The 445,832-nt window shown below is 30.8% G+C and overlaps 14 protein-coding genes, 1 long non-coding RNA gene and 1 other non-coding gene across 23 annotated transcripts; 5 read left to right on the top strand and 11 right to left on the bottom strand.

Annotated features, from left to right (window-relative positions):
• Nucleotides 1-2,051: 2,051 nt before the first annotated feature.
• On the top strand, nucleotides 2,052-174,586 carry LOC129906626 (glycogenin-1-like). 7 transcript variants are annotated; one of them, XM_055982443.1, is made up of 7 exons: nucleotides 2,092-2,486; nucleotides 17,855-18,165; nucleotides 18,238-18,527; nucleotides 18,594-18,774; nucleotides 22,154-22,840; nucleotides 27,718-27,938; nucleotides 174,566-174,586. In XM_055982443.1, exons 1-6 carry the CDS (start codon nucleotides 2,480-2,482, stop codon nucleotides 27,925-27,927), a joined length of 1,686 nt encoding a protein of 561 aa, XP_055838418.1. In that variant the 5' UTR covers nucleotides 2,092-2,479; the 3' UTR covers nucleotides 27,928-27,938; nucleotides 174,566-174,586. The 7 variants fall into 7 exon arrangements, with proteins under 7 accessions (XP_055838420.1, XP_055838419.1, XP_055838418.1 ...); XM_055982442.1 differs by lacking the exon at nucleotides 174,566-174,586 and adding an exon at nucleotides 31,898-32,131 and having other exon boundaries at nucleotides 2,095-2,486; nucleotides 27,718-27,916; XM_055982446.1 differs by lacking the exons at nucleotides 22,154-22,840; nucleotides 174,566-174,586 and adding exons at nucleotides 18,985-19,017; nucleotides 31,898-32,131 and having other exon boundaries at nucleotides 2,115-2,486; nucleotides 27,718-27,916.
• LOC129906629 (UDP-glycosyltransferase UGT5-like) lies at nucleotides 46,746-53,544 on the bottom strand. Its single transcript, XM_055982451.1, has 6 exons — nucleotides 53,426-53,544; nucleotides 48,545-48,700; nucleotides 48,380-48,470; nucleotides 47,857-48,318; nucleotides 47,323-47,801; nucleotides 46,746-47,235 (listed from the first exon to the last, which is right to left on the bottom strand). The coding sequence occupies exons 1-6, from the start codon at nucleotides 53,426-53,428 to the stop codon at nucleotides 46,852-46,854; spliced, it is 1,575 nt and encodes a 524-aa protein (XP_055838426.1). The 5' UTR covers nucleotides 53,429-53,544; the 3' UTR covers nucleotides 46,746-46,851.
• On the bottom strand, nucleotides 56,806-61,255 carry LOC129906632 (UDP-glycosyltransferase UGT5-like). The gene is made up of 6 exons (XM_055982455.1): nucleotides 61,129-61,255; nucleotides 58,548-58,703; nucleotides 58,394-58,481; nucleotides 57,870-58,331; nucleotides 57,328-57,806; nucleotides 56,806-57,267 (listed from the first exon to the last, which is right to left on the bottom strand). The coding sequence occupies exons 1-6, from the start codon at nucleotides 61,129-61,131 to the stop codon at nucleotides 56,884-56,886; spliced, it is 1,572 nt and encodes a 523-aa protein (XP_055838430.1). The 5' UTR covers nucleotides 61,132-61,255; the 3' UTR covers nucleotides 56,806-56,883.
• LOC129906630 (UDP-glucosyltransferase 2-like) lies at nucleotides 67,859-71,049 on the top strand. The gene is made up of 5 exons (XM_055982452.1): nucleotides 67,859-68,015; nucleotides 68,085-68,175; nucleotides 69,570-70,031; nucleotides 70,091-70,569; nucleotides 70,633-71,049. Exons 1-5 carry the CDS (start codon nucleotides 67,968-67,970, stop codon nucleotides 71,023-71,025), a joined length of 1,473 nt encoding a protein of 490 aa, XP_055838427.1. The 5' UTR covers nucleotides 67,859-67,967; the 3' UTR covers nucleotides 71,026-71,049.
• Nucleotides 75,600-85,555, bottom strand: LOC129906628 (UDP-glycosyltransferase UGT5-like). Its single transcript, XM_055982449.1, has 6 exons — nucleotides 85,403-85,555; nucleotides 77,297-77,546; nucleotides 76,772-77,233; nucleotides 76,505-76,708; nucleotides 76,165-76,439; nucleotides 75,600-76,098 (listed from the first exon to the last, which is right to left on the bottom strand). The coding sequence occupies exons 1-6, from the start codon at nucleotides 85,403-85,405 to the stop codon at nucleotides 75,715-75,717; spliced, it is 1,578 nt and encodes a 525-aa protein (XP_055838424.1). The 5' UTR covers nucleotides 85,406-85,555; the 3' UTR covers nucleotides 75,600-75,714.
• On the top strand, nucleotides 110,007-301,980 carry LOC129906631 (GTP-binding protein RAD). Of its 2 annotated transcripts, XM_055982453.1 has the most exons (10): nucleotides 110,007-111,070; nucleotides 161,219-161,608; nucleotides 185,385-185,529; nucleotides 202,842-202,964; nucleotides 240,947-241,195; nucleotides 243,565-243,653; nucleotides 273,668-273,848; nucleotides 289,374-289,507; nucleotides 292,990-293,073; nucleotides 301,753-301,980. In XM_055982453.1, the coding sequence occupies exons 2-10, from the start codon at nucleotides 161,411-161,413 to the stop codon at nucleotides 301,891-301,893; spliced, it is 1,344 nt and encodes a 447-aa protein (XP_055838428.1). In that variant the 5' UTR covers nucleotides 110,007-111,070; nucleotides 161,219-161,410; the 3' UTR covers nucleotides 301,894-301,980. The 2 variants fall into 2 exon arrangements, with proteins under 2 accessions (XP_055838428.1, XP_055838429.1); XM_055982454.1 differs by lacking the exon at nucleotides 292,990-293,073 and having other exon boundaries at nucleotides 110,008-111,070.
• On the bottom strand, nucleotides 120,320-128,060 carry LOC129911312 (uncharacterized). The gene is made up of 2 exons (XM_055989065.1): nucleotides 124,931-128,060; nucleotides 120,320-120,348 (listed from the first exon to the last, which is right to left on the bottom strand). Exons 1-2 carry the CDS (start codon nucleotides 128,058-128,060, stop codon nucleotides 120,320-120,322), a joined length of 3,159 nt encoding a protein of 1,052 aa, XP_055845040.1.
• On the bottom strand, nucleotides 240,744-241,515 carry LOC129906633 (uncharacterized). The gene is made up of 2 exons (XR_008770834.1): nucleotides 241,395-241,515; nucleotides 240,744-241,220 (listed from the first exon to the last, which is right to left on the bottom strand). It is a non-coding gene; the product is annotated as an uncharacterized LOC129906633 (long non-coding RNA).
• A 57,430-nt stretch (nucleotides 301,981-359,410) lies between the features above and the next one.
• On the bottom strand, nucleotides 359,411-360,270 carry LOC129911304 (trypsin 3A1-like). Its single transcript, XM_055989051.1, has 2 exons — nucleotides 359,545-360,270; nucleotides 359,411-359,425 (listed from the first exon to the last, which is right to left on the bottom strand). Exons 1-2 carry the CDS (start codon nucleotides 360,259-360,261, stop codon nucleotides 359,411-359,413), a joined length of 732 nt encoding a protein of 243 aa, XP_055845026.1. The 5' UTR covers nucleotides 360,262-360,270.
• Nucleotides 360,271-362,307: 2,037 nt separating this feature from the next.
• Nucleotides 362,308-373,289, bottom strand: LOC129905855 (eukaryotic translation initiation factor 3 subunit J). Its single transcript, XM_055981477.1, has 6 exons — nucleotides 373,113-373,289; nucleotides 372,823-372,911; nucleotides 366,138-366,248; nucleotides 365,760-366,051; nucleotides 365,549-365,688; nucleotides 362,308-362,928 (listed from the first exon to the last, which is right to left on the bottom strand). The coding sequence occupies exons 1-6, from the start codon at nucleotides 373,126-373,128 to the stop codon at nucleotides 362,875-362,877; spliced, it is 702 nt and encodes a 233-aa protein (XP_055837452.1). The 5' UTR covers nucleotides 373,129-373,289; the 3' UTR covers nucleotides 362,308-362,874.
• A 3,150-nt stretch (nucleotides 373,290-376,439) lies between these two features.
• LOC129905351 (gamma-soluble NSF attachment protein) lies at nucleotides 376,440-385,930 on the top strand. Its single transcript, XM_055980821.1, has 7 exons — nucleotides 376,440-376,758; nucleotides 376,862-376,929; nucleotides 381,413-381,528; nucleotides 381,598-381,792; nucleotides 381,854-381,924; nucleotides 381,992-382,379; nucleotides 385,728-385,930. The coding sequence occupies exons 1-7, from the start codon at nucleotides 376,700-376,702 to the stop codon at nucleotides 385,803-385,805; spliced, it is 975 nt and encodes a 324-aa protein (XP_055836796.1). The 5' UTR covers nucleotides 376,440-376,699; the 3' UTR covers nucleotides 385,806-385,930.
• An 8,656-nt stretch (nucleotides 385,931-394,586) lies between these two features.
• LOC129921470 (Golgi-associated plant pathogenesis-related protein 1-like) lies at nucleotides 394,587-405,885 on the top strand. Its single transcript, XM_056003310.1, has 5 exons — nucleotides 394,587-394,724; nucleotides 404,876-405,029; nucleotides 405,093-405,362; nucleotides 405,424-405,650; nucleotides 405,726-405,885. The coding sequence occupies exons 1-5, from the start codon at nucleotides 394,717-394,719 to the stop codon at nucleotides 405,814-405,816; spliced, it is 750 nt and encodes a 249-aa protein (XP_055859285.1). The 5' UTR covers nucleotides 394,587-394,716; the 3' UTR covers nucleotides 405,817-405,885.
• A 5,060-nt stretch (nucleotides 405,886-410,945) lies between these two features.
• On the bottom strand, nucleotides 410,946-411,889 carry LOC129911294 (Golgi-associated plant pathogenesis-related protein 1-like). Its single transcript, XM_055989040.1, has 4 exons — nucleotides 411,879-411,889; nucleotides 411,556-411,778; nucleotides 411,254-411,483; nucleotides 410,946-411,196 (listed from the first exon to the last, which is right to left on the bottom strand). The coding sequence occupies exons 1-4, from the start codon at nucleotides 411,887-411,889 to the stop codon at nucleotides 411,100-411,102; spliced, it is 561 nt and encodes a 186-aa protein (XP_055845015.1). The 3' UTR covers nucleotides 410,946-411,099.
• A 3,330-nt stretch (nucleotides 411,890-415,219) lies between these two features.
• On the bottom strand, nucleotides 415,220-428,292 carry LOC129911287 (uncharacterized). The gene is made up of 6 exons (XM_055989026.1): nucleotides 427,256-428,292; nucleotides 426,974-427,200; nucleotides 426,786-426,891; nucleotides 416,741-416,766; nucleotides 415,507-416,668; nucleotides 415,220-415,450 (listed from the first exon to the last, which is right to left on the bottom strand). The coding sequence occupies exons 1-6, from the start codon at nucleotides 428,186-428,188 to the stop codon at nucleotides 415,220-415,222; spliced, it is 2,685 nt and encodes an 894-aa protein (XP_055845001.1). The 5' UTR covers nucleotides 428,189-428,292.
• A 45-nt stretch (nucleotides 428,293-428,337) lies between these two features.
• On the bottom strand, nucleotides 428,338-429,080 carry LOC129911278 (uncharacterized). The gene is made up of 3 exons (XM_055989015.1): nucleotides 428,992-429,080; nucleotides 428,421-428,939; nucleotides 428,338-428,353 (listed from the first exon to the last, which is right to left on the bottom strand). Exons 1-3 carry the CDS (start codon nucleotides 429,000-429,002, stop codon nucleotides 428,338-428,340), a joined length of 546 nt encoding a protein of 181 aa, XP_055844990.1. The 5' UTR covers nucleotides 429,003-429,080.
• Nucleotides 429,081-444,931: 15,851 nt separating this feature from the next.
• Nucleotides 444,932-445,004, bottom strand: Trnam-cau (transfer RNA methionine (anticodon CAU)). The gene has a single exon. It is a non-coding gene; the product is annotated as a tRNA-Met (tRNA).
• Nucleotides 445,005-445,832: the final 828 nt, after the last annotated feature.

The following is a 445,832-nucleotide window of genomic DNA, read 5'->3' as shown; positions in this document are numbered from 1 at the left end:
CAAATGCATGGATTCCATCAGTTTTTTTAATCAGTCATATTTTAAAATAATTCTTCTTACACATAACTATTAAAAAAGTGTTATAACCGCTGAACAATGGCTATAAAAAAATAATTTAACTTTTTTTTAATGCAAAGTAGAAAAAAAAAATATTTGTTTGCTCAGTTAAAGCATGGGCACACAATTGTGCATCGGGACAGCTTGTTTTGAGTTTTGACTTCTTAATGATCTCGTTTTAAAGAAAAATTGAGATTTTCGGTCCCGTTGGCCCAATGCAACCTCATCAAAAATGTTGCAATGGTTTCGAATTTGTGTTCAATTCCCGATCTTATTGGGATATGAAAAACATGCAATATTTGTTAGATGCAATTTAATTTACAATTAATATTGTGAGCCACTTCTTATTTTATCGTTTAAACTGGTTTAAAACAAATAATTTTTTTTCTACTTTGCATTAAAAAAAAGTTAAATTATTTTTTTATAGCCATTGTTCAACGGTTATAACACTTTTTAAATAGTTATGTGTAAGAAGAATTATTTTAAAATATGACTGATTAAAAAAACTGATGGAATCCATGCATTTTAGGCAGCAATGTGAAAAACTTAAGATTTTACAGTTAAAATAATTTATTAAATTAATAGGCTTTTTTTGCACTTTGGTACCAACAACTTCCTAGTAACTCTAGATTTGATAAAAACTTTTACCATTCTGCAATCCCCTTTGGACGCGCATATTTTTTAAAAAGTTGACCACCTACGTTCCTATTGATTTTTTTTATACCACAGGTGTTTAAAAATTTTCATAAAATATTTTTTTTTTACATTTTGCATCGAAAAACGAATTTCAAAATTTTTTTAAAGAAAAGATGCAACAGTTATAAAAACTTTTAACTTCTTATGTAGTGAGCCAATTATTGTAGAAAATTATAAAAATAAGAAATTTATAAAATTCATTCATTCGTGGTTGTGGTTAAAGAAAACGTAAGATGATGAAATTTAAAGTACACTGAACGAAAAAAAGCTAATATTTTCTAAACTGGTTGCGATAGAAACTTTTTCTATTCGGTTTCAGAACAGTCAAAAGTGCACCTATCAGCCATTTCAGGATTATCCATTTTCTACCGGACACCCTGTATATCTTTATTCAAGAGATATACCTTATGTAATTTTCTAAAATGCCCTTGATTATTTGAATACATATTTCGTATAGATCAGAGTTTACAATATTAATTATAATTATAAGGTAAATTATTTTTAAATCTAAAATTATATATTAATGAGTATACTACTTAATTACCTATATTTCTCATTGAAAAAATAATGATGCCAATGTAATGACTTTAAAGGATTTAAATTGTAGATAATGAGTACATTCGAAACCAGCTATATATACTAGTATATGATTAGTTGTGAAACATGATCAAAACTTAAATGATTCAATGACATGATATCGTGTGTTCTAATTTTTGTTAATTTCAATGACTACCATTTGAACCACTTATAAAACCTTTAAATATTAATATACTGTAATTTTCTTGGCCTAAATACTAAATACTTGACTAATTAATTTAATTTATCGAATATTATGTAATGTTCACTGTGGTGTATACGTAATATTTTTTTAAACTTTATTTTCTAAAATAAAATAATACTTTAAAATATTAAATAAAAAAATATTAAAAATTGATTTATTTTTTTAGAATAATGTACATATCGTCGGTTCAAAGAAAAAACTCACTAACTGCTATTAAAATCCTATGTAGCTAGTGAGTTTTGTCTTTGAACCGACATTCTTTTAAGCAATTCATATAAAATTTCGAGGTAACCCTAAATTAAAGCCACAGTAAGTGACATTCTCTTTTTCTCTCCTCCATTCTCTCTGGTTTAATCTCTCTTGGAATAATTCAAAATCACAACCATGACGTCACAAATCCCCCAACACAAAATTCATTTATGTACGAATGCTCTTTCCTGTCAACAAAAAATAATGTTTGTTTTATTTTTAATTTTTTTCTTTCAATTTTTCTTTTCGTCTTTAAAATCACTCGCTGTTTTTCACCTCCTCACACTACTGTGAGTAAGAAAAAAAAATATATAAAATCAGAAAAACCTCCCGCAAACTTTAAACATCATCATCATCACTAAGAAAAATAATAACAAAAAAACTTCATCAATTCTATTTTCATCTCTCAAAAAAAAAAAAACTGATAGACCCGTTCAATTGAAAGCCAAAGACATTCAGTTTATCGCCGTTCGTGTTCCGAGTAGCAACTCTGAGCGCTTCTCTATCTGCTTTATATTTCTCAGTGTAAATTTGGGAATAAACTATATATTTTTGGCCGGTTGAGAATTTATACGCACTTTCTTTTTTTTTCATACAACAAACCCCCCTTGTGTGTTAAAAAAAAATAAAACAAAATTTAAAATTTTGTGTGTGAATTTTAATTGAAATAAAAATTTATAAAAAAAATATATCAAAATGAGCAGTAAGTTTAATTATTTTTTTTTTAACTAAAAAAAAAAAAATTAATTTTAAGTTTAATATTAATTTTTTTTTCTTAAAAAAATAATTTAAAAAAAAAGCATGCAAAATAAAATTTTTTATTTTTTTTTAATTTTAAGTTTAATTTAAGTATTATTTTTTTTTAAATTTTAATGCCCGCTAAATAAATCTCTGCATTTTAGAAAAGAAATTGATATAAAAAAAATATTCATCTTCATGCAAATAAAAATTATAATTATTTGCAAGATTCTTGCGATTCTTCTTCATCGTTGTCCTCGGTTTTGTCGTTGTCATTGTCGCGCCGCCTATATTGTGGACGACCTTAAGTGACCTTCAATAAAATTTTCTCTCTTCCCACAGAAGCTATTTAATACTTTTTTATTTTGATTTCTGTATCCGTTTCGTTGTATCTATATGAATTCGTGTTAGATTTTCCAAATAAGGAAGAAAACAAGAAATCCCGTTGGAAAATTCGTATCCATTCATTTAATTTAACGATGATTCGTTAAGTGGGACAAAAAATAATCGGTTAACCCACTTTTATTCCAATAAACTTTTGTTTTGAGTTTTTTATATGTCAAAAGGTTGTCAAAATGCGTGTTCTAGTTTCACCCCCCCAAAAATTTCACCATTAGGGGTGAGTTTGGGTGGTGTAAATTATATCTCTTAACTAATTTGGAGAAATACGAAAAAGAAAACAAACAAACCCAAAAAGTATTGGATTTTCTTGAGTATTTTGGATATTTTTAGAAAGAAAATCGAGTCAGAGAGAGAGGAAATTCCATGTGTGTGTGTGTTTATGATGGAATATTAAATTATTGGAATCAAAAAAGAAAATTTACATATAACCGCCCCCAACCCGGTTTTGTTTTTTTTTTTGCATTTTTTCTGTATTTTCCATTTCTCAGACTGAATCTGAATGGTTTTTGTATTTTTAACCTAAAATCTGTACCATTTGTTCATTATTGTTGTTGTTTTTGTATCTGTTGCATGCCTATAAAGCAGCGAAGTGAATCTCTATCTCATCTCAGCATGACGTTGTTGTTGAATGCCTCGAGATACTTCAACAAAAATATGTGCAACGCGATGGTTAGAGTATAGGAGGTTATAGATTCGGTTGATGCCGGCATTTGACTTGGCGCGTCGCTGTCGTCGCTTTCGAGAGATGGTGTCGCCTGCGGTGACTCTGATGTCTATGTCTGAGTCTGAAAATCTAATTATGTCTGGAAACAGAATGTAGCAACAACATGCATAAGTTCTGATGGTACCTACTAACTAGTCTATAAAAATGTCATCTCTTGGGTGAATTTTAGTTGCATTTTAGAGGGGATGAATTGGATTTAGTTAGATTTCAATGGTCCCTCATGATTTCGTGTGTTTTTTGTTTTTTTTTTTCATTTAACTTTTTGTGTCATTTTGATGAAATGTTTTCTTTCCTATACACTTTCTCATTTTATTTTATCTTTTTGTTGAAAAATTAAATTTTTCTTTTTAAATTTTCGTTTTCGAATGAGAAATTAGAATAGAAAATAGGAAATGACGCAGAGGTGTGAGTTAATTGTTTTGTTTAATTTTTTTTAATCACCCAGAAGAATTGGATGCCAAAAATGTGGGCGGCCTTTTTTTTTTTAAATTAAATTTCACCACATTGAAATTTTTTGTCAATGATAAGAGAAAATTTATTTTGGCACCATCTAGTCTGATTGTTTAGTTTTGTATCTAAAAGAACATGTTCATGCAGCATGAACTTCAAAAAGTGTGAACAATGCAAACAAAGTTTTCATTGTCGAAATAAATGTTTACAAAATAATAATAAGAACAATATTTATAAATTTTTTTAGGTTTAAGGCACTTTTACTTGATAGATTTTTTAACATAACTGAGAAACCTGGAACCTTTTTCAACAAGTTGTGAAAACAAATGTCAATAAGTTTTTAAAAAAACTGTTCAAATTTTCTTATCTTACAAAAATTAGCAGGCTTACATATGAAAAAATATATTTTTTTAGTTACTTACTACAAACTTTATAATCCAGAACACCGCGTTTTTATTTACAAACATCTTAAAAACGACTTAGCTGAATTTAATAAAATTTCGTTTTGAAGCTTTTGAATGATTTTTTGAATGGTTTGAATAACACAGGTCGACAAAAATGAAAATATTTTTTGTGCTTGGGTTTAATTTGCACTTTTTGGGTTCATGGTAAACCAAAACAATAGAAAATCACCCTTTCCCCTCCTGAGATTTCCTTTTGTAGTGTTGGGAGCAAAAATACAATTTTCATACCCTAAGAGCCTAACTCGAGTGTTATGAGCTATAGTGCAAGAACCGTGCATTGTACAAAAAAACTGTTAAGGTATAAAATTTAGATAATTTAAAGCTCTACATTTTTGCCAAAGCACTTTATTCGACTTAAATGATAAGAAAAAAGTTATGATGAATACAAGGGTTCTTTGCTCCGAAAAAAACCCTGTTTTGTTGAGTTCAAACTGTAATATTTTTTTATCTAACTTCAACATTGGAAACTTTTATAAATTTTTGAAAACTTCAATACCGGGACAAGTTTTAAAAATAATAAACCAGAGTCACACAATACAAATTTTTTTCGTCTTGTTGCTCTGAAATAAAAGTAAGAAATTGATTTTTTTTTATGAAACTCGGAACTGTTAATTAATTTGCAGAAAAATGGCGTATGAAATAAAAAATATTTTTATTAATTAATTGTTTCTTATTGTTAAGCAATGTTTTAGTGAAAGAATTGTAAAAAAACAAAAATCAATTATGGGCAGAGAGGGCAAAATTTTTCGAAATTTCACAAGAACTGTAAGTATTTGGGATGAACAAGTTACCAAATTCTGAGAGATCTTAAGTTAGCCTATCAGCCCATTTTGTTTAATCCATTACTTTTTAAACACCCAACAAAATAATAAAAAAAAACTATGCAAATAAATTAATTTAACTTTTCAATAAATAAAGAATTTCAATATGAACTAGTTTGGCTACAGTTATTTGTTAAGCAGTTATTTTTGTATAGTAAAAATACCACAGAGTAAATTACTTTTAACATAAATATTGAAAATAGAAGGTAGCAAATAATGCCTCAAGCTCCCATTTGACAAAAATTCGACAAAACGAAAATTTCGATTTAATTTTTCTTTTTTCTTCTTAAATTTCCTTTTTTTTATTTTTCTGAATATGAATATGAAAACAGCATTAAAATGAAGAAAACAAAACAAAAATCAGCCAAATCGGTTAAGACGTTCTCGAGTTTTTGCCAAAATTACGCACGACAATTTTTGTATGTACCTATGCAGGTATATTTTTGAAATTTCAATACGAGCATATTTCACTACAGCCTCTCAAAAATCTATAAACTTTTTTTTATTTTTTCCACTAGTGTAAAAGTAACACATTAATTTTTTACAAGAATTATAATTTATAACAAAACAAAAACTATTTAAGTTTTCTTAAAACCAATTTTATTAAAAATTTGTTTACAAATGTGAATTTATGCCAAAACAACTGACTGATCTAATTTTTTGGAAAACCTTAATACAACTTTTAAACAAAGTCGAAAACATACACCTACGAATTTTTTTGAAACTTTGTTTTAAGATGTTGGTTGGAAATAAATGGTTTTTTGAAGTCTTGTTAAACAAATTATTTATAAAGATATTTTATTTACGGTTCCAATGATTTTGAAATTTGATCCGAAAATAAATGTTTACTTTTGTAAAAAAAATTATTTGTAAAGGGTGTATTTTCAGAGCTTAGCTTTTCTATATAAAGCACCTTCTTCTCGATGGATTTTTTAACATAACTCAACAATTTGGAATCGTTTTCAACAAGGTATGAAAACAAATGTCAGTTTGATAATTTATTTCAAAAGTTTTGATGAAACTGTTCAAATTTTCTTATCTTACAATAAATTTAAGAATAAAATACATTCCAATGATAAGTCGCTTTAATTTTTTGGAATTCAAATTCTAATTTTTTCTTCGAAATTCAATTTTCAAGAATTTTTTATAAAAATCCAATAATAAATAAATTTCTTTCACTAAAAAAAAAATAAAATTGATACTAAATCCTAAAAAAATGTGGATCCAACTTTTTTCGTGTTGAACCGAAAAAAAAAATATTTTAAATTAATTGTTTAAATGTAATTAATTAAATTTTTTCTACAAGTCTTGTGTAAACAATTATTACACTGGTCAACAAAATTTAACTTTTTTTTTGCCACAAGAATTCAAATATACTTTTCTAGTAGTTTTTGGGGTGCTGAATCCGAATCTGAAGTCAGAAAAATTTGATTGGCCTTCGTTTTTGAAATATTACCGTTAGAAAATGTCAAAAAACGTAATTTTGGCTGTTTTCGAGGTTCTGTTTTTATGTGGGGTAATTCATTATAAACAAATTTGTAATGGTTATTATAAGAACAGATATTCTTCTTTCAAAAACTGTTTAAATTTTCCCGATATCTCTTTTATTGCTCGAGATATCTTTAGTTTCAGTTAATAAGCCAAAGAGAAACTAAACTTAATCTAAAGTTTAAGTCACTGGCCACAGAATTTTTGCCACAAGAACCAAAATATACTTTTCTGAAGGTTTTTGAGTTGCTGAACTCAAATCCGCAATCGGAAAAATTCTATTAGCCTCCGTTCTTGAAATATAACCGTTATAAAAAAAACCCTTTTTTGCATTTTATAACGGTAATATTTTAAGAACGAAGGCTAATAGAATTTTTCTGATTGTGGATTCGAGTTCAGCAACCCAAAAACCTTCAGAAAAGTATATTTTGATTCTTGTGGCAAAAAAAGTGTAATTTGGTTGGCCAGTGTTGTTTCTGATTCAAAGACCGCTACTTAAACTTTAAATAACTCGGGCAGTAAAAGAGATATCGGAAAGATTTAAACATTTTTTGAATGAATAAAACTAGCTCTTATAGGCACCGTTACAAATTTATTCTCAATTAATTACTCCACATAAAAACATAACCTCGAAAACAACCAAAATTACGTTTTTTGACATTTTCTAACGGTAATATTTCAAAAACGAAGGCCAATCAAATTTTTCTGACTTCAGATTCGGATTCAGCACCCCAAAAACTACTAGAAAAGTATATTTTGGTTCTTGTGGCAAAAACCTTGTTGACCAGTGTTATCAAGGGTTTTAAAGATTTTGAAATTTGCTTTCCTGAAATACATCTACCTAAATAGAAAAAAAAACAAAGATGAAATGTTTTTAACATTAAAAATTTTGTATTTGAATAAATTATGCTTAAATCATGTTTTATAACGTCGTATCTTTTTTATTTGATTTTGTCTTAATGAATTAAAAAATGTTTGATTTCAAAAAAAAAAAAAACAAAAAAAATTTCAAAAATCAATTTTTTTCAAATTTTGTGTTTGAGATTATTATTTTATTACTCTGCGAGTAATAAAAGTTTCTTGAAAATGTCATTCGATGTTTTTGAAAAATTTGAATAAAAGACAATTATTTTCGAGAAACGCCCAAATCTTACGTATTATTGTATCAAACCGGTGAAAATAAAAAGCACGCATCGGTCGCAAATCCGTCTATTTTTATTTTTTGTTTCTGTCCTCTTGACTCATTTTAATTTTTATTTTCAAACCTTTGATTTGCACAGTAAAATTCGATTTCGAATTTATAAAATTCGAATTCAAATTTCTATTTTCAATTGCTACAGAACTTTTACTTTTATTTTCATAAAAATAGTTTAAAAAAAAATAGACTTTTGAAACACATCGCTATTTTAGTGAGCAGGAAGTTATCTTGTAAAGTTAAAAGTGGTTTTTGCAGAAGGACCTTCTAACAATTTGCAACAATCCTTACAAAATCTTGTAGCTTGTAAAATTCAAAGCTCTGTAATGCTATTGAAAATTTGAAAATGTAGGTATTCGAATTTTTATTTCGATAGTAAACTCTATCAAAATCATGTATCGCTTCTTTTTAGGAATTAGAAACCATATAAAATTTGTTAAATTTGAAATTGAAAAAAAAAACTTTAATTGATTGATTGTTTTTGTTTCTACATCTAGTGCATTATTTTTTTTACTGCTTCATAGTTCATCTTAATTTAAACACCACTTTCTATCTACTAAACAAACAATATTTATTATGAAGGCTATTCAAATATTGGCCCATTAAAAATATCGATTGATAAACAATAAGAAAGCGTATTTTTCCAGAGTTGAAAACTAATATCGATAGCGAATGGTCCAGCAATCAGTCAATCAATCATCTATTTAATTTTAAATTATCTCTCTGCCACTGTTTGTTTTCTTTTGTTTGAGATTTTCACGCAGTAATTGAATATTCAGGAAATAAATAATAAAAATAACCGCAACTTACTCAAGCAAACACAATCCTAAGTAAATACGTATACCCTCTTATAGATATAGTTTATCAATATTTGAGAGTGAGATATAGATTACCTACCCAAACATAATAGACATTAAGTAACACAAATATAATAAAAATATTCGCTTTGTACTTTTTTTGTTTGCCACAATAATTATGGAATAAATTCCATTTAATTATCTTTTAATATTGAGATTAAATTTAAAAGTGAATCCACTTTATAGGTAATTAATAGAGTTTGACCGAATTTCCCACGGATATTATATTTTTTTTATTTATTTATGTTGACCAATTTAAAGTGTTTTTGGATCGATGCCAAAATAAATAAAGTAAAAGTGCAAAAAATTTAAAATAGTTTTATTTACCTACTCATCAATGAATTATTCGAAAATATTAAGAAATGATAATTGGGTGGATACCAATTGACAAAAGAAAAAAATATTATTTATTTTTTCGTTGACACTTTTTTAAAGAGATATTTCCGGTTTCATTTTATTTTTTTAAAATTTTGCGATAAATTTTTTTGATGGCGACGAAAAATTTTTGGCAATGTAGAAAATTAATCTGAAACATTTTTAATAATTTCTTCAATTTTTTTTGTCGAAGGTAATTTTCTATTCTATTCTTCGGGCCATCATGCTTATTTTTTTCAAACAAGCTATATTTTGTTACAAATTATAATCTAGTCCTTTTTCCTCAAATAAATAATATAATAAATAAATTTATCGCAAGAAAAATCTATTAAGCAAAATAAAATAAAGGTCACTCAATTTGATGAGAATCAACAAGAACGAACAATTCTCTTAAAATGATTTCTTAAATTCTTAACAACTAATCATTTTTAAATATTATAAATTATTGATTTGATTTTGTTGCAAATTCAAATTACAATGTTAACACATGTTTTCTAAATGAACTTACAATCAAAACCGCGCCCTCGAATAGCGTAAATTAAATTAACTTACAATCGGGAAATCGTCGCAATGAACCGTAACATTGACATTATTATCTTAAAATAACAGCCTAAAGCTAGACAGACAACATCATGATCATGACCAAGGTTCAAAAGAACGATAATAAGTGTTCTTTTTTTGATTTCTGCAAAAAATGTAGGTGCCTCCCTAAAACCTCAAACATACTCTTAAGCTGCTACGTTTTATTTATTTTGGCTGTTGCACAACTTGTTTTTATGTTGTTTTTACTTTTTTTACTAGCCTCCGAATATTTTTTTTTTGTATTTTTTCTTTAAATTATTCGTGCCAAAATTTAAGAAAAAATAAAAACACAAAAAAAAAATGGTTCAACTGCGCATAGCCCGCCAAAAAGAACAGATATGAGAATAAAAGAGGTGTAATTTTCAACGAACTTTGAATACGTCACTAACTGAGTCTCTTTTTAGTGAAACTTTAAGAGGGACATGGTGGTTAATCTTATCATTATCAGTAGCCAGTTGAGCAAGTTTGCTGTGTTTTGTTTTGTTTTTTTTTTTTTTATTCTTCTTTTTCGTTGATTAAAAGTAAAACGTTACTTACTACTACTACTACGCAACAAGTCGAATTTAAATTGCGAAGACAAACTCTGAGTTTGAATTTTGAGAAATTTAACAAATTTAACGAAATTGAACACCAGAGTGCTCTCTTAGTGCTCTTTAAAGTGTTGTTTTCTCAATTTTTGTCTTATAAACAGTGTTACCTTTTGGCAAAATTTGTCATTCAGAATGGAATTTAATTTCAAAAAGTCTTAAAAATTGTTTTAAAAAAATTGAACAAAATTAAGAAAACACATGTTTTTTGTTTTATTGTTTTGATATTTATGCATAGCAAATGCGTTGCTCATTGCGGGTAATTTTGAAAGTCCAACAAAAAGTAGTAGGTATATAAACAATTTTCGCTGAAAGTAAAAAAAAAAACATTTAATTATACCATTGACTAAGCAGAGTCAAATTTTGTGATCAATAATTGATAATTGATTAAAATGAAAAAAAATGGAATTTTTGAAAATTCTGTTGTCTATCTTCAATCAATAAATAAAGAAAGAGCATATATTAGCCGCACCTATGCACTGCATATGAATAATTATAAAAAAGGTCTGTGAAAATCCAAAAAAAAATTAATTATTAATCAGCAAGTACAAAATCATCAAAAATACAAACTTAACTGGTCACTGTGGTGTATACGTAATATTTTTTTTTTTTTATTCAGAAAAACTAAAATGGATAGACAATATTTCTTGCTTTATCTTATTAAAAAAAATTCAGTTAACGCTCTTTTATAAAATTTTAATATAGTGTTTTATTTTTCCTATCTTCGTGACCTTTTTTAGATTAAATTAATTTCTTCTAAACAGGCTATAGGTCTTAGTTTGATGATTTTTCTATATTTTCGTCGGCGTTTCGCGTGTGTTTATACGCTTTTTCATGGCTATAATAATTTAAATAATTAAAAAATCCTAATAAATATGAAATAAATACTTATTTTTATTGAAGAATTTAAAAGTTTGTATATGCGTGTCATTCATATCCTGACAGAACTAAGTTGTTTTTATTACACCATGTAACAAAGTGACTTCTTGTGGTCATCGATAGATTCAATAAATGTATAATCTGAAAAATAAGAACTTCACTGTTGTGAATATCCAACAAAGCATTGTTTATTACTAAAATAAAAAGAATTGGTCCCAAATGACCTCCTTCTGGTATACCTCATTTCTGCCCTTCAATATAATAAGGGGTGGAATCGTGTAAGATGATTTTTGATAGTTGACTGCCAAATTCAAGAAAATTCGTCTGTGTAAGATGATAGTCAAAAGTGACTATCATATTTTTTTGACTTTTTCAGCTGACACCTATTTAGGTGTCAATTTGATACAATTTAACATTTGTGGCATATTTTTTTCATGGTTTTCGTGGTGCTTTTACTTTGTTTGGGAAAAATAGATATTTTTTGTGCCTGTGCAATTATTTTAAGACTAGAAAATTAAAATAAAGTAACTGAATATGAAATAGAAAATAGAAGAGTCAGACTTGAGGAACAAATTAAATTATATTTTACATCCCCGACTCAAAGTAATGTGCAATCACACCTTTGTACACAAAAAAAAAATAATTTGAAATAATATTTAGTGCTTTTTATAGACTCGTACAAAATTTTCGAATAACATAAGATACTTTTTATGAGTATAATACACATTTTGGATCTGCCATCTGATTTCAAAGTTTATACAATATTTGTGGGATTCTTTGTAAGCGATCCTTTTCGAGTTGTGTTTGCTGGATAGATATTAAAGTTATAAATTATTATTTTAAGCGTAATATTAACTTACGTTTTTAATAATTGTCTTCTCAATTATTGTAGCTATGGAAGTGAAAAACTGAAACTCTGCATTGTTTTTTTTTTTTAATTTAATGACGTTTGACAGATGTCAAACCGAAGTGATACTAACTAAACCAAAATTAAAAATGATCTAAAGACGATCACCTTGCACAGATAAAAAATAGTTGACTATCAAATTTGATAGTAAAAAATATGATAGTCAAATATCATTTTAGCCGATTCCACCCAAGATCTATTTTGAAGATAAGAATATCCACAAAAGCAAGATTTGTTACTGTCATTCGGTTTTTCATCGAGCTAGTTATTGAGTGCATTTAATATTAACTACTTTTCCAAAAACGTCTCTGTGACAAGAAGGCACCGTTGTTTTGGATACAAGCACAAAAATAAAGCTACATGTCAAGTTTGAAGAGGATTTTATTTGTATTCAACTTAAATAATTTAAATTACTGTAACTGAAGCACAAAATTGAGTTGCATGTATGTATTTTAAATAATTTTATTTAACTCGAAACTATTGCAGAAAAACGAATTCATATTTCGTAAAATAAAAAATAGTCTTCTAATTTTTGGAAAGAAATTACTTTTTCTTGTTATTCACTGTTTAGCTCATCAAAGAAGGAAATAGTTATAATCAACAGTCTGATATGCCTACTAAATTGCATTACTTTGACCGTAAAAAATTATTTTTAAAGGAAAGGATACTTATCCATCCAATTTGGCTTTGGATCTTTATACAGCAGACTGACATTATTTGGTACCCAACTTTCTCTTCCATCAAAGTTATTTCAAATAATTTTTTTTTTCAATAGCTGTTATCATAGTAATATCGAATAAAATATGTTAAACATGTAAAATGCAACTAAAAACACGAAAATTAATGTTTTCATTTGCATTTTAATTTAGCTATGTGGAAGTGTTAAGTTGTAAAGTCTATTAATTACTATTAGTTATTTAAATAATAATAATAATATAATGTAAACAAAATTAATTTTTTTTTATAAATGAGACATCGTTACATACGTTCTCATTTAATTTGCATTTTACTCTGAAATAACATTTTTTCTCAAGTTTTCTTGGCTGTCCATATTTTCTTGGCTCAATAATTTTGTTAATTCCTTTTAATCCCTTTAAAATAAACACATTTTTAAAGCCAACTCACAACCATAAATTTAAAACAAATTTTCAAATTTTTGAAGGCCAATATCGCTTTGACAATATCTGTAACGTGGGCGTTCTTTTGCACTTAACATTCCACACATAAAAAAATAATAAAAATTAAAATTTCTAAGAAGTATAATTTTCAAAAACCACACACACATGGATAAAAATCTAAAAAGAAAATAAGAATCTCTTTAACCTCCCGCAATGCATTTAAAATAAATTTTTAAAGAATTTTTTGCATCTCATCTTTTATTTTTATCTCTTCGTCGCAATTAAAGTAGAACACGTGTATGTGTATCTTCTTCAACTTGATTCCAAAATTTAAATTATTTATATCGCGCGAAAAATGAAAAACGAAAAAAAAAAATACAAAGTTGTATTGGTTTTATGTATGTTTTCCAAAATTAGAACACACGCAAAACCTCCTGCCGTCGTCGTTGATTGTTCTCGAAAACGAAAAATTTTTCTGTGATTTTAAAATAATTGTAAATATTAAAAAAATATATATAAAAGATGCATTTATAAAAATTCATCATGAAATCATGAGTATCTGGGGTAAGTCTAACAATGTGGTTTCATTTAACATCGAAAAACACATTTACATTAACACTTTTACTTTTTTTTTTTTATTTTTTTAGGATTTCCATTAAATTACCACAAATGAAAAAACAAACAAACCAAAAATAAAATACACTCACATTTAATGATCAAATTTAATTGGTATTATTGATATCATCATACACACGCGCCCGTGCCGCTGGATGCCTTGTTTTATTTAGAAGGTAGATACAATTTTCAAAAAAAAAAAAAAAAAGAATTAAACAAAAAAACATCTTGTGCTTAGAAAAAAACAACTGCCAACACTTAACAGCTGCTGATATTAAATTATAACAAAATTAATGGAATTTAATTTTTTAAATGAAAGATAAAAAAATAATAATTAAATAATAAAAAAAAAATATTTAAAATACATATATTTAATTTTTTTTTGTTTGATGTGTGCTTTAAAAATCTATTACTAGATACATATATAACATCTTTTTTGTATATTTATAGGGACTAAAAATGAAAAACAATTCCTAAAAAAAACATTAAAAACAAAAACAAACTCATCAGCCAAAAAAACGCATGCAGATAAATTTTGTAATGTGACTCATAATTGTTTGTTTATTATAAAAAAAAAATAAAAACAAAATGTGAAAACTGTCCTCCTGTTTGTTTCCTCTTCAAAATTGTAAAATATGTCTATTTTTATATTTTTTAAATAATAAAATATGTTTTAGATTTAAAAATCTATAAATAAAATCTAAACATTTTTTTGTTCAGTTTTTGTTTGGCTGCAAACTAACAATGTCATGCAAAATTAAAATGCCAAAATAATATTTAAAATATTTTTCAAAATAATCCCAGATAGGGATTTTTTAGATTTTATAATAAATTGTTTTGTTTAAAGCTTGCACTAAATACATCCATTCTTTTATAACTTGAAAAAAAAAAAAAAAATATTACTGATAAAGTGTATAGGGAATGTGGCCATTTTTAACGAAGGAAAATCTGTACTTACACTTAATTTTACCAATGCTATACATTTGGCGTTTACCGATTTCAACTTCACTTAGGACCAAAAAAACTGAATGAAATAAATTATTTATATTAAAAACAAAAATTGCAATGGATAAAATAATGTTTTTTTCTCTCATGGTCTCATTTAAAAGCTTGAATTTTTTACTTTGAATTGTTGGTAAAAACATAAAAATGCATACGATAGTATCATCGTTATCTGTCAATAAATTACACTTCATTTTTGTAAATGTTAAATTTTCCAGATATTCTCTGTGTCAATTTCAGTCTTTTTTCCTTACATACTTCATTTATTTTAATTTTATCTTTATAAAGCGAACGGGTTTTTAAGTTCCTATCATTGATTTAAACTTTTTATTTCAAGCTTTTTAATATTACAAATAACATTCATGTATGTCAATTACATCCTGACTAACGCAAAGTTGGATTCCATTTTTTTGCTCCTAAGTATATAAAAAAGTCAATGAATTTCAAACATCTTACGATGACAAAAAGAATGTTTCTGTATGTTTCATAAATTATTACATTAAAATATACCTACTAGATCTGAACAATCACAAGTTCTATGTGAACGTTCTTTTCGAATTTTCATGATTTTTGTATTCTACTCAAGATTCGTAAAAGAAGAACAATTAAATAGAGTTGTTATTAATACCATTTTGATACAAAAACAAAAATAAATATTTGACTTATACATATTTCAATAACACTTTTAGAACACAGTTTTTGGTCAAATTTACCTAATAGATAAGTATGACAATGTAGGTATCTAATACTGCTTTGTCAATGAGAAAAATTGTGTCTCATTCAGTTTTGCCTTGACTTTTTTCAAGTAGCGAAATTCAGTTATGTGAACCAAAATTTCAAAAAATGTGGAACGAACACCGTAAAAAGTTACAGTTATAAGGCAAATTACCAAACGTCAAAAATGAAAATTTCAACTTTTATCCAAATAGTTTCATAAATTGATATGCACAGACGCCAGAGGTTTGGGTTCGATTCAATTTTTCAGGGGTACTGCCTCTTCCGACGAATTAAACAAGCCTCCAAGAGGATTATTGTCATGAAAAAGTGCAAGAAGTAATTACACGCATATAAGAATGATGCGGACTTGTAAGTCACTATAGGCCTTGCTCTTTCATGAGTTGTCGCATCTGGCATGTAGACATGGAGTGCCATAAAATTTATTTTATTTTTTTATGAACCAAATATGTCAAAACCGCAGGTGTTATACGATTTTGAAATGATTTAATGGTCCAAAAGCACCGAGACAAATTCTGAAAGATGACTCTCTGGAAGATTCTCAGAAGTAAAATTCGCTTCCGATTTCAAGTAAATTTTCTATTGCAAACTCAAACGAAATTTATTTGATTTATTGTTATCAAAGAAACCAATAGAAAACGACATAAGAAAGAACAACACTAGCCCAAAAAATTAAAGGAACAAATTCGTGATTTTTTAGTGATTTTCGATAGGCTGTATCTCAGTAAAAAATGATCGTATCATGACAAGAAAAAGCATGTTAAAGCTACATTCTTTTAGTTTTAGAATTTTAGTACCAATTTTTTTTATTTCAAATGGTGAAAAAGCAAAATTATTGGAACTATCTAAAAATTAAAATATTCCATTTTTTTTAATTTTTATTTATTTATTTTTAGAAAGGCTATTTGTTCAGCTTCTTTTTGTTTTCAACTTCTACAATTTTTTTTTAGTCTGCAATATCAGTCATCAAAGCAAAAACCATTACTCTTGACTTTGACTATCAATGCCTCAACAAAGTATCATTTTACAGAAAATTCAAGGATACATTTAAAAATTTCATTTAATTTTAAACAAAGATCAAGTTTTTTGTTAAAAACAATGTTTTCTAACAATTTCAAAACAACACATTTTTTTCTAATCACTTTTTTTGAACTAAATCAAATTGTTTTGAGTTTTAAAAATCTCTTGCTGAAGAGCCTTAAAAAAATCCAAAAACGCTTCAGGAACTATTATTATATTATGTAAGTGAGTACTTAATTCATTTATTTACTATTATAAATGTAGATACATTTACAATTACTTACTTCTTGTTTATGTATAAAGAATTTTCTCGTTAACGACTCAAACAAGTTGGATCAAATTTTTGAATAAAAGTTGCAGAAAAACTTGATTTCTTAAATTGAATTTTTTCTTTAAAACGACCAATCTTTTTCAATTTTGTTGATTTTTACTAACAATGGTTTATGTTGGTTTTTCGGTCTTAGTGGTTTGGTAAAGGGTCCTAAAAATAAAAATTTGTACCACAAAAACTTTGTCTCCCCATAAAATAAGAATAAAAAAATTCTTACAACAAAAACAAATCCCACGTTCCACCTCATTATCAAAATACTAAAACCTACAATCATCTGTCCATATTAATCATTTTGAACATCCATTCGACTGTCATCATTAATCTTCGTCATATTTTTTCTTACAATACAAAATAGACTCGTGCTGGATACTCAAAATAATGCTTTTCAACAAAAAATCCCATAAGCTGTGTTGCTTGAGATTTATAATTTATTTATACCATCGCACTGTTTGTTTAAGAAATTGGGCAAACACCCAGAATGTTCTTTATATTTTTTCAAAATTTAGACTAAAATAAAAATTAATTTATTTATTTACTCTACAATATTTAAGACAAAAACCAATATCATCAACTTTGTATTAAATAAAAACTGCCTTCTTAGAAAAATTAATGAGATTTCACTTGAAAATTGAGTGCGCCCGCCAATATGCATGCATGTTATTGAGTGTGAAATAAATTAAACAACACAATTTTTCTTTTCATAATTAAAAAAAAAAATTACAAGAAAATTTCAAAAAATAAAATTAATAAAACATTTTTATATTTATTATTATTATTACAGAATGTGCGTGGGTGACGTTAACAACAAACGATGCATACTCCCTCGGTGCCATGGTTCTGGCACATTCGCTTAAACGCGTCGGAACAGTCCATGATTTGGTTGTTATGATCACACCAACTGTATCCGAAGCAATGCGCAGCCGTCTGAGAGATGTCTTCGATCTAGTTCAAGAGGTCAATGTTTTAGACTCAAAAGATGCTGCCAATTTGGCAATTCTAGCACGTCCCGAACTCGGTATCACTTTTACAAAATTACATTGCTGGAAACTTGTGCAATATCAAAAATGTGTATTCCTTGATTCTGATACACTTGTAGGTTTTTTTTTGCGAAAATTATTTTTGTTGAAAGGTAAAATGAATGTTTTTGAGTTATCCTTTTTTTAGGTCATTCAAAATTCTGATGAATTAATGGAACGTGAAGAATTATCAGCTGCACCCGAAGTATGTTGGCCAGATTGCTTTAATTCTGGTGTCTTTGTGTATCGTCCAAATGAAGCCACTTTCAATTCAATTATTGAATTTGCAGCGAAAAATGGCAGCTTCGATGGCGGTGATCAAGGCATTTTGAATTCATACTTTTCACAATGGGCACACACTGACATCAGCAAGCATTTGCCATATACATATAATACAGCAGCTTTTGCTGTTTACAGTTATTTACCAGCATTTAAAGAGTTAGTGTGGTGAATTTGACATAATGATTTTTATTTCACCACATTCTTGTTTTTTATTTTTCTCAGATTTAAAAATAAAATTAAAATTCTTCATTTTGCTGGAAAAATGAAGCCATGGTTATTGAATTTCAATTCGGAAACCAAAGTCGCTCAAATTCCTCCAATGTTCACTCATGCTGGTGATTTCATTCAATTGTGGTGGAATATTTTCTGTGATAATGTTCATCAAAAATTATCCGATCAAATGGTAAGTTAAAACAAAATTTATTTTTTTTTTTTAATTTATTTTTAATTGTTTTGTCTTTTGTTTAAATCCTTTACCCGAGTTTTTTTCCTTTTTTCTTAAATTTTTTTTAAATTTAATTTAAAATTAACAATTAATTAAATATTGTTTTGTTTGATAAAAAAAAAAACAAACTTAAATTTAACAATTCAATGTTGTCTCGTTTTATACAAGCTACCACATGCAGAGTATTTCTTTCAAGAAGAGGTAAGATTGTTGGAAGAAGGTTTTATAAGATAATTTTCTTCTTATATTGTTAAATACCTACTTCTTCTTTTTTGGTTTCGGTAGTTGGATAGGTGCTTTTTTCTTTTGATAGATTTTTTTCATTTGTAGAAACCTTAATTAAAACAATTCTGTAAATAAAATGAACAAAAGTTTTTGAGTTGTAGATATTATGGTTACAAATCACGCAAAATTAAAATCTGGTCCTTCGAGCCGGATTTTGCACTTTTCAATCGATTTCATATTTTCGAAAAATTGTTACTTTAGTCTTTCACAGTAAAATCTGGCACCTGCACAGTTATATTTGTATTTGATTTATTATTTAAAAAACACGCACTAAAATTTTCTAGAAATGCACAAAAACACTTGTTTAATACACAAAACTTAACATCTGAGATCTGATATAAAATATGTTATAATTTTCATTTAGAATGTTCATGATGCTAAGCGCGAGAATATTGAATAACCTTTAGATTCAATTGGTTTTAGAGTTCTTACGACTAAAGCTGCATTATAGAGACAGAGGCAATTCTTAAGCCTAAGAAAACTTCATTGCTGAAGATATTTTATCGACTTAATTTAAGATTTCTTAAAAATGTTCCTGAATTAATTTGGATGTTTTTTCAGTAAATTCTATCTTTTACGAAAATACAATACATTTTGAGTTTAAAAAATGTCAGTTCTTGTGGCCGAAATAAATTTATTAAGCTGCTTTAGTATTTTTTTCTATAATAAAAGAGCTGTTATTAGACAACCTTGTGGAACTTCATTTTTAGGTTACAACTTTTAACGATTCTTAGTTTTACAATAATTGACTTGCCTCTAGAAAATTACTCAAGCCTCTTCAGATATTCTAAAATCTTTAAGAAAAGAGCTATTGTCCATTTAAGTTAGTCCAAAACATAATTCGACCATATCTCAAAACTAGGTGTTTTAGTGCCACTATTGTGACTTATCTTCATTTATCTTCTATATTTCATCTGATGGATAGCTAAGACCTAGTTCATTTACAAGCAATTTACTATAATTTTTTTAATTTATTTAAATATATATAAACAACAATTTTGGAAGAAGAATTTAGCAAGAACACACAAGAAGAGTAATTCTAAAATTTCTATTAATGCGGAAAATTGTCAAATAAATGTTTAAAATTTGTTGAGTGCAATATAAAAATGTTTTTATTTTTTTCTTTAAGAAGTCAAGGCCGTTTGCATATAAGATAAGATAATCTCAATGACAATTATAAATTTAATCTATTCCAACCACGTGTTTGTTCAAAACAACATAAGGTTCATTTCTTTTCTCTTACACATTTCCTTAATACTCACAAAAGTTTAAAAGTTCTTATCAGTCAAAGTAAAGAAAACATAAATTAAATCGAAATTATATGTATAGGAAGAAATTTCAAACCAATTTTTTGTTATAGATTTGTATAGTGACATTGATTGTGTGTTTTATTTTTAACTTATAATCACAAAGATTAGAAAAAAATAAATAAATAAAAAAAAAAAAAAAAAAAACAGATCGCACCAGAAGAAAGTGAAATATAAATAAATACAAAAAAAACATGAACTTTAAAAACATACTTCTGAATGAATAGCCTTTGTTCTTTCGTATAGGAATCTTTAAAAGTTCATTACTTTATTTTCTTTATTTAAGCTTGTCTGCATATTTTAAATATATTTAAAATAAAAAGAAAAATGAATTTAATGTCATTGATTAGGAATTAAGGAAATGCATTTTCAAACTCGTAAAATTTTGTGTTTCACTTGAAAATTTGTTTACAATAATTATTTGTTTATATATAAAAACAAATTGTTTTGAATCTTGAATTAAAAAACATAGAAAAAAACATAAAATTTGTCACAAAAAAAATTACTTACAAATCTAACCTGCAAATAAAACCTGGATTTTAAAAATTTTTCAATTGACTAAATTTGTAAAAGAAAGAATATTTTTTCGAAGCTCTTATAGTCGTTCTAATGATTTTGAAATAAAAATTTAAAGGTTTTTGGCAGACTCTTGAATAAAAATGAATAATTTTATCTAAAAAAGGTTAAATATCTAAAAAATATAAATATAAAAGCGCCTTCAATTATGATATAATTTCTTTATAAAAAATTGTGACAAGAAAAAAAAAATAGCATAATTTGATTCATTTCTTTCAAAATTTGTTAAAGTCATTTTAAGATTGAACTTTTTTTTTAACAAAGTTTTAAATTAAAAAGATTCAATCTTCAAATCTTAAATCCAGCTATCCAGTAGTGACTTTGTTTGTACACTGAGGGGAAAACTACCTAAAATGAATGAAAAATAGCATCAATTTATTTAAAAAAAAAAAGAAAAAATTGGCAGCCACTGGGGATCGAACCAACAACCCTTGGGTCTCTAGGCGAATGCTTTACCAACGTTCTATCTAACTGTTGGAAATTAGAGTCCAACAAAAATAAAAAAATTTCTTACGTTATTTCAATTTTAATTTAAAGATGTTTCATGTTCGTTTTTTCAACAATAAATTAACGTTGAACATATTACATTTTACGTTGCGTTTTTTCCCTCAGTGTAATTAAACATTTTCAGAACGATCAAATTCCCATTTTACTCATTTTGATAATATTGGATGATTCATATTAAATTAAAATGATCAAGAGTTAAAATTACCTGATTATTTTATTAAATTTTCGAAACTTCTTGAATACCTATGAACCAGAATAAGACTTTAAAATTTCACTGGTAAATTTTACACGAAGTAAAATGAGGAATAAATACTAACAACGTATAATAGTTGTTTTCAAAACTTGTTGTTAAATGAACAGTCAAACTTTATGGCTAACATCTGAATGAAAATTGTCTTATACGATAGACGAATTGTTGAATTTAGGACTTTCAGTAAATGAGTTTTCTATGTTAAACTTGACCTTTTCCAATTTTCCCCTTGTCTTGTGTATTGATGTGGATTATGTTTAAAGCATGTTTGACTAACAAAAAAACTAATAAATAAAACAATTTGAATTTTTTTCCCCCTCTAAACCAAACGCAAAAAAAAAAAAAACAAAACACAAAAAAACACACAAACACTTTTTTATCTAAATTAAAAAAAAAATATACACAAAAAAAGCTGCATGAAATGCGGACATATTGGCCAATACAGGAATCACAAATAGTTCCACCATGGGCACAAGAAAACATTCCTAATTTGTCGTCCTCTCCTAGTGTATCAAATTATGATAGTGGAAATTTCTTTGATGATATTCAGCCCTACCATGATCCTTGGGAAGATTACTATGAAAATTTGGAAAAACTTAAAGAACAAAATTTTACAAATCACATCAATGAGATTTTTATTGAGCCTAAATCACCATCATCCTCTCAACCACAACAACATCAAAATCAACCAGATAATCAAGTGTCATATTCTCACCATGATGAAACTCACCATACTCAAGCTGCTTCACCTCCCCAAGTTATAGAACAATCTTCATGTGATCAATACAATCAAATTCAACAAAATTGGTCACAAAATATTGACAAACAACAAGAACAAGTTGAAACGTATTGGCATGATGCTGATCCACAATCAAGTAGATTTCAAACTATAAATACCGATGGCAGCGACACTCACCGTACACTAACAGAAAGTGAATTAAATCAATCGTTGAATGAAGCTCTGTTGGATGAGGAAGAAAATCAATATAATTTAGATTCAAGTGCAATAACAGTATCGAGTGATAGTAGTGATGATTATGAGGATTCACTTGATGTCTCACCACAAAATGATTCAAATAAAATGCCCATAGCAAATGAGGTGCGTATTCTTAACACGAAATAAAATTGCTCGTAGTTAGTACATATGACTACTCTGGGTTCGTTTACACAAAAAAAAAAACAACAGTGGTGTCTTCTCATAAACATTATATTGTGTAGTCTCTCATGGAAAATATTTTGTCACATTAATTCATTTAAATCTACATTTTCATAGTAAAAATGTAATTCGTATCGTTTTTTTTATTATTTTTTTTTTCGTTTTTTAATTTGGTTTAATTTGTTTTATATTTTCGGGTTTCCACTATGTAATAAAAATTCTTCGTGCATGCGGTAAATTGACTTACACAAAAAATGGGATCAATAATTCAATTAAAATAAAAATTGTATTAAAACTAATTTACAATAAAACACAAATCTAGTAATCTTCCTCAAGGTAATTATGGGTAATTTTTAATTTAACCACATAACTTTGTAATTAAATTGTATTTATTTACTTACACTAAAAATGTTTTTTAGCACTAAAATGTAGTTAATACGTGTTTAAACTAATAATAAATTATTTAAACTTTAAATTTTATTGAAATAACTATGTACTCTTATTGCCTTAATCCTTAAAATTTACAGCCTTAAAAACTAGGCCTTTTTTTTTTTAAAGAAACAACCTATTTTTTCTTTTATTTCTAAAACTTTTTCCTTTTAAAGACCCTGTAATCCAAACGAACTGACCTCAGAATAAATAATCAAAAAAAGTTCGTTCTTGTTGATTCTCATGAATTTGAGTGACTGCAAAGTATGCACATTTCGAAATCGACAACATTCTCTGTTGTTAATGATGCGATTAAGAAAGTAATAAAACAAAACAAATCAAAACAATAAAACTAAAAATATAAACTAATTTTCTGTTTACATTTTTACAACTGCGTATAAACTATAAGTTGCAAAATTGGCACAAGACCCAAAAGTTTCGCGCCGTATTTTTAGCATCACACATTGAAATCTATTTTCGATTTAATTCTTATTTTTTCTATTTAAGATTTAAATTCAATTCATTTCATTGAGAGAATTTAATGTAGTAGTTGTGGAATACACTTTCCACCGCTTAGTTCGGGGTATATAATTGAAAAAAAAAAAATTAGCGAAAATATTTAACTAAATGTCAAGTAGTAATGAACCAGACAACAAGGTTTGTTTTGAAAATTCACTTCGAATAGGTCAAATGTAAATAAAAAAAGTTTAAAAATTTTCATATTATTATAAAAAATGATTTAATGACATACATTATATCTCCAAATAATAAAATTTTAAGTTTAGGCAGTTCTTGCAAAATAAAAATTATACGTCACGGTAACAAAATACGAAAATAAAATTGAACATTTTGTGTTAAATTTAAGCAACGAAGTAGTTCGATTCAAACCAAATTCATATAGTATTTCGATCTCTGTTTCAAAATTTTGTCTAGAAAAATTTAGGACTTAAACTTCTTCCTTCCAGATGCGCCCATCAAAAGTTGCTTGAGGTTGTACTAATATTGAGAGCGCCACCTAATGTGAATTCTTCCTCTGCTCGTTGCACGTCGTGGCACTGTTGTCAAAAATGACTTTTCTCGTTTCAAAAATCATAACTTTTAAACGCATTAAGATAACGGAACGATTTAATTTTTCCAAGGCTGTTAAAACAATGAGTTTTTCCTGTGAAGAAAATTGTTTCCAAATTTTTCATAGAAGAGAGAATTTACAGAAAAAAAAAAACAATTGAAGAAAAACTTTAAAAATTGTCCTCAGTTTTGCAAATTTTGATAAAAACAAAAATTTTGACTACCTAAGTGTTTATAGGGTGTTCTTAAATAAAATTGATCAAAACAGTGGATGCTTAAAGTTAACAAACTTATTTACAAAAATTTTTTTATTAGGTACTTAATAAAATTGTAATTTCAATATTTTTTTTTAATAAGATCCGGAAAATTAAATGGGTTATTCTTGAGTATATTCTTAGAAAATACCTAATTTTTTCCTTTCAATTCTTTTGAATGTAGAAAAATACTCATGATTTTTAAATCGTTGTTCCACTCATTCCCTAGAGTGGCCCTCCGGTCCTGTTCTGTTTAAGGGCTACTTTAGACATTTGACTCTGATTTTAATTAGGGACTAGAAGTGTCTTTTCAAAAGGAGATAAAACACTTTTTGACTTTTCTCAGAAAATCAAAAATAAAAAGTAAAAACTAAATTGTGATATTTCATACGATTTTCAGTTTTCAACTACACACTATTTGTTGTGCACTAAATTAATAAGTGTGAAACTACCCATTGCCAGATTCTAAAATTCAGTATTCCAAAGTGCTGTATTCAAAAATAGGTACTGCTATTTAAAATTCTCTATTATAAAATTCGGATTACCAAAACTGTATAGATCTATACTTCAACTCTAAAATGGAATTGAAAATCATTAATCTTAAAATGCTCTACCGGTGATGGTCAAAATTTGAATTTAAAGTCAATTAGATTCCATGTGGGTAATTGTAAACAATTTCATGCTTTTTTTTTCTTTTGAAACTTGACAGATATCTTTAAATGCAATTCTTTTGTATAAATATAAAAAATATTTCCCAAATTGTTTAAATTACTGTCAAATCGCATATTTACAAATACCACACCATGTTTTTGTTTTATTACAAATTCTGGGTAAATGTAAACGGTGCTTTCAAATTTAGAAGTTCCTCTATTAGCAAAAAATATATGTTAACATTTACCCCCAAAATATGTTCACATTTTCTCATCATGGAAAAATATTCTTGGTAAATGTAAACACATGCAAATCGATTTAAAAATCCTGTATTTAAAAATTTTATAAAAAGTATTTGCAAATTATACTATGTATCTTAATTAAATATGCAAAAATATTTAATTTTTCTGAAAGACTAACGACTTGTTTGGCTCTTTAAAAAATTATCTTTCACGAAAAATACGCTCGTCGAATTTATTCGCTCTTGACAGCAATGAGTTTGACAAATTATGTAAAAAGATGCATGCGTATCCGCAATTTGTACTTAAGTATGCATCAAAGAGATTTAACTGAAGTTTGATATGAGCCATGTTTTCATTTCCCCCAGTTTACATTTACCCACATTAAAATTAAAATAAAAAATTTTTAATTTTCCGTAATTAGCTCAGGGAAAATAGTCAAAATATGGGCATGAAATCGCATTTTTCGCGGGACAAAATTTTTTTCATGAAATGTGTTCGGGTGGTTGTCCTTATCATAAAAGTCAATTTGTTGGCATAATTGGAGGTTGGGAACAACCGCCATCTTGGAAAAGAGATTGGTATCGTTTTTATTGAATAGCTCCATTGTTATTCATTTTAACAAAAAATGACAAAGGTAAGACTTATTAACAATAAAATTATCTAAGAAATGATATACAAAACAATTCCGTGAGTTGATTAAATAAAATTTTATAGTTGGTCAAAGTGCGGGTTTGTATCGCAAGGTTGGGACAAAATGACATTTTTTCATATATCTGACGAACTTTTGATTTGTTTGGATAATTCTTCAAGAATGAATTGTAGTACTTATAATTACCTATAAAATGAGCCCACAATCGTTATTGTCACCATCGTATTGTAGAAGTAATCTAACTCCGAAACTCTCCATGTACTAGTCAAAAGTAAGAAAAAAGCTGTTTTTTTGCTAGTAGGCCGAGAAAATTTTGGGAGTAGAGGTATAACCAAAATATAAGTACGCAGTTTTGCAGCCATACGCGTGTTAATGTCGATTTCAAAGGTCTGACAACTCTAATTTTGTGCTTTATACGGTTTTTGGGGGGTTAAATAACGTAAGTTTTCCAGTTAATGTGAATGGGCTAAATTTATACTTTTTGAAATTATAAATATACAAGCTGATGCTCTATTATTTTTCCTAAATCTGAACACCTCAATCTTGAGGATGTGACCAATAGAACTATATATAAGCCGTTTATACGATTATGTTTTAGAAGCTTTTTTTGTTTAGATTTTTGTTTGTTTATTTGAATTGAAAAGCCTGATATGGTTAGTTCAAAAAGCTTATATAATGAGTTCTATTAACCCCATAGCCGAGATTGAGGTGTCCAGATTTATAACAAATAAATAGCTCAGAATTACTTTTCATTTATTGAAATGGGAAACTTTTCTATTTTCTAATAAAATCTTAAAAATCCACAGTGGATAGTCATATAATAACTTATATTTTGAATTCCTTTACGAAATACAATGAGTGTAAATGCGATACCATTTTATATCCTCGCATTCGTTTTGAGTTAAATCAATGTTAGTTAATGACTTATAGGCAATTTACTGCAAAATAAACCATGTGCAGGGCCTATAAAAGCCCATAAAGCATTGTTTGTTGGGCGCCATTTAAGAAATAAAGAATAGATATGTTTGTACCTATTTTTAAATGTTATTAAAATAAATGCATGAATTCTTATAATGATGTACCTATACCTACTAAGAAATTATTTTCTGCAATGCGTTCAGTGTTAAAGCTTACCATATTTTTACAAACACCCCTAAATCCACATTACACAAATTTCCGTAGAAATATTAGTTTTTTTTTTTTTGCATTTTAGGAGTTTTCGTTGTTTTGGTAGAAAAATTCTAAACTCGTTAAATTTGTTTCCACTAAAAATTAAAAAAAAAAATGCATAAGGTGATTGATTTTTCTTATTCGCAGCTTGCTAATCGTCTGTTTGGATCTACCAAAGATGGTCGATGTAATAATAATAAACGTATCACAACTAATTCCCATACTAACAATAGCTTCACGAATAAATTATTTAATGTTTCATTCCCTGGATTCATTGTACATAATTTTAAATAATATTTCTATATAGTTTTTTTTTTCAGTGTAAATTCTTTATTAATAACTATTTTACTATTTTAGGCTGGCCTAGCTGGTGCTTTAGCACAAGTTCGTTTGGGTGAACCACGTTCCACCGAACAAGAAGCTTATGAAGCTTCAATGAGACGCCAATGCTGGGAAGTTGGAAATATTGACTACACAGGCCGTGACTCGTTCGACAATATCTGGAAGAAAATCACAGAAACTCTAGAAACGAAACCTGATGGCAAATCTGCTGATGGTAGTAATTGAAAAATATAATTAAAAAAATATTGTAAAAAACACACATACACAAGCATTATACGAATACAATGTCATATCAATTACAAAAAAAAAAAAAAAAACATCAACAACAACAAATAAGGAATGGTGTATTGCACGGAACACTAAAAAAAAATTACTATTTGATGCATGTACACTGAGAGAAAAAAAAAACTTCCTATTGAAAACTCTCACGACTATGAATCACTTTTTTTTATATAATTTTATTCTATTAGAATGTGTTATTTATTCACATTTCATCATTTTTTTTGTATTTTTTTTTTTGTTAGGAAAACAAATTTTATTTGCATTCTAAACTGTAGTTTGTGGTTATGTAAAAGATTTATTTTTGTTTTCAGCATTTATCACCATTATATATCATTATTTAGCTAGAAAAAAAAATGTTATTATTGTTGCTTATGTAAAAGTTAGAAAAACATAATAATAGTAAATGTTTTAAACATCACTATATTCATGGCTATGTATCACAAAAGGTAAAATTAAAATTTTATGTGTTCCTAAAATATTTTTATTCAAAAATGAAAAAAAATATAAATGATTCAAATACAGAGTTTTTTTTAAATTGTAAATGTTTTCTTTTTTTATTATTTTATTTTTTATAATTTAACTTTTTTCAGTTCTAATGTTATTAACATTATATTATTTTATTTTCAGCACTTTTACAACTTCGAAGACATTCATTTTTTTATTTTTTTATCTGTTGCATGATTTTAAAATAGAACTGTTGACAGATAAGTTTTTATTTTTATTACAGCAATCCATGAAATTTTATAACTTATTTGAAGTCTGTACTGGTCTCAATAACGGTATGAAGTCATTCAAATTTGTATCTCTGAAGTTCGGAGTTCCTAGAAAGCTTCTTTATGTCCTTCCATGCCTCTTTATCCTTAGGGTTCCTTTTAATTTTTTTTGAAGAACGCAGCTAAGAAAAAACATCGGTTTCTGATTTAACTGCTACCTTACATTTTAGATTCTAAAGTTTTAGAATATTGAAATCACAGAAAAAATTGTTCGCATAATGCTTTTTTAAAGCTTCTCATTTTACACAATTTCGATTTCAACAATTTATTTTTATACCTAACGTACAAATATGTATTTCAATTAAACTTGAAATGAGTCCTCTTAAAAAATACACAACTTCCAGTGGTTTCACTCTGAATCAGAAAAATCCTTCTAAAATTTCTAGACCGAAAACTGTTCTAAAGATATTGAGATCTACGCGTTTTTTCAAAATGGCGGAAGTCCCACAAGACCAAACAGTGAGGAAACTAAGATTTACACTCAGAATTAACCTATCTTGAATACTGAATCCGAACTTAACAGATTTCACCTGAGACCCAGCTTTAACGAACCTTTACCGCACTGAGCTTCATGAAGCTACTTTCCTTTCACTTTTTCTGTAGCTAAACACATCCTACGTTTTTTAAGATCCACCCAGGTCTTTGAAACGATGCAAACTAAGCACCAAAAAGCGATCTATCACTGGGGTCGTCATTTTTAAGGCTCTTGAGACTTTTTTTTTGCTGATATGTAGCTTAAATAAAATTCCACAGTTAGACATAAAATATTGGTCTTGCACTAACTGATTTTGTTTTTTTTTGGTCTCGGGATCTAAACGAAAGTCTTTTCAGCTTTGCATTTTTGAAATTAATTATATAAAATTAATGGCTTTGTAGCTAAGAAAGTTGGTTTGGTAGGACCATAACTCTTCACTCGTACATTTCTAAAAAAAATCATGTGTGCAATTCACAAATTCACAAAAAATAATATTTCTTGAAAAAAAAAAAAAATTAAACCATTAAAAATCTTACAAATTTTCTCAAAGAATAAAGCCATACTTAAATTTTTACAATGTGCAAAAAGTATAAAAATGATTTATTCAAAACAATCATTTTTCATGAAAAAAGCAAAAAAAAATCTTTTTTTTTCTTCTAAAACCATTAAATCCTTTTTTTTATGATAACTTATAATTAATTATATATAATCTATACAAAATCTACAAAAAGAGCAAGAATTTTTTGAGCCTAATCAGTTTTCATCAAAAAAAGCAAAAAATTCTATATTTTTTCTCTTCTAACACCATTAACTCCATTTTTTAATATGACAACCTATAATAAATTTTATATCATACAAAAGCTTATTATTTCACCTCTTATATGAGGCTTCAATCATATTTCTATGATGCCTACAAAAAATAGTAAGAATTTTAAAAGCCAACCATGTCGAAATTTCAAACTGAGATTACGGTGCTTCCTACACAGGTGGCTGGTCATTGGCAACAGATCTAAACCGGTGTTTTGAGGTATTTTTCAAATTTTTCAATTTAAGATTGTGTAACTTGTAGAGCACTTACCGTTATGTGTGATATATCAAATGAAAAGTAATATAATATCTGCGTGTTAAAGTTAAATCCAATTTAAGAACATCTTTTCACCGTTATCTCAGCATTTTGAATATGAAATTAATTGAATTATAGTTTATTCTGTTAACTATCTAAATTATAAATTTCATTAATCTATCTATTAAAACTAAAAAGTTATAATCAATTGATTTTTCTTGTCGCTTTTTCGTTTCATCGATACTGATGAAGTTTTATTTTTTCACCTACACTCAGAGAAAAAATAGTTTAAATCTGTATAACTATTTTAAATAGTCGTTTATTAACTATTTAAATAGTCACATATAACAAGAAGCTATCTTATTTGAATCGTTGATTTTCAAAACATGATAAGTCCACTTTTTTTCAAAATTCGTTTTTTTAACTGAATATGTTCTTGGGAGACAACCACACCTGCCTTCAAAATATGAAGCATCTACTCAGTCTATATTCGATTTTACAGCTAAGCGAAAAAAATTTGTATTGTCAAAACATCATAAAAGTCCCGGACTTATCATCTTTTGAAAATAAACAGCAACTTTTTTATGAGTAATTGACTACACATAGAGAAGCTGACTACTGACTCAAAATCTTAAGTTGAAAGCGTCTTTCAAGTAAAATAACTACTCGAAACATTATATTCTATTCCCAAATGCAATTGTTTGATAGACTGAGGCTTTAAAAAAATTGTATATTAATTTTAAAACTAATTTCACAGTCGTTTATTTTCAAAGTATGATAAGTCCAAAATCGTTTTTATTTTTTATCTTTTAAACAATCGCGATTGGACCGATTAATCGGTCCAAAAAGTAAACACCAAACGTTATTCTGTAGCTAGGTAAAAGTTGTACAAAATATATTTTTTATACATTTTGCTACTTAATAAAAGAAAATAGAACGTTTTTTTCTTCTCCTGAAAAATTTGAAATCATGGACTTATCATGTTTTGAAAATAAATGATTCATTTATAGAAGTCAACAAATTTGAGCGTTTGTTTTGAAATCGAAATAAGAACCATTTGTTTCAATCTTTTTCAAGAGTATTTGATTTTTCAGATTTTAAATTTCATTTGTTTGAGTTTAAGAACCAAAACAAGTTAAAAAATCCAAAACAACCGGTTAAAATATTCGTTATTTAAAAAAAAAATCAAGTATGTACATTATGAGAATCTTGAAATTTTTTAACTTGAAAACGACAGATAGGAGTCCTTCTTGGCGTACAAAATAACTTAACAAAAAAATCCATCTCATCAAAATGTATGCTAAATGCTCGTATAGTTCACCACGTATACGTAAGTAAAAATCACAGTAGTATTTTGTTTTTTTATTTGATGTTGTGTTAATATTCACCCCAACACAAAAACAATTAAATAAGAAAATCTTTTGACACAAACTCAAAACAAAATTTATTTCTTTTCATCGTATAAAAATACACTCCAACATAAGTTTTTAGAATTCTTCTCAGTAAACAAGACATCTTTTTTTTTAGAGAAAAACAAAAAAAAAAAATAGATAAAACCCAACGATTTTAAAGTTTACATATCAAACACTTTCTTTTTTGCAGACGAAAATGCTTCAATAACTTCAATAACACCACCTGAAATTGAAATTAAACAAACAGCTACGAAGCTTTTAACATCTAATTTACCAACTCCAAGTCCTGCTAAATCAACTACTATTACTACTAACAAACAAGCCCCACAACCGCCAGCAAGGCAAAGATCCAAAAAATCCAAATAGCAATTAATAGTTAACAAATGCTATGAATTTTTCAATAAATTAGCTTATAAGTTAAAAACAAGACAAAAACAATAAAATAAAAAAAATTAATTTAATTTTTAAAAAATAAATAAATTTATATTTCTTAAATTTAAAAATAATCTGTTTTAAAAAAAGGGGGTTTTTAGGCGCTTAAAAAATGCATTAACAAAAAAGGATTTTTAACAGCTCTAACGCAGGGTAGCCATATTTACATTTAAATGTCAATTTTTTTTTAAATGCAAATTGATTTTATAGGACAATTAACTTCAGCTGAAATTCAAGATGGTAAGATCGAATACGATCCCGTTACCAAGGCTAAAACATTGTACAAACACATTGAAGGTGGTTATGAAGTTCATATTACCACTCCTCAGCAAAATGGTACTGTGAAGACTCAAGTGAAGACCTTCTACGATCCAAAGCCTGTTACCGAAGAAGAACTCTTGAAGCAACAGCAAGAAAAGAAGAAGAGATCGAAGAAGTCATCCAATCAGGTTGTTCAAATCGACAAGAACACCACAATGATAACTCGCGATATTCCCGGTGGATATGAAGAAGTCTATACAACTGTTTATGATGATGGCTCAAAGAGCATGCGTACCAAGACTTTCTACGATGCTGTCGAACAAGAAATTGTCGATGAAAGTGATACCAAAGTTACACAAAAGAAGAAGCCTTCATCCAAATTGACCAGAACCAATACCGAAGAGGAAGAGAAGAATGTGAAGAAATCTACCAACAAACAATTGGTCGAAGCTAATCAGAGGAATGTTCGTCAAGTTGATGAAGATACCAATGAAGAATACAACTCTAGGTCTGAGTCGACTGTTGAGGAGACTCGTCGTGTTAGCAAGAAGACCGAAACTTCTGGCAAGAAGACTATTGTCCGTAAGGAATCAATTCAGGAAGAGAACATCAAGAGTGTGACCACTTCGTCTAAGGACAAGAAGAAGAAGAGCAAGAAAGCTCCTCCTCCACCAGCTGATTTCCCCCAAAATGAAACAACAACTGTTACTGCAAGCAGGGTTCCCGGAGGTAACGAATATACTTACAGTACCGTTTTGGAAGATGGTAAAACAATCACCACCAGCAAGACAATCTACGAAGAAGAAGAGGTAGAAATGACCGAAGAAGAAATTTTGATCTACAAAAAACAATTGAAGGATGCTGAGAAGCACAAGAATATCACAGCCCCCAAAAAATTGAAATCCGAATCGGGAACTAAGAAGATTGTTCCATCGGAAAATCCCGGTGAAGTGACAACTGTTGAGACAATCAAGATTGAAGGTGGTACTGAATATCGTTACACTACTGTCACAGCTGAGGGTATTGTCAAGAAGGCTGTTAAGACTGTTTATGATCCAGTGCCAAAGGAGAACCCAGATGATTCGGAAGAAGAGGAAATCATTGAAGATTATGAAGAAGAAATCATTGAGCCGGGCGAGAAGATATTCAAGACAATTGAAACTACTAAGACTTTGCCACAGAGGTCTGAAGGTGAGTTGAATTGTTGCATGATTGCGTTATGTTGTTGTTCTTAGTTAAATAACTGTAAAAATCGTATGAAGCACGATGGAAAACCCTATACCATATATCCTGATATAATTTGATGTTAATAACAATAATTCTTTGCAAATATATTTTGTGTTTATGACTCGAGGCATGTCAATAGTGACAGATTAAGAGGCTTAGAACACTCCCCTGTTGAATGGTCCTTAAAGACCGGTAATATCCTGTCGAAGGATATGAACTGTGTCGAAAATTTCGTGTTATTAACAATAAACTAAAAAAAAAAATTGCTTAGCTGTTATAAAAGTTTTAATCACTCTCATATTATTGGAAAGTCTCGATTCATAATTGTATTTTAAATAAAATTAACAAAAAAAAAAAAAAATTAATAACTATATTTATTGAACAAATGTTCATAGGTACATATACATTTCTTAATAAAATTCCACTAAACATTGTATTTAGTATAAAAAAATTTGCATTATTAAAAAAATATTTATCGCATTCTATTATTTTGCATTAAAAAAAAAGTATTGCTAGTGAAAAATTTTCTGCGTTGAAAATAAAAAATCACATCAAATATTTTTTTTTTAAATATTTCGTTTTTTTTTGTAAATAACAATTTTTTTTTAATATTCATCGAATTTCTATTTGACTATTTGATCATACTTAAGGTATTTCATTTATAATATTGAACCTAATGTAAGGCCAAATAGTCAAAATTGTAAGAAATTCGACGAATATTAAAAAAAAGTATTTAACGCACAAATTTTGCATTGATTTTTTTTTCCTATGCACAAAATTTTTTATTTGCAATAAATTTTTTTTAATGAAAAATATTTTTATTTACATTAAAAATTTTATTTTCAATGCAAATATTTTTCAGTTGCAATAACATTTTTTTATTTGGAGCAAATATTTTATTTTAAATTTATAATGGAAAACTAATGCATTGAAAAAAAATTATTTTTTAACAACCCTGATTGATTGATTTATTTATTTGAAATATTTGAAAACGTAGAATTTAACTTGCCAATGTCGGTAGATTGGCTGTGGTTCAACTTTTTTTCAATTATGGTTATGGCTATTTTAACATATCGCACTAGTATTACAACACTGTAGTAACTCAAATTTTTTTTGAGAATTAACAATAACTTCAAATATATACCATGCAATATTTAAAATAATTACTAAATAGAAAATTGCAATTGCAATATGACCCTAACAAAAAAATCATTATCTTGAAATCTACAAAATTTAGTGAATAAACAGTTTTATTTCGCTGATTCAGCAAGAAAATATTGTTTTGAGTTGCAACAGTTTTGTAAATCAGTGCTAAATCTTAGATTTTCCAACAAATTTCAGTGGAAAAAAGTTTCTAAACCATGGAATAAATATTTGTACAAATGGCCCTTAGAAAAAGAACAATAGTTCCGATGATTTTCCAATCTATACTTGTACTTCTTTAAGGCCTGATCACACTAAAGGAGAATGGGCAAGTTTGTATGGAATGTGGACGTTGAGCGGCCAGGAATGAATTTGTTATTTTTTGATTTAGTTAAGGTTTACATATATTATGGAGAAGTTTTATAATTGTGACGTACTCCAAAAACGGATAAAATGCATTTTTGCATATAACACTTTATGCAGATTGTCTCAAAGTTGTATCTTAATTCTTTATCTGTGTATTTTAAGTGTAAAATACGATACTCTCTCACTTTCCCTAAAACTGAAGACCTTTATCTTGAATATCCAACCACTAGAACCCAAAGTATAAGCATTTTAAAACAACAGTTTCAAGACTATTTTGAAAGTTTCGTTATTCAATTTTTTGTTAGTTTGAAATTGAATTGTTTGAAAACTTTCGAACAAAATCTTGAAGTGGTTGTCTTAAAAATCTTATATTATGAGTTCTATTAGTCGGATTTTCAAGAGTAATGACTTCAGACTCAGGGAAAATGACAGAGCATCATATTTTATGTTCCAAATAAAAATATAAACCAATTTGTCGTTCATACATTGAATAATGCATTAACGATACTAATACTGCATTTTCTTACATTCTTAACGCAATATTGCGAAACGTCCATAGTAAAAGTTTTTCCTAAGTTATAGTCCTTTCATTTGATACCAATTTTATTAATGGCCGCTCAACGTCCAAAATGCCCATTCTCCTTTAAGCTGACATATTTTTCTCCGTTTTTCTTCACTTTTTTTCGTGCGCTAAAATTTTGGCAGATGTTAAATGTACAGTAGGTTGTAAATTTCCATTCTGTGATATTTTGAAATGAAAACAAAATTCCCATTTTCACACTAAACTCGATTCTTGATTTTTGAAAAAATTCAAACAAATATCTAAATCTTTTCACATGATAAATTATTTATCACAACCGAATATTTTTGTGAAAAATAATAAACAAATAAAAAACACAATTAAATAAAAAAAACAATCTCAACTATACCCAGATTCGAACCTAGGCCGGTAGGAGTAAAAGGCCTTGTTCACTAGGCTCATTCGAATTTTTTTATTAGGAAAACTTTTGTTCATATAAGCTGCTAGGATATATTTTTCTCATTTAGTACTTTTTAGTACACATTTGTCACATTGAGTTTGAGAATCGAATAAGGGGTGCTTGTGAAGTGGTAAAATGGAAAACTCTGTGAAAATTGAAATGATATTATCTTTATCACTTCACAGCTTCACAGATCGGGAATTGACCCCTACACTGAGGGAAAAGCTACCATAAATCAACGTAAGATCAATGAAAACCACATTTATTTAACTATTATTCGGAATGATTTTGCGTTGAAGATAAACATTTTAAAATCAACGTTAAAAAAAGGTTAATTTTTGATGGTTTCGTATCTTAAAGTCACATAAATCCAAGTAGTTCATCTTTGAAACAACGACGTTTCAACTTCAATTTATTTTTTCCCTCAGTGTAGCTCAGCTAAATTTTGGAGAAATTTTTTTTAACCTATAAGGTTTAATGGAACGATATTTTCCTAAGGAGCATACTATACCTACGTATTAATTGGCAGTAAAAATTTTAATACCTCGGGGGATATGTGCTTCGAAGATGAACTGTCAGTCAACAAAAGTTTTCAAAGTTTTGAGAAAACTTTTTTATTTTATGCGGATTTTACTAACCGCTAGCTTACTTACTTACTAGATCCAGTTCACACATTAAATTGCACCTCAGAAACAGTTCTCCAGATAACTTTCCCCAATTTGACATTTCAACTTGTTGCATCTACAACCTGGTCGCCCTATAAATGAAAAGGTTTCCCTCTGTTTCTCTGCTTTTATATGTTAATGTTACATCTATTAGCTATTAGTATATTTTTGTAAATATTTGTTTTTTATTTGCATTTGGCCCAATATTTATGTGAGTGACTTTATGTACATTAGAGTGGTTCTGTCTTTTATGGGTTTTTTTTTTCGGAAATTGCACGGACATCAATTACTTCTAAAAAAAAAACGAAAACATTTTTTTTTCTAATTTTTGCGGATTTTTATTTCAATTTTATATTCCGGTACATTCCATGAGTTTAATATACCTATACAAATCAAAGGAAATATTCGAAATGTAAATTTCCCGTTAAATCCGGAAGAGGAAGGAAGTCAAATAAAAATCTAAAAATATTAAGGGAAATTGTTTCTCAACATTTAAAACCCGATGGCTGCTATCCAACTGCATGTCCCGGATAAGAACCAACCTAATGTACATACAATTTCCAAATTGAAACACATAAAACCCAAATCAATAAATAAATATTTAATCATAATTCTTCAAAACCATAAAATACAAAAAAGTTTTTGAAAACTAAAATTTGTTTTAGTTATAGATAATAAATTCTTACTAAACATTTAATCTTATGCACAAAAAAATTACTAAAATGTGTAATAAGATACTGAAAATCTACAAAGATTTATTAAATTTAAACTAAAACTTATTCTAAATTGTTATAAAAGCATGAAAAATAATTATTCGGGTACAAAATTAAGCATGTGAACTTTTTCTTAATTTAACATTTAAAATTAAAATAAAAACATTTTAGCACAAATATTGAAGAATATTAAATTAATTATATATATGTTTTTGTATATTATGTATGTGTATATTGTATATAAATAATATAAACGAATCGTACAAACACGCCTAACAGTGAATTGATGTGCCAAATTGTGAAATTTTCAAAATTTAAAAATAAATTTCAAAAAACAAAAAAATTAAATATTAATTTCGCAGAAATCGTTGAAGTTAAAACACCAAAGAAAAAATCCTCCAAATTGACCAGAACCGATACACAAGAAGAGGAGACCCGCATGGTTGAGAAGAAACAAAATGAAATGACAGCTATCAATCAAAAGCAAAGCAATGTCCGTATGATGGAACAGGAAGAACATACAACTGGTCGTTACAATGTCCGTCGTGAATCTAAAGTCGAAGAAACACGCAGCATGACACAGAAAATTAAGATCTCTGGAAACTATTAAACAAAAGTTAACTACTTACATAATTTAAATAATGCTATATTTTCTTTGACGTTAATAACATTTTGCAATTTTTATTTTTTCAATTTCTATAATATCTTAATAAACACTCAATATTATAAGTTAGTAAATAGTGTAATTCATCCATTCTTGATTTTTAACATGTTTTTTTTAGTTGCAACTATCACTATTACTTTCTTTTTTAATATCTTACAATAAAAAAAAATACTTATCGCCGTAAAAATATATTGTTTTTGTAGTTTTATTTCATTAATTTTATTTTATATTTTAAAATGTTTTAAAATGATGCAAAAAATGCTCCTATTTTATAAAGCCTGGTAACAAAAAGCCAACATTCTTACAAAAACATAATGAAAAAAACAACATAAACATTGTTTACCATTGTTTTGTTAACAAATAGTGGAGTAACTAAAGCTCAAAAATTGGCAATATTAGGGAACCCGGCCGCACAGCTTAGATTTTGATGATCTTTTTTTTCAAACGTCGGTAATTAAAAATACTTTAAAGTCTATAGATTAAAAATTGCCGGTGTTGCCGTTTTGATTTTTTAAATTTAATTGAAGATTTTTATGAACAAAAACAAATTTTTTTCAAAAATTTTTCTTAAATTTCATAAATTAATTGATGCCAAAAGATTGTCTAGGAAATTCAAGGAAAAAAAATATATGGGAGTGAGGGACAATCTTCCATAGTTCAAGCGATAGATGCAATTTTCTTATTAATTGACTTCAAACACAAAAAAAAATATTTGAACACAACGGCAACACCTACAATATTCAAATATACATTTTTTAAAAGCTAGAAGCTTAGTCATATATGTAAAATTAAAATTAAGTTAATTGAATGAACGGCTTTTGAAAGAATGGTAATTGAACTCAGATTTTTGAAAAATTATTGAAAAATTTTAACATGTCGTTTTTTAAACTTGGTCGTTATATAAAATGCATTTATTTTCAAATTTGTTTGGCCAAATTTATTATGACTTCAAATTATAAAAGGAAATGTCAATATGTATTACGGTTTATGAAAAAAATTAAAAAGTATTTCATTTTCGAAGAACTTTTTTTAATAAAAGTTTTGAAAAAAATGTAGGGGAGAGGTGCGGACAGTGAGACACCCTTTTTTTAAATTGGTATATCTTAGAATGTTTTCAAGATAGCTTAACGAAACTTTGAAGTGAGTTTAAGACATATTGTATCTTAATGTTGCAAAAAAACTTATAGTTAAAGAATGAATGAGGGCATCACATTGGACTAAAATGTAGAAAAAGTCAAAACGTCTCACTGTTTGAAAGGGGTGCGATCAGTGAGACATTCTTAGGTGCAAAAAAATTAACGAAAACGTCAAATAATTAGGTAATTGACAAGTATATACTTAAATAATTTATGTTACTTTAACCCATTTATTCAAAAAAAAATAACAAAAAGCCAAAAAAAAAACCAAAGAAAAAACAATACGAAATCATTTTGAAGTCATGCTAAAATAATAGATTTTTTAAAAATCTATATGTCTCACTGTTTGCTTTTTAAAAAACCTATGTCTCACTGTTTGCTTTTTAATAATGTCTCACTGTTTACTTTTTGTCATTTTTCGGAAAAATATAAAATTCCAAAAAACGAGAAGGAATTCTAATTCAATGATATTTTTTTATGAAAGAACATATAAATATAATATATATTTAAAAAAAGTTCTGTCCACTAACCAGATTTTTTTGTGTTATACACTCTTTTTATAACACTCCAATTAATACAGTAAAATAAGGAGAAAAAAGGGGTAAATCTCGGAATGAATGTTAGTAGAAATTTATTTTGCTCAATATCTTCCTTTTGCCATTCTATAACATATCTCAAAAGTCTAGAAAAATCTCATGTCCGCTTGTCGCGATTTCAAGGTCAAATCGCGAAATGGTGATTTTCAAAATTATCAAAAATAGGCTATGGTATTATATACACATATGATACATGATTTCAAGGTATTTTTTAATGCTGATTCCAAAAAATCTAAAATCAAGACGATCTGACGTCTCTGGACTTATAGGTACCTGTTTTTCATCTGTCAACTCATATTATTATAACAGTTGCAAACTTACTGCCGAAAAACCCTTAAAAGCTATGGTAGATGAACCAAATTTTGCATGAAGATTTTAGAATCCATCATTATTAAAAATCAAAACAATCCATTACAAAAACTATATATACCTACGAAATAATGGTATTTTTTGATGGAGGGGCAAATTTTATGATATGCACTAAAGAAGATTCTTGTTCATCTTAGGAATATGTGCTAATAGGCTAATTTTTTCATTTTAATCTTTGTTTGGATATTCTTTAACTACCCTCAAAAATTTAAAAAAATCTCATGTCCGCAAGTCCTAATTTTCTTGGTTTGAAGATAAGGTGCAGATTTGAAAAAATTGAAAAACTACTCTTCAGATATTTGTGTCAGATCAACATGAATTAGGTACATTACTTTTCAGGGATGGTCATATTGATTTGTTTGTGGGCTTTGTTGGAATCAGCGTTAAAAAATACCTTGAAATGATATGGGTTATGTTGGTATACATATAAGAATCTAAAGTTTTCTTATTATTTTTTTTAAATCTGCACCTAACCTAGTTTAACCTGGAAAATTAGAACTTGCGGACATGAGATTTTTTTAGATTTTTGACATAAGTTATAGAATATCCAAACAAAGATAGAAACAAAAAAGTTATCCTATTAGCACTAATTCCAAGATTGTACCAGGATGTTTTTAGTGCACATCCCAAAATTTCCCGTTTTCTCAAAAATTACCATTTTGTCATAGATATGAATGTTTTTTGCATTGCATTGTTTTGATTCTAAATGATAATGGATATTTAAACCTTCATGCAAAATTTGGTTACCCTACCATGGTTTTTAAAGGTTTTTCGGTAGTAAGTTAGCAACTGTTATAATAATATGGGTTGACAGATGAAAAACAGGTATAACTTTTTCCAGAGAGGTCAGATTGGCTTGATTTTAGATTTTTTGGAATCAGCATTAAAAAATACCTTGAAATCATGTATCATATGTGTATATAATACCATAGCCTATTTTTGATAATTTTGAAAATCTCCATTTCGCGATTTGACCTTGAAATCGCGACAAGCGGACATGAGATTTTTCTAGACTTTTGAGATATGTTATAGAATGGCAAAAGGAAGATATTGAGCAAAAAAAATTTCTACTAACATTCATTCCGAGGTTAAACCCTTATTTGACTGGATTAAATATATTTTACCTTTTTTGCTTCTAAATTCAACTGATAATATTTATGGCCAAAATTTTTTTTTAAATAAATTCATATTTTATTAGAAAAAGTTTGGAAAAAAGTCATTTTAAATTTTTCCAATAACATTTTTTTTTAAATTCTGAGTTTGAGGACCATTTTTTCAAAAAGTCTTGATTAAATTTAGTGGATTTAAATTTAAGAGATAAGAATGAGCTTCTGGCTTTTTAAAAATGTATTTTAAAATATTGTAGGTGTTGCCGTTGTTTTCAAAACATTTTTTTTGTGTTTGAGGTAGAATGTTAGAAAATTGCATTTATCGCTTAAACGATGGAAATTACCTAGAGAATTTTTTGCTATAATTTGTTTTATGAAATGTAAGCAAAAAAAAAATGGTTTTGTTAAAAAAAAATTAATTTAAATTTTAAAAAACAATACGGCAACACCGGCAATTTTTAATCTATAGACTTTAAAGTATTTTTAATGACCTACGTTTGAAAAAAAAATCGTCAAAATCAGAGCTGTTCGGCCGGGTTCCCTAATAATTTGCTTTAGTTACTCTACTAAAAGACAATATTTCATATTTTGATCGCAAATTTTTCATAAATAGCTACTTTTTTGAAAAATGAATAATTTGCAACAAACTACTGGTTCAGCCATATACAATTTAATAAAAGAATTTAATGCTATGAACTACAAGATAGACTAAATTTCAATGCACCTGTACAGTAATTTCTTTTATTAATTTGCATATCAAATACTTATACGTGAATGTACTTCCTTAAATTATGTCCCAAAATGAAAGCATTCAATACTTATTGTATGGAGTGTGTACTGACTAGGATTTTTTTCTAGCAGTTTATTTTTTTTGTTCTTAGTGTACTGAAAAAGTAATGACACAAACCATTTGGATTGTACCTTCTCTAGATACGTTGTTGGATGCATTCAGTGACAACATTCAATCCTAAATTATTATTAATTTGAATTTAAAATTGAAGAAATAACAAACATTCATCAGAGTTTGCTATAAACGGAATCTTATTACTGCCAGGGTTTGTAAAAATACCAATAAAAAAAAAAGTGCATTTGAAATTAAAAAAAAATATTTATTGCAACTGAAAAATATTTACATACAAAATAAATATTTGCATTAAAAAACTATTTATTTCAACAAAAAATTTTTATAACGAATTAAAATTTTGCATTAAAAAAGAAATTTTATTGCAAATAAAAAATTTTCTGCATTGCATTTTTTTTTATTTTTTTTAATTTATTGAAAAAATTTGTTTTATTCGTCGAATTTCGTACCATTTTGACCATACATTAGGTTCAATGTTATAGTTGAAATAGCTATTGTATTGTCAAATAGTCAAAATTTATCCAAATCTGACGAATATTTAAAAAAAATATTTAATGCACACACTTTGCTGCAATGATTTTTTTTCAATGCAGAACATTTTTTATTTGCAATACATTTTTTTTAATGTAAAATATTTTTATTTGTAATACAAATTTTATTTTTAATGCATATATTTTGCGGTTACAATAACATTTTCTTTTTAATGCAATTTTTTTAAATTTGCAATAAATATTTTTACTTGCGATATAGATACTATACAATATCAAGTTATGCATTCGTACAGAAAAAAAAGTTGAGTTAACATTTTTCCATGACATTACGATGGTAGACAATGCCAAAAAAGTGGGTCCCGGAAGTCCGTCCGTCTGTCTGTCTGTATTAGGAGCTACAGCCAAAACGGATGGACCGATTAATGTCAAACTTGGTATGTAGCTTTATTTGGCGACTCTCTAGAGCTGTTTTTGGAATTAATTCTTTGGAACAAAAATAACGGTACTTGTCATATATCGATTTTAGTAAAATTAAAATATCTCGAAAACGGCTAAAACGATTTTGTTTAAAAAATTCAAGTGTTAGCTTTAAGCTTAGGTCTATCTTTCAATGAAAATTTTTTTTTTTGAAAACCATTATTAACGGTACCTGCCATAGAACCGTTTTTTTTTTTTCAAATCCGATTATCTCCGAAACTCCTTATTCGATTTCAACGAAACTTTTTGTGAAGAAGAATTTATATAATTTAAATATAAACCAAAAATAAAATTTTCAAAAAAATAATTTTTGGATTATAAAAAAAAAAAATTGAAAATTTTTGTTTGAAAAATCAAATTTTCAAAAACGGGATATTGAATTTTTTTTAAATTTTGTTTTTAGATGTTAATTAGTGATTTATACAAAATGGCATACCAATTTTATTTTAAAACTTTTTTCCAAAAAATTATTTATAAAAAATTATTTGAATTTTGAAAATTTTTTTTTCTAAAAATGCATGTTAATATATCAATTAAAACTGCATACTTGTTTTGGAGGGCAATTTAATTTCAGATTTTATTTAATTTTTTTTTTTAAACGAATTTTATTTTTTTTTACAAATTTCTATATCAAAAGTCTTAAAAATTTAACCAACTTGAACTCTAAGAGCAAGTTCGTGCGACCCAGTCGTGCATTTTATTTAATTTGTAATGGAAAACAATTGCTTAGATAAAAACGATTTTTTAACAACCCTGATACACGTTTATAAAATTTTATGCTTTATTATTTTTTCATTTCAATAAACTACAATTTTTTAATTTTAAAAATTGATTTTTCCAGGTTCTGTATATTAAACTGCTGCTGTGGAAATTTGCTGGATGCTGGATGCGGTATTGGCATCAAAATTAATTAAATGAAATTTTTTGTAGAATAAAATTTAATAATAAATTGTTTATTATTGAATTACATTATTTTATTATGATGATGATCTCGAATGATCAGAGGATTGAGGAGCATTTCTATGCAAGGAATGTCGTTGGTGATTTCAATTCTGTCATTAAAAACTGCTTTCGTCATTGAAAGGAATTGAATACGAAATATCATTAACGAAAACTTTTATCATCCCATTTATTTTGTTAATAGGTATAACTAATGAGTGCAAAAGAGAAAAGTTCGTGAAAAAGGAAAAAGAATCGGGCCTCTTGCGTCTTCGACTCTTCGTCTAATAGCTGAAGAACTATTTTGTAAATTGACAATATGACATGAAATTTTTAGTATTAAATGAAATTTTTTGACGTGATAACGTCTTATAAATCGATGAACCATGGCAGCCACCACAAAAAAGTGACGCCATTTTCTCCCGTTCCACTCTCGAACTTTTGCAGTGCGGCCAAAAATTTCAATTAAAACTTAAAAATAAACTATTAGAGATACAAAAATCTCCTATAGCTTATTTGAAAGATAATAACCTAAAGCTTAATCCAAATGAAGGATTTTTAAAAATTCCGTCATTTAATAGGGTAAACAGGGGTAAAACGGAAAGATGAAATTTGAGCTAAAATCTAAACGCGTGGTTGTAGAGAGTTGATTTTGCTATAGATAGAGAAGACTGATTTATGGATAACTGCATTTAAAAAAAAATTCTAAAAAATTCTGGAACTCCGCTATAACGTTTTGTTTGAACGTCGATCAGGTGTTGTGGGTATGACAAAATGTTGATTAATGGGTAGGGGAAATTTTTTTTTGACAATTCTAAAGATGCCAGGTGAAAGATGAAAGAAAAAAAAATTAGGGGTCTAATACGGATTTTTTTCCAACACTCTGCGTTTCGAAATATGAATTTTTGAAAAAATACCTACTTTTTTAGGGGTATTTGCGGGTAGTTTTTGATTTTTAGCTTTATTTTGGAGCGATCTCAAGTTATATAGGACATTTAGGGCTGATCAATGCACATACATATGCAAAAAATTGGAATCGTTAAAAGAGTTTTGACTGAATACGGAGAAAAATAAATTTTTAAAAAACAGGTTTTTTGGCCGTTTTTGCCCATTTTCATCGTTTTTTATTTTTATCTTTTTTTCTTTAATAGATAGAGGAATATTATATATGGAGTAATGATAGACCATGACCACGACTATATGTGTTTTTCGTAAACACAATTTTGAGATAACGGTAAAATAAAATTTTAAAATTCAACAGGTTATAACTTTTTACCAAAAGCAGATAGAAATTTGATTGAACATTTATGAGCATTCTGATACAACTACCTTTCATTTGATATATCACACATAACGCTAGACTAACTACAAGCCGCACAATGTTAAATCAAGAAACTTGCGAAAAACCTCAAACCACCAGTGGAGATCTGTTGCGCCATGAACAGCCACCTGTGTGGGAAGTACCGTAATCTCAGTCTGGAAATTCCACATGGTTGACTTTAAAAAATTCTAACTTCTCTTGTAGGCATCTTTGAAATGAGATTGATACGTCATTTGAAAGGTATAAAATTTTTTATAGGTTGTTAGGGAAAAAATTCATTTAATAGCATGAGAACATAAAAATAAATGTTTTTTTTGCTTTTTTTGATGAAATTTCATCGAGTTTAAAAAATTCTAGCTCTTTTTGTAGATGTCTCATAGACTTGATCTATATATATATTTTTAGCTAAGACAATAAGCTTTTAGATGGTGTAAAAATGTGTAAAGATTGTTGAAAAAAAATGGATTTAATAGCGTGAGAAGATAAATTTACATGTTTTTTTTTGCTTTTTTTAATGAAATTTGATCGAGTTCAAAAAATTCTAGCTCTCTTTGTAGATGTCTAATAGGCATGATCTATATATATATTTTGAGCTGAAGCAATAGGCTTTCAGGTGTTATAAAATTTATTATAGGTTGTTGTATCAAAAAAATGAGTTTTTGTGTGAAGTGATTTTTTCACTTTTTTCATAAGAAATTATTGTTTTCAATAAATTATTTTAATACTTTTTGCTCATTGTAAAAATTTAAAAATGGTTTTATTATTTAGAAGAAACATTTGGCTTTTTAATGGTATAATTTTTTTTGTGAGCTTTTAAAATAAAAAAATTAATATAATAAGAAAAGAAAAAAGATATTTTTTTTTAGCTTTTTCTTGTAAATTATGATTGTTTGAATTAAATAAACGCTTCAAATGGCTCATTTTAAAAGCACACAACCTGTTTTCTTACGACGTTATCACGTAAAATCATCGTCCGTAAACCAGCTTTACAGACATTCATTTCGTCAACTGCTAAGAAGTTTTAAATTTGATTCAACCGAAAAAGTTTTTTCAACGAAAAAAATTTTACTCACATCTTCAGAATGACAGAATAGAACGTCTAAACTATAACGGATAAAAGGTGTTGAACCGGGGTGGACTTTCTTTAAATCTACTTGCTTTTTCACAATGCTACATTGATCTTGGAATAGATGGCACTGTTGTGAAGTTGGCAATAGATTCTATATTTAATTGATAAAATGACTCATATATATCACTTATGTATATGGATTTGGAATTCGAAAAAAGTTAAGACTTGGTAGGTGTGGCTATTTTGTATTTATTTGGAAAAAAAGAATTTTACGTTACAAAAATAAATAGTTGAATATAATAAATTTATAGAAGTTATGAAAGTTTAATTTGTTTTTTCTTTAACATTTTGTCTTTTAAACAATTTTCGAAGTGCTACAAAAGTTATTCCACACATAATTGAAACTATAAATAATACAAATCCAATAACATCCAATAAATAAAATTGATACCAGGCAAGATCAAGACCAGCTGATCGAATTTGACGTGCACCTCTATGTCTTATAACATATTCAATCCAATACATTGCAGTTTCTCTAGGACATAATGGACGATCTCTAAATATATTAGAAATTCTTTGAATATTTTCTTTATACGATGGATTCTCTATAAGTTCCATTAAGGATGTTTTAAGTATGTCGGCAGTAATTTCTTGGAATTTCAAAGTTATAGCATAGCCAGCTTTTGTAGCTTTGTTCATGTTCAGGTGCTGAAAGAAATTTGTAAAAAAAATTTAAAATGTCAAATGCCAAATGTCATCTGTCAAATATTTTGACATTTCAAGCTATCAAGTTACCTGATCACAATAAAATGGCATTCCCAACATTGGAACTGCATAATGTACACCTTCTTGACTGCCAAATAGACCACCATGTGTAATAAACACTTTGACATTTGGATGTGCCAATATGTCACTTTGTGGCATCCATTTGTGTACCATTACGTTTTTTGGCATCTCTGCAGTCTCGTCAGTTTCGAATTTCCAAAGAATTCTTTGCTTCATACTGCCAAATACTTGAAGGAAAATTTTCAACTTTTCCGGTGGCATATCAGCACTTCGGACGTTACTTCCCAAACTGAAGTAGATAGCGCCATCTGTAGCTCCATCAAGGAACTTCTTAATGTCATCTGGCAGTGTCTTAGGTGGATAAATATGAACTCCTCCGATAGGAATCATTCCTGGTACTGTTGGTCTAGGTGTTGCCAATGGAACATAACTATTCAAAAGCATTACCGAAATATTCTTTTCCATTTCGGTAACTTTGGGAATTTTCACTAAAATCAAAAATAAAAATGTTTGAATTTACAAGACGAAAATCCATGAACTTACTTGGCAAATGTGACAAATATTTTTGAATTAAAGCATCTTGTTTTGGAAAATATACAAATTCCCTATGAAGATCTTGATACATGGATGCAAATGAATTCGAGACTCGTTCCCAAAAACTCATTTTATCATCGAATGGTAGAAATCCATGGGGAACAAATGACCAAGGTGATATATAACCCATCATTTGACTCATATATGATTCATAACCAAGAGTACTTGATAAAATTACTGGAATGTTATATTTTAAACCCAAGGTTAAAAATGCCTCCTGATAGAATTGCTCAGCAAGTAATACATCATAGACATTTTCAGTATCGGTTCGATTGAATATTTCTTGAACTCCAGGTTGTAAAAGAGCATGTTCGGTGGTTTTTGTACCAATGATTTCTAACATTTTCAAAAAACCATCCAAAGTCATGCTGGTGAGTTCAAAAAGATTATCAGTTTTGAAATGAGATTGAACTGAATTGAAACAAAAATATTTATAACAAGAACAAAAGCGCTTCGAAGGTTTAAAATTTACCATCAAACCAGAAATCGTAAACTGGTACTAGCACCTCAGTGTAATTTGGTCCCATATTTTTGCCCATTGAATCACTTGTTATGAAGGTTACCTTATCAATTATATCACAAGTTTTTCAAAATTAATCAAAAACACAAAAACATACCAAAATTAATTATAACTTACCTCGTGTCCCCTGTTTACAAGCTCTCTAATGAGAGTTTTGTGCATCATAAAGTGACTCTTGCCAGGAAATACAAATGCTGCAAGTATTCGACCTGCATTCGAATAAGATATGGTGAGCAGCAGGACCAAGGAGAAACATAAGTATTTTCTAATATTCTTAGTAAATTAAAAAAGAAGAAGAAGAGAAAAGAATATTTATATATAAAAAAGTGACACGGATATTTTCCATAATTAGTTTTCTAAAATTAAATATAAATATAAAAAAAATTAATAACATTTTTTAGTATAGATTTGGTTACTTAGTAACCAAAAAGTCCTTTTCAGGGATTTTTCGGCTGTCGAATACACAATCCTATAAAACGGCTTTAGCGCCAGATCTTATTCGTTAACGGATTTTTTTCCCGGTGTCATTTCTCCAAAATTGCGGACACAAAAAGTACTCAGATGTAAAAGTGTACCAAGTTCTAAAGTTTGGGTTCAAATTCGTATCAATAGTACCTATTTTAATTTTTATTTTAATTACCGATTTTGAAAGTTATTTCAAAAATTGCTAAGTAAACAATGAAAATACTGTAAAATTTCTACGATAGCGGGAAGTTCTCCATAATTTTGATGATCTGTCAGTGAGTCAGTGAATCAGTAACGGTTTTTGCGATTTTTGAAGCCCTATATCTCAGAAACTACTAGTAAAAAGCTGAAATTTTGTGAGAAGTTTGGTTTTGACCTGCTCAACAAATGTAGCAAATGTAAATTTCTAGCATCTTTGGTGTGGAAGTTAGAGGGGGGTCGAAAATGGCCTGAGTTGTTTCCTGTAAATAAGGGTGTAGTGCCAAAGTTGCTAGAGAACTTGGCTTGGCACTACTGTGCCCCTTGATAAAAAAAGATATTCAATCTTGGATATTCAATGAAAATTCAAATATTTTGAAAATAAAGTCCAAAAGTGCCAAGGTAAAAGATGCTTACATACCTTTTATTCACCTTATTTCAATTTCATTTTTACTAGGAATTCATCCAGTACTGTGAAAAAAAAACAAATTGGAAGGAATTCACTCGTGTAAAATTCCCTCCTGAATGAAATCATTGTTCCAAAAAGGATATTGAAAAAAAAAGTATTCAATTGCAACTTAAAAAATGTTTAAAAAAAAATATTTTAGAATCGATAGCCCCCAAAGAGATTATTTTAGGCTCAAATTTTTTGAATTGTAACCTATATTTTAAGAAAGTTTATATAATTTTTGTCTGAAACTAGTTTTTAATAGTTACATTTTCTACATTCTGAACAAATCGATTATTTTTTAATTTGTTTTCTGCATTTTTTCTCATTGTTTTATATGGTTTTGGGCTCAATTATAGGAAATTTTATACGTTTAAAGACCGTGATAAATCGTTTTTGTCAATAATTAAGTTTTATAAGAAATCAGAAATACAGTACGAACGGCCTGATGTAATACATATGAATCTGAAAAAAAAAAAAATTAATTAAGTCTGCCATTTAAGCACTGATTTCCATGTTTTTTTTTCGATTTGGTTTTTAAAGAGAATGCCCAAAAACATAAATGGAGAAAAAAACAGCGACCTACTATCGCTCATTTACTTCAACACTCTCATAACTCAAAAAAATGTTTTTTTCCGGAAACGAGTTTTAAATTTAGTATCGATCTATTTTGGTATGTAAAAAAGTTAGTTTCTAAAACTAAACTAGTGCTCTTTCTTCGACAGTTTATAAAGCTAAGAAATGACTTTTTGCAGGATTAAAGATTACTTTATTCCAATAACTTCCGCATTAATAACTCAAAATTCGTGATTTTTGAGTTATGACAGTATTCAAGTTAAAGAGCGATATGTGTATATGGCTTGAAAAGGTATCAATCGCTGGTGACATATATGAAAATTTTGTTTAAAAAAAAAAAACATGAAGCTATAAAGTGTTTTTGAAGTGAAAACTTCTTTAGTATCGTAGTGATTTGAAACAAGATGAAACGAAAAAGCGACACGAAGAATCAATTGATTATAACTTTTTTGTTTTAATAGATAGATGAATGAAATTTATACTGTAGATAGGTAATACAATAAACTATAATTGGATTGAATTTCAATCAACTCTATATTCAAAATCCTGAGATAACGGTGAAAATATAATCTTTTTCTAAACACGTTATATCATTTAATCAAGAGCACATACAAATTTGATTTTACATTAATGCATGCCGTTAATATTACCTTTCATTTGATATATCACACACAACGGTACGTGGTCTACAAGTTACACAATCTTAAATTGAAAAACTTGAAAAGTTTATCAAAACACCTGTGGAGATCTGTTGCCGATAACCAGGCACCAGTGTAGGAAGTACCGAAATCTCAGTTTGAAATTTCGACATGGTTGACTTTAAAAAATTCTTATTTCTTTTGTAGGCATCATAGAAATATGATTGAAGCGTCATTTAAAAGATGAAATAGTAAAATTGATGATATAAAATTTATTATAGGTTGTCATTTAAAAAATGGATTTAATGGTGTTAGAAGAGAAAAAAAGAATGATTTTTTTAGCTTTTTTTGAGAAAACTGATTGGGTTCAAACAATTCTAGTTCTTTTTGTAGATGTTGTATAGACATGGTGGATATAAATATTTCGAGCTGAAACAATAAGCTTTCGAATGTTATAAAATTTATTTCAAGTTGTCATAAAAATGGATTTAAAGGTGATAAAACAAAAAAAAAAATGAGATATTTTCGGTTTTTTTTTTCAAGAAAAAATACTTTTTAAGGTTTCACTTCTACCGCGTGTGAATTGCACACGTGATTTTTTTTTTCGGCCAAGAATTTTTTTCGGAGAAGTAAGATTATTTTGGTTTTAGTTCCAAGAGGAGCTCAATAATTTATTATTTCTTAACAACTTTTCGAATATTTTTCACTTCAAGGGAAATCTAAAGCCTTGCCTTTCTTCGTCGAACTAATCATTCCTTCGACAACCTTATGTTTTTTTTTGCTACCATTGTTATACACATGTTACGCATTGGTGCGATGGACAATGATGTCAGGGGTGGGTTCGATTCCCAAGCCAAAGCCTCAATATTCTAGAGTTTGTATGTTTTATTTAAAAGCTAGCAATATCTTGTAGTTTTGGTTTATATTTTATTAACTTTGAGACAATTTTAATTTTTTACCGACTTCCAAAAAGGAGGAGGTATTCAATTCGTCTGTATTTTTTTTATGTTTGTTACCTCATAACTTTCGACTAAGTGACTCAATTTTGATAATTCTTTTTGTATTGCAAAGCTGGTGGCTGCAATGTAGTCCCATTTCAATTTCGTTCAGTTATAGCCATAGGAACTATTAGAAAAAACATAAAACCCATGGTTTTGATCCATGGAAGTCGGTTTTGTTTTTTGATAAAAAAGATTATTTTGATTTTGATGATTTATACACTGTGTTTTAAACATTGGTTCTAATTTGAACCAATTTTTCAATTCAATTAGGTATAATATAATAATTTTGGTGGGAAAACAAAATACAAATAACACATTCATCATCTTAAGATGAATAACAATAGAATAGTCACTTAAATATAACATGCATGTTGATGAGATTGCGTGACATGAAAAAGTATTTTGGTCTACACGTGTGTCCGTTTAAGTTGGTATTCCTAAACAATAATAAAAACAATAAAAGAAAAAAACGTCTTAAAATACACAAAAATATTGTGAACATCAATCATTAAAGTGTAGAACTTTTATAATAATTCAAGTTTTTAAATGATCTTTCTATTTAAAGTTTTTTTTCTATTCTAATGACGTGATTTATTTTTTTACCTTTTAAGTTAGACAAAAACCTAAATTTAATATCTCGAATGTGTTTTGACTGCAAAGTAAGGTTTCTATTGCTAAAAAATAGAAATGTACTTTTTAGATACTAATTCTCGAATGATCACAACAAAGTCCAAATTTTTTATCAAGAGAAAAACCGATAAAATTCTAATTATTGAAAAATGTGTTTTTTTAGGGGCGCATTTTTTTTTATTCATTGGTAACAAATTCATTGATAAATATTAATTAAGATATAAATTAGTATAAGCATTTATGAATAAAATTAGAATCACAAAATATTTTTATTGATAAGATAAATATGTTTATTGCTTTGAACGCATTTGTTAATAAATAATAATAAATAGATAGCAGATTTTATTACCAGTTTCCGCTGATTAAATACTTATTATTATTAGTTTAAATTTATACTAGGTTAACAAACTCACTGTCTAGCTTTTTGATTCGTTCTTTTTTGCTGTGAAATTAAATAAAATTGAAGTCTGAATAAAATACAAGATTCCGAAATAAATTTTTTTTTGGGTAATTATGTCCTAGAAGAAAGTATGTACAAAAATCTGAAATTTGTTCGTAAAGTACTAAGCTATAACTTTCTATCAAAGCTCCGGTCAAAATTTAATTTTTATTTTTGGAACAAAACATTAGCTGTCATCGGTCAATCAGATATGCACGAACTATTTTTAATATACTTATAGATAAAGCGACAAAATGCTCCAATCATTTTAAACTTATCAAATTTAAACACTTTTTAATAGTCACAAAAGTTTAAAAATATATAATTGTATATAAATATTATAATAATTGTTTCTCTTATCTTTTTGTGATGACAAGATTTGAATTAAAGATAATGTGTGACTGATAAATGCACATTTTTATTAGTTAATAAAAGAGCACAAAACTAATTCATTCAAAAAAATTTATTTGGCCAAAGCATCTTTGTATCTTTATAAAATCTTTAACATTTTTTTCTCAAAAAAAAAAAAAATCACCGGAAATGTTAAAGAAAAAACTACATAAAGAATAATAATGATTTAAGAGAAAACAAATATTTATTCACCATTTTGATAATAAATTTTGATTTGATCGAAATTGAAATTTTAAAATTCAAAAATCCATTAGGTATCCAACAACTTAAACTGGTGGTCCTAACCGACTAGACTGGCGGGCAATAAACAACTGACAAAGTATTTTTAAGAAAAATTGAGCTACAGCTTCTAAATAATTTTAGAAAACATTAATGCACCCCTAAATACCGGCTATTCTATTATACCTTTCGTAATCAACTTATTCTACTCTACGCTCAAAACAACGAAAATGATTAGATATTTTGTTGATTTTTTACCATAAAGGTTCCTAGTACTATATTATTGATAAAAGTAGATGATGCGAGAGAGAGAAATGTTCAGTTGTTGGGAATTTGCAAACCTATTGTGTTGTGTTGTCTTGTAAATTTTTTTATTTAGACTATTTTTTTTTTTTTTTTTTTTTTTTTTTTTGGTTTAGCTAACTTTTATAGTTTGTATGGTAGTGTTGCAGTTAAAAACAATATATTTAAATTAAAAAAAAAAAAAAACAAAACAAAAATACGGAAAATTTATTCCGATGTTATGTTTTATGGTTATGGTTTGTTAATGAAATTTCGCAAAAAAAAAAAAAAAAACATCTCGCGTAACCAAATCTTGCAGGAAACAATAAAACAATTTAAATAAAAACATTTTATTTTTTGACGTGATAACGTCTTATAAATCGATGAACCATGGCAGCCACCACAAAAAAGTGACGCCATTTTCTAGCGTTACACTCTCGCACTTTCGTAGTGCGGCAAAAAATTTAAATTCAAAATTAAAAATAAACTGTTAGAGATAAAAAAATCTCCTAAAGCTTATTTGAAAAATAATAATCTAAAGCCTAATCCAATTGAAGGATTTTTAAAAATTCCGTCATTTAATAGGGTAAACAGGGGTAAAACGGAAAGATGAAATTTGGGCTAAAATCTATTCGCGTGGTCGTAGAGAGTTGATTCTTTTTGTTATAGATAGAAGAGACTGATTTAGGGATAACTGCATTTAAGAAAAAATTCTAAAAAATTCTGGAACTCCGCTATAACGTTTTGTTTGAACGTTGATCATGTGTTGTGGGTATGACAAAATATTGATTATGGGTAGGGGACATTTTTTTTGACAATTCTAAAGTAGCCAGGTGAAAGATGAAGGAAAAAAAATTAGGCGTCTCATACGGATTTTTTTCCAACACTCTGCGTTTTGAAATATGACTTTTTGAAAAATACCTACTTTTTTTAGGGGTATTTTTGGGTAGTTTTTGACTATTAGCTTTTTTTTGGAGCGTTCAAAAAATCTCAAGTTATATGCGACATGTAGGACTGATAAATGCGCATACATGTGCAAAAAAATGGAATCGTTAAAAGAGTTTTGACTGAATACGGGGAAAATAAATTTTTAAAAAACAAGTTTTTTGGCCGTTTTTAACCGATTTTCATCGTTTTTTATTTTTACCTTTTTTTCTTTAATAGATAGAGGAATATTATATATAGAGTAATGATAGACCATGACTACGACTATGTGTGCGAAATTTCAATCATTTTCGTGAACACAATTTTGAGATAACGGTAAAATAAAATTTTAGAATTCAACAGGTTATAACTTTTTACCAAGAGCAGATAGATAGATAGATTTGATTAAACATTAATAAGCATACTGATACAATTACCTTTCAATTGGTATATCACACATAACGCTAGACTAACTACAAGCCACACAATGTTAAATCAAGAAACTTGCGAAAAACCTCAAACCACCAGTGGAGATCTGTTGCGCCATGAACAGCCACCAGTGTGGGAAGCACCGTAACCTCAGTCTGGAAATTCCACATGGTTGACTTTAAAAAATTCTAACTTCTCTTGTAGGCATCTTTGAAATTAGATTGATACGTCATTTGAAAGGTGAAACAATAAGGTTTCACGTGGTATAAAACTTTTTATAGGTTGTCAAACAAAAAAATTGATTTAATAGCATTAGAACATAAAAATAAATTTTTTTTTTGCTTTTTTATGAAATTTCATCGAGTTTAAAAAATTCTATCTCTTTTTATAGATGTCTCATAGACTTGATCTATATATATATTTTTAGCTAAGACAATAAGCTTTCAGATGGTGTAAACATTTTTATAGATTGTTAAAAAAGAATGGATTTAATAGCGTGAGAAGATAAATTTACATGTTTTCTTTGCTTTTTTTGATGAAAAAGATTGTTTTAAATAAATTTTTTTAATACTTTTTGCTCATTGTAAAAATTTAAAAATGGTTTTATTATTTAGAAGAAATATTTGGCTTTTTAATGGTATAATTTTTTTTGTGAGCTTTTAAAATAAAAAAAATTAATATAATGACAAAAGAAAAAAGGTATTTTTTTTTAGCTTTTTCTTGTAAATTATGATTGTTTGAAATAAATAAACCCTTCAAATGGTTCATTTTAAAAGCACACAACCTGTTTTCTTACGACGTTATCACGTAAAATCATCGTCCGTAAACCGGCTTTACAGACAACCTCTTTTTACACTATCAGTTCATACTTTACTTGATTTAATGTACTCCATATAACATTTCTGTTAAGAAGCTTAAGTTAAATTGTTTCTTTTCACCTTTTAAACGAAAAAAGGTGATGTAATTATGTTATAATTGGCAAGGGTAGTTCAGAAAGGTCTAGAAAGTTCTATATACTGAAAAAGAAATCACTTCACACCATTTTATATATATTGTTACTTTTGAAAAATATTTGGATAGATTTTGCTTACCATGTACCTTTTGTAGGTGCTTATATGGCACACCAAAAAAATCTTTGATTTTTACACTTGAAAAAATGTTGTGTTTTTAAAATGAAATAAAAAAAAATCAAAATAAGATCTGAAAAAGCATAGTTTTCATTTCAAATTATAAAATTATAAAAATGTTAAAATAACACACTTAGATTTTTAAAAATTTGTTTTGAGGTCCAAACAAAGTATGTATGTATGTTATTTAATTTAATTTTTATAACGAAGAATCATATTTAGAGCCGATATAATAATGTCTTCTTTTTAATTCAACACATAGAAACAAAATTTGATAATAAATAGTGTATCCTTAAAAAAAAATTAAAAAAAAAAAAACAAACAAATTAAAAAAAAAAATGAAAAATCCAAAAATATTTTGTTTATTTGTTTTAAATTTTAACATTGAGGTTACTTGAGGAATTCTGCAAAAAAATCTGGAATAATAAGATTTTTACTTCTGCCGTAAGTTGCAGTTCTGCAGTCAGAATGCAGTAAAAAAAAAAAACCATTGGTGAAGAACTCATTCTGTGTGTTTTTTTTAACGAAAGCTTGCTGAATTTAATCATTAAGTTTTCTGTCAAGCTCCAAAAAAAAAGTTTTTCTTCAAAGTTTACAAATTTAGTTAATTTTATTAACAATTTTTTATTAACTTAAACAATTTTGTACAATACATCACTTCAAAAACTTTTAGTTCTTTTTGACCTTGATCTTTTTCCTTCTTACCAAAGATCTTATTAAAATATAAACCACCCCAATAATGCTACTAACAACTAGCACTCCAAAAGCCATTACATCCAGTAAATAAAATTGATACCAGCTAAGATCCAAACCAGCTGACCGAATATGTGGCGCCCCCTTGTGCCGAATAATATATTCAATCCAATACATTGCAGTATCTCGAGCATTCATTGGACGATCACGGAATATTTCCGAAATTCGTTTCATATTCTCTCTGTAGAAAGGATTCTCAAGAAGTTCCGTTAAAGAGTGATTAAGGCCTTCTTTGGTAATATCAGGAAAACTTAATGATATAGCATAACCTGCTTTGGTGGCTTTTTTGAGGTTGAGGTACTAAAAGAGACAGAATAAAAAAGACTTAGAATTTAAATAAATTTAAAAAAAAAAACCTACCTGATCGCAAAAGAATGGCATTCCCAACATTGGAACTCCATGATAAACACCCTCTTGACTGCCAAATAATCCACCATGAGTTATGAAAACTTTGACATTTGGATGAGCTAGAATATCATTCTGAGGCATCCATTTCTGAACCATAACATTCTTTGGGAGTTTGGGTACTTTATCAGCTTCGAATTTCCAAAGAATTCTTTGTTTCATTGTTGAAAAGACCTCAAGAAAAAGTTTCATCTTTTCCGGAGGCATATCAGCACTTTTAATATTGGTTCCTAAACTAAAGTAAATGGCTCCATCTGTTGCATCATCTAAGAACTTTTTGATATCAGCTGGAAGTGGTTTAGGTGGGTAAATGTGTAATCCTCCAACTGGAACCATTCCTGTTATAGTTGGCCTTGGAGTTGTTATCGGTGCATGACTATTCAAAAGGATCAGTGAAACGTTTCGTTCCATTTCAGACATTTTGGGGAATTTAACTAATAAACAAAGAAAAAAGTTTAATATTTCAAATAAAACCCTTCAAGACAGTCTGCTCTTACTTGGCAAATGTGATAAATACTTTTTCACCAATGCATCATGTTTGGGTAGATAAATATATTCCCTGTGTAAATCTTCATACAACGATGCAATAGAATTGGTAACTCTTTCAACAAAATCCATCCGATCATCGTATGGCAAAAATCCATGTGGTACAAATGACCAAGGTTGAATGATACCCATCATATGGCTCATGAAATTTTCATAACCCAAAGTACTAGATGTCACAATTGGTACATTATATTTAAGTCCTAATGTCAGAAAAGCCTCCTGATAGAATTGTGAAACCAACAAAAGATCGTAAACATCGTTTGTATCAGTTCGATTGAATATTTCTTGAACATTTGGCTGTTGCAAAGCATGTTCTGTAGCTTTTTCACCAATTATATCCAACATTTTCATAAATCCGGTCATGGTTAATTTAGTGAGATCAAAGTGACTTTTAGCTCCAAAATGTTCTTTAACTAAAATTTGAAAATAATTTTAATGAAAGGTTGTAAAAATAGTATCTTATATTGCAACTTACTGTCTTTAAAGAAATCGTAAACTGGTATTTGAACTTCTTTATAGTTGCTTAAAAGATTTCCCTGAGGGAAGTTTGTAATTAGTGTTACCTAAAACATTGTTATTGCTGAATTTATTAAAAAGGAAATTAAAAATTTGGAAAAATAATTTTATACCTCATGTCCTCTTTGGAGAAGTTCCTTGATGATGGCATTGTACATCATTGTATGACTCTTGCCAGGGAACACAAATGCTGCTAATATTCTAGCTCCATTGGAATAAGAAGCTGTAAGTAGGAGGACGAAGAAAATGCTAAAGTATTTTCTGAAATTCTGAAAAAAAAGAAAACAATTATGTACATTAATAAAACAATAATATGAGTAATCTTAAGTTTAAGATCAACAATAAGGCCTTACAAAAAAAAAATCAATTCAAGCTTAATTTTTTATGCTTATTGATGTTATGAATAATTCTTATAAATGCATGAAATAGGTGGGTACTTCTAAGCTAGATAAGATTCCGAAAAAAAAAAAATATTCAAATTCATGACCTACTTTTTAAGGTTATTAGATTTTTTAAATGGCTCTGTACAATTAAAGTTCTCAGCTTTGATATTTTAAAGTGGTAACATTGTGATAACCAATAAATACATTGCATTATGTAATTGCCTGACTTTCTTAAAATCGTACCTTGAACTTCATTTAAAGTAGCATTCTTGCTAAGATTGTTAATTGCATTACAATGCATTCTGTTTAAAAATTACTATTACAAAATTTGTTTTAAAGATTTGAATTCCAGTTAAATTAAGCTAATTAAATTTTAATAAATAATTAAGCATGAAGAATGCAAACTGAATTAAGACATTCAATTATTGTCAATTCTTATATTGAGATATTGATTTAAATTGATAAGAAGTTTTCTACAAGTTGAAATGGGTTACAATGTAAACATGTTTCTTAAGCAAGTCTTGAAAATGCATTAATTTTAAAAGAATTATGAAAATTTCTTAGAGTCAGTTTATAAAAAAAAGTAAGCCATTGGTAAACTAAACTCTTAAGAACCATTTTTAAGTTTTAAAAATTGCTAAACATAAAGAAATCTTACCAATTTTAAAAATACAAAAAAAAAAATCAATAATAAAAAAGCAAGAGAATTCTTCGATGCAAAAAAAAATGTATTTTGGGAAAAAATGGAATTTTTTTTCAAAATCTTTAAATTTTCGTTGAAAACCGTTTGAATCATTTTTGAGTAACAGACTAATAAAGAAAACTACTTATAATGGAAAAGTTGTATATGTGACGGCACACATAAAAGTACGCATTTTTATATTGGTAAGTTTTATGGTAAGTTTCTTTAAAAAATAAAACTGGACAAATAATTGAAAATAGATTTCAAAATTATTAAAAAAAAAAAAAAAACTTAACATTTTGATCACCAAATGAAGTATGCCATTTAGTTTCTTGTGTTTGTAACACACAATTTAAAAAAATACTAAATCTAAATACTACTAAATACATTTTAAATACAAAATTGGTAAGCTATTGAAAAGAAAATATTAATCGACTCTTAAAAACAAAGTTTCAACAAAATGTATTCGTCCGTTTCAACAAAAAATTTGTGTCTCGTTTTTTTTTTTAGTTTTAATATTAAGACTACTAAAACGTCTACCGATTTTGTTGAATGGCTATTAAGAACTCAAAAATCATTGAAGACATTTTGTGTAAAGGTTTGGGAGATCTGATTCTGTAAAGATTTTTTCCTGTTTTAGAATGTTTCTTTTAAAAAATCGCTTTTACTCAAAGAAAAATTCAACATCTTACTAAAATTTTGAAATTTGCTAATATTAGCAAAAAAAGCAAGAAAATTTTCTGCTTGTCACCAATTGTAAAAAATTGTCAATGCAAAATGGATGGGATGAAAATAGCATCTAAATACAAACAATTATTACCATTTGAAATCACTTTTTTAATGTTGACAAAATCCGTTTTTACACTCAAACAAAAAAGTACTTTAACAACTGAAAACTCATTTTATGTTTTCATTATTTTTTAATTTTTAAAGCAATTCATTTTGAGAGAATTGTACGAACTTTATTTAAGCTTATTTTGAGGAAAACAATAACTATGCGTCTATTTTTACTTCAAACAAATATTTTCAGTTAACATCGGTAAATGCTTCTTGTTTTTTTTTTTTTTGTTTTTATTTGAACTTGAACCTGGTGGATATTGCATGTATACTTTAATATTCGTGCTATTAATTGAGATAGTTACAGTTAATCACAATAATACGATCTTAGAGCAATTTGTAGAATTTTAAAATACCTAATTTGGGTGTCTAGTAAATTACAATTTTACGTTAGGAGGCTAACGACACAGCTCCTACGGAAACAAACTCATGTCAGTCATTCAATTTGTATACAAAAAATTTAAACTATGGGTTAAAAGAGTTTAAATGATCTCATAATTAAATTACTAGTCTTTTAATGTTAACATTTAAACAGAAATATACTCGTACTTGTATTAAAGTGATGCTATGCTAATAAATATAAGAAATCACTTCAAATGGTTGTTTTAAAATTCTCAAATCTGTAACACTGCACTTAAACACTTAAAATGTTTGTTGTATTCAATTGATTCAAACATAGTGATATTGAAAGTAAAAAAGTTATTTTGAATTCAAATTAAATTAAATAATGGGAGAACTTAACAAGATCACAAGTATTAATTATTTTTTTGTCAACTTAAGAAAAAAACTCACCATATTGAATGAATATTCAACAAAAAAAAAAAATTGAAGATAATATAGAAAAATCAGTTCTCAGCAGCAGACGCTCCGTAGACGATCATAAGCGAATGATGTTAAAGTCTTAATAATACAAAAAGCATTTAGCTGATTATTTTGTATTTAAATTATTTAAACCAAGATCTAAAACTATACAACATGCTTTTGAGATAAGGTTATTATTATAGAACTTATCAGTTGAAGGATTGATTTATAATTGAATTATGTTTTGTTATGAAAATTTTTCATAAACTAATGATCAGGTGCCGCATTATCTATTTTTACGCCCGAGTGCAGTTAACGAGTATATGCCTTCCTGGCGTAAAAGTATACATTAACTTCGGAATCAATGGAATATTCTTGAGAGGATTCCATAGTTTCAAATCAGTTTGACTAGATTGGAATGTTTTTATTACCAATAAATCGAATATATATTTTCAACTGTCAATTTGTTCCCCCCTGATCTATGTCGCCTGTGGGTAATAAATCCTTTGTATACCCGCTTGCGCCGCACGGTTGTCCAAAATGACTTATCTCGTTGCAAAAATCATAACTTTTGAACGGATTGAGTTAGCGGTACAATTTTTTTTTTTATTTGAAGGACATTTCTAGGGCTGTTATACCAATGAATTTCAATAAAATTATTTCACAGGGTGTTTCGGAATCATCGGCCAAAAACAGATTTTCTTTAAAAAAAAAGTTTAAATTAAAATTGGTATGCCATTTTGTAGAAATCACTAATCCACATTTAAAAACAAAATTTCAAAAAAATACAACGTCCCGTTTTCGAAAATTTTATTTTTCAAAAAAAAATTTCAAAATTTTTTTAAAAATCCAAAAATTATTTTTTTTGAAATTTTATTTTTGGCTTATATTTGAGTTATATAAGTGCTTCTTCACAAAAAGTTTCGTTGAAATCGAATAAGCCGTTTTGGAGAATATCGGATTTGAAAAAAAAACGGTTTTATGGCAGGTACCGTAAAAAATCCATTCGGTTCCATTCATTAAGCCGAATAGGGTATGTGTACCAATCAATTGTTGATTCAAAATAAAAATATTTAGCTGCGCATGCTTGCGCACTGCCGAGATTTTGTACTTTGAAAAAAAATGAAGGCAGAAGGAACAGATTTTCTTTAAAAAAAATGTTTAAATTAAAATTGGTATGCCATTTTGTAGAAATCACTAATCCACATCTAAAAACAAAATTTCAAAAAAATACAATGTCCCGTTTTCGAAAATTTTATTTTTCAAAAAAAAATTTCAAAATTTTTTTAAAAATCCAAAAATTATTTTTTTTTGAAATTTTATTTTTGGCTTATATTTGAGTTATATAAGTGCTTCTTCAAAAAAAGTTTCGTTGAAATCGAATAAGCCGTTTCGGAGAATATCGGATTTAAAAAAAACCGTTCTATGGCAGGTACCGTTAATAATGATTTTCCAAAAAAATTTTTTTCATTAGAAGATAGACCTTGTTTTCAAACTTACATTTGAATTTTTTAAACAAAATCGTTGGAGCCGTTTTTGAGCAATTACAGCTTTACTGAAATTGGTGTATGACAAGTACCGTTATTTTTGGCCCAAAAAAATTAATTCCAAAAACACCTCTGGAGGGTCTCCAAAGTACCGTTATTTTTGGCCCAAAAAAATTAATTCCAAAAACACCTCTGGAGGGTCTCCAAAAAATGGCTACATACCAAATTTGAAGTCAATCGGTCCATCCGTTTAGGATGTAGATCCTTATACAGACAGAAAGACAGACGGACTTCCGGGACCAACTTTTTTGGCATTCTTTATAATCGTAATATCATGGAAAAGTGTAATCTGAACTTTTTTTAGATGTGAATTAGTGATTTCTACAAAATGGCATACCAATTTTAATTTAAATATTTTTTTTTTAAGAAAATCGGTTTTCGGCCGATGATTCCTAAACACCCTGTAAAACAATTTTCTTGAAATTCATTGGTGTAACAGCCCTGGAAATTTCCTTCAAATTAAAAAAAAAACTGTACCGCTACCTCAATCCGTTCAAAAGTTATGATTTTTGCAACGAGATAAGTCATTTTGGACAACAGTGCGCCGTATCTGGGTTATGATAATACAATCTAGATAGAGTAAGTTCAATAATTACGGTGGGTAATAAAGTAGACATAATGATGGAGATACGAAATTCGATATCGAGGACAATTATTATATATTTCACCATCTTGCCAATTAGACTTTATGGTGAAACGGTACAATCAGTTAGTTATTAAATATTAAACACATTCATGCAACACAGATTGTATGGATGGTTACCAACTAGCTTTATTAAATTACTCAAAATTAATCAATCAGTCGAATTTCTCGTGCAACATACACGGTCTACTCGTAGTGTCTTGCAGTTTGATGCAGAAATGTTCCTTGGGGTCTAAATAGTAAGAAAAAAGCTTTTTTAAAATCTTGTATCTAGCTATTCGCTTTTGCGGGCTTAATTAGTTGTGAAAAAAGCGTACTTTTACGTAGTACTTTCACTCATGTTTTGGTTAATAACTCTGTTAATAATAACGGTAGAAACTTTAATCATGGCTCTATGTTTATAAGAAATATGACTCTTTTTAATTGCGTTTCAATCAAATTCATATCATTTTTATATCTTCAAATCTAAGTCCGTTCATTTTTTCTGCCCTATTCGATTTCACTAATCAAAAAGTTTTTTTTTTGTATAGAAGTCAGGGTATACTTTTCTAATGGTTTTTCGTATGCTTAACTTGAATCCGAAGTCAGAAAAATTCTATCACATCATGCTTTGGAGATATTACCGTTAGAAAATAAAAAATACCCTTTTTTAATAGTTTTTGAGGTTATGTCCTTTTGCGTGATAATTTGTTATAATTAAATTTGTGGCGGTTTTTCTTCTTTCAAAATCTGTTTAAATCTTTTTAATATCTATTTTTCTCTCTGAGAAATCCTAAGTTGAATTCAACTTGTTTGGTGCATATTCTCTATGCAAAAAATCTAATGTTCGTTTGGGTTTCATGGCAAATCTCAAAAAATTCTTTACCGATCGCTTTCAAATTTTGACATAATATTCTTCCTTTAAGTTTTTTAGTAAGTTTTTAACAACAAAAACACCTTAATTAAGGAAAACGTAAAATCTCAACGCCCGTTATATATAAAAAGTCAAATATGTAAGGTAAACTATAATAAAATACATTAAAACAAATTTATGTCGTGTTTTGTTATTTTATATACTATTTTTCTATGTAGAAATATTTTATCTGTGATAAACCATTCGATACAATGCCTTCTAAATCTTAAAATTTGTTTCTCCTGGGAACAAAAGTATACTTTTCTTACGGTTTTTGATGTGCTGAGTTCGAATCCGAAGTCAAAAAGAATCTAGTACGTCAGGATTTTCAGAGAATCACAAAATCAAGTTTTTGGTTAGAAAATCTCAAAAATACTACCATATCGGCACACAAAAATGCTTTATAAAAGTATAGTTTCATTAAAAGAAGGATTTCCTTGCAGACCAGTGTTATCACGCAAAAGGACATGATAATCTCAATATTATATGTGTAATAGCTAAGGCCAAATAGTCAAAAGTGTTAGAAATTCTACATTCGAGATGGTAAAAATATTAAATGAACACATTTGGCATTGAATTTTTTTTAATGCATACATTTTTTTAATTTTTAATAGGTACAATTTTTATAATGTAAAACTTTTTTATTTGCAATAAATATTTTTTTAATTGATATTTTTAACATATCCTTTTAAAAAATCGTTTTGCACTATAACTATCATGATTTTTCAACAAATGTAAAATTTTACATGAAATTTGCAGCTTCTGAGTTTTCTTGCATGGGAGCAGTGCTGCTGCTAGCAAATCATGTAAAATACATTTTTGATGAAATTTCCATCTCAAATAAGACAAATCATTCAAAAAACTTGGGTCATTATAATATTTTTTTTTTTTCAGCTCGTTTTTGAAATATTATTGCTTAGTTTATGATTCTTTCAGATAAAAAAAATTGATAAATCTATGTAGGTATCTCCGATTGGCAACCGAAACGAAATATCTTACATTCTTAACTCCAGTTTAATGAATGGTAAATTAGACGAAAAAAAAAACCCATTATCTATCATCCGTTATCAGTTCAATATATGGAAATAATACGCTGTTATCTTTGAAATTTTAACTAATTATACAATCTTATAACGATTTTTTCGGTGAAACTTACTAACTGCTTTTGAAACAATAAGTAACAAAGACAGGTCTGTTTCAAAGAATTATAATTCTAAATTTGACAAAAAATTGTGAGAATGAATTTTTGGCAGTGTGTTACATGTGTTATAGCTTAATTTTCCATAAAATTTCTTTAAATGACTTTTTAAGACATGGACACTCTTTGAAACATCTTATGGATGTCCTTGCAAAAAATCTTTTAATTAAAATCTTCAATAAGAGAAGAAGATTAAAAAATAATAGGTAGTTCCACAAAAATGTGCATTCAAAAAATATCATGGGTTTTTTCGACTCCTTTCATTAGATATTCTTCCAAGTATTTATTTTACTGATTTAAGTTTAAGATCAGTTAAATAAATACTTGGAATACAGCATAACAAACCAATAAAAGAGACCCTCAATCATATGAATGGTACCTTAACAAAAAATAAAACAAATCTTATTAAGTACGTACGTAGTTTTATGGATCATACAGATATTATTCGATAATGACTTTTTTTCACCCGTTATCAGTTGAATTTTCGGAAACAATACACTCTTATCAAAAAACAAATTATATATTATACAATTTAGACGCCTGTGTAATAAAATAAACGATCTTAACACAACTCTCTCGCTTAATTCAATTGAAATTGCTTTTTCGTGCTTACTAAATAGATAGAATCCTAGGGCCTGTTAGGAATTCGCAAAAAAAAAGGAAGATTTCTTCAACAAAATCTCTGATAGAACTTGACTATCCTTATTTTGAATTTCTCGGTAGTTACTTCAAATGAATATTTTATTCGAAAATAGTTAATCAAAATGAATTTTTAGTATGAAATATGTACCTACTTCAAGTTTCGAAAATTACACTAGTTTACAAAAAAATAAAAATTTTTTGGATACCAAGTGCCGCTACACTTTTCATATAGATTCCAGCCCAGGAAACTCGAAAATTTTATCTACAAAAATGTTATGGATAGGTTTTCGAGATATGATTTTTCAAAGTTTTTTGTCGTTTTTTTTAAAGCACACTTAGTATTCGGATTAATCTGATCAGAAAAACCGGCACCTGAAAGCTGAATGAATAATCAACAAACACTGGAATAACTTTTTTGGAACACTCCATATGTTTAAGAGCAATGTATCAAAAAAAAAAAATCGATTTTTTAAGAAAATTTGTGTCAAAAAAAATTTCATATTGAAAGGAAAAATCAAAATAGTCTTAAAAAAATGGTTAAAAAAAAAAAAACAAAAATAGCAGATTTTGAAAGTCCATATTTTATCCAATTTTAGCCGTATAAAATTTTTGAGACAATTTTGTTGAAAGATAAAGTATCTTTGTTTCTCCTTTACATGTTTTAATATCTATAAATGCTTAAGAGATTAAAAACATCAAAAATTTCGTTTTTTTTCTCTTTTTTGAATAGTTTTTCTTAAATTGTATACAATATTTTAATTTTAAAATTTTTGAAAAGGATACATACCGATAGAAAATTTAATTATCTACAAACAAATTTTCAAATTCGGCTTCCTTTTCAAGTTATAGACAAAAACTCAAAAAGTAACTAAAAGAGGCAAAAATTTGTATCGTTACAAAAATGGTCATTATCCTTTTAACTTATACATAGATTTTCAATAAACGTATCTTGTTATCTTTGCCAGAATGTGTATTACACATAAAAATTTAAGACTATGAGGATTCAAAATATTTTAATTTTTTTCTTTCAGTAGGAAATTTTTTTTTGACACAAATTTTCTTAAAAAATCGATTTTTTAAAAATATTTTGATACATTGCACTTAAACGTCTAGAGTTACCCAGAAAAATTATTCTTGTGTTTCTTGCTTATTTATTTAACTTTCAGGTGCTGGTTCTTCTGTTCAGATTGATCGTTTATTACTGAAGGTATTGCCCGAACACTAAGTATCCCGGGAAAAAACAAAGACAAAAAACTTTGAAAAATCATATCTCGGAAACGTGTCCATCGAAGTTTTTTTTAAAGTGATTTCCGAGTTCCTGAGTTCAAAGTACGTAATAAGAAAATAGTGGGGTTGAGTTTCCATTTTGGCTGTAAGCCAGTCCCAGTCTTATAGATTCATGAACATTTTATAAAAAACCGTAAATAGCTATTCTTATCAATTTTCAAAAAAGGAGCAAGAACTTGCGACTATTGTAGTAGATTTTATTTCTTATCATCAATGAATGAGAAGTTACTCTCTGTTAATTGAACTTATCATTGCTATTCACTATTAGATCGCAAAACATATAGATATCTTTCTCACATAAATAGTTCGAATAGATTGGTCAGTTGGTGTTTGACTCGGTTCAGTTTAGGATTTACATTCGAAGTGAATTCTAAAAAAATTACAAAAAATGGTAAATAAATAATTTTCCAATGTGTTTTTTGAAAAGTGAAAAGTTTTATCTATTAATTATTCTCACTTGAAACTTTTGATTCAAATATAATTTTTACGCAAACTATTTTTAAAATCTTTTAGAATATTCGAAAATATCTGTCGATTACGTTTTTGGCGGTTCTAACAATATCTCATTGCAATGCATCGAAAATACTTGCAGCATTTGTTTTCCCTGGCAAAAGTCATTTTATGATGCATACAGTGCTTATAAAAGAGCTTCTTAAGAGAGGCCATGAGGTAAATAAAATTTATTCTCAATTTTTGTTTGAGTTCGAAAAAGTTGTTCTAAAATTAAATATATTTTAGGTAACTTTTATAACAGGTATGCCACTTGGAAAAAATCTTGGAGAAAACTATACGGAAATACTGATACCAGAAAATGAGTTTTGGCCTGAAGGTAAGTTAGTTTTTTTTTTAGAGTGTTCACGTTTTGTTATAATTTTTCAGTTATCAATTTTGTTTTGACCATGTGATCAGTGTTATTCTGATAACAATGAAGGAGTATCGACATGTGTATTTCTTATCAAACTATTAGAATATAATCAGAAAACAAGTGGAAGAAATAAGTTTTGTTACATTCAGAGGGGTTACATATATGATTTCGGGGGTTATGCGATTGTTGAAAAGTGAAACAAATTCATTATTGAATTTTTCGAACTTTTCGGGACCCTTTGATTTTTTTCGAAAATCCAAAAAATAGATTCGGCAAGATGTTAAATTTGAATTTTTTCCGAAATTCCCAAAACAATAAAAATAAATTTGAACTTTCTACCATGAATAGAGTTTAAAGAGACCTTTCATTTGATGCCTTACTCGATGGATTTGGAAGAAATTTTTTAAAATTCATTTTTTTCGGCAAGGGGTTAACCTTGGATTTTTTCGAAATTCAAAAAAAAAAATGTAATTTCTGCCATGAATAAAGTTTAAAGAGACCTTTCATTTGATGCCTCACTCGATGGATTTGGAAAAAATTTTATAAAATTCATTTTTTTCGGCAAGGGTTTAACCTTGGATTTTTTTTCGAAGTTCCCAAAAAATAGATTTGTAATTTTAGTCATGAATAGAGTTTAAAGAGACCTTTCATTTGATGCCTTACTCGATGGATTTGGAAGAAATTTTTTAAAATTCATTTTTTTCGGTAAGGGGTACCTTGGATTTTTTCGAAATTCAAAAAAAAAAATTTGTAATTTCTGCCATGAATAAAGTTTAAAGAGACCTTTCATTTGATGCCTCACTCGATGGATTTGGAAAAAATTTTATAAAATTCATTTTTTTCGGCAGGGGTTAACCTTGGATTTTTTTTCGAAATTAAAAAAAAACATAAATGAATTTGTAATTTCTGCCATGAATAGAGTTTTAAGAGGCCTTTCATTTGATGCCTCACTCGATAGATTTGGAAGAAATTTTATAAAATTCATTTTTTTCGGCAGAGGGGGTACCTTGTTTTTTTTTCGAAAATCCAAAAAAATAGATTTGTAATTTTAGTCGTGAAGAGAGCTTAAAAAAACCTTTCGTTTGGTGTCTAAATCGATGAATTTGGAAGAAATTTTGTAAAATTAAGTTTTTCCGGCAAAGGGGTTATCCTTGTTTTTTTTTCGAAATTAAAAAAAAAATATATTTTTTAATTTTAGTCATGAATAGAGCTTAAAGAAACCTATGGTTTGGTGTCTAAATCGATGAATTTGGAAGAAATTTTGTAAAATTTATTTTTTTCGGCCATTTTTTTTTCGAAAATACGGAAAAAAATTGATAAAATTTGTTTAAAATTAACAACTATTTTTTCTCTTTCAGTTCAAAAAATGTTGAAGACCAAATCGGTATATGACCTTGCCAGCATGACATTATACGATTTCCTAAAAATGTGCGATTTAATTGGAACACTTAGTACCGAATTTGCCCTGCAGCAGCCAGCAGTTCAGGAAATATTTCGCCGCAATGACACAAAGAATGTCTATGATTTACTAATTGTTGAACAATTTTATCAAGAAGCTTTTTTGGCTTTAGCTGTGAAATATGATATACCAACAATTGCATCCAGTACTTTGGGGCATCAGAATTTCATGAGTCAAATGATGGGTGTCATTACTCCATGGTCATTTGTTCCTCATGGATCCTTGCCATTGGATGATAAAATGAATTTCTGGGAAAGAGTTTACAATACAATGGCATCACTCTACGATGATTATTTTAGAGAGTTTGTGTACTTCCCGAAACAAGATGCTTTGGTACAGAAATATCTGTCACATTTACCAAGTAAGTTTGAAGACTTTGAATCAATGAAAATGAATTGAATAAAAAATTGTCTTTTATAGTGAAAATTCCTTCGGTCTCGGAAATGAAGAAAAATGCATCTGTTTTACTGCTGAATAGTTTTGTGCCACTTAATTCTCCAAGACCAGCAACTTTAGGAATGGTTGAGGTCGGTGGAATGCATATTTACCCACCAAAGGCACTTCCAGCTGATATTAAAGGATTCTTAGATGGAGCCAAGCATGGAGCAATCTATTTCAGCTTAGGAAGTCAAGTTCAAAGTGCCCATATGCCACCAGAAAAGTTAAAAGCCTTCCTTGCAGTCTTTTCGAAATTGAAACAAAGAATTTTGTGGAAATTCGAAGATGATTCTTTAACAGATTTACCAAGGAATGTTATGATCAAAAAATGGATGCCACAGGGTGATATTCTAGCTCATCCAAACGTCAAGTTGTTTATTACACATGGAGGACTTTTTGGCAGTCAGGAGGGTGTGCATTATGGAGTTCCAATGCTGGGAATACCAATTTATTGTGATCAGGTAAATACTTAATTCTTCAATGTCTTGAAATTTTTTCTTATTAACTCTGTAAATTTTTTTAAGTACCTCAACATAAACAAAGCTACCAAAGCTGGATATGCCTTAACATTGAATTTCAATGATATCACAAGTGAAAAACTTGAATACTCTTTGAAGGAACTTTTGGAAAATCCCAAATATCAAAATAGAATGAAAGAAGTTTCAGCAGTGTTTCGTGATCGTCCATTGAGTGCTCGGGACTCAGCAATGTATTGGATTGAATATGTCATTAGGCATAAAGGAGCACGACATATGCGTTCAGCTGGCCTTGATTTGGCTTGGTATGAATTTTATTTGTTGGATGTAATTGGATTTTTTGCACTGGTTATATTTGGTACAATTGGTGCAATTGTTTTGGTGATAAAGATGCTATTAGGAAGTAAAAAAAATAAGGATAATAAGAAAAAAATAAATTAAGCTAGAAAATTTAAAATTTTGTTTTAATTTAAATAAAATATAATTCATTTTAGTATTCTTAACTTTTTAGAAAGATAAGTTTTTTGGTAACTATTACTAAGCTAAACTATATTATTTGCTAAGCAAAAAAAAAAAAAAAAAAAATTCCTTATGAACTATCACTGTTATCAAATTTTGTTTTTGGTTATTGTTTAAAGTAAGAACGTATATTAAGCGACATTTTTTTCGAAAATGACTTTTTGATGTGGAAACATATTATGAGCTCTACATTTGTTTACCATTTTGCTTATTCTATCATTTATGCAAATGAAACTAGAGAGAAAATAAAATCATGCAGCCCATACATTTCCTTGCTAAAATAATATTGTTTTTTGCGTTTCCAGAACAATTTTAAAAATGTCTCTTAATACATTCTTACGGGTAGGTATCGATGTTATTACATCTTAAAAAAAAACTACATTTATCAGATTTCTAATTTTGCAAAAATATTGTATGTATTTAAGTCTCGTTTAAAGTGTGTAAAATTTGCAAAACAGAATAAATCTTATGAAGTTACTTGCAATAGCTCCATTTTAATTTTATTCGAAACCACCATTCAATAATATTAATTCTGTAGCATAGTTTGAACTTAATAAAAAGAACTAATGCTTACAACATTTTTCAGACAGGTGAGTTCTAGTGTTAAAGCGAAGAATTTACCGTTCACTGTGGCGTATACGTAACATATTTTTAGCATACAATTTCTATCACTGACGTAATAAAATTAAACTGTATGTCCGTATTTATCTCTTTTCCACTCCAACGGGCGATGCGTTCGAGCCATAGAGATACAACGGCAGCACACTACATTTGTGTTTTATTATGCCTTCTTTTCTGATCACTTTCTAATCTTTTAAATGGGTTTTATATTCGGTTATTCAAAATTGTTCCTGAAAGTTGTAAAAAATGCTTCGATTTGTAAATTTTTTAATTTTATACTAGTACATTTTCCAGAGATACATAAATTCTTGTGCTCATACACTGTTGTTGTTGTTCTTAACTTGTTACAAGCAAACATTTTAGGACTTTAAAGAAGTTCATACTAGACAGACAATTTTTTTTTTAACTCATACATAAATACGTTTGAATTAAAATTTTAGCAAATGTAATTTTTACATGAAAGAAACAAGTAATTTTCAAACGCGGAAATACTTTTTTTTTCTCAAAAAATCTAATATTTTTTACTGAGAGAATTATTCAATAGTTATTTAAAGTGGTGACATTTAATCTGTTGGAATAGAAAAAAAATTAACACACATGTTTTTAAAACTTTGTTACTAGTTATTTACAAGCAAAAAAAAACTTTTCATTTATAAATTAAAACAACAATTTGAAACACAAAATAATTAAATCGAATTCATTTTTCTAAAATTAAAATATTTACTTGCCGCATGTTATAATAATTGTTGCCTTTTGGGTGTAACACATTCGAAAATTATCAAAGTACTATTGACTTTGTGAGTGAGAAAATTTTTGGTTTAGTCAGACCACAGAATTGTTACTCTAACAAGCGACAAACATGAACAAAAAAACAACTCCAATTTAAAATTTAGTAAGGTCAATATTGAAAATAATAATTATTAAAATTATAATCATTGTTATCAGACTTTTCAGATTGAGTTGCAGTTTATTATAGTAATTTTCAACAGGTAGTTGGCGTAACAGTAGATCATAGCAAAATCAATATCCCAGTGGCTGCAAATTCTTTTTATTTCAATAAGTTGAACCAGTTTTAAACAATGCAAAAGGTTTAAGAAACAACTTAATACTAACGCATTCCCTCACTCTTTCATTTACATACGTTTTATTCATTCCAAAAAAAAAAAAAAAGATATTTTCAATTTGCTTTTTAAAAACAAACTGCCAACAAGATACAATATTAAATTCTCAAATCTCAATATGCTGCATACTTTAAAACGTTTAAACAATAAATTAAACATTGGTTGAATTATAACATATTGAAAGGTGAAAGTACTGTAAAAATGCAACAGTATTATTCAAACAGTTAAACAGAAATATTTTAAATTTAATAAGAAGAAATAATAAAATCTCTCATAAAACTTATGTTCCTTTGTGACTTATTTGTTGGAATCAAATCTAGAATTTTTTAATAAAAAATTATATTTTTTAAGCCACTATTAACCCTTTCGAACCCAAGCTATGAAAATCAATATTAAAAAAAAAAATCATGTGTGCAATTCACACGTGGTAGAAGTGAAACCTTAAAAAATCATTTTTCTTGAAAAAAATAGAAAAAATCTACCTATTTTTATTCTATCACCTTCAAATCCATGTTTTTTATATGACAACCTATATAAACTTTATAATATCTGAAAGCTCTTTGTTTTAGCTTAAAATATATATATCGATCAGACCTATGAGACATCTACAAAAAGAGCTAGAACTTTTTAAACTCGATGAAATTTCATAAAAAAAAGCAAAAAAAAATTATTTTTATGTTCTCATGCTATTAAATCAATTTTTTTGTTTGACAACCTATACAAAAATGTATACCATGTGAAAGCTTATTGTTTCACCTTGTATAATGATGCATAAATCTTACTTCAAAGATGTCTACAAGAGAAGTTAGAATTTTTTAAAGTCAACCATGTCGAATTTCCAGACTGAGATTACGGTACTTCCTACACTGCACTGGTAGCTGGTCATCGCCAACAGATCTCCACAGGTGTTTTGAGGTATTTTTAAATTTTTTTCAATTTAAGATTGTGTAACTTGTAGAGCACGTAACGTTATGTGTGATATATCAAATAAAAGGTTATATTATCTGCATGCGTATTAAAGTTAAATCAAATTTGTATGTGCACTAGATCAAAAGATATAACGTGTGTTGGAAAAGAACATCTTTTTACCGTTATCTCCGAATTTTGAATATGAAATTAATTGAAATTTTGTACAATTATAATTTATTTAATTACCTATCTACAGTACAAATTTCATTCATCTATCTATTAAAACAAAAAAGTTATAAGAAGTTGAAGTCGTGTCGCGTTTTCGTTTCATCTTGTTTCAAATCACTACGATACTAAAGAAGTTTTCACTTCAAAAATGTTTTTTCGGTATTATCGGGTCAAAAACATCACAACTAAGAAATATGAATAGCAAAAATTTAATTTCCAAACTAATAAATAGCAAAACTATTGTGTTTTTCTCATGTTGCATGTAAGTAACATGCACTGCCTATGACCACTAAAAAAACTCGGAGAACTGAGAAAATAACTTTTTATGACACTATAATGTATGCTACTTCTTCTAAGCAAAAAAACAAAACACTTTCTGCATTAACATTTTTTATATCTTTTTTTCAAAATTATGAGCATATATAAAAAAAAATTTTTTTTGCAAAAAAAAAATGTGAATTTCAGTCCCTTTCTCGATAAAAAAAAAATTAAAGGTATGATATTTGATTAACTTTTTGTAATAATCCAGTAACTAGGCATTATTATCTTTCAATTAAGCCATCGTTACCTACAAAATTGTTTAATTTAATATTTTTTTACGAATTTTTAAAAAAATGTTACATGACAGTAACGCTGGGTCCGAAAGGGTTTACGGTAACTGTCATAGAACCGTTTCTTCATTTCTCACTTACTCGTAAACGGTTCACCCGAAAACGGGTCGATGAATATTTTTGAAACTTTGTTTTAATATTTAAAAAAATGTTTCAACATTTTTTTACCTTTTTCATAATTAAATAAATTTCCAGAATTTTTTATTTTTTTTTTGAAAAATTTTCAAAAATGTTTGTTTTTGATCTATCCCCTTTTTTTTGAAAATTGAATTTTTTAAAGTTGTTCTGGATTTTAAAAGTTGTTCCTTTTAAAAACAAACAATGTTCAACATTTTTGGACCTCTAATTTCAATATTTCGAAAGTAAGGTGCCAAAGAAGAAAAAATCTAGCGCCCCTTATTTCGAATTTTTAAGTTTTCTGTAATTTTTCAACTTTTAAAAAGTTTTCTTACAATTGTTTGAAAAACTTGTAAAATTTGTAATTTTAAAGATATCGCTTTCGAAACTTTTTTTTCAAAAAAAAAACTAAAAAAAAAAAAAACTTTTACTAATATTGTTTTCCAAGAAATTGTTTTCAATTCGAATATTTAACTCTATACCTAATACGGCAATAGCAATATAATTTAGCAAAAGGTCGGTAGTTTATTATTTCATTTTTGAGACCTTTTTTGTGCACACAGGAATACTAAATGCACTTTTCCATATATTGGGTAAAAGCGAGATTTATTAGGACTTAGATATTAAAGGGATCAGTGTTTTAAATTTTCTAACGGTAGTATTTCGAAAACGGGAGCTGGTCGAATATTTCTGACTTCAGATTCAAGTTCAGCACACCAAAAACCTTTGGATAAGTAAAGCTCAGTCCCGGCAACAAAAAAAGTATAATTTTGTAAGCTAGTGTAATTAATTCCATCCTTTGTCAGAAATATTACTCCTCTTTAAAAAAAAAAATTTTAAATAAAACCACACAAATTTTTTTTTATACATAAATAATTATTTAATTTTTATACATTTTTGCACTATATCAAGAACTTATCAACTAATTCGATTTTAATCTCTCTCTCATCTAATACTAAACACGAGCCTCTCACAACCAAAACTCATATATCCGCATTCATTCTCTAACTCATTTTCTCTTTAATTTTTGTCTTTCCAATTATATATTGTATCGCAACATACATAAATATCACAACAACAGTGACTCCAAAAACTAATGTTGCAATAACATCCAACAAATAGAATTCATACCAAGCCAAATCAAGGCCAGCTGAACGAATGTGTGGGGCACCCTTATAACGGATGATATAATCTACCCAATACATGGCAGTTTCACGTGGGCATTCGGGACGATCTCTAAAAATTTGAGATGTTAGTTGGGCAGTTTTTTTAAATGATGGATTTTCTATAAGTTCCGTCAGAGCTTCTTTGAGTGTTTCTTTGGTAATGTCTTGGAAGATAAGAGTTTTAGCATAGCCAGCGTTAGTAGCTTTTTTCATGTTGAGGAACTGAAATTAATAAAAAGAGTCGGTTAGTAACTTCTATGGAGGATTTAAGAGGTCCTGAGAACTAACCTGATCACCATAGGCAGGAATTCCCAACATTGGAACTGCATGGTAGACACTTTCTTGAGTTCCAAAAAGTCCTCCATGTGTGATAAATACTTTGACATTTGGGTGAGCCAGAATATCAGTCTGTGGCATCCATTTCTTGATCATCACATTCTTTGGCAGGTTTGTAATTTTGTCATTTTCGAATTTCCAAAGGACTCTCTGTTTCATGCCTCTGAACACATCGAGAAACGCTGCAAGCTTCTCTGGGGGCATGTTTTGAGATTTAACTTGACTTCCTGCAGAAAAAATGTTTGAGGTTATTTTGTTACTCGGTTGACTTTAAGAAAGGTTATAAATTTACCTAAACTAAAGTAGATGGCGCCATGTGTGGCTCCATCCAAGAACTGTTTGATATCAGCTGGCAGGGGATTAGCTGGATAAATGTGCATACCACCGACTGGAATCATTCCCAACATTGATGGTCTTGGTTTTGTGAGTGGGACATAGCTGTTAAGTAACATCAGCGATACATTCTTTTCCATTTCAGAGACTTTTGGAATTTTTACTAAACAGAAAGATTAAACTTGTAAATTTCAAAGGCTTTAAGGAACTTTTAAAGAATCCTTACCTGGTAAATGTGATAGGTATTTCTTTACTAAAGCATCTTGCTTTGGGAAATATACAAACTCTCTGTACAAATCTGTGTATAGTGAGGCAACAGTATTCATCAATCTTTCCCAATAATTCATCTTATCATCGAATGGCAGGAATCCATGTGGAACATATGACCAAGGAGTCATAAGACCCATCATTTGACTCATATGATTCTCATAACCCAAAGTACTGGATGCTATCACAGGGATGTTATATTTATATCTCAAAGCTAGAAAAGCTTCTTGATAGAATTGTTCAACAATCAATAAATCATAAACATCGTGAGTTTCATTGCGATTGAATATTTCACGAACTTTTGGATGCTTTAAAGCATGTTCAGTTGTTTTTTCTCCAATAATTTCTAACAATTTTAAGAAATCAACCAATGAAAAGCTTGTAAAGTCTGCTTTTTCAACATAATTGAAGTGTTTTTTAACTAGAATTCAAAAATATAAATATTAGGAAAATTGGTAAGAAATAAAGTTTTGATGGAACTTACTATCAGGTTCATAGTTGTACACTGGATCAATTAGAACTTCAGTATAATTTTCTCCTAAATTCTTGTTCATTGAATTACTTGTAATAAATGTCACTTCATGACCTCTGTTAATAAGTTCTTTAATTAGAACATTGTGCATCATGTAATGGCTTTTGGCTTGAAATACAAAAGCTGCTAATATTCTCGCTGCATCTGTGTATGATACAACGAGGAGCGCCACGAAGGTTAAGGTTAGGATTTTTGGGGTGATCTGAAAGAAATAAGAAAAATAATTCATAAGCTATTCTTAACTATTTTTTAACAGATTTTTAAAACAAGAAAATATAATTTATGAAAGTCGTTAGGTAGGTAAAAATTGTAGATTGTAGAGCACCTACTCAGAAAGTGCACCTAGGGGTTTTAATACCATAAACTATCGTGGCCTAAATCATGTATGGAATAGTTAATCCAAATGCGTTTTTCTCGAAACGGTGTTTTCAAAGCCGATGACGAAAATTTCTCTGAAACATCTATACCGATCGGCTTGTAATTTTCACACCATCTATCTGGTCGCTAGCTCAGGCTCTAAGAAACTTTCATTAATTTACTTGGAATAGAATGTGCGTTAACCAAACTTAGCGCAGAAATGTTGGTAATGTTGGTAGATCTTCAAAATTCAAATTATTAGGAAGAGTCTAAAACTTTTTTTAGTGAAATAGCGGTCAAGGGAAGATTTAGACCAAAATTCTAAACCTGACTCAAAAATTGCATTTGCATTCTTTGGAAGTATAAGTTTACAATTTCAAAAAAAGACCCTACTAACAATTTTGCTTCTATAATGCTTTACAGAAGCAACAATTGCATCTGTAAAGCCTTATAGAACCAAAATTGTTTGTCGGGGAGTTAACAAGTTCCTTACAAAAATATGCTCGGAGATTTCAATCTTAACCCTCTGTCGGCACACCACGCGTGCGAATTCTGCGGGACAAAAATAAAAAATTACAATTTTTCAAAAAAATGATCACAAAAAAGTGTCTTTATAAGGGTAAACATATTTTTTTTTTCGAAATTGTGAATACAATATTCGAATTCCTCGGAAAATTCTACATAGATTTCATGAATGATTCTCTATAAAATATTGAGACCGAAAAAAGTTCTAGCGACAAGAAAACCAAATTCGCACCCTTGTGCCTATCACGTCACATAAAAGAGGTGTGCATACAGAAGGTTAATAATGGAATGGAGCCAATAAACCTCAAGCAGAAATGATTGGACATTTGTTTAGACTATAATTTGACAGACAATCTTCACCATATCGGGTTTCTGTAGGTTATGACGTCTTAAAAAAGAGATTCATTAAAAAATTAAATGAATCCCTAGAGTTTTAACAATTGCGAGCGGCTAAATAAAGTAGAACTATGGTGTTCCATGTACAGATTTGCATTTTGATCAAACAGATAGAACATGTCATAAGAACAACAGAAATATTAGCTGCAACTTATCAAAATTTGAAGAAATTTTATTAATTTAATTAAATTTAAAATATTAAGCTGGAATGTTAAGTTTCATGGAAAAGTTTTTTAGGTGCGTTTCAAAGTTCAAAAAGAGTTATGGAGAGTTAAAACACTAAGAAAAAGATGTTATGAGATGATCAGACCACATATATAAAACTGAAGGAAATAATTTAATCGAAGGATTCAAATAACACTGCTAGGCTAAATTGTAGAAGAATCAGCAGTTTTAACATTGATAGCTTAAAATTAGCTTAAAATAGAATAATTGTTACTAACTTTCTTTGCACGGGATCCTTTCAAGGTATAAGGTGCCAAAAAGGTTAAACAAAGCTGCTTTAAAATGACGGTAATGTGAAAAGCTTTTGTTTTCGAAAATGAAAATAATTTTTGCTAGTGAAATAAAATCTTATTAAATGTTGTCGCTGCGAGTAGCTTTTGATACAAAAGAAAATATTATGCTCTGTTGTACGAAAAATTTGGTCTTGACATAGGAATGCCAATAAATTAATATACCACCTTATTACCTTAAAAAGATCACAGAAATTTATCTGCTAAAATTCGCTTAAATTAACAAAACCAATAAGGTATATGTAATTTTTACTAAACTTCTAGTAACGATTCTAAAATTTACTTATCTTGAATCTTTTTTTACTGTCAAAATATTAATTTTTGTTAACAAATTTAAACAATTGTAAAAGTTCCTTAAAAAAGATTAATTACAGCTGGAAACAATATGGGAAACAAAAGTAATAAAAACAAATCTGACTCATATAATGCGAATTCTAGAGAAAAAAAAAAAAATTAGAACTCGACCAGACAGAGTTGATTGTTCTTCAAACGTCAGCAAATAATTATGGATTTTTTTTATGGTTTCTTATCAATTAATTAAACAAACAAACCACTTGGCGATAGAGACACACTTTGATTTGAAGAAATGATAGTACAACCCCCTTGATTTTATTCCTAATTAAGTCTAAATTCTATTGGAATTTTTTTCTTAAATTGCATAAAACCAATATGAGACTATTAAATCAAATATATTGGCGTCGCTATGCTAAATGATCTTAGACCTTTTCGATTATTATAAAAAAAAAAAAAATATAAAATAAATTATAGAAAAATGCGTATTATGAATTATTCTCAAGACGACACTTCCATATTTTTTTTATCAATAATATATTCATTCAATTGAAGAGGACCTTTGATCTGATTGCAAAGTAGAGATGTAGATTAAAATTCTATAACATCTGGCAAAATGCAAACGCATTTATATAGTTTGAGCCTGTTGTACCCATTTAATAAATCATCATCTGGGCTGATTGTCATTAATCAGACAGTGCGGCGAGTCTTTTTGTTTCTATTTTTCTGTTGTATTTTTGCAATATTTCTAGAAAAAAAAAAGTCTCCTTTTCTTTTAAAAGAGTGATAAGCCCGCAATTTAATAGGCTATGCTTGAAGAACTATTTTATAATTGGTGCTAAGGAAATCGTTAACCCTATAACACTTTTAAGCCCTATAAATATCAGCGTCATATAAATGTTGCTAAATATAAAAACAATTATAATTCGCATTAAAAGATAAGTAGTTAATAACTTCGTAAATTATGATTTTTGATTTTTAGCAACTACGCAATTTCATTTAAGTTCTGTCTACAAACTTTGATAAGCATCATACAATAAATTTATCTTTTGTTTAGTGTTTTAATTGGACTTTTGATGAGATATTTTTAGGTAATCTTTTTTTAGTTTTTTTTTTTTTTTTTCTGAAGTAGAATTAAAGTTCAATATTTTTATCAAGTACCAAAATCCGGTCAAGATAAAAAAAAATAAGAGGCGCCTCGTTATCTAACTATAGCTATTTTTAAAATACAACGCACCATTAAGATTTTCTATCTACAAGGGTTATGATCTTGTGATCTTTCAACAAGAAGTTATGATTATCATCTTTGTATAGTCCTTTTATTTTTCTACAGTTGGACAATCCCAAAGCAAAGGATAGGACAGATGGTTAGTTGTTACAACCTTTATCTCGTTGAAGAATATCAGTTTATTCTCTTGAAACTTGGAGGGTTTTAAGGGCTCATCATTTAGTTAATCTCTTAGAAGTTTCAAAAAAAATAACTAATCAAATGCAGAAAAATAATACAAGAACAAATTAAACAAGGACAAACACGGTAACCGAGAAGACAAGAACGATTTTGTAATTTAAGATTTTTGTTATTTTAAGTTTAAAATTCTAAACGAAACATCAGAATATGAGTTTGCATTTTTGTATATCTATACTGCCAAGTAGTTTGAAAAATCATTATAAGGCTGATGACAAATACAAAGTTGTGGGGGAAAAATTATAAAAGATGGTAAAGATGGACGGTAAGTAAATGGTAACGGAGAGGACAAGTAAAATAATGCTGCCATTTTTTAAAATATATCTAAAAATTAATTCGTTTGACGTTTGTTTATAGCAGTTTTTGACTTAGTAAATAATAGTTTTGGATGATACCCTAGATTGAAAATTGATTTTTTTAGGCCCAAAAATATAGGTACTTATCACACTTTTTTTCAAAAACAGCTCTAACGATTTTGATTTAAACTTTTGTGAGTAATTTAACAAAACAGCTGTGATAAAAAAAATTATTTTTTAGACCGTTATGAACGGTACCGAATTTTTTACTAACGGTAGTTTTAATACTTAAATTCAAAAAAGTATTTTATTGGATTTTTAAGATATGTAAGTTTCCACTTTTTTTTTTTTTTGAAAAATCAATTTTTTGAAAGCGGGTTGATGAATTTATTCGAAATTTCGCACTTTTGTGCTGAATTTTTCCTTAAAAATTGTATAGAATTTTTGTTTTTTTGAAGAATGTAATATCATTTTTATATAAAGAATTAGGTTTTTTTAACGGCTCTAACGATTTTCAACTTTCTTTTTCTATAAATTCATTTTTATACAAGAAATGAAATGGCGTAGGTATTTCGGCTGTACAAATGTTTGTTGTTGTTTTTTTATACATATTAGTACCTAATGAAATTCCTAAAAAAAATCAAAATATAACACCGGCACACAAAATAAAAAAAGTGTCATGGACCAGAAACCGGACCTATGTTTCTATATGTTTTTGGGCACGCTGAATCCGAATTTCAAGTCCGTTTGGCCCTGTCACCCTCCAGTTATGAGTAAAATGCAAAAAACTAAAAAAAGGAAGTTTTTTGCCTATTTTGGGGTATTTTTTACATTTTTCTCAAAACTGGAGGGTGACCGGGCAAAACGGACTTGAAATTCGGATTCAGCGGGTCCAAAAACATATAGAAATATAGGTCTGGTTCCTGGTACATACAACTTTTTTTTTGGTGTGCTGGCACTTTCGCGACATGTCGCTTTCATCCCCGGCACACAAAAAAAAAAAGTTTCATGAACCAGGAACCAGACTATATGTTTTTGGACTCGCTGAATTCGAATTTCAAGTCCGTTTTGCCCGAACACCGTTCAGTTTTGAGAAAAATGCAAAAAACTCCATAAAAGTCATACAAATTCAAACGAAATGCAGTCACAGCTCAAAACTGGAGGGTTACAGGGCCAAACGGACTTGAAATTCGGATTCAGCGTGTCCTAAAACATATAGAAAGATAGGTCTGGTTCCTGGTACATGACACTTTTTTTTTTTGTGTGCCGGTGTAATTTTTGCCTCTTTTCTTATAATTCAGCTTTCGTGCTATATTAAGTTTAAGATTTTGAGCGTTTTTTTTTTTATTTATCAGCACTGCGAAAACCTTCGAAATGTGTATAGATCAAGAGAAAGAAAAGCATTAATACTTCCGTTTGCCAATACAAGCCGATACCACGATAAATTTGCAATTTTCAAAAAAAAGTACACATACGCCCGAGTGATCACAACACTTTACTTTGTAAAACACAAAAAACAAGGGATATTTTTAAATTCTAAATGAAATCAAATTACTGCAAGAGTTCATTAAACTTAATAAAACAAAATCCTTGTTGCCTAGTGATTTCGTGCTGAACACCTTTTGTCATATTAGGATCATTTAATTTATGACATGACCACTTGAATTTGGTCGAAACGAAAGCAAAAAATACCCATAAATCTCACATTAAAATAATTGAACGAAAAACGACGTAGATTTTTTTACTTTTATAGCTATAAATTATAGAGTAGATAATTTGTATCTAGTATCTGACTAGTATCGAAAATTATTTTAATTACATTAAATGTAGATTAAAATTTTTAAGTCCCCATGTTGTTTTGTTGTGATAACATAATTAATAACAAATAACATAATCTGAAGAATCTCAAAAAATTCGCACATGCAAGCAATCGCTACCAAATTATTGGAAATTTGGGCGTTTTTTTTTGTCGAAATGATAACAAAAGGATTTGATTGTCTTGATTTCGTCATTTCTTAACAAAAAAAACTTGTTGATTATAATACAAATATTGGTACCCATAACACAAAAAAGAATGCTCTTTGTTTCTATGTGATTTAACTTTATCATTTTTCAAAATAAATACAAAAAACCTGTACAATATGCTTGCATTTTGTTTTCACTCTGGCAACTCTATTTTGTTGCAAAAAAAATCCCATAAGATAATTGAAATAAGTTCAAGCCCTTAACATATATTATATCATCATTCTAAAAAAAAACCAATCACACGTAACAAAATGTATATTGAATTTCCATTTACTATGTAAATTCCAATAAATCAGATTAACAATATTCCTTCATTTAAACAAATCGTATCGTAATTGCAAATCAAATAACAATAAAAAACCAGAGCAAATCTAGATGTTTCTACATAAATCTTGCTCTTTTATAGAACTCTTCTTATCTGTTAAGAGAATAAAGTTATAATTGATTACAATTTGTGTCATCTCGATTTCGCATATATACAAAATATTTTATTGCGCTTCATTAAATCAACAATAACTAACTAAAACTGTAGCTTTTTTTTCCTATCCAAAGTTAAACATCTGTGAAGCAAAAGTCGACATCTGTTGACATTTCCTAGGTACTCAAAAAAAAAAAAAAAAAAAGTAATCACAATCTGTGTTTGAAGTGATAATCACTTATCAACAGATGAAAGTAAAAGTAAATATCTTTTTTTTTTTTCTATAATGCATTCATGGCCTAACAACAAGACACAGCTTTTTTATCAGACACAATGTCAACAAAATAATATCACTCTTATATCACAAAAATATCACAACAAGCATAAAAGTGTTAACCGTTATATTCCATTAAAGTTTAAATACAATAAAAATCATTAAGTTTATCGGGTATAGTTTAAGCTTATTGCAAATAATGTAATAAGTACCATAAAATATAGTACCTATAACATCTTTAAAATTATTGTGCAAACAAGTGTGTCATTTTTGTATCACACAAGTGGTAATCTGAATCACTAATCGAGTAATTGTAATAAGGTTGAATTAGTATTTGGCTAACAGAGTGTGAGACACAATTAAATATTATGGTTCATTTTTTCGCATGCCTATTGTGCATGCTTTTTGCGGATGTTCTTATATTATTACTTTTTTTTTGTGATAACAAAAGAACATATAGATATTTTTATTTGATGAAGAAATAAAATATCACTTGGCTAGATAATGATTCCAGACCTGTGTGTAGGTACACAACACGCTTCTTTTTTCGCAATATTTTTTTTGTTGCCAGTTAGTTAAATTAGGATTGGAATAATCTAAGATAGGGTAAATGGTTTTTTGTTGGCTTTTTGTGCAAATCAGAAAATTGAATTCAAAACAGTAAAGAAAAGTATAGATAAATTACGAGAGGACTCTTAATCTTTGAATTAACTTTGGTATACCACAAGGGACCGTCATTGGACCCTTAATTTTTATAAAATTTTGAGATCTATTCATTTAAATCGTGAGGATGAACTAACTCCGACCAAAATGGGATTTATTAATTTTTAATCAACTAAGGCCCTCCAGAAAATATAATAAGCTCCAAAATGAAAATTATCTAAGCCTTTATTGTGGACCAGGTCATTCAACCAACTTTTTTCGATTGCATGTTAATTTCCAATTGAGCGACAAATTTTTCAAGATTATTTACCTAAAAATATACAATAAAATTTATACAGAGTAAATTTTGATATTCAAGAGGAATAAAATATTTGAAACTCTTGATATTGGGTCTTAATTAAGCTATTTTTCAAAATTATGGAATGCGTCACTTGTTCCAAAATTTGAATTAGAGAGAAAGAGCTGGATATATTAAAAATTTATCTAGAATATGATTAAGAAAAACTGGTTTTATGACAAATACCTTTATTTTCGGTCTTACCAAAAATTAAGTTAAAGGTTGAAGGTAGTTTTTTAAGTAAAAAAAAGCAAAGACAATATTTAAAAATTAAAAACAAAATTTTTTGGAACTTCTTGAAACAACAATATAACTGGAAATGACAAATCAATATTACATCAGAATATCAGACAGAATAAAACGTATTCACTTTTAGTAAAAAATTTTCACATTTTCTTTCTTATGTGCATTTTTTTTTTTAAATGCATATTTGAGTTAAAAACTTAATTTTATTATTCTTAAACATATCAAAAATATATTAGATTTTTAAACGTACCATTTTGTGTAATATGGCTTTTTTGTTTTTTCTTTCTTTTCTCACAAAAATTTTAATTAAAACACAATTGATATATTGAAAATATTTAAAAATCAATTAAACCAAACGAACATAATTCAGCGATTATGAACGGTCTTAGCCTTGCGATGAGTTAATTAGCACTGACCAATTGTTCTTCTAAAACGTAACACTATGGCTTTATCAGATAAAAAAAGAAAATATATTAACTGAACCTGTATGAACTAAATTCGCACAATTATTATTTTTTTCTAAGAAAAAAACAATACAGTAAAGCTACAATAATATTTTTTATGTTATTTTTTTCTAAGATTGTTTACTTAAATTTTTTTCCAAATGTTAAATACAATAAAAATATTTTTATATATTTATATTTACTCCTGAGTCTAACATTTTATTTATCTTTAAACAAATTTAAGCAAATATTTTTTTGAATTTTCAGATGCGCTAAGGCAATAAAATGGATTTCAACTAAAATTTGGATGTTTTTGTTCAGAAATATTGTGAAATAAAAACTCTATAACGAGTTGCGAAAAAAGTGACTTTTTATTGTCTGTCACGTCCCTTACTTTGGCGGACACTTTGTGGCGGAACAAAAAAAAAATGTATCTCATTAATTGTAGCTAATTAAATGCTAATTTGTTGCGCAAACCAAAAATTTGTAGATCGCATAGTTTTTGAGTTATTGAGTTTTCCGCTAAAATAAGTCTGAAGTTAGCGGACAAAATCTGAAATGATTAAAATTAATGAATTTAGTTCACCTCCAAATTTGTAGCTTTTTAAATGCTTTTAAATTACATAAACTTGGTTCTTCTAGCTTGAACAGTTTTTTTGTTATTCAAAATTCCGCTAAAATAAGACTGAAGTTAGCGCACGAAAGTAGGAAAATTAATATTTTTTTAATGCCCAAAATTGTAGCTAATTGAATTAATTAATTAATTAATTTTGTAGCTTCACCCAGTCATTTTTTATTTAAACTTAAAGTTTCAGAAGTGCACTTCCGGTTTGATGAGGCCAGTGGAGACTTTTTTAAAAAATCACAACCTCGATTTTGTAGCTCGATTAGTTTTTTTGTTATTCAATATTCCGCTAAAATAAGACTCAATTTTATATGTAACGGTCAAAATTTTCAAAAAAGTTGAATTTTCAATTTTTTTTCTTTTCAAGAAATTGTAGCTTTGCAAAACAAAATTTGTTGCGCAAAAATTAATTTTGTAGCTCCTCTCAGTCATTTTCTATTTCAATTTGAAGTTTAAAAAGTGCACTTCCTGTTCGCTGTACCAATGCACGAAAATTTAAAAAAGTCTTTAGAGATTCATGTAAAAAAATCTTTTTAGAGATTCAAGTAAAAAAATCTTTTTTCGTGAAAAGATGAAACTTATCTTCACCTATATTTTGTATCAAAAATCGCAATAGCCTTTTTCAAGAAAATTAAACTTTTTCAAAATTGGTACAAGTATGACCTTATACCTGTCATACTTGTACCAATTTTGAAAAAGTTTAATTTTCTTAAGCCGCTTTGTGTTGGAGAGTTTTCTGTTTTTTTTTTTTTAATTCAGAACTCTCCAAGGTTATTTAAAAAAGCTTATATCTTAAGTTCTATTGATGACAATGTCAAGATTGATTTCTTCAGGTCTAGGGAAAATGGCAGAGCATCAGGCGTTATTTTTAGAATGTGTTTTTGTGTTAATTCAATGTTCAATAAGAAATTGGAGATGAGTAAAAATGTTATTCCATTCATCAAATTAAATTTTTTTTTAGCAGCACAAAAAAAAATTAAAAAAAAAGAGTGTGTGTACACATGTACACGCGACTGAAGTTATACTTCTCATTCAGTATATGTAAATGAATTTCATTTGATATTTTTAATTTCTATTATTAAATTAATTAATCCACACATCGTTTTTTTACATTTTTATCAAGTGAACAATAAATTAATTCTTTCATCCTCCTTGCGTCCATGTAGTTTTCAATTTATTCTGTGAAATTTACACATGTTGTGCGGTTCAGAACGTACGGTATACGCTTGACGAAACTAAATGAATTGAGCATAAAATGTGCGATATGGTTATTTTATGAGAATTGTGTGTGCTTCAGCACTAGTAGTAGCAATATGGAACTTGCAGAGTTGCTACAAAGCTCAAAAGTAAATGAGCTCAGCTCACAGCTCAGCTCAAATTTTGAGCTAGCTGACTTTTGAGCTATGTACCATAGCTCAGCTCAATGAGCTGAGCTGAAAGTCAGCTGAGCTGATGGTTGAGCTGAGCTGTTGGGTGAGCTAAAGTAAAGTGAGCTGAGCTGTGATGGGTGAGAGGATACATTGATTTTTATTTGGAAAGTATAATGAAATATGAAGATATTTTAAACTTTTATAAAACACCATAGCTCAAGATGTTTGGTTCTAGTTATTAATGGAATTATTTTAACACATGGATATTTTTATAAATAAAACAGATAATTTTTCGTGATCTTTCTCTTGGTTTTTTTAACCCTAGAAAGATAATCATAATATACGTCTCAGAGACGTATGATTCTAAAAAAGATTTTTGGTCTTATGTTAACACTTTTTGTCATATTTATTTAACTCATTACTTAGATTATTTTAAAGAAGTGATATAATAAATCAAATCAATTTAACAAAAGCCCAGAAATTTGAATTGAATTAGATAAAACAGTTCTTTACACGCCATACGTCTTACAGACGTAGATTATCTTTCTAGGGTTAATAGTAAATATATTTCTATTTTTTTAGTAAAATATTTCTTTTTTAATCATAAAAAAAATCAGGTACAATCCGGTTTTACGACTTTTTTCAAAATTCCGAGAAAATCGCGTTTGAAAGTTGGGGTAAATTTTTTTTTCGAAAAATCCCCGAATCTTTGAACGCTCCTGGAAGCTAAACCGCTTGAGAGCAATTTTTGGGAGTGGTGCCAAATGATAGCTTGTGTCATGGGCCTACGCTTTGCACATTATCAGATTTTTAAAAAATCGCCTTCCATGTTAAACCGCCACATCATGCCTTTTTTTTCAGAATCGGGCTTAACTTTTTTTTCACCTTTAAGTTCTCCTGGTTTGAGAACGCGTGTACCTACAGGGATGGAAGTTGTACCCAAATGTAGGTTAGAGTCCCCGCTACCTTTTGGCATCAAAAAATTTTTTTTCATTTTTTTCAAAATTCCGAGATATAGGCGTTGGAAGTTGGGGCGCTCACTTTCAGCTCAGCTCACTTTCAGCTCAGCTCAAATGAGCTAAGCTATGGTACCTAGCTCAAATTTGAGCTGAGCTGAAATGTTAGCTTTTTGCAACCCTGGCAACTTGCCACATGCAACTTGCCACATGCAACTTGCCACATACAACTTGCCACATACAACTTGCCACATGAAACATGTAACTTGCTACGTGTTGTGTGTTTTATGTTTGCCGTACTGTGGCGTACTGCATTTTTAAATACTAAAGTACTGCGTACTCTAAAGGTGAAACGACAGCCCTGCTACCCAGGGTGATCGCGTCATAATCCCTTTGACATTCTTGTCAAAAAGTAAATTTTCATACCCACCCTCCCATAAGAAGTATAACTTCAAAAAAAAATCTTACATTTTTAAATCTTGCTTAATAGTGTACAGCCATTTGTGAAGACAAATTAGAACATAACACAATATTTTGTGTTATAAAAATAACAAAATATACTTGCATATAAAAGGTACATGCACCTACTTTTTTCGGAATTAAGTTTTCGTTATTTTTGTAGAAATAAGAACAAATTTAAAAAACATCGAAATAAGCAATTGGTTTGAATTATCTCATCTATCTCATCTCTTAGATAACTTATTTTTGTTTGGGAAAACCCTATTTTTTGATTTTTTTTTTTATAGAAGTCTTAAAAAAAAAACTCTTATCAAAAATATGTGCATACCTACCTTCTCCAAATATATAAATATTCTTATACAAAAATGTTAGAATTTCTAGAAAAATTCTATAATTTTCTTTAAAAAAAAATTTCATTATTGCGTTTACACCTTTAATTTGAGTGTGTAACCTAATTAAACTGTTGCGTTTAATTTTGTTCTGAATTTTGTACAAATCAATCTAAAAATTCATTTTTTTTTCATAAATTTTTATACACGAAAAAAAAGGTTCACTTAAAATAAGATGATGCCGACCTTAAATCCCACCCTCTTAAAACTATATGATTTTCGCTTTAAAGAAGTAGACTCCACTTTAATTCTGTTAATTTTTAAGGTGAACTTCATTTCATTTCAATGTGAATTTTCATCTTAAAAACCGACTGAAAATAAAAAAATTGTAAATTATAGTTACACTAGTTAAAATTTTTCCACATAAAAATAAGATTATTTGCCTATTAAATTAAGTCGAATATTTTTTTAAATTTGCGCACTCAAGAAATAAAGAAGATTTGCCCACTTAATTTAAGACGGAAGTCATCTTGGCAAAAACCCATGCAGAAATCCGCTTAATTTAATGTGGAATCCGCTTGTTTTTAGGTGTTTTTTTTTCTCCGTGTATTAAGAGAGAAATTGATTTTTTTTTGGTTTTTGCAAAAAGTATCAAATAATATTAAATTGGGTTTCATCAGATTCAGCTAGCACTAAAAACAGGATTATTATTATTATAGCGATGCTTAAAAAGTGCATTAAACCCAATACCCTACTATTGGACCTGCTATAGATCATAATGTCACAAAGTCTCAAGACGCATATATTAGAATTTACGGTCGCTCTTAAAAACGCAACAAAGTGGTACAAATTTAGATAAGAAATTTGAATTTTCATTATCAAAATTTCATTCAATAAAATTCAAGGCTCATCAAAAATTGCTAAAAAATAATACCTAAGGTCAATATCAATGACGTTAAATTATACCGTTGATTAGGTATACCTAAGCCAGATGAAGTCCGCAGTGCACGAGGCTGAGTTATGATTAAGCATATAATTTTATGTTTTAAAATTTCTAATCATTTTTTTTTTTGTACAGTGAAATGTGATGAAAGTCTAGAACCATATTTCTTCTAAAAGAGATTCAGATTCAGATTCATAAAATTCTTCAAACATCTGTAGAATATAAGGAAAATGAAAAAAAAAAAATAATGAATTTCGCAAATTAAATGCGAATTAGCGATAAGAAGAGGTATTGTCTTTTTACTACAAAATTAACTTTGATATACATCAGTTGGTTTTGTACTTTGAACTAAAAGCCACAAAATATTATTTTCTAGCTTGGTAACTCATCATCAAAGATAATTGCAAGGCAAATATACTTAAATCATGATAAAATAAGTAAGATCTGGAGAAAAGAGGATTTAAGTCCGACATTTGATGATGTGCTGTTTTTTTTTTTATTATGAAGTTTGTTTTAGCTTTTGAAACTAATGTTAAGGTTTTTGCCTTTTTATACACCTTTGATGGCAGCTATCGTATTAGGTATAATTATAGAACCAAGTTGGAGATAATCTTTCGATGGCATCACTGGTATTTATATTCAATGAATTCCAAAACAAATTATATCTTTAAGTGTTTGCTGATTTGGTTGTATAAGCATGCCGATATTAATTGCACATATTCGCTACTCAGAGTTGGTTAGAATATGGTAATAAAATAAATCTAATTATGTATAGATTCTGTTCATTTTGGGTACCTACGTTTTCAATGATTTTTTACTTGGTCTATAGTACGGTGACCGTATTTCTAGGACCGAGATCCGAGACAGATTAAAAATTTGTGGAATCGTTTTGAAAATGCCAATTCTTAAAAAAAAAATGAGATTTGATTTTTCCTAACATTGATATCAAGATTTCTTTAACGATTTTATGGCATTATTTTTTGTTGAAATCGTTTAATCGTAAACGAGGAAGTCAGAAATCAAGAAAACAGGCTTATAACTGTTTAAACTGTTAATTTCTAAAAAAAGAGCTGTTTTTTAAAGGCTTTAATTTAATTTTAAATGATTTTGAAATTGTGTAATCTTTAATTCAACTTTAAGCTTGTTCTTAAAATAAATGAAATTAAGCTGATTTTGTTACTCTGCCACATGTTCATTATTCGAAAAAAAAACTTTTTCTGTTGTAGATTGTCAACCTGACAAACACAAGCTGGAACTGAATAATTGAAGAAAAATTTTAAAAACTTTTATTTCAAATCCATTGTTTTCTTGTTTTCCGTACAAAGTATTTAAAATTTTGATTAAAAAAACCAGAGAAATACGGGACAATCACGAGACAAATTACAAAATACGGGACAATTATACGTCCCGAGTTTCTTCAAAAATAATTTGAGGTTTTAATCAAAACCAACATTACGATGATGGAGAACTCCAAAAAAGTGGGTCTCGCAATTCCGTCAGTGCTTCAGTGCGTCCATCTGTAAACATTTCCACAGCCTAAACAGGTGAACGGATTTTCTTCAAATTTGTTACAGATGATTTTTATGGAATTCTGAAAGTAGTTTTTTGTTTTGTTTTTAAAGTGAAAACTTCTTTAGTATCGTAGTGATTTGAAACAAGATGAAACGAAAAAGCGACACGAAAAGTCAATTGATTATAACTTTTTTGTTTTAATAGATAGATGAATGGTAATGGTAGATAGGTAATTAAATAAACTGTAATTATGCAAAATTTAATTTAATTTAATATTCAAAATCCTGAGATAACGGTAAAAAGATGTTCTTTTTCCCATTTACGTTTTATCTTTTGATCTTGGGCACATGACAGTTTGATTAAAGTTTAATACCCATCCTGATAATATTAACTTTCATTTGATATATCACACATAACTTTACGTGATCTACAAGTTTAAAAATCTTAAATTTAAAAACATGAAAATACCTCAAAACACGTGTGGAGATCTGTTGCCGATGACCAGCCACCAGTGTAGGATGTACCGTAATCTCAGTTTTAAATTTCGAGATGGTTGGCTTTACAAAATTCTTACTTTTTTTGTAGGCATCATAGAAACATGATTGAAAAGTCATATAAAAGGTGAAATAATAAGCTTTCAGATGATATAAAATTTATGATTATTTTATTTATTAGGGTGTCATATAAAAGATAAGGATTTAAAGGCGATGAAATAAAAAAAAGGTAATTTTTTTCGATTTTTTATTTTTTGCAAGAAAAATAATTTTTAAGATTTCACTTCTAGCACGTGTGAATTGCTTACATGATTTTTTTTTTTATATCTCACTTAGATAGTGTACTTCCCATACAAATTTGTCAAGCTATACCAAATATCTCATAAACGGCTCTAACGATTTTGATTAATCGCAATAATGAAAGCAATTGCAATGAAACTGCATTTTTAGTTTTTCTCAAAAAAGTCAAATAACAATACATTCTTTTTTTTCATTTAACAAAATTTTGTACTAAATGTCGGCTCTTTCCCAACATCAACAAAATTTCTTTAAAATTTATATTAAGGTAGCTCTTTTAAAATCTAGAAGTAAACTACTACAAAAGTGTTTTGAACTGCAAGAGCAAGTACGTGCGACCCAGTCTTGCATTTTTTTTTTTTTTTTTTGTCAAAGTTTGTGTATAACAATTATAAGAGCAAGGAAGTACTATTCAGTAGTGGATTTTAAGTACTTATCTAATATCCTTGCCTTTGAAATCAGGAACAAGAAACTAAGCTTTTGATTTTATAAAGAAAAAGTGATACATTTGTATAAAAAAGATTTATCTGCACTTTGTTAGAATACATAATTTTAGATAAAGAATTGTATGGATCTACCATCGGATATATACTGTTTGATTAAATTCTTTTTTTAACGAATCTAAAACTCAAACCTTAGGTTCTTATACTGCAAGTTTAAATGTCAATCTTATCAAGGTAAATTATTATCACTGTTCATTCATTTCATGAAAACATTTTTGATCCCAATATCTTTTCTCATTTTATCGGTTCCTTTAATAAACTTTGATCTCTATAACACCAGAAGTTGTATCACTCTTTTAAAACACTGCTTACACTTGACAACAGTTTTGTGGTTGCTTATTTTTCGGAAACTAAGAAGATTGTATTAATTTGATGTATCATTTATTGATCTAATAGGTACATAAATAAGATAACAATCTACGTGAAAAATTTGAACACTTGAAGTTAATTCCTTACTTTCACGTTTTATCTTTATGATCGTATATCGGCGTCATCACGTGTCAAATGTTCACGTTTAAGTTTCCAAATAATTGTTGACTACCACTAGTTTATCTCTCTCTACATCTCCCGGTCTTATAAAAAACTATTTATAAAGCGAACTTTTTTAAAGTCCACATTTTTTTTTTTTAAATTCCTTTAATATTAGAAAATCAATACTATTTGCAAAAAACAAAGAAAACTATAAATAGAATAATTGGAATTGGCAAATATTAATCACAGTCTCAATCGTTAATTGTTGGTGTTGTTAGCATTTGTAGATAAATCTAATCTTCTTAAAAATATTAATTTGGCATAAACTACAAACTAGTTAGATAATTCTTATAAGTTTTTTTTTTTGTTTTTTTTTCTTCATAAACTAATTGTTGTTATAATTTTAATTAAAATATTATACTAATTTGATTTTGATAGAGAAAACCAAGTTATTAATTAAGACACATGCTAAGGCTAGACACATTAATGATAATAATATAGTTCTTTTTCTTGATTCATTTATTTAACTAAAATTATTACTGAACTTTGAGCTTATTCACTCGAACTTTTTCTTAATAAACGTGCCCACGTCCAAGATAAATAAAATGCGTGCCTTCTTTCGATTATAGCTTATTTTTGATTTGGTAGGTGATTTGATCATTGGAATAACCCGCAGTTCTTTATGTTATAGAACATCTACCTACTGAGATATCTGGTAATGCATCCTGTATGATATTTTTTTTTTTTTTTTTTTTGAATTTTTAACCCTCTACTGCATGAATTAATATTAGCGGACGAAAAAATTAAAAAATGCTTTACATGGGTTCTTTGGTTGTTTCAAAACGGTTTTCATTAGAAAAATTTGTTTAAATTAATTTGTTTAAAAAATTTGTTTATAAGCCAAATTTGGCTTCGTATGCATTAAGGGGTAAGAAATTTTACTAATTCTATTTATTTAGATTATGTAAAGAATAAAATTAAAAATATCAAGAGATAAATATTTATCATTTAAAAACAAAATAAAGTAAAATAAATACATTGCATTACAAAAGGTTAAGAATTAATTCAAATTTGGCTCATTTTAAGCCATGGAACCGAGAAAAGCAATTTGTTTTTTCCGTTATATATATTTTTTCTGGTTCACACTCTTTCCATTGTCAAAGTAAGTCTTGCTCCAACATTTTCACCTACTCCCAGATCTTAAAAAAACTTAAAAGTAATAAAATGATTGAGAAATATTATAGGTGAGCCTCCGTCCCCCTTAATTTTTTGTGGTTACGCCCTTGGAAATGGGGTTAACATAAAAAAATATCTCTAAAAGCGAAGGGGCTCCATTTCTGAAGTAAAACATAGCTTCCAAGCAAAATAAAATGTAAAGGAACAAAATTTTTCAACAAAAAAATTTAACAAATTGTGCATACGAAGCCAAATATGGCTTCCGTACTTTTTGCCCTCCCAAGACCAGGCCAATAATTTTTTTTCAATAAAAATTGGTTCATAGCATACGTAATAAGACAATCGATCAAAAATAAATTTTTAATTCCACTTTTCTTTCCAAACAAACGCAGTAATTAACACTTAAAGTATGAATATATTCTACACTTTCGATTTCAATGCACACGACTGATCGACTCACCTGTGATCATAAAATACACCTTTATTTTGTGTCGGACACACGAAAAAACTATCTCTATGGGTTCTCAGAAACACAAAGAAGAGGATTGTATTTAATCTTTACCATTTTTTTGTGACAGAGAAGAGAAAAGTGCATACAAACAGACAAAACCATATTTGGCTTCGTATGCAGTAGAGGGTTAAGCATTTGAAAAGTGACCTAGAGAGTTTAATACAAAATGTATAAAATTAATAAAAAGGTGCGGTTATTGGTGCGGTTTTACGAGTCCCGGAAATCTTTTTTATTATTTTTTTTTTCCATTAGTTTAGTGACATTTTTTTAAACACTTAGCATATTTTCCCCCGAATCCCTTAGATTAGACTCAGCATTTTGCATGAATTTATTTACGTCTATATTTTGTTAAAATGAAATTTGCCAGGGCAGGTAACTTAATTGACAAATCAAAAAGTTTGTGGGTCACTGCGGCGTATACGTAATATTTTACTTTCTCTAAACAAGAACACAACTGATATAAAAATTACAAATAAGTAATGTTATACAATGTAATGTTATGTTTTTATATTCGATGCTTGTCATTTTCTATCTTGTTAAATCTTTTCAAAGTACTTTTCTCAAGCCGGAACTGACCAAAAATACATAGAAATCCGTCAGTTCGAGCTCATAAACTTTGTCAAAAAAGCAGCTCCATACGCAACGTGCCAAAATACGAGTAAAAATAGAAATTGAATTTTTAAAGAAAAATATAAAAAAAGTATGTAAAAAATTTTTAAAAATTTCTTATGTTTAAAAATTGAATGAGAAAATAATAATGAATTTTTTGAAATGCATCTTAAAGTTTTTTCTCAAAATCTTCTGTTTAGGCAAATATTTAGCAAGTCTAAAAATGGAGAAAGCATGATAAGCAATTTCTCTATAAGCCCATATAAACACTTTTGCTAAATATTTGCCTAAAATATTTTTAATGAAATTTTGAACTTCAAAAAACGGTTGTTTTAAAGAAAGTGCATTTTTGTTTTTATTAAAATAAATTACAAAATCATTCTTTTTTGATTGATTGACTGATTACTTATAAACAATGTTTTTTTTTCTTTCTAAAAGTTGTTTTTTTTTTTTATTTTATTATAAGAAGTTTCGTGAAACAGGGTGATTTGTTTTATAGGGTCAATGTGGGTAAATGTAAACAATTTCATGTCTTTTTTTTCTTCCGACTTTAGATTTTTATATGTTTTCACGGAACAACTTGAATGGTATCTTCAAATGCAAATATGAAATGATGGCACTTCTTCTTTATAAATATAAACAAATATTTCCCAAATTGTTTACATTACTGTCAAATATGGCATGTTTACAAATACCCCACCATGTTTGTGTTTTTTTACAAATTTGGGGTAAATGTAAACGGTGGTTTAAAATTTAGAATTTCCCCTTTATCATATGGATAACAACTTGAAAAACGTTCAAGAAGGTATTTGACAAAAACTTTTTCAAATTCCAATAAAAGTTTTTGTTTTCTTCCTTTGATTCTTTATATAGGCGCCCAATATGCATCCTGAGCAGCTCCGAACGTCAGATTTTTTGTTTTTTTACGTCAGAGACCGATTTTGCAACATCATCCACTGAAAATGATGGTGTTGGCTACTTTAAAATGTGACTCCGCGGCACTTTAGCAATAGTAATTGACTTAAAATACGTTATTTTTATTAAAACCAATAATTTCAGCAAAATTATATGTTTATATTTACCCCCAGAATACGTTGTTTACATTTACCCATTATGAAAAATATTCTGGGGTAAATGTAAACACATGCAAATCGACATAAATGTCCTGTATTTTAAAATTTGCTTGTATCACATAGAATCTACATCAAAATTAAAACCAAAAAAGTATTTGCAAATTATACTGACTTAATTGAATCTGCAAAAATATTTAATTTTTCTGAAAGACTAACGACTTGTTTGGCACTTTAAAAAATTATCTTTCACGGAAAATACGCTCGTGGAATGAATTCTCTCTTGACAGCAATGAGCTTGACGTATAAGTTAAAAGATACATGCGTCCGCGATTTGTACTTATGTATGCATCAAAGAGATTTAACTGAAGCTTGTTATGAGCCATGTTTTCATTTACCCCTGTTTACATTTACCCACATTGACCCTAAAGTTAGTGCTTTTGTTTTTTTTTTTTTTTTTTTTATTAAAATATTTTTTAATTTAATTTATTATTAATTTTTTTCCAATTAAAATTGATGCGGCTATAAAGTTTTTTTAAAAAAGTCCCACCTAACAAAGCAAATTTGAAAAAAAAAAAAAAATAACTTGAACATCAAATTTGACAATTTTTTTCAAAGTTTTGACTTTGAAAATATATTTCACAAAAAGTATTCGCGAAAACTACTTAAATCAAAAAGCATTTGAATCGTTTATTTCAGAAATGACATAAGTCCATGAGCATAAACTTTTCAGGAGCAACAAAAAACTGTTTTTTACTTAAAATTCCACAACACTTTAAATTTAGAGTATGCCGAGTTATAATCTAGCCTAAGATGCATTTAGGAACCTTTAAAATATAAACTTTTTTTTGAGGTCTTTGCGGGTTTTTAAGCCTTTTAAGTCGGTGGACTTATGTCGTTTCTGAAATAAACGAAATTTTTGTGGTAAAACTTTTGTTTTTATTTAGCTATAGTTTTTGAACCCTACTTTCGATTTTAATAAATTAAGTAGCAGTAGATAGAGCAAATCTTTACCTTTTTATAAATGTATAACTTGAAGGCTTGCGTGTCATGATGTTTGCCAAAAAAATTTAAAACTGGTAAAATGTCATATTATTCAAGAGTTAAAAATGCTGCCACCACCAGAAATCTGGCTATAACTTTTGAATCCTGAGTACAATTTTAATGAATTTAATAGATATAGATAGAGTAATTCTTTACCTTTTTATAGATATATAACAAAAGGGGGTGCGTGTCAAGATTGCTGCCAAAATAATTTAAAACTGGTAAAAAGTCATGTATTTAACAGTCAAAAATGTTGTCACCGGGTGAAAATTTTCCATATATTTTGAACCCTTTTCTTTCAGTTTTCATATTTTGGGGGGTCTGACATACTTAATTTTTTTTTCAGAAGATGAAAAATGAGAAATTTCCAAAAAAAAAATTTTTTGGAAAAAGTGGACTTATGCTGTTTCTGAAATAAACGATTCATTTGAAAGAATGGAAATAAGCTTTCAAAAAAGCTATTGCACAGTATTCTATGTATTTTTCTTGATTTTTATATATTTTTTTTTTATTTAAGGTCAAATTTTCAGAAAATTGCCCCTCCCACCGGAACGAGGGGTGATACAGCCCCCTTCCCATACAATTCTTTTCTTAGGTTAAACTGAAGAACTATTTCTTAAAATAAAGTTCACTTTTTAAACAAAAAAAAAACATAATTCAAAATTATAGTTTTTTTTTCAAATGTATTAATATTTTGTCATCTTACTTAATTTCTTGGAGAAAAATAAAAATTTTAATGGAAAAAAGTTCATAAAATTCAAGAAGTCTGTTAACTTTAGTAACAAAACCAAATAAAGTGACAAAAAATGTCTTATTATTAGTAGAAGTAATTAATATCACAAATCGACCTATTCTGCCCCACTGTGCGGCGGTGGTACAGCAATTTAGTTTTTTCATATTTCTTCATTCTTTCAAAATGAAACGCTGTGGACGTGGTGTAGCGTGGGTGTTTCGGTAAAAAAGTGTTGCGGACATAGTGCAGCGGTGGTTCGGCGGAGTTCCATTTTTACTTGGGAAACTAAAATGTCTCAATAATTTTTTGTGAATTTTTTTTTGTTCAAATCATTCTGCTATTTGGAAAGACGAGGAATCCAAAAAAAAAACATATTTCCAATTGTTAGCTTAAATGAATGTACTCTTAAATAGTAGATACTCTTAATCGCTAGTTCATGCGATTCCGTCGTTCATCTTATTTATTATTATTTTTTTTTATAGATCAAGGAAATATGAAATATATCAAAATTGATTCAAAAAATTAAACAGTACCTATACAAAGTTATCTCATATGCTTTTGTCGAATGAAAAATATTCGAATACACAAAATATCGAATTTTACATACAAAATTTTCTTAAAAAAAATTATACATAAATTGGTATAAATTGGCTTTATACTTCTCCAAAATGTATTGACTAAATTGCATTTTTTTGTCAATTTTTAAACTACCTATTTAAATAATTCCATCCCAAAAATATGCAACAAATTTACGCATCGAAACGATGTATTTGAATAAAAAAATACTTGACTTTCTATTCAAAGCGATCGTTGGTAAAAAATTGAATTAAAAAAAAAATCAAACAAAATATTTACCTACGTTTATAAGGTATTGTATCTTCTCAAAAATAGCTTTAAGGATTTTGATTAAAATGTACGTAATGTTATCAGCTCTTCTTAAAAAAAACATAGTTCTTAGTTTTACCAAAAGATTCGAACAATGGATACGTTTTCGTCCTTTTGTGATTTTATTTAACGCTTAATCGATGTCATTCAAAATTAATGGACATAGGTATATTTATTTTTAACAATTATTTGTGTACTCATATTTTTAAAAGCTTTTTATTTTAAATGAATAGCTATAGTATAAAGGTACTTTGAACTACAAAAAGTAGCAACGTGCGACCAAGTCGTGTATTTAGTTTATCCTTAGTTTAACTTTCTCTTACTTTACTCTCTGACGGAGTCGTTTTTTGTCTGCGTTTTCCTAACAATTGCCTACAAAATTTTATAAAGGTTACTCAGTTAAACGTATGTAAACAATAGAACTCTCACCTTTTTTTTCAGCATGAAGTTTTTAGCTTCTGTAATTCCCACTATATGGAATGGCGCCCAATTTACTCACTCGCAAAAAAAGAAAAATACCTTGAAACATTTTTTCCATATTTTTTTTTACAGAATGTATGTTCCAATTTGTATAAAATACAAAACGAAGAATTCGTCTGGAATACGAAAAATTTTCGTAATAGAACTCCACAATGCATGACAAAACCGAGTAGGTGGCCTCCGGCTTCCGGTTTCGCATCAGAAGTTCAACATCGACATCTCACTGCTACTCTATAGATCCCATTTTGTGGGAATTTTTTTATTCTTTCTTCAGCATCTGCACATGATTTTTTGAAGAGACATATAAAGCGATAAAAATAAGGATTTTAAAAACCACGTCGAATGAAGGTAACGAGAGAACGCAAATACCAAATACGTCGGTTTTTTTTTTCGTGTTGTGTAAATCACGAAGAACGTTTTGTTTTGAAATATCAAATACCTTCAAGGATAAAAAAAAGAGAGTGAAAAAAAAAAATGGAAAAGAAAATCCTGAAGCAAACAATTGTTATCCTTTTTCAGGGACGAGGTAGAAAATTTCCATATTATTTAGATAAAGACGACCTTATTCTCTGTGTCCTTTGCGATTTAAGAATATATTATTATCTTAAAGTCTTTTTTTTTGTTTTGTTTTTTGAAGCACGCTAACTTGTTACAGTTAGTGAGTTAGATCCACATCACGGACAACATTGAGTGGTAGAAGTTAAGGGATTGAGACTTGGAGGTGTCATGGTTCAAAAAATAGTCGCATGTGATTTGCATAGCTAATTAAAGTTATGATGATCCTTTTTGTGTGTTAAGGGAAATAAATTTATTTGAAAAACATTTAAAGTTAGTTTAAGTTTTTTTTTGCAACATTTGAAAGAATTAGTAGTAGAAATAGTAGCAGAAAGTAGTGGAAATAGTAGTAAAAAGCATTGAAAAGTACTAGAAGTAATGAAGAGAGTAATGGAATGTGTTTAAAATATTAGACTGGTATAGTTAAAAATCAAGTGTAGAAAAGTAGTGTAAAATTTTATAAATGTAAGTAGAAATTATTACAAATAGTAGTAGAAAGTAGCGGAAGGTACCATAATTTTTAAAAAATCTTAAAAAATTACAAATTTGAAAATTTGAAGCAATTTTATGAACAAAAAGGCTTATCAAATAGCAATCAGCTAATTTAAGTACTAATGTAAAACTTTGTCTCACAATTATCTGTGTTCTGCAGGTTAAAGATTTATTTTATTGAGGTAAAGTGTGAGAAGCTGCTTATCCGGTAAGATGCCTTTCCGCTTGGGGGCACACTTCTTTTCTTTTTTTTTAATAGAAATTTACGATTTTGCGTATGGAAGCTAATACGACGACTTGTTGAATATTTTAATTGAATTTTTTTTTTTCCTGGGCTTATTCATTCAATGATAAGGACGTAGTGTGTTTTAGAATAGGGATAGTAAAAAAAAATAAAAAATATAAGCAGATAAGGTGTTCTATCTAACGCAAATTTACATACATTAAAATGAAATCTTCTACTCTGCATAAGCATTTTCATGGTTTATCACTTAAGGCAGTCAAAATTGAGTTATTAATGAGGTTATGATGATGATGACGATGTTGAAATTTTCTTATGGCTATATTTTATAGCTTATTTCACAAAAAAGTAGCTCATCAGTTAAATTGCTGAATAGATTATCGAGAGTAATTCATTTTTTTTTGTGTGAAATTGAAAATTATTGAATAAATTTGAGAAAATCTCATTTGAAGATTTTTAGAAATTTAAAGACATTTTCGAACAAAAAAAAAATTTTGAATATGCGTTAAATAGAGTTACGTATGTATGTATGCTAATTTGTTAAAAAATGAAAATTTAATTATATCAACTTTTAAGTAAGTTAAGATAAAAATGTAGGTTCTGATATAATGTCTTTTTAAACTCTATTCATGTATAAAATTACAAATCTGATTTTATGTAATTTTAAAAAAATGCATTTTTTTTTAGTTTTTTGGATACAAAATTCCAAGGTTAACCTCTTGCCGAAACAAATTGGATTTTAAAAACTTTCTTTCAATTACATAGAGTGAGACATCAAAAGAAAGGTCTCTTTAAGCTATATTCACAAATGAAATTCCAAGTCAATTGGTTTTGGATTTTCAAAAAAAAAAATCCAAATCTTGAATCAATTTGAAAAACTTAAATGACTATATTTTTGTAATTTTCGAAAAAAAATAAAAAAAAAATGGTGCATAATTGCAGATTGATTTTGGGTTAGAATTTTAGCGAAAATTAATTTTAAACATTTTTAAACGACAAATTTCGTTAAGAAAATTAATTTTGTATGAGTTGAATCTATAAAAACTGAAAACCTTGAATCATTTTCAAGAAACCTATCCTTTTCAGTCAAAGGAAACTACTACACAACAGAAAATGTTACATTTTTGAAATTTGACAAACAAAATTTGACTTTGGCATGAAAGCTATAAGAACATTTTTTTTAATATCTAATGATACCGAATATTTTTACTTGCTCTATAGATAGGATGGCCTAAACGGATGGATGGATTTGCTTGAAACTTGGTACAGATGATTTTTACGTAATTCCCTAGACCCGTTTTTTTTATTGTTTTAATATCTCCATTTTAACGGATACCTCCCATATAACGTTTTCGAGGTATTGCAAATTTCTCGAAAACGGCTCTAACGATTTTGATCAAATTTGGTGTGCGGAATACTCTTATTGATTCCAACAAAACTGCGTTTTTAGTTTTTCTCAAAAAATGCGGAGAATGGAAATATGGCGTTGCCGTTTTTCGAAAATTGACATATTTTTTAAGTTCATATATTTTATCAAAGCATTAGTTATTTTATTTAAAATTTACAGAGATCATTAGGTATAAAATGTTAAAAAAAAATATTTTTAAAAACATTTTTGAAAAAAAAAAAATTTTTAATTTAATTTTTAAACTTTTGATTTTTTTTTTTGATTTTTTTTTCTACAAAATCTTAAATTTCCAATAGATATTTAAGATAAAGATACTGTGAACTACAAGAGCAAGTACGTGCGACCCAGTCGTGCATTTTATTTCTTTTACTGATTTTGAAATGAATTTTTATTCAAGCAGTATTAAAAGTTTTACCTTTTTTTTCTCAGGTTGACCTCTTACCAAATCCTTTTCATCTACATATATTCAAATCGATTTCCAAAATTCAAGACTTAAAATATAAAAAAAACATTTCCTTAAATTAAATTGAGCTCCAAAAAAAGTAGTTTAATTTCTTTTATAAAGATGAATTAAAAAAAAAAATCAAAATCGTTTGAGCGGTTTTTTTAAAAAATAATTTTTTATAAATAAGTTTTTGAAAAAAAAAAAATTAAAAAATAAATTTTGATAAATCAACACGTAAAACAAAAATTTCTAAAGAATTCAATGTCACGTATTCGAAAATTTTATTCAATTTCAATTTTTTTAAAAATCTAAAAACCATTTTTTTTTTTCAAAATTTGGTTTTTGATTTATATTAGGGCAATATAAATATTTTTGCATAAAAAAATCGTTAAAATTGAACTAGTTAATTTGGAAGATAATCTGAAATTTAAAAAAAAACGGTTCTATTAGAAGGATTTTTAAAATTTTTTACTTTTCATGAGAAGATAGACCTTATTTTAAAACTTATCCTTGATTTTTTTTAATAAAAATAGTCGGCACCCTTTTTGGAAATTAAACTTCTCCTAAATTGGCAGGTATATGAAAAATTTAATTTAGGCGAAAATTTTTAATTGGAGTCCAATTCAGTAAAAGTACGGGCTGCCCCATACACCCTATGTTTTTGGTATTAAAATTATTGTAAAATCAAACGAAAAATTGCTAATTTACTTTTAAAATTGGTTAAAGTTCCTTAAGAATTTAACATTTGGGTTATTTAAACCTCCTGTTAATAAGAAAATTGACCGATTCTACACAGAAAATTTTGAAAAAAAAACTTGAATTAAAAGAACAATTAAAACTTGGATTTTCAACAGCAGAAGATTTTTTTGTTGCAAATCTTAAAGATGAAATCGTTTTCTCAAACTTATATGTATAAAAATCAAAAATCATACAAAAAGTCCTTAGATATTTTACTATAAAAAATAAAAACTAACATTATTTCTATTGATTTGTTAGAACTTTCATTTTTTCTTTCTTAACAAATGCAAATCTCCGTTCTATAATCCTGCAAAAAGATAAAAATAAAATCTCATTTCCTTTTCCTTTCAATTGTTCAATTTTATACCAAACATAAACACAATAACCAACTATGAAGAAGGTATTTTAAATGAAATTTTCTTTTATAAATACACCTTATTTGTAGACATTCCTTCAACAAACCAAAAGGACTTTTTTTATATTAACTTGTCAAGGTACTTCCATTTCAATTGTTATTTCAATATTTTGTATATTTTTTTGTTTGTTGTATCTTTCATTTGTATCTGAAAAACTATGTAGGCACAATGTAAATGTCATCTTCAGTCACTTCCGACTCTGGGTCAGATGAGAAAAAAAAGGACCTTCTGTTCGGTTTTAACAGAGACAGCTTTTTTCCTTCGATTCACTTGTTAAATCGAAGAAAACAAAAATTATTGGTTCTTCCGTGAAAAAAAAGATGTTGCGGTACATCAAATAATATAAATGGTGATAAAGGTGAAATAGAATAGGATTTTGACATCGTCCTTGAACAATGAAAAATCCAAGTAGCAGCGGTGTTTGTGGACATTTTCTTTCTCTAACTTCGTTTCGGAAGAATTAGTTTTACGGTTGAATAAAGACAATTTGAAAATTCGCAGAAATTCGATGATTTACATAGAATTTACCGATATTTTTTTTTTTCGTTGAAAAAAAAAAAATTTTTTATGTCCTTGAGTTAGCGAACTATAAATTCACATTGGATCATTGAAATCAAATAAAGAAAAGCCTAATTAATAGAAAAACCTTTTAAAATATTAGAATAAGGATAAGTGAAAATAATTGAACCAGAAAACCAAGCCTTTTTTTCCTTCGAAATTGAGTATGGACCGTTAAACTTAATATAGGGTTAATGAACGAACTCCTACCGACCAAAACTCTCAAGACTCTGGCAAAAAAAAAAAAAAAAAAAAACACCCAAGAAAAGATGAAAAAACACAACACCCTTAAAAGGAGCCTCACCACGACATCGTCATTTTCTATTGTGATGTGCTTAATCAGGCCAACAATTGTTATTCCGCAAACGAAGACTTTGTGTGAGGTGTGAGAGTTGGAGGAGTGTGATGCCGGCATTTTGTGTGCCTTTTCAACGGTTCTAGGAAATAATATCGTAGACGTGTATAATACGAGAACGTCATGGACTCGCAACCTATTTATAGGCTACATCATCATCATTGTTGTTGGTGAAACAAAAATCAATTCATAGAGAGAGAGAAAAAGAGAAATTAAGAGAGAGAGAGAGAGTAAACTTTCTCTCACTTATCCCCAGGATAAATGGTGTCATAACATTACTCGTTGGCAAGTTGCCTTTTGAAAGCTTTTTTTGCGAAGCTTAACTTTTGTGTGTTAGAGAAGCATTTAACAATTGTTGCGTTTTATTATGTGAACATCGTAAAAATTATTGTTTTACTGTTATTGTCATAAAGGGATTGATGCGGGTTATTTTTTTTTCAATACAAAAAAAAGGATAATATAATAAGAAGCTCTTTTCTCTGTTTGCCAAAAATATTATAACAACATTATTTGAAGCTTTTAGATGTTACGCATAACCTTGTTCAGTTTTATGTGATTTTTTTTGTTGATATATTTCGATTTTTTGTATTGTTTTTATTTTGGAAAGAAACCAAAAGTATTGGCATAAATATTCCGCTTTGGTCATTTGAAAGGAAATTTATTACGATACGGGGGCTTGTTAGAATTGGATTCGATGACCAATTTTTGTGCCCTAGATTATTTATATTATTTTGATGTGATTTTTATTATTTTTGCAGGAGATCTTTGAAGAGTTAGTTATTTTATTGAGTTATACTCACGAGTATGTAGATGCTTCACTTTTAATGGTTTAATATAAAAAATACCATGGGTTGAAATAATTTTTGTTATACATATACAAGTTTTAATATACATAAATGAAAATATTGATGAATGTATATTACGTTAAAAAAAAATTAATAAGTTTAAAGTCCCTTCTGATAGTCAAAAAAAACTTTTCAAAAAAATGTTACACATACGTCACAGTGACCGTTCAATGTAATAGAATATTGCTGATTAAAACAATGAAATCAAATTTTTGATCTTTATTTAAATTATTATTATTATTTTTCTAACATCAGGTTACATCATGAAGTTCATCCAAATAAACTGTATTGTGGATGCAAGACCGCCCTTTAAATGTTTGACTGCTTAAAAACCAATACAAAATATCTTTTAATTGAAATTAAGTCTTTATTTATTAAGGTTTTTGTAATACCTCTCATTATTATAAAAAAAAAAAAGGTTGTCTGTAAAGCCGGTTTACGGACGATGATTTTACGTGATAACGTGTCGTAAGAAAACAGGTCGTGTGATTTTAAAATGAGTCAATTGAAGCGTTTATTTATTTCAAACAATCATAATTTACAACAAAAAGATAAAAAATATTACCTTTTTTCTTTTCTCATTATATTATTTTTTTTATTTTAAAAGCTTACAAAAAAATATACATTTAAAAAGCCAAATATTTCTTCTAAATAATCAAACCATTTTTAAATTTTTACAATGCGCAAAAACTATTAAAATAATTTACTAAAAACAATCATTTCTTATGAAAAAAGTGAAAAAATCATTTCCATCACCCAAAAATTCATTTTTTTGATTTAACAACCTATAATAAATTTTATACTACCTGAAAGATTTTTGCTTCAGCTCAAAATATATATATCGATCATGTCTATTAGGCATCTACAAAAAGAGATAGAATTTTTTGAACTCGATCAATTTTCATCAAAAAAAAAAGCAAAAAAAAACATATATTTTTATGTTCTCACGCTACTGAATCAATTTTTTTTTTGACAAACTATAAAAAATTTTATATCATGTAAAAGCTTATAATTTCACCTTTCATATGACGTTTCAATCTTATTTCTGCAATGCCTAGAAAAAGAGTTAGAATTTTTTAAAGCCAACCATGTCGAAATTCCAAACTGAGATTACGGTACTTCCCACGATGGTGGCTGTTCATGATCAACAGATCTCCACGACAGGTGTTTTGAGGTATTTCGCAAGTTTTTTTTAATTTAACATTGTGTAGTTTGTAGTGAATGTACAGTAATGTGTTATATACCAAATGAAAGGTAACATCATCAGGATGCTCAATAAATTAAATTAAATCAAATTTGTATTTGCTTTAGATCAAAAGATAGAACCTGTTGAATAATAAAACTTTATTTTACCTTTATCTCAAAATTATTATTATCTATCTACAATATAAATTTCATTTATTTATCTGTTGTAGAAAAAAAGATAAAAATAAAAAACTGTTAAAAAGCTAACTTGCGACAAAAAAAAACTTGTTTTTCCCGTTACTCGGTCAAAAACCATTTTGAAATACCTATTTTTTGTACTTGTAGAGACTTAAAAAAAATCCGTATCAGACCCCTAAATTTTTTTTTTATTATCTTTCGAATGACGTTTTTCAAATTGTCAAAAAAAAAATCCCCTACCTATAATCCCTACTTTGTCAAAGGTCTACCTCATGTTTTAGTTTTAGAAAACTATTAATAGCTTGGTTTTGAATTTTTTTTTAAATTTTTTCAATACAATTTTCAATCTTGCAAGAAATTTATCTATTGATTAAAAAAAAATTCATCTCTTTACATTGTCGCGTTTAGAAAATAGCCAAATTTTTGAAATTTTGTTTTACCCCTATTTACCCTATTAAAAGATAGAATTTTTTTTAAAATCCTTTAAATGTATTTAACTTTAGGTTATTATCTTTCAAATAAGCTATAGAAGATTTGTTTATCTCTAATAGTTTATTTTTAATTTTTAATTGAAAGTGCAAGAGTGGAGGTAGAAAATGGCGTCACTTTTTTGTGGTGGCTGCCATGGTTCATCGATTTATAAGACGTTATCACGTCAAAAAAAAAAAAAAAAAAAAAAAACCATCTGCAAAAAAAATTTAACCTAATGTAACCAGGTCCCAGAGCCCATTAAATTTTTAACAGCTGAAAATTTTGTATTCACAAAATTTTACACGGGGTTAACTATTTAACGCAATTCACACACGGCCTTAAGTTTAAAAATCGAGTTCCTGAAAAGCGGTAATCGATAAGAAACTTCGCAAAAAAATTAATGTTATAATGCAGCAGAACTTTTTATATAATTTCATAATTTGATATAATTTTTTATATGATAATTATTTATTTTTAACCTAAAAAAAAATAAATACTTTCATATATTTTATCCTAGTATACTAAATATGTAATTTTTTTAAGAAATGGCTCAAATGATAATATTTCTTTTTTTGATATTAAGTCCCTTTGGGCACTTCCTGCGCTAAAATTCTAAAATTGTCAAATTTTTAGAGTTGGAATGAAATCTTCTCAAAAACAACGCCAATTAAAAAAAAATATATTGAACTCAAAAATTCTTCTTCCTCTATTCAATCGATTTTTATTTATGCTGGAAAGAAGACCTGCAAGCAAAGCAAATTGATGGACAAAGAATTATTGCAATTACTGAAGGTAAACGAAAAGTCGGGTTTTCTATCCCTACATCTAGATTTTGCAAGGGAAATGGAATGTTTCGTTTCGTATTGAGTTCAAAAAGCAATAAAAAAAAGTGTTAGATTTTTGACGCGAATTATTAAAATAAAATACATTCTGAAAAACTTCAAAAGATTGATATGGAAATAATTAATGTTTTTAGACTCTGGATTCATACACAGACCAACAAAATGATTAACTGACAGGAATTAAGTCTTTTTGTGTTAGTTCTTAAAAAAAACATATTTTTAAAAATTCCTAAACATAATTTTTTTGTACCTACTTAATCTAAGTATGGTAACTTGCTCATCACAAAAAATAAATTATGTTCAATAAAATCTTAAATAGTTCAATCAAAAACTATACCTCACAAAATTAATAAATTAAAAGGGAATTCAATTCAAATGATCAAAATTATTTATTTTTTTCAATCTAAAAAAAAAAAAACAAACAATTTCAAATGACGTATGCACAAATCCAAAAAAAAAAACGAATTGATATTTCGTCTGCAAAATTAATAATTCTTTCAACTTATTAAAGTTTAATTTAAGCCTGGAAATGTATACATATAATACGTAATCTCTTTGAAGTGCTCCCCATAAAAATGTTTATGCAATCCGTCAAGTATTTCAAACATATAACGCGTTACAATGTCTAAACCATATGTTCTTTCTTTCTTTCGTTTTTTCCACTTTAATATTTCGCTTGCTTGCCGGCCTTCGATTTTGGTTATAAAAAAAACAACTTAAAAAACTTGAAGAATATTTCAAAAATATTCCAAAAAAACTTATTCCTTTATCGAAATTTCTCCCCTCCACCGATCAACCCACCCTCTCCCCTATCAAAACACAAACAATTTCATTATTATTTTCTCTCATAAAAATAAGACTCAAAAGGTGAAATATACCATAACGTGCCAATGTACATCAGCCAGAGCACATGCGACTCCCCTTTCGCCACACAACACAAAAATAGATTCCTTATTTTTTCCGAATCAAAATCGTGTGAGCAATGGTGTCACAGGGTGGGGCTGAGGTAGAGAGGCCACTGAACGCTATTGTAAAGAGCTTTTTAGTATTTTCTCCAACTTTCGTATACTCTCCGAATTTCTACAATGACGTCATATTAGGGTGGAGAAAAAAAATTCAGAATTCTATATAATATATTTTTGGCACTCAAGCCGGTACAGAATATTTCGTCGTTTTCTCGACATCATCGAAAGGAATCAGTTTAATATACACGTCCGTACGAAGTAGACCAGTTTTTTTAGTTCAATTTATTGCCGCTGTCATCGTTTTGCCGTTGCCGTCGCTGTTCGGACATCATTTGGTGTTTTTTTTTTTCGATTTTTCGCTTCCTTGGATAGAAGGATATCAGTTCATAGCATATGCGAAAAAAATTAAAAGGGTGCTAGAAATTTACAGCCAACCTCTCTTTTCCGTTTGAGAGGTTTTGAAAGAAATTTTTTAAAAATCAAATAAAATTCGAAAAATAAAAAAATGGAATCCTTGCTTCCTTCCGCTAGGAAATAAATAAAATTTCCCATCAAAAAACGATTGCCACCGTTTTTCCATCATCGATTGATTGTTTGCGCGGGAAATTAATAAAAAAAAAATATTATCGTGGTTTCATCAAGTAGTGAACGAAACGTAACGAAACGAAAATAGTTCAGCAAAAAAGGTCCTTCCATCAGCAGGACGACAACACAAAAAGCTTGTAAGAGCAAAAAAAAAGTGAAATAATTACTTCAGCAACTACTGCAGTTAGTAGGAGTAGTAGTTTTTGTTGTTGTTGCTGGTGGTGGTGATTGTCGTTGTCGTTGTCGTTAAAATTGTCGTCGTTGTAGTCGAAAATACGAGTACTCAGTGAAGTGAAGCAGAACGTGGTGCTTATGGCCTGTCATTAAGGCTGGACCATTTTTTTTTTTTTCTTTACTCTCTCGTCCTTTGTTATTGTTTTCTGTTGTTTTTTTTTTTTTTTGTTCTTTACTGAGTTTTTACTGTTCACTGGTCCTTACTTTAATCAATATCCTTTAAACCCCTCAATTATAAGCATAAGTGAAAAAAGGAAGCTTGGATGGGAAGGTGGTCGTTTCGATATAATACATTTGACCGAAAGATGATATAATTTTGATGGCGAACGAAAATTAAGCAAAAAAAAGGAGATAATCCTTTACAATACCTAGATAATAAACGATAAATAAATCTTCCGGTCATTGGTCTCATATTCAGAAGGAGATTCAGGATTACACACATTCGTTCTTTAACATAAGAAAAAGTCCTTTTGTTGTAAGTAAAAAAAAAATTTACTTCTATATCGAAATCAAAAATCCATGTAAGTCGCATGTTGGATTAGGATTAGCAAGGCCATTGTTAGTTATGAATAGGCTTTTTATTGCAAAGCCCTATATAGTGTCTTCTAGGAGTGGAACTGTAGATTGTACATCAACATCATAATCGTTTTCTCAAGAAGTCATCGAATCAGGTAGATGTTTTTTTGAGGTTTTTTTGATTTCGATATCTTGATGTATATTTTTTCTATGCAGGATATGTTTGAGTGTTCTTTCAATGGGACTCTAGAGACAAATTTTGTTTCATTTATTTAAGAATTAGAACTTACATAGAAAAACAACAACATTAGCTATGACTATGATTTTTTGCTTTCATGTTTACTCTGGGGGATGTTTGATGGACTGTTGGGGTTTTCTTTTGTTTGTTTTTTTTTTTTTTTAAGGCAATTTTATTCTTTTGAATTGGTCCCCAGGTGGTTGATAGGTATGTATATAGCACACAAACACTTGTTGTAATGGTTTAATATTAGAAAGGGATTTTAAAATGGAAGGTCTCAAAAAAAGGTCTTAAAAATCCATAATCAGGAGATAACATTGTTTTTGGAAAATCTTTTTTAAATTTAATGAACATTCTTTAATCAGATAAAGCAGTGTTTAAAACAAAGCATCAAAAATTTTTTAAAACTTCTATTATGTTAACTTATAAGCAAAATTAACAATTAAGGTTAGGAGCACACATGCGATATTCTATTTAAGGGAAAATTTCGAGATTATTGTCGCAAGAAATAATAATAATTATAATAATGCAGACACTTTAATTTTTTGTCACGAAACTATTAACGCATATGCCATTAATTTATCGCATTAAAAAATTAATCAGAATTAACAAAATTACCTCAAAAACGAAACGAACACATTTTTTTAGGTTATCACGGAAACCTGACGTGATAGAGCAAAATAGACTTCGAATCTGGCTTCAGCGACCCGAAAAACATATAATTAACATAGTCGCACTCCCAGATTAAAAAAAAAATTTTCGAGACTGTAACATTTTTGAGGTTATCTTGAAACTCTCAAATAAAATTTGTGTGATAAAAAAATCTTTGGTTTCAGATATTGTTTAAGAATAAGTCGGATATTTAAAAAGTGTTTTGTGGTAAAAATCTAATAACAATAAGTAATAATAGTTTTAACAAATATCGTTTATAAAAATTGAAAAAACCCATTAAAAAAATCAAGTTAATCAAAAAGTTATTCAAATTCATATCATACCTAACTCATAACATGAAATGCATACATTTTCCATGGTACTATTTCTAATGAATTCTTTTTTTTTTTTTCTAAAAAAAAAACACCCTTTAATTGAAATCACTTTGTGCTCATATTTTATTATTTTTTTCTAAAGAATATTTAATATCCGTAGAAAACCAATCATGGTACATCAAATTTAAAAGTTTGTTGTATTTTTGCCTTTGAAAAAACGTACAAAATTATAAAAAAAAATTTTTTAGCAACTTGAGCACTAAAGACAAGTTCGTTCGACTCAATCGTGCATTTTTTTTTAACGCCCATGCAACAATTTTTAAGTATTAATTTACACCAGCTGTCCCCCTCAACTGGTATAAAACGTTTTACTAGGAAACGAAGACAAAAACTAGTCTCATCGTTGAATCTTTATTAGGACCTAGATATTCTTATTCGTATATCATATTCATTATTTTATAGTACAGGTAAAATAGTACATAAAATCAAAAAAAGTCTATAAAAAAAAGTTGGGTGGAAGGGTGTTTTTTTCGAAGAGACAGTAAAATCTGTAATTGGTCCCAAAAAGCCAAGGATTCGCGTAAAACGTGTTAGAACTTATTTATAAATGTTTAATTTGTCATCAAAACCATAAATAAAATGGATCATTGGCTTTTTGGGACCAAATGCAGATTTTACTGTCTCTTCGAAAAAAACACCCTTTCACCAAAATTTTTTTATGAAAACTCTTTATTCTTGCTTTCTATCCCAAAATCAATGTTTGTACCAAATTTCTTTAGGGTGACCCATCATTTTTGTTTTCACTCAAAAAAACACCCTGTTAACCATGATATTTTTATAGACACTTAAAATTCTTGTTTCTTATCTTAAAAGTAACATAATTGCTAAATTTCAATAGGGTGCCACTAATATTGCTCTAGTATTTCACACTTTTTCAAATAAACCCATATTTTCTTTACTTCTAAAAAAAACACCCTTTCACATAAAAAAAATGTATAGACTTACATTATTCGTAGTTCCCATGGGAAAGAGAACATATTTAATGAATTTCGTAAGGGTACCATTTATACCATTGATTTTATCGAACTTATCGCGGATTTTTCCCTATTTCCCAAAAAAAAAACACCCTTTTACCTAAAATATTTGTATAGGCTTTTTGAGTTCTTGCTCTCTGTTATAAATGAAACATTTTTACCAATTTTCATTTGTGTAACAATTTTTTCCCAGTTTTTGTGGTACTAATTCCGAATTTCATCATTTCTTGAAAAAAAAAAAACACCCTTTCACTCAAAATAATTTTTTACTTTTTATAGATTCTTAATTCTTATACCAACCAAAACTATTTCACCAAGTTTTAAAAATAAATAAAATATAAGTTAGCTGTTATGATACCTTTCTCACACACAACTTAACCTATCAAAAAAACACCCTTTCATTCAAAATATTTTTAAAAACTTTATGAATCCTTTGTCCCTGTTTTATCTTAAACCTTCATCCCAAATTTTGTCAGTGTAGCATGTTTTTCACATGGGTTTCGGTTATATTTTACCTGTTGAAGTCAAAAAACAAGCACCCTTGTTTTCAATCGGCTATAACTTCTCTTAAAGCAATCGTATTGACTTTATTTTTATGTCATTAGATTCAGCATCAAAAAATACCTTGAAAACATGTGTCATATGATGATATTCAACAAACAATTTTTTTCAGTATATTTTTGACCTTCAACCCCTCCCTCTTGTCCGCGAAAAAACACCTTTCCAACCAACTTTTTGCCAAGTTCCATGAGTGGAACAATTTTTTTTTTTTATAAATGCCTATTTTACCTGTAATATTATTATAATATACTTTTTTGAAAAAAAAAAAAAAAAAAATAGACCCTAAGCAGTTATTGTTGACAGATATCATTACTGGTAATGAAACAGGGACCTACAAAATTTTAAATACCACTGTTCGGTAAAACAAAAAATGTCATCTGAAAAATCTACCTATTTTCAAATTTTAGGGACTTTTTATTGGATGTACGAGAAAAATCACATACCTGTTATAATAATTGCAAATATAATGTTTTTGTGGAATATTTGGTCATAACTCATAAGTTCATTAAAAAGAGCCGATTTTAATGACTGATTCATTATTTGAAACAAAAATAATTACTAAATTATTGTATGCCTAAATATGTTAGCGAATTTTCATAGAGATAATTAAGGTGAAATAATGGAATAAAGTTCAAGTGTTATGTATCTACTAAAGATCATAACTTCAGAAAAAAAAAAGAAAATGGAATTTAAGTCGATTAGTCAATTGTTAAAATTTTAACTCAAAAGACTAAAAAATTTTGTAAACAAAAAACAAAACAATGACATAAAAATATATATTTAAATATTTTAAATATAAAATTAATAGTTTAATAGTTTTTTTTTTTTACAAATTTCAAGTGTACGCAGTATATTAGTCCAGTTATTCAAACATTTTGGATTCAATCTCAGGCTATAAATTTAGCCACTAAAATCACTAAAATTAATAAAAATTTTGCGTTATTGCACTTTTAAGGAAAACTATAATTTTATTGTTATACCTAATTATGTTTTAAGTGAAACATTAAAAAACTTTTTATAACACAAATTAGAACTTGGTGGTAACACACACAAGTTGTTGTTCATTCAAAACCTTCAATACAAAGTTTTTATGGTAATTGATAGTAAAGTTATCGAAATTGTTGCTAATAAAAAAAAAAAATCCAAGAAAAAGGATTTAGCCCAGGGAAATTAGTCAAAATATGGGCATGAAATCGCATTTTTCGCGGGACAAAATTTTTTTCATTGAATGTGTTCGGGTGGTTGTCCTTATCATAAAAGTCAATTTGTTGGGAAAATTGGAGGTTGGGAACAGCCGCCATCTTGGAAAAGAGATTGGTATCGTTTTTAATGGAAAGCTCCATTGTTATTCATTTTAACAAAAACTGACAAAGGTAAGACTTATTAACAATAAAATTATCTAAAAAATGATATACAAAACAATTCCGTGAGTTGATTAAATAAAATTTTATAGTTGGTCAAAGTGCGTGTTTGTATCGCAAGGTTGGGGCAAAATGACATTTGTTCATATATCTGACGAACTTTTGATTTGTGTGGATAAGTCTTCAAAAATGAATTATAGTATTTATAATTACCTATAAAATGAGACCACAATCGTTATTGTAACCATCATATTGTAGAAGTAATCTAACTCCGAAACTCTCCATGTACCAGTCAAAAGTGAGAAAAAAGCTAGTTTTTTGCTAATAGGCCGAGCAAATTTTGGGAGTAGAGGTACAACCAAAATATAAGTACGCAGTTTTGCAGCCATACGCGTCTTAATATCGATTTCAAATGTCTGACAACTCTCATTTTGTGTTTTATATGGTTTTCGGGGGGTTAAATAACTTAAGTTTTCCACTTAATGTGAATGGGCTAAATTTATACTATTTCCAATTATAAATATAAAATCTGATGCTCTATCATTTTTCCTAAATCTGGACACCTCAATCTCTGCGATCGGGTTAATAGAACTCACGATATAAGCTTTTTTAACTAACCATATCACGCTTTTCAATTCAAATAAACAAACAAAATCTAAACAAAAAAGCCTCTAAAACATAATCGCATCAACGGCTTATATCTTGAGTTCTATTGGTCACATCGTCAAGATTGGGGTGTCTAGATCTAGGAAAAATAATAAAGCACCAGCTTGTATATTTATAATTTCAAAAAGTATAAATTTAGCCCATTCACATTAAGTGGAAAACTTAAGTTATTTAACCCCCCGAAAACCATATAAAACACAAAATGAGAGTTGTCAGACATTTGAAATCGATATTAAGACGCGTATGGCTGCAAAACTGCGTACTTACATATATTTTGGTTGTACCTCTACTCCCAAAATTTGCTCGGCCTATTAGCAAAAAACTAGCTTTTTTCTCACTTTTGACTGGTACATGGAGAGTTTCGGAGTTAGATTACTTCTACAATATGATGGTTACAATAACGATTGTGGTCTCATTTTATAGATAATTATAAATACTATAATTCATTTTTGAAGAATTATCCAAACAAATCAAAAGTTCGTCAGATATATGAACAAATGTCATTTTGCCCCAACCTTGCGATACAAACACGCACTTTGACCAACTATAAAATTTTATTTAATCAACTCACGGAATTGTTTTGTATATCATTTTTTAGATAATTTTATTGTTAATAAGTCTTACCTTTGTCAGTTTTTGTTAAAATGAATAACAATAGAGCTTTCCATTAAAAACGATACCAATCTCTTTTCCAAGATGGCGGCTGTTCCCAACCTCCAATTTTCCCAACAAATTGACTTTTATGATAAGGACAACCACCCGAACACATGCCATAAAAAAAATTTTGTCCCGCGAAAAATGCGATTTAATTTACTAATTTCCCTGGGCTATTATAATAGCTCGAAACGTATTTTTTATTATTTTAGCAAAATTCGCACAAAATTTATCTTTTTTCTTTATTTATTTATAGAATGAATCCCTTAAGTGTGCCAAACTTCGATAATTTTGATTAGAAATGATCATATTAATGATTTTTGACCCATAAAGCACCTTTGTGCAACGTTTAATTTTTTTTATTGCAGCAATCCTATCGTATTTTTAATAATATTTTAAGAGGTCACTCGGGCGTATGTGGAACTAAAAAAGTGATAGGTTAGTTATTGGCATATCACTTTCAATCACTGTTTTATTTATACACAAAAACAAATTAAGTATTATAGAGAAAATTACCACAGATTGATGTCTTAACCATATTTCCGTACTTTTTACGTTTTCCCTTCAAGAGACTATTGAAATGTTTATACAAATTAGTAATTTTTATATGAGGAAAAAACAATTTTCAAAACTCTCTTAACTATTTAATGGACTAAACGGTTACAATAAAACCTTATACCATTTCTCACATGTGCCTCCGACTTATTTCAGTATTACTTAGCATGAACTGATGAACTGTTTTGCTCAAATCATCCTACACATAATTTCTTCGTTAACAAAATTCCTATTTATTTATAATTGGCTTAAACGCCTTAAAGGCATTCTTCCACTTCTGAAAAAAAAAACTTATTACACTTGACAAAACCGTTTAACACCGTCTTAAAAAATAACCAACAAAAAAAAAGGTCCTCGATTTCCGTAATTCGAATTAATATTTCCTATTTTTTTTTTTTGTGAAAGAAATTCAAGTGTAATACCTTTCAAGGTACATTTAATTTAACAATTTTATCTGTGAAACAGGAAGGATGTATATATGTACATTATATCTTCTGTATATCACGGCCATCAATTTTTTTTTTCTCTTACTTTAAACGTAGATAGATAAGGTAGGTATATAAACATACTTATCGTTCTATCTATAGATATGCATGAATGTACATACCGCAACCAAATTATCTTTGAAAAAAGCATCCTTTTTGAAATAAGCTGCTTACCGGATACAAAAGAAAAGAAAAAAAAACAAATTTTGTCTGTCTTGTTGTCATTTTCTTCCTTTTTTTTGGAATACGAAGGCGAAGGTTAAAATTGCGTTGAGCTTATTCCAAATACCAAGGACTTTATTTTTTGATTTCGTTTTTAGGTAAATTTTTTGAATTGGATTTGGTGACGAATTTTATTTGATTTTTAAAAAATTTTTTTTTTTCGAAATCCTTTTTCTTGCAAAAATACATGCCAGGATATGAATTCACCTTTATTTCATTCTTGGATTCAGGATAATCCATTGAATGAGAAAAAAATCGTTCAATTATATTTTTCGTCAAAAAAAAAAAACTCCTTTAAAGTCTATCAATGTTTCTTTGAGTAACACTGCAACACTAACTCTTGTACTATAACAGACATTTACACTTTTTCAAGTTAAATATCTCTTTAAATTTTAAATCGTTTTTCCAATATTAAAATCCATTGGGATTCAAATTCATTTGAATCGAAGTAATCCTTTATTTAAATTGACATACTTTTCACGGAATTCCTTTTCCGTATCACAAATATGTTTTTTTGTTAAGATACAATATTATACACACTCTGCATAGAAATGTACTGAATTGGTATATGAATGCACCGAGGACATGTTGTCATGTTGAAAAAGTGCCAAAAACTCCATTAGGCTAAAAACGGAAATGACAATAATTTACGAGAACTGCAATGTCCTTAATATGGATTTTTTATTTGTTTATTTATCTATGTACCTACCCCCGTATTTATAAACGTTGTATAACTTTATACAACTGTTTAAATTTGGAAAATGTGATCAAAAACCTTGTTTATTGTTGTCTTATAGCTGTCAAAATTATACACAAGAATAGATTGTCTTAACCGCGAATAATGTGATTATTATTTTTATTAAATGAAGCATATTTCCAACAATTTAAAAAAAGTTATGCAGTGTATAAGTAGACAAAAATCTAATAAATACGACTGCTAATGTCTCCATAAAATATTTTTTCCTGAAAATAAATTTAGTTTTTGTTGATATATTTAAGATTTAAATTACTTTTATTGAATTTATACTATGTACAGTAAAGTATTTGACATTCTTTAAGAGACACAAATTCCAAATTTCTAAAATCAATATTTTCATTGTTTTTGATTGCAATTTGATTTGGGTTATTTCGATTAGAACCAATTTATTACTGTGTAACTCTGGGCATTCTAATAATACATAGGAATAATGTTGGTTTTTCAGTTTGGGCAGAATAATATCCGACAGGTTAATTTCCTTGCAAAATATTGAATCATATTTATGTTATCACAATTTGAAAGGTAAATATGTTTAAGTTTAAATGTTTTGCAGTTGTGTGTTGTGTACAAACTTAGTTTTTAAAAAATGTATGTTTATTAGACTGATTCAAAAAAAATTTTTTTTTTTTTTGTTCAAAGCATTGTTGAAAATATTGTTGGAAATGACGAAAAAAAAATACTGTACAAGTTTCAGCCCTTAATGTTAACATTTAGTACCGCCGCATTGCAATTTTCTATTTCCCATACGATTTGTATGGGAAAGATTGTGTATTTGTGTTTAGAATTTTGTATCTTTTTAATGGTTCATCCAAAAGGCTTGACAAAATCATTTTCTTTTATAAAATTGTCCGCTCTACAAAAAAGCTCTTATTAATTTTTTTGATTTACCCCCGCGTTTCGAAGTTATTCAACTTTAAAATATAAAAAGTAATTTTTTCTCATTTTTTTTCCGATTTTTTGACGAAATTATTATGTTTTTCAAAAAATTTGGCAAAATTTTCGAATATTTGTATTCTATGTTGTGTTTTGGTTTCACAGACCCTTTTATATAACTCACACACCCCTAAAACTATCATATTAGATTTTTTCAATAAATTCGAATTATTCATTTTTTCAACTAAAAATTATTTTAATTAATTTTTCGCGTCCGTTTTTTTTTAATTTCATAAATGCAATCTTGTAGAGCGTTCAATTTTATACAAGAAAATGATTAAATCTAGCCTTTTTGATGAACCATTAAAAAGATACAAAATTCTAAACACAAATACACAATCTTTCCCATACAAATCGTATGGAAAATAGAAAATTGCGATGCGGCGGTACTAAATGTTAACATTAAGGGCTGAAACTTTTACAGTATTTTTTTTTCGTCATTTCCAACAATATTTTCAACAATGCTTTGAACAAAAGAAAAAAAAATTTTTTTTGAATCAGTCTATTGTTTATAATAAATTATATAGACTGAATTCACTTTCAAAACCTACTGGGTATTTATAAAATATATTTTTGCAATCGCACGAATTTGGTTATGCATAAAGACAGATTGGTAAATTTTGAAGATTAAAGTTCGCATACAATTTGGATGGAGAATAGAAAACGCTATGAGAATTGTACTATATTAGTTGAAGGGTAAATAAAATTAAACTTGCTTAATTTGTTGGTCAATTTTTAAAGGTAATAATACTCTGGTCACGGTGGCGTATGAGCAACTTTTATTGCTATATAAATTTGTTAATATTATGTTTTGAAATTATACGAAATATTTGTCAAAGCAGTAAAAAAGAAATAATTTTGAGACGTGATAAGTTCTTATACAACTTATTGAAAAAATTGATTTTCTTAAAAATATTTTTTTAAGGTATTTTTGTTTAGAAAAATAATAAAACAATTTTTATTAGAAGACAATGCAAAAACCATAATTCTTATTTTGAAAGTACTGCCTTAAAGACCAGCCCAAAAGAAGTTTTATCAAAAACGGAAGCAACCGAAAAAATGTGTATTTAGAATTGATTTAACAATAAAAGAGCTTTTTTCTGATTTTTTTAACTTTTTTTGTTTTAACAATTACAAAACTTGTATTGTATTACTTGCGATATAGGTACTATAGGCAAGTTTAGGATTCGTAAAAAAAATCGAACTCGAGATAACAATTTTACATGACATTACGATGATGGAGAATGCCAAAAAAGTGGTTCCGGCAATTCTGTCTGTCTGTCTGTCCGTCTGTAAGTACCTGGAACTGCAGCCTAAACTAATGGACCGATTTTCTTCAAACTTGGTAGTTAGCAGTTTTTGGTGATTCATTAGAGGAGAAATTGAAATTTTTGTTTTATGAGCAAAACTAACGGTACCTGCCATATAACGGAAATAGAAAAGTTAATATTTTTCAAAAACGGCTCTAACGATTTTGATTAAAATTTTTGTGTATATTATTACACATAAGATAAAATTTTTGAAATAAAAAAATATTTTTTGTACCGTTATTAACGGTACATGTCATAGAACGGTTTTTTTTTATTTATGAATATCTCGTACAAGACTAACCCGATTTCAGCGAATATTTTTATACAAAAGCGTTCAAGTAAAGGTAATACAAAAATTTTAGAAAATTTTCAAAAAACACATTTTTGGATTTTTAAAAAATATTTCAAAATTTATTTTTGAAAAATCAATTTTGGGTTTGTGAAAAATTTTGAAATTTCGTTTTTATGTGTAAACTTATTATTTCCTCAAAATGGCATACTCATATTTTTTTTTGAAAAATGTTAGAAAATTTGTATATATAAAAAATTATTTTTTTAAAAAACGGCTCTAACGATTTTGAAAATTTTTTTTCTAAAAATTCCTTTTTATACAAGAAAAAAATGATAAAAATAATTTTCGTGTGCAAACAAGGAGTAAAAATTTCAAAAACCTGCAATCACAGGATTTCCTCTTACTTATAGCATATATTTTGTTGCTACTTTGATACTTTTACTTTTCATATTTTTCCGATATATTCAAATGTTCTGTACAAAAGCTTTCAAACAGACTAAGATGTAAATTTAAAAGAAAGAACGTACAGTACATATTTGGATTAAAAAAAAAATCATGTGTGCAATTCACACGTAGTAGAAGTGAAACCTTTAAAAATCATTTTTCTTGGAAAAAAAATAAAATAGCAAAAAATCTACCTTTTTTTTATTCTATCACCTTTAAATCCATGTTTTTTATATAACAACCTATACAAATTTTATAAATAATTTCAAAACAGGTGTTTTGAGGTATTTTTCAAGTTTTTCAATTTAAGATTGTGTAACTTGTAGAGCACTTACCGTTATGTGTGATATATCAAATGCAAGGTAATATTAACAGCATGCGTATTAAAGTAAAATAAAATGTTTGTGTGCTCTAGATCAAAAGATATAACGTGTTTTGAAAAAGAGCATCTTTTAACCGTTATCTCAAGATATTGAATATCTACAGCATAAATTTCATTTAGGGGAAGTGGGGGCAAGGCAGCCCACTTAGTGTTTGACTGTTTTTATCCATTAAGTTTAATGTTTTTTGGAGAAACTCTCATTATTATATATAAAAAAAATACTGAACAAAAGATAATACGTTTTGAAAAAACATCAAACAAAAAACCGTCTTGCCCCCACATGGGGATAAGACCGCCCTATCAAATTTTGTTGACAGAAAGACCGTTTCTATTCTTTTAAATGTAATAATAAAACAATTATGCTATATTTTCATTAGTTCTCACTCCAGCACAAGCTTTTTGGTACCATTTGGTACACATTTAATCCAACAATACTTTGGATTGGATCAAGAAAACAGTTGCAGATAGAAGGTACAAATACAATCTGCAAAGTCCTCTTCATCAGAATCATCAATTACAGTATTGTTTGGCGCCTGTTGCTAAGCTCTTTGGAAGATTTAACGGTGAACTTCTTTTTTCACATTGTTTAAGCTACCATAGCTTTCAATTTCGCCCATGGGCGGTCTCGCCCCAGTCATATCATATTTGCTGTTCTGTATTATTTTTTTTTTTAATTTATCTTTATGACTCCTTCTTTTTAATATTCACTTTCTATTATAAAAAAAGGAAAAGTTAAAAATTTTAATTATTTCAGTGTCAAAAATACAACTGACTTTTCACTTGAACGATAACAATTTGATGAAAAATCACAAAATTTACCGTAACTCTTCGGGGTCTTAACCGAAATTGCTAAAACTTACAGACGTGATCGATCGTACCAAAGGGCACCTATTTTATACTGCAAGTGTTGCCAATTTTACTTTTTTTAATACAACATAGTACGAAAACCGTCTTGCCCCCATAGGTGGTCTTGCCCTATCTATCTATTAAAACAAAAAAGTTAAAATCAATAGATTTTTCCTGTCACTTTTTCGTTTCATCTTGTTTCAAATCACTCTATGATACTAAAGAAGTTTTCACTTCAAAAAATTCATTTTTGAAAAATTAGTTTCGAAAACGTGTTGATAATTTGTTTGAAATATTGGTTTCAGAGAGTTATTAATATAATTATTAAAAAAAAAGAGCATAGCAATTTAAACAAATAGTTAAAGAATTGTAATAAACAAAAATTAATTGTGGGCGGAGGAAGAAAAATTGATACTCTGTTGCAAGGTATGGAATTTTGGAAATTTCACAAAACCTGCATTTAATCGAAAACCCTATCAAATGATTTGGGATGAGCAATTTACCAAATTCTGGGTGTAACAAAACTTTTTCAATTCTTAAGAAATGTTCCTCAAAAGAGAGTACAAATTTGTTGGTACAATATAAAAAGAAGCTTTAAGAAAAATTTTCTAATTTAAATTAGGTAAATCTGAACGTTCTAATAATACGTTTCATCAATCTTATCTATATAGAAACTCGAAATTTAAACTCAAACCACATTTCCAACTCTTAATTTAACATATACAATTTTTACAATCGTCAACAATTTCTACAAAAATTTCCATCACTTACTAACAATCCTTATCTTATAAAACTTCCCTCAAGCATTATTTTAACTTGCATTAATCTGTCTGTTTTTCTGTTTAAACTCTTTTCTCTGCAATTAACAAACAATATAACCGATATCTAGCTCAAGGCACACCTTAACACTCATCTAGTAGAAGAAAACTTCAAGTAAATATCTCTCTCGGTATTATCATAACTTGAAAGTGAATACCCTCACAGAAACGCCCCAAGAAACACGCACGCACATCATATATGCCATCATGAACAAAATAATTGTTTTACAACGCCAACATCCATCTCAAGTGTCTTATTCTAGAGAAACTATACTTACATCCTGACTGCATGCTGCAATTCCTCTTCTTTTCTTAGATGCATACGAGAGATATAAATATGTAAGGATATAACATTTTCAGATACAAAATATTAAAATACTAGCTGACCCGGCGGACTTCGTTCCGCCATTTCTTGTATTTATTTCTAATGTTCGACTCTGTAATTGTTTAATTTTCAAATGAAAAAGAGGATCAAAACTTGAAGAGTTCATAAAATGAGTTTAAAAATATTCACTTTTAAACTTTTAGCAAAAGTGGCCTATGCAAAATACTCATGCATGCGCATAACTAAAACCTATATTTTCTATTAGTTTGAGATTTTTTGCAGGCTTTTAAAAATTCAAAAAAATTAAAAAAAACTACTCAAAAATGTTCCTAAAAATGAGTTGTTTTTCAAAAACTCATATTTCAAAATGAAGTGCCTATGAAAAAAATCCGTTTGAGACACCTAATTTTTTTTTTTTAAGTATCGTTCCAATGGTGTAACTCTTATTTCTGTAAAAAAATTTCCCTACCTGTAATAAGACTTTTGTCGAATGTCAACCACATGTTTTCACTACAACTTAATTTTGAATTTTTTTAGAATTTTTTCAATTCGTTTTTCAACCTTAAAAATAAATTTATCTGTCATTTAAAAAAAAATTCAACTCTCTTCACCTTACCGTTTATAAAATAGCCTCGTTTTTCAATATCGTGTTACCTCTTTTTACCCTATAAAATCATTAATTTTTTAGCCTTAAACCATCTACTGTTATTCCCCTTTGATTAAAAAAAAAATAAGAAAAATAAGTCAGCCGGTGTTGCCGGTTTATATACCTATAAGATAGCAAGACCCCCGACCGATTCGCAGGGCGTTAAAAAAACTGTTTTTTTTTTTTAATTTTTTTGTATATGTATGTATTTTATTGATTATTTTTTACTCTAATGCTTTTTTATAAACTATATTTTTGGTTTTTCCTTGGTTGGTCGTATAAATGAATAAGGCTGATGGCTTACCAACACGTGAACAACCAACATAAAGTTGACCATGGGAGAAAACTGGATGTTCCAAATGTATACCACAGATTTCAAGGGTTTGGCCTTGAGATTTATTAACGGTCATACCAAAAGCGACACGAACAGGCAACTGCAAACGCTTAAATTCAAAAGCCAAATCAGATGGAATCATTGGTATTCGTGGTATTAAAACATGTTCGCCCTTAAATTTACCAGTTAAAATTGTTGCTTCTATTAGATTTTTCATTAAACGTTTCACTACCAATCTGGTGCCATTGCATAATCTTGGATGATTAAGATTTCTCAGCATAATAATTGGAATACCAACTTTTAATTTCAAATAATGTGGTGGAATTCCTGGTAGATCCAATGAATTTAAAAATTCAGTTGGATAGTTTACGACTTCATCCGGATTCGTGACGGTATCGATAGATTTGTAAATTACAATTTCACCTGGTATTTTGTTCAGAATTTCCTCATTGATACTTATAACATCCTTATTTGTACATGCCAATATACATCTTTGACTTAACCAATCATAGTTTTGATAATTATTTACAATATTAGGAAACACACTTTGTATTAGCGCAGCATTCGATTCTGATAACGAACAAAAATTATTTGGGAATGTTATTTGACCATCAATATCAAGAGGCAGTTCACCATTTCCAATTTTCAATAATTGCTTGGAAAATTCTGCCGCTGTTGGATCATTTTGCAATAACACTCTTACATTTTCGTTGAGAGAAAGTGTTTTCACATACTTCCACAATGTTGAAGATTTCAAGCTAGCATTTAATTCGTCAGCAGCAGTAGATCGAGGAATAACCGGGAGTGTTTGCCTGAAATCTCCAGCAAATAACACCAATGCACCACCAAAAAGACGATTATTACCTCTCAAATCTTGTAATGTACGATTGAATGCTTCTAAAGATTTTTTGTGCGCCATGGTACATTCGTCCCAGATAATAAGTTTACACTGCTGCAATACTTTTGCCATTCCGGATCTCTTTGAAATGTTACATGTTGGCAATTCCAAAATATGAACATTTAAAGGCAATTTTAGAGCCGAATGAGCTGTTCGACCACCATCCAATAATGTTGCTGCAATTCCAGACGATGCAAGCGCTAACGCTATGTCTTTGTTCATTCTCACAGCAGCCAAAAACAATGATAGTAAAAATGTTTTACCGGTTCCACCAGGAGCATCCAAAAAATAAAATCCACCATTTCCAGCACTAACTTCGTCCATGATTTTAAAGTAAGCTTCCTTTTGTTTTTCATTCAATAATGGAACATTTCTTTGAACATATTGATCTAATGTATTTGCATCATAATTTCGTTCACGATCTAAATCCAAATTGAAAGTGCCATGCATTGCACGATCAGGTGAAATCATACCTACTTGTGATAGAAGTTTATTTGACATTGCTAAACACAAATCTTCAATCATAATTAATGCTTCGTTATGAATTTCTGGTGTAAAATCCAATTGTGGATTCATTCTTAGACGACGAACTGTATGTAAAATATCTTCTGACAAATGATCACAATGATTTGCCCATAGCTCTCGTGGATTCGACGGACTACATGCAGATATTATAATTGCAAATAAAGTACGCATTTGATATGGATTTGCCGCAAGAGCAGCATCTTGTAATGTATTATTCCAATGTTGGTCATCTTCCAGTAAATTTAAACGCCGGCATGCTTCACGATATGTAGGACATAAATACCCATCAACTGTTCGTAAATCTGCAAAAGATGTTGGCCCACGAACATTTATTAATAGTAAACGCAAAAAATAACATTCCTCAGTATTTGGATGGACCGTATAAATGCGGCCAATAGCATCCGTTTGAAATATATCAATGTGACCATCAACTCGATTTCCTTGTTTACGTTTTTGAAAATTTTTATTTGATGCTTGCCAGGTATAATATTGAGGAACCTCTGAATATAATAATGTTCTTGCAAATTGATCAGATGAACTTAAATTAAAAAATGCGGTTAATGTTGTTTCCGGTGGGCTTTCTGCTCTTACTTCCGCATTTTCAGGAGTGTAATAGACTCGTTGCCCATTTTCAAGATGGACAGACAAATGAAGAACAGTTGGATACCTATCATGAATCGGAAATGAAAAAATATGCCATACTGCTTCATTACTACTAATATATCTGCCCATTTGATATTGATCAATTTCATCATTTTTGTTCTGATTTGGAACACCAAAAACGGCCATATCGCTCCCCTTGTTTATATATTTACAAATATATTTTATAGATTTTACAGAATTACAAATTTCAACATTTATATGCGCCTTAAATGTTTTAGACAACAGAGGCGAATATGGTACAATCCAACGATTATCAATTTCGATTTCTTGATTATTAACTCTCAAACGAAATGATTGTCCACTGTCATTTATTGCGCGACGACGATATAATGGATAACCGTCATGACCAGTGATTGTTTGTTGAACCAATTCTTTAGGAAATCGCTTAGAACAATTGCCATCAATCATACACTGTGATTGAGGGTTTAAAACGCCACATGGTCCATGGATCATGTTCTTAGTCACAATTTCAAACAATTCAGGGTCAAGGGTTTTATCCGGAATTTCAGCAGATACAACAATATCAATTTGATCTGTTGTGATTTTTGTGACAAACCATATCAAAATATGGGCATGAGGCAAACCTCTCTTTTGCCATTCAATAGAGTACATCCAGCAACGAACACCACCAAAAACTTTATGTTTCACAATAAAATCCATTAACGATCTTAGCTTTTGTCTAAACACACGCGCTGTTATATCATGTCGATCAATCGGTCTTTGCCCTAAAAGCAAATGGTCTCTTATTTCTTTCCATTGCGGATTGCAAGTATATGTTATAAATAAATCTGGCCGACCATCACGTCGTACATAAGTCATACCATCCTGGGCGTATTCATGCATGTGACGTGGGCTACCGATGTGTGATGATGGCAAAATAACTAATTGGCCAATATCATTTAAATTTCCATCATTGTGGACAGCATCACGTAAATGAATATATTCTTCACGGCGCAATTTTTGCTGATTAAATCTGAGGTAATTTAAACGTTCCGTTTCAATTTTCGCATACATATCGACTACGTTTTTTTTGTTTTTTTTTTTTGAAGTTATACTTCTTATGGGAGGGTGGGTATGAAAATTTACTTTTTGACAAGAATGTCAAAGGGATTATGACGCGATCACCCTGGGTAGCAGGGCTGTCGTTTCACCTTTAGAGTAGGCAGTACTTTAGTATTTAAAAATGCAGTACGCCGTAGTACGGCAAACATAAAACACACAACACGTTGCAAGTTACATGTTTCATGTGGCAAGTTGCATGTGGCAAGTCGTATGTGGCAAGTTGCATGTGGCAAGTTGTATGTGGCAAGTTGTGTGTGGCAAGTTGCATGTGGTAATTTCCATGTGGCAAGTTGCCAGGGTTGCAAAAAGCTCACATTTCAGCTCAGCTCACAGCTCAGCTCAAATTTGAGCTAGGTACCATAGCTAAGCTCATTTGAGCTGAGCTGAAAGTGAGCTGAGCTGAAAGTGAGAGCCCCAACTTCCAACGCATATATCTCGGAATTTTGAAGAAAATGAAAAAAATTTTTTTGATGCCAAAAGGTAGCGAGGACTCTAACCTACATTTGGGTACAACTCCCATCCCTGTAGGTGCACGCGTTCTCAAACCGGGTGAACTTAAAGGTAAAAAAAAAGTTAAGCCCGATTCTGAAAAAATAGGTATGATGTGGCGGTTTAACATGGAAGATGATTTTTTAAAAATCTGAGAATGTGCAAAGCGTAGGCCCATGACACAAGCTATCATTTGGCATCACTCCCAAAAATTGCTCTCAAGCCGTTTAGCTTCCAGGAGCGTTCAAAGATTCGGGGATTTTTCGAAAAAAAATGTTACCCCAACTTTCAAACGCGATTTTCTCGGAATTTTGAAAAAAATCGAAAAACCGGATTATACCACCATCGGCTAGCTGAGAATATAAGCTTTCATATGGCACCACTCCCCTGTCTCTAGATCAAAGCGTTCCAACGCCTATATCGCGGAATTTTGAAGAAAATGAAAATAAAATTTTTGATGCCAAAAGATAGCGGGGACTCTAACCTACATTTGGATACAACTTCCATCCCTGTAGGTAAACGCGTTCTCAAACCGGGAGAACTTAAAAGTAAAAAAAAATTAGGCACGATTCTGATAAAATAGGCATGATGTGGCGGTTTAACATGGAAGGCAATTTTTTAAAAATCTGATAATGTGCAAAGCGTAGGCCCATGACACAAGCTATCATTTGGCATCACTCCCAAAAATTGCTCTCAAGCGGTTTAGCTTCCAGGAGCGTTCAAAGATTCGGGAATTTTTCGGAAAAAAAAATTACCCCAACTTTCAAAACCGATTTTCTCGGAATTTTGAAAAAAGTCGAAAAACCGGATTCTACCGGAATTTTTTTTTATGATAAAAAAAGAAATATTTTACTAAAAAAATAGAAATATATTTACTATCAAAAACACCAAGAGAAAAGATCACGAAAAATTATCTGTCTTATTTATAAAAATATCTATGTGTTAAAATAATTCCATTAATAACTAGAACCAAACATCTTAAGCTATGGTGTTTTATAAAAGTTTAAAATATCTTCATATTTCATTGTACTTTCCAAATAAAAATCAATGTATCCTCTCACCCATCACAGCTCAGCTCACTTTACCTTAGCTCACCCAACAGCTCAGCTCACTTTCAGCTCAGCTCAAATGAGTTAACCATATATAGTACGTTCTGAACCGCACAACATGAGTAAAGTTCACAGATTAAATTGAAAACTACATGGACGCAAGGAGGATGAAAGAATTAATTTATTGTTCACTTGATAAAAATAAAAAAATAAAAAAATATCATGTGAAAGCTTAATATTTCACCTTTCTAATGACGGTTCAATCTTATTTTTGAGATGACTACAAAAGAAGTAAGAATTTTTTAAAGCCAACCACGTCGAAATAACACACTTAGATTACGGTACATCCCTCACTGCAACGCACTGGTGACTCGTCATGGGCAACAGATCCCCACAGGTATTTTGAGGTATTTCTGAAGTTTTTTAATTTACCATTGTGAAGCTTGTAGTGAATGCAGCGTTATGTGTGATATATCAAATGAAAGGTAATATTATCAGGATGCTCAATACAGATAAATCAAGTTTTTATAAGCTCCAGATCAAAAGATGTAACGTGTTGAAAAATAAAGTTTTATTTTACCGTTATTTCAAATTTGTCATTACAAAATTAATTGAAACTTGGTACAAATATAGTCTTGCTCATTATCTATCTACACTGTAAATTTCATTCATTTATCTATTGAGGAAAAAAAGATAAAAATAAAAAACTGTTAAAAACAGCCAAAAAACTTGGGACAAAAAAAAATTGTTTTTCCCGTTATTCGGTCAAAAATCATTTTAAAAATTCAAAAGTTTGTACATGCATGCGCATGATTAAAACCTATATTTCCTATAAATTTGAGATTTTTTGCAGACTTTTAAAAATTCCAAAAAAATAAAAGACTACTCAAAAATGTATCTAAAAATTAGGTTGTTTTTCAAAAATTTTTATTTCAAAATACAGGGCTTATGAAAAAAATCCGTTTTAGACCCCTAATATTTTTTTTAAATATCTTTCTCATGGTGTAACTCAAATTTCTGTGCAAAATTTTGCGCACCTGTAATTAGTCTTTTGTCGAAGGTCTATGACTGCAAAAAAACCTTCACAACTTGGTTTTGAAATTTTTTTGAATTTTTTCAATACCTTTTTTAACTATTGAATGAATTTGTCTATCATTTAAAAAAAAAGTCAACTCTTTACGACTTACCGTTTAGAAAATAGCCTCTTTTTTCAATGTCTTGTTACCCCTATTTACCCTATAAAATCTTAAATTTTTTTTTGCCTTAAACCTTCTCCTCTTATGCCTCTTTGATTTAAAAAAAAAATTAAGAAAAAAAGTCAGTCGGTGTGGCCGGTTAGCGAACGTACACAAAACCAAACTTAAATATATATAATAGATATTCCTCCTCCTTGTTCGTGCTTTTGTGTATAAAACTTTCCTTGTAAGTTGATGTACCTTACCTATGCGTTTTAGTTATCTCGCATGTAAGACAACTTTATGTCACTTTCTATAAACCGGAAGAGAATCCATTGTGTGATGGAGAATCAGGACACACACATAAATAATAGTCTTCTCCTACAACTACTCGAAAGGTAGGTCATTCGGAGAACTCTTCAAAACGATATTCGTGCATAATTAAACAAGGACGACGACGATGTGTCTCCTCTCTGTGTCACAGTTTTGTTGTTAATTGAACCTGCTTTACTCATATTTTAACATTTTACAATGTGTCACAGAGAGTTGCTCTTTCCGGTAGACTATGTCGTCCATTTTTTTTTTCTTTTTTTTTAACGAGTATGTCCTTAATTTTTTTTTTGTATCAAATAATATTATTATCCTTCGAAGGACGAACAAAAAAAAAATTAAAGGTTATTTTAAACAAAAAAAAAAACATGAAACAAAATTTATATTAAAATTCCTTTTTTTTTGTTGGGTGCCATAAAAAATGCCAAAAGCATATCCTGCAGGACATTTTCTTTGGTTTTTCAACCATCGACATCCGGCATTTTCTAATGAGATTGTGGTCTTTTTTTTTAATATCATTGTTAGATGAAAAAAAAAATCATTTTATTTGCCTATTTATTTGGGTGTTTTGACATTTAATGACAAAAGAAAAGTCTAAATAGCCGGAAGGGATACAAAAATAACAACAAAAAAAATAGCAAAAGGATAAACATTTAATGAGAGAGAACAGAGAAGAGAAAAACAAACAAAAGATTACACAGATTGGAATAATAATTTTGTATTGCATTCTCAACCAAAAGCTGGAAATATAAAATAAATGAGGTTTTCTGTTCATATCCTTTATCCTAGAAAGTCCTTAAAAAAAAAAAAAATTGACAAGATACCTATAGTTTTCCTTTTTTGTGTTGGAGGTAATTTTCAACGTTTTATTTCATCAAGATAAAAACATCAACTTTGTTTCCTCTTGCACATAGACGATAAGTCTTTGGGGGTTTTTTAAATAAAAATGATTGCAACGAAAAAGGACCTCTTGTAGGGGAGAAAAAAAAATAAAATCCAATTGCAGCATAGTATTTAGGTATACCGAAACCGACTCTATCCAACGGAAAAGTGTTATTTTGGTTTCATTTACAATTTCCCGGGTTTTATTTTGAGGGACCAGCTGGCAATGGTGTTTTATATACTCTTTTTTTTTTGTTGGTTTCCAGTTGTATAAGGCAAAGGATATTATTGCACAATTTGAAAACTAAAAAAAAAAATGAAATAAAAAACCTTTACTATCCGGCAACCATCACAACATAATCCATGAAAGTTGGTTCGTTAAGTCCTTTTCGTTTTGAGAAATTCTCATCAAAAAAAAAAATTTAGTCAAATTTAACAACTATACTCGCTATACCACTGATGTATAATTTCATAGGAAACTTTGTTCTGCTAAAATAAAGGACATAATAATGGCTGCAATGAGGGAAATTCATTGACAATGATTTACAATTTATGATAGAGAGGACAAGAATTTATAGTTTTGGTAGTATATTTCATAGAAATTGGGAACCGTGGAATATCATAAATTGAAGTAAAGTATTTTTCTTTTTAAATTTTCCAGAAGGACATGTTTTTACATTATTGGACACAATATAATGTTCGATTCATTCGTCACAAAGATTATCTGGCAATCAAAACATGAAAGATCAAGGAATAACTATTCTTTCGAATGATTTATAAATGACACATTTAAATGTTTAATCCTTTTAAATAATTTGACCCAGCAGTTTGAACCACCCCCAAAATTATTTTTTGCTCATTCGATAGAGAGTTGGCTGAATATCATTACCCTAATTTTTCGCACTCGAGAAATTCACCTTTTTTTTAGTTTTTGTTAAACATCTCGATTTCAATTTATCCTACATAAATGTTGTATGAAAAAACGTAGGCAATTAAATTTCGCGTCTTTTATGTTCCGAACACTTTTTCGATATTCTGAATATTAAAAAAGTTTCAAGCCAAAAAAGTAAAAAAAAAAAACGAAAAAATTGACAATTTTAAAGTTTTGAGCACTTTTATCAAAATTATGAAAAAATTATTCACCTCAAAATTCTCTGCATTTGTGCTGTACAACTTTTTTTTGTATCGCTATAAATACAAAAGTTATTAAATGCTCTTTTTTTTGTGTTTTTTATCTTTACTTTTTTCATGTTTTTTTTTTTTTACCAAATCTTGAATTTTAACTAATTAGTGAGTATTTTATAGCTTTATGTTACAAGAGAAAATGCAGGACCTGCAATTTTTTTATATTTAAGTCTCTTCATTTCGTAAAAAAGGGGTATTTTCTAAGAAAAAAAAAGGATTAATAACTTCATTAATTATAGCGATACAAAAAAAAGTTGTATAGCAGAGTTGTAGAGAATTTTAAGGTGAATAATCTTTTCTCGGAAGGTTTTTTCATAATTTTGAAATTTCGAAAAAGTGTTCTTAACATAAAAGACGCGAAATTTAATTGCCTACGTTTTTTGTTTTACAACTTTTATGTAGGATAAATAGAAATCGAGATATTCAACAAAAACTAAAATTCAAGATGTCGGCCGAAAGGTGAATTTCGCGAGTGCGAAAAATCAGGGTAATGATATTCAGCCAACTCTCTATCGAAATTTGGGGATGGTAAAAACTGCTGGGTCGCCCATATATAAAAATCATAAATACTCGACTATAAGACAAGACTGTGTTAGGATAGAGAAGATGGTTGACTGTCTACTTTTCCCACTTTTCCTTACAATTAAGACAAATTGTGAAAGGGCAAACATTCCTTATCACATGCTTTCTTAAATCCTTAAACTCGGAACGGGTTAATTTTTCTGAGAAAATATTCCGAATGAAGCTTCGAATGAACTTCAAAATATTGGCAAGTTGAAGAAAAAATATTTTACTAAAGACTCTTTTAATTTATGTCAGACAACTTTGTTCCTGTTAATTTCTCTTAGAGAACACAGCTTTATTTAGTATGTATTTTTACCCATAAATTGAGGTTTTCCAGTTAACTGGTGATAGCTAATATCCTCTTCTATTTATGTTCACTTTAAATCATATAAAAATAGTTATTGAAATAAAACTAAAGAAGAATAATTAAAAATTGATTTTTTGGAGAGTTTCATGAATGCAAAAATTTATAAAATTTGTTTTTTTATAATTGCTTAAACACGTTCTTAATTATGTTGACCATAATTTAATTTCTAATATGAAAAGTGAATTTTAGAAATTTTTTTTTAAACAATATTTTATGTTTCTTATTTTAATTATTTGACAGGTAGGTAACATTAATTTTGGTTGTTAACAAAATTCAATTTCTGATTTATTATCTCGAAGTCAATTTTTTGACGAAAACTTGCCCTATAGCAACTATAGCGGAAAAGTGCATTTTTTTAAATTTTTTATTGAATTGACAGAAAGGTGAAAAAAATCTCAAGAACAATATTTATCAGCGTAATTACAAAAAATTTTATAAAAAATGCTGTCACAAAGGAAGAAACATTTTCAAGTTGTTGTTGTTATTTAAAGATTACATAAATTATTTTAAATATGTTTTTGTAACCATGTGAACGTTTTTTCTTAAAAAGGTTCGCTGCAAGCGCCATTTAAAATTCGACCCGTGAAAAGTCGCCAAAAGTCAGGAAATAAAGAAGCCATACTGAACCATCTAGTATTGTTTACTAAGGCCCAATTTATTCACATTCCATTAAACTAAATCCGCCATTAAACAAATGGAAATTTTAAAATTTGTATGCGATTTGACAGTTTTCTAATTTTTAATGGAGAATTTAAATATAATGGAGATGAAATAAATTATATACCTACATGATATGTCTATTTTGGCAATTTATTGAAAAAGTTAGATTTGGGGGACCCATCGATCAAAGATTCAGGTTTTCCCTGTGCTAGGTAAGCCACTTTAAGTATGAACATTGAAGCATTTGCACATCGAAAGCCGCATGTTTGAGTATAGCCAGCGGAAGGGTTCGCAAAACTATAAATTCTGGCATACATACGAGTAAATTAGATGCCTACTCTCCTTGAAATCTTTGTGAAACCAGATGGAGAGAGATTTTGAGATTATAGAAGTTTAATAATCCTCACAGAAGTCCCTACACCATACAAATCGAAAAGTGACAGATCTACTATTTGTGGTAATAGTTTGTCAAATTAATATTTCATAAAATATTGACGGACAACGGACAATTTTGTTATGACATTCTTACAGCTGTCAGGCCGATACTCAATCGACTTTCAGAAATGTCAACTATGTTAAATTCTAATTTTTTAATATTTAAATATCCAATGGGTCTAAGGATTTGACAAAAAAAAAACATGGCTAAATTTCACACAGTTCTACAATTGAGAAATGATTCAGAAAACAGGAATTTAGCAGTAATTGTCAAGTTGTCACATTAAACATTTTCACCTGTCGCAATAGTCAATGTTTATCTTTTGAGATTACAGAAAAATTATTTAATTTGCTAGTGGAAAATAGAAAAATTTTGTTTTCTTGTCATTTTTTTTTTCTTTAAACTTACGATAAATAAAAAAAGAGTGTGTGTACACATGTACACGCGACTGAAGTTATACTTCTCATTCAGTATATGTAAATGAATTTCATTTGATATTTTTAATTTCTATTATGAAGTAATTAATCCACACTTAGTTTTTTTTACATTTTTATCAAGTGAACAATAAATTAATTCTTTCATCCTCCTTGCGTCCATGTAGTTTTCAATTTATTCTGTGAAATTTACTCATGTTGTGCGGTTCAGAACGTACGTATATGTTTAACGAAAGTAAATAAATTGCGCATAAAATGTTCGATATGGTAATTTTATGAGAATTGTGTGTAGTAGTAGCAATATGGAACTTGCAGGGTTGCTACAAAGCTCAAAAGTTAGCTGAGCTCAGCTCATATTTTGAGCTAGCTCACTTTTGAGCTATGTACCATAACTCCAGCTCATTTGAGTTGAGCTGAAAGTGAGCTGAGCTGATGGTTGAGCTGAGCTGATGGTTGAGCTGAGCTGATGGTTGAGCTGAGCTGATGGTTGAGCTGAGCTGTTGGGTGAGCTAAGGTAAAGTGAGCTGAGCTGAGCTGTGATGGGTGAGAGGATACATAGATTTTTATTTGGAAAATATAATGAAATATGAAGATATTTTAAACTTTTATAAAACACCATAGCTTAAGATGTTTGGTTCTAGTTATTAATGGAATTATTTTAACACATGGATATTTTTATAAATAAAACAGATAATTTTTTGTGATCTTTTTTCTTGGTTTTTTTAGTAGTAAATATATTTCTATTTTTTTAGTAAAATATTTCTTTTTTTATCATAAAAAAAATTAAGGTACAATCTGGTTTTTCGACTTTTTTCAAAATTCCGAGAAAATCGCGTTTGAAAGTTGGGGTAAATTTTTTTTTCGAAAAATCCCCGAATCTTTGAACGCTCCTGGAAGCTAAACCGCTTGAGAGCAATTTTTGGGAGTGATGCCAAATGATAGCTTGTGTCATGAGCCTACGCTTTGCTCATTATCAGATTTTTAAAAAATCGCCTTCCATGTTAAACCGCCACATCGAGCCTATTTTTTCAGAATCGTGCCTATTTTTTTTTTACTTTTAAGTTCTCCCGGTTTGAGAACGCGTAGACTTACAGGGATGGGAGTTGTACCCAAATGTAGGTTAGAGTCCCAGCTACCTTTTGGCATCAAACAAATTTTTTTCATTTTCTTCAAAATTCCGCGATATAGGCGTTGGAAGTTGGGCGCGCGAAAAAACTTCTGAAAGCTGAACGCTTTGATCTTGAGACAGGGGAGTGGTGCTATATGAAAGCTTATATTCTCAGCTACCCGATAGTGGTATAATCCGGTTTTTCGATTTTTTTCAAAATTCCAAGAAAATCGCCTTTGAAAGTTGGGGTAAAATTTTTTTTCGAAAAATCCCTGAATCTTTGAACGCTCCTAGAAACTAAACCGCTTGAGAGCAATTTTTGGGAGTGATGCCAAATGATAGCTTGTGTCATGGGCCTACGCTTTGCACATTGTCAGATTTTTAAAAAATCGCCTTCCATGTTAAACCGCCACATCATGCCTATTTTTTCAGAATCGTGCCTATTTTTTTTTTACTTTTAAGTTCTCCCGGTTTGAGAACGCGTGGACCTACAGGGATGGGAGTTGGACCCAAATGTAGGTTAGAGTCCCCGCTACCTTTTGGCATCAAAAATTTTTTTTTTCATTTTCTTCAAATTCCGAGATATAGGCGTTGGAAGTTGGGGGCGCTCACTTTCAGCTCAGCTCAGCTCACTTTCAGCTCAGCTCAAATGCGCTGAGCTATGGTACCTATCTCAAAAGTGAGCTAGCTCAAATTTGAGCTGAGCTGTGAGCTGAGCTGAAATGTGAGCTTTTCCAACCCTCGCAACTTGCCACATGGAAATTACCACATGCAACTTGTCACATGCAACTTCCCCCATGCAACTTGCTACACGCAACTTGCCACATGCAACTTACCACACGCAACTTGCCACATGTAGCTTGCCACATGCAACTTGCCACACGCAACTTGCCACATACAACTTGCCACATGCAACTTGCCACATGCAACTTGCCACATACAACTTGCCACATGCAACTTGCCACATGAAACATGTAACTTGCAACGTGTTGTGTGTTTTATGTTTGCCGTACTGCATTTTTAAATACTAAAGTACTGCCTACTCTAAAGGTGAAACGACAGCCCTGCTACCCAGGGTGATCGCGTCATAATCCCTTTGACATTCTTGTCAAAAAGTAAATTTTCATACTCACCCTCCCATAAGAAGTATAACTTCAAAAATATTGGGTTAAAAACAGAAGAATACGATATCCATCAGGTGATTCAAAATTTGTAGAACTTTGTTTATTAAACATAATATTTTTTTAAATTTGGGATTTGTCATACAATTACGTATCTTTCTTGAGAAAAAAAACAGTTTTTTACAAAAATAGTTTATTACTCTAGACCTCCCATTTAACCAATCTTTATTAATGCAAAAAAAAGAGGTTGTCTGTAAAGCCGGTTTACGGGCGATGATTTTACGTGATAACGTCGTAAGAAAACAGGTTGTGTGCTTTTAAAATGAGTCAATTGAAGCGTTTATTTATTTCAAACAATCATAATTTACAAAAAAAGCTAAAAAAAATTACCTTTTTTCTTTTCTCATTATATTAATTTTTTTATTTTAAAAGCTTACAAAAAAAATATGCAATTAAAAAACCAAATATTTCTTCTAAATAATAAAACCATTTTTAAATTTTTACAATGCGCAAAAAGTATTAAAATCATTTACTAAAAACAATAATTTCTTATGAAAAAAGTGAAAAAATCATTTCCATCACCCAAAAATTCATATTTTTGATATAACAACCTTTAATAAATTTTATACCACTTGTAAGCTTATTGCTTCAGCTCAAAATATATTATATATATCTATCATGTCTATTAGGCATCTACAAAAAGAGGTAGAATTTTTTGAACTCAATCAATTTTCATCAAAAAAAGCAAAAAAACATATAATTTTATGTTCTCACACTATTGAATCAATTTTTTTAGACAATCTATAAAAAATTTTATATCATGTAAAAGTTTATAATTTCACCTTTCATATGACGTTTCAATCTTATTTCTGCGATGCCTAGAAAAAAAGTTAGAATTTTTTAAAGCCAACCATGTCGATATTCCAAACTGATATTACGATACTTCCCACAATGGTGGCTGTCCATGATCAACAGATCTCCACAGGTGTTTGAGGTATTTCGCAAGTTTTTTTAATTTAACATTGTGTAGCTTGTAGTGAATGTACAGTTATGTGTAATATACCAAATGAAAGGTAACATCATCAGGATGCTCAATAAAGTTAAATCAAATTTGTATTTGCTTTAGATCAAAAGATAGAACCTGTTGAATAATAAAACTTTATTTTACCGTTATCTAAAAAATTGTGACTACAATATAAATTTCATTTATTTATCTGTTGAAGAAAAAAAGATAAAAATAAAAAACGGTTAAAAAAGGTAAAAAAAAACTTCGGACAAAAAAAATTGTTTTTCCCGTTATTCGGTCAAAAACCATTTTGAAATACCAATTTTTTGCACATGTATGCGCACAGTCATAGACTACATGTTCTATAAGCTTGAGATTTTTTGAATGCTACAAAAAATTTAAAAAAATAAAAACTCACCCAAAAATACCCCAAAATAAGTAGATATTTTTCAAAAATTCATATTTCGAAACCCAGAGACTTAAAAACAAAAATCCGTATCAGATTTCTAACTTTTTTTTTATTATCTTTCGAATGACTTTTTTCAAATTGTCAAACAAAAATTCCCCTACCTATAATCCCTACTTTGTCAAAGGTCTACCTCATGTTTTAGATTTAGAAAACTATTAATAGCTTGGTTTTGAAATTTTTTTTAAAATTTTTTCAATACCATTGTCAGTCTTGCAATAAATTTATCTATTGATTAAAAAAATTCAACTCTTTACATTGTCGCGTTTAGAAATTAGCCAATTTTTTAAAATTTTGTTTTACCCCTATTTACCCTATGAAAAGATAGAATTTTTTAAAATCCTAAATTTATTTAACTTTAGGTTATTATCTTTCAAATAAGTTATAGAAGATTTTTATATATCTAATAGTTTATTTTTAATTTTTAATTGAAATTTTTGCCACACTGCGAAAGTGCGAGAGTGGAACGCGTGAAAATGGCGTCACTTTTTTGATTCATCGATTAATAAGACGTTATCGCGTGAAAAAAAAAAAACTCTTTGTTATACATACAGGGTGTCCCAAAAGTAATGGATCAAACGAAATATGCTGATAGGCCAACTTAAGTTCTCTCAGAATTTGGTAACTTGTTCATCCCAAATCCTTACGGTTTTCGATTTAATGCAGTTTTTGTGATACTTCGAAAAATCCCGACTTTGCAACAGTATTTTACTTCCTCCGCTCATAACTCATTTTTGTTTCTTACAATTCTTTCACTAAAACATTGCCTAATAATAAGAAATAATTAATTAATCAAAATATTTTTTATTTCATATGCCATTTTGCTGCAAATTAATTAACAGTTCCATGTTTTATAAAAACTTAATTTCTTACTTTTATTTCAGAACAACACCCTAAAAAAAATTTGTATGGTTTGACTATGGTTTATTATTTTGAAAACTTGCCGTGTTATTGCAGTTTTCAAAAATGCATAAAAGTTTCCAAAGTTGAAATTAGAACGAAAGATATTACAATTTGAATGCAAAAAAACAGAGGTTTTCAGAGCAAAATAACAAACAAAAATCGAGGCTTTTATTCAAAAAGAAATAAACAAACAACAGTCGAGAAAATGTGTTTATTTTTCTTTGTTATTTTCTCTGAAAAGCCCTGTTTTGTTGCTTTTAAATTGTAATATCTTTAGTTCTAACTTCAACTTTGCAGAGTTTTGTACATTTTTGAAAACTGCAATAACACGGCAAATTTTTAAAATAATAAACCATGGTCAAACCATACAATTTTTTTTCAGGGTGTTGCTCTAAAATAAAAGTAAAAAATTGAGTTTTAATAAATCATGGAACTGTTAATTAATTTGCAGCAAAATGGCGTATGAAATAAAAAATATTTTGATTAATTAATTATTTCTTATTATTAGGCAATGTTTTAGTGAAAGAATTGTAAAAAAGAAAAATCTATTTTTACCGGAGGAAGCAAAATACTCTTGAAAAGTCGGGATTTTTCGAAATTTCACAAAAACTGCATTAAATCGAAAACCGTAAGGATTTGGGATGAACAAGTTACCAAATTCTGAGAGCCCTAAAGTTGGCCTATCAGCATATTTCGTTTGATCCATTACTTTTGGGACACCCTGTATAATAAATTATATTTAATATACATAATTCTTTTGGAGGTCAAAACGACTCAAAAGGATGATTTAAACAAATTTTGCACAAATTTTTTAAGTTTTAATTAAATTGAATAAAAAGTTTTTAAAATTCAATTTAATTTTAATTATTATTTAATTATTTCAAATTTAAATATAAAGTAAGAACAACGAGTTTTTGTTTTTTTTTTTCAAATTCATAAATCATAGTTTTCATTTAACCTGTTATAAAAATACATCCACATACTTCACAAAAACTTTAAAAAAAAAAGTTCTGTAAATCACATTTTTAACAAGAGAGAACCTGAATGATGAAAATAAATCAGTATAAAACAATATCAAAGGTGTTCAAAGAAAACTTCTAAGAAAAAAACGTTTTTCAACAATCTTCTCGCTTTTTTGCAGTTTAAAGATACGTATCAATCAGTATACCTTAAATGATGCCAGTTCACCTATATTTTTATAATCTGAAAGTATTTATAACTCAAACTTTGACAAAATGTCACGAACTACAAAATTAATCGACGTATAACTTTGTTTCATACAAAACTAAACTACCACTTCTACACGTTTAATAAACATTTCCTTGGTTATTTTTATCTCTTCTCAAAGATTTATGGATACAACAAAAGTTTATTTTTACTTCTAAGAAATAAAGTTTCGACAAGTTGTTATCGATTGCGTTAAAGTTGTTAAAACTTTAGTATCTCAGAAAGAGTAGTAAAAGAAACAAAGTGAAAAAAACAAAAAAACTAATAAATATCCTTTCAAAATCAGGACTTTTAATTCTGAGCTAGGAACTTTTCAAAGTAAAAATCTGGCTTTTGTTTTTGAGTTCTTTCATCAAAAATATAATTAAAGTCAATGAACAATATGACAGGATAAACAGAAAAAAAAACAACACTATAAAGTAGCATCCTTTAAAAACAGATTTATCGATACCGCATTTCATCTAATTTAGCTTAATCTGATGAATCCTCAGAGAGTTCCCTCGCACTTGGCAAAAAAAAAAGGATATTAAACGCTAACGACATTTTCATTGAACCTTTCATTACACTCTTATCGCGCACTGACTAATTTATGAAAATATTATTATTTTATATTTACCGAAACCAAACGCATTTTTGTTATGAAATCAACATCATCGACATCACACGCATAACATTATAATCACTGATGCGGATGATGACGGCGAAACATTGAGATATTAGCATCGTGAATAAATTTCGATACACTTAATGCTCCTCTCCGTATACGTAATATATTATTGGTTGTCAATAAGTTTCGACGTTTCTCTGTGTTTTCTCTTCTCCCTTGAAACTGTCACTGTCAGCCATTAACCAAGTCAACTACTGAAATATTAGGTCTTCATTTGGTATCTAGCTATCTCTCTGTTGGTTGTGCTAACAGTGTTAACAATCTAGAAGCATCCAGCCAGGCTAAAACCAACTGGGACACATTTTACACATGAATTGCTACTGTCGACTCGACCAAATGGTGCTCATGCTGATGTTTGTGTTCTGTATTAAAGAGTCAGGGCTGTCGTTGGTGTAAAATTAAAGACAAGGGTAGTGTTTGGATTTAAAATTTTGTTTCTATGCAGAATCCAAAGAATGTAAATTGAAAAAGTTTTTGACTGTCATTAAGATATATATTAGGGTGGGTCAAAAAAATGGAAATTCGTTTTTTTGATTTGGTACTTCGAAAACTCGATTGCTAGACACCTCTAGAATATACTCACCAAATATGAGCTGTTTAAATTAACGGGAAGGTCCTCCGCTTTTTAATTTTCCATTCTTACATCAAGCCTCTACTAAAAAAAAAATATTTTTTTTATTAATTGAATTTTTAGCCAATTTTTTTACATATTCTTGTAGAAAATTGAACGATCTACAAAAAAGGCCTTATACACTTTTTTGAATTATCTAACCGTTTAGTAGATATTTGAGGTCCAAAAATCGAGAAAATCTTTTAAAATTCGTTTTTTGTTCTTAATTTTGTAACAAATTGAAAAATTATAATAATCAAACGCGCATGACATATTCTTGTAGGAAACAGATTGCTCCATAAAAAAGGTCTTATTAACTTTTTTTATTAATCTAACCATTTGAAAGATATTCGAGGTCAAAGTTAAACAAAAATATTAAAACTTTTTTTACTTTTCAAAATTTTCTAATTCACTGAATAGTCATTATTATTAATTATTGTAGGGGCTTAAAAGTTCTACAAAAAAGTCCTTGACCTCAAATTGGTTGCTTCAACCGTTTAGAAGATATTCGCATCCAAGTCGCAATGCATAGGGACCATAAGAAAACTATTGAAATCAGTGGGCATTGGTTTGGATGCGAATATCTTCTAAACGGTTAAAGCAACCAATTTGATGACGAGAACTTTTTTGTAAAACATTTAAGCCCTTACAATAATCCATCGTACTAATTTAATAATAATGACTAAATGAGTTTAAAAAAAAAAATTTTCGACTATTTTTTAACTTTGAAATCGATTATTTTAAAAAATATTGGTTGAAATATATTGATTTTAAAATGACAATTAAATGTACAATCCTCCCCTTCGGAAATGGTATCACTTATAACTGTAAGTCTTGCCGTTGTTTTTTAATAATTTTTTTTTATTTTAATAATTTTTTTTTAGAAAATTGCCCCTCCCTCCTAAAGGGGGGACATAAACCCCCTTCCCATAGTAAAAAATAATTGTATTGAACTCCTCTACAAAAAACTGTTATCAAATCCTAGCGCCCTAGTTATCGTACTACGTGCCAAAATAACATTTTTGTTCGAATTTCTGTATCTGGGTTGAAATCGTAAAATTTTTTGGAATTTTTGAACTTTGACAGCTTATAAATTTTAGGTGGTTTAACCGAGTTATATGTTTTATACATTGATGAAAAGGTATATTTATCTCCTATCAGAAACTGTAAAAAAAATCGAAAATGGGTAAAAATTTGACGAAGCTAGATTTTTTTCAATGTTTGAAGGTAAAAAAAACCGTTTTTTGCCCCTAACTCCAGATTTTGGGGGTGTTAGGGACTTTTTAAATACCGTTTCGTAATCAGTGCGACTAGCTCTACAAAACGTAATAGGTCTCCGCCGTGTTACACCGTGTAATATCATTCAATATAAGGCATTCCGATACATTATATAGAACTCCTATCAAGCGTCGTCTACTAATCTTATGACTTCGGCGAGATCTTCTTTAGGTTATTGGAACTGCAATCTTTTGCTGGATTTTCCATTTTCAACACTATACAACATAATTATAATAATGTATAATATTTTTACCCAATGAAAAAAGTTATACTACATACTTCCAAGTTTAAAGAAAAGAAATCCAACTTTGGAAGTGTTTTATTTCAAGACCTAATTGATCTACAGAGCTACGGTTTTTTAGACAGAGCTATGCATTTTAGGACACAAATAAACAAATTTATAAACTTTTCAGATTTTAGAAAAAAATCCCCTTGCCGAAAAAAAAAGATGTTTCTCCAAATTAATCAAAAGTAACAACAATAGAAAGGTTTATTCAAACTTCCATTTGAGCAAAGAGAAAAGAGATTGGAATGAATTAGACTGCAAATTTTCAGCTTCTTTTATTCAAAGTAAATGATATTTTGAAAAAACATTCTCTGGATACGAAATTTGCACGTCTAGAACCCGTGTCAAAAAGTTGTCTGACCCGTTACGCTTATTTTTACAAATAGAAAACTCTTTTACGTTATTTAAATTAAAAATTTTTAATTTAAAAATAAATTTAATTATAGCTTTTCATTAGTTACATTTACCTACTGAAAAATCGATGCTGAAAAAGTTTTTTGTTTTTGCATTTTTCGAATATTTTTCTACGAAAACATGGTATTTTGCTTATACCGTTTCAAAGTTAAATTTTTAACCAAAAACTTCCATTTTATAGGTTTTGAAAATCACACATTTTTTCACAATCTTTTCTTTATTGAAGCTTGTTGAAAGCTTATTGTTTTAGCTCAAAATATTTATATCGACCATGTCTATACAACATCTACAAAAAGAGCTAGAATTTTTTTAACCCAATTAGTTTTCATAAAAAAAGCAAAACAATCAATCTCTTTTCTCTTCTAACGCCATTAAATCCATTTTTTAAAAGACAACCGATAATAAATTTTATATCATTATTATTTCACCTTTGTTATGACGCTTCAATCATATTTCTACTGAGGTTACGGTACTTCCTCTACTGCTGGCTGGTGATCGGCAACAAATCTTCACAGGTGTTTTGATGTAATTTTCAAGTTTTTCAATTAAAGATTATATAACTTGTAGAGCACGTACCGTTATGTGTGATATATTAAATGAAAGGTAATATTATCAACATGCGTATTAAAGTTAAATAAATTTGTTATGTGCTCTAGATCCAAAGATATAACTTGTTTAGAAAAAGAACATCTTTTCATCGTTATCTCAGAATTTTGAATATGAAATTAATTGAAATCATAATTTATTTAATTACCTATCTACTTTATAAATTTCATTCATCTATCTATTAAAACAAAAAAGTTATGATCAATTGATTTTTCGTGTCGCTTTTTCGTTTCATCTTGTTTCAAATCACTACGATACTAAAGAAGTTTTCACTTAAAAAAAAAACATCGAAAAATTGTTTTTTTTTTACCTATTGTTTCTCAATATTTTTTAGGTTTTTTAAAAAAATTATCGAAATATGTACTTTTTAATAATGTTTTAAATCAGGTACTGAAGAATAATTAATAAAATGGACAACTGCGCCGCAAGTGTTTGTGTCTATGTAAAAAGTTGCTTGGAATTTTAAAAATTCATAAAATAATTTTTATTATAAGAAATAAAAATAAAAAACTTAAAGAATAATATAAAATTTGGTTTAAAGTTATAAAAACATATCTTTATATGTTTTTGACCACCAAACGATTTACTTTTTTTTAAAGTTTTTTTTTTAAATAGCTTTTTTTTGTATTTCAAATTTTCACAAATTTATACAAACTATATTAATCGACACATAAAAATGACATTTCGATAACATTTTTCTTAATTTCATTATAACAGTTTAAAAATTTCATTTAAATCGTTCGTCTCGTTTGCGATGAAGTCAGACATCAAGAAAACGGTTACATTGCAGGTTCCGGCTTTAAGGTTCAAAAGCTTTTTTTTTACATAAAAAGTACGGCTTTTTTTGCCACATTACATGTTTTTTTTCGTTTAAGCCGTTTTTGAGAAAAACCTGCTTTTCCATTTTGGTCATAATATGGCAAGTTTCACTTACAAGTACGCACTTGTACACGGAGAAAATAGACCTCCTTAAAAAAATAGTGAATTGTATATTGAATTAAGTGGATGGTTGTTTTTTTTTCAAGATAACTTCCGTCTTAAATTAAGCTGACAAATCTTCTTAATTTCTTGAATGTGCTTATTTAAAAAAAAAATCCACTAAATTTAAGAGGGAAATCATCTTATTTTTATTACAATTTAATTTAAAAAAAAACTTTAATATTATGTTTTTATTCTTAGTCAGTTCTTTTAAGATGAAAATTCATATTCAAATGAAATAAAGTCTACATTAAATTAAATAGATTTTAAGAAGATTCCACTTATTTTAAGCGGAAATTGTATTGATTTAAGAGGATAGGATTATTAATCCGAAACGCGTCGCGAAAAATTTTAAATCAAATTTTAAATAAATTAAAAATGCTGCAATTATTAAAGTTTTAAAACTAAAATAAATTTAAAATAAAAAATTATATTTTGTAGGTACTAATAAAAATTTTGTTTTAACATTTATATTTATTTAAATTGGGCATCATCCTATTTTAACAACTACTACAATTTTCTTTAAAACAGATGATTGGAAAAATTAAGGTGATTTAAATCTTTATCCAATCATTTGAGATTTTGGAATGGATTTTCTCTATTTGTAGAATGATGGGCTGATAGGAAAAGGAAGCTTTAAACTTTGTAAACTAGATCTTCCGGATTTTCTAGGATAGCTAGAACTTAAGTCCCTTAAGTCCCAGTCGATTTCTTAAAAAATTTGAAGGTACAAAATTTCTCAAAAAAGGAAAAACTACCTGATCCTCTTGTAATCAATTCGGCAGCCCTGTTAAAGACGACAGTACACAGAGTATTATTTCACCCACATAACACAGGACAACTGAACAATGTACACAAAATCGATGGGACTACCTGTAATAAGAGAGAGGGTTTTTTTTCGGGTTAGGGCGTTAGGAGAAAGAACGAAGTTGGTTTCTAGCTTACACAACTTGAATTCGAATGAGGGATATTTCGCAAACATTCATCTGACAATCGTTATAATTCTCGTGCACCTACATTTTCGAGAGTTGGTTATAGGTTGAACACGATGACCAAGGATTTTGGAAGGCAAAACAATAACCTCCTTCCAAATAAAACGAAAATTTATGGTAGACCAACACAACATTCGAATATTGGATTGCAGATTATCATACACAAGAAGAACGCAACCAAGTAGCTATATCGAGTATCGAGTCTAAATGTTTGTAGAAAAATGGGTTTATCTGCAGGATGTGTCATTTTCGATTTTATTGTTTACTCTCACAGTAAAAACAAAATATACAACAGGAAAACATTTTAGGTATTCTTCGCTGAATCGCGTCGTTCTGACGCTATTTTCCCTATACCACCTACTTTGTGTATAGGTTTACATTTTATCGAGGCAATTGGATCTTCTACTTTTGCACTTTGAACACAAAGTATCGCAGATAAACCTACTTTCTCCGAGCCTTGAATTTATTTTTAAAGAAAATTTACAATCAACCAGGGATCTGATATCAGCGAGCGAAAATCTTCAGTAAATATTTTTATGGAGTTCATATATTTTCCGGAAAAACGACTCTTCCTTGCGGAAGACTCTGTTTGGCTAGGCTTTTATTATAATGGTGTCTCACGATTGCAAGAGGGGAGTTCCCCCAACGAATTTCCTTAAATCATATGAATGAAGGGAGCTTGGCTTCGGTTTTTTGGTTAAAGGCAAGAAGGAGGTGGAAAAACCAATTAACGTCATATCTCGAAAGCATTAAGATTGAGTATGTGCAAGCATATTTTTATTACCGCCATTTACCTATGGAAAGATTGTGAGCCTCCTTGATGGTTGGCAACAGGCTATTTATCTCCCTTCATTTCGTGGTATCTCCTGGGTTTTTTTTTTTTTTTTTGAAGGGAAGAAGTCTTATTTCATTGTTTCAGTTAGAAAAAAAAATATTTGATAAAGGAAATTTATTGGAAAAGTATCCCTTCATAAAAATTATCCAATATTCCAATCTTTCCGGCAAAAAAAAAAAGGTTCTGAGGGGGTTTGTAATGTAATTGCTATAAAAAAAGAAACAAATTTAAAAATACCAAACACAATTTTGTTTCCTTTTCCGCTTAAATGTCTTCAAAAAAAATCACAGTTTTTTCTTCTTCCTCATTTTTTTTTCTGCCTTGAAATAGTTTTATTTCTGTCAATTTACCCCACCAACGGGGATTATGGTGCAATTACTGTAAAGTAAAGTGCTTCCCATTCACGTATTTTATCGAACTTAAGTTTAAATAAATAGAAAATAAATATAAACCCTCGATTGATGAGAATAAAACACTTCCAAAGGACCTTTTTTCTTCCCTATTCTCTTCTAGTTTCATTTCTTTACCAAATGTAAACAGCAATCAATCTGTTGGTACAATCTCATCGAAACAGTGTGGTATTCAATTAGATCGTTTCTATTCAAAACCCGTCCTCTTCTATTTTTTTTTTCTATCCGGGAGCATCATCATCATCTGTTTCAAAAATGTACATTTTAGAATGAGATACTCTTGGTACTTTTGTATAAGCGTTTCAATGTCTTCTCTTCTTCTATTATAGCCATTCCAGTGTGATTTTTCAATATTCAAACAGTTTAATTGAAACTAGAAAATAATACATATAATATTGAAAGTTGTCCATAAAAAGAAGAAAAGAAATTGATAGAAGAAATGAAGAACGAATAATGAAAGAAAGATAACTGCAGGCGTAAAGATTCATTTGGAAGTCGAAGAAATTCTATGTAAAAGGATGAAATATTGTAATGAAACAGAGTGTCAATACAATAATGATTGAATACTAGTTTAAAATTACTAGGGGCTCCTTGAACATGATAAATGTTTCAGCATTGATGGAACAAATTTTTTTCGGGCAAGATTTTATAGAGTCTTTGATGCAGCCATTGGCGCGATCTGGACTTTAAAAGTTATATATCGAGGACTAAGTCATGCGCTTTGTGATGCACTTTTCTGCTAGGTTTGCTTTCCAAGATACGGTTTAGGAAAGTACATCGTTAAAACATTATTTGAAATTCGTTTTTATTGTTTAAAACATGTAAGCATTTCTGTAAACTGGTAATATGTTTTCAAGATTTTCTTGTTTCCATTAATGGAATAAGGAGTTAAATTACTTTTAAAACTGAAAAAAAAACTAATGATTGCATGCTGGTATATGAAAATAATTGATCTAGTAATTTTTTACATTAGGATGTCCACTGTAAAATTGTGTGACACAGTAACTTGACTTTTTGTTTCTGGCTGGTGAACTATTCACTTACCTAATTTAAAATTACGTTTTGTTAGATTGTTTTTCAAAGTCGCAAACTCGTAAGATTAAATGTAACGGGCGTGACGTTAAAAAATCGCTGACTTTTAGAAGCCATATTGTAGATTTTTGATTGAAAAGTTGTGGATATCGTTTTCAATATGAAAGGATTTTAATTACGTTTTCAGTAAGGATATATTTTAAGAAATCTTATTAAAAAAATCTATAGTTTTATAACAATTCAAAAAGTTAACAAGTGTGACATTGTATGAAAAATAGTAGGTATTTATACAATATATAAACATTAAATAAAAAATCAATAACTTCTAGTTTCAAATATTTAAGAGATTTTTGTGGAAATTATTTCAATTACACTAGTTTACAAAAAAAAAATAAAAAATTTTTGGACACCAAGTGCCGTTATACCTTTCGTATAGATTTGAGCCCAGAAAACTCGAAAATTTTATCTAAAAAAATATTTATGGATAGGTTTTCGAGATATGATTTTTCAAAGTTTTTGTCGTTTTTTTTTTCAGCATACTTAGTATTCCGGCTATATCTTGAGTAATAAACAACTAATATGAACAAAAAAACCGGTTCCTGAAAGCTGATCAAATAAGCTACAAACACTGGAATAACTTTTTTGGGTCACTTCAAAAGTTTAAATGCATTGTATCAAAACAATACACTTAAAAAATCGAAATTTTTGAAAAAAAAAAAGATTTTCTTACTGACAGAAAAAATCTAAATCTTGTGAATCCTAATAGTTTTATATTTTGTATGTGTAGTATACTTACTGGCAAAGATAACAAGATAAGTGTCTTCAAAATCTATGGATAAGTTATAAATATATGATATTTTTTGTAACGATCAATATTTTCGACTTTTGTTTTTGTTATTTTTTGTGTTTTCATCTATAACTTGAAAAGGAAGCCGAATATGAAAATTTTCATTAAATAATTTTTTGTAGATAATTAAATTTCCTATCGATTTGTATCCTTAAGAAAAAATTTAAAATTAAAATATTGTAAAAAGCTAATGAAAAACTATTAAAAAAAATGGACAAATCCTCTATAGCCTTTCACTTTCATGCAGTATGGAATTGTCGTCGTGTTGAAAATTTATCAATTTTTTTCAAATATTTGAATGTAATAGAATCAATAACTCGATTCCATCAGAATTAAGGAGTTATAATTGACTTTTGGTATTTAATATAGTCCAAAAAGTTATCGTAAGAGTAAGACTAAAAAAATTCTAGAAATTATAGGATAATTAATTAAAAACGACCTTCGTACATGAAGTTTACATTTCACAACGACCTGGTTAAAAAGAAAAATATTTTAGAATCGATGCCAAAACTGAAACTGAAATAACAGATAAAATTGAAAACATTAAATTGATAGCTACTTTTAAACTATAATGAGAAAAAAACGTTGATTTATGTCAGAGGTTAGTAACTTAATGTTTTAATTATTTCCTAATACAATAATTTTTAGATAATAATACTTCAAAAAACTGTGTACTGAAAATTTTAATATAATTTCATTTAATACTGGGGTTTTTTTTTACCTCTTAAGTAAATGGGGAAAAATAAATTTTAACATGAATTTTCTTTTAAAGCCTTGTTAAACTTAGTGAAAAGCATCAAAAAATAAGTTAAACTTGACTTTTTAATTTTTTTTTTTTTTTTGTTACCTTCCTACTTGGTTTTAAGGTTTTAATATACAACAAATTTAATATTATTTTCTAAGTTTTTTTTTTATTTTATGTCAAATTAATTAAAAAATCTTCTTTCAATGAATTTTAATAGGTATAGCTTTTATATTCTAGAACAAAGTACATTGGACCAAGTCGGGTCTCATATTTTAAAATGCTTTTATTTTATTTGTAACTAGCTTTCGTATGATACTGACCATCACAAGGACAATTCAAAAATTACCATGATAAAATGCAACTGAAGCCTGTCTAAAAACTTTAGTGTTTTTCAAAGGTTTTTGAATTTCTATTAAAAAATTTTCAGGTATATTTTCAACTCGGAATCAAAGTCGACTAATGATAAATGATATTTTACTTTTTGTTTTTTTTTCTTAGTGTTGGATAAACAAAAGTAACATTTTTCATTTTTTTAAGTTTAAAATAATACAGGGTAACTGTGGTGTATACGCAACTTTTTTTAAATTTTTATTTTGTGATTAATAAAAAATGTATGTATTGTATAATGAAACTAGTTTTGCTGACCATTTAACTTGTCTCTGAACATTGAAATTTAATCACTTTTGAAAAAGATAAAATAAGTAAAACACATAGGTATGCTAAAATAGAAAGCAAACCCACCAAAATTTATCTGAAAACTGTCAAATGAAAAATTAACTCATTTTATTTAACAAGTATAACTAACACCGTGTGTTTTCTTTCTTATATTATTCAAAACTTAGAGTATTATGTATATTGAATTCTCTGGAAATTACTTTCGAAGATGAATTAGATTTAGGAGAAAAAATAAAGACTAAATATGTATGTTACAACAAAATTTTCCCCAATTGCATGTCTAAAAGTTTTTCTCAAAAATGCATTTTTTATTGCTTCAGATAGAATATCCCCACTTATCAATAACTAAAGTGCGGCAATTTAGAGCTGTGAATGAATTTTAGGTCCTTTTACTTTTCCTTTACCAAAACGTTCTATAGAGTTGTTTATTCGAAAACGAGTATCTTTTAAAACGAATAAATAGTGGAGTAACTAAAGCTCAAAAATTGGCAATATTAGGGAACCCGGCCGAACAGCTTAGATTTTGATGATCAAAAATTTTTCTTATATTTCATAAATTAATTGATGCCAAAAGATTGTCAAGGAAATTGAAGGAACAAAAAATATGTTGGAGTGAGGGACAATCTTCCATTGTTCAAGCGATAGATGCAATTTTCTTATTAATTGACTTCAAACACAAAAAAAAAATATTTGAACACAATGGCAACACCTACAATATTTAAATATACATTTTTAAAAAGCTAGAAGCTTAGTCACATTTGTAAAATTAAAATTAAGATAATTGAATGAAGGGCTTTTGAAAGAATGGTAATACTCAGATTTTTGAAAAAAAAAAAAAAAAAAACAAATTATTGACAAAATTTTAACATGTCCTTTTTAAAACTTTTTCGTAATATAAAATGCATTTATTTTCAAAATTTTTAGGCCACATTTATTATGATTTGAAATTATAAAAGGAAATGTCAATATGTATTACAGTTTATGAAAAAAATTAAAAAGTATTTCATTTTCGAAGAACTTCTTTTAATAGAAGTTTTGAAAAAAAATTTAACTTATTTTTTTTTTTTAAGTTTAACATTTAAATATAAAGTTATTTTTTATTTATTCAATAGCCCTTATTTTTGCAAGTTAAATAGCAAAAGTTTAAAGCTCTTATTTACCAAAATCTTTGACAAAATCAATTATTTCAATGCAAAAATTCAGTATTTATCAACAAAATTAAAAACCCCATTGAAATTAAAGTAATTTTTAATTTTTTTTCAAAAGTATATTATATATTACCTTTTCTGCTTCGGAATTTAACTAATAATATTTATGGCCAAACATTTTTTTTAAATAAATACATATTTTATTAGAAAAAGTTTGGAAAAAAGTCATAACATTTTTTTTTTAATTCTGAGTTTGAGGACCATTTTTTCAAAAACTCTTTATTAAATTTAGTGGATTTAAATTTAAAAGATAAGATTGAGCTTCTGGCTTTTTTAAAATGTATTTTAAAATATTGTAGGCCTTGCCGTTGTTTTCAAAATATTTTTTTTTTTGAGTTTGAAGTCAGATTTTGAGAAAATTGCATTTATCGTTTAAACGATAGAAGATTGTCCCTTACTAACATACATTATTTTCCTTAAATTACCTAGAGAATCTTTTGCTATCGTTTGTTTTATGAAATTTAGGCAAAAAAAAATGGTTTTGTTCAAAAAAAATTTAATTTTTATTTAAAAAAAAAAACAATACGGCAACATCGGCAATTTTTAATCTACTTTATCTACTTTAAAGTATTTTTAATTACCTAAGTTTGGAAAAAAAATCTTCAAAATCAGAGCTCTTCGGCCGGGTTCCTAAATAATTTGCTTTAGTTACTCTACTAAAAACAAAGTAATTATATCGTCTATCGTCTTCTGCAAAACATGTTTCATAAAATATTTTTCAATATTTAATACATATAATATGTAAAATAAACTAAGAAAATCTATCTAACATCTTTAAGAAGCCATATTGCAAACAAAAAACTTCATGCGCCAGCCACGCGTTTCATAAATACAGGAAAATCATAAAGCACATGAACCAGTTGTGTGCTCAATTTTAATCTTGCAGAGGCATGTGGCGAAAAGTAATTACTTCCGCATGCAATATGTTAGTTTTCTCAAATGTTATTCCTCCACAAATATTTGAGTTTCTAATTTAAAATGGAAGCATTATTCCTTACCAAGAAGAAAACAGCGAGATTATTGTTATATATATGAACTTACAACACTTGGCTCAATATGCTGCCTCCAGAAGCAATGACATACCAACATTCTTTAACCTTTGAAATTTTGTATGAAATTATGTTTGTATATGAGCGATTTATAATGAGAAAATATTTGGTTGTGGTTTTCAGTAGAAAATAGACAAAATGAAAAGCCATTATGCGGTCATTAGAAAATGAATTTGAACTTGAGGTGGATTTGAAGAATTTAACGCCCAGGCTTATTTTCGAATAAAACCTTTTAGCCTTAAATTTCCAAGAACAACATTTTAAGTACTTTAATTTTTCTTATTAATTTCAATTTCCAAATTCACATCAAGCTGTTTTTTAGAAATAGGCAGTTTACCTATTTTTTTCCGATTTGTCCCTGTCTCGATATTGTATCGAAACGAACCACACTCACATTCTCTATAAACTAATCGATCCAACAAAAATATCCATAAATATACTTTTTTTTGTTTATTTTTGTTTATATTTCAACGCAACCAACAACTCTTAAATTTAATATAAATTTTTTAGCCTTCTCTCCTCTCACTCAACACTGAAGGGTGCTTAGATTCTTTCTGACGTAAAATGATAGTGATACCGGGGCTTATAGCATCCCAACATTGTGGCAATGATGTTTTCATTTTGGTTCGATATTTTTAGGATTAGAAAAGCATTATTATGTTTTAAGCACTTGAGCACGAAATGAACCAATATTCTTTATCATGGGAGATGCGTATCAAAAAAAAAAAATAGAAAAGAGAATAAAATTCCAAAACCCTCTTCTATAGCCTATAGGAGAATGTGGATTGACTTTAAGGGTAAATACTCGTAACAAAGAAGAACAATAACAAACACACAAAAAAAAAAGCAATAACCCTTGTCCAAAAATGTAAGAGGATTAGATTTTAGGATACGATAAATTAGCAACAAGCTTTGAAACTTCAAAAATATACGTAACGATGCTACTTTTCTGAGATTTACCCTTTTTGTGTGTTGTTTTGTTGATACTAATTGTGTGCGGGATATTGAATGGATTTTGTTATTATTTTTTTCTTTTGTATTTTTTGGGGGGGATTTAGTGCGTTCTATTGAAAATTAATTATTTAATTTAATTAATTATCTTTAAAGTCAGCAAGCATTAGTGTTAAGTTAAGGTCCAAGAACTGAAAATAATTATCTTGACAGTTTTGGGGTAATAAGTGATTATTGCAAGGAAAAAAAAAAATTAAAAGCTGAGATAACTTTAGATGAGATCAGGAGACAAGACGAATTTAATTAAACGAAAATTATCAATCTCCTTAGTTCAAAAATTCGAGGTTAACAATGCTTTTTATTTATTTATTGGCTTAAATACTCCTTCGAAATATTTATGTTCTGGGATCTGGTTCTAATCCAACATAATCACAAATTTTCAAAAAAAAAAAGAACGTAGGTAGGAACTAAAAAAAAATTCAAAATTAGGAAAAATATCCAAAAGTGGTATAAAAAGCATTTTTTCAAATTTAACTTTTTTTGCAAACTTTGAATTTTTCCTAGGTTTATCTTAAATTTAAACGATATTTATCAATAAAATGTTCAAATAAACTCAAAATAATTTGATTTTGCTCATAAAAAAGTTCAAAGAAGTAAGTCATTTAGACATGCAGAAATATGGTGTTTTATTTCATCTCAAAAATTGAAACCCTCACAACAGAAAAACTGCTTGATGAATAAGTCTGAAAATTTGTATATTAATTTCAGGTATATTAAGCTTCAATAATTAAGCCTCAGTTTAATCTTATCACCCATGGAAATTAAATAGCGGTAAATTTTCTAAAAAAAAAATGTAAAAATGCCTATTTTGATAGCTTTTCTAAATTAATCTAAAAAATAAGAAAACAATTTGTTTAACAAAGCAAACTTAATTTCTTTGTAGAGAATTGAATGAAGTTTTTAAATGTGTCCTTGAATATTCTGTACAGTGATCCGTTGTTGAGATATTGATAGTCAAAGTTAAAAGTATGGTTTTTGGTTTGATGACTGATATTGCAGTTAAAAAAAAATCGTAGAAGTTTGAAACAAAATGAATCTTAAAGCCTAATAAATAGCCTTTCTAAAAATAACAATTATTTTATCAGAAAAAATGTTCCCACTTTCTTAAGAGAAAAGTAAAAACAAACAAAAATTTTAAAATTTTTTCTTTTTAACAGTTCCAACGATTTAGCTATTTTACCGTTAGAAAGAAAATAGTTTTACATTTAATCATAAAATAAGAAGAATAAAGCTTTCAACTGCTTTTTATTTTGTCATGATGGGATCATTTTTCACTGAAATACAGCTTATCGAAAATCACTAAAAAAAATCACGAATTTTTTTTGTTCCCTTAATTTTTTGGGCTAGTGTATTTTTTATTCCATACGCCATTTCGCTGCAAATTAACTAACAGTTTCAAGTTTTATAAAAAATTAATTTCTAGCTTTTATTTGAGATCAACACCGCAAAAAAAATTTTACGGTGCGAGAATGGTTTATTATTTTAAAAAGTTGCCCTGTTATTGTAGTTTTCAAAAATGTATAAAAGTTTCCCAAGTTGCAGTTAGATCGCAAAATATAACAATTTGAATTCAACAAAACAGGGTTTTTCAGTGCAAAATTACAAACAAAAATAGAGGCTTTTGTTCAAAGAAAAATAAACAATAACAGTTCGAAAAAATTTGTTTATTTTTGGTTGTTTTTTCATTCTGAAAAACCCTGTTTTGTTGAATTCAAATTGTAATATTTTGCGATCTAACTGCAACTTGGAAAACTTTAATACATTTTTGAAAACTGCAGGAAGCAAAATACTGTTGCAAAGTAGGGATTTTTCGAAATTTCACAAGAATTGCATTAAATCAAAAACCGTAAGGATTTGCGATGAACAAGTTACCAAATTCTGAAAGCCCTTAAGTAGACCAATCAGCATATTTCGTTTGATCCATTACTTTTGGGACACCCTGTATATGTGACTAATTACTTGAATTTTAAGATTAAGACAAATTTTTCATAAACATCAATATTTCGATTTTGAAAAAAAAAAAAAAATTTTTAGTTTGAAAAATCGTAACCGACCGGTTTTTAAGACATTTTGGTATGTGTTGAATTAAATAAACACGTTAACTTTTGTAAGAGTTCAGAAAATTGAAATCTGTAAATGCCAAAATCTTAAGTTTTCTAAAATTTCACTATTTCAGATCACAAAAAAAACCTTTAAAATGATTTATTTTTAATGCAGGCTAAAAGTCAAAAATAAAAAAAAATTAAATTAAATAAAAATGACTTTAAGCCTGCATTTAAAAAAAAATTGTTTTAATTATAAGAAAAGTCACTCAAATTATACAAAAAAAAAACTTTATAGACCAGTGCCGATGCCTTCAAAAACATTAAAAAGTACCAAAAAATCATAGTAGGATGAAACCCATTGAAAAAGGAGGTGAATATGATAAAAATTAAAGGAAAAATAAATTACGGGCGAGCCGAGTTCGGAAAGTGGGTTTGTTGAGTTTTTAATGGTAAAAAACTGTATATCTCGATTTCCGGCAAAACTACAAGTCCTATAGAAAAAAGTTGTATGACAAAGTTGTAGGTAATAAAAAGATCTACAACTTTTGTATCAACAATTTTTTCACATAACCTCAAAATTTATGTGAAAAATTCAAAAAACCGAGTTTTTGGTTTTTCATTTTTATCTTTTTCAAAAACAAAAATTTTTCTACGAAATTTGATGAAAACTTACCTTATTATGTTATGAGATGAAGATGCTTCGCATGACAGCAGGAGTAACAAAGCTTGATAGAATTAGAAGTACGAAGATCCGAGGAAGCCTTCATGTTAAAAATACCATCTCCCAAAAAATTGAACACGACCGACTCAGTTGGTATTGCCATGTTCAAAGGAGAGATCCTGAGAACCCCGTCAAAAAAGCAATATCATATAACGTTCCAACACGAAATAAAAAGAAAGGTAGGCCTAAAAACTCCTGGTACAAGCAAATGCAAAAACACCAGCATTCAGTTGGCCTCAGAAACGGAACAATACAAAACCGGGAGGCTTGCCGCCGATTTCTGAGGTCAACCCGGCGAACCCCACAGGCGGATCACTAGTGTGAAGCAGTAACGTGGGAAGGTTATGATCCCCTCGACATCGAGATCATAACAGCGCCGAGAAAAAAGGAAGAAGAAGAATGTGATTTTATTTTATGGATGAAGATTTTATTATTTTCAAATGAAGATTTAAAAAAAAATGTAATTTTAACTAACTTATATTTTTGCAAGAAGTCCACAAGAATTTAGAAGTAGGTATAAATCGTGCATAAAAAAACTTGTAATAACCTTCGTAATTCTTTTTATTATTTTTTTTATTTTCAATGTCATGTATTTTTTTGCTGACCCGATTTGTCCCGACTTTTGAGACCTGTTGTCCCGACATTAATAAAATTTTATCTGGCACCTCTAGGTGTCCTGATGTAAGATTAGAAACACAAAAGCTGTGACTCTTATTCAAAGAAAAAATTTTTTTTTCGGTAAAGTTGATAAGAAAACTCTTTGGTATAATATAATCAGTTAATTCTAAGCCGTTAGTCCCAGTCAGTAAGACAGCAGTAAGAACGTGTTTATTGAAAATTAGGTTCTTATAAGTGGAATTTAAAATTATGTACCTACATATCTCTTTTTACTTGCGATATAGGTACTATATATCAAGTTATGCATTCGTACAAAAAAAAAAAGTTGAGATAACATTTTTCCATGACATTACGATGGTAGACAATGCCAAAAAAGTGGGTCCCGGAAGTCCGTCTGTCAGTCTGTCAGTCTGTCAGTCTGTCATTCTGTCAGTCTGTCAGTCTGTCAGTCTGTCAGTCTGTCAGTCTGTCAGTCTGTCAGTCTGTCAGTCTGTCAGTCTGTCAGTCTGTCAGTCTGTCAGTCTGTCAGTCTGTCAGTCTGTCAGTCTGTCAGTCTGTCAGTCTGTCAGTCTGTCAGTCTGTCAGTCTGTCAGTCTGTCAGTCTGTCAGTCTGTCAGTCTGTCAGTCTGTCAGTCTGTCAGTCTGTCAGTCTGTCAGTCTGTCAGTCTGTCAGTCTGTCAGTCTGTCAGTCTGTCAGTCTGTCAGTCTGTCAGTCTGTCAGTCTGTCAGTCTGTCAGTCTGTCAGTCTGTCAGTCTGTCAGTCTGTCAGTCTGTCAGTCTGTCAGTCTGTCAGTCTGTCAGTCTGTCTGTCTGTCTGTCAGTCTGTCTGTCTGTCTGTATAAGGAGCTACAGCCTAAACGGATGAACCGATTAATGTCAAACTTGGTATGTAGCGTTATTCTGCGACTCTCCAGAGGGGTTTTTGGAATTAATTTTTTTGGACCAAAAATAACGGTACTTGTCATATACCGATTTTAGTAAAATTGAAATATCTCGAAAACGGCTCTAACGATTTTGTTTAAAAAATTCAAATGTTAGTTTTAAGCTAAGGTCTATCTTTCAATGAAAAAAATTTTTTTTGAAAATCATTATTAACGGTACCTGCCATAGAACCGTTTTTTCAAATCCGATTATCTCCGAAACTGCTTATTCGATTTCAACGAAACATTTTTTGGAGAAGCATTTATATAATTTAAATATAAGCCAAAAATAAAATTTTGAAAAAAATAATTTTTGGATTTTTAAAAAAATTTTGAAAATTTTTTTTTGAAAAATCAAATTTTCGAAAACGGGACATTGAACTTTTTTGAAATTTTGTTTTTAGATGTTAATTAGTGATTTCTACCAAATGGCATACCAATTTTATTTTAAAACTTTTTTTCCAAAAAAATATTTATAAAAAATTAGTTTTTTAAAAAACGGCTCTAACGATTTTGAAAATTTTTTTTCTAAAAATGCATGTTAATATATCAATCAAAACTGCATACTTGTTTTGGAGGGCAATTTAATTTCAGATTTTATTTTATTTTTAAAAAAAACGAATTTTGTTTTTTTTTTCCAAATTTCTATATAAAAAGTCTTAAAAATTTAAGCAACTTTAACTCTAAGAGCAAGTTCGTGCGACCCAGTCGTGCATTTTATTTATTTTGTACAAATTTTATTTAGGGCCAATTTTTCAATAGTCAGTTAAACAGTCAGTTAGTACTTATTCCTAAGGATAGAGAAAAAATCAATTTTTCAACAAGCAGATATAGCTTATTCCTAAGAATAAAACTATCTGCTTCTTTCAGAGACGAATAAAAATTATTCTAAGGAATAATCTTAACAAAAATATTGTGTCAGTTGTCAAAGCTGTTTTGAAAGAATTTTGAAAAAAATACAGTGGAACACAAAAAAACAAAAACAATCATGAATAAAAATGACGTTTAATTTTAAATATTTTTTGATTTGACAAATTTTTTTGTTATTCTGTAGAATAAAATATTCTGGATTGAAAAATTCAATGTTTTTATCTGATTGTTTATGAGCCTAATAACTTTATTCGTCAAACAGTTAACTGACTGTTTATTAGAAGATTGAAAAATTGGCTCTTAATGTTATTAAAAGCAAATCCAACAGTTTAATTTTTTATAATCATGACAAGTTACTATGTAAATAACAATATTCGTTTTGGACTCAAAGAGATTTAAAAAATATAATCCTACATACATGTGGGCAACTTCAATCTTCAACTCTAAAAGCAAGTTCTTATCCAACATTACAATTGATTATGTGATAATTTTTAACGACCAAAACTATATTAGGAATTTCTTGCAACTCCGATGTAGTTTTACTAATATATTTTTCATTTTTTATTTTTTCTTTTGCCAATAATGATATTGCCCTAAATTATTGACAGCACTTTTTAATTTTTTTTTTTATTATCTCACATAGTTTATTTTTGTGTAATTGACAGTAAACAATTTGTCATCATTTTAAAGTTTTAACACATATTTTTATATTCTGACAGTAAAATTTGAAAACACTTCTTTTTAAATGACAACACGTCTTTTATGTGTCATCAAATTTGTCAATTTCTAATGTGTCATATTAGATTGAATTTTTAAAATGTATTAGAATAAAAAATTAGACTGCAAAAAAATAAACAAAAAATAAAATAAATTTTTGTTTTGTCTTTTCAGAAACTGACCAGCCGCTCAAAAAAAAAAAATAATTTAATTTCAAGGACAATAAATACAAAAGCAATTTTAAAAATAAAAATAAAGTGATATGAATTAAGTGATAAGAAAACTAAAAATAAAAGTTAATAAAAAAAAAAAATAATTAATTTAATTAAATATAAAAAAAAAATAATAATAAAATAAATCATCAAAATGAATGACGATTCACCGATGCGTGTACAAAAGAAGACACGTAGTGCTTCAATATGTGCAGTAACAGGAAGTTTAGAAGCAGCCATTCAAAATATGCCATCGGGAAGTGCTACTCCGGATGGAGGCACACCAGGTTATAGGAGAAGAAGACCAGCAACTAGAACACAAAGTGCCAGGATTACAAGTGGAGCAAGATCGGTAAGTAGCTTTAAGTTTTTTTTAATAAATTATTCGTTTGGAAATTTTTTAAAGGATTGTTTAAAAGGGTAAAATAATGTAAAGTTTACACTATTTATATTTTTAGAAATTTAACAAAATACCATCATGCCTATAAAATTCTTCAAATTCTGAACATTCTATTAGGCCTTCTCTAGCTTAATTGGCAACATTTTAATTTAAGAACAAAAAACATTCATCCTTCTATTTTTCTGACGTCAATTGGTGAATGGCATCAACCTCAACGAAAAACTATTTTCTATTTTTTTTTTTTTTTCGCTTTTTTAAATTTATTTTATCTGAATGCAAAAGAAGGAGTGAAGTTATGCTGTGTTGCTTTCTCATGGCTTTAGTTCGATGATCGATGAATAGTTGCGTCATTACACACTCGATCTGTTTTTAATTGATGGTGAAATTAAATTTATTGCCAACTTTTAAAAATAGACATTCTTCGTTTTTTTTTGTCAAATGGCAATATTCGAATGACACGACACGAAATAAATTGTTGAGTAACTTGGAACAACAGAAGATGACAAAAAGTCACGTTCACCATGTTTTGTGATATAATTTAATGACAATTTTAAGCCTTGCAGCCAGCCAGCAGGTACATTTTAAGACAGTGGGAGCCAAAATTTCATATACATATAAATCAACAAATAAAATGTACAATTTTTCATTGCATATACCAGGGATGGCGAACCAATGGCACGCGTGCCATTGGTGGCACGCCATAAAATATTTCCGGCACGCCACCATTTAAGTAATCCAATTGACATTTGAGCGACATTCAACGATTTTTCCAGTAAAATTTTCTTGAGATTTTGTTAAGTTGTAAAAATCTCTTTTTCTCAGAAGAAGTAAAATTAACTGAACAGTTTTTTATCGGTAGGTAATTAAATTAGGTTTTCGCAAATTAAAGAACTATCGGAAATGCTAGGTCTACTATGGACCCTCATACGGCATCCTTTGATAAACTTAACATGTCTAAATTGTACTGCTTTGAAATTGAAGAAATTGAAATGTAGCTGAACGAATTTCAATCTTGTCCGATATCGACTCAAAAATTAGTCGAAACAATAAAATAGTTGGAATCCATCGAACTAGAGAGGGTGGAGGGTCAAAATTCTTTTGTCAAAATTCTGCTTTCAAAATTCTGCTTTACAAAATTCTGCTTTCAAAATTCTGCTTTTCAAAATTCTGTTTTTCAAAATTCTGTTTTTCAAAATTCTGCTTTTCATAATTCTGTTTTTCAAAATTCTGCAAAAAATTAAAAAAGGGTTTGGAAAATGTTAAAAAGCGCGCGCTTTTTAACATTTTCCAAACCCTTTTTTAATTTTTTGCAGAATTCTGTAAAATCATCTTGAAAAATTATCTGCTTATTTGATTACTTACCTTAGAAATTTGTCATTCTTTGAATTCAAATAAATTTTTGTTTTATAAATGAATAAATTTGAAAATATTAAGAAAATGTTTTTAATACTAAACATTTCCGAAAAAAATTCAAAATTTTTTAATTTATCAAATAAAGATGAATATTCAAAAATTTGAATAAGAAAAGGAATATTTTGTATCAAACAACATCGGTTCCAATAAGTTATAGAATTTATTTGAAAGAAAGTCAGTCTATGCATTTTAAAAAATATTTGCGACACTTAAACAAAAAAATTTAGGAAAGTACCAATGTTGAATTACATTAATGAGGTGTATTTTTCTTTAGTCAGCGCATATGCTCTAAAAAAAAAAATACAGAATTGGCAGAATTTTTTTGTTTAAGTATAATACTGGCAGAATTTTGAAAAGCAGAATAGAAAAAATGCAGAATTTTGAAAAACAGAATTTTCTTTAAAAAAGCAGAATTTTGAAGCCAGAATTTTGACCCGATCCCGACGAACAATTCCAATTCCAAATTAATGGAAACATGAAATTGGAAAAGTTTGGAGATCTTGACAATATTTTCACCTTCTTACGCCTGTGACGTGAGTCATAATTTTTCCAACTGAATATAATTAAAGATTCGATTAGAAGCAGATTGTCAGATGATTCCAACTGTTTCTTTCAGTTCAGCCTGCATTTTGCTTAAAGTGACGAAACGTAACCCTGATATAAACTACTTGGCATCGAATTCACAGCAAGAGAAACTGCAACATTTCTTTAACTTTTTATTTTTTGTTTCTTTGTTTTATTTTTTTAAGGTACATCTAAAAATTGAAGAGTGAAAAATTTCAAATTTATTTTTTTTAAACTCAGTTTTTCCGAACGTAAAATTTGAATCAAAGATGCAGAAAGCTTATTTTTTGGTTATAAAAACAATTTTTTTAGTTTTTTCAAAAACAAAAATAGCGCTATAAAGAAATAATAATTTCGTAAATCTCCCACTTTTTGCAAAAAGTGGCCATTTAGTTATACCTTTAATCTGAAATTTTGTTTTTTTTTTTTATTTTATTACGAATTACAATAATAATCTGTTATTTTCAAATTTAAATTAATAAATGTGTTTACAAATAAAACGCTGCGTTGTTTAAAATTAATTATTATTTTTGCTTCTAGTGGTCACAAAAAAAAAACTAGATCAAAACTGTATAGCACGCAGAAGGCACCTCAAATAAATATTTTTTTTTAAATGGCACGAGGCTCTCAAAAGGTTCGCCATCCCTGGCATATACTATAAATGTTATAATTTAAATATTTACTATGACGAATGTTAGATGTTGAACTAAACGAGGAAATACGTACGTGAGCTCGTGCATTTTATTTAAAGCTGAGTTTAAAAATTAGTTTTCTTTAAATTGTTCATTAAAAAAGTTTTGTTATAAATAATAACTGATGAAGAACGAGTTTGTGGTTAAAGAAAAAATAGTGTCGAGTTGTTATCAAATTAATTTTCTACATCCACCCCTCATTATAAAAAGAAAAATGGTAAAATGTTTAACCCCTTGTAGCAATGTGACATTTCTGTAACAAACCGAAAAAGATCGCCAAAAAGCTGTAAAAAACATATTTTTATTCTTTTAAAGCTTCTTACATAATCTTTAAGAATTGCTTTATCGAAATAATGCACCATATTTCAAATAAATAGCACCAATAGTTTTTAATTGGCAGTTAATGTTGAAAGTTCGGCTTTTTTGGAAAACAAGCAAATTTATGTAAAAACTACGAAATTCAGAAAAAATATTTTTCGTGCATAAACTAACGGGGTTTTATTTTTGGATTTTAGGAATGCGCCTAAAAATAAATATTAGATAGCTTTTTGTTTGAATTTTTGCATTTATATACAAAAATAAATTATTTAAACTTTTTTTTTACTGCGTAAATTTCGAAATAACTGAGCAAATAATGAATTTATTGAATTTTTTAAAAATACGTGTTTTATTATAGCTAAAGCCCTTTCGATTTACATTATTAATTTTAAAATTTACGATGTTGGGTTACAAGGGGTTAAATTATTTTCAATTTTATTTTTTTCTAAAAAAAATTCAAAAATGTTTCAAAAAAAAAAAAAAAACAAAAAAATGTACCTATACCAAAAACAAGGAAACATTATCGATTCATACAAAAACAAAGTTTCAACAAAATGTATGGATCCGTTTTTAATTTTTTTTTTATTCCAAAAACTATTTTATTTCAAAGTTTTCTTTTTTGAATTTGAATAAGTAATAAATTACTTTCTTGGAAACTATATGAGTTCTTTAATTAAATAAAAGACAAAGAATATTTTCTTATACTCATATAAATGTTGTTTATTTAACAAACGTTTTGGAGAATTCTTCTCATATTAAGGTATAAAGCAAATTAAAAATATTATTTTTAAATTTAAATTTACACAAAAATGAATTTATAAAAATTTCTTAAATTTAAAAAAATTAAAGTAATTTTAAAAAATATCAAATGATATTACACTTCTTGGATTTGTCATTTTAATGAACCTGTAGATTAAAATTTTTTTGAGATAAAGATGTAAGCCCATAAATTTCATAATTGTCCTAGCAGATTCGTTATTCTTTTAAATCCTTGAGATAGGCTTTAGCCAAAAAGCATTTATTTCCCTCAAGAATCTCAATATTAATTGACCTATTAAAATGTTGTTAAATTTTACGATTAAAATTTACAACAGAAAATTTATATTTTTGCTTAATGCTTCATCATATTTTCATCTATTGAATAAGGATCCTATAACCCTCAAGCCTACACACAGGAGGATCCTTTTGATAAACTTTTTATTTTATTTGATTATAATGAAACCATTCTCATTATAAGTGAAACTCATCTTTCCTCCTCCAATACAAGGATTCGAAACTTTTTTTCCACTTCACACGAAAATATTCTTTGGCTAATCCCTTTGTGTTCGATCCGCCTCAGGCGTGATTACATCAAAAATGTCTATTCCACACAGAGTCTTAGCTTTTACAGCGGCATGGCGACGCGATGGTTGCTGTTTTAATAATTGCATTTTGTCATGTCATTCACATGCCAGCCACGGATAATTTCTTAATCCGATTATCCTTTGCTGTGTGTCCTCTTCTCTCTCGCCCTCTAACATATTCCTTCATATTTCATGATTCAGTCGGTCGTCGCCGTCAAATCACCGCCGCAGTCCTCTTTGGTGTAATCAAAATGTCACGTGGAATTACAGAGTTCTGTTTCAAACTTTTCGCTGACAGAAATCACTTCAACTTTTTAATCTCACGTTATCCTTGCTGTTCTCTTCTCTCTCCCTCACACAAGGACCAACAACTGTGACAACTTAACCACTATCACCACACTGATGGGATGTCATGCAGAGGGAAACCAAGTTAAGTTAAAAAAAAAAAAAACTGCAACTCATTTTAACAAGGACATCACACTTCTCGCATTCTCTCCATATCTCATTTACCAATCGAAGGAGTAGTGACAGGAAAAAAAAAAAATTGAAAAATCAATTACGCTATCAACAAGGACATCATCGATGACAAAGTTACCCATGTTAATTTATTTCAAAACTTTCAGCCAGGATTTTTTTTTGGGGGGGAAGGGAGCTTTGTTTCGATACCGTTGTGTTAAGAAAGGACGATTTGGGGTGTAGAGGATTATCCTTAAACAGAACCTTTTTGTATGTGAATGGCTCAGTCAGAATAAAGGAATGGAGAAATGTGTGTGGTGTGGACGCGGGTTGGCATATAAACCCTCGGGGATAATTAAACGCTTCTTCAGAATAATTTACACACAGCACACAGGAGCGCCATCACCATCACGACCTACTCAAATTTGTATCAGTCAGCAGGAGACGAGCGAGAAGTTGGGCAAATGGATGAATGAATCCCTCTTTTATTTCATTTAACGTTTTATGTTCAAAATGTCTGAATTACTAAACACAATATAACGGCGGTACGAAGATACGGGGTGTCTCCTCGTGACCGGTAATTGGTGTTTAGCTGAAGCTAAAATCACTTTCGGAAGTGCCATAATGAGAATGGGATTTCAGAGCCCCAGACTATCCTTCGATATCTTTTTTCCACATACCTACACACACTTTTTCTGCATTATAAATGGATTGAGATAATAGCAGAGACGATATATTAGAGTGGCATAGTAAATAAATAGTGTGAAACAGAATTTTATTTTACCACGCAAAAGACTATAAGAATAACACGAAATCACACAACACAGATAGAATATTGTTTCATGGAATGAATATAGCTAAACTAATTTCCGCATTGTGCACGAACTTTTAATACAAAACTTGAAATACTATCCTCTTTTCTGTGACTGAGTTTAACTGAATAGGTACAAAAAAAAAACAAGGACGAAAATACTATACACGCATATCAGTGGAATCAGATCTTAATTCGATTTTGCGTGTTAAATGAATTTACAACAGAGAACTTGATTAAAATCTTTTCAAAGTGTTTATTGCCAGAAAACAAGATCCTGCGAGAAACACAAGAAACGTTTTGTGTGGATTGAATGCGTTTGAGTGGTGAAAAAAGGTTAGAATTAAATGGAAAAGGATCGTCTTACAAATGGAGAAATTCTATTTGCTTGGTTGGAAAACAAGTTAAACTTCTGAAAATAGAATAAATGGAAAATGTATCAATCATTCAAAAGTCTAGAATTGAAGTTATTTGTTATTGTTAAAATTAAGTATCTGATTAGTAAAGTTTAGAAGCAAATTTTGTTCAGTTAGAAAAACTAAGAAAAACTCTAAAAGGAATTGAATAAATTGGTTCTCAGGCGTGTGTGAATTGCGTTCAAATTTTGGGTAAAAATTTCTATCGCGATTAAGATTTGACGTTTGATTTGATATTGGATCAAATATTTTTTGACCAACTTTTCTGTGAAAATATAAAATAATTTCTCATACGAAACCAAACTTAAAAAAAGGATAAAAAAAAGGTCTCTAAAAATACCGAAAAACTTTATTTTATTTGTTTTTCTCGATTTTGAAGTTATAATTTGATTTTTAAAACAACAGTAAATTTTATGATTGGGGTCAAAATCCCGAAAACCGAAATCCCGAAAACCCAAAATAACGAAAACCCAAAATCCCAATAACCTTAAATTGTTAATTTTTACTTTTTCTGTTTTATTTTCGAGATTTTGACCATTTTTTTGTTTTCGGGATTCTGGGTTTTCAGGATTTTAGCTTTTTGGGATTTTGGGTTTTATGGATTTTGAGCTTTCTGGATTTTGGATTTCGGGATTCTGTCCGTCTCCCCCTCATTTTATTCACAACGCTAGTGTGAAATTTTAACTAAGACGGAAATGTTTACACTTTATTAAAGTGTTGGATTAAAAAATCCGACTTTTTTATTAGGTAATTTTTTCCATATTATTTAAGTTTTTGTATTCTGAAAGGTTCTGAAAGGGTACAAAACTTAAATAATATGGAAAAATTACCTAATAAAAACGTCGGATTTCTTAAGAAAATAAATTTTATCTCGGTTATTTATGGAATATTCTCAACAATGTTATACCATTTTGAAAAGAGAATTGAACACACCAACTTTTAAGGTAACTTGCCGAAACATCGTATAGTGCATTTTTTTTACACTACGGTTCATTGAATTAGAGTCATCTAAATTTTTTTAGTACTTTAGTTGGGCAAAAAAGTAATATTTGCTTTAAAACTGATGCAGCTGAGTTAAATTTTTTGAATGCATTTGGTAGCAGGGTTATTCAAGGTTGCGTAACAAAAGAAAAAAATGAAAAACCGTCACAGGGTGACCATTTTTTCGACTTTTTTTTTTCAAATGCCCATAACTCACAAAATATATGGCTGCGATATTTTTTTATTATTTTTCTGATAACTGTCACCACCTACCCTATCTACCGTTTTCGTTTTGACGTTAACTTTTGGGACATCCTATATGTATATATACAAATTTTCTAGGATTTTTCAAAAAAAAAGTTGGTATGCCATTTTGAAGAAATAATTAAGTTACACATAAAAACGGAATTTCAAAATTTTTCAGCAATCCATTTCCAAAAAATTTAATTTTTCAAAAAATAAATTTAAATATTTTTTAAAAATCCAAAAATGTGTTTTTTGAAAAATTATAAAAATTTTTAAATAATGATTTTTTAAACGTTTCTGTATAAATTTTGGTCGAAATCTGTTTTGTCGTTTACGAGAAATTCATAAATCAAAAAAACCGTTCTATGGCAGGTACCGTTAATAACGGTACAAAAAATATTTTTTTTTATTTTCAAAGGAAGCTTTTATGTGCTTTACTACACACACAAAGGACCATGGGCACTTTTGTATGGACTTTGGGCCCAATTTCAACATTGCTCAACAGTGATGAAACGCATGTCAAATGAAAGGTCTTGAGGAGTTCTTTAATTTATTATATCGGGGTGAAGTCGAAATCGACCGCAAAAGTGGAGTTTTGGACCATTTTATAAAATAGTACCTACTCAAAATGAAAAAAATATATATTTAAAAAAAAGTGGCAACACTTACTATAAAGTATTTCACCTTTTTCAAAAGCTTTAATTCAGTATTAAAATGAAGTTATTTCTATTGATAGTTTTCGAAAAAATGATTTATAAATAAAAAAATATAAAAAAATAAGGTAAAATCAAAATATTTAGTACTAGTTTTTTTTTTCACTTTTTGTGAAATAAAGCTTTAAAATGACTTTTTATTCACTGCACTATCAATTAATCAAACACTGAAAACCAAATAGTTTTATCTCTTCTAGTTTTTAAGAAAATCGAAAACTACTAAAACTTCATTTTTTTCATACGATTTTTTATTCTAAGTCCTGAGTATTTACGCTTACTTTTCTTGAAGTTAACGACGAAGGATTATACATATCAAGTTTGGATAAGTGACACCGAAGTCTCCTATTTTGTTCAACTATTCAATCTGTGAAAATAGACCTTTTCCTAATACTTATGTTATGTAGGGCCAGTTGTACAAACGTGGTTCAGCCTCGGATCAGGAATTTAACCCACCGATTTCCGCGGATTAGCTGCGGATCAACTTCGGTTCAAACATGGATGTGCACAGAGAAAAATATGACCCGCTAAAAACTAACAGATTGCCATATTGTTTTACCGTCCATACATTTCATAAGGAAATCTTATTAAAATCAACGATTAATAAGGTTTTTTTAAGGAGATTTCTTATTATTTTTATAGAGAAAATCTTATTAAAATTTGACTGAAAAGTTGATTTTTTTTGCAACTTAGCACTAGAACAAAAATCGCGATCAATATTTTCATGGCAGGTTGGTTCAGGTGGTAAGGTGGCCGACTAATGATTTGAAGTCTCCAGTTCGATTCCCAGCCTGGTCATCGTTTTTTTTATTTTTTTGCAGATTTTAAAACAATAAGGAAAACCCGATTGTTTTAATAAGGTTTCCTTCTTGGATGAAAACTAGAGCCTACTATTGCACGTGTATTAAGGTACACGTGCTACACGTGTATTTAAATAATTCGTGCCGAAGCACGTGTATTTGTAAATACACGTGTATTTATATTTACACGTGTATTTATATTTACACGTGTAAATAGCGTTCGAACAGGTAGATTTGGTGGCGATTTCCTAAAATATGTATTATATTGAATGAAAAGGATATTGTTCAGGTTTTTGCGGTTATTGGCTAGATTTACACATTGAAATTACACGGAAAATTTAATTGGAAATTCTTATTCAACCCTAGCCATATAAATCTTGGAAAAAAATTTTGACCCGATTCCCATTATCGTATCGAACTGAACTTTGTACACATATGAAGTTTGGATTGCAACGCAATATTTTGGGGTCCGAACTCAGGGGAGGGGCATTGGGGGGTTGAAACACCCCAAATCTATTTTATCCCATTCTAAATATCGCAAAAGCTTTTGTAGGTAAATTGCAAGAGAGGGGCTTTGGGAGCTCATACCACCCAAGCAAATTATCATCTTCTTTCAAATATTATACGACTAAAAAGTAAAAAAATAAAGCAGATTAGATTAGATTACCAAGCAACAAAACATATAAAATAATTAAATTGACTCCATGGAGTCCCTTTAAATGCCGTCCAAGGGCTCCGGTTGTTCCACCGGGACAAGAAAAACGGTTGTTTTGTTGTGAACTACATAAGTCACAGTAGGCATTTGTCCCTTCTCGGTGGGCATATTGCCATACCCAACTCCTTGGCTTCATATTTTAGTTTTATTTTAAAATTTATTTTGATTGAATTTGTCGCTTTATTTATAAAACACCTTTTACACTTTCACTATGAACTTAGTAAACCATATGATCTTCAAATAAACGGTGATTAACAAAAAAAAAAAAAAAACATGTAACAGTTGGTACACTTTCTTCTGAGAAAGACACAGTAGGCAATATGCAAATATATCTTGGAAAAATTTATTAGCTTTTTTTTAATGAAAAGGCACATCATTATTTTTAATTTTTGAATAAATTATTTATAAGGTCTTCAAAAAGTTCAAATACTATTTTTCCAATTCGAACTATTTATTTGCACAATAATCTTCAGTTGTTTAGTTTTAAAAACTTTTATTTTACCCCCAAAAAGCAAAAAAATCATTTTGTTTCGTATTTACACGTGTAAATATAAATACACGTGTATTTAATAAATACACGTGTAAATAAGATACACGTGTAAACGTTTTTTAGATACACGTGTACACGTGTATCGGGTACACGTGTAATTAAATACACGAACAAAATCGTAGGCTCTAATGAAAACCATAGAGAAATCTTATTGTTTTTGTTCTATTTTATGTGGTCTATTTTTCTCTGTGTGGCTATTTTTACATATGTGGACCTTCCACTAGTGCTAAACTGGAACCTTAACACCGATTTCATAAGATAAAAGTTGTTGAACCAAGTATTAAATATTTGTACAACTGGGCCTTACAGTTATAAAATCAATGGCATATGGTTTGGTTCTAGTGCCAGTATCAATAATATCGTTACTCGTTACTTTCGTATGTTTCTAGTCTGGATAACTGTAATTTTATTTTCTGTCAACAAAACGTTGACATCGGTTACGATTTGGTCCTTGACGATTTGGTAAGACGAATTAGTAGGTGTAGTAAATATAAAATAATTAATATATACCTATGAAAAAAATATTGGAAAAACATCAGCAATGAATCAGCATAAAAAATCGTATGGAAAAAATGAAGTTTTAGTAGTTTTCGATTTTCTTAAAACTAGAAGAGATAAAACTATTTAATACAGTAAAATAAGGAGAAAAAAGGGGTAAATCTCGGAATGAATGTTAGTAGAAATTTTTTTTGCTCAATATCTTCCTTTTGCCATTCTATAACATATCTCAAAAGTCTAGAAAAATCTCATGTCCGCTTGTCGCGATTTCAAGGTCAAATCGCGAAATGCAGATTTTCAAAATTAGCAAAAATAGGCTATGGTATTATATACACATATGATACATGATTTCAAGCTATTTTTTAATGCTGATTCCAAAAAATCAAAAATCAAGACAATCTGACGTCTCTGGAAAAAGTTATACCTGTTTTTCATCTGTCAACTCATATTATTATAACAGTTGCAAACTTACTGCCGACAAACCCTTAAAAGTTATGGTAGATGAACCAAATTTTGCATGAAGATTTTAGAATCCATCATTATTAAAAATCAAAACAATCCATTACAAAAAATATATATACCTACGAAATAATGGTATTTTTTTATGGAGCGGCAAATTTTAGGATATGCACTAAAGAAGATTCTTGTTCATCTTAGGAATAAGTGCTAATAGGCTATTTTTTCATTTTAATCTTTGTTTGGATATTCTTTAACTACCCTCAAAAATCTAAAAAAATCTCATGTCCGCAAGTCCTAATTTTCTTGGTTTGAAAATAAGGTGCAGATTTTAAAAGATCGAAAAACTTCACTTCAGATATTTGTGTCAGATCAACATGAATAAGGTGCATTACTTTTCAGGGATGGTCAGGTTGACTTGTTTGTGAGTTTTGTTGGAATAAGTGTTAAAAAATACCTTTAAATCATGTCGCTTATGTTGGTATACATATACAAATTTAAACTTTTCTTATTAATTTTTTAAAATAGGTATGCACCTTATTTTCAAACCAAGAAAATTAGGACTTGCGGACATGAGATTTTTTTAGATTTTTGAGGGAAGTTAAAGAATATCCAAACAAAGATTAAAATGAAAAAATTAGCCTATTAGCACTTATTCCTTAGATGAACAAGAATCTTCTTTAGTGCATATCCTAAAATTTGCCGCTCCATAAAAAAATACCATTATTTCGTAGGTATATATATTTTTTGTAATGGATTGTTTTGATTTTTAATAATGATGGATTCTAAAATCTTCATGCAAAATTTGGTTCATCTACCATAACTTTTAAGGGTTTGTCGGCAGTAAGTTTGCAACTGTTATAATAATATGAGTTGACAGATGAAAAACAGGTATAACTTTTTCCAGAGACGTCAGATTGTCTTGATTTTTGATTTTTTGGAATCAGCATTAAAAAATAGCTTGAAATCATGTATCATATGTGTATATAATACCATAGCCTATTTTTGCTAATTTTGAAAATCTGCATTTCGCGATTTGACCTTGAAATCGCGACAAGCGGACATGAGATTTTTCTAGACTTTTGAGATATGTTATAGAATGGCAAAAGGAAGATATTGAGCAAAAAAAATTTCTACTAACATTCATTCCGAGGTTAAACCCTTATTTGACTGGATTAATTTGGTTTTCAGTATTTTATAAATTGATATTGCAGTGAATAAAAAGTCATTTTAAAGCTTTATTTCACAAAAAGTGAAAAAAAAATTAGTACTAAATATTTTGATTTTACCTTATTTTTTTTACATTTTTTTATTTATAAATCATTTTTTCGAAAACTATTAATAGAAATAGCTTTATTTTGATTAAAGGTGGATGTCTAGCTTTTGAAAAAGGTGAAACACTTTATAGTAAGTGTTGCGTGTTGCCACTTTTTTTAAATATATTTTTTTTCACTTTGAGTACTATTTTATAAAATGGTCAAAAACACCACTTTTGCGCTCGATTTCGACTTCACCCCGATATAATAAATTACAGTACTCCTCAAGACCTTTCATTTGACATGCATTTCATCACTGTTGAGCAATGTTGAAATTGGGCCCAAAATGCCCATGGTCCTTTGAATCAAAATCATTAGAGCCGTTTTTGAAAAAAAAAACTAATTTTCTGTATAGTATAAAATTTCAATTTGTCCTCTAGGGAATCACCCAAAACTGTTAACTAGCAAGTTTGAAAAAATCACTCCATTAGTTTAGGTGGTAGCTCGAGGTACACAAAGACAGACAGACAGACAGACAGACAGACGGACAGACAGACAGAATTGCCGGACCCGCTTTTTTGGCATTTTTGATCATCGTAATGTCACGTAAAATTGTTATCTGGAGTTCAATTTTTTTTCCGAATCCCAAACTTGCCCTATAGTACATTCATCGCAAGTAAAAAATAAAAAAAAATGTAAAAACACTAAATTTTTAATAATATCTCTTAGATCTCAAAAATTGCAAAATTGGAATTTTTTTTGAATACCATATATTTCATCAAACGATTTGCTTACCTATACTATTCAAAATTTACAGACAAATATTTCTTATCATTTTGAAGTGTTCAATGTAAATAAAATTATAAAAAAAAGTTTTTGAAAAAATTCAAATTAAAAAATAAATTTTTTTTTTCGATTTAAATTTTTTTTTTTTTTAAACATAAACACAATCTTTAAATTCCAATAATTATTTAAATTATAGACGATTTAAACTACATGAGCAAGTACGTCCGACCCAGTCGTGCATTTTATTTTATTTTATTCGCAAAAAAAAAAAAACAAATAGGTATTTATTTCTGTGATTTGTTTTTCGTTTAAAATGAAAAATGAGTAACTACTGAGTTGCAGAAAAAACACAGCTCATAATGTTAATCAGATAGGTAATAAAGCATTTGTGTAAGAATTTACGCTTAAAAAAAATCATTTTAAAAAAGTTCATTTAAAAAAAGTCATTACTATTTGGCATATTTTTTAATAAAGATTTTAACGCTAAGAAAACACCTTTAAAATAAATATAATTTATTCACCACAAAATTCTTATTTTCTTATTATTTTTTTTTTGTATTAATTTGCCAAAAATACAAAATGTATTTTAACATTTTTTTTTATTTATAAAGTAGACCAGGGATCAATGACTTTTTATTTGTACTCGAAAGACTCGAAGAGCTATTTCAATATTCATACGACACAAGCTTGGCGATGATGCAGTCATTCGACCTCATAATGTGTTGCTGGCATGTTGGATGCTGCTACAAGGTCTATTAATAGAATACACATTCCTCTTGCCACAAATAGAAAGGATTCACTTTCACTATATGCATGCGTGTCGCACATAGTTTTATATCAGCTCAAGATTTACGCTCTGTTGCATTGCCACAAGTGCAGGCTGCCTGCTCTATGATTTGTGTGTTAAGTTTGCTTGCATAGTTTATGCAGAGTCAAGATATTTTCATACAAAATCTGGAATGTATGTGTGAAACTATTTCGCGGAAAGTGTGAACCATAGTAAAAATTCCTCTGTTGATTTGCATGCATGTTAATATCGAAAAAACATGCACAACTTCTTTTATATTGCAAACCACAGCAAATTATTTTTAAGAAAGAAAAAGTTTGCATTCTAAAGCTTCTTTCAAGGAGGATTTATGTGCATAACATGAAAGTTGCGGATTTAGTTTTTTTCTCTTTTTTTCTTCGCACAACCATGAAAACCCCCGAGATGCTCTGAATATTTATTAAATTTATCTTCTTGATTTTCTATACGAGTATTTTCGCTGGCTTGAAGGATCTAAACTCATGTCGAACGATGGGGTTAATATAGGTATGTGCGGTATTCCTCATCTTCACGACCAAGTTAAGTTTACCTTTTCTCACTTTGAAGAAGTTCATCTTGTCGACATCACAAAAGAACACTCTGATGTCGATGTGAGATGAAAAACTACATTGTTAGTTAAAATGGAATTTGCTTTTTTGGAATGAGGAAAGTCTTGGAATGAGAAGGGGTTTGTTTGCATATGACATTATGGAAAATAATTTACATAATTATAAAATTTAAGTTTATCTATATTTAATGAACAAATTTTAATGTATTTTTGGAGCATTTTTCTCTGTTCAGTGAGATAAGAAAAGGGAATCTTTTTTTTGTTTTAAGTGATTCCTTAGAAGCCAAATTGAATTTTTTTTTCTTATTAATAAACCCTATTTAAACCGAATTTAAGAAAACAAATTGATTGCAAATAACTAACAACCAGACCTCAAAGAAATTTCTGAGGTGATAACGTAGAAAAAAGGCAGGTAGAACATTCTCCCGTTCCGTTTGAGGTTGTAAGCAGTATGGTAGATTATAATCATTTTTAGCAAAAAAACAAAACCGACTTCAATGGATCAAAACTCGGTTTTATGGTTTTTAAAATAGTTCCTATGGCTATGAAATGGGACCACACTGCAGCCACCAGCTTTCCAATACAAAAAGAATTATCAAAATTGGTTCACTCAGTCCAAAGTTATGCGGTAACAAACATAAAAAAAAAAAAAAAAAAAATACAGACGAATTGAATACCTCCTCCTTTTTGGAAGTCGGTAAAAATGCAAAATTAAAATTAAACTACTAGATATTTGAAACTCTACTATAACTTATTTGAAAGGTTATACAATTGATAGATAATTTTTTTTTACGAATGGCATATGTATTGAAAAAAATTCTTAAAAAATTTTAAACTGAGTTAGGAACAATTTCTAAAATGAAAGCAGGAGTAAGCCTTCAAAAAAGCTATTTTATTTATGTATATCAAAGAAAAGTTAATAAATAAAATGCCTTAATAGATTTATTGTAAGAGACTTCATCTCTTACATGCAATTGTATTCTAATATTATTTCACAAATGAAACTAATAATAATAACGTACTTACGGCAACGCGAATTTGCGATATAATGTTTCATCTTTTGTGTTCCATTTTATTATTATTATTGAGAGCAAGAAAAGGCTTTTTATAATGCATATGTTTCTTTCGAAATATTAACTGTTTAAATATAAAAAAGCTTAATGAAAAACTCTTTCTCAAGATATTGAATGATTTTTGTTTCTTTTATTTTAATTTGCTTGCTTTATCTTTTGCTTAAATTTTAATAAAATTTATTTTTGGATTTTTTATTAAATTGTAATCAAATTTACATTATTTTTTCAATCCTCTAGATTTCGAAATATGAGTATTTTTTTATTTTTCAGAATTTTTCAAACTTTTCAAAAATTTTTGAACTTTCAGTAGGTATAGACATTATTGATTTGCATAGGTACTTGTGCAAAAACTGGATTCTTAAATTGATTTTTGAGCAAAAAATGGGAAAAACTATTTTTCTTGAACCAATTTTTTTTTGAATCGTTTTCAACAGGTTTTTATTAATATATTTTTTTTTTCTGATAGATAGATGGATGAAATTTTAATGGAAAGATACACGGTTAAAAATTCTGGAGTATTTTTTAATATTTTTTGGGTTACATATAGGTCTACACCAGAAATGTATATTAAAATTTAATACATGACAAGTATTAAAATTTTTATTTAATACAAAATGTATTAAAATTTAATATAGTTGTATTAAAAAATAATACAGTTTATATTAGAATTTAATACCAAATGTATTAAATTACTAGTATTGCATATTAAATTTTAATCTTTTTATATTAATTTCTAATAACAATTTTATTAAAAGATTATACAAAATATTTCAATTTAATACCAAAAGTATTTAAAATTAATAAAATGTATTCTTTTCCTCAATTCATTACTGAAAATAAATACTAATCATAAATAATATAATAATGGTGATATTATTTTCTCTAGTTTATCTGTTTCACAAACTGTGGCATGTGAAATCTTACTGCCGATCAAAATTCATCTGCAATGTATGCATTTTGCTTCGAAAAAACACAAAGCGCCTTAAAATTTGTACAAATTTACATTTTCTGATTTCATTTTTTTTTTATAGAAAAGGTACCTCAAACAATGGATTTTTTCTGGCTGCTGGCGTCGTTGGATTAAAATTTAATATTACCTATTGTATTTCCATTTAATACTTTTTATATTAGTTTTTAATAAATTTGTATTACATTTTAATACAATTATATTAAAATGTAATACAAAAATATTTAAATCTAGTACAGCGGTATTAAAATTCAATACAAGATTAGAATTTAACAGACGGAGATTATTTTCTAATAATTTTTGTATTGCAAGTAATAAACTTAATATTTAAATATTGAAATTTAATACAAAAAAGATTAAAAATAATTATAATGTTTTGGAAGTATTAAAATGTAATATTTTTTCTGTTGAAAATTGCTTTAATACAAGAGCTGTATTAAAAAATACTACAGAATTTTTAAAGGTGTAGATAATAGACAGGAAAATATTTGAACAGAATTTGAATTATTTTCATTTTTTATAATTTTGAGATATCGGTAAAAAGATGTTACTGATTTTAACAATCTATATCTTTTTACCCAGAGCACATAGAAATTTGATTTAACTTTGAGTCAAATTTTCTCAAGTGGGCCACCTAAAACCGACTTCTCGAATTTGATACTTTTTTTTTGCATACATATATTGGAAGATTTATATGTTAAAAATAATATTCCAAAGTATTTTTGAAAAATTTCAATTTTGTTAAAAGTTATAAAAAAATTAAATTAGAAAATTTGACTGTTTATTTAGCTAGTAAATAATAGGAACTCTCATTTGACATACCGCACATAAAGGTACCTGCAATACAAGCTACAAAAATTAAATTTAAAAAAGATTTCAAAACTACCAGACCAACCACCAGTTTAGTAACTTTTTTTGTAGGAGTTGTAGAGATATGGTTGAGACACATAATTAAAGCCAAAGTGATAACCTTTCTTATGATATACAATTTATCATAGGCTGTGATATAAAAAAATTGATAAAAGGGTGATAGAAAAAAAATTTTTTTTTGGTTCTTTTGATGAAAACTAATTGCATTAAAAAAAAATTTTGCAGACATCAATTTCAAGAAGTCATTTTTATACTATTTTACGCAACGTATAGATTTGAATATGGATCTATCCTTTAGAAGAGATATAAGACTTTTTGATGATATAACTTCTTTGAAAGTTCTGCCAAAACCATTACATGGAATTACCCAAATGAGAAAAAAAAAGTTAATGTTGTTCGCTTTTTTGGTAAAACACGATTGTCTCAGAAGAAAATCGAATATATCTGCTTCCGAATGTAAAATAGGAAAATTTTTGAAGTAACACAGCCAGGGGCGGACTGGCCCACCGGGCATTCTGGATTTTTCCCGGTAGGCCCTCGGGCAAGAAAACATTTCTTAAAAGCACTTGAAATTCCATTTTTAAATTCACTCACGTCATGCTTCAAATCGGTTTCTGGCCTTTTCAGTCAGTATAAATCTATTGTGCCCCTTATGGATCTTTCGAGACCTATAGAATTATGTTTGTGAGCCCCCTATGTATGTTCCGAGGCCCACAGAATTATGTTTGCGGCATTTAAGTCAACGTAGGCCTCCTATGGATCTTAATGGGCCTACCGAATTCTGTTTGTGGGCCCCCTATGGATTTTCAAAGGGCCCCATATGGATATTTCGAGGCCCACAAAATCATGTTTATGGCGTTTAAGTCAATAAAGGCCTCCTATGGATATTTAGGGGCCTACCGAATTCTGTTTGTGGGTCCCCTATGGATTTTCAGGGGGCCCCATATGGATCTTTCGAGGCCCACAGAATTATCTTTGTGACCTTTAAGTCAATGAAGGCCACCTATGGATCTTAATGGGCCTACCGAATTCTGTTTGTGGGCCCCCTATAGATTTTCAAAGGGTCCCATATGGATATTTCGAGGCCCACAGAATCATGTTTATGGCGTTTAAGTTAATGAAGGCCTCCTATGGATCTTTAGGGGCCTACCGAATTCTGTTTGTGGGTCCCCTATGGATTTTCAGGGGGCCCCATATGGATCTTTCGAGGCCCACAGAATTATCTTTGTGGCCTTTAAGTCAATGAAGGGCTGCTATGGATCTTTAGGGGCCTACCGAATTCTGTTTGTGGGCCCCCTATGGATTTTCAGGGGGCCATATATGGATCTTTCGAGGCCCACAGAATCATGTTTATGGCGTTTAAGTCAATGAAGGCCTCCTATGGATCTTTAGGGGCATACCGAATTCTGTTTGTGGGTCCCCTATGGATTTTCAGGGGGCCTCCTATGGATCTTAATGGGCCTACCGAATTCTAATTGTGGGCCCCCTATGGATTTTCAGGGGGCCCCATATGGATCTTGCGAGGCCCACAGAATCATGTTTACGGCGTTTAAGTCAATGAAGGCCTCCTATGGATCTTTAGGGGCCTACCGAATTCTAATTGTGGGCCCCCTATGGATTTTCAGGGGGCCCCATATGGATCTTGCGAGGCCCACAGAATCATGTTTATGGCGTTTAAGTCAATGAAGGCCTCCTATGGATCTTTAGGGGCCTACCGAATTCTGTTTGTGGGCCCCATATGGATCTTTCGAGGCCCATGGAATTATCTTTATGGCCTTTAAGTCAATGAAGGCCTCCTATGCATCTTTGGAGGCCTACCGAATTCTGTTTGGGGGCCCTATATGAATCTTTCGAGGCAAAAAACAAAAAACAACAAAAACTTTATCTGTATAGATTTTTGAAAAATCCAGATAATTATCCAGATTTTACTCGATAAAAGCAGTGGTGCCAAGGTACTTTATTTGTTGTGTTAAGCCTGAACTACATCAAAACACAAAGTCAAAAAAGTAAACACGATGTTTTTTCTTCTTCCCCCTAGTAGCTTGTTTGTATATCTCTCTTTCATTTTAAAAAAGTATTCGGTTCAAAAAGCTTGAACAAGACCAAGCTTTCGATTTTCACAAAGTTTTAAAAACAAATACACTGAAACAATATTTTATATCCTTTCCGTAAGGTAGCTCTTCGATCACATAGTTCCTGTCATTTTCCGAAAAAAAAGCTCTTTTGACAAACGGGAAACCTACACTATCTCCAAAAAAAAATCTCAATCGGATAAAATCTCCAGAAAATTTTTGACCCCATGGACAAAATCTCCATGGGGAAAGGCATCCAATGGACAAAATCTCCAATAAATAATTTTTTCTCCCATTTTCTCCAAATCCCCAAAAATCTCCAATTAGCAAAAACAAAAACGTAATAGAATGATAGAACAACCCTGTAAGTCAAAGTAAAATCAGAACTTAACACGACAATTTTAAAATCATAAAGGTTGCTCTATTACAACGGATCATAAATTATGTAAACAACCGTGACTTGACAATGATTCTAATATACTGGAACAATGATTCTAATATACTGGAAGGATACAGCAAGTTGAACTTAGCATAATCTTTTGAAGCAAGTTATCACAGCTTACAAATAAATATGAGTAAAAATAGGTCTTTCCAAAATGAAGATGCGCAAGTTGTGTATCAAGCAATCAAATCGCACGCGCGATTAAAACGTCCTTAAGTTACTTATTTTTTTTTTCAAAATTATTTTTTTCTAGAAGATATTGAAAAAAGAAATTTATGATAAATATCTCCAAATCTTGCTTGTTTTTTCCAAAGTAATGAACGGTTTTTGAACCAAATTCCAGTTTGCGTCTTCTGTTTTTGACTTAAAAAAACCAACATATTACATATTATATTAAATTTAAAATTACTTTTTGGGAGTTTATAGCGAAAATAATGATGAGTGTAGCTCAAAAACTAGACGTGATAGAATAAATCTGTAAACATGTCGCCTTGTCGCCATGTCGCCATGTCGCCATGTCGCCTTGTCGCCTTGTCGCCTTGTCGCCATGTCGCCTTGTCGCCATGTCGCCTTGTCGCCATGTCGCCTTGTCGCCATGTCGCCTTGTCGCCATGTCGCCTTGTCGCCATGTCGCCTTGTCGCCATGTCGCCATGTCGCCTTGTCGCCATGTCACCTTGTCGCCATGTCGCCTTGTCGCCATGTCGCCTTGTCGCCATGTCGCCTTGTCGCCATGTCGCCATGTCGCCTTGTCGCCATGTCGCCTTGTCGCCATGTCACCTTGTCGCCATGTCGCCTTGTCGCCATGTCGCCTTGTCGCCTTGTCGCCATGTTGCCTTGTCACCTTGTCGCCTTGTCGCCATGTCGCCTTGTCGCCTTGTCGCCTTGTCGCCATGTCGCCTTGTCGCCATGTCGCCTTGTCGCCATGTCGCCTTGTCGCCATGTCGCCTTGTCGCCATGTCGCCTTGTCGCCATGTCGCCTTGTCGCCATGTCGCCATGTCGCCTTGTCGCCATGTCGCCTTGTCGCCATGTCGCCTTGTCGCCATGTCGCCTTGTCGCCATGTCGCCTTGTCGCCATGTCGCCATGTCGCCTTGTCGCCATGTCGCCTTGTCGCCATGTCGCCTTGTCGCCATGTCACCTTGTCGCCATGTCGCCTTGTCGCCATGTCGCCTTGTCGCCTTGTCGCCATGTTGCCTTGTCACCTTGTCACCTTGTCGCCTTGTCGCCATGTCGCCTTGTCGCCATGTCGCCTTGTCGCCTTGTCGCCTTGTCGCCTTGTCGCCATGTCGCCATGTCGCCTTGTCGCCATGTCGCCCTGTCGCCATGTCGCCTTGTCGCCATGTCGCCTTGTCGCCATGTCGCCATGTCGCCTTGTCGCCATGTCGCCTTGTCGCCATGTCGCCTTGTCGCCATGTCGCCTTGTCGCCATGTTGCCTTGTCGCCTTGTCGCGCGCGCGATTTGATTGCTTGATACACAACTTACGCATCTGAAATTTTGGGATTTTCGCTCGGAGATTTTTTTTTTTGAGATTTTTTCCTGGAGATTTTGTCTCCAGGTCTGTCTTGGGGATTTTGGCTTTGGGGATTTTCTCTTTGGGATTATGGGTTTTGGTCATTCATCACCAACCCTTGACAAACAATTGAAATTTCAAATACATTCGATTCCCTATAAGTCGTACTGTATCACTAACGATTCTCGAGCTACTTGTATTGTTTCAACCGTCCTTTGCTTCAACAGTACCTAATCTCCCCTAATTAGAGATTTAGGTGACAAAATATGAAATAAAAGTAACAAATTGAGTTTTTAAAAAATATTGAACTCTTAATTGATTTGCAGCAAAAAATATTTTGATTTATTAATTATTTCTTATTATTAAGAAATGTTTTAGTGAAAGAATTGTAAAAAACAAAAATCTATTATGAGCGGAGGGAGCAAAATACAGTTGCAAAGTCGGGACTTTTCGAAATTTCGCAAAAACTGCATTAAATCGAAAACCGTAAGAATTTGATCCATTACTTTTGGGACACCCTGTGTATACAAAATACATATTTAACAAATTTTTAGCAAACACGAGTTGTGGTATAATTACGGTGACCATATTTCTGGAGCATAACCCGGGACAAAAACATTATAAAATCGTAATAGAATGCATAGATAAAGTTGCTTAGAATATCAAAGCTTTTTATGTGCCTGATAACTCACAAAAATATTTTTAATTTAATTTTATAAGAATTTTAATATCAATTTAAAAAATGATATAATATTTAATTAATTTATCGAAGTACCTAATAAAGTAAAAGGTACTGTTAGTAACTGTTAAAAATATTATTTTTTTTTTGTGAAAATCGTGAATTGTTGTTTTTTAACATTATCCTTTTATTTTAAAAGATTTTGAAATTGTGAAATCTTAAATTTTAATTTAACTTTTAACATGTAATTAAAAGTTTTGAAATTTTAAAAGCTTTAACATGACAAACAAAAGCACTGGATAAATTCACGAAAACTTTTAAAAACAAATGCTTTTATTTGAAAAAATAAATGATTTTTAGCATTTACATTTTCCAAACTTGGTCAATTAATTAAAAGTAGGTACAATTAATAAAAAGGACTATCACCGACTAATTTCTATAAGTCGGTTAATGTGGTTGCAGTCCTCGTAAAATGCCACATGTTCCGAAAAAAATAGATAAAACGTCCTTAACAATTATTCCTGACAGACCAACCCCTTATATTTTAGAAAAAGAAGGTGCAATAAAGACGAGATCGTTAATAAAACATCAAGCTCTTCAAATGTCTGATCCACACAGGCCTATTCCTGACATTTATTTGAATGGTGTAGTTTAATATCTGGGGTCTATGATAAATAACGAAGGTACTTGTGATGACGATATCAATCATCGCGTAAGCGTAGGGTGGATGAAGTGGCGGGAAAATTCTGCTATCTTCTGTGATCGAAAAATGCCCCTAAGCTGAAAGGAAGGCTCTACACCGCAGTTGTGCGTCCAGCACTCACATACGGTTCACAATGTTGGACAATGTACAAAAAGTATTAGAGTAAGTTAACGGCAGCTGAGATGAAGATGCTTCGCATGACAGCAGGAGTAACAAAGCTTGATAGAATTAGAAGTAGAAAGATCCGAGGAAGCCTTCATGTTAAAAATACCATCTCCCAAAAAATTGAACACGACCGACTCAGTTGGTATTGCCATGTTCAAAGGAGAGATCCTGAGAACCCCGTCAAAAAAGCAATATCATATAACGTTCCAACACGAAATAAAAAGAAAGGTAGGCCTAAAAACTCCTGGTACAAGCAAATACAAAAACACCAGCATTCAGTTGGCCTCAGAAACGGAACAATACAAAACCGGGAGGCTTGCCGCCTATTTCTGAGGTCAACCCGGCGAACCCCACAGGCGGATCACTAGTGTGAAGCAGTAACGTGGGAAGGTTATGATCCCCTCGACATCGAGATCATAACAGCGCCGAGAAAAAGGAAGAAGAAGAAGCTCTTCAAATGTCTCTGTTAAAAAATATTTCTAATATTTTTTATTTATATTAAGAACATACATACATTTTGAAAAAAAGAGCTTGTTTCTAATTATTTTTCGACCACTGCATATAAAAAAAACAATTTCTGCATATCAACTTTTATTTTTAAATATTTCCAGTAAGTAAATAATTATGTAAGTATTTTGTGGCCCTTTTCCTAAAAGTCCCGGAAGGCTCTTTGACTCCCAGTCCGCCCCTGAACACAGCAACCAGACCCCAAAAAAAAAACTTGTGGTTTTCATTTATTAATAGAACTTATAAAGAGGCGTCTCACTTAATGGATTGGAACTTATTTTAAAATTAAAATTTAATTGAATTTTCATTTCTAAATTTACAAAAACCCTTTACCAAACTTTTCTTCTAATTAAAGGTTCGAAGAAAAGCCCAAGCACAACAACAACAGCAACAACAAAATCTTCAAGAAACCCGCTCTTACTGTACCAGTGAGCCACGACTTAGTGAAACGGAAACACCGCCACAAAGACGTAAACTTTCACAAAGACGACCACAGCCAGGTTAGTATTCCTTCTCGTTTTATAGAAATTCTTAATTGGTCCCAAAAATATAACAAAACCAAACCAATCTGAAACTCTCTCATACTAAAAAAAAAAAAAAAACTTATTCTAAAACACACAAAAAGGATATTGGTAAAGGAATTTAATTCAAAGTGATTTATTGGACTATTTTTGAACGACTAAACGCACATTGATTAAGAAAATTTTGTAAAATTGATTTGAACTTAAAAATTTTCCTTTGACATTTTCAAATCATTTGATATATAGAAATATATTGTTTATGGTAGAATGATTGCATTTGGTCGTTTTCGTTTAATATTAACACGAAACTCATTTCGATGGAAATAATTTTGTTTTTTTTTGTGAATTTAAGTATATAGTTTGAGAAGGTATCATTATTATTTATATCAAGAATACCTATTTCTATTTCTGATGCAAAAAAAAAAAATAGTATATCACTCAAATCAGAGAAGCATAAATATTAGAAATTGGATTGCTTCTAAAAGCATAAAGTAAATCTTTTCAATGTCAAAGCTTTTCAATCATATATTGGAATATTCATATGTTTGAAAGAGGTATATTTTTGTATATTCACATTTATATGAATTCATTCCTTTACGCTCGATTGAGTAAATTCGATTCATAAAAGTCAATAAAATGTAACAAAAAAAAATCATTGCATTTTTTCTTAAAAAGTCATAAGATGATGGATTGTATGCACAAAGGTTTACTAGATATTTTATTAAATATAAATAAGAATTATTTTCGAGTGGATAATACTAATTTAATTAAATAATGTGACTTATTATATTTTGTGAAATGTTGGATTCGTTAAAAAATTAAAATAAAAAATCATACACAAAAAATAGTGCGCATACACCACAGTGAACCATTATGATAATACATATAGTTTCGATTTTTTTTTGTGAGCAGTTTATTAAAAAACATATAAGCTGAGTAAAATTGAGTTTTTCTTAAGATAAAAAAAAAAATACAACTATAATAAATTGTGCTAATTTTTATTAACAATTCAATTTTAATTAAGTTTTAAATAAAAATAAAATGATTTGCAACAAAAAAAAAAAAAAACACACAAAAAACATCTTTTCTTAACAATTTCAAATCGCATTTTTGTTTTTTTAAATTTGAAGTTCAATCAAAAAATGTAAAATATAAGTAAAGGCATAATTATGACCATATTTTTCAATTAAATCGGCGATATCAGCTCAAAACTACGTTTAAATGTAAAGAAATCTTCAAAAAAAGCATTAAAAAATCCTTAAAACCGAAAAAGAAAGTTACTGTAGGAAACTCGTGTAGCAAAAAAAAAAAAAAAAAACAAAGTCTAATCACAAACAGTTCTCAATATTGCAAAGACTGAAAAGTGTTTAAAGGAAATCGTCATACAGTATATCATAAAATATAGCGCATCGAAAACTGTCATTGAGTCAATACATACAAGTTTTTTCATAATTTTCTGTGCATTCCATCAGATGTACTAATAGTCCAGACAAAATTAACATAAAAAAGGGCAAACCCAAAAATAATTCGCATAGAAGTGAAAATTGGTACAGAGCATTAAAATGTCAAAGATCCCATGTGTGCATAAAAAGTTATTCAAGTTTAAATGTCGAAAAAGTAAGTCCTTCTTTCCTAACTTTGCAACGGGAGAAGTAAATTGGAATATTTTTAAAAGTAAAAAATATTTTTATAATTTTTTTTAACTTTGACCTCGAATATCTTTAGAATGGTTAGATTAATGAAAAAAGTTATTAAAACCTTTTTTGTGGAACAATCTATTTCCTACAAGAATATGTCTTGCGCGTTTGATTATTATAATTTTTCAATTTGTTACAAAATTAAGAAAAAAAAAAACGAATTTTTAAAGATTTTCTCGATTTTCGGACCTCAAATATCTATTAAACGGTTAGATAAACGAAAAAAGTGCACAAGGCGTTTTTTGTAGAGCGTTCAATTTCCTACAAGAATATGTAAAGAAATTAGCTAAAAAGTGGATTTAAAAAAAAATTATTTTTTTTTAGTAGAAGCTTGATGTAAAAATGGCAAATTGCAAAGCGGAGGACCTTTCCATTAATATTAAGAGCTCATATTTGTTGTGTATATTCTAGAGGTGTCTAGTCTAATTTGGACAAAAAACTAAAATAACAGTTTTTTATACTTAACTCTTCTAAAATGCAGTTTTTGAAATATATACGAAAACTGTAGTTTTTTCTCTTAAAACAAATTGTATAATAAAAATATGGGTTTTTTTTTTTTGCTTAAGTTGACATTTATTATGTTTTTTTTTCAAGTAGTTTTCACTGAATTCTTAACCAATTGTCTTCAAAATATGTCGACAGATAACACTGGGTAACAATTTTCCACTTAATAAAATTTTTCAAAAATACTTATTAAATGTATAGTGGAAGTCTGATTTCATTTGTACCTAAAAAATTTGTACTCAGAACTATCAAATTGTCGGTATTTAAAAATGTTGCCTTTTAAAACTTGTGTCAGTTAAAAAACCAAAATCTTAAATTTAGCAGACTTTTTCGATAGAAAATTCAAATTAAATAGACAATTTGAGAAAATATCCTCTCATTTAAGTGAGCTGTAAAGAGAATCTATTCAATAATGAATTATGTTTCATGGTAGGTAACCATTCACAAAATGAGGTCAAAATTTTCTATACAAATGTTTTATGACTAGGCTCTTACAAATATAAAACCTTTCCCTATACTCTCAAAGTAAATAAATCAAATTAACAGTCCCCATAAAGCTCAATTTACTTAACAAAATATGCAACCTCTCTCTTTTATCAGAGAGACAATTAACATCCCTGCCAGGGTTATGATGAAACGAATCCTTTTACGAGTAAATACCCAAAAGCGTCTATGCCCAACCACAAAAAGCCTATACTTCTTCGAGTATGAAAATATCTCTATCTTTGTTATACGAAAATTCAAACAGAAAGTATCAATTGACTGCACTCTGCGGATAATTGGTAAAATCGACCCCAAAACAAAGAGCTCTTCCAAAACAATATGCACACAAGTAGCGAGTGGATATGGATGATATAAAATCGTTTTCATTGATGCCCTAACCTAACCAACTCAGGAGTAAAAAAAAAAACCCAATTACACAAACAACAAGCAGTCCCCTTTGGAAATATTATGCGAAATGCCTTTACCCAAACACAACTCAATTAATAACCTTTTTCGGCAAAAGACCAGAGTGAAGGAGAGACTTCAACCAATTAACCCAATATTGAATCTCATTCAAAATGTATACAAGGTAACCCTATTTATGGGTAAAATTTATTTAAAGCATGCAGGCTCTGCACACAGATAAGTAAAGCTTAGATTGCATGACAAGTTCAAATTTTAGAAAGCCTCTTTCAGTCGATATAAAACAATAAACTTGTCACTCTTTGACAATTTTTGGTGTCGAGTGGTTTGGGGAGTCTAACCTCTATACTTGCTTATGAGCACTTTGGTTTTTGATATCACCGGAAATTACAAAGTTTCAAAATGGCGAACAAAATCCTTAATGTGCTTTTGTTCAATTTCTACCCTAAAAGCCAAAACGTTGACTTAGGTTTTTTTGGTTTTTTGTGTATGGCTCGTAAAAGTGGTCTTTATTACAGACAACATGGCAATGCATCACATTTTAATGGAGCTGTTTTCTGGCACACAACAAAGTACTATAACTTTCTCGTATAAATGTTTTTAGCCTGCGGTGAGCTAGTCTACATTGTGTATGTGTGTCGTTTGTACCGATACGACGACATCCCAGACACATTTAAAACATTTTGACGGTCATATGTTTGCGGGGGGGGGAAAAGTCTGTGTTGGATATATACAAAACCGCACTTAAGGTTGAAAGTTTTGTACCATACTACACAATTTTAGTACATAGCCAAGCCAGGTACTGAGGCAAAATGTTATAAATTAAATTAAACAAGAAACAAACAAAAAAATATAAGAGAAACATTTTATGTTCCGGTTTTTTTTTTTTTGGTATAGAAACTTTTCATGAAACTGTTTTTGCCTGTTGTTTTATTTGCCTTGCAAACATTTTCATATAGATTTTTTTTTTTTTGTCTGAGAGAGGAAGTATTATAGGGAAATTCAGTTTCAACTTACAGCAGAATGAATGCTTTAAGTTTTGCCTATCGCTTGACATAAGTTTATGGGAAAGCAACAAAAATTAAGCCACAAGGTCGTTGGAGATGAAAATGTTGTCGAGGAAAATTAAAGTAACCATAAAGTTGTTTGTCAAATTATGGTTTAAATTTGGAAATACAATATAAAGTCTTGTGGTAGATGCAAAATTGAAAGTTCATGGGGCGCAAGTTTTCTTGTTTTCGCTTTAAAAAGTTCAAACACATTGTTTTTGGGTGACCACGACAGGTTTTTTAAAATTAAATCTTTTTTTTAAGTTTTGTTGATAGCTAAGACACTGCACCAATGTCTTAAAAAAATGATGATGATGAAGTGCCTGGATGAAGTAAGACGGCTTGAAAGAGGGATGAGACTTAATGCAGAAGAACTGCATCCATGGAGTAAAAAGCTTAAAAAAAAGAGGTTTTTTAGAAAATTGCATAAAGCTTAATTTTTTGCACTGTGTTCAAATTTCTTATATTCTTCAAATCCAATTGTAGGTGGGAAATATCTTCACACAATTTCTCGATGAACTTATTTCCCACCTTAAGTGGGACGTAACTACACCAGGAAAAAGTGAAATTATTTCCCACTAGAGGTGAAGTTATTTCCCATGTGAAGGTAATTCCCGTGAAGTTAGTTCCCTGCACCGTCTGTAAAGCCGGTCAATTGAAGGGTTTACTTATTTCAAACCATCATAATTTACAAGAAAAAGCTTAAAAAAAATAGTTTTTTTATTTTTTATTTTTAAAAGCTTACAAAAAAATTATGCAATTTAAAAGCCAAGTATTTCTTCTTAAGAATAAAACCATTTTTTAATTCTTACAAAAAATATAAAAATAATTTATTGAAAACAATCATTTTCAATATTTTCATTAAAAAAAGCAAAAAAAAAACCTGAATTTTTATCTTCTCACGTCATTAATTCCATTTTTTCCTCTAAGAACCTATAAAAAATGTTATACCATCTCATCTCAAAATATATATATCGATCAGGTCTATGAGACATCTACAAAAAGAGCTAGAATTTTTTTAACTCGATTAAATTTCATTAAAAACAGCAATAAAAAAACATTTATTTTTATGTTCTCAGGCTATGGAATCAATTTTTTTGTTTGACAACCTATTAAAAATATATACCATATGAAAGCTTATTATTTCACCTTTCATATGACGTATCAATCTCATTTCAAAGATGGAATTTTTTAAAGTCAACCATGTCGAATTTCCAGACTGAGATTATGGTACTTCCCACACTGGTGGCTGTTCGGGGGGCAACAGATTTCCACTGGTGTTTTGGGGTTTTTCGCAAGTTTCTTGATTTAACATTGTGTAGCTTGAAGTTAGTCTACCAAATGAAAGGTAATTGTATCAGGATGCTCATAAAAGTTTAATAAAATTTCTATCTGCCCTTAGTCAAAAGTATCTTATTTTATCGTTATCTCAAAATTGTGTTTACGAAAATGATTGAAACTTCGCACAAATTTAGTCGTTGTCATATCCTATCATTACTCCATATATTTTATTCCTGTATCTATTAAAGAAAAAAAGATAAAAATAAAAAACGATGAAAATCGGTTAAAAACGGTAAAAAAACGTGTGTTTTAATAACTTGTTTCTTCCGTTATTCAGTCAAAACTCACTAAACGATTCCAAGTTTTTGCACATGTATGCATCCTTAAAAAAAAAAAAAAAGAGATTTTTTGATCGCTCCAAAAAAAAACTAAAAATCAAAAACTACCCAAAAATACCCCTAAAAAACAAGGTTTTTTTCAAAAATTTATATTTTGAAACGCAGAGTGTTGGAAAAAAATCCGTATCAGACGCTTAATTTTTTTTCCCCTCATCTTTCACCTGGCACCTTTAGAATTGTCAAAAAAAAAAAAATTTCCTACCAAAAATCATCATTATGCCATAGCCCCAACACGTGTTTAACGTTCAAACAAAACGTTATAGCTTAGTTTCAAATTTTTTTTAGAATTTTTTCTTTAATGCAGTTATTCTTAAATTAGTCTCATTTATCTATAGAAAAAAAAAAAACTTTCTACAACTTTGCGTTTAGATTTCAGCTCAAATTTCATCTTTCCGTTTTACCCCTGTTTACCCTATTAAATGAAGGAATTTAAAAAAATCGTTCAAATGTATTTAACTTTAGATTATTATCTTTCAAATAAGCTGTAGAAGATTTTTGTATCTCTAATAGTTTATTTTTAATTTTTAATTGAAATTTTTGCGAGCACTGCGGAACGGGAGAAAATGGCTTCACTTTTTTGTGGTGGCTGCCATGGTTCGTCGATTTATAAGACGTTATCACGACTTCAAAGGAGGATGAGACTTCTTTTTACTTTAAATTTTGTCATGATGTCTTATATAGGTATTAGTTAAATTCTCGTTAAATGATGTATGTATAGGCAAGCCCTCAACTTTAAGAAGCCACCTGCTTCTTTATTTTTCAAATTGATAAAAAAAATCATCCAAACTTATCACTTGAAATGTTATAAAAAAAAACCAGATGTTTCCACCCCTCATCTTCTCAGAAAACCACCTAATATCACTTGTATGAACATTGATTTTCATGTAATTTTTTACGAAACAAAATTTCCTGTCTTCAAAACAATCTTCCTGAAACATAAAACACGAACCCGCAAAAAAGGGTTTCTCATAAAATAATCATCATCTTGAGATTCAAAAACTTCTTCATTAATTTCTGTGATATGTAAATTGGGTATCTTTTTTTTTTGTTGGTAGGTATTCCCCGCAGAGAAAATGCTTTTAATAACCTGTTAAACCTTCTTCAAGTCTATTATTATTATAATTCTTCCACAATTACTTACCTACTTTCTTATCAATTATATCGCACCTGGTATAAGGATTTCTTATATTTTTCTTTTTTCTTTTGGCAAATATCTTTTCTTCTCAACAAAAGAGGCACCCTCAGATATTTAACTCGCCTTCACCATATACCACCTTCATATCTAAGGACTAAATACCTATTTTTTTTTGTTCACAAGAAGTAAAAAAGAATTTAATACATACATTTATCCTTCTGACAAAACAAAACAAAACAACTTTTATTTCTAATTAATGATGGCACAGGCAACCATTATATCTTTCTCCCCTCAGAGGATATAGAACGCACCTGTCAACAGCAGGCAAAAGGAATATAAGGTACTTTTCTTATACAAAAGAACCAAAAGGACTAAAAACATTAGAGAGATACACCACCAAAAATGTTACTTAATCACATCTGTACACGAATGCTGTTGAATGGGCTTCGTCGTTTTGTAAAGCTCCTTTTGGTTGCTGGGATTTTATGATAATGGTTATCAATATTTCAGAAGGAGGAAAAGGGATGGGGGTTCAGAAACCATCTGTCGATTGTTCGATAAGTTATTTATTTTAAATCTTTTTACGTAAATATGTATAAGGAAGTTGTGTAAAAGTTATTGCTTTATTCAAATACTTTTCTTTTAGTTGTCGTGTGTGGCCTAAGGAGTTTTTATTGAACTGCCTTGTCTTAAGGGTTTTTGTTGTTGTTTGGAATTTTTCTTTCCGTCAATTTTACGATTTATTTATTGTATCTTGTTCCAAACATTATACTCATGTTTTAAACTTCCGGTTATTTGTTCATAACTTCTCATTCGATTTCTTAGAAAAAATAAATCAATTTTTCTTATCTTTTACACATAATAAATAATAATGATTTAACATACTAATATTTCAAACAAATTTTAAAGATGAAAAAAAAAATATATTTTTTCACAAAAATCATATATGAACCAAATTTATTAGGTACCTATGTAGGACCTTGATAATTCTGCTTTTTTGGTGAAGTTTTTTTATAAGAATACAACAATGCATGTCCTAAAATTTCACACACGATTGTCGAACGCAACATTTACAAAAATCCAAAAAAAGTCAAAAAAAATACTCCAATTTTTCAGTTGATTATTTTTTCCGGAATTTTGAAAAAAATCCAAAAACCCGATTATACCACTATCAGGTAGCTGAGAATATAAGCTTTCATATGGCACCACTCCCATGTCTCTAGGTCAAAGCGTTCAGCTGCCAGAAGCTTTTTCGCGCCAACAACTTCAAACGCTTATATCTCGGTATTTTGAAGAAAATAAAAAAGGTAGCGGAGACTCTAACCTACATTTGGGTACAACTCCCATCCCTGTAGGTCCACGCGTTCTCAAACCGGGAGAACTTAAAGGTAAAAAAAAAGTTAAGCCCGCTTCTGAAAAAATAGGCATGATGTGCCGGTTTAACATGGAAGATGATTTTTTTTAAATCTGACAATGTGCACACTGTGCACAGCGTATGCCCATGACACAATCTATTATATTGGGGAAATATTGTCTTCCACTTAATCAATTATAACATTTTTTTGGAGCAAAGGGCTTCCTAACAGTCTGTAGGCACACCTCTTTTTTGCGAATTTGGTTTATACTTTTTCATGTCGATAGAACTTTTTTCGGTCTCACTATTTTATAGAGAATCATATATGAAATTGATGTACAATATTCCGAGGAATTCGAATATTGTATTCACAATTCAAAAAACTGTATTTTCACCCTTATAAAGACACTTTTTTGTGACCACTTTTAATTTTTGTCCTGCCTTTAGGCGGACAAAACACGAAATTTTAAACTGATCCAAACGTAAAAAATCAACATCCTACTAAAAGGAGATAACTTGCCTAGCAATTTCTTATAGTTTCAAAATTGATTATCACATCAGGTGACTAACAGCAGCGGTCTATAGTTCAAAGTTTTCAGCCCAAAGATAAAATTAATTTTTTTTGTAATTTAGCGACTGTGCTTAATTAAGTACTTTTTTTTTAAGTGGATGTAGAAAAAAGTTTTTATAGAATATTGATAAGGAGATCCGAAACTGTCTTCTAGATGTTGTATCTAAATGTTGCATTACTTTATAAATAAAAAAGTGATATGTTGAATCTTAATACAAATTAATCGTAAAAAAAGTAAATTTCTGTGTTGGTAAGGAGATAAGTTATACAATTTCACATTATGGTGTGTTAAAATTTAATGTTTTCTAAAGGTTAAACTCTTATCTAATTGAATCTGTAAAAAAAAGTGCAACTAAGTGCAACTCCGACACATTTGCCCTTCTTAAAGTTTTTAGGTTTTGAAAAATGGTAACCTTGTATTCAGCATCCATATTTTAAGTTTTTTTTAAAGATTCAACTTCTTGAATTACAGAACCTGAATCCTTATGATTTTTCCTAAATTTTAAGACCTTTATCTTGGCGATACCATTAATAGAACCCCATTTATAAGCGTTTTAACAAACCATTGGGATCCATTCTTGACACTTTTATGTTTGATCAAAAAGTGGTTTAGGAAGAAAAATGTTTTCATTGAAATAAACACTTAAAACACTTTATTCCAGTACTAAATACAAGCTTTTACCTGGTTGATGAAGATAAACCGGAAAAATAATTTTGTCCGCGTAAAATTGGAAAATACCCCTATGTGCCGTGTGCCGATAGAGGGCTAAATATTGCTTTTCTAATTTTGTCAGTTGTATAAAACGATTAATTTTTTTTCAATACTGTTTTCAGTAAAAGTAGACTGGTCGTCTTCTTTCAAAAAGTAATTTCATTTCAAATTTTTCATGTGTTGTTTTGATATTCACTTTTATGAAAACTGCAGTTTTACGACATCGAGAGAGTAAGTTCGATCCAGCACTTTGAATCAAAGATATTCAAATGTGCATTTCATCAAATAACTCAAAACAGTATACATTTAACGGAAAAAAAAAATGCACGACTGGGTCGCACGAACTTGCTCTTAGAGTTCAAGTTGCTTAAATTTTTAAGACTTTTTATATAGAAAACAAAAAATTAATAAAAAAAACATAAAATTCGGTTTTTTAAAGAATAAAACAAAATCTGAAATCAAATTGCCCTCCAAAACAAGTATGTATGCAGTTTAATTTGATATCTTAAGGTGCATTTTTAGAAAAAAAATTTTCAAAATCGTTAAAGCCATTTTTTGAAAAACAAATTTTTTATAAATATTTGTTTGGACAAAAAGTTAAAAAAAAAAGTTGGTATGCCATTTTGTAGAAATCACTGATCAACATCTGAAAAAAATCAAATCAAAAATCCAAATCAAAAAAAAATTTTCAAATTTTTTAAAAAAATCCAAAAATTATTTTTTTCAAAATTTTATTTTTGGCTTATATTAAAATTATATACCTAAGTGCTTTTTTACAAAAAGTTTCGTTGAAATCGAATAAGTAGTTTCAGAGTAAATCGGATTAAAAAAAAAAAAACGGTTCTTTGGCAGGTACCGTTAATAATGATTTTCAAAATAAAATTTTTTTATTGAAAGATAGACCTTCTTTTAAAACTTACATTTGAATTTTTTTTAACAAAACCGTTTTCGAGATATGTATTTCAATTTTACTAAAATCAGTAAATGACAAGTACCTACCGTTATTTTTGGTCCAAAAAAATTAATTCCAAAAACCCCTCTGGAGAGTCCCCAAATAACGCAACATACCAAGTTTTTCATCAATCGGTCTATCCGTTTAGGGTGTATATTCGTTTACAGACAGACAGACTGACAGACGGAACTTCGGGACAAACTTTTTTGGCATTCTCTATCATCGTAATGTCATAGAAAAATGTTATCTCAACTTTTTTTTTGTACGAATGCATAACTTTATATATTTTTTTTTTTTGTTATTTATCTTCTGGAAAAAAATGAAGTATGTCAGACATCAGACCTGCCAAAATACGAAAACTGAAAGGAAAAGGTTTAAAATGTATGAAAAGATTTCACCCGGTGACAACATTTTTTACTGTTAAATACATGACTTTTTACCAGTTTTAAATTATTTTGGCAGCAATCTTGACACGCACCCCGTTTTGTTATACATCTATAAAAAGGTAAGGAATTACTCTATCTATATCTATTAAATTCATTTAAATTGAACTCAGGGTTCAAAAGTTATAGCCAGATTTCTCGCGGTGGCAGCATTTTTAACTCTTGAATTATATGACATTTTACCAGTTTTAAATTATTTTGGCAAACATCATGACACGCAAGCAAGTTATACATTTATAAAAAGGTAAAGATTTACTCTATCTACTGCTATTTTATTTATTAAAATCGAAAGCTGGGTTCAAAAGCTATAGCTAAATAAAAACAAAAGTTTTACCAAAAAAAATTCGTTTTGAGGAGAAACGACATAAGTCCAGCTACTTTAAAGGCTTGAAAACCCGCTAAGACTTGAAAAAAAAGTTAATATTTTTAAGGTTTTTAAATGCGTCTTTAGCTAGATTATAACTCGGCATACTCTAAATTTGAAGTGTTGTGGAGTTTTAACATAAAAAACAGTTTTTTGTTGCTCCTGAAAAGTTAGTGCTCATGGACTTATGCTGTTTCTGAAATAGCCCCTACAATAATACATCTTGTTAATTTGAAAATAATAAAGTTTCAGTGAATTGGAAAATTTTTAAAAATAAAAATTGTTTTTTATAATTTTTTTTATCTTTGACCTCGAATATCTTTACAATGGTTAGATTAATGAAAAAAGTTATTAAGACCTTTTTTGTGGAGCAATCTGTTTCCTACAATAATATGTCATGCGCGTTTGATTATTATAATTTTTTAATTTGTTACAAAATTAAGAACAATAAACGAATTTTAAAAGATTTTCTCGAATTTTGGACCTCAAATATCTACTAAACGATTAAATAATTGAAAAAAGTGTCAAAGGCCTTTTTTGTAGAGCGTTCTATTTTCTACAAGAATATGTAAAAAAATTTGCTAAAAAGTCAATTAATAAAAAAATGATTTTTTTTAAGTAGAAGCTTGATCTAAAAATGAAAAATTGCGTAGCGGAGGACCTTCCCATTAATATAAAGAGCTCATATATTTGGTGTGTATATTCTAGATATGTCTAGAAATCAATTTTTCGGAGTACAAAATCGAAAAAAACGAATTTCGATTTTTTTGTTTGACCCACCCTAGTGTGTAATGCTTCATTAAAAGTTAATTAGTTTTATTTTTAGAAAAAAAAAAAAATATCAAAAATAATTTCATCTACTACCAAAACTAAACAAAATGCCCCTAATTCTACTTCTAATTTGATTTTCACATTTATACAAATTATACCGATCAAAAACAACTTCTGTCTGCATTATAAATGACCTAGAAAAATATAATATTAATGAGTTGTTAATTTTCTCTTAATTACATTAACCTATGTTTTCAGGCCATCAACCTCAGAATGTCACTCTCTCTATGCCCTCAATAATCCTACACCCTCCTTCAACCCAAAAAAAAAAAAAAATAAAGAAATCCCCAATGGAAAAATATAAAAATTAATAAATTTCGAATAAAAATGAAAGCAATTAATGCCATAGCTATACTCTTTCTCTCTTGTGTGTGACAAGGCGACAACCGAAACAATTTCAATTATTTATCAGAATCACACATCGCATCGCCCAGTAGGTTATTATATACCTACTCCAACACCACACCGCAACTACCTCCACTAGGGACAAAAAGTCACATCAACAACAAGCAAGTTTTTATCGTCAACGTTATTGTGTGTGTTTTCGTATATCGTGTCAAGTGTGTGGTTGTTTTGTTGTTTTCAATTAAGTTTCACAATTCCCCAACTACCTATCAGTCACAACCTCTCACCTCTGCTCGCAGGATACGATAGGATCCACAACATAATTCCAACCGCCCCCTGCTGTGATGTTAGGGCAACCGGGTTGACATAATCGAAAAATATTTGCTATTTTATTTTTATATCTCTTTTTCAATATGTCGTCATCTAAAATTAATACAAAACAACCCCCCTCTTTTGGCGGCTGGCCGGGCAATCACCTCACTAACCGCCATTTTATTTTAATCCCTGTGTTCGCGCAGTGGCCATTAAAATGTTTATCGTTATTGAGTCTTCTCTAAGTCAAACTAAGTCCACATAGCCACCAACAGGTGGTGGGTTAAAACCCCCTTCCACCCCCCCAAAAAACACAAACCATAATATAGGAACTCATCAATTTCAATATTACACCCTTAATAGATGATAGAATAACGGTTAGATGAACCAGCAAAAAATCTGGGTCAAATGAGTGTGGGCTTTGTGGGTTCTATATTTTTTTTTTTTTTTGTGAATAAAAGACAACGGCTCGACAGGTAAACAAAACCACCCCCAAATAAAGGAATAAAAAAAAAAAACCCACACACCCTGAAAATTGGAATTATACAAGTTTGGCTATTAAATCAAAGTTCTTTTGGGCCAGAAATGGAATTTTCATGTTTCGGTGTTTTTTTTTTTATTTTATTTATTTTTTTTTTTTTTGAAGTCAACCCTCACTTTTACTTCCTGTCACCTCATTCCTTTGAAAATTCTTAAGTGACCAACAAAACTTTTTTTTTTGTATTCATTATTTTGTGAACTTTTTTTTCCTAATTAATTCAAAAGCTCACTTTACTCGTAGTTTGTTCGTTTTTTTTTTTTTTTTTGGGTGGTGATTTTGATGATATTCCTTTGGCACCTTTTTTGTGAGAGACATTTTGAGTTCAAAATTTCCTCCTCGGCCCGTACTCTGACGGAAGAATAATGGCGTCGAAATGGGTGATGTGTTGTGTGTTGAAAAATGTTATATTCTGGCCATTCAGATAATAAAGGCCAAAATATTTTTTTTTTTTTTTTTATTTTTTCAAAAAAAAAAAAGTCATTGTAAATGTAAAGTGGGCTAATGGCACTTTCAATAAGAGATATACACTCCGGAAGTTTACTTTCTTTTGAGGACGACAAAGTTTTTTGTTTGTTTGTTATTTTTTTTTTTTTTTTTATATATATTTTTCTAAATGTCATTGAGGTTCTTAGGATTTTTTTTTCTGTTTTTTTTTTTTTTTTTTTTTTTTTTTCTGTAAAATAATAACACAAGTCACGTTTTTATTGAATGTAGTATAGGATTGTGTTGTGATTGATGTTAGGGTCGTATGGCTTAGGGTTATTTTTTAATTTATTTTGACAAAAAAAAAAAGGCATGGTTCTTGGTTGGTTAGTAATGTAAAAAAAAAAAAAATAAGAAACTTTAAGGGGTTACAAGAAAAATTTTATTTTGGTTCATTTTTCTTTTATTTTTGTATAGGAATTTATACCTATACGTGTTGGTCATTGTCAAAAGTTTATATATGAACGTGATTAATGAAAAAATATATTTTTGACAGATATCTTAGAAATGATGAATTTTTCTGTCTGTTTTTTTTTTTTTTTTTTTTTTTTTGTTTCTTATACTTTTGTGACAGATAAAAGATGTAATAAAATGACAAGGAGAAAAAACATTAGTTTCATCAATTTTGTTAAATTTGACACCAAACTCTTGTTTTATGACACACTTTATTTTGAAATAAAAATAAAAATGATGTATCATGACGATAAAAAAAAAACAAAGAAATTAGAAAATGGTTTAATGTCTTGAATATTACTTTATGAGTTATTAAAAATTGTATAAATTTATTTTAGATCATGTTTTTAAAGTAAGTAGGTATTACACAAAGAGCCAACTTTTGAAATAAAGAAATATTTTTTTTAATAGAAGGTTTTTTTTTTTGTATTTCTCGTTAACGACATAGCCGATTTCACCAGCATTTTTAAAAAGAAATGTTAAGGTAATCGTTATATAAATATTAAAAAAAATTAAAAAAAACTAATTTTTTGAATTTTTAAAATAAATTGAAATATTTTTACATATTTATAAAAAATTATTTTTTTTTTTAAACAACTCATACGATTTTCAATTTTTTTTTATACTTTTTTATATATTTTTTCTTATACAAGAATTAAATGGCATACTTGATATTGTGAAAAAATACATTAAATATGGCGTTCAATTTATTATAAAAATTTAAGTAATTATGAAATTCCTTACAAAGTCAAATTAAAAGTTTACCATAATTTTTCTTTTTTTTTTCAAAAAATGAGAAAATATTTTTTGAAAATACTCATTTTTGAAAAAAAAAAGTTGACTACGCCACTATTGTTCTCATAGCCTCATTTAACAAGTGTATAGTAAATTTTTAATAAAAAAAAAATTGATAGGAACCTTTTTTGTAATAATGTACATTTTATTAATATTAAAAGTTATTAAAAGCTTTTTTGTTCTTCAAGTCTCGTGAAACACGTGAATTAAATGAAGATGGCTCTCATTTTTAATTATGTAAATAACAAATTTGTTTCAGAGTTTTTTCTCACTCATAAAGCTAGAACTACATCGAAACACAAAAGGCAAAAAAAGTATAAAAAGTAAACAATAACAAAAAACTACAAAAGTAGTTAAAGCTTAAGCCATATAATGTAAACAAAAACTATAATCAGTAAAGTTCTTATCCAAAATGCTACCATTATAAGAATAGTCTCTTCATGACAAACATTTCAACGAACCGATTTCGACTTAAAGCTTTTTTTCTTAATCAATGCAAAAAGGCAAACTTGTTATACTCATAAATGAACGTTTTCGGGAGTAAAAATTCCCATCTTCAGATTACGAGAAAAATCTAAAATTACATCTATTATATGTATATATTAAAGTTTGGTTTTGTGTACGTTCGCTAACCGGCCACACCGGCTGACTTATTTTCTTAATTTTTTTTTTTAAATCAAAAAGGCATAAGAGGAGAAGGTTTAAGGCAAACAAAAATTTAAGATTTTATAGGGTAAATAGGGGTAACACGACATTGAAAAAAGAGGCTATTTTCTAAACGGTAAGTCGTAAAGGGTTGACTTTTTTTTAAATGATAGACAAATTTATTCAATAGTTAAAAAAGGTATTGAAAAAATTCAAAAAAATTTCAAAAACAATGTTGTGAAGGTTTTTTTGCAGTCATAGACCTTCGACAAAAGACTAATTAGAGGTACGCAAAATTTTGCACAGAAATTTGAGTTACACCACGAGAAAGATATTTAAAAAAAAAAAATTAGGGGTCTAAAACGGATTTTTTTCATAGGCCCTGTATTTTGAAATAAAAATTTTTGAAAAACAACCTAATTTTTAGGGACATTTTTGAGTAGTCTTTTATTTTTTTGGAATTTTCAAAAGTCTGCAAAAAATCTCAAACTTATAGGATATATAGGTTTTAATCATGCGCATGCATGAGTATTATGCATAGGCCATTTTTGCTAAAAGTTTAAAAGTTAACATATATAAACTCATTTTATGAACTTTTCAAGTTTTGATCCTATTTTTACTTTGAAAATTAACTAATTACAGAGTCGAAAATTAAAAATAAATACAAGAAATGGCGGAACGAAGTCCGCCGGGTCAGCTAGTATTTATATAATTTTCTCATTAAATTTTAAAAATAAATTAAATTTAAAAGTGTAAAACAAAAAATATAATAAGATAAAAGTGAATAAATGCATCTGGAATTTTGTTCTCAAATATGTATGTCTTTGGTAAGAATTTGTATAATAAAGATCGTTTGATAATGATGTATTTGTATGAAAAATGACTAAAAACAGAAAAAATTTTAATTTCCAAAAAAAAACGTAATTATGGTACGAACTACATGAACAAAAATATTGTAACTGAAATTACTGAAATATTTTCAAAAAGTTTTTTAACAGCCACAATTGAAATTGATTTTAATTTGTCTAAATTCATTTTTCATACTGAATATGTACAAACTTGTTTTAATTAAAATTTAGTCTAAATTTTTCTCAATTTATTGCCTATGGTATACTCAAGTTGAATCAGCTTTATAAAAACAACGATATGAAAGTTATGTTTTTTTTTTCTACATAAAAAGAGGTCTCCATATGGTAAATTCGATCGTCCTCAAAAAAAACTTCAGGACCATTTTTCAATTTACTCTTTAAAAGAAAAGGGATGTTAATTTAAAATGCTACTTTTAAAAAATAATACCAATTCAAAATTTATAATGACAAATTTCAATGATAAAAATACAAACTTTCAGTAAAAATAAAAACAAAAAAAAATAAAACAAAAATGAATAAATTATTTTCGCATGAAATTTGACAAAAATACTGCTAAAAAAGTTTAAATCAATTATTTTATTTTTTTTTCTTTTTCTTCAAATGTAAATAAATTAATTTATTAATTTATTCCTTATTTTTATATTTTTTCAGGAGGACAAAGAAAATCAAATGCTTTTCTGGATGTACCATCACTTAATATGCATCACTTACAAGTGAGTGATGGAGAGGATCAAGATGTAGATAGACTTCGAACATTTAGTTCATCTAAAGGAGGTAAGTTAAATAAATATCAACACAAAATAAAAATACATACAGTATTTTACTCACAAAAATGAAAGAATAATTAACATAAATTTAAAAAAAAAATCACTTTATTAAAAAAAAAAAATCGAAAATCAAAGAAAGAACAAAAGAAATCAATATATTTTACAATATGCCTCATCCACCTTAAATGCATTAAAATGCCAAATATAAGAAATATTTATATGAATTTCATCTCAATTAAGTGACTCATCAAAAGAATATGATTTTATGTCAGCTCCTCTGTCATCAGTGTGATTATAATTTCATTAAAATCCTTGTTGAATAATAAATTAATATTTGACATTTATATGTCAAAAATAAATCCCACACAAAAGCTCTCTTGTTTCGTCATTTTTGTTTGCCATTTGAAATGGAAACTAATTAATAATGGAAATAATGTCAAGTTCACTTTTGAAGATTTCTTGTTATAATCCTTCTGATGAAAATAAGTCATTTAATGCCACACATATTGACTTTTTGTTTGCTTTTCATTAAATAAACATATTGAGGTAATATCCTTATTAGAAGTTAAGTTAACTTGAAGGATATCTTTTTTCATCAAAAGCTTAACATTTGAATGGATATAGTAAAAGTCCGCACCTTCCGAGAGAGAGATTGAAGAAGAATATTACAAATGAAATTGATATTGTGACCAGAATAATTGATTAAGTTGTTAGTTTCCTTTTTTTGAGATCCTTATATAAATGACGATGATGTATCAATGTAAAAGTTACAATGAAAAGAGAGAGTTAAACAAAACTTTAACTTTTATCAAGTTTTTTTCTTGTATTTTTAGAACTTCATTAAAATTCACCAAAGCATACCAATTTGAATTCATTTTTGGAAAAAAAAAACCCTTTAAATAAAACATCCTTTTTTTTCTTCTACGAATGAAAAAGGACCTTAAAGATAGGATGGAAGTTGGTATTCGTGTTCAAAGTGGTGATTGGGTGTATTTTATTCACATGCGATGTCCCTTTCTCAAGAGGAGAAAGTATTAGCAAAAATAATGGGATCACATCCGGGTTGAGTGTCACTTAAGGGCAAGAATTATGGACACGCATAAATGAAAATGGAAATCTTATGGAAAAATATTTTGCCAAAGTAAAAGGATTTAGCATCAATTTTTTTTTTTTTTTGGTTTGTTTGTTATGAAGATGTATCTTTGTTTTACGATTTGGGAATAATTCTTTTTTTTTCTTTCTTCTTTTTTCGTGTTGTTTATTTTTGAAAGATGAATTAGATACTTGTTGTACATGGTAAATCTAGAAAAAAAAATATGTAGGTCGAGGTCTTAGCTCGACTTAGTCACAAAGATAATATTATAGAAAGGGATGAAGACGTGCGTTCTTTGTATGTGTATATAATCAGTTTGTTTACTCTGTGTCAGAAAAAAAGAAGGATTTTTTCCTTTTAGCAGGATTTTTGTTTACGCTTTCTGCTGCTTTTGATGCTTAATTTCTTGTTGCTTTTTTCTGTATGACTTCTATGTAGCAAAGAAAGAAATTGAAATTCATATTTTTTTTTTTTGTGAAAAGATAGTAAAGATAGTAAACCTCTAGTCTGTTTCTTTGCAAATCAGGTATAGCAATGAATGAAGCTCTGTTACAAAGAAAATCTTCTAACTTTGTAAATTGACTATATACTGAACAGCGTTGCCATATTCCCCGATTTTACGTATTTTATGTCCGATTTTATGTTTAAAAATTATGTAGGTTTTCTCCCGATTTTCAACTTAAAAAAGTATGTGCATACTTTAACATCGTCACTTTTTTCATAGAAACATTTAAAATTTTATTTAAAAGTTGGCAGAACTTCACTTAAACCAAAGATCATATAACTAGTTATATGATCTTTGCTTAAAAATTCCTTTCGTTCAATTGGTTTTCTTTTTTTTAACCGTTTTCGGGGATTTTTCGAAAAAAAAAATTTACCCGAACTTTCAAACGCGATTTTCTCGGAATTTAGAATGAAATCCAAAAACTCGATTATACCACTATCGGGTAGCTGAGAATATAAGCTTTCATATGGCACCACTCCCATGTCTCTAAGTCAAAGCGTTCAGCTCCCAGAAGCTTTTTCGCGCCAACAACTTCCAACGCCTATATCTCGGAATTTTGAAAAAAATGAAAAAAAAAAAATTTGATACCCAAAGGTGACGGGGACTCCAACCTACATTTGGGTACAACTTCCATCTCTGTAGGTGCAAGCGTTCTCAAACCGGGAGAACTTAAAGGTAAAAAAAGTTAAGCCTGATTCTGAAAAAATAGGCATGATGTGCCGGTTTAACATGGAAGATGATTTTTTAAAAATCTGACAATGTGCAAAGCGTAGGCCCTTGACACAAGCTATTATTTGGCATCACTCCCAAAAATTGCTCTCAAGCGATTTAGCTTCTAGGAGCGTTCGATTTTTCGAAAAAAAAAAAATTACCCGAACTTTCAAACGCGATTTTCTCGGAATTTTGAAAAAAATCCAAAAACCCGATTATACTTATACCACCTGTTTCATTCACTATTTGCTTATATACAATTTAAAAATATTTTAAAAGAATACGTGACTAACAAACAGGGTCATTCCGCAATTCATTATCGACAGACGATCTCGTTATGACGTCAGTCTTGCTTCTATGAAAAGCGATAGTCAATTTTTATCAGACGATATTGTTTTGACGATTGAAAAATTTCTTTCTGTAGTTTCAACTTGGAAAACGAACCTAGCCGGATTAAAAGGCAAACACCTTGTGACCTAGGCTAATACGACTATTGAATTTAGAAATAATTTTACACATACATATACGGTATTTTTGGGTACTGTCTAAAACAGAAATATATCTACTTTTTTCAACATTTTTAAACCCAATTCCTGTTTGGGTATTCTAGATTTATTTTTGAAGATTCTCAAACTGTGATGTGGCAAAAATTTTTGATGAAACCGTAGTGATGGAGTTATGTGAAGCAAAAAACGGACAATCACTTTAACGATTATCGTTTAGTCGATTTAATCAATTTAAAAATTACGGAACGACACCCCCCATTTTAAACCTCAAATCATCTCAAAACGAAAAACAAAATTGTTAACAACAAAGAATTCCTTCTACTCTAGTTAAATATTAAAACAAAACCACATCTCAGCCTTTACTCATGAAATAAATGTCCAGGCCGGAATTTGATTTAATGCTTATTGTTTCAACTCAGAACTCAATGACAATGTTTTCTATCGAAATTAAATATTTTGTTTTATTTAAGATCTGTTTTAATTAAACTCTTGATTTTTTTTTAAGTTTTTACTGATTTCCCGATTTTCCTCGACTTTTGATGTGGTAATCTCAAGATTTAAAAAAAATATTTTATGGCAACACTGATCCTGAGAACCATTCCAGGAACTAGGATTCTAAAATGATAGCCTCTGTTAATTTGTATGTTTATTTAAGAGCAACTTGTATGATAGCAGGAATCTGGAGCAGGTATATAATCGTAGGAACTTCCGATGATGGTTTTGAGAAAGAGGCTAGCCAACTTGAGAATTATGCAGCCAACAATAAAATCTTGAAAGGGGTAACAACAACTAATTTAAATTCATCAAACTAAGCTCAACTCCATACTCATACTCCATTAATTAAATACCGAAAAACTTTTTTAATATAAACCCAATTTTATCGTAATATATAATATATAATTGTTAAAGGCTGAAAAACTTTTTTTTTTCACTTAAACTTTTCGAGATTTAACTAGTTAAAATACCTAGTTAGTCAATTTACTACACAAGTAGCAGAAAATACTTAAAAAGGAGCTAAGAAATCTAAAGCGCTTCTGAAAATTATCTTAAAGAAGGATTTAAGACAAAAGCGAATTTTAAAATGAATCGATAGGGTAGGATGGTATAAGAGTGCGCTGTTGATAAGAGTGCGCAAGGCCATTTTCTACGGTTTGAAAGGGAATATAAGACTGAATGCACTTATTTTGGAAAGATCTAAATGAGCTTGATCTGCTGTCAAAATTTCATGCAAATGTGTTTGTAAACAGAGGTGCTAGTTAAGTTTAAGTTTTTTAGCACTTTTTTTTCCAATATTTCTTGCCAAACAAATTAAATTTTCCGCTTAACAACAAAAAATAACAATAAACAAAGTATGGGACATTAAAAAGTCGACAAAAAGAAACATTTGAGGAACGTAAGACTGGTCATAAAGTGCATTGTGAAATATATATATATTCTTCGATTACATGTCTGAGCGTGTAAGAGTGCGCGGGTTATAAGAGCAGTAAATGCTATCCAAGGCTTTAAAATAACTGGCATTTGTCCATATACCAGCAAACAGCAGCTAGAAAAAGCAATTCCAACCAAAAAGAAACCAAATAAAAGTTTTACAAAAAACAAGCGAATGAGAGTAACTAGGAAATATTGAAATTTTCTCGGAACCAGTAATCGAAGACTAAATTGATTGTTCCTGATGCAACTAGTGATGGGTTGAAAAATACTCTGTTTATTTAAAGATAGGCAATTTTATTTGCTAATTTTGTGCGAACTTAAACCTGTGTGCAGCTGCGCACTCTTACAAACTAAGAAGCGCATTCTTACACAATAGTGTGTATAAGAGTGCGCAAATTTCCTAATGTGGTATTTTGTTTATAACTTTTGAATTAATACATTTTTGTTACCAGTTTTAAGTTTTTTTCGTTGCTTTGATTATAAACTAAAAACTATATATAAAAAAAGTAGTTAAATTCTTTTTGTTATTGTTTTATTTGGTATTTTGTCTAAAATGCGCACTCTTATACCACCTTACCCTATATGAAAAAATGGCAAAATTGCTGAACGGTTTTTTGATAACAATACAAGGAGTAGACTTTCGACGAATTGGTTATTAAAGGAAGAGGAAATTTTAACAGAAACTTACTAATAAAGAAGAAAATGAAAAATGTATGTATTAAACCCTAGTTTTTTAAATAAAAATTTTTAAAAAACACCTTGATTTTCAGAGACATTTTTGAGTGTTTTTTTTTTTTTAATTTTGGAAAATTAATATTCGTAAATTTGCAAGAAATCGGAACTTTAAAATGATTTCTTACCATGAAAAGTATTTTTTTACCGTTCTCAACCGTTCTTTATTTATATATTTTTTTGTTGTAATAGATAGATGAATAATATATATTCATAGGAAAAATAGATAAAAAGAATATTTTTCAAAATATTTTAACTATCAAATTTTTGAGATAATGGAAAAAAATGGTCTTTTTTAGCTTCGTATATTATATTTACATAGAACATTTACAAATTTTACTTAACTTTATTTCGCAAGTCAATAACAGTACATGCTCTTCAAGGTAAAAAACCTAAAATTCAAAAAGTTAAAAATTTCTACAAAATACATGTTGCCACGACCGAAATTGAACTTCTTTAAGTTTTATGAAGTTTCTCAACTGTTTTTTTTTTTTTTTTACTAATTTAACATAATTTCAAATCTGCCCTCAGTTGTCTTTCTAGCAGCTCTAATTTTAGTGATACAGGTACTAGTTAAATGCTTAAAATATAGAAAAAAATCGATTATTGAAAACTTAGAACGAAAATATCTCAGAAACGCGAGCTGATAGAAAAAATTTGATTTCGGATTCGAGTTCAACACACTCAATACATTTTGAAAATTATTGTTTTGTTCCTGGCAAAAAACTACTGTAAGCTAGGGAAATGCTTGAAAAGTAGAAACAAAATCGATTATTGAGATTTTTGATTTTAGCATCCCAAAAACCTTTATAAAACTTCATCAAACTTAGTGTAATAATTCAATTTAATTAATAAAAGTATACAATATTCTAGAATTTATTAGTTCAGTTCCATGAGTTCAAAACTAGTTTTTTTCGATTTAATTTTAGTTTAACCAATAACCAAAGCCTTTTTACTTCGTGTTTCTAACGCAATTTTAAAATACATAAAAAAAAACTCTTTGAAAGTGTACCAACTTTTAAATCTTTGTTGATTCTTATCTTGATTCTTATCTTTGTCGATAGTAACGATGCTAAAATCACCAATAACTTTAGAAAGTCGGATATAATTTGAATTTTTTGTACAATTTTTCTTTTGACCCTAGAGTTCAAAGGCTAACTACTAGCTTTTGGATGACAGAATCATCGACATGCTTATGGCACTATATATATCCTATTGGAAGAAGATCAAAATCTTAATTTTAATAGAAGCCAAGCTTTGAAAAAAAAACTCCAAATGAGCGGCTCCGCGAAATTAGGCCCCAGGAAATAAGGCCCCAAAAAAAAAAATTAAATAAGGCCCCAAAAAAATACACACAAAACAACAACAACGAAATGTCTCAAATTTTGGGATGTCATTTCATTTTTTGGGGCCTTTTTTCATTTTGTTTTTGGGGCATAATTTCATTACGAAATAAGGCCCCCATGAAATTAGACCCCAACACTTATTTTGGGGCTTACTTTAATTTTATTTTAAAAACAATTTGGGGCTTTATTTCATATTTCATAATTTACATAAAAATGCTATACTAAATTATCTTTCAAAAAAACTGTTGTAAAATTCCGCTTATCAAGGACCCAGAATTGGCAAAGTACCGCATATTGTGGACTCCCTGTTGGTTAGCAGCAATATCTTTACATTGAAAAGCATTAGTAAGTAACAGAATAGCTGAAAAATCGCGCGATTTTTTAGCTATTCTGTTACTTACTAATGCTTTACAATGTAAAGTATTGCTGCAAACCAACAGGGGTAACAGAAAAGCTGCAAGAAATTGAAAGGCATTCGTTTGCAGCACGATCTTTACATTGAAAAGCATTATTTAATAACAGAATAGCTGAAAAAATCGCTCGATTTTTTCAGCTATTCTATTACTCCCTGATGGTTTGAAGTACTATGTTTACATTGGAAAGCATTAGAAAGTAACAGAATAACTGAAAAATCGCGCGATTTTTTCAGCTATTCTGTTATTAAATAATGCTTTTCAATGTAAAGATCGTGCTGCACTGCAAACAAATGCCTTTCAATCAGGGATCATTGAAAAAAGCATTAATAAGTAACAAATAACCAAAAAAAAAACACAACAACAGTTTGAAACATCCTTGAGGAACAATTTTAAAAGTTCCGTCCATAAAGATGGTTCTGTTGGTTTGGGGTGATATTTCATTACCAAAAATAAATTAATTATGAAAAAGAAAAATTGGGGTCTTATTTCATTTTTCTAAAAAAGTTCAAAACAAGTTGGGGCCTTATTTCATTTATTTTTGGGGCATTTTTTCATTTCGATGGGGCCTTGTTTCATTGGGGCATATTTTCATTATGAAAAAATACCCCAATTTGGGGCCTTATTTCATTTTTTCTTTTGGGGCCCTATTTCCTGGGGCCTAATTTCGCGGAGCCCAAATGAGCCACATTATTAAAAAAAAAAAATGCAATCCTACTCGAATTTTATATAATTGGTCTGATTGTTCTTCAGACAAGTGCGAAATTCTTTCAGTCCCAATTCTAAAATTATCTCTTTCATTAAGTTGGTCAATCAAAGATTTTCACAATATTTTATGCAACGCAAAAAACCTCACGATATCAACAAAAAAAAAAAAATATTGATTATGATTTCTGATCAAACAAAATCCAAAAATAGAATTTGCATACACAGTAAAACTATTTTAAATTAGGTTATGTTATGATTTTATTATGTCCATTGATTGACTTTTACATTTCTGACACATAATCATCATCAAACAAAGTAAAATTCCTACAATCAACTGAATAGTTTATAGCCTTTTCACAGAATGTCTAACATCAAATAGTTAAACATATTTAAAATTAATATTTTTTGTTTGGCAGGTAGCGATGGTGGCCGCTCTTTATTATTATGACTTAAAAATCCTAAAATAGAAATTGCATCTTAAATAAACTAAACAAAAAGATTTCAATGAAAAAATCTCAATTATTTTTATCATTATTTTTGCATTTTATAGTTTTTTTGAGGTTTTGCCAAAAGGAGCCAGAGAAATAAAAATGTATATTGCTTTAATTGACAAATGGTAGCGGCACGAACAATGCCACTCTCAATCAGCCAAGCGCGTGTTACTTTTGACTTGAAATAAAAAAAAAGGAAAAATTAATAATAAAATTTCAAACTTAAAACAATTTTCTCAAAGTTTTCCACATTTCTTGCTTATTTTTTGCCTGTATTCAGAGTGTTTTCCTCTCCGATGGTTGTGTATTTCATTTTATTATTTAGTTTTGCTTGTGGCTGTGAGTTTTGCCTTCTATTTGACGTTATGAACTTGTCTACATGTCCGTTTTAGCTCTCAAGGAGCGCCTTGGTAAAAGTTTACAAATAAAATTTCGGTTTATTTAAGGGTTGACAAGGTTGCCATAATGCATTTATAAAGTTTTCTTCTGTAGTTAATTTTTTAAAACGAGTTTACCGAAGGTTATGCTTCTTTAAACATTCCAATTTTATATTATTAGGAAGGAAGAAGAACTTCTATAAGACTTGTTTAAAGCTTCCATAATAAAATATTGAAGAAGTTGTAACAGAAAAGAAAATGGCGCCTTAAACATCTATCTTGCTGGTAGTAAAGCTATTCCGAACCTGTATTGTGTCTATATATTTTGCTAGAAGATGTTGATTTTGATGAAACAAGTCATAAATTTAGAAAACAATGTGGCAAGGAGAAAATTTCTTCATTCTTCGGTAATAATAATTATGAGATATTGTTTTTGTTAATTGCCAATCTTTATTAAATTTTAAAACAGCAACTGTTTTTTTTTGTATTATTAAATTTTAAGTTTAAGGTTGAGGTTGAAATGAGCTCATTTCATGATCTTTTGTCAATGGTCATGGTTAATGTAATTTTTAATGTTGTGTGAAAAACTTTTTGAATGCCAAGAAGAAAGATTTATAAAATTTTTCGATGCCTTTTACAATGTCTTATCTTTTTAATAATGAAATTAACAGAAGAATTTTACATATTCTTGTAATAAATTTGGTATAAAATTTGTGACAAAAATTATTATTATTTTGTTTGTTTAATTGGTTCATTCACCAAGTATGTCGTGAATTTTTTTATGGGTAGCAATTTTAATTAGGTGTATGTCTTGTGGAACACTTGTTCATTGGAACACAAACTTTTGAAACCAAAACCAAAAACACGCTTAAATTAAATTTTGTTAAACTAAACAAAAATATTATACAAAATTAAAAAAAAAACAAAAAATTATAGAAATTCCATTAAAAAAATGATTGCAAACGAAATAAAACGCACAATTTGGTAGCACTGACTTGCTCTTATGGTTATAGAAGCTATTATGTTAAATATTTGCATGAAAAAAATATTATTTTATTTCTTAAGGAATTTAATTTTTAATTTCATAAAAAAAATTTTGATGAAAGGGTGTTTTTTTCGACGTGGCAGTAAAATCTATAATTGGTCCCAAAAAGCCAATGATTTATTTTAATTTTGGTTTCGATAGCAAATTGAACGTTCTTAGACGTTTTACACGAATCATTGGCTTTTTGGGACCAATTACAGATTTTACTGTCTCTTCGAAAAAAAAAACACACTTTCACCAATTTTTACTTGCTCTATAGGGCAAGTATTGGTTTCGTGTCGAAATAAAAATTTGAGGTTTTAATCAAAACCAACATTACGATAATGGAGAATTCCAAAAAAGTGGGTCTCGCAATTCCGTCCGTGCGTCTGTGCGTCTGTACGTCCATCTGTACACATTTCCACAGCCTAAACGGGTGAACGGATTTTCTTCAAATTTAGTACACATGATTTTTATGGAATTCTGAAAGTTGGTTTTTTTTTGTTTTTTTATATCTCGTTTAGAAAGTGTACCTCCCATACAAATTTTTCAATTCAAAAAAAATAACTCAAAAACGGCTCTAACGATTTTGATTAAACTTTGCAGCCGTAATATTTGAAGCAATTGCAATAAAACTGCATTTTTAGTTTTTCTCAAAAAAGTCAAAAAAGTGTACCTCCCATACAAATTTTTCAAAATTTTGCCCTAAATGTCGGCTCTTCCCCAACATCAACAAATTTTTTTAACTTTATATAGAGGCAGCTCTTAAAATCTACAAGTAAACTAACATAAAAGTGTTTTAAACTGCAAGAGCAAGTACGTGCGACCCCAGTCGTGCATTTTATTTTTTTCGAAAACTCTCAATTTTTGCTTTCTATCCCAAATTTAACATTTTTACCAAAATTAATTAGGGCGACTCATTATTTTTGTTTTCTTTTTTACTTTTAACAATTTTAATCTCCAAAGTAACATGCCTAACTTTTGAATTTTAATAGGGTATCACTATTTTAACTTACTTTTTTCTATATAAGTACTTTTATATTCTCTCTCTCTCTGTCTCACAAAAAAAAACACCCTTTCACATGAAAAAAATATATAGACTAATTTTATTCGTGATTCCTATGGGACATCATTTTTAATAAATTTCGTAAGAGTAACTTTTATCCCATTGATTTTATCGGATTTATTGCGGATTTTCCTTAATTCCGAAAAAAAAAACACCCTTTCACCTTAAATATTTTTATAGACTGCTTAGATTCTTGGTTTCTGTTATAAATAAAACATTTGAAGCAATTTTCGTTGGTGTAACATTTTTGTTCCAGTTTTTGTGGTACTAATCCGAATTTCATCATTTCTTTAAAAAAAAACACCCTTTCACTCAAGAAAATTTTGTGGACTAGAAACGAAACTTTTTTACCAATTTTAAAAAATTACCTGATACAATTTAGGTCAGCTGTTATGATACCTTTATCACACATAACTTAACCCATCAAAAAAAAAACACCCTTTCACCAAAAAATATTTTGGTGAAAGGGGAAAGGGTTAGCGCATTTTTTTTCTATTTTTTTAATTTAATTTTATTTCTAAAGACCCTAACTTCTCAAAGAATAGGAGGTAGTTAGAAACAAAAAACTTTCCTTTAAATATAAAAATAGTCTCTTATATGCATGGTCACTACGGTGTATGTGCAATATAATTGCCATTTTTTCTTTAAGTTGAAGATTTTTTTTTTTTGTTCACAAACGAAATGGTTAAAATCATGGCGTTCCAAATATTGAAAAAGTTGGGTAGAATTCCCCTTTTTTCAAAAGGTGTTGTAATTTACCAAAGATACATCCAGTTATAAATTGTCTGCCACTTAAATTTATACAAATTAAATACACTTAACTCAATTGATTTATATTGGTTTTAATTTCAATAGATTTGTTTTTATATTTTATTGAAAAATAAAAACACTCATACGTGCCCTTCAACTTTATCTTTTTAATTAATTTTGAAATAAATACCAAAACAAACCAAAAACCTTTTCCACAAAATAAATTAATCATATAAAAAGCCTTAAATATGATATTCATTTAAAATGTATAAGCTGTTAATCTTAACTCATGTTGTTAATTAATTCAACGTTGATCTCTTCAACAAAACCAAAGTAAAATAAATAAATAAAAAAAAAAAAAAAAAAACAAATCCTCAAGTAGTCCTTTGGTTTATTTTTTTTTTTATGTCGGTATGTATGTCAACAACATTCACAACATTTTTCATAGTCAATGTCTATTTATATGGTGATCCATTGAAGAGAAGAATTCATCAACCATAGAACGAACTTCCGACTAAAATTAAATAATAAAAAAAAAAATGAGAGAAGAGAGAAATCCTTTCTATGTTTGTTTTTCACTTCAACAGAATAGCAGAACCGAATTAGTAATGATGAAACGCAAACAAATGTTACTAGCAACTATGATATGAGCAACTATGATACGAGTATAACGATGTTACGAATTCAAATGCCCCGAATTCAAATGCGACGAATTGTATGGAGGCTTTTTTTTCGTGTTGTATTCGATCTGGCAACAATAAGAGGAACGTTGTGAAATAATGATAATAATGGAACATAAGAGATGTTAGCTGATTGGTCAAACATTAGTATATAAGCCAAACAGAAGGTGGGGTTGGTTGAAATTTTTTTGTAAGGTCTCAAAGAATTATGAAGTCGTTGTCGGTGCAAAGGAAAAATGAAAAAATGATAGAGAAGCAAAAGAAATAAAATTGGAGGGGTGATTGCCATTGCATGTACATATGCTTGAAAGTAAGAAAGCTGGAACATTATAAACGTAAAGGCAAAAACAATGTAAGTAGGTTTGAGCATCTTGCAGACCTTTTAGAACAAGTTTTGGTCTTGTAAGGAGTTTTGTTTTTTAGATTTTAATGAAGGGAGGTCTTTACTAGAGCCTGTCGTAGAAGTGTCCGTGCATCTGTTCAGTTAAGGGTCCATTTGTTAGCTACTGTTTTGAAGTTTGATGATTTTTATGTGACTACTTTTTTTATGTTTTAGGTTTAGGTTTTAGGTTTAGACTCAAATAATTTTGTTAATATATAAATACCTACATATCGTCGTCGGTGGAAAGCAAAATTGTTCTTAATCCACTTTTTACCATTAATGAGATAATGATGCAGTTTTACTAATTTGAGGGTGCTCTTTCCGAATTTGAAAAGCGTTTTTGTCTAAAAAAATTTCTGATAGTTAGACCCGAGTATTCTTAATTGTTCTAGGTTCCATCATATTTTGTTCTAAGTCCACTTTTTATTTAAGGAAAGTGCGTAGATAGGTACTTGTATAGGAATTTTTCTATGTTCAATTTTGGTTTTTAGTAAGAAAAATAGAAGTAGGTTTGTAGGGTTTCTTCAAAAGGAAAAAACAAACTTTATAAAAAATATAACTTGAAATACCGACGAGCAAAAAAATATCACTTTCAATCAAATTGAAACTTAAAAATCGCTTTTTAGTGGGGTGGCTTACAGTGGCGTACGTTGAATTGCCGGGGCCCCGGGGTAAAACTAAATTTTGGGGCCCCTTTGATATTTGGGGGCCCCTTAGTTACAAAAAAAAATTACGTATACGCCATACGTTTTTTTTTGTATGGCTTATTTATTTTGAGGTTTATTTTAATGTTTTAATATGTTCGTAATGCACTTTGCTATACTTACTTAAAATGTCTCTCATAAAAGTAGTAAACACTTGTACTAGGGGCCCCCAAAATTAAATATTTAGAGACCCCTAAAATAAAATTTTTTTAGCTAAGAATTGATAGTTCTTGGGGCCTCTGTGATGAAGTAATAAATACATATTTTATTTTCCATCATCAGACATAATTTTTTTTATTTTGGGGCCTCTGAAAAATTATTTTTAGAGCCTCAAAATTAAGTGCTTAGAGGCCCCTAAAATATAATATAAGTTTTTTGGAGCCAAGAATTAATTGGTATTGGGGCCTCTGTTCTGAAGTAATATTCGGAATGCCACCAATAACGTAATGTTTTTATTTTGGGCCCTGATGTATTTATTTTGGGGCTCCTGAATTTATATTTAATTTTCAATTTAATTGTTTTGAACCACTTTTGAGGATCCTCAAATAATATTTTTTTGCTTTTTTGGGGCCCCTAATGTATTATTTGTGGTGGCAAAGATTTTTCAAGCAATATTTTTTGGGGCCCTAAGATAAAATTATAATTTTTCTTTTAAAAAAGCAGTTTATTTTTTTTTGGGGCCCCTGAGGTAACCTTTTTTTAAAATCAATATACATATATTGTGTGGCTACCAATGCATTATACATTACACTGAATGACATAATTTGTCTCTCTGCATTGTCTCCAGTGGGGGCCCTGGGGTCGGTCGGGGGCCCCGGGGCACCGCCCCGCTTGCCCCAAGGGAGTGTACGCCCCTGGTGGCTTAGCATTAAAAAAGACCTCCATTATGCACTACTTTGTGATAAAATCGTGAAACTTATATCTTTGGTAGTACTTAATAGAAGAGTTATTTTGAGATATTGGACCAATTTGTATTCCATCCGGTATGGTAGATCCAAAAGTTTTTGTCTGTTGCACCCGCATTGTTGCATTTTATAGTAAAGCTAATGAAACAATTTTATTAATAAAATACATGATTTCGAGGTAATTTAAAATGCCCGATCGAATAAAATCAATACCAAAATGTCTGAACCATCATGGAAAAAGTTATTGCACTCTTTATAAATAGTCATTTACTTAAAGAACAAGAAGTGAAGTGACATGATGGTCGAGACATTTTGGTATTGATTTTTTTCGATCGGGCGTTACAAAACACCTCGAAATCATGTATCATTTTACTAAAAATGTTTCATTGTCTATACTATGATATGCCACAAATCGAGTGCAACACAGAAAAAGTATTGTATCTACCCTTCCGGATGGAATATACAAGGTGGCCCAATATCTCAAAATAACAAAATAACGATTGAACTATTTTTTAACGCTAAGCCTCCTCACTATAAGTTTTATGTTTGACTTCGTTCTACATAAAATGCTTCAAAAGCCAAGTTTAGCTATATGAGCAAATACGTGCGACACTTTCGTGCATTGTACTTATAATTATAATTACATATGCAGAACCTTCTCGTCAGGAGGCTATTGAGCCACTAAAAAAAAAAAACAAATATAAGAAACAAAATCTTCACATTTCAGTTGTTTTGGTTTGGTGGGGGGTTACTTATAAATTTTTATTTAGTCAAAGTAACCACCAATCAAAATTTTTTAAAATGACCAGCCAATAGAAATTGCTTTTCAAATATATACTTAACCTACCTTTTTAAAAATTTTCGCAACTACAAAAAAAAAATTCAAATTTCCTATTGGCTATTGCTTTGATAAATAAATTACAAAAATGAAACTGCCCCCACCAAATTGAAACGACTGAAAGTGAAATGCAAATTTGTGTTTTTTTTTTAGTGGGTCTCTGACCTCCTAAGCAGAGGGTGGTGTAGTTTGTATTACTCTTCTTCTATATTTTTAGCAGATATATATAATATAGATGAAAGATATCTTCATTTATGTGGTCGTATTAGTCTAGGTGGTAAGGTGATTGCCTCCCACTCTCACTGTTTTGGGTTCGCATCCCAAAAGTTACATATGTTTTTTTTTTAATTTTTAATTTTTTTTTTTTATTTTAAATTTCAAAAAATATTGCAATATAGCATATGCCATATGAATTTAAAATGATTTTTTTTTTTTAAGAAAACCTTGAAAAATTTAAACGCACAGTCTAATTTTCAAATGCTCAGAATGATCTTCAAAAATTTTTCAGCTTCCAACGTCTAGGTATTCAAAAGAATTTTTGGGTACACTCAGGTGTATACGTACTTATTTTTATTACTTCAAAAGAAATGATAATATTTGAAAGCTTTTAGCATTTTTATTTTTGAACTCATTTTTATGTGGAATTAGAAGATTTACACTTTTAGTCCACGAAATTACATAAAAATTATAATTAATTAGTTTAGTTATAGGTTGTCATCGAAAAAAATTGATAGAATAGCGTGAGGACATAAAAATAAATGTTTTTTTTTTGCTTTTTTTGATGAAATTTGATTGAGTTCAAAAAATTCTAGCTCTTTTTGTAGATGTCATATAAGGATGATCGATACGAATATTTTAAGCTCCAACAATAGGCTTTCAGATAGTATAAATTTGTTTATACACTGTTTCAGAAAAAATTGCATTTAATAGGCGTTTTTTTTTTGCTTTTTTTGATGTAAATGATTGTTTTCAATGATATATTTTATACTTTTTGCGCATTGTAAAAAGTTAAAAATGGTTTTATTCTTAAGGAAAAAGGGTTTTAAGTTGCATAATTTTTTTTAAGCTTTTAAAATAAAAAAAATTAATAGATTGAGAAAATAAAAAGGTATTTTTTTTTAAGCTTTTTCTTGTAAATTATGATTGTTTGAAATAAGTAAACACTTCAATTGACTCATTTAAAAAAAAAGAACACAATCTGTTTTCTGACGACGTTATCACGTAAAATCATCGTCCGTAAACTGGATTTTTTAATTGAATATCAATTGATAATTGTTAAATTTTCAAAGTCCATACCTACTTTTCATAAGATTTAAGGTAAAAAGTTTTTAAAAAATTAAGTGTCACTTAATTTTACACTCATATATAAAGGAGAGTGGGCATTTTGGCCCATCGGTGTAACACATTGAGACATACATCAAATGAAAGGTCTCGATGAGTGTATTATTTTTTTGTATGGGCACAAGTCTGTATCTCGTGCAGGGAAAGTGCATTGGTGCATTTTATGTTCAAAAATGTATTCAAGGTTATTTTAAATGTTTGTGTTTTTAGAACAAAAAAAGGTGGAGAAACGACTAAATCCATGTCGTATGGTTTGTGGTTTAAATTCATAATACCTACCAACATTTTTTGAGTAATATATGTAACTTGTAGTTTGAGTTGCATTTTTGAAAAATTAGTCACAACCTTCGTATATTTAAATTATTTTAAAACCAACAAGGTAGTTTCGCACACGACTTCAAAGTACAGAAGATCATATACTTACTCAAACATTTTTTGTTATTGCATTTCAATCTATAAAAAACGATAAATGCATTTTTTTTTTAATTAAAGCAGTTGATGGATTAGTCCAACAGAACACCGTTATTATTATGTTTTTGAATCTAGTCAATAGAGCATCTAAACAAATGACCCACTTCCCATACAAAAGTGTTCTAAAAAACGAAAAATGCATTGCGTCATGGGTGAAAACTGGTGATGGAATAGCCCAACTGAACTTCCAACACAGTTTTGTAATGTTTTTGAAACAATTTTATCGAACGTCTAGTCAAAATGTATACTTTTATGAATTTTATTACATACATTTTTGAAAATAAAATGCACCAATGCACTTTCCCTGCACGAGATACAGACTTGTGCCCATACAATAATACACTCATCGAGACCTTTCATTTGATGTATGTCTCAATGTGTTACACCGATGGGCCAAAATGCCCACTCTCCTTTATATATGAGTGTAAAATTAAGTGACACTTAATTTTTTAAAAACTTTTTACCTTAAATCTTATGAAAAGTAGGTATGGACTTTGAAAATTTAACAATTATCAATTGATATTCAATTAAAAAATCCAGTTTACGGACGATGATTTTACGTGATAACGTCGTCAGAAAACAGATTGTGTTCTTTTTTTTTAAATGAGTCAATTGAAGTGTTTACTTATTTCAAACAATCATAATTTACAAGAAAAAGCTTAAAAAAAAATACCTTTTTATTTTCTCAATCTATTAATTTTTTTTATTTTAAAAGCTTAAAAAAAATTATGCAACTTAAAACCCTTTTTCCTTAAGAATAAAACCATTTTTAACTTTTTACAATGCGCAAAAAGTATAAAATATATCATTGAAAACAATCATTTACATCAAAAAAAGCAAAAAAAAAACGCCTATTAAATGCAATTTTTTCTGAAACAGTGTATAAACAAATTTATACTATCTGAAAGCCTATTGTTGGAGCTTAAAATATTCGTATCGATCATCCTTATATGACATCTACAAAAAGAGCTAGAATTTTTTGAACTCAATCAAATTTCATCAAAAAAAGCAAAAAAAAAACATTTATTTTTATGTCCTCACGCTATTCTATCAATTTTTTTCGATGACAACCTATAACTAAACTAATTAATTATAATTTTTATGTAATTTCGTGGACTAAAAGTGTAAATCTTCTAATTCCACATAAAAATGAGTTCAAAAATAAAAATGCTAAAAGCTTTCAAATATTATCATTTCTTTTGAAGTAATAAAAATAAGTACGTATACACCTGAGTGTACCCAAAAATTCTTTTGAATACCTAGACGTTGGAAGCTGAAAAATTTTTGAAGATCATTCTGAGCATTTGAAAATTAGACTGTGCGTTTAAATTTTTCAAGGTTTTCTTAAAAAAAAAAAATCATTTTAAATTCATATGGCATATGCTATATTGCAATATTTTTTGAAATTTAAAATAAAAAAAAAAAATTAAAAATTAAAAAAAAAACATATGTAACTTTTGGGATGCGAACCCAAAACAGTGAGAGTGGGAGGCAATCACCTTACCACCTAGACTAATACGACCACATAAATGAAGATATCTTTCATCTATATTATATATATCTGCTAAAAATATAGAAGAAGAGTAATACAAACTACACCACCCTCTGCTTAGGAGGTCAGAGACCCACTAAAAAAAAAACACAAATTTGCATTTCACTTTCAGTCGTTTCAATTTGGTGGGGGCAGTTTCATTTTTGTAATTTATTTATCAAAGCAATAGCCAATAGGAAATTTGAATTTTTTTTTGTAGTTGCGAAAATTTTTAAAAAGGTAGGTTAAGTATATATTTGAAAAGCAATTTCTATTGGCTGGTCATTTTAAAAAATTTTGATTGGTGGTTACTTTGACTAAATAAAAATTTATAAGTAACCCCCCACCAAACCAAAACAACTGAAATGTGAAGATTTTGTTTCTTATATTTGTTTTTTTTTTTAGTGGCTCAATAGCCTCCTGACGAGAAGGTTCTGCATAATGTAATTATAATTATAAGTACAATGCACGAAAGTGTCGCACGTATTTGCTCATATAGCTAAACTTGGCTTTTGAAGCATTTTATGTAGAACGAAGTCAAACATAAAACTTATAGTGAGGAGGCTTAGCGTTAAAAAATAGTTCAATCGTTATTTTGTTATTTTGAGATATTGGGCCACCTTGTATTCCATCCGGAAGGGTAGATACAATACTTTTTCTGTGTTGCACTCGATTTGTGGCATATCATAGTATAGACAATGAAACATTTTTAGTAAAATGATACATGATTTCGAGGTGTTTTGTAACGCCCGATCGAAAAAAATCAATACCAAAATGTCTCGACCATCATGTCACTTCACTTCTTGTTCTTTAAGTAAATGACTATTTATAAAGAGTGCAATAACTTTTTCCATGATGGTTCAGACATTTTGGTATTGATTTTATTCGATCGGGCATTTTAAATTACCTCGAAATCATGTATTTTATTAATAAAATTGTTTCATTAGCTTTACTATAAAATGCAACAATGCGGGTGCAACAGACAAAAACTTTTGGATCTACCATACCGGATGGAATACAAATTGGTCCAATATCTCAAAATAACTCTTCTATTAAGTACTACCAAAGATATAAGTTTCACGATTTTATCACAAAGTAGTGCATAATGGAGGTCTTTTTTAATGCTAAGCCACCCCACTAAAAAGCGATTTTTAAGTTTCAATTTGATTGAAAGTGATATTTTTTTGCTCGTCGGTATTTCAAGTTATATTTTTTATAAAGTTTGTTTTTTCCTTTTGAAGAAACCCTACAAACCTACTTCTATTTTTCTTACTAAAAACCAAAATTGAACATAGAAAAATTCCTATACAAGTACCTATCTACGCACTTTCCTTAAATAAAAAGTGGACTTAGAACAAAATATGATGGAACCTAGAACAATTAAGAATACTCGGGTCTAACTATCAGAAATTTTTTTAGACAAAAACGCTTTTCAAATTCGGAAAGAGCACCCTCAAATTAGTAAAACTGCATCATTATCTCATTAATGGTAAAAAGTGGATTAAGAACAATTTTGCTTTCCACCGACGACGATATGTAGGTATTTATATATTAACAAAATTATTTGAGTCTAAACCTAAAACCTAAACCTAAAACATAAAAAAAGTAGTCACATAAAAATCATCAAACTTCAAAACAGTAGCTAACAAATGGACCCTTAACTGAACAGATGCACGGACACTTCTACGACAGGCTCTAGTAAAGACCTCCCTTCATTAAAATCTAAAAAACAAAACTCCTTACAAGACCAAAACTTGTTCTAAAAGGTCTGCAAGATGCTCAAACCTACTTACATTGTTTTTGCCTTTACGTTTATAATGTTCCAGCTTTCTTACTTTCAAGCATATGTACATGCAATGGCAATCACCCCTCCAATTTTATTTCTTTTGCTTCTCTATCATTTTTTCATTTTTCCTTTGCACCGACAACGACTTCATAATTCTTTGAGACCTTACAAAAAAATTTCAACCAACCCCACCTTCTGTTTGGCTTATATACTAATGTTTGACCAATCAGCTAACATCTCTTATGTTCCATTATTATCATTATTTCACAACGTTCCTCTTATTGTTGCCAGATCGAATACAACACGAAAAAAAAGCCTCCATACAATTCATCGCATTTGAATTCGGGGCATTTGAATTCGTAACATCGTTATACTCGTATCATAGTTGCTCATATCATAGTTGCTAGTAACATTTGTTGGCGTATCATAGCCGCTTTCCCAGCAGAACCACAGGAGGTTTGTAGAAATTTCTCTCCTCAATTGGTGCATAAGGTTCGACATTTTTCTATTTTTTTTTTTCTGTTGCTAAATGATTTTCTTTTAATAGGACAGACAGACATAGAGCATATAGAAAAAATGCTGGAGGCAAAAAAAAAAAAAATACAATGTGGGTTTGAGTTGTTCGTCCTCTTTCAATTCCAGGAGGCATTTATGTGATTTTCTACTCAGTGAATTTCAGGTTCGTAGAGTTTGAGAAGGGGTTGAGTTTTATTTTTTTTTTTTGTAAATATTTTTAGATTGCTTTAAAAGTGGCTGAATTAGCCTCGCTCTTTATATTTAAATTTTTTTTAGATTTCTGTCTTAAACTTTAAAGACTACTCCTAAAAAGTCTACATTAAAAAGCTTACAAATTTTCCTAAAGAATAAAGCCATACTTATTTTTACAATGCTCAAAAATTATAAAAACAATTTATTCAAAGCAATTATTTTTCATGAAAAAAGCAAAAAAAAATCTTTTTTTTCTTCTAACACCTTTAAATCCATTTTTTTTTTTATGACAACTTATAATACATTTTATATCATCTGAAAGCTTATTGTTTCAGTTCAAAATATTAATATCGACCATGTTTATACAATATCTACAAAAAATGCTACAATTTTTTGAACTCAATCAGTTTATACCAAAAAAAGCAAAAAAAAAATAAATCTTTTTTCTCTTCTTATACTATTTAATCCATTTTTTAAATGACAACCTATAATAAATTGTATATCATCTGAAAGCTTATTATTTCACCTTTTATATGACGCTTTAATCATATTTCTAAGATGCCTTAAAAAAAACTAAGAACTTTTTAAAGCCAACCATGTCGAAATTTCAAAATTTTCACTTAAAAAAACACCCTCCTCTTAAGATACGACCATTGCTCCACTGACTTTGTCTTTATCTATTCGTCATTTTTTGTTTTACTTTTCGTTTGATGTTCACTTTCATTCATTTGGCTTATATTTTATTTTAGGCGGTCCCACACTAATCCTTGTAATTTCTCTTTACAACATTTTTTGGGGAGTCCTGCTTGTGTAATACCGTTAGAAATACATTAACCACACGCAAACAAATTCTATACTTCCGGATTTTATGGTTGAAACCTCGGAAAAAAAAGGCGGGCGAATAAAGAGACGAGAGTTGGTTGATAAACGTTCAACACTCGATACCAGGTATAGTAGCTGTTAGCTTAAAGGTATTAAACACATACAATATCCATGATGATTTTGGGCTCTGAGAGAAATTATCGGCGCTATAACTCCTATAGTACCTGTATAAGAATTCTTTAAGCAAATAATGTCGACGAATGGTTTTTACTTTGAAGATATATTATATCCAAAACGGAATGGGAAAATGTTAAAGGAAAAAAAAAAATAATCCTATTGGAAAATTACTCTGCTTTAATGTGTTCCATATAATACAACGAGTGCTTATTTTATTATTTGCCTCTATAAATACCTCTACTCTTATTACACTACGGGAGAAAGAAAGCTTAAATTTAAGTATGAAAAATCATGTTATTTTTTAAGGAAGCAAAAGCATGGCGCGAATGTGTGACGGAGTGGGGGAAAAATGGAGAGTATTAAAATTAACGTTATTTATATTTATAATGTCTGAATAAACAGAGTATTTTTTTTGGCCAAATTTTTTGTTTGCTTTGCTTGTTTGCGCTTTTCTGATGAAAAAGAAAAAAATAACGCATGAACGATTTTTTTATCGCCTGAAGAATGTGGTTGTATACAATATCCTGTTTGTTTTTTTTTTTTATTAAATTTTTTTTTTTGTACTTCAATAATTGCATTATGTAAACAGACGAGTTCCGCGTGGGAGTGTCTAAATACCCAAATAATACCCATTTAATTCATTCACTGAATTGAAAACAATTTTCATTTAAATTAACTGTGATTGATTTTGTTTTGTTCCTTTAAATTTTATACGGTGATTAATTTCAAATGTTTTGTATTGATTAGGTACTTGGCATTAATTACATATGTTGTTTATGAAAGAAGAAATGTTACTTCAATTTAAATACATACATAATTCTTGGAAGAATTTTCATCAATGTAAATGAATTTCTATACAATATTCTAAAAGTTGACGAGTGACTTTTCAAAACGGGGATAAAATCACTTTTCAATTTTTAAACTAAGTATGCAGTTCAGTTCTGCTCTTGACCATCAGTCCAAGTTAAATGCAATCAGAATATTGATCCCACAAATTGGTATCTGAAAAACTGTGAAAATCGTATGAAAAATTGCAATTTTGGTTTTAGTTTTACGATTTGCTGAGAAATGACAAAAAGCGTTTTTATAACTTTTTGAAAAAGTCAGTCAATTTTCAAAATTTGTATGGCAAATTGAATTGAATGTTTCTGATCATGCATAGGGTCAATGTGGGTAAATGTAAACAATTTCATGTCTTTTTTTTCTTTCGACTTTAGATTTTTTTATGTTTTCACGGAACAACTTGAATGGTATCTTCAAATGCAAATATGAAATGATGGCAATTCTTCTTTATAAATATAAACAAATATTTCCCAAATTGTTTACATTACTGTCAAATATGGCATGTTTACAAATACCCCACCATGTTTGTGTTTTTTTGCAAATTCGGGGTAAATGTAAACGGTGGTATAAAATTTAGAATTTCCTCTTTATCATATGGATAACAACTTGAAAAACGTTCAAGAAGGTATTTGACAAAAACTTTTTCAAATTCCAATAAAAGTTTTTGTTTTCTTCCTTTGATTCTTTATATAGGCGCCCAATATGCATCCTGAGCAGCTCTGAACGTAATATTTTTTGTTTTTTTTAGTCAAAGGCCGATTTTGCAACATCATCCACTGAAAATGATGGTGTTGGCTACTTTAAAATGTGACTCCGCGGCACTTTAGCAGTAGTAATTGACTTAAAATATGTTATTTTTATTAAAACCAATAATTTCACCAAAAATGTATGTTTATATTTACCCCCAGAATACGTTGTTTACATTTACCCATTATGAAAAATATTCTGGGGTAAATGTAAACACATGCAAATCGACATAAATGTCCTGTATTTTAAAATTTGCTTGTATCACATAGAATCTACATCAAAATTAAAAACAAAAAAATATTTGCAAATTATACTGACTTTATTGAATCTGCAAAAATATTTAATTTTTCTGAAAGACTAACGACTTGTTTGGCACTTTAAAAAATTATCTTTCACGGAAAATACGCTCGTCGAATGAATTCTCTCTTGACAGCAATGAGCTTGACGTATAAGTTAAAAGATACATGCGTCCGCGATTTGTACTTATGTATGCATCAAATAGATTTAACTGAAGCTTGTTATGAGCCATGTTTTCATTTACCCCTGTTTACATTTACCCACATTGACCCTACGTAAGATAAAAATCAAAAGTGTAAAATTTTTTTTCATTTCGAAATTAATTGGTCATTTCAAAAATCACTTAAATCGCATATTTTTCAAAAATGAGTTTTTGATCAACAGTAGATACGATCTGGTTAAAAAAAAACAACTAAATTAATACATACCTTCCTCTTTTAATAATACTACCTAAAAGAAAAATTTAGGCCCGATGTAATGAGAAAAAAAAGTGCTCGGTGATTTCTTTTGGTAGATTCCTCTTGTGTTTAAAAAAAAAAATCAATACAACTGTGGACTTTTTCATCAGACTACTTAGAGTCCGAAATGAAACTATAAGTGAGTTAAAATAAGTTTTGAGTAAATGGGCACGTTAAGGAAATGTTAGGGACTAAATATTTAGCTAACGTCACTTTCTGAACGGAGATTTAGATGTCATCTCAAAAAGAATTATATTATAACAAAAATGTATTTATGTAGATATCAAATTTCTTTAGATTTACGTTCATACAAACATTTTTCACTGAATTACAGTCTATCAAAACATTATAAAGTTTTTTGACGCCTTTATTTTTTTGTTAGCGTTCTTATAAAAAAATGTGTGTCAAAAAATATTAAAAAAATGTTCTTGTTATTAAAAAAAAAATTTGTTTTAAAACAAATAAAAATTATACCAGTTTTTGTTAATACGAAAAGTTGTTTCCATATCTACACGGTTAAAAAATTTGAGGCAAAACCATAATTTTATTTAAATGTATAATTTGACTGTATTACATTTTTAAGTCTTATACAAAATTTATTTAAAAAAAAAAATAACTTTTAAATACAAAATTAATTTAAATGAATTAAAATTTTTTCTGAGCTTTATCTATTTGTTCTTTTCTTAACCACAATAGCTCAGAAAAAGTTTTTAGTTCATTTAAATTAATTTTGTATTTAAAAATTATTTTTTTTTTAATTCACTCAGTTTGTTTATTTTTTTTAATTACTTTGAGTAGCCTTTTTTATGAAATAAAACTTATGTTATTTATGAAAATAAACTGGGCTTTAATAAAAAGCACACAAAATTAATACTCATTAACGTGTTTTTTTGACTTAAATGATATGAAAGTGTAAAAAACAACTTAAAAAACGAAGAAAATTGTTTTTGATGCAAAATTGTGGAGAAACGGTTGTCCGCGGAAAAAAAAGTTTTGAGACAAACTAAAACTGTAATAAATTCTTGATTGGTTGTAAAAAAAATCTTTCAAATCAAACCTAGTTTGGCAAAGATAAGGCCAGTTAAAGGACAAGAGAGCAAAAATTATAAAAACCGTGGTAACTCGAAAACGGGACGAAAACGAGAAAATTACCTCATAAGTTTTTCGACTTAAAATGACCTCAGGAATCCATGGTTTTCGTTTGGGGCGGTGACTGTGGGACACCCTGTATTTTAATTTTTTGTATTTGAAATTTATAAAAAAAAAATTATTAAAAAAAACTGTGTGATAAAATCGAAATATGAAAAACTAATAATTTTTGTTTTGAAAAAGGGCTAATTCCAAAGGTTGTATTAAAAACTAAGACAAAATTTTTAACCGTGTACCTAATTGGCAAATTTGGATGTTATTAAAAAACGGTTAAGACTTTAAAACCCTGTAGCTTGATTCAAGTGATTCTTATGGCATTGTTTTTTTTGCGTGCCTCATTGTTTGCTTTAAATTTGATGATCAAAAACATAACAATAATTTTTACATTCACAGTCTTATTCTTTAGCTAACAGTTGTCAAATCAATATTTGCAACAAAAAAACTTAAGGTGAATGAACCAAAATAGACCAGTGCCAATAATTTTTAAAAATAAAAAAATTATTAGCAGCATATGGGTGGTGGGAAAATTTAGGATAAATGGTATATGAAAGGGGAAAAATAAATTGCATACAAAAAAATTGGGGGAAAGGGGGTGGGTGGGCGAAAAAGTGGGGTGGGTGTCAAAAATCATGGTTTTTTACGATTTCTGTCAAAATTAGACGTCCTATCGAAAAAAGTCAAATGCAAAAGTTGTAGGTAGTATAAATGTCTACAACTCTCAACTCAAACAATTTTTTTCTATAACCTCAAAAATATTGAAAAAAATGCAAAAATACGATTTTTTTATTTTTTATTTTTATCTTTTACAGAAATAGTTGGATTTTAACAAAACTTGGTTAAAAATTACTTTGTTATGTTTTCTATCTACTAAAAATGTTTTTTGAGCAAAAAATTGATTTTTGATTTTTGACGAATTTAATTTGAAAAAATAGCTTATTTTTCAATCAAAAAAGTTACCGAAAAAATTTTTGAAAAGTTTGGAGTGCAATTATTTAGCTTAAAACCGTTTTTTAAAGATTGTGTGGAAAAACTATACTTTTGTTTTAGAAAATATTGAGAAAAATTGAAAAAAAAAAAAAAACAAAAAAATGATTTTTAAGATTGATTTTTCCGTAAATGACAGTAATATTGGCGAGAAATAATTTTCCATAGAAACCAAATTAAACTTTTCTAATGGTCATTGACCTTTTTAATTTGAATCAAGCACTAGAATAGCTCTAACTTGCAAAGTTTTTGAGATATTGAATTTTGAACGTCCCAAACACAATTTTTCTGATTTTTGGCATGGTAATATGTCAAAAACGTGAGGTGATAGAATTTTTCTGACTTCAGATTCGAGCTCAGCACACAAAAAACCATTAGAAGAATATACTTTGATTTCTATAAAAAAAAACTTTTTGACTAGTGAAATCGAACAAGGCATTCGATTTTTTCTGCCCTGTTCGATTTCACTTTTTCTAAAACATGGTACAGTGTTAAAAGTCAATTACCACGTGCATCTACCGGAAAAAATTGCAAACTTTTAAAACTAAAAAAGAATCAAAACTGTGCCAAATAATAAAAAAAAAACTCATTAATTAACGAAGTCCTGTAAATATTATATACCATAAAAATGAACTTCCCTCTAACAACAATTAATCATTCAAAACCACAAATAAAATTTTGATTTATTAAATGAAAACAAAACAAAACCAAAGCAAAGCAAAAAAAAAAAAAACACAAAACCTAAAATTGAACATGTTCATTAAAATTTCTGACTTCATTCGAGCATATTTTCCACCTCGTTTTGTTTACAAATCGACACGATTTTTCAAATTTAGCAAAAACAAAATTGATTTTAATATTCAAATAAAATTTTTATTTCAAATCAAAACAAAAATTCAAATTCTATTGTAATTTTTTTTTTTTCGACTAACCAAAATATATGAATATTATGTTAACCTATAAAAATATAGATATAAAAATGAGTGAGCAATTTTTGCACAAATTCAAGGCCTAAACTAAAAATAAAAATAAATTTAAAAAAAATATATTATATATAAAACTATATTCATTGGTTTTTCCTCTTAAATTGGTTTTTCTCTTAAATATGTGTGAAATGATTCGTCATCTATTAAAAAATGTTTTTATGTGTTCTTTTTAAAAGATCAACAAATTTTGATTTAAATCATAATTTCTGGTCAAAAACATGTCAGATTAGCGTCGCATTCAAATTTATTATCAACGTCAACATCATACTAAATATTTCATGTCATTAACTGTGTCGTGCTTTCTATATTTTTTTGTTTTTATTTTTTTTTTATCCAATAAAAATGAACAAAAATTGATGAGCTTGTTCATTAAAGCAGAAATACATATTTTTCATTCAGTGATTTTAATCTGGAAAAATAAAATTATGACTTCTAATGAGAAAGTCATTTCATAACTTAATTGCACAGTAGAATTCATTCAAAAACATTTCAAAGCACAAAACCACATTAAATTTTTAAAACAATTCACCTCATAGCAATTGCACTAAACCCCAACCATCCAAACCAACGACAGTAGGGTGGCTCGTTATTTAAAATGTCAAAATGAATATATTTCCATATGAATAAACTAAAAATAAAACAACAAAAAAAAAACAGTAAAAATACACAACCGACAGACGATGATGATGTGCAGCAGGAGCAGAAACAGGAAATTAGTATGCAACATCAACTAATGCACCTCAGCACGCAAAACTAAAAGTGTTTTATGTGCAAAAGTGACATCATGTAATTTCTATGACATTTGACATGCCTAGAGTTCGGCCCACCACACGCCTGCAAATGACATTCCACATGCCCACATCATGTACTCTAAAGGCACAATCGTTTGGAGAGACATCAGAGTAACATCCCACTTTTTCTGTTTTAAATCAAAAGTTAACACTAATGTTACAATCGTTTCGACAAGATAAAAATACACAAAAGTGAAAAAAAAAAAAAAAAAAATGTTCCACATACGCCCCCGTGTACCACCACGCCATATGACAGATGTTGGGCTGAATTGAGAATATGTCAAAGCGTATTTTTTTTTCACATACACAAACGATAAGGGCAAAATGTTTTATTAACTTTTTTTTGACAGAAAACAGAAAAATAAAGAGAGGAAGACAGAAAAAAAAAAGAAAATTTACAAAAGTGTAAACGTGGCTAATAGTTAAGTACACGTCATTCGTTAAGGCCCACAAAATTGATCCGTCTTTTTTGTTTTTTTTTTCTGTTTTTTTTTTTGTTTTTAATAATAATAGCTGAAAAAATCTGGTTTCGTTGATCTATAGGAAAGTGCTTTTATTGGCAGATAGCCAAAACACACATAGTTTTGTGTTGGGTTAGAAATAGCCATCCATACCCTTTTGGGTGGAATGTGATTTAAGTGTTTTGAGAATGGAGAGTGTGGATGTGTTTGAGAACGAAATAAGTTTTAGTTTGGCTATTTTATGAATAAATTTCGCCAGGAAATCAATTATAGAAAGAATAAATGAATAAGAACAAATTGTTCTTAAAGGAGTGTTATAGGAGTTAAATCTATTTTCAATCTTAGAATAATAATAAAAGAGGATTATTTTTCAATTTTTCGTAAATCTTACTAAAAAAGCCATTAAATTTCGTATTAATATTATTTTATTAAACGTTCCAGTCTCATGTTTTATTTAGAAAAAAAAAAAAACAAACAGAGTCTTTCTATTTAATTTAACAATTTTGTCAAGTTATTTCTACATATTTTTTATATGGAAGCAATCTTTCTATCAAATTACAAAATGAAAGATTTGAGTTGTTTTTTTTTCCTCTGATAGATTTTTTGGTTGATGTTTCCCATCTTCTCAAGTAGCACACTGGTGTATAAATTGGTGTTAATTCATAAATTTTAGTGGAAAATTGAAAAAATTGAAAAAAAAAAAATGGTGTATTTGTGAAAATAGGTGGTATACAAATATTAAGCCATTGTCTTTTAAGTACAGAATTTCAACAATTTTTTAAGATTCCATGTAGTGTCAACAAGGATAAAGTTATAAGTGTCTTATTTTAGATTCAACAAACAAGATTCTCTAGAGGTAAACACACTTGGTATATTGATGCTGATCTTACACGCAACAGTTCTAAGAAGATTCTTACTTATTTTGCTTTTGTAACTTCTGTAAAGCTTTATAGAGTCACTTTTTACTTTACTGGTTGAGAAATTGGTAATTTTATTGCAGGGTTGTAAAAATATCAATTAAAAAAAAAAAATGCATTACAAATTAAAAAAAAAATAAACTGCACATAAAAAAAATGTATTAAAAAAATATTTATTGCTACTGAAAAAGTTTGTATTAAAAAAAAATGTTATTGCAACTGAAAAATATTTGCATTTACAGTTAAGTTTTTATTGCAAATAAAAATATTTTGCATTAAAAAAAATGTATTGCAAATAAAAAAATTTCTGCACTGAGAAAAAATTCGATGCAATTTTGTTTGTAATATTCGTCGAATTTCTTACCATTTTCGCTATTTCAACTATATTATTGAAACTAATGTAATGCCAAATAGTCAAAATTCTAAGAAATTCAATTAATATTAAATAATAATAATTTTTAATGCACACATTTTGCTTTGCTTTGATTTTTTTTTTTCAATGAAAAAAAAATTTTTATTTGCAATACATTTTTTTAATGCGAAATATTTTAATTTATTTTTAATGCAATTATTTTTCAGTTGCAATGACATTTTTTTTAATGCAAACTTTTTCAGTAGCAATAAGTATTTTTTTTAATAAATTTTTTTTTTTCTAATTTCAAGTAATTTTTTTTTTTCAATTGATATTTTTACAACCCTGCAATAAAATTACCAATTTCTCAACCAGTAAAGAAAAATATCTTCAGTTGCAATAACATCTTTTTTTATGCAAAATTTTGTTATTTGCAACAAATTTTGTTTGCAATTTTTTGAAGTTATACTTCTTATGGGAGGGTGAGTATGAAAATTTACTTTTTGACAAGAATGTCAAAGGGATTATGACGCGATCACCCTGGGTAGCAGGGCTGTCGTTTCACCTTTAGAGTAGTCAGTACTTTAGTATTTAAAAATGCAGTACGCCGCAGTACGGCAAACATAAAACACACAACACGTTGCAAGTTACATGTTTCATGTGGCAAGTTGCATGTGGCAAGTTGTATGTGGCAAGTTGCATGTGGCAAGTTGCATGTGGCAAGTTGCATGTGGCAAGTTGTATGTGGCAAGTTGCGTGTGGCAAGTTGCATGTGGCAAGTTGCATGTGGCAGGCTGCATGTGGCAAGTTGCGTGTGGTAAGTTGCATGTGGCAAGTTGCGTGTGGCAAGTTGCATGTGGCAAGTTGCATGTGACAAGTTGCATGTGGTAATTTCCATGTGGCAAGTTGCCAGGGTTGCAAAAAGCTCACATTTCAGCTCAGCTCACAGCTCAGCTCAAATTTGAGCTAGCTCACTTTTGAGGTAGGTACCATAGCTCAGCTCATTTGAGCTGAGCTGAAAGTGAGCTGAGCTGAAAGTGAGCGCCCCAACTTCCAACGCCTATATCTCGGAATTTTGAAGAAAATGAAAAAAAAAATTTTGATGCCAAAAGGTAGCGGGGACTCTAACCTACATTTGGGTACAACTCCCATCCCTGTAGGACCACGCGTTCTCAAACCGGGAGAACTTAAAAGTAAAAAAAAAAATAGGCACGATTCTGAAAAAATAGGCATGATGTGGAGGTTTAACATGGAAGGCGATTTTTTAAAAATCTGACAATGTGCAAAGCGTAGGCCCATGACACAAGCTATCATTTGGCATCACTCCCAAAAATTGCTCTCAAGCGGTTTAGCTTCTAGGAGCGTTTAAAGATTCGGGGATTTTTCGAAAAAAAATTTTACCCCAACTTTCAAAGGCGATTTTCTCGGGTTTTTGAAAAAAATCGAAAAACCGGATTATACCACTATCGGGTAGCTGAGAATATAAGCTTTCATATGGCACCACTCCCCTGTTTCTAGATCAAAGCGTTCGAACGCCTATATCGCGGAGTTTTGAAGAAAATGAAAAAAAATTTTTTGATGCCAAAAGGTAGCGGGGACTCTAACCTGCATTTGGGTACAACTCCCATCCCTGTAGGTCCACGCGTTCTCAAACCGGGAGAACTTAAAAGTAAAAAAAAAAATAGGCACGATTCTGATAAAATAGGCATGATGTGGCGGTTTAACATGGAAGGCGATTTTTTAAAAATCTGACAATGTGCAAAGCGTAGGCCCATGACACAAGCTATCATTTGGCATCACTCCCAAAAATTGCTCTCAAGCGGTTTAGCTTTTAGGAGCGTTCAAAGATTCGGGGATTTTTCGAAAAAAAATTTTACCCCAACTTTCAAAGGCGATTTTCTCGGGTTTTTGAAAAAAATCGAAAAACCGGATTATACCACTATCGGGTAGCTGAGAATATAAGCTTTCATATGGCACCATTCCCCTGTTTCTAGATCAAAGCGTTCGAACGCCTATATCGCGGAGTTTTGAAGAAAATGAAAAAAAATTTTTTGATGCCAAAAGGTAGCGGGGACTCTAACCTACATTTGGGTACAACTCCCATCCCTGTAGGTCCACGCGTTCTCAAACCGGGAGAACTTAAAAGTAAAAAAAAAAATAGGCACGATTCTGAAAAAATAGGCATGATGTGGAGGTTTAACATGGAAGGCGATTTTTTAAAAATCTGACAATGTGCAAAGCGTAGGCCCATGACACAAGCTATCATTTGGCATCACTCCCAAAAATTGCTCTCAAGCGGTTTAGCTTCTAGGATCGTTCAAAGATTCGGGGATTTTTCGAAAAAAAAAGAGTGTGTGTACACATGTACACGCGACTGAAGTTATACTTCTCATTCAGTATATATAAATGAATTTCATTTGATATTTTTAATTTCTATTATTAAATTAATTAATCCACACTTCGTTTTTTTACATTTTTATCAAGTGAACAGTAAATTAATTCTTATCCTCCTTGCATCCATGTAGTTTTCAATTTAATCTGTGAAATTTACTCATGTTGTGCGGTTCAGAACGTACGGTATATGCTTAACGAAAGTAAACAAATTGCGCATAAAATATGCTATATGGTAATTTTATGAGGATTGTGTGTGCTTCAGCACTAGTAGTAGCAATATTCAACTTGCAGGGTTGCTACAAAGCTCAAAAGTGAGCTGAGCTCAGCTCGCAGCTCAGCTCAAATTTTGAGCTAGCTCACTTTTGAGCTATGTACCATAGCTCAGCTCATTTGAGCTAAGCTGAAAGTGAGCTGAGCTGATGGTTGAGCTGAGCTGTTGGGTGAGCTGAGCTGTCGGTGAGCTGAGCTGAGCTGTTGGGTGAGCTAAGGTAAAGTGAGCTGAGCTGTGATGGGTGAGAGGATACATTGATTTTTATTTGGAAAGTATAATGAAATATGAAGATATTTTAAACTTTTATAAAACACCATAGCTTAAGTTGTTTGTTTCTAGTTATTAATGGAATTATTTTAACACATAGATATTTTTATAAATAAGACAGATAATTTTTCGTGATCTTTTCTCTTGGTGTTTTTGATAGTAAATATATTTCTATTTTTTTAGTAAAATATTTCTTTTTTTATCATAAAAAAAATTCCGGTACAATCCGGTTTTTCGACTTTTTTTAAAATTCCGAGAAAATCGGTTTTGAAAGTTGGGGTAAATTTTTTTTTCGAAAAATCCCCGAATCTTTAAACGCTCCTGGAAGCTAAACCGCTTGAGAGAAATTTTTGGCAGTGATGCCAAATGATAGCTTGTGTCATGGGCCTACGCTTTGCACATTGTCAGATTTTTAAAAAATCGCCTTCCATGTTAAACCGCCACATCATGCCTATTTTTTCAGAATCATGCCTATTTTTTTTTTACTTTTAAGCTCTCCCGGTTTGAGAACGCGTGGACCTACAGGGATGAGAGTTGTACCCAAATGTAGGTTAGAGTCCCCGCTACCTTTTGGCATCAAACAAATTTTTTTCATTTTTTTCAAAATTCCGAGATATAGGCGTTGGAACGCTTTGATCTAGAGACAGGGGAGTGGTGCCATATGAAAGCTTATATTCTCAGCTACCCGATAGTGGTATAATCCGGTTTTTCGACTTTTTTTAAAATTCCGAGAAAATCGGTTTTGAAAGTTGGGGTTAATTTTTTTTTCGAAAAATCCCCGAATCTTTAAACGCTCCTGGAAGCTAAACCGCTTGAGAGTAATTTTTGGGAGTGATGCCAAATGATAGCTTGTGTCATGGGCCTACGCTTTGCACATTGTCAGATTTTTAAAAAATCGCCTTCCATGTTAAACCGCCACATCATGCCTATTTTTTCAGAATCGTGCCTATTTTTTTTTTTACTTTTAAGTTCTCCCGGTTTGAGAACGCGTGGACCTACAGGGATGAGAGTTGTACCCAAATGTAGGTTAGAGTCCCCGCTACCTTTTGGCATCAAACAAATTTTTTTCATTTTTTTCAAAATTCCGAGATATAGGCGTTGGAACGCTTTGATCTAGAGACAGGGGAGTGGTGCCATATGAAAGCTTATATTCTCAGCTACCCGATAGTGGTATAATCCGGTTTTTCGACTTTTTTTTTAAATTCCGAGAAAATCGGTTTTGAAAGTTGGGGTAAATTTTTTTTTCGAAAAATCCCCGAATCTTTAAACGCTCCTGGAAGCTTAACCGCTTGAGAGTAATTTTTGGGAGTGATGCCAAATGATAGCTTGTGTCATGGGCCTACGCTTTGCACATTGTCAGATTTTTAAAAAATCGCCTTCCATGTTAAACCGCCACATCATGCCTATTTTTTCAGAATCGTGCCTATTTTTTTTTTACTTTTAAGTTCTCCCGGTTTGAGAATGCGTGGACCTACAGGGATGAGAGATGTACCCAAATGTAGGTTAGAGTCCCCGCTACCTTTTGGCATCAAAAAAATTTTTTTCATTTTCTTCAAAATTCCGAGATATAGGCGTTGGAAGTTGGTTCGCTCACTTTCAGCTCAGCTCACTTTCAACTCAGCTCAAATGAGCTAAGCTATGGTACCTAGCTCAAATTTGAGCTGAGCTGTGAGCTGAGCTGAAATGTGAGCTTTTTGCAACCCTGGCAACTTGCCACATGGAAATTACCACATGCAACTTGCCACATGCAACTTGCCACATGTAACTTGCCACATGCAACTTGCCACACGCAACTTGCCACATGCAACTTGCCACACGCAACTTGCCACATACAACTTGCCACATGCAACTTGCCACATGCAACTTGCCACATACGACTTGCCACATGCAACTTGCCACATGAAACATGTAACTTGCAACGTGTTGTGTGTTTTATGTTTGCCGTACTGCGGCGTACTGCATTTTTAAATACTAAAGTACTGCCTACTCTAAAGGTGAAACGACAGCCCTGCTACCCAGGGTGATCGCGTCATAATCCCTTTGACATTCTTGTCAAAAAGTAAATTTTCATACCCACCCTCCCATAAGAAGTATAACTTCAAAAATTTTACCCCAACTTTCAAAGGCGATTTTCTCGGGTTTTTGAAAAAAATCGAAAAACCAGATTATACAACTATTGGGTAGCTGAGAATATAATGTCGTTTTCTATTGACTTTTGAGATTTTTGAAGTTATACTTCTTATGGGAGGGTGAGTATGAAAATTTACTTTTTGACAAGAATGTCAAAGGGATTATGACGCGATCACCCTGGGTAGCAGGGCTGTCGTTTCACCTTTAGAGTAGGCAGTACTTTAGTATTTAAAAATGTTCGCCGCAGCACGGCAAACATAAAACACACAACACGTTGCAAGTTACATGTTTCATGTGGCAAGTTGTATGTGGCAAGTTGCGTGTGGCAAGTTGCATGTGGCAAGCTGCATGTGGCAAGTTGCATGTGGCAAGTTGCATGTGGCAAGTTGCGTGTGGCAAGGTGCATGTGGCAAGCTGCATGTGGTAATTTCCATGTGGCAAGTTGCAAGGGTTGCAAAAAGCTCACATTTTAGCTCAGCTCAAATTTGAGCTAGGTAAAATAGTTTAGCTCATTTGAGCTGAGCTGAAAGTGAGCGCCCCAACTTCCAACGCCTATTTCTCGGAATTTTGAAGAAAATGAAAAAAAAAATTTTAGATGCCAAAAGGTAGCGGGGACTCTAACCTACATTTGGGTACAACTCCCATCCCTGTAGGTCCACGCGTTCTCAAACCGGGAGAATTTAAAAGTAAAAAAAAAATAGGCACGATTCTGAAAAAATAGGCATGATGTGGCGGTTTAACATGGAAGCGCAATTTTTTAAAAATCTGACAATGTGCAAAGCGTAGGCCCATGACACAAGCTATCATTTGGCATCACTCCCAAAAATTGCTCTCAAGCGGTTTAGCTTCCAGGAGCGTTCAAAGATTCAGGGATTTTTCGAAAAAAAATTTTACCCCAACTTTCAAACGCGATTTTCTCGGAATGTTGAAAAAAATCGAAAAACCGGATTATACCACTATCGGGTAGCTGAGAATATAAGCTTTATATGGCACCAATCCCCTGTCTCTAGATCAAAGCGTTCAAACGCCTATATCGCGGAATTTTGAAGAAAATGAAAATAAAATTTTTGATGCCAAAAGGTAGAGGGGACTCTAACCTACATTTGGGTACAACTCCTATCCCTGTAGGTCCACGCGTTCTCAAACCGGGAGAACTTAAAAGTAAAAAAAAATTGGCACGATTCTGAAAAAATAGGCATGATGTGGCGGTTTAACATGGAAGGCGACTTTTTAAAAATCTGACACAAGTTATCATTTGGCATCACTCCCAAAAATTGCTCTCAAGCGGTTTAGCTTCCAGGAGCGTTCAAAGATTCGGGGATTTTTCGAAAAAAATTTTACCCCAACTTTCAAACGCGATTTTCTCGGAATTTTGAAAAAAGTCGAAAAACCGGATTGTACCGAAATTTTTTTTATGGTAAAAAAAGAAATATTTTACTAAAAAAATAGAAATATATTTACTATTAAAAAAACCAAGAGAAAAGATCACGAAAAATTATCTGTTTTATTTATAAAAATATCCATGTGTTAAAATAATTCCATTAATAACTAGAACCAAACATCTTAAGCTATGGTGTTTTATAAAAGTTTAAAATATCTTCTTATTTCATTATACTTTCCAAATAAAAATCAATGTATCCTCTCACACATCACAGCTATAACCTATAAGATCACTTTACCTTAGCTCATATATCGAGCTATGGTACATAGCTCAAAAGTGAGCTAGCTCAAAATTTAAGCTGAGCTGTGAGCTGAGCTCAGCTCACTTTTGAGCTTTGTAGCAACCCTGCAAGTTCCATATTACAACATAAGTAAATTTCACAGAATAAATTGAAAACTACATGGACGCAAGGAGGATGAAAGAATTAATTTATTGTTCACTTGATAAAAATGTAAAAAAACGAAGTGTGGATTAATTAATTTAATAATAGAAATTAAAAATATCAAATGAAATTCATTTACATATACTGAATGAGAAGTATAACTTCAGTCGCGTGTACATGTGTACAAACACTCTTTTTTTTTAATGCAAAACATTTTTATTTGAAAAAAATATTTTTTTGATTGTAATGGAAAAATGCATTAAAAAAATGATTTTTACAACCCTTCTATGGTATACTTCTACATTGTAGAGTCTACATACATTACAAAATATATGTTTCAAAAAATTTTTATTATAAAAACGTCTTTTCAGCCACTTGCGAACATAGGCGGTTAGATTTTCACTCATAAAAATTGATTTAAAGATGTTTTATAACGACAAACCACTTTAAACTAACGATGTTCTACTTTGATTTTCAAATTTTCGTCTTTAACGCAAAATCATTTCAAAAAATATAGTTGAATCAACGTGGTTTTCGTTGATTTTAAGTTGTTTTTTTTCCCTCAGGGTAGAATTCTTCTTACATTTATCTTACCACTCATAGTTTTCTAAAAAAAAAAACCGTTTTCAAAAATTTAGAATGAAACGCATACTGCCACCGAAAAATTGATTCTTAAAATTTTATTACAGTTTTCAATAGGTTTCCATTTATAAATTATTTCGAAAACTTTTAAGTTAAAAAAATTAAAAAAAAAAATCAATTCTCCAACGGCAGTATTTTTTGGTCTTTAAAAAACTGTTTGTTCAAAAAAATTTGATTCAACTTGTGTACATTTTCTGTTGTATAGAAAAGAATTTCAAGCCATGTGTAAATATTGTGACATAAATTTGAATTCTACACTCTTAATGTCAACACCTTTAAATATGTGGTGCATTATTTTTCAGTTTCGTTTGGCTAGAGCAGATTACAGAATGCCCAAAAAAAAAATGTTACACATACACCACAGTGACCCTACTCGATAATATGTAGTTTATATAATGCTCTGTATACTAAACCATTCTCCTACTTAGTGCACTCAAATAGGAAGAAAAAAAAAAGGTGAACCTCGGAGTTATTGCTAATGGACTATTTAAAAATTCCAGAAAAATCTTGTCTACGATAGCTTAGAATATTGGAGCCGTAAAATTCTGTTTTTGAATTCTCAAAATGACAATTTTTTATTTAAAAACAGTTTTTCGAAAATCACTAAAAAAATTTAAATTTTCTTTATACCATCAATTTTTCTTCTGTTTTTTTTAAACAATTAAAAAGGTGAAATTCCCCTTTCTGAACAAAGAAACTAAAAGAATTTCTGAATAGGACACCGCACCTTTTGGTCTTTAATTTTAAAGTGAGTGGCATGCCATTAAATAAACAAATGATAAAATGAGTTTTTCTTTATTGTCACGCACTCGTGTAACGTTTGTTATTGGTTGTTTTTTGTGATTTCATCAAAAAACAAAATTTCGTTCAATTAAAATCAAATTCAACTAATTACTTAATTTGATTATAAATGAAATTTAAATAAATAAAATTTTGTTGTTTACTAATTTCGTTATTGTTGTTGTTAATTTATTTTCAGGCGTTATAAATAGAGGTGATTCCTTTCGGCGCCGACGTTCACGTAGCAATAGTTTGGCACCATCCAGTCCTATGCATCAGAGAGGGAATTCTGGCGGTGGTGGTGGAACAACACCTGAGCATGGCTCGCAATCAAATCAAAAAGTCGATGTTTACCATGTACAGATGCTTGGCTCCCAGGGAGTTGGCAAGGCAGCACTGGTTTCGCAGTTTAAGACTTCAGATTGTATAAATGCTTATGATGGACCAGGTGAGATTGTATTGATGATTTTCTTCTAGTTTTTGAAAAAATTAAACAAAATTTTCTTGATGATTTTGGCAATGAGATATTTTGAAAGAAATTTGTTTTTGTTTACACTTAAATGTTTTCATTTGGCTTTTGCCTTCTCCATGAAAACATTTTTAAATGATATTTGATTTTTTTTATTTGCAGTGTGGTTTTTATGTACCAATAGATTATAGTATAATTTATTAAAATCCTTTGAAGACTATTTTGAGATTTAAATTATGGCTTTTTCTGATCGGTGTGGATTGTTTAAATTTTGGGAAATTATTAAAATAAATAAAATGTAAGACATTATAAAATAAAAAGAAGTGAAATGAGCTGTTTTCGATGATGAATAACTTTTATTAGCACTTCATTTTAGTAAAATATACTGTAAAACTGAGCATATTGTATTGTTAATACTTTGAGTTATTGAAGTTGTTGTTATTTTTACAGTCCCATGACGGTGAAGCAGTTTTTTTTTTTCATGAAATCGCTTTGAAACCTTCTTTCTTCATGAAGACACTTTTGCTTCATAAAATCGCATCTCCCTTTGAAGCCTTCTTTCTTCATGAAGACACATTTGCTTCATGAAGTCACATCCCTCTTTGAAGCCTTCTTTCTTCATGAAGACACTTTTTCTTCATGAAATCGCATCTCCTTTTGAAGCCTTCTTTCTTCATGAAGACACTTTTGCTTCATGAAATCGCATCTCCCTTTGAAGCTTTCTTTTTTCATGGAGACACTTTTGCTTCATGAAATCGCATCTCCTTTTGAAGCTTTCTTTTTTCATGAAGACACTTTTGCTTTATGAAATCGCATCTCCCTTTGAAGCTTTCTTTTTTCATGAAGACACTTTTGCTTCATGAAATCGCATCTCCTTTTGAAGCCTTCTTTCTTCATGAAGACACTTTTGCTTCATGAAATCGCATCTCCTTTTGAAGCCTTCTTTCTTCATGAAGACACTTTTTCTTCATGAAATCGCATCTCCCTTTGAAGCCTCCTTTCTTCATGAAGACACTTTTTCTTCATGAAATCGCATCTCCCTTTGAAGCCTTCTTTCTTCATGAAGACACTTTTGCTTCATGAAATCGCATCTCCCTTTGAAGCTTTCTTTTTTCATGGAGACACTTTTGCTTCATGAAATCGCATCTCCTTTTGAAGCTTTCTTTTTTCATGAAGACACTTTTGCTTTATGAAATCGCATCTCCCTTTGAAGCCTTCTTTCTTCATGAAGACACTTTTGCTTCATGAAATCGCATCTCCCTTTGAAGCCTTCTTTCTTCATGAAGACACTTTTGCTTCATGAAATCGCATCTCCCTTTGGAGCCTTCTTTCTTCATGAAGACACTTTTGCTTCATAAAATCGCATCTCCTTTTGAAGCCTTCTTTCTTCATGAAGACACTTTTTCTTCATGTAATCACATCTCCCTTTGAAGCCTTCTTTCTTCATGAAGACACTTTTGCTTCATGAAATCGCATCTCCTTTTGAAGCCTTCTTTCTTCATGAAGACACTTTTGCTTCATGAAATCGCATCTCCCTTTGAAGCCTTCTTTCTACATGAAGACAGTTTTGCTTCATGAAGTCGCATCTCCCTTTGAAGACTTCTTTTCTTCATGAAGACACTTTTTCTTCATGAAGTCGCATCTCCTTTTGAAGCCTTCTTTCTTCATGAAGACACTTTTGCTTAATGAAGTCGCATCTCCCTTGGAAGCCTTCTTTCTTCATGAAGACACTTTTGCTTAATGAAGTCGCATCTCCCTTGGAAGCCTTCTTTCTTCATGAAGACACTTTTGCTTCATGAAATCGCATCTCCCTTTGAAGCCTTCTTACTTTATGAAGGCCCTTCTTCTTCATGAAGGCTCAAGTCTTTAATAACTTGACATAAAATCCATGAAAACCACAACATACTTTTTGTCCCTATAACCAAGATATATGAACTTAAAGAAACAAAAGAGTAACAAACAAGAGTACCAAACATTAATGTAGTGTCTTGTATACATCTCAATAAAACGATTAAGCTACGCAGACAATTTGCTATATTTCCTTGGAGAAAATCAACACACACTTAAATGATATTGTTCCATAATGTCAAGGACACTACCTTCAGCTCTTCTACTAGTACTTGACGGCCAAGAACAAAATAAAAATCAAAAAAGAATAAGAAAAGAAAATGACCTTCCTAGGTTAATTAGACAAACCTACTTAAGTTAGTAAAGGGTTTATTGTCAGTTTATATATTTTTTTTTATCGTCCTACGACCTTGTTGTATAAGATACTTTCTATACAATTAATTTTTTCAACAAAGAGAACAAAAAATCAACCTATTTTTTTTTTTTTTTGCATTTTGCAGACTCTGAAGAAGCTGAACAAAATATTTCAATCATCTTGAATGGCATTGAATCGGAATTGAAATTCACTATAGGACAACAGGATAACAAGGTGAGTTAACTTTTTCACTTGTCTTCTCTCGAGCTCAAGTCAAATACAACTTTCTCTCCAAAACTCCTCATCGTATTCACATATCCCCATACAACTTGCTATATTGGATGCTTTTAGTCCTTGGTACTGCTTCGGTTGAAAAACATTTAACTTCACCTTTTTGATTGAGTGATGGAAACATGAACGATAAGAAAATGAATGCAACAAAAAGGCGGTACGTTGTTGGTGTACGAGAAGTATTTTTAGTTTGAAAATTGTTTTTTTTTTATCCCACTTCTGAGCCAAGTGTAACAATAAGCAGACATTCGTTTGTTTGTTTTTTTTTTTTGTTTTCTTTTTTTGAAGCGTCTAACCAGAAAAGAAGTTTAAATTTATCTTCTTGAGTTGTTAATCCTTTAGTCTCGATTGCAGGGTTAAGTAAAATAAAAACTAAACAAAGAAGAAAAAACCTTCTAAGAAAATTGCACAAACAAAAGAAGTTGTATCCTTTTTCTCTTGGCTCTGTGTTTTGTATTAAATGGAATGGGGGTTGGTATAAAAATGCAACAAGACAGGTATACGTTTTGAAGAGACAAGGAATAGCACTCATCAAAATATCATTCTTTTTGATAGAAAAATTGTAATTAATAAGAAAATAACTTTAATCATGAAAATGGATCTTCTTCTATAAAAAGTCACAGTTTTTTCTTTCTTTTGAAAAACAATCGAGTTCTTAGAATTGATTTGGGATTGAAGCCAAATTTTGAAAAGTCTGTCTATCGTATTGCTTTTTTTTCAGTTGAATGCTCTTAAGTAGAAAAGGATGTAGTCTATTTTGAATATGACAAAATGGTTTAAAATTTTTTGTTTAAAGTGAAAAACTGTGTTCAAAGTAAAGATCTGACATTTAGAAAATTGTAAATGCAAGATATATAAAAATTGGCACAAATTTGTTTATATTTGTCTGCTGATTTAGGATTTATGTCATTATGGACGTTATTTTTGCCAAATAAAAGGACTTTAAAGGACATCAGATTGGAAGTGAAGTATACATTTTTTGTTCAGTTGATTGCCAACATATTTAAATAATAAATAGCCCACCAAGGCTACAAGCCATGAGTATAACCTAACCAACCACTCAGCTTAAAATTTTTGATTTCATACTTTTTTTGGCTTAATCAATGAATAGCAAAACTTGAAGGTTTCCATTCTAGAGATACAAGAAACAACAAGAAACAATATAAAATAAAAACATAACAAAATTGTTTCAACATACAAATTATAAATTTTTAAAACAGCAGTATTTATAAGGAAATATTGTTTAGATACAATTTCGATGTGTAGTTAATGCAGAGTGTCCGGTAGAGAATGGATAAGCCTCAAATGGCTGATAGATGCACATGCACATATGAATGTTCTTAAGCAAAATAAAAAAAATTCAATCGCAGACAGTTTAGAAAATATTAGCTTTTTTCGTTCATTTTAGTTTAAATTTAATCATCTTACTTTTTCTTTAACCACAACGACGAATGAATGAATTTTATAATTTTCTTATTTGTATAATTTTCTAATTTAGTTTAAAGTTTTTAACTGTTAACTGTTGCACCTTTTCTTAAAAAAAAATGTATACTTTTTTCAATGCAAAATTAAAAAAAAAAATATTTTATGAACATTTTTAAATACCTGTGGTATACAAAAAATCTATAGGAACTCGGGTAGCCAATTTTTTTAAAAATATGATCCTCAAAAGGGCATTTCAGAATGGTAATAGTTTTTATACTATCTAGAGTAATTGGGAAGCAATTGGTACCAAAATGAAAAAAAAACCTATTAATTTAATAAATTAATTTAATTGAAAATTAGGAAAAATTTATGTGTAATACTACACACAAAAATTTAAACCAAAATCGTTAATGCCGTTTATGAAAAAAAAAATAACTTTTCTATTTCCGTTATAGGTATGGCAGGTACCGTTAGTTTTGGTCATAAAAACAAATTAAATTTCCCCTCTAGGGAAGAAAATCGAGGTAGGTAGAAGCCAGACCCACTTTTTGGCATTCTCCATCATCGCGATGTCATGTAAAATTGTTATCTCGAGTTCAATTTTTTACGAATTATAAATTTTCCCTATAGAACCTAGGTATACCGCAAGTAAAAAGGTAACCTTAAAATCAAATGATGCCAACCTTAAATCCTACCTTCTTAAAACAATATGATTTCCCCTCAAAATAAGTGGAATCCGCTTAAGTTCTGTTAAATTTAAAATGAACTTGATTTCATTTTACTATGAATATATATCTTAAAAAACCATCAACAAAATTTTTACTTGCGATATAGAATATAGGTAGGTACTATATATCAAGTTATGCATTCGTACAAAAAAAAAAGTTGAGATAACATTTTTCCATGACATTACGATGCGATGATAGAAAATGCCAAAAAAGCTTAATTTCACGAAAACGGCTCCAACGATTTTGTTAAAAAAAAATCAAATGTTAGTTTTTAAACAAGGTCTATCTTTTGAAGAAATTTTTTTTTGAAAATCATTATTAACGGTACCTGCCATAGGACCGCTTTTTTAAATCGGATTTTCTGCAAAACTACTTATTGTATTGCATTTATATACTTTAAATATAAGTCAAAAATAAAATTTTGAAAAAAATAATTTTTGGATTTAAAAAAAAAATTTGAAAACTTTTTTTTGAAAAATCAAATTTTCAAAAACGGGACATTGAATTTTTTTGAAATTCTGTTTTTAGATGTTGACTAGTGATTTCTACAAAATGACATACCAATTTTATTTTAAATTTTTTTTTTTTCAAAAAATTATTTATAAAAAATTTGTTTTTTAAAAAACGGCTCTAACGATTTTGAAATTTTTTTTTCTAAAAATGCACCTTAATATATCAAATAAAACTGCGTACTTGTTTTGTGGGGCGATTTGATTTCAGATATTGTTTTATTTTTTGGAAAAATGAATTTTTTTTTTTATTTGTTTTTTTTTTTTCTTTTTTTAGTCTTTTTTAAAAAGTCTTAAAAAACTTAAGCAACTTGAACTCTAAGAGCAAGTTCGTGCGACCCAGTAGTGCATTTTATTTTGATTTCAATAACAACTAATCAAAAATATCTACCAATTTCGATATCCAGACAATCTGATCAAAATAACTTAAACTTTTTAAGACTTTTGACGTCCAAATCAGAAGCTCCTGGATACACAAAATTAGGCCCAGGAAATAAGGCCCCTATACGAAAAAAAATTAAAAAAGGCCCCAACAAAATACACACAAAACAACGACAACGAAATTTCTCAAAATTTGGGTTTTTTTTTTTAATTTTGGGGTCTTATTTAATTTTGTTCTTGGGGCATAATTTTATTATGAAATAATGATATAGGGCCCTAATACTAATTTTTGGTCTCACATTTTCTTTTCAAAACAATTTCGAACCTTATTTCATTTTTTATAATTTAAAACTTTTGCTAAATTCCGCTTTTCAGGGACCCAGAATTGGCAAAGTACCTCTCTTATTGTGAACTCCCTTATGTATTACTGCACGATCTTTACATTGAAACAAAAATAAATTTGCAAAAAAAATCGCAACAACTGTTTGAAACATACGTGAGGAACAATTTTAAAAGTAAAGATGTTCCTGTTGGTTTGGGTTAATATTTCACTATCTAAAGTTCGTTATAAAAACAGAAATTGATTTTTCCAAAAAAAGGTCAACAAAAGTTGGGGCCTTATTTTGAGCATTTTTTCATTTCGTTGTGACCTTAGGAGCCTAATTTCGCGGAGCCGAAGTTCGTTATCCACACAGGAATCAAAACTAGAACAATTTTTTTTCGACATCTTCATTCCTCAACTCGTATAATAAAAATGATGTATAAAAAAAATTATGTCTAGTGGAAACAAAGGACAATGAACAAATAGTCTCATCGGCAAATACGGTGGCAGTTGTAAAAAAATTCGACAAGTGGGAATTAGTTTGTTCGCCTGTCATAAACAGAGCATGTCGTTGTCATACCGAGAAAAGAATTTTTAAAAAATGGTCAGAAATTTTTATTAAAAGTGCTTTTTTCAAGAAATTTAATCATAGTTATGTCAAATAAGGGTCACAGAAAAAACGTACCTCATTTTTATTAATAAACGTACACCTCTAGATCGAAAAAAAAATTTTAGTACGTTAAATATTTTCATAGAAGCTCTCTTTTATTTTTCACATTAATTTTGAACTTACTTAAATATCATAACAAATTTCATTTTCTTTTTTTTTTCCAAAACACATGGTGGTTTCTAGCACAAAACAAACTTTTAAATAATATAAAACGATTCTCTGCCAATTTGTCATACTTTTCATTTTCTCACTGCAAAAGCCAATAGCTTAGCCAACCCAACACCTGTCATAAACTTTCTGTGAATATTTATTGTGAGATTTTTTCATTCCACATCCTATTCTGAGTCCCCAATGTCCTCATCGTATATCCTTCGGTAAATTCAATAAAATTTGCTTACACCAAGCAAAAATAAATAAAAAAAACCCCATCAAAAGGATCAACGATGGAGGGCAACCATATAAGGGTTGTGCATGAGTTAACTGAGATTCTGGTTGACTTTTAAGTCCCCTCCTTGCTTCTGCCCTTTTTCTGTCATCCTTCAGAAGCATCTGGTCAAAATGTTGGTTTACCATAAAGTCAACTCCTTTTATGATGGTTAACGGAAATTAAATCGAATTCGATGAGAGTCCTCTTGGCTGAACTGCTTCCGAGAGAGTTACCCCCTACATTCCGCCACACACAACAAAACCAGCTTAAAGTCATAATAATTGGTAAGGACGTGATTGCCACTGCCACGTAATTTAAATGGATAAGGTCCCTCGTTGTTGGGTTAGAGTTTAACTGGTTGCGCTTCGGTGGTAAGTGTGGTGCACTTAGCGCTGGGAAATAACTAAAGAACGATGGTCTAGCGGTTTCTAAAGGTATAAACCAGAGGGCAGCACCATGCCGTGGTTACAAAATCAATTTTATTTACTATTAACTGTTGGTTAAGTGGCCATTTTTTTTCTCTTCTATATAAAAAGTATAGAAACATGCACTTTACTTTAAGAATGCAAAATAAAAGAAAAAAAAGAAAATAAGGACTCTCACCCTGCTTTACAAGTCTTCACAGCAAGTTCAAGCTATGCACCTTGATTGTATCAGGAGAAAAAAAAATCAAAAAAAAAGGGAAAAGCAGCTGAACGGATCGTTAATTTTAATTACTTTTTGTGCAAAATAGAAGAAGAAAGTGTTTAGGTAATTTTAGCGCCGCTTGTGTATAATGACGTTCGGTATACATCAACGTAAATGAATAGGGAAGTGCAATAAAGTAGCGAGTCGCTGCGCTGAGTAAAGACTATAACTTACGCGCTCCACGTTACGTACGGTTGGTTTGAATTTCAAATCACGCAAAGTGCTGCTTTCACGCTTCCGTGACAACAATTTAGAGTGTTGCAACACTCAAGGGAGCGATGGTGATGAAGTTGAACAGTAAATTTTGTAAAGTAATTTATTACACTACTCGTAAACTGGCCAGGGAGAGAATAAAAAGGATTACATAAAAGGAAAAAAAAAAACACCAACTAATATTAACGATAGGGAGTGAAAAGAGGGTTTTTTAATTGTGATATTGTATTAATTTTTCAATTTTTAATAACTCTGAGGTTTTTTGTGATACATAGGTCTTTTTTTGTTGGTAATTAGAGAAGGTACCTACACGAACAAGAAAGATTTTTCGCAGAATAAGGATTTTTGTTTTTTTTTTTTTTTCTCAAGGATATATCAAATTCTTGTAATTAATACTGTTGGGTACGTAGTTATCATTTTTTCTAAAGGATTTTGTTAAGGATTATAATTAATGGTTAAAGAAGTTTAAATATATGTATATTGTATATAAATACTACTTCATATTATGTAGGTCAAAGGAAGTATATTAAGAAAATTATGGAACGTTACACAAATATATCAGGGTTAGAAATATAAACAAAGGGTTAAAAGGTAGTCACATTTATGTGTCATTTTAAGAGTTAATACGACTATTAGTAAATACAGCAGTAAGTAATTTTGTTTTTAGTTGTGGAAAATATCTCAAACATTAAGATTTTGTACACAAAAAGGGCTGTTCCATAAATAATTTTGTTTTTGTATTAATTTTTTGGTGTTTTTTTCGTTTTTTGGCCATAACTTTTTTGTTAAGACAAATAAAAAAAAACTAAAAAATATCGCCCCTAGATTTTTATTTAACGAAGCGAATGGCGTTTATTTTATGAAAATGGGTTCATTATTACAGTGGTGACGAAAGTCCAAAAAATTTTAAATTAATTTTTTGGTGTTTTTTTCGTTTTTTGGCCATAACTTTTTTGTTAAGACAAATAAAAAAAAACTAAAAAATATCGCCCCTAGATTTTTATTTAACGAAGCGAATGGCGTCTATTTTATGAAAATGGGTCCATTATTACAGTGGTGACGAAAGTCCAAAAAATTTTAAATTAATTTTTTTGTGTTTTTTTCGTTTTTTGGCCATAACTTGTTTGTTAAGACAAATAAAAAAAAAACTAAAAAATATCGCCCCTAGATTTTTATTTAACGAAGCGAATGGCGTTTATTTTATGAAAATGGGTCCATTATTACAGTGGTGACGAAAGTCCAAAAAATTTTAAATTAATTTTTTGGTGTTTTTTTCGTTTTTTGGCCATAACTTTTTTGTTAAGACAAATAAAAAAAAACTAAAAAATATCACCCCTAGATTTTTATTTAACGAAGCGAATGGCGTTTATTTTATGAAAATGGGTAAATTATTACAGTGGTGACGAAAGTCCAAAAAATTTTAAATTAATTTTTTGGTGTTTTTTTCGTTTTTTGGCCATAACTTGTTTGTTAAGACAAATAAAAAAAAACTAAAAAATATCGCCCCTAGATTTTTATTTAACGAAGCGAATGCCGTTTAATTTTTCAAAATCAGACCAGTTTTGCGACTTTGCTGGCTGTCCAAACCTCAGCAGACAAATTGTCTGCAAAGTTCAGGATCATTTTTATTACAGTTTATTACAGAAAAAACATTGATATCTGTTCACTGAGTTATTAAAAAAAAATAAGTGGGTTGGGATCAAAATTCTGCACAGGTTCAAAATTCACTTTCAAAATTCTCTAAAAATTAAAAAAAAGGATCTGGTAAATGTTTTAAAGCCCTCGTTTTTTAACATTTTTCAAAATCTGTAAAATCATCTCCTCTCAAAATGTACTGCTTACTCAATTACTTCCTTACTTTGCCTTTTTTTATGAATATTAATTTTTTTTTTCTTAGATATAATCAATAATTTTGAAAATATAAAGAAAAGGTTTTTATTATTAAATATTTTCGAAAAATAATTAAAACTTCATTAATTTATCATATATACATATGAATATGTATTCATTCAAAAAATTCAATAAGAAAAGGAATATTTATATATACATTCTATGCATTTTAGAAAATATTTGGGAGAGTTAAACATAAAACCTTATTGTTATTTTTATGATATGCTGGCAAAATTTCGAAAAGCAGAATTTTGAAAGATAAAATAGAAGAAAAGCAGAATTATGAAAAACAAAATTTTCGTTAAAAAAGCAGAAATTTGAAAACCAGAATTTTAATTTTAGAATTTAATTTAAAATTCTAAAATTCTCAAATTTAAAATTTTTTTTTTGTTTAAACTACCAGGTCTACCATTCTACCAAATTTTAAGGTTCTACGACAGTTAGAAATGCTCTATAATATTTGATGAAAATTCAGCAGAAATGGGCGGTTGCCACGCCCCCTATCCAAAATTCTCAAATTTTAAATTTTTATTTGTTATAACTTACTAGCTTTACCATTCTACCAAGTTTCAAGATTCTACGATAATCAGAAGTGCTGTAAGAAATTTGATAAAATTTAGTGAAATTGGGCGGCTACCACGCCCCCTGGCTAAAGTTCTCAAATATAAAATTGTTTCCTTTATATAAACCACCAGCTCAACCATTCTACCAAATTTCAAGATTCTACGATAGTCAGAAGTAATCTATAATAATTGATGAAAATTCAGCGAAAATGGGCGGTTACCACGCCCCCTGAATTGAAAATCTCAAATTTTCGATTTTTTCCTTTGTATACACCTCAAGTCCTATCACCATGTAAAATTTCAAGTTTCTACGATAGCGGGAAGTTCTCCATAATTTTGATGATCTGTCAGTGAGTCAGTGAGTCAGTTACGGTTTTCGCGATTTTTGAAGTCCTAGGTATATCTCAGCAGAGGCGGCGGAAGGGGTGTGCGGAGTGTGCCCCCGCACACGGCCCCGCTCTTAGAGGGGCCCCGCGGTCGCTAAATGAAAATGTCTCAGATATAATAAAATCCGAAAAACCATGTCTCTTCTCTTTATTCAAAACAATCAAATAATTGAAATTGGCTTGTTTCCACTCGATTTCCATAATTCCATCGAGATGAGTCGAAGCATACATTGGCCACTTTTTGCAAAAAAAGGAAAGAAAAAATAAATTAAACAATTTAAGATTATTGTTTGTTTTTGTTTTTTTTCTCAACTGAAGCAGATAATTAGTTTGCCCAGCAACTTGGATTATATAAAATTTTGCTTTTAAAATTCCCAATTAAATTTAAAATACAAAATCTCAGTGATAAAAACTGTTTTTTTTTTTCTTTTTTCTATTTTTCAATTTTGTATAGGTATTTAAAATTGTATGAAATAAGTTTTTGTAAAGGTTAAGAATGGGTAAACTTTACTTCCCTTAAAAAAAATTCTTTGCTCGCTTACGATCGCAATTTATATAAACTGATTTTTTACACTTTCTAGAAATTTGAACACTTTGTTACTTAGGACTTAAGAACATTTCTGTTTTCCGCCGCCAATTTAATGATTAAAAAGGACCATTTTCTTCAGTGGAATTTTCGAATTTTCGCTGTTCGAAATTCCGTATTCGAACACATTTTGCGGATTCATTGATGTTTCAAAATACGGACGGATTTACAATCCACCAAACTTTAAAAACCCGTTTCAAACAAACATGCGAATAATTTATCAGTTATTTCGTAAAAAAAAAATTAAATGATTGATAAGTATCTAACAGAGAAAAGCAAACATCAACAAAAACAATTCCAATTTTTTATATATCTTCCTGTATTTAGCAGGGGGAGCCCCTTGGTTTTTTCCGGTCTCTTCTTCTTCAACTCAAAAGCAAAATTGAATCACCAATTAAAAGAAGCAATAAGTCCTCAATATTCCTAAAATTACATTTTGATGTAAATCTTGTCTCTATACAAAAGAAAGAAAAAAAAAAAAAAAACTATTTTCTAATAGAAATCTATGGAGTTTGGTATTAACAGCATAAGTTCATTTTTTTCGAAAATCTATTCTCGTTTGGTCTTAACTGCATAACTCTAAGTAAACTAGTTCCAAAGATATTCAATGGCCCTAACCACACTTAACTCCTTTTTTCTAAAATTATATTTGATCATAATGGCATAACACCAACTTGTGCTGTTTTGACCAATCAAAAATGTTTATACTTTTAAATAATTGTTTGGTCAAAACAGCACAACTAAGTTCCTTCGTTCGAAAAATTAAAATTCTTTAAAAAAAATATAGGACACAACTCGAAATACATAATCTTATTCTTGAACGAAAAATAGTTTGGTCAAAACAACATATCTTACTAAAAAACATATAAATACACTTAAAAATTATTTATTCTTACTTTATTTGTGTAAATATTATCACAACAAAAGCATTACTGTTAAAAAAAGAGCCAAGTTCTCCTATGTTGAAGTTATGCTAGCACAAAAAGTACTGAAATGTAAAAGTGTACCAAGTTCTAAAGCTTGGCTTTAAATTTGTATAAATAAAATGTTGATTGTTCTCTTGACAATTTTTCTTTAAATTACCGATTTTTAAAGCTATTTGAAAAATTGCCAAGTAAAAAATCAACATTTTATGTATACAAATTTAAAGCCAAGCTTTAGAACTTGGTACACTTTTACATTTCAGTACTTTTTGTGCTAGCATAACTTCAACATAGGAGAACTTGGCTCTTTTTTTAACAGTAATGTTTTTGTTGTGATTTCACTTCTTTTTGCAAGGTATTGCTCAGAGAAAATGGGCGGTTACCACGACCCTTGTCTAAAATTGTCAAATTTTAAATTTTTTCTTTTGTATAAACTCCCAGGTCTACCATTCTACCAAATTTTAATGTTATACGAAAGTTAGAAATGCTCTATAATATTTGATGAAAATTCACCGGAAATAGGCAGTTGCCACGCCCCCTGGCTGAAATTCTCAAATTTAAAATTTTTTAATTTGAATAAACAACCAGCTCTAACATTCTACCAAATTTCAAGGTTCTACGATAATCAGAAGTGCTCTATAATATTTTATGAAAATTGATCTATCCACATTTATCTATCGACTTTTATCTATCCACATATATCTATCCAAATTTATCTATCGACATTTATCTTCAATCGACATTTATCTATCCACATTTATCTATCAACATTTATCTATCGACATTTATCTGTCCACATATATCTATCCACATTTATCTATCGACATTTATCTGTCGACATTTATCTATCGACATTTATCTGTCGACATTATCTATCCATATTTATCTATCCACATTTATCTATCCACATATATCTATCCACATTTATCTATCGACATTTATCTATCCACATTTATCTATCAACATTTATCTATCGACATTTATCTGTCCACATATATCTATCCACATTTATCTATCGACATTTATCTGTCGACATTTATCTATCGACATTTATCTGTCGACATTATCTATCCATATTTATCTATCCACATTTATCTATCCACATATATCTATCCACATTTATCTTTCGACATTTATCTATTGACATTTATCTATCGACATTTATCTATCCACATTTATCTATCGACATTTATCTATCGACATTTATCTATCCACATTTATCTATCGACATTTATCTATCGACATTTATCAATTGACATTTATCTATCCACATTTATCTATCGACATTTATCTATCCACATATATCTATCCACATTTATCTATCGACATTTATCTATCGACATTTATCTATCGACATTTATATGTCGACATTTATCCATCGACATTTATCTATCGACATTTATCTATCCACATTTATCTATCGACATTTATCTATCGACATTTATCAATTGACATTTATCTATCCACATTTATCTATCGACATTTATCTATCCACATATATCTATCCACATTTATCTATCGACATTTATCTATCGACATTTATCTATCGACATTTATATGTCGACATTTATCTATCGACATTTATATGTCGACATTTATCCATCGACATTTATCTATCGACATTTATCTATCGACATTTATCTATCCACATTTATCGATAAATGTCCACATTTATCTATCCACATATATCTATCCACATTTATCTATTGACATTTATAGATAAATGTGGATAGATAAATGTCGATAGATAAATGTGGACAGATAAATGTCGATAGATAAATGTGGATAGATATATGTGGATAGATAAATGTGGATAGATATATGTGGATAGATAAATGTGGATCGATAAATGTCGATAGATAAATGCCCAAGTAACAATTTAGCTTTCATAAGGGTCAATGCAAGCTATTTTTTGGCTTTCATAACAAGAAGGACAGGTCTTATGCAAATCATTTTGGCGCATTCTACCGAAATTGCATAGGCCTTTCCTTCACAGGTAATCCACTAGCTAATAGCTTGTGACAAACAGCTTAAAATGGCCTTACGGAGGTCTTCCTGTAGAGGGTTTATCTAATGCACAAACCGGATTACTTGCGTAGGATGTTATGATAAGGCCTTATAGAAGTTGTTGTATGTGTTGTAGAAAATGCATAAAAAAAAATTAATTGAATTTTATTTCCTTTTTTTTTATTTTCTTTTGATTTTTTCTGTTTTGTATTTTCTACATATTATTTTATTTATTTTAATTTTTTTCTATTTTGTTTCTTTTCCTTTTTTGGAAATTCCACTGCTTTTTCTGTTCTGAAATGATAAGAATATTATTTTAATTGAAAAAGAACACATTTTTTTATTTTCATCACATGGCCCGGCCAGGAATCGATCCCACGTACCTCTGCTTACCAAGCCAGCACCTTACCAGAAGACTATACTCGAATATTAAAGATGAGTGGAAAAAAGGGAGCTAATTGAAACCTCACATAAAAATACAATGTTTTTTTCTAGAGCGTTACAAACATTGCATATCTGTAGGATAAAAGCTTTGCATACTTATTGGTGAAAAACATTACACACCTACAAGAACCTCTTGGAACAGGTCTTATGAAAGCCTTCTGTCACTTGAAAATAGAAGGCTTCTTTAGAACGGTTCAAACAGGTCTTATAAAGGTCTTCTTTAACTTATATTTACAAGGCTTCTTCTAAACACTTCCAGATAGCCTTAAGGAGACCTCCTTTTTTTCCAAAATGGATGATTTTCGTAAGTAAGCCTTAAACTAAACGTATACAAACTATAGCTTGCCGAATCGAAGAAAATGGACCTTATGCAAGTAAAATTGTTACTTGGGTGTGGATAGATAAATGTCGATAGATAAATGTGGATAGATATATGTGGATAGATATATGTGGATAGATAAATGTCGATAGATATATGTGGATAGATAAATGTGGATCGATAAATGTCGATAGATAAATGTGGATAGATAAATGTCGATAGATAAATGTCGATAGATATATGTGGACAGATAAATGTCGATAGATAAATGTGGATAGATATATGTGGATAGTTAAATGTGGATAGATATATGTGGATAGATAAATGTGGATAGATAAATGTGGATAGATAAATGTCGATAGATAAATGTCGATAGATAAATGTCGATAGATAAATGTCGACAGATAAATGTGGATAGATAAATGTGGATAGATAAATGTGGATAGATAAATGTGGATAGATAAATGTCGATAGATAAATGTGGACAGATAAATGTCGATAGATAAATGTGGATAGATATATGTGGATAGATAAATGTGGATAGATATATGTGGATAGATAAATGTGGATCGATAAATGTCGATAGATAAATGTGGATAGATAAATGTCGATAGATAAATGTCGATAGATATATGTGGACAGATAAATGTCGATAGATAAATGTGGATAGATATATGTGGATAGATATATGTGGATAGATAAATGTCGATAGATATATGTGGATAGATAAATGTGGATCGATAAATGTCGATAGATAAATGTGGATAGATAAATGTCGATAGATAAATGTCGATAGATATATGTGGACAGATAAATGTCGATAGATAAATGTGGATAGATATATGTGGATAGTTAAATGTGGATAGATATATGTGGATAGATAAATGTGGATAGATAAATGTGGATAGATAAATGTCGATAGATAAATGTCGATAGATAAATGTCGATAGATAAATGTCGACAGATAAATGTGGATAGATATATGTGGATAGATAAATGTGGATAGATAAATGTGGATAGATAAATGTCGATAGATAAATGTGGATAGATATATGTGGATAGATAAATGTTTATAGATATATTTGGATAGATAAATGTGGATCGATAAAAAAATATATTTTTTTAGAAATTAACAGTTATAACTTATTAATTTCTTAAATGGTTTCAACGAAAATAATGCTATAAAATCGTTTATGAAATCTTGCTATCAAAATTAGGAAAAATTAAGTCTAATTTTTGTAAAGAGTCAGTATTTTCAAAACAACCCAAAAAATTTTGTATCTGTCCCGGGTTTCGCTCCTAGAAATATAGTCACCGTACCTATAGGTATATTGGGTTTCGCTGGGAGCGTATCGGAATCCCGCTTTTTAAAATCCCGTTTTTCGAAAATCCCGAAAAAAAAGTTTCAAAATCCCGTTTACTAAAATACCGCTTTTTTAAATCCCGTTTTCTGAAATCTCGCATTTTAAAATCCCGTCAAATCCCGAGAATTCCGATTTTTTTTACAAAATACATGCTTAATTCACAAATAAAAAAATCATGAGAAATAGACAAAAAATTAGTAAAACTGATTTTTTGCGTTGTAAAGCCCACACAATATGTACCTTCAACACATTATGAAAACGGTATTTCTTTTATAAAAACATAAAATGATTAAAGCCTTAAATTGAGTTCACAAATAAAAGAAATTTCATTTATTTAAATATCAAAATTGTTGAAATGCATCTAAATATAAGTTGAAATATATTTAAATGAAATTTCTTTTGATTATGTAGTGTGTACTTAGTTTAAGGTGTTGTGATCATTTTATGATTATTTTAAATGTCGATAGATAAATGTGGACAGATAAATGTCGATAGATAAATGTGGATGGATATATGTGGATAGATAAATGTGGATAGATATATGTGGATAGATAAATGTGGATCGATAAATGTCGATAGATAAATGTGGATAGATAAATGTCGATAGATAAATGTCGATAGATAAATGTCGATAGATATATGTGGACAGATAAATGTCGATAGATAAATGTGGATAGATATATGTGGATAGATATATGTGGATAGATATATGTGGATAGATAAATGTCGATAGATATATGTGGATAGATAAATGTGGATCGATAAATGTCGATAGATAAATGTGGATAGATAAATGTCGATAGATAAATGTCGATAGATATATGTGGACAGATAAATGTCGATAGATAAATGTGGATAGATATATGTGGATAGTTAAATGTGGATAGATATATGTGGATAGATAAATGTGGATAGATAAATGTGGATAGATAAATGTCGATAGATAAATGTCGATAGATAAATGTCGATAGATAAATGTCGACAGATAAATGTCGATAGATAAATGTGGATAGATAAATGTGGATAGATAAATGTTGATAGATAAATGTGGATAGATAAATGTCGATAGATAAATGTGGATAGATAAATGTGGATAGATAAATGTCGATAGATAAATGTGGATAGATATATGTGGATAGATAAATGTGGATAGATATGTTTGGATAGATAAATGTGGATAGATAAATGTCGATAGATAAATGTGGATATATAAATGTCGATAGATAAATGTCGATAGATAAATGTCGATAGATAAATGTCGACAGATAAATGTCGATAGATAAATGTGGATAGATATATGTGGATAGATAAATGTGGATAGATAAATGTTGATAGATAAATGTGGATAGATAAATGTCGATAGATAAATGTGGATAGATAAATGTGGATAGATAAATGTCGATAGATAAATGTCGACAGATAAATGTCGATAGATAAATGTGGATAGATAAATGTGGATAGATAAATGTCCTTATTTCCTTCTTCCTACTGATAAATTTTAATTTTTTTATTTTAATATAGCAATGGCACTCAGCTATATTACAGGTTGTTTGAAAAGTGTAAATTTTCAAATTTTAAGACTAACGTGAGACTAGCCTAACCGCATTCTTAGAACCATCAAATAAAGAAGTTGTGCAGTTATTTGCGTTTTGCTAACAATAAGATGAGATGGATTTATTCCCCTTTTCCAATTGGTAATTCAATTGATATTTTTATATTCTAAAAAAGAAACTGACGAAAACAAGAATTTCTACATTAAAATAAATAGCTATATTATACTGTACCAATTTTAGAAAAGTACAATTTAATCAAGAGTTAGTTTTTATTTTGATGAAGAAAGTTTGATTTTTATTTGAATTGTCAAATTTTAGAAAATTTCGCATTTAATTTTTCTGAAATTTGGAATGTTGATTAAAAATTTCTGCAAAATTTCATATCAATTTTACTTAAAATAGTTTTTTTCCGAAAAATGTTTATAGCGATTTCTAACGATTTTGATTTTTTCTAAAAACGCGCCCTAATAAAAGAAATCAAATTGCTGAAATTCATTCTAGATGCTGTTTTTTTGTTTGATTTGAAGAACGAATTATTTTTTTTTTTTGATATGTACCTACGTTTTAGAACATTTAACAAAAAATCTTATTTATATAAAAAGTTTTAAAAATTAAAGCAATCTGAAACTTAAGAAAAAGTTCGTGAGCATAAACAAAAAATACCAAGACTGGAAACTCGGCGGTCAACTGACGTTTGCCTACAAGCTGGGAGGTGTGGTGAATGTCGTGAACCTATCGTTGTGTTCGTGTTGGATGTGTGGTGAATGTCGTGAATCTATAAATGTGTGCGTGTTAACGTCATTTACCAACGTGGTGGCTTTCACATATATTCACTGACAGCACTGTACACAAAAGGGTTTTGGGGGGAAAGACGTACGAAATTTTCCAGTCTTGGTATTTTTTGTTTATGTTCGTGAGATCGAGTCGTGCATTTTGTTTTTCATCTACAGCCCTGTTCCATTGGAAGTGGTAGTCTTCTAATAGTAGATATTTTGGTTAATCTAGTACTATCATATACTGTCTTGGAAATCGCTAGTAAACTACTAGTAGTACTTTGCCACCTCCCAAAGGAACAGGGCTTACATTGAAATGAAACGTTTTGTCTTAAGCTTGTTATTAGAATTTTGAACTTGATACTTGATACTTTTTTTCAAAATAATAGTCCAAATTCATTTTCTCAGGGGCCCCGAAAATTTACTCTAGCACACGCCTCATTTTGGTCTAGCGCCGCCTCTGTATCTCAGAAACTACTCATCGTAGGAAGCTGAAATTTTGTGAGGAATTTGGGTTCGGCCAGCTCAACAAATGTAGCGAGTATTCTGGCGTCTTTGGTGTGGAAGTTAGAGGGGGGTCGAAAATGGCCTGAGTTGTTTCCTGTAAATAAGGGTGTAGTGCCAAAGTTGCTAGAGAACTTGGCTGGGCACTACCGTGCCCCTTGATTTTGTAATTTTAATTTTGTTAGTTTTTTATGACCTTTAATACGTTTCGCGGAGGCAAACTTCTAATACGCAAAATTTTTAGTTGATGATTTAATCAACACAAATCAAGGGGCACGGTAGTGCCCAGCCAAGTTCTCTAGCAACTTTGGCACTACACCCTTATTTACAGGAAACAACTCAGGCCATTTTCGACCCCCCTCTAACTTCCACACCAAAGATTCTAGAAATTTCAAACTCACTACATTTGTTGAGCTCGTAAAAACCAAACTCCTCACAAAATTTCAGCCTCCTACGATGAGTAGTTTCTGAGATATAGGGCTTCAAAAATCGCAAAAACCGTAACTGACTCACTGACAGATCATCAAAATTATGGAGAACTTCCCGATATCGTAGAAACTTGAAATTTTACACGGTGATAGGACTTGTGGTGTATACAAAGGAAAAAATCGAAAATTTGAGATTTTCAATTCAGGGGGCGTGGCATCCGCCCATTTCCGCTGAATTTTCATCATATATTATAGAGCACTTCTGATTATCGTACAATCTTGAAATTTGGTAGAATAGTAGAGCTGGTAGTTTATACAAAGGAAAAAATTTAAAACTTGAGAATTTCAGCCAGGGGGCGTGGCAACCGGCATTCCCGCTGAATTTTCATCAAATATTATAGAGCACTTCTGATTGTCGTAGAATCTTGAAATTTGGTAGAATGGTGGAGCTGGTAGTTTACACAAAGGAAAAAAATTAAAGTTTGAGAATTTCAGGCAGGGGGCGTGGCAACCACCCATTTTCACTGAATTTTCATCAAATATAGAGATTTTATATTCTACAGCCATACCTTGCAAAAAGTAGTGAAATCACAACAAAAACATTACTGTTAAAAAAAGAGCCAAGTTCTCCTATGTTGAAATTATGCTGGCACAAAAAGTACTGAGATGTAAAAGTGTACCAAGTTCTAAAGTTTGGGTTCAAATTCGTATCAATAAAATTTTTATTGTTTACTTGGCAATTTTTGAAATAACTTTAAAAATCGATAATTAAGAAAAATTGTCAAGAGAACAATCAAAATTTTATTGATACGAATTTGAACCCAAACTTTAGAACTTGGTACACTTTTACATCTCAGTACTTTTTGTGCCAGCATAATTTCAACTTGGCTCTTTTTTTAACAGTAATGTTTTTGTTGTGATATATTTTACAGGAAATAAACACTGGAAATTATATTTTTTTAGGGCATTTAAATTCTTTAATTTAGATACCTTAAAACAGTATATTTGGACTAAAGATCTGTTTGAGTTTATTTCAAGCAGTACCTACAAAAAACAAAAATAAATTTTTTAACGTTTTCTTCTTCTTGATTTTTTGTAATGTTATATTAAAGCAGACTAAATTCAAACTAAATTTTCACTTTTTGTTTTTCAATTTATAAACGAAAATCAACAACCAATTGAGTTCATAGCTAATTTTATCATTTTATCATTGTTTGATGCAAAAAGTTATTTTTTTTTAAATTTGAGTACATTTTCTTGAGATCAATCTCAACCGGTTGAATATGTTTTTCTAAGCGATACAAAAATAATAACTGATGGCAAAGCTATCAGCAGTAGGATTTCCCAAATAAACAAAACATTTTTCAAGCTACGTTTTCTGCTCAATTCTGATGAAAAACGGAGAAATTTTGTTTACAACTTTTTTTTTTTTTTGGCACGAACTTGGTAAAAACATTTCAAATTTAACTACTAGGATATATGGATTCGATAGAATATGAGAGGATCTTCTTACTGTCATTCTATATTTTGTCTTTTGTGATGGTCTATATAGGATATAGGTAATTAATGAAGTCGAATACAACAAAAATCCTTTTAAAAATAAAATAAGATTTATTAATTTCACTACAAAATGATAGCACGGCTTTCTTAATATAGGTTTAACATGTGTAGGTACATAAAAAAGGTACATAATGAGTAAAACCTACTTTTCGTCTAAATTTATATTTAATTTGACAAAATTAAATATACCTACATATATTTATTTGTTTAACTGAGGTAAGTGAGAACCTGCGGTATGAAAACCACTTACATCATCGATATTTGTGTTGACGGTCTGTACGACACCATCACTACCAGGAATTTGCCATTGTAGAGTAACAGTATCATCGGAATTAGTTTGTCCATCGCTGATTGATGAATATGAAAAAAAAAGAAGAAGTGTTAAGTTATAGTTATTAATTTTTTTTTTTTTCTTTAAAAGTATATTAATTTTACGAGAATGATTCTTGTGGAGATGCAACGGCAAAAGTCACAACGAAAAGCGCAACGAAAACAATAACGAATTTCATGTTGATCTTTATAGTTTGCGTTGCTAACCGCAATTAAACTAAAAACTTAGTGAATGCTTAGTGTTTGGCATTTATTCATTTTATAGTAAAAAAATATAAATCGAATAAACTAGTTACACTTAAAATGCTAATTTTTGTTCAAAATATTTGAGCAAAAGACCATATCTATTCTTTTGACATTTGTTTTTTTACCACATCAAAACCTTCAATTAAATAAAATAATCATATTCATTAAGAGAAAGGTATTATAATTAAAAGATACATTTATATTTTTTATATAATATGTTATAGTTCATTGGCTTGTTTAGCCGGTATAAAATTCGTGAAAATTTCCATAGTTTTTTTTTTAACTGCTAGCGGAACTATGAAAGACTTCTGACGCAATAATATCAAGGCGTAAAAATTGATTATAATTAGTATATTTGTATGCCTATATAGTATACACAGCAAAATAATTTCTCAACAATGAAGAATCAGATCCATAAAACAGGGTGTCCCAGAATAAAGTATGGAAAACTTAAGAATATTTTTGGTTATATTTTAAGAAACTTAAGTTAAAAAAAAATTAACTTATCACTCAAATTTTGAAAAGATTTTCTCTATAAAAATATCGATGATTTTTTTGAAAATCATTATTAACGGTATCTGCCATAGAACCGTTATTCGATTTCATCGAAACTTTTTGTAAAAAGCATTTCGTATAATTTTGATATAAGCCAAAAATAAAATATTGAAAAAATTAATTTTTAGATTTTTAAAAAAAAATTTAGAATTTTTTTTTTTTTTTTTGAAAAATCAAACTTTCGAAAACGGGACATTGAATTTTTTGGAAATTTTGGTTTTAGATGTTGATTAATGATTTCTACAAAATGGAATACCAATTTAAATTTAGATTTCAAAATTTACGTTCAAATTGGGTTAGTCTTGAACAAAATCACTCCAGTAGTTTCAGCTCTAGCTCGAGGTACATACAGACAGACAGACGGACAGAGAAAGACAGACAGACAGACAGACAGACAGACAAACAGAATTGCCGAACCACTTTGTTATCTCGAGTTCGATTTTTTACAAAAAAAAAAGTTGAGATAACATTTTTCCATGACATTACGATGATAGAGAATGCCAAAAAAGTGGGTCCCGGAAGTCCGTCTGTCAGTCAGTCTGTAAACGAAGCTACGGCCTAAACGGATGGACTGATTGATGTCAAACTTGGTATATAGCGTTATTTGGCGACTCTTTAGAGGTTTTTTTGGAATTAATTTTTTTGGACCAAAAATAACGGTAACTGTCATATACCGATTGTAGTAAAGTTGAAATTGCTCAAAAACGGCTCCAACGATTTTGTTAACATAATTCAAATGTAAGTTTTGAGACAAGGGTTATCTTCTCATGAAAAAAATTTTTGTTTTTGAAAATCAATATTAACGGTACCTGCCATAGAACCGTTTTTTTTTCCAAATCCTATATTCTCCGATACGGCTTATTCGATTCAAACAAAACTTTTTGTGAAGAAACACTTATGTAACTCATATATAAGTTAAAAATAAAAAAAATAATTTTTGGATTTTTAAAAAAATCTGGAAATTTTTTTTTTTGAAAAATAAAATTTTCGGAAACGGGACATTGTATTTTTTGGAAATTTTGTTTTTAGATGTTGATTAGTTATTTCTACAAAATGGCATACGAATTTTAATTTAAAACTTTTTTTCCAAAAAATTATTTATACAAAATTAGTTTAAAAAGAAAACGATTTTGAAATTTTTTTCCTAAAAATGCATCTTAATATATCAATCAAAACTGCATACTTGTTTTGGAGGGCAGTTTGATTTCAGATTTTGTTTTATTTAAAAAAAAACGAATTTTATGTTTTTTTTTTTGCACCTATAAGCAATATACCATAGTACCTACATTTCCCAAATTTCTATATAAAAAGTCTTAAATTTAACTTGATCTCTAAGAGCAAGTTCGTGCGACCCAGTCGTGCATTTTATTTGTTTAAGGATGTCTAGGTATCCATCGAACTCTTAACAAATGTTTAAATTACCCACTCCAGATGCTGGTATGCACCTGAAATTATTTTTTATTGATTCACCACCATGTTTTCAATCTCAGCTATAGGTATTACTGGAATCATTTTTTTTTTTTTGACTCTTGCATTTATAGGTAAAGCCAAAACTGTCATTCAGGAGAATTTGAATATTCTTCGACAAAGTCATATCTGTATGGATATAATGTTTGGAATAATCAATTCAAAAGTCAGTTCAAAACTTTTTTTTTCCTTGAACAAAAAAAAACCTTATCAATCAAAATTACCAATAACCGAATGATTTCTGATTGACACCTGCTACCTTAAAAATAACACCCAACAATCTAGCAAACAATTTATTCATCCCTTTGTCTACTTTTCTTTTAACATATGTCAAATATCAGATTAAACCCCTAAAACACCTCTGCTCTCTGACACCATCTTAATATTCTATCATCACACTTTCGTTCCATATCAGTAGCACTTAAAATATAAAATACCTTCTTTATACAAGAAAAAAAAACAACTCCATTAACATAATTTTCAGCAGACTTTAGGTCAAAAACAAGCTCATCGTCTGGTTTATCAACAAGCTGTTACAATATTTGCCTGCCATTATTATAGCCTTGGGTAAACAGCATTTTCTATTATTATATCTGCTATATAACGCCAGCCACTCCGTTAAGCTGTCATCGCACTCTCTTTCCATATCGACTTGAATTGAATATCAATGTTCTAGTTGTGAACAGAAAATTACAAAACCTACAAGTCATCCATATACTTTTTTTTTGATAGCTTCTCCCGTTTCATAGTTATATGTGAAAAACATAAATTTTAGACATCAAAACTTGAATAACTTTTTATGCTTAAATGGGACTTTTGGGGACTTTGGACATTTTACTTTAATCTAAATTTAAATTCTCTGTACCAATTTTCAGCTCTAAGCGAATTATTTTTATGTTGAATATCTATTTTGACCGGACTTTTAAGCTACTTTACAAATCAAACTGCCATCCAAACTCGTTGATAGCAGAATTTGCATAAGCTATAATGTCCAAAGCGCTTAAAAAAGCATAATAATAATGGTTTATTCTAGTATTATACTAGTAACTATATTTGTCATATCAGCGTTTAGGTTAACTTAATAATCAATTTTTGACCAAAAGTTCTTACGTGAATTTACGTTACGTTACTTTACGTTACGTTACTCTATGTTATGATGTCCCAATTTTTTTTAAATTTATTATTAGGAATTCAAAAAAAAAAAGTAACTTTACAATGACATAAATTCCTGCACAGCGCTGACTTTTCTGCAGAAGATTGATACGAATGGTTTCATGTCGCTTGGATATTGGTTTTAAAAAAAAATTTTAGCCTTCGTGGCTTTTTTGCATGACCTCTACTTTCGATTTTCGATTTTAATAAACTTCATTATGTTCAAAAATCATTTTATTTTAACTTTTAGCAAATATATCTTCTTACCCTGATCAATTAAAAAAATCATATCCAAAATTAAAATTCAATTCTTAAGAAAATTAAAAAGAAAATATATATATACAATATTCAACAACTAAATTTTAAAACTTTTTAGAAAAAAAGACGCGTGGCTAAAAATATAAAATATATTAAAGAAGTAACCAAAATACCAGACCAGTGCCAAAACTTCTTAACAAACACTCACGTTTTCAATGCCTTTTAAAACAAATTTTTATTTCCCCAACGAATACCCTAAGGCTTCATAATTTTCATAAAATCCTTCCGTTGTTAGTGTGGTGGCTGCTTTATGTGAGGAAAAATGAAAAAGCTTCTCACTTTCTCATTCCAATGTACAATCTGTCACACATATATGAATGTAATATGGCAAATGGATTCTAGTCTTATATCCTTATTTACTCATTTCCTCAATGTGTCTTAATTTTTGTGTTTCCTTTTAGTCGCTCTCTGTGGTTTTTTTTTTTTTCCAAAATATGACGAAAACGAGGAATTTCAACCATAACGCACAAAAATCCGGCTGAAAATGTAAATTTTCGTGCTTTTTCTTTTTTTTTTTTTTTGGTTGAAATAAATTATTTAACCTTAACGTTAACCAACATGAAGAATACATGCAAAATATCTCATATCCTGGAATCCTTTTGTGAATCTCGATGTTGTCAGTTGTTGTCAGAGATGTGCGTTCATATTGCGGTCCGACAATTAGAAGCTCAACACAGATACAGAATTGTACTCATAGTTTCCTTTTTGAGTTTTTGAAATGTGTGTTCCCGGAAAGATAAGCTCTATACAACTCTATGACCGTAGGAGGTACAAAATGATTCTGTCCTGGATTCAGGGTAAAAAGCACCAGCATGACAAATGTTAGTATACGCGAGTTTAGGATTCATAATAATTGTGCAACATCGCATGAGTTTTCAGTCCTCCATTGTTATAGACCAAAAAGAGCATTTTGAAAAGCAATTATAACTTCAGGGGGCTAATGAGAGGGGACATAGTTGCTGTACAAATTGTATATGGAAATTAACTAGTTAGCCATCAGGTGAAATTTCCAGGATATGTGGTTGATGTGGTAGAATTACGGAATTTCGAAATCATAATGTCTAACTCAGTGTGAATTTTGGTTGCGTTTTTTGAACTTGGCAGCAGGTGGATGTTAATGGTAAGAATCCGGTAAATTGAAATTTATGAAAATAAAGTTTATCACTAAAATGTTTCAATTTTTCATCATTAAAAGCATTTAATAGGGTAGTTATTGCTTCTATTTGAAATAATTGGATATAATTAAAAGTATTGTATAGGAAAATTAATTTTGTAGGTATTTAATTGCAGTTCAATGTAATTCCATGAAATTTTATGATGTAAGCATATTCATTGTTGTTTTTGACTCAATTAAAATTTGTCAAAAACCATAATAGTTCGGTAATAGGAAAATAAGTAGATTTGCAGATTGATTTTTTTTTTTTTTTTGTTCTGAATGAAACGTGGGAAATTTTCCACCTAAATTTTAAATTGGATATGGCACGTTTTCTTATAATTGTGTTCGAAAAAGTTACAACTTTTTTACTCTTAATGATTATATTGTTTTTCACACATGATTTTAGTAGTAGGGGAGCCCAGGAAGGGATTTCGCGCGTTACTCGAGCGCGTCAGAAAATCATATGGGGAGAAAGCTTGTACTTAGTAATGTACTCCTACCAAATATAAAAGCTTGATACAGTGGTCTGTGTTGTGGGCAGCCCGTCAGATTAGTAAAAAAAATCGATCCTCGGAAATACTCGAGCGCGTCAGATTAAGAAATGGTAGGTTAAGTACGTCCAGAAAAGTGTTTATTTCAATAATCTGACAATTTGAGTGAGGCATAAGAAAATGGCGGAGGCACGAAGTTGTAAAAAAAAACGTCACCTCGAAATACTCGAGCGCGATTAATTTTTTTTTTATTCTGAAGGGAATTTTATCAGGAACACGAAAAACATATAATCTGACGGTTTTCATGGGGCAATATAGCCAAAATTATCGATAAAGCATGAAGGTACAGTAAAAAAAAAATACAATTTTTTGGTTCATAATGCCGAGTTTTTAAGGTTTTTGTCGAAATATCTTAATTTTTTTATCTAATTTACCTACACTTATTATGTGGATACAGATTGACATAAAAAAATCATACAGAATTCATTAAAGTTGATAAAAAATAACGTGCCAAAGGGAATAAGCCCCAAAAGACGTTTTATATGTAATTCACTATCGGAAAATTTCCAAACCGGTCCAACACTCAAATTTTTGTATCGAGGAATAACGTGACATTCTTAACTTTATAGCAAAAGCCCCATCTTTAATAAATATAGAAGCTCTGATCGTCTGGTCATTACGTAATGTTCTTAGACTCGGGGTATTTTTTTCTTTCGTTAACCAGACGAGCAAAACTTATGACTTTAATTACGTTTACTTTTTAATAATAATTTATCATTCGAAGGAAAGATTATCAAGTAAGTATCATAACCATTTTTGCTTACATAAACACGAGATGACGACAAAGTTGAAAAACAACCTGGAAGACGAATCCAGTGATTATCAATATTAAATTATTGATTTACCTTTGTATATCATATGTAAATAATATAAATTTTGTGTAACATCCAGTAGGTAATAACCAGAAGAAACGAAAATATTGTTTTATATTCAAAAACTGTCTAATTTTTTTTTTTTAAATTGTCAGATTAGCAATACACCTTAACATAATTGTCAGATTATCATTTAGGGTGACTCTGACATCGAGCTGAACCTACAGTAGAAAAATCTGACGCGCTCGAGTAACTTAAGTTAACAATTTTTTTTTACATTTTCAAAAATAATTTATAAGTGTAGGCCACGTCCAAATCGTCAGTTATTCAAATTGAACACTATTTGGAGTTTACTGAACGTACCCTCTCAAAATCTGACACGCTCGAATAACTTTTTTTTTTTTATTTTTTCTACCGCTTTTTGTAGCCACCAACCACTGTCTTATCGTCAGATTAATATATATCGGTTATCACAAAGCCAATGCGAGTATACCCTATTAATATCTGACGCGCTCGAGTATTTCAATGCGACAGTTTTTTTTTACATTTCCTTAACGTGTTTATAAGCTCTTATCCCCACTTAAATGGAAAACTTTCATATACTTTTTTTCGTTTTAGAACCTAATCTTCGCAATCCAATAGGTCCCCATGGCGCTCGAGTAACTGCAAATTTAGCATCTCGGGCTCCCCTACTATAGAAAGCATTCAAGAAAAATGATGAACAAAAATAGATTTATTTTGTTCAATTTTTCAAAGCTGTTTTTTAACATTTTCATTCACCTATTCTTTTTCTTACGTACCTTAAAATAAAGAGATATACTTTTTCAAAAATTTAAAGCGGAATAGCTAAAAATAGCCCAAAAATATTATACTTATATACAGTTTCACAAAAAAAAAAACTGTTACAATATATTTAGTACAGTAACCTTATAGGTGCATCCGATTTTTCTGATTTTAAGTACAGTTTCTAAAAATAAAAGCTTAAAGAAAGTTTTAAGTTTTTGGAACCGAATGTCGAAAGTACCATTGACAAAAATGGTCTGCCACGAACTTAAAACTTTAAATGTACTGGAATCTATTTATTTGATGAAATGGACTTTTGTCCATCTTCGATTCAAAATCGTGAACGGAAGACTCTCTCTAAATGTTGAAAAATTTAAAATCTCATTAGAGTCAATCTCAATATCAAAACAACATGTCAAAAAATTTAATAGAAATTACCTTTTGAAGGCCAAAAAATTGACCTCTGTCCGCACTACCTGTCCAAAAACGGATTTCGATTAAACCGACAAAATGTGAAGAGAAATATCATAGATATCATTGTGGTCCCACACCTTAATTTTTGGAAATTCGAAATTGTATGAGCTTTATGGTCGTGTAAGGCCATTTTTGAAAATAATAGCTAGATAAAAAAATAAAATAAAAGCTAGAATAAAAAAAAATTTTTAAATTACATAGGTATTTTTTCACATTTTTTTTTTAATTTTTGATAATAAATCGATATTGTTGGGGGCTGTTTTGGAAAAAAAAATTAACATTACAAAAACTATTATCATTACATTTTTGATGTTGATTGAAGAAAACTGGAATAACAATTTTCTTGTTGCTTGTTTCTTGTTTCTTTTTATTATGAATTTTCAAAACATGATAAGCCCATTTTTTCAAAATTGGTTTTTTTAAACTAAATTTGTTCTCTAGGGATTACTACGCCTGCCTTCAAAATATGAAATATCGACTCCACTATATCCAATTCTATAGCTACTCGAAAAATTTGTTATCTTAACAAAACTTGATAAGTCCCGTACTTATCATCTTTTGAAAATAATCAGCAGCTTCTTTATGTGTAGTACTGCCTGAAAATACTTAATTTAAAGCATATTTTATCATAACTGTCAACCGAAATTTGTTTGGAGCTATGGGTCCAAAGATATCTGCTTAAGAACATTCTGTGTAGGAATTCGGTTAAAAATGGTTAAAACTATATTTGGATTGCAAAATTTCGGCAACCAGACGTCTAATGAACTTGTGGTTTCAACACATTAATAGAGTTTAAAAGGACCTTTAATTTGATGTCTCGTTTAATGCATTTTGGAAAAATTTTTAAAATGCATTTTTTTTTTGATAAGGGTATAGGCCAGTATTTTTTTCGAAAATCTTGCAAAAATGGAATAACAATTTTTGTAGAGAAATAGAAAGGACTATTTACTACTAATTCATAATTGTCAACCAAAACTTGTTTGGAGCTTTTTGTCCGAAGATATCTGCTTCCGAACATTCAACTTTTGGTTAAAATTGAAAAAAAAAATCGTCACTTGTTAGACAAAGAATTTTTAGAAATTTGTGTGTGAACCAGACGTCTAAAGATTTTGTGGTTTTCATCTCTGAATAGAGTTTAAAGGACCCAATCTTTTGATGTCTGACTTGCCAGATTTTTCAAAAAATAAGTAATACACAACGATTTTTAAGTAGTAATTTTATTTTTTTCTATACTTTAAAATGAAATCATACAGAAAGAAAAAAAACCGTTTTCTTTAACAAAATACCTTGTAATAACATGAGTTTTATAAATATATTTTATTTATTTATTTTAATAGATTAATGATTATAATAAAATTAAATGAGAATTAATTTATGAAATCATCGTAATGTCATGTAAAATTGTTATCTCGAGTTCGCTTTTTATACAAAAAAAAAAAGTTGAGATAACATTTTTCCATGACATTACGATGATAGAGAATGCCAAAATAGTGGGTCCCGGAAGTCCGTCTGTCAGTCAGTCTGTCTGTCTGTAAACTAAGCTACAGCCTAAACGGATGGACTGATTGATGTCAAACTTGGTATGTAGCGGTATTTGGCGACTCTTTAGAGGGGTTTTTGGAAATAATTTTTTTTGGACCAAAAATAACGGTACTTGTCATATACCGATTTTAGTAAAGTTGAAATTGCTCAAAAACGGCTCTAACGATTTTGTTAAAATAAATTCAAATGTTAGTTTTGAGTTTTTTTTTTTTTTTTGAAAATCAATATTAACGGTACCTGCCATAGAACCGTTTTTTTTCAATTCCAATATTCTCCGATAAGCCTTATTCGATTTAAACGAAACTTTTTGTGAAGAAGCACTTAAATATAAGCCACATATAAAAAAATAATTTTTGGATGTTCAAAAAAATTTTTTAATTTTTTTTTTTTTTGAAAAATAAAATTTTGGGAAACGGGTCATTGTATTTTTTTGAAATTTTGTTTTTAGATGTTGATTAGTTTTTTCTACAAAATGGCAAACCAATTTTATTTTAAAACTTTTTTCCTAAAAAATTATTTATACAAAATTAGTTTAAAAAAAAAAAACGATTTTGAAAATTTTTTTCTAAAAATACATCTTAATATATCAATCAAAACTGCATACTTGTTTTGGAGGGCAATTTGATTTCAGATTTTATTTTATTTAAAAAAAAAACGATTTTTATGTTTTTTTTTGCATATTATAAGCAATATACCATAGTACTTACATTTCCCAAATTTCTATATAAAAAGTCTTAAAAATTTAAGCAACTTGATCTCTACCTACCTTTAATTGATGTTTTCAGTCTCAGCCATATTCCTAGAATCAAGCACCGTATTTATTTTTCTGACTGTTGCATTTATAGGTAAAGACAAAACTGTCATTCAAGAGAATTTGAATATTCTTCGACAAAGTCATATCTGTATGGATATAATGTTTGGAATAATCAATTCAAAAGTCAGTTCAAAACTTTTTTTTCCTTGAACAAAAAAACCTTATCAATCAAAATTACCAATAACCCAAGGATTTCTGATTGACACCTGCTACCTTAAAAATAACACCCAACAATCTATCAAACAATTTATTCATCCCTTTGTCTACTTTTCTTTTAACATATGTCAAATATCAGATTAAACCCCTAAAACACCTCTGCTCTCTGACACCATCTTAATATTCTATCATCACACTTTTGTTCAATATCAGTAGCACTTAAAATATAAAATACCTACTTTATACAAGAAAAAAACAAAACTCCATTAACATAATTTTCAGCAGACTTTAGGTCAAAAACAAGCTCATAGTCTGGTTTATCAACAAGCTGTTACAAAATATTTGCCTGCCATTATTATAGCCTTGGGTAAACAGCATTTTCTATTATTATATCTGCTATATAACGCCAGCCACTCCGTTAAGCTGTCATCGCACTCTCTTTCCATATCGACTTGAATTGAATATCAATGTTCTAGTTGTGAACAGAAAAAAAAAAAAAAAATCGGTTTATCGATTATGTTATAGCCTTTTTAAAATGATAACCAGCGTACAACTACAGAAAATGACGTAGGTACTTTCCTTCGTCTTTATAGAAAAAAAAAAAAAAAGATATCCAACAAAAAGAACGAAGGGTTTTATTCGTCCTTCTTCGTCCTGGATTCACTTTTATTACATTAAATCACAACCATGTGCTTTTCATTTCTATTATCTGCACATTGGCATGGAGAGAAAATTTCTTTAAATGCCAATATTTATCCTTGGATTGAAAAGTTTATATACATCAAAATGAACAACAACTGCACACAAATGTCTGACAAGATGAATCTACGTATATTCATTTATTCCATTTGATTTGAATCTGCTTACATCTAAATTATGTAAAATATATTTTTCGTCTTATTTATGTACTTTTTTTTGTGTATTTTTTTTTTTTTCAAGGATGAATTGGAAAAATCCGATGCGTATTTGGTTGTATATTCAGTTGTTGACAAGGAGTCATTCACACGAGCCAAACAAATCCTATCACGCCTGCAGGATATGGATTTAGTTAGGACGCGACCGATAATATTAGTGGCTAATAAAATTGATTTAGCGAGATCACGTGCCGTTTCAGCACAAGGTAAGTGCGCATTTAATTTTGTTTTTTTTTTTCGTTTTGTTTTAGTTAATTTATAACAGGAACAATATAAAGGATAATAATTTGGTTGCATGTTGTTGTTTAATTCTATGTTTTCTCAAGTTAAATTAGTTCTCTCTTTATGATGAAAATAATTATTGATAAGAATATGAATTATCAGGGATATTTATTAGATTTTAGTCTACTCAAACATCGTTAAACTTTTTCAAACTGTGGTAAATATGCATTTTTTAATAAAAATAAATATCGCACTATTCAAATTTAAGCCCATCTATATTTAGACACAAGTTTGACAGCTATAAAACAACTACAAACATGGTTTTAGAACAAATTTTCCAAATTTAAACAATTGTTTAAAGTTAATCAACATTTATACATATAATAGCCTATAAGTTTTAATTATTGGAAAACAATTGCTTAAAAAAAAAACTGTTTTATTTGGCACTTAATGATAGTTAATCAAAGGCAATAAGTTTCATTAATTTATCAAAGATAAGTTAGATATTATTTATAGTTCAATTCAAACTGCGGGTCACTAGGGTGTATGCGTAACTTTTTTTTTATCTTAATAGTTAATGCAAATTTGTTTTAGCAATAAATCAGGCGGTTTATGGTTCGAATAGTGCATTTAATTATGATAGAAATAAAAGTTTTAACTCTACAAAAATGATACTAGCCTAAGAAATTGAAGAAACAAAAAAAAAATGTGTGTAACTACTTCAATGAAAAATTATCCTTATAAATAAAACATAAATAAAATAAAAATTAGACTTAATCTACATGACTGCAATAAATTTTATGAATAAATATTGTTAAAATAAACTTTTTCAAAAAAAAATCGTACCGTTTTCTTATATTTTTCCTTATTTATAACTTTTAATTTTTCTTTGGTTTTTGTAAAAATAAAACAATATTTTTGTTAATAAAATGTTTAAATTAACTCATAATAATATAATTTTGTCCATTGTATAGTGCTATAAAGTATGTAATCTACAACTTAAAAAAAAATCATACGTCAGAAAATTAGAGGCTTTTCTTCAAAGAGGAATAAACAAACAAGAAAATGTGATTATTTTTGTTTGATATTTGCTCTGAAAAATCCTGTTTTGTTGAGTTCAAATTGTAATATTTTTCGATCTAACTTTACCTCTAAAAATATTTATACTTTTCTTAAAACTGCGATGCCGGGACAAGTTTTTAAGATAATAAACCAGTGTCACAACATACAATTTTTTTTCGGCTCTGAAATAAAAGTTAGAAATTGACTTTTTATAAAACTTCGAACTGTTAATTAATTTGCTGCAAAATGAAATATTTTAATATATTAATTGTTTATTATTATTATTATCAGTGGCGTAGCAAGCCCTTTGGGGGCCCTGTATCCGAATTTTTTTGGGGGCCCCCTCCATCTCCTAGACTTGGACACAGCCTTAAGCCTTAACATTGGAAAAGGGAAAATTTTCAAACCTATTTTTGTATAGTTTTCCGGGCTGTTTAGCAGAAATTTAAAGTTACTCAGACCCAAATGGAATGCTTAAACCTCGATTTTGTAGCTTGATTATTTTCACTTATTTATAAAACCTTAAATATTTCAAAAAGAGTTGAGAGATTTTTGCACAAGAAATTAGCAATTAACTAGCTTCAATATCCGAGATAAGTTTTTCGTTGATTCCGCCACAAAGGATCCACCAAATTAAGGGACGTAATAATTTAGCAAGTTCTTTAATGGAATAATTTTAAGCACATTTTTAAAGCAACTAGTTCCTCGTAGAAACAACTGGAGAGTATTTATTCTACTTTTCTACCAGTTTTGTTTATTCTTGTTTCATTACATGATTTGATACTATTCAGACCATGAAGCATGAAGGCTCTAAAATCCTTGTTGAATTCAACCCATCGAAATATCCCAGGCGGCATTTGTAAACGTTGAGTTCAAAGCACGATTCCGGATTTGAAATTCTTACTTAATTACTTCGGCCAACTCATCAAAAAAGCGTTTCGTTATTTTCCTGCTTTTATTTTTGAAAGCCTTGAAAAGTGCTAAACAGCAACTTTACCACCGATTTCAGAAGATAAAAAATGCTGAACTACGGATTAAGTAGGTATTTGTACAACTGGCCCTAAGTGTTTACGTCATTTTGTTGAAGGACTTTGGAAACAAGATCTATATTTTCAAACACAAAAATCGATACTAACATTTTTACATTCGTTTCGTTGTTCTAGATACAAAGGAAAAAAAACTATCCCAAAGGCTTATGTACAAAAAATGGTTATCATTATCAGAAAATGTTTAATACTCAATATTTTGGGGGCCCCTATATTCTTATTAATATTAAAACTTTAAATATAAATACATACTTTTTTTAAAAAACTGTTCTATGGTAGCTAGGTACCATTAATAGTGATTTTAAAAGAAAAAAAATCACAAAAAAAAACATATTCTTCGAATGTAATACCTTGCTTAATGCATTTTGGTTTTCATAAATAGAAACATATTAACTTTTTCGTCATAAAAAATTCACGAAAACATGCATTCTTTGTTACAATTTAACATTTTTCGCACCCTTAATAAATTAAGTGCACCTAAGACCTGAAGCCAATTTTACTGATCGAATATTACATACATCAAAAATACAAAAGCGTACAAAATATTTTAAACATAAAATATTGTTACGTAGATCTAGATACAAATATTATATAATCAGAGAGAAGGAGGTACAAAAAAATTACAATCCTGAAAATTAACAAATTAGTACAACTAATTATTTAGTTGCATGTGATTTTTGTATAATAGGAGTGATTTTCTAATGCTCATGATAATATTAAATGTATGTGTGAAACAAAAGAACTTCTTGAAATATTTTAGTCAAACATATTTGTTTATGATATTCGAACAACAAAATTTATTATTACAGAGCATTGTTGCATGTAATGTATGATCTGTGCAAAAGGCCTCTGGGTTCTATAAGTTTTTTTTTTAGAATTTTTACACTCAAAACTTAGAAATAAAATCATACAAAAATACAATATTAAAAAATGTCACGCCAACACACAATTTCTTAAATATTTATTCGAATTTTGATAATTTTTACAGCTCAGTTTTTAAGAAATACCACTTCAAAAATACAAATATAAAATTTTATTTAAAAACGTTTAACTTTCTCTGAGTAACTGTTTTGAAATTTTTGAACATGCTGCTTCAAAAATGAGTATTAAACTTATAACTAAAAACAAAACTAAGTTATTTTTAATTTAAATTAAAGATTTTCGTTGAATCGCAACTCGATTACAAAGTTTTTTTTTTTCTATTTTAAAAACTTTTTTGTTTAAGACTTCAAACATATTATTAGTTCTGTTTTTTTAAACGGAATGCTTTTTATTATTACAAAAAATTCTTTTAAAACATTTCTTGTCCAGATCTTTTAATGTGCCTTTATACATGGTATTTGCTAAATCGCATGGACAAAGAAAAAAACGAAAACAAATCAAATGAAGAAAAACATTTATCTGTCACGTTCAAGTTAGTGTGTCATAATGTTTCTTTTAGTCCTCTTTAGTATTTATTACAGGTTTTAATTTGATTTTTGTTGTTTGTTTTCGTTTAATGAATCTTCAGTGAAATTATTCATAAGAACTCATTAAGTAGATAGAAAGATAGAAAATAAGATGGACTTTACTTTTTCCATTTGTATAAAATAAGGATTTTGTATAAAAGTGCAATATTAGACAAACATAAGTTGAATCTAATTACGTACATAAAAAAGGGCAAACAGATTTGAATTTAAGAGCAATCAAGGATTTGCTTGTTTTAATTTTTTATTTTCATTTTAATTCATTTTTGTAAAAAGGAGTTTTATTGCTTTGAAGAACATCAAATGTATTTATGAGAACAAAAAACAAAAATAAATGAAACTTATTCATGAGAGTACTTAAAATATCTGTCAAAATGGAATTAATACAAATGAGATCATCTTAATTGTTATTCATTATTATTTTTTTTTTTTTAAGTTTCTAAAAAGACTTGGAAACTTTTTTTAAAGAAAAATAAACAAGTCCTGTCAACTTATCAAACAAAAACATAATTTTTTTGCTTATTATCTACCTCCGATTTAATATCGTTACGCAATGATAAATTCATCAAAACAAAATTCAATTTACCAAAAAAAAAATGTATCAATTTGATTTCATAATAAATTAAAAACAAACAAAAAATAGATGAAGACAATCAAAATTGAACCGCAGATGTTTGAGATTAAGATAAGGTATTCAAAAAAATTTTTTCTCATTAACAACTTTTGCACAATAAGAAGTAAACTTTTCACCTGGATAAATTTCGAAATCGAAAGTTGAAGTTCTTTTGTTATTTAATTTCAAATCAGAGATAATTTACAATTCACACCTGAGAACAAAAAGCAAATAAACAAAGAAAAAAAAAAAAGAAAAACCAATTTTTCTTGGATTTATATACAAAATATAATCCAAAACAAACAAAGAAAAAAAAATAACGTTTACTAATTCTTTAGAATATCAACAAAAAAAAAGGAAGAAAAAATCTCAAATTAATTGGAATTCACTGTGGGATCCATAAGCAGCAGGGGGATGTGCGTTATAGCAATTTAAATTTTTAATTGAATCATTAGAAAATTGAGAATTAATTGAATTTTTTTTTCTCACTTTCAAAAAGTAAGTGCAGGTAAAGTGTTTCATTTATATTTTTTTTTTTTTTTTGAGAAAGAATAACAATATTAAGTTATTTCAAAAGTTTCTTTTTAAGTAGGTAACTTCCTATCTGTTGAATTTTTTTTAATTATCTCAAAAGAATTTGGAAGTTGAAAGAATAATTTAATTATTTGAAATATGCATACGGTTTTTTTTTTAAAGGGAAAAGCGTTATAAACATACAAATTAATTGAAAACAAACAATTCAAATACCTACAATGTGAATTAATTAAAATCAAATAATGATTGTGTGCAAAATAATTTCAGAAGAATATAAGTCCAGTGATACTTATATTAAAGATTAAACCATGCATAAAATCGGGTAAATGTAAAATAGACTTAAAAGATTTAAATTCTGTAGTTAGTACAATTACATAAGGATTCAATCAGGAATAAAAGCTCAAAAAGTAAATTTTTGAATACTTGTTTCAAGCATGTTACCTTGGCACCAAAAAGTGTCACTTTTTTATTTGGTCCTTAAAGATTAAATTTTAAATGACCACTTTTGACCACCCAGTAATTTTTTTTTTTGACTACCCACATTTTGACAACACTGCTGCCGAAAAATGATTTTTTTTAAATTTTATTACTATATTCAGTAATACATCCTTGACCACTTTTAGAACACAATTATCTTAAATAAATGCCCAACTTTTAACATCAGCCAAAACATTTGATTTTTAGAAAATTCGAAAAAAATTGTTTTTAATCCAAAAACCTAAAAACTAAAAAAAAAGTGTAGGCAAATGTATTCTTTAATAATTGGAAAAAAAAACTAAATTTGGAAAAAATTGTTTTTAATATTTTTTTCAAGAAAATCAAAAAAGAAAATAGGTACATTTTTAAGGCAAAATTTCAAATTGCAACCTGCCGAATGGAAATAGTAAAATGAAGTTTTTTTTTTCAAACGGCTCTTATGATTTTGATTAAAATATTTGTGTGTAACTTAACAGATAAAACCCAACTTTTGAAATAAAACAATACTTTTTTAACGGTTATTAACAGCACTTTTTGGTTCCTGAATAGCTCTTCTTCTTCTTCCTTTTTTCTCGGCGCTGTTATGATCTCGATGTCGAGGGGATCATAACCTTCCCACGTTACTGCTTCACACTAGTGATCCGCCTGTGGGGTTCGCCGGGTTGACCTCAGAAATCGGCGGCAAGCCTCCCGGTTTTGTATTGTTCCGTTTCTGAGGCCAACTGAATGCTGGTGTTTTTGCATTTGCTTGTACCAGGAGTTTTTAGGCCTACCTTTCTTTTTATTTCGTGTTGGAACGTTATATGATATTGCTTTTTTGACGGGGTTCTCAGGATCTCTCCTTTGAACATGGCAATACCAACTGAGTCGGTCGTGTTCAATTTTTTGGGAGATGGTATTTTTAACATGAAGGCTTCCTCGGATCTTCGTACTTCTAATTCTATCAAGCTTTGTTACTCCTGCTGTCATGCGAAGCATCTTCATCTCAGCTGCCGTTAACTTACTCTCATACTTTTTGTACATTGTCCAACATTGTGAACCGTATGTGAGTGCTGGACGCACAACTGCGGTGTAGAGCCTTCCTTTCAGCTTAGGGGGCATTTTTCGATCACAGAAGATAGCAGAATTTTCCCGCCACTTCATCCACCCTACGCTTACGCGATGATTGATATCGTCATCACAAGTACCTTCGTTATTTATCATAGACCCCAGATATTTAAACTTTTCACACTTGGGAAGCACTACACCATTCAAATAAATGTCAGGAATAGGCCTGTGTGGATCAGAAAATGGGCAGCATAGGTATTCTGTCTTTTTCGCGCTTATGCGGTACCCACTACCTTCTAGAACATCCACCCATACATCAAGTGCTCGTTGCAGGGATATCGGGTCTTCACTTATGATGGCTCCATCGTCAGCAAAGAATAACTGATGCACTTTTGGGTCCGTCACTTTGCCTTGAAGCAGGTAATCAAGAACGGTAATAAAGAGCAGAGGACTCAAGACGCTTCCCTGGTGTACACCTACTGTGATTTCGAATTCTTCGGTGACTCCAGCTGCACATCTTACTTTAGTAACTGCTCCATCATACATGTCCATAATTATCCGCACATAGGTTTCCGGAACTCCTCGTTGTCTGAGGGCCACCCATATCAGATCTCGTGGTTGTCGATCGAATGCTTTTTCAAAATCAACCAATACCACATGCAAATCCTCCAAGGAATCTCGATGTTTTTCCATAATGATTCTGATACTCTGGATTGCATCTGTGGTTGATTTACCCGCAACAAACCCGCACTGGTCATCAGATAGCCTTATTATTTTTCGCAGTCGGCTACCCAAGACTCGCTCAACGATCTTCATGGTGTGTGACATCAGCTTAATCGAACGGTAATTATCACAGCTTCGAGTATCACCCTTCCCTTTGTATATTGGAAGAAGATAACTTTCCCTCCATTGATTAGGCATTCGATCACCTCGTATAAGCTTGGAAACAAGAACCATGAGCCATCTAGACCCGATGTCTCCCATCTTTTTCCAAAACTCTGAGGGTATTTCGTCTGGCCCAACAGCTTTTCCCTTTTTGGAGTATTTTACAGCCTCACTAACTTCTTCGACTGTGACATCGGATACTTCGCTTAAGTTAGGTGAAGCTATTGGAAAGTGTAGCCTTGGAAATTGTTCATTTAGAAGTTCGTCACAATACTGTCGCCACCTGTGGAGGATTTCTTCGTTTTCCACAAGTAGTTGGCCTTGAGCATTGTTAATAAACTTTGGCGAACAGATCTCCTGAGCATTTCTTCTTCTTTGAGCGGCTATTTTGAAGATGGTTGCGCCCTTATTCACGTTTTGTCGTAGCTCTTGAATAGCACCAGCAGTCGGGGAAGAAATTTCATCTAGCTCCCGATACAGGTCTTCCGTATTCTTGGCTTGAATTTGGGCACATATCTTCTTCGCTTCTTTCTTGCAGTTTCTGTATTCCACTTCGAGGCGTGACTTTTGCTCTGTATTATTAGAGGGGCACTTCGACCAAGCTTTGAAAGCCATTTTCTTTTTACTTACAACTGCTTTAGCTTCATCATTCCACCACCATGTTTCTTTGCCTTGTTGGTTGTGTCCTTTTGAAACCCCTAACAGTGTTTTGGCTTTTTCTATGCAAGTTCGCTGTAGGAGGTCCCACATACTTTGTGCTGTACTCTCTTCATTTCGAAATATATTGGTGTTGTTATACAGATAGTTTTGCATATTCGAAATAAAAGCTTCGCCTTTTTCCTTATCCAGATTATACCATTTGATCTTCCCAAAAGTCTTTGTCTTTTTGTTGTCGTTCACTGTCTCCATAAAAAATTCTGTCAGTAGGAGACGGTGTTGGTGGGCGATCGCTTCTCCCAGTATCACTTTACAATCCTTGACCCGAGGTTTCATGAAACTAGATACCAAATGGTAATCAATCTGAGTCTCATTTCCACCACTGCTGTAAGTGACCAGGTGTCGGCTTTGTTTGATGAACATGGTATTAAGTACGATAAGACCATATGTTTTGCACGAGCTCAGGATGTCTTCACCAGGAGAGTTCCTGATGCCGTATCCGAGGCCTCCATGGCAATCTTCATAGTCTTCGTTTGTTTTCCCGACATGTCCATTTAAATCTCCGCCCACGAACAAAAACTCTTCCTTTGGGATGTCCTTAAGTAGGTTGTGAAAATCTAGCCAAAATGCATCTTTTTCCACCTGCTCACATCCAATTTGGGGAGCATATGCAGTGACAATATTCCACAACTTTCCTTTAATCACCAATTTAAGGGACATCAAACGGTCACTGAATTTCGAAATGGACAATATGCTGCCTAAGAGGTCTTTTGCAAGGATGATTCCGATTCCGTTCTTACCCTTTTCCGTTCCATAGTAGAACATCTTGTAATTTTTTGTCCTTGTATCCAAGAAACGGGCCCTATTTCCCGTGTTACGCCATTTCGTTTCTTGGACACACAAGATGTCTACTCGCCTTCTTATCATCATCTCTTCCAGCTCGAAGCTTCGACCTGTCATACTCCCAACGTTCCAACTCGCAACTCTCAGATTCTGTATAATCTGTGGCATTACTTTGCTAGCCCCCGGAATCCGTCTAGCTCTGACCCGAGCATTGCTACTCGGTCCAGGATCAGTACCATTAGTAATGGTAGTGCCTGGCGGGGTAGTGTCATTTCTTTGGACGAGTACTTCCATAATGCTTCAGTTCACAAAATCTTGCGAAACGTTGTTGTTGTTGTTGTTTTTTTTCGACGCGTGCATACTCCAGTTTTATATTTGATCTCTCTTTAACAGCACCGGTGATCTCCAGTCGTGCCAACCCAGGGACTGGCATGCACACTTTTGGGAAAGTTTACAGGTGTTAAGTGTCGCTAGGGTCACCTTGGTGTTTGTGACCTAGATAAATTTGCTCCTTTAGTCGCCTTTTACGACAAGCGGGGAGGCGCTGCAGGAATATTCTAACCCGTCCCTGCACAGGGATGGTTCCTGAATAGCTCTAACACAACTAATCCGATTTAGATGAAATTTATGAAAATGTATACAAAAGCGTTTACGTAACCGTATGTTAGTGTGGTCCAACAAATATTTGTTTCGATTTTCGGTCGGGCCACCCTCTAAATTTGTTCCACTTATCTATAACATTAACGTTGCAAAATTTCAATTCGCTATCTTAAGGCTTGGCCACACCGGAGGGTATGCGGTAGCGGTACGGGTAGAGGTAACGGTACTTGTATGAACAAAATTCCAAACTGACATATCAACGTTCAGATGTGGAATTTTTTTCATACAAATATCGTTACCGCTACCCGTACCGCTACCGCATACCCTCCAGTGTGGCCAAGCCTTTAAGCGCAAGAGGGTGCTAGTAACAGTTCAATTTTTAGGTTTTGTAGGTAGGTTAGGTAGTAGTGGCTGTCAGGCAAATTACCCGACACACTTAGACCCTTATGGATCCATTGTGATACCACAAAAGACTAGCAAGTTGGGACTCACTAGCCGAACCACTCGGTGCTTCTTATGAATGAAGATAGACTTTTAACGTCCGTTTTCACTAGATCACTAGTGTAATCGTAGAAGAATTCTCCTAGATAGAGTTTTCTTCTATTAGATAGAGCAGGGCAGGTGCACAGAAGATGTTGAACAGTTTCCTCTTCTTCTTCATCCATGCAACTTCTGCAGAAATCGTTAGAGAACACGCCCATTCTTTTTGCGTGTCTACCTATTAGACAGTGTCCTGTAAGGACACCTATGGTGCAGCTAACATGCATTCTGTTTAAATTTAACAAACCCTTTGAACGTTTCAAGTCTATACAAGGCCATATTTGTTTAGTAGCTAGGCAAGTATTACTCTGAGTCCATCTGAGGTTGGTTTTCTTTAAAGCGTCCTGCTTTAGCATAAGTTTGCATGTAGCGATAGGTGTTCCTATTGTTCCTTTCTGGTTGAAGAGGAGTAATTGTTCCTAGTTTGGCAAGTTCGTCTGCCCTGCAGTTGCCTGGGATGTCTCTATGTCCCGGCACCCATACGAGGTGAATGTTAAACTGCTCAGACATCACCCTTAGAGATGTTTGACAGTCGAGGACCGTGATTGAGTTTGTAGAGACAGAGGCAAGAGATTTAATGGCTGCTTGACTGTCCGAGAAGATCCGAATATCCGTGTTGGATATTACGTTTTCTCTGAGCCAAGAGAGAACCTCCTTAATCGCCAGAATTTCTGCTTGGAACACGCTACATTGGTCTGGTAAGCGGAAGAAGAGACTGAGATTCAGTTTTTCCGAAAATATGCCACTTCCTACACCTTCATTGGTTTTTGAACCATCAGTATAGAAGTGTAGAGAGTCATTATCCAGAGTACTAAGGTTCTCCCATTCAGTTCTGGAGGGAATGGAATTCTGGAAATTATTATCGAACACCAGTTGAGGTGTGGTATAGTCTAGACGATCCGGAAGGAATCCGAAGTTGTTTAGAATGTTTGTGTGGCCAATATGATTACTGGTCCACTGAGAGGTTGCTTTTAGACGAGTAGCTGAGCTAGCTGCTACTTGTTTGCTGAAGATGTCTAGGGGTGTGAGATTTAGAAGTATGTCTAGGGCGTCAGAAGGGGTTGACCTCAGCGCACCGCTTATGCACATACTTGCTGACCTTTGGACTTTGATAAGCTTGTTTAAGTTTATCGTTTTGTCCAGTGCGGTCCACCAAACTACCATCCCATATGTAAGTATTGGTCTTATGACCGATGTGTACAGCCAGTGTGTTAGGAGAAAATCCCCATTTGCCACCAATGGCTTTTTTGCATTAAAAGAGTGCCACATTGGCTTTTTTAACTCTTTCTTCAATATTGAGCTTCCAGGTCAGTTTTTTATCAAAAATGAGTCCTAGGTATTAAGCTTGATCGGATAGAGTAAGTGTAGGGAGTTTGAAGTCTGGAATCTTGTATTTCCTCGTGAAAAGGACAAGATCCGTTTTGTGGGGATTAATATCCAATCCACATCCTCTAGCCCAGTGAATTAGCTTGTTTAAAGCTGTTTGTAGAAGTTCTGCAAGTGTCTGTGGGTATTTGCCCGATACGGCAATTGCCACATCATCCGCGTAGGCGATAACCTTAAAACCTTCTCCCTCTAGGTCTAGCAGCAGTTCGTTGACTACTAAGTTCCATAGGAGAGGCGATAAGACCCCTCCTTGAGGGGTCCCTCTGTTGGCTGCTCTACGGGTTTTGAAGTTTCCCAACTCTGAACTGATAATCCTGCTACTAAGCATGATTTCTATCATGTTCTTAAGCGGGTCTTCTATTTTGATATTGTCAAGAGCATTCATGATTGCTGAGTTCCTGACATTATTGAAAGCACCCTCTATGTCTAAAAAGGCGACAAGAGTGTACTCTTTGTAGTGTAGAGAGTATTCAATGGTGCTAGGTAGGTAATGTTGATTTTTTTTTTTTTTTCATTTTTGTTTAATGCAAATATTTTATTTATGTTTTACTTGTCTTTATATAAAATATAAAATACTTTTTTTTCGAAAAAAGTGAGAAATATTTAAAAATAATAAGTTATAAGCAAAATGTCCAAAAAAAATCTGTATACTACCCGTTGACAAAATTTACTTTTAAGTGCCCCCAGAAATTATTATTTCCATATATTTTCAGAACAAGTACCACAACTTTCAAGCAATTTTTAACTAAAACAAAAAAAAACAAAAAAAATTTACTTTTTTCCAAAAAAATAAAATTTTTCAATATCGATCAGCACCCCCTTCTATATAAGATAGGAGGCTGAAAATTCAACAGTATGATAACAATAGTAAGTGGAACCAAACTAGAGGGTGGCCTAACGTTTATTTGAAAATTATATTTTCCCATACAAGCGTGGACCACTCTACCGTATGTATTATAAAAATTTAAGAAAAATCTTTTGAAAACGGGTGAGTGAAATACATACATATTTCGTAATTTTGTTTTTGAGTATAATTTGATGAAATACAAAATTGCATACCAACTATTTTTTTGTTAGAAAATTATTTTTTAAAAACGGCTCTTCCTATTTTTTTTCTAAAAATTCTTTTTCATGCATAAAATCAGATGGAATACTTCGTTTTTTAATCAAAACCATTAAAAACAGTGTTTCATTAGTTACACTGGTTTACAGCCAAAATGGAAACTAAATCCCACTATCTTTTTTGACCTCAGGGACACGGAAATCACTTTAAAAAAAAAATACGATGGATTTGTTTTCCAGATATGATTTTTCAAAGTTTTTGTCGCTGTTTTTAGATTTTTCATGTGTAGTATTCTTTCTGGCAAAGAAAAAAGATAATTTTCTTCAAAATCTATGGATAAATTATAAAGATATGACCATTTTTGTAACGATCAATATTTTCTACTTTTTCTGTTACTTTTTCAGTTTTTGTCTATAACTTGAAAAGCAAGCCGAATTTGAAATGTTTTGCCAAGTAATTTTTTGTAGATAATTACATTTTCTATAGGTACATATGTATCCTTTTACAAAAAATTAAAATATTGTCAAAAACTTAGAAAAACTATTCAAAAATGAAAAAAAAAAGAAATTTTTGATGTTTTTGCTAAATGGTCTATTTTTATCCTTTGAGCATTTATAGATATTGAACATGTAAAGGAGAAAGGAAGATGCTTTATCTTTCAACGTAATGGTCACAAAATTTGAATATGGCTAAAATTGGATAAAAAATTGACTTTCAAAATCTACTGTTTTTGGTCTTTATGAACATTTTTGCAGAGAAAAAATCTTCGAAAGCAAAGAAGTGCTTTAAAAGGCGTAGGGTGATTTGCATATGATGCTACAAAAGCAAAGACTTGTAGATTGGACTGAGAGAAAAAAATATTTAAAATAACGGCAACACTTACCATACTAGCATTTTTTTAAAGCCAAAATTGATTCTTAAAATAAAATTTCCACAAAATTTATTTTTGATCTATATTATTAGCCCAGGGAAATTAGTAATTTAAATCGCATTTTTCGCGGGACAAAATTTTTTTCATGGAATGTGTTCGGGTGGTTGTCCTTATCATAAAAGTCAATTTGTTGGGAAAATTGGAGGTTGGGAACAGCCGCCATCTTGGAAAAGAGATTGGTAGCGTTTTTATTGAATAGCTCCATTGTTATTCATTTTAACAGAAAATGACAAAGGTAGGACTTATTAACAATAAAATTATCTAAACAATGATATACAAAACAATTCCGTGAGTTGATTAAATAAAATTTTATAGTTGGTCAAAGTGCGGGTTTGTATCGCAAGGTTGGGACAAAATGACATTTTTTCATATATCTGACGAACTTTTGATTTGTTTGGATAATTCTTCAAGAATGTATTATAGTACTTATAATTACCTATAAAATGAGCCCACAATCGTTATTGTAACCATCGTATTGTAGAAGTAATCTAACTCCGAAACTCTCCATGTACTAGTCAAAAGTGAGAAAAAAGCTAGTTTTTTGCTAGTAGGCCGAGAAAATTTTGGGAGTAGAGGTATAACCAAAATATAAGTACGCAGTTTTGCTGCTATACTCGTGTTAATGTCGATTTCAAAGGTCTGACAACTCTAATTTTGGGCTTTATACGGTTTTTGGGGGGTTAAATAACTTAAATTTTCCAGTTAACGTGAATGGGCTAAATTTGTACTATTTGAAATTATAAATATACAAGCTGATGCTCTATTATTTTTCCTAAATCTGGACACCTTAATCTCGGCTATGGGGTTAATAGAACTCACGATATAAGCTTTTTTAACTAACCATATCAGGCTTTTCAATTCAAATAAACAAACAAAAATCGAAACAAAAAAGCCTCTAAAACATAATCGTATAAACGGCTTATATCTTGAGTTCTATTGGTCACATCCTCAAGATTGGGGTGTCTAGATTTAGGAAAAATAATAGGGAATCAGCTTGTATATTTATAATTTCAAATAGTATAAATTTAGCCCATTCACGTTAACTGGAAAACTTACGTTATTAAACCCCCCAAAAACCGTATAAAGCCCAAAATTAGAGTTGTCAGACCTTTGAAATCGAAATTAACACGAGTATGGCAGCAAAACTGCGTACTTATATTTTGGTTATACCTCTACTCCCAAAATTTTCTCGGCCTACTAGCAAAAAACTAGCTTTTTTCTCACTTTTGACTAGTACATGGAGAGTTTCGGAGTTAGATTACTTCTACAATACGATGGTTACAATAACGATTGTGGGCTCATTTTATAGGTAATTATAAGTACTATAATACATTCTTGAAGAATTATCCAAACAAATCAAAAGTTCGTCAGATATATGAAAAAATGTCATTTTGTCCCAACCTTGCGATACAAACCCGCACTTTGACTAACTATAAAATTTTATTTAATCAACTCACGGAATTGTTTTGTATATCATTGTTTAGATAATTTTATTGTTAATAAGTCCTACCTTTGTCATTTTCTGTTAAAATGAATAACAATGGAGCTATTCAATAAAAACGCTACCAATCTCTTTTCCAAGATGGCGGCTGTTCCCAACCTCCAATTTTCCCAACAAATTGACTTTTATGATAAGGACAACCACCCGAACACATTCCATGAAAAAAATTTTGTCCCGCGAAAAATGCGATTTCATGCCCATATTTTGACTAATTGCCCTGAGCTATATAAACAAAAAATTAAAAATTAAATTAATGATTTAAAAAAAATTTATACCACGATATTGTTAATGTTGAAGGATTTTCATTTTTTAGAAAATTTCAACTATCGCGGTGTAATGGGAATTAAACCTCCTGATCCAGGGTGTTTTTTTTTTTGTTTCATTCAACAAATAGATAAAAGCCGCATCTTATGGAAATCATTCTGCATAGATATGGGCAACTGTGGTGTAAACGTAATATTTGTTTCCTATAGAAAAAGGAGTTGGACATAAATATTAAAATCATTAAAAAAAAAACTTAAAAACGTATAAAATGGGTAATGTTGGAGAGGGGGAAGTCATCAAATTATTGATTATTCTATTCTTTATGAAATCTATTTAAAGTTTGATTCTTTTATTACATCTTTAATGTTTAAACTTAAGAAAAAAAATTAGTGAATTTAGCCACACATTTATTTTTCAAGTAATAACTGCAGAGCGTATTTTTCTTAAGCTCTTAATTCTTAAAAATTTGACAAAACACATGCTACCAACTACAGTCATTCATTTACATAATTTTATTTACTATTAAAAATCAACCCCAAATAGAAAATAGTTTCATTTCAATCTTTTTCTTCATTATTTACCCCCTATTTTCAGATGGCAAATGTCTGGCATGTACATTCGGTGCTAAATTTATCGAGGTCTCTGTTGGTATAAATCACAACTGCGATGAGTTATTAGCTGGTGCTTTAACACAAATTCGCCTGAAGAAGGAACAAAATTTATTGCAGGTAAGCTTAAATGTACTAAAACATATTCATTTTTATTATTCGATTCACTTAAAAATGTCAAATTGTAGTTAGTAGAAACTATTAGATTTAGATTTATTAAGCACCATAGAGGTGTCAACTCTTTAAAATTTATTATTTCACTTAAGACATTTTTTTTTTGTTTTATGAATAAAATTGGCATTTTAAATTTACATTGATTGCTGTTAGTTTTTTCATTTTTATTTCTTCGTCTTCGTCATGTCGTTTATTTTGATTTGATGATGAATGCAAAAGAACTTTATTGCATTCAAGCTAATTGCTGCATTGATAAAATTGTATTAGTTTTGAAAATATGTAATGGCTTTATTTATTTTTATGAACATTTTCATAAAAAAAAAAAAATTAATTTGCAAACTTGCCTGGTTATAAGCATGATTCTGCATAACTAAAACATGGCTTGTTATTGGCTGTTTTGAAATTGATCAAAAATTTATTCAACACACATAGAAATTGTTGGAATTGTTGAGTATGAGTACTGTTATTTAAGGTCTTCTTTGTATATAAGGCGACATCAAAGTACGGGTAGATCTAAACCTCTTTGAAAAAGATTGAAAAATATCATCTTGCTAGCTGTTACAAGGACCAAGCCACAAATTGAAGTCTATCTTGGAAAAGTACTTATTCTATTCTTCATGATTAAAAAGATCATATCAAAAATCATTTATTTCATTTATTCATTCATCTTCTTATCCTGCGTTGAAAGTTTTTTTTTTTTATTGAAAATGGTGTCAATACGGCTTTAGTTAAAAACTGAGCTCTGCAATAAATATTAATAACAGGGGTATTTCATCTTCCCATTTTCTCAAAAGTCGTATGTCATCTTACGTGGAAAAAAATTTTTAGATATGGAAATTTGTATTCAAAGTTGAAAAATTATGAAAACTGATGTACCTAAATATGAGTATTTTTTAAATGGTATAAAATCAGTTAAATTCTGACTTTTCAAAATTTTTTTTTTTGTAAATATATTAAAAACAAACAGATTAACAATATGAGTAACAATTTTAGAGGAAAAAAAATTTCTCTGATTTTTCATTTAAGAATATGTACTTATAATTTTCCAGAATTTTAAGTTCAAAAATTGTTTTAACTACTTCCTCTGTTTGCCTCTGTGTGCGGACTCATGTCATATGATAGTGTTGAATCTCAGCAACATTTACCACCAAAAATCTTATCCTAGTTCGTCCTAATTAATTTTTTAGAGCTATTTGAAGCTAAACAAATGTGAAAAACGTGAAATGCTAAAAATGCAGATTATAATAGAAAATGAAAAGATTTTTTGCAAACCATATTTGTTTAATATGTATTTTGATGCCATGAATTCGAATCTGACGTTAGTTTTTGAAAATATCCTTATATATATATATATATTGTTTTATTGTAGCAAAATTTACATTATTTTTTCTTAAAACTATATTGCACAATTTACAGAGATTGGTATATAAGCTACCTAACTGCTGCCAAGTTAAATTTATTTGAACAAGTTAGTGATTTATTTAATTATGTTTGAAGGAAAAGCTACTTGTAAAAACCTTCATTAAATATATCCTTATATTAAAAAAAAAAAAAACATTTAAAATTTGCTATTAATTTTAGTCTTTTAGAGTTTTAAGCACTACCGCCATTTGCCGACATTGTCTCGTTGATTCCAGCGGATAGTGTAGGCTTGTAGTGTTAAGCAAGAATTCCCTACAAAGATCTCATCCGTTACCGTCCGGATTCATCTTCTAGAACCATTTAAAGTTGAAATTACATGCATTTTAAACCTGACTTGATTTTTTTTTAGTACCTACCTACCTGGACTGGTTTACAAAATAATTTTTTTTTTTTTTGCTGAAACTAAAATGTACTTTTGTGAAATTTTTCCATGTGCTGAACTCGAGATATCTCAGGAAATCAGTTCTAATAGAAACCGTTACTAAATATGTCCAGACAATTTTCCTTATATAAAAGAATAAGGTCCGAAATACTAAAAAAATAAAGCTTTTTTGCATTTTATAAAGGTAATCATGCCTATTACCGAAGACGCAGATGCACTGCGGCGGGAGTGAGAGTCACTTTCACAAGATTTCTCATTACTGAAGCCGCCGGTGCGGAAGTGATAGAATGACATTTGGCTATGTAAGTGTCACCAATGACATATGTCGGTAAGCAGTTTAGTGTGTTTTCGTGGATCGATAATACAGTTCATCCCGGGGAGTTCACAGATTGAAATTTGATTCGGTTGCGGATCGAGTAGATTCCCGGGGACTGAGTCACTGCGTCTTCTGTAATAGGCATGAATATTTCAAAAACAGGAGCTGATAAATTATTTCTGATTCGACTTCAATACACCAAAAACCTTCGGAAAAGCATATTTTGGTTATGGCAAGTCACATTGTCTTCGTTAAATTTCATGCAAAAGTACTAGTTTTGGAGTCTTTTCAACTTAAATAGCCATTTTTCACTTTAGTGGGTGGGGCAGTGGGCGGAAATTAATGGTATTGATTTACCTTCTTATTTTCTATTATTCCTGAAAACTTCATCAAAAACGGTCCAGTACTTTAGATTTTACGGAGTTTTTTCATCTTTCCCATACAAGGTTCCCCACTGTGCGGCGTTTCTCTCAATGGTTGCCAACCCAAAAACCACTTTGCATAGCTTTGGTGTTCATAACTCTGGTTTTTTCATAACTTCAGTTTTAGATAACTTCGGTCTTTTATAACTTCGGCTTCCATAATTTCGGTTTTGCATAACTTTGTCGCGCATAACTCTGGTATTCATAACTCCGCTACTATTTCGTTAATATCACACATAAGTTATGTAGGCTTAGTAGTTTTACGAGATCTAGAGTTTTCAGTCATTACCATAAGGAGCTCTTAGACAGTTTTGCATGTGGCCACTTTAGAATCTGGCAACTTAATGTACGTTAATTAGCTTAATGCTAAATGTCTTCTTCTTCACAATTTGCGGTTGTATTTTTGTTCCTTGAATATTACAACATCTTGTTTGTCATATCTTCCCATAAGTTACTCTGACTCTTCCTCAATAGCTCAACGCCACGTGCGTCTTCTAAACCTGACAATGGACAAGTATTTACTAATATACTAAAAATGAATTTGCAATAATTATGTATATAGAACAAAACAATGTGTAAAAATCATATCATATGAATTGAGAAAAGAATGCATTCAACTTAAAAGCAGCAAAGTGAATGCAAAATCGATGAATGCAATTACGAAATTGCTTCACTTAATACATTTCAAAATACGTACATATCAATAAAAATTGCATTTTATTTTATATGCCCCTCAAAAATAAAGTTTTCAAATTCCATTTAAATATTCTTCCCTCGTTATATTAGATTTTTTTTTAAACTCCCAATACGAAAAACCCTCCCAAAAAGACAAACAGAATAAGAAAAAAAAATATTAATTAAATATTAAACGAATACCCCAAAATAGAAAAATACTACATCAGACTCTGGTAAATCAACAACAAAAGTTAAAGCAGTCACGGAAAAATCTGCAAAAAATAACGAAAACTTGGTGAGTACGCTGCCGATTCTCTCTGTATTCCCCAACAATCCCCATCATCATCTACCTACGTTACCCCAGTGAGAGTTGATAGATAGTTTTTTTTTTAATTTAATCTTTGTAAAAAAAAAGTTTTTTGAAACTTTATCAAGTATATTTTTCAATCTCTAAAAAAAAAAGATATGTGATATTGAAAGTGTTTTCCCTCCATTTGATTTTTTTTTTTTTTTTGTTTCACCTCTACTCTCCAATAAAACTGCAAGTTTACCCTTTTTTAAAGGGTGATCCTACAAAATTTTAAGTGAGTTTTATAACATAATTTTCTGACTTTCAAATTTTTGATAAAAATTAATTTTTATATTCAAAATTGTGAATTCTAAAACATGAGAATTTTTACTTATTTTTTGAAAATTTTGTGTATCTAAAGTTTTAATTTTAAAAATTTCAGAATTGTATTTCAATAATTAATATTTTTCAAAAATATTTAATAGTTTTAAGTACTTTCTATTTAATTATATGTATTTTAAAATATAAAACTTTTAACTTTAAAATTTTAAAAATTAGCTAGTTTTTTTTAATTTTCTTACTTTAAAATTTTTGATTTTCAAAATTCAAAATTTTAAAAATTAACTAGTTTTTTTCATTTTCTGACTTTCAAATTTTTGATAAAAATTCATTTTCATTTTCAAAATTGTTAATTCTATTAAGTGAGAATTTGTACATTTTTTTTTTTGTAAAAATTTGGTGTATATTAAGTTTTAATTTTAAAAATTTCTCAATTTTATTTAAATAATTAACATTTTTCAAAAATATTTAAAAATTTTCAGTACTATTTAATTATATTTAAAAATATAAAACTTTTAACTTTGAAATATTAAAAATTAGCTAGTTTTTTTCATTTTCTGACTTTAAAATTTTTGATAAAAGTTTTCATTTTCAAAATTGTGAATTTTATAAAATAAGAATTTTTACTTCATTTTTGAAAATTTGGTGTATCCAAAGCTTTAATTTTTAAAATTTCAAAATTTTATTTAAAAAATTAACATTTTTCAAAAATATTAGGTATTTAATTATATTTAAAAATATAAAACTTTAAAAAATCATTCAAAAATACTTGGGTCACCCTGTTCGAGTTAGCTTCATTGAAAAGTTTTCTATCCACTTGAATCCTTGTGTGAAAAAAGTAGTTTTAGTTGTTTGTTAATAATATTGATGATGATGGCAAACATGATCCCATATTGCATGCGGTTTATATATATATATAAAACAGACGAAAAAGATATAGGTTTTTGAATTTTATAACCTCTCGTATATCCTCCACAAGCCTTTCCCCTCTTTTTTGTATAGATTTATGAAGTTTTAATTCTTTGAAATTTTCGAAAAATCTATTATATTGGTTGATTGATTATATTATGGTAACATATACATTACCTTTCTATATATAACCCCTTGTGATTTTAAAATACTTTCTCGTAGATATACTCGTAGCTAAAAGTAAAGTAAAAGTAGTTTTTCCTGTGATTCTAGAGATCCACTTAAATGTATATTTTATATGTTATGTGTGTGTTGGTGTGTGTACTTTTTTGTGTTGTGTGTATGATGATGTATCCTGTTTATTTAAAAGTTTTGAAAAAAAAAAAAAAAAACAACAACAACAACAAAAAAATCCACTTTCAGTTTGAGTAAAAGTTTTTGATTTTTCAGTTCCTGTCTTTCTACAAGGATAAAAGTTTTTGTTTTTTTGTTTTATACGGAAATTAAAATAAATTCAAATGATGACTATTTCTATAATTGAATTGTTCTTTGATGGAATATATATTTTATTTTAGAATGAACAGAAACTAAATAACTTCGAGTCAAAGACGATGGTGGGTGACCATGAATTTTGGAAATTGAGAAATGTTATGTAAATGTTATGTATTTCCTTATTTGAATTTAAAAAAATTGAAAAAGTCTCTAAAAACAAAAATATTTGGAAGTTCTATTAACTTTTAAAAGAACAAACTTTTTCATGGAGGAATATAAAATAAAAAGAATGTTTTTGGAACAGATAAACAAATAAACCTTTCTACAGTATAAAAAGAAGATTCTTAGAAATGAATGCAATGAATTGAAAATTTCATGTTTTGCATTTGAGAAAAACTTTAAGTAAAAGCTGCGAGAGCAAATTTTTTGTTTATGAGATTTATATGAGAAAAAAATTTGTCATATAAAAAAACAAAAATCAAAATAATACTGAAAATATTTTTTCTTTGATTATTTTTATTTTCAAAACTTTACATTCTTCCGGGTATTGACGAAAACAAATATTTGATATGAATATTGGAATTCTAAATGAAACTTTAATATATTATATACAGGGCAAGGATTTTTATGCACTTAAAAACCCAAAATATGTGCATGAAATATGCACCTCAAATCTGAAAATATGCGCTTAAGACAATGAAAATATTCATAAAAAAAAAAAACATTAAAAAAGATTAAAAACCAAAAAATTAACTGAATTCCGCCAAAATTTAAACAAAGTAACAGTATAAATAGAAAATATAAAACCTTTTAGAATAAAACACACAAAACATTAAATTTAAATTACATGTGTACATGCAAACAAATCATTAGAATAAATAATTGTTTTGGTATACACCACCAAAATATTTCCGGAAATTTTAAATGAAAAAAAATTCTGCCTATTTGGCCTGACATAACTTTTGAACATGGAAAAGGACTGTTCAAATTTATTCGGTGTCATTGGAGCATCTTTGAACGCAAGTATCTCTCTACCCGAAAAGTTTACCAAAACCTCTTCATCGTCAGGTCTTGACGAAACGATTTTTCAGCATTGTTTTACATTTGTTTTTTTTTTAGATTTTTTTTTTTATAAAGTCATCCAATTAATTGAAAACTTCTTCAAAATTTTCAAAATTATTTGCATAGTAGGTTTTTTACTGCAGTAAAACTAGAAACTGTGACGGTTGGAATTGTGTTAAGTGCTGCAAAATGCGTTCTTTCATGGATGTTGAAATTAAAATAAATAAGTTGCCTACACCTTCACCCTTGAATCACATTAAAAATCAAGTGAAACAAAAACAAATTTCCCTTTTTCAAAAATATGTTTTTATCATTAAAATATGCACTAAAAACCGAAATATGCGTTTATATGCATTTAAAGCAAAATATACAAAAATATGCACCAACAAATACCTAAATGCCATTTTAAAGGAAATTACTTGATTCGAAAAACTGTCTTATTCCAATGCTTCTATTAATGCGGAAAAAAAATATGTATTCACATAAGAATCCTTGCCATGATTATATATATTATTGGAAAGGGAAAGAACTTTTTTTGAACTAGAAGTTGTATACAATAGACTTAGTAAAATTGGAAAAAAGGAACGGATCGTTATTCTATACATATTTCAAAATTCTGTAAATCGAACATTCTTTTTTTTTTAATTCTGCAAATCCGTTACTCTGATTTTCGAAAAAAACAACCTCTAAAATAATATCACTGTTATAAATAGGATTTTGTTTGCCTTTTGAACAATTTTTCGTTGATTAACAAATTAATTAACACAGGTCTGCATTTGAAAATATCCAAAATGTTACTACGAAATTCTGTAAATAAATTCCATAGGGAACGTCTTTTAGTGCTTCTCCCTTATTCTCCCCAATTTTTTTACCAAAATTATGATTTTTTTTAACTTTTTTTAAGTTAATTTATATCTACATGATAAGTATATAACAAAATGAGACAAAAAATATTTAATGTACTTCGGCGAAAACTGTATATGGAAACGCTACACAACAATTTTTCTAATCCATCAGATTTTTATTAGTACTAACCAAAGCCTTTTTAGTAGAGTTGGGCACTTTAGTTCATTTGAGTGATCGATCACTTTAGTTCAAATCACACTACTGAACTAGTTCTGAACTAGTTCATTTTAGTTCAATTTATTTTAATCACTTCGGTTTTGTTAGAATTAAAAAACAAAATTAGTTTGTACAAACTGTATCCAAGTTTATGTAAAATTGACGCATTCTACATAATAAAACAAATACACACTAAAAATAACAGATATGTACATATTTTATTTTCTATAAAAATTCTTAATTTCGTTCATATACTTGTCGAACTTTGTGGTTCCTGTCGAAAGTCCCGAAGAAGTACCTACGTTTTGCTTTCATTAAATCAAAATCATAGTAATGCAAGGACCAAGATGCTACTTGTTTTTTGTTCTTGCTCAGAAATAAGAGTAAGTGGTGCTTGAAGAAGAAACGCTGATACTGGCACAAGCGACCTTTTGTTTTACATCTAAATCTTGAGGTAGAGCAGAAGAACTGGGGTCGAATTACGGCATACGTTTGTTAACGTATGGTTGCTATGTGTCCCTATCTTTTTCTACTAATTAAATAGAGACACAAATAGTAAAAACGTTAACGTATGATCGTAATCGTGTGCCGTAATTTGACCCCTGATTTCGCTCAACAAAGAATTGGATGCAATTTCATTTGCACTTTGGTTTCTGTACCCCTTCTTTTAACGTGTGTCGGGTTAAGGGCGCTGTCGTCATATAAGACAAGGAGAGAAGGACCAAATTTAAAAATTCCCTATACAGATAGGACTTCCTTTCACCCAAAAAACATATTAAAAAAAATGATAATGTAAGGTGACCGCAAGCTGTTTTGTAATGTCATATTACGACTGCTTTAGGTTGCTGTTTAGTTTGTTGAAACAAATCTTTTTCGCTATTCGCGAACTAAATTGAACTAAGTAAGTGAACTAAGTTCACTAGTTCACCAAGATGAACTAGTTCATTGAACTAGTTCGTTCGCGAACTACACAAGCCTACTTTTTAGTTATTTTTTTATGTTTTAAGACAAAATTAACATATCGTCGCCTGAGAATTGTTTTGTCGTATGCGCCAATTTTAGAATTTTGGGAAATCGCAATTTAAGGTTTGAGCTTTTATAAAAAAAAAAAACTGGCCGATAGATTTTTTTCAATTTTTAATAGAATATTTTGTGCGATATCTTCTTCATATTTATGTTGTCAAAATTGTCACATCTATTTTAGTTTTCAAATTATCAAGGTTTTCATCCAAAATCAGTTTGTCGTAAACGCCACCAAAATCAACTTTTTTTCCACCCCGTACACGTACGACAAAGTAGGCGCACGTACAACATTCCAACACTAAAAAATAAATAATAAAATGTTCACAGTTCGTTTTTATTTATTAATTAAACATTTAGAAAATAGTTTCTTATTACATAGAAGTAGGTAGTATTGGTTTGACTTAGAGGCTCAATTATTAAAATAAATAGATTTAAAATAAAGAAAAACCAAAAAATATGACCATAAACATAAAAAAAAATTTAAAAAATGTCTTAACAAAAAATAAAAGTCATCCTTTGGCTATGAAAGTTGAAAGAAATAAAATAAAAATAAACCAAGTTTGGTTAAATTAATAAATTAATATATGGTCATAAATAAAAGTAAATTAAATAAATATCAAACTAAAGAATTTATTCTAATTTTTTGATTTGACGCTTCATAATATTCTTGGTCTGATTTAGACATAAATATTTAAAGGCTTTTAATATCAATAATCTTATCCTTAGTTATCGAGTTAGATTTTTTAGTAATTTGAAGACATTGGCTGAACAAATTTACAGGAGTTGCTATGGTAGACTTTTTATATGTTTTAAATATGAGCTTGTTATTTATTTAAACATATCTTATTTATATACTTCTTTATTTATTATCTATTAATTCATATCTATTTATTTATTTATATATTTATTTATTTATTATTTATTTATTTATTTATTTATTTATTTATTTATTTATTTATTTATTTATTTATTTATTTATTTATTTATTTATTTATTTATTTATTTATTTATTTATTTATTTATTTATTTATTTATTTATTTATTTATTTATTTATTTATTTATTTATTTATTTATTTATTTATTTATTTATTTATTTATTTATTTATTTATTTATTTATTTATTTATTTACTAGTTTATTTATTTATTTACTTATTTATTTATTTATTTATTCATACCTTTTTGTTAATTATTTATTTAATGCAGAGTTATTTATTATTTATTAATCATTTATTTATTTTCTTACTAACAAGTACTAACGACCCTTATTATATATATTTATTTAATATTCTTCACTAACAAAACTCTACTAATCTAACTGCTTCAAATCATTATCTTACGTTTTGAAGCAAATTTTTAGTTCTAGTCACAATGTACCTGCCCTTTCATTTCAAATTGAATTTTTTTTGTTGTATTTTCCTTCAAATATTTATTTAAAAACAAATCCTTAAATCATAAATATTTAAATACTGATTCAGTAGGAAGATAAAATGTAAACATTATCAAATCTCTGTATCTAAACTGTGCGGTAGCTTACCAAATGTAAATCAAATAACGAAAATAAAGATCTATCTATCTATCTAAATATGAGCTTTTATATTCCACTTTTCTACCGCTCGCTTTATAAAATAGTGTAAAAGTATCATCAGTATCATCAATTTGCAAAACAATAACGTAAATTTAGCGAAGAACAATAGCGCCTTAAAAAAATAATTTTCGACCAGCAGGTGTTTTTTGCGAGCGGGTGCAATAACAAAACTCACAGCAACCCTTTTTCGCCTCGTTCACGACAACGCGCGTGAACGAAGAGGCGCCACGGGCTCGGCGCCCACGACTACAGTCGACTTGTTGATCTTCTGTGTTCGATACAAGATCAATAAGTATACAGCAATAAAACAGCAACCTTTTTTTCACTTTACTTCCTTGAAGACAGCGAGCTCGAACGAAGTGACAAGATCAATAAGTGTACAACAATAAAACAATAAAACTGCGACCTTTTTTCACTTCGCTCAAGACAACGCGCTTGAACGAAGCGGCGCCCGCGACCGACGGTCGACTTCTTGATCTTGTGTTCGATAGAAGATCAACAAGTGTACATATTTATAAGCGGTACTTGTGACCGAGGATGAGGTCAAGTATCTAGCGGCAGGAACAAACGACAAGAACCATGACAAAATTAAATACAACATTTGAGATGTCTCTCAGATGCACATTTTTCTTCCTTGCACCTCTAGGAATAGTGCAGAACCTCAAGTAGCGCAAAGCTTAATGCAGCCCTTAGTTTTTAAAATTATTGTCCTTATAGCACATGAAGTCCTTATTTTCAATAAATACTTTTCTAGTAGGTTTATTATATTTGTTTATATTCTATTTGGGTCATATACCTACATACATGTAAAACAAAACAAGTTCGAAATTTTCTACCCTATCTGTTTTGTACGACGTACGACAAACCAATACTGAAGAAAAAAAAGCTGAAAAATACATAGAATTTTTGTCGTAAACGCCAAAAGTTGGCGCTTACGACAAACCAACGCTAATCCGATGCTTATTTTGTGGATATACGACAAAATGCACACTAATTATCTCAGTAACGGTAAACGATAGGACAAATCTGATAACAGAAATGAAAAGAGAACGTTCTAAAACCTATTACTACATATCCAGTTTAAAAGTGCATTTTGGCGTTTACGACAAAACAACTCTCGGGCGACGATATCTGCATTCAAAGCATTTGCAATTCAAAAAAAGGTAATAAGTCTCATTCTTCAAAGAGCAAAACAATATTTTCAAAATTTGTTTAAACCTTTTCAAAGAAAATTAAATTTCTTCATCAACATGACATGGATCAAATTTATCTATATTCATTTCGTCAAATTTTGTTTTCTTTTTCTGTGGTCAGAATTTCACCTTCAATATTGTATTACTGCATATACATTTTATGGCTGCTTTACCAGTCCTTGTTTAATTAAATTCATCGATTACAAAACCATTGTCATTTTTTAATTATTTTTAATCAACACTTCAACAGCTCACATTAAATAATAATTCATATTTTTGTCTGATAAAAATCAACAAGCAATTATGTGTCACCAAATAAATTCAATTTAATTTTTCCCATTTAATTGAAAATTATACAATCCATTAACATAAATTAAAAAAAAAAAAAAACAATAAATTTTCATAATTCAACAATAAATATTAAATTAGTGGTTGTAAAAAACCAATACAATTTTAATATGTATAAAAATTTAATTTAAACATATTTACACTTTCCTTCACATCAGAAAGTGACATGTTATGAAAGTGAAATTGTTTTTTAATCACAAACCTCAATGGTCATTCAATAAAATATTTATTAAATTTTGAAAATTCCAATTTTTAATGTCCTTTCTGTACAGACAAAAAATTAAAATGCACTCCATATCACTGAAATACCTTGGAATGAGTTTAAACCATTTTCTCTTAAAATTCCATCTTGTTATCCTTTTAACCCTCAAACAAAAAAAATGTAAAACAAAATACTGCCACGAAAAAACAGGAACTGAAATTATTTTCCATTTGAAATTATAATCATGAAAATACTGAAAAAAAAGACTATAGAAGTCGTCGTTACAGTACCTTCCAGCAAGGATATTAAATTTCAAATAAAAACATTTTTGTGTCCTTTTGTATTCGTAAATGATTTCGATTGTGAACCAAACTTTTGTTTTGTTTTGGAATTAATTTATCCGTTTTTTTTTTTTGTATTTAATATTTTTTTGTTATTTTATTCTAATTTTGCCTTTTATTTTTCCAGGGTCATCGAGAATCACCAGCTCACTGGTATAAAAGTCGCAGTGTTGTCCTTGCCAGCATGAAGGCTCGCCAAATGCTAACATGGATTTTGGGCAAAGAAGACTCGAAATTCAAGCACTGTGAAAATCTTCAAGTCCTCTGAGCTCCAGCCAAGAGTAAATAAATTATAATTATATTCTTTATTGTTTTGCTTTTTTTTTTAAATAAATTTAAATAGAAAAAAAACAAACAATGGAAAAGTGTGAATAAAAAAAAAATAAAAAAAAAAAAGAAAAATAAAAAACCATCGGTTTCTAGAATTTAATTTATTTTTCTATCAAAATGTTTTGATAAAAAAAAAAGAAAAATCAAAAATAAAAAAATTACTTAATAATTTAAAATGAGACCAATGCTATAGAATTTGTATCCCCCTATCTTTTAAAAAATAAAAAAACAAAATAATTATTAAAAATATTAAAATCAAATAATTTTATTATACATATTTAATATAAAAAAAAATAATAAAACAAAAAAGTAGACAATAGAAATTATGTACGTGATACAAGGTATCACGATGTTACTTAGTTTTTATAAAAAATAAATAAATTATATTATGTATACTATGTACTTAAATCCTTATTAATCTTTAAAATAGTGCTCTTTTTGGTGTTTTTTCATTTTATTTAAAAAAAAAATATATATATATAATATTATATAATTTCATGTTGATAAATCTATAAATGCTAAATTCCTTATTTGAACTTAAAAAATAATTAAAAAAAAAAAAACAAATAAATATATTTGAATTAAAAACTATATAGGAAAAAAACTTGTATATTAAGAAAATTAATTACAAAACAAAATTACAATTTTTATTAAGTATGTAAGTTATTATTATTTTTTTTTAAGATTAGTAAAGATTTTTGTGTCTTCCGAACTTTCAAACAATTAATAATAAAATGAATGAAAGCTAATGGATTTGGAAAATGAAATAAATGTTTGTATGAAAAAAAATGTGTTTTTATGAATATGATTGAAAAATTTCTCGGTAAGTATTAAAAGGGATTCATCAACATTTCGAGGATTTTAAAATCTTGAAAGTACACAAGAAAATTAATTTTTGAAGAACAAACCAATGTGAAAAAGTAGACCTCGCAATTATATGCCTGTCTGTATATGGAGCTACAGTGTTAAGGAATGGATAGTTTAACTCCAAACTTGAAATGGAACGCTTTTGAGAGCATCGCCAGAGCTGTTTTTCTAATTATTTTTTAAATATGGTACCTACATACCTATACCAAGTTTAATTTTCTCAAAAACAGCTTCAAAGATTTTGTGTAAAAAAACACATGTAACTACTACTTTTTTAGACAAGACTTACATTATATTTTTTTTTTAAATCGTTAACGTTATATTAAGAATTAGTGATTTGAACTATTGAATAAAAACTATCAAACTATCGATAGTTGTAAAATATTCATTTATTCGATAGTTTTAAATCATTCATTCATTTAGTTACTATTTTCATTCGATTAATTTTTTTCATTCGATAATTGTTTATTCGATAGTTTTTTCATTGGAATAGTTTTTTTTATTCGAAAGTTTTTTTATTCAAATAGTTTTTTTATACGATAGTTTTTTCATTAAAATAGTTTTTTTATGCGATAGTTTTTTCATTCGAATGGTTTTTTTTTATTCGATAGTTTATTCGATAGTTTTTATTCGATATATTTTATTCGATAGTTTATATTAGAATGAATAAATGAATGAACTATTCGATAGTTCAAATCATTCAGTTACTAACAATCGATAGTTCAAATCATTCGATAGTTCCCATCACTATTTAGAATAGAAGATTTTTTAATTCGATCTTTCTCGTTAACGCCTAAATGTATCTCTAAACTCTAAAACGAAATTCTTAGATTTTTTTTTTTTTTGAAAACGATTCAGTAAACTTTTTTGAAAAAATAAAACTGGTTTTAGATGTTTATGAATAATTACTCTAAAATGGAATACTTTACCCATCAGGATATTTTTGTTTTTAATTTCTAAAAATTTTGTATGGAAAAAATTATTATTTACAAAAAACACGGCTCAAAATGGTTTCGAAAATATATTTTATGGAAGATCATGTAGTGAATATTTTTTAATCCACTTGCTTCTGGCATCATGCATTGCAATGATTCGTCGTGGTAGACTGTCATAAAGCTACCTGATTTTGGGTATGTTTTGCAGGCTGCTACGTTGGTTTCCTTCAATTCTTCTTTGTTGTTGTATTGTCGACCTTCCTTGTAGATTTCTCGAGCAAAAATCAACCAGATGTTTGGAACGCCGATTGGCTAAAATATTGATTCCAACTTCCTTCATATAAACGTTTACTAAAAATCATTCTTATCTCTTAAATTTAAATCCACTAAATTTAATCAAGACTTTTTGAAAAAATGGTCCTCAAACTCAGAATTAAAAAAAAAATGTTATTAGAAAAATTTAAAATTACTTTTTCCCAAACTTTTTCTAATAAAATATGAATTTATTAAAAAAAAATTTTTGGCCATAAATATTATCAGTTGAATTTCGAAGTAAAAAAGGTAAAATATATCACACTTTTGAAAAAAAAAAATGAAAAATTACTTCAATTTCAATGGTTTTTTTTTTTATTAAAACTGAATTTTTGGATTGAAATAATTAATTTTCTCAAAGACTGTGGTAAATAGGAACTTTAAATTTTTGCTATATAACTTTCAACAGTAAGGGTTATTAAATGAATAAAAAATAATTTTATGTTTAGATGTTGAACTTTAAAAAAAAATAAGTTACATTTTTTTTCAAAACTTTTATTAAAAAAAGTTCTTCGAAAATGAAATACTTTTTAATTTTTTTCATATAGGTACCGTAATACATATTGACATTTCCTTTTATAATTTGAAATCATAATAAATGCGGCCAAAAAAATTTGAAAATAAATACATTTTATATTACGACCAAGTTTAAAAAACGACATGTTAAAATTTTTTCAATAATTTTTTTTTCAAAAATCTGAGTTCAATTACCATTCTTTCAAAAGCCGTTCATTCAATTAACTTAATTTTAATTTTACATATATGACTAAGCTTATAGCTTTTAAAAAATGTATATTTGAATATTGTAGGTGTTGCCGTTGTGTTCAAATATTTTTTTTTGTGTTTGAAGTCAATTAAGAAGAAAATTGCATCTATCGCTTGAACTATGGAAGATTGTCCCTTACTCCCACATATATTTTTTCCTTGAATTTCCTAGACAATCTTTTGGCATCAATTAATTTATGAAATTTAAGAAAAATTTTTGAAAAAAATTTGTTTTTGTTCACAAAAATCTTCAATTAAATTTAAAAAATCAAAACGGCAACACCGGCAATTTTTAATCTATAGACTTTAAAGTATTTTTAATTACCGACGTTTGAAAAAAAAGATCATCAAAATCTAAGCTGTTCGGCCGGGTTCCCTAATATTGCCAATTTTTGAGCTTTAGTTACTCCACTATTTAAGAATTGTAATAAGATTATTGACATAATTATAAACATAAAATTACCAAAGTTATATCGAAAAATTAGGAAAAAATTCAAAAAAGTTTCCACGTTTGATAAAAAAAAATCAAAAAAAAATCAATATAGCTACCTTTAAACTCTTATAACTTGAGAATGCAGCAACAATTTTAAATGTTTATGGCCTTAAAATGTAGCTTAGACTTAACAAATTGTTTTTGTTTTTTTTTTTCAAAAAAATAAAATTTTACTATTCATAGTAAACATACTAAACGTACGTAAAGTACCAAACATGCGAAACATACGAAACGTGCGAAAGTAACGAATTATACGAGACATACGGAAGTAACTAGTAACGATATTATTGATGCGGGTATTAGAACCAAAAGTAACGTATACATGCGGGTACTTAGACTTGAAACTATTCGATGTACTTCGAATCAAAGCACGTTTTTACACTGCAAAAACCATTGATGGCGGACAAATAGAATAGTTTTTGTCGAAATTCTGCATTGAAAAAAAAAATTCAATGCAAATATGTATTGTTTTTAATACCTAATCGTCGAATTTCTTACAATTTTGGCTATTTGGCCATACATTAAGTTCATTACATATTATAGTTGAAATAGCTAATGTGTGTTCAAATAGCCAAAATTGTAAGAAATTCGATGAATATTAAAAAAATATATTTTTTTTTTCAACGCAGAAAATTTTGTATTTGCAATAAATTTTTTTTGTTGCAAAAAATTTTTATTTGCATTAAATATTTTTTTTTAGTGCAATTTTTTTTTAATCACAATGAATATTGTTTTTAAATATGTATACTTACTTTAAAACAATTTTTTTTCTTAAAATATACCCAAGAATCAGCCCTTTAATTTTCCTTATCTTACCCTGTATTATAGATAAAAGAAATATCTTTTTTCACAGCATTAGTGTTTTTAAGTTTAATTCAAGTTTAAAGTTAGGTATATTCGTATATTTAACAACATTAAGTTAAATACAAATTTCTTGAATTTTCAATTAAAACTTAAAATATTTACATAAGTACAATAGTAGTTTTACTATAGGATCTAATTTCAAATCTTAAAAATTCAACAAACTTGTCAAATTGTTATTTGTTTACATCAAAAGTTGCAGTAAAACAAGAAAACTTTTCTCCTAGTTACTGAGTTCACAAGAAAAAAACAAAAACAAAAACTAGCAGTTAATTCCGCTTCAGATATTTTAAATAACAAAAAAAAGTATCTATAGGTACTTTTAAATTGCACAACAGATTTGCTCAACACAATATCTCCTGGGCTAAATCCTATAGCTTTCATGCCACTTTTCATACAATTTTTTTTCTTTTATTTTCTTTCCTATTCACTCTAAATTAAACGAATTTTCAAACCTCCAGACAGACAAAGCCATGAAATAGACATATCTTGATAAAAAAAAAATATATTTTATATTTATATACAATGTTTGCTTTTAAGGACTCACGTAGATAATGTGAGAACAATAACATTTTATTAATCCCATAGCTTTGTAAAGTTTCATGCAGGATATTGTTTCCATTAGTTTTGTTATTGTTTTTGTTATATTGTTCAATGTTGAATCTAAAGTGCCTGTTCCTGTTTTTCGGTTTTCTTGAAATTCATCCTAGAAAATTGGATAGCTATTATATTGCACTGTGTGAATATGAAGAACATTTTCTTATATATCATCATCATTGTATGCGGCAGTGGCAGTAAAACGTGTTTAAAGGAACAACACAAGAAACGAATGATTATAAATTTGTCTTTCCCAGACATGAAAACTGCCACGAACAGAAAATATATAAAAGAAAACCAAGAATTCATGTTTTCGGTTTGGAGAATGACGTGATTTTGTGGCTGCAAATTTTGTGTTGTGGTGCATGAGCATCGTCAGTATTCAGAAAACCAAGATGAATGCATTTTCTTATAAATAATGTTGGTATAATGTGCATATAACATAGTTTTGGTTATAACATCCTATTGGTTTTTAGTTACGTGGTTTAAGCCTTTTGAAGATGTTTTTGCTGTTAATGTGAAATGTTGAAGTAAAATGGTGACAATTTTCCCAAAATTTTTTTTTTCTGGAGTTTTTAAAATAAAATATCAAAGATTTGTATTCCTTTTGATATCTTTTGGTCGAAAGGTACCATATTTAAGGACGTTACATAACCTATAACCTGCGGACAATCAAGACGCATCCAACGATATATCATATGTCAAATTATCAAAAAAAATTTAGAAGTTACGAGGGAACGAAGATGCAAAAATCCATAGGAACTGGTAAGCGTCATCTCAGACGCTGGCTATATTACCTATAACCATCGGGCAAGCAAGATGTTTATATCAATATTTCATGTGTCAAATTATCATAAGAAACTTAGAAGTTATAAGGAAACAAATATGCTAAAATCCACAAAACTTAGAATAATAAGGGAACAAAGATGCAAGAATCTATAAAAAAAAAACTGATTAAAAACACAAAGTTATAGGGCCTTTAACTAGCGGGAAAGCAAGACGTTTCTAACGATATTTCATGTGTAAAATTATCATAAGAAACTTACAAGTTATGAGGGAACAAATATGCTAAAATCGATAAAAACTGGTTAAACACACAAAATTCTCTGTTGGCTGGAAAGCGTCATATCAGAGACCGTTGAATGGCCTATAATCAGCGGGCAAGCTAGACGTTTCTAACGATATTTCTTGTGTCAAATTATCATAAGAAACTTACAAGTTATGAGGGAACAAAAATCCATAGCAACTGGTTAAAAATACAAACTTATCTGTTGGTTTGAAAGCGTCATTTCAGAGAACGTTATATAGCCTATAACTAACGGGCAATCAAGACCTTTCTAAAGATATCTTTTGTGTCAAATTATCATAAGAAACTTACAAGTTATCAGGGAACAAATATGCGAAAATCCCTAAAAACTGGTTAAAAACACAACCTTTTCTTACGCTACACAGTAGTCATATTCCTTTTTTATGTTAAAAAGAGAAAAAAACACAAACTTTGGGCATTTTGATTAAATTGTATTTAAATGATGCAAAAGTTTCAATTTTCTTTTCAAGTCGGTTTCTTGTTTTATTCAAGGTTGTCTTGGATCTTGGATCAGCAACATCTCATTTGCACAAAAATCAATCAAAGTTTGCATTTGCGGTTTGCAATGAAACTTCCCTAATTACTTTTACAAATCTATACCAACAAAGCCACAGTCCATGCCTATACACATTTTCCATTTTGTAAATGTGCTCTAAATGCATGATATTACAAATATATGTCAAGACATTACTACATCTGTGTGTTTTGTCGTGAAGTAGTGTAGTTTCCTTCCATCAGTTTGTTGTTCCTTTTTTTTCTATTTTTCATCCACATCTCTATAGTGTTTTAAGGAATTCGTGTTCTTTTGTCAAAGTAGATGAGGAGTGCAGTGAACAGTAAAGTGACACCAAACAAGAAGTCTCTTGAACTAAAATCTACCACCCACATTTCTGTTATATGTACATTTGACACCATTAATTCTTCCTTTTGGCCGATTTTAGTCTTTTTTGTTGGGTTTTTTTATGTAGACAGAAACAACCAATTCTCCCTGCTCGAATTGACTACACTATACCAAGTAGATGAAGAAATTTAATTTAAGTGCAATGGAAGGAAATTAAACCCAAAAAGCAAATAAGATGCAGCTTTAACCAGATTCTTGGAAAAAAAAATTAACGTCCTTTTAGTCTTAGCAATTAGAAAACCAACGTTTTTGGAAAAGAAAAGTAATTGATTGAAAGAATGAAGACTAAAGCCACGCTTTTCCTACAACAGGGCGACAAAACAACTTAACACACTTGTGGCACTTATAGCCCTTGTCCGTATGTCGCACTTGTTGCACCTGTCCGAACATTTCCGAAAATTTCCGAAGACTTCCTAACACCTCCGAACTTCTCCCACTTGTCGTACTTGTCCGAACAATTCTGAACATATTCGAAGTTTTCCAAACATTTCCAAGATATTCCGAGGTTTTCTGAACATCTCAGAACTTCAGAACACTTTCGAACATTTTCCAACAGTTCCAAACATTCTCAAACATTTAAAGAACATTTAATTGAAGTCCAAAAAGACCAATATGAAAAAGAACCGACAACATTACCATTTTTAACGCAGAAAAACTCTCGTGTTTTTTGAAAATCTAAAAAAAAAAAACAATCTTCGATTTGAGATATTACACGCCTGCGTGGTCAGCCGTAGCTCAAACCGACACAACGCACACTGGTCGATTCAGTACATCGTAGCTGGTCAAAAGTCGAAAAAAAAAGTTGTTGTCAACATAAAAAATACCGTTAGGCCGAAAGTAAATATTCTTAAACAACAAAAAACAACAAAAATAATTTTTTGATTCCGTTATTTTATTCATGGGAAGCATCTCAATGTAATCATTCATGATTTGCTCACTCTCTATTTTAACTTCCTCGAATTAACAAGTGTTTACAAAGTGATAGTTTATGATAAAAGTGAGTAATTGAGTTGAACAAAAAAATGTCAGAAAATGCTAGTGGTATGTATTTTTAAATTCAATTTGTTTTTTGTAAAAAAAAAGTCGGATTCTATTTCTATTAACTGAACGTTGTAAGGCATTTTTTTGATAGTTCTCAGATATTTGTTTTTTACTTCTTGGACGATTAAAAAAAAGTGCCGAAGAGTGCCATCGTGAATTTTTTATATTTTGTAGTTTGAATCATTACCTTTAATTTGATGCTAAAATTAAGTGCCGAAAACCACCGCAAACTATTTTTTTCGTCTCTTTCAGGTACCAATCCGCTCTTATTAAGGTGACCATTTTTTTTACGGAAGGACATTGTTCAAGATTGTCAAGCTTGTAGAGCATGAACTGTTATGTGTGATATATGAAATGAAAGGTTATATTATATCTTTTCAAAATAAAAATAAATCAAATTTAAAAATGCTCTATGTAAAAAGATATTACGTGTCAAAAAAAAGACCATCTTTTTACCGTTATCTCAAAAATGTGACTATGAAAATGATTGCAATTTTGCACAAATATAGTCCTGGCTTTTATTTATATTCCCTATTAATTTGATTAATATATCTATCAAAACGAAAAAGATATAAATAAAAAACGGTCAAAAGGGCTCGAAAACGGTCAAAAATTTGGGAAAAAGAAATATTTTTTCCCATTAAGGATATCTCGGGCAATAAAAAAGACATCAAAAAGATTTAAACAGGCATTAAAAGATGGAAAACAGTTCTTATAGAAACCGTTACTAACTATGTTCAAACAATTTTCCTTATATAAAAGAATAAGGTCCGAAGTACCCAAAAAAACGTTTTTTTGCATCTTCTAACGGTAATATTTCAAAAACGGAAGCTGATTAATTTTTTTTAACTTCGGATTCGAGTTCAGGACACCGAAAACCTCCAGAAAAGTATATATTTGTTTCGGCAAAATAACCCTTATAAACCAGTGTAATAGTTTAAGCTGTACATTGATAATGAATATAGCAGCTAAGGTGAAAAAAACTGCTAACAGGCACGGGAAGAACGGGAGACCAGGGTTCATCGATTTGTAAGACGTTATCACATTAAAAATAATATTCAAAACCAATAAGACATACAAAAGAATTAAGTCCACCTAGTGACTCAAAATCGACCACTGTGCAACGCAACAAAACGCAGAAAACAAATATAAAAAATCACACCCAGGGGCTGAGCACTAACAAAACAACCATAATAATAAAAAAGAAACAAACAAAATAAAATTTAATTATTATATATTTTCATGAGAGGATTTTGCTATAAATAGAGGTACACCACACCAATATCATTCAGTTCATCCGTGGTCGTCGACGAGTTAACATCGGCAACCAGCTCCTGGGATCGCTCGCCTTGTCGCGCCCCGCACAGTGTTGCGTTGTGTCGCGTTGTGTCGACATGTCTCATTTCTCGAAGAGAAATGTCTCGCGAGAAATGTCTCATGAGAAATGTCTCACGAGAAATTTCTCGCGAGAAATGTCTCATGAGAAATATGTCATGAGAAATTTCTCGCGAGAAATTTGCTCGGGACATGCTCGGGACATGCTCGGGACATCTTCGGGACATGCTCGGGACATCTTCGGGACATGCTCGGGACATCTTCGGGACATCTTCGGGACATGCTCGGGACATGCTCGGGACATCTTCGGGACATCTTCGGGACATCTTCGGGACATCTTCGGGACATCTTCGGGACATCTTCGGGACATGCTCGGGACATCTTCGGAACATGCTCGGGACATCTTCGGGACATGCTCGGGACATGCTCGGGACATCTTCGGGACATGCTCGGGACATCTTCGGGACATGCTCGGGACATCTTCGGGACATCTTCGGGACATGCTCGGGACATGCTCGGGACATCTTCGGGACATCTTCGGGACATGCTCGGGACATCTTCGGGACATGCTCGGGACATCTTCGGGACATCTTCGGGACATGCTCGGGACATGCTCGGGACATCTTCGGGACATCTTCGGGACATCTTCGGGACATCTTCGGGACATCTTCGGGACATCTTCGGGACACCTTCGGGACACCTTCGGGACATGCTCGGGACACGCTCGGGACATCTTCGGGACATCTTCGGGACATCTTCGGGACATCTTCGGGACATGCTCGGGACATCTTCGGGACATCTTCGGGACATCTTCGGGACATCTTCGGGACATGCTCGGGACATCTTCGGGACATCTTCGGGACATCTTCGGGACATCTTCGGGACATCTTCGGGACATCTTCGGGACATGCTCGGGACATCTTCGGGACATCTTCGGGACATGCTCGGGACATCTTCGGGACATCTTCGGGACATGCTCGGGACATGCTCGGGACATCTTCGGGACATCTTCGGGACATCTTCGGGACATCTTCGGGACATGCTCGGGACATCTTCGGGACATCTTCGGGACATGCTCGGGACATGCTCGGGACATCTTCGGGACATCTTCGGGACATCTTCGGGACATCTTCGGGACATCTTCGGGACATCTTCGGGACATCTTCGGGACATCTTCGGGACATCTTCGGGACATGCTCGGGACACTCTCGGGACATCTTCGGGACATGCTCGGGACATCTTCGGGACATCTTCGGGACATCTTCGGGACATCTTCGGGACATCTTCGGGACATCTTCGGGACATCTTCGGGACATCTTCGGGACACCTTCGGGACATCTTCGGGACATGCTCGGGACACGCTCGGGACATCTTCGGGACATCTTCGGGACATCTTCGGGACATCTTCGAGACATCTTCGGGACACCTTCGGGATATCTTCGGGACATCTTCGGGACATCTTCGGGACATCTTCGGGACATCTTCGGGACATCTTCGGGACATCTTCGGGACATCTTCGGGACATCTTCGGGACACCTTCGGGACATCTTCGGGACATGCTCGGGACACGCTCGGGACATCTTCGGGACATCTTCGGGACATCTTCAGGACATCTTCGGGACATCTTCGGGACATGCTCGGGACATCTTCGGGACATCTTCGGGACATCTTCGGGACATGCTCGGGACATCTTCGGGACATCTTCGGGACATCTTCGGGACATCTTCGGGACATGCTCGGGACATCTTCGGGACATCTTCGGGACATCTTCGGGACATCTTCGGGACATCTTCGGGACATCTTCGGGACATCTTCGGGACATCTTCGGGACATCTTCGGGACATCTTCGGGACATGCTCGGGACATCTTCGGGACATCTTCGGGACATCTTCGGGACATGCTCGGGACATGCTCGGGACATCTTCGGGACATCTTCGGGACATCTTCGGGACATCTTCGGGACATCTTCGGGACATCTTCGGGACAACTTCGGGACATCTTCGGGACATCTTCGGGACATCTTCGGGACATCTTCGGGACATCTTCGGGACATCTTCGGGACATCTTCGGGACATCTTCGGGACATCTTCGGGACATCTTCGGGACATCTTCGGGACATGCTCGGGACATCTTCGGGACATCTTCGGGACATCTTCGGGACATGCTCGGGACATGCTCGGGACATCTTCGGGACATCTTCGGGACATCTTCGGGACATCTTCGGGACATGCTCGGGACATGCTCGGGACATCTTCGGGACATCTTCGGGACATCTTCGGGACATCTTCGGGACATCTTCGGGACATCTTCGGGACATCTTCGGGACATCTTCGGGACATCTTCGGGACATCTTCGGGACATCTTCGGGACATATTCGGGACATCTTCGGGACATCTTCGGGACATCTTCGGGACATCTTCGGGACATGCTCGGGACATCTTCGGGACATCTTCGGGACATCTTCGGGACATCTTCGGGACATCTTCGGGACATCTTCGGGACATGCTCGGGACATGCTCGGGACATGCTCGGGACATCTTCGGGACATCTTCGGGACATCTTCGGGACATCTTCGGGACATCTTCGGGACACCTTCGGGACATCTTCGGGACATCTTCGGGACATCTTCGGGACATCTTCGGGACATCTTCGGGACATCTTCGGGACATGCTCGGGACATCTTCGGGACATCTTCGGGATATATTCGGGACATGCTCGGGACATCTTCGGGACATCTTCGGGACATCTTCGGGACATCTTCGGGACATCTTCGGGACACCTTCGGGACATCTTCGGGACATCTTCGGGACATGCTCGGGACACGCTCGGGACATCTTCGGGACATGCTAGGGACATCTTCGGGACATCTTCGGGACATCTTCGGGACATCTTCGGGACATCTTCGGGACATCTTCGGGACATCTTCGGGACATCTTCGGGACATCTTCGGGACATGCTCGGGACATGCTCGGGACATCTTCAGGACATCTTCGGGACATCTTCGGGACATGCTCGGGACATCTTCGGGACATCTTCGGGACATCTTCGGGACATCTTCGGGACATCTTCTTGACATCTTCGGGACATGCTCGGGACATCTTCGGGACAACTTCGGGACATCTTCGGGACATCTTCGGGACATCTTCGGGACATCTTCGGGACATCTTCGGGACATCTTCGGGACATGCTCGGGACATCTACGGGACATCTTCGGGACATCTTCGGGACATGCTCGGGACACACTCGGGACATCTTCGGGACATGCTAGGGACATCTTCGGGACATCTTCGGGACATCTTCGGGACATCTTCGGGACACCTTCGGGACACCTTCGGGACATCTTCGGGACATGCTCGGGACATCTTCGGGACATCTTCGGGACATCTTCGGGACATGCTCGGGACATGCTCGGGACATCTTCGGGACATCTTCGGGACATCTTCGGGACATCTTCGGGACATCTTCGGGACATCTTCGGGACATGCTCGGGACATGCTCGGGACATCTTCGGGACATCTTCGGGACATCTTCGGGACATCTTCGGGACATCTTCGGGACATCTTCGGGACATCTTCGGGACATCTTCGGGACATCTTCGGGACATGCTCGGGACATCTTCGGGACATCTTCGGGACATCTTCGGGACATGCTCGGGACACGCTCGGGACATCTTCGGGACATCTTCGGGACATCTTCGGGACATCTTCGGGACATCTTCGGGACATCTTCGGGACATCTTCGGGACATGCTCGGGACACTCTCGGGACATCTTCGGGACATGCTCGGGACATCTTCGGGACATCTTCGGGACATCTTCGGGACATCTTCGGGACATCTTCGGGACACCTTCGGGACATCTTCGGGACATCTTCGGGACATCTTCGGGACATGCTCGGGACATCTTCGGGACATCTTCGGGACATCTTCGGGACATGCTCGGGACATGCTCGGGACATCTTCGGGACACCTTCGGGACATCTTCGGGACATCTTCGGGACATGCTCGGGACATCTTCGGGACATCTTCGGGACATCTTCGGGACATCTTCTTGACATCTTCGGGACATGCTCGGGACATCTTCGGGACAACTTCGGGACATCTTCGGGACATCTTCGGGACATCTTCGGGACACCTTCGGGACATCTTCGGGACATCTTCGGGACATGCTCGGGACATGCTCGGGACATCTTCGGGACATCTTCGGGACATCTTCGGGACATCTTCGGGACATCTTCGGGACATCTTCGGGACATCTTCGGGACATCTTCGGGACATCTTCGGGACATCTTCGGGACATCTTCGGGACATCTTCGGGACATGCTCGGGACACTCTCGGGACATCTTCGGGACATGCTCGGGACATCTTCGGGACATCTTCGGGACATCTTCGGGACATCTTCGGGACATCTTCGGGACACCTTCGGGACATCTTCGGGACATCTTCGGGACATCTTCGGGACATCTTCGGGACATCTTCGGGACATGCTCGGGACATCTTCGGGACATCTTCGGGACATCTTCGGGACATCTTCGGGACATCTTCGGGACATCTTCGGGACATGCTCGGGACATCTTCGGGACATGCTCGGGACATCTTCGGGACATCTTCGGGACATGCTCGGGACACGCTCGGGACATCTTCGGGACATGCTAGGGACATCTTCGGGACATCTTCGGGACATCTTCGGGACATCTTCGGGACATCTTCGGGACATCTTCGGGACATCTTCTTGACATCTTCGGGACATGCTCGGGACATCTTCGGGACATGCTCGGGACATCTTCGGGACATCTTCGGGACATCTTCGGGACATCTTCGGGACATCTTCGGGACATCTTCGGGACATGCTCGGGACATCTTCGGGACATCTTCGGGACATCTTCGGGACATGCTCGGGACACACTCGGGACACACTCGGGACATCTTCGGGACATGCTAGGGACATCTTCGGGACATCTTCGGGACATCTTCGGGACACCTTCGGGACACCTTCGGGACATCTTCGGGACATGCTCGGGACATCTTCGGGACATCTTCGGGACATCTTCGGGACATGCTCGGGACATGCTCGGGACATCTTCGGGACATGCTCGGGACATCTTCGGGACATCTTCGGGACATCTTCGGGACATCTTCGGGACATCTTCGGGACATCTTCGGGACATCTTCGGGACATGTCCGGGACACGTCCGGGACATGTCCGGGACATGTCCGGGACATGTCCGGGACACGTCCGGGACACCTATGTCCGGGACACGTCCGGGACACGTCCGGGACACGTCCGGGACATGTCCGGGACACGTCCGGGACATGTCCGGGACATGTCCGGGACATGTCGGGGACATGTCTGGGACACGTCCGGGACACGTCCGGGATTCGTCTTGGACATGTCCGGGACACGGGACACGTCCGGGACATGTCCGGGACATGTCGGGAACATGTCTGGGACACGCCCGGGACATGTCCGGGACACGTCCGGGACATGTCCGGGACAGGTCCGGGACATGTCCGGGACACGTCCGGGACATGTCCGGGACACGTCCGGGACATGTCTGGGACAAGTCCGGGACACGTCCGGGACATGTCCGGGACACGTCCGGGACACGTCCGGGACATGTCGGGGACATGTCTTTGACACGCCCGGGACATGTCCGGGACACTTTCGGGACGTGTCCGGGACATGTCCGGGACACGTCCGGGACACGTCCGGGACATGTCCGGGACACGTCCGGGACATGTCTGGGACAAGTCCGGGACACGTCCGGGACATGTCTGGGACACGTCCAGGACACGTCCGGGACATGTCCGGGACATGTCTGGGACATGTCCGGGACATGTCTGGGACATGTCCGGGACACGTCCGGGACATGTCCGGGACACGTCCGGGACATGTCCGGGACACGTCCGGGACATGTCTGGGACAAGTCCGGGACATGTCCGGGACACGTCCGGGACATGTCTGGGACAAGTCCGGGACACGTCCGGGACACGTCCGGGACACGTCAGGGACATGTCCGGGACACGTCCGGGACATGTCTGGGACAAGTCCGGGACACGTCCGGGACATTTCCGGGACACGTCCGGGACATGTCCGGGACACGTCCGGGACATGTCCGGGACACGTCCGGGACATGTCCGGGACAGGTCCGGGACACGTCCGGGACATGTCCGGGACATGTCCGGGACACGTCCGGGACAAGTCCGGGACACGTCCGGGACATGTCCGGGACATGTCCGGGACACGTCCAGGACACGTCCGGGACACGTCCGGGACATGTCTGGGACAAGTCCGGGACACGTCCGGGACATGTCCGGGACACGTCCGGGACATGTCCGGGACACGTCCGGGAAATGTCCGGGACATGTCCGGGACATGTCGGGGACATGTCTGGGACACGCCCGGGACATGTCCAGGACACCTTCGGGACATGTCCGGGACATGTCCGGGACACGTCCGGGACACGTCCGGGACATGTCCGGAACACGTCCGGGACATGTCTGGGACAAGTCCGGGACACGTCCGGGACATGTCTGGGACACGTCCAGGACACGTCCGGGACACGTCCGGGACATGTCCGGGACACGTCCGGGACACGTCCGGGACATGTCTGGGACAAGTCCGGGACACGTCCGGGACATGTCGGGGACATGTCCGGGACACGTCCAGGACATGTCTGGGACAAGTCCGGGACACGTCCGGGACATGTCTGGGACACGTCCAGGACACGTCCGGGACACGTCCGGGACATGTCCGGGACACGTCCGGGACACGTCCGGGACATGTCCGGGACACGTCCGGGACACGGCCGGGACATGTCCGGGACATGTCCGGGACACGTCCGGGACATGTCCGGGACATGTCCGGGACACGTCCGGGACATGTCCGGGACACGTCCGGGACATGTCCGGGACACGTCCGGGACACATCCGGGACATGTCCGGGACACGTCCGGGACATGTCTTGGACAAGTCCGGGACACGTCCGGGACATGTCTGGGACACGTCCAGGACACGTCCTGAACACGTCCGGGACATGTCCGGGACACGTCCGGGACACGTCCGGGACACGTCCGGGACATGTCCGGGACACGTCCGGGACATGTGTGGGACAAGTCCGGGACACGTCCGGGACACGTCCGGGACATGTCCGGGACACGTCCGGGACATGTCTTGGACAAGTCCGGGACACGTCCGGGACATGTCTGGGACACGTCCAGGACACGTCCTGAACACGTCCGGGACATGTCCGGGACACGTCCGGGACATGTGTGGGACAAGTCCGGGACACGTCCGGGACATGTCTGGGACACGTCCGGGACACGTCCGGGACACGTCCGGGACATGTCCGGGACACGTCCGGGACACGTCCGGGACACGTCCGGGACATGTCCGGGACACGTCCGGGACATGTCCGGGACATGTCCGGGACACGTCCGGGACACGTCCGGGACACGTCCGGGACATGTCCGGGACACGTCCGGGACATGTCCGGGACACGTCCGGGACATGTGTGGGACAAGTCCGGGACACGTCCGGGACATGTCTGGGACACGTCCAGGACACGTCCGGGACACGTCCGGGACATGTCCGAAACACGTCCGGGACATGTCCGGAACACGTCCGGGACACGTCCGGGACATGTCTGGGACAAGTCCGGGACACGTCCGGGACATGTCTGGGACACGTCCAGGACACGTCCGGGACACGTCCGGGACATGTCCGGGACACGTCCGGGACATGTCCGGGACACGTCCGGGACACGTCCGGGACACGTCCGGGACATGTCCGGGACACGTCCGGGACATGTCCGGGACACATCCGGGACATGTCCGGGACACATCCGGGACATGTCCGGGACACATCCGGGACATGTCCGGGACACGTCCGGGACACGTCCGGGACATGTCCGGGACACGTCCGGGACATGTCCGGGACACGTCCGGGACATGTCCGGGACACGTCCGTGACATGTCCGGGACACGTCCGGGACATGTCCGGGACACGTCCGGGACATGTCCGGGACACGTCCGGGACACGTCCGGGACACGTCCGGGACACGTCCGGGACATGTCCGGGACACGTCCGGGACATGTCCGGGACACGTCCGGGACATGTCCGGGACAACTTCGGGACATCTTCGGGACATCTTCGGGACATCTTCGGGACACCTTCGGGACATCTTCGGGACATCTTCGGGACATGCTCGGGACATGCTCGGGACATCTTCGGGACATCTTCGGGACATCTTCGGGACATGCTCGGGACATCTTCGGGACAACTTCGGGACATCTTCGGGACATCTTCGGGACATCTTCGGGACACCTTCGGGACATCTTCGGGACATCTTCGGGACATGCTCGGGACATGCTCGGGACATCTTCGGGACATCTTCGGGACATCTTCGGGACATCTTCGGGACATCTTCGGGACATCTTCGGGACATGCTCGGGACATGCTCGGGACATCTTCGGGACATCTTCGGGACATCTTCGGGACATCTTCGGGACACCTTCGGGACACCTTCGGGACATCTTCGGGACATGCTCGGGACATCTTCGGGACATCTTCGGGACATCTTCGGGACATGCTCGGGACATGCTCGGGACATCTTCGGGACATCTTCGGGACATCTTCGGGACATCTTCGGGACATCTTCGGGACATCTTCGGGACATGCTCGGGACATGCTCGGGACATCTTCGGGACATCTTCGGGACATCTTCGGGACATCTTCGGGACATCTTCGGGACATCTTCGGGACATCTTCGGGACATCTTCGGGACATCTTCGGGACATGCTCGGGACATGCTCGGGACATCTTCGGGACATCTTCGGGACATCTTCGGGACATCTTCGGGACATCTTCGGGACATCTTCGGGACACCTTCGGGACATCTTCGGGACATGCTCGGGACACGCTCGGGACATCTTCGGGACATCTTCGGGACATCTTCGGGACATGCTCGGGACATGCTCGGGACATCTTCGGGACATCTTCGGGACATCTTCGGGACATGCTCGGGACATCTTCGGGACAACTTCGGGACATCTTCGGGACATCTTCGGGACATCTTCGGGACACCTTCGGGACATCTTCGGGACATCTTCGGGACATGCTCGGGACATGCTCGGGACATCTTCGGGACATCTTCGGGACATCTTCGGGACATCTTCGGGACATCTTCGGGACATCTTCGGGACATCTTCGGGACATGCTCGGGACATGCTCGGGACATCTTCGGGACATCTTCGGGACATCTTCGGGACATCTTCGGGACATCTTCGGGACATCTTCGGGACATCTTCGGGACATCTTCGGGACATCTTCGGGACATCTTCGGGACATCTTCGGGACATCTTCGGGACATATTCGGGACATCTTCGGGACATCTTCGGGACATCTTCGGGACATCTTCGGGACATGCTCGGGACATCTTCGGGACATCTTCGGGACATCTTCGGGACATCTTCGGGACATCTTCGGGACATCTTCGGGACATCTTCGGGACATCTTCGGGACATCTTCGGGACATCTTCGGGACATCTTCGGGACATCTTCGGGACATATTCGGGACATCTTCGGGACATCTTCGGGACATCTTCGGGACATCTTCGGGACATGCTCGGGACATCTTCGGGACATCTTCGGGACATCTTCGGGACATCTTCGGGACATGCTCGGGACATGCTCGGGACATCTTCGGGACATCTTCGGGACATCTTCGGGACATCTTCGGGACATCTTCGGGACATCTTCGGGACATCTTCGGGACATCTTCGGGACATCTTCGGGACATCTTCGGGACATGCTCGGGACATCTTCGGGACATCTTCGGGACATCTTCGGGACATCTTCGGGACATCTTCGGGACACCTTCGGGACATCTTCGGGACATCTTCGGGACATCTTCGGGACATGCTCGGGACATCTTCGGGACATCTTCGGGACATCTTCGGGACATGCTCGGGACATGCTCGGGACATCTTCGGGACACCTTCGGGACATCTTCGGGACATCTTCGGGACATGCTCGGGACATCTTCGGGACATCTTCGGGACATCTTCGGGACATCTTCTTGACATCTTCGGGACATGCTCGGGACATCTTCGGGACAACTTCGGGACATCTTCGGGACATCTTCGGGACATCTTCGGGACACCTTCGGGACATCTTCGGGACATCTTCGGGACATGCTCGGGACATGCTCGGGACATCTTCGGGACATCTTCGGGACATCTTCGGGACATCTTCGGGACATCTTCGGGACATCTTCGGGACATCTTCGGGACATCTTCGGGACATCTTCGGGACATCTTCGGGACATCTTCGGGACATCTTCGGGACATGCTCGGGACACTCTCGGGACATCTTCGGGACATGCTCGGGACATCTTCGGGACATCTTCGGGACATCTTCGGGACATCTTCGGGACATCTTCGGGACACCTTCGGGACATCTTCGGGACATCTTCGGGACATCTTCGGGACATCTTCGGGACATCTTCGGGACATGCTCGGGACATCTTCGGGACATCTTCGGGACATCTTCGGGACATCTTCGGGACATCTTCGGGACATGCTCGGGACATCTTCGGGACATGCTCGGGACATCTTCGGGACATCTTCGGGACATGCTCGGGACACGCTCGGGACATCTTCGGGACATGCTAGGGACATCTTCGGGACATCTTCGGGACATCTTCGGGACATCTTCGGGACATCTTCGGGACATCTTCGGGACATCTTCTTGACATCTTCGGGACATGCTCGGGACATCTTCGGGACATGCTCGGGACATCTTCGGGACATCTTCGGGACATCTTCGGGACATCTTCGGGACATCTTCGGGACATCTTCGGGACATGCTCGGGACATCTTCGGGACATCTTCGGGACATCTTCGGGACATGCTCGGGACACACTCGGGACACACTCGGGACATCTTCGGGACATGCTAGGGACATCTTCGGGACATCTTCGGGACATCTTCGGGACACCTTCGGGACACCTTCGGGACATCTTCGGGACATGCTCGGGACATCTTCGGGACATCTTCGGGACATCTTCGGGACATGCTCGGGACATGCTCGGGACATCTTCGGGACATGCTCGGGACATCTTCGGGACATCTTCGGGACATCTTCGGGACATCTTCGGGACATCTTCGGGACATCTTCGGGACATCTTCGGGACATGTCCGGGACACGTCCGGGACATGTCCGGGACATGTCCGGGACATGTCTGGGACACGTCCGGGACACCTATGTCCGGGACACGTCCGGGACACGTCCGGGACACGTCCGGGACATGTCCGGGACACGTCCGGGACATGTCCGGGACATGTCCGGGACATGTCGGGGACATGTCTGGGACACGTCCGGGACACGTCCGGGATTCGTCTTGGACATGTCCGGGACACGGGACACGTCCGGGACATGTCCGGGACATGTCGGGAACATGTCTGGGACACGCCCGGGACATGTCCGGGACACGTCCGGGACATGTCCGGGACACGTCCGGGACATGTCCGGGACACGTCCGGGACATGTCCGGGACACGTCCGGGACATGTCTGGGACAAGTCCGGGACACGTCCGGGACATGTCCGGGACACGTCCGGGACACGTCCGGGACATGTCGGGGACATGTCTTTGACACGCCCGGGACATGTCCGGGACACTTTCGGGACGTGTCCGGGACATGTCCGGGACACGTCCGGGACACGTCCGGGACATGTCCGGGACATGTCTGGGACAAGTCCGGGACACGTCCGGGACATGTCTGGGACACGTCCAGGACACGTCCGGGACATGTCCGGGACATGTCTGGGACGTGTCCGGGACATGTCTGGGACATGTCCGGGACACGTCCGGGACATGTCCGGGACACGTCCGGGACATGTCCGGGACACGTCCGGGACATGTCCGGGACACGTCCGGGACATGTCCGGGACACGTCCGGGACATGTCTGGGACAAGTCCGGGACATGTCCGGGACACGTCCGGGACATGTCTGGGACAAGTCCGGGACACGTCCGGGACACGTCCGGGACACGTCAGGGACATGTCCGGGACACGTCCGGGACATGTCTGGGACAAGTCCGGGACACGTCCGGGACATTTCCGGGACACGTCCGGGACATGTCCGGGACACGTCCGGGACATGTCCGGGACACGTCCGGGACATGTCCGGGACAGGTCCGGGACACGTCCGGGACATGTCCGGGACATGTCCGGGACACGTCCGGGACAAGTCCGGGACACGTCCGGGACATGTCCGGGACATGTCCGGGACACGTCCAGGACACGTCCGGGACACGTCCGGGACATGTCTGGGACAAGTCCGGGACACGTCCGGGACATGTCCGGGACACGTCCGGGACATGTCCGGGACACGTCCGGGAAATGTCCGGGACATGTCCGGGACATGTCGGGGACATGTCTGGGACACGCCCGGGACATGTCCGGGACACCTTCGGGACATGTCCGGGACATGTCCGGGACACGTCCGGGACACGTCCGGGACATGTCCGGAACACGTCCGGGACATGTCTGGGACAAGTCCGGGGCACGTCCGGGACATGTCTGGGACACGTCCAGGACACGTCCGGGACACGTCCGGGACATGTCCGGGACACGTCCGGGACACGTCCGGGACATGTCTGGGACAAGTCCGGGACACGTCCGGGACATGTCGGGGACATGTCTGGGACACGCCCGGGACATGTCCGGGACACCTTCGGGACATGTCCGGGACATGTCCGGGACACGTCCGGGACACGTCCGGGACATGTCCGGGACACGTCCAGGACATGTCTGGGACAAGTCCGGGACACGTCCGGGACATGTCTGGGACACGTCCAGGACACGTCCGGGACACGTCCGGGACATGTCCGGGACACGTCCGGGACACGTCCGGGACATGTCCGGGACACGTCCGGGACATGTCCGGGACATGTCCGGGACACGTCCGGGACATGTCCGGGACACGTCCGGGACATGTCCGGGACACGTCCGGGACACATCCAGGACATGTCCGGGACACGTCCGGGACATGTCTTGGACAAGTCCGGGACACGTCCGGGACATGTCTGGGACACGTCCAGGACACGTCCTGAACACGTCCGGGACATGTCCGGGACACGTCCGGGACACGTCCGGGACACGTCCGGGACATGTCCGGGACACGTCCGGGACATGTGTGGGACAAGTCCGGGACACGTCCGGGACACGTCCGGGACATGTCCGGGACACGTCCGGGACATGTCTTGGACAAGTCCGGGACACGTCCGGGACATGTCTGGGACACGTCCAGGACACGTCCTGAACACGTCCGGGACATGTCCGGGACACGTCCGGGACATGTCCGGGACACGTCCGGGACATGTGTGGGACAAGTCCGGGACACGTCCGGGACATGTCTGGGACACGTCCAGGACACGTCCAGGACACGTCCGGGACACGTCCGGGACATGTCCGGGACACGTCCGGGACACGTCCGGGACATGTCCGGGACACGTCCGGGACATGTCCGGGACACGTCCGGGACATGTGTGGGACAAGTCCGGGACACGTCCGGGACATGTCTGGGACACGTCCGGGACATGTCCGGAACACGTCCGGGACATGTCCGGAACACGTCCGGGACATGTCTGGGACAAGTCCGGGACACGTCCGGGACATGTCTGGGACACGTCCAGGACACGTCCGGGACACGTCCGGGACATGTCCGGGACACGTCCGGGACATGTCCGGGACACGTCCGGGACACGTCCGGGACACGTCCGGGACATGTCCGGGACACGTCCGGGACATGTCCGGGACACATCCGGGACATGTCCGGGACACATCCGGGACATGTCCGGGACACGTCCGGGACACGTCCGGGACATGTCCGGGACACGTCCGGGACATGTCCGGGACACGTCCGGGACATGTCCGGGACACGTCCGTGACATGTCCGGGACACGTCCGGGACATGTCCGGGACACGTCCGGGACATGTCCGGGACACGTCCGGGACACGTCCGGGACACGTCCGGGACATGTCCGGGACACGTCCGGGACATGTCCGGGACATGTCCGGGACACGTCCGTGACATGTCCGGGACACGTCCGGGACATGTCCGGGACACGTCCGGGACATGTCCGGGACACGTCCGGGACACGTCCGGGACACATCCGGGACATGTCCGGGACACGTCCGGGACATGTCTGGGACAAGTCCGGGACACGTCCGGGACATGTCTGGGACACGTCCAGGACACGTCCGGGACACGTCCGGGACATGTCCGGGACACGTCCGGGACACGTCCGGGACACGTCCGGGACATGTCCGGGACATGTCCGGGACATGTCCGGGACACGTCCGGGACAGGTGTGGGACAAGTCCGGGACACGTCGGGACACGTCCGGGACACGTCCGGGACACGTCCGGGACATGTCCGGGACACGTCCGGGACATGTCCGGGACACGTCCGTGACACGTCCGGGACACGTCCGGGACATGTCCGGGACACGTCCGGGACATGTCCGGAACACGTCCGGGACACGTCCGGGACACATCCGGGACATGTCCGGGACACGTCCGGGACATGTCTGGGACAAGTCCGGGACACGTCCGGGACATGTCTGGGACACGTCCAGGACACGTCCGGGACACGTCCGGGACATGTCCGGGACACGTCCGGGACACGTCCGGGACACGTCCGGGACATGTCCGGGACACGTCCGGGACATGTCCGGGACACGTCCGGGACATGTGTGGGACAAGTCCGGGACACGTCGGGACACGTCCGGGACACGTCCGGGACACGTCCGGGACATGTCCGGGACACGTCCGGGACATGTCCGGGACACGTCCGGGACATGTCCGGGACACGTCCGGGACATGTCCGGAACACGTCCGGGACACGTCCGGGACACATCCGGGACATGTCCGGGACACGTCCGGGACATGTCTGGGACAAGTCCGGGACACGTCCGGGACATGTCTGGGACACGTCCGGGACATGTCCGGAACACGTCCGGGACACGTCCGGGACACATCCGGGACATGTCCGGGACACGTCCGGGACATGTCTGGGACAAGTCCGGGACACGTCCGGGACATGTCTGGGACACGTCCAGGACACGTCCGGGACACGTCCGGGACATGTCCGGGACACGTCCGGGACACGTCCGGGACACGTCCGAAACATGTCCGGGACACGTCCGGGACATGTCCGGGACACGTCCGGGACATGTCCGGGACACGTCCGGGACACGTCCGGGACACGTCCGGGACATGTCCGGGACACGTCCGGGACATGTCCGGGACACATCCGGGACATGTCCGGGACACATCCGGGACATGTCCGGGACACATCCGGGACATGTCCGGGACACGTCCGGGACACGTCCGGGACATGTCCGGGACACGTCCGGGACATGTCCGGGACACGTCCGGGACATGTCCGGGACACGTCCGGGACATGTCCGGGACACGTCCGTGACATGTCCGGGACACGTCCGGGACATGTCCGGGACACGTCCGGGACACGTCCGGGACATGTCCGGGACACGTCCGGGACATGTCCGGGACACGTCCGGGACATGTCCGGGACACGTCCGTGACATGTCCGGGACACGTCCGGGACATGTCCGGGACACGTCCGGGACATGTCCGGGACACGTCCGGGACACGTCCGGGACACATCCGGGACATGTCCGGGACACGTCCGGGACATGTCTGGGACAAGTCCGGGACACGTCCGGGACATGTCTGGGACACGTCCAGGACACGTCCGGGACACGTCCGGGACATGTCCGGGACACGTCCGGGACACGTCCGGGACACGTCCGGGACACGTCCGGGACATGTCCGGGACATGTCCGGGACATGTCCGGGACACGTCCGGGACATGTGTGGGACAAGTCCGGGACACGTCGTGACACGTCCGGGACACGTCCGGGACACGTCCGGGACATGTCCGGGACACGTCCGGGACATGTCCGGGACACGTCCGTGACATGTCCGGGACACGTCCGGGACATGTCCGGGACACGTCCGGGACATGTCCGGAACACGTCCGGGACACGTCCGGGACACATCCGGGACATGTCTGGGACACGTCCGGGACATGTCTGGGACAAGTCCGGGACACGTCCGGGACATGTCTGGGACACGTCCAGGACACGTCCGGGACACGTCCGGGACATGTCCGGGACACGTCCGGGACACGTCCGGGACACGTCCGGGACATGTCCGGGACACGTCCGGGACATGTCCGGGCCACGTCCGGGACATGTGTGGGACAAGTCCGGGACACGTCGGGACACGTCCGGGACACGTCCGGGACACGTCCGGGACATGTCCGGGACACGTCCGGGACATGTCCGGGACACGTCCGTGACATGTCCGGGACACGTCCGGGACATGTCCGGGACACGTCCGGGACATGTCCGGAACACGTCCGGGACACGTCCGGGACACATCCGGGACATGTCCGGGACACGTCCGGGACATGTCTGGGACAAGTCCGGGACACGTCCGGGACATGTCTGGGACACGTCCAGGACACGTCCGGGACACGTCCGGGACATGTCCGGGACACGTCCGGGACATGTCCGGGACACGTCCGGGACATGTGTGGGACATGTCCGGGACACGTCCGGGACACGTCCGGGACACGTCCGGGACATGTCCGGGACACGTCCGGGACATGTCCGGGACACGTCCGGGACATGTGTGGGACAAGTTCGGGACACGTCCAGGACACGTCCGGGACACGTCCGGGACATGTCCGGGACACGTCCGTGACATGTCCGGGACACGTCCGGGACATGTCCGGGACACGTCCGGGACATGTCCGGAACACGTCCGGGACACGTCCGGGACACATCCGGGACATGTCCGGGACACGTCCGGGACATGTCTGGGACAAGTCCGGGACACGTCCGGGACATGTCTGGGACACGTCCAGGACACGTCCGGGACACGTCCGGGACATGTCCGGGACACGTCCGGGACATGTCCGGGACACGTCCGGGACATGTGTGGGACATGTCCGGGACACGTCCGGGACACGTCCGTGACATGTCCGGGACACGTCCGGGACATGTCCGGGACACGTCCGGGACATGTCCGGAACACGTCCGGGACACGTCCGGGACACATCCGGGACATGTCCGGGACACGTCCGGGACATGTCTGGGACAAGTCCGGGACACGTCCGGGACATGTCTGGGACACGTCCAGGACACGTCCGGGACACGTCCGGGACATGTCCGGGACACGTCCGGGACATGTCCGGGACACGTCCGGGACATGTGTGGGACATGTCCGGGACACGTCCGGGACACGTCCGGGACACGTCCGGGACATGTCCGGGACACGTCCGGGACATGTCCGGGACACGTCCGGGACATGTCTGGGACAAGTCCGGGACACGTCCGGGACATGTCTGGGACACGTCCAGGACACGTCCGGGACACGTCCGGGACATGTCCGGGACACGTCCGGGACATGTCCGGGACACGTCCGGGACATGTGTGGGACATGTCCGGGACACGTCCGGGACACGTCCGGGACACGTCCGGGACATGTCCGGGACACGTCCGGGACATGTCCGGGACACGTCCGGGACACGTCCGGGACACGTCCGGGACATGTCCGGGACACATCCGGGACATGTCCGGGACACGTCCGGGACATGTCTGGGACAAGTCCGGGACACGTCCGGGACATGTCTGGGACACGTCCAGGACACGTCCGGGACACGTCCGGGACATGTCCGGGACACGTCCGGGACATGTCCGGGACACGTCCGGGACATGTGTGGGACATGTCCGGGACACGTCCGGGACACGTCCGGGACACGTCCGGGACATGTCCGGGACACGTCCGGGACATGTCCGGGACACGTCCGGGACATGTGTGGGACAAGTTCGGGACACGCTCGCGTAAGCGAGCAAAAAAATTTTTAGCCAAAAAAATTTATGCCGAACTTTTTATATACATAGTTATAATAAAAAGCGAAAACTTGCAAAAATTAGCTATAAATTTGGGACGTATTGGGTTACAGTTTTTTTTTTGCCCTATTTCTTATTAATAAATAAACACAAACCAAATAACTTTTATTAAATCTCTAATCCATATTTAATAATGCGAATCGATTTCCATAATATTTATTACAGTTTCCATAGCCCCTAAAGATTTAAAGCTACAAATCCACAAATCTGTTGAAAATACTAAGCCTTCGCCAGCCACTTAAATAAATTCCATTTCCATACACAATTTTTCACAAGATGATTTTGGAATCAATCAAAATTTCTCCACTTAATTGCTGAATAAAAATAATAGTCTTTGAAGGTACAATTCTTTTTTTACTACTTTGTAGTTATTTGACATCAAAATCCAACTAGATATTGTTTATTTATTAAATGTGACCTATTTTTATTTTATAGTTATGTCAGTCTAATATAATCCAAAGGACCAAAAATTTTTTAAGGAAACATTAAGTTAATAAATTTATATTCTTGTAGATTTATTACTTCCTATTAATGTCTTATTGTCTCCTTTTCTTTTTTCATCAGAAAAGTGTTTTCGAATGACATAAGACATTAACGGAAAAGTTCATTCAAAGTATCTATCAAAAAAAAAAAAATATATAAAAAGTCCATTATTAAAGCCAACGATGCTTAACTTAATAAAAACCCGAGTAATAAAAGAATTCACATTTAATTGGAAGATATTGTTATAAAATCGAAGAATACTCTCACACTGCCACAGGATGTTGCTTTCGCTAGTAAATTCTGCTGAGATTGTAAATTTGATATTTTTCTTTAATCTTGACATTCACTTTTTGTGGGTGTTTAAAAGTTTAGCTTGGTGACATTGAAATTCATTCAACCAAGTAAATCCAAAAATTCTACATAGATTAACATTTTTCAACACCTAGGTGCATAATTAACAACACACCAAAACCCTCGAATTCTATAACTGTTAAAGGAAATCATTGTCATATTTCCTAACAACGGCATTTCTTAAAAAGGATGTGACTTTCATTTCATTAAACATAAATTTCTGAAAAGAAGGAATTAGAAGCATTGATAAAGATTGTTTAAATTTTACATTGTTTTTGATCTAATTAGAAGAAATGTGAAAAAAAATTTTTGGTAAAGCTTCTGGTTTTCCAGAAAACTCACGTCGCGTTTTCGGAACGCTTGCCGAAAATGGACCTTATCAAAATTATTTTTCAAAAAATTTCTTACATAGAATATAAATCGGTTTTATTTGAATACTTTTATGAAGAAATGAACTAGATATAAATACACTGAGTATTAAAAAATTGTTGACAACAAAATGACAAATTGCGTTCAAAAATTTTACCTCAAATTTTTCAAGAGCTCGAATTTTAAAGTCCTAAAAAAGTACGAACAAATTTTTTCACAAAAAAATCCAAAAACAGGTCGATTAGATAATTGAACTATCTTTCAAAACCTATTTTTAGTTTATTTTTAATTTTAATAAGTTAGGTTCCAGAAGCCTTCAAACATGACGTTGCGAAAACGCAACGTTAGCCGGTAATGGGTTAAAGCTGTTTTTAACTAGAGACAGAAAGTTTGATTGGAACTTGTGTTTTGTAACAATTCTCAAAATTTCTTGTTTGTTTTTTTTTTTTTTTTTAAGCAATCACTTTACATTGTCGCACGAATTTATATTCCTTCAACTTTATGCTAAGATTGCAAATGAGCACTGAAGTGCAATGAACTAGATGAACAATTTTATTACCCAAGTTACTTCGGAATAAGGTTAGATGGTTATTTGGTTTTGATGATTTTTGTCTGAGAAAAAATTTGCATATTTTTACCTATTTTAAACTTTTATGATTGCTTAAATCAAAATAAGAAGTAAAAGGAGCATCGAACTGGAATATATTTGGTTTGATTTTTTAGATAAGTTTTTATTTAAAATTACTCTTAGTCAAATAAAATTACAAATAAAATGTGTGCAATGGAAATCAATTTATTTCATAGAATTTATTGGGTTTTAAGCCTTCTAGGACCCCAAAGTTGCAAAATTACTAAAACAAAATAACTAAAAAAAAACATACATTTTTGTAGTCTCTGAGTCGATATCCTTCGAATAGGATACAAAAACAAATCAAGGTAAAATATTCACGTCTTACGAAAATCACCTCCTAGAGGCCCTAAAGTTCCAAATTCAAAACTCTTTAAAAACAAAACAACGTGTCCAAAACTTAAAGAAAAATACATATTTGTACTCTCTCAGTCGATATCCTCCGAATAGGATAAAAATCTAGGTAAAATATTTACGTCCTACGAAAATTACCTCCTAGAGGTCCTTAAAAATGCAAAATTCAAAACTCTCTAAAATCAAAATTACGTATCCAAAACTCATAAAAAATACATATTTGAACTCTCTGAGTCGATATCCTTCAAATAGGATACAAATCAAGGTAAAATATTCACGTCTTGTTAAAATTACCTCCCAGAGGTTCTAAAATTTAAAAATTCAAAACTATCTAAAAACAGAACTATATATATAAAACTCATAAAAAATACATATTTGTGCCCTCTGAGTCGATATCCTTCGAATAGGATACAAATCTAGGTAAAATATTCACGTCCTACGAAAAGTACCTAGAGGTCCTAAAGTTGCAAAATTCAAAACTCTCTAAAAAAAAAAAAATCTACGTATCCAAAAGTTATAAAAAATATATATTTGTGCTCTCTGAGCCGATATCATTCGAATAGAATAATAAAATAAATCAATCCTCAATCTTCAGAAATCACTTATAACAATTACCTTCTTCGAAACATTATTATAGCTTAACATTTCTGTTAAGTTATCCGATTACAACCAACTGCATATTTTATTGAGTAAGAATCTTCAGTACACACTATAAAGCAATGCTTTTCATCTAATTTGCAATCGAATTAATTCCACATTTAATTTATTGATCTTATCATAATCAACTTTGACGTAATTAAAATGGTTTAAGTTCAATAGGAATCACTTATGGCAAACATAAGATTATCCCAACATTATAATGAATAATTTACCTAGAGCAGGCATTTAACCCTATATGTTTCAAGACAAGTTCAAGATTTATTATGCTTTGCATTTTCATGCACATATATACTTTGTAAATAATTATGTAATAATCCTTCAGGATAATCCTTTAGACCGAGAGCCAGCGACCTAAAGTTTGCAGGTAATTGCTTAGTATTCACCCCTATGAAATATGTTTAAGGACATCCCCAGGCATGTTACTGCAAAAGAAAAAATCTCGTGACACGTGGCAAAAACAGTCTGCCAAGCACTTGAATGTGAAAAAAATTTTAAATTAAGAACTCGACCTTAAATCAAAAAAAAAATATTTAAAGAGAACGGCAACACTTACAAAACTAAACGATACCTTTTTTTAAAGGTAAAAAGGTATACTACTTTTTGGTTTTTATATAAATGTTTTTTGATGAATAGTTTTTGAAACAAAAAATTTCAAACTCAAAATTTTGAAAAAAAATTCAAAAAAAGTTCAAACAGTTTTTTTTTTTTCATAAAATTTACCCAATCAAGTATTATTTTTTTTTTGTTTTAATTTCTCTTATATATTTTGAGTCAAACACCGAAAACTAGAAGTCAAAATCTCTTTTACTTTTCGAGAAAACTGAAAATTACCAAACCTTCTATTTTTTCACCAACGCCAAAATTACGGCTATTAATTATGTCTTTCAGAAAGGAAGTAAGATGTTCACGGGTTTTATTGCAGGAATCGTTCAATGGGTTATAAAAAAGATAAAACCGCGGAGTGCTATTAAATGAGAGGGTGGGAATTGGAGATAGGGGTGCAAAAGCCCCCTTTTTGGTTTTTTCAATATATCTCGTAAACAAAGCATAATTTTGAGATATTGTTCTTAACAAATTTTGTAGAGAATTAAATTTCCTATAATAATAATGTTTTTTAAAAATTTATAAAAAAATTTCCTTACCAAAACAGTCAAAACAAACAAAAAAAAAAATTTTTTTAAATTAATTTTTTTTAGTTTTTTTACTTTTTTGGTTGTGTATTAAGTCATATGAAATATGTTTAAGGACATCCCCAGGCATGTAACTGCAAAAAAAAAGTCTAGTCAGCCGTGGCAAAAACGGTCTGCCAAGCACTTGAATGTGAAAAAAATTTTAAATTAAGAACTCTACCTTAAATCAAAAAAAAAAATATTTAAAGAGAACGGCAACACTTTCAAAACTAAACGATACCTTTTTTTAAAGGAAAAAGGTATACCACTTTCTGGTTTTTATATAAATGTTTTTTGATGAATAGTTTTTGAAACAAAAAATTTCAAACACAAAATTTTGAAAAAAAATTCAAAAACAGTTCAAACAGTTTTTATTCCAAAAAATCTACCCAATTAAGTACTAACTTTTTTTCCAATTCTTATTTCACTTATATATTTTGAGTCAAACACCGAAAACTAGAAGTCAAAATCTCTTTTACTTTTTGAAAAAAAAAACTAAAAATATCGAAAACTGTGTTTTTTTGTTCGGGATCAGTATTCTCAGGGATTTTTTCTGAATTGTTTTTTGACTTTTGGCTTTTTTTAGCACAGGCCATTCCATTTAAAGGGAAAGAAAGTCTTAAGTACACTTGTCATTCCACAATGTAAATATTTTGTACCCTAATCCAGTTAAAGTCTTCATATTTATTATTGGCATGTATCAATAGCGTTACAAAACTTACCTTAATCAATATCTAATCCCTCTAACGTTATGGAAATGCCAAAATTTTTAACAAGCTCCTGGATATTCATATAAAAATTGCAATATATCGAGAACAAGGTACATATTGAAAAATTCATCAAATACAATAAAATATTTTATTAAAAAGGACAAGTTTTATGCAATTAAAAGAAGGCAGAAACAAAAAACAAAACAAATGCAAGTAGCTATGTATGTTTATAAAAGTATTAAAAAAGATGATTTATTCTATATCTGATGCAAAGTCATCATTTATTGAATCATCCGTACCATATTCATCTGAAACAAGGAAAACCAAAGAAAATATATAGTAAGAAAATTTTAAAGTACCTAAAAAAAACTTTAAATAAATTATGTTGTAAACTTGTAGATTATAATGTACCTGTATCAGTGGTGCTCCCATCAGTCAATGTTGGTTGTATTATGACATCATTTACCAATTTGGGGGATTGGTCCCCTTCGAACCAAAGTAACTCCATTTTCCCATTTTGTTCAACCCAGCCGTGATCTTGAGGCCTCAGCAATGTAGGTATTTGCAAATACGCGTTGTTCCAAATAGTTGTCACATACTGTGCCCGAAGTAACTGCTGATACAACTCTGCTTTGCACGGTGGTAAATTGGAAGCATCAACATTTTTTAATTTTTTAGCGAATGTCTCGTTTACGCTTTTAAACTTGTAAGTTTTTGTAAAAATTTCATACCTAGCATCAATTACATTTTCGCAGTTTTGTATACCATACATTTTGCATATGAATTCCTCCAATAATGAAAAAGTGTGATTTTTTTCATCTTCAGACAGACTACAGTTAGAAAGCTGCCCGAAAAAGTAAAAGAGATTTTGACTTCTAGTTTTCGGTGTTTGACTCAAAATATATAAGTGAAATAAGAATTGGAAAAAAAGTTAGTACTTAATTGGGTAGATTTTTTGGAATAAAAACTGTTTGAACTGTTTTTGAATTTTTTTTCAAAATTTTGTGTTTGAAATTTTTTGTTTCAAAAACTATTCATCAAAAAACATTTATATAAAAACCAGAAAGTGGTATACCTTTTTCCTTTAAAAAAAGGTATCGTTTAGTTTTGAAAGTGTTGCCGTTCTCTTTAAATATTTTTTTTTTTGATTTAAGGTAGAGTTCTTAATTTAAAATTTTTTTCACATTCAAGTGCTTGGCAGACCGTTTTTGCCACGGCTGACTAGACTTTTTTTTTGCAGTTACATGCCTGGGGATGTCCTTAAACATATTTCATATGACTTAATACACAACCAAAAAAGTAAAAAAACTAAAAAAAATTAATTTAAAAAAATTTTTTTTTTTGTTTGTTTTGACTGTTTTGGTAAGGAAATTTTTTTATAAATTTTTAAAAAACATTATTATTATAGGAAATTTAATTCTCTACAAAATTTGTTAAGAACAATATCTCAAAATTATGCTTTGTTTACGAGATATATTGAAAAAACCAAAAAGGGGGCTTTTGCACCCCTATCTCCAATTCCCACCCTCTCATTTAATAGCACTCCGCGGTTTTATCTTTTTTATAACCCATTGAACGATTCCTGCAATAAAACCCGTGAACATCTTACTTCCTTTCTGAAAGACATAATTAATAGCCGTAATTTTGGCGTTGGTGAAAAAATAGAAGGTTTGGTAATTTTCAGTTTTCTCGAAAAGTAAAAGAGATTTTGACTTCTAGTTTTCGGTGTTTGACTCAAAATATATAAGAGAAATTAAAACAAAAAAAAAATAATACTTGATTGGGTAAATTTTATGAAAAAAAAAACTGTTTGAACTTTTTTTGAATTTTTTTTCAAAATTTTGAGTTTGAAATTTTTTGTTTCAAAAACTATTCATCAAAAAACATTTATATAAAAACCAAAAAGTAGTATACCTTTTTACCTTTAAAAAAAGGTATCGTTTAGTTTTGTAAGTGTTGCCGTTCTCTTTAAATATTTTTTTTTTGATTTAAGGTCGAGTTCTTAATTTAAAATTTTTTTCACATTCAAGTGCTTGGCAGACTGTTTTTGCCACGTGTCACGAGATTTTTTCTTTTGCAGTAACATGCCTGGGGATGTCCTTAAACATATTTCATAGGGGTGAATACTAAGCAATTACCTGCAAACTTTAGGTCGCTGGCTCTTAGACTACTTGTTCATGTCAAGAAATATACAAAATTTTGAAACACAAAATCAGTCTTTAAGTAATTTCATGTCTTTCTGATTTAAACCAAAATTGATAAATTTATTCTGTTTGTCATTTGTATGCAGTTAAATATATCTAAAAAAAAAAGAAACAGAAAAAAAATATCCTCAAGGATGAACTTGAAAAGTGAATGCAATTTTCAAATAACAAAAGACTATGATACAATAAAATTAGAATAAAGTTTTCTTCAAGCTTTGAATTGTCCCAATTCTCCTCCTTTCTAACACGATAAACTTTATATACTACTACCGTAATCTTATCCTTTAATAAATGTATCTATATTTTTGTTTTGTCTGAAACTCATTCAATATAAAATAGAGAGCAAAATCTTGGTCCTTTTAAATTTTTCCTCTCCATTATTCCATTGAACCAAAACGAATGTGGATCATAATATATATTCAGATTAAGTTTTAGAGCAGAGAAGAATGTGCAAGCAAAAAAGAATTCTTTAGAATTGTCATAACCAAAAAAAAAAAAAAAACCATATGGTAGCAATTCTCAACTTGGAATAATTGGAAATAATGTCCCTTTTTTTGTCAGTACCATATAGCTTTAAGGCAATAACAAGCTTTTATGTGTCTGCAATTGTGTTCAAAACATTGTCGAACAATGTGAAGTGTTAGTTGGGTTGTTTGGAGTGGCACATTATTATTTGTATAGACAGTTTTGTGAAAGGATATTGTATATATACATTTTGACCAATTTAACTTTTAAAAAAGAGGAAAATGGCTACAAAGGGAAATTTGTTCTTTGTTTGTAATTAAACTAATTTTCATATATGCAAATATAAGAATACTAATTTTACTTTAAAGGATTATGTGTTAAATAAGAGTTATTATGAAACTCTTAAAAACACAGAGTCCATCTTAAAATACTAGGAATTTTTTCACCCTAGAATCCTTTCCCCGACTTAAAAAGATTTTTAAAAAATTCGCACAAAAACAGTATCCCTAACTCTCTATTTGCAATTGCATGCTGGTATGAAGGATATACTATACATATTTCCGTTATTTAAATGACTCTTTATGTTACAGTCATATAATTTTGAAAACTTTTTATGTTTCCTTTTTTTTTTGCTTTAAAAAAAAAAAAGACCAACCCTAAGTGTATAATCCATAAAGTTAAACCACCATTTAATGTCTTCGGTTAAGGACTTTTGTCCCTAAAAAATGAACTTTTTCTTTCTTTTTTATGTTCTTTTTACTTTAGCTATCAATTTCTTTTTTGTTCTTTGAATGAAAAAAAAAAAACTGCAAGAAAGGGATGCTATTTTTCATGGCATGATTTTAAAATAACTCTAACATGAAAATTTTGTGTAGGGTGTTTATAAAAAAAACTTAAACTGAGTAAAATTGATAAAAAAAAAGAAAAAGTTGAAAACTTGTAGGGGAAAGTGGCCTAAAATGGCACCCCAAGGTAAAATGGCCCCTTGCTAGAATTCGTAGAATCGAACATCATAATTAGAAAGTTTTATGAACGCGCTTCTTATGTTAATCTGGCAAAACCGACATATACGAAGTTTTAGCAACTTCAAGCCATTATTTAAAATTCGACAGGTCGAACTTTCTCTAACCACCTCAAAAAGTACACTCGTTATAATTTTATGAAACACAATCACGCTTTGCCGTCGATTTTGACAACTGCCAAAAGTTCAACCATACACAATGACGCTTTTTCTACGTACGTTTTTTTTGACAAACGTAAGGAAACGTAAGAAAGCGAGCAAAAGTTCAACCAGACTGAACTTTTGCTCGCTTTCTGACATTTTTATCATACATAGTTACAGTCATCCACACAGAGCCGGTTTTAGGGGGGGGGCAGCCTGGGCCGTCGCCCAGGGGCGCAAGAATTGAGGGGCGCCGCAGGCGCCCCGAACTTTTACAAAAGTTATATAGGTAAATAACGAAGTCTTTCCAATCGATGTTTTATTTTTTTTTTACATTCACAAAGGCGCCCCAATTTTTTTCTATTTTACATTTTCAACGGCGCTCGTATTGTTTGTCCTAAACTTTTTGAAGAATGAAGGCGCCCCCCAATTTTGGGTTACTTTATTTGGCTTCCGGAAGGACAATGGTGTCCAAAATCTTCGTTCATCTTTGAAGAACAACTCGCCCCAATTTCTTTTGAAAGACTAAAGCAATCCTAATATTCCTCCTACCAATTTAATTTTTGCAAAGGTGCCCCTATAATAATGAATAAGGAATGAATAAGGAAAAAGACGGACAGAATCCCGAAATTAAAAATCCAGAAAGCCCAAAATCCAGAAAACCCTAAATTCCGAAAACCCAAAAACACAAAATCCCGAAAACCCACAACCCCAAAATCCCGAAAACCCAAAACCCAGAAATGAAAAAAATTGACAACTTCTCCATTTCTCATAAGAACTACGTTTGTGTGTGAGAATAAAAAAATAGGTCTGTTCGTTGTTCCCCCCTCCAGGGCACTCTAAGTCATTTCAATTAACTGTGAAAAAAAATCTGAGTTTCTCGGGTTTTCATTTAACATCGAACACCTCAGAGCTTTAGTTTCATCAGCGAACATCGAACACAGAGGAAATAACTCTGGTTGAAAAAGGAGGTACAAAAAACGCTTGACAACGAATTCGGAGCGACCCAGAGTGCCGTAGAGCTCACAACGAACAAACCTTATACTTATAAAGGTATGTTGTTTTCGATTGGCCGTCCGGAAGCGCCTGGAATCATTAAGAAGCGTGCTGCAAGTTTTTTATTCTCCTAGTCAAAAAACAAAAACAAAATATTTAATTTTTCACCAATACATTTGTCACGAAATAAAAAGAAAGGTAGGCCTAAAAACTCCTGGTACAAGCAAATGCAAAAACACCAGCATTCAGTTGGCCTTAGAAATGGAACAATACAAAACCGGGAGGCTTGCCGCCGATTTCTGAGGTCAACCCGGCGAACCCCACAGGCGGATCACTAGTGTGAAGCAGATACGTGGGATAGTTATGATCCCCTCGACATCGAGATTATAACAGCGCCGAGAAAAAGGAAGAAGAAGAAGAAGACAGATATTAAATTTTAGAATTGGGTGGAAGCGATTCAAAGTTTTTTATTGGATTTCAGAATGAGTGAATCATTGAGTGATTCCAATCGAAAACGTAATTAATGTACCTAGTTGAAAAAGTTTTTGAAAAAATATTGTTCAAATAAAACCAGCTGTACCTAATCTTTAAATGTGTTTAAACAAAAAAGTCAGAGATAAAGGTAGTCTTGTCAATTGAGCCTAAATGACATGAATAATTAATTTTTTTTTTAAGTTAACCTTTTTAAGTTAATACACTGCACATTTTTAATAAATGCATTAACAAGTATATGAGAGGTGTTCAATAATCCGTGCCTACCACGGAGAAGAAGACTACCAACACACACGCATGACATTCCAACCAACAACACCAACCAACGATCGTGTGTGTTTCCTTATTCTTCCCTCCCTCTCTTCTCCTCAGTCGTAATAAGATCTTTCAATAAAGAGGACACGCAGTCCAATTAGAACAAATACAATGTGTTGTGTTTTATTTACATTATTTATTAATCATAAATTATACAGTCCACTATAAAGTTACTAATAGATTATTGTTCACGGTCCTTCGTAGCCCAATATTGAGCTATGCACCTCTTAAAAGTACATTCATTAGTATAATGCAGTGCCATTAAAAATAAAAAATATATTTCAAAATAAAAAAAAAACAAATCAACCACCAAGTGAGAGTGCGAAAAATTAATTGTAAACAAAATATGTACATACAATACAAAATAAAAAAAAAAATATACAAACAGAAAAACAAGAAAAAGAAAATAATTGTGTGGAGGAGATAAGGTGATATCGGCTAGATACAATACGCATTTTAGATGAATACAATCAAAGTTTTCTATTCCAATACGAACTGACAACGAACAAATGCTTGGATTTCATGGATCATGGATGTCGAAGTAAATGATGAGAAATAAGAAAAAATCAACGAGCTGATCTAGCATGTTTCAACAAGACAGAATTCTTTGAATACATTTCACATACATTCATATGCGATGAAACAAATGTAAGTAACATCTGTCATGATTTAACAAATAAAAAAAAAAAAACTTTCAAATAACAATATACCTACCTACTTAACATTCCATACTCACATATGTACATCATACATATTTAACTAGATACATACAAACATGTTTAAAAACTGCTAACACAATTGCAAGTTTATTGGTTTTATTTTATCAAAATACCTATCATTCATGACAAACAAAAATAAACATTATAAATATCATTATTTTCTAACAAACATACATACAGACAAGAAATAGTTTTCCTATCAACACATGTTATAATACATAGGTATTTTATGTATGTTAGTATTTTATTACAAAATGCCAAATTATAGTAGAGATACCTACTATTGTATCCCTCTCCATTTTCATGTATCCAAATTCGTGAATAGTAATTACAATTTCTGGTAGTTAATAAACATACTACACAGGCACAAAAATAAAAAAAAAATATATAGGTACAAACAAATAATTTTCATAATGTGTCTCATTTCTCATATTCAATTCGATCACAAAACAAGAGCAAAAACCAAAAACAATTTTCATTCATCTCCCACATCAGACAGTAGTAGGTAGTTTTCAAATTTATTTTTAGTTTTCTGAAGCAAAAAAAAAAAAGGCAAAAGTGATCAGTTTTCTGCTACCTGCTTGTTATGAATATCATTTGAATACCTAGCTGAAATTCAAAATATTTATAACTGCACGCAAATGATGCATGTAGAAGTAGGTATGTACCTATTTACATGAGCAATAATCTTCTTCAGGAATTATGATTGTAGGTATATTTTGTCATTTGTTGCGCGACTAAAGGTTTGTTGTTGTTATCCTGATGGTCTGTTTTGGTGCAGATGTTGGAATAAAAAAATCCCGTTAGGTCATCTTCATTTCCCTTTTTTATGTTTAGGACTGTAGTAGGTATAGCAAGAATTTCGTTTTCGTCAATCCTTTAGGGTTACGTTGTTTGTGTCGCGTGTCACTACACATTACCCCTTTTTGTTGTTGTTCTTTGAGATAGAGAATTGTTTTAATGGCGCAGGTAGCTTTGTGATGCATCCATCAATCACAGGCTAGGCGCACAGGATTGTTAGGATTTCATTTTTGGTGAAGACAAATTTCATCAAGTTAAAAAAAAAAAAAAAAAAAAAAAAAAAAAAAAAATACATTTTCACCTATGCATATAAATTCCCACATATAGATAAATTTAAAATACATCAAGACTTATAAAAAGATGAAAATATACAAGAAATAAGTAAGAAATTCATTTGGCAATAGGTAGGTACCTACACACATAAAGCAGATACCTGATGCATTAATAGGTCATGCCTCTCAAAAGTTTATGTCTATCAAAATCAATTATTTTACTTTTCAATATACCTACACATCCACGTATAATTACAGGATCATTTCATGTCAAGCCAATAGTAAATAAATAGCTACATGCGCACCTAAAATCATATATGTATTTACATAACAAACCTTGCATTTATGTAATGTACCTAAATCATATTTCCGTTTCATATATCCGCATGCGGGCATGAGATTAAAATTTGTATTATAAACACTGAACCAATTTCTGCGTCAAATAATTAACAACCATGACAGATTTTCCCAATAAGATTTCCAATAAGGAAAAGCAATGATTTTAAAATTCGATCATACATTTAAAATATAATTCAACCTCAGAACTGACAACACAAGAGACATCGCTGTATGGTGTCGCGGTCGCGTATACATGCATCAACCACCGAAATGTATAATTCTATGTAGGTAGATGGTAGTGTATTTTGCACTATGTACATAGGTACGCAAACGATCTATTTTGCTTGAAAATCTATCCCATCTTCTCCTTTCCTATTTTTTATGCGACCAACTTGGTGGTGCAGCTGTTGGAAAAGAAAACCCTGTTAGGTCATCTTCATAGCCCTTTTTTATGTGTGTAGTGAGAATTTTGTTTTCGTCAGTCATTTAGAGATACATTATTTGTGTCGCGTGTCACCACTACACATTAGCCTTTTTGTTGTTGTTCGTTCGAATGGAGAATTGTTTTTATGCCGCAGGTAGCTTTGTGATCCATCCCATCCAGCGCAGGCGAGGCGCACAGGATTGTTAGGATTTCTTTTTTGAAGTCTAGATAATGTTGTTTTCTATTAGGTACCTATATATAATCTCGCGACGTTTAAGTGTCTGATATTTGTAGGTATTGCTTTTTTTTTCTTTTGGGTGACTATACTTCCAAGTTTTTATTTGTGATGACTGATGATTCTGATGGGTATCTCTGATTCTGGGTCCCTGTGCCTATAAAGCAATGCTAAATTTTATTATGATTAAGCGGACGCATGATTGTAATTGTCTTTTAAAAGGAGACAGTCCAGAGGTACATAAAGAAATGGAAATTCGTTTTGTAGAAGGTACGTTACGGACCTATCTAAGATCTACCTACCGATCTTATAAAAAAAAAAAAAAAACATGATGAACGAAAGTATGGGTTAAGATTCGTGTACCTACATTTATACATACACATATTACTTTGCACATGCTCATACATACACATATAGTGCATGTAGTATACATAGGTAACTATTCAGGATGAAATTGAAATAAAAAGAACAAGAAGATAATTTTCATCAAGTTGAATTTCTTTTTGGCGTAAGCTTGTGCACTCGGAAGGAAAAAAAAAAAAAAAAAAAAAAAAAAAAAAAAAAAAAATACCTACATAAAAAAAAAAAAAAAACAAACAAACAAAAATACCTACCTAACTCGACAGAAAAATTACATAACTTAAATTGCTCGTTAGAAATAAAAAGATATATCAACCACCGAACTTTTTGTATGCAGGTTCCGAGACCTACATGGGTGATAGTTATGTACACTTTTAATCTTCGAAAATATCAAAATCTATTTGCATCGATTTGTTGTTGCGGAATACGTCATATATCGTTTAGGGTGCAGCTGTTAAGAAAGAAAATCCCGTTAGGTCCTCTTCATGTTCATAGTCCTTTTGTGCGTAGTAAAGAACTTCGCTTTCCATGATCAAGAAAGTATACCTACCTACATTTTTGGTCACGTAGGTACACAGTTGGTTCAAAACCCTTTTTATTTGTTGTTTGAGATTGGGGATTTGTGTTTTGCAGGGCAGGTAGGTTGGTATCGTTGTGCAAAATTCTTTTATGAGGGAATCATAATCGTAGATCGCTGAGACAATTAGGATCTTTGAGTTTTATTTTTCGCGCTGCTTTTGTTTCGAAACTACCTAAAGGTAGTCCTTTTGCGCGGTGAGCCTGGGTTGAATTGAATTGTTTTGTTTTCTCAAGGCGTTGGTAGGATAATTATCTACCTACTTGTTTGGGTAGGAGTGACACCTTTTCACAAGTCACAAAGTCAATTTGGGTAACTTTTTTAATCCTCATAGCTCAGAATGAGAAAAATGGAAAACAAAGTAATAGCGCTTTCCATTTTATAGGAAAAGCAAAACGTAGGCGTTTATATACTAATTATAAGCAAAATCATACAAACTATGAAAAAGAGTCAGTGCAAGCTGAATTATAGAAACGCAAGATCAATACAAAGCATTTTTTCCAAAAAAAAAAAAAAAACACAAATAATGCACTTTTAAAACATATTAATTCATGATGAGCGACTAAATAAACAATATAACAATGCAAAATAATATATGTCAATTTACATTAAGGTAACAAAACATACATATTAAACCCACAAAACAAATACAGGTGCATTTAAAGTTCACTCCCATCCAAACTAAAATTTCAATAACATTTCACTCTTTTGTTTCATTTGTTTTCTAAGAATACATTTCATGTGTTAATTTGTCTATCAGGGATTTTATTTGACTTTATACTTTTGTCCTTTTCTCAGTCGATTTTGAGTGTACGTTCGCAGGATGAATCGTTTGTTCTTGAGACAAAATTCATCCCAGCGTACATTCTTCCGGTAAGCAGTTACCCACAAAGGGTAACCTATTCACATTTACAATTTGAGACAAATTACCTCACAAATATTTTGAGTTGTCTCTCCAAATATTACACAGATAATAGGTTAGGTACATCGAATTGTACGTCGAGCTTTAAGCTACATATAGAGTTAATGACAACTGCCATATTTCACCATTTAAAAACGTTTCTTGACCTAACTAAAGGTTTGTTCCACACTTATGCACTTAAACACAATTGAACTCAATTCAATTAATTTTTCATTTGAAAAAAAACTCACATTTTTGTAAAAAAAAGACGAAGATTTGAAACATAATAACATAATATAATAACAAGAGGATTTGCCTGCATAATGTGAAAACACTCATTCTTGAAGGAAAGTTGTTGCCCACAAAGGGTAAACTTTCGATATTTCATATTGAGTGTGCGTTTTTACAAAATGCACATTCTTCCAAAAAAAAAAAAAAATATTTGTTACCTACAAGGGTGAATTTAACATTTTGAGTGTGCGTTCTTACAAAACGCACATTCTTGCAGACAAGTTGTTGCAAAGGATAACCTTTTATTTCTTATATTTTCACTTGGAGTGTACGTTCGCAGGGTGAATCATTTGTCCATGAGACAAAATCATCCCAGCGTATATTCCTTCAGAAAAGCAGATCGCCTACATAGGGTGTCCTTTTCTCAATTCCATTTTGAGTGTACGTTCTTACAAAACGTACATTCTTACAAAAAGCAGATCGCCTACCTAGGGTGTCCTTTTCACAATTCAATTTTGAGTGTGCGTTCGCAAGATGAATCATTTGTTCAGGAGACAAAATTCATCCCGGCGTACATTCTAACATGAAACCAAGATGAAGCATTTGTTAAAGACACTAAATTCAAACCAAAAACATCAGTTGATATCAAATGTTCAACAATACAAAACACTTCAAACACGTGTGTACATAATAAAAAAAAATCAGTATCCATTAAAACTGCTCAAAAAAATGCAGCTACATCAGATCGATCGCATTCATTAAAAAAGGTTAAGCAATTGAAAAATAATAAATTGATAAAACCAAAAGTTTTTCATTCACACCTATGCAAAAACCTGTTCAATTGGTTATTTTCAAATCACACAAATTAACTTACAAATTAAATCATTGGAAGCAGAGTCATAAAGCAAACTCAATAAACAAAATTCAACAAACTAAGCAAAATCAAATCATAGAAAATTTCAAAGAGTATCATGCAGAACAAAAATGCTAGTACATTTACATTTTACATCTATGTATGTATTTACTAACTTAAACTGTGTTATTTATGGGTTTATTGTGCAAGAGAAACATTTTTGAAAAAAAAAAAAAAAAAAAAAAATTAAATTTGAAAAAAAAAAAAAAATTAGGTACCTGTACATATACAAAATAGGGTACACAAGGTTGGTGTTCGGGGTTTGACTTTGGTGTTTTGGGTTGACTTTGGGTTGGGTAACCTTTTGACGTTGGGTTGGACTAAGAGTGTGCGTCCTTACAACGCGCACATTCTTGCAGAAAAGGATCTACCTACAATGGGTAACCTTTTGACATTTCAGAAAAGGACCTACCTACAATGGGTAACCTTTTGACATTTCAGAAAAGGACCTACCTACAATGGGTAACCTTTTGACGTTCAAGAAAAGGACCTACCTACAATGGGTAACCTTTTGACATTCCAGAAAAGGACCTACCTACAATGGGTAACCTTTTGACGTTCAAGAAAAGGACCTACCTACAATGGGTAACCTTTTGACATTGCAGAAAAGGACCTACCTACAATGGGTAACCTTTTGACATTACAGAAAAGGACCTACCTACAATGGGTAACCTTTTGACATTTCAGAAAAGGACCTACCTACAATGGGTAACCTTTTGACGTTCAAGAAAAGGACCTACCTACAATGGGTAACCTTTTGACATTCCAGAAAAGGACCTACCTACAATGGGTAACCTTTTGACGTTCAAGAAAAGGACCTACCTACAATGGGTAACCTTTTGACATTGCAGAAAAGGACCTACCTACAATGGGTAACCTTTTGACATTACAGAAAAGGACCTACCTACAATGGGTAACCTTTTGACATTTCAGAAAAGGACCTACCTACAATGGGTAACCTTTTGACATTACAGAAAAGGATCTACCTACAATGGGTAACCTTTTGACATTGCAGAAAAGGATCTACCTACAATGGGTAACCTTTTGACATTCCAGAAAAGGACCTACCTACAATGGGTAACCTTTTGACGTTCAAGAAAAGGACCTACCTACAATGGGTAACCTTTTGACATTGCAGAAAAGGATCTACCTACAATAGGTAACCTTTTGACTTTGGGTTGGACTAAGAGTGTGCGTCCTTACAACGCGCACATTCTTGCAGAAAAGGATCTACCTACAATGGGTAACCTTTTGACATTCCAGAAAAGGACCTACCTACAATGGGTAACCTTTTGACATTTCAGAAAAGGACCTACCTACAATGGGTAACCTTTTGACATTACAGAAAAGGACCTACCTACAATGGGTAACCTTTTGACATTCCAGAAAAGGATCTACCTACAATGGGTAACCTTTTGACATTGCAGAAAAGGATCTACCTACAATGGGTAACCTTTTGCCATTCCAGAAAAGGACCTACCTACATGGGTAACCTTTTGACATTCCAAAAAAGGACCTACCTACAATGGGTAACCTTTTGACATTGCAGAAAAGGATCTACCTACAATGGGTAACCTTTTGACATTCCAGAAAAGGACCTACCTACAATGGGTAACCTTTTGACATTGCAGAAAAGGACCTACCTACAATGGGTAACCTTTTGACGTTCAAGAAAAGGACCTACCTACAATGGGTAACCTTTTGACGATCAAGAAAAGGACCTACCTACAATGGGTAACCTTTTGACATTGCAGAAAAGGACCTACCTACAATGGGTAACCTTTTGACGTTCAAGAAAAGGACCTACCTACAATGGGTAACCTTTTGACATTGCAGAAAAGGACCTACCTACAATGGGTAACCTTTTGACATTACAGAAAAGGACCTACCTACAATGGTTAACCTTTTAACAATAAATTAGAAGTATGAGCCCACAAGAGGTGCACGAGATAAAGCGTAATAAAAAAAAAATCAAAACATACACATTTCAAACATACATTTATAAAATATATTCCTTCAAGTAGGAAGCATGACTAAATATTTTCTTCTTTATTTTCTTTTCTTTCGAGCATTTCCAACACAGAGAAATGGCTAAGAAAGCCATATGAAACACGACACAGCTTTATCAATTCTCTTGATTCTGTAGAATCAAAGTGGGCAGGGACATCTGTTCATAGGCAGATCAAACCCACAACACAAGGCACACAATGCAGAATATCAATGGCAGCAAATGATTCCGTCAAATGCTGACATCTGGTCAGTTGAAGCAACAAGAACAGCAGCTATAACTTCATACATCAGTAACCCCAAGGATAACAACCAAAGCAGCAGCAAGAACTACATGAACCACAGCACAGCACCAACATGAGCTAGTGATTCATCAAAACCATCAACAGAATACTGAATATACCAACAACTTTCAATAGATCTTCAATTTTAACCACAAGTATGCAGCAGGATCTACAAGTTTTGCAAAAATCATCAGCAAAAAATTCGCAAAATAAAATGGATCAAGTTTTCTTCTCTCACAAATTAAAAAAAAAATAATGTTCATCAAAAAGCTAAGCACTCACTGAAAACACACCAAGAAACCTCCAGATATCTATTTGGCAATAATAGCAGATATGACACAACCGTATAAACAGCTTTCACAACAACAAAACTGGCCTTGGACATATTCAAGTTTCAAAACTCTGGTTCATTAAAACCACCACTACGATATTCTCCCGACTCTCAAATCAAAGTCTCCAAGGCATCTAACAGGCTTTCAGTCTGGAGATTCATTTGAACAACGATCTCCTCTGTCACTATAGTCACTTCTTTACATAATACCCGAATCGACTTGGTTTTTTCCATTGGCATTGACAAACTCTCAGGGGCGCCAATGGTTTTCCCAATGTCCTTGAGCAAATGCTATTCGGAAGGAGCCCCAAAGCAGAACTTAACTTCAAGCAAAATAACAATCAGAAGATATTAAACCGAAGGTTTAAAGTGGGCAGGATGTTCAATAATCCGTGCCTACCACGGAGAAGAAGACTACCAACACACACGCATGACATTCCAACCAACAACACCAACCAACGATCGTGTGTGTTTCCTTATTCTTCCCTCCCTCTCTTCTCCTCAGTCGTAATAAGATCTTTCAATAAAGAGGACACGCAGTCCAATTAGAACAAATACAATGTGTTGTGTTTTATTTACATTATTTATTAATCATAAATTATACAGTCCACTATAAAGTTACTAATAGATTATTGTTCAAGAGGTAAAGGTAAGACTTAATCTGCTATTGCTTTTTTTCGTGATTTTAAAAAATTGTTTTTAGATGAATTTTTTTTTAGAGGCGCCACTTGTAATCTTGCCCAGGGGCGCCGGTAGTGCTCAAACCGGCACTGCATCCACATAATTATTGGGCCAAATGTGAATAAAAAAAAATAAATTATTACAAAACTAGGTGTGTTTTTTTGTCTCCTATATAGATTTTGCACAAAAAAACGACATCGAGATATTTTAAATAAAAACAATTTACCTACGTATTAAAAACAACAATAATTTAATGATGATGTAGACTGAGTTTTATTGCTTGTTTTGGTTAAAAAACAATTTATTTTGATTGGTTTTGTTTTTATAACTAGGTATAGAATTTCTATGCATTTTTTAAACACTTCTTCATTTTTCCACATTTAAATCAAGATAAGGACTTGGCCCAATAATTTTCTAAGTGACTGTGTTTTTTTTTTTATTTGACAGCAGATTTTATGTTTCAATCAGCTAGCTGCAGCTGTTCGAAGTCAAAGTGACAGAAGCGCGCTTTGAGGATTTCTCAACGTAACGCGATGACGCGTCTGAAAAAGCGTGATTGTGTTTCTGCTTTAAAAAACATTGTATTTTGGAAAAAGAAGTTAATATACGTATGTATGAAGTATAATTAATAATTAAATGTAATAAGTTGGCTTAGAACGATTTTAGATTTTTCAGTATAAAACTTAAATTCAAAAAACCCAAAATGGGTTGATTCCGTCCAAAATCTGGAAAAAAGCATCCAAATTATTCGAAGTTCCAAAAACTACAGGAACAGGGTTTTAAATGACTCACAGAAATTTTGGAGGGGATTAAGCACCACCTGTTCCAAGAAAATGTAATAGGAGCCCTTTGACTCGATTTTTCATTCAAAATCACGTATATTTGGACAGTGTGCCATTTTACCCATGTAAATTTGATCAGTGAAATTTGTAGACGTCTTGAAAATTAAAAAATTTAAATACTTTTTGGAATTTTTTTAACTCGTAAAGCACAAAAACGTGAGAGTAATATTTTAAACTTTCAAAAGTATAAAGCATTTAAGTTTGAATGTTACTTTTTTTCGAGATATGGGACATTTCCCTTAGGGGGGCCATTTTAGGCCACCTTCCCCTATGAATCTCCTAACTCTAGGTCTTTCCTTTTTATTATTATGTTTTTCAGCATAAAAAAGAAATGTATTTTAAAATCCATGTAGATCAAAGTTCATTGACAAAGCGAAGTGTTTGCCAGAACTTATTAAAAATTTAACAACCTTAAGATACAAAGCTGAAAAATTTGTATAATAAAGGAAAACATCGAACTGAAACGTTAAAAGCGTTATAATACGATTTCCAAAAAAAAAAAATTAAAATCTTTAAAATTCTTAAATGTTATAAAAATCAATGAACAGTAAAGATACTCGCCCTGTCGCTATGTCGCCTTGTCGACATGTCGCCTTGTCGCCATGTCACCATGTCGCCTTGTCGCCTTGTCGCCTTGTCGCCATGTCGCCTTGTCGCCATGTCTTTAATGTTATAGCTTTAGAAAACTCTTTTATGAGCTAAATATTTAGTAAAAAAAATTGTTCAAATTGGATATGGACTTCCGCACTTTCGGGACGAAGTAAAAAATGTATGCTAACTTAACCAAAAAAATTCAAGAAATAGGACGAAAAAAAACTCAAAGTTTGTTTTACTACTTTGGTACTTTTTGGACTTTGTTTTAATTTTTTTTTAATTTAACTTAAAATTCAGTACACCCTCTACCTATGTACCATAAATAAACAAATAGCTAGATAAGATACATCGATAAAAAGAAATTGAGTCAAGTCAATTTATTTAACGTGCACTCAAGCTTTGTATTGAAGTGGATTTTGTCATTGGCAATTGCATTCTTTTTCCCAATATACTCTCTCATAAGATATATTAATCCTTAAACGAGTATGGTTGCTATGACGCTTTTCTTATGAATTACTTTTAAGTGAAATTACAAAATGAAAGGATAGAAAGTGTTTACTGTACAAAGTGCATGTGATAATAAAATTGTAAGGAAGAACTGTTGGCAGAATCCTTGTATATCATCCTTCCAAGGATACAAGTAAAAACTTAGAGATTTTTTGAAGTATTTAGTCATCTAAACTAGAAATGTTACTTTTTAATTCTTAATTCTTTGTACAGTATTTTAACAGTTTAAAGTAATTCAAGTTACTAATTTACTTTAAGGAAAAATTTTATTTCAACTTCAAAAGTTCATTCACCCTACTTAAGAAACTTAAAACTTAACATCATTTAATTTATAGACATAAAAGAAAAAACTAAACTTTTTAATTAAAAAAAATCCATAAACACTTTGAAAAACTTTACATCCAATTATGTGTATAAATTATAGAGGCGATTTAACCGTTGATTATCTAAACTTTCTATACCAATAATTTGATTCCTTAAAATGGGGTGTGAAGTTGCGCGATGCCATTCTGACAATTTATGTACGAGTTAGGTATTATTATGGTAGAGCTTGGAACTAATCTTCCTGGGAACCGAAGAAAACAAAGGCGTTTAATAATAGAGTCTTTGAAATATTATTCTGCGGCTCAGTTATAGAGTAATTATCAAACTATACGTGAAACTAAATATTTATACCTACTCTTTAATTACCAACCGCGGTAAGCCACAATAATTTGTGTAATTGAAGTATAGCTTCCTTTTAATTTGAATTTAAAAAAGGGGAAATTTAATGATAATCTAATCACCATGAAAACTTTTCGCTTTGTTACGATAGAGTAAACTTCTTTAAAATCGTAGTATAACAATAATTTTATGACCCATGTAATGAAATTGATCCGAACTTTGAAAATTTGAATTGATGTTCATCTAAAAAAACGTCCTGAAAAATAAATATTAAAATAGATTAGATCAACGGCGTATACAAGGGGGGGGTCACGGGGTCATGACCCCGTCGTCTGATAAAATTTGGTCAATTTTGTTTGCTTACAGAATATAACATTATTTAAGTACTAAATTTGCTAGATCTGTTGCATTTTTTGAAACAACTATCGATTTGTTAGTCATCAATGGCCAGCCAATTATAGAAGCAATAAGTATGTTCAACGAGGATTTTTCTAGATCAGAACAGGACAGGACAGCACAGTTTCGTGAGAAACGTCAGAACAAGTTAGAACAGTCATTTAAACGTCAGTTGTCAAAATAAAAAAAAAAAAAACAAATTGTAAACTATACGAATTTTTTGTTTATCGTTTCTCGTTATTTTTTTTTCTAATTTTTTGTGTTTTTACTGCAAAAAATATAATTAAAAATTGTTTTTAGTTATAAAAACCACGAACACCCGAGAAATATTCGCACAATTAAATCAAAACAAAAACAAAAAATGACAGCTTTGATTTTGACACTTCTCACGAATCTGTTCTAACCTGATCTTACTCAAAAGCAAGAACAGAAAATCCTGTTCTAAACTGTTCTAGATTTGTCAATGAACAGCAATTTAGAACAGTTCAGCACAGAAAAAAACTCAATGAACAGCAAAAAGCTGTACTTTTCTGCCTAGAACAGTCCAGCACAGCGTCAGTGAACAGAGCTAATGTAAGCAACCTTAAATAAGGCAATTTAAATATTATTATTAAATACCACTTAGGGCTAATTTTTTCAATAGTCAGATAAACCTAAGTTAGAGCTTATTCCTAGGAATAAAGTTTTTTTTTTATTGACATTTATTCTTCTGATAGTCTATCTGACGAGTGAAAAAGCAGAGCTTAATCTAATAAATACAACTGAATGTTTTTTATATTGTAAACCACTGATAAATACATGAAAACGGACGAATTCCAAAATATCGCCAAAATTATTTTTTTGTCTTTACTATTTTAATAGAGGTATTTTAAATTCCCATACAATTTTAAAACAAAATTTAAAAAAAATTATATTTTCAAATGCAATTTTTTTTACAAAACTTTTCGATTCGTTTGCCTGAGGTTAGGAAGACTTTTAATTCAAAAGTTAAAACTGTTATTAAGTAAAACCGATTTTTATTTTAACTTTCTGGGCTAGCGGAAAACAAAGAACAGTTTGTTTTAAGGCAAATTATTCAATCGAAGTACTCGTACAGTACATTTTATTTTTAGGAGAGGATAGCCTCAATTGGTCAAAATTAAAGCCTAGTACGCTGCTGATAAGAAACGAAAAATCACATACAAAAATGAAACAACGAAATGGTAAACCAAAAATTTCGTTCAACTTTTCGTTCTGTATAGTACGCTGTTCGGCATAACGAAATTGAAAGTTTCCACTTCTTTTTCGCACACAAACAATTGCCGGGGACATTAATTGTGTGTGGAAAAATGACATTTTGAGTTTTTTTGTTTGTTTTTGTTGTTCATTTTGTCATTGCATGTCTTTCTGCAATGCGTGTTTGCTTTTTTTTTTTTTATTTATGTTTTGCAATTTTTGAGTATTTTTCGGTCCAGATTTCGCAAGCATTTCGTTTTCGTTGTCCTCATGGAGACCGACGAAAAATCGCGTTTCACATCAGCAGCGTTCTAGGCTTTAAGGCTTAACGCTAAACTTAAACGAATCTCATACCGTTTTTGTTTGGTTGTTTTAAGAAGTATATTCGGAACTTTTCGATTCGAAATGCAAGACGCACAAATTTTAATGTTTAATAATTTAAAAAAGCCCATTTTCAGGTTTATGCCTGCTATCAAAACTTTTGAAAAAAAAAAATTTGGCATGACCCCCCCCAAGAAGCAAACATGTATACGCCCCTGGATTATTGGAATATTGTTTGCGTTTTCTGGGCCATTTTTGAAAGCGGCTATTTTTGGCTCCAAGATTTTTCAAAGTCGGCTCTTGCCTCCAAAATATTCTGGCAACACTGGGCTCAGCCAAGTGAACGACTTGGGTCCCACGAACTTGCTTTTAGAGCTCAAGTTCCTTAAATTTTTATATAAAAATTTGGTAAACGCATACACAAAAAAAATTATTTTTAACATGAAATTCGTTTTTCAAAGTAAGAAAACAACATCTTAAATCAACTCAAAAAAAAAAAGTGTGCAATTTAATTTCTTTTATTAATAGGCATTTTTAGATAAAACAAAATTTCAAAATCGTTTAAGCAGTTTTTTTTTAACTAATTTTGTAGTAGGTATTTATAATTTTTTGAAAAAAAAAATTTTTTAATCAAATTTTGTAGTAATTTTAATCAACATGTAAAACCAAAATTTCAAAAAAAAATTAACGTACCGTTTTCGAAAATTTGATTTTTCAAATACTAAAAATTTAAATTTTTTTTAATTTAAATTAATTTGTTTAAAATTTTATTTTTAATTTATATTTAAATAACATACATTGTTCAAATCGAATTAGTAGTTTAGGAGAAAATTTGATTACAAAAAAAAACATTTCTATGGCAGGTTCCGTTAATATCTAATGATTTTCAAAAAAAAAAAAAATGTCATTGAAAGATAGACCTTGTCTAAAACTAATACTTGATTTTTTTGGTCAAAATCGTAGGAGCCGTTTTGAGATAATTAAACAGAAATTGGTATATGGCAGGTACCGTTATTTTTCGTCCAAAAAAATTGATTCCAAAAAAATGTCTCTGCTATACAACTGTGGCAATAAGACAGAGTAGCTTAAGTCCAAAAAAAAATTTGAAAACTAATCAACTCTTATCTGCATTTACTCATTAAATATAAGTTGTAATTTAAAAAAAAATTACAGAAATTTAGCAAAGATTCAGGATTAAATGTACAGTCAAATAAGGTGAAAAATAGGGGTAAACCTCGGAATGAATGCTAATATAATAACATTTTTTTTACTCAATACCTTCGTTTTGGCATTCTACAACATACATACCTCAAAAGTCTAGAAAAATCTCATGTCCACAAGTCGCGATTTTCAAGGTCATAGCGCGAAATGTAGATTTTCAAAATATGCAAAAATAGACGATGGTATTATATACACATATGATACATGACATCAAGGTATTTTTTAATGCTGATTCCAAAAAATCTAAAATCAATGTAATCTGACGTCTCTAAAAAAATGTATACCTGTTTTTTATCTGCCATAGCAATTAATGAAAATGTGTCTGATTTATATATTTTAATTGCTAATTGCCCAAAAAACCAAAACCCCACTAAAATGTACAAATCATTAAATTTAAACTGAACTTTTACTTTAATTGAAAATCAATATAGACAAAATGTTTCTCTTTTTGAAAAATAAATCATCAATTTAGTTAATTTTATTTCATTTAAAATCATGAATTGGATATTTTCGCTTATATTTAAATTCAAACCATTTGTGAGTACACTAAAAATGGCAACCGAAATATAAAATCAAAATGTGCAAATACCAAAAAAAAATTAGATTAAACCACAAAAACCACTGAAATTCGATAATGTCATTCATAATATGTATATTTTGTGTCCATAATATTATTACCAATATTGGCAATTATATCGTTTAGTGAATGAAAATGCGAGAGAATTGGATACCGCACTAATAAAATTAACATCCTTTATTTTGTTATCCTTTTTTTAAGCATATTTATGTATATTTTTTGTAAACTGAAGGACTTTAAGAAACTTTAGTGATGTATAAAATTATTTTTAATTTCTTACATAAATTTACATTAAAACTACATTTTAAAAGTTCATTGTTTTAAACTCAAAACATCAAACTAGACACATTTTGTATATAAAATAGAAACTTATGATAATTTCTTTATACCTTTGCCTTTTAAAACTTAAACTAAACAAGGACATCAGGTGCTTTACAGTCTACATTTTTGAGAGTAACCACCCCTCAACTTAAAGTCAAAATGACGAAAAAGATGCCTATTTCTAAAGCTCCTTCTCGTAAAATGAACCCATCCTGTCATAATTTTTAATGTCCATTTTTGGGTATCTATCTAAAGTTAATGGCTTGTCTCTTCATAAATAGAATAGTCAAAAGAATATTACCTCAATAAAAAAAATGTATTATATTAAAGTTCATAGGGCAGGAAGATATTATTATTAAGATTTAGCTTTTTTTTAAATTACTGACTTTTTAGGGGTTGAAAAGTCATTTAAAAAAAAATGACAATTTAAAAGATTTATCAAAAGGTGATTTAAGTTTAATTTTATTACCTACGTTGTTTTGCACAAATCTTTTTCAAATTGTGTTGGCCTTGATCTTAAACTTGGATGTAAGGTTCAAAAACCTTAACAGTTTCCAACTTCCGTAAAAACAACTTTATTTTAAATAATGTTGTTGTAAACAAAATTCAACTCCTCAACTTCATTTTAAAGCTTTAAGAAAAAATAAAAGTAAAATTAAAAATATGCAATTAAAACCAAAGATATAAGACATACAAAAACATAAAACAAACATGTAATGTGTTTACTTTTCTGATGTTTGCAGATAATATATTTATCTCACACGCTTTTGTATTGAAGGGTTTGTATTACAATGTGGCGTGAAATTAATGTAAGAGGATACATTTGTTGACAATTTTTGTGAGGAAATGCAAAACAAATATATACTTTTTCATTTGTTTAAGTTTAATTTCTGTAATTGCTTTTATTTAAAAAATGTGTATTATTGTTCATTACTGAACAAATATTTCAAGTAAATAAGAATGCAAATATGTTTTTTATTCGTACAGAATTAAAAAGGTTCACTGTGTCACTATCTCATTTAATAGAAACCAAATCGAATCGATTACTTTTTGTGCGAGGTCACTGTGGTGTATACGTACTTTTTTATATTCAAAATAATGATTTTTATTTTAAGTAAACATTTAAATTGAAAAAAAAAACTGGTAATACTTTAAACTACAGTATAACAAGGCCTGTTCACTATATACAATTTATTCACTATTTCGGGCTTGAATTTTCGCTGTAATAAACCAATATATCGAGACTTTCAAAGTTCACTATTTAAAGTTTTCTGTGTAAAATTGAATAGTTCACTATATACAGGGGGTTCACTATATCGAGAGTCCGTGTAGAACTCCGTCGATGGTCTTTCTTCTATGATCTTTCTCTTAATAAGGGCTAATGAGGGCCTCTACCGAAGTTTCAACACTGGTGAGGCACAGGAAATACTTTGTGTGAGGACGGGTTTTGTAAGAATTTCCATAGTAAAATTATTGCTGAGATTACCAACTAATACAAGGGCTTGAGGATAGAGCTCATCTCAGCTAAGAAGATACCAAGACAACCACTAGTGCCTCATATTACGATGCGAATAAAAAAACATTCTGGTATTATTCAGGTAAATCTGAAGCACTCTAACTGTGTCAAAATCATGGAGGTGAAAAATTTGAGTTACAGGCATTTTTTGTTTTTTTTTTGTTTTTAATCAAAATAAAATTCAATTATAGAATTTTCTCATCTGTTGATTGATCTAAATGGCATGCATTAAGAAATATACTTGTTTTGGTAAAAAAAACATTTATCTTTTTTATTTTATTCCATCCAATGTACCAAAAAACACATTAAGGTCAATTTTTTGATATACTTGTCTCAAAAAATTTTGTAAAATATTATAGATACCCCATAAACCAAAACTACACATACAAAGTTTATAAAAGATACATTTCTGTTTTCTATTCAATGTATACAATCGGGACCAAAAGAAAATATACCTTACACTGAGGAAAAATACAAAATGAAGTTGCAACGTCTTTGTTGCAAAGATGAACTACTTTGATTTCTGTGTCTTTAAGATACGAAACCATCAAAAATCAACCTTTTTTCCACGTTGATTTTAAAATGTTCATCTTCAACCAGGAGCGTACACACCTTTGGGGCAACCGGGGCGACGCCCCGGGGCCCCCGACCGACCTCAGGGCCCCCACTGAAGACAATGCAGTGTTTGAATCACTTCGGATACAAGGGAGACAAATTATGTCATTCAGTGTAATGTATAATGTAGCCACATAATATATATTGATTTGATAAAAAGGTTACCCCAGGGGCTCCAAAAGGAAATAAACTGCTTTTTTAAAAGAAAAATTATAATTTTATTTTAGGGCCCCAAAAAATATTACTTGAAAAATCTTTGCAACCACAAATAATACATTAGGGGCCCCAAAAAAGCAAAAAACAACTTCAAGCCAGGGCCCTGCAGGGACCCCAAATGCCTTTACTTCAGTACTTAAAAAAAAATTAAGTTAAAAAAAAAATTGTTTTTTTTTGCCCCAACATAAATACATCAGGGCACAAACTAAAAACATTACGTTATTGGTGGCATTCCGAATATTACATCAAAACAGAGGCTTCAATACCTATTAATTCTTGGCTTTAAAAAAAATTATATTATATTTTAGGGGCCTCTAAGCACTTAATTTTGATAATTTTGAGGCCCCAAAAATTATTTTTCAGGGGCCCAAAAGAAATAAACTATGTTTGATGATGGAAAATCAAATGTGTACACATTACTTTAGAACAGAGACCCCAAGAACTATCAATTCTAAGCTAAAAAAAATGTATTTTAGGGGTCTCTTAATATTTAATTTTAGTTTTTCAGGGGCCCCAAAATAAAAAAAAATATGTCTGATGATGGAAACTCAAATATGTATTTATTACTTCAGAACAGAGGCCCCAAGAACTATCAATATTCTAAGCTTCAAAAATTTTTATTTTAGGGGCCGCTAAATATTTAATTTTGAGGGCCCCAAAATGAATTTTTCAGGGGCCCAACAATAAAAAAAAAATTATGTTTTATGATGGAAAATCAAATATGTACATCTACATATTACTTCAGAACAGAGGCCCCAAGAACTATCAATTCTAAGCTAAAAAAAAAATTGTTATAGGGGTCTCTAAATATATCATTTTAGGCAAAGTGCATTACGAACATATTAAAACATTAAAATAAATCTAAAAATATATAAGCCATACAAAAAAAAATTATGGCGTATACGTACTTTTTTTTGTATCTAAAGGGCCCCCAAATATGAAAGGGGCCCCAAAATTTAGTCTTGCCCCGGGGCCCCGACGACTCAACGTACGCCACTGTCTTCAACACAAAATCATTCCAAATAATAGTTAAATCAATGTGGTTTTCATTGATTTTACGTTGTTTTATGGTGGTTTTTCCCTCAGTGTACAAAATATGCTATGCATGTTTTCGAAAAAATAAAATGGCCATTTTCGCACAATATTGTTCGTAATACGAAACGGTGGATTTTAAAAGGAACTCGCAAAAAAAATATTTTAAGTAAATATATTAAGTAACAAGATGATTAAATTTTTTTCTTCTATAAATAAAGTTTAAGTAATCATACTCAACACTTTTTTGGGTGTATGTAATACCATTAACAAACAATGTACCTTTAAATCATTCCATAATATCCCTGTTTTTATAATTGAATGAAAAAACATACATAGTTCTGTTAACTCGTGTACAGCACCAAAGCTCAAATTCATCAAAAACAAATTTAATTATTTCGAATTCTATTTATTTTCCAATTTCATCAGCATCAGTGATGAATTCATTTCCTATAAGAGCTTAACTCTAATCCTATACCATCTAAGTTTGATGACATTTTCCGTTTCAATTGGTTGCGGTAGGAAACACTAATCCTAAATAAACAAAAAACATATTGCTTTCATTGTTTCAGTAACTTTGCAATAAATGATTCAAATAATTTTCAATTTTTTGTTCTTTTTCGATGCAGAGCTTAATATTTTACATTTTTTAATGGAATTTTTAATTATAAAGTGAAAAAAGCATATTTCGTAAAGGATAATATTCTTTTTTGAAATAAAAAATATACTAAAAGGGTTTAATATAGTGTTTTCTTTTATTTTTTATTTTTTGTCTAAAATATGCCTACAAACTCATAAACTTAAAAATTGTCACAAGACTTATAATTAATTAAATTAACTTTTATATAAATATTTTAAATTAAACAAAAAAAAAAAAAACATTTTTTATGATTGAATAAAATTTAATAAATCAGGTACCGATGAATAGACTCCTGGATAATTTGGGTTAGCACAGCCAACTCCAAACGAAATAATTCCAACCTGTTCTGCATTTTTAGGATTTATCAACGGTCCACCAGAGTCCCCTTGGCAACTATCTCTGCCTTTGGCAGCAGCACAAATCATCACACTATTTACTTCCCTAAGTCTTTGATATCTCCGAGCACATTCGTCCTGGTTGAAAACATTAACATAAGCTGCTCTTAAATGTTTTCTTTGTACCACTGTGGTACTAACATTCACTATTTGTCTACCCCATCCACTTACAATCAGGGGAGTGTTATCATCTGGACGTTCTGTAGCCAATTTGATTGGTAAACTTGTGTCTGAATAAATGATTGGTGGGTTGATTTTCAGTTTGCCAACATCATGAGATGAAGTTCTTTCATCGTATTCCGGATGTAGTAGAATTTCGTAAACTCGATGGAATAAACCATCATCAGCTGAATCCGAACCTGAACGTATACTAAATTCAGATGCAGTACCATCGACAATACAATGTGCTGCAGTTAAGATCGTATCTTGATCTAATATAGTTCCTCCACAAATGTGACGATCTCTGGAACGAACTGAAACTAATTCAGGATATGTTAGTTTGCTATCAATTTCTCCACCGATTATGCGTCCTTTCAATGAAACACTTAATACGTTGGCTAGTGCCAGGATTAGAAGAAATGATATCGTGAAATACTGCATGACTTTTGTGATAGAAATAAAAATTTTTTCTAAATTTTGTCTATGAATGTGATGCTTTTATATGAATTTTGTCTTAGAATAAAAATAATCTTATCTTAATATTCTTGATCTTGAATAATGAGTGTAAAGTTGAAAAAACTTTACATTTTTTAACTTCCGTAAGCAGGATTATAAACTATCATAAAACTATAAAGTTGATATGATTTAAAAAAAAATAAATAAATAGTTAAGAAAGACAAAAATTTAAGATAAGACTTAATATTTATTTAAAAGATAACTTTTTTTCTCAGTTTTTTGTTTATTTACATATCTCTAAAACTTTGCTCTAATGAAACACTTTGTCATGTGCTTAGAAATCCTAATAATAAACGTAAATTCCTCAAAACGATAACAATATTCTAATTTATTAGTTAAAACTAATACTTACAGTGTAATTTACTATGTTATTGGGTCAATGTGGTGTATACGTACTATTTTTAAATAAAAAAGACCGATACGAATGAGAGCAATGTGGCTTAAAAGGACTTCAGTAGTAGATAACAAATATGAACATTTTTTTTTTCAAGAAAACCATCCCAAGAACTTGCTATCACGATTATTTTCAAACTAGAAAGTGTTTTTTCAGCCAATACTTTTTTCAGGGAAGTCCGATTGTCTTAGTTTTTTTGCCCATAAGATGCAGCAACGAAAAATACCCTAAAATCATGTGCCATAAGCTTGTAAGCTGTATAAGCTTGTTTTTGATCAAAATGCACATGATAGACAAATGCCCCAATGAATTTATGTGGATGTAAGTGATAACATAAAATGATTGGTATCTTGGATGGGTTTTTGATTTGGATGCATAAGTTATGAAATTTTTACAGACCCTATATCTCACCAGTACACCAGTTTTACACAGCGGAAGTCCAGTTTGTGCCTCTCCACAAACTATCCATTTTCCTCAAATCGTCTGTAAGTCTTAAAACCTGGTACGCAGCTACCATACAAATTATCGAAACAATAAAGAGTAAACATTTCGCTTGGAATTCTTCCCTTTCCATTGTTTCAAACATTGGAACGAAAATGATCATGAAAATTTTCCTTCGAAATGTATTCGTGTCAGCAAAAAATTTCAATGGGAATTTTCTGTTATTTCATTTTATTTTTTATTCAGTGGAAATAAATTCCAAAGGGGATTCACGATTGTTAAAGATATTCCGAAGAAATAAATATTTGTCAGGAAAACAAAAATTCGTTCTAAAGACTCACGATATGAGAAGAAGCTCTTTCTCAAGAACTATGAGAAGTATTGAAAAATGTTTCACAGATCATGTTTTTTTTAGATAAAACAATACACTTAATTTGTAAAACCTTGAAACATTCAATTCATAGAGAAGTGGACTTGACGCATTATTATTCTAAACAACTCATATGGTCCATTATTGCTAGGAACACAAAATTCCGCTGGAGATTCACGATATGAGTCGTTATATTTGAAACTTTGTTCTCCCTACATTTTAGTACTTAAAGCACACAATTTATGTATTATTTCAGTAAGGCTTAAATTTGTTTTAGAAAAGTAGGGATGCCATCAGATAGTGCTCAGTAAATACTAAAGGACCTCATCATTAGTGTATTTTTTACAAAAAGTGGACATGTGCCGTTTTTCCCCTGCATCCTTCAAGATTCTCGAACACGTTTGTGAACCAGTTTTCTTGAAAATCATCAAATTGATATTAACCTTCATTTCAAAATAACCCAATTCGTCCATAACTTATGATTTTTGCATTGAAAAATGAAAATCATGCTCAGTGGGCCGCTTCTATAATTTCAATCGCTTGGTGAACTTTGCCATATTTATACGTTACCTTGACTATAAAAATATATATAAAAAATTAAAAAGTCATTATTTTACTATTGCAAATTTTTCTTTTATTTTTTTAAATTTGTTTCGGTTTTTTTTTTGCTTTTTTTGTTTTTAATTTTTGTTTTCTCTCTCTCTCTCTTTTTCTCTGTCTCTCTTTAATTTTACATTACAAATATTTTTTTTATTTAGTTTTCCTATTTTATTCTTTTTTTTTTTTTTGTTTTTGTTTTGTTGTAGGTTTTTCTTAATATTGTTTTTCATATGTTCAATCCGTACCTGTTTTGGAACTATAAAAATACATAGATGTATGACTGCAAATACGGTTTTTTTTTTTGTTTTCCCTTGATTAATAATAATTTAATAACAATTTTTTTTTATTTATTTCCTTTTTGCGCTTTTGTAGTTTTTTTTTTCTTTTTGTTTTTTTTTTTTTTGTTTCCTTCCATAAAATTATTTAACAACTTGAAAAACGGTTGGAGGAATATAAAAAAAAAACACATTTTATATTCAAAATATTATTTAAAAAAAAAACAACAACAATGTTTGTGTTTTGAGATAAAAAAAGAAACATCATATCATAGAGAAGAAAGAAGAAAAAAAGTAAAATAATAATTATCAATAAAAATTATTTAAAAATAAATTCACAAACTAGGTAATAATGACGGTAAAAAAAACGAAATAATATTTTTATATATAAATTTATATATGTATTTATATTTGTTGACCTAGACGATGCGACGACAGTGATGGTGTGTTGGAAAATATTACATAAAATCATCGTAATCATCATAATCGTATTTGTAGTCAACTACTTCCGTCTGTAAAAGAAAAATAAGAAGAAGAAATGTAATAATTTAATTAGAAAAGGTGAGATCAAAATTGAATTGAGTTATTGATGGAGAGGAGCAATATTGATTAAGTTCCAATAAATTTTAAATACATAACCCGCAGACACAATGAAAAATAAAAAAAAAAAAAAACAGAGAAAAAATCTTTCGTCCAAACCGTATTTCGTATTTTTTTTTTTTCCATTTGTTTTTAATGGTTGCACTAGCCCTTAAAAAATAAATAATTTAATATTTGTATGAGAATATTTTCAAAGAAAAACAGGCAGAAATACTTCGAGGGATAACCTTCATTGCCGATAGGAATTTTTATCGGGGAATTTTTCCTTGGAAGTTTTCCATTCCATAACGAAGAAAAAAATAACAAAAATAATAAAAATTATTTAAATTATTTCTATTTTAAGTGGAGCGATTGAATATAATTCAATTTTAAAGTTCAAGTTGAGTTGAGGTCACTTGAACTTTAAAATTGAGTTTTCCATTCCAACGTAGCAATCGTTTAAAAATTGTTCTTTAAAAATTTGCCTCCACCAGAACTTGGGCTTTTAGAGCAGATTAAAGCACTGTGTTCGTAAAAATCATGCAAGAAAACGCTGCAATTTCAATCTGGTTTTAAAGCTCTTTTTGTATGGATCCAGAGTTTCTAATTCTTTGAAGCCGGGTACAAAGGGGTTAAGTCAAAAAATCGATTTTTATTGGACTTTAGTCAGTTTTTTTTCTCTTTCGTTTGTTCCTATCGCCATAGCTCTAGCGTATCTCCTTCCGTTAGAAATGATTCGGTACAAACGGTTTAAGTCAAAAATTTTTTAAATTGTATGGTACTAAAGGCGTAAGTTGACTTAACTCCTTTGTTTTTGCATTCATTTTTAATTTTTAAATACAAAAATTGATCCTAAAGCGTTAAGTCAAGAGGAAGAAAAAAAACGAAAAGCGATTTTTCTACTGTATTATACCATTTCAAAAAGAATTTTCACATTTGGTAATTAATCACATTGATATTTCCAACTTGCTTTTATAAATTAAACCTTGTTATCAATGTAAACAAAGATTTTTCTTGACTTAACACCTTTGGACCAAGTTTATTTTTGAAGACTAAATGGCTCTAAAGTGTTAAGTCAACATAATTTATTTTTAAAAACGGTCATTTTCTGGTCAACAGCATATGGATATTAAAATAGATCTTATAAATGATGTTTCTGCATCATTACTTTTTAAAAATAATAATATTCAGATTTACAAACAAAAATTGAAGCTTCAATTTCATTTTCCTCAAAACTACATTTTCTGAATTAACACCTTTGTACCCGGCGCCAAAGAATTGTTCGAATGCATTTATCATCTCATTCGGTTAAGTAAGATTTTCATCATTGAAGCCAATCATTGAAATTTGTCGACAGGTCGTTTTTTGCAATCATTGAAAATTTTTTCCTGATTGGCTGAAATTTTTATTCTGACAGAAATCGGTCAATGATGAAATTACATAATGTTAAATTTGATGTTTCAAAAAAGTTAGTTTAGTCCCTAAAGTTTCATGAACGTGCGCATTGAAACGTGAATCAGTGGAACGATTCATTTCATTTTTTGACATTATTTTACTTTATACAATTTATTTTACTGAACAGCTGATTGTAATCAGCTGTTCAGTAAAATAAATTTCCACCCGAAAAATAGAAAAATACATTTATAGTGAAAAATAACTTTTGAGTTAAACTTTTTTTTTCTAAAAAAAAAATCTTTGGGTGATTCCCAATCGAGTAGTACATAAATTGCATTTCTAATCAAAAGTAAACAAAATCAAATATTCATTAAAGCATTTTTCCGGATTTATTTCAATAGTAGCTAGAACTGGCCTCTAATTTTAAGTAAGTTTTTATTATTGGCGTCTTTGTTGAATTTTAACTGACTCGGCTAGTGACCGTATGAATCTTCCTACCTACAGATGCATTTCGGACATATCAAAGAAATTTCAAGAAACGTTATGTTTTAAAGTGAGACATCCTAAGTATGATCTACCGAGAATATTGTGGCTATTTATGGATTCGTGGTCATCTTTGATATTTTACTGACGGCTTATGCTCTATTAATATGCGCAATCTTAAAAGTCCTAGAATAAATAGCTTATAAAAAAAAAAAAAACAATTTTGTTAAATCGTAATGTTGAGAGATGCCAAAGCATGGTGCAACAACATCAGCATTATGCTACTCGTATAATTAATATACAAATAACTCATAAAAATGAATTTCCGCATGTCAATCATTACCTTTGAGTTGGGTGTTTGGTTTGAACGAACAACGTTTCAACGAATACCGAAAATCTAAGCTTATCCACATCTGCCGACTGAGAGAAAAAACAGTTAAAAATCAATAATTAAAGTAAGTATTTTTCGGAATGATTTAGTTTCTATATTCCGAAAAATATTTATATCAAAGAGATTTAGGATATTTTTTCCACAGCCCAGAAATGTGCGCGATTGTTGTTTGAGCTTACATAAAAATGTAAGAAACAAAATAAAGTTTTTTTTTTAGAGTTTAAACTAATCCAAGATTTGTATCTGCCTTTTTAATTTGTTTTAATTAAAAAAAATATACTTACAATATTTTGATCCATCTTAAGAGTAATCTTTCCTTTGCCTTTGCCAACAGGCTTTTTCGTATTTTGTTTTTCCATTTTTTGTTTTTCCGTATGTAGACTTTCTACTGTGATTTTAATTTTTTTCAATTCAGCTGCAGTTACTGTAATAGCAAGAAATATATATTCATTGGCAAAAATAATAAATAACTTTGTTTAAAAAAAAAAAACTTACAATTTGCACATATGTTACGAACTAAATCTTCTACGAAATTGGGAAATTCATCTGATGACCTATAAAGAGAAACACGCGTACTAATTGCATCGCCGAAATCTTTGAATTCTGCTTTGCTTTCCGGATTAAATGAATCTAAACTAGTTGCAATGCCAAATGTTTCTAAAGCACTTTTGAGGTCGTTATCTTTTTCAATTTGTTGTAATCGTAATTTTTCGGCCAATTTTTCTTCGGGTGATAATTTTTCTAATCGTTCTTCTTCCAATCGTTCTTCTTCTTCACGTTTCAAACGCTAAAAAAAATAAAAACAAAAATTAAAAATGTTTAATCAATATTTTCATTTGTAAATCAAAACAAACGTCTGTATATTATATTTACCTCTTTTTCAGAAAGTTTAGCTAATTGTGCCTTGTTTAGAACTTTTTTGGTTGGAGTTAGTTTTGGTTGTTCTTTTTCTTCATCTTTTTTCTCTTCATCCTCCCAACTGTCCTGTAAGACGTACACAAAAAAAAAAAAGTTCAGAGAAAAATATAAAGGAAATATTAATATATGTATAATAGGATCTCTTAATAGCAGACTGGACTTCTCCAAAGCAATTTGTTCCAAAACGGAAAATGGCTGTTGGAGGCAGGTTTGTAGTCTTTTTTAACAGTAACCACTACAAAATTACAGTGTGTAACACGGGAACGGGCCGTATTATGTATTTAAAAATTTTATATTGCCAAAACTGCAAAATTATGATGTACGATACGGTATGACTAAAATTCTATATTTCATAATACTGTTAATCCGGAATTTGGTAATTAAAAATACTGTATGAGTAAAATACTGTACACCAATATAATATAATTATGTATTTTAAAAAAAATCTATTACCTGAAATACGAGTACTGTGATAAACAAAACTGTATTCTTGCAAAATGCCGAATAAACCATAAGAACTTTTATACATTACCAAAACGATTTTTCAGCCTATTTTCAGCATTTTTAAAAGAGAACACAAAAAAAAAATGGACACACTGATTTCACTAAAACCCAAAAATTGGGATGCAGGGACAAACAAAATATTTTTTCTTGCTTCGTCAATTTTAAACTAATTTCAATTTGTTTACTGTTTCAAAAAGAAGACATTTAGAACTTTCCAATACATAAAATATGTGGATTTTGTAAAAAAAAAAGATTAGATTTTCAAAAATACTCTTTTTACCAAATTTTCTCAACTTTGACAATAATTTTAAGCTAGAAGCACCCTAGTCCTTAAGACTTGCATCTTAATTTTGATCATTTTAAAACTAATACAAACTTCAGATTTATTTCCAGCTTCAAGGAGTTTATTGTTAAAGTAAGGTGTATTAACTCGAGGGCTAACAGCTGTACTAGACCAAATCCCAAAAAGTGAAGTATATAGTGGATAAAAAGAGTTAAAGTTAATACGGGATGGTTTGATATTTTTAGCGCTATTAAAGAAACGAAACACTTTTTGACACGGACAGACTTTGCCATTTGGAAAAAAAAAAAAATACTATTCTAATCTAAAAAAAAAGGAAATAATGGTGGTTTAAACTAAATTGAATCAAATAGTTTTTCTTGATAATATTTAAAACACAGGAATGGAACGATTTGTCACTCCCAAAAATTAATTTTCAACTAAGTTCTTTTTGATGTTAAGTCAAAAATATATACTTTTCCATAATATGTTGTTTTTTTTTAAAGTCCAAATCAGAAGACGCAAATTGGAATTTGGTTAAAAAAAAAAAAAAAAACAAGAAAGATTTTGAGGTATTTATCATTAATTTCTTTTTTCAATATCTTTGAGAAAAAATATAATTTTGAAAAAAAATTAAAAAATACTTAACGGTGATGTAATTCCACGTCAAATGTACACAAAACAAGCCGTTTTTGACGTGACGTGCTAGTGAAATTTTGATTCGGAATCAGCACATAAAAACCCTTTAGAAAAGTAGGGTATGGTTCAAGTTCTTTTTTCGTTGTCGACCAGTGTAATCAAAATATTTTGGGTCGTGAAAAGCAATTGTGACTATAGCCCAGTCGGGATGTAAAAAAAATTAAGCTGAAATGGAAAAAATTAAATCGTGCAATTTTTTTTCATAGGACTGAAAGCTTAAAACCAGTTTTTCGGAAAAATCGAGCTTGACCCAAAGCCGCCGTCTTGGATTTAAGGAAAAACAAGTTTTAGTGAATAACTCGGCCATTTTTTTATATTTGACAACAATGCATGATATAGGTAAAACTTGTAGAAAATTTTATTTTCTATAACTTTTATGTACATATATTATAATAAATTTTTCTATATGGCTCATATTTTTCGAGGTAATTTGAAAACACTATTCCCTTACTCAGCTTAAACGTTATACCCGCTTTGAGTATAGATTGTAAGATCAACGCAATATGAGAGTGTTTTATATGTTTTTGGAGATGAAAAATCTAGCTGTGATGTTAGTTTTTGCAAATTCCTGAAATTTTATAAACAAAAGGAACTATCTAAAAATCGGTAAGTGCCATTTTAAAATAAATGAGTAAATATTATTATGTCTAGCAAGACAATTAAATCTTTTAATTTTTTAAATCGGTTTATTAATGACCAATTGTTTATGACAAAAGGTTAAAAGAGAGAGAGAGTTTCCCGAAAAAACTGGTTTTAAGCTCTCAGAGATCTCCTCTAACGTCCAATGAAAAAAAAATTGCACGATCTAATTTTTTCCATTTGAAATGTTTAATTCGACTGGCCTACTAAGAAAGTTTAAATTATTTATTAAATTCAAAAAAGATGTCTTTTAAAATGTTTTAACTCTTAATTGTTAAGAGGACATTACCAGAAGAACAATAACAGAAAAATGCTTTATCGAATTACATTATGTGAGTCGCCTATATTTTTTCAATTTAATTTTATAAACTGATAGATAGCTAAGGATAATTGGAACTCCTGCTTTTCAAGGTGGGCAAACATCAAACTGCAAAAGTCCATTGCAACAGGTTTCGAGAAGAACGCATTTTAAGGATTTGTTCTCAATAAAACTAAGTACTAAAGGCTCATCATTTATTTACTTTTTTAGCAAGGCTTAAATTTGTTTTTTTTTTTTTTTTTTTTAAGTAAGGATTAGAGATGCCGCGAACATTCGGCCACTATTCGGTATTCGGCCTATTTTTCTGGTATTCGGTATTCTCCCCAATGCACTGTGGGCTAGAACGCTATTTTAGCTGGAAATAATTAAAAATGTCAACTTCTTCCAAAATTGATAATTTTGGTCTCATTCGATAGATGAATGGACTAGTTATAATTTCTCATTAAAAGTTGAGGTCAAAACATTCATTGGCTACCTAAAAAACACAGTCGAAAGCAATTTTTCGAAAAAAAACAAAAAAGGCCACTTTTTCCTCTATCCAGATAATCGTTTACTGAGTTTGTTTTAACGGATTGATTGTGAAAATTTTGCTAGTTTATCAATGAGTGATGGATCTTAATATAGTATGCTAATAAATTGTTATTATATTGAACTTTTGTGTATAAATTTTAAAGTAAAGTATGTTACTCCACCGATTTCATATAAAACGAATGCTTCTAAGCTTTAAAAAAAAGGCACGCGTAGGCACACTCTAGAAATAATTTTAAAAAGTAGCTAGCCTATATGGCTTTATGTTTTATATAAAACTATGTCCTACAAGAGCAAACTTTTTTCGCTGTAACTCCGAAAGTATAAGGAGCAAAATATTCAGAAAAACTACTTACGATGAAAAGAAAACGAGTTTAATGTTTTCAAATAACGATTTTGTTATTTCCATTAACATTTTATATTCCATAATAAGCAAAAACAACTTTTGTTCGCTTCAATGATACCATTTTCGAATTTGATGCGTTCAAACTTCAAAGAACCCATTTTTTTGTTTTTTAGACCAATTATATGTGTTGTAAATTTAAAAACCTCATTTTACATAATAACTCGCTTATTTTTGGTGTTGTTCTTACCATTAGAATCTGTTGTGCCATAAAATTATCATTATTATATCATTCGACACCATTTTAATGCCTTAAATTGCAATTTTAGACGATTTCGTGAATTTCTATAATTAATTCCAGCTAAAATAGCGTTCTAGCTCACAGTGCAATGGAGAAGAAAAAAGACATAAATTACACTGGCTAACAAAATTAAACTTTCTTTTTATTGCCGAAACAAAAATAAACTTTTCTGAAGGTTTTCGGTGTGCTGAGCTCGAATCCGTAGTCAAAATAAATTAATCAGCTCCCGTTTTTGAAATATTACCGTTAGAAAATGCTGTACTTCAGACCTTATTTTTTATATAAGGAAATTTTTTTGAGCATATTTGGTAACGGTTTCTATAAGAACTATTTTCTATCTTTCAAGACCTATTTAAATCTTTTCGATATCTTTTTCACTGCCATCTCGGGTCTCAGTTGTTTGGCATTTTATATGTACCTTAGAAATTTTATCTCCTTTTTTATATTATAAAGCCAAACCCACTTACTTCATTTTAAGATATCTCGCGCAATAATAAAGATATTGAAAAAATTTAAGGGTAATTCCATGAAAAAGTGGACACGAATTTTGAACAAATTATGCAGTTTTTTTTACTTTTTGTAATAGCAAATTACTATTTACAAACTCTGACACTTTATGCAAGTTGCAAGAAAAGATTCTTTGTTGTATTCCCTTATGGATAGAAATTAAATTCAAGGAGAATAAATAATCTTAAAGCATTTTTAAAGCATAAGCTGCCAACTACAGAAGAATTTCACATGAAAATGACGGAAAAACAAGCCCACAGAAAATTGGATGAATCTAATAGTGACCATGACAATATGCCCTCGTGATTGCTAAAATAAATTAACATTTAAGCAAGCTTCGTTACACAATATTCGATTTAAAAAAAACTTGAGTGAAAATGCATCTTTTCTTTACTTTTGGAACCACAAATCGCAGGTAACATGAGTTACCAAAATAATGTAGCGTGAGTTACCTAAACATTTTAAAATTTTTCCTCGAAATATCGAATAAATGTTTGGTTTTGTCACTAATATTAAAAGTTTGTAATTTTTTATGCATGGAATCTTCATTTAAAACAAATAAAGATTCTTAATTTCGCAGAAAAACTTCATACTGTGGGACTCTTAAATCTCGTGTCCGATTTTTGTAACGTGAGTTACCATCATACTTTTATTTATCCCAAGCAAATACTAAAATAAAAGAAAAATTTTTTTGTTAATTATGAAAGTAATAGTTATGCTCCGTTCATGGATAGTAATTTCGTATCAATTTATATTAAAATTAACAACAAAAAATTATTTATGTATCGGAAATTTTTGTGAATGTAACGTGAGTGACCATGGAATTGCCCTTAAACAGGTTTTGAAAGATGAAAAACAGTTCAGAAACCATAACTAATTATGGTATAATAATTTTCCTTACATAAAAGAATAAGGTCAGAAGTGCTAAAAAAAACTGTTTTTGCATTTTCTAACGGTAATATTTCAAAAAGGGGAGCTGATTAGGTTTTTCGGACTTCGGATTCGAGTTCAGCATATCGAAAACCTTCAGAGAAGTATATTTTTGTTTTGGCAACAAAACCCTTGTAAACCACTGTTATTATACCAAAATGTGTATTTTATTAAAAAATTGTAATTTTAGTATCAACTGAGGCAAGTTGTGGTGAATGAAAACTATTTGTTGTGGTGAATGAAAACTTGTTTGGGTCCGCCGTTCGATCTTGGCGAACAGTCTTCATATATAATTCGATTTCAGATATCTACCTTTGCAGTAGTAGGTAGTGTGTTCAGACATTTATCTTAAAAGTAGTTCAGTTATTCATCGTTACAATACGATGTTGTGGAAATTTTCTAAGCCAGATCTTTTCTTGAGACAAAGTATAAAATTTTTGAAATTACCAACGATTTTTTCTGAGTGTCCTTGGCCGAATATTCGGTATTCGCCCGAGGAGCGTGGCCAAATATTCGGTATTCGGCCAAATCAATGTTCGCGGCATCTCTAGTAAGGATGCAATCAGATAGTGCTCAGTAAATATTACAAGCCCTCATCATTTACATATTAAAAAAAAAAAAACAAAAAACTACCGCATAGACATTATGCCATTTTTTTCTCTGGACCATTCACATGATTTCTTTGTTATCCATTACTCGTAACCCCACGCAAGATGAAAGGAATAGGATTATTAATTTTATTTATTTTATTTCTATTTTTTCAGAAAATTCCCACATTTCATTTTTATATAGATTTTTTTTTAGAGGAATCCAAAGGTTCCATATTCTTGGAAAAATCTGTCAGTTTACTATTAAATTCTATTTTACAGCCCACATAGTTTGAACTTTACGTCATTTGCAATATCCATTAAATTACCATCAATTACCTATCAGCTATTGCACACCAGACAGACAAAAGTAATCAGAGAGAGAACCAACATTGATTTGTTCCACTGTTAACTTTGTTAGGTAACAAACTACAAAACCCATATCATTATGGAACTTGTGATAAAATTACCAATTCTACCCAGCAAGTTGGATAGGGATTAACATATCTATCAACCACTTTCACTTTTTTATTTTTTTCAACAAAAAAAAAAAAAACAAAAAATCCAAAGAAATAAAAACAAAACCACTAACCCAATTTGCAGACAGAAAAAAATCAAAAAAGAACCACGAGAGACGAGATACACCCAAAAAGAAGCTCAGACTTATGAACAAAAAAAACGCAACAAACAAAAAGGAGAAAAAAAAATGCAAAAAATTAACAAAATCTACCACGTGGACGGAAATAATCGACGAGTGCAGCTTTTCGGCGAGGGTTTTTTCATTCTATTGAATTGTTGCAATTGCTTCATAAAGCATTTACATAAAATCCTTGTAATTTCAACAAAATACATAAAATAAACTTTAATCATTTTTGTTTAACCTTTAAAATAGCTTATTTCTGCTGTTTGCTGTTTGAAAAATAGCAAAATCATTATTTTACCTTGAAGTGGGGAAGAAAATATACATAATAATTTTGTTCAATACTTTGACTAGGAATCATACCTTTACATCTTCTTCTTCGTCTTCACCTTCCCATTTGTTTAAACTTGCAACTTTCGGCCGTACAACAATTTCTTTATCGGCAACAGTTTCTAAATCAAATACAAATTGAAATTGTTAATTAATTTATTTTAATAATAATTTAAATGTAAAATTAGAAGAAAAAAATGAGACTGGAATGTGAGGTCATTTTTTTTGGGTGGTTTTTATGAAACTTTTTCTTCTTTGTGTTGGCAGAGAAAAAGTTGGAAATTGTGCAAGATTTTTTTTTTGAATAAATCATTTGAACTTACCCCAATCGTCATCCATGATTGATATTTAATTGTATTTAATCAATTTTGCTTTGTTAATTTATTAATATTTTGTGTGAATTTTTTCTGAAAGTTGAAAAAGAAAAAATTCACTTCTTGCTTTTGAACACTTGGGAAAATGAGACGTGTGGCTCTTTTTTTTTTAGACAGTGAAAAAATTAAATGCGTGAATTTTGACATTTCGTAATTTTTTTTTTGAAAGACATGTGGAATGGAATGGAAGTGGAATATTTTTGAAAAGTGATGCCAAGTTTAAAAATTAGGGGGAAACAATAGGTGTGTTTTTTATTACAACCGGTCTTAACTGGCAAAAAGCAATTTACATGTTAAATACAACAACACCTTAGCCCCGTGGGCTAACTTTTTAAGCCCGGAGATTTCTCTGGGCTTAACTTTTTGAAAAGTTTTAAATCTGTGCTACCAAACTTATTTTTTTTATAAATTGTTTAGAATTTGTTAAAAAACATGAAAACTCACGTTTGGAAGGACAAAAGTGCCTGGCTACACAGTAGGTGTGTTTTTTTGTTTATCTATATAGATTTTTTGCAAAAAAACAACATCGGGATTTTTGAAATCCATGCAAACATTTGGCACCACTGTACATATACTTTGGCAGCTGTCTATCAAAAATGTTGCTTTTGTTTTTTTTTTTTTATTTTAACTCCGAAGTGGGAAGGCCATTACATCCATGTTGGATTCAAAAAAATTTTTTTTTCACAAAAAACCAAAAATGATCTGTATATTCTTAGCTACATTTTAAGACCATGACCATTAACACTAGTTCCGTCGTTTTTGTGTTATAAGCGTTTGAAGGTAGCCATATTGAATTTTTTTTCGATTTTTTGAAAACCAACAGCCATATTTATAAAAGAATTTTAAAGGTTGTTTAACGTTAAACAACCTCTAAATAGCTTTTAAGTACAAAATGTGTATTTATAAAGAATTTACACATTTAAGCAACGTTGCTTAACGATTGCTTAACTTAAACGCCATTCACCGCGTTTAGAGCTGGCTTAGAGCCATTTTAAGATTGATTTGACCACATATGAATTATTACTAAGATCGTGAGCTCAGTATCATGTTATTAATTTATCTAGGGTGTGGGGTGAAGACTTCATTTTGGTTTGAAATGAAATTATTCCCTAAAAGGAGCTTGAATTTTAAATTCAAATCAAAGAATTAAAGAATGTTAAAAAAAATTAAAATGGCTAGTACAAATAAAAAAAATCAATGCCGTCTGGCAACGAAAGCAAACTCATTGTCAACGACCTAATCTGTTTTTTTTTGCGCAGTCAAAGTTAAGAATTTTTGTTTACAAAAATACATACCCTCACGTTGTCAAAAACCACGTGATGTTTCTAAAATGTAATAGTATTTTGTACTAGATTAGTCAATTCCCCTTCATTTTTTGACACAACTATCGTTTAGTTAATCATCTGTGAAAATTCGATTATAAATACAAATTTTAGCAACGTTGCTTAAAGGCGAATTAAATATTTAAGCAAGCTTAATTAAACAACCTTTGAGAACCAATTTAAGCAAATCTAATAAATACCGCTGCAAATGTGAAAACTTTTTTATTTTTATTTCTAATTTTTCGAAAAAACTTTATTAATTTTATATACATATCTGTTCAGCAATCTTATCAGGATCCATTTAAGACTTTTATCTGATGCGTATATCTCGAGATATTAACATTTCAATGCAACCATGTCAAACAAATTTTTGATTATTTTTTTCTATGAGAGTTTTTTTCAAACCTCGTTTTCTCCGCACTACTGTTTTTATCGAGAGAAAGTAAAATCTGGATAATTATCTGGATTTTAGGGTGGGCTTAGTTGATTAGCCATGAGATTTTTTTCCAAAACGAGTCTGAAACGCGCCCAAAACGCTTCCGTACCGCGTCTGAAACGCGTCCGAAGCGCGTTTGAAACGCGTCCAAAACGCATCCATAACGCGTCTAAGCGCATCCAAAACGCGTCTAAAACGCGTCCAAAACTAATACTAATACTATGTTTCCACCTAGCCTAAATCCGAGATTAAGCTAAGTAGATTTAGAACAAATCTCGAGTTTTATTCTAAATCTCGGGTTGAAAGTACGTGAAAATCTTGTATTTAGGGTAGGTGAACCTAAATTCGAGGTTTATCGAAGTGGATTTAGAATAAATCTCGAGATTTATTCTAAGGGCCAGTTGTACAAACTTGGTTCAGCCTTGGATCAGGAATTTAACCCACCGATTTCGGCGGATTAGCTGCGGGTCAGCTTCGGTTCAAGCATGGATGTGGCCATATGTGGACCTTGCACGAGGGCTAAACTTTAACCTTACCACCGATTTCAGGAGATAAAAGTTGCTGAACCACGGATTAAATATTTGTACAGTTGGGCCTAAATCTACTTAGCTAAATCTCGGATTTAGGCTAGGTGGAAAAGTAGTATAAAACGCGTCCAAAACGCGTCTAAAACGCGTCCAAAACGCGTCCGAAACGCGTCTAAAACACGTGAGGCGCGTACTATTACCCGATGCCTCTTGATTCAAAGACTCAAATTTGAATCTTCTCTTTTGATTTAAAATTTGTTGTTGTTGTATTGCACCAAGGAGCAAAAAAGAAATGAAAGGGAATGTTGAAAAAAGAAAGAGTGGAAAAAGAAACGTCAAAAAAGAGTCTCAGAATTTCGACCCATTTTTTCTCTTTTGGGGCCTGGCTACACAGTGTTGTGCCCAATCAAGTTTCAATTCACATTTTCTAGGAACAAACGTCAAAAACAGGAAAATCCTAACCCCTCTTGCCTACAACCTGACTGGTTAGGCGATTGAAAAATCACCGTGTAGCCAGGCACTTGCACTCATTAGTTTTGAAAAGATGCGCGCCTCTTGATGTTTCGTGTAATATCTGACAATAGCCCTGTTCCTTTGGGAGGTGGCAAAGTACTACTAGTAGTTTACTAGCGATTTTCTTCTACTCGGGAAGAAGAGCATGAGTAGTTGATATTACTAGATTAACCAAAACATCTACTATTAGTAGACTACCACCTCCAATGGAACAGGGCTAATATAATTTCTGTGCCTTTCATATTTGTGTAGAAGCAGACATAGAAGACTTCTACACGAAGACGTAGACGCACATAAGAGCAAAGGAGAAATCGATCTTTCTCTCTCAGAATCATACTTTTTTGTTAATTTTTTAAAGTAACTCTTGTAAAGAGCCCATGTAATCTACTGAAAGCTTATTTAAAAGAACTTGAGCTTTTTTTGCATCTTGGCATCACTTATAATATTTTGACAGCTTCAAAACAAAAAAAAAAATGTTCCTGTGTCAGCGCAGAAGAATTTCTTGAATGAAAAGTTTTCTCGCTCTCTTCGATCGACGTAGAGGTACTGCAGCAAAAAAAAAATATTCGCAAATACAAAAAAGATTTGAAAATTCCTTTACTTCTCCTCTAAATCTTAAATAAGTGATAAAATTTGTTGAAAATCATAATCAATTCAAGAAGAATACCAACAATTAAGTGCAATTTGAATAACATTTAAAAGAAACAAGTTTTTCTCGCATCCATCAAATCCAGCAAAATGATGGCCACAAAGAAAATCGAGGAAGGTCAGGAGCTGATGCGACAAGCTGAAAAAAGGTACCCATCAATTAAATTGGAATAAAATGCCTGGAAAGAATATTTAAAATATTTTTCTTTTTTTTTGTCTCATTTTTTGTTGATCAAAATTAATATTTTTTAGTTTGAAAACAACTTTATTGAAATGGAGACCTGACTACGACGTCGCTGCCGATGAATACAGCAAAGCAGGTGAGTTTTTTCTTTTCTTTTTTTTTTTTTCTTCCAAAATCATATCATAATTTCCAGAAAAAGTTTTTTGGGTGGTTTGCAAAGTGGGTGTTGTTGAAAAGGCAAAAGCAAAAGCAAAATCAACCCCCTCGAGTCTTTTCTTCTTCTCTGTTTCCTTTTGCTTTTTCGTATTTAAGTTCTCGCCTTTTTTTATTTCTTGTATTATGCTTCGGTTGTTTTATTTGGGTAAAATCGATTTTTGAATAAGCAGGGAACTCTCCTGTTGACATTTTGACTGTGTTTTAAAATTTTTAAGATAGTCGGAGGGTTTTACAATTCATGGGAAGTAGTATGATTCATGGAGTAAAATGTGATAGCTTGTAATTCTAGGTTTTGAAATGGGTCAGATAGAATTATCAACAAACAAATAAAAAGTCTTTGTTTTTAAAATAAATTTTGTATATTATATAAATTTACGTCTGAAAGCGTTCATATTTCGTTTTCTTTTAAAAATCAAGAGCTCTTAATAGAGACTTGATTATTTAAGTTACCGAAATGTCTAGACTCGATGCATCAAAACTCACTGGCAACAGTTTTCTGCTTGCCGCATTAAACAAAACTAGGTACTTGCCTATCAACATTTTCTGTCATTCAACTCTCCAAAGCAGCGTTTTTCTGCCGTTATCTAAAAAAAAGACTACTAAGGTTTTCCGAGCGAAATGCTGAACTAATAATGTTCTTAATAGCCATTTGAATCATGTAGAGCTTTACTCTAGTCATTCAGTCCTATTCTGAATGAAAACTCTTGAAAAAATTATCTCTAGAGAAGGACTCCCAATTGCAAAAATTCTCAGAGTGTCGTTCCTTTTCCATTTTAGTTTTGTTCCTTTTTCGTTAATAATTGAATCATTTATTTTCAAAACATGATAAGTCCATGATTTAAAATTTTTCAAGAGAAGAAAAAAACGTTCTATTTTCTTTTTTTAAGTGTAGCTAAATGTATAAAAAATATATTTTGTAGAATTTTTACCTAGCTACAGAATATCGTTTGGTATTTACTTTTTGGACCGATAGTTCAAAAGATAAAAAATAAAAACGATTTTGGACTTATCATACTTTGAAAATAAACGAATGTGAAATTAGTTTTAAAATGAATATAAATTTTTTTTTAAAGCCGCAGTCTATCAAAGAATTGCATTTGGGAATAGAATATAATGTTTCGAGTAGTTATTTTACTTGAAAGGCGCTTTCAACTTAAGAATTTGAGTCAATAGTCAGCTTCTTTATGTGTAGTCAATTACTCATAAAAAAGTTGCTGTTTATTTTCAAAAGATGATAAGTCCGGGATTTTTATCATGTTTTGACAGTAAAAAAATTGTTTCGCTTAGCTGTAAAATCGAATATAGACTGATTAGATGCTTCATATTTTGAAGGCAGGTGTGGTTATCCCCCAAGAACATATTCAGTTAAAAAAACGAATTTTGAAAAAAAGTGGACTTATCATGTTTTGAAAATAAACGATTCAATTGAGGAGCTGATTTCCAAAACCAGCTATCAGAAAAAAATCGTTAAATGAGATATGCATGTCATTTTTTAGGTCTTTTCAACGCGCGTCTGATTCAATCAAAAATAATTTTCTAAACAGCACACAGAGATAGTTATTCAATGTCAAAAAACACGACATTATTTCCAAAACAGCCTATTGAACACCAATTTTTTTTCCAAAATGACCTATGCAAAATGTTCTTTCCAATAAGGCCTCTTCAGTATAAAAAATTACAATTTGGCGTATGATAAAATGCCACATTACACGATGATGGAGGAGTTAGGTACAAAAGTAGTTTTCGTCATAACTTAGTTCCGTCCGTCCATCTTTACACCGTGCTAGGACCTAAACGGTCTAATGATTTTAATAAAATTTTGTGTACTTAAGGGTTTTAGTAAATAATATTAAGAAACTGTGTTTTTAGTTTTTATCAAAAATTTGGATAATGTGGCGTTATGTTTTTTTGCGAAAATTGACTTATTTTTTAGCTTATTTCGTACCAATTTTTTTTTTTTCAAAATTTGCAGACTGTTATTTCTTATCATTTAAAAAAATGAAATATAGAGCTATTCAAATAACCAAAATAGACACTCCAAATTACAAGAGCAAGTACGTGCGATCCAGAAACGCATTTTAATTCAATTTCATTTATAAAAATGTATTTTTGATTCTTGTTATAAACTAAAATACTGATATTGATAAAGGTTTATTTACAAAAAAAAATCGTGATTTTACCTGCAAAAGAAGATTTTTTTAATAGTTTTACTTCCAAAAGAAGACATAATTCAAAATTATACTTCCAAAAGCAGATATACCGACTTTTTAATAAGGAATTTTCAATATAATGACTTAAGATATATTTATTTTGAAAACTTTAATAATTTTATTAAAATTTGGTAAAGAATAAATTTTTTTGCTCTATATCTTCTGTATTACGAATTAAAGGTTTTTGGCATTTTACTCAAAACTACCTTCAGGTCAGATAGCTGGTTTTGGAAATCACCTCCTCAATTATGAAAAAGCGAAAGAGTGCAAAATGAATGAAAAATTTTCGATTGGGACCCTTTTCTCCCAATATATTTCCAAGTTTTAAAGAATATTGCATTAAACACGTTGCCGAATTATCAGAAATGTTCAACTTTCTCAATACTGTCCCTTATTGCGAGTGTCGTATGTCTTTTGATAGACGACTTTTGTCAATAGTCGATCATTAAAAATGACTTTTGGTTTTGTGAATCTCTATCGATAGACGACTTTTTTTTGTCAAAAATCGATCATCGAAAATAAATTTTGGTGTTATGAAATTCTGTTGTGACTTTTTCGTTTTATCGTTTGATCTTTTTCGTTTACAATTTTGCTATTCATAGTTCACAATAGCATATATTTTTGTCGAAAGAGATACACTGGACAGATAAGATATGCAGCTGAGCTCTGACACTAGACATTGTATGGTATACCGAGTTTCGCTGGGTGTCCCGTGTTTATAATTATGACCCGGTTTATATTAGGCGTGGATTTAACTAATGCAGGTCTAAGTATTCCTTAGATCTGCATGCCGCAGTCGTGAGTTACCCATATCTTCCACAAAAAATTGCAGTTATTTGTCAAGCTTTATCGTTGTGATTTTTTGAGTTAGTCAAACAGTCGTCTTTAGCTACAACAGTTGCTGGAATATCGATGAAATTGACAAAATTGCTAATATTTCTTAATACGTTCTTGTTAGATTCTTCTACATCCTCATGGCTTCTCTTAATTGATTGTAACTCAACGTGATTAAGCTGGAATAATTAAGAAAGCGAAATGATTCATTGATATTAAGGATGTTTGAGAAGTCACCTACTCTTCGAACGCAATCTATTTTCAAACCAGAAGAAGTGGTACCATATTGCTATTCAAGGCCTTTTTTTCGAGTGGGCCGAGTTCAGATAGCACTACTGGTACGTATGTATGTTACGAGTAGCTTTGATTAAATTTTTATTAAAGTCGAAAACACCACACATTATCGAATATTATGTTATGCTAAATTTTTTTTACAAGTTCTTTGCTATATTGTTTTTGATAATGCGCTAAGAAAACACCTAAATACAAGATTAAAAAGTAGGAGAGTTTGTTTATTCAACCAGAGTATAGCAAAGGAGAGTATTTAGGTCCTGCTGGTAAATAACAACATGTCAGTGTCTTATTTTGGTTAAGGGGGAAAATCCCTCTGGACGACAGTTTTTTCAAAAAATGTTTATGGAAAATTGAAATGAAATTTGACTGCCATTGTTCTGACCTTTGGTTAAATTTTTACGACCGATGTATTCTCCCCTACAAAAAAAAAAAAAAATCAAATCGAACCTGAGGTTTTTGAAACCTCAGGTTCGATAAAAACTGATTTTTTGGATCCCCTCTACATTCCATCCTACTTCCACTTTGTGTATACATCTAGGTTCTCCACTTATTGTTTGTCTGCCCGTGATCTGTTTAAAGCTCAGACATTTCACGAGAAAATTCCAAAATTCTTTCTTCAAGTATCTTATTATATTATTTTCCGGCGAGCCACTCCCAATGTATTAGCCCTTTATAGTCCCCATTTGGCTATAGAAGTGAGAATTGAAGTGCTGAATCTATACCGAGACCGACCTAATCATTACCAACGTAGCGTGTTCTTTGCTGTTCCCAGAGACCATACATAAATCTACTTTTCTTTTTATTTTAGTGAGTCTAATTCCCGCTCTGTCTAATTGTTTGGAAAGTTATTAATTTTGTCATTTGTATTTCCAAGACTCAGCTTTAGGTACCTACTTTCTGAAACTCCTAAAAACTTTTCAAAAACAAAGAAGAAACTACTGTGTTTTTTCGAAAATTATCCAACCTTCAAAAATATGAACCCTGAAAAAGTATAAAAACATATTTACACATTCATCTATCTCACCTTAAGATATATTCTTATGTTCCACTTTTTATTTTTTACAGCAACTTGTTTCCGTATTGCAAAATCATTCGATCAGAGCAAGGAGTGCTTTTTAAAAGCCATTGAATGTCACAAAAATAATCGTTCTTGGTTCCACGCAGCCAAATGTTATGAACAGGTAAAATTATTACTTCAAAATTTCTATTATATCTGACTGTAATTCTTTCTTATCCGTTTTTCATTTCAGATCATTATTGTTTTGAAGGAAACAAATAATCTTTTAGAAATTGAACCTAATGCAAACAAAGCATGTAATTTATATCAGCAACATGGTTCACCGGAAGCTGGTGCTTCGGCTTTGGATAAGGCAGCTAAAATTCTAGAAAATCCACATCCAGAAATTGCCCTACGATTATATCAACATGCAATGGAAGTTGTTTTGGTATGTATTTTAAGTTATTTTGTATCTTATATTTTTCTAATGAATTTTTAATCTTTTTAAGAATGAGGACTCAACTCGACAAGCAGCTGAATTTGCCACAAAAGTATCACGATTATTAGTTAAACTTGGAATGTAAGTTTTTATTGTTTTTGTTAACAAAAATATAAAAAAATAGGTATTCATGATTGTTTTTGTGTAGGCACGATCAAGCAGCTGATGCTATTCGACGTGAAATCAGCTTAAATCAAGTAACTGAATCATATTCACAAATTGGAAGGCTTGCTGTTGGCCTGGTTTTGGTTCAATTGGCCCGCGGTGATTTTGTTGCTGCCGAAAAGGCATTCAAAGAATGGGGAAATTGTTGTGATCCTCAAGAAGTTCAAACTTTGGAAATGCTTTTGCAAGCATTTGATGATGAAGATCCAGAACAAGCCAAACGAGCATTATCATCACCCTTCATTAGGCACATGGATGTGGAATATTCCATATTGGCCCGCGATTTACCTCTACCTAAAGGAATTGCAACAGCACCAAAGGCGTCGGTTATAGAAAATGCAACAGCGTCGTATAAATCACCAAATGCTGGGGTAAGTAGTTGAAATAAAAGTACATCGAGTGATTTACCTCTCTATAGAATTTTGAGTACACCGCTACTAATGTGAATACAAAAAATCTCAGAAAGACATGACAAATTAAAAACAACTTACAAAAAAAGTCAAATTTGGGTACTGTTTTTTGATTCTGATATTTAGGTGTCTTGTATTTGTGAATCGTCAAATGCGAACGTCAGATAAAAGTTTTGTTTAGTTTCTTTTTGTTTTGATAATATTATTAGAAATCTGTTGCATATAAAAATACATAAAGAATGTATAAAAAATGATATGAGATGATTAAATTCTTGTTTTTCTGTATATTCCTCAATAATTTAAAGAAATTTCGCAACTTGGGGTCTTTTAGTTTTAACAAACAGTTTTAGAAAAACTTCCACCAGAAATTCATCATCACTTGAGAGAGATGATGAATTTCATGAGACGTATGACGGTATTTATTTATATTATTCCAGAAAAAGTTATCCGTTGTTTTTGTTTTCTTCACTTTGTTTTGTATATAATTTAAAGTTTTTGCACAGATAAAAATATCAAAATTTAGAAGTGAACAACAAACCACAACATTTCATTACTTGGACGTCTAAAGTGTGAACATTGAACATGTATGTGTAATTCTCGTTTCTGAACTGATATTCTCTTCTTTTGAGAAAGAACTGCCAAACAAACAGTTTCAGAATTGTTCGGAGTAATTCCGAACACATTTCCGCACGACCAAACGAAAACGCTATATAACTTAGTACACTCCTGCTCAAATTTATCGCACATCTTATTTATTTTACAGAAAAATACTATGTTAACTTTATGTCACAGTATCATGGTTATTTTCTTAAATGAGACAGGAGTGATCTTAAATTAAAGGTATGGAATAAAATGTTTGTGGGGAAGATTTGGGGAAAGGTTTCCTGAAGTGTCTGTCATGCGGCGAACCTTTTAGAGAGGAGTTATTAATTTTCATATAGCTCACGTATGGAGTTAGTGAGCTCTCCTAGACTTACTTTAATCACCCAAAGATACTTGACTGATATCCTCGAACAGAATACGGTTCCAATCACCCCTAGATTTGGTCCACAGTTTAGCCTGATGCACGATAATGCATGTTAGAGTGGTTTGAGAATATCTTCAAGATTTTAATATGCCAGCTTTGGATTGACCACACAGAAATCCGGACTTAAACTCAATACAACAAGTCTAGGAAATGTTGAAAAGATGCATTCTCGACCGAAATCCACCTCCAAGCAGTCTTGATCAACTGAAAACTGCAGTGAAATAAAAGTTACATCAAAACCTTCAAAAGCTAATTCATGGAATGAACAGACGGCTCCAATTTGTCATATGCGCTGGAGGAGACAATTCCAAGTATGAAAAAAAATTATTGGAAAGAACTGTCACTTGCTTCCATTTAAAAAAATGTTTTTATCTTAAAAAACATTCAGACCTTGAATTGTTAAACTTGGTTCATCTTTGTTTTGGTTGGTTATACTGTTGCAGTTTAGCATATTTTCGACTTGCTAAACAATAAGCCAACACAAAAAAATACTGCAAAGAATTTTAAAGCCATTTTAAATAAAATACAGGGGTATAACTAAAGAAGAAAAAAGTGTGCGTTAATTTTGAGCAAGAGTGTATATAATTTTCCTAAGATGAATCCTTTTTGTGTGACATCCAATTTTGTTTTTTGCTCAGATGGTGAAATGTTTTGAGCCACTTTTTCTTAAAGATTGATGACCATGACTAGGAATAAGTTTAGTATTTTTTTTTTAAAGACATTGACGATTTTATGTCAACGGTGCACTTTCTATTACTTCGTTGATTTTTATAGTGAAATTGATATTTACTCCATATATGGGAGAATTTCTCGACTATCACGAATGTGTTGGTAAAAACCGATGTTTTGGCCAAGACGATGAATAGATATCTGTTAGCTTTGTGCTATTTGTTTGTGTTTGTATTATTAACTCACTAACTCCAAGACAAAAAAAAAAATAGTTCCTGTTCTTCAATTGCTGTAGTTCTAAAAGTGGGACTGGTAATAAATTGAATACTCTTTTATTAGCTTCACTTATAAAATTGAAAAACGTACTTACCGATGTAATAAAATCATGGAAGTCAATTTTGACTCACTTCCAATTATCGTATCGCGCTTAATCTTAGCACAAACATACATGTTTGTTGTTCGGATGGCAAAAATAGTACTAACATATCGACTCTAATTTTGAAAAGTTTTCAAATTAATTCAAATCAACAAACAAGAAATTAATCAGAGAAGTCTCCAAAACATAGCCGCTTAAACAGCTTATATCTCCAGTTCTATTGATCGCAATGTCAAGAATCAAAATTGAGTCTTCAGAAAAATGACAAACCATAACGGTTCTTGTACTAGCCTACTCATATTCATTTTAAAACTCACGTTCTTTAACCTCCGAAAACCAAATAAATTCGCAAATTAAAGCTGCCAAACTTTTGAATTTTATATCAGGACGCAAACAGCTATAAATCTGCTAACTCACATTTTGGTTACACCTCCACCCTCAAAATTTGCTGTGGGCTCTTAGACTAATATTCATGTGTTTATTTCTAGTATTTATAAAATGTAATTTAGGGTTTATGCCCCTTCGATTCTCTCTGACATTCAAATTCATGCATTGCTCTTCGATTCCTCCCGACAGCAATTTGTTGCGAAATTTTTTCGTGGACTTAAAAAAATTATGCAAATAATGCACATTATGGGGCAAATTCATAGTTTAGACCCAGTTTATTTTAGACTGGGGTTTATCCAATGTTATTTGAACTGAATAAACTCCAGTCTTTCTTAGAAGCGGCTTAGGCAGTGTCTATGAATAAGGCCCTATGTTTCTAAACAAAATGGTTTATTTGTTATAATTTTGTTCCGATTCGGATACCATGAACCAAATAAAGATCGGAGATTTCTTTGGAAGGATACAACGACAGGACTTAATGACTTAGGTTATAGAATCCTCAAAGTTTTATTAAAACCGTTTTTAGTCGTTTTCGAGAGATTAAAAAAACCAACGAATTTTGTATAGTTGGCAATCCTAAAAATGGACGCAGTCATCCGAAATGTTGACATTCGTACCAAAGGATTTATGCCATATATTCAAGCTTCTAGTCCTATTGTGCGACAGTCTTTGAACCCGATTGCATCAACATGAATGTTAAAAGTTGCACATTATATCAGTTTTGAAGGGAATCAAAAACAGAATTTTATGCATGATTCTTTTAAAACAAACGATTATAATGTATACATTTTATTACTCTACCAAAGAAATTTTATTTTCATTTAATTAATAATTCCTTTTCAATTTTCAGTCATCCCCATCAGCTGCGCAACCTCCATCCGCCGATGCAGCCGAAGAAGAAGAAGAGGAAGAAGGAGGTTTATGTTAGTTTCTTAAATTAGTAATTGTTTTCCTTTTATAAATTCCTACATACCTACTGCTCTTTATTGTAAAACAAAAACAAAAAAATATGCACTTAATTATTTTAAAATTTATATAAAAAAAATTAATATATGTTAATATAGAAGAAAAAAAAAAAAACAAAGAATGAAAACGCTAAAGATAAGTAAAAAAAAACAAAAAAAGTGACCTCAACTAAAACAAAAAAATAATAAAAAAAAAACTCTTAATATATTCTTCGTTTTAAAAAAAATATAAAATTATGTATATGTAAAACTTCCATTCTTGTTTCTGAACCTTTCTCTCCATTAGTTAGTAAGTTAAATAAAACAAAACATAAGTAAAACCAAAAATGTGAAAGATAACAGTAAATTATGACACGCAAAAAGCGAGAAATTCTTTTCATATATAACTAATCGTAGTTTATTATTAAAAAAATTACATAAATAAATTATATATATATCTTGTAAAAGAAACATGTTATTTGTTAACAAAAAATAAGAAAAAAAAAAAAAAAAACAAAAAACTAAATATATATCTTTAAATGTATAATGTAAACATTAAGTACAATTTTAAAATAAAATAAAGTTTATAACTTGTGAAACATTCTTATCACCACCAATATAAAAAAAAATAGTTTGCAGGGCAGCTATATTGTTGATAAATAAAAAACATAAAAAAATGCTTAAATACGAAAAGAAAACAAAATTCATAGTTAAAGTATTTTGCCAGAAGAAAGTGAAGAAAACAAAAACATATAGCTAGAGCTTCTAAAACAAAAACAAAATATAGTGCAATTAATAAAATCAAAAACTAACTACAAACAACGGAAATAAGAATATGAAAAAAAAAAAATAAATTTTAGTTCCTTATCTAAAAATGAAAGAAATATCGATTTTATTTCTAAATATAATTGTTACATATGTTGTAAGATGTGGGTTGAAAATATTAATTGGTTTTATTTATTTTATTTCGCTTCGAAAAATAAGGCAAGTTACCTGATCTGATTAGGCATCTGTTTAAAATTGCCTCCATATGAAGAGAATCCTTAATCAGTCTTGGAACTTGCGTAACATTCTTTTTACTAAATCAAAAATTTGTATTTAATATTTCAGCAATCTTTTCAAGTACGATGAAGTCCATTCCCACAAAACCGTTATTTAAACTTAGACATTATAAATTGTTATTTATATTGAAATTTCGAAGTCTCTGAGCATCATTTAATCAGCAATTTAATCTTTAAAGCTGAAAGGTTTGAGACTATCTATTACTACATGGACATGGCTATAATATGCGTCCTGAGAGTCATGAACGTGAAAAGGTAGCAAAACCGTCGTTTAAAGTACTAGACTCGTCAAAATTTTCGAAATTAGTACGGGATTATTTTGGAAGTTACTACATAGCGTTCAAATACTAACTGCTGACGTGCTGATGTTGAAGTTAAAATAGTCTGAGTTCGAGTTTATATTTCACATTCCATAACATTCCAGAGAGAAGTTTATTGGAGCCATAGAAAAAGCGCTAGGAAAACAGAAAAAAGTCGATTATTTCTTAGATTGCGGGGTTAGTATTTAAAAAATGGATATAAAGAGACCCCAGAAGAAGTCGGTGAATAAATAGAGTTTATAACTTTCCGTTCTTCTTAACTTTTCAAATTAACTGGTTTAAGACGATCTTGATAGGGAGGAAGCATTAAAGGTTTTTAGCTCAGTAGACTAAGAATACCAAAGCCAAGAAAGCAATGTTTAACTAAACTCGGAAATCGTAAGGTTACGATGTTTTTTTCTCGTTCGTACTCATTGATTTTTCGAAGAGTCATGAATTTTGAGTCACTGTGTAATGAGACGGTACACCACCATTCTAGTCCTATCAAATAGTGCCATATGCTAATTCTGAAATGAGCAAAAACATCGTTTAAATACCAAACCGTAGAAAAGCAAATACTCGTAGACTTTACGAAAATCTGTGTGTCAGGGAGACTTCGAATTTCAGTCAGTTGAAATGTAAAAAAAGAGTACAACAACAACAAAATTTAACAACTGAATTAATCTTTTTTATTCCAGTAAAAATTTGTTCGAATAAATGCTTTGGAAAAATTTAAAATTATGGAATATTCATATAAAAGAACTCTCAGATTGGCTTTGGAGCGTTTTCGTCAAAATATTTTGACGAAACCGTCATAATTTTTGAACATACATAAATATTTATTTACAGTTATTTCTTGGGGCTCAAATTTGTTTTTATTTGCTTCAAGGAAGTAGAAAGTTTTTGGTAAAAATAGTGTTTTAGAATAAAAGATTCAAATTTGAATTTTTTTTAAGAATTTCAGTACATATATTTTAGGTTCAACACTGAATATCGAAAACTAGGGACATTTGGTCACAGTAACTACCAGATTCGATCCACTATTTAATACAGTCCGTGCTACATCGGAGTCAAAGTTTGTTAAGCACTTAAGTGACTGGCATATTCCAAAAATATTCAAGGTCACTGGACCAAAACTGAGCACCAGCAGGTGGGTGGGGTTTTAGGGTTTAAAATTATAAGCAAACTACAGAATAAAAGTTGTTTTTCTGAAAAATTTAAATTTATCCCGATTTAAACCTCCAAGTTAATTGATTTAACTTTGGATCAACGTACGTTCGTATACATACGTTTGATAATTTTGACTTGATGAAGCTCCTTGTCTTTAATTCTTTACATGGTGAATTTTATTTTTCAAAAATTAAATAATTCAATGTGTTGAGTAAGCACTCTTTAAAAAAAAACTGTCGTTAAATAAAATAATATTTAAAGCCTCTTAAACACGCTTAACAAAAATAATACATTTACTTCCTATAAATAATGTAAAAAAATAAAATGATTGCTATACAGAATATATTTTTCAGCCAAATTATTTTTTGACAGAATTAAAAAAACTACTTAACGAACAATCTATATATTTAGTGTGAACACCAAAAAATAAAAAAATATGGTTAAATCATTAAACAAAACAAAAAATAAAAACAAGTATATATTCAATCTCTTTCATGGTAACACAAAAAATTTTAAACGAATTACTTTTAGATAACAAATAAAAAATAGAAAGAAATATTTATTATTTTATATATCATAATTTAACAAAATGCAAACAATAATAAATAAAATAAACAACTATATAAAAAATACAACTTTAAAAAAATGAAAATAGGGTACCTTATGAATCAAAGTAAAATTGTATGCATTACAAAATAAAAAAACAAAAACAAAAAACAAATACATATAAGATTAAGAAAAAAAACAAAATTATTATTTAATAGAAGAGATAAATATATAACTTACAATGAAAATGCTATAATTTCAGAGTATGTAGTTATAATAAAAATGAAATAAAATATTTGAAGTCGATTAAATTCTACATTTTGTTTTATTAATTTTTTATTTTATTTTTTAAATATTGAATTTCATGTCTAATGTTAAAATTCCATTGTGCTCGGTCTAAGGTAAGGTTAACGTTACGCAACGCATAGTACAAAAAGACACCATTTTTCTTTTATGTACCTAAGTTTCGTTTTTTGTATAAATATTTCATTTTGTACAAATTTCACAAAATCTTTGAAAATATTAGGTACGTATACGCCCCAGTGAACATGAATGATTTTTTTTTTGATTTTTTCGTTTTAGCAAAATGTAAATATTCGAAAAACATTCTCGGATTTTTATTAAGGATAACGAAGGTAGTTTTGCCGTGGAAAAAAGAAAATTAATGGAAAAGTAACATAGAATAACGATGAAAAATTGTTAATAGATTTTAAAACAAGATGTTAAAGTTAAAATCAGAAGATAAATTATTGTTTAAGGAATTCACCAAATATTTTGCTTGCTGTTACTGTAGCCTGAAAATAAGTTTAAGAAGTGCTAAATACAAATTTTTAACTTATTTTCATTTGGTATACTCTGTCGAGTTTGCAAATGTGTCGCAAATTACAAAATTTTAACAAATTACTGAAGCATTCATGCAGGAAATTTTGTTTAAGACTGAATTCTGAGAAAAATCATTAAAATAATGAGTCAAAATCAACAATTTAAGTTTATACCTTAGCACTCGTGACGAAACCTTATTTTTTCTTATCTTAATTGATCATTGTTTTTGTACGTTCAGCTGTAACGGAATAAGGGCAAAGAGTTTATTACTTTAAATTGTTTTTATTTTAAGTTCACAGAAGTTTTGATTCACAATTTTAATTTTAAAGGGGAATCCCAAGAATACATTATTATTATTAACAAAGTTGAACGAAATTCGTATAATGATGAAATAAGTTATTAACGACAAAGAATTTCATTCCTCAAATATCTAAGAAAACAATAAAAATATAAGGAAGAAATCCAATGGACAGTGTTTTGTTTCGTTTTTTTTGTTAAGCCCATTTAAAAATCCAAAGCATAGGATTCTGCTTTCATATACGAGTGGTGTCGTTGTGTACACTGAGAAAAAAAAAACATTCTTAAAATAAATAGAATCTGTACAAAATTAAGAAGAAGTCTACATCGTTTTTTTACCAACAAGACTTCCCTTTTAAATTATGCAGACAAATCTTCTTAATTTCTTCTTTCTTTTTTTTAAAGAAAATTCTTATTAAAATAAGTTCGCTTTAAATTTAACAGAGTTTTAACGAATTTCATTTTTTGTTGTTTTAAGAAAAGGGGATTTAAAGTGGGCATATTGAAGTGCATTATTTATCTCCGTGTTCTTGTCATACAACCGTTTTCTTAATGTCTGACTATCGTAAACAACACGACCGATTTCATTGAACATTTTGGTATAAAAACGTTTCAGTAATCCTGAAATTGAAAATTAAAAAAAAAATTTTTTGACAAAAAGTTCAAAATCTTTTTTGAAATACCTACTATAATTTTTTTAAACGGACCAATGATTTTTATTGAAAATTTGTTGTCATAAATCTATTATATAAAACTAACGCTTTTTGCATTTTTTAAAAATTTCTTTATTAAAGATGAAATTAAATGGCATAATTCGTTTGGAGGTCAAAGCCATTTAAAAAGATTTAAGCCCTTATAATTTGAAAGTAGTGTAAGTCACATTTTGCATTCATTTGAAAAAATATCGATTTTTTTTAATAAAAAACAAAAATTTAACTGATTTTTTTTTGTTCAAACACCTATAATTGGCTGCAATACTTTGTTTAGAAAATCAGATATTTTAAAGTTATCTAAATGATTTTTTTATACCACTTTTAAATATAATGGCTCATTTCTTGTAACTTTTAACCAAATTTTATGTAATTTCTTATGTTTTTTTTTTTTTTCAAGGTCCTAAAAAATTCTTTAATGCATTTTTCAAAAGCTTTAATATTCAAACCAACTTTTAATATAAGAGCAAATACATGCGACCCAGTCAGGCATTTTATTTTCATTAGTCTGGTTTTTATTTGCCAACGAGAAAACTTATAATTTTATAAGCTATAGTATAATTAAGTTATCTTTTGCTGTTTGAAGATTCTGAGTTTGTAAATTTTTCATAGGATGGGAAAGCTCTACAATAATAAATTATCTCGATTTTACAGCAAGTATGACATTTTTTTCCCCAGTCAATTACCAACAATAATTTAAAAAAAATACATATCGTTGCTATTGAAGACAAACAGTCATTCAAATATCAGCACTATTTGGACTCACTTTACGAGATTCTTCTAAGTATTTTTACCCCTTCTACATGATGGTGAAGCCCATCACTCATGTTCCTTTATTTAGTTTTTTAATTACGATCTGGGGCCTATTTCACCATCTTACAATTAACAAGTACTTTTTTACAAAAAAATGTAAAATAAATTAAAAATTCTGTTTCACCAACTTTTAAATACGTACAAAAAGTTGCAGATTTGTTAAAAAAAAGTACAAATACAAATTTGTGATTATGAATTGTATTTGGTGAAATAGACCACTGATGGTGCATTCGGGTTGGGGTCGAAATTCTGTATGTTGCAAAATTCTGTATTCAAAATACTGTAAGCCAAAATACTGTATGTCAAAATTCTGTATGTGCAAAATGCTGTACGAGCAAAATTCTGAAAGTCAAAATTCTGTGTAGCAAAATTCTGTTTGGTCAAAATACTGTATATCAAAATTCTGTACATCAAAATTCTGTACATCAAAATTCTGTAAAAATGCTGTAAAAAAATATCGTTTTGATAATGTAAAAAAGTGCGCGCGCACTTTTGTACATTATCAAAACGATATTTTTTTACAGCATTTTTACAGAATTTTGATATACAGAATTTTGCCGTACAGAATTTTACAAAACAGAATTTTGCAAGTCAGTATTTTGTCCATACAGTATTTTGACGTACAGAATTTTGTATTTACAGTATAATGACGTACAGAATTATGGTCTCACAGTATTTTGACCCTACAGAATTTTGTCGTACAGAATTTTGACAAGCAGAATTATGACCCGCTCCCGGTGCATTCTAAAACTACAGTCACGTACAGACAAATCTGTCTTATTAGGTACTATTTAATACTTTCAAATTGTCTCCTAAGAGTAATTTCTAAATATTTGATTTTGAACAAGAAACCATTCATATTCGTTGAACAAAAACATTGCAAAAAAAAATTAAGTAACAACAATGAAACACGTCACGTACAGACAAGCAAAGTTAACTAAGAAATTATATATGGGGGTTTATGTTGCAGAAAATCTTTCAAACACGGCGTAGTGATGTTTTAAGAAGAATATATTTTATGATACCTTTACCTGAATTAAATGCAAAAACTGATAAAATAAATGTTAACATTTTAAAAATGTTAACTGTCACGTACAGAAAAAACTTTCAACGCTCGAACACAATGTCCCAATTAGACAGGTGCTAATAATTTTGAAAAAAAAAAAATTATTAGGTATGCTCCTTGGTGGTGAGAAAATTTAGGATAAATGGTATATGAAAGGGGAAAAATAAATTGCATACAAACAAATTGGTGGAAAGGGGGTGGGTGAGTGAAAAAGTTGGGTGGGAGCCAAAAACCGTGGTTTCTTACGATTTCTGTCAAAAGTAAACCTAATATCGAAAAAAGTTAAATGCTAAAGCTGTAGATAATAAAAATGTCTACAACTTTAACCTAAACAATTTTTTTATAGAACATCAAAAATATTGAGAAAAAAGCAAAAATACGATTTTTTGGTAGAAAAACTATATTATACCTTTGTTTTAAAAAATATTGAGAAAAATTGAAAAAAAGAACAAAAAAAAAAATACATTTTTAATGTCGTTTTCTATTGACTTTTGAGATTTTTGTGTAAAATTCTCAGATTTTCCACTGCAAATAGAAAATGAAATCTAGTTTTGTAATTGTGTACGAAATCTGAGCGTATAAAAAAAATAAAACAACAACAAATGTTCAAACAAATGTCAAACAGAGAAGTGTGTGTGAAAGTGCGTGTATTTGTATGCGTGAATCTTGATAAAAATCCAGATTCAGATTTCTGATTCTCAGATTTATTTTTTTGTCATTTTTTCGAATCTCAAGACTCAAATAGATCATGAAATCTGAGATTTTTCCACTATTTCCCCTCTTCACCCCCCCTTTCAGCTGTCAGATTCACAAATCTCATTCTGAGATTCGTCAATAGAAAACGACATAAGATCGATATTTCCGTAAATGACAGTAATATTGGCGAGAAATATTTTTCCACAGTAACCAAATTATACTTTTCTAATGGCCTTTGACCTTCTTGATTCGAATCTAGCATTAGAATGGCTCTAAAGTGCAAAGTTTTTGAGATACCGAATTATGAACTTTTTTTCTAAATCATGATTCAAATATTGGTGGAGTGTAAGAGGTTTTCGAAATTTGAGAAAAATACTCAAATTTCGAAAACCTTCGAGGAAGCTCCAAGCCTCCAAGTGAGGACGGTCAAGGTACATCACACTCATCCCGTCCGTCTTAATGCGGCTTGAGTTCTTTTGAAGGCAGGTGTGGTTTTATTTTTAATTATTAAATATTGTTAATAGCTCACCTTAAAATAATTTGTTTTACAGCTTTTCATTGATAAAATTTTTAAAATGGCATGGCTCACTCAAAATCAACATCTAAACCTACGTGACCAAATGACAATATAAATAAAAGAAACTAATCAACACAACTCTGTACTTGTTGACTTATTCCTTAAACGATGAATAGTAATATTAATATATTATTTTTTATTTTTAATTGATTATATTTTAAAACAATTTGTATTGTTTTTCCAACAACAATTTATTGTTTTTTTTTTATTTTATTTTTTTTTAAGTTGAAGAACATGCACGCACCCATCAACTTTTTATTGTATATAGACCTGCATTTATACTATGAAGACTCCCCGCGCTGTCTTCAAAATGATAATAGCAATAATAACAAAATAAATGAATTATAAGTCCCCCCTCCCGACTGACTTGAAGAGCTCGCGGTCGCGGCATTTCAATCAATTTTTCAGTTTAAAAAAAATTTGTTTTGAGGGTGAGTAACCATTAAGAATGAAAGGCTCTACCCCAACATCTCAAATAGGAGTGTGTAATCAGTTGAAAAGAACTTTTATCAAAAAAAAAAAAATAATAAAATGAGTATAACTCGCATGATATAGCAAAATAGCAACAAAAAAAAAAACAAATTTATATGAAACCTACCCAAAGAATATACATACGACTCATTTGGGGCTGGTTTATAATTTCAGTCTTGTGGCTTTATTAGATCTGAGAGCTACTCTATAAATTATCGCAAACGAAGTTTTGTTTGTATAAACGGAAGAGTGAGTAGTAGCCGGTGGCGTCTCTGTTTGGGAGAGTTAATTGTTCCACACGCAAATATTTATAAATTTAAATTAACTTTAATTTAGTTTTGTGAGAAAGTTTATACCAGTGGATAAAATGAAAAGGTACCTATATAATTTTCTTTAATTTTTGTGGGAAAATTGTATTTAAACAAAGTTATAAGAAACACATCAAATTTATTTTGGTGCAAAAAAAATAATAAACAAGTGGTTCTTTGTGTACCTCTCAGGGCGTTCTTAAGAATTTGGAATCAAGTTTCGTAATAAAAGATACAAAACAGAGAAATGACAACGATAAAATGCCGACCGCGTTCAAGGTTCTAGCGGATTAGGCATTTGGCTTAGCATGAAGATTTAAATTTTTGGTTTTTTTTTTTGTAGGTAGAGTGAATTTTGGTACGAAAAAAAAGTGTCTTAAAGAACCATCAAATAATATAAATTTTGGATTGTTGTTTGTGTTTGTTTCAGTGTGCAAACATCTACGGGCAATTTATTTTTTGCAACTTTTTGGCAAACTGCTGCGAAACCAATGTTGACAAATAAAAGCATAATGGAAGCCTATATGCGTGGTTGCCAAAAGTTAAACATTTATTTAACTTTGCCAGCTGATTGCTTTTGCTTACTATAACAAACGAAACGTTTATTTAACTTTATCTGATGCTTATAAATACTTTTCGGTTGAATGCATTAGATTAAAATTTTTGCTGTCGCAATAGAGTGGTAGTAGCAGCTTTTTGAGGCTAGCAACCTACCTTAGCCAGAGGAGCTATTTTTGGCATCACATCACTAGTCTCATAGATTTCCAGGTATGACTATTTGTCAAAAGAAACAGATTTGAAACGGAAAGATACACTAGGGTTGCCATTTTCAAAACGGACTTGGCAACAACACTTCTTAAACCAACAAACTGTTACTGTACTAATATTTCTTATATTTTATAAGGCTTTATTTTATAACTTAAGTAAAATTTGTAATTAAAAAAAATTATTATTTGGCAACCCTATTTCAAATAATTTTAATCAAAAAGAAACTTAATTTTACATAAAGTCTACATAAGCTGAAAATTTTCTTTATGATTGTCAGATACCCCCTTAGTTATAACTTATAAGGCAATTTTGTCAGTCTGTGACAATGTTATACCATCAATTTGTATTTAACAGGGTTGCCGCGTACTTGCATATTTTCTAGAATTGGTTCCTCAAAAGTTTTAGATAAAAAAAGCCCAGCCAAAATTTCAAGTAAATGTTATAGTCTATTGAATAGACCCTTTTGAATGGAACAAATTCGTTCAAGAGTTTTTATTGCTGATTATGATTCCTTGGCATAAAGGAATACTCCAGCCTAAAGTGCTACTAAATCCATTGGTGTATTTCTGAGAAAACGGCAACACTGGTCGGTTTTCAGTTTTTTTTGATTTAACTCGAAAACCAAGCCTAACTTTGAAATGGTTCAAAGACACTTTTTATAGCAAATTAAATTTTCTGTCATGTTAAGATGATTAAAAAATTTTAAAAATTATTTTTCACTGAAATTCTAACCTAAAAAACTAAATCAAGGGGCTTTTTGTGTATGTAGCCGGTACGTCCAAATTTTGTAACAATGAAATAAAGTAGAGGTAAAATCCTTTGATAATATGCAATTTTTTTAATTTTTTTTTGTCAAGAAACAACTTAAATGTACCTATTCAAAAATTAACACTTTTTCCAAATTTTTGACTTTTTTAGTTAAAAGCAAGTTTTTAAAAGTCGATAAAATCGTATAAATTGGTAACTTTTAGACTTTTAAAGTAAACATACTTAGGCCCAATTTATTGACTCTCCATTAAACTTAAATCGCCATTAAAAAAGGGAATTTTAATATTAAAAACCAATTTCGTTTAATTCAGTCTCTTTTAAGGATTTTTTTGAAGTTTGACATCATTAACTAATTGAGCATTAAATTTAAAAGTAGTTTTAGTTAAAACACCAAATTCGACCTTTTAAGAGGGATTTTTAGAGCTAATGGAGGTTTTAAACAGAATTTCTATTTATTCACTCTCCATTAGTGTCAAATGTCATTTCATTTATTTTTTTTATTTGAATTATTATTTTATTTGAAAAATGTCAAATGAGCTAAAGAATTATTAAAAAAACATAACAATTATGAAAAAAGTCCAGACTAGAAGTTTTTGTAGGTATACCCACATGCATTTGTACCATAAAAAAGAACAAAATTCAAAGAAATTAATCCATTTCTTGTCTACTTCGCACAGATAATACTAGATCTACTAGATTATATTCTCCACTTCAAAACTAATCATTTTTGAGATGCTGCATAATACATACATAACATACATAACATTGCAATTGAAGCCATGAGAAGAAGAGATATAAAGCTTACTTCTAAACCAATGACACGAGATGAATGCCGATAACACTTAAATTTAAGTTGTTATTTGACACCGATGGAAAAAATTAAAAATTTCACTTAACTCCTTCTTCTTCTCATGGTTTCAATTGTAGGTTGTAGCATTCTTTGGTTACCACTGGTATATCGTTAATCTCTTGCATTTTCTGGCGTTTTCAGCTGCAAAATACTTACGGGTCATAGTTTTTTGGTTTTTCTTCCAATTCAAATGTATTTGATTTGACAAAATTGTAGCTTTTGACAGATTATTTTTCAAACAAAATAAAAAATCCCTAGGATATTTTTAACAGAGTTTTAAATTTAAAGTTTCCATTAAAAGTAAGGACTTTAACTAAAGAAGAGTGAATTAAATGAATTTTTAATGATGTATACTTAAAGGCGACAATAGTTTAACGAGGCCGTTAACTAAAGCGATAAATTTCAAAATTTAATGGAGGCTCAATAAATTGGCCCTTAGAGGGATTGATTTAGTATAAATTAAATATGAACAAACAAACAAATTTATTTGCATCCTTATGGGCTTGTGTGCAATTTTGTGTATGTGCATTTTTATAAATACAGATCGAATGGATCGACGGAGAGCCATTAGCTTTGGTCTATTGCATAGAAGAACATTTAATACCTACTCTTTAACTGTTTTCAATGGCCTGAAAAACAATTCTTGTAAGATCAGCGACCAACGAAAAGTTTCTCTTGAAAAACGAAAAAAATATTCAAATGAGTTTCAAACAAAATAGGCCAGGCAAATTAGTAAATCAAATTGCATTTTTCGCGGGACAAATTTTTTTTTTAGTGTAATTGCATTTTTTTAGTATTTTTAGCCACTCTTTTCCCCTTTAAGTGTGGCAACCCTGTTTTAATTTTTTTTTCATCAATATCTAGCTTCTTGAGCTGAGTAATTCTATGCGGTGGTGGTATTCTGAATACTGGTAGTTAGTTACTCTGGAGTAGATAGTTTTTTCCTAGGAAGGAATCAATACATTGTATAGGTGTTCTGAAAGTTTGATTTTTTTTAAATTTAAGTACCTACAACAAAACAATGCTTAACTATTAGATTATTAAGAAAATTATATATAACTATGGCTCAGTTAGCAATTATTTTGCTATCTCATAAATTTACAGAAACATTGATAAGAAATACTTTCTTGATTCGTGGAAAATATGAAAAAGCCCTCAAACGCCACTAGCCATTAAAAGCGATATTGAGATTTGATATTTTAGATATTATTCCTTTGTGGCTAAACATTTACCGCTAACCGACTTCTTAGAATAGCAAATATTCTTGGAACCGATTCAGGTTCTATATATTGTTTACTTTAAGGCCGTCACACTCTGGAACCCCTGGATATAACTTGGAAACTAATCAATAAAATGACATCATTTATATAAAATAAAAAGCAAATATATGTATGAAAAAAAAAGAACATTATGAATTAGAAAGTATTCATTACATATGTGAAGTGGTCAGCAAAATTATGTACATAAATTTAAAACAAACAATACAAATGCAATAGCAATTATTTGGTGATACAAAAATAATGATGCTTTTAAAACCAAATTAAATCAAATTATTTTATTCATTAAAATACTTTTATAATTGTTATTATTCAGAAGACAATTGAGAAAAAATTACAACTAAGTTGAAAAGGTAATTTACTCAATTTTGCACGTTTTCGAGTTATTCGCTCTCTTAAATACGCTATAGTATAATATTATTAAATGGATTTTTGTTTTTAAATAATAATAATAAATAACACGAATGATTCAGAGTCATTTTATTAGAAATGTAAAAAAAAAAATTATTTTTGAAGTTCTTCGATATTGCTCCTATTTTAAGGATAATATAAAAAATATATTTTATTTAGTTAAATCCCCTTTAATAAATTATATAGGTATTATTTATTTTTCAAATATTATTAATAAAACTCAATATTTAATATAAATATAACTGATCAATTAATATTACAACTTTTTATTCTAACTAAAAAATAAATAAAAATAAATTTGTTATTTTCAAAATAATGATATTTTTATTAAACTCTTTTCTATTAAAGAAATTTGAAAATAAAAAAAAAAAACTATTCTATGTCTTGTCTTACAACGAGTGTTACGGAAACTTTATATAAAAAAAAATTCTGAAAAAAACCAACCAACTCGTTTAAAATGGCTTCAAAATGTGACCAGTTATTTTAAAATATTCTGGAAACTAATTGTTTTAGCATTTAACTATTTTGAAGAGCTTTAAAGTATTTCGAACTTCTTTAAATAGAGCTGAAGTAGTTGTTTTCATTATTTTGTCTATAAACTTTTTTAATTTAATGTTACACATACGCCACAGTGACTGTTCAAATGAAAACTCTATGACTGATCAAATAAAAAAAATGACTGTGGTTAAAGTATATAAGTAAATGTTTTTATTCGAAAAATAGTAATACTCTCAGCCTTTTTAACTATAAAATTTTTAAAATGAAAAAATGATATTATTTTCCTCGTAATCCGGATCACATCATTGTTTTTATTAGCTTTACAACAAAAGCAGGATTTTCACAAATAAATCAATGATCTGATATCACGAGGAAAATAAAACACAGCTAATATCAAGTAATTTACAAATATTCTGTGAAAAAAAATTGACTAAAATCGATTAATCTATTCGTAATTTAAAATTTTGGATGGCTTTTTCATATAACATGTCTTCTTTTACTCAAAAGTAAACAAAAAATTAAATTATGAGAGTTTTCATGAATATTTTTTTTTTAAATCTTCAAAATTAAAAGTATGTATTTATTTTCTATTTTTGGAAATGCTAGAATTGCTCATTGTATTTTCCAGTTAAAAAGTCAATATTCAAACAGATTTTTCCTTTAATATCATCAGAAGTGAATTTGATTGTTTTATAAGACAAAAAGTTCAAAAAACTGATATTCGTCATCATTAACTCCGCACAGTAATTCTCGTATGAAAATGAAAATATGCAACAATTCACAGAGGAGTATTCGACCTCAAAATCCGGTAAAAAATATTTTTAATGTTTTTCTTATTGGAATTGGCCTAAAGTATTGTTTTATAACTTATAATGTATTAAAAAGTCACACTGAAAAAAATTTTCGGGTTAGTTAAAAAAAAAAATAAATAAATATTTTTTTTTTTTTTTTCAATTTTATTTAATTCATATTATTAATTTTTACATGAAATTTTTAAATATTGTTAATATTTCAGGTTAAAGAAAGCAAAAATTTGAAAATAAGTAGTTTTTTAAGCAACAAAAGCCAATTTTACCAAAAAATACCTCGAGACTAAAAAACGCCATTAAAAAAAAAGGTGGAAATATGTGGAAATTTTTTTTATGTGCATGAGATGACAAAGATGTACAGTTAATTATATAAGACAAATTTTTGCTCGATCGTACCCGAGACTACAACAAAAACACTTTTTTTTCTACCGAAAATTTCATTAATTTTCACGTTTTTCTATGCACTCTTGTCATTTCGATTTTTAATATATTTTCAATGAAATATATGGAAATTTCTGTATTAACATAAAGTTAATAGTTAACAATTATCACAAATCACAATAAAAAAATCAGACTGAAGTGTTAATGATTAGAAAATAAAATAAGCTTTTGTGACGTGAGCTTATAAAATCGACTAGATTTAGACTAAGATCCTGGGAATTAGAAGGGTCAACAGTTATTTTTTGAAACCGGTTTTAGTTAGCATGGGTATTGAGGAATGCGAAAAGCAAAAAATAACGGGTCGAATGCGATTTTTATTTTTTTCACTTATGACCGGATTTTGGGGTCGAATACTCCTCTGTGCAATTTTCAGAATTTCTTTACATACCTGCATTGTATATAAATACAGAAAGTAATTTATTTAACTTTTCCTATATAAATAAGGTCAGTCAACTCAAAGTGGATTTTATAAACATTTTCAAAATGTATGTTATGTTTGCAATTATTTTTGATGTCCATATTTTCATAGTATGAAGACGAATATTTTGTTTTGTTAAATGGCTTATTTTGTCTGAGGTGTGCATTAATATTAACTTTGTTTTGCAATTAAAAAGATCTGTTATCTAAAGAAACCTCCTGGATCAAGTGATTGCTGCTGGTCAGTAAAAAATTCCCAAGATGATTTTGTTCAAAATTTATCAATTTTTACTCTCATTAAAAAAAAATAATTTGAAAAATTATTGATTTTGTTCACAGGCCTTAACTAATTCAGTTATATTAGTTTCGAAACTAAAGGCTTTAATTTTTAATATTGAGCAAATTTAGTAAAAAAAAAATGATAACTTTCGGAGCTGGAAACTATGAAAAAAAAAAAAATAAAAGATATAAAAAAGTTAGTTAAAATATTAAGCTTTTATATAATGCATACAATTAAACTGCAAAAATTGACATATCGCTAGCTGAGAATTATAAGGGTGTATTTCATACAAAATACAAAAAATGAGTTTTATACACCAAAATTTTTGTAATTTCAACGGCTTTCAGATAAAATTAAAAAAAAATTAGAAAAAAAATTAATGGCGAAGGTACAGATAAAAACGACATACAACTTTCATGATTTCACATAAATGTATTAATATAATAAGGTTCTATGTTATTCAAATTGCAACATAGAACCCTTTTACTGATTTTTTTCAAACAAAAAATACATTGATTTAAGTTACATAGAACTTTTTTACGCAAATTTTTCAAAATGAAATCTTATGGAAATGATCTTTTTTTTTAACTAAAGTAAAAATAAAAGATCTTTTGATTTTTTTGCGGGTATTGAATAACAGGGGTGGAATCGGCTGACTTGATAGTCAATAGTTGACAGTCAAAAACGACGATTTTGCTCCATAATTCGTCGTTTTTGACTTTCAACTATTGACTATCAAGCTAGCGGATTTCACTCCAGGGCTTTTGCTAGTATTTCGTTCTGTACTCTTTAAACCAAAATATGTACTATCCAACTCTAACTTTTGAATACTTATTTAATAATAATTTAATAATTTTTCAAAGGTTAAGATTTTACTCTACTAACCGAAGAGATGGAGACAAATAAGGCACTTAGAATCAAGATGATACTCCTCTAAAATCCAATCCTCTGAAATTTATAAGATTTCTAATAAAAATAAGTAAAATTTGTTTAAACTTTGTTAAAATCAATGTGAACTTCATTTTAACAAGTATTTTCTTCTTAAGTAAATTTAAGTGTAGATACCTACTAAGATTGAAATGATTTTTCATTAATTTTTTGTGCATTCTTACTTATTAAACAATCTTTCAATTTTTTTTTGGCATACATTTTGGACCGTAGATGATTGGTTTAAGACGACTGTCTTTTTGGCAAAAAAGCATGCACAAATCCGATTGATTTAGTACAAATTCTAATTTTTTTTAGCATGTCTTTTTTCTGTTTACCTAATTCAACAAAAGCAGGAATTGTTGTTTTCTATAAATGCAACAACGTGATTTGTTGCATTTTTTTCTGTTATTTAAAATAGAATTTGACAAAACTTGAATAAAATTAAATTAAATCAAAGCCTATTTCACGATGAAGTTACTTTTTTTTCATATAAAATCCATTTATTACATGTAAGCTCTTTATAACTATAAGGCTCTATGTTGAACATGAACCTTTTTCAAATTTTTTTACAAACTTTTTCATTAAAAAAGTTGTAAAAATGCTCATAGAATCCTTTTTTCTGATGAAATTAATGTTTTTTTTCATGGTTTTATGTTTTTATAGGGTCCTTGATAAGATTGCATCAATACTTTACTGATATGTAACTATTTTATCCAAAAACCAGCCTTAAAAAACTTTGAGATCGATTTTCTCAAAACTAAGGTGAGTTGACATACAACCCTATAATTCTCAGCCAGCGATATTTGTATTGGTATTCTAGTTTTATAAAAATCAAAACCACTTGAAACCAAAATACTCACTATACTCACCCCTCTTAAATGATTGTACCAAATTAATGTCCCAACTATTAAATTTTACCTAATTTTATTTTAAAAACTTATTGTTCACATTTGGTTTGTTATTTCAAACAGGTGCCTACATCTTCTGAATCCATCTTGCCACACAATTTGTTTTTCTTAAATTTTGAAACAAACAACTTTAATAAAACTTTCACATGATTAAAATCGTATGTTTTTATAACAACCCAACGGGATTTGTAAAAATCTCGTAAGCAAAAGCAAATACTTCCAAAAGTCTAAGTCTAAGACCCCGCCATAGGAAGACCTACCCTCATCGTTATACCAGTTGAGAGTTATATTTTTTGAAAGGTAGTGTCTAAGGAAATAAATTGCACATATGGGTTGCCTAGTGATATCCTGTCAAGACATAGGGTTGCCACGCTTTAAAGTTCATATTTTGAGTTTTTTCGACAACGCCACCCTGCTTACTGGTAAGTGTTAGAGGCGTAAAAAAAATTATGTCAGAGAAAACTAAGTTTAAAAATTTAAATATTCAGGATTTTTAGAAATTTGACATTTTAGAAGGGGAAACCGAGGTAAATTTAGAAAAAGGTCAAAAAGCTATTTCCTTAACAAAAAGTGGTAGAACAAAAATTTATACTGGAATCGATAGATATTGTTAAATTATATAAGTCACACATACAAACGAAAAATGTAAAAAATCTACTACTCGAGATATGGACGTTTAAAAGTCAAAACCATGAAATTCGATGTTTGAAAATTTAATTCACCAAAAATCAGCACGAAAGGTATTTAAAATAATGTTTATGTTATTAGAGAGCAAAAACAAAATAACTTGACACGTATTTGCCAAATTTTTGATTTGACTCCTGTTTTTGGCTCCTGTGTATTTTAGAAGAATTACAGATTTTTACAATTCAATTTATTGTTTCCGTGAATTGAGTTGTTAAAAAAAAATACACAGGAGCCAAAAACTAAGTCAAATCAAAAATTTGGCAAATACGTGTCAAGTTATTTTGTTTTTGCTCTCTAATAACATAAACATTATTTTAAATACCTTTCTTGCTGATTTTTGGTGAATTATTTCTCAAACATCGAATTTCACGGTTTTGACTTTTAAACGTCCATATCTCGAGTAGTAGATTTTTTTACATTTTTACTGGTATAACGATGAGGGTAAATCGTCCTATGGCGGGATCTCCTACTACAAGGAGCTTATACATTTATAAACTTAAATTCAAACTTAGTTATGAAAACGATAGATTTTATATTTTCTATTGACTTTTTTGTCTTTATTCTTTAGTTTAAATTTAAACCTCTATTGCTGAATGAATGCATGTAAACTTGGGAAAACAAAAGTCCCCTGTTCTTCTCACAATGAATCATTTCAATCTTTCGATTTTAAAGTTTAAATTTCCGTTATTAGGGAGATAATGATAACAAGTATCTCTGCCCTGAATGAGTAATATTGACATTGTCTCTTTTCAATATTTACCCAGAGGTCTAGGTGTATTCTGTTAAATTGATATGCCTACGTAATGGAGTTTAATTTTGAATATATTTTTAATTAAAATTTTATGAGTCAAGAACATGCAAATTTTTTTTTTTTTTTGAACAAATAAAAATAAACTTGTATTTTATTTTGTACATATTTGATAGCTAAAAGTGAAAGAATTAAAGTTTTGTATTTAGATTTCTGATATTTGAAAGAATCTCGGTTAAAAGAATGCTAAAGTAGTAGTTAAGGATAACACGATCGTCTGATAACTATCGCTAGACGACTTAATCCTGAAAACAATAACTTTTCTATTTTCTTCAGTTTCCTTTCGCACCTTTTTTATTTTTCTAGTTGCTCCTTTAAACAACTAAAGTAAATTCTGATGTGTCATAATTTTTTGTTAAATTCCAGTACTGGCTGCTGCTCTTGGCTATTTTGCTGTGGAAGGTCCTCAGGAGATGAAGATGAAGAAACAACAACAACTGAAAATGGAACTACGACAGTTGTTCGTAAAACCACAAGAAATGGTGGTACAACTGTTACAACAACTACCACAACATATATCGTAAGATTAATTTCATATTTTACTAACAAATTTTAAACTTCACATATTTTTCAAATCCTGCAGAGTCATCCTTCATCGACAGGAGGATTATTAACTCCAGGAGAATCTATCGCATTCATACCACGCCAACCATCAAATCGAACTATTATAAACATTCCTTCAAAAACAAAAGTGACTCCAGTTCCAATTTCAAAACCAAATTCAACTCCATCAACTGGTAATCAGTTTGCATTGGAATGTTTGAATGAACACAATCGCTTTAGAGCTCTTCATGGTTGCCCACCTTTAAAGTTAAATTCGAATATGAGTGCGATAGCTAAAAAATGGGCAATTGTAAGGAAAAATTCTTTCGCCAATTTTTTCATGATGTCATAACAAATTTCCCTTTCTTTAGCATTTGGCCAAAATAAACACCATGCGACACAGTAAAAATGACAAATATGGTGAAAATCTTTACATGTGCAGTGGCTTCTCGATCGATGGCAGAAAAGCTGTCGAAAGTTGGTATAATGAAATAAACCTTTATAACTATCGAAGACCCGGTTTTAGTATGAAAACTGGACATTTTACCCAAGTTATATGGAAAGAAACTAGAGAATTGGGTGTTGGAGTAGAAATAAGGTAAAACTTTATGGCATATTTTTTATCCTGTACAAAAATTCAAAACATTATTTTTCAATATTTTCATTTTCATAGAGGAAATTCTACATGGGTTGTCGCAAATTACGATCCACCTGGAAATGTTGCCACCTGTTACGAAGAAAATGTTCCTAGACTTCTTAGATGAAAATAAGAATTAGTTTTTAATTTTATTATGAATAATTTTGCATGAACTCTTATCTGTTATAGATTCCTATTTATAAATGTTTAAGCCAAAAATTTAAAATATTATGTAGGTATACGATAAAATGGCACAAATGTCATTTGATACCAAATATATAGAGAAGATCTTTATAGCATTTATTATTATCAACACGACATTTTTATATAGTATTAATTAAATAAGTGTATTTGTTTATATACAATAATCTTTTAATATAAAAAACAAAAATATATTTATAAAAACCAAATTATTTTGGTCTATTCAAAATCAAGAAAAAGAAGCCTTCAATAATCTCAATTTATATTGAAAATTTGTATTTGGAACTCTTTTCATTTAAGCGGGTTTATCACTTAAACGTTACCGGTTTAAGTGAAAAAAATATTTTGGGACACAAAAAGTGATTAAGATAAGCGAGTTTTTCTTTTAAGCAGGTTTTTCTTAAGCGGGTTTTACTGTACTACATATTTCCATTGTTGCGCAATAAAATGTAAAATGAATTGGTATCGAGTTATTTGATGAAATGTGGGTACATGCGAATCTACACTTTGCGTCATTTAACTTGTTATCGGTACCTCTATTCACTGCATATCGTCGGCCTGATATACTCCATCTGTTGTATAGCAGCTTAAACTATCAAAAATACTGTTTTTTCACCTTTTTTCCACTTTGACATTCAGCCCTATTGTGGGTTTTACGTGGAATGTTTTCCGGCCGGAATATTTTTGTTCGCCCGGAATTTAAAAAGCTATCATGAGTTTCACCCGAAGGGAATTTACATTTTCCGCTAAACTAGTTTCTTGTTCGGCACCAACATTTTTTTGAGAGAAGAACAACTGTCGAATACCTGACAAAATACCTAAACAAAAGTTGAAAATATAAAGAGATGCCCGGAACTCACAATAGGGGAAAAGTGAAATTCAATTTTTCCGGGTGGAATCTTGTTCATTTGAAACTCACAATAGGACTGATTGATTTTATGCATTTTTATGTATAGTTGAACTAGAACATGTTATTTTTTTTTAATTAATATTCAAACAATATGAATTTATTTACAAATCCATAAATATAATTTTTTTATGGAAATTGGCTGAGAAAATAATTTTAAGCGATTTTTACCCAGGGCTACCTTTGCGCCTCTAAAGATGCGTTTTTCCTCTTTTTTTCACCCAATCCACTTTCCCTCTACTTTTTTAAATTTGTCAAAAAATCCCTCTTTTTGATTCCTCTTTTTCCTCTTTTTTTAAAATTATGTACGTTTGATTAAAAAAATAGACATTTTTTTGAAAATCATGGAAAATTTGACTCATAGCACTTTCAATTATAACGACTCAATTGTAGGGATGCAAACGATACATCGATGTTTTCAAAACATCGATGTTTTTGTGAAAAACATCGATGTATACATCGATGTTTCTCAAGCCGATACATCGACGCTAAATTTGCAAAACATCGACATCGTTCATTTTGTTACTCGTTTTTCTTTTTTTGCATAATAACAGAACTTGAACTCTCAAACTCAATCTTTTTTGTCTAGTGTTCAAAGCTTCAAAATTTTTGTCTGAGAGAGATGCAGATGATTAGGATTTTGATATATGGAAATATCAAAAATAACTCATAAAACATACAAAATAAATCGTCTTCAACGACAATCAATACAACTATGAGTGAAACAGAAGTAGAAATGTACCTCTCATCTCCTGTTACACCAATTAAAAGTGACGCAATTTTGTTTTGGCAAGATATGAAAACTCTTTTTCCAAAACTTGCACTGGTTCAAATGGTATATCTTCCCATCGAAGTTACGTCTGTTCCTACGGAACGTTTGTTTTCGGAGGCTGGGGCAACCATCACCCAGGATAGAAACAGGCTTCTGGGCACTAGACTGTCCAAACTTCTTTTCCTGAACTCAATTTCTGAATTACTTTCTACCAAATAAATAAACAATGTAAAATAACGAAGAAAAAAATAACAAAAATAATAAAAATTATTTAAATTATTTCTATTTTAAGTGGAGCGATTGAATATAATTCAATTTTAAAGTTCAAGTGACCTCAACTCCAAATTTATAAAGCGTTTCGCCCAGGTACGACAGTGGGCTCATCAGTTAGATCTGTCGTACCCTTACTAAGACGCCTTATTTTGGTCGATGTTTACCGACACTATATAAAACTCACAGCATGAATATACTGTGAATTCTAATATTCAAAGGGAATTTGTTTAAATTCAGACCTTAGAAAAATGTATGCCCGTGGTCAGGCTGATATAATAACGAAGAAAAAAATAACAAAAATAATAAAAATTATTTAAATTATTTCTATTTTAAGTGGAGCGATTGAATATAATTCAATTTTAAAGTTCAAGTGACCTCAACTCCAAATTTATAAAGCGTTTCGCCCAGGTACGACAGTGGGCTCATCAGTTAGATCTGTCGTACCCTTACTAAGACGCCTTATTTTGGTCGATGTTTACCGACACTATATAAAACTCACAGCATGAATATACTGTGAATTCTAATATTCAAAGGGAATTTGTTTAAATTCAGACCTTAGAAAAATGTATGCCCGTGGTCAGGCTGATATAATAACTTTAAAATTGAATTATATTCAATCGCTCCACTTAAAATAGAAATAATTTAAATAATTTTTATTATTTTTGTTATTTTTTTCTTCGTTATTATATCAGCCTGACCACGGGCATACATTTTTCTAAGGTCTGAATTTAAACAAATTCCCTTTGAATATTAGAATTCACAGTATATTCATGCTGTGAGTTTTATATAGTGTCGGTAAACATCGACCAAAATAAGGCGTCTTAGTAAGGGTACGACAGATCTAACTGATGAGCCCACTGTCGTACCTGGGCGAAACGCTTTATAAATTTGGAGTTGAGGTCACTTGAACTTTAAAATTAAACAATGTAAATCCAATGTAAGAAATAATGAGCTCCGTTTGCTTAGAATTGATAGTATTTATATACTATAAATAAAAACGAAAATCGTATTAAGAAAATATGTTTCATTTTGTTGATAATTTTTTCTGTTTTGTGGTACCTTAAAGCCTGGTACGCTGCTCGCGCTAAATTTTAGCTCCCATACAAATTATCGAAAAATTTTATCTGAGCTAAAATGGATCCCATACAAATTATCGATAACTTGTATGGGAATTTTATCTCGGCTAAAATTTAGCGCGAGCAGCGTACCAGGCTTAAAACTGAATTCAAGTTAGGTTCTTGGGTTTTAAACAGATGAGACATACAAATTTTGTTCTTTAGATACAGTAGATCGTATTTATGTCCAACAACAAAAACATCGGAAAAACATCGATGTATCGAAGATAGAACCGATGTTTTTTTAACATCGATGTTGAAAATAAAACATCGATGTTTTTTTTAACGATGTTACATCCCTACTCAATTGTAAAAAAAATATACGTTGCTGTTGTTTAGCGCTGATTTGATTTTTATAAGGTTATTTTTAATAAATTTTGTGTAAGAGCATTATTTTTATTATAACGACAATTTTAATTTTAAGAAAAATTATGTTAAAAGGTTTATGTTGCGGTTCGGGAAATGCGCAAATGAGGTATTTGTTGTGACTGTCGTACTTATTAACTTATTCTATTTTTACATTTTTTTATTGGGGTCTCTTTTTTTATCAAAATCCTCTTTTTTGCCTCTTTTTGAAAATCTACGAAGGTAGCCCTGTTTCTACCCAATGCAAAATTGGGTTAAACGAAACTAAGCTTTTGTTTACCCAAAATTCAAGCTGACTTAAAATATAAAAACGTATTCAATTCAAATTCTTTAGAGCCGTTTTTTTTGAAAAACTATTTTTTTTTTTAAATAATTTTTGAAAAAAAAAATTAAAAATAATTTTGGTTTGCCATTTTGAAGCAACTTTTAAAAAACACATACAAAAAAATTAAAAAAAAAATTCAATAACACGTTTTCGAAATTTTTTTAAATTCATATTTTTTTATTTATATGGCTATATACATAAATGCTTTTACATTAAAAAAATTATTAAATTTGAACCAGTAATTTGGTATATACTACTTAGTTAGAAATTAAAAAAAAAACGTTTCTATGGCAGGTAGATACCGCTAAAAATTAATTAAAAAAAATGTATAAAAAGATAGATCGTGTTTGAGTAAATGAAAATTTTCCAAAATTGGTATGCGACAGGTACCATTATTTTTGGTACAAAAAAATTAATTCCAAGAAGCCCACTGTACAAGATCCAAAAACTGCTACATACCATGTTTGAAGTGGATCGTCCCAGCAGTTTAGGCTGTAGCTCCTTATACTGACCGACACACATCCTGGACAGAATGACAGACAGACGGACTTTCGAGACCCACTTTTTTCGCATTCTCTATCATCTTAATATCATGGAAAGTTGTTATCTCAACTTTTTTTTTATGAATGCATAACTTGATATAATCGCAAGTAAAAATTGGAGGAACAGTACAACTTTCCAATTGAAAGACAAATTTGACAAAAAAAAATGGATATCCAGTACAAATTAAAATAAGTAAAAAAATTGTCAGTTTTACAACTTTTAACTACTGAATTAGTACGTATTTACGATTTAAATTTGCAATGCTGCAGTAAATACGTAGCACTTTAAAGCTATATAAAAAAAATCAGAATTTTTTTATATAAATGGATAGGCCTATTCATTGTGAGCTCATATCTGTAAACCAAATCTAGTTAAGCGACCTTGATCCGAAAATATCTGCTTCCGAATGTAAAAAAATTATATAAAAAAAAAAAATCGATTGCAAAAAATTTAGGAACCAGACGTGCAAGCAACTTTTGGTTTTCAGTTATAAATAGAGCTCAAAGAGACCTTTCTTTTAATGTATCACTTGATGGATTTAGAGAACTTTTTTGAAAATGCATTATTTTTAGGCAAGGGGTTAACCTTGATTTTTTCTCGAAAATCTTAAAAAAATTGATTTGTAATTTTTTTTACATAATTTGATAGGCCTATTCATTGTGAGCTCATATCTGTAAACTAAATCTTGTTTCGAGACTTTGATCCGAAAATATCTATTTTCGAATGTAAAAAAAAAAAATTTATTTCGATTGCAAATAGGTATAATAAGAAAATTATTTAAAATTATTATCATTAATATTTTCTATAAATGACTTTTCTTTTACAATAGCATTTTCTTCTTCTTTTCAGTTTCTTATTTTAATTTTTCTTTTTTATTCTAAAATATAAAATAATATTTAATTTCTATATCATTCTTTCTTTATAGGTTCTGGAACATTGATTTCAAAGTTTTTAGGAATATTTCCCTTAGGATCATAATTAACCACTACCCAGGTATTTTGTCCTCTGCAAAACAAGAATTATAAACTTCAAAATTTCAAAAATCAATTCAATACCATATACCTCTTTTCTATGCCAACACCAATCTCTCTGGTCTTCATCCATACAACTTGTGTAAACTGATCCACACCGTGAACTTTTTCTGGCCTATCAAAGTTATACGATTTTATTTCATCGTACCAACTTTTCACAACAGTTCTTGCATCCACATTATATTCTCGAGCTACAAAAAGGTTTTCCCCATAAAGTTGCTCATTTCGATATATCAAAACTGAATTTCTGTCAGCAAGAATCTTTAATAGAATAGATAAAGAAACTAACTTCAAAATGTAAACAAACTATGAGAATATAATCAGTATTCTTACTCTAGCCCATTCAGTTGCATAGGCTGATAAGTTGACATTCAAAGTAACCATTGGAACTCCATGCAAAGCCCTAAATCGATTGTGTTCATCCAGGCATTCTTTGACAAAAAGATTATAGAATCCAGAGAGAATGGGTTGATTGATAACAGGAGGATTGGCCTCGCCAGTTCGTTCATTATTTTCTCCTATTGCATTGTCTCCATGATTGCAACAACAAAAGAGTCTATAAAAAGTTCGTTGGCACAATCGACAAAAAAAGATAAGAAACTATAAAAACTTTTGAATGAAATATACTTAATCCTATGCAAAACTCTTTATCTTACTTGAAACACATTTCTTCTACAATAAATTCCGGATACGAAATCAGAGAACTTAAACTTTTCAATCAAACACCTGAGAAGAAGGTTAATTTTAAACTGATTGCGCTTCAGAAGTTCACAGTCTCATAAAACAATAGCATTTTTACACACAGAATTTTTGTTGTTCTATTGTTAAGTACTTTTTTTCGTGTCTGTTTCAGAATCTTATCGGGCTTGAATATAATATTATTTTGATAATGGAATTCTTTCTTAAAATTTAATCAAGAAAATGTGAAATTTTCTCTTTTGTCAATCATAACTCAAGTCAGCTGATTCAACTTTGTGGGATTTTGGTAGTAATTTTTTTTATTTGATATTCATTGATTGTTTACACAAATGTTTATAATCATGCTGTTTTGATATAATAATTTGACTTAAGCAATCGTTAGTTTTTTTCTTAATTAGATACAACCTTGAAATTTAAAACAGACAAAACACTGTTAGTTCAATCAATGGGGAAAAACCGACAAAAGTTGTGACGTCAGCTAAATTTGGATGCAGGAGTTTATCCTGAGTATAAATCTCAGTTTGCGTATTGTTTGGTCTTGTGGGGCGTCCGCCATTTTGAAAAACGCATTAGTCACAATATCTCGTGAACGATTGATCGGACAGAAAATTTACGAAGGCTTTTTAGATTGAAGATATAATTATCTATCTTTCTTTAGTACATCATTTTTCTCTAGGAGTTATACTTTCAGAGGGTGGCAGAGTGTTTTTTCGCGGACAAGAGGGAAGGGGTGAAGGTCAAAAATATGACACATGTTTTTAAGGCATTTTTTGATGCTGAATCTAATGACATAAAAATAAAGTCAATACGATTGCTCTAAGAAAAGTTATTGATGATTAAAAACAAGGGTGCTTGTTTTTTTACCTCAACAGGTAAAATATAACCTAAACCAATGTGACAATCATACAACACTGATGAAAGACGTTTTACACGAGTCATTGGATTTTTGGCACCAATTACAGATTTTATTGTCCCTTTGAAAAAAAAACACCCTTTTAACCATGATATTTTAATAGACACTTTAGATTATTGTTTCTAATCTCAAAAGTAATAGGGTACCACTAGTATTATTCTAGTATTACACACTTTTTCAAGTATAGCCATACATCTTAAAAAAAAACACCCTATCATATAGCTTTGTTTTATTCGTAATTCCCATGGGAAAGACAACATTTTTAATAAATTTCGTAGGGGTAACTTTTATACCATTGATTTTATTGGACTTATCTCGGGTTTTCCTTATTTAACAAAAAAAAAACACCATTTCACCTAAAATATTTTTATCGACTACTTAAATTCTTGGCTTTTGTTATAAATGAAACATTTGTACCAATTTTTATTGAAGTAACAAATAACAATTTTGTCCCAGTTTGTGTGGTATGTACTAATTCCAAATTTCATTAAAAAAAAAAAACACCCTTTCACTCAAGATAATTTGTAGACTCTGCTGATTCTTAATTCTTATATTTAAGTTATAACAGACATAACTTTTTCGCCAAATTTAATAATTAAAAAAAATGTATGTCAGCTGTTATGACACCTTTCTCACACACAACCCATCAAAAAAAAACCCCTTTCACCAAAAATATTTTTCACATGGGTTTTGATTATATTTTACCTTTTGAGGTTAAAAATCAAGCACCCTTGTTTTTAATCGGCAATAACTTTTCTTAGAGCAATCGTATTGACTTTATTTGTATGTCATTAAATTCAGCATCAAAAAATACCTTAAAAACATGTGTCATACGACGGACGGTATTTCACAAACAATTTTTTTCACTATATTTTTGAGCTTCACCACCTCCCTCTTAACCGCGAAAAAACACCCTTCCACTCAACTTTTTTTTATAGACTTTTTATCCTTGGTTCTCATGCCAAAAGCAAACTTTTTACTCTTACTCTTTTATAGTTTTACACTGGGTTGGGTTCGATATCCCACTTTTCAAAATCCCGGTTTTTGTAATCCCGTTTTTTACTATCCCGATTTTGCAATCAAAACTAGTTGTTTAATTTAAAAAAATCGCTCTTTTTTTTAAATAAAACAACTACTAGTTTTGATTGCAAAATCGGGATAGTAAAACAAATTAAAAAAAGGATAGATTTTTCTAAAAAAAATATTATATAAAAATAACACTGTTTTACAAGGGTTTTGTTGCCGAAACAAAAATATACTTTTCTGAAGGTTTTGGTGTACTCAACTTGACTTCGGATTCGAGTTCAGCACACCGAAAACCTTCAGAAAAGTATATTTTTGTTCCGGCAACAAAAAAAAAGTTTAATTTTGTTAACAGTATAATTTATGATTAAAAAAAATCAATTAACAAACTAATATTTACTTTAAAGTTTCAGAAGAACAATTAAAAATGATAATCCCATAGATTTATAATAACATAAAATTATCACAACACCTTAAATTAAGTACACACTACACAAACAATAGAAATTTCATTTAATTATATTTCAACTTATATTTGGATGCATTTCAACAATTTTAATATCTAATTAAATGAAATTTCTTTTATTTGTGAACTCAATTTAAGGTTTTAATTATTTTATGTTCTAATAAAGGAAATACCTTTTTCATAGGTATACCATGTTGTAGGTACCTACATATTCTGTGGTCGTTTACGACGCAAAAATCAGGGTTCGAACTACGGCATAAGTTTGTTAAAGTTTTGACTATTGCTCTCTCTATTTAATCAGAAGAAAATGATAGAGACATACAGCGTCAATACGATAACGAACGTAAGCCGTAGTTCGACCCCAGTTTTACTAATTTTTTGTCTATTTCTCATGATTTTTTTTTTATTTATGCATTAAGCATATATTTTGTAAAAACAGGATTTTCTGGATTAAGCGCGATTTTAAAATGCGGGATTATAATTGATCGGGATTTTAGATAACCGGGATTTCAGAAGACGGGATTTAAAAAATCGGTATTTTAAAAAATTTCGGGATTTTCGAAAAACGGGATTTAAAAAGGCAGAATTTCGGTATGCTCCCTTTTACACTTCTTCAGCTTAACTTGTCTTAAATTTCTTTAAATAAATCATTTGAACACTTAAGAATAATAAATCCCTACGTGCTTATTTTAACATTTTATTCACTAAATAAATCAATTTCAGTCTTAATTTTAATCAAATTTACACGGCTTCGAAACGAACTCTTCAAACGGCATCGATAAACCATTTCCTCGTGGATAATAATAACAGCAAACCCATATCTTGTCTCCTCTGAAAACGAAAAAAAAACCATGATTTCCACCTTTCTACAAAAAGCAAAAAAAAAAATAATCTCCTTACATTTGTGCTATTCCTGTTCCCATTTCCTTGGTATCCTTCCACACCAACTGTGTAAAATGTTCCGTCTCATTAGTGAACTTCGGATTCTTGAAGTCATAGGATTTAATCTCATTATACCACGTTGAGATGATTTCTCTTGCATCTAATGGCACTCCATGGGAGTGATAAAGATTCTCACCATACACATCGTGGGATCTTTTATGTGTTGTATCTTTCAAAGCTAAGTGCTTTAATGGAAATATATTTTATAAAAATTTAATTTATCAGATTTATATGGATTTACCTCAGCCCATTCCCGAGCCATTTCACATAGCAATTCACTGTGCGCCAATGGCGGAACTCCATGAATCCTTCGATATTCATTATGAATCTTTAAGCTTTCAGATTCTAATAGAAAACGTCTTTCAGGACATGCAGCTTTAAGTAGTTCCATAGGATTTAATTGATTGCCAGAAAGTTTTGTTTCCATTGCCCATTCCCCACGATGCACACCCAATTCGGTTTGTTGCATTCCCATCACTGCTCTTAGAAAGGAACTTAGAATAAGTTCCTTATTAAGACCCCAATCAGACCTTCTCAGCGGCAAAACTTGTCCATTTGCAATGGAGAACTCTTTTTTGTTAAAAGTTCCTCGAAATAGTCCTGGTTTGATTTGTTTAAATGTCATATGTGATTTTTCACCATTATCGGCGGTGAAATTGACTTTAATTTTAGATTCATTCGGTATGGTGAGTTCGGAGAGTCTTTTATGATTTATTGTGGGGAGTTTCTGTTGTAATGAATTCAGTATCTTCTCCTCAAATCCTGTTACACCTTGTTGCATAGCTAATATAGCTTGTAAATAATTTTTCAATATCAATTCTTTTTCAAAATCATCAAAAGTGCCATCTTGTGAGAGAAGTTCACCATTCACTATGGTGAATTTGTTATTTTTAAATACACCACGATAATGTTCAGGTGCAATTTGTTCGAATTTCATTTCATTTTTCTTCCCATTTTTTGATATATAAATAAAATTTGATGTTGAATTAATAATTGGGATGGAGTCTCCAAAAACTAGTGTGGGGAATATCGATGTTTTCAATTTCGGTGAGTTAAAAACTGATGTTCTTTGATTAGGAGAAATTTTCTTCGGGATACATTCCGAAGAGATACTGAAACCAGGATTAATATTCCCTTCATTGGAAGTGCGAGAATTTGAAAGTGTGGTGAATTCGCGAAGATATGTGGTGAATGCAGATTTTTTCCGCTTTTTCGTTTCCTTTTCCCGTGCAAGTTCTGACTTCGTATCTCTTGCTAAACTCTCCAAAGCAATTGTTTCAACACTTTGTTGCCTTGGTTGATCCCTTAACGGTGGTCCAGTTTGAAGTTCAATAGCTCGTCCTTTTTGTTTTTGAATAAATCCAATACGTCCCTTGCTATCGATAACACAGCCACAACAAATTCTTAAAATTACACAAGAATTTATTATTATTTCTCAAAGAATTTAATTTATTATTATCAATTATTGAACTTACCTGAGGCGCATTCCGGAGAGTTTTTTCTATAATTGACCACCAACTTCAAGACAATTTCTGACTGAGTGTGGTCTTAAAATTTATTGAATTGTATGCTTTGAAGGCCTTATCTTTGGTTAAGTACCCCCATACACTATCGCTTTATGTACCGATACTCTTTTGATAGCAGGAAATATCAAATCGGTATCTCTCTCGCTGTTATGGAATACCTGAACTGAAGAACTCAATTTTGAAGTTGAAGTAATTCATAGAAATTCAAACCGGGTTATCAAATGCGGGGGTTCAAAAGGGTGTTGCTAAATGATAAGGTTCGATAGATATCGATAACAAAGTTTTATTTACATTTTGGGTACACTTAACTTACCTTTGTTTTTATTGGAAAGGGTTCAAGTTGAATTTTTTTTTGTTTAATTGGTTTATCATTTTAATAAGTCAAGGCTTAGTTAGTATGATGGATAACTTTTGAAACGAAGCGACGTGACAGAACGTTATCTAAACATTTCCTTGAATTAGTTTAATAAAAATAAACAAGCGACTTATCTATTGGAAAGTACTCGTAAAGATATGTTTTGACGTACGAAGTTACCAAAAATATATATGTAATCTATACCATTTCTGTGCTGTGTGAGTCATCCTTTTCACTAAAGATACAATAATTACACCTCCAAAATACATTTATGAACAATTTCATCATGATAGAACATTAAGCGGTATAGCTTCCTAATAAGTGGCAACAAACTTTCTATCAATTATTTATCACATAACTTATAAGAAGTACGCAGTAATAGAGCTAGCTATTTAGGGCCTTGTATCAAACAAGTTTTTGGGGCTCTATTTTCCCAGACTAGGGCATACCCATAGAAAATGAAATACGCGACTGAGTCACACGAACCGGCTCTTAAAGTTCATGTTGCTTAAATTTTTAATTTGTTTTTGTTACAAAAGTAAAAAAAATAAAAATAAAAAAAAAAAACATAAAATTTGCTCTTGAAAGTTAAAAAAATATTATAAAAGTTCCAAGAAAGTGTGCTAACAAAAATTAATTTATCAAGGTGCATTTAAAAAAAAATCTAATTTGATATAATTTTTTTTTAAATAAAATAATTTATTACATTACAAAACAAAAATTTAAATCAAAAATTGTATTGTATCAAAATTTAAGACTGGCTGTGGGGTCCTTCAACAAGTACCTAATAATTTCGAAAATTTTTAAAAGCTCCTTGTTTGGAGCTCGTGTTTTTGAATAGTGTTCACAATCAAGAATCAACCGACTCGAACCCGATTGTTAGCCCAGTCGAAATAAACATTTCAATTGGAAAAAATTAAATCGTGAATTTTTTTTACATAGGACGGTAGAAGGGGTCACTGAGAGCTTTTTTGGGAAAATTGAGCTCAGCCATAGCTGCCATCTTGGATTTAAGGAAAAACAAGTTTTATTGAATAACTCGTCTATTTTTGATTGTTGATAAAAATATAACTTGTGGAAAAATTTATTTTCGAATCGAACCTGTAAAGCAAATTACTTTATTGGTTTGGGATGCAGCTCGAGATAAAATCAGACACATTCTCAACGTTTTATTAACACCTTAGTGGCAAAATTAAGAACTAAATTAACCAAAAATATTTTTTGATTTTGTTTTTCTAAAAAAAAAAAAAAAACAATTATTTTAAAACGCAGCTTAAAAGATTTTTTATTTCTTTTGTTAAACAAGAAATTAAATGCAAGAGGTTAAAATTATTTAAAGAGATGTTCTTGTCATTTCAAAACAATTCAAAATTTTGTTTTAAAATTTTTATTTAATTTAAAAAAAAAAATTAATGATACAAATATATTTTTAGTTTGTTTTACTGAATTGCAATATTTACATTTTGTTATATTCTTTTGGGAATTCGTTTCTCCTATCTAAATGGGAGGGATTATTTTCAAAAATTGACTTTTAACTTCAGCAATATTGCACTGTCAGAAATCTGTTAAAAAAAATGACTAATTAAAATTATTTTTCAAAATCCTTAGTATTTACGTGATTACCAACTTTTACCATAAAAGTACGTGCGACCCAGTTGAGCAACTTATTAAAATGCAGAATCAGAGGCGTAGCTGGTGCTGCATCAGCTGTATCAATGTAACAGGGCCCCCGAATTATAGGGGCCCCCATGAGACCAGAGCACAAGACGTTTATAAAAAAATTCACATAAATCTATAAACCTCAAATAAAACTTGATTAATAGAGGAGGGGTATTGGGGGGTCGAATTAACAGAAATCAATTTTATAATAAATAAAAAAAATATAAATAAAAAGTTCTGGAGGGTCCACCCTCCAGAATCATGCCATACAAAACTAGCAAAGGATGGGTCTGAAAACCCTACCAATCTGACTTTGTCTATCAAGAAAAAAAAAAAAAAAAAACTTAAAACACCACACCCAGGGGCGGAGTGTACCTACTACTAAACAAAAAAAGAAATAGAATTAAACATTTCTGCGGGAGGATCATATTTTGCTATAAATAGGGCCACACACCACTCACAATATTCAGTTTGGCTGCGGTCGTCAACGAAATAACATCGACAGTCAGCTCCTGGCACCGGTAAGTGTGACTCTTGGGACATGTCTCATGGGATATGATTCATGAGACATGTCTCATGGGACATGTCTCACGGGATATGTCTCATTAGCCATGGGATATGTCTCATATCTCATAAGCCATTTCTCATGAGACATTTCTCATGACATTTATCTAGAGACATTTATCTAGCGACATTTATCTAGAGACATTTATTAATCGACATTTATCTTGAGACATTTGTCTAGAGACATTTATCTATCGACATTTATCTATCCACATTTATCAATCCACATTTATCTATCGACATTTATCTATCCACATTTATCAATCCAGCTCCCAGAAGCTTTTTCGCACCCCCAATTTCCAACGCCTATATCTCGGGATTGTGAAAAAAGGTAAAAAAAAATTTTTGATACCCAAAGGTAACGGGGACTCTAACCTACATCACTGTAGGTCCACGGGTTCTCAAACTGGGAGAACTTAAAGGTTAAAAAAAAAGTTAAGCCCGATGCTGAAAAAATAGGCATGATTTGGCGGTTTAACATGGAAGCTGAGCTTTTTAAAAATCTAACAATGTGCAAAGCGTAAACCCATGACACAAGCTACCATTTGGCATCACTGCCAAAAATTTCTCTCAAGCGGTTTAGCTTCCAGGAGCGTTCAAAGGTTCGGGGATTTTTCGAAAAAAACAATTTACCCGAACTTTCAAACTGGATTTTCTCGGAATTTTGAAAAAAAATCCAAAAACCCGAATATACCACTATCTATCGACATTTATCTATCGACATTTATCAATCCACATTTATCAATCCACATTTATCTATCCACATTTATCAATCCACATTTATCTATCCACATTTATTAATCCACATTTATCAATCCACATTTATCTATCCACATTTATCTATCCACATTTATCTTTCCACATTTATCTATCCACATTTATCTTTCCACATTTATCTATCCACATTTATCAATCCACATTTATCTATCCACATTTATCCATCCACATTTATCAATCCACATTTATCTATCCACATTTATCTATCCACATTTATCAATCCACATTTATCTATCCACAATTATCTATCCACAATTATCTATCCACATTTATCTATCGACATTTATCAATCCACATTTATCAATCCACATTTATCTATCCACATTTATCTATCCACATTTATCTATCCACATTTATCTATCCACATTTATCTATCCACATTTATCAATCCACATTTATCTATCGACATTTATCTATCCACATTTATCAATCCAGCTCCCAGAAGCTTTTTCGCACCCCCAACTTCCAACGCCTATATCTCGGGATTTTGAAAAAGGGTAAAAAAAATTTTTTGATACCCAAAGGTAACGGGGACTCTAACCTACATTTGGGTACAACTCCCATCACTGTAGGTCCACGGGTTCTCAAACTGGGAGAACTTAAAGGTTAAAAAAAAAGTTAAGCCCGATGCTGAAAAAATAGGCATGATTTGGCGATTTAACATGGAAGATGAGCTTTTTAAAAATCTAACAATGTGCAAAGCGTAAACCCATGACACAAGCTACCATTTGGCATCACTGCCAAAAATTTCTCTCAAGCGGTTTAGCTTCCAGGAGCGTTCAAAGGTTCGGGGCTTTTTCGAAAAAAACAATTTACCCGAACTTTCAAACTGGATTTTCTCGGAATTTTGAAAAAAATCCAAAAACCTGATTTTACCACTATCGGGTAGCTGAGAATATAAGCTTTCATATGGCACCACTCCCATGTCTCTAGGTCAAAGCGTTCAGCTCCCAGAAGCTTTTTCGCACCCCCAAATTCCAACGCCTATATCTCGGGATTTTGAAAAAGGGTAAAAAAGTTTTTTTTGATACCCAAAGGTAACGGGGACTCTAACCTACATTTGGGTACAACTCCCATCACTGTAGGTCCACGGGTTCTCAAACTGGGAGAACTTAAAGGTTAAAAAAAAAGTTAAGCCCGATGCTGAAAAAATAGGCATGATTTGGCGGTTTAACATGGAAGATGAGCTTTTTAAAAATCTAACAATGTGCAAAGCGTAAGCCCATGACACAAGCTACTATTTGGCATCACTGCCAAAAATTTCTCTCAAGCGGTTTAGCTTCCAGGAGCGTTCAAAGGTTCGGGGCTTTTTCGAAAAAAACAATTTACCCGAACTTTCAAACTGGATTTTCTCGGAATTTTGAAAAAAATCCAAAAACCCGAATATACCACTATCTATCGACATTTATCTATCGACATTTATCTATCGACATTTATCTATCGACATTTATCTATCCACATTTATCAATCCACATTTATCAATCCACATTTATCTATCGACATTTATCAATCCACATTTATCAATCCACATTTATCAATCCACATTTATCAATCCACATTTATCTATCCACATTTATCTATCCACATTTATCAATCCACATTTATCAATCCACATTTATCAATCCACATTTATCTATCCACATTTATCTATCCACATTTATCTATCCACATTTATCTATCCACATTTATCAATCCACATCTATCTATCCACATTTATCAATCCACATTTATCAATCCACATTTATCTATCGACATTTATCAATCCACATTTATCAATCCACATTTATCAATCCACATTTATCTATCCACATTTATCTATCCACATTTATCTATCCACATTTATCTATCCACATTTATCTATCGACATTTATCAATCCACATTTATCAATCCACATTTATCAATCCACATTTATCTATCCACATTTATCTATCCACATTTATCTATCCACATTTATCAATCCACATTTATCTATCCACATTTATCAATCCACATTTATCTATCCACAATTATCTATCCACATTTATCTATCGACATTTATCAATCCACATTTATCAATCCACATCTATCTATCCACATTTATCAATCCACATTTATCAATCCACATTTATCTATCGACATTTATCAATCCACATTTATCAATCCACATTTATCAATCCACATTTATCTATCGACATTTATCAATCCACATTTATCAATCCACATTTATCTATCCACATTTATCTATCCACATTTATCTATCCACATTTATCTATCCACATTTATCTATCGACATTTATCTATCCACATTTATCAATCCACATTTATCTATCCACATTTATCAATCCACATCTATCTATCCACATTTATCAATCCACATTTATCAATCCACATTTATCTATCGACATTTATCAATCCACATTTATCAATCCACATTTATCAATCCACATTTATCTATCCACATTTATCTATCCACATTTATCTATCCACATTTATCTATCCACATTTATCTATCGACATTTATCTATCCACATTTATCAATCCACATTTATCTATCCACATTTATCAATCCACATTTATCTATCCACATTTATCTATCCACATTTATCTATCGACATTTATCAATCCACATTTATCAATCCACATTTATCAATCCACATTTATCTATCCACATTTATCTATCCACATTTATCTATCCACATTTATCAATCCACATTTATCTATCCACATTTATCAATCCACATTTATCTATCCACAATTATCTATCCACAATTATCTATCCACATTTATCTATCGACATTTATCAATCCACATTTATCAATCCACATTTATCTATCCACATTTATCTATCCACATTTATCTATCCACATTTATCTATCCACATTTATCTATCGACATTTATCTATCCACATTTATCAATCCACATTTATCTATCCACATTTATCAATCCACATTTATCTATCCACATTTATCTATCCACATTTATCAATCCACATTTATCTATCCACATTTATCTATCCACATTTATCAATCCAGCTCCCAGAAGCTTTTTCGCACCCCCAACTTCCAACGCCTATATCTCGGGATTTTGAAAAAGGGTAAAAAAGTTTTTTTTGATACCCAAAGGTAACGGGGACTCTAACCTACATTTGGGTACAACTCCCATCACTGTAGGTCCACGGGTTCTCAAACTGGGAGAACTTAAAGGTTAAAAAAAAAGTTAAGCCCGATGCTGAAAAAATAGGCATGATTTGGCGGTTTAACATGGAAGATGAGCTTTTTAAAAATCTAACAATGTGCAAAGCGTAAGCCCATGACACAAGCTACTATTTGGCATCACTGCCAAAAATTTCTCTCAAGCGGTTTAGCTTCCAGGAGCGTTCAAAGGTTCGGGGCTTTTTCGAAAAAAACAATTTACCCGAACTTTCAAACTGGATTTTCTCGGAATTTTGAAAAAAAATCCAAAAACCCGAATATACCACTATCTATCGACATTTATCTATCGACATTTATCTATCGACATTTATCTAGCGACATTTATCTATCCACATTTATCTATCCACATTTATCTATCGACATTAATCTATCCACATTTATCTATCGACATTTATCTATCCACATTTATCAATCCACATTTATCTATCCACATTTATCAATCCACATTTATCTATCCACAATTATCTATCCACATTTATCAATCCACATTTATCAATCCACATTTATCAATCCACATTTATCTATCCACATTTATCTATCCACATTTATCTATCGACATTTATCTATCCACATTTATCAATCCACATTTATCGATCCACATTTATCTATCCACATTTATCTATCGATATTTATCTATCCACATTTATCTATCCACATTTATCTATCCACATTTATCAATCCAGCTCCCAGAAGCTTTTTCGCACCCCCAACTTCCAACGCCTATATCTCGGGATTTTGAAAAAGGGTAAAAAAATTGTTTTGATACCCAAACGTAACGGGGACTCTAACCTACATTTGGGTACAACTCCCATCACTGTAGGTCCACGGGTTCTCAAACTGGGAGAACTTAAAGGTTAAAAAAAAGTTAAGCCCGATGCTGAAAAAATAGGCATGATTTGGCATTTTAACATGGAAGATGAGCTTTTTAAAAATCTAACAATGTGCAAAGCGTAAGCCCATGACACAAGCTACAATTTGGCATCACTGCCAAAAATTTCTCTCATGCGGTTTAGCTTCCAGGATCGTTCAAAGGTTCGGGGCTTTTTCGAAAAAAACAATTTACCCGAACTTTCAAACTGGATTTTCTCGGAATTTTGAAAAAAATCCAAAAACCCGAATATACCACTATCTATCGACATTTATCTATCGACATTTATCTATCGACATTTATCTAGCGACATTTATCTATCGACATTTATCTATCGACATTTATCTATCCACATTTATCTATCCACATTTATCAATCCACATTTATCTATCCACAATTATCTATCCACAATTATCTATCCACATTTATCTATCGACATTTATCAATCCACATTTATCAATCCACATTTATCTATCCACATTTATCTATCGACATTTATCTATCCACATTTATCAATCCACATTTATCTATCCACAATTATCAATCCACATTTATCTATCCACATTTATCTATCCACATTTATCTATCCACATTTATCAATCCACATTTACCAATCCACATTTATCTATCCACATTTATCTATCCACATTTATCTAGAGACATTTATCTAGAGACATTTCTCTCGAGACATTTCTCTCGAGACATTTCTTTCGAGACATTTCTCTCGAGATATTTCTCTCGAGACATTTATCATGAGACATTTCTCATGAGACATTTATAATGAGACATTTATCATGAGACCTTTATCATGAGACATTTATCACCATGAGACATTTCTCATTAGAAATTTCGAGACATGTCTCATGGAAGTGAGACATGTTTTCAGAGCTAGTTACGCCACTGTGCAGAATGGTCGCTTTCGACAATAGTCCAAATGGTCGAAATTGATGCATGCATGCTTACTTCGCACTACCGGGCCACACGTACTTACTTCTTTTTATGTTAAAATTTGTTAAAATATCAAAAAAAATTTTAAAATTCATAAAAGAAATATACAAAAAATAGAAATATTAAGAAATAAAAAAAAAAAAAAATGCACGACTGGAGTCGCACGTACTTGCTCTTATGGTAAAAGTTACTCTAATGTTAAAGCTTTTTATTTACCAAAATTAGGGAATTTCACAAGCAGTGAAAAAAATAAAATCTCTTTTTATGATTTACTAAGCACCGTTTTAAATGATCTATGCCAAATAAAGTATGCCATTTGATTTCTTGTATAAAAAAGAATTCGAAAATCAATAGGGCCGTTTAAAAAAAAAAAAATCAAAAAAAAGTTGGTATGCCATTTAGAAGAATTAGTTAATTAACACATAAAACCAAAATTTCAAAATTTTTCACTAACCCGGTTTCAAAAACTGGATTTTTCAAAACTAATTTTGAAATATTTTTTAAAAATCCAAAAATGGTTTTTTTTGAAAATTTTCTAAAATTTCAATAGGTTAAGGTACCTAAACGCTTTTGTATACAAATTTTCGTTGAAATCAGGTTAATCTTGTACGAGATATTCAGAAACCAAAACAACCGTTCTATGGCAGGTACCGTTAATAACGATACAAAATATATTTTTTTTATTTCAAAAATAGGTATATGTATGATGTAATACCACACGCAAAAATTTTTAAACAAAATCGTTAGCCCCGTTTTTAAAAAATAGTAGTTTTTCTATTTCCATTATATGACAGGTATCGTTAGTTTTTGTCGTAAAAAAAATTTCATTTGTCCCTTTAGGGAATCACCAAAAAAACTCTTAACTACCAGGTTTGAAACAAATGACTTTAGTTATTTAGTTTGCAGCAATATTTTATTGATGTAAATATAAAATAACAATCAATTTAAACCAAATTATTGCTTGAAAACATTCCAATAAGTCACGAAAAAATGAAAGAATTCAGGTAACGTCATTTTAATATTAGGTACCATATTCGGAAATGGTGAAATTTGACCCACAATAACTTAAAGATGAATCAACTCAAAAAATTGGTTAAAAACTCATTTATTAGATAATTTTATCTTTGTTCAATGGATAATCTGTTTTTTTTTTTTCAAAATGCTGGCGGCTCCTCTCATGATCAGATTTTCGTAACAAATTGTGTTTTATAAGGACGAGATTTCATGAAAAACAATTCCCTCCCATTAGGATGCGATTTCATGACATGACCAGATAAAAAAAAAAAAAAACAAACAAACAAACTTTGTCCTACAAAAGTTGAACCAGTTCTAATTTTTTTTATTTGTTAAACTCTCCATGCTTAAATATCACAGTTTTGATATCATCAAATATCAAAATAATCTCCAAACAAATCAGAAATTCTTCACCTTTTGTAATGCAAAACCACCCACTGATTTAACTTTATAGTGATAACAAAAAAGTTTCTAACTTTTATAAAAGTGGTGATGTTTTCTTCAATAAATTGGTTTTATTTTCCAACTTCTCTTTTCTTCGCTTTCTGATTTCCAAAAAACACCTCAAATTGGACGGATATATCTAAATCAAAAACTTTCTCATCATCTCATCTCAATTCTTAACACGTTTAATAATAGGACGCGGTACAAATTCATCATTTATTTGATTCGAATAGTTTCCTGGTGGATGATAGTTACAACACACCCAAATTTTGTTTCCTCTGCAAAAATATAGAAAATAATAAAAAAAAAAAAACTTTAATATTGACAATCAAGGATACCAGACACTCTATATATTCTTACATCTGTGCTACTCCAGTACCAACTTCTCTCGTATCCTTCCACACCAATTGTGTAAAATGTCCCACCTCTTTTGAAAACTTTGGATTGTCATAGTCATACAAATCAATTTCATCATACCATGCTTTTACAGCCATTTTAGCTCGACACGGAATTCCTTCAACATAATAAAGATTCTCTCCATATTCATTATTTGGACGATGATAGAAGGCATCCTTTAGAGCTAGATGCTGAAAAAGGAAAAAAATGAAAATTCCAAGTGTCTGGATATTTCAATTATCTTACCTCTGCCCATTCTTTAGCAACTTGAGATAGAAATTCATTATGAACCAAAGGTGGCACTCCATGCATTTTACGATATTGATTATGTAACTTTAAGCATTCTTCTTCAAATAAGCAGTATTTTTCAGGACTTTCAAGTCGAAATTTATCCTTTGGACTGAGTTTTCTGCGAATGACTCTTTTCGGTTTTGCTTGATGGAAATGATATCTGTTTTCTAAATTGAAATTTTCATCCAATGAAATAATGTATTCGTCCAACCTCTTAGCAAGCGGAAGTTCGTTTTTATCTTGAGCTTCATAAGTCTTAGGGTCATCGTAGATAATAGCTTTAGGTGTAAATGTTGTCTTCTGAAGAATTGGTTCAGCTAATATGCTCCCATCAACTTCGTCAAAGTTTCGAGGCTTTTTGGGCGATTTTTCATCGCTTATGTCTTCTATAACCATTACTGGTTGTCGTGGTTTGGCCAACGGTCCTCCTTCGAGAAGACTTATCCGCTTGCCATGGTTTAAGGAACGTATTCTCTTCAGAGACTCTCGACCAGTTGCTAGGTTATAAGAGGCATGGGCAAAAGCTAATCCTCCATCACCTCCTGATGAGCTCGAAAAAGCTCCTGTAGAACCTCCTCCAACTTCTAAGTTACTAATAATCGTTCCACCTTGATCAAAAGCTGATGATCCACCGATTGTTGTACTGGCATAAGCTGTTCCTGCGAAAGCAAAATTCGAGCCACTCATTGCATTCATTTGCATTCGTTGTTGCATTCCCATTAAACCTTGTTGCATTCCAAGAAGAGTATTATTATAAGTCTGTAAAATCAATTGCCTATCTTTTTCATCGAAACTTTCATCAGCTAGAAGTCTTCCGTTTAAAATAGTAAAATCTTTGCCTTCATAAGTACTTCGGAAATGACCTTGATCAATAGCTTTAAAGGTCATTTTGGCATTTTCACCTCTTCGTGTGATATAATTGGTATTTATTGTTGATCCAGATGGAAGATTCCAAGCTTCATGATCACTAAAAGCTGATAACCCATCTTGCAAGCCTTTGAAACCATGTTGCATACCTTTCATAGCTTCATTGTAAGCTACTTTAATTGCAGCCTTATCAGATTCAGTGAAAACAAAGTAATCATCTTGGACTTGGCCTTGAATAATATGAAATTGAGACCCTTTGAAGGTTCCTCGGTACAAATCGGGTGCAATTTGACAGAAGGTCAGTTTTTCACCATCAATAGTTGTGTCAACACTAAAATCTGACTTTTTGTTGACAGGTGAATAAGGCTGGGTGACAGAAGGAATACGATCTTGAGCGACTTGTTCAGCTATAATCATATTTAATCTTTTAAGTAAGTCTTCTTTTTTTGTGATTTCGGTAGGATTTTGAGGGGCTTCTCTGTCTTTTGTTGAAATATCATCTTGTTTCTCTTCAATTTTTCTTGGTACTGGAATCGGTTCTCGATGAGGTGGTTCTTTTTTTGAGGGTTCTTCTTTTGTCACTTGTGGCAGTGGTTCTTCGTTTGTAACTTGGATTGAAGATTCTTGAACTGATTCCAATTGAATTGGTTCCACTACATTCTTCGGTTGTTGAGTTATAACTTCGGGAAGAATTGTTTGTGGGGATTCAACAGTTTTTGAACGATTTTCGACAGTTTTTGGCTTTTCTTCATCATCACAAGTACAACAAAACCTTTAAAGAATCAGCTGTTATTTTGTGATAAGAATAACTATTAGAAATCTACCTGAAACGCATTTTTGTTTGAAATTTTATTCTACCCTACACCTTTCATTGTTTAATTCACAAAATAAACTGCAAGACAGGAAATATTTTTTTTTTGATAGAAAAAAAAAAAATATATAGATTTCTTATCACTATTCGTTATAAGTCTTGTTATCACAGTTTTTTTTTTATTTCTTCTTTTGTTTTATTGATAAAAAAATGATCGAATCCGATGCATTATTTCGGGGAAATATGATAAGAATTATAGTCAAAACCCCTTTTCTTATCTTGAATTTAATTTGTGAGATATGAAAATTTAGGTCTTGAAAATGTGTAAACAATTGATAGGTAGTTATAAAAAAACCTTTAAACGTGTGTCAAGGTGGTTTACATTGCCTTTGAGTGAGGTACAATAGAAACAGTTAAATGGTTTTTCATAATTTCAATTGAACTTGTTTGAGTCATCGAATTCTGGCATGTAAATAGATACATTAGGGTGGGTTAAAAAAAACCGAATATTTTTTTGATTTTATACTCCAAAAAATCGATTGCTATATAACATACTCACCAAATATGAGCTCTTTCCATTTTTACATCAATCATTTTTTTTATCAATCGACTTTTTAGCGAATTTCTTTAGGTACATATTATTGTAGGAAATTGAGAACGCTCTACAAAAAAGGTCTTTTCACACACTTTTTTCGTTTATCTAAACGTATTTCGATATCCAAAAATTAGTTTTTTATTCTTAATTTTATAACAAATTGAAAATTTATAGTAACCAATCAAAACGTTAGATATTATTCTTGTTAAAAACAGATTGTCCAGCAAAAAAAGGTCTTATAAACTTTTTTCATTAATCTAACCATTTGAAAGATATTCGAGGTCAAAGTTAAAAAAAATTTATAAGAACATTTTTTTTTACTTTTTCAAAATTTACATAATTCACCGAAAAACCATTTATTAAGGCTAATAGAATATTTCTGACCTTAAAACCTTCAGAAAAGTATATTTTGGTTCTTGGGGCAAAAGTTTTGTGACCAGTAACTTAAACTTTAGATAAATTTTAGTTTGTCTTCGGCTTATTAATTGAAACTTAAGATATCTCGGACAATAAAAGAGATATCGGAAAGATTTGAACAGTTTTTTGAAGAAGAATCGTTACTAATTTGTTTATAATGAATTAAGCCATATAAAAACACAACCTCGAAAACAGCCACAGTTACGTTTTTTTCGCATTTTATAACGGTAACAATTCAAAAACGAAGGCCAATCAAATTTTTCTGACTTTGGATTCTAGTTCAGACGTTATACACGACAAAACACATCGACAAAACACCCTTTTCCCTAATTTTTTTTAAAGAAAACTCTTTATTCTTGCTTTCTATCCCAAATGAAACGTTTTTTACCAAAATTTATTAGGGTGGCCCATCAATTTTGTTTTCACTCAAAAAACACCATTTTTTTTTACAATCTCAAAAGTAACATAATTTCTGCATTTCAATAGGGTACCATTATTATTACTTATTTTTTCCAGTCTCTACACCAAAAAAAACACCCTTTCACATGAACAAAATTTATAGACTTATTTCATTCGTAATTCGCATGGGAAAGACAACATTTTTAATAAATTTCGTAGGTAATTTATTTTTATTTCGCAAAAAAAAAACACCCTTTTATAGACTGCTTAGATTCTTGAATTCTGTTATAAATGTACCAATTTTCATTGGGGTAACATTTTTGTCCCAATTTTTGTGTGGTACTAATTCCGAATTTCATCATTTCTTTAAAAGAACCCTTTCACTCAAGATAATTTTGTAGACAAAACTTTATTACAAAGTTTAAAAAATTAACAACATTTATGTCAGCTGTGTTCACCAAAAATATATATTTTAGAACTTTATTGATCTTTATATAATTATGGTATAAACGTTTTAAATACGAAAATAAATTATCATAATGTTCGGAGAGGTTTCAACATTTGATTAAAACCCTTCTTTTTTTTTGTTACTTTTTTTAGTAGGTATACCGAGGGAAAAAATAAATTGAAGTTGAAACGTCTTTGTTTCAAAGATTAACTACTTTGATTTATATTGCTTTAAGAAACGAAACCATCAAAAATTAACATTTTTCCACGTTGATTTTAAAATGTTCATCTTCAACGCAAAATCATTCCGAATCATAGTTGAATCAATATGGTTTTCATTGATTTTACGTTGTTTTATGGTGGCTTTTCCGTCAGTGTATACAGGGTGGCCCGGAATGAGATAAGAACATTTTGAGGAATGATTCTTGGGTATATTCTAAGAAAAAAATTGTTCTACAGTAACTTTCTATCTGCAAAAGTTAATACCCTTTAGCGATGATTTATGAAAACGCTTACTTTGGTATGCCTTTACTCATGTCAATGCTAATAACTCCGTTAATACTTATGATAGAAACTTCATTAATGTATTGATTTTTAGAAGAAATGCTATTCGTTCTGCATATAAAGAATGTTAATATCTTTCATTGCTCAGATATTAATTTTTAAAGGGAATTATTTTTTTCTTACCCAAGATAATTTTTGAATTTGGGATCGATTTTCCTCGATAAATGTCCAATAAACATAGTGTTTTATAGATTTATTCTCATGAAGAAAACAATAATGAATAATGAAAAAAGTTGTTCACAAGTTGGTCAGAAAAGTCATAGATGGGTAAGAATTAAAAATTAATTACCTAGTTACAACAATTATTTAAAAAGTTCTTCTTGATTTTGTGTGCTTGATAGAGCCTGTTTTTTTTTATCAAATCTTGATAAAGTGCATGTAAATAAAATTTTATTTGTAAAGGAAAAAACATTTTGACAATATTCGTTAAGGTGTCAGAAGATCCTCGTTCTGACCAGTAGCATTTTTTTTGTTGGTTGAAACATACTGTCAAACTGCATACATGGAGGATTTACTTCATGAATCCTTTAAATGTTTGTGTTTTTTGAAGTGAAAACCCTAATCTCAGTTTGAAATTTCGACATGGTTGGCTTTTAAAAATTGTAACTTTTTTTCAAGATGTCGTACAGATATGATTGAAACATCATATTAAAGCTTTAATAAAAACCTTTTATATGATATAAAACTTACTGTAGGTTATCTTATAAAATGGATTCAAATGTGATGGAAGAAAAAAAGTTATTTAACCTTTTTGTTATAGATTTTTTTTTTAAATGATTTTTTAAGGTTTGTTTTGCTTAGATCAATGTCCAAATAAGAATTATATGGTTTCGAAGATGTTAGAAAAAATTAAAATTTTGAAAACCCGCAACATATCTATTAAAAGATTCTTACCATCATATCACATCAATTTTCCTTATGAATAAAATAACGTTGCTTTATTTTTTTTTTTTTACAAAAAAAATTGGATCTTATCTTTATTTGGGAGATATGTAATTTACACAAAAATTGTTTCGATAAAAAAAATTTATACTAATTGAATTGAAAAAAATATAGTTTAAAAAGCGTATGTATACTAAAAAAAATCTTTACACTATGAACATATTTTTCTAGAAAAAAAAAACAAATGTTAATGTTAGTACGTCCATTCTGGATAAAGTTTTGGACCATCAAAACCAACAGTCTCAAATCGCTTTCTGTTATTATATTCTAACTTCTCATCCTCAGATTTTATATACTCGTCCCAATATTCAAATGTTAATTTTTCTCCATGAATATCATCATCAAGGTCTTGAGGCTCTTTAGGTGACTTTTTATTATTGATGTCTTCCGTCACTGTTCCAGATGGTTGAAATTTAAACATCACCCCTTCTTGGAGAAGATTTCTCCGCTTGTTGTTTCTTAAAGAATGCGCTTTCCGTAAAGTCTCTCGACCGGTTCCAAGATTTTTCGAAACATGTGCGAATTCTACTTCTTCTTTCGTAGTTCCTGCAACAGCCATTGATTTTTGTCCTTCTGAGCCGGCAAAAGTTGTTCCTCCAACAGAAACGTTTGTAATATTTGTTCCATCTTGACCAATTGCGTTCATTTTCATAGCTTGCATTCCTTGCATACCTTGTTGCATTCCCAATAAGCCTTGTTGCATTCCAAGAAGAGTATTATTATATGTCTGCTGAATTAGTTGTCTATCTAGTTCATCGAAGCTTTCATCTGCTAAAAGTCTTCCGTTTAAAATAGTAAACTCTTTGCCTTCATAAAAACTTCGAAAATGACCTTGACCAATAGCGTTAAAGGTCATTTTAGCATTCTCACCATTTCGTCTGATATAATTGGTATTAATTTGTGATCCAGATGAAAGATTCCAAGATTCTTGATCATTTAAAGCTGATACGCCGCCTTGAAGTTCTTTCATTCCCCGTTGCATACCTATCATAGCCCGATTGTAAACCGTTTTAATAGCTTGCTTATCGGATTCGGTGAAAACGTTGTATCCATCATCATGAACAAGAACATTGCCTTTTATAATATGAAATTGAGAACCTTTGAAATTTCCTCGGTAAATGTCGGGATCAATTTGACTGAAGGTCAGTTTTTCCCCTTCAATAGTTGTTTCAACGTTAATATTTGATTTTTGGCTGACAGAAGTTGGTGGTGTATAAGACTGTGGAACTTGTTTCTGTTTTGCTTTATTTGCTTCAATTAAACTTACGTATTTATAAAACCATTCCTTTTCTTGTTCGTCTTTGAAAACAATTTCAGGGTCTGCTTTTAGGAGAGTTATAATATCATCTTCTTTTTGATCTTCTTTGGGTTCCACTTTGGGTTCTACTTTAGGTTCCACTTTTGGCGGAACTGGATCTGGTTTTGGTGATGGTTGTGGAACATAATTTACTGGCTGGGGTCTTTCTTCCTGCACCGAAGATTCTTCAACTGATACTTCGGTAATTCTATCGAATTGAATTGGTTCTTCTACATTTTTAGGTTGTTGAGTTATAACCTCACTTTTTATTTCCGGAACAACTATTTGTTTAGATTCAACAGTTTGATTACGATTTTCTTTGTTATCAGTAGATTTTGTTTTTTCGTCATCACCACAAGTGCAACATAACCTTTAAACAATCATACAAAAATCAGCTGTTATTTTTGATGATAAGAATAACTTTTTATAAAACCTACCTGAAACGCATTTTACTTGGAACTTAACAAATTTACACCTTTCATTCTTAAATTCAGAAAACAAACTGAAAGCTAGTCGATGTTAAAAAAAACCTTATCGGTGTTAGCTTTATTTTTTATGATTTGATAAAGGTTATCGGTGCATCATTTTGGAGAAATTTGATAAAAAATGGCTTAAACCTTGTTAACTTGTCATACCTTGACTCAAGTTCTAAGTGTTTGTGTAAACAAAATGTCTAATTGCTAATTGATAAGTATATGGAGCCGTTAGAAGTGTCTCTAAGGTGGTTTACACTCTTTAATTGAATATAAGTTAAATAGAAATAGAGAATATTAGTTGTTTTTATCACAAAAATGTTAAGTTTGCACTTGAAGAAATATTTTAAAACATGAGTTGTTACTAAAGAATTCTGTTATTAGACTTAAATTTTGTATCTTAGGCAGGTCCGTAATCAGAAATTACCCTTGTTAAGAAATTACTTTTAGTTCATAGAAAACTCCCTATCTTAAACGATTTCAATTAAAAACGTTTTATATTCAAATCAACATCACATCAACTGCGATGATCTATGGGTGGAAGCTGTGTCTGTCTTTTCGATTTTATAATTAAACACGCCTATTAAATGTCATTAACTCTATCAAACACACTAAGCACGTCCGTTTCGTGCTTTCAGTTTGTAAATTATTTGGTGTTTATTAATCGATTTTGTGATTGGTATTTTAATTTAATTGGAAAATACTCCCTGGACTTTTTTCTTTCATAAATTCGCATCTTTAAAAAGGGTTTTGGGACACACTTTTTACTCCGTGAAGTCCTAATTCATCATGAAGACATTTTTCTTTCATAAATTTGCATCTATAAGAAGGTCTTTGGGACACACTTTTTACTCCGTGAAGTTCTTATTCAAAATGAAGACATTTTTCTTTCATAAATTCGCATCTTAAAAAAGGTCTTTGGGACAAACTTTTTTCTCCGTGAAGTCCTAATTCATCGTGAAGACTTTTTTCTTCAATAAATTTGCATCTTTAAAAAGGTCTTTGGGACACACGTTTAACTCCGTGAAGTCCTAATTCATCATGAAGACATTTTTCTTTCATAAATTCGCATCTTTAAAAAGGGTTTTGGGACACACTTTTTACTCCGTGAAGTCCTAATTCATCATGAAGACATTTTTCTTTCATAAATTTGCATCTATAAGAAGGTCTTTGGGACACACTTTTTACTCCGTGAAGTTCTTATTCAAAATTAAGACATTTTTCTTACATAAATTCGCATCTTAAAAAAGGTCTTTGGGACAAACTTTTTTCTCCGTGAAGTCCTAATTCATCGTGAAGACATTTTTCTTTCATAAATTCGCATCTTTAAAAAGGTCCTTGGGACAAACTTTTTACTCCGTGAAGTCCTAATTCATCGTGAAGACTTTTTTCTTCAATAAATTCGCATCTTTAAAAAGGGTTTTGGGACACACTTTTTACTCCGTGAAGTCCTAATTCATCATGAAGACATTTTTCTTTCATAAATTTGCATCTATAAGAAGGTCTTTGGGACACACTTTTTACTCCGTGAAGTTCTTATTCAAAATGAAGACATTTTTCTTTCATAAATTCGCATCTTAAAAAAGGTCTTTGGGACAAACTTTTTTCTCCGTGAAGTCCTAATTCATCGTGAAGACTTTTTTCTTCAATAAATTTGCATCTTTAAAAAGGTCTTTGGGACACACGTTTAACTCCGTGAAGTCCTAATTCATCATGAAGACATTTTTCTTTCATAAATTCGCATCTTTAAAAAGGGTTTTGGGACACACTTTTTACTCCGTGAAGTCCTAATTCATCATGAAGACATTTTTCTTTCATAAATTTGCATCTATAAGAAGGTCTTTGGGACACACTTTTTACTCCGTGAAGTTCTTATTCAAAATGAAGACATTTTTCTTTCATAAATTCGCATCTTAAAAAAGGTCTTTGGGACAAACTTTTTTCTCCGTGAAGTCCTAATTCATCGTGAAGACTTTTTTCTTTCAAAAATTCGCATCCTTAAAAAGGTCTTTGGGACAAACTTTTTTGTGAGTTCAAGACATTGTTCACATCCGTTAATTTTGCTTAATTTTCACCAATCAATATGACCATGAGATAAATATGATCATCGCCAGATACAGTTCACATTTAAAAAATATTATGGACAGTATACATTCATTCAATACCCCGTGATGTTGCTGTCCAATTGAATTACAACAAAATATATCTAAATTATCTCAGCAGGTTTTGACAGAAGATAGATATATCTCCATTCGATCGAACCACATGTAACCCCAACTTATAACTATCAATTCAATTATAATTGTCTGATCAAATCCGCAACTCGAATCACAAAAAAAAACGCATCTTATTCTTAAAAAAGCAACAACAACAACAAAAACAACAAACAAACATCATAGACAACAACTCAATTTGAACCTGTTCCTAGACCATAACCAAACCAATGACCAAACCATACCAAAAGAGCAATTCTATATATATGATGTGCTTCCACTGGCACCAGCTTCAACTCCAACCACCCAGATCATGTCCAATAGCACATCAAGTGGAATGGCCAGCCAACTACAGCCAACAATATGTTGTTTGTTGTTGTTTCTTATTATGTTGTCGGATAGAAAATTGATACCGCCGCTATTGCACTATGGTACACAAAACTGGCGCTGGCCAACCCATCTCCGATTACAAAAAAACACATATAATTTTTATATTTTATTTAGGTTCACTCTCCCCCTTATAATCTAATGATCCACTCAAGCGTTACGCTTATGGAATTTTTGACATCAAACGAACGTAACACGAACATAACGTTTCCCAAAGTGACACATATTACGTGTAGAATGAAACGGTATGTTGCGCCCAAGCGGAAACAATTAACAACAGAGCAGTGTAGTTCCCCCAAACTTGTCCCAATCGAAGCGAATTTCAATGGCGAGTATACATTTTGGCTTTGAACTTGAAATGTTACTCTTTTTCGGAGTGAAATTCTATAATGCAACTTTGTATGGGGCATTTGGCGGGAAAAAGTATAGAGTGTGGGTATACCCTAATTGTTATTCTAAAGTCATCGTTGTTTCATTCTTTGGCAAAGTGGAGTTATTGTTCTTTTTGGAAAATAATGTTATACCAATGCCAATTGGAAAGTCAATATTGGAGTGATTCCAAATGGTCAGCAAAAGATTGATATATTCGATGGTCAAAAAGAGGTGGTGTTGAAAGTTTATTCTTTTATCAGCACGTTTTTTATTCTCTTTGTGAGAATATAACCTTTGAACTCTCCTTGTTACCAGGTTCAAATTCTAGAAAATTAGTTTAACATCTGATTGAAGAGTATCCGGGAAAGCAAAAAAACAATAAAGAAGAAAATAATTGAGAAAGTGTTCTTCCTTATTGTTCCCCCATTTTTACTCAGTTTCTGTTCGTTTAATAGATTTTCAAAGAAAACAAGCTCTAACTCTTAATATATTATAAATCTTCAAGGTTAATTATTTGTTTTTGCAGAATCTAATTTATATCTAGAAGAACGTTAATGGAATTTTAACACGAAAAAGAGAGTAAACATACTACATATAAGCCAAAGACGACGTGTTTATCTGTGAAGTTGATCGAATTGCATTTGCATTTTGCGGCGTAATCTAAAAACCAGAACTCTGATACTGGTAACAGTAGTCATATAGAACTGGGAACGTTGGAAAGAAAAGAAGTCTAAAACTTTAAATGATATCAATCTTAAGTGAGAGGTACTTTCTTTTGTTTCTTTAGCACGCGAATATAAAGGAAGGAAGGAATATAGTTGCGGAATTTGTTTTATGTATCTTAAAGGCAACGTTACATCACACAAATATTAAGACTTGCATTCGGTGTTTTGTAGATATAAACTGGCTTTATAGAGGTAAGAGTGGAAAGAATGTGTTCTATTTAGTGTTGAGGTTGCATGAGGAAGTAGAAGTCACTGTCTAAAGTTTAAACTATGAAATAGGTGATTAGCTTTATGCATAATTTTCTCTATGCAATTATTCGAAATAGTCTATTTTACTGATTTATAGCCAAAATGGACACTTAATGCCACCATTTTTTATATTATTATTTTTGTGACTATTATATTGAAAAATAAAGTATTCTTTTTTTCTCCGTTACATGTTCAATATCTATAAATGTTCAAAAGATAAAAATAGACTATTTGTAAAAACATCAAAAATATGGTTTTTTTCCTGTTTTTTTAATATATTTTCATATGTTTTTACAATATTTTAATTCGAATTTCTTTTTTAAATGTTACATATCGATAAGAAATTTAATTTACCTACAAAAAATTACCCGACAAAAATTTTCAAATTCGGCTTGCTTTTCAAGTTATAAGAGTCGAAAATATTGATCCTTACAAAAATGGTCATATCTTTATAATAACACTGTGCTACAAAATAAAAAAAAAAAAATACACCCGAGAAATAACATAGTGTAGGCTGTTCGTATGGTCGAATAATGCATAAAAATATTTTTGGAACCCTCCATTTTTTTTTTATTTACAAAAAACCATTTTTACAGACCTTACGATGTAATCTATCAATATTTCAGTCATTTTTCTAACAACTCTCAAGAGTTTTTGGAAAGAGGATTTCCAGACCTTTTGAATGATGTATATAAGTCTATTGTTTAAACAAATTAAGTGTAGGTTTTTATCCCACAAATCTTGAAAAAGTGATTTTTTTCCGAATTTTTTCAACTTTACCCAATTTTTTTTGCAAAATAAAACAAACAAAAAAATAAAGTAAGGTTATATTCTGAAAGAATATACATTTAGGCACAAATTGGCGTATTTTTTTATTGAATTTGACCAAAACTGCGGAATCTATGCTATTTTTTCGTAAATAGAAAATGTGGCTTTTCATGATGTGAATTGCAAGGTGCACAATAGGGTGTTCATTATTTTAAAATAATAAGAATTTCTATGCTCCTAGGATCTTATATGGTTGGAAATAAACTAAAAAAAATATTTTCCAAGTTTCAAGTCTCTAACTTAATTCTAACCTGTGCCGCCAAGCGGTTGAAGTTTCTTATGGGAATAACATGGGGTTTCTTGGACCTTGTTCGATCAATTTTAAATTCCAGCCAAACCATTCGTTCAAAAAATTTAAAACTTTACCGACTCAAATTTAATAAGTGTTGCTATCATGTGAAAATTTTTCAGATTTGTAATTGTTATAATTTTAGAGATTTAGCTTGGTAAAAAAAGTCATTTTTTCAGACTTTTTCAAAAATTGCTTTCAAAAATTGCTTTTTACACGTTTAATGCAAAAAATTTAAAAAACATACATTTTTATTCACAAATAAGCATAGCATGTATATTTAAAATGCAAATTCAATTCATAGTTATATAAAAAATTAGTTTTGTATTCATTCTTCAAGTCACATCGATATTCAAAAAACGTGTTCCCGATTTAAGAAAAAGTACTGTAGTAAATAAACAAAAAACTAATTAATTATATAACTTTGAATTGAATATAAATTTTAAATATACATACTACGCTTATTTGTGTTTAAAAATGTATGTTTTTTAATTTTTTGACATTAAACGGGTAAAAAGCGATTTTTGAAAAAGTCTGAAAAAATGACTTTTTTTACCAAGCTAAATCTCTAAAATTATAACAATTACAAATCTGAAAAATTTTCACATGATAGCAACACTTATTAAATTTGAGTCTGTAAAGTTTTAAATTTTTTGAACGAATGGTTTGGCTGGAATTTAAAATTGATCGAACAAGGTCCAAGAAACCCCATGTTATTCCCATAAGAAACTTCAACCGCTTGGCGGCACAGGTTAGAATTAAGTTAGAGACTTGAAACTTGGAAAATATTTTTTTTAGTTTATTTCCAACCATATAAGATCCTAGGAGCATAGAAATTCTTATTAAAATTATGATCCTAAGTGGGCTGTAGGTCTGTCTTGATAATTTTAATATTTCGTCGACGTTTCGGGCGTGATTACACGACACCCTTCTTCAGGACTCTAAAGTAAACATTTTTTTTTTTTTTTTCTAAAAATACTAAAAAAATCTAAATTAAAATCTATACTTACAATATTATAAAATAATAAATTTTAAGATATTTCTTAAAATTTGTTTTGGTAAATTTTCTGGTATCTCTTTTTTATTTCTTATATTTTTGTAAATATTTTAAAATTCAAAAATTGAAGCCTTAAAAAAGACGTTTCAATTTATCAAATTTCAAAATAATGAAATCTAAATTTCACATTTGATACAAAAATCAAAATTTGACTTTCAAAATCAAACATGATCTTCAGAAATCAGGTCAAATATAAAATTTAGCCTAAAATATTTCTATGGACAAACTGGCTATAGATATTGCTCAGTCCTTCGCAATCTGATCGCCTATTAACAGTATTATTAGTATTTAAAATGTGCAACATTTCTAATAACATACGTTTACTATAGTGTTTTTCTGTCTGTAAAATGTCAACATTGTTAAAGTCTGGCCTATGTCCTTCATCTATACAATGTAAAGCCAATGCTGTTTTTTGTGAGTGTCCGCTATTTATGTCTGATCTGTGACCAGCTAAACGATTTTTAAGCTTTTGCATAGAAGTTCCTACATAAACGGAAGGACATTGGTTTATTCCGTCACCTAGACATTTTATCTTATAGACAATATTTGATCTTTCACTTTTCGAAAATTCACCTTTTAAATTTGAAAACAATGAACTTCTTAAGATATTTGATGATTTAAAAGCTAAACGAACATTGTCTTTATTTCTTATGGGGGCATTTAAAATTCTATTTGAAAGACCTGGAATGTATAGAATACTTTTGTATGAAAATTGTATTCTATACATTCCAGGTCTTTCAAATAGAATTTTAAATGCCCCCATAAGAAATAAAGACAATGTTCGTTTAGCTTTTAAATCATCAAATATCTTAAGAAGTTCATTGTTTTCAAATTTAAAAGGTGAATTTTCGAAAAGTGAAAGATCAAATATTGTCTATAAGATAAAATGTCTAGGTGACGGAATAAACCAATGTCCTTCCGTTTATGTAGGAACTTCTATGCAAAAGCTTAAAAATCGTTTAGCTGGTCACAGATCAGACATAAATAGCGGACACTCACAAAAAACAGCATTGGCTTTACATTGTATAGATGAAGGACATAGGCCAGACTTTAACAATGTTGACATTTTACAGACAGAAAAACACTATAGTAAACGTATGTTATTAGAAATGTTGCACATTTTAAATACTAATAATACTGTTAATAGGCGCTCAGAGCTAAATTTTATATTTGACCTGATTTCTGAAGATCATGTTTGATTTTGAAAGTCAAATTTTGATTTTTGTATCAAATGTGAAATTTAGATTTCATTATTTTGAAATTTGATAAATTGAAACGTCTTTTTTAAGGCTTCAATTTTTGAATTTTAAAATATTTACAAAAATATAAGAAATAAAAAAGAGATACCAGAAAATTTACCAAAACAAATTTTAAGAAATATCTTAAAATTTATTATTTTATAATATTGTAAGTATAGATTTTAATTTAGATTTTTTTAGTATTTTTAGAAAAAAAAAAAAAAAATGTTTACTTTAGAGTCCTGAAGAAGGGTGTAATCACGCCCGAAACGTCGACGAAATATTAAAATTATCAAGACAGACCTACAGCCCACTTAGGATCATAATTTTGATTCAAAAAAGGTCACGAAAATAGGATAAATTGAAATTCTTATTATTTTAAAATAATGAACACCCTATTGTGCACCTTGCAATTCACATCATGAAAAGCCACATTTTCTATTTACGAAAAAATAGCATAGATTCCGCAGTTTTGGTCAAATTCAATAAAAAAATACGCCAATTTGTGCCTAAATGTATATTCTTTCAGAATATAACCTTACTTTATTTTTTTGTTTGTTTTATTTTGCAAAAAAAAATGGGTAAAGTTGAAAAAATTCGGAAAAAAATCACTTTTTCAAGATTTGTGGGATAAAAACCTACACTTAATTTGTTTAAACAACAGACTTATATACATCATTCAAAAGGTCTGGAAATCCTTTTTCCAAAAACATATAACATATTGAGAGTTGTTAGAAAAATGACTGAAATATTGATAGATTACATCGTAAGGTCTGTAAAAATGGTTTTTTGTAAATAAAAAAAAAATGGAGGGTTCCAAAAATATAACAAAAATATTTTTATGCATTATTCGACCATACGAACAGCCTACACTATGTTATTTCTCGGGTGTATTTTCAGTGTCGCACCGTGTAATTTATCCATAGATTTAGAAGAAAATTATGTTGTTATATTTATCTACTACACATGCAAAATTTAAAACTATGAGGACTCGAAAGATTTTGATTTTTTCTTTTTTTGGCAAAAATTTCCTTTAAAAATCGATTTCTTTTAAATATTTTGATACATTGTACTTAAAAATCTTGAGTGAAGCAGAAAAGTAGTTCTAGTGTTTCTTGCTTATTTATTCAGCTTTCAGGTGCCGGTTTTTCTAGCCTGAATACTATGTATGCTGGGAAAAATAACGACAAAAAAACTTTGAAAAATCATATCTCGAAAACCTATCCATAAACATTTTTTTAGATGAAATTTTCGAATTTTCTGGACTCAAATCTATACGAAAAGTATAACGGCATTTGGTGTGCAAAAAAATTTTAATTTTTTTGTAAACTAGTGTTTAATTAGCAAAAGAACTGAAGAACCAAAAACCTTCAGAAAAGTATATTTTGGTTCTAGTTTGAAAAATCTTATTTACTTCAAAAATAGTAAAAAAAAAAAAAACGATTTCTTCTATTGGCTGATAATTTTGTCTGACTTTGGATTCGAGTTCAGCACTCGGAAAACATTCAGAAAAGTAAATTTTTGTTTCAACAAGAAAAAAAGTTTAATTTTGTAAACCAGTGATTAACAAAGGAATAATATATTTCAACGATTTGTTAAAAACAAAAGTATTAACATATAATGTTTTAAATCAAAAAGAAAATTTTGAAAAATTAATTTTTTAAATTTTTGAAAAAAAAAAATAATTTTTTTTTTTTAAATAAATGATTGAATATCTTTGGAAATTTGGTTTTGGATGTTGATCAATATTAACCACCTACTAACCTACTTTATTTAAAAAAAAATTTTAACATTTCTTACTTGCGATATACAAAGGAAAAGTTAAGGATTCGGATAAAAATCGAACTCGAGATAACAATTTAACATGACATTACGATAATGGAGGATGCCAAAAAAGTGGGTCCGACAATTCTGTCTGTCTGTCTGTCCGTCTGTAAAAACCTCCAGCTACAGCAAAAACTAATGGAGCTATTTTCTTCAAACTTGGTAGTTAACAGCTTTGGGTGAATCCTTAGAGGACAAATTGATTTTTTTTTTTACCCAAAACTAATGGTAATTACTTGTCATTATAATGGAAATTGAAAAATTATTAAAAAAAACCGGCTCTAACGATTTTGATTAAAATTTTGTTGTAAAGTAATACACATAACTTTTGAAAAATTATTTTATGTACCGTTATCAACGGTAGGTACCTGTCATAGAACGGTTTTTTTGATTTAATGAATTTCTCGTAAACGACAACACAGGTTTCAACCAAAATTTGTATACAAAAACGTTAAAATAAACATTATTTAAAAACTTTAAACTTTTTTTTGAAAGATCGATTTCTTGATGCATTTTATCGAAATTTCGTTTTTATGTGTTCAATAAATAATATTTTCTTATAAATGGCATAGCAACTTTTTTTTGAAAAATGTTAGAAAATTTTTATATATACAAAATTATTTTTTTAAAAACGGCTCTAACGATTTTTGAATTTTTTTTTCTAAAAATTCCTTTTTATGCAAGAAATCAAATTGCATACTTAGTTTTGTGTAAAAGGGATTTTTTAAGTAAGACAAAAAATCTCAGCCGAGCCCTCACTTTTTTTTTGAGATTTCTGAGACCAACATTTTTTGGATCCAATTTCTTAGTTTTCTTTCTCTTTCTTTAATTTGCTAAATTAAAAAATTGCTAAAACATGAAAAATTTAATGAAAATTTGAAGAAAATATTATTATTTTGAGCTTGCTTCACGAAATAACTTATTTTGATATATTTTTTTTATCAGAATTTAATATTTGAAGAAAATTTGCAATTGTCTGAAGTTGCCGTTGAAGTGTTGGGTTTGAAAAAAAAATTGGATTCATGTGAGAAACTTGTCCCACAAAATTATTTTGCTCTCTTTCAGAATGACAATGAGCCCTCAGAGATTTTTTCTTGGTGGGACGCACCTATTAAATTCCTTAAAAAAACAAAATTTTTTTCCGTAAAAAGCTTTAACATAAGAGTTACTTTTACCATAAGAGCAATTACGTGCGACCCCAGTCGTTTATTTTATTTTAATTAGGTATTTATAGAAAAAAATGAATTTAAAAAAAAACTTTCTAACGTTTTTGATTTTTTTTAAATACAAATTGGTTCCATTTTTTGGAGCTCCAACTCATTTAAAAAGTTGTTTTTTAATAAGTATGTATTAAAAAGTTTTAAAAATTTTGAGAAACTTGACCTTTAAGAGCAAGTTGAAGTCGTACATTTTATTTTAACAGAATAATTGAACATAAGATTGACTAGTCCTAGAAAATACGTAATGAAATCACATATTTCGTTTCTACAGAGCAAACTTACCTACTATAATAAAACAGAAAAAAATGTTTAAATTTATATCTAAAATCTTTTTTTCATCGTTCTACTGTGTCTTTATCTACTATTAGAGATATCAGAATTTTAGAATACTAAAAAAAAAAAATATAAAAAAGATAATGCCCCGGGTGAGGCTCGAACTCACGACCTTAAGATTATGAGACTTACGCGCTGCCTACTGCGCCACCGAGGCTTGTATATTGAATGGTTACTTTACAATTTCGTCCTGTTACCGTTATTTCCTATATGTAATTTATTTCCAAAAAATTTGTATTCACTATCAATGAAGGAATATTCTCTTATCAATTTCACATTTCAACAAGTATTAAAAAAAAAAAACATTCTCTACATAAAAATATAAATCAATAACTTAAAAATCTCAACCACCCTTATTGCAATAATTGCAATTTGCAACTCGTAATACAATAATGTTACGTGTTTGAATTAATAAACCCCTCATGGAACTACATTATCACAAACGTAACCAAACGTTAGAAAAAAAAATAATAACACTTTGCATTATTTTACCCTTCGCCTTCGTGCATCCAGGTTTGATGCACATTCAATGACCCTTAACATAATTATAAGAACTGAACAAAAAACATATCAACCACAGCTAACTAAAAAAAAAAACAACAACAAAAACAAAAGGGAATAACGACAAAATTGCCCAATCGCTCGATATCGTTGTATACAGGGTGTCCCACAGTCACCGCCCCAAACGAAAACCATGGATTCCTGAGGTCATTTTAAGTCGAAAAATTTAAGAGGTAATTTTCTCGTTTTCGTCCCGTTTTCGAGTTACCACGGTTTTTATGATTTTTGTTCTCTTTTCCCTTATCTGGCTTTATCTTTGCCAAACTACGTTTGATTTGAAAAATTTTTTTTACAACCAATCAAGAATTTATTACAGTTTTAGTTTGTCTCAAAACTTTTTTTCTGCGGACAACCGTTTCTCCACAATTTTGCATCAAACACAATTTTCTTCGTTTTTTAAGTTGTTTTTTACACTTTCATATCA

Source organism: Episyrphus balteatus, chromosome 1 (assembly GCF_945859705.1).
Source record: "Episyrphus balteatus chromosome 1, idEpiBalt1.1, whole genome shotgun sequence".
Taxonomy (NCBI): Eukaryota; Metazoa; Arthropoda; class Insecta; order Diptera; family Syrphidae; genus Episyrphus; species Episyrphus balteatus.
This window is presented reverse-complemented; position numbering and strand designations above follow the sequence as displayed.

Bases quoted from the DNA above. Each gene is read 5' to 3' on its own strand.
- LOC129906626 (XM_055982442.1), top strand. The intron at 18,528-18,593 runs GTTAGTGTGGTG...TATTTTTCTCAG, and splicing joins TATTTACCAGCATTTAAAGA to ATTTAAAAATAAAATTAAAA. The intron at 22,841-27,717 runs GTGCGTATTCTT...TTACTATTTTAG, and splicing joins AAATGCCCATAGCAAATGAG to GCTGGCCTAGCTGGTGCTTT.
- LOC129906629 (XM_055982451.1), bottom strand. The intron at 48,471-48,544 runs GTAAGTTATAAT...ATAATTGATAAG, and splicing joins TTGTAAACAGGGGACACGAG to GTAACCTTCATAACAAGTGA. The intron at 48,319-48,379 runs GTAAATTTTAAA...GTTTCAATTCAG, and splicing joins TTACGATTTCTGGTTTGATG to TTCAATCTCATTTCAAAACT.
- LOC129906632 (XM_055982455.1), bottom strand. The intron at 58,482-58,547 runs GTATAAAATTAT...ACAATGTTTTAG, and splicing joins TTCTCCAAAGAGGACATGAG to GTAACACTAATTACAAACTT. The intron at 57,268-57,327 runs GTAGGTTTTTTT...TGTCTCTTTTAG, and splicing joins TGCCATTCTTTTGCGATCAG to TACCTCAACCTCAAAAAAGC.
- LOC129906630 (XM_055982452.1), top strand. From the start codon at position 67,968: ATGATGCATACAGTGCTTATAAAAGAGCTTCTTAAGAGAGGCCATGAG. The intron at 68,176-69,569 runs GTAAGTTAGTTT...TTTCTCTTTCAG, and splicing joins AAATGAGTTTTGGCCTGAAG to TTCAAAAAATGTTGAAGACC. The intron at 70,570-70,632 runs GTAAATACTTAA...AATTTTTTTAAG, and splicing joins TACCAATTTATTGTGATCAG to TACCTCAACATAAACAAAGC.
- LOC129906628 (XM_055982449.1), bottom strand. The intron at 76,709-76,771 runs GTAAGGATTCTT...CTTTCTGTTTAG, and splicing joins ATACCTATCACATTTACCAG to TAAAAATTCCAAAAGTCTCT. The intron at 76,099-76,164 runs GTTAGTTCTCAG...TATTAATTTCAG, and splicing joins TTCCTGCCTATGGTGATCAG to TTCCTCAACATGAAAAAAGC.
- LOC129911312 (XM_055989065.1), bottom strand. From the start codon at position 128,060: ATGTATGCGAAAATTGAAACGGAACGTTTAAATTACCTCAGATTTAAT. The intron at 120,349-124,930 runs GTAAGCCATCAG...AAATTTATATAG, and splicing joins TGTTGGTTGTTCACGTGTTG to CAATAAAAGTTGCTCATACG.
- LOC129906631 (XM_055982453.1), top strand. From the start codon at position 161,411: ATGAATGACGATTCACCGATGCGTGTACAAAAGAAGACACGTAGTGCT. The intron at 161,609-185,384 runs GTAAGTAGCTTT...TTCTAATTAAAG, and splicing joins TTACAAGTGGAGCAAGATCG to GTTCGAAGAAAAGCCCAAGC. The intron at 273,849-289,373 runs GTAAGTGCGCAT...CCCTATTTTCAG, and splicing joins ACGTGCCGTTTCAGCACAAG to ATGGCAAATGTCTGGCATGT.
- LOC129911304 (XM_055989051.1), bottom strand. From the start codon at position 360,261: ATGCAGTATTTCACGATATCATTTCTTCTAATCCTGGCACTAGCCAAC.
- LOC129905855 (XM_055981477.1), bottom strand. The intron at 366,249-372,822 runs GTATGATTCCTA...TACGTCTTACAG, and splicing joins ACGAAGAAGAAGATGTAAAG to GACAGTTGGGAGGATGAAGA. The intron at 362,929-365,548 runs GTAAGTATATTT...TTTCTTTTACAG, and splicing joins TTAAGATGGATCAAAATATT to ACGGAAGTAGTTGACTACAA.
- LOC129905351 (XM_055980821.1), top strand. From the start codon at position 376,700: ATGATGGCCACAAAGAAAATCGAGGAAGGTCAGGAGCTGATGCGACAA. The intron at 376,759-376,861 runs GTACCCATCAAT...AATATTTTTTAG, and splicing joins ATGCGACAAGCTGAAAAAAG to TTTGAAAACAACTTTATTGA. The intron at 382,380-385,727 runs GTAAGTAGTTGA...TTCAATTTTCAG, and splicing joins ATAAATCACCAAATGCTGGG to TCATCCCCATCAGCTGCGCA.
- LOC129921470 (XM_056003310.1), top strand. The intron at 405,030-405,092 runs GTAAGATTAATT...CAAATCCTGCAG, and splicing joins CAACTACCACAACATATATC to AGTCATCCTTCATCGACAGG. The intron at 405,651-405,725 runs GTAAAACTTTAT...TCATTTTCATAG, and splicing joins GGTGTTGGAGTAGAAATAAG to AGGAAATTCTACATGGGTTG.
- LOC129911294 (XM_055989040.1), bottom strand. The intron at 411,484-411,555 runs GTAAGAATACTG...ATTCTATTAAAG, and splicing joins ATGCAACTGAATGGGCTAGA to ATTCTTGCTGACAGAAATTC. The intron at 411,197-411,253 runs GTATATGGTATT...CTTGTTTTGCAG, and splicing joins GGTGTTGGCATAGAAAAGAG to AGGACAAAATACCTGGGTAG.
- LOC129911287 (XM_055989026.1), bottom strand. From the start codon at position 428,188: ATGACCTTTAAAGCTATTGATCAAGGTCATTTCCGAAGTACTTATGAA. The intron at 427,201-427,255 runs GTAAGATAATTG...TTCCTTTTTCAG, and splicing joins TTGCTAAAGAATGGGCAGAG to CATCTAGCTCTAAAGGATGC. The intron at 416,669-416,740 runs GTAAGTTCAATA...TGTAATTTTAAG, and splicing joins CTCTCCGGAATGCGCCTCAG to AATTTGTTGTGGCTGTGTTA.